At 46.5% G+C, this 576,716-nt stretch overlaps 19 protein-coding genes, 3 long non-coding RNA genes, 2 other non-coding genes and 1 pseudogene across 43 annotated transcripts; 8 read left to right on the top strand and 17 right to left on the bottom strand.

Annotated features, from left to right (window-relative positions):
• Positions 1-15,774: 15,774 nt before the first annotated feature.
• LOC135906890 (amine sulfotransferase-like) lies at positions 15,775-18,765 on the bottom strand. The gene is made up of 2 exons (XM_065438525.2): positions 18,445-18,765; positions 15,775-16,996 (listed from the first exon to the last, which is right to left on the bottom strand). The coding sequence occupies exon 2, from the start codon at positions 16,890-16,892 to the stop codon at positions 15,942-15,944; it is 951 nt and encodes a 316-aa protein (XP_065294597.2). The 5' UTR covers positions 16,893-16,996; positions 18,445-18,765; the 3' UTR covers positions 15,775-15,941.
• Positions 18,766-28,604: 9,839 nt separating this feature from the next.
• LOC135906865 (sulfotransferase ssu-1-like) lies at positions 28,605-34,896 on the bottom strand. 2 transcript variants are annotated; one of them, XM_065438486.2, is made up of 2 exons: positions 34,657-34,896; positions 28,605-29,886 (listed from the first exon to the last, which is right to left on the bottom strand). In XM_065438486.2, the coding sequence occupies exon 2, from the start codon at positions 29,823-29,825 to the stop codon at positions 28,872-28,874; it is 954 nt and encodes a 317-aa protein (XP_065294558.2). In that variant the 5' UTR covers positions 29,826-29,886; positions 34,657-34,896; the 3' UTR covers positions 28,605-28,871. The 2 variants fall into 2 exon arrangements, with proteins under 2 accessions (XP_065294558.2, XP_070394634.1); XM_070538533.1 differs by lacking the exon at positions 34,657-34,896 and adding an exon at positions 33,987-34,094.
• Positions 34,897-53,170: 18,274 nt separating this feature from the next.
• On the bottom strand, positions 53,171-59,438 carry LOC135906866 (sulfotransferase 1C4-like; annotated as a pseudogene).
• Positions 59,439-66,609: 7,171 nt separating this feature from the next.
• LOC135906867 (neprilysin-1-like) lies at positions 66,610-169,683 on the top strand. Of its 3 annotated transcripts, none has more exons than XM_070538535.1 (6): positions 66,610-66,933; positions 112,459-112,549; positions 156,138-156,323; positions 158,603-158,725; positions 160,702-161,020; positions 164,484-169,683. In XM_070538535.1, the coding sequence occupies exons 3-6, from the start codon at positions 156,156-156,158 to the stop codon at positions 166,292-166,294; spliced, it is 2,421 nt and encodes an 806-aa protein (XP_070394636.1). In that variant the 5' UTR covers positions 66,610-66,933; positions 112,459-112,549; positions 156,138-156,155; the 3' UTR covers positions 166,295-169,683. The 3 variants fall into 3 exon arrangements, with proteins under 3 accessions (XP_070394636.1, XP_065294563.2, XP_065294564.2); XM_065438491.2 differs by having other exon boundaries at positions 112,459-112,540; XM_065438492.2 differs by lacking the exons at positions 66,610-66,933; positions 112,459-112,549; positions 156,138-156,323 and adding an exon at positions 119,959-120,048 and having other exon boundaries at positions 164,484-166,980.
• LOC135906912 (sulfotransferase 1C4-like) lies at positions 81,018-92,275 on the bottom strand. 2 transcript variants are annotated; one of them, XM_070539679.1, is made up of 2 exons: positions 92,169-92,275; positions 81,018-82,063 (listed from the first exon to the last, which is right to left on the bottom strand). In XM_070539679.1, the coding sequence occupies exons 1-2, from the start codon at positions 92,239-92,241 to the stop codon at positions 81,057-81,059; spliced, it is 1,080 nt and encodes a 359-aa protein (XP_070395780.1). In that variant the 5' UTR covers positions 92,242-92,275; the 3' UTR covers positions 81,018-81,056. The 2 variants fall into 2 exon arrangements, with proteins under 2 accessions (XP_070395780.1, XP_065294614.2); XM_065438542.2 differs by lacking the exon at positions 92,169-92,275 and adding an exon at positions 90,453-90,535.
• Positions 107,043-118,595, bottom strand: LOC135906870 (sulfotransferase 1C4-like). 2 transcript variants are annotated; one of them, XM_065438497.2, is made up of 3 exons: positions 118,256-118,595; positions 110,306-110,578; positions 107,043-109,007 (listed from the first exon to the last, which is right to left on the bottom strand). In XM_065438497.2, the coding sequence occupies exon 3, from the start codon at positions 108,952-108,954 to the stop codon at positions 108,001-108,003; it is 954 nt and encodes a 317-aa protein (XP_065294569.2). In that variant the 5' UTR covers positions 108,955-109,007; positions 110,306-110,578; positions 118,256-118,595; the 3' UTR covers positions 107,043-108,000. The 2 variants fall into 2 exon arrangements, with proteins under 2 accessions (XP_065294569.2, XP_065294571.2); XM_065438499.2 differs by lacking the exon at positions 110,306-110,578.
• On the bottom strand, positions 126,916-156,154 carry LOC135906869 (amine sulfotransferase-like). Of its 8 annotated transcripts, XM_070538538.1 has the most exons (3): positions 132,823-132,977; positions 132,620-132,729; positions 126,916-128,053 (listed from the first exon to the last, which is right to left on the bottom strand). In XM_070538538.1, the coding sequence occupies exons 2-3, from the start codon at positions 132,633-132,635 to the stop codon at positions 127,038-127,040; spliced, it is 1,032 nt and encodes a 343-aa protein (XP_070394639.1). In that variant the 5' UTR covers positions 132,636-132,729; positions 132,823-132,977; the 3' UTR covers positions 126,916-127,037. The 8 variants fall into 8 exon arrangements, with proteins under 8 accessions (XP_070394639.1, XP_070394641.1, XP_070394638.1 ...); XM_070538540.1 differs by lacking the exons at positions 132,620-132,729; positions 132,823-132,977 and adding an exon at positions 156,017-156,154; XM_070538537.1 differs by lacking the exons at positions 132,620-132,729; positions 132,823-132,977 and adding an exon at positions 155,611-155,762.
• Positions 169,684-180,532: 10,849 nt separating the features above from the next.
• On the top strand, positions 180,533-331,983 carry LOC135906872 (uncharacterized). Of its 2 annotated transcripts, none has more exons than XM_070538547.1 (7): positions 180,533-180,634; positions 316,774-316,880; positions 317,969-318,022; positions 319,639-319,671; positions 325,341-325,463; positions 327,229-327,270; positions 331,924-331,983. In XM_070538547.1, exons 1-7 carry the CDS (start codon positions 180,577-180,579, stop codon positions 331,963-331,965), a joined length of 459 nt encoding a protein of 152 aa, XP_070394648.1. In that variant the 5' UTR covers positions 180,533-180,576; the 3' UTR covers positions 331,966-331,983. The 2 variants fall into 2 exon arrangements, with proteins under 2 accessions (XP_070394648.1, XP_065294572.2); XM_065438500.2 differs by lacking the exon at positions 180,533-180,634 and adding an exon at positions 315,712-315,842.
• On the top strand, positions 198,048-201,407 carry LOC135906913 (uncharacterized). Its single transcript, XR_010565851.2, has 2 exons — positions 198,048-198,832; positions 201,316-201,407. It is a non-coding gene; the product is annotated as an uncharacterized lncRNA (long non-coding RNA).
• Positions 205,060-216,107, bottom strand: LOC135906914 (NADH-cytochrome b5 reductase 3-like). The gene is made up of 4 exons (XM_065438544.2): positions 215,795-216,107; positions 210,645-210,860; positions 209,438-209,703; positions 205,060-205,442 (listed from the first exon to the last, which is right to left on the bottom strand). The coding sequence occupies exons 1-4, from the start codon at positions 216,026-216,028 to the stop codon at positions 205,217-205,219; spliced, it is 942 nt and encodes a 313-aa protein (XP_065294616.2). The 5' UTR covers positions 216,029-216,107; the 3' UTR covers positions 205,060-205,216.
• LOC135906915 (sulfotransferase 1C2-like) lies at positions 234,572-242,428 on the bottom strand. The gene is made up of 3 exons (XM_070539680.1): positions 242,379-242,428; positions 242,205-242,270; positions 234,572-235,845 (listed from the first exon to the last, which is right to left on the bottom strand). Exons 2-3 carry the CDS (start codon positions 242,245-242,247, stop codon positions 234,821-234,823), a joined length of 1,068 nt encoding a protein of 355 aa, XP_070395781.1. The 5' UTR covers positions 242,248-242,270; positions 242,379-242,428; the 3' UTR covers positions 234,572-234,820.
• Positions 246,405-249,943, bottom strand: LOC135906916 (sulfotransferase 1A1-like). Its single transcript, XM_065438547.2, has 2 exons — positions 249,818-249,943; positions 246,405-247,867 (listed from the first exon to the last, which is right to left on the bottom strand). Exons 1-2 carry the CDS (start codon positions 249,873-249,875, stop codon positions 246,885-246,887), a joined length of 1,041 nt encoding a protein of 346 aa, XP_065294619.2. The 5' UTR covers positions 249,876-249,943; the 3' UTR covers positions 246,405-246,884.
• Positions 259,491-261,814, bottom strand: LOC135915979 (sulfotransferase 1C2-like). Its single transcript, XM_065449159.1, has 2 exons — positions 261,686-261,814; positions 259,491-260,662 (listed from the first exon to the last, which is right to left on the bottom strand). The coding sequence occupies exons 1-2, from the start codon at positions 261,708-261,710 to the stop codon at positions 259,695-259,697; spliced, it is 993 nt and encodes a 330-aa protein (XP_065305231.1). The 5' UTR covers positions 261,711-261,814; the 3' UTR covers positions 259,491-259,694.
• Positions 267,180-270,116, bottom strand: LOC135915980 (sulfotransferase 2A6-like). The gene is made up of 2 exons (XM_065449160.2): positions 269,994-270,116; positions 267,180-268,353 (listed from the first exon to the last, which is right to left on the bottom strand). Exons 1-2 carry the CDS (start codon positions 270,049-270,051, stop codon positions 267,371-267,373), a joined length of 1,041 nt encoding a protein of 346 aa, XP_065305232.1. The 5' UTR covers positions 270,052-270,116; the 3' UTR covers positions 267,180-267,370.
• LOC135915971 (sulfotransferase 1C2-like) lies at positions 273,661-341,491 on the bottom strand. Of its 3 annotated transcripts, none has more exons than XM_070538543.1 (2): positions 341,402-341,491; positions 273,661-274,880 (listed from the first exon to the last, which is right to left on the bottom strand). In XM_070538543.1, the coding sequence occupies exons 1-2, from the start codon at positions 341,436-341,438 to the stop codon at positions 273,913-273,915; spliced, it is 1,005 nt and encodes a 334-aa protein (XP_070394644.1). In that variant the 5' UTR covers positions 341,439-341,491; the 3' UTR covers positions 273,661-273,912. The 3 variants fall into 3 exon arrangements, with proteins under 3 accessions (XP_070394644.1, XP_070394646.1, XP_070394645.1); XM_070538545.1 differs by lacking the exon at positions 341,402-341,491 and adding an exon at positions 323,167-323,278; XM_070538544.1 differs by lacking the exon at positions 341,402-341,491 and adding an exon at positions 315,643-315,771.
• Positions 306,626-309,030, bottom strand: LOC135915981 (uncharacterized PE-PGRS family protein PE_PGRS54-like). The gene has a single exon (XM_065449161.1). It carries the CDS (start codon positions 309,027-309,029, stop codon positions 306,693-306,695), a length of 2,337 nt encoding a protein of 778 aa, XP_065305233.1. The 5' UTR covers position 309,030; the 3' UTR covers positions 306,626-306,692.
• On the top strand, positions 336,381-353,357 carry LOC135906873 (blastula protease 10-like). Its single transcript, XM_065438501.2, has 11 exons — positions 336,381-336,846; positions 338,365-338,430; positions 340,660-340,825; positions 342,852-342,978; positions 345,234-345,300; positions 348,772-348,969; positions 349,466-349,595; positions 349,941-350,060; positions 350,339-350,445; positions 351,824-351,945; positions 352,527-353,357. Exons 1-11 carry the CDS (start codon positions 336,754-336,756, stop codon positions 352,654-352,656), a joined length of 1,326 nt encoding a protein of 441 aa, XP_065294573.2. The 5' UTR covers positions 336,381-336,753; the 3' UTR covers positions 352,657-353,357.
• A 6,084-nt stretch (positions 353,358-359,441) lies between these two features.
• LOC135906874 (uncharacterized) lies at positions 359,442-380,237 on the bottom strand. 3 transcript variants are annotated; one of them, XM_065438502.2, is made up of 16 exons: positions 379,949-380,221; positions 379,214-379,245; positions 378,419-378,437; positions 376,071-376,090; positions 375,966-375,984; positions 375,135-375,163; positions 374,576-374,615; positions 373,979-374,007; positions 373,466-373,495; positions 372,303-372,354; positions 372,154-372,173; positions 372,010-372,028; positions 368,812-368,840; positions 366,918-366,963; positions 364,115-364,143; positions 359,451-359,682 (listed from the first exon to the last, which is right to left on the bottom strand). In XM_065438502.2, exons 1-16 carry the CDS (start codon positions 380,010-380,012, stop codon positions 359,665-359,667), a joined length of 495 nt encoding a protein of 164 aa, XP_065294574.1. In that variant the 5' UTR covers positions 380,013-380,221; the 3' UTR covers positions 359,451-359,664. The 3 variants fall into 3 exon arrangements, with proteins under 3 accessions (XP_065294576.1, XP_065294575.1, XP_065294574.1); XM_065438504.2 differs by lacking the exons at positions 372,154-372,173; positions 372,303-372,354 and having other exon boundaries at positions 359,442-359,682; positions 379,949-380,237; XM_065438503.2 differs by lacking the exons at positions 372,010-372,028; positions 372,154-372,173 and having other exon boundaries at positions 359,446-359,682; positions 379,949-380,230.
• Positions 380,238-393,335: 13,098 nt separating this feature from the next.
• On the top strand, positions 393,336-411,030 carry LOC135906920 (uncharacterized). Its single transcript, XM_070539682.1, has 9 exons — positions 393,336-393,382; positions 393,502-393,612; positions 398,778-398,830; positions 402,920-402,985; positions 404,798-404,830; positions 406,262-406,375; positions 408,388-408,429; positions 409,573-409,658; positions 410,882-411,030. Exons 2-8 carry the CDS (start codon positions 393,534-393,536, stop codon positions 409,606-409,608), a joined length of 423 nt encoding a protein of 140 aa, XP_070395783.1. The 5' UTR covers positions 393,336-393,382; positions 393,502-393,533; the 3' UTR covers positions 409,609-409,658; positions 410,882-411,030.
• Positions 400,104-400,176, bottom strand: TRNAS-UGA (transfer RNA serine (anticodon UGA)). Its single transcript has one exon. It is a non-coding gene; the product is annotated as a tRNA-Ser (tRNA).
• Positions 411,031-417,913: 6,883 nt separating the features above from the next.
• LOC135906921 (uncharacterized) lies at positions 417,914-433,032 on the bottom strand. 2 transcript variants are annotated; one of them, XM_065438551.2, is made up of 7 exons: positions 432,306-433,032; positions 431,249-431,334; positions 428,940-429,005; positions 428,783-428,815; positions 426,069-426,179; positions 421,426-421,467; positions 417,914-418,671 (listed from the first exon to the last, which is right to left on the bottom strand). In XM_065438551.2, exons 1-7 carry the CDS (start codon positions 432,370-432,372, stop codon positions 418,639-418,641), a joined length of 438 nt encoding a protein of 145 aa, XP_065294623.1. In that variant the 5' UTR covers positions 432,373-433,032; the 3' UTR covers positions 417,914-418,638. The 2 variants fall into 2 exon arrangements, with proteins under 2 accessions (XP_065294623.1, XP_070395784.1); XM_070539683.1 differs by lacking the exon at positions 428,783-428,815.
• A 3,524-nt stretch (positions 433,033-436,556) lies between these two features.
• Positions 436,557-437,479, top strand: LOC139060520 (uncharacterized). Its single transcript, XR_011514896.1, has 2 exons — positions 436,557-436,963; positions 437,166-437,479. It is a non-coding gene; the product is annotated as an uncharacterized lncRNA (long non-coding RNA).
• Positions 437,480-458,322: 20,843 nt separating this feature from the next.
• On the top strand, positions 458,323-466,579 carry LOC139059924 (uncharacterized). 2 transcript variants are annotated; one of them, XR_011514517.1, is made up of 3 exons: positions 458,323-458,612; positions 460,104-460,191; positions 464,485-466,579. It is a non-coding gene; the product is annotated as an uncharacterized lncRNA (long non-coding RNA). The 2 variants fall into 2 exon arrangements; XR_011514518.1 differs by lacking the exon at positions 464,485-466,579 and adding an exon at positions 462,181-464,455.
• On the top strand, positions 458,918-458,990 carry TRNAR-CCG (transfer RNA arginine (anticodon CCG)). Its single transcript has one exon. It is a non-coding gene; the product is annotated as a tRNA-Arg (tRNA).
• A 2,976-nt stretch (positions 466,580-469,555) lies between the features above and the next one.
• LOC135906876 (sodium- and chloride-dependent GABA transporter 1-like) lies at positions 469,556-531,404 on the bottom strand. Its single transcript, XM_065438506.2, has 12 exons — positions 531,001-531,404; positions 492,115-492,246; positions 489,929-490,163; positions 488,306-488,438; positions 487,245-487,379; positions 486,326-486,429; positions 485,227-485,351; positions 482,004-482,248; positions 481,529-481,631; positions 481,321-481,421; positions 478,051-478,221; positions 469,556-476,669 (listed from the first exon to the last, which is right to left on the bottom strand). The coding sequence occupies exons 1-12, from the start codon at positions 531,335-531,337 to the stop codon at positions 476,538-476,540; spliced, it is 1,953 nt and encodes a 650-aa protein (XP_065294578.2). The 5' UTR covers positions 531,338-531,404; the 3' UTR covers positions 469,556-476,537.
• Between the last annotated feature and the right edge of the window lie 45,312 nt (positions 531,405-576,716).

Raw genomic sequence — 576,716 nt, forward strand, 5'->3', positions numbered from 1 at the left:
TTAAGTGTCGCTACGGTGGAGCAATTGCCGGCAGCAACTGCAAGGCTAAACCCACCTGTAGCCTACAACAACTCAACTCAACTCAAGCAGGAACACTCGACCCCAGTGGCGTAGCAATAGGGGGGGCCGGGGGGCCGCGGGCCCCGGGTGCAAGGAGCCTGTGGGGGAGGGGGAGTGTCGTATACGTCTGAAGACACCCCTCTTTCCACCGGCTACACCCGGGGGGGGGGGGGTGACAGATGACCTATGGGCCCCGGGTGCCAGACGACCTAGCTACGCCACTGCTCCACCCGCCACTGGAATGCGGCCTACATCCGGGGAGCCGGTGGGAGGGGGACGTTCGAGGTGAAATGTACCATGTGACACAAGCGATTGACGTCCCAGCATTCTCTGCGGGAGAGCGGCAAAACACGTGTGTCCGTGCTGTGACTGTCAGGCGTTCACCGGGTCCGCGGGCCGCGTACAACATACATTTGTGCAGCGCCCGCGCACCCCGCAACGTTTTCGGCTGCGAAGATTAGCTGAAATAATGGACTCTGAAGCTCAGCGCATCCGGCTTTATATTATGCAAGGAATGTCGCCGTCTACAAACGAAGGCAGTGCGAGATTCATTTCACGGTTGCGTATTTGCGCACGCCTTCGTCGACGTGCAGCACGCCACGCTTTCTAGCCCGAGCGGCCACGAGTTTAGTGATTGTGTGCATAGGTTCCCCAGCTCACTTGTATAATGCGCGCGAGCGAAGCACCGGGAATCAGAGAAATATTTACCTGGCCGCACGTATTAGAGTTTCCACATTGTATCGGCTATCAGCACAAGTTAATATGCGAGCTATTTCGAGGCTAATGCCTTGTTCCGTTTGCAGGTTCACCTGCATTTGCAGTTGTGGATCAAGTCGGAGTTAACGTACCCTTGGTTTCTAAGCATATCCATGCTTAGAAACTGGCTACAGACAGATTACACGGTGTGCAACGCGGCACATGACTTTGCACCAATAATTAAATTTATTATATACAGACAGCAGCGGAAATGTGCGTTCTCCTCATCAGGAATGTGCTGTAGAGATGTTTGTAAGCGCATGCGCGTTTGTTTTGCCTCCGGTCCTGTATCGCTAAACAATACACCGTATAATAAGTGCTTCTTGCACAAAGCAGGAAAAGTGACAGTGATGTGTGCTCTTGTGAGGAGGTTGCAGAAGACACAGAACGTATGCTGTTACAATGGAAAAATTATGCCTTTAACCCTAACATGCTTTTTGCGAATATTCATGCTCTGAATAGAAAACCAATATAACTAAACAAAATACTAGGTGTATGGCCATCAGAGAACTTGCAACACAGAGCAGCAGGAGCATTATTGCAGTTTCTTGAAGAATTTGGAATCTTTAAATGTTTGTTACTTTGACATTGTTCAATGACGCTGTATTTGCGAAAATGATCGATTTTAATATAGATGTGCTTTGTGCATTCACTGGTATTATCGTGTTCCTGTGGTTCGTCTGTCTCTTGTTGTGTACATTGAGTTTCTCACCGAGGGCTGTCTCATTCACGTCGATATGCACACTCGAAAATTTGTGAACTTCTCAGAAACAATTCTCTGTTGTATGTGGGGAACTTTAGGTCTGCCGTGTTTCATCCATTCTTTGTATGGCGTTCTTTAGCTAACTTATGAATTCGCAATAGAGGTATAGCTGCTGCCGTGTAACAGTCACCAGCATCTCCTGACATACTTAGTAAAAAAATGCAAGGCTGTTTTTATACACACACACTCCGATGTCATGTGTATGAGCCGAAAGGCCCGTTCACTAGGCTCCTTTCTTTTGCTCCCTTACCTGGCGCAAAGGCAGCTACGAGCGTCTGCAGTGAATTTTGTAAACTAAAGAGAGTTTTGCTGCGAAGGTGACGTAGTAAAACTCTTAGGTATCTTTAAGCTGTACAATCGGTAGCTGCGGCTTTCGAAAAAAAAAGTTTAGCTGCGAGAACACTAAGTAATGTATATACTCGTTTCAGCGGCTGTTCTGTCCACTTATGCTACCCAAAAGCGAACAAACCTTATGATGTCAGAGATCAGCATCTCAGGTGAGACAATAAAGCTTTGATGGTTGTTTTAAAGGAACTTTAGGCATCACGCACAAAAGAAATGTTACATGTCGCAAGTGTTTCTTAATTCTTAACGAATTGTGCAATATTTCATAAGGTCAATGCAATTTACTAAACTCCTTTCCTGCCAGTGGTACGATTATTCTATTGATATCCAAACTTATGACCTTGTAAGCATAAAGTAGCTGAGTACTTACGGGCCTGTTTTATCTTATATGAGTGAATGAATACCTTTGTATCATGGGCGAAAACATATGCAGTGCTTCGTAATAGTTCGGCTACCAATGTGCAAATACCAGTAAGTGATGGAGGGTACATGGAGGCTGGATCTTCACGCTTTGTAGCTGGGGGTGATAAGTATTATTACGTTTTTCTTAAGCCCTGTATTTACTATTCTTTAATCTTTATGGGTGGTACAGATGCAATTCTGCTTAGAAGTTTATCAGCCATTGCACCAGCACCAAGTGACGGGAAGGCACATGCTCAGGCCAGGCCATCCGGCATCCGGCATCAGGAGAGGAGGTGGTGGTGAGGACCTCAGGGTTTACCGTTTCTGTTCGCTGTCTTAGTTCTATTTTCTTTCCAGCAGCTGAGTGGACCGAGGGACAGACAAAGCTGCTGCTAGAGTGCTACTATAAGTGCTTCCCGCAGATTGGCCCGTTCAAGAAATAAAAAAAAACGGCTTTCAAGCAAATCTCTATGGATGTTGAAACCGTACATGGTATCAAGAAAACGGCAGAGCAATGTGAAAACCGGTACAAGACTGGGATCAGACGTCGCAAGGCTGCCTCTGACAACAGATCTGGGGCATCACCGAGCCTTGTGCTATTCGATGACGAGATTCGCAAAATGGAAACCATTGATCATAGCATTGAACCAGAAGTGCACAGAGATGCCTCGGATGTTATCTTCAAGGACTCACCGGAATCTCGAACGCTAGTCTCACCGAATGCAGAGAGCATTGAGAAAAAAAATTACCGACGATTACGTTACTTCCTAATGCGAAATTTGAGCGCAGCAAATAAGCTGTTTCACCTTTTCGATAGATTGAGGCAAAGAAATCGAGCAACACATGTATGCGCTATCACAGAATTTTTTTTTTATTTTTCACACGTATTCCTTTAACAAAGACTCCACTAACAGTTCTTGACAGTCATGAAGGAAGCTTTGTGGTCGGAGAAATATACTGATATATGTTCGACTTGGTACACCAATGCTTGATTCTCAAAGACGAGATCTATACAAGTGCCTCGCGAGGTTGTCACAGCCGTGGGACGCGTTACGAGCGAGAGGAACGGGATGTTCTCCCGCATAAGTGTTAGGAAATTGCTGTTTGTCTTTATGTCAACATTAAAGTCCCCCACTACTAACATCGGTGTGGATCGATGGACGGTTAATGCGAGCTGCAGGAGGTGCACGACGTCTTTCGTGAGTGCGGTAGGGGCGAAGTAGGCAGCTACTACCAGCAAGCCGTTGGGCAACTTTGCGGCGCACAGTTCGCCAACTTCAAAGTTCGAGCCGGCGCTTTGACAACCGGAAACTCGCAGGAAGAGGTGGGAAGGGGGCGGCGTGTACACCCAGCGGCAAACGATGGGGGCAGAAGCGCGTGCAGCAAGCGGACAACACGATAAAGGGAGGAGGGAAGAGATAGCAGCGACTGACTGATGCCGCTGACGCCGATAGTGAGTCAACCCCAGCTGCGGAGTTGGTTTCAGGGACAACGCCGCCGATGCCGACACAAACAATATGATACCCTCGCTTCCGCAGCGCTAAGAACCAGGGGGGGGGGACCCTTTCCTCCTCTTTCTGCATGGCGGCGACGGCGTTCTATGCAGTCACGTTATCTTCACTCTCTAGCGGCGTCAGCGGCATCCAGCGGTATCAGTCGGTCGCTGCTAGCGCTGGGGGGATGAAAGGGGGGCGGAGCTGGTTACGAGGCCGACGACGACGACGACGACGACGACGACGACGCGAAACCCAGGAACGGACGCCAAAGAGCTGCGCTCTAAAATGAAAGCCAGTCACCGAATGCTGATGTAAAACCGCGTGCAAGCACTGCACGCTTGCAACACATGCAACTGTTTTTTTTTTCTGAAATGAGGGCTATTAATAAAGAGCAGGAGTGTTGGAAAGCAGCCAGAGATCCTGGCAAAAATATCGCTGAGTTCAAAGGCAGATTGAGCTGCAAGCACTTCTTGAAGGGCGGCGCAAACTGCACGATGAGAGAATGGAAATCCTGCGCCAAGCCTTCGGTCTTCAGAAATAACTGATTTAATATTCAGGACTAGTACAAGAGACGGTAAAGCAAGCAAGAAGCGACAGGACAACATGCAAGAAATTGCGTGTTGTCCTGCCCCTTATGCTTTTGAATTCCATGTTATATGCTAGTTCTAAACATGCCTACTTTACAACCGGATTGCTTGGCTTTAATGCAATGTTATTGTCACTATTTAGGCACAGAAACAAGTCACTACACTGAACAAACGTAAATGGACCATCGACTCTGCCTTCTTTTTCTGCTATGGTGGTAAATTTAACAGGTTGTTTTTCTCAGCGAGCATCTGATCCTTGAACTTTTGGTCACAGTCGTGTAATTTCCATAGTTCGTGGTTGCGGTCTCCGCAGTCCCATCTTCACCATCAGTGAGCTCTCTTGATACCAGCCAAGGCACGTAGTAGATTATCTTGCTGGGATCAACTGCTGCCGCTGCTTGGTTGAGTTGCAGGAGGGCTAAAGTCATTGTCGTTTGGTGTTTGTAGGCTGAGGGACATGTCACGTGACAAGTCCTCATGACAAACCTCCCCGCTCGATACAGATATTGTGAAGCACGCAACATGAGATTATAAACATGGACATATTGCCTACTGTCCTCATGTACAACCTGTGCAGTTGCCTGAAGAGATTCTTTAGATCTCCGAAGGTATTCTCAATCAGGACCCTTGTTCCCGACACCCTTGCGTTGAAGGCCCTGTCGCTACAGTACAGGTTTCCGTAGTCCCAAATCGTGTGGTTCGTGTCGTGATGTTTTCTGAAAGCGTAGGTTGCATCACCTACTATGGGGTACACGCTGGAGCACAATTGTGGCAGCACACTGGCAACCCTTGGCCTTCTGAAAATTCTAGAATCATGCATTCTACTTGGGGCGCCAGTGCTGATATCAAGAGATCTTTTCTTGTCGCATATGCTTTAAAGGGTCAAATATAAGCACTGGTGTTTATTTGTGTGAAGAGAACGTACTTTGTCAGCCGGACATCTGTACTACATCTGTACTACATATCTGATGGATATGTAGCTGCCGTCAATGCATCCGTATGGGTCTGGGAGTCTTGATACCTTCAAATTGAAGACACAAAGTACGTGCGTACATGGTTGAGTGCGGCTTGCGATCAGGAGTGATCACAGGTACGGGAAGAATCAGTAAATTTCAACACCAGGAAGTGCACAAATTTATCAGAGGGAGCATCCCTTTTCATTAAGTAGCGAGTATTACGATAGGCAGACACTTATGTGCTGTCTAACAGTAGACATATTGTTATAGGGGCACGTCTCAGAACCACAGGAGCATGACGCAAATTCTTTAGCTGCAGAATATTTAGAAACAAAAATTGTATAAAAGCAGTTATAAGCATGAGAAAATGTGGCAGCGGGAAGCTTAGTGCAACAAACGCCGATTCAGCGAGCGCTAAATTATATACCAAAAGCTTGGTCACCTGCTCATAATCAGTTGCGAGCCTGTGCAGGTCACTAGGGAACTTGATTACACTGGGTGCAATGTCGAGGAGAAACGAGGTTACACGGCTCATCATTCTATGCTGGTTGCTTTCTGCAGCTTCGAAGCGGTCAGCAACGTCCCTAATGCATGCCTTGTTGGCTGCATACCTGAGAAGAAGGACAATGTTTTGAAAAAACTAGTACAACGGAATGGAATAGCATGTTTTTTATTATTTTGAACAGATGAAAAAAAAACACCGAAGACAGAAAATGCAATTCAACATGTATAGCTGGATTACTTGAGGAGCTCGACATGCGCGACGAATCACGCTGTTGTTAGGTAAGCTAATCAACAAATTTTATTGTTATTTTGCGTTTTCAAATTAAAATGGTGCAGATGAAGTATATGCATGTCACCAGGAATAGCCTGCTTACAATGCTGATTCAACTGTTTTATGGGCAATACTTTGCAAAACTGTTTTGAACATACATATTGTATTATGCTTTGACACTGCACCTAGTAACAGGTATTTGACGACGAGCTTGTTTGCTTCAGTCTGGTGGTGCACAAAAGAAAAAGAAAAGCATTTCACATCCAATTTTAATTGGTCTACCTTAGACGCCTGTTAGCGGCATGCCGCGCGCACTATAGGAGGAGGAAGTAAACTTTATTACTCTAGAAAGAGTAATTCAGCGGTCGTGCCGGATGTCTTGATCTTCTATTGGTTGATGAAGATCTCCGGCCTGCATGGTTGGCGCCCCTATTCCAGGGCACCACTGAGCGTGGCTGCTCGTCGGGCATGATCCACCAGCTTCCGTTGGAGGCCCGGGTCGCCGCTGGAGAGCACGCTCTCCCACTGCTTCGCACTCGGATTTTCTATTTTTTGGAATTCCTTATTTGTATTGCACTCCCATGTGATGTGATAAAGTGTGGGTATTGCACCACACCACGGGCATGTGTCCCTGTATTGACTTGGGAACATTTTGCATAGTATATGTAAATTTGGGAAAGTTCCTGTCTGCAGCTTTCGCCAGTAAACTGCCTGTTGTTGAGTGAGTGTATTGTGGGGCGGGGGTATCTGATTCTCGTCCTTCTATGGTAATTTAGTTTGTCAGAGTACGTTGGGATCACTGTCATGAAATCCTCAGGATCTCTATTTAGGTCCGCTCGGTTTGCATGCTCGCGAGCGATCCTATCAACCCTTTGGTTGCCCTCAATCTCAGTGTGCCCAGGTACCCAAAAGGTCAAAAAGCGCTCCAAATCTTCCTCCGCACTGGCCAACAGAATAAGCGCGCACTCTAACAACCTGAAAGTTGTACCTTCATGTGCAGCACATTTCTTGCAACCTGTCATGTTCCTATCATCCAAGCAGAAGGCAAAAAAAAATGTTCATGTCGACTACAACACACAACTCACCAAAGAAAGGACAGAATGTGTTCTTCAAGCGACTTGGCAGGCAGGCCACCGCGATCGCTATTCTTAGGTCAGTGCGGTGACTTGGTGAATTCAGCTGCTAAGAGGTCCACCATAGATCGCGTGATGCCGAAATTTCTTTAGAAATAGAAAGAAAAACAGAGGCACTTTAACGATTTCACCATCCTAACATAACTCCTCGTCGGAGTGGGAAGAGACAGTATTTGCACTCTATAAGTATTTCGGTCTTAGCTACGCCAACGAAAATAGCTGTTGAGACATCGCTGCATACATTTCGTAGTCGTCATCATTGCTACCAGTATCGTCCGTCGAACTGCAACTCGAATCTGAAGTTGAGCTCCAGCAGCTTTCGCTGCTGTCACTGTCGAGCGCTCAAACACTTCAGCAAGGCGAAGGCGCTTTGCTGCCGCTGTCACCCGCAGATCCGACGGGAAGCAAGGTGGAATAGAAATAACAGGATCTGTCGTTGAATCGTTGCGAAGCTCGCTCATATCAACGACGTCAAAGTCACTGGGGCCAAAAGAGCAACTACGCTTTGCTGCCGCCATTGCCGCCGCGCTCGCCTGCTGAAGTGAAATAAATACAAGTGAGGAGGTTATGACGACTTAAATCACGTGTCTTTCTCCGTACTCCGCTTTTCAGGCGAGAGCAGTGCGGACTGCTCCCGGCTGCTTTCGGCGCAGCAAAACTGCTCTTGTTGCACCACTGGATGGCGGCACTCCCACTCCTGTTTGGCCACTGAAACACACCACGCCTGGAAAGAGCACTTTCGGTGTGCTTTTTTAGGGCTCCTGTTCTACCAATGGAATTCACCAATAAATACAGAACTGACGTGTGCTTTCATCAGCTTTTTTTCCAGCGTCTTCCAGACGGCTAGTAACGCGTTCCATTACTTGGGCTCGAAGCTGTCGCCCCGGCTGTCCACTTAGCTGTCTATGTAGACTGTCTTCAATGATGGCCAGAATGGGAACACAGCCTGTGGCACTGACTTATACGCTAGTAAAGTGTTCTCGTGCAGTGCGCGCAAAATTGTCCGCTGCGCGAAACGAGACAAACGCAACAGCTCGAGTGCGAGAACGCCGCCGGAAGTGTGGCACTCAGCGAACACGCGAGAGAGACAAAAAAAAATAATAAAGAAGGCGGGCGCATAACCGTATTCGTCACGCGATCCTCCGGCTCCGCTGTGGGAGAACGCAGGGAAGGAATTTCGCTTGCGGAGGCTGGACGGGGTCAAGTGGAAAGAGTGTCCATGTTGGCGGCGACGCTCGCCTCCTGAAATCGCGGGTTCGCGGCACCTCAAATATTTCTGTGTCTGGTATTACTGAACTAATTAGAAAAATTCTTGTGGTAGAAGACACTTCAGAGGGCACATAAAAACTTCCAGCGCATTACCAAAATTTGCTGCATGGCCTGGTGAGGGCCCTTTAAAGGCGTAACAAGAGACAGGTATATGACAGAAAAGCAAAAATCGCGATGCGCGAATTCACAACTGTTGCATTTCCGTTAGGGAATATATATACTACATGGGCATTGTTCAAAAGAACAAGGAGAGAGGGAGAGAAAAAGCATTTATTTAAAACATCAAAGTCGTTGCTCATGAGTTCGAGTGGGTCTTTCCAGGAGTCCACTGTTCATGGCTGGTCGACGAACTTGCTGGACGAAGGCTTCTTGGTCAGCCAGGGTATCGCCAATCAGCCGTACCGCCCACTGCCCAAACAACGTGCTAGGCGTCTTTAAGTGTTGAGGTTTTCCCCCGCGCCCCCACGAGATATGGAAGAGCGTAGGGGGTGTGTCACCGCGCCAGGGGTAGATGCCGCGATATGTTAGTGGGAACATTTTGCTGTATCTGTGTAGCTTTGTGAAAGCATTCGCTTGGATAAGCCTGATAGCTACCGCCTCTTCAGCGTGGAACTTTTTGTGAGGAGGAGGATAAATCCTGCGGTTGAGGCGCTGTAATTGGATGGAACGATTGGTTTTGCCCCACTCGGTTGGTTAGAGCTCGAGCTAAGACGTTTGCCCTTTCGTTCCCCTCCAGTCCCGCCTGGCTCAGCATCCACGGGATTCGACGGGATTTTTCGAGCCTCGGGCCTAGGATCTGAGCCGCCAGCAGCGGTGTTCGTCCGTTGGTAAAGTCACGTCAGGTCTATTGCGAGTCGGTAACGATGTGATATTCCCTTCCTTCCGTGTCTTGTTGCTTTATTACTAGCGCCGCCGCTATGGTCTCAGCCATTATTGTATGGAATTCTATGGTCTCAGCCACAGCTGGGATCTCTGCCCTGACGGAGGCCGCGAGGTTCAAGGAGTTGCCTCTCCCGTTCACGGAGGCTACCGCGAGGAGGCCCCCTTCGGCGTACGCCGCCACGTCCACGTACTTTACGAACGGGTCACCCTGAATCCTCGGCGATGTCTATCGACGTGAGCCTTGCGTCGGCCTTCTTGGAATTCATGACTCTTGTGCTTCGAGTTGGGACTCGCCATGGTCCTGCTTCTGACCTCGGGCGGAAGTGATCGTTTCCCATCGAGGGCACGAAGCTCCGTTGCCGCTCCGGTCTGGTGGAGGATGGCTCTGCCCGCCGTCGTGTTCCGTAGTCTGGTTTTTTGCGAAGCCAGAACTGCGTCTGACAGGATGGCGAAGGAGTTGTGGATCCCGAGAGCCGCTAACTTCCCGTTTGAGGTAGTGACGGGGAGACTCAGGGCCGTTTTGTACGCGCCTCTGATGATTGCAACGACTTGTTCTCGATCTCGTTTGTTTAGCGAGTAGTAGTGATAAGGCATTCTATACGTCACTCTGCTGGTCACCAGGACCTTGGCGAGATCCGCGAGATCTGATTCGTGGCGGACCTTAGGGTTCGGATGGTGTGGGAGGCCTTCAGGTTGCTCTAGATCCCAAAACCGAAGATCCTGGTCTTATTGCGTTCCGTTGCCTTCTAGCTGGTCCCCTAAATAGAGGTCGACGGGGCCGGGGGATTTGTAGATTCCTTCTGCGCGCATCCCGATCACCTCTGACGCATCCCGCCCACTGCCGCAAATCTCTCCACGGGCCTCGCGGTCTCCTGAAGGGCCTGGCTGTTGTTGCGTGAGGGAGCCCTTGGTGGTCCAGAGCGTGATGCCTTCTGCGTACAGGGTGTAACCCAGGTCCGGAATCTACCGCAGCTCATCGGTCAGCGCTAGTATTGCGATGTTGAAGAGAATAAGGATGTATCGACCCCTTGTGGCGTTCCTTTGTTCGGCACGTCGATCTTATCCGATCGAGTCAGGCCTATTGCGATGGTCACGGTCCGGCCAGTCAGGAACGCTTTGACGTAATTAAAGATGTGCTCCCCGCCGCTGATGTCGTTAAGTCCCTTGAGGATGGCTTCGTGAGAGATGTTATCAAAGATCCCTTTCAGGTCGAGTGCGAGCAGGGGATGTTCTCCTCCCTTCGGGACACCATTCATGACTTCTTTCCTTAGAATTAGGAAAGCGCCTCGCGCAAAGAGTCCTGGCCTGAAGCCCAGCATGGTGTGCGGGAAAACGTCGCAGTCCTTTGCGTACTGTTGGAGGCGGGCTTCAGTGACCTTCTCCTACAGCTTGCCGAGGCACGAAGTCAGCCAGGTGGGACGCAAGGAGTCGATCGCGGACTTCTTGGCGGGCTTGGGAATGGTTGCGATTTCCGCGCGTTTCCACTAGTTTAGTACGTGGCCCTTGGTGCAGAGTTCTTCGTTTAGGTATTCGGTCAAGTCCAGGATGTGTAAAAAACAAAAACAAAGTTGTGAGTTGGAAAAGTGGGGTATAAAACTGTTGTGGTTTCGCGCATCAGCGTCTCTGCTTACCTGTGGTTAACATGTCCCTTGTCACATCTTTAGGCAGCGCGTGTAGCCGTGAGGTTTCACCAAGTGGTCTCCGTCACAGCGGCATAACAACAGATAAATGCTACAATTATTCAGCACGCAGTTTCCATAATGTGCACAGAGTATACAGGGTGTTTCAACGAACACTTTCCAAAATTTTTAAAGGTTGCCTGTGGCAGATATCACAATTCCAGTTGGTGAACTTGCCTATTCGACGCAGCAAACAGTTGCACAACAAATTTAGATGCGCAATCGACTAATTAGTAAAAATTCACTAATGACGTTTTTAAATAATTACATTATGGCCCACATTGCAATTTACGAATTATAGCCGTGGAGTTCGCAAGGCGGATCCATTTGGAACAAATTTTCAAGATGAAACCAATTTCAAGGTATAAATTCCCGAACTTTACAGAGAAATGCATTGACGTTCCAGTTAATTTGTTAACAAAACGTCGTTTCATGGACTGAAGCACACAGGCAACTGGAACGCCAGTGGATTTCTCCGCAAAGTTCGGGAATTTATATCTTGAAACTGGTGTCGTCATGAGAATTTGTTCCAAGTGGATCAGCCTCGCGAAGTCCACTGCTAGAATTTGTAAATAGCAATATAAGTCATAAGATAATTATCTTAAAGGGACACTAAATTGAAAAGTGATTTGTTCTGCATCAGTAAATTACCGTTGTACAACACCAAAAACACCACTCTTACAACGATAAGACGTTTGCTAAAAAAGGAAAAGCGCAAGAACGAAATACGAGTGGCGACGCCTACTTAAGTTCCCGCACCTGGGGGCTGTGACGTCTTGGATTTTGATGGCATCTTCTAGGGCCTACCAATTATATATAGCAATACAGATCGCCTACATTGTGTTCTAAAGGAACCAAATATGAAACATGGCAAATTTCGGAAAGCTTTATTCAGCCAACGCGGCCCAAATGCGAAAACATACTTTGAAATCCCTGACGTCACACTGACGTACCGGCGCTGGGGCTTCGGCGCGAAATTTAAGTACTGATACTTGGACCTTCATTTTCTCATCTAATAATCAAACTATGTTTTTAAATGACTGCCTGCATGGTTCTCAAACAATGCGTCATTAGTCTAAAGTGATTTATTGTTTCGCTTTAGTGTCCCTTTAAAAGTTAATTAGTTAATTATTGTTAACTTGTCAATTTCGCATTTCAATTTTTTGTGCAAGTAGCGTCCACCGCTTCGAGTAGACCGGCTCATAAACTATAATTGAGCTGTCTGCCGCAGACAACGTTTAAAACATTTTGAAAGTAATCGCTGAGACACCCTGTATGTTGCTCAACTGACGCACGCAATACGCAAAAGAGCATTGAAAGTTACGTTTTTGCTGATGAAACTCATAGCGTAATATTGTTTCGAAAAAGACAGCAGACGTGTGTGACCTTGCATAATCAGAACCCAATTTCCAGCGAAGCTGCTGCTTTCGAGCATTTGCAATAAGAATTTTAGATGCCTGTAATAAAAACATAATTTGAAACGTTACAGAGCATACGACTTGCCCCTTTGAAACCCTGCTCTCAAAAACGCTTTCGAGCATTTGTTAAAAAATCTTTTACGACTTATTCACCCACACACATTACATTACATGAGAACATTGACCATAATGTTGCCCCCGCTTTCACTAAATGCAGTATTGGTGACATATCTAGCTCCCCTATAGGGCATGAAATTATATTCTGCGCCGTTCGTCAAGTACGCTTCTAATGCTCGGGATCGTTCCGATGCGCAATTTCTTGCTAAGGACGTAATTAGTCCAGACACTTCGAACTTCGCCTACACATTACACAAAACGAGCGCCCAATTTTACCCAAATATAAACAAAGTACCTTGTTTAGCTTCACAGTGACCGCAGGGGAAACCTGCTAGAAACTTTCGCAGACACAAGCAAAAAAAAATGTAAGAAAGGACGAGTCTTTAGTAATCTAAGTTAATTAGACCGCAAGACGCTTCTGCCGCCTGCGTATTGCAACGGAAAGACGCTCCACGCCTCAACGCATGACGTTTCGGTCGTCGCAATCCTGTGTCCGTGCGTCGCCGTCCTTATCCGTTGGAGATACTCCTTTGTCTTCGCGAACCTCCATAATCTCCATCAGTGTCGCTTTCCCACGTCACCCGCGCGTGGCAGTTGTCTTCGACGTTCTGGGACCCGTAAAATAACATCAGTGTTTTTCGCGCAGCGGCCCTTGTCGATGAAGTAACGCCTTTGTGCGTTCTGATGGCACGCGTTTGAGATCCTGCTTCCACGAGCCGCCACACCTGGACTGCCACCTGTCGGTCGTAAGTTCGAGGCACAATGAGATAAATCCTCCAGGCACAATAGAAATCTTTCTTTTTTATGATGTATTTTTCTCTCAAATGATTTTGTAATTACAGCGGTGGATGGCGGCGGACAGCGGCAGATACCAAGATGACGAGAGGAGTCTTGCTTCCTCATGAAGTTTTCCATTGGGATAGATTACTACGGGTATCATCAAAACACTCCAGAATAAATTAATCAATAAATTTCATCAAGAAGCTGGCGTTTTAAAATTTGTTATTCCCCTTCGTTGCCTTGAGAGCTCAATATCGTTGTCGTATAGCACTGTATGGTTCCTTGAGCAGATAGCTTTTCTCGTTAACCCACCCTCCGCTTTTCTTTTGTTCGCATCTCTCTGTTTCTCTCTCCTAATTACGTATTAGATGTGTCGGCACCAGTATGCAATACTATGCTTCTCTTTTTGCTAAATGCTTTTCAATGTGCTTATAATGCAATAACATGTTTTCTTGCAATTTATTTATTAGAAATACGTTTTTGATTAAAGAGTGTCTTGGGTTACTTCCACTAATATCGCACTGTACTTCACAGTGTGTTTTCTGTTTTTCATACCAAGTACCTATGATTTCTTGCTGTGTTGTCGGTTTCGTTGCCAACACGCCTGCTTGGGAGCCGAGCAGGATTGCCGATATATTGCAAACAAATTAATTGCTTTCATGCGAGGAGTAACGGAAAGCGAAACGTTACGTGTGTGAAAGCGAGGCAACAACTTCGAAGTATTAAACGTTTGACATTTTTTCATGCTTTTAATGCGATAACCAAGCGCTGTCCTCAGTGACATTATACAATCGGTTCTTGTAGAGTGCTTGTTGCCATACATTGTAATGGTAAGTCCGTTGTTGTACCTTAATTACAGCACCAGCCTAGGGCCACCATTTCTCTACTGTGTGCTTCGAGTTCTACTGAACGGGTGGCCAACCCCCTGGCTTCGACAAGTGTAATTCTGACGCCCACTGAGTGCCTCTTGAACGTCTATGTTATTTTGCACAAGCTGGGACATGGTGCCATGATGTCCCGTGCGCAGCACCACATCCCGGCAAGTCGAAGATTCGAGCGAAAGCGATGGGCAGTGAAACGCATGCTAATTTATCGAGGGCATTCAGATTTCGGACAGTTTGTACTGAAACGCCGTTTGAATGCTACCACAATCTCGTGCGCGCTCAAACATGCACCTCTCCGGATTCTCGATCATGCCATCGGAGAAGGGGGCAACATAGGATAGTGCTCCTAGCAATCCGGAACGATTTAACCGTTACGCACAATGTCATTCCAGCTGATTCCGTCGATTATTACGCTGCAGCAACAGTGAAATGCGGGAAGCTTTGTGTTTTACCGTGATCGATATGCATGTACCACCTGCACGCACTTTCCAAAGTCTGTCTGGCTATCTGTCCCTCTGTTCCTCCGTACGGAGGTGGGGGGGGGGGGGAGCACCCATTTGACCAGGGACGCGACGCACCGGCACCGGGGAGGCTCTCTGGCTATGCCACTGGAGCGGGATGCAAAAGTCCCCCCGCCCCCCACGTTACCAAGTGCCATCACTGCACGATGTAGCTGTCGTTAGCACTTAAAAACTCGAACGTGGGCGTAACAAAAAGACGTGCTGCAGCAAACCCATGCAGTTTCGAGCTGCTAACTACTGTCGCAGAAAAGAGCAGCCCTCGTACGAAGGATTCCCACTTACATAGACACTATGTATCCTGGTCCTCGACATTTGCGCTTTTCGTTCACTCCCCAGTGGCGTCCCAAATACAAGAGCGCTCACATAAATGAAAACTGTGGTTAAACTGCCCCGCCATCTTTTCATCAATACAGTATACACCGACCTCAGTCATTATTTCGGCAATCTTGCGCGTGGTTTGAAAGTGTGTCTGCTGCAACTTCCCATAGTGTTCGTGAGAGGTGCACTCGTGGGCTTATATTTAGCCGCAAGTGCAGGCAACGCGTGGGTGAAATGCTCCAGAGAAAGTGGCTGCTCCGAAGCGAAAGCCGTTATTGGAATTGCGGTAACAACTAGGAGATATCGCTGGGAAAGTCTATAGGAGCTGATTGTGGCTAATTACCCGTGGCCCACGTGAAAGCAGGAGCACCAGCATCGGAAGCTGCGAATGCCACGGGAATCACGCGCTCATATTGTGGCATTCAGTTCATTCGTCTGCTTATGGCTTTTTAGGGAAGACCATTCATTACTGAGATCAATATTGTTTAGCTCATTCTAAAAAATTCCGCGATTTAATTTTTCATAATGATATTGTAATTTAACCAGGAGGTTATGGAAATCTGATGACTTCAAATGTTTGGATTCAGTTTCACCATTCCTACACTCAACAAAGTGAATGAGAGGTTATCTCCAGGGCTATTTTCCACCTGTCACCTTCTAGTGATCTTATTTTTGAATTGCTCATACCATGCACGACAACCTTCAGTGCTGTTCCTGCATGCGAGTTTTGTGTGGACTTTATTTAACTGCGAGAAATCATCTGACGTCAGAACTTCTGTCACCACCAGAAATCCTCGTTATCACCTGTTATAAAGGACAGCGTTCGCCACGTCACGTCCCATCTGTTCCGTTCGGTCGACGACTCTCTTGGCATCATCGGCAGTGATAACATCTTTCCAGGCGCCAACTTTGCCACTGCGGACGCAGCGAACACTAGACATTGCGTCCAAGACACCTGAACACTGCACGGAGGCGTGGAAGGACTTGACACCTTCGGAGAACCTCGTGTCCGCTGCCACGTTCTCGAACGGGATGTACAGGAACTCTTCCATGTATTTATTGGTCTTGGACTTCATGTAAGACACGCTACTCTTCTCCTGACACTTCTTAAACACGCTTCTGCTCTTGAAGAGCTTGTGTTCCACTCCAAGGAATGTCGAGAGACGTTTCACGGTCTCTTGAAAATTAGACTGCAGCTCCTCGTAGTGGAGCCAGAACACATTGGGGTCGTCCCGGTGGTCGTACCAGGACCGCAAGTGGGCGAAGTATCCTCGATAGTCGACGGTGTCGCCACAGAAGAGGTCCAGGAAGTCGCTCAGCAGGCCGTCGCTGAACTCGTACGCAGGGTACGTTCGGAGTCGTCGAAACATGCCCGCACAGACATCGCGAGGGTCGCGCACGAGCACCACGTACTTGGCCCGCAGGGACTTCGGGATGTAGTCGTACGGAAGATGAGACGTGATGACCCGAGGACTGAGGGCGTCCTCGACGGCTTCCGCGCCTTCCAGCTCCAGTAAGGGAAAGGTCCGGAAGAGGCTGGCGGCTTCTTTGGGCGAGGAACCATCGTGAAGAAGAACGTACAGAATCTGCTGCATCCACAACGTGCCACACTGGGGATAGGTCACGAGGAAGACGTCGCCGTCTCTTGCCTTGTACTGGAGGCCGGAGAGGACTGCGTACGGTGGGTAAAAGTTGGCCAGCCGGAGTCCGGATATGACTTCGTAGACTGGCAAAACGCGTTCGTCCTCCATGGTCGCCTAGGGATTTTTATATGACGATTTATGCAAGGTGCTACTTGCTACTTTTGCTGCTTTCTTGTTGGCTACCAACGCCGGAGGGCTTGAGTGCCGGTTCCCTGTTGGCGAAGGAAGAGACACTTGAAAAATGACCAGGTCTGGGTATGAAATGAATTGCTTTTTGCGCGCTTCATGTTCATTTGCTAATGCGGGCGGATATTTGAATTTTCAATAAGTCTGAAAAGGTGTCAGAAAGAGCTGCCCGGTGGTGCAAACGATTTATGCTATTTTTAGACGGGCAGTTTAACCCCACAAAGATCGTAGTAGCGTTTTTGATACCCTGGAGCGAAGTTTCAGTAGCGAATAATTCAGAAAAGCAATGAATAATTCGATAAATAAGTATTACAATAAATAACTGTAGCTCAAATAACATTTAACTGTCTTTGGTAGGAATGTACAATCAGCCACAAAAAACTACTGACCACGGGATCTCACAAAACGTTGAATTTTCGAGCAGCTGGTAACTGTAGTCAATAAAACCGAACATCACAATGTTGTTCACATATGCTAGCAGAGGCTGTAAATGCGATTACTAGGCTGTATTGTGAGGCAGTGCAGATATTCATCTTTTTCTAAGATCTCGTGTTCCGTCAAATTTTTTGGTTGACTGTACTCTGCATGGCCAGAATGATATAAGAGTGAACAAATTTCCTTAGTCTGGAAAGGCCTTCGGGCTTTGTGGGCTTAAAGAACGACCATTTCACTCAAAAACTAAGCGCACGTCTCATTTATCGCAATATTCGAAGTATTGTGAGGATAACTTTGTTTAGACGGAACGTTGGTTGTTTCGAACCTGGAAGGTGGGCCGCTACGTCCTTGAAAGAGTACTGTCTCACAGCTGTCACTGTTCGATCATAACCGGAAAGCTCGAACGTTGAAAGATTCCTGCTTGTTGCCTTTGTAAAACGAGGATACTACTGAATCTCATTAAGCCTAGAGACAGACAGAGAGAGAGAGAGAGAGAGAGAGAGGGTAGGGAGGTTAACCAGAAGAGAGTTTCTGGTTTGCTACCCATATTGAACAAAACGCTCATGCGCCTAAAATGTAGCACTTCCCTCTTGGGACAATTCGCAGACGAGCTTACTGATGCCCGGAGGTGCCTTCTTTCATAACTTTGAAATGCATTGAAATGCATCCATTAACTCATCACGGAGCATATGGAAAGGCAAACATGAATAAAGGAACCTTGACGTAATGCTGGAGAACATGTAGCATATAAATAAACTGCTTGTCTACATTTTTGTATACATGCCACTATAAGCGTAGGTTAACGTCAGTTTCTCTCAAGCCCAGTCAACTGTTCGCGCGCGTGCGCTAAAAAATGACGGGTATTACCGAAATTCCCACAGAAGGTCTACAAACACCGCCAAGACATTGAGATGACGTTTTGAAACAACCTATAGCATTTGGAAAGTCTTGTCTTCCCGTGTTATAGGAGCACCGCCGGAAAAAAAAAATTATCTATTTTGCAGTCTGGTGCGTCTGTTTCATAATGCCTCCAACTTACCTTTCGTACAGGTATATCCAAATCAGGGTTCCTCTCGCTGAAGCACGCCGTCGACAACTGACACAGCCCGGCGAAGAAGATTCGCGGTCTTTGGTTCAGAACGACTTCGTAGCCAGCCGCTCGCAGCAGAGCAGTCCAGCACACGCCGATGCGAGCCCTCCTTCAGAGCGCACTGTGCTGGCTTGTCAGGGAGCTACGCACGGAGCGATGACCTATACACCTGGCCCTCCGACTGAGGGGTGCACCACGCGACGGAAGGTGAGCGAAACAAGAAGGAACTCCGTGTTAGAGAAAGCGAGAGTGCATAATCAGACTGTGACCGAATATGGAGGAGAGAAGCGGGTGGGGGGTGGGGGGGGGGAGGCAGGAAAGGAAAACAAAGCCCACTGCGTCACGCAGCCAAGAAAGTATGCGCGAGAGATGGACTTAAGTATACAAAATGGCAAGCGAACTGTTCGAGGAAATAGACCTCAGCCGGCTGTAGCGCGCCGGGACCATTTTCGGAACCGGTGAAGCAAAGACGACGGAAGGAAAGAGAGAAAGAACGAAGTACCAAGAAGAAAAAGGAGCGTGCAAAGAAGGCAATAATGTTTTTCTCTCCTTTCGCGTTCTCCTTTTTTCCTCGGTCGGCAGGCGCCACTGCAGCAGCCGGGTTCCGCATAGCTGTGCAGCCAGCGGGCGCCTAAATATTGCGCCGGCCTCTTGATGGCTTCCTTCCGCCGCGCGAAGTAAAACGCCAAGAGAACAACGCACTGGCGCCGCATCAAGCGGCGAAGCGTGGGTCCCGTAAAGGCGCCGCCGCTCTCGTCGCCTTTTTCTAGTTCGCGAGGCGGGTCGATTCTCTGCGACTCGCGATGATCGCGCTGACGGCCCAATGGGGGCTAACGATGCATTCTGAGGCCTACGGCAGGAAGGGCTGCGCCCTCTGGAAGAACGAGGTCATCCCTCGGTGTTCGACGTATCACTTTCTAAAAGTCGATGTATTAAAAGGGCAGGCGTACTCATAAGAGGTACACAGACAGTATAGGATTGGGCAGCGGGTATACAAATGAAACTCTATATATGAGATTTGGAAGGTTAGAAGAAGAAGGCTCACCTCGGTGTCTCCATGTCTGAGTTGGTACTATTCGTTTTGCACTAAACTTAATCAAAATACGCACATACATCCCAACTTCAACTGTATTTATTTATTCGTATACCTGAAAGGCTTCCGAATGAGTATTGCGTGAGGGGAGGATACAGGGAAATGAAACGATGTTAGCGGGTAAAGGTAAAAGCATAAATATCTAAGAAAATGAAACAACGCAAGAAAGTGAATTGAAGAAAACATACGCCTTGCTTGGGTACATCATTGCATGATGTGGCCACATTTTGACGTGCGATGACGTCCTAATAGACAAAAAAAAATTATCCGGGATTTAGAATGTCAAGACTACGGTTCAATCATGAAGCTCGCCGTTACGGGACGAAAGTGTCCGTGACGTAATGGTTACAGTAATCTGTGCTGCAGTATTACACTGTTCCGTGCTAGAGGTCCCCTGTTCGAATTCCGCTAAGGACAATTGTATGTATTTACTTATTTAAGCAATCGCAATTTCGACATAAGGGCGAGACAATGAATGCGATAGCAACCCGTTGGCATATTACTTGACGCTAAGGCTCTTAGCTTTAGTGGCGGCATGAATTGCATTATACAAAGGCTGACTTAGCAGGCGTGGCGCCACCCAGCGCAGAACGCGCAGGAAGAGATAGAGCTCGATAACCGCAAGCAGCATCGACTGTAACTCGAGGGTCTTCTCGGCGTTGTCGCCCTGCGTCGGTCTCGCGTTCCTGTACTGCAGCATGCTAACAGCGTTCAGGACGTGCGTCCGCTTCGCACTATTGAACTGCAGAATTTTTTTTCTTTCGGCGTTGTCTCTTAGCCTCGGCCTCCTGTTCTCGCAGCGCTAGAGTTACTGTATATGGCTCCCGCACTGTATGGTTCCCTGCGGGAGCCATATACAGTAACTCTACTTAGCGCTAGGGTGCCTCGATCCGCAGGCGGCGCTGACATCGAGGCACCCTACGTAGCGCCGGGTCTGCGCGCCCCCTGGCGTTGAGCTGCACCGTACGCCGCACACGCAGAAGCACGTTGTTCCTGCGTTCTGATCACGGAGTGGCTTTCGCACGTGGGCCCTCTTCGCTTCAGTGCGATTAGCCTTTCAGAGGAGGTTTTCGGCTGGCCTTCTGACATAGCACGAGGGGACATGCTTGTGCGATGTGAGAGACGTATAGCGCTTCGCTGCAGAAGCCCCGCACCGACAGGCGCCACCGCGGCTAGTAAATGTGAGAAAACGCTGGAACAAGCTGTCAGTGTTTGCACAGCTTGTGTTTGGATTCGTTCCAGCTAGAAAAACTGTCTAACTTGGGGTCTCACAATGCTGCTACTTCTGTGCACCAGTACGTGTGATTGGGACACGAACGTGCCCAGACGTATTCCGCCAGCTGGCGTTCAAATTCTACACGCAAAGGGAAAGCGTGCAGTTAGTGTGAGTAATGTACTTCAGAAGACGTATTAAAACCAATGAAGCCATTATTTTCTGTGTAATTATCCACGACGACGAAAAATTGCATGGGCTATTCGTGCCGTTGATGTTGCAGAAAAACGCGCCAAGCGCGCTTCTGCACTGGGGCTCCCGTGTTCGAATCCTGCCGTCGGCCAATTTATTTATAGTTATTTATAAAATAGTTGTGTACATATATCGCATCGAGTGTTCGTGATGATGTATATATGGAACATGACGGTGACCCAGGAGCACATATCGGCCCACATTTCTAGACTGCACTATCTCCGGGATCGCCCCAAAATGAGAGGCTAGAAACATACCCGATAAGGAAAAGTGGTGGTAACTCGTTAAGAAAAATTATCCTAAAAAAAAAATTAAGCTCGACGCTTATCCTTCTCCCTTCACGCAAGGAAACAAGGCGATAAAGTTTGGTGCAAAGTGAATCCGCACGTATCCCCCCCCCCCCCAACTTTCCCTTTCACTTCCATCAATATCAATTGGGGGTTGAATTGACTTCCATCTTTATCGACGGTAGCATTGAACACCATTCGGTATAGCTGTTTGAAAGACGTAGCTCACGTCATTAGGTGTTTCTGGTTTCAAATAAAAATGCCGAAGTGCGAAAACAACAGCATTAATGTCCACTTCTGCGCCTTGATTACAGTGCTATCAACGACTAGTTCAACAGATTATGCCCATAAAGAAAAGTTCAAAGTTATATATATATATGCGTTCCCTGCGCGACGGAGACCTCTCTCTGTGATCTCCAATTTCCCCTGTCTTGCGCTAGCTGATACCAACACGCGCCCTGCAGATTTTCTAACTTCATCAACCCACCTGCTTTGCTGGCGTCTTGGACTGCGCTTCCTTTCCCTTGGCGCACATTCTGCTAAGCTAATGGTCCTCCGGTTATCTACACTACGCTATAAATGGCCTGCCCAGCTTCAGGAGGAGGAGGAAAGAGGAGGAAAAACTTTATTCTGGTCCTGTACAAGCTGTTGCCACCTGCTTGGCTAGTCCTCTGTTGGGACCGGGAGGTCAAGCCTCCTAGCCCTGTCACGGGCGTACTGGACAGCCAGGACTTGAGGGATATGATCAGGAGATCTGATCATTCCTAAAAACCGATTCTGGGAAATGCCAGGGCCGAGCGACCCACACTCCCAGAGCAAATGCCCAGCTTCATTTTTTTCTGTTGATATCAGCTAGAATATCCGCTGTCCCCGTTTACTCTCTGATCCACACCGCTCTCTTCCTGTCTCTTAACGTTGCGCCTAACATTTTTAGTTACATCGCTCTATGCGTGGCCTTTAATTTGTTCTCAAACTGTTTTGATAACGATCAAATTCCTGCCCCTTATGCTCCTGCCCCGGAAGAATGCAATGATGGTATACCCCCCCTTTTTTTTAGCGACAGGGTAAGCTCCCAGTCAGGATATGCAAATGCCCTGCCGTTTCAACTGAATTTTTATTCTTTCTTAAATAATTTCTTTCTCATGATCAGGGTCCTGTGTGGTGAGAAATTTACCTAGATAAGCCCTTTGTGTTATCGTACGGATTTTCCCTTCTAATTTCTTTCTTGGCATTCCTGTAAATAAGCATGGCCTTCTCTGTTTCCTCCCTTTGCATCCAATTTAATGCCTCGGTTTTTCTTCTTAATAACTACTAGTTGTCTATCCACACTTTCAATTCTCCTGTACTTGGTTGCGAACTTTCTCGACCTCTTCTTCCCTTCTGTGTCCAATCTTTGAAGTACAGCTATTTGTGTGCTTTAGCAGCCCATTTATTTTTATTGAAGTTGCTCAGCCTTTCTTCAAAATTTATTTTGCTCTGCGCTTCTATAATTTCAAAAGAGGCTGAACTCATGTCACCTTGCAATGCCTCATTTGTGGTTTTACCGTGGGCTCTCAAAACTAACAGGCTTACCGACCTTTAGTTAAGTTACAACTCCCACAAGGTATTAGATTTTAAGCGAAGAATGACATTTGCGATCGTTAGCACTGGCATCATTACTCATTTCCAGATTCCACGCACCACCTTGTATTTATGTGACCTCAATGTGCTTTACGTTTCATTATTGCTGCATTCCGCTGCCCCTTCGTTTTCAGATTATCTTGATGGGTGCTTGAGTAAGACTTTTCCTTGTTTATGTATACGCCGATGTTCTTATATTGCCTGAGTATTGGTATGACTTCCTGTTGCATTGATACCACGTCGTTCCTCGTAGCAGCACGTCATCCGAAGAAATCAGCCCAGGGACCTTCTGTTACACTCTTTGTCCATTACGAATGTAAAATAAATCAAAATCTAAATCACTCCTTTTCACTCATCTTTCTACGTCCTTAACATAAATCGTGAACAACAAAGGAGGCGGAGGCATCCTTGCTTCAGTCTTCGCAGTGCTTTTACAACTTCATCACATGCCCGGCTTTACCATACAATTTGTATTTGGTTGTCTCTATATATCTCACTCAGCAATCCCACGACATCGTCGTTCATGTACTCCGGCTTGACGACATCAGAGGAGAGTAATCTTTGAATTTTCTGTACCTACAGCTGCGCAGGATTTAGTGATGAGATTTTCATTGCACGCGGGAATAAAGCCAGTTATTTTTGAAGGCCATCTTCGTTCTTGGGTACCGAACTTAGCAATGCATATACGTCAGAAATTATAAGACATACTTATGTTGAAATACTCTTGCCCAAATCTTTGTTTATGAGCCTTCGCAAGTTGGTCAGTGTATATTGACACATCTTAAATGCACGATTGCGTAACCTTTCTAAAAGTGAGGTTTTCAAAACGAGGAGGAGGACTAGTGTTGCTCGCTGAAGGCAGACCTCGTCTTGCAAAAGCTGTCGGAAATTGCTTCGCCCGAGCACCACTTATTAGTGGCGAGAATTTAGGCGAGAAATTGGAATAGCGCCCTCTCCTGAGTGACGTCGCGGCCAGGACGCCGCTCGCTCCCGCTCTCTCGGCTGCCGCGCGCGCTCGTTCCCATCGTGCATGCTCGGAGTATTGGGCGCGCCAGTCGTACCTCTCATAGTTTCGCCGCTTCCTGCTGTCCCGCTAAACTGCAGTATCTTTTTCGAAACTGCGCAAATCGTGAAAATTTGCTGCTAGCACATTATAAGCTATGTAAAGTTGCAGGGGTCTACTGTTCTTGCAAGGCAGAGGTACGCCGTGTAGGTCCATATATATTGTGTAAAAAAAATAGGAAGAGCGATCGCACGATGAATGTCGACGGTCATGCGTTTCAATGTTTCAATGAGTGAACAAGTGAGCGTCTGTCCATAAATTTGGCCTAAAGAGAATGTCTTCAAATTCGGCACGGGAAATCTTGTATGATGCTTCGCTTCAAGATAACATTCATTAGGTATTTAGTTATGGCATACATTTCATTTCAAACTGAGCAGCAACCTTGTTATTTTTTGTTAACTTCATACTAAGTCAGTATGTTAGAATACGATACTGCCTGTGAAACTTTCCTCAAACTTCTCACTGCTCTGGCGAGTTGTTCTACTCAAGTGTGGGAACTGTCATAATGCGTAAAATGGAGAGCTAGGCGCATTTTATGCGCCGAAAAATTGCTTCTACTTTCAGTGTTCTCCGAAACAGCCACCCAGGGAAAGCATTGTTCATGGCGATTTAACACGACTGCACGTCATGTATGGTATAGTAATCACCTAAAAGAAAAGAGCCAAGCAAAAGCGATGCAATAATTCATAGTGACCAGCAGCGGCCTTTATCGACAATATGGCAGGCACCTCCCACAATGGAAGCAACCAACTGTCGGTATGGCGCTATGGCGAGGCACGCATTTTGGCGAAACTTGTTCGCCCACAACTTCGAATTGAAACCATGAAGGGTTTCTTCACAGCGCCGATCGGAATGCATATAGAATACAATTGAGGCACTAGACTTCAGCTTATAGGCTGCTTCGAAGAGGTAAAATCTAACTACCGTCTGCATCACGATGTTCTCAAACTACACTGGTGTTTCTTTATACGAACTGGGAACTATTCGCTTCGTGAGTTCGTAAAAGACTGGCTCGTGTACCCGCCTCATTAAGAAGATTTTTTGATCTCCTTCGGTGAATACATCTTCACTGTGTACGACACCACTAATGAATGAAGCTTCGGCTTCATGCTGGCTAGAGCCATTAGGTATAAAGTGCACATTTCGCCCGAAAGGTTGCACCGAACAGCTGTGTCAGTTTCGCCAAGCAGATCCCTCACAACGGTTCCCCAAGCAACAAGCACCTGCAAATTTCAAAACTGACTAGCGCGTTTAGCATTGTAAAGGGAACAAATATTGGTCCATGACTTTTTCGTGAGCGGCAAACAGCTTAAAACCTCAAGCTACCGCGGATTAAAATTACCCGTTAAACACGGCTTTATTTGGGAAGGAGCTGAAAAAGCAAACGGCACCGACAGAATCTAGACTGCAGTGTTATTTAGTCCTCGTGATACTGCCGAACGTTTCGGTGAATAAATCCTAAAATTCTATATTTTGCCATGAGCAACTCGTCCTGAGGAACGAACTTTGACCGGGTTAAAATCAAGATAAATGTTGTAGAAGTCATATATAGCCAGCGTTTGTGACATATTCTTGTTGTTCTACGCAAGTATGGTCGCTTAGCTGGATTGTTCTGTCTAATGTGTTCGCGGTTGCGTGGCTTTTATTATCCATGTGAGCTACCGCTGCTGTGCGAAGAACTGCCTTCGGAAAACTCACGCCGCTGTGGACTCAGCTCCGTCGGCCTGCACTGTAACCTTGCCTTTGAGAAATACAAGCTGTTTCAGCTAACATTTTCAAAAATTATTAAAAATTGTTTGGGGCAGATAGCTAAATTCAAGTCCATGAGCTGGTCTGCTCGAAGAAGCGGACAGTACTTGCACAAGAAAATGAAATGCATAATGGACTAATAAAAAGAATTCACTAATTAAGTTTTTATCGAATTACCTTACGGCACCTAATACAATTTACAGATTCAAGCCGGTGAAAGTGCAAGGCATATTCATTTGGAAAGAATTCTGTGGATGACACCATTTACGAGATATGGACCATTTTACGAGAAAATGCCCTGTCGTTCCACTTACTGTCTGAACAAAAGGTCGTTCTGCATCGAAGCACAAAACTAACTGGAACGGCGATACATTTCTTCCCAAAGTTCGGGAATTAATATATCAAAAGTGGTGTCATGCTGAGAATTTGTTCCAAGTGTATCCGTCTTGTGAACTCCCTGGCTGGAATTTGTAAGTAATAAGGTAATCTATACAAAATTAATTAGTGCTTTCTGCTTAATTAGTCGATCACGCATTTCAATTTCTTGAGCAAGTAATGCCCGCCTCTTCCAGTAGACCAGCTCACGGATTAGAATTGTGCTGTCTGCAACAGGCAATTAAAAAAAGAAATGCGAAAGTGTTCGTTGAAACATTCGGCATATTGTTGTCTAGGCAATAAGCGCTTTGAACAAATTTTGAGGAATTAAGAAATCTTAACAACACATCTCAGAGGACCGTCATAAGTGTACCAGCATAGGGAACGAAAGCGAGCAAACGTAAACACTGCAGAAGGCGACCGAATACTGCCCGAACTGTAGCACACATCGCACAGGCGCGAGTCCTTGTCCTGACGTCACGCGAGCGGCACTCGCAGCGCCTCTGCGTGTCGTTTTCGGGGCTAATAAAGTGCGGTAGAGCCTGAATGACACGTTGCATGTAGCGCCCCTGGTAGTCTTACAGTATGTGTTGTAATAGGCTTCAACTCTCCAATAGCGTTAACGAATCTTTCGATTCTATTGTTTTTTTAATGTGGAACTGATGAATTCATGATGAGTGTATGCTCTATATTTTTGGTGATTTGTAATGTCAATACTATAACTAATACTTAGGCTACTTCTCGTAAGCCTTAATAATTAGGTTTATTATCAATATTTGATCAGATAGGAAATCTAAGAACTTACCCGAACGCGGAAAAGTCTTATAGGTCATACCTATAACTGTGGAATATTTAATGTGGCTTGGCCCCTCCTCGTTCTACTGCCTACTTTCTAGCCCTCTTTTCTCCAACTCCCGAGGCAGGGCAGCTAACCGGACACTCATCTATACTTAAGCTTCATGCCGTTCTTCCTGTCTTTTTTTCTTATCTGGGCCAGCAAGTCAAGTACATCCAGGGAGACGTACAATCTAATAGCAACAACAACAACAAAAAAAAGAAAGATAAGATAGGGGGCGGATTTGGCACAAGAACGCCATTTTTCTTCTAACGGTGCAAGATTACGGACTATCAAGCATTGAACTCTGTTTGATATCAGCGTTCGGTTGAAGCACCGCATCAATATAAGAATAAATGCCAAGAACGACGATGTGGTAGTCGTAAGTTTTACTTCCACATGCGGCAAGTTGTCTTTTAGTTAGCTTTCACTTACATTTCCCGCTTAAAATTAATTAGATTATGGGGTTTTACGTGCCAAAACCACTTTCTGATTATGAGGCACGCCGTAGTGGAGGACTCCGGAAATTTCGACCACCTGGGGTTCTTTAACGTGCACCTAAATCTAAGTACACGGGTGTTTTCGCATTTCGCCCCCATCGAAATGCGGCCGCCGTGGCAGGGATTCGATCCCGCGAACTCGTGCTCAGCAGCCCAACACCATAGCCACTGAGCAACCACGGCGGGTCATTTCCCGCTTAATGTGTACATTCCAATTAAAGGTAATAGCAGATTCATTCAATGCTTGTGTTTCATGGCTTTTTGTTCTAGCATACGCCGGGATTCCGGCAGAATCCATCTCACGATGAATGTCGACGTTAATGCGAGTAGAATTGAAGCTATGTGGCGACACACCGCATCGCGAACGCCGACCCGTTGCATGACGCTGGGGTCCTCGTCTCTCGCGCTTCCCACTGCACACGTTGCGCCATCTGGCGGCGCCACTGCGAAGTCCGCGCGCGGCGCAGGGAATTAGATTCCGGCGTGCACCAGAGCAATTTTAAAGCTTTTTTTGTTACTGAAGAGCGGCACACACGCAGTGGCACGTACCCAGTTATTCAAGCTGGCGTCAAAGAGGTTCATAGGAGAGCGGCACAAAGCAAGTTCCACATACCCAGTGTTCTAAGCTGGCATCAGAAAGGTTCGTCGAACAGCGGCACTTACCCAATGGCACATACTGAGGGCCACATACCGAGTAGCCGAAGTTGGTTCGACGGTTCGTTTCAAACCCTCTTCCCTCAGTACAGCAGTCCGATTTGACAAATAGACCATGGATTACCTAACCAGTGACCCAAGACGATTACAGACAGACAGACAGACAGACAGACAGACAGACAGACAGACAGACAGACAGACAGACAGACAGACAGACAGACAGACAGACAGACAGACAGACAGACAGACAAGACAAGACAAGACAAGACAAGACAAGACAGACAGACAGACAGACAGACAGACAGACAGACAGACAGACAGACAGACAGACAGACAGACAGACAGACAGACAGACAGACAGACAGACAGACAGACAGACAGAGACTGCCTCCGGAAAGTTCGTGAAGTATCATACGATGCTAATTGCATTAAAACAACTCTTTGGCTAGGACAGTAACGTCTCAAGAGTTCAGCTGCCAATTCAAGCTCCATTTTTAATCGATGTTTTCGAGCGAAATCGCCTAAGCACGTCTGCTGGAAGATTATAAGAAGCTGCTTTTGAGCTGCCCTGTAGTTACGAGCTCAAAGAAAATGTGTCCTTGCAAGACGTCTGGCCTAGTTTTACGAGATGATGAAAGTTCAAACATGGACGTTACTTAGAGTGGGAATTCTGCAACTTGATAATGCACTCATAATTATTGTGAGCTGACGGATTTTGTTTTTGCCACAGAACGTCTACATGACACCATGCTTTCGCCACGTGTCCACCAAGTCCGTGTTCGATAGTCGCTCCAGAATCACTTTCTCCAGTCTGTCGTTTTGTTCTGGGGAGAAATGATTTTTCCAGTCTCCGACGATGCCTTTGCGGATAAAACTAGCAGTAGAAGGATTCTTCTGCGATGCCTCGTGGAAGGTCCTGAGACCCTCGGGCGCTTCTCCATCTATTTGCTTTGTGAAGAAGTTGGTGAAGTTCTGTAAGGCGTAGTCCTTCATGGATTTTACGTCGCTGTATGTGATCACGTTCTGGAGGACATCCTCGTTTTCCAGCAGCAACTTGTGATAGCTTTGGTCGAAGAACTCGGCAATCTTGAGCACGCTCTCTCGTGGCTGGGCCTTCATGTCTTCGTAGTGCAGGAAGAGGACGTTCGGGTCATTGCGATGCTCGTACCAACCTAGGACGTGGTCAAAATAGTCCCCGAACTCGGTCTCGCCAGACAGAAAGATCTCGAAGAAGTCGTCGAACTTTCCGTCCGCGAAGTCGTATCCACTGAAACCCCGTGTGTGGTGGAAAAAGGAAACACAAGCGTCCTTAGGATTGCGGCACACGTAGAGGTACTTGGCCTGTGGGTGCATGGGCATGAGGTGGTAAGGAAGGTGCGTCTTGATCACTCCGGGACGTGTCATGTCCCGCACACTGTCGGCGCCGAGCATCTCGATAAAGGGGCTTCTGTTGAAAAACTCCAGGCCACTGGAAGGAGGGACGCCTTTGTTGAAGATCAAGAAGCCAATGTGTTGTGTCCAGGTTGTCCCGCACTTTGGATACGTGACGACGAACTTGTCGTCTGGCTGCGGCTTATAGCTGAGCGCGGAGCGCAGCATTTCGACAGTGAAGTTTCGGCTGAGGCGTATTACGCCGTCCATGTCCTGGTACAGTGGGCCATTGGGGCGGCGTACGTCGACGACAGCCATGTCAGAAGTATTCACGTGAGAATTTCGTGTCAGTTGGGATCCTTTGGTGTTGGCTTGTTGCCTGCAGGGAAAGAAATCGCGGACAGCTTACTTAGTAGAAAAACATGAAAAACAAAATAACGCATATTTAGAACCATTAATCTTTTTTATGTTTTGTTTCGAGGACTTTCCGGTCTGACTTGGTTGATATCATATACTATTGACTTCATGTTTCGAACGTGTAACTTCTACTTGGCTCCTAAAATGCTGCAAATGTAATTTACGCTTATACCTTGCATTTTAGTCGAGAGGGCTATATGACTTGTTTGCGATTTTGTGTGTCGACGGGATGAATATGTGGATGACTCGGGGCTTTAAGCATATCTGACACATATAAAAAAAGCGATTCTATGGCTTTATTAACGCAGTTAATCACACGAATACTACGCACTCTAGTGAATGCGATATCTTGTGGCAGATATATTCAAGTTTATTTCGAGTAATACCATAAAATGTCTTCGAATAAGCCCAATGTTAGCTGTGTATTCTGACACAAGAAGTGATAGGTGTTTAATGTGACGAAAAATTAAAAACGCACAAAACAATCATGTGGTCCATAGTGGAACGAGAACGCCTGATCTCGCACGGACGAGTGTGACAGACTCGAAGGACTGCATCAGCTTGCTACTATAAGCATTTTAATAACCCAGTCACAACGACTGGCTTGCAAGGGCGCTACCCTTAACGCTACTGAAGTACAACCATATAAACAAATTCATTTTTAAATTAATTACGTCACGTCGAATACATAATTAATCAAGCTAACCGCTTGTATGTGATACTTACGCCGTAACTTTTCTCATGCTCCCACTCCTTTAAAATTACTACTTTATAAAACCCTGTTACGGCCAAAATTAGAGTACGCTGCAGCTATATGGGACCCTTACCACGAAAACCTAATACATTCCCTTGAACTCATCCAAAACAACGCCACTCGTTTTATTCTATGGAATTACTACCGTGGTGCGAGCGTTTCTTCAATGAAATCGAATCTGGGTCTTCAACCGCTAGCAACACGTCGAAAAATTTCCCGCCTTTCATTTTTTCATAAGCTGTATCACCACCCTACACTTCACCCAAAATTCATATCGCTACCATACTACTTATCTCACCGTACAGATCATCATCATAAAGTTAGAATTGGTACATGTAACACGACACACTTTTTACACTCATTTTTGCCACGTACGTCGAAAGATTGGAATGAACTTCCTTCTGACATTGTTTCCATTAATAACAATGATCATTTCCGAAAAGCACTAGCTAACAATGTACAATAGCAAACATTTGTACGAACTGCTCCTGGTGTTTTCCTTTTTCTTGTTTAACGTTACTTTTATATGTCAAGTTCTATTACTGCATTTATCATACTTACAGCTAACATTGTATAATTAGCAAATACTGTGTATAAGCTCATGATTTGTTTCCTCCTTATTTGTTGTATAACCCACTCCCCTCTCTAATGCCGAAAGGCCCTGAGGGTAAATAAATAAATAAATAAATAAATAAATAAATAATAAGCAAATGTGTAGTGAGTTGTAAGAGAACCACTGAGTTAGCTTTTTTTTCCTTTCGCGTTATCAGTCGTGCCACGTGCACGAACAATCGAAGCGATAACGGCAGCGCTGTGGGGTCCGAGCCAATGAAGAAGGGCAAGAGGAATGCGTAATGAAATGATTGTTTACAAAATGCAGCACATGGTTTCAAGTGTAAAGGGTTTCAAGGGCGCAAGTGTAAACACTTGCGACCTGACATACCATGCATTCTTTCTTTCGTCACCTCATCACGTGGTTCGAGGGCTGGTGCTGCTAGACAAAGTTTCCTCGCAGAACTCATTGTTGAATGTAACATCCTCGATTCACAATGAGTGTTCATTTGTGCCTTCACAATGGAGCACTTATGGTGTATATGCCCGGACACAAACACTGGGTGCGTACAAGAATGGGTATGTGACAATTCTTGGCGATAGGATCCCTCAAAATGTTTGTGCCGCTGTGGCAAAAGGGATATGAAGTCTTAAATGCATTTATATATATGTCATTATATATGTCGATATGTGTCAATACGTGTTATACTATATGGTGCCACAGCAAACGTTAGCCAACCTCTTAAAATAAAATATATATTATATGAGGACGCAATCAGGGGTATTTTGTTAGCACTGACGTACCGCACCGGGAGGATATTTTTCGTAATGGAACTGCCGGTAATTAGATTAGGTTCATTAACGACCTTCTTAATTACTCAATTGAGGACGCGATTTCCGATAGAAAAGTAACAATTGCGTTTAGCGCCCGATTCAGTTGTTTTCAGTGTGCTATGTCTCGCGTAATTATTTTTCGGCTTTACGAAGAAAACGCGCGACATATGAAAATAGCCGCGCGATTAGGCGTCTGAGCGCCGCGACACCAGCGGGCCCGGGCGTTACTCGAAGGAACTAACGGCGCGGTCGTTGTGACGTGCACTCTGTGACGATACAGAGCTGCCATAAGCCCCGGTGTTTGAGTTTTAAACTACCATGAACAAGATGAAAATCTGATGCAGAATATTGTCGCAGAACAATGAGGTTTCCCCCATAAAAAAAAGAAAGCCCAAATACAGTTCTGAAACAGTACTCTACATGCAAGAAAAAAAGATACGCTATTATTCTATTGTGCCGCAGTTTAACTTAAAGAAGGAATCGAAAGAAACTATCAGTTTTCAAACACAGCGCTCGTCCTGTGTTCTTCCTCGAAAGCGTTACACTGACCGATCATGCGTACTTCGATGACATGCATGGCCGCTGTAACGCCCGTTTGCGGATTCCTTCGCGCGCGGCAGCTGCGTTAGGCTCAGGTTACGTACACAAATTGCGTAATCAGGGCGGTGGAAACTGCATTGCAGAGGCCGCCAGATGATGGCGTTGACTTCATGAGCGTGGCCCGAGCGAGCACGCACGCAAGCGTATAAATCAGCCGGCACTAGCGCACGGAGTTTGAGGGCGTCGCGGTGAACGGAGCGGGAGAGGCAAGTAAATAAACTCATCTTAAATCGAAGCGTTGTCTAAGTTACGAACTACGTCGTAGTGGCCGACTGCGCAGAAGTAATTCGCACGAGCTTGGTTTCCTGGACAAGCACTTCAACTTGAGCATCGAATGGGCTAAAAAAAAAAAGATTCTGGGGTTTTATGTGCCGGTACCCCGGTCTGATTAGATATGCGCCGTATAGTGGTACACTCAAGATTATATTTTGAATTCTTGCTCAAGCTGTGGTTTACTTATTGCGGCCACGAAGCAAGCGTGCAATTTGGCATTCGGAAGCGGAGCATGTGAAGACGCGGTATGTAAGGATGCGCGCGCTAATCAGCAAAGTGAACTGATTGTCTCTCCGAGCTCTTCATTGTTAGGGGTTAAAATCGCAGCTGCACATCCGTGCGCAGTACTCAAGCGGTGACGCGTTATGTTAGAGCCAGGGTTTAAAGTGTCCCTGCAGTGGAAGGCGGGGGGAGGGAGGGCTCTCATAGTGCGGTGACCAGTATATATATATATATATATATATATATATATATATATATATATATATATATATATATATATATATATATATATATATATATATATATCGTTATTCACGACCATAAAATGCCGACAGGCAATGAAACCAAGGAAAGCATAGATAAAATTGGCTGCTGAGGTTGAAATTGAAATCTGGAAAGCATCTTAGGAGAATCTCAGGGTAATACAACAATATATTTACGATTTCGCACCTACTCACGTACAAAAGTAGACAAAATGCATGCGTCTTTGATACAGCACAAAACTCGTAATGCGCAACGAAATGAATGAAAATGAACTGTTAACCTAAAGAAAGGAAGGTGAACCTTCATTCATTCACGAGCAGGTAGCTTCATGCTCAGCTGACTCACGAACCAATACCGCTATAGCTGTGCCAAGAATCTTAGTTGAACAAGGGTGATGACCATCATGTGCAGTGCCTCGGGGAAACGCATGCAGCAGTACGACAATGCTTGCTTTCTTGTTTTTGCTCATGCCACATCAATCGATTAATCACGATGAAATCATTAATCAAAGAAGTTGAGAGTCAAAATTGCCCGGCACTATGCACTACTCTTAATAAGATCACCTCCAGTGCTTGTCGTATGGATGCCGCAGTGCTACAGTTGACCTGTCGAGTTGTCTTGTTTGAACTTTGATCGACCGCACCGCTGATACTGAATCTGAAGCTCCGCACGTAATCTGAAACCCTCGAAGCACTGTTACCTTCTTCGTTGCACCGCAAAGAGGGCATGCTCCAACGAAAAGTATTGCTATCTACCAAGTCTGCTACGTGCTGGCTTAAGGAGTGTAAAGCAATGTTTCTTGAATGAGATGAAGACGTTAGATCTAATTACTACAACGTTATGTTTTTTTTTTTATGAAGGCTCATATTATAGATATTACAAAGCATTCTACATGTAAAAAGAATTCTTGCCATTTCTTCAGAATCAAGCGCACCGTTGCAAAATGACATTGTGACAGCAACAACTTCGAAGCTGCCTTCGCAACTGCCGTCATTTGCAGTTAGAATTTCCTAGCTGCAAAAACTGCGCAAGCTCACCCTAGAACTCATTTTACGACCAACGTCGATCGCTTCGAATATAGCGCTGTCATGCATGCAAGGCAACCGTGCTATCGCGTCTCCAATGCGGTCGTCGCAGATTTCCTGCAGCCGACGCATGTATAGTACCTGGCGTCGGTGCGAAACGACGTAGTCTGCTGGCCATCGAACTGGACCTAGGCGTCCTTGTACTCACCCTCGTAACCGTGGCTATAACCGCCTCCGCGATCGCAGTGTGGTCCGGACGCCCGTCGTCGCTGACCGTCTACGACTGTTCCTGCGTTAACGGCAGCGCGGAGTCGCGTGTAGCGTACGCGTATCGCCTCCCCACAAACTCTCGGGCGAGCTCGCTGGGACTCACGTCGACGCCGCAGGAGCGCGTGCTGCGCGATTACATTCACGCGGCCGCGCAGCTGGACGACGGCAGCGCCCCCGCGTTTCACCGATGGGAACTGTGCATCTAGATACAAGAGGTGTGCGCCGTGCCGGTTTCTACCGGCTTCGGCGTGGTGGTCGGTTCTAGTCGGCGTCGGCGGCGTCGTCGGTGCGGCGCCGGGTGTTCATCGGCGGCGGCGCACGGTCATGTTACCAGGGTTGCCAGATTGGGCTGTTAATAGCCAAATTGGGGGACTTTTCATGTGGGTTGGTTCGAAAATTCTGACTTGGCTACATGGCTATATTTGGGCTATTCTTGTGTTAAGGACTTCCCGATTCCCGAGAACCCCGTCAACACTGACAAAAATCTATGGGCACTTTGCTGAGCTGGACTGCGATAGGCGAAAGCCTATCCATGACTGCCGATGTGGCTGTTGTCTGAACTGTTCTGCGAATGGACGCCGCCATTGCCGCGAGCATGGGATGCAAGCGCAGTGCGCGCGCTCTTTGGAGACATCCGGCTGAATCGGCTAAATTTTATTTATTTTTTTCTTATTTATTTTTATTATTTGCTTTTTTGTTTCTTTCTTAATATTTTTATTTATCATGATGATCACCCATTATCCACCTAGGGTCATCCATCAAGCGCTGTGACAGCTGTCACCGGCTGTGATTGATCACCCCTTTCCTGCGTCCACCACAGACTCTGCCCGGACCTTCATAATCCACTAAAGGCTTACGCCTTAAAATTTGGGAACACCGGTTTATGAAACGCCAAAGCTCATTGCTGCTACAAAGATATGCAGGCAATCTCGAAGGCTGTGTTTTTAGGCAACGTTGGCGCTGGGAGGATGACGTTAAGCCATGGCTGCCACGTTTATACGTCATTCCAGCGCTAAGCTCTCTTCTTTTTGATTTGGGTTCGGCACCATCTGTTGCCGGTTCACGCGTGACTCAGTATGAAAAACAGTGGGGCTCACAGCTGCCGACTACGTGTTCCGTGCCGGCTGCTATACAGCAAATATTATGTGCACTTGCACAGCAGCTCAATTATACGTACGCATGTCGTGGCACGACGTTTTCACAGGTGGTCCTTAATGCAGAAATGCAAAAAAGCAGTGCCGGAAATCCAATGTTCCCCCGGCTATCTGAGCTCGCTTTGCCCCTACTTGTGCTGCCTGTTTCGAACGCAGCCGTAGAAAGCGTGTTGTTCAGCCAGGTTTCGTTGACAAAGAATGATCTGAGAAACCACATGTCGAATGAGACACCGCGTTAAATTTGGTCTGGCAGAGAGTTGGGATTGCTGCAAGGATTTTCAGCCAGATGAACAGTTCCTGTGGTGTTTAAAACCTGCAGTTCTATGTCGTCTAAGTGACCGTGGGAGTTAACTCAAATGGGGCTAGATTGCTTATTTATGGCATTTGCGTAGATACCCAGTGTGAGAAGTATCAACTGGGACTCTACGCACTGTTTTCTTTTTTAGTTCTTTCTTTTAGTCAAGCAGCTTTGTATTACGTGAAAGTTGCGATTATTTCATGGTACTTTTTGAACGTCGCATGTTATTACAATGATAAGCTCTGTAAATATATGAAAAGGATGTTCGTCCACAGTGAAGATGGCATGGCAACTGCTCATCAAAGGTCGGCGAGTCAGGAACGATGGTAACTCCAAAGTTAACATGGTAACTCGTCGTTTTTCATACCGCACTCCTACGACAATTTTTTTTCCATTTATGCTAAGTGCGTACGAGTAATTGCGTTTGTGGCATTCTTTTGATTTGCACGTACTTTATGAACATTGTAATTCCTCTTTGTTCGACTTACTGTGCATTACATTGTAATTTGCGCACGCGTATTTTCGAGCTGTGATGAAAAAAAATTAACTACGTTCTATATACGTAATAGGTGTTTGTGGTACTGTTACGTCCATATTTTAATATTTTTGCCCACATCGGAGCGGGGGTTGGGCAAATAGTTCTTGCCAGTATACAAATGTATATTAGTATTCTAATGACTTCCTATTCTGATGTATAGTACTTTAATTTGTTAGATCAAAGGGTTTACGCTGTACTTAACTTCATGACAGCCGTGCACTACCCATAAAATAAGTTTTGTGTGTTCCCTAGTAGAATTGCATTTTTCTTTTCAAGCCGCACTCTAAGTAACATACACAGCCTCTCCTCGAAAGTTTGGCAACACACGCATTCGCGCCTGCATCCACAGAAGCTCACGTAACCATTTTCAAATTAGACGAATCTTGCCAGCGAATCCCTGTTTAAATATTGCGCCGTTCAACTGTTTTCGATACTACTACCACCTGGATTATTGCTAGCGCAGTCATCCAGCTGGCAATTAAAGTTATAAACATTAATTCACCTCTACGGTTATGGGCCAACAGGCCCATAACCCACTCAAAGGCGAATAGCAGTCACAGCTGCCGCTTCTTCTCACCAGGAAGATGCGAGAAGGTTTCAAGTTTTCTTCAGAGTCTATAGTATTCCTCCAAGCAGCAGCATTTGCTAACTCAGCGTCGAGCTGCTTTTGAATAAATTGAGAGAGAAAGAGAGATAGCGGGAGAGAAATAAGATGCTTATTTTAGAAATAAAGCCTACAGGAAAGGCCTCCCTATTTTAAAGCATTCATTCATTCATTCATTCATTCATTATTTACAACATATTTTACTAACTACAAACGCACTACTGGACCCATAGCCATTGGCTAGTCCCCGGTGCACAGTCAACTTAGGGTATAAAATGCAGCACACGACAAACAAAAACAGCAGACATCATATGTAATACTAATATTAACCTGCATATCTCAAACCCGAAGGTAAATATGAACTCAGTGTTCTTTTATTATTCACGCACGCGAGCAAACAAAACAGACATAATACATAACAATGAAATTGACATGCACAGCTTAGGCAGGGATGTAAATATATAGAAGTGTACTTTTATCGACAGTATTTTTCAAAAAAGTATTTTCTCACTTCAGATCCTAAAGTTACGGGCCTCTTTTATATGTACTGGCAGAGAATTCCAAACAAGTGCACCGTTAAATTCCACGAGCCTTTTCTCGTACAGATTACGACATGGAGGCAGATTAAAACACTGATTAGTTGCAGCTCTTGTATTTCGTAACGGGATTTTAAACAAAGTAAAGGGAAGTGGATCATTGGTTCCGATAACATTGCTACACGCGTGTGGTGTTTGATTGTTTGAACGAGGCGCGTGGGCGCCATCACTCTAGAAAAGAGGGGGAAGAACAAACTGGGCTCGCGCTGTGAATCTAACCATTCAGCGCTGCAACCGCTGTTGTAAATATAACCTGTAAATAGTTGTGCGTCTTACTGACTCGTCCTTCGCGTAACATTGTGGTGTAGGTGCTGGGTACCTTCAACCACTTTTTCTCTTTCTACCTCTGGGAACAGGTGAATCGCTGTGGTCACGGATTACGCCACGCGCTACGCCATCACCCGAGCGCTTCCTACAAGCTGCGCCACAGATGTCACCGATTTTCTTTACGCGACGTGATTTTGTTACACGGAGCTCCGCGACAACTTCTCACAGACCATGGCCGGACATTCCTATCAAAAGTTATCGCTGACATCCTGCAGTCCTGTGCCACGAGGCACAAGCTATCCACGCCATATCATCCGCAAACAAACGGCCACATGGAGCGTCTTAATCGCACTCTCACACATATGCTCGCGAAATATCTCTCTTCAGACCACAGTGACTGGGACCTCACTCTACCGTTTGTCCCATTTGCTTATAATTCCTCGCGCCACGACACAGCCGGTTATTCCCCATTTTTCCTTCTGCACTGCCCACTGCACTGACCCCCGACACAACCATCCCTGTTCACGCGGCACGGACCAGTGAATATGTACTTGACGCCATCGCCCGCTGTGCCACGCAAGGAAACTTCCCAGTGACCGCCTTCTGAAATCCCAAGAGAGTCAAAGGCGGTTGTACGACCGGCGACACCGAGACGTGCAATTCCCGCCTGGTTCTTTGGTGCTTCTATGGTCTCCGTCACGTCAGGTCGGCCTGTCAGAAAAACTGCTCTCTCGTTGCACAGGCCCACACCGAGGTCTTCGTGCCGTGACTCCCGTCACCTACGAGATCACCCCTGACGCCCCATCTGCTTCCCAGTCCAGTGTTATCGTGCCCGTTACACAACTGAAGTGGTATCACCCTTCCAGTGATGACATTTAGACGCTCCGGGACGTCGCTTCTGCCGCCGGGGGATTGTGCTACACGCGTGTGGTATTTGATTGTTTGAACGAGGTGTGTGGGCGCCATCACTCGAGAAAAGAGGAGGAAGAGCAAACAGGGCTCGCGCTGTGAATCTAACCGGTCAGTGCTGCTACAGCTGTTGTAAATATAACCTGTAAATAGTTGCTCGTCTTACTGACCCGTCCTTCCCGTGACAATACTGTGAATGACCTCAGCAATTTTCAATTCATACAATGCATGCACTGGCAACACATACAATGAGCCATACAAGTACGTACTCGTTTGTGTACACCTAGAAGAAGTGATAATTCTTAAAGCGCGTTTAATCAGACGGAATACAGAATCAAAGTAAGTTATAAAAGTGTTTCCCCATGACTCAATACAATATGTGACTCTGAATGAAGAAAAAATACAGAATGCGTAGGACAGGATAATCGAAATATTCAAAACATTGACGAGCCTTAAGAAGAATATAACATCCGTAAGCAAGCTTGGAGCAAAGGGGTTTAATGTGAGTTTTCCAGTGCATGTCTGAATAAAAGAAATGCCTATATATTTGTAGGAAGCAACTTGTACTTTTGTACCTTGTAATGATATGTCCAGCATTTCAGTATTGAGTTTTTTCTTCCTGGGATGAAAAACTGTATACTTAGTCTTACTAAGATTAAGGGTCAGTTCATTGGACGTGAACCACTTAAAGACATTATCTAACTCTACATTTATTTCATCCTGTATATTAATCAGACTGTCTCCAGTAAATACAAGAGCGGTGTCATCAGCATACATCAAAGCCTGTGAATGCCTAAGCGTTGCAGGGAAATCATTTATGTACAGTGAGAAAAGCATTGCCCCAAGAACGGAACCCTGTAGCACGCCAATTATTACGATTTGTGAAGTAGACGTACAATTTTTAAGTATTACTTGCTGCTTGCGGTTACTGAGGTAGCTTCGAAGCAAGTTCAGGATTTTGCCCCTAAACCCTTGATTGTTAATCTTGCTCAGTAATTCCTGATGGGCAACTGTATCGAAGGCCTTTTTTATGTCGAGATAGACAACGACCGCAATTTTTTCTACTGGAGAGCCGTATTCAGTAAGTGCGTCAGGGTGAAAACAGCGGAAGAAGTAGATTTCTGAGGTCTGAAACCGTGTTGGTGGGGGCTCAGTATATTGTATTTGGATATGAATTGGTTTATGTGCGCAGAGAGTATCTCTCCAAAAACTGTGTTGATAACGCTATTAATTGAAATCGGCCCATAACTTGATGGATTACAACGATCTCCGTCCTTATAAATCTGAATTACTTTTGCTACATTTAATTCTGAAGGATATATTTCGGAATCAAGGGAGTGATTAAATAGATGAAGGAGGGGACCCGCTAATATGTCAGTGTTGTCCTTAATTAGCTTAACAGGTATCTGGTCAAGCCCAGCTGCCTTAGTTCTTAGCTCATTAACAACTGCTATTATTTCATCCATTGTGATATCCTGAATTACCATAGTATTCACCACTGATTGGATAAACTGCGTACATGCGGTGCCTTGAGGTAGTTGGTTTGCTAGTTGCAATCCTATATTTAGAAAATACTCGTTAAATTGATCAGCTGTTTCCTGGTGAAGTACATCAGGCAACATAAGCTGCTCAATCCCTACTGTACCTGTTAGAATATTCCAAATTTTACCTGTGTTGCCCTGAGCATTAATGATAAGAGAAGAGTAGTATTCTTTTCTTTTACGCAGTAGAGATACCGACAGGTTTCTGAAACGCTTAAGCTGGCTTAGATAATAATGATTGGTTTTAGCACGTTTCCACTACTCATGACATTTTTTTTTCTCCTTCAGTATGCGTAGGATGTCGTGAGTCATGCATGGGCATATAGGTGCAGCATATCCACCCGAGGACTTTTGTGTGGTACTCTGCAAGAGGGCACTCTGGACAACTGTAAAGAAGTTTGTATATTCTTTGTTTATGTTGATATCATAGGTATCAAAGAAGTTTTCTTGCTGCAAGTTCTCAGGAACTAATAGATAGTCAATCTTTTTCTGCGGTTCATGACCAGATATGTTCGCAGTTATCTTTCCTTGGATTTTAACCGCAACAAATATGGGTATGGGATCGGCTATTGGATCTTGATAAGTTCCGGCCCATCTGTTACATCCGATGTTGTAAGCGCATGGTCTATTAAAGGGCTAGAATTGCCTGTGATACGCGTTGGATCTGTTATAAGATTTCATATGTTACATGACTGTAGAAGTACGGTGTAATTGTTAGTTTCTCCAGAAACATCTATATTAAAGTCTCCTACAATTACAACACGGTTACTTTTTTTAGAGGTTAAGATTTCTATAGTTGATTAAAGTGTATCAATGAAAATTGAAACAGCAGAACCGGAAGGCCGGTACACCACACCGACTGTTATACCACACTCAATTTTTATAAAAAACCGCCTCAATTGTAGGGTCACAGATAGTAAGGGCAGGAATAACTTCCAAAGCAATACTTTCTTTTAAAAAGAAGACTACACCACCTACCTGCTAGTGCCCTTGAAACCCTTGGCAGAGAGGAAAGTTTGTAGCCTGGTATAAATGGTGATTCTTTATCCTTGAGCCAGGTTTCCGTAATAGCGATCAAGTCGAAAAGAAAAGTGTGCTGGGATAGGTAAGCACTCAAAAAATTAAGATTCTTTTTGGACACTGCGCACATTGCAATGAAAAACTGAGAACACATCTTGGTGTTTTGTTAATTGATCAACTTGATCCAAACTAAAAGTCATGGTGAAACAGAAGCACAAAAAGAAGACATAAACAGAAACAAAAACTATGCAATTTGTGCCAGGCCGCTCTCATTGTCGATTCTCAACACAATTGAGGTTTTTGCCTTCCTCACGAGGATTTTTGCTTGCGAAACCCAGGCAAACTTCCATTTTTTCTCATGGCGCAGCTGATGCGCTTTGCTCAATAGTACTTTGATCTCAATACAAGGATGCTCATTAACATAAATCAGATTGCTTTCTTCGAAATCAAGAACCCTTGTGGTAAGCCTTGCCTTTCTAGCTGCACAGACGAACTTATCTCGCACAACACGAGTGGAAAACCACAGCACAACAGCAGGTCTATCCTTGTTATTTGAACTGACGCGGTGCACAACGTCAATGTCGTCTTCGGAGGCATCGACACCCACAAATGTTGCGATCCTTTCCACTGACTTGCGCAGATTATCATCAGGCACCACTGGTATGCCTTTCATTTTTACGTTCTGGCTCCTGCTGTATTGCTTGAGCTCGAGAGAGAGAGAGAGAAATAACGTTTATTTGCACCCGCAAAAAGAGCCCCGAAGAGTCAAGAGTCTTCCTGTCTCTTCGGATTGCTCCTCCCTTTTCAGCTGGCTGATGCTCCTTGGAGCTCAGCGGTGTCCAGGGCCATGCGGATGACTTCTCTTTGATCATCTTCCTTAGAGCTGGTCATTAATTTCTTTCTTAGCTTCCACAAGGGCCTTCTGGATCTGCTTAATTTCATACTGACATTGAGAATCCTGTGTTTTGACTTCGGTCACCTCGCGATGGACCTCTACGACTTCCTTCTTGAACTGCTCAAAACTCTCAATCATGAAACCTATAGCCCCTCGTATACCCTGTAGTTCAGAATGGATATCAGTGTTTGATGTTCGCACGATCGCAATTTCATTCTTTACGTCAGTTGCGAACTTGTCAAGCTTCGCTAGTACGTTGGTTAGCACTTCCACAATCTCTTTTATACTATTCGGTTGTTTTTCGCCAAAAGCCGGGAGAACGTCCCCGAGAGTACCAGTGTTTGCCATAATTCAAAGAACAGAGAACATCAGCGAACCGCGAACACAAATTAGGCAACAAGCAGGCAATAGGCAACACATTCGTTGCAGCAACAGTGACGGCGCAGCGTAATATCTCAACAAATAGGAACGGAATTACCACCAACCTGCGAAAGGTAGATCAAGTTGGTTATGACGTGTCTGTACGCCGCCGAAGTTGCTGCTCAAGTCAATGCGGCACACACAGGAATGCCACCCCCTCGATGAAGCCGATAAGCCCAGGAGTAGTCTCCGGTCAGTGAAAATAGATGGCAGCAGGCGTGAATCCTGTTGCACTAGAACTACTGGGTTTTCTTCAAGATTGGCAATGCACGAAGGCAGGTATGTTTCGGGACCCTTGCAGTATGCTGGCAGCTTCCGCTGGCAGCGCTTTTGTGATGCTCCTGCGAAAGGTAGATCAAGTTTGTTATGACGCGTCTGTACGCCGCCGCTGCTGCTGCTGCCGAAGTTGGGTCGGGTCGCCTCTTGGGCACTCGATCGTGACCAGCCTAATCCGATACTCGAGGTTGGAGGGGGAAATATTTGGCCCCCCTCTTACATAATAATACCTCGGGTAAAGCGAGGCACGAACTAAAGCTAGCCCAGAACGTGGCTCAGTAAATGCCAATAACGTCGGGAGTAAATCAGACAAATTCTTCGGTTTATTGTACGAATAAGCGGTGTCCAAATCCACGTTGGAGTGACGAATAACCAGGAATTTTTTACTCTTGCGGAAGAAGTAACGATTTGGACACCATTTACACCATCTTTAAGGCCCCTGCACAATATCATCAAATCGTTTGGCTATGCTGTTGGCGACTTTTCGCGCACGAAAAATATGGGTCTGGCTATTTTGGGCTTCATTCCGCGATAATTTTTTATTTTTGTTTATTTACAGATACTGCAGCCTAGAAGGGCTATCGCAGGAGTGGGTGAACACAATATGTGGCAAATACAAATCACAGTACAAAAGAAGCATATGGGAGAACATAGCTAAAGGGAGTGCTCAATAGCATCCCCAAATTCTTTATGGGGTAAACAACAGATGGAACCAGGCAGGTCATTATATAGTACAATAGTCCTTGAAAAAAAAAACTATTCAAAAGGGTTGGTGCGAGCAATAAAAGACCGATAAGTTTAAGTGATTGCCGTTTCTCGTGATTAGAGGCCTTGCAAGGGTCAGATATGTGTTAGGGGAAGCATAAGGTGGAGAGTAAAATAGTGAGTGTGGAAATTTCAGAGAATTGATGCGACTACGGTGAGAAAGAGGGGTTAAACCGAGCATATGCAGATGAGATGATGGTGAAAACATTCTGTCATAGCGGCGGTATATGAAATGAACCGCCTTTTTCTGAATAGATTCAATTTTGTGATTGACCGAAATTTTTTAAGGGTTTAATATGGTAGCCGCATATTCAAGAATAGGTCTTACAAGTATTTTGTATGTAATGAGTTTAGTTTCTTTCGGATCAACATGTAGGTTTCGGGCCAGGTAACCAAGTTTGGTTAGTGCTTTGTTGCAGATCGTTATAATTGTTCTGACCAGGATAACCTTGGAGTGAAAACGAGGCCTAAATACTTATATTCATATGCGCGCTGTAGGAAAGTGGATTTATAGGAGTAATTGAAATATGAACAATTAGCATGCTTGTGAAAGGACACGACGACTGTTTTTAATGTTAATGTTCATTTGCCAGAGTTCGCACTATTCACAATAACTTATAAAAGATTGATTGGTTCAGAGTGTTATCATCGTTAGGTGCAGAAACGACATTGTAGAGAACGAAGTCGTCACCGTAAAGCCAAATTTTTAGCGAAAGAGAGTTTGGAATGTCGTTAATATGAAGCAAAAAAGGCAATGGCCCTAAAATAGAACCCTTGGTTACTCCAAGAGATACTGATGCGTCAGGGCAGTTGAATGAATTAAAAGAAACATACTGTGAACGATTATAAAGAAAACTATGGATCCACTCAGCAAGAAGAGGCTTAATAAGGACAAGGCTTAGTTTATGTGATAGTTTAGGATGTGGTACAGTATCAAATGCTTTGGAAAAATCAGTGAAGAGCGCATCTAGTTGATGACCTAAATCAGGAGGAAAACTGATGTCATGTGTAAATTCAGTTGAGTCATTGTGCTAAAACCACTACAAAATTCATGCTGAGCGCTGCACAACATGTCATTAGATTCGAGAAAAGTGATAATCAGGGTGTCTACCGACCAGGAAAACCAAGAAAACCGGGAAATCTCAGGGAATTTGAATAGTCTGGAAATACTCAGGGAAAACTCAGGGAATTTGTGCTTCTATGAGGGAAAATTAGCTGTAACTTTATTGAAAAGGAACGAAAGTCGTGTTAATGCTGGCTCCAGTAGCAGGAATCGCAACGAATCGCCATTGACGCCGCGTCATCGGCACGATGTATCGCCAGATTAGTTAACGACCGATTTTCCAGATGCCCGATTTTTCGCACATGCCTGATAAACTGCATCAAAACGGCAAGTAGGGCCAGTTGGTTGGGTTTCATAGTAAGGTTCGTTACAGCGCAATACGAGACAAGGACACAAGAAGGTCGTCGTTTTATACCTTCTTGTGTCCTTGTCTTGTATTGCGTTGTGACGAACATTACTATGCATGCCTGGTAATTCGCACGGCTTTGCGGTACCACCACGTACTCTATATAGTCAATGTATATTGCCCTCACTGCAGGTCTGAAATGACATTAATCAAAGCCACCACCCAAGGGGGCCTGGAAGGTCCCAAATTCCTTCGCAAAATAAAGTTTTTTCCCCCTGCTCCTTCACCGCCGCCATTTTGATTATCTCGCCCCCTCGAGCCGGCACTCTCGCATGCAGATCCGCTGGCAGCCGTAGCCACCACCGCGGCAACGTTAGGCCTAGCTGCTTCTACGTTCGCTATTAAGCTTCTAGCTGCGTGGTGCCGTGTTTTTCATTGAAAGAATTCGCCTCTGTCAGCTATGGCACCGATTCCGCCTTTGTAATGCTCACGATTGGTTTCGAAGCTCGCAGAGCACAGCGCTTTGCGTAATGCCAGTCTCCGAAAGTTAGCTTTGCATCAGTACAGCGATGTTACGCGGTGAAGCATAAACGTGGTAAGGGGCAATTGTCACGGGACACAGTATGTAATACCAAATGATACACGCGTGCACTCCCGTCTCCTGTCACAGTATGAGCACAGATATGCCTAATAAGTGTACTGGCAGGCCTTAAGAGCTTTTCTGGACGTGTCTGTGACAATTTTAGCCCTTAAGGGCAGTTAAAGACATGCATTCATTTTTTTCGGACGGCCCTACTTTTCGGATGTTCTTGAGGCATCTAGGGAGTCCGAAAATCGGACGTTGACTGCGCAACTGACCATGAGAATGCTTCCAATGTTCCATGGGGTGAACGTGTGGCAGAAGGAGGATGAGAACAGAAATGACCGACGCACTGAGGAATTAACGGGAAAGGAAGCGTGCTGCCACCTCTTTGAAGGAGCTTGAGCTCAAAAAACAAAGTGTTGGCTGACACCGAGATGCAGGTGTCCCTCATCCAAACCAAAATAAACTCTTTAAAGCAGTGAAACCCAACACTGAGATGTTGTGTACGTGCAGAGAGAATGTCAGGGCAGTTGAGGTTGACTTCCCAGCTGCTGAGAAAGAATCTTTGTTGGGACAAAGTTCCGGCCTCATACCGATGAGCTTGCCGTCAGTTGATAGAAATATTCATACGCAAAAATATTTACTTATGTATGCATCTCCTTTTCATTCGTATTTGAAAATGTTCGACTCAATTTGGAATGAGTTTTACCATTTTTCTCGCTGTGCAGTTTACTAACACCTTCTTTCTGTTCCCTTTTTAAATAAAATAGATATTACTCCTTAGAATTCAAGCTGGATTAAGTAATATTTTTGTTTCAACATGCTTACTAGAGAGTGACAGCATCGGGCAACATGGTGTCAGCCTGTCACGTAAAACAAAGTTCTGGCTCATTCAGGGAATATTGCAAAGGTGCTCAGGGAAAACCTGGAAAACTCAGGGAACTTGGAAATGTCAACTTGGTAGACACCGTGGATAATGTGTTTATAAATTATGTGTTCAAGGAGTTTGCATACATCAGAAGTTAAAGAAATGGGTTTATAATTTAGAGAGGATTGTTTCCGCCTAAATTTGAACAATGAATTACTCAAGCCCGTTCCCATGAACAAGGAACTGTACAAGTAGACACTGATTTCTCAAAAATAAATGTGAGGTATTGACACGTCCAAAGCGCATAACGATGAAGAAACACATTGTTGACATTATCTGTACTGCAGCATTTTTTGGTGTCAAGATTTAAATTAAGGTTCAGGACTCCTTGCTAAGATATTGTAACATTGTTAATTGCACAGGACATGTTCGTTGTCGAGGACCAGGGATGAATTCCACCATTGTCCTGTGCAGATACTGACTGAAAATATTCATTGAATGGTTTATCAATAGTTCCAGGATGACTTATTTTGGTATCTAATAGAAATGTCTGGGTGGTATTTTTCATAGGCGAAATCGAACTCCAAAATTTTCGTAGGTTATGTTTAATTAAATTAGGTAGAGATAACTGATAATAGAAGTTCTTAGCTAGATCAATTTTTTGACGAAGTTCTCCCTTCATAGAGCGGCACTGGGCATTAGTTTCGGCATTCATGTGGCGCTTCTGACGTGCTCTGGCTACTCGACGCTTCAAATGCAGTATTTCCCTTGTCATCCAAGGAAGCTCAAGATTTTTGTTTTTTGTTTTCAATGGCACATAGCGCTCTATGCAAGTATGAACAATGTTTACTATACAATGTCAATGTCATGAACAATGTCAATACTATAGCATTGATATTACTGGTGGTGCATAACCGGGAGAATCTGTCGAATGAAATGCTTAATGCATCAAGTATGGACGTATAATTTGCATGATTATAATCGTAAAAACTGGTATATTCATAATGGCGCCTTGAAACTGAAAGATTAATAGTAGCAACAACAGCTTTGGTGATCGGAAATACCGTCAGTAATCTCACACTCAAAGCCATTTGTAAAGAGCGGTGCATTTAGGAAAATCAAATCTAGTATGGCGGACTCTCTTGTAGGATCAGATACAATTTCTTTCCATCGAAGGGATAGTGAAAATTCAAGCAACTCTCTAGAAAGAGGGACGTTAGCGCCAGTTGCAGATAATGAAGCCCACGAGACGTTAGGTACATTGAAGTCCCCCATGCAGATTAAATTTGAAGAGCAAAAACCGCGCTCTTGGATGAACGCGTTAAGGATCGTTATTTCATTTGAGGCATGTCTGGGAGGTCGATGAAACACACCAATGATTACATTCGTTTCGTCAATGTGCACATTACACCAGATCGCCTCGATTTCAGGGGGCCATTGTAGTACAGAAAACTGTAGGTCAGAGCGCAAAAATAAAGCAACGTCTCCGCCTCTGCCCGCTTTCCTGTCTCTTCTTAAGACGTTATATTCTGGGGGGGGAGGGGGGGAATGGAGGAGTAATCTCGCAGTCATAGATGTCGCTATGCAACCAGGTCTCAGTGACGCCAATAAAATGCGGGGACTGTGATGCCACCAAAGAGAAAAAGCATGGATATTTGTTAGATAGCCTTCTTGCGTTTAATTTACAAGGTTTATCATGCATGTCATTGTTAAGTCAAGAATTGTTCACTTGGGAGAGCGGTAAATGATGGTGAGTGGCACCAGGATGAGCTTTCACAAGCGGGTTGGAAACAACGTCCCAATCGTTGACCTGATTACCAACAAACGCATGGTCGCGCCTGATGTGTACCACTGAACCATTGATACGAAATGGTGCTGCAGCGTCCCATAGTTTCTTACGGATGGAGCGTATTTCGAAGAAACATCTTCGGATATGCGCCAATGGGACCCTCTTAGTTTATAGCCCTTCTTTAGAGGACTAATCTTTTCTCAAAAATCCAGGAGCTTCATAATGACGGGGCGAGGTCTCCCACCTCTAGGTCTACCAAGCTTATGCAATCGCTCAATTAGGGGAAAATCAAGCTTGAGTACGTTAGTAAAAAAATTTCTAACTTGCAATTGTAGTGATTCATTAGTGTCATGCTAAAATTCTGTTAGAACATAAACAATAAGGTTGCTGCGGCGTGAGCGATTTTCTAAGTCATCATCTTGGGAAGAAAGTGTGTTAATAGTCGATGACATTTTCTGAATCTGGCTCTCTTGGTTATGGTAGTGGGGTGCGCTAAACGTCAAGAGGACAAGAGGCTGCACGCCACGAGTGCCGCGAAAAGCGGCACAAGCTTCGACCGTAGCGCCCTCTCACCGTCTAGGGAGAAGTCGCGCCCGGCTTCGCAGCGGCAGCTTGGAAACTAAGTATACTTAAAAACGTTGATACAAACAAGCCACGAGCGAGAGGACAAGATGTGCGACTTTACTGGCAGAGGACAAGCACTGCACATTCTCGTACAGCAAACAGATTGGGCGGTGTGTCCCACCCGTTTGCACTGACAGTCACCGTTGAAGATAAGCAACTTGCGTTGCGAAGCGATCAGCTGACACAGGCATCAGCTGCTGCAGCCACCACAGCGACATGGACTGCGTGACATCATAGCGCAAATCCTTAAACGGTTTGATGACACGGTTTTGACTCGTATAGCAGCCTGTCAACAGCATGTGTTTTAGTTTAATCGATACACTGCTGAGAATGAGTATGAGTACTTAGTTTGTAGCTAATTTGGCGCATTAGGAACCACGACTGTGCCCTTAGAGACCTCTCAATAGCTCTTTCTAAAAGTGTCCTTGAACGCGATATCGTAGGAGGTCTCAAAGGCGATGTCATGGACAGGGCAGGAATTGATCTCACTTTGCCTTTGTAAAGAAGAGCTTAGCATTTGTGTGTAAAGTTTATTGTTTATTCGACTCCACATGATAGATTGAAAACAGAACAAAGCAGGACTAAAGATGCTCGACAAACAGTAACGAAGACCCTCATTTCCGTCGGAAGTTGAAGCTTATGCTGTAGAGGCGTTGAATACGTATAGTTAGCGAGCAAACCAATATCGTTCCTCGTACAAAACATTTATGCTACAGCGTATCACAACATATATCACCGCAGTGCAAGAAAGATACAATAAATGTATAACAAGGCAAAAGGTACAGAAAAAAGGACAATGCGCAGTAAACAATTTATCACAGGAAATGTTTTATTATAGCATGTTAACTGTTTATTAAAGCATGCTAACTACATTAGAAAGCGTAGCGAGAAAAGGTAAGCAATAGCACCATTATCATATATATTCCTTCCCGTGGAAACCTGCATGATTAAAACCTTTAGAGAGGAGAGTAATCTTTGAACTTTCTGTACCTGCAGGTACGCAGGATATAGTGATGATAGTTTGATTGCACGCGCTAATAAAGCCAGTTATTTTTGAAGGCCATATTTTGTTCTTGGGTACCAAACGTAGCAATGCATATACGTCAGAAATTATAAGACATATTTATGTTGAAATACTCTCGCCCAAATCTTTGCCTGTCAGCCTTTGCAAGTTGGTGAGTGTATATATACATATTTTAAATGCATGATTGTGTAACCTTTCAAAAAGTGAGGTTTTCATTACGAGAAGGAGCATGAGTGTTGCTCGCTGAAGGCAGACCTAGTGTTGCAAAAGCTGCCTAAAATTGCTTAGCGCGAGCACCACTTATTGGCGGCGAGAAATTAGAGTGGCGCCCTCTCGGGAGTGACGTCACGGCCAGGACTCCGCTCGCTCCGGCTCGCTCGGCTGCCGCGCGCGCTCGTTCCCTTCGTGCATGCACGAAGTATTGGGCGCGCCAGTCGTACTTCTCAAAGATAGCTTGGCTGCTTTCTGCTGTCACTCTAAACTGCAGCATCTTTTTCGAAACTGCGCAAGTCGTGAAAATTTGCCGCTAGCATATTATAAGCATGTAAAATTGCAGGAGTCTACTGATTTTACAAGGCAGAGGTGCGCTGTGTCGGTCCATAAATCTTGCGTAAAAAAGTTGGAAGAGCAACCTCACGATGAATGTCGACGGCAATACGTTTCAATGCAGAGGTATGGAGCGTCTTTCCATAAACTTCGCGTAAAAAGAATCTCTTCAAATTCTGCGTGGGAAAGCTTGTATGATGCTTCGCTCCGAACATAACATTCATTAAGTAGTTAGTTATGGCATACATTTCATTTTGAACAGAGCAGCAATCTTGGTACTTGGTGTTAACTTCATATTAAGTCAGTATGTTAGAATACGATACCGCCTGCGAAGCTTTCCTCAAACTTCTCACTCCTCTGGAGATTTGTTCTACTCAAGTGTGGGAACTGTGATAATGCGTAAAAGGGAGAGCTAGGCGCATTTTATGCGAAAAAAAATTGCTACTACTTTCAATGTTCTCCGAAACAGTCATCCAGGAAAAGCATTGTTCATGGCGATTAACACGACTGCACGTCATGTATGGTATAGTAATCACCAAAAATACAACGGCCAAGCAAAGCGATGCAATATTTCATAGTGGCCTGCAGCAGCTTTTATCGACAATATGGCAGACACCTCCCACAATGGAAGCAACCAACTGTCGTTATGGCGTAATGGCGAGGCACGCATTGTTGGCGAAACTCATTCGCTAACTACAACTTTGAATTGAAACCGTGAAGCAGATATTTAAAGCGCCGATCGGAATGCATATAGTATACAATTGAGGCGCTAGAATGCAGCTTATCGGCTGCCTGGAAGAGGTAAAATCTAACAAGTGTCTGCGTCAAGATGTCTCGAACTACACTGGTGTTTATTTGTACAAACTGAGAACTATTCGCTTCGTCAGTTCGTAAAAGACCGGCTCGTGTATCCGCCTCATAAAGAAGACACTTGATTTTTTATCTCATTAATGAGTGCTGGCATCTTCAATCTGCCCTACACCACTAATAAATGAAGCTTCGGCTTCTTGCTGGCCTGAGCCATACGTTGTAAAGTGCGCATTTCGCCCAAACGGTTGCGCTGAGCAGCTGTGTCAGTTTTGCCAAGCAGATCCCTCACGACGGTTCCCCAAAACAAGTACCTGTAAATTTCAAAGCTGAGTAGAGCGTGTAGCATTGTAAAGGGGAACAAATATTGGTCCATGATTTTTCGTGAGCGGCAAACAGCTTAAATCCTCAAGTTACCGCGTCTTAAAATTACCCGTGGGACATGGTTTATTTTGAGAAGAAGTTGAAAAGGCAAACGGCACCGACAGAATCTAGACTGCAGCATAATTTAGTCATCGTGGTACAGCCAAACTTTTCTGTGAATAAATCCTAAAATTCTATATTTTGGCATAAGCAACTCGGCGTGAGAAAACGAGTTCGAGCGGGTTAAAAACGAGGTAAATGTTGTAGAAGTCATATATAGCCAGCGTTTGTAACATATGCTTGTTGTAGGATGCAAGTATGGTCGCTTAACTGGATTGTTCTGTCCTATGTTTTCGCGGATATGTGTTTTTATTATCCACGTGAGCTACCGCTGCAGACCGTAGAACTGCCGACGAAAAACCCACACCTCTCTGGACTCTGCTCCGTCAGCCGGCACTGTAACGTTGGCTTTGAGAAATATATTGTTGTCCAGGAAATAAGCTCTTTCAATAAATTTTCACGAATATCGTAAAAATATATTTGAGATTACCGTCATAAGTGAACCAGCATAAAGAAAGAAAGCATACTCGCATACAAAGAATGGTCCTGTGACTTAGAACTATAACTGTAGAATATTTAATGTGGCTTGGCTCCGGCCTCGTTCTACTGTCTACTTTCTAGCCCTCTTCTTTCCAACTCCCGAGGCATTGAAGCTAACTGGACAATCAGGTATGTCTAACCTTCGTGCCTTTCCTCTTCTCTCTGTTTTCTGTCTGGGTCAACAAGCCAACTATAGGCTGAGATATATTCAGGAGGAAGTACAATGCAATATGAACAAAAATAAAAAAAAAGGGATGCATATGGCACAAAAACCAGATTTTTTTTTCTGGTGGTGCAAGATTGCAAGATTACGGATTACTAAGCATTAAGCTCTGTTCGATATCAGCGTTCAGTTGAAGCGCTGGGTCAGTATTTGAATAAACGCCGAGACAAACGATGTGGTAGATGTGCGTTTGACTTCCATAAGCGACAAGTTGTCTTTTAGTCCACTTTCATTTACTTTTCCCACTTTATGTCTAAGTTTCAATTAAGGATAATAGTGAAGTTATTTGACGTGTTTCATGGCATTGTTGTGTGTTCGTTTGTGTTCTTGAAATTAAAATTGAAATAGATTTATTCATTATACATTACAGGTTATAAAAATAATAATATACAGAAAGAGGTCCCATAGTCAAAGACTGTATTGGGACCTCCTGTTTTTTATAAATATGCATTTTCTAAAGAAACGAGAACTACATCAAAATCACATATAAGGAAACATGGAAGAAAGTAAGTACTGGAGAACGCACAACAAGATTAGGGGTGCTATAACGTAAAACTACTCCAAACTTTTCTATTCCAATTGTGCAATAAGCCCTCTGCGATTCGTCAAAAACATTTTTGGACCACTCCCACTTCACCTGTCCGTCAAGTGACGTCACGAAAACCGGTATAGCTCCCCATCTGATATCACTTGCATACACTGATTACGCATGATTTGACCGAATGAAAGAAAGTAGTTATTTCTTGTTCGACGCCTTTCTGCCATTAGCCCTCGGCAATTGGTCAAAAGTTTTCGAGCTGCACCCACTTCACCTGCCGGTCACGCAACGTCACAAAACTGAAAAAAAAATCACCGCGTCAAAATGACGTGTACGCGTTAAAGATGCATTAATACGTCGACCAAAACTGAATTTTCTTCTGAATAGCCGCAGGCTGCCCCGTTCCAAAAGGGAATAAAAGATGGCTGCCGCCGATCGCTTATGCACTGGCTACTCGCACCTGTCGCAGACCATGGGTTTATTTGCGTATAATAAAACTGTTTGCCCGGCCGTCTAACGTTTTCGAGCACTTTCGGCACATTTACGACCTCGTTCTGCCAACTCTTCTCTGCTGAGGAACGGTTTCAGCGTCATTCTTAAGCTTCCGTTGCATGCCGCCACGATTTTCTACCAGCTACCGCAAGCTAAGTAAGGGAAAGCGGACCAATCGCAGATGCCGGCACCACCCTCTTCATCCGATTATCAATTTTCAGTGCAGTGGCTCGGCCCCATCGAATCCCTCTCCACTTGAGCGTACTCCTCGCCTCTTGTCCGCCAAGTAGATAAGACCAGCCGCTTAGTGTAGGCAATGTTATTCGTTTTTCAAGCGAACAAAAGTGACCTCCTATGAACGAGGACAGCGTTTGATTGGTCGGTCCAGTAACCCTGCGGGTGACCGCTCGATGCCTGCGTAAGCGGTTACCGAAATTTGACGTCAGTAGATTGGAATAAAAACATATTGGAATAGGTTTACGTTATAGGGCCCCAGGAGTTACAATACATCTAACGAAGGAAATTATGCAGTTGCAAGGAGCAAATGCAGCAAAATTAAATGAGCTAAGCAAAATTGACAGTAACGGGCAAAAATTTTACCCAAACATGCAATACAAACAACAACAAAAAGGAATTTCAAAATATACATGACCATAAATGCAACAATAGAAATAACAAAAAACTTCGAACTATACATGACTATTAATGAAAAAGAAAGGTATCAGAACAGCGGAATAATTGAAGTAATAAGCGTGCAAAAAAAGAGAAATAAAAGAAAGAAGAATTAATGTTCAATATTTTCTGTTGGAAAAAAATTCCTCAGATGTTTTTTTTTTTAAATATGGACGTTGAACGCGAAGCTTTGGCGCAAAGTGGTATGGAATTCCAAAATGAGAAAGCTGAAAAATAAATTGATTGTTTGCCATAGTTGGTGCGCACCTGAGGTAAAATGAGATTATTGTTTAAAACAAATATAGTGACATTAGCACTTATCAGGCATGTTTTAGGAATTATACATGCAGGAACTTGGTTATTCAATAACTGGAAAATAAATATACCCAAATTATACAACACAGTTTCTTTGATAGACAGAATGTTATTAGAGTGTAGCGATGGAGGAGCGCTAGTATTATAGGGACTAGAGGTGATGATTCAGATTGCTTGGTTTTGCAAAGTTTGAAGTGAACTGAGGTGAGTATTATATGTTTTTCCCCAACATATTAACGAGTAGTTAATGTGTGAGTGTATAAAAGCGTAATATAGCGAGACAAGTGTAGAACGGTTAAAGAATTGGCGGGCTCTGATAAGTAACTGAATGCCGTAAGCAACTTTCTTTTGAATATTCGAGACATGATCATGAAACTTGAGTTTAGAGTCTAGTTCTACCCCTAAGAATAAGCAATGAGTGCTAGAAGGGATTAAATGGGAACCAAGATTCAGCAATGGAACTGAACAAGATAGTTTCTGGGGGGAATTAAATAGAGTAAACTTGGTTTTCGAGGGATTAATATCAAGATTATTATTTATACACCAGTTTGTGACCTTAGCTAAGTCATTATTGAGTTCAGTAACCAAGGACGAAATATTTTTATTATAGTTAATAATACAAGTCGGCGTACAATACAAAGTGTGAGGATGTTAGACACTCAGACAAATCGTTAATGTAAATTAAAAATGATGAAGGTCCTAGAATAGAACCCACTGGTACCCCTAGGTTAGTAACCTTACTGTTCCATAAATTCCTTACTGTACCATAAATTCCTTACTGTACCATAAATTCTGGCAGAATCCGTCTCACGATAAATGTCGACGTTAATGTGATTAGAATTGAAGTAAAATGTAGTGACACACCATATTGCAAACGCCAACACGTGCATGAAGCTGCGCTCCTCTCTGGCGCTTCCCACAGCACTCGTTGCACCATCTAGCGACGCCACCGCAAAGTTCGCGCGTGGCGCAGGGAATTCGATGCCACCGAGCAGTGGAGAAATTTCAAAGAATCTTATTTTGTTACTGAAGAACAATAGATACCTAGTGGAACATATCCGGAAACCCAGGTTGGCATCAGAAAGGTTCATAAAGGAGCGGCACAAAGCAAGTGCCCCGTACCCAGTGTTCTAAGCTGGCATCAGAAAGGTTCGTCGAACAGTGGCAAATACTCAATACCACATACCGAGTACCACATACCGAGTAGCCGAAGCTGGTGCGACGATTGGTTTCGAACCGTGCTCCCTCAGCACAGCAGTCTGATTAGACAATTAGACCATGGATTGCCTGACCATTGGTGACCCAAGTTGGCAGCAGAACGATTAAAAACCGACATACAGACCGACTGCCCAAAGTTCGTGAAGTATCATAACAATGCTAATCGCATTAAAACAGCGCTTTTGCTAGCACAGTAACGATTCCAGTGTTCAGCTCCCAATTCAAGATCTCCGTCTGTGATCAATGTGTTCGAGTGAAGTGGCCTAAGCACCTCTGCTGGAAGATTAGGAAGGTGTTTTTGAGCTGCCGTGTAGTTATGAGTTCAAAGAAAATGTGTGCTTGCAAGTAAAGTAAAGTAGTTTTACGAGACGAAGGAAGTTCAAACAAGGGTGCTACTTAGACTGGGAATTCTGCAACTTGATAATGCACTCGTAATAACTCTGAACTGACGCACTTTGTTTTCGCCACAAAACGTCTACATAACACCATGCTTTCGCCATGTGTCCACCAAGTCCGTGTTGGATAGTCGCTCCAGAGTCACCTTCTCCAGCCTGGCGTTTTGTTCTGGCGATAAATGATTTTTCCAGTCTCCGACAATGCCTTTCCGGATAAAACTAGCAGTAGACGGATTCTTCTGCGATACCCCATGGAAGACTCTGAGACCCTCGGGCGCTTCTCAATCTATTTGGTTTGTGAAGAAGTTGGTGAAGTTCCGCAAGGCGTAGTCCTTCATGGATTTGACGTCGCTGTATTTGATCACGTTCTGGAGGATGTCCTCGTTGTCCAGCAACAACTTGTGATAGCTCTGGTCGAAGAACTCGGCAATCTTGAGCACGCTCTCTCGTGGCTGGGCCTTCATGTCTTCGTAGTGCAGGAAGAGGACGTTCGGGTCATTGCGGTGCTCGTACCAACCCAGGACATGGTCAAAGTAGTCCCCGTAGTCGGTCTCGCCAGACACAAAGATCTCGAAGAAGTCGTCGAACTTGCCGTCGGCGAAGTCGTATCCGGTGAAACCCCGTGTGTGGTAGAACAAGGACACGCAAGTGTCCTTAGGATTGCGGCATACGTAGAGGTACTTGGCCTGTGGGTGCATGGGCATGAGGTGGTAAGGAAGGTGCGTTTTGATCACTCCGGGACGTGTCATGTCCCGCACACTGTCGGCACCGAGCATCTCGATAAAGGGGCTTCTGTTGAAGAACTCCAGGCCACTGGAAGGGGGGACGCCTTTGTTGAAGATCAAGAAGCCAATGTGTTGTGTCCACGTTGTTCCGCACTTTGGATACGTGACGACGAACTTGTCGTCTGGCTGCGGCTTATATTTGAGCGCGGAGCGCAGCATTTCGACAGTGAAGTTTCGGCTGAGGCGTATCACGCCGTCCATATCCTGGTACAGTGGGCCATTGGGGCGGCGTACATCCATGACAGCCATGTCAGAAATGTTCACGTGATAATTTCTTCTCAGTTGGGAACCTGTGATGCTGGTTTGTTGCCTGCAGGGAAAGAAATCGCGGACAGCTTACGTAGTAGAGAAACATGAAAAAGAAAATAACGCGAACTGAGAGCCATTAATTTTTTATGTATTGTTTTGCGGATTTTCCGGTCTAACTTGGTTGATATCATATACTATTGACTTCATGTTTCGAATGTGTAACTTCTACCTAGATCCTAAAATGCTCCAAATGTAATTTACACTTATCATTTGCATTGATCACGTTCTGGAGGATGTCCAGTCGAGAGTGTTAGATGGCTTGTTTGTGATGTTGTGTCTCAACGTGATGAATATGTGGGTGACTCGGGGCTTTAAGAAAATCTGAAACATATAAAACAGCGATTCTATGGCTTCTTTAACGCAGGTAAGCAAACGAATACTACGCGCTCTAGTAAGTAACATATCTTGTGGTAGCTATTTTCAATTTCATTTGTATTAATAAAATAAAACGTTTTCGAATAAGGCCAATGGAAGCTGTGTATTCTGATGCAAAATGTGACGACACTCTGTGACGACACACAGCTGCCATAAGCACCGGTGTTTGAGTTTTAAGCTAAAGCGAAGAAGATGAAAATTTAATCTAGAATATTTCCGCATAAGAATCAGCTGTCCACCACAAAAAAAGAATAAAGTTTTGAAGTGGTTCTCAACACGTAAGGAAATAAATGCGTCAATATGCTGTTGTTTCGCAGCTTAAATTAAAGAACGAATTCAAGCGAACTACCAGCTCTTCAAACACCGCGCTCATCCTGTGTTCTTCCTGCGTAAATTACGTATTCAACGTGGTTTACGGCTGCATTGCAAGAGCCCCAGAACATGGCGTTCACTTGATGAGTGTGCTGCATGCGGAATGACCAGCCCGAGCAAGCACGCGCACACGCGTATAAATTAGCCGGCACCGACGTACGGAGACGCGCCATTTAAGCATGCGCCTGCTGAACAGCGAAAGTGAATGGATTTTCGCCTGAGCCATTCGCTGTTGAGAGTTGCGATCACGAAAGGACTCGAACTTCAAGGCAGCTGAACATTCGTTCGCAGTGCTCAAGCGGTAACCTGTGTTTTGTTAGAGCAGCAGGGCCAAAGGTGATTTGCTGGCGTTTCACTTTTCAGCGACCGCACCGCTGACGCTGAATCTGAACCTGTGCACGTAATCTTAAACCTTAGAAACACTGATACCGCATTCGCCGAACCGCTAAAGGGCATGCTCCAGTCAAATGTATGGCTATCTGTCAAGCCTGCTACTCGATGGCTTATGGAGCATAAAGCAATGTTTCTTAAGTGAGACAAAGATGTTTGATCTGTTAACTACAACGTTATTTCAATTATTGATCTGCGAATCTGATTTTACACATAATTATGGACGTGAAAAGAATTCTCGCTATTTATTCACAGGAAAAACAGCTCACCGTTGCAAAATGACACTGTGACAGCAAAAACTTCGAAGCGGCCTCCGCGACTCGCGTGAGAATTTCCCACCTGCAAGAACTGTGCAAGCTAATCCTGGTACTAATTTTACGACCAATCTCAATCGCTTCGAATATAGCGCATTTCGTGTTTCAAAATAATCTCATATATGCAAGGCAATAGCGCTATCTTGTCTCCAATGCGGTCATCACAGATTCCCTGCCGCCGATGCATGCATGGCGCCGACGCGGAACAGCGTACATAGTCAGCTCGCCATCAAACTGGACTTGGCGTCCTTGTACTTACCCTCGTAAACGTGGCTACTACCTCCGCGACCAGAGTGTGGTCCGGCCGGCCGTCTTCGCTGAACGTGTACGACTGCTTCTGCGTTAACGGCAGCACGGATTAGTGCGTCGCGCAAACGTGCCGCTCCCCCACAAACTACTCCGGCGGGACGGCTTCTTACGTTGACGGCGAAGGAGACCGTGCCCAATTCCAACGCGGTGATTACCTCCTCTCCACGTCTTACGAGCGGCCCCTGCGAGCAGGCAGAGCGAGAGAGCCTCTAAACGCGGTCGCCGGTTCAGCGCGTGCCGAAGGCTCCCTCGTTGCGTGGTTCTCTCTCTCTCTCTCTTAGCGAAAGCGAAAGTGCACAGGGTAAAATGATCGTGCCAGCCGTGTGCGCTGCCCTTCGTGAGTCGGCGATGACGCAACCGCGATTGCGTTGAGATAGTCCGGCGAGTGTATGCAAATTGCGTCATCGACTGCGGCGCTTGTCGGGCTGCCACGGTTCACGGCGAAGGGTATCACTTTCGCGGGTCCTGCGTTGACACGAGCCGACGGTTTGCAGCTTCTTAGTTTCTCTCGAAGAGTAGCGCCGTATTCAGAAGCCTGATTTCGCCTGGTCCAACGCGCCTATATATATATATATATATATATATATATATATATATATATATATATATGAAGAGAGAGAGAGGTGTGAACTATACACGATGCGACATGAACCAGCAGACATCGCCGCCGGAGCCCCTGATAACTACACCTGACAGGGAACTCTAAGATGTCCCGGTGGTGAGCATTCTATATGTCGCAGGTGCACTGTGCACAACTGACTGAGCTGCTGGAGTGTACGGCATAATCGACAACCTTGAAGCGCGAATAAATGAAGGAACGTGCGAGTGCCATCAGTGGAGGCGCAGGCGCTGCCATCACGTTCTTGCGTCGAAAGATGGATCACGTGACATCGTTTTGCCGCGGCGATAGCGCGCTCGGCAAACAAAGGGGCCACTTTGCCCGCAATTTCGGAGGTTTATTTCGTTTTCTTCGTCCATAAACGTTGCCCCCTTGTTGTTGAACTGTCGTTCTGGGAGGCAAAAAAAGTTGCTCCAAGTCTTCTAGATACTCTCTAGTTCGCTTATCGCGGAGTATGCCCATCTTTTCTTGGTCAGACGGGGCGTTTTTAATGCCGCAACAAGACTAGGCACGCGCAAAAGTAAAGAATTAAAGCATTCTAAAGCGAATAGCTTTCTTTGGCTCTTTGGCCCATTTCTAGCGCTCGGTGGTTGGCGGTCAGACATTAACCGTCGGTGCAAAAGGCGTGTGCTCTCGCGCAACCGAGTTTCTGGGCGCGTTCGTTACCTACAGTAAATATATCAAAAGAACTGAAAGTCACGATACTTGGTGTCGATTCGTAATTGATTGCAGCGCAACAGGAAGAAAACGGACAGAGACGAATCGAACAAACAGAACGCTGAATCTTAACTGCATTGTATTAGATAAAAAATGTAAAAACTTTTTTAAGGGGACTTTACGGCTGTTCGTTCTACACAATAATTCGTTGTATAAGGTGTTGGATACGGACCCTTTTCCTGGCATCACTAGAGTTCCCCGACCACATCCAATTGCCGTCGCATCCCAATTATGGTGCGCAGGGGCGCGTCTACCGCGCTCCGGGACCTGTCAGACAAGTTGGCGACCCAGACCTCATATGCCGCACGTCGAGATATTGCCTCCGACCCTGCTTGACTCTTCCCGAAAGTGCAACGGGAGCCTGGCATGGTTCCAGGTAGTTGATCTTGGTCCCGAGCAAAGCTGTTTTGCAGCTCTCAAAGGTCGTTCGAGAACAACCCGTCTCCTCCAGCTGAGCGCTTGCAGGCCATGAGGCAACGCTGGTGGCAAGTCCCCCCTCGGACAGTGGAGCCTTTGAAGCGACCCCTTGGGCCGAATGTGACGGCACTTGCACGGGCGCCTACTATTGGAGGGAAAGGACGACACCTGAGCGGGCTCGACGAATGGCCGAAAATGACGTGACCCGAGAGACCGAAGGGGTTAAAAGCGAGAGACAGGGAGAAGAGACATTCAGTTTTTTCATTCTTGCCACGGGCCGCAGCGTCCGATGTGCTGCCGGCCGTCGATGACTTTATGAGTGTTCATTACTTTGTGTTATTACTGTAAATAATGTAAGTTGTGGGAATGCGCGACCCTCGCGCCTCCCCTGATGTTTTTCCCGCATAGCGCGTCTCCTGTAGTGCGGCTTCGCCGCACACGCGGCGGTCCGAGTGGTACAGGCGCAGTCCGAGAGATGGCGCTAGTGTTGCGCGGCTGCGGGGTTACCCTCGGCGGGAGAGGCAAGGCGCGCTCTCTTGGGTTCCAGACAGGCAGCGGGACAGACGTGCTTGCACGTGCAGCAACCCTCTTTCCCGGCGGGGGACGTCTCCCGCGAGCACGCGGCGACCGATGCATCTGCGAGACCGCCTCGCGTGGCCGCCTTCGAACGCGCCACGATTCGCGTGACTATACACGCGAACGACCAGGCGTTGGGATCCAGCATGGAGCGAACATATTCGCTCACGAGGACGCGGTAAGTCGGACTTCTAGATTTGTCGCGCGCCCATCGGCATGTTTTGTGGATAGCAACTCGGCTAGCAGGCATTGATGTATGAAAGGTGCAATAAATGCCCTTGTGACTGTTTGCACTACTGTGTTGTCGTTCCTTTGTCCCAAGAGTACGGTGTGAGAATGCCCACATCAGACCCCACATCTGGCGCCCAACGTGGGGCTCTTGGGGCATCGGACGATAATTTTAAGTGTTGCTTCGTTCGAGACCTTTGTTTGAACCGAAGCGTAGGCCTAGCGTGGATTTTGATCGCTAGCGTCAGCGGCGTGCTTTCTTGAGCGAGGCGGCGGTGGCTGTAGTGTGTTTGAACATGTCAACTTACTAAGCCTTTTCGCAAGTGTTTTTTTTAATGGCATTCGTTGGTACGAGAGCCACGTGGTCTGCATCCTGGGAGAGCGAGGCTGAGCGCCCGCGGAACAGTGGCAAGCCTGAAGCGAGTGAGTACGGAAGCCTCGTGGGTGGTCCGAATTTCCTATGTAAATATGTAAATAGCTTCTTCTATCTCTTTGACTCTGATGAAGTCGCGGCTCTGGGAGCCGGGTGGCCGCGGGCCACGGGTGCCACGACGGGCTGACTGGTATTGCGGCCTGGCACCGGGCGCTCCGACACCGTCTGGGACGGTGGGCGCCGTCAACTCGGATGCTGTGTGCACCGAGCGGAGTAGGACCACCTCGCAGAGCTGACGTCTCCTCGCGGCTGCCTGTTTTGCGCCCATTGTGGGTGTTGTTTTTGGATGCCGGTTGTTGTCAGGGTAGCGACACTTTAGGCCTAAGGCTTTACGAAGCTGCCTGTCGCACGTCGAGGGACACAACCTGGTGGACCGTGGCGTTGAGGTGATGCACTTTGCTTACCTCATTCTAGTTAGCCTCGCACGAATTGAAATTACTCGTTCGACTCAAGAAAGCGAGCTTCGTTCACGTGAACTTAGCATCTGAGTATAGCTGCCCGATCTTTTGCTAGCCGAGTTGAACATCGTACCACGTGGGCGATGCGCATGCATAATTCCTCTCCCTTGCACTACTTCAGTGTTTGCCGAGTGTGTTGAGTTTACGCAGTGTGATTGGAGTCACCCCTGATTTGCCGTCACCTGCACATCGTCTGCGCTGCTGCCCGGACTACGATCGAGCCACCCCGGGCGATGGTGATGCTGTGGCCAGTTCGGCGCAGCGACTTCGGCGGCCTCCTGTATCCAGCTCACAACCCTCGTCGGCGGACAAAAGAGCCGGCGGTCACCGACAGCTACTGCGGCTCCCGCCAGCAGGGCGAGTCGGCGCGAGCGACGCTTGCTCGTACCGACTACTGCGTCGTCGTCTCCGGAGTCCTGGCCTGGGATCGTGCTATCGAGGCTGCAAAGCTGCTGCTGTGACCGGCGGACGCCAGCGGTGCACCCAAGGACAGTCGGCCCGCATGTTATGGACAGCGTGTAGACATTTCTTCGGCGCGACCACTGTTGCATGTACTACCTTGTTCGCGAAGAAAAAAATGTTAGACCGTGTCACATGTTTCGCCGGAATAAGAAGTGATTTAAGGTTGGGGGGATGTGGGAATGCGCGACCCTCGCGCCTCCCCTGATGTTTTTCCCGCATAGCGCGTCTCCTGTAGTGCGGCTTCGCCGCACACGCGGCGGTCCGAGTGGTACAGGCGCAGTCCGAGAGATGGCGCTAGTGTTGCGCGGCTGCGGGGTTACCCTCGGCGGGAGAGGCAAGGCGCGCTCTCTTGGGTTCCAGACAGGCAGCGGGACAGACGTGCTTGCACGTGCAGCAACCCTCTTTCCCGGCGGGGGACGTCTCCCGCGAGCACGCGGCGACCGATGCATCTGCGAGACCGCCTCGCGTGGCCGCCTTCGAACGCGCCACGATTCGCGTGACTATACACGCGAACGACCAGGCGTTGGGATCCAGCATGGAGCGAACATATTCGCTCACGAGGACGCGGTAAGTCGGACTTCTAGATTTGTCGCGCGCCCATCGGCATGTTTTGTGGATAGCAACTCGGCTAGCAGGCATTGATGTATGAAAGGTGCAATAAATGCCCTTGTGACTGTTTGCACTACTGTGTTGTCGTTCCTTTGTCCCAAGAGTACGGTGTGAGAATGCCCACATCAGACCCCACAAAGTAAGCCTTCAGTTTCAGCTCAAAATCCTTCTCAATGTCGGCCAACTCCCGCACTCAACGGCAAGATCCAATAGTGGGTTCGATATACCCGGGTTGGACTGTATTTGAAGGCCAAGAAAATGGCCTGAATGATACGCATGCATAATATTGCACCTTTCAATGTTCCTCCCCTGGGGTCGAGCTACACGTGTTATTATGACGGCAAGTTAAGTTTGAATCATTCTATGTTAGTAGGTCTAATTGACATTTCGAGCTTTACTGCAAAAAAGAGTTATTTTATTGACGTGAATAAATAAGCAGATTTGGCACCACGAGACGGTGCCGGCTGCTACTTTCACATGATAAACATGGAACTATATCACAAAACACAGAATCACAAATGTCATCAGAGAAACGCAATATACATTTATGTTGAAGAAGCCTAAGGAGTAACGCTTGGAAGGGGATATCGTATAGTCATAACCATAGGCGCCGATACACTGTGAAATATTTTCGCGTTGTCTCCTTGCTCGAAATAGAGTTCATTTTGCCGACATAGATATGTGGTATGTTCGTTAATACCTCGAGGCTCACATGGAGGAGCATTATAGTACCTGATATCTAAACAACACATACGTTCACAGGAAGGCGGAGACTTGAAGAGATTAGCAGTGCACGAAAAGTCTCAGGTCGAAGCAAACGTTTCCACGAGGGGACTCGTCTTTAGGAGAGTGGCACGAAGGGCGAAATAAGGCGTGTATGACAAATCTACGACTGTCGTACAGACGCTGTAGACGGCTTGGAATGGTTCGCAGAGACAACCCACCGGGTGCAATATTAGTAATGATTAACGATGACCGAAACTCTATCGACGATGATTGCCAGTGTAAACGAATAGCTTGAATGGACGAATGAGCGAGCGAACGAAAGCTCACGTGACTCATGTGCGGCAGTACTCTCCTCCCTCTGTGTTTTCATCCACTCGATTGTGCCAGAGCTCACGTGTGGCACTATCGCTCTCACTTTCCTCCCGCTCCTTCCCGCAGCTTGGTTGCGAGAAAGCACGCTACCTTTCCTTCGGCGCCTCTGTGTCGCAAGTCCGACCACCGACCGCCGCCAACTACGAATACAGGCGAAAGTGCCAAAGAAAGGTCTCCGCTTAAAAAAAAAAAGATTGGGCAGTTTCGCTCAAAAGGGCCATACATTGAAAGCTACAGCAAGCTTCCGCGTTTGCGCTCAGGGTTCTCAGACGGTGTTGTAAGAATATACGGGGGTGCCATGTTGACGCGATAGAACATTCTAGGAAAGTGTCGCTGTGCAGCAGAAACAACGCCCTGGTAAGGTATGTATGTATGCTTTATTTCCACAAAAACTAAATACAGCTTTGCGGGGGTAAAGTGAGGAAAAAAGCTGCTCGTAGCAGCGCTTGACCAGCCCCAAATACCCTCAAAAATACAAAAAGAAAATAAGGGAGCAGCAGAGCGGAAATACAGTTTTCCCAAGTACTTACATATTCAAGCATTACAACATATCATGCATACGCATCGCAAATCCGGCGAAGAAAAAAATACAACAAAAGCAAGATGTGAGCAAGCAAGCAAAAACACGAAGTCTCACTGCACTTCAAAAGCACACAGGCATTGTAGAACTCACATACGAGAGAAAAAATCAAGAATATCAGGAGGAGAACAAGTTGCAATATCAATTTTATTAACAATAAGATCGTTTAATAACCGAGGTAGCCTGGAGAACAGCATTTGTGATCCATAGTTTGTGCGCGATTTTGGTACGTGCCAGTAGTCTGGCTTTCTTGTGCTGTATGGAGTTTCGTGTAGCTTTAAGTTAGCCATAGAAGTAATGTAGTTGATGTTCTTTTTCTGTTCATTTTTATACGCAAGCACTAAACGATACTTAAAAAGGGCCTGTACTTTCGGTGTGTTAAGTTTATGAAATAAATAAGCTGAAGAGAAATCGTATGGTTTATTGCAAATAGCGCGAAGAGCCTTCTTTTGCAGTATGTACAGCCCGTTGATATTTGTGTCAGAAGTGGTAGCCCAGACCGAACAACAATAATTTAAATGGCTGAGAAAAAGTGAATTATATAACAAGCACTTAATAAAGCGAGGAAGATAGTTCAAGGAATAAAATATTCCAGTGATTTGTGAAAGCTTACTAGCAAGAAAATCTATATGGCTCTGCCACATCATAGTATGATCAAAAAACATACCTAGCGATTTTACCGCATGTACAAGTTCAATTTTAGAATTGTTACAGGAAGCTCGCCGCCTGACGAGGAGTGCCGCCACCGGCGTTGCAGGCATCGCACCTCTGTAGTGCGCCAGACGACACGGAAGGAAAACCGTGCCCGTAGCTTGAAGTGTGATGTCTGTTTCGCTTAGACCACCATATGAACCACGGAGTATATTACGCACGCAACTGCCCAACAGTCAGGTTCCACCCACTTCTTCGTTAGGTGGGTTTGGCAGCCAAACGCACTTCGGTCTGTCTCGCATATCTGAAGGGCTTCTAACCCTCTGTGCGCGTGCCGCGCATGCGCCGTTGACAGCGGAACGGCAGTGACGACGGCCCGAACGCACCTCTGATTACATAAAGAGTTGTAGCTCAGCGGGCTTACGGGCCGGCGGAGACGCCACTGCGCATGTGCCGTACACTGGGGCGGCCAGCGTACGGAGCGGGCCGCTCGCTCGCTGGTATCCTCTTCCCAGTGGGGCGCGCGGAACGGACCATCGTTTTCTCGAAACAAGCGTGGCACGACCACCCGTACGAACAGTGGCATGCCGTCGGCGTCGTCTTCAAACGCGGCGCTGGCTCGTCTGCAGGCGAAAAAGCCTCAGAAGTGTTTCGTGACTGAAGACAACCTCTGCGTCCTGCGGGAGGTTTCAGCAGTGAGGCCACTTGAGGACGATTTGAAGTGGATGACGAGAACCTGAAGCGAGCGTACTGATCTTTTCACAGTAAGTCCAATCTTGTTCGACAAGTGGAACAGCCAAGCGTTCTGCTTTATTGTCCCTCAATAATTTTAAAGTACCGAAAGGCTTTAATCCAGCCGACGGCGCCAGCGATAGGCTGATCGGTGACATGTGACCTTTCTCCGCCCTTTGCCGCCAAGTTCCTGCGTGCCGGGCGAAGTGCGCGCGCTTCGCCTGTAGTGCTGCGCATATTGCTGCGATAATTTCGTTCCGGGAGGCCGAAATGCCTTGTTGCTGTGCGGTCGGGTGCCGATCGAAACCGGATGAAGTATGGCAAGAAGTTATTTTGCACCCCGCGTGGCAACCACAACCTAACCAGAAGAAAAAGATGGTTGCACAGAATTGGAAGGACGGACTTTGAACCGTCGGTAACTGCACGACTATGCGACGCAAGTAACATACAACGATACAAAGGTGCGATAGAAAGCATACACGTGCGTGTGTCGAGCTGTGATAGTATTTCACTCGCGCGCATGAATGTTGGTGGCCGAAGTTTGTGGAGATTATTGATTTTAGTGCATTATAAGTCCGTTGACTTAGCAAGTGCACTATGACCTAGCATGCAAGTAAATAGTGGGGCAGAAGCAGATTAACTTGCTGACAAATATCCACATTGCGTTACGTGCGATAAAAAATAGCAAATTTCAGCAGCGAATTCTACTTTTACACTTTCGTGTGTTTGTGCACGCGTTGTTAACTACGCTTTACAATATGTCCAAAAAGTCTTTACAATTCTCATTTCCAACTCTCAATATGTCCAAAAAGTCATTTCCAATAATCTAATCCTATTTTGTGCATTGCATATGTGAATAAATATATTCCTAAGTGCCTGCAGTGCTCTGCTTTAAAAAAAATACTGCATAGCCACTGCTAGTGGCCATCAAATAATGAAGTGTGATACACTATATCAAACTGCATTGCATACAGCTGCGTGTTCGTTCCTTCCAAGTTTCCCTTACATTCGAAGATGTTTCAGTAATCGGCGATGCTATTTTACTGGTGAAAAACGCACAACTGCAAATGAACATAAGAAAAACGCCAGAAGCGATACGCGGATTGCCAGCAAAACACAGTGCAGTAATAGCTAGGCCAATCCGCGTGCGTTTCGTATAAGGGCCCTCTAATTCTTACGGGGCTTTAGCGGTGCACGGACGCGAAAAGGCATAAACACAACAACGCGCGTCATGATTCAAGTTTACGTGGCGACGTCGCACGGTTCACGAGAACAGTCAACCGCATTCACACACGCGCACACACTACGCTCGATGTTGGTGTGCCGCGAGATTAGATCGCACTGGCAGCCCGAACACGATCGAGGAGACTCGCTGACACGATCCATACCACCTCTTCATCATGTCACGACAGTTGCACTGGCTCGTAGCACTGAACCACAAGACACAGCAGTCGCCGTGTAATCGCTACACGACAGGCACACACAGCGGCAAGAAGACTGCTGGCGCACTCGTTTCCACACACACACAGGGTGTTGTTTAGTTGCCGTGAGGGTCGCACGTTTCAGCGAGGTTATGTCGAAAGTATTTCGGTCCAAGCGACTGTCAGCCTTTTTTTTTACACGAATTCTTCGTTCAGTGTAACCGCTATGTGTACGCAGCACACTTACAAGCGCAAGAATTCACAGAGCAAACATGATTAAGCGCAAGCAATCACCAAGGCGCGCGGTGATTGAGCGCAAACAAACGAAATGTAAACATGAAGAATCGAGGCGATCAAGCCCTCATTCCGCTCTCTTGAGCGTTTTTCTTTCAGCGCTCATTTGAAATTAAAGGACTAGATTTAGCAGTACGGGCCCTTTTTTCATTTTTCACCACAGTCAGGCACCAGTAGGTTTTATTTGCGCGCGTGTGCAGATAATTTTTCACCCCTCGAATGCCGCGGCAGAGCACAGCTTAATTTTTAATTCCGCAAGGGATCTTCGTGGGACATGTAGTTAAGTGGCTTTATTGCTGACCTGCAGTCATCGATAGATGCTGGTATCCAGATGGACGCAATATTCCTTGATTACTCGAAAAAATTCGAACGTGTTCCACACCACCGTCTTCTAACAAAGCTAGCAAGGTATAACATTCCTCCTCTAGTTCTCGCATGGGTTAAATACTTCTCTTGCAGGATGCAGTCCCCATCAATAAATAGTTTTAACTCTTCATGTGGCTAGGTGACGCCAGGTGTTTCTATCTTTCTTGTTTGTATTAACGATTTGCCAGACAGTGTTTCATGCAGAACCGTACTTTTCGCAGATGACTGTGTCATTCACCGTATAATTTCTTCTGTAATTGATCAAGAGGCTCTTCAAACTGACCTTAACTCTGTAAGTGCTTGGTGCGATACTTGGTCAATGTCACTAAATCCCTCAAAGACTAAATTTGCCCTTTACTAATCGAACTACTAGACTTCAAATGTCCCACGCATTAAAGACACTAACGTTGAAGCAGGGTGTGAGACCGGGCTAGTTGGTATTCCATGCTGAAGTGACTAGCGTGAGAGTGGACACGGGACACTAAAAAGGCTTGTCCTTGTCACCTCCTTAGTGTCCCGTGTCCACTCTTGCGCTAGTCACGTGAACGTTGAGTCACATTGAGCTTGTCTCCAGTTATAAGTACCTAGGGCATCCGTTCTGCATAGATATTACGTGGAAAAGCTACATTGAAACCATTTTCGCTTCTACTAACCGCAGTCTAGGCCTCATAAAACTTAATCTAATACACGCCCCACCCCACTTTAGAAAACTACCATACACTACATTAATTCGACCAAAGGTACTCGTCAGCCTTTTGGGACCATGAACAAGAGTACCTTATTAATGATATTGAAGCTCTGCAAAATCGTGCTACGAGATTTATTTTTTTTTGACTATTCACGAACAGCTAGCGTCACATATACAGCGTGCGGAAATCGAGAAAAATAGCGTGCTTAACACTCTTTCATAAACTTTATCACCACCCGTCCCTTTCTGAAGTTCTTTTTTCATAACCTGTCCGCTATACTCTCTCGTCATGATCATTCCTTTAAACTGAAACGCGTTTATTGCCCCACGTCACGATACGCTCATCTTTCATACCGCGCACTACAACCGAATGGAATAAGCTGCCTTCTGACATTGCAACAGAACTCGACATTAATCAATTTCAGAAACTTGTTCAGTGGTATTTTATGCTCTGAATTTTCATCAACCGTGCTTGTCCCCTTTTTGTCGCTCTTCCTGTTTTCTTTCATCGATTTTCTATATTTACTTATAGTTGAAAAGAACTCTTTCGTGGCACTAAACTTCAGTGCTTTGCATTGTATAACCATTGTTCTGCATTGCATAAAATAAAACTTTAACACAAGGTGACCTTGCAATTTTTTTTTTAGAGTGTGAATGTTTTCCACTGTTCGTTTTTTACTTTCTATATTGTTGTCATCTGTTACATGTTACATTTGACGATGTTGCATATGCTCCCTATGTTATGCCCTTCAACGGGGGGCCTTTAGGGCATTCTGAATAAAGAAAATAATATATACATATAAAGAGAGAAATATTTTAACTACTTATGTGCCAATCTCGCTTCTCTGTTTCCTTTTTTCGGACATTAACGTACGGGTTATTAATATCAAGTTCACTCACTATTTTTAAGAGAGAGGTGCCACTACAATTTACAAAGCACCAATTTGGTTTTCAACAAGGCAAATCATGAGCTGGTTATTATTTAATAAAGCAGTTATCAATACTATTATTATTGTTGATATTATTATAAACTTCAACTCCAACTTCAACTCGGTTGCAGTCTCCTTGAAAAAAATATCTAATAAAGAATAATAAGCAACTTTGAAAATGAAATGTCCGCTGTTGGTCAATTTTGTGGTTTTAGCAAGGCATTGGTATTTCAGTCAAAGTTCTTTATTTTCAGCTCTCGGACTCAATTACGATGGATACAGAAAGGACGACAAGAAAAGGCATTTAGAAATTAATTAGGTGGCGATATTTTACATGTTTCAAAGTTCTAAGCAAGTTGTTTTTCGAACCAGCGATACTACGCTAGACGTTCGTTCTGCGGGACATATTTTGTAATTATTTCCCATATAGGAAGCGAGAACATTTATTTATCATGCGAAAACGAAAAAAAATATTTGTATCACGACACGTTAGAGAAAACTTGTCATTGTATTTACCAAGAAAGGGTGATGTTCGTAGTTTAGAGAAAGGTAACGGAAGATGAACGAAGGGGGACTACAAACACTTGGGCTTATGCCCATCTGCACTTTTAATAACACTTCACACTTCAATCTCAGTCATTCTAGAAGATGATGCGGCTAAGGAAACATGCAGTCAGTGTGGTGAAGTGGGCGATAATGGTGGCCCAGAAACATGGAACGCTATTCTCGACACTTTCAAATACCGCCATATTGTTGAATTTCGGAATGTTGGCGCTTTGAGCCAATCAGAGAAGCCGTGGCAGCCCTCTGAGCCAATCACAACTGATAGAATTGCAAATTTGACAACGGAACTTCACAGCGCATAGAATAAACCATTAAAACCATTAAACGATTACCCCCCCCCCCCCCCCCCCCCCAGTAAACTCTCAGTTTACTCACAGATACGCCTAGTTCGTTCCGACGAACTGGGTTCGCTCTGCGAGCTAAACATCGCCAGCAAACCTGGTTCGACCATAGAGGCAGCACGGTAGCACAAAATTAGACATTGGTTTTAACCAAAAGTGGGACGCGCCAACTCGGACGTATTATATGGATCATACTGACTGGTTTCTGTTACGTTCGTTAGATGGCGATAGGTGACCTGTATAGTAACGAACTCTTGGCTGCAAAGATTCGACAGCTGTAAGATATGGCTCGGAATTCGCTTCGGTAAGTCATCCACTAGAAAAAAAAGGTCTTCCATGCCATAAAAAAATCTTAACTGGCAAGTTCAGAATGCCCCACCGCACAAAAGTAAGTTGATACGTTAACATCTACACGAAGGAGGCCTAAGATAGGCGCCTGTGAATATTCAAGTCGCTGCTGCACACAGCACTGCCCCTGCCATCTGCCGACCTCAGAAAGAATCGTATATATGCCGGCGTGCGTGGACCGCGAAGGCCAAAACGCGCGTTTTTTAGACTGTGGAAAACAAGTTGCCCCGGGGCGTTGAACGGGTGCAGCCTTAAAGGGGATCATTCCAGTTGCGTCAACAGCATCGAGGAGTATTAACCATGCACGATGAACTTAATAACTGAGGAACAACGTAGCGATGACAGACGTGAGCATTAAAGCGAAGCTTTCTTTCCCTAAACCCGCCCGGGGTGTTTCGAGCACGTAAGCATATAGGTAAGTAATGTTGCCCGTCAGATAGACAACTTATATAGCCCTGAATGTTCACCGATAAAGTAGTGCTAGTGAGTGCAGGCGTGTGCTGCGTAATCAGTTAATAAATCCCGGCGTAATACCTCTAAAAATAATGTAGGATCGTAAGTATTCCTAAGCACGCATAATTATGTCTAAGACTGAATGAAGTACCGCGTGATATCGAATGGCTTCTTTGATTTCCTAATTTCAAGCATCCTTTTATTGTTCAAGTGGTACATGTGCCATACTCAAGCTTCTATAGCAGGAAATTTTGGCCGACCATTCCCAGTGAGCGAACCTCTGTTCTCCGTAATCAGAGAAAAAATCACGAATTGAACGTGTACATATATTGTCGGTTCATAGGTATACAGTAGACGCCCTTTAAGACAAACTCGAAGGAACCATGAACAACATTTGTTCGTCCTATAAGAAGAATAATTGGCAACATGACCAGGTGTATCCAAATATCTTGCTTGAAAACGGTAAATGAAATAGACTAAAAGGGGAGAAAATGGCATAAAAAGCACTTATTTAGCTGAACAAAATAGAAAACTGTTTCCAAGTGGTAGTCTTGCTTGGTTTCATCCAGTCCGTGATGGTTCTTTGGCGCTTCCGTACAAATGAAAGAGCAGCCATAAACGACGTTATCTCACCTACTGACCTTAAAAATCCTTCTGTGCCGTCGCGCTGCTGGGAAAATTTCACTTGGGAGCTCAAGCAGGCATCAGCCGCCTCACAGGACATCAGTGCAGGCTCCGAGCTAGCGAAAGTACGAAGGAGCGCGCGGAGCGCGCGGAGAAGCAACGCAACCTAGAGAAAAGTCAAGGTGACGTTGAGCGAAGTGGGGAAGGAGAAACGAGGCGAAGCGCTGTGAAGGGGGAAGGTAGACGCAGGCGCCCTGGGTTGACCTCCTCTGGCAGTTGGTGCAGGTTTCGTTTGCGATACGGACGTACCTGATTCGTCTCACGAAAACATCATCTTCGCGTGCCGTACGTTGTGTGTGCGAGTGAAAGCGTGCGACAGTGAGCCGACAGTGAGAAAGAAGGAAAGGGGAAGGGGAGCGGAGTTATGTACATCGAATTGCGTAACGGTTACGTTGCTGCCTATCTCATTTCGAAAAAAAAAAGATATAATTCTAATTTGCACTAGTGCTCTTAAAACGCAGGAAGTAGCAAAGCTGTCCAGAGAGTGTATGTTTTTGTGCACATCCTCTGGCACAGCTTGTTGCTGAGACACAAAGTCTCGCAACTTTCCAAGGCATCCTACAGCCTCGGCTAGAATCACAGGATTTCAGTCTTCCTCAGACGTTGCATCTTCCTCGTCGCACTCTTCTTCTTCGGGACTGAATCTGGAAACAATTTCCAGGTCTGATATAGTTCAGCACAGGTGACCAGACCACTGTCACACTGCACATGTCCGCCGTTGGAGGGGCGATTTGGGGGCGGCCGGCATCGGCTACGTCATTGCTGCAGGGAGCAAAACTTCGTTGAACCTATTTAAAAAATGAGCCCGGCTCCACTGATCAATTTCGCGCAAGTAAAATATTAGCTATTCAGAAATTCGTTTAACTTAACAATTTTTGCATTGGATGTATAGGAAAGCTGCCAGGGCTTGTCTAAAAGTTCGATATTCTGAAATAATCGATAAACTGACGATCGTATTACTGAGATTTTACTGCCTATATACATACATACATACATACATATATATATATATATATATAGTCATATAATGAGAAGCCAACAAACACTGACACCAAGTACAACATAGGGGAAATTGCATGTGCTTAATAAATGAAATAAAGTAATGATAAATTATTGGAAATTAAAGTGGATGAAAAAACAACTTGCCGCAGGTGGGAACCGAACCCACAACCTTCGCATGTCGCGTGCGATGCTCTACCAATTGAGCTACCGCGGCGGCGTTTCCCCATCCACTTTCTTGGGTATTTATGTGTACTAGTAGAACCCTGGGAGTGTTAGCCAGCGCCCCCACTCACAGACCTTGGCGGCGGACGTGGAACGTCTTTTTTGCCGCAGGCGTCACGAGAACGTGATCTTTTCGGGTGAAGGCAACTGGTCAATAAACCCACATATGCTACCTGAAGGCATCAATGTTGCCGGATTCGAGACCCTCGTTAGTTAATATACGAGAAGAAAGGGGGTTAACCGAGGGACCCGATAATTATTAGTCATATAATGAGAAGCCAACAAACACTGACACCAAGTACAACATAGGGGAAATTGCATGTGCTTAATAAATGAAATAAAGTAATGATAAATTATTGGAAATTAAAGTGGATGAAAAAACAACTTGCCGCAGGTGGGAACCGAACCCACAACCTTCGCATGTCGCGTGCGATGCTCTACCAATTGAGCTACCGCGGCGGCGTTTCCCCATCCACTTTCTTGGGTATTTATGTGTACTAGTAGAACCCTGGGAGTGTTAGCCAGCGCCCCCACTCACAGACCTTGGCGGCGGACGTGGAACGTCTTTTTTGCCGCAGGCGTCACGAGAACGTGATCTTTTCGGGTGAAGGCAACTGGTCAATAAACCCACATATGCTACCTGAAGGCATCAATGTTGCCGGATTCGAGACCCTCGTTAGTTAATATACGAGAAGAAAGGGGGTTAACCGAGGGACCCGATAATTATTAGTCATATAATGAGAAGCCAACAAACACTGACACCAAGTACAACATAGGGGAAATTGCATGTGCTTAATAAATGAAATAAAGTAATGATAAATTATTGGAAATTAAAGTGGATGAAAAAACAACTTGCCGCAGGTGGGAACCGAACCCACAACCTTCGCATGTCGCGTGCGATGCTCTACCAATTGAGCTACCACGGCGGCGTTTCCTCATCCACTTTCTTGGGTATTTATGTGTACTAGTAGAACCCTGGGAGTGTTAGCCAGCGCCCCCACTCACAGACCTTGCGGCGGACGTGGAACGTCTTTTTTGCCGCAGGCGTCACGAGAACGTGATCTTTTCGGGTGAAGGCAACTCGTCAATAAACCCACATATGCTACCTGAAGGCATCAATGTTGCCGGATTCGAGACCCTCGAGACCTACATAACGAGGGTCTCGAATCCGGCAACATTGATGCCTTCAGGTAGCATATGTGGGTTTATTGACCAGTTGCCTTCACCCGAAAAGATCACGTTCTCGTGACGCCTGCGGCAAAAAAGACGTTCCACGTCTGCCGCCAAGGTCTGTGAGTGGGGGCGCTGGCTAACACCGCCAGGGTTCTACTAGTACACATAAATACCCAAGAAAGTGGATGGGGAAACGCCGCCGCGGTAGCTCAATTGGTAGAGCATCGCACGCGACATGCGAAGGTTGTGGGTTCGGTTCCCACCTGCGGCAAGTTGTTTTTTCATCCACTTTAATTTCCAATAATTTATCATTACTTTATTTCATTTATTAAGCACATGCAATTTCCCCTATGTTGTACTTGGTGTCAGTGTTTGTTGGCTTCTCATTATATGACTAATAATTATCGGGTCCCTCGGTTAACCCCCTTTCTTCTCGTATATTAACTAACGAGGGTCTCGAATCCGGCAACATTGATGCCTTCAGGTAGCATATGTGGGTTTATTGACCAGTTGCCTTCACCCGAAAAGATCACGTTCTCGTGACGCCTGCGGCAAAAAAGACGTTCCACGTCCGCCGCCAAGGTCTGTGAGTGGGGGCGCTGGCTAACACTCCCAGGGTTCTACTAGTACACATAAATACCCAAGAAAGTGGATGGGGAAACGCCGCCGCGGTAGCTCAATTGGTAGAGCATCGCACGCGACATGCGAAGGTTGTGGGTTCGGTTCCCACCTGCGGCAAGTTGTTTTTTCATCCACTTTAATTTCCAATAATTTATCATTACTTTATTTCATTTATTAAGCACATGCAATTTCCCCTATGTTGTACTTGGTGTCAGTGTTTGTTGGCTTCTCATTATATGACTAATAATTATCGGGTCCCTCGGTTAACCCCCTTTCTTCTCGTATATTAACTAACGAGGGTCTCGAATCCGGCAACATTGATGCCTTCAGGTAGCATATGTGGGTTTATTGACCAGTTGCCTTCACCCGAAAAGATCACGTTCTCGTGACGCCTGCGGCAAAAAAGACGTTCCACGTCCGCCGCCAAGGTCTGTGAGTGGGGGCGCTGGCTAACACTCCCAGTGTTCTACTAGTACACATAAATACCCAAGAAAGTGGATGGGGAAACGCCGCCGCGGTAGCTCAATTGGTAGAGCATCGCACGCGACATGCGAAGGTTGTGGGTTCGGTTCCCACCTGCGGCAAGTTGTTTTTTCATCCACTTTAATTTCCAATAATTTATCATTACTTTATTTCATTTATTAAGCACATGCAATTTCCCCTATGTTGTACTTGGTGTCAGTGTTTGTTGGCTTCTCATTATATGACTAATAATTATCGGGTCCCTCGGTTAACCCCCTTTCTTCTCGTATATATATATATATATATATATATATATATATATATATATATATATATATATATATATATATATATATATATATATATATATATTGATGATTTAGGAATGACACTGTAAACCGACGGGCCGCGGGCGAACGTCACCGCGCTGTGGTGTCAATTTAAGAGCATAATTTTCTGTTGGTTAGAGCAGTTCTTTCCAGGACGAATTAAAGGGACACTGGAGGCAAATTCTAAGTCGACGTGAACTGTTTAAATATCATTGCAGAAACCTCGCAGCTCTTGTTTCGTGTCAAGAAAGAACTAAGTTTACGAGAAAAATTGCGTCTAAAGGGTCCGAATATCATTATCGCAATTCAAATCTCCCCAAACCAACAGGGCAGTGGTGACGTCGCATACGCCATCACCGCCCCTTGTTGCGTGGGTGAGTAAAACGGAGCCCGGCAGACGGCGATACGGTTTCTTGCACAAAACGCAGACGCGTGGCCATGGAGAAACGAAGCCAAGACAGAGCTTTGGCCGCTGCAGCTGCTTTTGGTCAAGTGGCGTGGACCGTTAGGACATCCTGCGACATCACATGGACGTCAAATTCTCTGCTACTTGCAGTTTGTGCGAGTTTCGCGAGCCAGAAAACCAGCCGAGCACTATGCGATAACGAAACTACTTAAACGCGAAAGCGCGGGCGGCGTGCAGTCGAGCCAAAACGAAACCTTTCGACCACCCACGTCGTTGTCAAGGGTAGTGCCAATGAGTTCCTTTTTCTAAAAATGAAATAGAACTGGACAAGCAGCATTTTCTTTTGCCTTATAGTGCAATACAGTGATGTTTTGATAACGAGCGGTTAAGTACTGGTGACCGAATTTAAATGAGCAGTACCTTCGTCATCAGGTTTGAATGTTCTGCCTTTACCTCAATTTATCGAATACTAAGGTTCTGTTCGCGATAATGTTGACGCCTTAGAGATTCTCAAGCACTAGTTTATCACCTTAGCTTGACTTAATATTTGCCTTTAGTGTCCCTTTAAAGCAATAAAATGGAGTAATTCTTGGGTGACCCACGAAGTTATTCAGCTGAAGATGAAGGTAAAGTGCAAGAGACAAAAAAAGAAAGATGTGAAGATGTGTTATCACTCTTATCATTGTCACTCAAGCCGAAACTGGCAAAGAGAAACCTATTACTCGTATGTGTTTGTTTATTTATTTAGTTATGTATTTATTTATTTATTTATTTATTTATTTATTTACTTATTCATCTATTTAAGGATACCTTACAGGCCCCTAGATGCATTGTATAAGTGAAGAGAGTACATACGCTGAACCTCTTGAAAGCCTCTCCGCAGCGCTTTTGGCGACATCTTGCCCCTTCGCATGATAGCACACGGTATACTGATGATGTTCGTTGTATTGTTACATGTTCTTTAGAAATTGGCAACAAATATGACAAATACTTCAATTCCGTATTTTCCCCCTTGGAGCCTTTGCATGTACATCTCAATACAGAAAGCGTTGACCAACTGTAAATCGTGCCGGATATAGCAGTATCAGCACAAAGAATATTGGCCCTTCTGCTTGACCTTGACACCAAAAAAAATTTGGCGGCCCTTATTGTGTACCGAATGAATTTCCAAGACGTTATGCAGAATTCTTGGCCAAGTATTTATTGATCATTTCCCCTGCATCACTTGAGAAACACAGTCTACCAACTGATTGGTTAGGGGCGAAAGTTGTACTGCTGCACAAATACTAATGTACTAGTGCACAAATATTTGATACATCCCTTATCTCGACAAGTAAAGAGCAGGTCACAATTCCCAATTCATGCCCATAATGGGTGGTCTGAACTCTTACAGGTACTAATTTTCCCCCTGATCAAATGAGGAGTGGGATTCGCTGCCACGTGATTTAGTGCAGTGGCGTTTATGAAACATATTTGAATACTCTTTGATGCGCCACCCTGGCTTTGTTTGACTTGGGGTGTATATATTGTATATCATCAGGAACGTTACTCCGTATATCTATTATATACTATTTCATACACCTGTATATTTTGGATTGGTTTTGTAGACTTGCTACAATTATTACGTTTGCGGCTGGAGGCATACGGTTTACGTATGCACTGTTTTCATATGTATTGTTCCCGTGACCCCAAAAGGGCTAAGAGTATTCACATATCAATAGCGACCTATTAGAAATACTATAATGATGCCGCCCCTTTTTTTTCACGCCTTTCTTTTTGTCCCCGATCTTCTTTCCGTCTTCACTTCCGCTTTCACTTCCTGTAGTGGAGGGTAGCAAATCGGAGGCTTTAACTTTGGCTAACCTCCATGCCTTTCTCTCATTTGCATCTCTCGATCTCTCCCACACACACACAAATAAATAATAATTGCGGGAATGTGCTATAGAGTTAGATTATAACACGAACAATTTATAGAAACGCGAACTCACGCGCACTCTTTCACGCCGCTTAGTTCATACACGTGCGAATAAAGCGCGACATGGCTGAATGTGAATGGTCAAGTTCAAATCAAGGATAAGAAAACTACAAACTTGACTCGCCAATGCATTTCGAGAATACCAAACTGGCAACGTGAACCTTAATACCCTGCGCCAGGTTATCGTGTCCCAGTACACAGAGAAAACATATGGCCGAGGCTAATTAATTGTTTATGACTTGGAAAAAAAAAATGAATATCTCACAGCACTCGGAAGTCAAGGAACTTCGAGTGCTGGAATATTTTCTTTTGCAGCTCCTGCAGGCAAGGGACTGAAGTACTTAACGAAGTACATTGGGCAATTCTTAAACATTGACGTCAGTTGTTGGAGTGCTTCTAACAGTACCACGTTTAAGCGCGAAATTAAAATGACGCCTGAAGCTGTACCTTCCTTTTACCCTTTGATAAAAGCCACATCATGTCACCACGGAAAGGTAGAGACACTTAGTAATTACTAAACTGCGAGTCTCATCTAATTTATTGCTCCACTTGTGCGTTTGCTTATTGCTCGTTGGATGGGCCGATAACATTTCGATGAAGCAGTCCGCAGGTTAGTTCGACTGCATCAAACGAACGCGGACGCCACGTCAGCTTAGGTTTTGACAGCGTTTACTGAAACGGGGTGCAGGCTCTTCGGGACCATAGAGACGAACGTCGTGTGCACCAGCAATGCACTTCGAACGCTTTGTTGTTTGACAACTTCTGCCGCCGTGTTTTCGGTTATTTTGTCTCTGTGCATCTTCCGCGTGACATGCAGTGAAAGAAGTGGCACAGATCACGTGTGCCGATAAAGTTACTTCGATTGCCCGCTTCTCAAGCGAAAAATTAGCCTGTCAGCGGCTAAGCCTCCGCAACTTTATTTGTGGCCTCTGTTACGGCCGCCTGAACACATCTAATAGGGGCCTGCATGCTCTCTGCCGTTGTATCGTGACGGCAGCTCATGGGACCCACGCGAACAAGGGTCAAGGCTCCGCCAGGCTACAAGAAGCATTACGCAGCACGGACCTGGCGGAGCAGCTGTGGGCCATCCAGCGAGCCCACGATGCGGCCAGGGAGTTACAACTCCTGGTCCCAACGTGGTAGTAGCCCGCTCTATGGGACCTTACTCCCCGTAGCTCGCAGGACCTTTCATTAAAGTTATTCCATCCATCCATCCATTATGGTGGCGCGTAGGCTTGCGGAACCAGTTATTATTTTTTCTTTTTGCCTTACAAAACACTCCCTATCTGTACTTCCCCAGGTCGCATTTGCGGAATTGCAAGTTCAAAACTAATTGCCTTCTATGTGATTCTCGCCCGTTATTTTATATGCATCTACGCCCTGCACTTTATTGAGCGCAACAAACATTGCCTATCGTTCATGGCACCACTAAAGTCTTGGTTCAGAGCGATTTCAGTGTTACGCCACATTCCAGTGTAACACTTTAGAATGATCTGCTTGGAGACGTTGAGATTTTGTTACTTTGAGGAACAACGGTAATATCTGCACATGTTTCTCGGCGAATATGGCCGTAAGGAGCCTACGCGGCGATTGAGTCACACGCAACTTGTTCTGATGTTCCAGTTCCGGATGAAAAATAGGTAGCGCAACCAGCTGGGAAAGTATTCTGGAGCACACAGCACGTACGTCCTTCAAAGCAGAGGCGTTCGTTGCAATCCGCCCAGCTTAAGCAAGTTCTAAACATACAGGGCTGCTTGCTAATTAGAATCAAACCAGACTGAATATTAATGGACCATAATTAGTTACGAATAATGGAATTATTATGCAATTTCTGAGGAACTTTTTACCTGACGCTGTTTATTTGCGCTGCCAATCGACTACATAACACCGTGCTTTCGCCACGCGTCCACCAAGTCCGTATTCGACAGGCGCTCCAAGATCTTTTTCTCTAGCCTTGCATTCTGTTCTGGCGAGAAATGGCTTTTCCAGTCTCCGACGATACCCTTGCGAATGAAGCTGGCAGTGGAGGGATTCTTTTGTGAGGCCTCGTGAAGGACCTTGAGGCCCTCGGGCGCTTCCCCTTCTATTGGTTTTGTGAAGAAGGTTGCGAAATTCCGCGAGGCATAGTCCTTCATGGATTTGACGTCGCTGTATTTGATCACGTTCTGGAGGATGTCCTCGTTGTGTAGCAGCAACTTGTGGTAGGCCTCGTCGAAGAACTCGGCCATCTTGAGCACGCTGTCCCGTGGCTGTGCCTTCATGTCTTCGTAGTGCAGGAAGAGGACGTTCGGGTCGTTGCGATGCTCGTACCAAGCCAGGACGTGGTCAAAGTAGTCCCCGTAGTCTGTCTCACCGGACACAAATATCTCGAAGAAGTCGTCGAACTTGCCGTCCGCGAAGTCGTATCCGGTGAAACCTTGTGTGTGGTAGAAAAAGGACACGCAAGTGTCCTTAGGATTGCGGCATACGTAGAGGTACTTGGCCTGTGGGTGCGTGGGCATGAGGTGGTAAGGAAGGTGCGTCTTGATCACTCCGGGACGTGTCATGTCCCGCACACTGTCGGCGCCGAGCATCTCGATAAAGGGGCTTCTGTTGAAGAACTCCAGGCCACTCGAAGGGGGGACGCCTTTGTTGAAGATCAAGAAGCCAATGTGTTGTGTCCAGGTTGTCCCGCACTTTGGATACGTGACGACGAACTTGTCGTCTGGCTGCGGCTTATAGTTGAGCGCGGAGCGCAGCATCTCGACAGTGAAGTTTCGGCTGAGGCGTATTACGCCGTCCATATCCTGGTACAGTGGACCATTGGGGAGGCGTACGTCGACAACAGCCATTTTGGATCTCCAAAAGTATATGCAGCTGAGAACTTGCCACCTTTTGAGGTTGTCTGAAAAAAGATAATTTCGGGGAATCAGCCGAAACATATTATTGGAGCACAAAGGGATTGATGTTCCATGCGTAATCGAAGCAAGAACCAACAGGCCCCATTTTTTTTCTTGTTTTGGCTTAAAATCCAGCCTCCCAACAAACTCTACCCTAAATTTTCCCATTTAGAGCATGCACGCTAATAGCCGCCAACGGTTGTAATGTGAGGTTAATAATTAAGGTTATGATGATGAACCTGGGCGTCTTCCAAGCGTGAAGCAAGAAGATCACGCACCGCCAAGAATGATCGTCATGGCCCATCTGGCGATAGCGTTTCGCATTTGTTAGTCAGCGAAAAATGGTCATCTGACAACGATAAACAAGTACACGTGTGGATAGCAAGCTCACTGATTACTTTCAAGAAAAAGGTTTCACGATAACTGACAAAGTACCATGTTTGGTTTGAAAACGGTCAATTACGCGCTGGCTATTATTGTTTATGGCAGGTATTATTATTATTATTATTATTATTATTATTATTATTATTATTATTATTATTATTATTATTATTATTATTATTATTATTATTATTATTATTATTATTACTGGAGTTGGTTGGTTTACGGTTATTATTTCTTCCTTTTTGTGCCACCTTCCGATTATATGACATTGTTATAAGGGGCCTTTATGTTCGTGGAAAACAATGTATTTTTTTTCTTGTTGGTCAGACAAACTTCAACTTTAATTTAGTTGCAATCTCACTGAAAAAATGATGAAATAAGGAATAATTGGCAACATTGAAAACTAAATCTACACTGTTGGGCGATTTCGTGATTTTAACAAGGCATTGGAATTTCCATCAAATATTTCTTTTTCATCTCTCGGACTCAACTGCAAGAGGATACAAAAAAGGACAAGGAAAAGGTCCTCAAAAAGTAATTAAGCAAGCAATTAGGCGGTAGGGCAAGCACGCACACACACCTATAAATTTCGTTCGCTAGCATTGGAGTTTAGAGTATACAATATATTTTCCATTCTGGTCTTGAGACTGGTTTACCCGGATGACCACGGATCGAACGTGTGACTCGGTATTTAGAAGTGCAGCATATTTACGCGACAGCGATAAGGAAACCGTGTTACAGAAAATCCGGTGGTGGCGGCCGTGTCCGGCGTCAGATGTCGCATTGGCAAAATATATTCTCTAACCCCGCATACCCCGGCCGCCCATGCGATGCAAGGAATTCACTGAACTAATTGTTTTCTCTAGCAAAATACGTGGACAACTTGTAAACTACGACTTACGCACAATCTACAGGCATGATAACTCTCAGATTGTAATTTGAGTATACAAGAAAACATAATTTTTTTACGCCAAAACTGGAATACACGCTGCGGGAGACGGCGGCCGCCATTTGCGCACGCCGGCGCAAAAAAATATCTGAGTTGACGGAGCAGCGCGCCCACTTCCTTGAAAGACTTCCAGATGGCGCTCGCCGCCGCCGCATCGTAAAATTATAGAGGGACTTTACCGCATCATAGCAAACATGTCCGAAATAGGCATTAGTAAGAGGCGATTGGAGGATTGGTGGAAGAAAAGTAGGGAAACGACAAAAGACGGAGACGTACAAAAGCACAGTTCGCTATAGGGGACCAGAAAATTTGGGCGTGGTAGTTCATAGCGTTTTTTTTTCTTTTTTCATTGTTTAACCTAGGTAGGACATTAGGCAGTATAATAGCAAGAGCTTGGTGGCGCAACCCACCGCCCCGTTCTAAAGGGGACGCTCATAACATCCATTCATCCATCCATCCATCGTAAAGCGCCGTAAGCTTCGTGAAGTAGCGACGCTCTCCTCCTCCGCCTTCTCTCCTCCTCATTTCTCCTCTCTTTCACGCTCTGTCCTCTACCGTAGCGCCGCCTACACCGCTCGAGCGTAGCAACGGCGCCAACATGTGCTCCTCACCACTCCGTGGACGCTTCTCTAGCGAAAATGGCGCAGAAGCACGGCGCGAGGTCCCACGTCACACTATTAGGCCAATAGCGACGTGGCGTCGGCCTCGGCCACAAGGCGCGAGGAGGAGGCGGCATTCTTCAAAGTGTGGCGCTACTTTACGAAGTTTAAGGGGTTTTGCCGCCTCGCGGCCCCTGCAAGAGGCCGCGTTTCGACCAGAAGGCCAGCCTTCATGCATAGCGTTCGCCGTGAGCGTTTCCCGCTAAACATTATGGTTACATACGCTGCAGTTGTCTGGAAGGGTGAGAAGCAGTCAGGGATCTTTGAATGCAATGGGGTTTCACTCTTAAAGGCGAAGCTTAAGCGTCCTCCAAATTTTTGTTTGTCACGTTTTAGTGACAGTGAAGAAGGCAGGTGCACGGGGCTACCAATGCTTGTCGCAGCTCCTCGCTATTTAAAGAATAAAAATGGCTGAGAAAGTCAACGCGCAGGTACAGTGCATTGCAAAACAGATGAAGTGTTGTCACCCAGAAAGAGCGAGAGAAAGAGTGAGAGAAAGAGTGAGAGAGGGGTTGGTCGATGGAGAAAAATGAAACCTGTGGCCTAGCGGTAGAGCATCCGCTTCGTATGCGGGAGGTACCGAATTCAAATCTCGGTGCCACCGGAAAGCCGCCGGTTTTATGTAATGGTCAGAGATGTTCCTTGGCCTGATGCTGGCTTTTTCGGGGGGGTTCACATCTCGAATAGCGGGCCCCCAACAGAGATATACGAGTTGTCTCTGGTCGCCTAACCATCAACAGCCCTGTTGAAGAGCATCCGCCCCGGCTGTGGGAGGCAAGTGCTGCTGCCGGGCACCTAACGACGAAAATAGGTATAAGCGCTCCTGGCCTGGCGTTCGGCCATTATGGGACTTCAACGCTTGGAGAAGGGGGTGTTCTTCTGCAATCCGAAGGCGTCCCCACCTCCATAGGTGCATTTGAGGCGCCACATAGGAAATGACCGCTATGGGAGCGACCCAGACATCACTCTCCCCCCCCTTTTTTTTTTGAGCTGATGGGGGTATCCACAGAAATTTAGGGCGCGGGCACTTTTCCGAAGCGTATCACCCCTCGAGAAAGCCGAACGCCAGGCCGAGGTACACTTGTGCTCATGTGAGAACCAATGGGTGCCCGGAAGCGGTGGGAATCGAACCCTACAACCTGCCGCAGTGGAGGCGGGCGCTCTGCAACTAGTCCACAGCTGCGGTTGACAGAGGACATGAAAAGGCTGCCGACTGCACCGCCACTTTCTAGCGCGGGGCTAACATCTGAACATCGATCAGCAGAGTGGGAAGAAGAAGTAGCGGAAAGGCGACGGAGATAAGAATGAAGAGAGTGTTCAGAGCTGATAGCTCTACAGCACGTGCAGGTTTCGCTTCAGTGGCTCTGAAGTGTATTGACCACAGCGGCGGCCCAGGGCCTCTGACAAAGAATGCGCTCGGTTATCGCATTCTCTGAGTAACGAGGACACTCTCCTATATAACGCTCCAGGCAAGAAGAGCAGCTTTGTGAGTATTCTACGTCGTAACAGCTTTAAAACGATATGTACAGTGACGTTCCATTTAAGACGTGTTATTTGAGTAGTACAACTTTTGCTGAAACTGTTGAAATCATTTTTATTTCAGTGAAGCGCTTCGATGCTTTCGTAAAAAAAAAAACTTCTATGTCATTCCATAATTCACTTGCCATTTTATTTGAAACATTTTACGTACACTGTATACTCTTTTGCTATGCCAAAATTTTGTTATATGTAATTTGTAATATGTTCGGTGTGCCGGTTTTCTATCGGCGCACCTTCTTTCTGCAGCGTGATTATACTTTAAGAGTAGTATAAATAAATAAATAAATAAATAAATAAATAAATAAATAAATAGAATCTGGGGTATTACGTGCCAAAACTACGATACGATTATGAGGCACACCGTAGTGTGGGACTCCGGATTAAATTTGACCTCCTGGAGCCCAGCACGCTAGCATTTCTGCATTTTTTCAGCACCGAACCGATACCCTAAAGCTCAGCAGAGTAATGCCATAGCCATAGAGCTACTGCGCCAGGCAAATGAATAAATAAATACACATCGTTCCACGAGCCTTAACAGCTGGCATGTATGTTGAGAATGGAAGAAGGCGCGCACTGTCACCGCGCGCACGGGCCAGGGGAAACGAGGTGCGAATGAAGCAGTGGCAGCGAGCCACCGTAACCGACGAATGCGCAGTAACTTCTTTCTTTACATGTAAAGATGATTCTCAATGTTACTGCATGCATGGGTCTAGCGGTAGCCTCCTTAATATGCAATATGGGGACTGCTAAACGTACTACGGAGTAGTTCCTGCAGGCCGTCTCGTGGACAGTCGTGTAGTAGGATATGCTGTGAGCGCTAGGCAAGCTCGACCCGTGATCAATACTTTCACCAGCTACAAGTTGCTCCGAATCATCGTCAATCTGTTTCCTATCAGCTGTAGGATGGATGCCTTTCCTAGAAAAAGAGAGAGACAGAGTTGGGGTGGGAAAGGCAGGGAAGGAAGCCGGAAGAGCTCCTGGTTTGCTACCCTGCACTTGGCGAAGGCGAAATGATAGACGGAAAGAATAGCCGAGGGATAACGCAAATGCACGCAGATAAAATGGAGGAGACGGGGAACCTCTGTGAAATGTGTACCCTCTGTAATAGGACCCAGGGATTTCCAGTTACCCCTGTGATGCGCCAACCAATTTCGCCTATATACCTGCAAACTTCACGCTTTCATACCGCCACCTGATTCTCAGCTTTCTTTTTATTTGCGTTTTAATGCGACAGAATTATATGTCCAAGATGCGGGAAATCCGGCGTCCGGCGTTAACATTCGTTTGTACAAAGCCCACGTGACGAAGTGATGACGTCATGTCCCCGGCGCGGGACCTGCTGCGGCTCGCTCTGCGAAATCCCGCAGTGAACAGCCACGTCATCGGACGGATGCCGTGGCCCACACGAAAGAAAATTGACTTTGCCTAATTCGAAAACTGATCTGAACAACGTTCGAAACCAATCTGGTCCACAACCAAAATCGACTTGGCCTATCCCCGAAATTTGGGTGGCCCCTCCCCAAAATTGACCTTGCCCAATTCGAAAATTGAACCGATCCACGTTGAATAACCGAGCTGCAGCCCACTCCAAAAAATTTACTTAGCCAACCTTCGAAATTTGGGTGGCCCACCCTCAAAATTGACTTTACCCAATTCGAGCACATGCGCGCGGAAGAGTTATATACTGCTTTCGCATTCAATGAATGTTAGGAGACTTAAATGCTTCTGTAATTTTTTCCGTCCTTGGTATCCATTCTTTTGAGACCTTCCGCAGTAACCCCGTGGCTACTGCGTTGCATATACTGCGGAGTTCAAGGTGGCTGGTTCGATCTGATTTCGACCCCATTTATGGGGTCGAAACGCAATAACGCTCCTGTGTACTTGAGATTTAGGCCCACGTTAACGAAAGCCCGGTGGTCCAAATTAATCTGGTACTTCCCCTACGGTGTCCCTCATAAGCAGATCGTGGTTCTGGCATGTAAAGCCCCAGATTTCTTTTTTAAAGTTCTGTTACTTGAGTAGGTCACCGATTGTCTGCTGTACGCGTATCATAACCTGCCCAACTACTTCCCGGTTATCTCGACTGGTCTATCAGCTACGGCCGTTTGCTTTCTCAGGTATAGTGCCATCGTCTTGTTCCTTGAGGTCGCGCATATCATTTGTTGTTCCATCGCCCCTTGCGTGGTTCTTTGTTTCTACTCAAGTTTCATTTGTATACCCTCCACGTTTTAGCCAAATATTAGCTCGGAGGTCAAGAGGCTTGTCTGGAACGCGCTGGGCGCGTGCTCCAGAGTGCGCTGTCGAGGTTAGCGATAACACGCGGCACGACACCGGCTGGACTGAACCTCGCACGGCTACATTTATGAGATGCTTTGTACCCTCTCGCACAGCTAGTTGTCAAATGCTTTGGCATCTGCTTTAGCCGTCAGGATAGCTTCATAGACTAGTGTAACGGCCTCTGCACTGACCGAATGAACTGTACATTTAATGCACAGCGTTCTTAGCCTAACACGACTGATAGGAGTTAACAAGAAGAAAGTAAGGGATATTCAAAATTATAACGCGGGAAAGATTGAGGAAGCAACAAAAGATATGGGCGCAGCATGAAATCAGTGAGCAGGAAACTTGGCATAGGACAAACCAAGGTGTACGCACTGAAAGATAAGCAGGGTTATGTCATCAGCAATCTCGAAGATATAGTAAAAGCAGCGGAAGAATATTATACTGACCTATACAGTACCCAGAGCAGCCAGGGTACCTTTATTCGAAATAGTAATGAACAGGTTACAGAGGCTCCTTCGATAACAAGCGATGAAGTTACAAGGGCCTTGCAAGACATGAAACGGGAAAAGTGGCAGGAGAAAATAGAATAACAGTCTATTTCATCGAAGGTGAAGGGGACATAATGCTTGGAAAACTGGCGGCCTTTTGTACAAACTGTCTATCGACTTCAAGAGTCCTAGAGAACTGGAAGAATGCCAACATTATACTAATCCACAAAAAAGGGAGACGTTAAAGATTTGAAAAATTATAGGCCCATTAGCTTACCTCCAGTATTATATAAAATATTCGTCAAGATAACCTCCAATAGAATGAGGGCATAACTGGAGTTTAGCCAACCAAGGGAACAGGCAGGTTTCAGCAAGGGATACTCTACAATGGATCACATCCATGCCATCAATCAGGTAATCGAGAAATCCGCACAGCACCATCAGAATCTTCATATGGCTTTCATAGATTACGAAAAGGCATTTGATTCAGTAGAGATACGAGAAGTCATTGAGGCACTACGTAATCAAGGAGTAAAAGCCGCTTACGTAAATATATTGGAAAATATATACAGCGATTCCACAGCTAACTTAATTCTACAAATGAAAAGTAGGAAGATACTTATAAAGAAAGGGGTCAGACAAGGAGGCACAATCTCTCCAATGCTATTCACTGCGTGTTTTTCTATTGCTATTCAATGCGTTGGTGGATGTGAATTGCAACAAATGCTTGAGGACTTTAACCGAGGAAGTGCGAGAGTGGAGTTGAAGAATAATGCATAAGAAAAAGACAATGTTCAACAGCCTGGTAAGGGGACATGGATTCGTGATCGCCAGTCAGCCTTTAAATTAAATTATGGGGTCTTACGTGCCAAAACCACTTTCTCATTATGAGGCACGCCGTAGTGGGGGACTCCGGAAATTTCGACCACCTGGGGTTCTTTAACGCCCACCTAAATCTAAGTGCACGGGTGTTTTCGCATTTCGCCCCCATTGAAATGCGGCCGCCGTGGCCGGCATTCGATCCCACGACCTCGTGCTCAGCAGCCTAACACCATAGCCACTGTGCAACCGCGGCGGGTCACCAGTCAGCCTTTAGAGACTGTATAGGAGTACGTTTATTTATGTTGATTACTTACAGGGGACCCTGACCGTGAGAAGGAAATTTAGGGAATAACAAAAATGGGTTTGAGTACGTAGGGCAGACATTGCCATACCGTGACGGGGAGGTTACCACTGTCGTTGAAAACAAAAGTGTACAATCACTTCATTCTTTCCGGGCTAACATATGGGGCTGTAACTTGGAGGCTAACAAAGGAGCTCGAGAACAACGTAAGGACCGCGCAAAGAGCGATGGAGCGAAAAATGCTAGGCGTAACGTTAAGAGACAGGAAGAGAGCGGTGTGGATCAGAGAACAAATGGCTATAGCCGATATTCTGGTTGATATTAAGAGAAAAAAGTAAAGTGTAGCAGGGCAGGCCATTTATTGCGCAATGTAGATAACGGTGATATGAGTTCTGTCGGATTATTTTTTTTTCTGTAATATCGCGAGGCTTTATTTCACGAGGCATTATTTTCCGACCTATGCGAGACAACTCATTTTCGCCAGTCTGGAGAGCTACTTCTTGTGTTTCAGATTCCACGTGACAACCTGGTTAATGTAGACGGACTCTTGTGCAGATTCTGAAGTGTGAACACCAATAAGGAACCTCCTTGACGAGCGTTTTCTCATTCGATGTCTCCTCGTATCAACGGAATTGTGAAGACGCGTTTTTACGTGGTCTTGTGTGTGAGTGATTTTAAAGGGGAAAGGACGTGGTCTTTCACAAACCGCGCAGCTGATACGGGCATACGACATCGAAACGCAACGGTATAGTTGGCTGGCTATAGCGATCTCGACCTTGCTTCTGTACCTTTGTTAGAAATCTTTGTTAGGCTAGTGTGGATGAAACATTGCTACTTGGATGACAGACGCAAAAAGAAGCCCACAGACAGGCGATCGCATTGTCCTACAGGACGGCTGTAGGAGCTTGCAAGACGGCTTCTGCTGTAAAGACGCGAAGTTACACGTATAATGAGTAACTTGTCACCTACCTGCAAAATGACTCTGCGGGGGAGTTTTCTGCTCGAAAGAACTTACGTCGCCGGCAGAAGAAGGTCGCGTACTGATATTAACGTCCTTCAGCGACCGGCGAGCGCCTGCTGCTATCAAGCACAGCGAGAGCGTTTCCGAACACTTTTACTATAGTTCGGTAAGCGCCGATAGAAGGCTCTCTTATCGCGCGGTTCGCTCTCTCTATCTGAACGAGAACGATAGCGCACATGCAAAATAAGGTTCATAAGCTCGGTGATCTATGCATCGCAGGGAATAATAATGATAGCGCTGCAGCCTGTCTAGCCAGTGTACCACCGCAAGCAAGCTTCGCTTTCACGTGCTCCGCACTACAGTTTGAGCCAATGCCGCGTAATCGGCTTTGCTAGCGCCGTGTCGCCGCATTTTCTCTCGTCTTGTGTATTCAGAGGCCGCATTTTCATTCGATAAGTTCCCTACGGGTACTTGCACTTCGGGTACGAGCACGTACCATTTCACTTCGAGATTGCAATTCACCGGAGTTTAACAACTCGCGATTGTATTGACTGGACCCTCACGTGCTACTTCACCTGCCATCCAGATTCTCCCGTCGTGAAACAACTTTAGTCTGCTGCCTGTGGTTGGGCGTCCCATTCACGAACGCTTATTCATACTTCATCGTAGAGACCAACAGCGTCGTATGCAACTCTTGCGGGCGGGATGAGTTCATAGAAAACATTCTGCGCCATTTTCCAACCAGCGACTTTCAGCGACATGTTCTGCGAATGAGTATTAGTCGCTTAGACGACAGACCATTTTTCGGAAGCTAAGATGTTGGGACCTTGTCCACAGACATCTAATATACACAAGGACACCAAAGCGCTCGTGCGCTTTTTGAAGACGACCAAGCTAGATGAGCCGTTATGAACGAACATTCATCACTAGCGAACAAATACGTGAGTGAATATACATCTTTAGGTGCGCGCACAATAATTTTCATTTCTTTCTCTTTTTTTTTCTTTTTCGCTTTCCCCTTCTCCACGTGCGGGGTAGCCAACCGGGCACGAACTTGGTTTTCCTCCTTGCCTTTCATTATTTATATAAATTAAGCAATACTGTCGAATTCTCCATTTTTTTCGACTCACGTTCGCCCGCAGGGCTACTACGGTCTCGCCTATTTGCTTAAAACGGATACGCCGCTGAATTCAACAACATGGGGGAATTTGACAGTGCCGAGAATAACACCTGCGAAAGCGATCACTTTCGCGAGATTTCACGGGACTCGGCACCGGAACTATCGGCGACTGCGGCGATAGTACTCCGACCGTGACGTCGTGTGCTCGTATACAGTGCACACCACAATGTCTCAAGACACGGATATAGTCCGGTGTAAGGCGGAAGTGCGCCACACGTGGCAGTTCCGCTAGACCAGTGAAAGAAGGATGCTTTACAGTCTGGATGCTCAGGATGCGCATCCATACTGCAGCTAACGTTAGCGGCGGCGTGCAGCACGCTTTGACGCAGGCGGCACAAGAATAGAACGCGCAAAGAACATGTCCTCTCTATAGCTGATAAGACTTGCAGAAAAACAGAATTTTGGAAAAAGAACTAACTGTCCTTTCTTGACTTTTACCAAAGCAAAAAGTGGAAAATAAAACTAAAGAAAGTCCAACTTTTGCCAGTAAAATGCAGTACATTGATGAAAGGCCATGGCACCGTGACCGTCATGGTAATCTTACCGCTATGGATTTTGCAGGCTGCATTCTTACGCTGTTCATTGCTGTTTTCCGGATACTGCTGTTTCATCGCCATCCGGAGCCATGGAGCGACCTTCGTTTTCGCCTGCTTCTTGGCCAAAGCTCGTTGACGACAGTTTTTTTCTTTTCACTTGGCAACGTGTATTTTCAACTGCTATCGCCCACATCGACGATGCATGAGCCTGGAACCACTCACCTCGTGCACGGCAACGTGACCGTCATTTAAATCTTACCGCTGTGGATTTTGCAGGTTAGTTATTTAGAAGGCGCTGCCTGGTGGGAAGAGCAGCGATTTTTCCCTGTTTGCGGTGCTGTGCCCTGGATAGAGTACTGACGAACAGAAGCGTATTATGCCCCTGCCATATTGCATTCACTTTTTTTATGGTATGCAACTGTCACTGTCGGGTGACGTTGAGAGCAGCCTACGAATGCAACTGAAAGGGAGACATCGGAAACCCTCTTGCACACTCTCCCAAGAATTGAGGCTGGCCAAGCTGCAATCCTGAATGAAGTCAAAAGGTGTTAAAGAAATGCAGGAGGCTATCGATAATGAAGTCAAACAGCTGACGTCAAGAGTGGCCGCCCTCGGATGAACTACCTGGCTTGACAGGCTTGTTTCTTTTGTAGTTGACAATACTATGCGAGACATTTCCTCCCAGCTTTCTACCATTTATCCAAGGTGTGATGATGCTGAAAACAAATTGCGTCGAAACAAGTTGTTTTTTTTTTACTGGTGATGTACATGATGAAAGCTGGGCAGATTCTGAAGAGAAAGCCATTGCATTTTGTTCTGAGCACCTAGGTTTATCAATGTCTGTTTCCTAATTCGAAAGGGTTCATAGGCTGGGTAAATTCAAGTCTAATATGCACAGACTGGTCGTAGCCAATATGGCCTTTTCTAAAGACAAACAGAACGTCCTTTTAATGGGTACAAACTGAAAGATACCAGTTTCGCTATTCGCGAGGATTTTTCTGCTGCTACTCATGAAGCGAGAAGGAAGCTGACGACGTCTGCAAATTTAGAGTCCAAGTCTTGTAAATTGGGGTGTGATAAACTTTGAATGGACAAACGTATGCGTATGACCGCGCCACTGATTCGGTCATTTTTATCACACCATAACTAGGAAATCTAACGAAATCGCGGGACGTCCTTATCACACGTCTTACCTTTCTGCTCTGACACTGTCCCTTTCGTTTTCTGATATCTGAAGCTTGATGCTTAAATGAAATTAGCTTTGTTCCTTTCTTCAAGACAGTGAATCTGATATAATACGTGTAACTGAAACTTGATTCCACGCCGGTATTAACGACAGTGAAATTTTTCCTGGTGCCGAAGCGTGCAATATCTACAGACACGATCTTACAAATAACAGAGGGAGCGGGGTGCTTCTTGCTATTAAAAGAACGTTACCATCCATCGCTATCACCTCCAACTCTAATCTCGAAATAGTATGGGCTGCCTGCAAAACTAGTTCTTCGAATTTACTTATTGGGATGCGTTACCACCCACCTGACTGCGGGATTTCATTCTTAATCTCCGCTCTAGCATTCATGCCATTGTTGACTATCGCTCGCCCAGTGTCAGCTACTTGCTTGGGGATTTCATATTAGGGTAAAGGCTTGGGCGAGCTGGTCGTGGTGCATAACGGCGGTGCTTTCGTAGCGCCGAAAACAAAATCGTGCGCTACGCAGACACCGCCGTTATGGCGATTTCAGTTTTCCTCAAATAGATTCAGCTAAGTTGTCTTCGTCTACTCATGCTGCAACCGAATTAATTAGCCTACCTCTAGATTCCTACTTGTTTCAAGTGATTAGCCAGACTACCCATGGTTCTAACATAATAGATTTAGTTCTAACCACTGTTTTCGGAACTACAGGGCTGGTTATGTATCCTGACGGATTCAGCGATCATAAGATGTTGCAGCTTGATATACTAGTTCCTTTTTTGTTTGCAGGTATAACAACTAAAAAGATTCGAGACTATAGTAAAGCAAAATATGGTAAAATTAACAGTGAACTCAACAGATTTTTCAGTGAAGTATTTTTCCCACTATTAAACCAACGATTTACAGAAGATAACTGGTTGCTTTTCAAACACAAATTGTCGGCGCTGATAGAGAAGCATATTCCCGTCACTATAATATCTAATGATAAAACTAATCCATGGTCCAACAAGGTTCTACTTCGATAACGGAATAAAAAGAATCGCCTATACAGAAAAGCTAAATCTGCATCCTGTCCGCCTTTGTTCGATAAGTATAAACCATGTCTCAAAACAGACTGCTCTGCTATTACCACTGCCAAACAGAAATATTTTAGTCGCAACTTTCCATCGCTATTGCAAACTAATCCTAGCAAGTTTTGGCAAGTTATATCTCCCCAAAATAAACAAGGCCTCATATCACTACACAACAATGGCGGCTTACCGCTGTCATTGAATGTCCCACTGCGTTTAACAGATTTTTGCATCAGTGTTTACAAACGAACATGATCGTTCCAGTATTCCAATTCTTTCCTATTGTGACTGCCCATTCATGGAGCCCATCAGGATTAATCCTGAGGGTATTGCATCTCTAAGTAACAACCTTAAGTTATCCTCATCTGCCGGAGTCGGCAACATTAATTCGAAAATTCTTAAAAACACCATTTCACTTTTCAGCCCGATTTTGTGTCATACGTTTGAGCAATCATTATCATCTGAACAGCTGCCTACCGATTGAAAAATATCCAAGGTCATTCCTGTCTTCAAAAGGCCTAACAAAAACTCACGTGATAACTATCGTCCGATTTCTTTACCATGCATATGCTGTAAATTACTTGAAACCTATTATCGCTTTTCACATCTGCAAAACGATCTGGAAAGAAATGACTTTTTCTTTTTAAATCAGCGTTGCTTTAGGAAAGGCTACTTGTGTGATACCCACTTATCTGAATTTACTACTGACCTGCATTTTAACACAGATGAAGACCAGAAAACAGATTGTATCTTTTAGAGTTGTCAAGAGCATTCGACAGAGTTGCACATGGCTGGCTGTTTACTAAATTATCTTCCCTTTGTATTAATTCTCTCACATTATCTTGACTTCATGACTTTCTCTCATTGCGTCGACAATTCACAGTCAACAACGGCTTTTCCTCACCACTATGTTACGTAACCTCTTGTATACCACAGGGAAGCGTACTTGGACCATTACTTTTTCTACTTTATATTACCGACCTTCCCAATAACATTTCATCCCCTTTACGTCTTTTCGCAGGTGACTGTGCTGTTTACCATAAGATCAATTCAGAGACTGACCACCTGACCCTTCAAAATAATCTTAGCACTTTTGATGATTGGTGTAAAAACTGGCACATGAATCTAAACCCTACTAAATGTAAATGTAAGACTTTTAGCTGCGAGAATGACATTTCTAATTTCCACTACTCTAATAATAACGCCTTCTTGTCCAAAGCTATGTGGTACAAATATCTCGGAATTCAGTTTCACATAAAATCTTTCATGGCCTTCTCGTATTTCAACAATCTGCAACAAAGCATCGTTTCATACGATTCATACGTTTCATACGTTTCATAGTTTCATACTTTTATACGTTTCCTGGTTTCATATGCCGAAACCTGCGAAACTCGCCTAGCTCTGTTCGTAAACGTGCATATCTAAGATTTATTCGTCCACAGTTGGAATTTGTCTCATCTATTTGGTCTCCCTATCAAAAATAGCTCATTGAAATGCTTGAGTCCATTGAAAACAGAGCTGCCCGGTTCATTCCTAACAATTATAGTAATCTTGCCAGTATCTCCCAGCTTGAGAACCTTAAGGACATGCGGATACTTGGAAATCGTCGTTCTATTTCGCTCTGGTGTTTGTTTTGTAAATATGTCCATACCTGCAATTCATTTTTGCCTCTGGAACTGCCTCCTCAACTTCACAGCGCTTACATAATCATCTCTACTTTAACCACATATATGGAAAAACTCAATCATTCAATTCATCTTCATTACCTAGAGCATCGAAGCTCTGGAATGATTCTCCTGACAACTTAATTTATTGTTCTTACCATGGAGAGTTCAAAAAGCCCCTCTGCTTGCATTTATCGCAGAACATTGTTCTAAATGTTTTCTTTTGTACTACGTTTCCAGCTGCTCTAAATGTTGTTTTATTTGTACTACTGTTTCATTTGTGCTTAGTTATCACTTTTTGCCATATTCCCGTTTGTTTGTTTTTTAATCTTCATGTTAATATGTTCTTTTTACGCTCTGTTTGAATCAACTTTGTGTTCCTTTTGTGAATTTGCCTTGTGCCGTCTCGGTTGTACAGTTACTCTGGTTGATTATTTCTGTGCTGCATTTCTATTGAGATTCCGCCCTCACCCAATGCTCTTCGGGGCCTGTGTGGTATAAAAAATAAATTCATAAAGATTAGGCGAAAGTTAGGTTAATGTCACTTTGGAAGTACACAAATTTAGGTGACATGTTATTTCGTCTAGCTTGTGTAACATGCATGATGGTGGTGGTCTGCTTCATCTCCATCGTTTGTGGCTTAGTGAGGCAACCTGTACGTGCATCACTTATCGCGGGACACAGGTTTTTTCGGATAAGCAAATGAAGACAGAAGGCAGGGCAGACAGCCCTGGTACAGCGGTAATTTGCAGGGATAAAAAATTAACTTTGGCAAAAAACGTTGAAAGCTTCTCAGAGGCCTTGCCTAGTCTGTTGATGGACGTCTGGGTTCGATAGGCAGAACAGAACTAGTCATTTTCGAAAACATATTGACAGATAAGTTGAACCTTTCTTATTTATTGCACAACTGTCAACCCGGTAATTGAGCTATGCTATATGGAGCCTCAATTTTTTTTAGAACGCGGAAAATCATTACTCCGCTTGATAATAACGCGACAAGTTCAAAACTGTACATTGCAATTCACGGTCGCTCCTCAAATATGTGGCCGCCTTGATTGCTAAGGGTACCGGCGGCGACCAAGCGACATCATTATATACTCTCGGGCGTGATGTATCCGTTACCAGTCCTAAATGTGCGCCTAGTTTAAGAGATCTACGTCGCATTGAGCGTTTGCACGGCGTATTGGATGGCCGAGTGCTTCTTAATCGGCTCATTCAGAGCCCATACTCTCGTATTGGGACAATGTCTGCACTTCTTAAAGCAATTTCTGGAAGTTCCGAAAGTGCTACTTCAGTTACAGCTACGGAAGGTTTCAGGAAATGTCTATTCCCCATCTATCTTGAAATTCTAGATATACACAAGTCTGGACTACATGTCCCGGCTCTTTTGCAATTGGCCTAATCACACTTATTCGAAAAATTTGGAGGTTACTGGAAAGTAATTATGGATGCATCTGTGCACAATGGTGGCCAACGCGCCTCTGCAGTTTTCTTTTGCCCTTCAACTTACATCCAACGGGTGCTTCGCATACCGCATCCAGCCTCATCAAGAACTTCCAAGCTGTCAGCGATTGATGCTGCTCTGAAGTAGTGCAAGCAGAGTTTGTGACATTGAAGTTAGTCATCCTTACGGACTCTCGCACTGCCCTCGGCAGACTACAGAGAAGTGACGTTTGTTGCCCAGTTGTGCGTAGCATCAGACCGCCAGCAGAACTACATCTCGGGAGTATCTCGCGTTGGCCAGTGGATACCCTCGCATGTAGGTATCGCGGTAAACTAAGAGGCTGATCGACTGGCTTCATCTCGTGCTCCCAACGAATGTGACTGTCGAGAAATTTTCTGTAGGCTAGACAATGCTCGTGCGTTGATTCGACAATACCTCCTCAAGCAGCACCCGGACCAGAGTGTTCTAAAGCATCCTTTCCTCCCCGGGTTCGTAGTCGATGCTTGCCTCGTTGTGCTAGAGCTCTATCGCTCAAGTTAAGGGTTGGCTGTGCTCTTGTGTCATAACGTGTATACCAAAGAGGACGTGTAGACCATCCGCCGTGTGCTTCTTGCGGTTCTTGTGAGACACTTGAGCACCTTAGAATGACCTGCATTTTTTTTCGCAGCGGATGTCGCTGCTAAGGGACTATAGCCTACTTGGACTGCAACGTACACTCTAAAGATATTTCCTTGAAAAAACAAATTTTCTGGCAGCTGGCAGGTAATCTCTCTAAAGCTGTGCTTTCTATTTGGCATTTTTCTGTTATTTAAGAAGTTTTTTTTTCTGTTTTACATTAAGGGAAATTTTGTGTTTAAAGACAGTTACCTGTTCTGTATTAGATAGAGAAAAAGTTATATTTCCTGTTTCAAACATTTCTGCTTTTTTAACAATATTTTGTTTTACTTTACAGAAAATGTATGTCTAAAGGAAATATGCATATTGAAGCATAGAAAAAAGTTCCCTGTTTTGTTTATATTTTTTTCTGTTACTTGACAAAATTGTTTTTCTTGCACTTCTTAGAAATGTTATGTGTAAAGACAATTTTCTATCGTGATGAAAAGTGGGCGAACCAGGAATGTCGCTCAAGTCAACTTTTTGTTAATGGCATTTCTCTTCTTGAGGGCAGTTGCCACGCTCAAGAAGAAAATTTTCTTTGTCGAAACGTTGGCTGCAGTCGATATTCCTTGTTCGACCACTGTTAATCACTTCTAGCCTCCATTTTCCTGCGAACTTCTGTCCTGTTTGGATTTTCTAACATGCGTCACAGAATCATTATAAGATAACAAATATCCGGGAAATATGCAGCTGGTCTCAAAATGAAAATTAGGCCGTGTTGTAAAAGCAAGATATTCAACTGTAGCGTAAAAAGACAAAGGTCACACGTAGCGCTCGTGTGGGTCTCAGTATTTTTTTATTTTTTTGCTTTGCTCAGTTTTGTGGCTCTGCTGTTAAGTATGTTCAACAGGTTTTCTCTGAGTGGCTGTGAGAAACAATTTGTAATTTAGGACATTATAGAAGAAAACGAATGTTAGTTTTATACTCGCCGTGGTTGCTCAGTGGCTATGGTGTTGGGCTGCTGAGAACGAGGTCGGCGGGATCGAATCCCGGCCACGGCGGCCGCATTTCGATGGGGGCGGAATGCGAAAACACCCGTACGCTTAGATTTAGGTGCATGTTAAAGAAACCCAGGAGGTCGAAATTTCCCGAGTCCTCCACTGCAGTGTGCCTCATATTTAGAAGGTGGTTCTGGCACGTAAAGCCCCATAATTTTTAATGTTAGTTTTTTTTCTATAGAAAGATAATTTCACAGATAGATATGAAAACAGGAATAATAATTGAACTGCATATGCGCAGTAGGTTCAGAAAACGAAGCAACATCAGTTTTCCTCGAGTTGTTATGACATCATAAAAGGCAATTTCCAAGGCTATATATAGATAAGCTGCTGCTTGCCATGGATCGCATGCGTACGCAAAGAAGGAAGAACAGAAAAATGTACATGCCCTTTCAACGCAAAGTAAGCAAAGTAAATGACTACGTATGGCTTTGCGTGTAATAGTCCCTGATAGCCAAGTTACTGAACTCTCCCGACTTTAGTTTAAGGTAATTAACCAATAATGAGGCGATTAGTTAGAAACATGATCTGTTAATTTTTGTAATCAGCCCACTACACATTTAAATTTCTTGTGCAAATAATATCCGCCTCTTCGAGTAGATCAGCTCATGGACTGGAAATGTACTATCTGTCAAAGGCAATTAAAATAAAGAACAAATTCGAAAGCGTTCGCTGAAACGCCCCGTATACCACTAACTTGTCAATGCGATAATTGCAAACCTTTACAGACATTCTAACAAATTCCCATGTCGTAAATTCTTACATGAACTTTGTGAAATTTGGGTGCTCCAACGAATGCAGGTTATAGAAATGTGATATTTGTTTGCGATACTGAGTTACGGATTTGTAAGCTTCATACTTCTATCTTTTTTTCAAGTTTACTGATTTCAGCTAATTCTTGTAACACATTTCATGGCCGAAGTCAGTATTTTGCTTGTGCTCACAGTCATTTCGGTTCTCTCTTAACGGAAGTTTCGTTCAAATCGACTCAGCGTTTTCCTCATAAGAGCAATCTTGCGTCTCACGCGTGTTTGAGCAACCGGCATGGATGAGAGGAACGAGCTAAAACTTCCTCTTAAGCAATGCGTCACGCCGGTTGTATAGGAAACCCAGAAAACATAACTCTGACTATACGCAAGCTCGCGGTCACAGTTGTGTACAAGTAAAAACAAAGTATTCCAGAAAAAAAAAAGAAAAACTTCAGCGGAAGCTTCGCTGGGACAGTTATCTCGGCCAGACATCCGGAATGCCGACGTGTTGTCTGGCCAGGTATCTAGCAAAATCATCGATCAATGCCAGTCGAGCAAACCACTAGCCGTCTTCGAGATAAGGCTGATACATAAGCGCGCTCGTTTCGAAGTGCCGAGGTGAAGCAACCGTCACAGGGTGTGGGCTTCTTTTACAGCGAAGAGTGCACGTCCGCCCGTCTACGCATCGCGTCGACACGAAAAAAAAAAATCGTCTCCAGTTTCTCGCGAATGCTCTGTAGCTCTCCATATAATGTACGCACCTTGGGAAATAATTATACCGAAATTGGCTGCTAAGACGAATATGTCATTACGCTGACTTTCATTTACTTGTAATAATTAGTTACTTCGCATTGAAGTTGTCAACGTTACAGAATTCCCATTTACACTCGCACAACACAGAGGACGAACACGACACATACACTACACTTTATGTTGGTGTTCGCTATTTAAGTAATTTAGTAGCCGATATACAACGCTGAACTGACAAGCTTAATTTCATTATTGTCAATGTGCAGTAAGCTAGAGGATGTGTGAACCTCAGGTTAATTGAGGCGTCCGTGGTTTTACTTTTCGAGTACAGCTCGGCATACAAAACAAGACACATAAACAATGGCTATTGCTTTATTTTAGAGGTACGACAGTCAGTGAACGCAAACGAAGAAAAAGATCCCACGTGGAGCTCCCTCCACCGATTCAGCTGCAAGTGTAACTACCGCCCTCTCACTGTCTTACCTGTTCTGTTGGTGTACTGGAATGTATTTCTCTGCGGCTGAAAGCACGCTCCCGCAGGGCGCGTCGAGTCATTGCGCCTGACGCATGTATGGAACCACGTGTCACTGACGTCACGCTGGTTCTACTTAAACCGCTGTGGAAATAAAGACGGGGCTCTTTCCCCTTGCCGTCGTTTTGGACTGCAGTCGTCTCCTGTCTGTCGTCGATCACGCACTGATAGCGGCGGCACCGATACGACTGTTGGTTTTGGTGTTATGCGTGTTCCTTATTCACGGCAATATTAACAAACCATCTGCGCAACTATGGTTGAATCTTTTTAAACCATGCAGGCACTTAGAAAGTGGTATTAGGAACGAATATTCACATCCTCTCATATGACTTCCTTTTTTATAACTCTGCTAAACTAACCTTACTATTCATTTTAGGGCGCATGTTGAAGTTGCAGAATTCAAGCCGATCACTGGAGAAGAGATGCTTGTTCAGCGGAAATCTGAAATCTACCAGCGCTTTCAAGGTGATGATGACCATCGGGCATTAAGAGCATAATGATTCTCAACCTGTTTATGTCTACAGCAGGACGCAGGCGATCACGTTACTCCTATCTTGCGCCAGGTGACCCCATTTTATGCCTTTCGAAACTTTCGATACATCCGGCCTTGCATGTCTGCAATGAAATTCATGGGCGTTGCAGCTTATATAGCTTCCTGATTGCGTGCATTAATTGGTTCACGGTGAGTTTAACTGTAATGTCAATGCTTTTTTTAGCAGATTTTGGAGGCGGATGTCCCAAAAGTGGCGCTAGTGTTCAAATTTCTTCTATGGAGCAACAACTCGATTGATTCTTGGCCTCAGTTTCGGAATTAGAACATATGCCCCAAAGATAGTAATTATGAAGTTATTCGCCGCAAAGCTGAGTTCACAAGCCCGCGGCGAGACGAGAGAGAAAAGCAGGTTTCCTTGTGTCTTCAGAAGCGCACAATCGGATTGGGAAACAGGGCAACTTTCGGTGACGTGGTGCATTGTTTAGCTTTCAACCATTGCGCCGAGCTGACTGACACAACGTTTAGTTGTTTGCGATACCACGTGACCGCCACTTCCGCTTTCGGTGAGAACAGTCAGCAGTCTCCTTTGCGTCTTGCGCGCATCTGAAACCAAGTCACATAAAATGTTCTGCAGTTATTCGTTTCGCAGCAGACGAATTGAAGCTGTGTTCCGTAACTCGACAACTACGTAGAAAGCACAAAGTTTGAGACACAAAAAAATGTTGAGTCAGTACTTCAGCTCCTTTGACCTAGTGTGAATGAAGCTCATGCGAGCCGAGAGGTTGTCAGCTCGGTGCAGCATTTTCGAGCAGCCGTCATTTGCACAGACGTCACTAGCAGGCACCTATATTTAACAGTTCTTTCATTAAAAGAGGGCTACACTACACCCTAAATGAAGCGATAGTTCAACCTATGAAGTTATAAGAACTTACCTCATGGTAAATTGTTCTAAATACAAGAAAAACAAACTAAATTCTTAATGTCACGCCTTCGTGACGGCACTGAAGTTTCGAGACAAAATTTGGGAAAATTATGTCTTCATTTCTTCAGTGATTAACCAATATTTTTAAAACAAAGTTAAACAAGTATAAAAATTATTGTGAAATAATATTTTACCATCGTTAACTGTTTTTAAGAGGGTTAAGAAAGGGTATCTATGCACTCATTACTCATTTCCAACCGTTTTGTACGTCAAAAGGAGCTGACATGTTTGACCTAGTTTTTACCGTTGCGCCTTATGTAATTGACCACAAGGCAAACACGGTTCGTCCGTAATCTGAAAAACTAAAGTTGTGAAAGTGTGCACATGGTGCATCGAATTCGCCTTCATAATAAAATGAAAATGAACAGATTTCGTAGTCAGTAGACGAGAATTCCGAAAGATACGAAGAATCTCTGGGCGAACAAAACAGTTCCTTTTTTTTTCATATATAATGTCCATACTATGAAAAATATGGCTGTGGCTTAGGTAAGGTTAAGCCCAGGATGCGAAGCATACTAGCCTTTATTTTAGTTGTTGAACCACTGTTTAGCCTGGTGAACTGCTGTTGCTTGGTTATATTTGGTTCGGCTAGACGAAGAAACAACTCATGCATTACTGCTTCGCCTTCAAGAGTGGAACGCGACAGCGTTCCCGTCGACCAGCCAAGGGGTGTAAGACAATGGGCTACAGGGCAGCGACTACGCGCCCCGCATTGGACGCGGTGAGCGTCGAGCAAAGCAGCGTTCGGCGCGGCAACGAAATGTGCGCCTGAGCGAGAGACGCACGCCTTAGAAACAGCTCGTTTCTAAGGCAACACCGCATTCACTAGAGGCGCTTTTGTACCGCTTTGAAGCATCGTACTCGTGGCTCAGTGGTAGCGTCTCCGTCCCACACTCCGGAGACCCTGGTTCGATTCCCACCCAGCCCGTCTTGCAAGAGTTGAGCCAAAGCCACTTCTCCTCTGTCGTGACGTCACGGTGTCACGTGGTTTCATGGCGACACCGCCGCGCCTGAGGAGCTGGGTTGAGCTCTCGTAATATGCTTCGCATAAAAACAAAACATTTATAAACACTTCTTTGCATGCACCTTCATATGCGGTTATTTTCACTTTCGTGTGCGAAGGAAGGTTAAGATGCTTTTCCAGTTCCAAACTTACCGAAAACAAACACTTTTATTTTCGCGTTTCTTACGGCTTCTAAATTTCTGGAAATTTTGGGCCACTAGTTCTATCTCACACCGGATCTGCTAGACCAGAATGCATTGCACGCTTGCTTGGAGTGGGCGTCGGCTTTTAAAGCCGCCGGGGACAGTGGTATAGAGGTGCTCTTTCTTTTAATTAACATAATTCTTGAAAGTCATGAACCATTCCACTTCGTGAAAGTGGATCGCCAGCGAAGCTGTGTAGCGCAAGACAAAGAGGTGGCACAGAATTTGGAGTAAAGGTACGAACGCATTCATTGCCTTGATCGGTGGTCATCGTGACGAAAGATAAGCACACACAGTAATTTTTATACATCCGCGTTCATTCTCGTCGCACATTCGTTATCTATCTATCTATCTATCTATCTATCTATCTATCTATCTATCTATCTATCTATCTATCTATCTATCTATCTATCTATCTATCTATCTATCTATCTATCTATCTATCTATCTATCTATCTATCTATCTATCTATCTATCTATCTATCTATCTATCTATCTATCTATCTATCTATCTATCTATCTATCTATCTATCTATCTATCTATCTATCTATCTATCTATCTATCTATATCTTTATCTATCTATCTATCTATCTATCTATCTATCTATCTATCTATCTATCTATATCTTTATCTATATCTATCTATCTATCTATCTATATCTATCTATATCTATCTATATCTATATCTATCTATCTATCTATATCTATCTATCTATATCTATCTATATCTATCTATCTATCTATCTATCTATCTATCTATCTATCTATATCTATATCTATATCTATCTATCTATCTATCTATCTATCTATCTATCTATATCTATATCTATATCTATCTATCTATCTATCTATCTATCTATCTATCTATCTATCTATCTATCTATCTATCTATCTATCTATCTATCTATCTATCTATCTATCTATCTATCTATCTATCTATGTGTTTTCATTTCACGACATGTTGAGACAAATAATTTGAGACCGAAATAACCGCTTCGACTGGCAGTGGGCAAGTGCCATCGACGCCTTCGCAGGGGGAGGTGCTGTATGGGAACGCTGGCATGATGAGCGACCACGGGGCCAGCTGTGGAAGAAGACGAGGATGAACAAGCGAGCATCGGCACGAGCCATTGCTGATCATGATAAATTTTGCTCGCTCAGATTTGTTGACAGACAAGAAAAATGCACGGAACCCTAGCCATAAGCAGCCTCGCTGTAAAATTGCTTATGGCAGATAGCACAAAAATAGTCCTTGAAATAAATTGCTCGAGGAGGGGAATCTTATTTACACGGCGAATCATAATGTACGATTGATTAATTAACCAAATGTCACAATTAAATTGAGTTTCTATCTAGTTAAGGTATACATTGCTAACTACTCATTGTAGCAGCTGAGTTTGCAGGGAATATCGACTTAAATGTCATTCTCAAGATGGCAGGAGTTTGAAGACATGCGCCGCTAAAGTAAGGATAAAAATGCATTATTGTTCAACTTACATTTCGGACCAAACGCAATTTTACGCAGCAAGGCCCCAGAATAACTGGAACGCCAATGTATTTCGTCGTTCGAAGATGGCGCACCTTAAAATCTCGCCGGCTTCAGTTCGTTAAGATTATGTGCCGTAAAGTAGTAGGCGAAAATTTAATTAGTGAAACTTTCTGGGGAGATGTTGCATTTCGATTGCTCATGCGAGTAATGTCTGTCTTCAAAAAATTCAAGCTCAAAAGTAGAATTGGGTTATCTGGTGCAGGTAATTCTTTAGATTTCTCTCTAAAGAAAGTCAATAAATGCAGCGCTGTGAACTGTCGCGATCTATGCAAATCGAAACATGTCTAACGCGTTAAGGGACTGCACAAGTGGCGTGGTGTACGAAATCACACAATCCTGCCATCAGTATTATGCACGACTGAAAAGCTCGTGTTCACGAGGCGGCGGTGTCGGAGATTTGCTGTACTGTACTCTGACGGCATACCAGTGCAGCTCACAGTGTGGGACAAGCGCTCATTCCCTATCCAATTAATACTTATTTAACCTGCACGGTACATAAATACCATTCCGTTTACCTTTTAACCGATTTTAAAAGAGGGAAGGGTCCCCATTGAACGGGAGTGTGTAACCGTCACCCCCTATCAACGGAGAATCACGTTCGACTCCTGCAGAATTTCCACATGAGAGGACACCTTTTTAACCCAAGTCCACCGTGACTCGTACTACTGAATTCATCAAAAAAATTCTGGTCCTCAGGAGTTAACACAGGTTAACCTTGTATGCGTTGAATACAATTATTTCCTTCAAAAAAGTCTTGTGGATGTTAGACTTACCTTTCGCTCCTTTGCTATTTTGTACTCCCGCAACCGTTATGAATCAGTCGACTGAGGAGGAGTGCAATATATAGAGGAGGACATCATTTACAACTGCTTGAACTGTGACCAACATTAGCTGTGCGCTTTGCGGTGCGTCTAAACCTCCCATATTCATTACACTACACACGCTTGTCGACAAGGGAGGAAAGAGATAAGGCGAAGGCAGGGAGGTTAACCAGAATAACGTCCGGTTTGCTACCCTACACCGGGGGAATGGGAAAGGGGATAACAAAGATAACAGGGAAAGAGAGGAGGGAAGGAAAGAAGGAAATTGCGGTGAGTTCGCTGACGTGTGTGGGCTTACAGAAATTTCATTAATAGTCACAGATGGTCGCACAAGCCCGTCGTCCTTAAGTAGCACAAAAGTGCCTTCACCGCTTTATGGGCCGACGGGCGATGGGGGCGCTGTTCCAACAGCACCTGCACAGAAAGCGGCCGATTGTCCAGTTTTTGAAAGGCTTTGGCAAGTTCTTGTCTCTCAGGGGTGTATCGTGGACAGTGGCACAGCAGGTGGTCGATGTTTTCTTCGGTGCCACAGACCTCGCATGCTGCGCTGTCACTCATTCCAATTAATGCAGAGTATGCCTTTGTGAAGGCAACTCCTAGCCAAAGGCGACAGAGAAGCGTAGCTTCACGTCGAGGCAGTCTGGGTGGAGGTCGGAGTTGCAGGGAGGGGTTTAGTCGATGCAGTCGTGTAAGTCGCAAGTTTGGCGAGTTCCACTCGGTCAGTGTGAGACTGCGTGCCAGGTGTCGACAAGTGTTTACGAAGCGGGCATACATACTGGCTTTAGCACACTTGTTTATTATAAGGGCACGCCGCACACCGAAGAACAAGATAAACATATTAGTTGAACCAAGGTACACGGGAATCGCATGGAGAACAAGAATTCCAATTTGTGATGCTAGAAAGTTGACACCAACACTAGACCAGTGTTAATATGCAAATATTCTTTATTGCAGTAATAAATGCACTGATGTACATCATTAAATAAAGGTGCGTCGTAGCATAGCGTGATACACACTAATGTTGTACGTTCGCACAAGGTTCCGTACCCTCGCTCACAGCAGCACAAATGCATCCACACCGGACCTCGCAGGGCCGTGCATCGGTGTATGCTAACGCATATTACTAGCATCACGCGGGAATGTGCTATAATTGACATGATATTTAGTTATAGAAGCAACTATTTGGATATATGGGAACGAATTAGATACTCAGATGGGTATGCTTCCTCTCGAACACGTAAGGAGAAGAGTTAGCACGAAATTGTTTTTGCTTTACGGAATACTGTTATACTAAAAAAAAAAACTGAATATGAAGCAGTGAAGAATTGGTTAATGGCACACACTTCTGCAACAACCAAATCGTTACGCCAGTTAATTCCATCAGTAGGGTTCCTAGTGAATCTCGCCGAAATGATGACACAATTTTGGCACCGAATATCCAGCACTAATGCAAGGAGAAGGGTACGGCGTTTAACGGTGCAGCCGGCTACCTTACGATAACTTGAAAAGATACTCTTTAACACAGCCGAATTATGCTTTGAATTAGGGTGATAATAGTCGTGTTATGCTCCTCTGCCACATAACGGGATATATCTCGTCCTCGATGAAAAAAGAGTCTGGTTCAGTAAGACTTCGCAGAGACTGGGCAGAACCGACCGGTGGCTCCGCTGGCCGTCAAGCTGTTTGGAATGCAACTACCCTTCATGGAAGCTGTGTTTGGTTTCGTTATAGTGCTACATTACACCGTGCTTTCGCCAGGTGTCCACCAAGTCAGTATCGCGTAGCAGCACCAGAATCTTGTTCTCCAACCTGGCGTTCTGTTCAGGCGAGAAATGATTCTTCCAGTCTCCGACGATGCCCTTACGAATAAAGTTAGCAATGGAAGGATTCTTCTGCGAAGCTTCGTGGAAGACCCTGAGACCCTTGGGGGCTTCTCCCTCTATTTGATTTGTGAAGAAGTTAGTGAAGTTCCGCGAGGCGTAGTCCTTCATGGATTCGATGTCACTGTATTTGATCACGTTCTGGAGGACGTCCTCGTTGTCCAGGAGCAACTTGTGATAGCTTTGGTCGAGGAACTCGGCAATCTTGAGCACGCTCTCTCGTGGCTGGGCCTTCATGTCTTCGTAGTGCAGGAAGAGGACGTTCGGGTCGCTGCGATGCTTGTACCAACCCAAGACGTGGTCAAAGTAGTCCCCATAGTCGGTCTCACCGGACATGAAGAACTCTAAGAAGTCGTCGAACTTGCCGTCGGCGAACTCGTATCCGGTGAAACCCCGTGTGTGGTAGAAAAAGCACACGCAAGTGTCCTTAGGATTGCGGCATACGTAGAGGTACTTGGCCTGTGGGTGCATGGGCATGAAGTGGTAAGGAAGGTGCGTCTTGATCACTCCGGGACGTGTCATGTCCCGCACACTGTCCGCGCCGAGCATTTCGATAAAGGGGCTTCTATTGAAGAACTCCAGGCCGCTGGACGGTGGAACGCCTTTGTTGAAGATCAAGAAGCCAATGTGCTGCGTCCACGTGGTACCGCACTTGGGAAACGTGACGACGAACTTGTCGTCTGGCTGCGGCTTGTAATTGAGCGCGGAACGCAGTGCTTCGACAGTGAAGTTTTGGCTGAGCCGCAGGACCCCGTCCATGTCCTGGTAGAGTGGGCCATTGGGCAGATGCACGTCGATGACGGCCATATCCGATTTCCAAAAGTATATGTTGCTGAGAACTTGGAGCTTTTTAGGGTTGTCTGAAAACAGATAATTCCAGAAAATTAGCGGGAACATAACATTGTAGCACTAGGCGAATTGCTTTTCTGTACGTAATCAAACCACGAAGAAACAAGGCCCCATTTTATCCTTGTGCGGCTTAAACCCTACTCTTCCCAAAATTTCCATATTCATTCTACCCTAAATTCCCGTACTTATCGCAATATTGCTAATAGACGTTAACGGTTATACTATGACGATAGGTCAGTATGACAAAGCACGGCGTGTTCGAAGCGTGGATGCAAGCTAATCACTCACTGTAAAAATTTCCCGGACATGGTGCATCTGCCGTACCGGCGGCCCATGCGCACTCATAGCCATTTTGTTCTGGTCGTGTCAAACTTGACAGAAAACTCCAGTTGGCCTGACCATGTCGCACTTCTTTGTTTGTGAACTATGGGGCACGTCTGTTTCCTTGCTATTTTTCTTTTATGCGAGTAAGGGGGTAGTAACAAACAAACAAACAATGTATGGCTATTAGAGAAGGGGCGCAATTTAACGCCCGCACACTGGGAAGTATAACTGTACGAGCGCTCGTCTTTTCCACACTTCGCTCCGTGTGTGGGATCCGATGGATTCACGTGCTGTCTGACGCTGATTCATATTTTACCTGACTATACATGCTGGAATGTGGAGCGTCGTTGTGGGAATCGGCTCTTTAATTGCGCAAGCTCTAGGCGTCGCTCAGTGGAGTATGTGTCAGGTGTTTCAGAAAACGAGAAGAAAGGGGGTTAACCGAGGCGCCCGATTTTTTTTATTAGTCATATCACAAGAAGCCAACAAACACTGAGACCAAGGACGACATGGGGGAAATTACTAGTGCTTAATAAATGAAATAAAGAAAGGATAAATTAATGAAAATGAAATTGGTTGAAAAAACTTGCCGCAGGTGGGAAACAATCCCGCAACCTTCGCATTTCACTTGGGAAATGCGAAGGTTGTGGGGAAGGTCGTCCGCGCTAGTTTCTAAACACTAAGCCGGCATCGTCAGCAGATTTTTTTCGTATTACCACGGGCGAAGAAACTGGAGGTCATATCATAGCCGGGTTCCCAGCCCACGGGAACGATATAACCAAACAAGTTGCAACCCTAACGAGCGGGCCAGCTGCCTGGCGCGTGAAATCCCCAACCGCGCCCGAGCTAACGTTCCAGCTCTCCCGTTGGATTGCCCCTTTAAAGATTCTCTAACCATCTATCACGAAATTACGTCGCATTACAGACACAGCAGGAGGAAATTCCCTCCTCCCAGCCCGAAACTGAACAGGGCTTAAGCTGTTACTTTCAGGCTCTTACAGACGAGATCCTGCCTCATCCCCTGAGTGCATAATTGGATAGACCCCAACTTCCCGCAGTCGTGCTCCAAATGCGGTCACGCATGCTGATCCTTGGACCACTTGCTCTGGCTGCGCCCGTACGACGCGGGCTCCGACCTTCAATACAAGTGGCGCCACTTGCGGGGGCAGCGTGCGATCGTGGCAACCAGTCAGTCCTGGAGCATTCGGTTGAAAGCAGGTCTCGACTAGAACTGACGGAACTGCAGTGGTTGAATTTCCTGAACAGCACAAGAACAACGACAGACGATGGTACATTTTTTTGCACACGCGTATTGCAAACACTTTTTTACGGCGTAAGCTGTTGTGGGCTCATTCCAATAGCCGCTTGGGTTGGCGATGTTGTCCGCCGCCGCCGGCGTCCGGTGCACCTTGAAGCTATTTATGTATATATACTGCGATCTTAAACAAGATCTTAGCAACCTGGCACTCGAGTAAGTTTGCAAAACAAATAAATGCAAAAATGGGGAACTGCGCTCCGAAAATTCTACACACAAGCGGTTTACACAAGCGCACAAAACAGGCGCAAAAACACAACGCACTAGAGGATTGGCCAAAAAACGGTTGGTTTGTCGGGAGGAAGAAAACGTTCACAGGCCCGCGCCATACATACGTGAAATACACATATGGCATGCCCAACTAAATAAACCAGGCCGGAGTCGGGCACAACTTTAGAAGAAAAGGGATTTTACTCCTCCTAGGTGTATGCACACGAGCCTCCACCAATGGACGCGCACTCTAAACTGACGTCATGACCCAGATGGCCGGTGACCGCGCCGATGGAAAATATGGCCGCGCGCGCCTCGAACTGGGCCGAGTCGCGTCAGTCGTTCGCGTCAGCCCTTCGTCAGAGTAGATTCCCAAACTGTTTGGGGTGGTCTACCATGCCGGAAATATTATTGCGAGCTTACGATGCACCATTTGCGCTGCGCGTATTTATTGTGAGTGGTGATCCAGCGTCGAAAGACTGCAGCGAGCATCGCCGACGCTGCGCTACGCTTTGTCTGAAAACAGGATCCCGCGGCTCCCACCGCTACAAACAAACATCTTGCGTGTTTGTTCCAGGGTGTTTTGGTTTGCTCCAAAATGAAGTTACGACGAGGAAAGTTTGCCACAGTCTGGTGCCTACTGTTAGCGGAGGATATGTTCGGGTACTGTGCCGCTGTAAAAAAAAGTGAGAAGGAACGAAAAAGAACCTATCAAATTCTTGAAAATAAGTTTGCGAAAACACACACAAAACACATAAATCTTAAATGCTATTTAAAACCAAGAGTATTTATTTAAAACAATAAATGCAGCATTTTTTGTACCATTCCTGCCTCAGTCGTCTTCTCGCCGAAGGTTTGTAAGGGTTTATATAAATGCATTGTTTTTCTTCAGTACTTGTTAAATTGCAACTGATTCATTTTAAGCTCGGAAAACGACTAGAAAATGTGCCGTTTACACGTAAACTAGCACAAAAGCCATGCAGAGCTGCTCTTTCTACTTTTGTCCCACGTAATGAAGCTAAAAAGCAGACGGCGCGCGGAGTTATAGAAGGCACGGGTTATTTTTCTCTCTTGATCCGGTATGTGCTGTAGCATTCTGATCACGAGAGCTCTGCCAAACCAGGCATCAAAATATGATGTGTGGTGTTTTATGGCGCAAGGGCCAGGTAAGACCAAAGAGCACCATGACAAAGGTGATGTTAACGGTGCATTGTGAATGGTGTAGACAATGAATTAGACACTGAATTTCTCATGGCATATGTGACATGGCTGTAAAATGCCTAAAATTGGTCGCTGTGGATGGCGTAACATATATAGCTGCTAAAATAATGACACTAAGTGCTGTGGGCTATGGTAATGGGGTTTCGTCAAAAGCATGATGCAATAAAACATAACACTGATACTTTAGCTTCAAGAAAGCCTTTGAGTACAGGGGCTGTTATACGTGCGCTAAAAATTCCCTAGCCAAATGATTTGCAGAGTGTGTTTCAGCTAAAGACAGACTAGTTTCGGATTAAAAAGTGGTTCATTGCTAAGAAAAAATGTCGGGTGAAGAGGAATATTTTCGCGATATGCAGAAATGAAATACCTTTTTCTCTGTGCTTCTATTGCAGGGCATTGAAAAAGAACGTGCAGGACAGATTTTGGCCGCACTTACTACAAGTCGCAGGATACCCGCCCAGTCAAGAGCTAAGAGTGAGTGCCGTAAGTGTGTCCTATTCTTAATCGGCAAAGGGGCACTTCGCGATATCGTGATGTTCTCTCCGATACCCAATATCCCAATTTGGGTTTTATCCAGTGCAGTTTACTTGATATCTGAGCATTCCACTGTTGCTGCCAGTGGATTTTCAGCTTGTGACGCAAGTATGCTTTAAGATCTGTGGCTGGGATGGGTATGTTTATGTCCGTGTCACTAAAAGCTACTGAAGTAGCTTTCTCGTCAGCAGCTTCGTTGCCTTTTATACCACAGTAGCCAGGTACCCAGCATAGGATGATCATTTGTTTAGCACTATAAGCTGAGCATAGCAATGTATACAGTTCATTAAAGACGGTGTTTTTATGTTTACGTACTTTCATTAGGGCTCGGACTACACTCCATGAGTCTGTGAACACAATAGCCCTAGTCAGATTCGTTTGCTTGATGTGCTTTACTGCAGCCAGTATTGCATACGCTTCCGCTACAAAAATACGTGTATGTGGGTTCAATGTACCGGATATTAAAAATACTGGTCTTAGTGCTGCGTAAGCAACACCAGAAAAAGAGAGGTATCTGTGTAAAATTCAGCACGAGAATACTCCTGAAGCTCAAGAAAATGTGAACGTATGTGTGCCTCAGGTGCTCGCTTTGATATGTCAGCAAACGAGGCGTCACATTCGATAGTCTGCCACGCCCAAGACCAGGCATCAAAATACAGAACTCTTCATTTATACTGAGAATTACGCGTTTTAGAAGTACTGTTTTTTGAGCGGGACTATTTCAGTCGCGGAGGCAATCGGCTGTCGCGCTTCGGTAATCTGGGTGGTGCCTCCTCTTCTTTTTTCTAAAGTTGTACCCGACTATAGGGGACTGTCACCAGCCCGTTTAAAAAAATATCATCATCATCATCATCATCATCATCATCATCATCATCAGCAGCAGCAGCAGCAGCAGCAGCAGCAGCAGCAGCAGCAGCAGCAGCAGCAGCAGCAGCAGCAGCAGCAGCCTTCATACGTTCCGCTGGTCACGCGATGTGACATACACGTCGTGTCGATGCATGCAAACTTTGCATTGCAGTGATGTAGCGGCAGTTGCATGTAGCAGTTGCATCGTGCATGTAGCTGGACCTGGTTAACTCAAGCAGGCTAGGTGGCTATCCGACACCGCCACGTATCAAAGGGCATTCCAATAAATTACCGTCATTGACATCATCAAGATCATTGTGTCGTGCCACAGGTCAAGAGATGCGACATGTGCGCCACGTAGCCTCGATACCTGCGTTGACGCTGCGGTACACCTTATGGCGCGTACTCGCAAGCCACGAACCGCTGCTGAAGAAGTGAATCGCAGAACGCCTCCGGACTAGGCAACGTCAGGATCAGCAGACCGCAGTGCGGAGAGCATTACAAGCCGCAGCTCGACGTCGACGCCGGGTGGACAGTTCTGATCGTTCTCGCGAAAACGACGCAAAAAGACTTCGGCGGAAGGATACTCTAGTGCATTCTGCTGAAAATGGAGCTCGTATGGAGCTGCTTCTCCAGCTTAAGCTGTGGCCGTGCTGGGTGCGCCGCGCAGGCTTTGTGACTTTTTACTGATATCGCAATTATATGGACACTCCAGGCGCATTTCTGCCGGTGCTGTCGGCGTCGCCGTGACGTTCCCTATGAGTGAAAGCGTGTGAGGGTGAGTCGGCGAAGGCGGTTCAATCTCGCGTGCCCGAGCGAGGAACGCGGCACGGATGCGTGCCCTATCCTGTAGCGCTCAAGGCAAGGCGGCAAGGGGGGTGACCCCCCCCCCTTTGCCGCTTTGCCTTGCGAGGGAGGAGGGGTGTTTTCCGGCGGCTGCCAGAGTATCTCGATATCCTCCTCGCCCGCCGCTCCGTGCAAAGTGGAGACAACCGCGACGTCTACTACAGCGTTGGCCACGCGAATCGCGGATGCCGTAGTTGACGCCTTTGGCGGACGCCGTTGGGACGCGTAGCCGGCGCTCGTGGGTCTCGAAAGGAATCTGCGACGTGGCGAAAGTGCACACCCGCGCGGGCCTCAAGTTCAAAGCAATCTGCGATGTTTGCAGAGTGCGCGTAGTGCCGGTAGTTTCATATGCACAGTGCTTTCGACGTTTCGTTCGCGTTGAAGCGACAGATGCATGGAGGCCAATTGGCTCTCGGCTGCTGCCGCGATTCGTAGCTCCAGCGCTTTCAGAGTTTCTGCTGTCCTCGAGCAAGATGTGTTCAGGTTTACTTGTGTGCCCGTGACACCGTGCTGGTTAATTTAATTAAAACACGTTGATGGACTAGTTGGTTTGACTCGACGATAGAATGGGTGAACGCGACTGAACAAGGACGTAGAAAGAAGCAGACACGCAAAGACAGCGCTGTCTCTGTGTGTGTTTCTTTCCACGCCTACGCTTACATGTTCTATCATTGTTAATTTAGTTAGCAATGGAAAGTTTAGAAGTTTATACGGCCGATAAGGCTACTATCCTTACTTCGTACAGTTATCTACTAATTTGCTATCGCTATTGGTGCTTCTCCTTTCGGGCGGAACTGCGAACTTTTTTCGCTACATGCGAATGCAGGTCCATACTAAGGCATTTCAAATATCGGCTCGCCCCTCCCATTTCAAGTAGTCTTGCATTCCACGAACAGCTTGCAATAACCTGGCATCAGGCATAGTCACTGGAACTGATCTTGATCAATTTCATACGCTTGTGCCCAACGTCTGTATACAATATTGTTTCTTTTCCTCGCTATATGTGATCTGCAGGACACATGTCATTTACAATGTTTGTCGAAGCTGATAACACTATTGAATTTCTTTTTGTCAGGTCGATGGGTCTATGTGATCGCCTGTGACATGACATTCTCCTTGTGCGGGTATGCGTATGCAGCATTCTCTTTCTCTCTCACCTTTCTGTACCTTCCCCTAATTGCAGTCGCACTTGGTTGCTGTGTCTGGCTCGCGGTTATCATTACATCTCACGATTTCTGCCAGCAATTAAACACAGAAGCACTCGCCCCCCTCTTGCGATAGAACATAACCGTTACTTAAACCGGTAAGCGTTCCCTGACAAGACTATGGTGAGAGAGCGAAGCATATGAGAGGCAGAGAGGATACCCAGATTGCGCACGCTTTTCCACCCTATACAGGGGGAGGGGGAAGTTGGCAGAAAAGGAAAGAAGGTAAGAGAGAAGAAACAGGGTAATCAGCGACGTGCGTGGTTATTAAGTCGTAGAGAATTTTCACGCTCACTGGCTGATGAGCAAGATGAGTTGCGACATGGCTGATTAGATAATTCAGGCGAAGTCAAATATGACGAAAACTTCTGTCTATATAGAGCTATCCATTGTTGAAATAAATTGTATAAGACGCAAACACGCAAAATTAAAGCACTGAAAGAAAAGAAGATTTATGTGTTTGCCCGCGTAGCACAGGCATGACGAAAAAGTTATGGCAGAAACTTCCTATTCAGAATTGTCAGATAGTCCACAAGCATCATTTCCAGTTGGTCATCTTGCACACATACGTCTCTGATGTAGCCGAAATCTTCTGCAATCAGCAAGGTTCCGACAGCTGGCTAGCAAAAAGTGGGCTTATCGGCAGGCATACGAGCAATAAAGGACGCGCATGCGCAATGCCATGTCTCGACACCATGTGCCTGCTTTGTCGGAGGTCGCAAGAGGCAGTTTGACACGCCGCTCACAGATTCCGCAAGGTCGATTCAAATAGGTCGCGAAGCTTCGGGCGAAAAGCGGTTCAGTACAGATTGTCACCGACTTCAGCATGGGGGGTTATGGGAGCAGCGATTGAAGCGCGACTATGTTTGGAGGGAACAAACACTGGGAAAGATAAGCGCGTTTTTTAACTCAAACGAGACACAGTTAGATTCATTCAACGAAAATAAAATTCCTGGTCAATTTTATATATTCGTGATGAGGTAAGAAAATACCTTTAATTTTATTATTATTAATAAATGCATTTCTTTTCAGCGCCCATAACTACAGGGGACGTTGACGCCACTATCACTCGCAGGGCAATGCACGTCTTGAAATGGGCAGAACGGCGCACTCGTATCACCTGTTGAAATACGCCCCCCTCACAATTTGTGCTTTCTTGCTTGTCGAAGTTTGAAATTGGTGACGCGGGTAGCTTCATTGCTTCTTAATCTGTTCAGTCAAAAGTAGCGAGTTACGACCACCAGATAATTGTGTAGTTGTTTTCGTGCGACTGCGCTGGCCGACGGGCTTGGCATCCGACAATAGGATCAGCACTCTACACCTAAAGCTTTCGTCGGCCTCCAAAGAACGTATGTTCTGTGCAGGGATGCGATTTCGACAACCATATGGCTGGCCTTTTCCTGCATCGCTTTCCACGCTAAAAGCTCGAAACGCCCATCAAGTCGAAAGGCGGGGCATTAGAATATATAGCTCCAAAGGAAGAACAACAAAACAAATTTCGCGCCTTCGAAAACAAAATGATGTCACTTCTGATTTTAACGGACACGGCGTCACGTTATTTTTCCTTCCGCCGGAAGTGTTCCCACCACATACAGATAGCGCTAAGCCCCATGAACCGGCGATGGACCGCCATGTTTTGAACGTAAGGGCTCCTATACGGAAGCTTCGCTACCAGGTATATTTACCTTGGATCCCGTATTATTTTGCCCCCGTTTGTACATTATCTTCAGATGGAGCAGATTACATATTAATGGTCTTAGAACATAGTGGCATCATATTACAAACAACAGTGCGAGAAACTGGGGCAGAGATAGGCCCGACAACAGCAAGTACAGCCGCGGCCACGTCTGTGTAGAGCGCGCGAGCAGACGGCCTTGCTCTGCGGGGCGACACCGTGCGACAGTTGCGGGATCTGACGCACTGTGCCCAGGAGCATGCGCGGCCTAATATACATGCACAACTGCATTGAACGAGTGGCAACGTTGAAACTGGCAGTTGTTTAACCGAATATGTACGCTTCCTCAGGGCGCTCTCGGTATCGCCATGCCAAAAGATTACGCGTTTCAGCTGATAACACGCGCCCGACTCTATCGCTCTTTGGGACATTGTGCGCCCCATAATAGCAATTGCGCGTCGCTCATCCGCTGTGAGTCGGGGAGCCATTGCGAATAAATTCTGCGAAAAGGTTTGACTTCTATGTCCACTATAGGCAGCACGCATGCGATGTTGACATTTCATTGGCCGATAACATCACCTGGGATTGGTGAAGACAGTTTTTCATGTCGAGTGCCCTGACAGAATCGCACACGCTATCACTCACGTGCGCGATTCTCTTGTCATCGTGCGTAGTAAGATGGCGCCCTCGGGTGATGCGCACAACCTGCAAAACACGTGCGCTTACCAACATAATTTCTGGTTTAAAGCAGCGTGCGCCGACCTACATGTCTATTAGGCCGCGCATACTCCTGGGCACTGTGCGTCAGATCCCGCAACTGCCGCACGGTGTCGCCCCGCAAAGCAAGGCCGTCTGCTCGCGCGCTCTACACAGACGTGGCCGCGGCTGTACAAGGCGCTGAATGGTTCGAAGGAGCGGTCGCAGTTGCTAATTTAACCGCAAGAATACGGAGAGGCGAAACGAGGAAGCGAAAGAAGGAAGAATAAGCAAACCGGAATAAAGTAATGCTGCGACTGGCTTACTGCCGAACACTGGGCGTGCAGGTTGAAAGAACACACTTGAGCCTGGCGTCATCGCACTCACCTTGACAACTTTGGTTCAGCAGGGTTTTCCCAGAAGGGCGGGCGAGGTCGTTTCTACGGAGTCGTTGTGGAGGCTCGTTCTTACACGGGGGGCCGAAACTTGTCTCTTCTGCGTGAAGTCCTACACTGACTTGCCGTACGCAGTTAAGGCCGGCCGTAAGCGTTGCCTGAGCGAGGGGTTACCTTCAGCCCAGAGTGAACTAGGAGGCAACGCCGCTGTACAGGAGGCAATCTTTCAGGAGCAATCTTTCGTCCGGTCAGGGCGCTGCCCTCTTGTCGAAGGCAAGGAGCAGCAATCGGAAATTCTCGGCTAACGCAGGCTAGGAATCGCACACCGGTCGCTATAACGCCGCTGTGTGCGCAGCGCTACGTATATAGGCACAAGTAATCCCGTAGAACATATACTGATAAAAGAAGGGTGGCAGTCTGGCTGAGTTTATTGATATGGCGCAAAACTAAGGAATGAACGAGGAAACCTTGCTGGAAAGGTCGTGCGTAAGACAGAACCGCATGTTAGCGTTAATAAATTATAGGGGTGGTAGAATGACTAAGTAAATTGTAATGGCGAAACAGTTGAGGGTGAATGAGTAAATGCATTGAAAAAAGGTCATCCGCGCTTCGAATCTGTGAACGACGAGCAGCGAAGCTGTGGTGCGTTTTACCTCAATCGACGCATTTCTGTATCGATAGGTATTATTGTTATTGTTATATTTAAAAATGGCGCCGAGTAAGGACACCTGTATTTTGTGCTACGGGCCTTTTTTTCGGCGAACTGCAATTCTTTCACCGCGTTCATTGCGAAAAACGTGCACACGCGAAGTGTACTGCGTGGCCGGACAGCGACCTCGAGTTACTGAAGTCGGGCCAGCAGGCATTCACTTGTAACTTGTGCGGTTTCTGCGGTTAGGCTTAGCGGCGTCACACGTTAGCCTCCCCATCGGTGGCCGCGTCTCCCTATACGTGACAGATTCATAGGCGGTCGTTGACCTGACCAGCCTCCACGGCCTTCTCCTTCAGGCGCTTGAGGGAATGTCCTACCTCAGCGATGCAGTGGCGCAGCTGCAGAATGATAACACACGGTTGCACAGGGAAAGCGCGCAGACATCCGCACATCGAGCCGAAGCTATGGGCGCTCTACGAGCCGAGGTGCGCGTTCTGTGAGACAAGCTTGCCAAAGAGTGCAAGCCGTCATCGCCCACTTCTGCTGCTGCGCCACCGTCACACCCGCCCAAGGCAATGACGAATGCTGTGCGGACGGCTTCGTCGAATACCGCTGACCATCTGCCGCGCTTACCTCCCGCATTGGATCGGCCTGCTTCGTCAAAGGCTCCTGCTGCTGACCAGTCCCTGTGCCTGCCTTCTTCAGTGGACCTGTCACCTGATAGTCAGTCAACGTTGAAGCGAAAGTCAACACAGTGCTGGCTGCTTTGACCCCGCTGCAGTTGGTTGCTGCTTCTCGCTCTGGGCGCCCTCGGGCTATCTTTGTGACAGAGTTTGCGCCTGACACCCATCGCTTAGAGCTCACCGCTCACCTATCAGCAGTTAATGCAAAGCCCCCGTCCTTCACTCGACTAAAAGCCAAGTACGATTTCTACGGGTCATTTCATGTGTCTGCTAATGAGGACTGCTATCAGCGTCTAAGGGATCCTTCACTATGGCCGCGCTCTTGCTTCTGCAAGCCTTTGAGAGTTGAACTTTACGAAACTATGATACTGAAAAATGTTCAGCGAGATGAAAGAAAGCCTCAGTGATGTGAGAGTTTTCTATGAGGATGTTCGTGGATTACGCACAAAGGTGAGCGAATTTTTTTCCAACGTCATGTCATCTTGTTTCCCCATCATTGCCTTAAAGACCTGGTTGTGGCCTGAAATACCATCTAATTCATACTTACCGCCCACTTACCAAATTTTCAGACGAGACCGCGATCCTTCTTCACCGAAATCAAAGGACAGTGGGGTCTTGATTGCGATCAATCAATCAATCAGATCCATTTGGCGCCCTGATTTAGAATGTGCAACGGAATGTGTCTGGCCGGAGATTTTTCGTGCTGGTAGTAATAAGCTATTAGTAGGGAATTTCTTTGTTGCGCCTGATATGAATGTTGAGATGTGCATGACTATTTAGCCACTATTGAATATGTTATATCGGCCCATGCTATAAAATACTCATAATTGGTGATTTTATTACGCCTGAAATTTCACGGCAAATCGGTGAAATTTCGACCGATTCTTTTTATTTATGGGCCAAGTGCAACTGGTTACTTGACCTTATATCTTTTACATCCCTGCGCCTATTTAACAATATTCTGAACTATTGTGGCAATGTACTAGACATATGCCTTAGTAAGGCAGAAGCTGTGAATGTGTTCTGTGACGACTTTCCCCTTGTTAAGACAGATAAATATCATCCCCCGCTTCACATTTCATCACAATTCGCGATATCTAGCAGCAGGAAATTAAAGCATACAGCAACACCTGGGTCTTTTAATTTCTCAAGCGGCGATTACGTCGGTACCTACCACTATCTTAATAATGCGGACTGGTATTTAGTAGGAGAACTAAAACAATAAAAACGGTTGGTATGAAGGAGCGGTATACGTGGATGCTGTGGAATACACACGGGACGAAGCGTTTGCACTGGCGGTGGTGGACGCGCGCGCGGATCTCTGATCATCTCTGGTACAGTGAAGCCAAGGTCCTCCGAGACTGCGGAAGAAGTGGCGATAGCACTAGCCATAGTTAGCACAAAGGCTGATGTAATATTGAGCGATCGCAAATTATCCATCCGCAAATTTGCGCGGAGCAGGATTTCAAAGGCGGCGTGGCACAGCCTATCGCAGGCCAGTCACTTAGCAAAGGAAATTGAGATCATCTGGGGTCCAGCCCCCTCAGCAAACCTCGGAAGCGGCTCACAATAAGGCTTGAGGTTTCGTCAACTGAATCGGGGCTTGTTCCTTCCCACGAGCCCTTCGATGGGATATTCTGGCTTCGTTTGATGACATAACCAATCACTACAAACTGGGAAGATGCATTTTCCCTCCACTCGACCATTCGCTGCATGAGGCGCCAGTGACAACTTGGAGACGTCTTCAGACGCACTCCTTTTTGAACCCTTATCTATTATCACGCATGTGTCCCGGGGTCTATGACCCGGTATGTAGATCTTGTGGAGAGTTAACCGTTATGACCATATTCTCTGGGAATGCTATGAAAAGCCACCGCCGGTGACACTATTACCAGTGCTTTCTCTTGAGCGATGGTAGGCCGTGTTGGCCAGCTCCAATGTGGAGACGTAAGTCCACGCCACCGAGTGGGTCACCCAGGTCATCGTCAGCCATGGGCTGATGGCCATCTAGCACGGACCGTCATCAACTGCTGTTTGACGAAATAAAGTTTTACATTCCATTCTGAATCAGAATCCTCCATGGTGTGCATCGTCAGCTCTAATTTTCTGGATCCCACTTTCTAAGTGGCCTTCGGTATTGAAATGTACCGATACTTGTTCAATTTGTCGGTAAACATCTGTTGGAGCGTTAAGATGAGGAAACATATGCTGAGCCACTGGGGGTTTGCCTGTTTGAAGATGCGCATTTGCAATGCTGCTGCCTGGCGCGACCACGGGCGTTCCACTGTAGCGTGCGCCGAATTCAGATTCTCAAAGCTACATCGTTTGTTACACTTTGTCTCTACAATAAACTAACTGGTTAGATGTAATTGGTTACTGGATATAAAGTAACTGAGTTACAGCGAGCGTTACCGAGTAAACACAGCAATCGTTAAATTACAATATTACCAAAATATTCAATTGATTACACGTAATTCGTTACGTACAAGTCTGCTCTTTTGGTATTGTGGAAAACGAACTTACTAATTCAGCTAAAAACAAAATTGAGGAACCATTCTGACCTGTGAAGGCGGTTGACCAGCGAAGCTGCTATGGTGGTACAAATTATGTTGGTATAGAGCTTTGTTGGCGTGTAACTATACGTATGATTATGTATATGTGCGCGCCTTATCAGGCACGCACGCGCTACGTCATGCGTACGCACAGCTACCACCCAAAGTCTTTTAGGACGACGCTCTAAAGACGCAGGTGTGATCGACGCAGTTGTGGTGAGGCACCGTTTAGATGAATTTAGCCGGCCATTAAACCGAGCCTCGACGTGAGTGACGACATGCGTTGACTGCGTCGATCGACATGCGTTGACTTTGAAATGTATGAAAAAATTTGATTTTTGTCTTGAGGTCAGGTGTCTACGACGAAACAAGAGGTAGACGTTGCTCTTACGAGCCGCTAGCCACACTCTAGAAAACGCGAGCTTGCTTATCACGTCACTTCGCGAACAAGTTCCGCAAGCCGCCTCACATATAAAGATAAAGGCCATGCCTGAATGGGCTTCCAGGGATTCCGCTTATTCTTGCTTAGGTTATCACAAAAGTGATCACAGCGTATCTTACGCCCCCTCACACTGCACGAGTCCTTCATGCTGCGCACGCCCTAGTTTTTAGCTTTGCTGCTGACAACGAGCGGAGAGAGAGATAAGCTTTGAAAGCCATTTGTCGCTTGGAAGCAGCAGGAACGTGGGCAGGTTATTTGTAGGGTTCCGTGTCTTCGGTTTAAACCGAAATAAAGCTAAGTGCATTCCACTGTTTTTCTTTTTTTTTTGACAGTTCAGTTTCGCGTCCTACACGCAGGGGAGGCGAAGCCGATTTTGACGGTTCGCCTTGTATATGCAGAGGCTTCGCAAGGATTTGGAATTCTCCAGCCCCGTGTCTAAGACACAGTACCTCAAGGATCAGTGCCACCTACGGGGCAACGTTCTTGACTAACGAGTCAGGACAAGGTCATTTAAGATCATTTATTATTTTGTCGTTCGTTTCCAGCTATTCTAAAGTCATCGCAAGAACTGCGACTTAAGTTTCGTATCGTATGCCAAAGCGTGGGCATGAAGATGGAAGCTCTTTCTACAACGAGTACACCTCGGTGCGTTTCATTTCACCAAGCCTTCGAAGATATCGTTAAGTAGTGAGAGTCAACAGTGCCTTTTTGGAAAAGCGAAGACGCTAAGAGTAAAAAAAAAGAAAATGCGAGAAGTCGAAGGCGCTTGTTTCATCACTCAATGATATGGCTGACTTAGTGATCTAGCCGAGGTTCCTTCAGGCGAATTCACCTACTGTGATGCAATTAGTTAAGGATCTTCAGGTAGAGAGAACATTAGTGTACCAAGTTTACACAATACTAGGAGTTTGTTTTCGTGCGTTGCTCAGTAAGTGGCACGATCCAGCAGAGATGAATTTCGCTGCTGATGTTTCCCGTCTTCTAGACTTGCTAGGCGGTCATGACTGCACCAGGACACCTGAACGAGTACTGCGCCGTCGTTACTAAAGAAAGTGGTCGCATGCTGGTGAACGGAACCTTGTCGACCGAATGAAGTGGTCAGGATAATCTCTTTGGTTTAGTGGCCAAATCATTAATCCGAATGTCAGGACTTAGCTGCCGAGTTCCTTCGCGCACTATGAGCCCATTGTCAGGCTGGTACTCCTTGGCCGGGATGACATGCTGCAACCCATCAATGATTTTTGAAGGTATCAAAGTTACGGGATTGGGAACATTGTTGACCCCTTTTCAGTCTGGAGGCTTCACGCTGCGAAATGGCCTGCACTATCCCGGTGCGCGCTCACCACTCATAGCTTTACCACTTTCTAGCGCCATTGTGGAAAGGGCATTATCTACTCTAACACTGACTAATAAAAAGGAGCGTGCTGCCATCACTGACATGAGGACATTATAGGGACAAGGCTTTTTCTCGGATGCCGCAATGCTGCAATTGTTAAAGTATGCTCTGGTTAACGTAATCGAGTGGCCTTTGTTAAATCTAATAAAACACTAAGAACAATAATAATAATAATACTTGGGGTTTTACGTGCCAAAACCACTTTCTGATTATGAGGCACGCCGTAGTGGAGGACTCCGGAAATTTTGACCACCTGGGGTTCTTTAACGTGAAAACACTAAGAACAATGTTACCACTAAAAAAACTTAAGGTATGGCTTATTCTTTTGAAAACAAAGCGAGCTCAATGTTTACCAAATTCATGCTGGCCTGGAGTGAAAATATTGTACTGGTCAGTAAATCAAAGCCGCTTCAGAATTATTTTTAACATCGCTTTGAAAGATCGGAAGGAATTGATATCGGGCGATAACTGGAAAGGTCATCCCTATCATCTTTTTTTCAACTAATACTAAATTATTGGCGCAGTGCATCTTGCAGGGAAATACGTCAGATAAGACAAATAATTAATATATGCCCCAGGCAACCAGTCATTAATTGTATAACGTATTTTACTGGTTTGATCTGAAGATGCGACATATCAGTAAACTTGCTATTGCTTAGACAAGTGACTGTTGTAAATTGACTCTAAGCCTTGTTCGTGTTATCAAACAATCGAACCTGATAGAATGGACATTTCGCCAAACACTGTCCTTATATTATTTATGTATTTTTATATTCTTTACGTTTTTGCGCCACCAATACTCCAGCCGTTTCTGACCCACAGTCACAGTTTCATTTGTTGCCCCTACTGTCCTTAAAATCTCACACCTCGGTCAGGCCAACTGTGTCCACATCGCTGGATGGATACTCTAGCATACAGAATATATTGATTGGTTTCTGCACCATTTCCACATGCTATGCATGGTTAGTTTTCACCTGCAAAACTTCTACTATAACTGCACGTTTTCAGACACCATCATCTGGCTTCAAAGAGCAGAGTACTGCCCTTCGAATTTTCATAAACATTCTGGCTTTCAATTTCATTTTTTCTTTTGCGATGTTTCTCCACGGCTGGCTTCATCTACATTGCTGATCTGCAGTGCATTGTATCTGCATTTCTGGCTCTACGCTAATGCTGTGGCGTCAAATGGTACGTAGAAATCGAAACATTTTCGCGACTCGGTGTTGTCTAGTGGCAGTATCTTGGTTTGAGCTAGTTGATTAGTCACACTTCTGGAAATCAACGGAGCAAGATGGACGCGGCCGAGTCGTACTTGTTCTTTGTCCGCGTTTATTTTGCGCCGTCGATTTCCAGAAGTACGTCCGGTGGCATCCGCCCTTAGGCCTATAACTGCATCAAAATAAACCACTACTCTCAGTGATAACGACAGAACATGGTTAAAGATTTGTGCTCGGCGTAAGATTAAACTAAATGATGGCTGAGGTTGCGATTTATTTCTTGCTGTGATGGCAGTGAGCGAGTAGTAAAGGCGAATTCGAATCGGAGTGGGTAACCATGCCGCTGTCATGTTACGCAATCACGGTAATCGGCTTTGCTCGCCACTGTGCCGCTGCGGTTGTGATGTGTAGTACAGGACGCGCGTGTGCATGCAGCACGTGTCGTGGTGACGTATCACGTCAGCTGATCATAGAGACAGTATCTATGTTAAGGAAGGCAGAGAGATTGGCCGGAGTTAGCGCACTCTAGCATGCTATTCTGCGAAGGAGGGAGGGGGAACGGGGAAGTAACGATGTAGTGAGTGACGATTAGGATGACATCGACGAGGAATGCACTATTGGGAAGACAAGTTCAGCACTCGGTTGATTACCGAGAAAGTGCAAGGGTGTCATTCATCAACGTCATCCAAGAAGCCACCGGGTTCCAGAGCTTCACAAGGGTTGTGAATGACATGAAATTTTTGTATAATCGCTATTTAATTATCACACAGAGCTGTAGCTGTCTGCTGTTCCGACGCAAGCCGAAGATGTACACTCAGTCGCACATTTTCGTCTATCGGTAACAAAGACAAACAAAAAATTGCGAAGGCAGCGCTACCTGCTGCTCTGGTGCTCCGGCCAAGTCAACCCGATGTGCGTGACGATCACATGACACCTTTGGCCATGTCCGTTCGGTTAGCCTTAATTTTATTCCTGGTCCTGCTTCGCATCACTGGTAGCGTGACTAGAGAGGAACGACATGGCACATTTACTTATCAATTATCAATTGGTCGACTTCTGAAGTTATGCACAGTTGAGGAAGCATATGCAGAGTGCTGCAGAAAATGGCATTCGATATGGCATAAAAATGTGGAAGATGCATTAATTAAGCAATTTTCTACCCTTGTCTTTTAGCGAAGAGGCAGAGTGCATTCTAAAATGACTCGGAAAACAACTCAGACGGGTATATATCAACAATTGGCGAATTACTTTCAGCCGAAGAAGTCAAACGATTGATCGTAATGCAAGGCTTGAAGGCTGTCATCCGAGGAGCTCATAACTGGTTGTAGGCACGCAAAAATCTGACGCGACTGATTTATGCAACGTAATCATTATTGTTCAATTTCACCCAAAAAGACTACACTTAACTGCGGCAGAGCCCTACTGCCGCGGCCTTAGTAGTCACTAATGACTGTTCAAGTTTACGTCTCACCAGATGAGCGCACAGCGAATGTATTTAGGCTCACTTCGGATTCTTTCGGCAAAAAAGCCTAAATTACTTATCACTTCCCTGATTGCTAAAATGGAGGCCTTTTCAAAAGCATGCCACTGTGCTTAAATCAAGCTTGCAGACAACGCTTCATTATCGCACCTTTCCCTTTTTTAAGACGAATTTCGAACTCGTTTCTTGGTGCACTCTGTAAAGCGTTTGTGTTTTCAGAAGGTAAAAGCGACGGACAAATATTTTTTTTAGTAGGTTGGTGAAACTGTTCAGCATTAAAAAATCACTGCTGGGAGCTAGCAGGTGTGCATAGTCAGAACTTTGGTTTCGAAAATACCTGCAATACGCGCGTTCATAGGATACCATGCCTCTTCCAGACGTCAATAATTTCCGTGCCGGCAAGCCTCTGATATATCTTTGCTTCCATTTCCGCGTTCATTTCAGGCGTGAAGTGCTGCTTCCAGTCTCCTACCACACCCTTGCGGATAAAACCCGTTGTTTTGGGATATCTCATCGCCATATCGTGATAGTGGTTCAGACCAGGACATACGCCTTTTTCCTTATCCAGCGGCCTGGTAAGGAACGCCTTTATGTCGGCACCAGTTTTGGACCTCATGAAATCTATTCCGCTGAGCTCGATGACTTGGTCCAGTGCTTCCGGGTGTTCGACAAGTTTCCGGTGGTGTTCGTTGCCAAGGAAAGCAGCGAGCTTTAGTACATGATTCTTTGGGTCAGCCTTAATGTCCTCGTAGTGCATAAACAGCACGTTGGAATCGCTTCTGTGAGCGTACCAGGAAAGCACGTGATCGAAGTATTCACCGAAATCAGTCGCACCTTGCACGAAAACGTCGAAGAAGTCTTCGAGTTTGCCGTCCACGAAGTCGTACGCCACGAAACCCTTGGTGTGGTAAAAAAACGATACGCATACGTCCTTTGGGTTCCTACAGACGTACACATACTTCGCAGAGGGACTCTTCGGCACAAGGTTATAGGGGAGGTGTGTCTTGATAAGACCTGGTCGCTTCATCTTTTCTACGTCTTCGGCACCGAACATCTCCAAGAAGGGCATGGTCTTGAAGAAGTCCATTCCGTCGGGAGCAGGCGACCCGTCGTGAAGAATGAGGTAGCCGATCTGTTGCGTCCATGTCGTCCCACTCTTGGGAAACGTCACGATGAAGACGTCGTCCGCTCTCGGCTTGTACCCTAACGCTGAACGATAAAGGTCGACCGACACGTAGGCGTTCAGCCTGAAACCGTCTATGTCTCTGTACAAGGGTCCTCGGGGGTATCTCACGTCCACAGCCATCGCGGACGTTATGCTGATTTTTCCTGGCCCTTGCCGGGAGCAGAAATGCGAGGGCGTTGCACCTGCAAAGAGAACATAAAGCGACATTTTGGAAGGTCAGAACTATCTCGGAATGATGGTTTACTGAGCCAGTTGGTATTTCATTCTCTAGGCAAGTAGTCCAAAAAATGAAACGACAGAAAGAAGGGCACAGAGCTACACCCGTCTGCTTTTCTGTGGTATTATTCATCGCGCTGCTTGCCTCAACACATTAACGACTATGTCAGTGTGTTTTTTGTGTGTGCTTTATTTCGTCTGAGCGGTAAACCGTCAACGCATTAAGCTTGGTGATAAGCCTTTAGCGCCCTTATTCAAACGAGCGGTCAATTTTATTCCGATGCTGGTTTCCGTCACTATAGGTTTTCACGAACACTGAGTCGAGCACGTGACATGGTGACGCTTCTAGGGATATATAACATCAAGGAGGCTCAAAAACAACAGGAGTGCAGCGAACGTGCCAGCAACGAGCCGCCTGACTTCTGACGCACTTGAGCCGCCTAACGTGATGGTCACAGAAGCAGTGCGACGTCAATTATGCATGCATTTCTCTAAATCGCCCATGAGGAATTGGCTGTTGATAAGCTGACGGGCCCCAACTTGATTAAATGCGGGTAAAAAATGGCAAACCCTTCCCTTACCGGAGAATGGGGGTAAGTGAAGCTTGTCCTGCGTGCACGTGATCTTTGTCATGGTTAAATAACCCACTGGTAACGGTACCGGATTGCTTCGGACTCCCGCTTCCTCAGATTGGAATCTTCTTCTTATTGCTGCCAGAGTGCCTGGGCTCGGGCGGCTCTAGCGACTGGATCGGTGCGCCGACGGCGAGCCCTTTCACGGGCTAGTTCTCTCCGCAGTTAGTCGAACGCTGCCCAACCCTCGGGGGAACGCACAATGCGTGGCCGTCCCATCCGCTTTCCGAGACTGAACAGAAACGAAGGCGACGCAGCGCGTGAAACCCTTTCCAGCCCTTTCCCTCCTCGGCGGAAGCGAAACGCCTCTGATTGGTTGCGCGCGTGGCGTGAGCGCGCGCCTATGCAGCTGGAATCCTTGCTAATGACTAGAGTGTACTAGACTATGGTCGAGCGGGACGAACGGCGCTCTCGCGCTAAGGCGCTGCGCGTGGGAAAATTTTGCGAGGACACTGCGAGCGAACTGGATTGAGGTGGAGACGCGCTTCGCGCCATATTCAACGTAATTCCGCTGCGGGCGCTGAGACCAATTGCGCGCGTACGTTCTTATAATGGCGCTTTATTTCAACTGCAAATTCGTATTGACACTTTTTTGCTACGTATACATATTTGACGCATCTATTATACAACATGAAGTCTTCAATTTTGCTATCGTTGTCAAGTGCGTCGTCTGCTAGCGAGCGCGCGTCCATTGCGCGGACACTGGCGGACACCCAGTTTTTCTCGCAGAGATCGAGTCTGTGCAGTAAGTCTTTTTAATGGTTTTGCTTGCTTTGGTACGCCCTCGACTCTTGTAGGCTGGTACGAATTGTAGTTTTAGCCAGGTGAACTGCTGTTTTTAACGCTGTTTTCTAAAACTAACGCGTAATTTTTGCCACAGAAGCCGCCTATTTGCAACATGAAGTTACGAAAGAAGATTTTATTGATATCGTGCCATTTTACGTGCGCTTCTTGGTGGAATAACGACCAGAGATAATGATCAAAGAAAACGATGTTATAGCGAAATAAACCACGTTTATTGTCTGCATGGTGCGAATAGATGCAGATGACCAATCGACTTTCCCAGAAAAGGAATCAAGACAATTATTGGGCGGTATATGAACAACACTGTTGGGAAGAATATATTGCATATACACTCAGACTGAATCGGGGAGACCAGAAGCCCTTACCAATGTAATCTCCGTGCCTTGTTTGTCGATCTCCTTCAACGTGCCAGCAGGCGAAATGAAGTGGAAACATATAGTCTAATCGAATAGTATTTCCTATTCAGATTGCGTTTGAGTTCAGAATTCACTATCAAAATTTATCAAATAGCAGTTTCCGTTCCAATCTAACACATCACAGCAATTTCTAAGTCTCGAAGATGAGGGGCCGATGCGAGTGAAGAGTTCTTATTACGAATGATTGTGCTGCTGCAGAGTCGTGGCTGTTGCGCCGAGGCGAACCAGTTCATGAGAAAATTAACGCGTCGGTGCTAATCTGTTCTGGTGAACAAGTTCGCCGCTGTCATTCAATTTAAACGACCCGTTTTGGGGCAGCCTGTAAATCTGCTAACTTGATTCAGGCAAGAAAAACATCTTTTTTTACAGTATCACCATGTCTGCAACTCATTAAAATTGAGTGCCCAATATAGTGCCACACTAATATTCTTCAACGAACGCAGCAGATCTACAACTATTTCTACGTGTATGTGAGAAATGGCGTTCTTTTAAATGTTTCATTATTGCCTTTATTATAGTGCACCGGGTAACTGAAAACAGCCGCTTATAATAAAGAAGCTACTTAGTTAAACGGACGTACAGTCGGGAACGGGGTCACATTTAGGTATGAAATATAAGATAAGCGTAACAAGTTTTTCTCAGAAATCAGACTCAGAATAATGTCTTTTGTTTACACCCCTAGAAAAAAGCCGGAAGACGCAGGTACTTTCTTTTCTTGTTTTTTTTCTTAAGTAAAATTCTAGCGTTTTACGTCTGTCGATATGCTTATGAGGTACACTGTTCAGTTCTGACCACCTGGGGTTCTTTAACGTGCACCTAAACAGAAGTAAACGAGTGTTTTTTTTTTTCATTTCGTTCCCATGGAATTCCGCTACCTCCATGGTTTGAACCCGTGAGGTCGAGTTTAGCAGCCCAACGCTATCATATCCACTAATTATATCAATATCCATAATTAGGCTAACGCGCCGCTTTTTTTCTTTTTCGTTAGCCATGGACTGGACAAAAAACTTCACACGGCTTACGGGGAGAAGATTACCATATATAATGCGTGCCTAAAATTAGCATACACAATGGCAGCCTGTCTTCGGCGCCCGAGGTCAGACTGCAATAAAAGAGCCCCTACCAATCTCTTCGCATTCTGTTTCGCGAGGAAGACGGAAACGGGAATAGAATGTTGCACCGCAGTTTTTTTTTTCTATATGAACAGTTCCCGTAGATGTGAGTGGAGGATGCCGGATGTGGCAGTTATGCTTTATTTGTTTGAAGCGGCAAGCAGGAAGTTAGCAAATGTTTTTTCGTCTGTTTCACAAGACCTAGTGTTGGAAAACTTTATGCGCGAAATAACACACGAGAGATATATACTGCTTGAAGAACAAGAAGATTATTTGTTCTCTAAAGGGAACCGTACAATGACATAGTCGAATGCTTTACCGACGCAAGCACATGCTCCTTCTTCATTCTTACATCTCGCTTTGTACGTGCGTGTTGTAAGGCATCCTGATCTCACTCCGAAGAGTAATGAGCTTCCCTTTGAGTTATCATAGATTGTTGCTTTCCCGATTTCGTGTTTTCCTCTTAAGTAGTGACTCATGGCAGGTCTCTTTTCGGTTGCCGCTACCTTTGAGATTATTTCGGCCTCCCTGACTTTCTGCATGACCTTCCTTGTTGCTGTGTTGGTCACCGTACAGGCCGCATACTTGCTCGTAAGCTTCCTAGTTCTTTCCGTCCACTGTGAATCAATGTTTTTCCTGTACATATACCTCAACACTCTTCCAGCCCATTTACTTTCTTCCATATTCCTCAGTCGTTCCTCGTAATCAATTTTGCTGTGAGCTTCCCACACTTCAAACTAGTACAGCCCATGGGGCTCTTGCATTGCCCAGGGAGCGCTGCGAAAATGGTGCTAAAAAGCACCTTTTGTCCTTAACTGGGTAGTACCAAGCTCCGTCGTCTGCTTCGGAACGCACGTTTACAATATGGACCCGCCACTTTCGGTTTTGTTGTACCACAGCTTGCAGCGAATATCGGGCGCCGAAGATTTTTTCAGGGGTGGCACGCTGCGTAAAGGCAATAAATTATGCAACGCCGAATACGTGTACGCCATTCAAGAAATAAGTGGCGACGTTTTAGCGCGGTGTCAATCGCAAGTGAAGCCAGCCGCGCACGAAGTTAAACTTCAGGTAAGGTTTGCACGCTACTAGATTCAGGCGCACAAACGCGAAGAAATGCTTGCTATAAATGAATTCACAGCAGCGATAAGCAAGATATGTGTACGGAACTGCTCGAGTGCACGACGGTACGCGCCGCGACGGCAGCGGTCTTTCGACATGCCGAGAAACGGTGGGCCTCCTGCAATCTTCGTTGGCTGCATGCCGCTAGACGAGTAGTTATGCCTACAATGTAGTAGCGGCCATCTGTCCCTTTAGCAACTGATAAATAACTGATGCAATGCATATGAGCTCGCAGTAACGTACGTGCGAATAGCGCTGCAGCGCGAGCTCGTGCACTGCTCGCTTGATGTAGCTTTTAATGACAGCGCTCGAATATCGATGTGCTGATATCAATACTACCTTGCTGCGCTGCCTCAACGTGCTGGCTGGCTCTCTAACCTGTGCTACTCGTAGTGGGGTAGTGAATTGACACCGAATCAGCCCGACCATTTGTGGTCATTTTAACACACCTCGTCGCTTCACCATTTCGCACCAGTCGACTTGTTAATTGTCACTGTGGCCGGGTCTCGAATTGTGGATCACCAGCCATGCCTGCTGCTATGTCGGTCTGCCATCGGGACTGTAGGTGCAAAAGGCCGAATTTCAGAACGCAGGTAATCAAGCAAGCTTCAAGACAGGTGAAGCATTCAGCATGGAGCGAAGGTTCGCTTACCCAGCGCGACGAACTGCGGCTATCCAGCGCGCGCCCGACACTCCGCTTCGTGAGGCCTCGAAGAAAATGGTAGAATCTGATGTTGGGATTCAGGCCTTCTTGTTCATGGCAGCCCACGACGCAGAAGTAACGACGGCAACGCTATTTCGAGGCTGAGCTTAGTCTCTCCGGATTGGCGTCGCCGATTCCTTCTGCTTCCAGCATTACGTCTCACGCAGAGTCCGTTTTCGTTAAACTATAGGCTGTGGCTAGCTCGCAGCGTGATCGGTGTGGTCTGTGAGAAGTGACGAGCCTTTTCGCACTCGCAACAGGGCAGAAAAGGGTGCGAATAGACGCAAAACTCGGGCCAGAAACGTGCTTCGCTGCAGCCAGGGCTCAATACTACCCAAGCCGGTACTATCCAGATAACGTTTCGCCCGCCACCACCAGGCACCGGTACTATACCTCAAACGCCAGCGCAAGACGCCCATATCGCCCTGCACAGCTTCATTTGCAGTCTTCGAGCGAGTGCTTAATGCGAGGCGTCCCACTGACCTTTGGTCCCCATCGAGTCCTGATTGTAGCCCTGATTTGAAGCAAACAATCCACTTCAATCGCAGCACCGCCACAGTAATTTTCGTCGTCACGCGTCTCACTGCAAAGCATGCTCAGTCCCAGCCACTCGCCCCACTCCCTCCCCCCTCCCCCCCCCCCAACATAACTTTGTACACTCTACTAGTGACTCACCCTCCTGCGCCGGCGGAGCTGTCAACTCATGAAACCGCCCTTTCCCGTAGCTCTTATTTTGTTGTAGCGCAAAGCTGAACAAGGACAACAGAGAGGCACATCTGACACACACAGTGCAACAAAATAATTTATGCCGTACCAACAAGCCCCTATAGCTATCCTCATTTCCCGCATGTGCTCTTCTCGGGCAGCAACTGTTTTTCTTTTTTTTTTTTGCGTGACCGTGACTACGCCACTTGTGAGTCATTGCAAGCATCGTTTGAAAAGAGGACGTTATTGTTTGGCGCCTATCAATACGAAAACATTCATCAGGATTGAGTTCATGATGTGCATCGACAGTAGCCCACAGGGTGCGCTGTCTCGCGTGACGTTGACGGCTTGCGTCACGTTGCACTGCGGTATTAATCAGTACGCCCACACAATTTTGAACGTCAAATGTGGGTACGCCGTAACCTATATATGCTCGTATTTACTACTTGAGCAAGTGCACTGTAATTTTGTGCTCGCAGAAATCAAACAGCGCACAGTTCCCACTTAAAGCTATGCTTAAAGTTTGATGTCGGTGTTCATTGAGGACGACTCACACTACACTTTGATTGCGCTCGTTCGCTCTTCAGAATACTGACACCCATACTTGTTCATCTTTTTGCGCTGACCATTTTTCACCGGCAAACCATTCTTAGGTTACTGCTCAGCGCTAGACGCCGCCTTCATGTATTGGATCTCTCCTTTTCGTTGTCGCCAATTCTGAAGTGAGAAAAACCTTCTCTAACCAGATTGCGTGCGCTACGCGAATAGTGATGCACATTATAGAGTGCACGTGAGCTCCAGTGATTAAGCAGGAATGTCCCATGTACCAGTAGATCAAATTTGGACAACCAGTGATCCTGCTTGTGTCTTCATGCGCCCAAAGTGTCACTTGTTCTTCCGGGCACAAGCTCGCCCATGAACGGCTCGCCTTTGGAAGTGTCTCATTCTTCGTCGTGACGAAAACGTGAGAATACCGCGTGCGCGTTTCTTATGCGTCACATGAGAGAGTGAGGTGGCACATAGAAATTCTTGATTTTTTTTTGGAGGGGGGGGGGGTGGGGATAAGAAAGGTGGGCGGAAGCCATGCATGATTATGAGCGCCATATATATCTAAGAACAAAGCAGGTCCTGGTAACGCTGTTGACTCCATTTTCGGAGGTCTCTAATTGATCTGAACTCGACTTTTTGTTTACCCTCCCACCGATGGAGTTAAACTTGGGACGTCCGGTCACTACCAGGAAAGATGTTCCTCTCTCGGTTTTTAGAGAGGGCGTGACGCGCAGCACTAGCCGCCACAACGCGCACGGCAGACCACAGCCCCCGAAATGTGGTTCAGAGCAACAACTCCTATAATATACAGGGTGTATTTTTTTGCGGCACCAAGTTTTCAAAGATTGCCTATGAGAGGTAGCAGAATTCTCCCCCTTGATCTATATTATCCGATGAGGCGGCCATTACTTCTACGAAAAAATCTAAATGTTCAATTGAATTATTAACGTAATTATGCTAAGAAACGTTTCTAATTAATTACTTTGCGCCCCGTCTTTCAGTCCACGAATGTTATTCGATGAGTTCACTTGGCATATCCACTTGGAATGAATTATCTGTACAGCACCAACTTCGAGATAATAATTTTCAAAGTGTCCGACGGTCTTATGGTCGTCGACGTCTTCTTGCGGAGGCTGTGGAAATATTAGTACATTCGTCAGGTTCTGCCATCGAGCTCCTGACCGGATTTTCTTCCCTTTGTCCTTCCCTTTATGTCAGCTCGGGGAATAAAAGGGGTGACGTTGTTTCGGAGAAGAGGGTAATTATGTTGACATAGGGACGCCCGCTTGCACGCTTCTCGCACTTTGCAGGCCGTTGTCCAGGCCTACCGTAACAGCGTTTTCTGGGACAAGGGAAATCATCTTGTCATGGGAACGTACGCCTGAATGTCCCTCGCACTTGACATGTCAATCATAACAACCAGGATAACTAGTGAGGCGAGCGGGCTAGCGGAAGGATCGATGATATTCTTCTTCAGCACCTTCGCGACTTCGCTTTGAATGATGCTGCGCTCTGCAACAGGCACGCGGTACGGGCGGCGATGGACGGGACTTGCGTCGCCGGTGTGAATCTGATGAGTGACTACGGCTGTTTGACCGAGTGGGTGGTCATCGAAATAAAAAATATCGCGGTAGAATGCGCCTAAGGTTTTAAGTTTTAGCTGAAGAAAGGTCGGTAATGATCATTTTATCGACGTCGAGGTAGGGTGACGAAGCCGAACGGGAACACGCGACGATAGGGCTGACAGAGGCAGAAATAGTTGGCGCGAGAGGAGATATCTAGGATTCGTGCACAGGTGTCAGACTGGCCACTGTCATGTTACCGGGAAGAACATGTGCAGCCGACCCTAAGTTGATAACGAGAAGCCGAGTAGAAATATCGACAATGGTGGCAAGGGTACTTGGGTGCACGACGCCATGCTGTAGAATGACGTCGACAAGCGGAGAGACCATGAAGTCGCCATCAGAAACACGTGGTCGAGCGCTAAGAGGTACAGTAGTAGCGGCTTGAGGCGGCAACCGGCTGAATTCGGAAGAACACAGAGACGGATGGTCTGCATAAGAAACAAAGTAGCTGTCATAAGGAAGGTCCAGCTGCAGGACAACTGTAGTGCACTCTATTAGGGCAGAATGGGTGGAAAGAATGTCCAGCCCCAAGATCAGGTCATGAGTACAGCACTCTAGCACAATAAATGAGACGGTGGTTTGATGGGCGGCAACCGTTATTCGTGCTCTACACATGCCGACAACCGGTGGCGTACTTCCGTCGGCAACACGTACTGTACACGGTACGGCAGGCGTGAGAACCTTTCTGAGTCTTTTGCGAAGGGAAGCACTCATTACGGACATCTGCGCACCGTTGTCGACGAGAGACTTGACTGGGACTCCATCCACATCAACGTCTGGTATGCTTCCAAGGGTAGGCAATGTGATCAGAGCATTTGCAGGCCGAGTCATTGATGCAGTGTCACCTCCGGGAGCTGCACCGAATAGTTTTCCTGTGGCACGAACGCGGAGAAAGAATAACGGCGGGCTAACGGCGAACGAGACCGATGACTTAGGGGCGATGGCAGCAGGCTGGTTCGGAAGGTCGAAGGTACATTGTCGGCATTCGTATCTGAAGGACGCACACGGGAAACAGGGAGCACCTTGATCTTCACGGTCGGAAGGGAAGCTCCACCTAGGAGGCGACGACCAACAACGGTGGCATTGACGAGCGATGTGTCAGACGCGCGCTCAATTGAAACAAATTGGCCTATCGCCCGGTGTTCTCCAGTCGGCTTGGTTACGACGACAAGTTCGAATCGCTGAAAACGGAGAAGCAGTGTTTGGGCGGGGCCTATCCTGACTGGCAGCGGCATCATGATTAGGGCAGAGAGACGGGAGGCCCAAATTTGCTATCTCTTGTCTGACAACGACCTGTATAAATGAGACAGAACATGAGTTGTCTGGGCAATGCTGACGAGGAACGGTGGGAAACATGGCTTCGAGCTCGCGACGAATTAACCGCGCCAAATTTTCTTGTTAAGACACAGGAGGTCCACGGGGCTGTTCCTCACACGAAGACGTCGAAGCTGTATTTGGTAGCCAGTTGAACTGCTGCGTAATGCGGCGACTCTTTATCAGTTCGAAATTGCGGCAATATTTGATTATCGCATCCTCCGAGTCATAGTTCTTGCAAAGAAGCAGGTTAAATGCGTCATCTGCTATGCCCTTCAGGGTGTGGCCAATCTTGTCGGGCTCGTACATGACTTCGTCAGCTTTACGACAGAGCGCGAGGACAGCTTGAATACATGCCACGTGTGGCGCTTTTAGAGCCACCTGACGGCAGGGTTGGTCGGGCGCGACAGGGATCAGGCTCTTTGGGCTCGGGGAAGGCAAGCAGCGGGCACGTTCCATGCGTGCGCCGATCCACGCTTGTGTGAGACTGACTCGCGACGCCTACACCGGAATGGACGAACATGATCGTTCGAACGCGTCACCGTTCGCGTGACCGCACACGCAAACGAACAGGCGTTGGGGTCCAGCATGGGGTAAACATATTCGCTCGTTATCCGGTCGCGGTGAGTCGGACTTCCTAAATTTGTCGCGCGCACATGGGCATGTTCTGTGTGTTGATAGTCGGCAAGCAAGCATTAGTGTATAAGAGGCACGACAAATGCCCTTGCGATAGTTTGCACTACATTGTTCTCGTTCCTTTGTCCTGAAGTACGGGTGAAATCCCCACTATATATATATATACCTTAATTTTTCAATGGGGCAAACTTACGTATTTAGAAAGATGTCAAGCAAAGATTCGTGGTTATTTGTTATTTATTTACCCAACCGATTTTTCTTCGGTCCACTGACCGAAACTGTTGGGTAAATAAACAAAAGATAACCGCAAATTTGCGCTTCGCATGTTTATGCATATATATAAACATATATATATAGGTGGTTAGTTTCGTTGCAGTGGGTGTCGCACGTATACGAAAGTGCCCACTCGTGCAAAAAATCAAGTTCCTACGCTTCGGACAACGACCGTGCCCTGGTACAAACTTTAGGGCTTGAATTAGCATTCTTGTACGTGTAGCCACTCACCGTTCTATGTATACGGTATCCCATGCTAACGTTAGCTAAGCTCTCCTACGAAAACAAAGAAGAAACACACAAAAACGCGCTGCAGGATACGATATTAAAACCTACAGTGTTCAGTCGTCACACCTCTCACGATCAAACACCGTAGGAATAATAACTGCGTCTTGCACCGTGTTAGTGTAATCCTTTGTTTTTTCGTTGAAGAGCTAGGCTAACGTTAGCTGGGCCACACTACCAGGGGACGCACAGATGAATGAACAGATGATGAACACTAGAAGCGCTCACACTCTTTCGTCGCTTTCGTCGATCATGATCATACGCCTGTCTTTGTCCACTACAGGATGAAGGGCTCTCTCTTCGATCTCAACGTATCCCTGTCTTGCGCTAGATTCCAACTTGCGCTTGCAAACTGCTTAATTTCATCACCTCAACTAATTATCTGCCGTCTTAGACTGCGCTTCATTTTCCTCGGTACTTATTCTATAACTGTAATGGTCCACCGGTTATCCATCCTACGCATTACATGGCCTGCGCAGCTCCATTTTGCAACGAATTACAGCGAAGCTGTTAAGAGTTACTTGCCCCACAATGGTGACCGTGCGTCGACACAAAACTCGAGTATTTCCCTCAGAAGCCTTCCAAACCGCAGCCCCGTATCAAAATTGTGACCGTACAATCGCAAGCGATTTGCTCGCCCATCAGTGTTTTACCCGACAAGTATAAGCCAATCCCTATAAACATCTAACAGGCGAGGAGGCCATCCATTGGAAAAAAATTCAAGCCCCGAACTCAATGACCAAACCCTGGCCGTCCAGAGTGCCCGCGATCGGGCCGTCAAGCTCGGCTTGGTGGTCCCTACGTGGGACTAGCTGGGTGGCGCGAGGTCTCCCCTGCGTCTTCTCTGGACCAAAATAAAGTTACTTCACTCACTCACTCAAGCAGGTGTTTATCCCCACTAAAAAAGATTACACTCCATTCTCCTGACGCGCTATCGAGTTTCCTGCCCTGGTGGGAAGGAAGTCTTACACTTTTTCACATTACCTGGGGCTGCTCAAAACATCCGCCACACCTGAAAGACACAGATTTGGCAGCACGACACATGGAGCATTGGGAGGCGCGACTGTCCAGCTCTGGCTTGGCCGACCAGCGATTGCTGATCGACCAGGTTGGACGGGCGGCTAAAGCCAGTGCGGCTCTCGACTAGGGTTCCCCTGTGAGGATAATCAATTTTATCACTGAATAAAGTTTCTTCTCTCTTTCTCGTATGAGGCGTCCGCGTTAGACGCCACCTGCGTTCGTACCGTTGAGTACAGGCCGTGATTGACACGGCTCTACTAGAATAAAACGACAAGACGTGGGCTGATCCCGAAGATAGTACAATACTGCGCCGACCCGCGGTGGAGGTGAAGAAGGCGTTAAGCACTCCCCATACGTGGGCCGATCCCGAAAATAGCACAATACCGGGCCGACCAATGGTGGTGGTGAGGTAGGCTGTAAGCGCTCACCATATGTGGGCCGATTCCGAAGATATTGCAAAACCGGGCCGACCCGCGGTGCAGGTGCAGTTCGCCATTAAGGGGCCCACATACACACCTTCGCTGATCATCCTTCTTCACAGAGTAAAATGTCACAGATTTTTTTAAAGCGAAGGCTTTGCTGGCCGCGAACTTGCGATTTCGCCGTGGCGGTGCTCCGAGGAGGCACATGACGTCACAACGCACGCCTCACCGCGGATATTTCTCTCTCTCTCTCTATCTCGCTCCCTAGTCACTACTGCGCATGCGCCACTAGTAGCACCGAGCCACAGGTGTTCCGCCGCCGCCGTTTGGTATGACGTCACACTGCGTTCCTCGTCGTTGCGCTCGCCTCCGGTCGCTTCGCCAGCTGCGTCGCATGCCTGATAACATGTCGGAGGATTGAAAAGGAGAGCTCGCGTGCGCCGCAACCACAGTTGAGGCGGCAGTATGGACGGCGACAATTCTGATAAGCAGGAGGAGGCCTGTAATAGACATCGGAACAAGATGAAGGGGAAACGAATCGCCCAGGAAACAGACGAACAGCGCGGCGAACGACTGGCTAAACGCCGCAACATAGCTAGACAACCAGACTAAGCTGGACGTGCAGTCAAGACTAACTAAGGCTAACCATGCTATGCCTTAGCTTTCGCTACGTATATCCTGGCATAGCCGAACTAAGCCACTGCCAATTTTTCTCTTAATATCAGCTAGACTATCGGTTATCCTCATTTACGCTTCGATCCACACGGCGCTCTTCCAGTCTCGTAAGGTTGCGCCTAACATTTTTCGCTACATCGCTCTTTTCGCAGTCCTTAATGACTCTCGAGCTTCTTTGTTAACCTCCAAGTTTCTGTCCCATATCTCAGCCCCGGTAGAATGCAGTGATTGCGCACTTTTATAATCCATGACAGTGGTAAACTCCCAGGCAGAGTTTGGTAATGCCCCTCGTATGCAAGCCGACCTATTTTTATTATTCTGTAAGTTTCCTTCTCATTATCAGGTTCCCCTGTGAGTAATTGGCCTAGATAGACCTACTCCTGTACTGACCCTACTGTCTATTTACCAAAGTAACTGTTTGCCAATAGGGTTCTTTTGCTGCTCAAAACCAGCTTCGCAAAGTGGTTTATACAGTGTACAATATTCAATAACATGCGTTTGGTTGCGTCCTTCTAGAATGCTTCGGCGCATTTGAAAACTGTGAAATGTTAGCTGGGACAACTACCTGTGTGAATATTCCTTTCTTTGGAACTTTAGCGGACTTGGAAAGTTATGTATGTATAGAAGTGAGAGAGGGAGAGGGAGAATAAAATGGTTATATGGTAGCTGCAGGCCTATTTGCGAAAATGGGTAAGGGACACAATGGGAGCCAAGTATGACTCATTATGGAACCGTAGCACGTGAAACCACATAGCGATTAAAGCGTTAGACGGCCTCGAAATGGGCACTCAATGAGACGCCCTTTCAGTTTCCGACAGCACACGTCTTGTGTATGGACGACTATTGGTCCTCGTTGCCATAGACGATCTCGGAAGACAAAGTCCGCGTGAGGTCCTTAAAAGTTGCCGAAGCCTCAAAAGCTACCGGTCGCACTGTAATACATATTTCTTTAATTGTATATTGTAGAAGTACAACACCACATTTACCCGTAATACTGTACAGAAGCATTCACTGCCATAAGCGTTAGGAGCATCCGAATAAAGCGGAAAGTATGTTCCATACCTGCGTTTAGTGGTTACACACTCCTTGCTACGCAACTTGTAACCCCAGTGTTGTTCACTCTCAAACGCGCTGCGAATGACCGCGGCGTCCTCATGTGCGCGCGCCGACACGGGGGCGCCTATCTCGGTCGAGCTGATTGCCCTCGTCCGATGACGACCGACGACGTCTGGCGCTGCAAGCCGTTACTGCGAAACGCCTCGCGCTAAAGATTGCGGGTCATTCGTCCGCGAGTCTCCACGCGCTCACTTTACATTATCGTCGTCACGAGTTAGAAAGATGAAGGCCAATTCACTCTTAGCTGCATTGCCAACAGCGCTACTTGTGTGTCATTTTGAGGGGGCTTCTTTTTTCAAGCCGTCCGCCATGTTTGAGTTTATTGGTTTAGGACAAGGGTATCCAAACGAGTTTGCATGAGGGCCGGACTCGGGACCAGTGGTGGTGTAGCGGGCCGGACAATAGAAGATTGAATATTATTGAATACCTATTTGTACTCGTAAGCAATGGTACTGGGCCTTGACTAACACCTTAATTCTAATTATTCGACGTGATTTTCTTCAAATAATTTCTTATGTTAATTAGATGCGTCAACCTTCTGGCACGACATACCACGACAGTACCTAGTCAAGGTTGAAGCCTATTTCGAAGCGAATGATGTGAAGGACGATGCTAAGCAAAGAGCCCTGCTGGTTGCGCGATCTGCAACTCACCTTGGAGGGAGAGCCCATCAAGAGAGCATCCCACCTGCGCGTACTGGGAATGTGCATTCAAGAAACGGGCAGCGTAAGCATAGCGCTCTCCAATCTCAGACGCACTGTTCGGAGCGTAACTGGGCTTATTAGCAGAGTTGCACGCAGCCGAGAAGGCATGACCGAAGCAGACACCATGCAACTAGTAAACGCCTTCGTCATTAGTCGTCTAACGTATGCTCTGTCTTTCCAAACCACTCGGCGTAACGACATCGAACATGCGGATAAGCTCATAAGAATCGCCTGTAAAGCAGCACTCGGCCTGCCTGAAAGCACAAGTACGATCCGACTGAACGAATTAGGAATGATGAACACTTTCGAGGAATATGCAGCGGCCACGCTAATGGCGCAGCGTGAACGGCTAAACACGACACCTCAGGGACGCTCGGTTTTACGAAGACTTCACTACCCACTGACACCACAATATTGCGGCTACGAAACTATCCTACTGCCATCTGAAATCCGAGAGCGAATCCACGTGGCGCCAATCTCCCGTCACATGCACCCAGTCCATCATGTGGCACGGAGACGCGCGCGGGCAGCCACCTTACTAAGGCGGCGAAGCGATCCGGATACTTACTTTACAGACGCGAGTTCGTATCACAAGAATACAGCCACCCTCAATACATTTGCAGCAGTCGTGACTAGCCAAGGACGAACAACCACAGCAGCATCCATACACACGAAATCGGTTGCAACGGCCGAAGCTGTGGCCATAGCCCTGGCCATACGCGCCACGGAAGCTAAGGGCCGATCGGCCTACGTGCTGACAGACTCGCAGGACGCCTGCCGCCTCTTCCTTGGAGGGACTTTACCGGGCTGCGTCTTCCGCATCCTAGGAACGGAACTCACCCTGGATCATTGCGTGACCTGATGCCCGGCGCACACAGGGATAGCGGGGAACGAACGGGTGGACCGCTTGGCTCGAGGCATGACAGGCCGAGCCACGGGCCACACCGCCCGAGAGAACACCTCGACACCCGGTGCGCCAAGAGAAATCCTCGAATTACAACGGCTAAGTAGGCGAACCAAAGCCCTTCCTCACCCAGACCTAGACAGGAGGCAAGCACGGGACTGGCGCCGCCTGCAAACAAACACTTTCCCACATTTATACAGGCTACACAAAATGTACGCAGACAAATACAGCAACACAAGCCCGTGGTGCCAAGGAACACCGACATTGGAACACATAACATTCCAGTGCGCGTTACATCCGGCGGCTGCCACCTCGCCGCTGCTAGACAACACTCTACATAACTGGTCGTGAGAGGCGCGACTCGCGGAAGTGGAATTGGGAAGCCAACTGGCGACCCTTGACCAGGCCCGGCGAGCCGCTGTCACCAGTGGGGCCCTGGAGGAGGGGCTCCACCCACCATAACCAAGCAACCTCTACTACAATAAACGTTTACTCTCTCTCTTGGAACAAGGACAATAGAAATTTTGAACGGAAAGGTAGCTCCGCGAAAGCCTAACGCCCTGACCTACAAAGAAGTTGTGCAGATGTTAAACAGCTACTACGAGCCGGTACCGAACGAAATTTCTTAAAGTTTCAAGTTCTTCCATCGCTGCCAGCAAGAAGGATATCTATATATGCATTCATAGTGGCAATACGGCAGATGGCACACAACTGCAATTTTGGAACTATGCTGGACAGAATGATAAGGGACCGTATTGTGTGTGGCGTCAGATCCAATAATGTGCAGAAGCAGCTGCTAGCGAAGAAAGATCTGAATCTTGAAGAAGCCGAGGCTCTTGCCCTCGCCGCAGAGAGCGCTGAACACGATTCGCAAGGTATTGTTAGAGACCAAGAACAAACAAGATTGCTAAAGCTCTCTGGGCAATACGAATCGCGCGCGAAGTCGCAAGGCGTGCAACAATGCAAATGTTGCGGTAGACGTGGTCACAAGACCAATGCTTGTCGACTAATCAAGCGCAAATGTTACAAGTGTGCACGGCCAGGGCGTTTAGCGAGAATGTGTGCGGCAAATGAAACAAGGAAAATGCTAGCAGTAACTGCTCAGGCGACGGAAAGCGAAAAAAGTGATAGCAGCGCGTCACAAATCTGGTCCTTGACTACCACGCGCTCTCTCATACCGCCCATCAGGAAATCGTTCGCGTGGAATGGCATCGAAATAATGATGGACATCGATACTGGTTCCCCTGTTTGTGTCATTCCCAAGAGCATTTACAAATTGCACTCTCACCGATGGCCGCAGCTACAAAAGGCGGAAGTGCAGCTTTCATGCTATCTCGGAAAGTTGCCGCTTCTGGGTGCACTGACAATGACAGTTTCTTATGACGGTACAACAGTGCAGTGCAGTCTGACAGTTGTAGACTGCAATGGCCCCAGTCTATGCGGTCGGGACCTCCTGAAAAAATTAACAGACGAACGCATTCAGGTGCTGAGCGTGTATTCGACGGCTCCTGTGCCAAAACAAGCTTTGGAGGATGTGCCGACGCTGCTCCAGCAACACGCCGACCTTTTTACAGAAGGCGCTGGTCTCATAAAAGGCCCGCCAGCCCGACTGCACATCAAGGCCGGAGCAAACCCCAAGTTCTTCAAGGCAAGGAAAATTCCTTTTGCGCTTCGTGATAAAGTGTCTAAGGAGCTTGACAGATTAGTGTCAGGTGGTATAATATCTCCAGTCCCTCATTCCGAATGGGCAACGCCCATCGTGCCAGTTTTGAAGAAGGACGGAACAGTGCGCATTTGCGGGGACTTCAAGGTTACACTAAACCCTGTGTGCGACGTTGAGCAGTACCCCTTGCCTGTCATAGACGATATTTTTGCAAACCTGTGTGGAGGAAAAAAATTCAGTATTTTAGACCTTCGCGATGCTTACAATCAGGTCGAGCTAGATGAAGATTCGCGGAATTTAGCAGTGATTAACACACAAAAGGGGCTCTTTTGCTACAACATGTTACCGTTTGGCATCGCATCAGCTCCAGCAATATTCCAACGGAAAATTGAATCTGTGCTGCAAGGACTAAAAGGGACCCAGGCTTATCTAGACGACGTCCTGGAGAGCAGCGATGCTGAAAACGTAAACCTGCAAGCTGTGCTACAGCGTTTCCGCGAGAACGGTATCAAGCTTCCTTCCGACAAGTGCAAGTTTGGTGAACAATCAGTGACATATCTTGGCCATCGTATCGATGCTGAAGGGCTACACCCACTCTAGAAGCAGGTGGATGCAATCAGGCTAGCCCCTTCACCGCGAAATGTTGCTGAGTTGCGATCCTTTGTGGGAATGATTACATTTTACAATAAGTTCTTGCCAAATCTTTCCACTATGGGCAACCAGCGCTGAAGCTTCGCGTGCCGACAGCAGCGCCGTAACACACAGCCTAGCGAGCGGTAGACACAGTTTCCAGTAGCACACGCAGTGATTTCGTGTCAGCAAATTCACCGACTGTCTTGAGTCACACTTTTCAAGGCTCCTCAAATGGCAGGGAACCGACGTGCTAGGACGTAGCAGCGCATGCGCTCTACGGAGCGCGCATGGCCATGGACAGAACTTGGCTGGCCGCATCGGACTAGGCAAACATTGATACAGGCGCACGTTTCTTATCGCTAAATATGTCGTGCCATCTTCGTAGCCTCCCTATCGGACGGTTTCAGCATATTTTAGTAACGCATGAAAAATGTCGTAGCGCCTCCTGGCCAGCGCTGGTTCCCCATACTTTCACCCTTGTACAGCCTTCTTGAATAAGGTGCAAAATGGGTTTGGCACGAAAAAGAAGACGCGGCATTTCAGAAGGCCAAGGATGCCTTGTGTTCAGCCCCAGTGCTAACGTACTTTAATCCGCAGCTGGAGTTGATGTTGGAATGCGACGCGTCACCTTACGGTGTCGGTGCTGCCCTTTTCCATTGAATAAATGGTGAAGACAGGCCAATTGGTTTCCGATCACGAACGCTCACCTCAGCAGAGAGAAAATACTCCCAAATTGAGCGCGAGGCCTTAGCCCTGGTATTTGGTGTGACACGGTTCTGCGATTACCTGTTGGGACGGGAGTTCACGCTTGTAACGGATCACCGCCCCTTGTTGGGCCTTCTCAGACAGTATCGTGAAACTTTTGTCAAGGCTGCCGCCCGAATTCAGCGCTGGGCGCTTTTGCTCGGGGCATACCAGTACAAGCTGATCTGTAAACCTGGCAAACAGATGCTAATTTCTGACGCTCTCAGCCGTTTGACTCAATCGCTGCAGGAGCCGCTAGCGGAAACCGAAGATCTGTCGGAAATGGTGCTTAGCATAGACGAATGGGACCAGTCAGTGGTTTCCCACCAGGAGATTCAAGCACTCGCAGCAGCTGACGGTTTTTTGCGAACGATATGCAGGTACGTGACCGAAGGGTGGCCCTCCGTCGTAGAAGATGACAGCAGAGAAATGGCGGAATTCTGGAAAAGACGACACGAATTGTCTGTAGAGAAGGGGCTGTTGTACTGGGGCCATCGTGTGGTGATACCAAGTGAGGTGCGTGAGAAGCTGTTGAAGATGCTGCACGAGTCTCATCAGGGGGCGTCTACCATGAAGACAAGGGCGAGGGCTAGAGTTTGGTGGCCAGGTCTATATCGAGACATCTGTAGAATGGTCTCAGACTGTCGAAGCTGCGTGCAGGCTCTGCCCATGCCACCTGCACGGAACCCCATTAGCTGGCCGATTTCGCGAGAGAGGTGGTCACGGCTGCATGCCGACTACGCAGGGCCCATTGCAAACAAAATGTTGTTGGTAATCGTCGACGCACACAGCCATTGGATAGAAGTCATTCCAGTATCTCGAGCAACCGCTAATGCAACTGCCGATTGCATGCGAACCTTCTTTAGCAGGTTTGGTTTGCCCCGCACCATAGTCACGGATAACGGTACGCCCTTTACCGGTTCAGAGTTTGCTGTATTTGTGCAGAAAAATAGAATCGAGCATATTCGCACCCCGCCTTATCACCCTCAAAGCAATGGTCTCGCCGAACGGGAAGTGACAACTATCAAGGAGGGCTTGAAGAGAATGCCTGGTGTGGAGTTGGAAAATGCTTTGGCTAGAATTCTTTGTAACTACCGAAATCCGCAACAGGCTTCAGGGTTTTCACCGTCTGAACTTCTTCTTGGGTACCGTTTGCGTACAAGACTAGATATGTGTCTTCCTCCCAGGAGCCACGAAAAGCCCAAGGATCCAGCGGCTGATTCCGCCAGTTGGTACTTCGCCCCTGGATATGCCGTCTATGTGCGCAAGTACGGCATAGGAGAAAAGTGGGCACCAGGCAAAGTAACATCGACGAGTGGTGCCCCTTTAGTCACTTTGGCTACCGAGGACGGTGTCTTTCGACGACATGTCGACCAGATCCGGAAACGTTCATCAGACACAGACGGAAGCAGAGAAATATTAAGTCCTGAGGAATTTCCTCCGACGACCTTAGGGGCACCGAAAAACGAGGCTCAAGACCCTCCCGAAGGGCCTGTTCCTGACCTTCGTCGTTCCACAAGAACCAGAAAGCCAGTGAAGCGCTACGGCTACTAGGGGAAAGGAATGCTGAAGATAACCTATACGGAGCGACGTGCGCCTCTCCGCGCATGCGTCTACGGGCCCTCTTTCATTCTTTCACTCCTTTCTCTTCTATATATATTTCCGAGCTGGAAATAAAGCGTCGTCTTTTTGCTCTGCGAATCGGCCTGGATTTCATCGCGTAGCTGCCGGCCTTTGGCCGGTAGAACGTAACATTACCATAGTTCGTCGATTGGATTGCATTGGAGCCAACTTTATTTATGCCTGCAGGTGGGCGTTCGCGCGCCCCGACGAGGGCCTACGTCATCTACGAATCGCCATTAGTTGGCGCGGGTCTCCGCTCACCGTTGCCGGCTCGCTGGGTCCAAGCCTTTCGAGCGCCTCGATGACCTGCTGGACGGCCCAGAGCTGATCGTCTCGGTCGTAGTTCTTCGCGGCTGCCTCGAGCCGCGGTGGGGGCGTTCTTGATTTGGCTTCTTCTGGATATTTAACGCAATCCCACAAGATGTGCGTGTTGTCTGCGGTCTCCCTCCGGCAGACTCTGCACTTATCGGTCGGATATGTCTCGGGGTACATGCGATTCATCAGTCTCGGGCTCGGTAGCTATCCGGTCTGGAGCTGTCTCACTAATACCGCCTCCGCTCAACTCAGCCTAGGGTGCGGGGGTGGGAGGGTCCTGCGAGCCAGGCGGTGGACCTTCGTGATTTTCATTGTAATCCGTTATGCGGTTGGTTCCGAATCACGTCGAACGGTCTGTCGCCGGGTCGCGGGTTGGTTAGGGCTCGCGCCGCTGCGTGTGTCATTTCATTGTGGTTCTCACTGCGTTCGTACGCGTCGCCCGCGTGCGCCGGGAACCACTTGAGTCGTACTTTTCGTTCTTGTAGTTTGACCGCTCGCAGTATGCGCTCAGCCTCCCTGCAGATTTGGACTTTCGCGAAGTTTCGCACCGCCTGTCTCGAGTCACTCAGCACCGTGTGGCAGTCTGCGTCGGCGATGGCCAGGGCGATGGCTACCTCCTCCGCTTGTTCCTCTCCGGCGCTTCTCACGCTCGCTGCCGTCCTCGTGGCGCCGCATGACGCCTCTATGACGACCGCTGCGAAGGCGTTCCGTTGGTATTCGGCCGCATCCACGTACCGCGCGTGTTCGTCGTTGGCATGCTGGTCGATGAGAGCCTTGGCCCTCGCCGCTCTTCTTCCCTTGTTGAACTCGGGATTCATGTTCTTCGGTATGGGGTTGATTCTGGTCTGGCGTCGGACCTCTTCGGGGACGGGGAGTTTCATCTCCACCTCGTTCGAGCGTCCAATTCCGAGATCGTCCAGTATCTTCCTCCCGGCTTTGGTCATGGACAGCCGCTCCTGTTGAGAGGTCCGTTGCGCTTCGGCTATTTCTTTGAGCGTATTGTGTATGCCGAGTTCTAACAAGCGGGTCGTGCGCGTGGACTCGAACAGGCCCAGCGCCGTCTTGTACGCTCGTCTGATGAGCACGTTGATTTTGTTACACTCGCGTTGCAGCCATCTGTGGTAGGCTGCAACGTACGCGACGTGGCTGATGACGAAGGATTGGACGAGCCTAATTAGGGTCTCCTCTCTCATGCCAGCCTTCCAGGAAGTGACTCGTTTGAGGAGTCGAATCGCGTTGGCTGCTTTTGCCTTGAGACGGGTGATGGTTTCGCCGTTTCTTCCGTGCTTTTCGATGACCATGCCTAGGATCCTAATTTTGCCGACCTCGGGGATCGCGTTGCCGGATTTGGTTACAATTCTGATTTTTTCGTTTTCGCGTTGTCTGGTCTTGCCTCTGCTGTTTTTGGCAGGTGGGAGTATGAGAAGCTCCAATTTGCTCGGTGAACATCTCAGTCCGGTGCCTTCCACCTGGTCTTCTATTGCGTCGATGGCGGCTTGCAGCGCACCCTCAATGTGGGCGTCGCTGCCACCGGTCACCCACAGCGTGATATCGTCCGCGTAGATGGTGTGCCTGACGTCTTCAATGTCCCCGAGCTTTTCGGCCACCCGATCATTACCAGGTTGAACAGTATCGGCGAAATGACCAATCCCTACGGCGTGCCGTTGCTCCCGAGCTTCTTCTCTTGCGTCTGCAGGTCGCCTGCTTGTAGCTCGACGGTCCTGTCTGTGAGGAAGTCCTTGATGTAGTTGTAGGACCTTTCGCCCATGTTGAGCTTGGAGACTTGGGATAGAATCACCGAGTGTTTCACCTTATCGAAGGTGCTCTGCAGGTAGAGCCCTAGGATAGCTTTGTTGTTGCGGGAGCTGCCACCATCACCGATGATTTGGTATTTGAGCTGCAGCATCGCGTCCTGCGTGCTGGGGTGCTGTCTGAAGCCGATCAAAGTGGCCGGGTACAGCCCTTCTCGTTCCAGGTAGTCTTGCTACCTGTTGAGCAGGACGTGCTCCAGCACCTTCCCCACGCAGGACGTGAGCGAGGTGGGCCCGGAGGTTATCCGTGTCCGGCGGCTTCCCCGGCTTGGGGATCAGGATGGTCTTGGCTGTCTTCCACAGCTTTGGCAGCGCGCCCGCTCTCCAGCACTTGTTGAAGTATTTTGCGAGGTTTTCAATCGAGCCGTCGTCGAGGTTCTTGAGCGCCTTGTTCGTGACGAGGTCCGAACCGGATGCCGACCGGCTGTTGAGGTCGCGCAGGGCCGCGCGTACCTCCTCTATGTCGATGTCACGATCGAGCAACCCATCGATTGATTGATCGATGGGTTGCTGTAAACGTTGAGCAGAAATATACTTCCTTTTCTCTTCTTGCCCGGGATGATTTCGATGAGTGTGTGCTCGATCTTGATATTGCTTTGCAGCTTGTGTTCGACGAACGTGAGTCCCTTCCTGACCAGGGTGCAAAGCCCTCTGCTGTCGGGCGGTCCCTTGTGCTTTCTGTAGCCGGGGAGGGATGGTGCGTCGGTTAGTGTTTCTTGTAGTAGTATAACGTCTGGTTTGCGCGCGGCATGTACGATGTGATGTTGGATGACTGCCTTCTTCCTTCCGAAGCCGCGACAGTTCCACTGCCACGCAGTTACACCTGCTGCTGCTGGTGTTGCGTTGGCGGCCATTATTGCGTTGGCGATTAAGGGGCTCCCTGGTTGGGTGGATGTTGCGCGAAGAGGGGCGCAAACGCCGGGTGGCTTACCATCGGCTGTAGGGTCCTTTTGATGTAGGCGAATCTGTTCATGTTTTCGGCTTCGTAGGTCTCCATTGTTTGTTTCAATTCTGTCACTGCTGCGATGTTCGCCGTGAAAAACAGTTGGAGTTTGGTGAATGTCGCTTAGAATTTCGCTTCGAGGCTGTCGATGGGATCGTTTTCTGTTTGCGTGCGCGTGGCCTCGATGGCTCGCTTCTTCGGTGCCGGTTCCTCTACGGCTTTCTCCTGGATGTTCGTTGTCGTTTCCTCGGTCTTGCTTGTGCTTGGCGTGGGTCTCTGTAGAGGCTCGTTGCTGCATAGCAGCAACTGACAAACCTCGGCGATCTCTCTCGTGAGGTTGCTGATGGTCGCACACAACGCCGCGTTTTCTTGTCTTAGGATCTCATTTGCCTCACGCACCTTGTTCATATCTTCTTTCTTCATAGCTTCGGTGATTTTCTGCGCGTTCCTTATATTGTTTCCTTTCCCTGCGTCGACCCAGCTAACTCGCTCACGTGATGGTGATGTTTTCCTGCTGAGGCTTCTCTTGCAGCAGCTGCTGTCTCTGGATTTAGGCACGTGGTTTTCCGATGGGGTTCTTGACTTTCGCGCATCTGGCGACTTGTCGAGCGGCGGGAAATCGCTTTCCGACAGCAGCTGGCATTCGGCCTGTCGGCGCTCCCATTGTCGCTTGCGCATTACGTAGGGGATCTTGTATTTCGCCTTGCACGTTCGGCCTCCGGTCGGGTGTTCGTCGCCGCACAACTTATATTTTGGGATACAGCGATGGTCTTCTGTAGGGTTCGCGAGCCCGCAGGCCAGGCACGTCTTGATTGTGCGGGTCGGGCACACGTCCTTGCGGTGTCCCATTCGGCCGCACTGCTGGCAAACGTCGATCTGTTTCTTGTAGAGGTGGCACGGTATCAGGGTGACTCCGTATCGGACGAAGTTCGGTACCTTGGGTCCCTGGAACACCACGATCGCAGAGGTCGTGCTTCCAATCCTTTTTTGCGCCCACTGCTAGCGTGTTCCTCGCGTTGACGTTTCTATCTAGCTCGTCGGCGCTCGCGTCGATGGGGATGCCTCTGATGACGCCCTTTACGGTGTCGTGAGGTACCGTGCGATATGCGCTGACTTCGTAGGGTTTGCCTTGAATAGATATTTCCTGGATTTTAGCGTACCTTGCCCCGTTGTCTTCGTTCGGTGTACTGACGATCAGGGTGCTGTTGCGTGTTGGGGAGATGGTGTCCGCGGTGCTTTCCTCGCTCGTGATCTTGGCCGCAGCGACGGTGGTGGTGCCGGTCTTGACGATGTCCAATCCCTTTCTGGGTCTGACAACTATCTTGCTCTCTTCCAGTCGCATGACTGGCATGCGTGCTGCCTTGATGGCCGAGACGCGGACGTTCTTGTAGAATTTCGACCTCGTGCTTGTTTGACTGCCGCCGGGTCCGTCGGGCTTGCCGTTGTTCGTCGAGGATAGCTACCCGACGCGTTAGCAGGTTATTAGCAATGGGCATGGGTCGCTCTTCAACGGACTTCTTGCCAAATTGGGTCACTGAGTATGTGCCGCTGAGTGTGCGGCAAGCGAGGGACAAATTCTCAGCATTTGCAGGCACTAGTGTGCCACACTTCTCGTCTCGGAGGCTACATAAATACTTCTCGGTAGTTTCATTAGATGGCTCAACGTGTCCAGAAAAACCTAGTAGTTTTGCCCGATAAAGTTATTTCCTCCTTCCTCCTCCTTCGCCCGAAAAGTGATTGCGATAGCAAATTAGTAGACTGCTATGCGAAGCAAGGATAGCAGTTTTATCTGCCGTATAAACTTGCAAACAATCCCTCACGAAGCCAATTAACAAGCTATGTCTCAGCGCGCACAGGCAAACATGAACACATCAAACTCTATCGCCACAGATTCTCGCTGTCAAATCACTGACGTGAGGAAGCGTGGCAGCAGCAGCGAGCAGACAGCAGACCGTGTTGTCTATCGCTTCAACGCAAACTAATCGGCGAGAATAAAGCACGCACAAAGGTATGAGCCGTCTGCACATCGCATTCAAGATAGGGCGCGCGCGATCGTGCCAAGTTCGCAGTTACGGCCGGAGCAGAACGCTGCCCCCGCTCCCTCCCACGCTGCCTCCCCGCTTTCCTCCCTTGTGCCCACGAGATTCAACAACGATCGTCAGTTCCCCTTGCGCTTGGTCGCGAAACGCGCAGTTGCTTCCAGAGAACAATGTCGCCCCACCCTCCCTCTATCCCTCACATCCCCCCATGGCATTTAGCGCGACGGAAGACTGCGCGTTTCCTCTCCGCTTTCCGCCCTTGCACGCGTAAGATCGAGCCACGATCGTCGGCTCCCTTCGCGCTCATTCATTCGCACATTGAGCATAAGGCGCGAAGCGGCGGTGTTATCGCCCTTCTACTTTAAACGAAACTTCACGGCGACGCCGACACCTACGGCATGAACGTGCCTTGAGTGTCCATATAATTGATACAGCGATAAAAGAAGCGCGATAGAGGAGCGTGATTGCCGCATGACGCGTTTCCCAGCGTTAGCTCGCACCGACAAGCCATTTATATCGGAGGCCATGACGCGCAGCCTTCGCGGTGGCGACCCTAGATGGAGTCCAGCTGCAGTAAATGCCAACTCGTTCCGACGGTGGCAATACCTTGTGTCCCTATATTGGTTTGTTGCTAACGCATTACCGTCGGCAGTAATTGGGAGACGGGTTTTGTCGCATTTTTTTTTCATTACTTCCGGTTTCCTCCTCCCTAAGTATAGGGCAGCAAACAAGCTGCATCCTGGTAAACCTCCGTATCTGTCCTTTATTTTTTCTCTCTCTGGTGGCTCATCACGGGCGATTTTGTACAGCCTTCCCTGCCATATCACATCGATAATGCGCTGGGACTTTGTGAAGGGCCACCCTCCTTTGCGTTGCCTCCTCCTTGTCGGTGTAAAAGAAGTAAAACTCTCACGCTTTCAGTGATTTGACAATGTTTCAACGCCGCCCATTTTCTTTACTATCAAAATGGTTATTCAAGGAACCTAACCACCTAATTCACTATGGTCGTCTAACGTGTACAATAGATTGACACTTATATTGTTTCTTGGATGGCTAGAAATTGCAGGTCCTTTCCTGCTACGCTTTGTTTTATTTAACGAGAAGACCATAGTACATAGCTCTCATATGCATGTGGAGACATACGACAACGAGGCGAAAGAAATAAAGCAAGAATGCGCGTACACGTGGGTTATATGTCGCCACGACAAACAGCGCTCGTACCGAGTTTGAATGTGAATACTCTCTTTCATGGCTTTATAATGAACAACAAGTATAAACCTTGAATCTTTCCTAACCAGTACAGCTTTCCATTCGAGGGCAATATATTTGGGTTTATTTCTATTATCATACGAATATAATTCACTCAGCTATGTATCCATCATGCCGCTAGCGCTCATTGCAGAATCTTTGTGTTTTTTCGTTCTCAGCCAGAGAACTATCGTTCCCCTGTGTGTGGCCGCTGCGCACTGACGCGCGTCCTGCAGGACTTTTTATAAAGTTTATCCAATCCAATTATCGTTCCCCGCCGCAAGAATGCAGTCGCGTGACCTTCTATTGTTTGTTTTTCTTGTATAGCAGCTTCATTGTTTTGTAGCACAAATATTTGCACGCCGCTTGCGACTATAGATGAAAAGATACCCTACAGGCGATATTACGGGAACTATTAAGAAGCAACGCAACTGGCATACCTTTGTCAATTCCCTAAAGAACGACACGTGTTAAAAATGCATGCAAACGATCGCTATATGTACAAGTTGTCCCAGTTAACATTATCCATATTTTAAAGATATGGGAATGCCACGTAGCTGGACAGAACAAAGGTAATGTTGTTTGCTGTCGCTTGGAGATACTCAAACTGTATTTTTATGCCGCCTAATTAGATAATTAGCCTTATTTATATAATCAACTTCTCAAATAGTATTATTAGGTGAAAAGCTTCAATGAGAAAATTGTACGGTGACACGAAAAACTCCCGATACAGCTTTCTGTTGCTGAATGCATGCTACGTAAGAGTGTTTTTCCGAGCGTGAAAAAAGCCTGCAAATACACGCAAAACTGCCACGCGACTGGCTAACTCAGGCTTGATTTCTCGTTATTATTCAGATCACCTCTTTGTTCCAACACTACTAAGAATACCTAGGTGGCTCCGAGCCATAAAAGTGGTTTGATTTGCAGTTAGCAGATGGCGCCACAACATTAGCACCAAGGATCAGTTGACGATTCGGAATGCTATAGAGACCTAAGTGTTCACTGCATCGTTAATTTACTGCTCCCCTTTAGTTATGGCACGTGATGCCGATAGTGCACAAACGCCAAATAGACGTCAAGCAGACGATGCGGCTCGCGTGAACAGTTATAAGGCTGTTCGCCCTTACTACAAGCTAATGAGGCTGCAAGCAACTGCTGAGAAAGCGTGCAGGTGAAGTGAAACCCTGCTGCCGCATTCATGTAAACGCAGCTTATGTTTACAATGTCAAAACATTTGTTGTGTCAATGCACTAAGCGTGAAACATGTGTCGAAAAGGATGGTAAGGCAGACACTGAGCAGACGACGCTGCGGTAACGAACACACCTTGAAGGCCATGCAAACTTCCTATTGGCTAAAGAGTCCTACAGCTTCCACTGCGCTGCAAGGAACTACTGAGAGAGAGAGTACATGAGCGCGGAAAGATAGCACCCACAAAGCGAATCGACCAGCCATCTCAGTTCTCCAAAGCTTTGCACCCGCCGCAGCTTACCCACAAGATATTCCAAGATTGCCTCCATGAACGCATATGCGCTCAGCCACGCGACAAGCCATGCGCAGCGACGGCCAGGCTAGAGTTGGAGACGCGGAGACGCGCTGCCTCTCCCATGCTCCCGCTTCACATTACCGGCTACTTTCGGTGCCCGTCAGGTGATCAATTCAGCAGAATGTGGGCCGAGTTCTCACTCGATGGTCAGCGGAGGCCCACGGGGAAGTCATACAACCCTACTGAAAGAATATTTCTGGACGGAGAAAAAATAGAAGAACATGGCTATATGGGGGTATATGTCATATTCTTGTTAGGAGAAGAAAATCACGAAAGGGCAACCCAGAGGTGGTTTGCGCCCTATCGCTAGGGAACAAGAACAAGAAGAAGAAGTAGAAGAAGAAGATCTCACCCTGCTAGGGCTACAGGAATCCACCGGCGGTGCTACGAGTCGCATCCTCTGCACTTCCCGTTCGTGACGTCGGCTCGTTCTTTAGCTATACACTGTCGCTGCTTCCGGCTTTCCGTCTCAGGCTGACCGCGACACAAGCATGGCGACACTCGGCGAGGGAAAAGCCGGCCCGTCATCGGCTGGAGGCACGCGGCATCCGTCGGCGCCTGCGACTCATGCGTCCAAGCAAAACAAGGACAAGAAGTCTGGGAATCGTCATCAAAGTCACCGCCACAGGGACGAAGGAAGCCAAGACAGCATCTCCAAGGTACGCACTTGGCTTGAGATTGAAACCTGATGGCTACCTTTTAGCTGGAATTTACCTGCCGACACACGGCGTGCAAGGTACCGTAGCCGTCCTTAACCAGGCGTGGACTGCTCGACCACGGCCAGGAGTCGGGGCGGAAAAGCTTTAAATGATTTGGAACCCACTTGAGACCGTGCGTGTATGCCTGGCGGCAATTATCACAGTTGTTGAGACGGTCTGAAAACCCTTACTGTCCATATGGTCAGGTAAAAATATCCTAATTAATCGTAGCGATCTGTTTGAACATCTATTTTAGCCTAAACAGTAGGCTCCGTAGCTGGCCGCCTTGGTCAGAGATTCTACGCTTACTGCAATCGAACCATGGCCCCACACGAAGCGTTTTGGAATATGAGCCTGCGTCTGAACCCCGAAGCGGCCGTATGAAATCGGCGTCGGTGAGGACGCGCAACTAGTGCTGGCGTTGGTATCGAGCCGGTTACGCATAAGTCAGCTCGCTCACTCGTTTGTACACGCCGACGGTTGTGATTTCCGGATGCATTCGTCTGGCTTCCACGTGTACAGGTGTTTCATGCACTTGTTTGCGCGCTTCGACAGCCGTTTGTTGCTGGAGTTTGCTGTCATGCACTCGAGAGAGCATAAAGGCGGGACAGCAAGCGACGAACACTCACCATCATAGAGTTTCCTACAAGAATTGTAGGAAACTCTATGCTCACCATAAGACGCGGGTGCCATTTTGCCTTTGAGGTATGCGCAAAACGTGCGACGGACTTGACTCTTGCGTGTGCGAAAACTCGAAAACGCAAACTAAGAAATACGCCTACAATAATGTATGAGCAGCTGGGAGTCTCTATTTATTTTATTGGACTTATCGAGTTTCCTCATTCGTATTTATTTAGTGCGCATGTGGGTCGACGTTGCCTTCTTTGTTGTCTACTTTGACTGACACAACTTTCTACCTTATTTGTTTTACCAACAGGCTACGGGCCCCATCCGGGAGGTTGTGCCGCCTGTGGTGCAATGCGATTGATTTTCAACTAGATTAGCGCGAATTACGCGCGTGCTGTTAGTTTTGCCTACTCATACTCTATTCTTGTCTCAACGAGACCTATATTTCGATACCTATTGCGACTGGATACGATGCCCTGGAGGCGAAAAAGGGCTGTTTTTTTACAAAGAGCTCACGCAGATTCCACGTGCTCCAAACCCGTGTGCAAAAACCTACAAGTAATTACTTGATACGCTTCACTGCAAAAAGCGTTGCATAGTATCTTTCAGAATATCGAATTATAGAGTGTATTTGTATAGGAGGTGACTGACCAAGTCTACAGTTTACCAGAATCTTTAAAAGTCGTATGTTGCAGATAACATTGATTATGCAGAGATAAGGTGGATTATGAAGATAGGCGGACATTGCTTACATGCGAAGGTGAAACACATAGCTAACTAATTAGCACGTTCAATAATTAACTTCCTCATTAATTATCTTGCGATACATATTGCAATTACGAACCGTAGCTGGTGAGTTCGCAACACATGTCCACTTGGAATGGATTTCAGGAACGACACCAATTATGCGCCATTAAACTCACCGTAAGGATGTCCTTTTGTCCCATTTACTACTTTAACGTAACGCTCTGTTATGCTCAAGAACGCAAAATGGGTGAGTTGGTATGGAAGTATACGAACTACGCAAACTACTGGGACAAAAAGGCACAGGAAGAGATGGGACACAGCACTCTTCTTGTGCCTTTGCTTTTGTCCTAACAGTTCGCGCTCCGAATTAGCCATGCTCTGTGATACATTGAAGCAGAAGAGTAACTACAACGTCCACGTATTTCGTCCCGCACTTTGGGAAATATCTCGAAAGCGGGGTCATCCTGGAGATTCGTTTCAAGTGTATATGTCTTGCAATCTCACCAGCTACAGTTTGTAAATAGCAATACGTGCCGCACAGTAAAGAATTTGAAAGTTAATTAGTGGATTGTTGTTAATTATATGAATATGTGCTTCGATTTCCCGTGCTATATGTCCGTCACTTTGAATAGTCCAGCCCATGACAAGAATTATGCAAACCTGCCACAGGCGATATTTAAAGATTCCGGAATACTTAAATGTACTTAAATCACTTCAATCATTTCGTAGATACAGGTGCTACTTTTATACCAGTATACACGATTTCTTCAGTACATGTACGTATAATCACTTTTCTTGCAGTTAATTATGCCTAGGAAACAGTTGCATCTGTTTTTCTTTTTGTCTGTTGTCTCGTTTCCTTCCAGATCGTACAGGATAAATTAGAGGGGAGTGATATCAGCAAGCAATCGGCCGCCTCGTTCCGCGGTGGTCGCAAGAAGAAGAGCTATGCCCTCGACGCCGACTTAAGCAGGCTCTCAAAAAGAAGCGTGAGTCGTGCGCGTTTTCCCCTGATCCATCTTTAGCCTCTTACGTGCAGTGAAAACGTTTCAAATAAGCTGCACGCTACCTGCTGTTAGGTTATCCATCCTATACCAGCTGTCGTAGGAAAAAACCAAAATGGGGGTTGGGCACAAAAACGGAAGTATCGCCTAGGGAAAAAGAAAATAGTTGAAATAAGTTTCTTATCTCGTCGCCATACGCCAGTCTTCCCATTTCCACAGCGATCAGACCCACATGTGAGTGTCTACTTACCAAATGCGCACTTGAATGCATGCTTCCGTGCGAACTTCCAGAAACGTTAGCCTCGTGGAAGCTCCATGTGTTAAACCTTTTTTCTTTTCTAATCAGGTGATGGTGACTGACTTACGAGTTGGCCAACAACTAAACGTGATGCTAAAATCCAGCTTTCTCGCGCCTAAGCGTCCCGTTATGATTTACTAGCGTAGATTCAGTACGCCGTCAAATTGCGGCAACCGGCAGTTAATCACTGCATGGATGTGTAAATAGCAGGGCGCAAAGATCAGGGCAGAAGAAGAACACAAACAACATGACCGGCGCTTGTGTCGTTTGTATTCTTCTGTCCTGCTGATCTTTTCACCCTGCTCTTTACACATTCAAGCATGAGCCCAACTAGCCCAAGCAAGAGTTTTACTTAATCACTGCAACCGGCAGTTGATCATTGAAACCTGTGTAGGCGGCTTTATTCAAGTTCCGTCAAATTGTGGTTCACAACACCTCGGAAAGCCTCGAAGGGGGTGTGTTGCAACTACCTTAGAGATTTGCCATTTCAAGCCTCGTTCGTGACTCTGAGATTCAGGTTCAAGTGGGCCGACGTAGGCACTTCATACCTAAATTGTTTTAGGGTGAAAATTCTGACAACTAGCTGATAGGTGCCTCTGGTGGCCATACATTTTTTTGTACTGCATTCTTGTTTCTCAATAAGGCGCAGTTATGACCACTTTCATGCCACTGGATTTAGCGGCTCGTTCGGTATGACGATTAAAGATACTGAACAGCTTTTGCCGAAACCCTTCACTTACAGCTTACAAGTGACAACGAGCCATTATACACGTCGATCCAAAGGGAAAATTGAGAAAGTACACATTAATGATAAGTGAGAACTAAAAAAAAAAACAGAATTCCTTGGCGTGGAAACTTGAAGGCTATAGCGCCTCCCTGTGCAAATCACGATAGGCAGCCATCGTACTCATGTGTATATTGTAGCCGACCCACTTATAATGGAGCGCGCCTTCAGAAATGTTGCCGTGTTTGAAAAATCGGCGTAGCTCCACTACCATACTTGGTAGTTTTACGGAAGCTTCAAGTGCTACTACAAGGATAAACCATGGAGTAGCGCGGACGGGTATTCTATTCACACCGATGTCCTCGTAGTGTGAATGCAAAAGTATGCGCGCCTCACCCTCAGGGACTTTCATTCGTACTTACGTTAGCCAGGACTCACTCCTGTTCGACTCTCCAGGACTCACTCGCGTCCACTCCCATTCGCCGGCACTCATTCCCGTGTATACTCAATTCCGCTCACCCTCGACCTCAGTCAGTTTCGGCGGCGATATTCACCTCCACGCCAATCCACCGTCACAGACGCCCGTTAATGCTTGCCTTTAACCAGCACTCGCTGTTGTTCGTAAACCGCCAACAAACACTGACACCAAGGACAACATAGGGGGAATTACTTGTGCCTCCTAAATGAAATAAAGAAACGATAAATTAATGGGAATGAAAGTGGATGAAAAAACAACTTGCCGCAGGTGGGGAACGGTCCCACAACCTTCGCATTTCACGAAGGTTCGCTGTGTTATCCTTGGTTTCAGTGTTTACTTATGATATGGCTAATAAAAATCGGGCCCCTCGGTTAACCGCTTTGCTTCTCCTGTTCACAAACGCACGCGAGTACATGCCGGCCTATGGCTCGGGCATATCAGGCGTATCACCCCGCGCGCAGGTCGACTGCGAGAGCGCGGTCCGAGTGACGCACGCGCTGGAGCAGTCACGCCGCACCCACAAGTCCCCGCGCGTCGGCTTCGTGCTGCTGCTGTTCTTCGCGCTGCTCTTCGTGGCGCTCTTCCTGCTCGCGCTGTTCGTGAAGAAGCGAGAAGGCCGCGAGCCGACGAGCACGTGCAGCAGTCGGGCGTGCTACCACCACGGCCAGCTGCTGCGCGACGCGCTCAACCTGTCCGCCGACCCATGCGACGACTTCCACGCATTCGTCTGTGGCTCCTGGGAGCGCCGGCTCAACGAAGGGCCCGCCAGCGCCGCGCCCGGTGAGAACCCTTCTCTCCCCCCTATGGGGCCGGGGACGAAGAAAAGGAATCTTAAGAGTGTGTAACGCGTAGTGCGCGCCGATGGACGCGCCACTGGTGGTGGCCTTGCGCAAAACACACGGGAGAGGAGCCAGCCGCGCGCCGTAGTTTGATGTGTCGTTGACAGTGCTTCTCTGTCTTATCCACGTATTCAGAGCGAAATAGGCAACACCCTTCACATGTGTGGGGTGGCCAAAGCGTCAAGGAATGTCGAAGAAGAATTGTTGCAGGGTGGGGGGCTCAAATATCGGCGGAAACGTGTCGGCAATACGGTTTTAATCATTCCCCGCAAAGCCTCATCACTGGGAGCCGTAAGAATGAATCGTCGCTTCGGCGGGAAATTTCTTGTTCCCATCCTTACCATTGTCGCGTAGGTGTTTTTTCCGACTCGATCATAGTTATACGCGTAAGCGACTAATTTCGTCTGCAGTGCAGCGTGCGGTTTAAAAGCATTCTGATAAAGTTCGGAATGCCGTTTGCCGCTTATATTGTTTTTCGCTTCATTACCGCGTTGCGCTAACTAGGCAGCACGACTGCACGAGCGCATTGTGTTGTATGCCAAGCTACTGAAGTTTGCAAGAACTGAAATTGTTGTTTTTAGGTGGCCCGGTAAATTCTCGATCCAGCTGTCGCGCACTTTGTATTGTTGCATCTATTTTATGCGTGGCTTCGCACATATTTAACTGTTGCTAGTTGTTTCATGCATAATTCTTGTTGATTCTTTTGAGCTGCGAGATCTTCACCCTGCCTCGTTTGTAAAGGGTATAAATGACGCTGTGTCTTATCGGAATGGTGCCAAGCAAGTGCTTCTTTAACAGGTTTATTCATTTCGCCCGAGGGCATCTTAGATATGGTGGTTTTTGGGAAATGTGTTTAGAAAATAGGTAGTTCAGGGCGAGAATTGCTAATAGTTGCTGCGTATGGTATTTTTGTTCCATTTTTCGCTGAGAAGTTCGCGTCACGTTTGGGAAGTCTTCACACCTCGATGCTGTCTCAGCAGACTTAACACGCCGAGTGATTTGTGCGTTTCACAACGTAGTCCCTTCTTGCATGTGAATTTTGTACTCAACTGAATTCTTTCTTATTACATGCTTACGCTGCAGAGGACTAGACCCGGCCTTGCCGCCAGCGCTCATCTACTTTGACTGGCGCTGGTTTGCCCTTAAACATATCATGTGGCACCTCTCTCCAGTAACATTTAAAAAAAAAGTACTGAAAAGTTACTTATGTTTTGTACGTTTCCAAGCAGCTCCCTTGGGGAATTTAAAATTGCAGAAAACTGCAGCGGGAATGGCAGTTCATCCGCGCATGCAGCAGAATTGCATCGGCGGTACAGTTCATGGCGTTTGTCTCCGGGACGCACATGGCACGTATGTGGACCATGTTGTCCCAAACACCGGTAACATGGTGTTCATACCCGCTCCCACAGAGGTCAGCGTCTTCCCTACAGCTGTCACCGCAGAAGAAGCAGTCTGGCACCCGAACAAAGCAGAAATCGCAGCCGCGAACTTCAGCCACCCTTGCTGCAAAGCGTTGTCGTCCGCTACTGCTCCCGCGCGTGCTGTTGAAAGCGCCCGCTAGGTGGCTATCAGTGGCGCCTCTATAGGCGGTGCACTAGGCGTACGAAAGGGCCCACTCAGCGTGTGCTTCGCCCAGCCAGGTGTCGCCTATACACGCGTCTACTGTTTTATCCATATGTCATTTCCCCTATTTAGATTTGCGAAGATTATGTGTAATGTATTTACACAATACTTCCAATGGCTTTGTAGGCTTGCAGGACGTGCGTCGTCGTCTTCCGGCTGTTGTTGCATGTCTACCCGTCAACCTCGAAAATCGAAATCAACCTCGAGAAATCTAAATAATATTTTCATACACAACATGCTCTCTTAGAAGCTTCTTGAATTTTTGCTCGATCTGGTGAAACTGTGGAGTAAAATGTGTACCGCAACAATCCGCGAGTCGTGTTTATATCATTTCCAAAACATATTCTTGTTAGCCAATAAAATCTTGAAGCGCTTAAACAGTCTCAGTATGTCGTTATGTCGCATAATAGTCGCAATAAAACGGCTTCTTTTTGTTTTGTTTGGAATTTACCGTTCACTGGAGCGCAAATTGAAACGAGGCTGACGTGGAGAAAATAATACCAATGAATTTTTTTAGGAAGGGTGGGAAGAGTAGGTGGTGCAGGAGACGGCTATTATACCAGCCTGCGCTGCCACGGATCCCTTGAGTCGCTTACATCCAGCGAACAGCAGCGGGAGGACACCGCAAAACAAGGTTGAAAGCAGCAGCTATGCGTGCAGCTATATATTGTTGATCTCGAGCAGTTTCGTTTTGCCGTGACCTGAGTATTATGCCCCTGTCACACGGGCACTCGAAATTCTTTTGAGCAAAAAGACTTCTCCCGTGACTTATTACTATATCGGCGATACGTATCGTTTAATTTTTAGCAATTGATAGTATACTGTTGTCACATTCCCAATACTCTTCAGCATTTTGAATTTTCTTCTGTTACGTTCTCTTGATCTGCTGCACTACCCTGTGCGCGCTCGAACAGTTTGGTTGCGCCATCGATTCTATAGTTGTTGGGCCACTAGTGTTAGCACCACATTTATAGTGGTTGCAATACTAGGGCTCTCCACTTCGATCTGTGATGTATTGCACGGAGAAGCCAACAGGGACAGCCTAACGTAATAGTATCGCACCCTTTTAACGAAATATACCGCACAGACACATTACATCATGAAATGTAATCCCCATTGGTGTTGTAGCTGTGCATAATGTTCAGCTCAGTGGTGTTTTTGTACCCTCGGCTACCACACACCTCAAAGCCCACGGGATAGCTTTAACACATTGAATATCACGGGTTGTTGTTGCTGTTGTTGTCGTCGTCGTCGTCGTTGTGGTTTTTAGTGTTATTACTACTAAAACTAATTACAAAGCGGATCTGATTGTTGTACGACGAAGCAGTGCCGAAAAACCTGTAACTTCTTTATAATGCGCGTTGGCGGCATTTTTCCAATATACGTGTTCAAAACACAGCGGAAATCGATCAAAGAGTGTGCGGACATACAGGTCACTAAAGTACACGCTAAGAAATAGGGCGAGCGCTGAATAATTGAAGCGTCATCTCAGAGCAGACATGCCTAGAAAAAAAATCAAGACCTCTTTGGATATGAAATCATGGCCGCAGTCGCTTTTGGGTCTTTGCACTTTCCGTGTTCCCATTGCATTACCTTGCGCTAGTCCGTTCACATTAAAGAAACAACACTAAAAGGGGACTTAGGTGTTGCTGGTGTGACGGGTGTTGCTAGCTTCCTTTAGTATATCGAGCTCCGAATATTTAAGTATACGTTAAACATTCTTGCGCGCAGCGTAGACGTCGTATCACTCGATGACTGAAGTCTTTTCTTGATCGTGACAGCGTACCAGGACCGCCTGATGGTGGCATTCGCAGAAAGGGCAATCGACGAACTACAGTCGAACCTGGTCAAGCTCGAAGGACTCGCTGCAGAAGATGCGAACCAAACTATGCATCTGGCCGCGCGATTCTTCAGGAGCTGCGCCAGGTCCGATGGCAGCGAAAGCGCCGACTCCGCGAGCTCCACCACCTCCAAGAAGAAGCTTCAGCTATTCAGGCAGCTGCGCATGAGGATGCGACTTCCGTGGCCCGAACTCACGCCTTCCGCGACCATCGAGCCGCTGGACGTCATGCTCGACTTGGCCATCAACTGGAACGAGAACTTCCTCTTCGACGCCCAGCTCGTGAACGTGAGTGGTCAGCCTGTAACGCTGTTTCTTAGTCGCGGGAAGCCTCTGATCGGCTGGGTGCACTACGAAGAGCCCGCCAACTACGAGGGTCATGTCCAAGACTACGTAGGGTACATGGGTCTGAGCGAGGCTGCCGGTGGCAACGAAGCCCACCCACACGTCCTCAGGGATTTGACTCGCGATATGCTCAACGTCAAGAGAGATGGTGCGAAGGGCGAGGCAAGCCAGACTTGGTTCCGGCTAGACCTGTTCGACAATCCGACGCCGTGGGTTGACGCCGGCGTCTGGCTCAGCTTGCTCAACAAGCATTTCTCTCCAGACCTGAGTTGGTCCTCCGACCATTTGGTCGTGGTGGAAGACGCCGGGCTCGTTCAAGGCATCCAAAAGCTGTTGAAGAAGTACACCAAGAGGCAGTTCTTGATCGGCTTGTCGTGGCTGTTTGTACAGACGCACCTGTGGGCTATCCTCGACCTTCCGCAACTGAGGTTCCACAGCGGCGCGAGCGACGACCTCACCTTGTTCGAGAGGTTGAAGAACTACAGCTGCCTCGAGTACGTCCAGTCTCGGCTCGGATCGCTGCTTCCTTTCGGCGAGACAATCAACACCCTGCCGTCGAATTCACCGGAATTGTTCGAGGTAGTCGTCAAGTCGGCGACCTCGCTCCTCGACCAGCTTGCATGGATCGGGAACGCTCGACACGCCGCGCTGCAAAAGACCAAGTACATGACGAGCAGTTCTCTCCCGCGGCCGGCCTTCTTCGACTTGGAGAGGCGCGAGCAGCTGTTCGACACGTTCCCGCGTATGGGCGCCGACTTCGCCGCCAACTTCGTCGACGCCTCGCGCTGGTACCAGGCGACGCGCAAACATCGGAACCGCCTGGGCTTGTACGGTCTACGCACATCGTCTGGCTACACGCGCCCTTTCTACGTCTACGCGCTCAACAGCGTACGCTTCCCGATGACCATGTTCCAGCCGCCGCTCTACTACAATTTGAGCGACATGGTCGTGCTCAACGCCGGCGCGGGCGCCGTCCTGGCGCGCGAGGTTGCCCGCGCGTTCGACCCCAAGGGCGTCGCGCTGGACGAAGAAGGGCGCGGCGCGCTGTGGTGGGGGCCGAACCGGTCGCGCGACTACCGCGATCGCCTCGCGTGCGACATGAACGCCAGCGAGTGCTGCTCGTTCATGCAGCTGTTTCCCTCGGTGCCGGGCCTCGAGATTGCCTACCACGCGTTCGAGTTGTACGCCGAGCACGACCAGAGACTACCCGGTCTCGAGAAGTTCACCCACGACCAGCTGGTTTTTATCAACTACTGCTACGTTCAGTGTGCCGGCAGCCGAGCCAACTACGGGGACAGTTGCAACGTGCCGCTCAGGAACTTTGCACCCTTCGGGAAGGCGTTCAAGTGCAGCGCCGGTTCGCGAATGAACCCGCGACGTAAGTGCGTCTTTTTTTCAGGACCATAGCGTGCATTTCTCGCTGTTGCTTTCTTTTTCGCTGGCATTCGCTTACTGCTGGAAATGCTTTCCTGCTTTCTTTTTCTTTTTTCGCTTTTTGCTGGGGGCTTTCTAACCGTGTGCATTTCGTTGTTTGAATGTTTAGCTTTGATAGCTAGAGTGTTCACGTCGGGCTTTTTTTTTCTATGAGCTATAGATCTTTGAAAGATGATGATATCGTTTTGTACGCTTCTGAACACCGTCACGCGGGTCCCTTCTGCCGTTGAAATGTGCATCGCCTCTAACGTGTGCGAGGCCGTGTTTTGCTCGCTTTCTTTAGATAAGCACGAAGTTTGGTCTATGTTATACGAACGCTGTGGATATTATGCTTTCGGAAGTTTTCGTATTTTTGGATAGCATACTTTATATTTGTCGTACGAGCAGACTGTTCTTTCGGGTGTTGGGGAAACCATTATTAAGTCGGAGATTAGGCTGGGAGTGTTTACTTATGTTGCAATCGCCCGCCACGCAAAACTCGGACTAAGGACACAGAGGCAACCATGAAGACACAGTGTTCTATTTTTCTCTTCTTTTTAATTTGTTCACGCATTTGACAGCTTTAACGTTGCTGTATTTGCACTACCACCAGGAGTCATGGTGCATGATGGAGAACAGGTTCCAACAGCGAATAGAAAAAGCACCGTGAAAATTTAGAAATGTAATAAAAGGCATTCTTCTTTGCTAAACCAGATATTTGTCGGTATTTCCTGAAGGTATTTCTGTAATGTTGTCAAAGATTGGGGTATCATTACTCGCACTCTCCGAACCGGAGAGGATGGGGCGACAACAAACCCACCTCGCGTGCATTTATGGATGGCTCGACTGCCGACCGGCGATAAGGTCCACGCCTGATCGGCCGTGGGCCAGAGGCACTGGATGGGAGGCGACGTAAACACACACGCAAACTTAGTAAAAGAACATCAGGCCAGAGACATGATGAAAAAAATAAGTAAACTCCAAGCAGATGGTGCAAAGCTTCGCGGAAGGCGTGCGGGTCACCCAAAATACACTCTGACGCGACGCGCGCCCACCACGTGGGAATGTCTAACACTTGCGAAATAATCAAAAATACGAGGCGCAAATGAAAATACAGGCCACAATATACGCGGCAAATACTACGCTAACAGAATATACAAAAATCAACACGCGATGAATAATTAATTGAAAGATGAAACGCGATTGAAAAAGAGTCCGGCGGAAAGTTCTGAGAGCAGGTTGGAACACGAGGCTTGTCTGTGGAGTGCTCGCCGAGATCCCGATCTGAAGAAGCGTCCGGCTGCTGGTACCTCGCTGCCGGAAATCCTGACGGGCTTGCACCTTCTGTCAATCTACCAGTAAAGGCTTCGGCCTTGGGGTTTCAGCCTGCCAACCACATCTTCAGCTGTCTCTCGGCGCACATGCATGCTGCTCCGTCTCCCAAACCATTCTCTCCGCTAGCCGAGGTCCCCTCGTCCCTGGTCACACTCTGGTGACCCACGTGACCAAACGCTCCAGGGAAGTCAGGAACAATGGGGAGCTCTCCTCCCTATGGCCATGTAAGCTGCGCTGCGGCTGCAGTGGCAATGGCGGCCATCTCGATCTAGACGCGGGCACGCACTTTGTGATAAATGTGGAGAGTGAAACTTGCAAAGTCTGAGAGAGCTAGTAGAATTTTCTTTTTTATTGCATCGCAAAAAACTCTCCGCCTTATTAGAATTCCATGGGCATTATATTTGCATCGTGGCGTTCGGCCATGCGTCAGAGCCATTTCAAATGGTGTTGGTTGAATGGATTCAACTGACATACCTACAGGCAGCTGTAGTGACGATCAGAAAATGAGAGAAGATTCGCAGGTTATAAGAAGAAACGGTATGCACCTGGGCTGCAACTGGAATCGCCACTGTCCCTCAAATTGAGACGTTAAGACCGGACTGACATGTGTGAAAGTGACAGCTAGCTTAATTCTAAGCTGCCGTGACACAACGTCGTTTCCTCTCAGTGTTACGAGCAATCGCGTGCGCATCAAGGAGGATAAAAGTGAGTATTAACTGTTGTTGAAGTACCAGCAGCTGCTCCAAATAGCTGGACAATACAGCGATGCTTCGGCGAATGTTCCTTGACATCGCAGTTGTACAAGTACCGTTTATGTGGCCGTACATAATGCCTCGAACGCGTACCTTGGGCGTTCTGGCCTCAGCACAGCAAACGTGAGGGCAAAACTCATTTTCTGGATGCTCGATTCACCCGCCGGCATCAGCGACGATATGCTTCTTTGTTCTCATTTGTCCAAAGGGATACAAAAGCGGCACCATTACCGCAAGTTCAACGGAAACCATCACGCGACATACAGAGGCTTGAAATAATGGGTTCGAGCTTCGACGCTGCCGTTTGTTGAGGTACACTGCGCGAGCCAAGAGAAGTTGGATCCTGCGGTGTCTTGCGAAGTGCTTTCTGTTCGGTCCAGTTGGCCTCTTTCTAGAAATCGACGTCTATCGAGCAGTGCGTCGACGATCTGAGTGAAGCAGAACGCCGGACGTTCCCCGTAGATCTTGTGCTAAATTGTGGTGCCGGTGTTCTTGTGCGGACGTGTCTGCAACTCAACTGCGGACGTTCAGCGTGGTCAGCTTGAACATCGTACATCCGACTGTTCAAACAAAGGAACACCTGCGCACCGCGAGCGCGCTAGCAAGCATCCCGGTTCCACAGGCGAGGCATCGGGCTATCATGAACAAAGGCCAACTTGCGCTCTGCCTCCTCGTTGTTCTACTGGCGCTCGTGCTAACAGCAGCGCATCCCGCTGGTAGCCGCAACCAGGAGCCACAGTCAACGGCGAGGACCAACAAGCCGCGCGCCGGCGGTCCGGGAATCATGACCAACAACAACAGCGGTAACAACGGCAATGGCAAATGCAACCAGGACGACAAAGACAACGATGAGAAGCAGCAGAAGACGAAGTAGGGAGCTCGGCACCCCCTGATTCTTGGCCCATTCCCCACTGTGGGTATGTGCCACGGCCACTCAGGACAACAACAACAACATCAACAACAACGACCCTCTAATTTCTGATTTTAAGCAAGCAACGAAATGGTGTGTTTTTTGGCGCCCTCTTAGATATGAATCTTCTTTTCTGGGCGGATTAGTGCAGTTGCCTGTAATTTTCCTGCAAATTAAATGAAGCTGATTATAAAGGCCAATCGCTTGCGCGGGGGATTGCGCACAGGCTTGCGCTCGCGTAAAGGCGAATAAGTGCCAGAACCTAGCTTTACGTGTTATTTCGGGGTCTGAGTCGACGCATGAAGGCCATATCACGTTTCTTTTGCGAGAATGCCTGTACATGATTACGCTTGTGTCCACCGTTGTATGACAAATATAATTGCCCAATAAAGTACTACTGTTCGTGTCATAATTAAGCTTGAAGTTCAAAACGGCGGCTGTGAGCGAGCAATGGAGTGCGATGACAACCACTGCGCCGGGCGCATTATTTGTAATTCTCTTTGACGTTGTTTTTCCTTCTTGCAGCGTTTGCCACCGCTTTTATTAATGCGAAAGCAGTATATGTCCCACGAGGCAGAACATCGTGAGGCGTGATCAAGCATTGGTACCAAATATCATCATCAGTGGTGTCATCAGCGTCTTGTATGACGTCAGCATCTATAGTAATACAGAAGATAGTAAATGGTTTAACAGCGTTAAATAGTAGTAATTATGTGTAAATAAAGTGAATTAGAGTGAAGTAAATTAATGTTACAAAGAAGAGTAAGGTGACTTAAGATGGAGTAAAGTGAATCAAGGTGAAATAAAGTTGGTATAAATTAGAGCAAGGTTAAGATTGGCACAAATTAGAGCAAGGCGGATTAAGGTGGGTTAAGATTAGTACAAATTGGAGCAAGGTGGATTAAATGGGTTAACTTTGGTACAAATTAGAGCAAGGTGGATTACAGTGGATTAAGGTAGAGTTGTGGAGGACACGTTGACAACGTATGACGTCACGTATCATGGACGTATTGAAATAATTAGAGAAGTCATAGGGCTTTAGCATCCAAATCGCGCAAGGATGTGTAAGTGACTGTCAAATGTTTTCAGTGTTAATCCTTTAAAACGTAAACAGCCACATTTGGCGCTTGCTGCGAAGTGTTTAGAGCTCAGAGCTATACACCGTATAACAGTTTAACTATAATATCCATGCAGGCGTCTACTGACAGCGGGGGCAGAAATAGTCTTGTAGTGGTCTGATGACAGCGGCAACTTCATTCCAAAACGACAAACAAGTTCAGAGCCCATAGGACTGTGTACATGTAAGAAAGTATGATTATATATATGTTTTTTTTTCATTAGTGCTGCAGGCACATCCTAGCAGATGAAGAGCTTCGACGGTATTCTGTCGCCCATTACAGATGATTACTACCAGCAAGTCGTAACGCACCAAGTTATCGACTGTATTTTCTCAACTATAACCACTCGAACACCAATAGCCACCAAATATAATGATTATGTTTAAGTTTGAAGCAAGTGGGACGAACTTCGTTAAGGAAGGTCCGGCTATTTGAAGAAGGCGCAGACTTGGATACCTTTCGGCATCCTTCGCAGTTCCACCCGGTTCAACAAGAACACCGTGCCCTGTCTGGCACTTCAAACACTCAAGTGTCGGGGTTCTGGCTAAGTGTCGGGCGGATTGCTTCGACTTATTGTTGGTGCCAAGTAGTGTTCTGAGAGAAATTTAGTTATTTGATAGTAAGATAATGCCACAGATGTCGACGAATTCTTCAGAGAACGCCCCAGGGCGATCTCCGCTTTGGTCAGCCTGCCTACAACCTGATGAAATGCCTCTTGAAGCTTACTTTAGTCGTGGGGTGAGCAGCATTCCTGTAGCGCTGGTGCCTTTGCATGGAGCAGCCATCCGGCTCAACAACCCGAAAGCAATGCAGGCGGAATTTCAGGCGGTCACGCATCACTACTTGCATATTACCTATGTACGACAGTTTGGCAAAGGTGGAATTGGGCGCTGTAACGTAAAGCTATTTCAAACTTTTCGATTCCAATTCTGCAATCAGCCCGCCATGACTGATCAATAAATTTTCAGGCCACCCCCACTTCGTCTGTATCTCAAGCGACGTCACGAGAAGCGCGATCTGATATGATGTGTGTACACTGATTATGCATGACTAGATCGAACGAAAGAAAAATAATTATTTCTTATTCGGCGCCTTCGTACACATAATGCTCTGCCATTGATGAAACATTTTTGGCCTGCGCCCACTTCGCCTGTCTGTCATTCGACGTCACGAAACCGCGAAATCTCATAGCGTTAAAGTGACGTGCACATGGTAAATACGAATTAATATGCCGAATAAAACAGATTCTTTTTTTTCTAACTAGCGGGAGCCTGCCCCATTCCGAAAGGAACAGAAGATGGATGCCCACCGATTGCTTTGGCACAGAAATGGATGGATTGCTCTGGGTGTAATAGACATTTTTCCTTGCCACTAAACGTTATCGAGCCGTTTCGGCAGGTGCGCGACACCACTTTACCAACTCTTCCTTGCTGAGGATCCGTTCTGGCGACATTTTTAACATTCCGTTGCACGGCGCCGCGATTTTCTACCATTCACCGCAAGCTAAGTAAGGGGAAGTGGATCAATCACAGACGTCAGCACCCCCCTCTTGAGCCGGTTATCTACTTTCACTGTGCTGGCTCGGCCCCATCGAATCCCTCTCCACTTGAGCGTGCTCCTCGCCTCTTGACAGCCAATTCAATAAGGAAATCTGCTCAATGCACCCAATACTATTCGCTTTGAAAAAAAAAGTGACCTACTAAAAACGAGGAACGCGTTTGATTGGGCTTTTCAAACAATAGTGCGGGTTACCGCCCGATGCTTGCGTAGATGGTTACATAAATTTGACGTCAGTAGATAGGAATAGCTTTACGTTATAGGGCCCATTGCTTGCCGCTCGCCAGACCAGGCGTACGTGGATGACCTACATAAGTGCTCGTCATTTGGATCCATGCAAGTGAGTGCCTTCATCCCCCTGCATCTTGCCTGCACGAAGGCATGGTGCGTAGTGTGGACTCTAATTTAGGTCCGACAGAGACCCTGCTCTCCGCGGCTGGTGTAATGACTCTTTACCTGAGTAATAGAATGGTGGACAATGCACGCGTACGTACTGAGTCAGTAATTGCAATGTTCGCAGGTACATCTTACCCCACTGAGATAAAAGTCTGGCCTCTAATCTTCAGAATGGACCCACTTGCCTCACGTCCATTACAATGCCGCATGTCTTGGCGTTTTGGGCATAGCATAGGTCGTTGTAAATGTAGCCTTCGTCGTTGGGCCTGTGGGGAGAGCCTTTACGCTAGGGACTGCTCGGCTCAATTGGATACTTATTGCCTTTGCGGTGGAGCCCACAAGGCTGATTATGTTAACTGTGCTGCTAGAACTCAAGAAGTCCAAATACTGGACGTTATGGACGAAAAGGCGTTGTTCATGTCAAGAGGCCATAGCGGCGGTGAAGGAAAGAGTCCATGGATATGCGAGTGTGACAGCACGACACCAGGGTGTCGTTGATGGAACCCTGTAAGAGGCAATCGCACAAGCTATTGAAAAGTCTTTGGCTAAAATTGTGTAGTGCGTTGTGGGTCACTGAATGCTTTAATGGACTTGTATCCTCACCGTTAGTGCAATTCTTACCGACTGCGACTGCTCAGCCAATAAACTCTGGCATGAATGCCACTTCACCTTACTTTCAGGAAGGTGGGATAATTGCGACCACATCTCAGAGCAATTCAGGCTTGTTCCAGGTTCCTCAAACAAGTACAATAGTATCTAAGACAATTATGATTCTCAGGCTACCTCAAACGTGCAAATTGACGTGAGGGCACAGAAAAAGAGGTGTTCTCCCCTGGAGACTACCACTTTGCACTTATTTCTAAATCTAAAAAAATCCCCTCGCAGCCAATATTTTGAGCAGGCATGGCCACCTCTGTGGTGCCCTCATTACCGGAAGGTAGACGAGGCTGTTACGTCGACTGCAGATCAATATCACCTTCTTCTACCAATTCAAACGTTCTATATTCTCAGATTTCTCGATATGTTATTTTACTGCAAGAAATTTCGTTATCCCCTGAAATATTTTGTATGCATAAATTTAGGTCGTTTCACCTAGATCCTCCGTCTAGAGGTGGGGGCTTCTTAATTACGGTCTCAAGCAAGTTTTGAATAGGGGCAAATAAATAATTCGAGCGGATGTCTCCAGAACGTGAAATCCTAGTGGCAGAAAATATTCTCCCTGGCAGTATATAGTCCTTTCTCGTTGGTTAATATATACATTCCTTCGGGTGTGCAAGATACATGTCCACTAGACTCAGTTCTCGTAAACTGCGGCAGAGAAATTGCGTTGGCTGGACACTTCAACTCACATTATGTGTGATGGGGACTCAGATCTAGACATAATTGCGAGTGGTCTCGAGGCCCGATTCGAGACCTGCCTTCCATCCTCTCCTCAAAGACAAGGCACAATAGAAGGTTAGAAGAGATTTCTTTGCCAGAATTGTCCTACGTTAATTCATCTTTACCAGCACCAGCCCCAGGTCCGATGGACTCAGTAATAAGATGCTTAAAATTTTGTTTCACGTCGCTTCTAAGGTTTTGTTAAATGCCGTAAATTATTCTACACAATATGCGTGGATCCCTACTGCGTGGAGAATGGCGAAGGTGACCTCACTGTGCATAAAGACCAACTGAAAGGGTATGTATTTATGACAATATTGTAACGTAGATTGGAGAGAGAGTCTTGCAAGATACTCTTCTCTTTGATGGGGGGCCAGAACAAAAGCGTGCAGCTTACGCACTTCATCGTCTTTCGTGGCGATAACCTTTGCGCGCGCCATCCTGCGGTGCGGGAGCCCCACATCTTTGTGTCAATTGCCCCCCATGCGAAAAGCGACCGTCTCGGTCACATGAAAAAGTTATTTTAGCGGCGACATGATATGAAGCTCCTCAGGTGCATCCCGGCGTTCACGTACGCGCATAGTATGGTTTCGTGCGCACTACATTAACAACTTCAGCGCGAGGACGATGACGGAATGAACCGGGGTCAGAACTGCAGGGGACGACTTTGTAGGTCACGTCACTGATGCGGCGTGTAACCTTGTAAGGACCAAAATAGCGGCGGATCAACTTTTCCGAGAGTACACGGCGACGGATGGGCGTCTAGACCCACACGCAAGCGCCGGTAATGTAATGGACGTCGCGTCAATCCTGGTTGTATCGAAGGGTGTCGGTATGCTGTTGGCTCCGGATACGATGCCGAGCAAGCTGGCGTGCCTCTTCGGCTCTTTGTACGAACTCTTCCACGTGTTCGCTGGTCCGGCTATTATCAGCCAGAGGTAGCATGGCGTCAAGTGTTGACGTGACGTGGCGCCCGTATACAAGTTCGAATGGCGTAAACTGTGTAGTCTCCTGTACAGCAGCGTTATAGGTGAAAGTCAAATAGGGTAAGATATCGTCCCACGTCTTGTGCTCTACGTCGACATACATGAAGAGTATATCAGCGAGCGTTCTGTTCAGCCGTTCCGTTAATCCATTGGTTTGAGGATGATACGCAATGCTCTTGCGTTGAGAGATATGCGTCAGCTGGAGAACGTCCTGCATAAATTCCGCTGTAAAAGCTGTACCGCGGTCGGTGATGAGAACAGACGGTGCGCCATGTCGTAGGGTGATGTAGCGTACAAAGAACGTGGCCACTTCATACGAGTTTGCTTGCGGATTAGCTTCGGTTTCGACGTACCGGTTAAGTAGTCGGTAGCGACGACTATTCATCTGTTGCGCGAATAGGTCACTGGGAATGGCCCAAGTAGATCCAGTCCTATTTGTTGGAACGGTGCTAGAGGAGGGTCTACAGGATGGAGAAAGCCAGCCGGTTTAACTGGTGGTTTCTTGCGGCGCTGACAATCGCGGCAGGTCTTCACGTACCGTTGCAGAGAAGAATAAAGCCGGGGCCCGTAATACTTCTGTCGTATCCTTGCTAATGTCTTAGCGAATTACAGGTGTCCCGCGCATAGCTCATCATGGCAGGCTTGCAAAATGTCTTGGCGTAGCACCGACGGCACGACAAGGAGGAACGTATCGGGACCGCTTCCGCAGTTTTTCCTGTAAAGGACGTTGTTGTGCAAGTAGTATGATAATAAGCCGCGCACGAGCGAGCGGGGTAAAACACATTCAACTCCTTGGAGGTGCGCGATCAGCGGCAGCAGCTCAGCGTCAGCGCGCTGGTGCTCAGCCATATTTATGGCGTCGATAACGCTGACAAATGGCAAGTCATGATCAAGGACCGATAACGTCGTAGAGAGTGGTGCGCGTGACAAACAGTCAGCGTCAGGGCACTTTCTTCCAGATCGGTAGACAACTGCAATATCGTACTCTTGTAAGCGTAGGCTCCAACGGGCTAGTCTGCCTGAAGGATCCTTGAGGTTGGCAAGCCAACGCACAGCGTGGTGAGTGCTGACAGCCTTAAAGGGTCTACCGTACAAGTAGGGTCGGAATTTACCAACTGCCCACACAACCGCTAAGCATTCTTTTTCAGTGGTTGAGTAGTTTTACTCAGCCTTAGTGAGACAGCGGCTTGCATAAGCAATGGTGCGTTCCGCACCAGCTTGCCACAGCACAAGAACTGCGCCAAGACCCGCATTGCTGGCGTCAGTATGAATTTCTGTGTCAGCATCTTCGTCGAAATGAGCAAGTATTATGGCCTCTTCCAAACGCTTGCGCAATTCATTGAATGACTGCTGCTGCTCGTCCGCCCAAATGAAAGGCGCATTGTCGAGTGTAAGCCGCGTCAGAGGCTCAGCAATTCTTGAGAATCCCTCGGCGAAGCGCCTATAATACGCACACAAACCAAGGAAGTGTTGGACAGCCTTCTTGTCTGTGGGTGGTGAAAACTCGGCGACGGCAGCTAACTTGTCGGGGTCTTGTCGGACGCCTTGAATACCAATGACATGGCCAAGAAAGTTGAGCTCTTGGAACCCGAAGTAGCATTTTTCAGGCTTGATGGTGAGGCCGGCAGTATGGATCGCACTGAGGAGACTCTCGAGTCGTGCGAGATGTTCGTCAAACGTACTCGAGAACACGACGACGTCGTCCAAGTATACGGGGCAGGTTTGCCATTTGAGTTCAGCAAGCACGGTACCCATCATCCGCTGAAAGCTGGCAGGTGCAAAACAGAGACCGAAGGGGAGAACTGTGAACTCATAAAGCCCGTCAGGTGTTACAAACGCTGTTTTTTTACGATCCTGTTCATCAACTTGGATTTGCCAATACCCTGATTTAAGATCCAATGAAGAAAAAACTTGGCATGTTGTAGACGATCCAGTGCGTCGTCGATGCGTGGCAATGGATAAACAACGCGCTTGGTGACACGGTTCAACTTTCTGTAATCTACACAGAAGCGTAGTGTGTTGTTTTTCTTTCTGACTAACACTACAGGGGAGGCCCACGGGCTGGTGGAAGGCTGGATCACCTCATCTTGGAGCGCCTCTTTCACCTGATGCTTGATCGCTTCCCTTTCCATTGGAGACACTCTGTAAGGATGCTGACGAACAGGACGTGCGGACTTGTTCGTAATAATGCGGTGCTTTGTGATGGACGTGCGCCGCACTTTGGATGACGTGAAAAACAGTCCGCAAATTAATTCACGAGACTCAGTAGACGGTCTTTCTAATGGTCCGCATCCATTGCATGGTTTGAGGGTGATACGCAATGCTCTTGCGTTGAGAGCTATGCGTCAGCTGGAGAACGTCCTGCATAAGTTTCCGCTGTGAAAGCTGAACCACGGTCGATGATGAGAACAGAGTGTGCACCATGTCGTAGGGTGATGTAGCGTACAAAGAACTTGGTCACTTCATACGAGTTTGCTTGCTGAATAGCTTCGGTTTCGGCGTACCAGGTTAAGTAGTCGGTAGCGACAACTATCCATCTGTGGTTTCCGCTGTTGTTTAATATCTTGCTCAACTCCATTTTCTTGTCGTCAGAATGTAAGCACGTAAGTTTACGCTGATGTTATAGTGTTTCTTTACTTCGGCAAATGATACTCAGCCAGGGTACGAGTGTTTACAGGAATATTTATGCGAGTTAGAAGCATGACTGGACAGTATCCGCTTCTCCCTTAATGTAGATGAAAGCGCTGCTCTTGTCTTTCCTCTACAGGATCCAGTTATTGTATCCCATTCATATCGTTCCTCAACTATTCCACAAGTGGAAGAAGTCAGGTACCTTGCAATTATTTATGATGGAAATCCAAACTAGCGTCAACATTTTAAAAGCTTCCCATGCAACGGGGATATTGCGAATGATAAGTAACAATCGATGGGCACGCGGAGACACGCACACATAATGATTTACCGCATGCATATCCGACCTATATTAGAGCCCGGTTGTGTGTTATTCTCCGCGCCCCTCCCCCTCCACTGCTTATAAGCTACATCCACTAGTTCTACTGGAACGGGAAGCGCCCTGCTTTTGTCTGGGGCTACTAAAGTTTGTAGCAAACACCGCTTTGACGCAGCTTTTATTAATGCGAAAGCATTATATGTCCCACGAGGCAGAAAATACGGCGTGATCAAGCGATCGTACCAAAGGTCAACATCATCATCAGTGGCGTCATCAACGTCTTGTATGACGTCAGTATAGTAATACAGAACACAGTAAATGGTTTAATAGCGTTAAGTAGTACTAATTATTGTGAATATAAAGTGATTTAGAGTGATGTAAATCACAGCTAGAAAAAAGAGCAAGGTCACTTAAGATGGAGTAAAGTGAATCAAGGTGAATTAAAGTTGATTAAGGTGAATTAAAGTTGGTATAAATAGAGCAAGGTGGATCAAGATTGGCACAAATTGCTCGCACCCGCTGACTATCGCCGGTCTCGCGACTTCCCGCCCTTGCGAAACGCTGGCACGCCGTGAGCCGGACGCTCGCGCGATTTTATTAACAATTCCGGATGTTATGTACAATGATTCCGGAATAAAGCATAGTGAGGACAATGATAGTATGAAGACAACCAGAAGAACGAAGATGGCAGGACATCGTTAGCATCATGTTAATGGCGATGCGTCTCGATGTGGACAACGGCTCGACGACGACACGATGACGACGGCAAAATGACGAGACTTCGTTGACTGTACTGTAATGCACATTCGTTGAGCGATGCTTCAGCGTTTCCGGCCAGCAGCCTTACAAGGACAGCCTTATGCTCAGACACGTTTTCCTATAGGACGTTACTCGAATGCACAGTAAGAGATCTCGTGCACCGTGTCTCATGGCGCAACTGTAACGAACCAACAGGCGGCGTTACGCTATGCTGAGCGCCTCTCAACAGCCGCTGAAGGAAAGACTGCACGAGTCGCGCGTCGGTGGTTCGAGGTATTCATCATTCAAGCATTCATCGTCATCGTTCAGAGTGTTCGCAGATGGCTGTGTGGTGTAAGGAGTTATTAGTAGTAGTTTCAATTTTGTTAATCTGCAGAGACACCTGGATAATGTCTCATCTTGATTCACAAAATACGAAATGTTGTTCCAGTTACTTTCGGGTTTTAGTGCATAAAACGATGCTTTGTTTAGAAGGTAACTGGAAGGCCAATGCATTTCTGCTTAAAATTCGGGAATTAATATTGTCACGTAGTAGTGACGGCGAAGAAGGTAGCATAACTGTGATTGATGAAACTAGCGCTTTATTGGGCGAACCTGTGCCCTCAAAAGCAGGCTACACTCAAAGGACCACGATAGCGGCGAACACAGTCGGCGATAGTCGAAAATTCGATCTGCCGGTAGCGTGTCGGCTTTTATACATGGGTCATCGAAGGTTCCAGAGTAATCGCTGGTGCCCACGTGTCCTCCAGAAAATCCTACGCAATTCGCGTTGCGCGTGCAGTCAGTTTACACTCGCTTGGGTGACAACAGACTAGTAGAAACATCGATGACATTCGTTAAACTTCCGACACATGCGGGCGCGTCCCCGCTCTGAGCGACAACCTTTTTTAGACGGTGAAAAGCAGACACCCGAAAAAGAGAAACAAATACATGTGTCAATATCTCGAAGCTGATGTCATCCTGCGAATTCGTCCAAGTGGATCCACCTTGTGAACTCCAGGGCTAGAAGTTGTAAATTGCAATATGGCCCATAAGGTAAATAGTTAGAACTTCATTGGTGATCTTTTGTTAATTGGTTGATTATGTATTTAACATTTTTTATGCAAGTAATGTCCGCCTCTTCGAGTAGACCAGCTTATGAACTAGGATTGTGCTATCTGTCACAGGCAACCTTTAAACATTTTTGAAAGTGTTCTCTGAGGCACCCGGTATATAGGCCGCGCGTTGCGGCTCTGCATGCCAGTTGGTACGGTGATCGGTGCGATGCCTCAATATATCACGAAATGCAAACACGTATGAAGCTGCGCTCAAATTTCGCATTAGGAAGTATCATAATCGTCCGTGACCTTTTTTTTATTATACGCAAATAAAACCGTTCTCCCCGGTGACTCCGAGGAGGCAGTGCCAGAGCGATCGGTAGGGAGACGTCCTCTAGCTATTCCTTTCGAGACGGGCCAGTCTCTGACTATTCAAAAAAAATTAATGCACCTTTAATATTAATGCATGGCATATTAATGCACCTTTAATGCGTACAGGCTACTTTGACGTGGTAAGTTTTCGCGGTTATGTGACGACTCGTGATAGAAGGGCGAAGTAGGCGCAGCATCTTTTGACCAATAGCGGAGGGCTAAGGGCGAAACAGGTGTGGAAGGATAAATCGTTCTTTTTCTTTTCTTCGGCCGCCTGATCATGAATAATCAGTGTGCACATGCCATGTCAGATGGGGCGTTTTCGCAGTTTTCGGGATGTCACGAAACTGCGAAACAGTTCCGGGGAAGACAGTTTCGTGGAATTTTCGCTTCGAAATTCGAGGCTCACGCGTTTCGTTCTCTCTGTGTGCACCATGGGCCCCCATCTGTGTATTCAGAGAAATCAGCGTCCATTTCAGGGGCGGTAACACAGACGAGGAGACAACACTGGCGCCAACGCAGGAAGACAGGTCGCATGCGACACGTCACGTAAGTATTGTGTCTGGTTAGAGAGAGGCAGTTTCGCAGAAAGCTGAACCACTTCTGAGAGAGAGAAAAAAAGAAGATAAAAAGCAACTTCAACGCGCCTTTGTGTGCAGGAACTGCGCTGGGTTTGGTCACTGTTGCGTGTGACTAGCTGCGTTGGGGACAAGCACGAAGGAACATGAAACCGGCTTCACGGCTGTGCCAACTCCCTTTGTTCGGATCCGTTGAAAGCGAGCGTGAGGGGGGGTCTCTTTTTTTATTTCCCGCTTGCCACAGCAGCTCAAGGTCGCCTGGTGCCATAGGCACGGATGCCGCATATGTCCCAGTCCTCTGTTTTGACAGGAAAGAGAAAAACAGAAAAATGGTGCTGTCTAAAATCTTAAAAGAAATTTTAAAAAAAATGAATGCAGCTCTGCTTCGAAGCAACAGTCATCAACCATCTTTCGACGACATGCCACGAACAAATTTCAAAACAGCACCTGAATAAAGAGTGGCTGCCGATATTAAGATGAGAATAGAATGGCTTAAACCTACTTGAATGCAATGTACAAGACGAGTTGTTAACCCCCTCCCCCCTTCCATGAAAACAAAAATGATGAAACTGCCCATGAGACATACTGCGTGCATATAGCTGGTGTCCCAATTAACTAGGACCAAAATTTTCAAAAAACCCAACAGCTCTAGAGAAACTGTAATGACTGCATGGTAGCGGCAGTCTTGTGTACTTACAGCCATTATGTTTTGCGTCACTAAGTATTGATTAATCATTGCTTTTAATTATTGAACTTTTTCATCGTTGCTTGAATCGCAAACATATCTATTACAAAATTGTAAGGCACCCTAAATAACTTCTGAATCGAGCATTTGTTTCGTGCTGAAGTGTGCCTGGTTCTTTTTTCCAAGAAAGAACAGCCCTCAAGTGCCTCCAAGCAGCGTTTGAAAGATACGACTGCATTTGTTTATCGTCGCATCGCATAAGGCTTCGTCATGGATGGCTCGAGAGGTTTCGCGACCTAACTAGCGTGGTGTGACAAGCGTCAGCATCTGTGGACGCAAGACTGTTGTGCACGATCATGAGGCACCCGGAGTAGCTTTAACCTTCGCGTATCATGAAACAAAGCTACGAAATAAATTCAACCAATGGTAAAAAATAATCAGTACGCAAAAGAGCACGAAAAAAGAAAGGCAGCTTTCGGAAGAACAGAAATGAGGTACTCAGGAGTTTACTTCAATAAAAAATATACCAAAAGCACGTAAGGCGTCTCAGCCGCCACAAAGAAACATCAAAATGTGTAACTGGTTTAACCATTTACTCTTTCTGTTTCTTGACCTCCGGAAAAGAGGCAATACAAAGCAGTTTTTACCTATTTCCTTGTCGCAAGCGTTTTTTTATGTAAGGATAGGGCGACATTGTGAAGGTGCGTTAAACACTCACCTTTTACACCAGTTTTGAGCGGTTATTTTCCACTGCCCCTCATTGCACGTGCTCAAACATGTCACCGTCTGAAGCAATACAGTACTTGCTTCTTGCCAACACTTGTGCAGTTACATCTTTGACCAACGACGTCGGAATCTCGCGGCAGTCTCTGCTTATTTTTGCCTTTAAGGTGTTCGGTGGGGTAGTTTCGCTGCTATACACAGGAGCTTTCACGTAGCCGCACAGGAAGTCCAGCGGTGTTATGTCCAGCGAACTTGCACGCCAGGGTATAGATCTGGGCCGGCCAATCCACTGTCCAGGAAACAGCTTGTCGACGCACGCTCGAGACTGACTACTACTACGCGCAGGAGCACCATCGTGTTGAAACCAGATGTACCGAAGGTGCGCAAGACAAACGTTGCAGCAGGCGTCGTTCCCGGGGCCCTCGAGGATGTCGTTGACGTAGTGTGTTATCGTTAGTGTGTTATCAAAAAAGATGGGCCCGATGATTTCGCCATCAAAAATACCGCACCACACATTAAACGACCACTGGTATCGGTGTCGTGTTTGTGCCAGCCAGTGGGGATTCCTACCACTCCAGCAGTGCGCGTTGTGAAGATTAACGTGTGCGTTTAGGAGAAATAAGCTTCGTCCGTTCAAAGCACGCCGAGTGAGAAAGTCCGGTCCTTCTTCACATTTCGTGAAAGTCGAATTGGCAAAGTCAAGTCTGTTTTCAAAATCTCTGTCTTCAAGTTTTTGATGAAGAGCTACATGGTACGGATGCATATGACCTTTTTTTTTAAGTCCACGACACTGATGACCTTGAGGTACCGGCCTCCGCATTGGTGTCGCGCACACTACCGTGAGGGTTAGCATTAAATAATGCCAAAACATCGGTTTCCGCTTCTTGATCTACCATCTCAGTCCTGTGTCGCTTTCTTGTGAAGCTACCCATCTCGCAAAGGACTTCGTACGTTGTAAGTATTTTTGACGGACCAGGGCGCAAGAATGCCGCATCCAGAATAGCTTGGCTGCCTTCCTCTTGTCGCCTTGCGCCACCCCCAGAGCCAGGATCATTTTAGCCTTCTGCTCATTCGTGAATGGCATGACTGTCTTCTTGAAGAGCAGGTCACTGGCGTGGTACCGTTGAGATCTCGCGTTATCTACGCACTGACACGTCAAGCAAAAATGATTAACGTAATTGACAACAGCGTATGATGGCAGTACAAATCCGCCAAAACGCATTATATAGATGGACATAGCCTGCGCAAGGTTTGTTTCTATTGCTAGAGGGAACAAACGCAACATGCGTTCCAGGTGCGCCTATCTACAAAAGAGTGCGCATAATTAGTCCCAAGTGTGCCGTCACGGTTTCCGGGCTTCGAAATCCCCCCCCCCCCCCTACGGCTCCGCTACGCTTATCGATGCGTCGGCAGCGTGTTCCCATGATGCTGCGACCATCACATAGCGTGAAGTGCAGTAGCGAGCTGCCGTAGTTAGTAAAGCAGTGTGACAGTGGCTATTTGCTTGGGAGTGCTTGAGAAGCGGCGCGCGAGCGCGTATTTCGTAGTGTGGATGTTTTGCGTGCTTTTGTTTTTTCTCAGAAAAATTAATGAGGCAAAGCTGAGCGCGAAACGAATGCTTGATTCGGAGGTCATTTGAGGTGCCCTACAACTTTGCAATTGATATGTCTGAGATTCAAGCAATGATTAAAAACTTCACAAATTAAAAGCAATTAATTAAGATTTCGCTTGTGATGCTCTACCAAGTTTTAGTTTGCAGGGACAACAAGGTCACAGCTAGCACATGACCGGGGTAGTTGGAGAAGTATGGGTGAGGCCTTTGCCCTGCAGTGGGCGTAACCAGGCTTATGATGATGAATTAATATTTCGTGATGAAAAAATACTTGCTGTAAGTACACACGACTACGGCTGCTATGCATTCGGTACGATTTATCTAGAGCTCTTGCATTTTTTTTTACATATACCGAGCGTTGCCAAGTTAACTGGGAACGCCCGTTATATCTTAGTCTCTGTCCTCAGCGACAAAAACCAGCGTTGAGTTTCCAACATGAAACCAGGCAAAGAATAGTTCCATAATCTGCCCCGTAACTGCTAAGCTTATCTCATCTAGTCATACGGCTGCTTGTGGTTGTTTCACAGCTGATTCACTAGGTTTCATTCTACAGAACAAGATGTTTTAAGGGCTTTGCTTGGACTCATAATGATGTATAACGTTGAAGTAAGAGATTTCTGCAGTAATGTGAAAAATAAAAATAATGAAACGCCCATCTCGTCTTAAGATCTGTGTCCCTCTCTGCTCGTCCTTGTTTATTTGTGCGCTGGAACTACCTTCGACCAGGCTATCGCGGTGACCACAAGGTCAGCCCTCAAACTTCATTTCATTGCATGGAAAAGAAAATCAATCTAGGAAATACAAGAGAATAAGAATGATAGCAAACCGAAAACTCGCATCTGAGTAATCACCCTGCCTTTCCGTCTCCCTCTCTGAAGGTACCCCTGCACATACGCGCCTAAGAAATAGTGCTGTTTCTCGATGTGGTCGACAAAGTTGCATTCGTTTCCGCGTGCCGCAAGAAAAAGCCACAATTTTATGCAATGTAAAAATACCCAATTCTAACTGAAGCTTCTTAAAGAAAGCTTAAAGGGAGACTTCAACATCAGCGCATATAGGAGCCGATTTCTATCATTCAGAAATTCAGTATGCACGTGACATGGCATGCTTGTGTCACCTTGTCTGTGATTCTCATTGCATGTATTGCACGTGCAACAGACATGCAGAAACAACACGAATTTCACTCTGTCCTTCTTTTGAAAATCTGATGCATAGTGGTCGTGGGTCAGGTATTGCCGCCGGCACATCATTTATGCAACGCTTGCCCCAGTTCTGAGCGGTTGTGTAGACTACGTCACCGACGTATCTCGGGCTATATCCCAAGTACGAGGGCGAATCAGAAAGTTCTTGTCCTCATTTTTCATTAGCCCCAATAAGGTACATAGAGGTAATTACAAATATACGGGCTATTTTACGTACCTTAGACTATTTTTCCACATAGTCCCTACACAAGTTCAGGCATTTGTCCCATCGGAGCACTAAATGTGTGTTCCCCCTGTCCTCAGTTGCCGACGTACGCGGCCTCCCCGAACGCTCATTATCACGCAAGTATTCGCGGCCCTTTTACGAACTGACAACACCACCTGCTCAAACTTCTGAAAGCGAGAAGCCTTTCTCCATACGTGGGCTGCATTTCCCTGTTGATTTCCATCGGCGTTCATCTCTTGCTTCATAGAAAATGAATCTCCCTTCGTTGCTTGTACGCCCTAAACGTGTGAACCCAACCGCCATCTTCGACAACTGACAGCAGCGCCGTGCCTCGGAGCTATCGGCAGATAAAGCCGGGCTGCGGTCCAAGAAAGGGCTACCATTGGGAATGAATATGTTGACAGACGAATTTGCCTAAAAAAAATAGGGGCAATGACTTTCTTATTCGCCCTCGTAGCAAGTCTCCAGAGTTTATTCGATTACCTGTAATGAGTAGGCTCCATTGCTTGAAAATTCAAAAAAAAAGAGAGAGAGAACGCAAGTTGCGCCATGTATCGTATCGAGACTCACGGTTAGTGATCTACGGCATCTTACACCTATGCTGTCATTGAGTTTGAGTGCGTTTTGTTCTCCAGTATCCCTGCTTATAAACTGCGTCCCCTGCTTTTATTTGCACGGGATGCGCGCCGCTTGCATATCGGAGTGTGGATGTCTCGAACTCACCGAGCCTTTAGGCCCGTATTGCAATCACCTAGTCACCGTCTTCGACCCCTTTCTTCAATATTCGTTTTGCCCTTCTTTGACAGCCCTGGTATTCTTTTTCGATCAGCTTCATCTCCTTCTCCTCTTGACCTCGGAATTCAAGACAGAGCTTGTAGCAAACGCTTTGCGATAGTATGAAGCACGCGTTTGTTCCTAGGAAATGGAGTTGCAGCTTCTCACTGCGCTAATTTTGAATAAGTTACCACTGAGGCAGTCATGGTTGGTTTTTATTTGTGAGCTAGCTTGTGTTTTTTTTTTTTGAGATCCATGGCTTCGTTTCTGCAGACAAGTTGTTTTCGCATGATAGTGGATTCGATTAGAGTAGTAATGCACTTATCGTACTTATACACGTGTGCATACTATATACTTACTAATAAAAAACGCTGGAAATGACTATATCACGACATTTTCCACAGTAAGGTGAAACAACTTCCCTAGCATACGTGTTGTTATTGTCTTACCTGAGGAACACTTGATGCAGCTTGAGTTTGTACGATCCCTATTATTGATGTGCGGTGACATTGAGGGCAATGGTGGCCCCGACAAGCTAGACATTATCCTTGACCAACTAAAAACAGATGTCTGCTAGCCATACTGAACTGATAAATAATGTACAAGGGCTTAAGGATCAACTACTCTTAATGGACCAGAGAATGACGTATCTGACCATGGGTCTCCGCACTTTAGAAACTCACTGCGAAAGTCTCTCTACACTCCGCAGTGATCTAGAGACGATTCAAACCACTGCAACTGAAACGACTCGTTTAGTTAGTGTGCTAGAGGCTTGTCTGGATGACGCGAAAAATTGATCCCGGCGACACAACCTATTTTTCTCTGGTTTACCCGATGCTAACCTCTTTGAAACGTATTCGCAATCAGAAGACGTAATCATTCGCCACTGCTCTAACAACCTAGACATCCAGTTGAGCCCTAAGAATATTGAACGTGCACATCGCCTCGGAAGACACTCTAAGAATAAGCAGCGCCCGATTATCGTTAAGTTTACGTAAACCATTCAAGACTAAAGAATCAGTTCTTCCTAAAGGTTCAAAATTCAAAGGTACCCACTACAGCGTAGATGAAGACTATTCGTGCCGTGTTCATAACTGCCAGAAACACCTTGTCGCTTTTGCTAGGGCGAAGTCTGTGTATTTTTCCCTGAGGTTTAAAACTTCGCACATTGGGCCAAAACGTTACGTTTTTGATGAAATTTCAGAATCTGTAAAAAAAATATCTTAACAATCAACTCATCCTTGCCGGTCATCGCGCTATGCCCCGCCTACTCCTCGTGCCAACGTTTCCCTATCGGTAATCTATAGTACTAACATCAGCAGCTCCCTGCGGAAACGCGATGTCGTATGAAACCTTATAACATCGTCAGGCAGCGATGCACTTATGTTAACCGAAACTTAGTTACGCAACGATATCACTGACTCAAAGGTTCTGTTTCAGCCGCCCAATTTTAATCTTTTTCATGCGAATTGCAAAGATTCTCGCGAGGGAGTAGTTCTAATTGCAGTCAGCGAACAGTTGTCTTGTTCTGCCATTAATGTCGCGTCAGACTTGGAAATGTGGGTTACGTGCCACGCTTCACCATTGACAATATTATTTGGTGTGTGTTATAGGCCACCTCGCACTAGTCCTGATTTTCGCCGCAAGCTTCACAATGTTTTAAAACAACTAGTTTCAAAGCACCCTAAAGCACACATCCTGCTATTTGGGGATTTCGATTACCCCAATATCAACTGGAGTAATCAACCTCTGCCTATAGTTAGTCAAGAAGAGCCGAAAGACATCAATGATATTTGCCTCAATTTTAACTTGACCCAACTTTTATCCGAACTGACACACGTCGCAGAGGAAGCAGCGAACACTCTGGACTTCATACTGACCACTCATCCTGACAGCCTTAAATCCATTATATGCCTCCGAGAAATCATAAAGTAATCCATGCCAATTTTAACTTCTCACCTGTATTAAAACAAACTTCACAGGCAGCTATTAGGCTATACGATAAAGGAAACTACGAAGCAGTCAACACAGAAATAACTAACTTTTCGTCAGTCTATGGAACGACCTTTCATCCGAAAAGTGTAAATTAAAACTGGACACTTTTCGAACATAAAGTTATCGAACGAATGAATAAATACATCCCAACATGCAGTTTTCCAAAGAGTAATCAGAAACCCTGGCTAACAAGGACACGAAAAAGACTCGAAAACAATAAAAAACGCGCATTTGGAACAACTAAGCGCCATGCAAACCCACAAGCGGGGGCAAAGTACTATGAAGCTCAACACACATACTTGGCAGCGATTAGAAGGGCTAAGCGCTCATTTTACGAAGTAGAGCTACCAAAAATGATAGTCGACAGACGCAAGAAATTCTGAAAGGTGATAAACCCAAAGGAAACGTGCACTGTCACCCTGACTAAGAATGCTGGTGTAATCATGACCTATACCAACTGTGCAGACACCTTTGACAATGCATTTACATCTGTTTTTACTGACGAATCTAAAGCACCATGTTTCACATTACCGCCTAACCTCAGCCATGGAATTACTGCAGCCATGGATGCCACAGCGTTCAGCAGTAGAGGAATTTCGTGCATAGTAAATAAAATAAAAAAAGTCATCTGTCATTAGCATAGATGTCAGCAATTCAATAATATTGAAAAACACTAACCTAATCTGTTCCAGTATTTTCTCTCTGTTATTTTCACACTCACTCTCTGAAGGATCAATTTCAGACGACTGGAACGTGGGGAAGGTCATTCCCGTGCACAAAACAGCTACTACTGATTCACCTCTTAATTATCGGCCTATTTCATTAACAAGTATACCCTGTAAGATCATGGAACATATCATTTACTTCCAAATCATGCCATTTTTAGATTCCCATAACTTCTTCCATCCGTGACAGCATGTATTTCGTAAGGGTGTTTCGTGTGAAATTCAACTAGCCATTTTTTTTCATGACATTCACGCCAACCTTGACATTAATTTACAAACTGATTCCATCTTCCTAGACTTCGCTAAAACGTTCGATAAAGTACCTCATCAACGCTTGCTTCTTAAACTTTCCCAGCTGAACCTACATCGATATATAACGTGGATTAACGGATTTCTCACGCTTAGCTCTCGGTCTGTCTTCATTAACAACCAACCCTCGAACCCGCTTCCAGTGACTTCCGGCGTCCCGCACAGTTTTATCCTCGGCCCCTTGTTATTCCTCATTTACATTAACGACTTACCCCAGCATGTACCTTGTTGTATCCGCTTGTTCGCCCACGATTGCGTTACTTATTGCTCAGTGACTAACTCTTTTGACCAAGAATCCCTTCAGGCAGACCTAAACAATGTGCTAAACTGGTGTTCGCAGTGGATGATGACACTCATCCGGAACAACTGTAAGTACATGTCTTTTCACCGCAGTCGCAAACCCTTTGTTTTCGAATATACCGTTTCTAGCTCCTCCGTTGACCTCGTCCAGTCTTACAAATACTTACGTATCACCATTTATGAAAATTAATCCTGGCGTCTACAGGTGACTAACCTGATATCATCAACTAATTAAACACTAGATTTCTTAAAACGCCGCCTGCCAGAAGCTCCACAACACGTCAAACTACAAGCTTACGTTTCAGTAATTAAAACTAAACTTGAATAGGCATCGGTCATCTGGAATCCTCATCAAGCATATATAACAAATGCCATCGAAGCTGCACAAAACCGGGCTACCAGGTTCACTCACTCTTCAGACTAATACGACGTTTGCATATCATCTCTAAAATTGCAATCAGGTTCGGGCAATCTTTCTGCTTGCCGCCGCATTGCCAGTCTTGTCTTGTATCGCAAGTTCCTTTACTCATCACTAAGACAAGAACCATACGTCCGCTTACCCCAACCACGCAGATCCCGTCGCATCGGTCATTCTCTTCAAGTTTTGCGTCCACGAGTTCGTGCCCAAACCTTCATGAATTCCTTTTTTTTTTTCACGAGCAGCAACTGACTAGTACGGCCTTCCCCATCATGTCGCTGTCATAACCTGAATTAAGATGGCAAGCTGGGCGAGTTTGTGATTGAACTTGTTGCTATGGGTGGGCAGCGCAACCCGGACGAAGAACGAGAGGAAGGATGAGAGGGCTGCGCTCGTGTTGTGTACTTCCTCTCGTCCTTCGTCCGGGTCGCGCTGCCCACCCATAGGAACATGTCATAACCTGCCCATAAACGTTTTCGACCGTTGCAAACGGCTGCATTTTGTAAACCCCACCCCTTATGTAACACCCGAAAAAGGGTCTCAAAGGAAAATAAAGTTATGCGATGTGATGTGGTGTGATGAGATGTAAAAGCTGCCCGACACTTCTCAGTGTCAAGAAATGGCCGTAGTGTAAATACTAAAATGACGCGCATTTTCTATAGAAAATGCGCGTCATTTTAGTATTTACCCTTTTCTGTTCGTCTGCCAAACTTCATCCTCATATTTCTGGCATTGTTCATGGCTGTAATTATAACCTTGCGCATACTTAATCCCATACTTTCATTAACTAGCACTAATCACGTCGTGGTGCTCTGCGCTTACAACACCAGGTAATCCCCATATCATAAGAAACATTCTACCTCTATCTACCTCTTCTACCTTCTATCTACCTTCTCATATTTGCCTTTTTCTGTTGGTCTGAATTCCTGGGCACAAATATATATTTTTAATTGAAATACTTGGTTGCATGTCTGAAGTTTCCCTTTGCCGGCTTCGTGTTTTGGTCCATTCCAACCAGCGGCCAATTTCCGATGTGCCATTCTTTTGTTGGCAAAATTCCATGTCACACATTTTACTTGAATATGAACAATTGCTATTACTTTGGAGTAGGAAATTAGGTAAGGCTCGTCCAGTTGAAATGACACTCACTAAACTGCGCTGTTGCGTCCCATTCCTTAGCTGTCATATGCACTGACCTTGTCTGGCACTCTCTTCCACGATGTCGATTGAGCAATGAAACTCAAGTTTTTTTTTTATTATGCTGTCTTCATTTCCGGACCACGAGGAGAACGTCTTTGGAAATTTACGTTTGCTAACTTTGAATCTTCAATTTCCCTGTCCTACTTTTTTTCCCAGCATCCATACTGAAACTGGACCACAGGGACGTCTGTCTTGACGTTGAAAACGCAGCACATATTATCTGCTTCTTCGTCAAAACTATGCCAGTAAATGGTTTTAAACAACACATTTTTAAGCGTGTATCACACGAAAGTGCTTGCAAACGTTCTAAATCACATTCATGGACTCTACGATGCTTTAATTTGGAGGCGCGTATATGTAAAAATCTCCATGTGTGTGCATTGTAAACGCCCCGGAATTGTTCACCTTGTTGCTTACCAATGACAAACAAAATGCGAGTGTTACTGTTACCAAGTTGTTCCACAGGAGGGCCATTAGAAAGAGCCTGCGGAACTACTTCTTACGGTTTCCAACATGCTTCCCAGTACGGCTTACCTTTTCACCACTATTTGCCTCGAGCTCCACCACTGGAAAAGCTGGCGCCACCGTCGGCGTGACGTGCTAGGAGGGATCACGTGGACATAGCGGCCGCGTTGGCTGCTTCGAGCGCGCCGAAGCGAGCTGAAAACGAGAGTTTAAGTTCCCTCGTACGTTGCGGTCCTTATTTAGTGGCGAGATTTTGTCGCTTAGAGTGTCTCCTTTACAACGCTTGAAAGCACTACAATAGGTAGTGGCTGCCTTTGAAGGCGCACAACATGGTAGGCTACTGCTCGGTGCCGCAATGCCGGACGCACGCAACGGAGCACGGTGTCAGCCTTATTCACACGTAGCCGCAGGACAAGAAGCTGTGTGAAGCTTAGCTCGCGAAACATAAAACTGGCAAACAGTCATCAGCTACAACTCGGGTATGCAGCATGCACAGACGCGAGGAAGATTTCTGCTACGGCGCCCGGTCTGCGATGTTCTGAAAAGGCGCACTGAGACGCTCGCCCGAGTCCGCTGCCCGACTAATGTCATGACGGTTTGGTCTATGAACTTGTCGATGCTAAAGATACTGGCAAGTTCAGTGGAGTGGAAAGGCAGCGGTAAGAAGCACATTTAAAAAAAGCATGGCATATGGTCATGTTTCTGTTATGAATTAATGCACTGGGCCGCTATTTTGTAGCGATGCCTTATGCCTTATTCCATGCTATTCTTATCATGCACCACACACGGCCGCCTGATCCCGTTGATAATGTGGGCAGGCCGTCGCTCTGACCACTGGCCAAGCGCGAAAAGCCTGAAAAAGCATAGAATCAGAAAAGGCATCGCTACAAAATACCGGCCCTGGATTACAAAAAACGGAGCAGCGGGGAATTGCACGCTGAGAACACCGATAAACATACAGTGCAACACAACTCGAGAAATAATATTGAAAGGTCAAAGAATTTAGAAAAAAGAAAGATTGAATCGTCGCGACGACACATCACAGTCCCCGTACGCTTCGAAGTCTCTACAATTAAATTATTTTTGCACAGCTCTGATAGCGCCCACGCAACAATGGTTGCTTGTATACTGTCAAATGCTCATATTGTGCGGCCTGAAGCTCATGGCACGGTGAAAAACGTGCACGCGGCGAAAACGAAACAGTGCGCGGACAAGCATGCAGACGCGCAGTCGGTCGCTGCGAATCTGCGCGATCGCTGCATTGAGGCTTCGTTCTATTACGCTCCACTTAGTTATACAAACACTATAAGAACATACTTCACATAGCTTGCTCTCAGCTTTTACCTACCTTCCACGCAAGAAGCCGGTTCAGGAGACTCCATCGCGGCGACCGGGCACAGTGGCGTTCACTGTACGTATTCGGTAAAGATACAGCGTCTGTGAACGATTCTGTGCTTTCAGTTTGCCCAAGATTATTATTTAGACAGTAAGAAACTTTTCTTGTTTCGAAAGTACTCACAGAAATGTCCAGGAGAGCTCGCGCGTGGTGTTTTCAGTGAGCGCTGACAGCAAAACCTATGAGGAGCGCGCCGCGTGATCCCTCATACTACGCCAGCGAGGCGCTTCCGATAGATGGCGGCTCCGTAACTCCTCGCCGCCAATACCGCCGGGGCAGATGCTTTGAAAAGGAATAGAAGCCCTCCAATGTTTCATAGAAACCTATGCGAGCTAGGCCGAGTGACGCACAGGTCACTGAAGGCACCGTATACACAATTGTGATTGTAGAAAGTGCGACGTGGAAATAACATAAGTGTGCTCCTCGAAAAACGAAATACACGAGCGGATTGAAAACGAAACCAGTAGTCTAAGTTTCTGAGCTGTTTCTTCTAGATGTGCGGCTACTCAAATGAACCTTGGCGTTTAGACATTGGCACTTCTTAATTTACGTATGCGCTATACTTAAAACATGTGTTGTGGGCTCTTCGAGTATACTAGCCATTCTCGAGGCGTTAAGTACTCCAACGAATATCTGTCTGTGGTTCCGATAATGTGGTTAGATAACAACTCGTGCATGTTGTACAAGAAGCACAGGAAGCCCTGAGGTGCTCCTTCCTTGTTGCGTCCTGTCGCTATAGAGGCATTCTGTTACTCAATCGTATCATCTTATTCTAATGTGTAGGTGTCTTTTCCGAACATAGAAAGGTTATTTTCGTCTGCAGCAAGGAATCGTGCATTTACTACCGATTGATTTAGATGATCGCATCGAAGAAGAAAACAGCTCCTTATGTACGAAACTGAGTGCCAGGATGCGTGCATGGGAGTGATCCCACTTGCACAGTACATGATGGCTGCAACCGTGGTTTCGTAGTTGAGTTTCCACCTAAACACACCGGTTATCCAAACGAGTACAGGCGTCGCTCAGCCCGACACTTGGATTTCTTTAGCGGGGAAATGTCCTGGTGAAGGAGCCCACGCCATTCAAATCCGGTCAAACCCTGTGGGCGCAGCAGAGTGGGCAGGCTGCGCGCAATTATCTCACCTTACGAAATGCCGGTGTGAACACATGAAATTGCGTAGGTAATAATTCTTTTTATAAACTCCAGCACCTTTACTAAAATTGGTACATTTCAGATGTGTTGCTGTAGATTCTCAGTATCAGCTGCATTATAACGACTGAGTTTTCAAGACTCTCCATTGTGCAAGCTTTTGTGTATCTAACAAGTGTGGGCCATGGCATAAATGATTATATGTAGATAGGTATACTTTTGTAGTCCCATTGGATTTCTTCGCTTGCATTTTAGATACGTTTACAAGCAAAAGCTACCAAATAACACAGCAATGAATATCGCTCTTCTCTATAACACTCAACACAAAGATGCACAGAACTGCCTACAGTGAATTATTTATTCGTGACTCGCCATTTTCAGCTTTCAGGGTCTTCCAGCCGTGGCATGCAGCTGGGCAACGTGGAAACGGCGCGCCGTGTTTGCCGTCGTCAGCGGCGTCCAAACTGGGTGTCGATGCCGCCTACGAGTCGTATGGAAGGCGGCTGGAAGCCGATGCCGAACCGGCCCAAAAAGAACAGCGGACCCAACGTCGTAGGGGCCGGTGCGCGCGCGGGAGCCGCCGGAGCCTGTCCGCAGCAGGCCGGTTGCACGACGATGACGTCAGACCTGCTTCGCGTCGTTCTCGTCAGCGTTGCGTTGCCCAGGGTCGCGTTCGAACTCGCGTTGCGCGGTCCATCCGAATGCACGAGAGGCAGACCTGCCAACAGCGCGCAGGCGATCACAAGCAAAACGTGCTTCGAGGCTGCTGCACCCACGAAGGACATCGCCGTCTTGCTCGAGGCTTCGGGCTGAGCTAATCTAGAGACCCGAACCACAAGCGTTAAACGTTCGTTGGTGGCCTGTCCAAAATAACGGTGTCTTCAGTTTACGCCGCACGCCTGCAGGGACGGATGGTTGCAGGAGGCCTTGAGCAGAGATTCTAACCCGAGAAACCAAGGGCGGTAGCAGATGCACTACGAACCTTTCCAGACCGTAGGAAGCAATACCCTCTCAGAATTCTGTCGAACGCCGCAGAAGAGGTATACAGAAGGCTTCGAGCAGTACTGCACTTACAGTGGATGAATGGCGTCTACCACGTGCACGGAACGTCTATAGGTTGATCCAGGAAGCAGTGTTCCGTTTTTGCCGAGAGATGCAAGGATCAAGGGAGGCCCAACATGCCCTGCTTGGCTCGACGAGGTGTGGGTGGGCTAGTATCTATATATATATATATATACGCTTCGGACCTGCTGAGTGTATATATGGTATTGGAGCTGAAGCTTTCGATATTTTTTTAGTGTCCCGTCATTGTACACCTATGACCTCGTGTCACATCATGTCCAGTGAAAGTCGTGTGTGGGCTGAGAATTTGTGGCAAAGCTCATAACAATTCTATGTGTCAGTGCTACCGAATGAGATATCCACAAGAAAAGAATCCAGGAGCATTGTTACCGGTTTCTGCTTTTCCGTCCTTTTGTTTATTTAGTAGTTTCCTTGGGCTCCACGTAAAAAAGGAGACAAAGAAAACAGCGGAACGTCATAGATGCCGGTCTAATTCTTTACCGGGTATCTGCATCGCTGTTCGCAGTCTATTTAGATCTATCTCACATGGTGGACAAGCCGGTCGAGTGAAATGGCTTCTGCGCACGTAGACGCCGGAGGCATAAGAAACCGAGTGACGCCAAATTGTGAATTTTCTTTCCTTTTTTCACTGCATAATCTACAAGAGCCTCTTGCTGCGAAAGGCACGGTTCTTCTTTGTGGAAACACAGTGACATGAAAGCAGACAGAAAGCGCCTCGGAGCAGCGCGAACAAAGCTCGCGCGACTCGAGCCAAGGACGTGAATCGGTCAAAAAACTGCACCACGGGAAATTTGGCACGAGGTCGCCATTTGCAGATGAAACGTCCGTGGCCCCGCTGCGCTGGCCACTCCAGGAAGGAGCGCTTATTTATAACGCGATGAAAAGGCTCTCGCAGCAAGTGCGTCTCTGTACAGGGGCCGCGGCCCACTGTGGCAGTTACGACCTGGAAACCTGTGTCAACAGGCCATGTCTGATCTCGGAGACGGGTTTCTCCCAACGATCAGTGCCGTCTGTGCTTCCAAGCATGGCGTTCACGTGTCACTACGGTCAGGCCGCGACTCTAAGCATGTCTGTGTCTAAAGCTGTGGTGAAAACTTTAGCAAAAGGTATACGTTGACGGCGTTGGCGTTAGTTTATTCAATGAATGGAAGGTCACATCAGGCGAAATGAACTTCACAGCAATCAAGCAGCTGGCCAGCGCAGTCAATATGCAACGCGCTAATAATAATAAGAAATACGGCAGACGGATAACACCGTCGCGTAGAACATCTCGCATTGTATGCAATTATGTAAGTGGAAACACTCCTTACACGCACGAAGGAAAGAAGAGCTAACGAACGAACGCGCGCGCACCGCGCACGAACACACACACGTACGTGCACGCGCACGTGCGTGCATACAAAAGTGTAGCAGTTTCCGCATTACCTGGAAAATAAATGGACACTGAGCACACAACCACATAAGAGGAAGTCTAAAAAATGTTGAGTTCCTGATTTTAAATACGATAGAAAATGCATTGACGCGTTTACTGAAGGCAGGAAAAAATTCATTGAACGCAACAAAGAGCGGCATAACCAGCAGTTGTGGTGCTTCGGAATTAAAGGAAACAAAGGGAATGACAGCCAAAATTCGCGTTCTGAGGTTTCCAGATGAATCAAAATACAACTGCTTGCTTTATTGGGAGTGTGCTTATTAGCAATCGTTCGCAGAAGTTTCTTCTATCCTTTTATTTCAGTAGACAGAAAAGATACATTAGTAAAATTGCTTGAACACAGATGCTGTGCACTTTAAAAAAGTTGGACAGACTTAACTGTAGTTGACGCCTGTGTAATGCGAACCTTTGATGATTTGTGCGCAACAGTTGTATGAATAAAAGATGCTGTGTGGCAAAGAGTCATGTAGAGATTGTAGGCTGTAGGGGCATGTTTATATCTATAACACATAATTTTTCTAATGGCAAGATATAACAAAACCCGCCTAAAACCCAGTGGCACATAACCAATCACAATCTAACATAATGTTAGACTGCGCTATCATCTGGTTGCCACGAAAACGGCGAGATTGGCTTGCCCGCCAAAACGTGTCTGGACTCGGAGGATGTTTCGCAATAAAAGGCGACGTCGTGTGCAGGTTGAAGGAACAAGAAATGATCCTAGTAGTTGCTAGAGGTTAAACATGCAAGTTGTGAAACTGGTACTGCCGAGCAATTTCGCAGTGATGTGCCAATGATTTGAGCAGAGGGATCAATTGACTTCACTAATATTGTGTTAGGGGCTGTCTACCACGGTATGATGAATATGACTGGCCGATTTCGCATTCTTAAGAGAGTGTTAATCAGATTCCGGATTACAAATTGCTGTAGCCGGTATTCAAGTTCGGAACGTATAAAGGTGCCGTGTAGTTTTTGAGTACACAGAAGGCATAGTAAAAGGAAACACCTCGTAGAGCTTAGTGATATGGATGTGTCAGCAACAAATCTGGTGACGCGGCCTGACCAGTTTAGTTTGTTACTGATATAATACCAATTACCAATGTGACTTAACTGAGGACGTGATCGTCGAGTTTAAAGAGTGCGGGTGTACGACACAAATGCGCACATACAAACAGTCGTAGACTAAATTGAGAGCTACGCTAAAGAGATTGTTAACATGGGTTTCGCAAGCGAGGTATTGAAAAAGGATTGTATAGAGATGTCACACCAGACCTACGGCCTCAAGGCGTACCCAGTCTTGCGCAACATGGCCACTCTCCTCTAATGGGTGTCAGTTGTGAAGCTACAGCAGCGATTATGAAAGAGGGAATACATTAAAATCCTGCAGCACTGCAGCTACCTCGGTAGCCAATAATTTTTTTTTTGTTTTCGCTGTTTTTTTTTCTTCGGAATAATTGTTGCACGTTAACACCTTCGAAACCAAGTCAAAGCAGCACCGCACTGCTGCCTTGAGGACTAGCCTCTTAACTAAAGGTCGCAGAAAGAGCACATGGAGCCAAGTAATACTCGTGGTATTGCGAATGAAACTGCACGCTTCAGTTGTGCTCGTTAATTTCCTTGTAATGCTTGCTTTGCTATCGCGTACCGAGTTGTGCGTTAGCGTTAAATGTATGGTTACCACCTGTAACTTGCGCAAATGTTTCAACGTCTTTGTATTCGGCAACATACGTCGCGCGAACACCCCTTATTCCGCCTCCCTCACCGCCGACCTTCAGCCGCGAATTTTCTCCTCCCACCATTCTCGGCGAGTATCGCGATCCAAAGACTGCCACGAGATCCGCCGGCGCGTGCTGATCAAACAGCTACGACCTAAAAAACCAACTGCGCCAGGAACCGCCCATTCATTGCGAACGCCCGTCACCATGCGTGCCTGATTGTATATATATGCACGTGGATTCACGAAAGACCTCCCAAACAAAAGTTGCGCCGTGTTCTGTGAGTGCCCAAGTCACGCATTCGCCGCGCTCATTTTCATTCTGTGTTAATCCAAGATTGATTTTGCCCCTTTGGCGCACATCAAACTGCTCAGTGACCGTGCTCTCGGCCGCCCAAGCAAGTCCCACGTTTTGTAAGACTGAAACTGAGTGGCCGACGCCATCGTTAGTAACAGGAACTGCTGAAAGCACCAAAATGATGGGTTGCCGCGGTCTTGTCCTTGCATGCTTCGCGCTCTCGATGCTGCAGTCCTCCTCGAGCATGACAACTAAGAAGGCAGTGATGAAGGACAGTGAGAGCATGAAGCCCGGGAAGCAGCAAGGCTCGCCGGGGGACAAAATGCAGGGCGCGACGATGTCGGCGAGCACACCCGCTGAGGACGACGAGGAAGATTCCATGGAGAGCGAGAGCATGGAAGCGGATCAGATGGGCCAAGGTACGAAGAACTGCACGATGCCAGATATGCACATGAGCGGGAAGAAGGACATGACGGCGGCCAGCGGCGACATGAAAGGCGGCGCGACGACCGCTCCTGCGAAAGCCGGGATGAAGGGTGCCAAGATGGGCGTGGGCATGATGAAGGCGGGGGCAAACTGCACCGTCCAACGGATGGGCGACATGATGAAAGGCGGTGCGAGTGGTACGACGAGGATGATGAAAGAAAAGGGCAGCATGCAGTCGACAATGGCGCCGCCGAGGGGACGTCGGAACTGTAAGAGTTTTTTCCAATGTTCAGTCGGCGACAGAAGTATGCCCAGCGAGGGTGGAACGAAAAAGCCGAAGTTCAGCGCAGATTTAGTTTGCAGCCAGTAAAACAGTAGGATGATGGTACTGGTTGCGTGCGCTAGTACCGATAGCAAATCTCAAATTCAGGCTGTGAGCGCAGAGTCAGCAAATGTTCTAGGACCACTGTCATAGAAAATTTTTTCACCATGCTCTATTTGCATGTCCTCTGTATTTATGTCCAGCATGAGGATTTGCTATCATTTCCTCTGACGAACAGTTCTGTGCAAGAGCTTTTTGTGCCCACGGAACCTGTGTTTAAATGCGTAAGCATTTCTATGCCTACCCAACGCGAAAATTGTCCGTCTGTAACGTACGACGAATGCAATGGCCTATACCACCCTAAACAAGGGCTCATACCCCCGTCAGCAAGCAAAAAATCATCATCATCATCATCATCATCATCATCATCATCTCAATGGCTCAAACCCACGTAACGCAGAGGGTACAAGCGCTCAGCAAAGTGAAACGAACAGTGCATACGATCATTGACGTCACCCATACAACACACCAGTGTGTTTACAGGAGGTATTCAGAGACCTGGAGTGGCAAGAATTGGGGATAAGAGATAATCGAGAATACCTTAGTAACTTGCGATTCGCTGATGATATTGCCTTGCTTAGTAACTCAGGGGACCGATTGCAATGCATGCTCACTGACCTGGAGAGGCAAAGCCGAACGATGGGTCTAAAAATTAATCTGCAGAAAACTGAAGAAATGTTTAACAGTCTCGGAAGAGAACAGCAGTTTCCAATAGGTAGTGAGGCACTGGAAGTGGTAAGGGAATACATCTACTTGGGACAGGTAGTGATTGCGGATCCGGATCATGAGACTGAAATAATCCGAAGAATAAGAATGGGCTGGGGTGCGTTTGGCAGGCATTCTCAGATCATGAACAGCAGGTTGCCATTATCCCTCAAGCGAAAAGTTTATAACAGCTGTGTCTTACAAGTACTCACGTACGGGGCAGAAATCTTCAGGCTTACGAAAATGGTTCTATTTAAATTGAGGACGACGCAACGAGCTATGGAAAGAAGAATGGTAGGTGTAACGTTAAGGGATAAGAAAAGAGCAGTTAGAGTAAGGGAACAAACGCGAGTTGATCATATCTTAGTTGAAATCAAGAAAAAGAAATGGGCATGGGCAGGATACGAAATGAGGAGGGAAGATAACCGATGGTCATTAAAAGTTAGGGAATGGATTCCAAGGGAAGGGAAGCGTAGCAGAGGGCGGCAGAAAGTTAGGTGGGCGGATGAGATTAAGAAGTTTGCAGGGACAACCTGGCCACAATTAGTACATGACCGGGGTAGTCAGAGAAATATGGGAGAGGCCTTTGCCCTGCAGTGGGCGTAACCAGGATGATGATGATGATGATGATGATGCAACACACAGCACAGCATATGTTTCAATAAAGAACAAGGTCAAAGCAAGCATCCGAACTATCACTAAAGCATTGCATACCCCACTTAGCATTTTTTGTGCGGGTTTTGCAACAGCTTCGCTTGACATCCAGGTTGATAACGACAGATAAGAGTTGATAAAGGTCTGATCACGTTCGATAAGGTTGAAAACGATCGATCAAGGTTGATAATGACTTATGCTGGTCGAATCAAGTTTCATAACATGGATAATGACACCGAGCTGCGTCGAGATGAGCAAGTGGCGCATTGTTTACGCCTACCTAGACAACTCCCAGAGAAGTTCCGGCGTGAATTGTTTGTATTTCTTCACCCAGTCACATTTTCTTGACACCAATACTCTAGTCTTCCTGTAAGATTGATTCAGTTGCATGCAATTGGTTCAATCACAGTAAAACTTAAACTGTTTACCTTCTCCTAAAAAAGCAACGTATCATGGGCTTCCTACGCTACTCCATTAAGGTGGGCCCGTACTCACAAAGATCTTACGATAGAATTGTGCATAAAAGAACATTCCAGCCCATCCTCATGCTGAACACATCATAGCGGCCGATCAGTGCCAGAGAACAGCTACAAAGGCAAATTTCTGTATTCGACCCATGGCTCTTAGAGTCAGGCGCCAGCCAATTCGATTAGAAAATTTCTTAACGAGGCTGGCTGACTAAACTGCAATTACGAATGCCAAGATTTGTGAATTCGGCTTCCGCGACCAAACTCAGAAAGTTCCTCGTTCCTAAGAGCACAGCACGTAACTTCTTGACAGCCTTCGCTCATATATATCTTCGTAATCACGTCTTTTCCTAAGCGTTCTAGCCAACGAATGGCTTTGTAAATAACAACGTAAGTCAAACATCGCCAATAAAATAGGCCTGAAAAGACGCCAGGTTAGACTTCGCCGTAAACGCATGGTTTTCTCGCTGCGTCGTATACCGCTCGACATTTCGCTAGTTTCCCAACCAGCATAGTATCCCTAACTCTCGTCTTTTCGTTACAGAACGACACTTGTCTGCGGGATGTCGCCTCGTCCACCTCCGACTCAAATAAGTTGTTTAAATAAATCCAGCCACTGTGTTTCTGTGTTTTAAACAGAGACCCGAAACCAAATATATCCGACGGTGTGCAGCGATATCTTAAAGGCTGCACTTTTTTGAAGCCCTGTATTCCTTTTTTTCCCCCTGTTAGTGCAACCAAAACACCAATGTGCTGTATGCTTTCGTTCCACCTGGCAGGGCTGGCTGCGTCCGCGACTAGCTGTATTTCATCATTCATCATTAGTACAGAAGGAGGTCCCGGAGTTACAAGAACTGTCAGGGGGACCTCCTATTAGTAATTTAACATTGCATGAATAGGCACTAGGCACAACAAAAGCATAACATAAAGAGGATGATTATTATTATCTCAAAGCTTGTAATTGACGATTACTTTTAACGCTGCGAAAGCGCTGCATACAGAACGTATGAACAGTGTCAACTGCATGCTGGGCTACTTAAGCAGTAACATTTCCCTACACCCCATCTTCTTCGAAGTTATTGCTCTATAAGATACTTTAATTCCTTCTAAATTGGGATTCGCTTCAGCAGTATGGAACCCCAGTTATGGAAGCTTGCTTACATCCCTAGGGCTAGGGCAAAATCGTTCCGTTGGCGGGATCGTTTCTAAAAGTAATTGAACCGTATGTAACTATAACTTCCATAAAAGCTGAGCTCTTCTTTAGCAGAACTTGTTCTTGGATTAGTGGGTTCATACTTAAAACAAATGCTATTCCTTCCTTGTCTAGCATATTGCTGTGAAGTGGCTCGACGATGTCGATTTTTTAAGCTATACCATCATACGTGTCGCACCGCGTCGATCATGAGTACAAAATGTGAATTGGACTATGCAGCACTGTTATTGTTTGTTTGATTTTAATGATAACACCTTAAAACCAAACAAGCAATAATAGCGCTGATTTATTGCAGTGATTTCCAACAGCGATTGTAATGCGTCAGCATTAAAAGGTGTACGTGTGTGAAGTGTGGGAAGCCGGTCAGGTGCGAGACGTAAATATAAATAAATAAATAAATAAATAAATAAATATATATATATATATATATATATATATAATATAAATTTATATCGTGTTTGTGTGTGTGTATTGCAATGTGGTGGTCGCGGTTTAAATCATGGATTCGGGTGCTCAAAGAGGTGCGACGTAATGGTCACGCATTTCTCTCGCATTTACCGCTAAATTATCCCTTGATTTTCTTGTCCTTTATTTAGAGCAAATCCCTTAATTGGAACAATCTACCTGAAGAATCGGTATGTGTAAAAATAAGCATATTCACCTAGTCTTAACTATCATTGTATAACCAGGAGCAATTCGCTGCGTAATAGCGAGAATCGCAGCACTCTGTTTATATTTATCATATATTCCCTTCCCTACTTAACGTCACCTGGCCCTGAAGGTGAGTGAGTGAGTGAGTATACTAAGTAGAATTAAATAAATAAATAAATAAAATAAAAAAAATAAATAACTGTGGGAGTTGCTCAAGCATCGAAAGCATGAGGCTCGCTTGCTAGCTTGCTCCTCGAATTGCAACATTTGCTCACTGCGAGGAATTGGCGAAAATGCCGGTACTTGAAGGAAGGAGGGGAGACAAAACCAGAAGGAGAAGGAAAGGCAATGTGTGGTAAAGATGTTGCAAATATCTAAACAGACTAATCTTAAAATGACTGGTGTAAGTGATGAAACCAACAAGAGAGAGAGATAAAACTTTATTGTGTCTTTGATGGGGTCCAGGTGTGGCGGGTGTTGGGAGACTGACCCTCAGTACCCCTCTTCCTCAGACGGCGGCCAGTCCTTGCTTTCTGGCGGCGTCTTCGGCCATCCGTACGGTCCAGAGCTGCTCTTCTAAATCCAACCTGAGCAGCAAAGTCTCTCACTGCTCGGCCATAGTTATGATGCGTGCGGCGAGTATTGGTGGCACAGGCTTTGGGGCATGCCCAGATAATGTTTTCGAGGTCAGTGCAGGCCTCGCGCACTTTGCAGAGTGGGAAGCATGCATCAGGGTAAGTGCGATTGAATAGCACGGGGTTTAGGAAAGTTAGCGTCTGAAGTAGTCGCCAAGTGGTGGATTGAGGTTTATTCAGTGTTGCGTATGCTGGGTGATAGCACAACCCCTCTCTGAGGTAGTGGAAAAGGATTTCTTTGAACGTGACCATTTGGCCGCGCGCGTGACCACGATGCAGAACAGAGGGCTGATCAGGACCGGAAGACGCAGTAGAAGGATGATGCGCCCGGTGTGCGAGAGCTCGAGTGGTATCATGAGCGGCTTTGTTTCCGTCCAGACCCGAGTGACCAGGGGCCCAGATGTTCTGAACGTGGCGTTGCCTTGAGGGGGGAGTGCCGGACAGTATCTTCTGTGCTTGGGGTGCTGCCAGTTCTCTTGTGTAGTTGCAAATGGCCGTTTTGGAATCGCTGATATACAGCGTGCATTGGCAGAGGCGTATAGGCCAAATCGATGCCCGTTTCCTCTTCTTCAGGTTGAGTGGTGAGTATTGGCCTTTGAGCATTTGTTGGTCTCAATTGCGAGCACGCTAAGCCTCGTCCTTCCTCAAGCATAACTCAAACGACTGTTCGCGTGTGCAGAGGCTCGTATGACTAGCCGGTGCTTGTCGCTTTATAGAGTCCCTTTATAAAGTATACCTCAGAAACACGCTAATTTAATGCAAGGGTGAGCCGACTCATCTTCTTCTTCGTTGTTTATGACACAAGGTACCTCCTCAGGTAATTTTCTGAGCACAATTGTTCACCTTTCGTCTGTTCGTCATTTTTCTTTTTCTAAATAAACGCTCGGAAACTCGACATATTCCCGCAAAGCTTGAACACCAACCGCACCGCGATTGTCGCTATAGTCGTTCGCAAAGGTCGCTAGCGCAGTTTTATCGTAATCGGCAACCATATACGTCAGGCTTGCAACTAGTGGTTCTTTCCTTTTTAACAAATTCCTCCACTCTTGCATATTTTTAAAATGACAGTTCCGCAAAAAAATATATTGACTGTCCACAAACTAAGTTTTGTTATACGTGGTCCCACGCAGATGCGTCGTGCAGTAATGTGTACCGCGTACGTCTAGAATTGTTTCCGCATCCCGTATGTATTTCGTTTTAAGCACACCTGACTTCACTCCGAAACTATAGCAGTTATCATGGATGTGTTATGTTTTTGAAGCGGCTTTTCATTCTGTGCAGAAAGTAACTGAAGCTCTCATTAGGGAAGCAGAAATTGCACTTTTTTTTTTGGCTCGGAACTTTGACGCGTGTGTCAAGTTTTGGCCTGGCGTGCCTCTATATTTGAGTACATAGTTTATGTGCTTATTAGCAGCCAAGAGCTGGAGATGCACGAAGGCAGCCAAGTGAGAGAGAAAAAGAGAGAGAAAGCAAACATGGGAAAGACGGACAAGTCAACTACACGAGATTTCTGTTTGCTGCCTTATAGGGGGTAAGGAAAGAAAGGAACAGAGCACAGCTGGAATCCTCAGCTCGTACAACCGTTTCCATCCCGGCAGGCTGTACAGCAGACGACGTCCGCATCGGAGACTTATTTGAAGGCAGGCGTACCGCACTAATATACTCAACTATTCGCTCATGGACCCAAATGCTTAGCAGCATGTCGAACTAACACGTGCCGGAGAAAAAGGAGATAAGTGTTGATAAAGACGTCTCGCACATACATCGAGGGACGCAGATGAAGCGGGAAGACGGGGACATAACGCTTGTTTTTAGTTCCCATCGCATATTGTGCGCAGCCATCATGTTGTCCGGCAGCGTGAAACTCGCTCCGGAAGATGGGCACAACAGAAAAAGAAAGAGGTAAAGACGGCCGCGGGGCCTGGAAACACGGACGGCGGACGCGCTCAGTAGATGAGCACGCGGAGCCGGTCGTGGCCGATGTTTCGCAGTGCGGGCTGGCACAACTCGCTGACCATTCGAGGCGGCCCACAGACGAGGATGATGCTGTACGAGGAGGGTGGCGGGAGGTACTCCTCCAGGATGGTCTGCGTCAGCGGGCCCTCCACGTAATCCTCGTGCATCTTCTTCAGCACGTTGCGAACGGGCATCTCGGTCAGCACGTTGCAGAGCCTGCGCGGGCGTGCGACAGGACCCGAGTATTGTAACGATCGATTATATGCCACGCAGTCGATTCGCTCTTGGTGCGCCCAATGGCAATTAACTTGGTGCGACCAATGGCAATTAATGAAAATTTAAGAAGTACCAACTGCGGTCGATATCCAGCAGTGTGTTTCGCAAACTTTCGGAAGTAGTTATTCATGACACTTTGTCGCTCTAAGGGTTATGGGTGGCGTTACCTTTACCACTGCGCCTTATCCCCACAAGCGGGAGACAAACGGTGCTTTGAGCGCCACTTCCTTAAAGGTCACTTCGAAACCTCCAGTAGCTTTACGTGCAGCGTCTGCATCGGAAATCAAACGCCAGCTGTCACGAGGGAGGAATGCGGAAACGCCCCCCTTACGTACCCCGGTCCCAACGTGCCGGACCCCCGTGCGGCACTTACTGCTATGCTCGGTGCAGGCTGCATTAAACTGTACTACCTCAGGGATGGGTCCACGAAAATAGGTAGACAGTCGCAAGAAACAGTGGGTAGTTTCCGACGAAAGCTGAACATATCACAAAGACCATTGTAGAGGAAAAAACATAAAGTCCAATGGATGCTTACAATGGTATGCGCACCTACAAGCGCACTGATTATGCGTACATCAGAACTGATAGTTGGGCGAGTTGGTACGAATTCATAGTGCAATGTGTGGCAACATGAACATGTACATAAATAAAAAAAATTATAACGTTAATAGTAAATAAACATGTACATGAACAAAACCAAGACCTCATGGTTGGCAGCACAACGGCGCATACACGCTGACCCACCTTGATGCTCGCTTAGTGCGCTTGTGTGTTCGTGTGCTCGCGGGCGCGCACGCGGGCTGCCGCGCTTCAGTTGTTTTCGTCTCTCATCCATGCAAGAAACTTTGTTGTTGAGTCACTTGGGCCTGTGTGCCGCGGGCGATATAAATCAACGGCTTGCGCTCTTCCTCAGACAGCTCAGGTCGTTAGACAGCTCAGCGAGAAAAACTGACTGATTTATCTCTCTCTCTCTCTTACTGAATAAAGCTTCCTCCTCCTCCTCCTCCTTCCCCGTCCTCCTCCTCCTCCACCCTAGACTGAATGTAGATTTAACGCCCGAATACGCGATTTGCTAGTTGGGTCGGCCTCATAAAAGGTAGGCAGACAATGGCGAGGAATGTTTCATCACCAAAATGTTGAGGAAGAATTGAGGAACTAGTAGAGCTAAGTGAAAAAAGAAAAAGAAAGCAACGAAAAAGAAATAAATCATGGGGTTTTTAACGTGCCAAAACCGCTTTCTGATTATGAGGCACGCCGTAGTGGAGGACTCCGGAAATTTTGACCACCTGGGGTTCTTTAACGTGCACCTAAATCTAAGTACACGGGTGTTTTCGCATTTCGCTCCCATCGAAATGCGGCCGCGGTGGCCGGGATTTAATCCCGCGACCTCGTGCTCAGCAGCCTAACACCATAGCCACCATAGAGGGTGTATGAAAAAGCAACAGCTCCGTGCAGAAATTTGACAATGCTAAGAGAATTTTGAAATATTTGAGATAAATGGAACTTGTAAGTTTAACATGAAGCACAATATCCTGAAGTTACTGACCGCTTTCTAGCTCCGTAAGTGTCGCTGGCCTTCTTCAAGGAAATGGAGCAATAGACGCGCGCCCGGTGAGTACCGATGGCGAAATGAAATTTCTCAGTCTCGCTCCGAAGAATGAACTAGACTGTTATGCTCATGCAGAAGTACGGCGACAACTATTTGACTGCACCCTTTCTCCTCTGCGTCCGCCTTGTAATCATGTTGCGCTGATCACTTGCAGTTGGGTTCACTAAAAAACGAGGCCGCCAAAACCTTCTAGTCGCACTCAAAAACACCCCGTGTACTCTTCTAGATCTGCTGGCCCTATTTCCTGCGGCTGCGCCGCAGTAATCTGCGTCATCGAGCTTTGTCGCTCAGCAGGCGTTCTTTCTCCCCACGGACTTTGTGTATGTTGGCTCAGCATCTGACTGTGCTACATCGTTGATCTCGTAATGCGTAACTAACAGAGAGGAAAGAATAGTTAAGCTCCGTCGCCATTGTGTGATGCGCCGTTTCGTGGCCATGGGTAATAGCGTGATAATATCCGCATTACAAGATAAACGAACACCCAAATTTTCGCTAAAGTCATAGTACGTCGTATCGTAAGGTGAACGTGCGGCATATTCACCTTGGAATGTGGCATTGCCGCAAAGGGATTCTCTGAAACATTCTCGTTTGGTTCGCAAACTTACGTCAAGCACTTTGTGCTCGACGCGGAAGGAATCTTCAAAACCACGTGCGAACGTTTAAACGAAGTCGAAGAGCTGAAATTCGCAAGTGCTGCTCGCATAGTTCAAGTTAAGGGAATCAAGAGTCCGCGGAATCTGGAACTTTTCTTCTCAATATAGGCAACAAATTCAGCCACCACTAAATATACTAATAAGACGCGCGCTGTCAAGAGTTTTATTGTCCTTAAGGAAGACAAAGTTGGCCGTACTCGTATAGGACAAAGTTAGCAGTTCACGCAGTTGGCGCGCAAGCGGGCGGGCTTGATTACACGTACGACACCTAACACTCCATTTCCTCGTCGATTCCCGCGGACCAAAATCCATACCTAGAGATATGGGCCGAAGGGTCTCCTAGCAGAGCACTGATGCATTACATTCTCACCAAAATAAAAGCAGACATGCTAGCAAACAGGTGCCATTATAAGCTACACCGGTGCCCGTGTTTGTCCACAAGGGTGGGCTTACCGCACGTAAGAGCTTTCTTGAACAAGATTATCGCCAACGCTGCACACACACCAGACATACTTGACAAATGGCAACAAACCACAGAAGCTGTACGACTGCCAGCACTTATACCCGATGCACGCATTGTCAGGAGTCATACAGAGCAGACTTGAAACACCTTATGCGGAGCTGCGCATTAGAACATTACAACACTAGGACATTAGACATTAGAACCCTGGGAAATCGAATACAAAATTACCCCGAAACGCAGAAAGCCATCGCTACATATGGCCGACAAAGTGGCCAGTTTCGAGTAGTGTATGAGGGGTCGACAAGCCCATGCGAGAACGATGGAGCTGAGCACACACCCTAGTAATATTAAAGTCTGCATAAAGGGGAAGGTCAAAGACAAGACTGAGATGAAGTTGTGCCTCAGCCAACAATCAGACAACCTAGATGCCTTTCCCACCTAATCCCCAATCGCGGCCGAGAGCCATCGCCTTCCTTAAAATAAACACTTTATTCATTCACTCATTGTCGTTAAGGGTGGTAAAGGGGCAGTAGTCGTGTTTACACCCTTCATTGCACCTTTTCGGCACCTATGTTGGCTCAAGTCATCCTAAATGTGTTTGCTAAGGGTGTGTACGAGAACATCGCGTGTTAGTCGTGCATAAGGGTGTAAAAACAAAACCTCATGGGCACTGGACACATTATTTCATAAATATGCATGCGCATTGGTACATGCCGCGTTGCATTATGAGTCTTTGTATTGTATTTTCTGCTAAGCTACTGGTATCACTGATAATTATGACGAGAGTTGACACAAGCAGGCCTGATTTTTCGAAACCGCTCAACACGGCGGCGTCCTTGTTTCAGTAGGTTGTTCCCCGGACGAAAACATAAATGAAATATTTATAAGGACGTTTTTATGTGGGTGTGTGTGCGTTGCAGTGTATTTGTTAAACTTCAGCAGACTGTGCGAAACCTTGCTAAAGCAACGCGCCCATAAAAGAGCCGGGCGCCGGTGCGGGGGGCGGGGGGGGGGGAGGGTCTTCTTGTAGCCGTTTTGCAAGTGATCTACGCATCGTTCGGTGGGATTCGAACCACACACGTCCCGCCACCGAGCCGGTATTCCTTAGGCGAAGCCTACCGACTGTTTGGAGCCAGTAGGGTGAACCGCGCAGCTGACAGGCGTTACCCACTAGTTGACTCGGGTATTTCTTGTCACACGACAGACGCACCTGAACATCCTCTGCTGGTGCTTGGCATATTCCTTGAGCTCCTTGTGCATAATGATGTCCTTCTCGGAGTGGTTCACGTTGACCATAAAGATGCGCGTGACGTCATTCGGGTCGGCGAACTTGTGGCGCAGCAGCTGCAACATGGGCGTCACGCCCGAGCCAGCGGCCACCAAGCCGATATGCGAGGCGAGGCACAGCACGGTGCCGCTCTCCATCACGAACCGGCCGCGACCAACGTACTCGAAGTTACCCTTCGGACCCTGGACCTGTGCGCGTGGGCAAAGCGTCAGCGCAGAGCACAGGCGAAACTCGAGGTGCCGCGATCGTTGTCGTCGTCGTCGTAATAATAATAATAATAATAATAATAATAATAATAATAATAATAATAATAATAATAATAATAATAATAATAATAATAATAATAATAATGATAATAATAAACTAGAATTTCCACTTTATATGATATTTAGTAAAAGCATGTCACATTTGTTTCTGTAGCCAGTGACAGGTTAACAATGAAAATGCAGAAGCTCCTACCGACCAAAAAACCTGTATACAGGGTGCTACAGCTAACCTTAGCCAGAATATAAAAATATACAAATGCCACGTAGCTGGACAGAACCAAAATAATGTTGTTTGCCATAGCTTGCAGGTCCTCAAACTATTTCTTTCATTGCGCCTCATTAGATAATTAGCCCTAATTAATTAATGAACTTCTCAAATATTATAATAAGGTGAAAAGTGTGAATGAGCAAAGTGTAGAGCGACAAGAAAAACTCCCGATACAGCTTTCCGTACCTCAATACGGGCTACATAAAAGTGTTTTCTGAGCTTGAAAGAAGCCCGCCAATGCGGGCAAAGTGCCTCGAGGAGCCGGTCGCGCGGCAATTTCGCGCGCATCTGCGGGCGTCTTTCACGCTCGGAAAAATGACCTCGGGCTTAGAAGCGCAGCACCAAAGCCATTAAGCGACCACGGCGGGTTGATGACTGGTTTCGTAAAATGTATCAACGTATCTACATTCCAGAGTGATTGATGGTGCAAGCGTACATTCGAGAATGCGTTCCCGTAGTAGGGCAGGGTAAAAATTGACTTTTACTTAGCTCTTCCGAATCAGCACGAGTAAAGCGCCGTTCCAGCACGCCTCCTCAAGCATATTTGCAAGGCTTTCCAAGCGACCGTGAGTTTCCAAGCGGTGAGCGCGCGTACCTGTATGGGGTCGCCGGGCTTCAGGCTATCCAGAACCTGCGACATGGCCCCGCCAGCTGGGAAAGAGGAGGAGGTTCCTGGCCGGTACACCTTGACGATGATGTCGAAGCTGCCACGCTGGTCGCGCAGGCTGACCGGCGTGTACGGGCGCACCAGCAGGCGCTCCCCTCGGCGCGTCCACAGGTACACGTGTTGGCCGACGGCACAGCCAAGCACCTGTTCGCGCGCAGAGAAACAACAAACAGCGCGGTCTTTCTGTAACCGTGTTTACTCGACTCTATAACGCGCACTGTTTTCCGGAAGAAATCGCTAGAGCATTGCCTGCGCCTCATAGGTGAGTGCAGGCAACATCTGGTGTGCAAATCAACACTGCCCCCCCCCCTCCCCACCACCCTTCCCCCCTCCCTAATTTCGAATACCACATTTCAATATCGAAGGAGATGTTTTCCCGTGTACCAGCGTTTTTTTCCCGTTTTCTTTAATGTTTTTTTAATGACTATGGCAGATAGCAATATTCTAACCCTTGATATAAATTACTCCATGAGGTGGTCATGACGAACGCGAGAAATCGAAATTCTTAATCTAATATGCAACATAATTATGCTCATTAGTAACTTAACTATCTTATGGCCCATATTCTAACCTACGAATTGTAGCCAGTGAGTTCGCAAGGCGTATCCACTTGGAATGAATTCTTAGGACTGCACCAGTTTTGAGATATTAATTTCCAGTGTTGGAAAAGATGAATTAATGTTGCAGTTAGTTTAGTGCTTGACTTCCACAAAACAGCGTTTTCTTTAAAAAGGCTGTTTCGAATACAATGAAAGTAGCCTAGCCAAAAACGCTACATTAATTTCACTGCATGTAACGTGCAACCAACCTCATGCAATGTTTCCGTTTTGCCACAGTCTCGCAACTTTAATCTCAAGCAATCTTGTTTATTTGCTTGTTGGTTCGTTTGTTTGTTTGCTTGTTTGTTTGTTTGCTTCCTTGTTTCTTCACTACACCACTCAAAAGTTATGCCGAAAAATAACTCCAGATCAGGCGAATGCACAATGTGAGACGCCTCCGCAGCGATATCGCGAGTACGAAGACGATAAATCATGCTTGTGAGTGAAAGATAAGTGATGACAGGTGCATGCACAGAAAAGTACTACACATATCTAACAATAGTTACGGCTACAGTGGCGCATACCCCGTCTGGGTGATTAGCCAAGAATGAGTACGCACCCAATGGCACATACCGCATGGGTAAATCAAGTAAAGTAAATCAAAGATACTTTCGAAGACATTGCCCTTGTGTCATGAAGAGGTCCGTAAATTTTGTGCACACTTCTACGCTCTGGTGCATACTTCGCAAAGTGTGCACTTTGCGTGTATTCGCGGGCTTCTTTCACGCTCTGAAAAACACTCTTATGTAACACGTATTGAGCAACAGAAAGCTGTATCGCGAGTTTCTCATGTTGCTCTATGATGGTCTCATTTGCGCTTTTCATGTAATTGTAATAATTGAGATGTATAATTCATTAGACTGATTATCTAATTAGGTAGAATGCTAAAGCTAATCTAAGTATCTTCGAGCCGACTGCAAACATCATTACCTTGGTTCTGTCCAGCTACGCAGCATTTGCACGTAGATTTTTGAAGTTTGGCTCAAGTTAAGCGAAACATTCTGTACAAACGTGAATTTTTTTCTTGCAGAACGTTCGCACATACGGCTATGTTTGAAAAGGTGTTCTTTAGTGGCACTCGTTCTTGTTTGTTTGTTTTCTGCGGTTAATTCTGGAGGCCACAAGCTGGGAAGCCATAACAGAGACCCACTTTAATCATCCATGCTTTGGGAAGATTGAAAGCGAGAGTAATTTGAAAATTTAGTGCCATAAGACATAAAAAAGTGTGCAACCTTCAGCACGCGCGTAATTTTCCCCTGAGTAGGCCACTTTATTTGATTCACTGATGAGACTGAACACCCTAAAGCTGCACGAGGGCTCTGACCTCACTGAAGTTTCAGAATATTTTTGGCCACTTGGGATTCTTCCACGAGTAACTAAATATAAGTACTCGGGTAAGCTTCAACTCTGTTCCCATTGTTTAAACGGCTTCAGCTGGCGGGAGTTACATCGCGAACGCGTGCTGAGAATCAAAACACCGTAGCAGCTGGGTCACCAAGGGAGCTTTTCGTATGCTTCTTTTATTGGGATAGGCAATCATATGGACACGTCCAGGCGCATTTCTGCCGTCGCCGTCGCCGTGATGTTTGGTACAAAGTCCGAGGGCGATGACATCGTGGTCGCGTGCCGTATGCTTTATGTGCGAGTAAAAGCGTGTAAGGGTGGGCCAACGATCGCGGCTCAATCTCGCCCGCGCAAGGGGGAGGTAGGAGGGCAGGGAGCGCGCCATCTTCCGTCGTGCGCAAGGCGGGGGGAGAGAAGGGAGGGGGTTTCTAGTCCAGTGGCAGCTGCGTATGGCGCAGCCGCGCGTGGTAGCGTGGGCCCTATCTTGAAAGCGATCAGGGATGGGGGCAGTGCGCCGAATGCCGATAGCTTCGTGTGCACTGTGTTTTCGCCGCTTAGTTGGCATTGAAGCGAGAGGGAGCAGAAAGGCCAATTCGCTCGCTGCTGCTGCCGCGCTTCCTCGCTCCAGCGTTTTGACTGCGAGTTTTCCGCAGTAATCGAGTGAGATATCTCGATTACTCGATATATATATCTAGATATATATTGAGCTCGCTTGATGTGAGGTTGTGCACGCGTGACACCATGATTTGTTAATTTAGTTAGCGAATGTTTACAAGTCTATACGGCAGATAAATCTAATGGGGTTACTTTGTGTAGATGTCTACGAATTTGCTATCGCAATCGATTCTTCGCCTTTCGGGCAAAGCTTCGACTTTTTCAAGCAGCCACTTCGCAGCTAGCATTAAGTTGCAACTGCCCTTTTACACCTTAACCTGCAAATTAGGGTGCAATAGGCCGACAATTTCCTCCAGGGCAGGCCGCTCTGTGTGATTCGCTGATGAGGCATAATGTGGAAGCAGCACCTGGGCCACTTGAATATACGCCATAGCAGATGATTTATAATAATTTTAGCCACCTGCGTGGGAAATATTTTTTGTTACCCTCAACAGTGCCGGTTTGTCCCATAGCTAAAACCCTTAATCTTGAGGGGCGACATGACATGGTCGATGAGAAAAAATATGGATTTCTTTTCTGACGCATTTTTGTGGCCAGTGAATGGGACACGGCAACTCCACAATACAGTAAACTGACTGCAAGAAAACTATATTAACTTTCATTGCCATCAGTGTGAGAATCACGTCTCGGATGTTTCGGTGAGCAATGGGTGGTCAGAATTGACACGCATGTAACGTTCAACTGTAGACACTGGTCCCAGGCGTCGTAGAAAATAGAATAGCGTCTATCCTGGGCGGTATATAATAATAGTAACATGGCCACAGAGGTAGGGTAACGCTACACAGGCGGGCAATAAGCTAATTAAGGTGCATCTGTCTCGTTTGGAAGCTACAGACAACTGCCCAATGATATTTTCTACTTCGCAAAATGACCATTTCTATGCACGAAAATTCCTTATTTGCGACACCTTTAACCCGCATGATTATAAAGAAATGTAAATTTCTTTGCACACACGTACTCACATATACATTATTTATATCATCATCATCAGCCTGGTTACGCCCACTGCAGGGCAAAGGCCTCTCCCATACTTCCCCAACAACTACGGTCGTCTACTAATTGTGGCCATGTCGTCCCTGCAAACTTCTTAATCTCATCCGCCCACCTAACTTTCTGCCGCCCCCTGCTACGCTTCCCTTCCCTTGGAATCCAGTCCGTAACCCTTAATGACCATCGGTTATCTTCCTTCCTCATTACATGTCCTGCCCATGCCCATTTCTTTTTCTTGATTTCAGCTAAGATGTCATTAACTTGCGTTTGTTCCCTGACTGAATCTGCTATAGATAGATATATGATAAAGCTATCTTTGGAATCGATATTATTGGAAAGTCATGGTAAAGAACATTACGCGGCTTATTTACGGTTTCGGTACTGACGTGTCAAATCACAGTTGACGTGTTGAACGCAGTAGCGCACCTGCTTTTCAACAGCACGGACTATAAGAACTTGAAATTGACCGACTCCAAGTTGGAGATAATGCAGATGCATTGTGCGTCCTTGACGGGATGGCTTGTTCAATGGCATAATTTTATCGTTTACTCATGCAATTCTAGTATGCCTTACAATGTCCTGTAGATACCATATTTTCCATTTCGTCCAAAGTGATGGCCGTATTTCCCAGAAAAAAAAGAAATATTGCCTGCACGGAACATGACTGCAACTGTCTAGGTGTGTCCCAAGATCTACAAAGACTTGCTGGAAAGCAACGTCACGAGTACTCCTACAGGTGACGCTAGCGATTTGCCGACACGTAGTTCTTAAATAGGACTTCTCTCATTGCAAGTGTAGTTTAAGCTCACTTTCGTATACAGCAAAAAAAAAAAATTACAGAGAAGGGCAAGGGTGATAGTCAAAAATGTTTGCATACCTTGACGTGGACCTAATTACAAGCTAATCCAAAGCGGGTCGCAGCTATCGGGTAAACAATGAAAACGCATACATAAATTTTCTCGAACTTTTTTTGGGTCGAAAGTTCAAAAAGGTAACGAGAAATAAGAGCTAGAGATACTGCAGCACGGCGGAAACGTTCGAAAAAGAACTTTAGAAAGGCATGTTCCACTTCCTTAGAAAAGATTTGAATATTACAAATTTGCTATCCTTTTGGGCCTCGATTCTTTGGAACAGCGACAGGAAGGTTTGCGAAGCTATCCAGAATTGCTTTTGTTGGGTCAATGCGATTTAGACTGTAAAACTATACCTAAAGGTGTCCATTTTTTCCAGGAACTGGGTTCAGATTATATAGTCGTATTTCTCTGTTTCATTCAATTCTTCATTTTCATAAAATTGTGATCTATAATCTATCTCTTGATTCTTATATATCTTTTTTTTTCAAGTTTTGTTCGAATTAAGTTACGTTTCTTCTTCATTACTTTACGTTTTAGCTATCCGGGTTCTCGGTCCCTTCCCCGAGAGTGGGCATGTTCCACGATAAATCGTAGGCTCTGCATCTACAAGACTCGCCTGGTTCTCTTTGGGCAGCTGGAAGCGTAGAAGCAGCGTGTTGTGCGTCACCTGCACCCGTTCCTTGAGGTGCACGGTGTAGTCGTGGTTGACGTCCAGGAGCAGCGGCACGGCGGCCGCCTTCGCCAAGCGATCGCTGCGCCGAGCGTACAGAACCATGAGACCGACGCCTGCCGCAAAAAGCAGGAGGGCCTGGTTATGAAGCAGGGCAAACTGCTCAGGCAACGCGAACATCGTGAACAAGCCTCGAAACGCGGGTTAGACGCCGACGCCCTCCGAACGAAATGGTTAGCGCGCGGAGGTGGCGCGAGACGAGGCTTGATGATGATGATGATGTCCTTGATGAGTTTGGCGCTTGCCCACTCGCGGGGATTGACCGAGAGTCGGGCAGACTTTGCTTATGTGTTCGGAAAATGGAGGTAAAAATCTATCATTTCGTTACATGAATTTAGGCGAGGGAAAATCTAAAAGGTTCAGTAGACTGTCATGCTATGAAGAGGACTAGAAGAATCTAGACGGAGCTTGTTCGCCTGAATAGCTGCTGCTGATGATGACGTATCGGTTGCTTCATCGTTCTCTAGCGACCTGATGATGGTAGCACGCAATGGCACACACCCACAACGGGGAATCGCCGTATGCTGCGCTCCGTTGGGCATTGACGGCTTGAGGCAGATGTAGATGTAGAGCCACCTATATACCCGCCGTGGTTGCTCAGTGGCTATGGTGTTGGGCTGCTGAGCACGAGGTCGCGGCATCGAATCCCGGCCACGGCGGCCGCATTTCGATGAGGGCGAAATGCGAAAACACCCGTGTACTTAGATGTAGGTGCACGTTAAAGAACCCTAGGTGGTCGAAATTTCCGGAGTCCTCCACTACGGCGTGCCTCGTAATCAGAAAGTGATTTTGGCACGTAAAACGCCATAATTTAATTTAGCCCCCTACATGTTAGTGGCAGATACCCACTCTGGGTGATCGGCCAACAACCGGGTAAGTCAATGTAACAGTAAGAAGAAATAATTATAAAATAGCTTAAACAAAATTTGTGAATGGGTACGTAGGAAAAAAAAAGATATATTCTAGCTTATGATTTTAATAGGATGAAGGATTAATGAAAATAGTGCGGACCACGTCGATCTGCGCAAAGGTTTTGTTTGTCGGTGGTATTCGGTGTTTTGGCGTGGGAATGAGGGCAACGAAATCGGAAAATTGAAAAAAAACAGTCGGGGGTGGCTAGAAAAAAAAAATGGAACGATGAAATTGAAATCGAATGGAAAAGAGAGGGAAAAGGCAGTTGATTAACAAATTGCATATGGTTCGTTGCCCTACAATGATGATGATGACGATGGACCTCTGTTATAGCTCGAACCCACTAAGCGGAATAGGCCAAGCTAAAGGAAATTCATTACACTGGCTGAAAGGGAAGTGGAAACCCTTTAAGGCAGAAAGGGGAAGTGGGAAGAAAAGCAAAACAAGCTAATGGGGGTAATAAGTGATGCGCGCGCTTATGCAGGAATAAGATCAATAGAGATAGAACTTTAAATATACATCATCATTCACAGAATAAAAGAGGAATAAGAAACATGCGTCCTTGAGCAGTCAGTCTGTACTATATAAAGCGGATTCATACTGTGAAAATGGAGGAGAAAAAAATCAAATAAAGGAATATAAACAAGCCAGAATCAGATAAAACAGTTGAAATTATTCTCAGAATTACTGCGAACAAAACGTAAGGTTTACTCCCAAGTATAGGCAAATTTTTTAATTGCGAAGGAAATTACGCGTAGCATATTTACTTTACAATTGTCATGTCACTTAGCCACTCTCGGGTGGTATCGAAACGGCCGGTGGTTAGAGACGGAAAAGATAAAATTTTAAGGGAGAAAGCAAGATAAATAGGAGTGGAAAGTAAAGAAGTGACACTACAACAGGCTAACTATAAATAGGTGGATACTACCGAGGAAAACGTATGGTTTACAGAAGGACATGGCAGTTGGATGCATCAAAATTATTTCGACTACAACTAGCGAAATTTGTGGTGAGCCGTCACTGTTAGGGCGATGAAGACGAAGCTGCGTCTCCGCATGCTCCCCGCACTCGCGCCAGGGGCACGCGAGGAGAACATTGGGGTTCATTATCCTTATATATAGCTTTCATTGATTACGAGAAAGCGTTTGATTCAGTCGAAACCTCAGCAGTCATGGAGGCATTACGGAATCAGGGTGTAGATGAGCCATATGTAAACATACTGGAAGATATCTATAGCGGCTCGACTGCCACCGTAGTCCTCCACAAAGAAAGCAACAAAATCCCAATAAAGAAAGGCGTCAGACAGGGAGATACGATCTCTCCAATGCTATTCACCGCATGTTTACAGGAGGTATTCAGAGACCTGGAGTGGGAAGAATGGGGGATAAAAGTTGATGGAGAATACCTTAGCAACTTGCGATTCGCTGATGATATTGCCTTGCTTAGTAACTTAGGAGACCAATTGCAATGCATGCTCACTGACCTGGAGAGGCAAAGCAGAAGGGTGGGTCTGAAAATTAATCTGCAGAAAACTAAAGTAATGTTTAACAGTCTCGGAAGAGAACAGCAGTTTACGATAGGTAGCGAGGCACTGGAACTGGTAAGGGAGTACAGCTACTTAGGGCAGGTAGTGACCCCGGATCCGGATCATGAGACTGAAATAACCAGAAGAATAAGAATGGGCTGTGGTGCGTTTGGCAGGCATTCTCAAATCATGAACAGCAGGTTGCCACTATCCCTCAAAAGGAAAGTGTATAACAGCTGTGTGTTACCAGTACTCACATATGGGGCAGAAACCTGGAGGCTTACGAAAAGGGTTCTGCTGAAATTGAGGACGACGCAACGAGCTATGGAAAGAAGAATGATCGGTGTAACGTTAAGGGTTAAGAAAAGAGCAGATTGGGTGAGGCAACAAACGCGGGTAAATGACATCTTAGTTGAAATCAAGGAAAAGAAATGGGAATGGGCCGGACATGTAATGAGGAGAGAAGATAACCGATGGTCATTAAGGGTTACGGACTGGATTCCAAGGGAAGGGAAGCGTAGCAGGGGGCGGCAGAAAGTTAGGTGGGCGGATGACATTAAGACGTTTGCAGGGACAACATGGCCACAATTAGTACATGACCGGGGTGGTTGCAGAAGTGTTGGAGAGGCCTTTACCCTGCAGTGGGCGTAACTAGGCTGATGATGATGATGATGATTCAAAGGAAAATATTTTTACGAGAACCCTTCCAAAACCTTGGCTCGAAGTTGACTCTTTTAGAAATTCTGTACTTTGGAGCTACCGTATCATAGTTTGCGGCCGCAGGAACGCTTGTGAAGCCCTCTGCATCTTTATGTGGGAGACAAAAAGATACAGCTAGAAAAACATGCACCTGAGCGTGCCAAATTCTTTTAATACTTATGATCGCATAATTATTACCGTAATACTTGGATATTTGGTCGTTCATATGTGTAACAGTAGACACTCTAATTCCCCTTTAAGAGAAACCTTATTTTCTTAAAAGGAACGATAACAGTTTTTCATCGTCTGGTTCATGGCCGATCCCTCCGATTGGGTTGCACCATTTCACTAAGGAACAAGAACAAGGACGTCCGCGAATATGGACATCAGCGCAACGGGTCAGCGCCTCCTAGATCTAGGAGTGCTATGTAGGAAGCGCTGACCGTGCTCGTGGTCGCCTACAATCGTGCGGCGACTTACATGAAGATGTGAGAAAGAGATCGCATCACGCCTTCCCACAGATGGTGAGCTAGGACACTTCTCGAACGCACCGTTCCGAAGCAAGAAACCCACATCTGACTCCGAGACGCCGGACGCGCCATTTCCTCGTTCGTTCTGACACTCGCACTAGACATTCAGAGGTCTTTCTCATCGGTGGCAATTCATTAGGCCTCGAGGCCTGCCCACTACTGTAGGACTGACCCCAACAATGGCATGCCAAGCGCAGCTATGTCAGCATCACTGCAGCCACTCGGCCAAGGCGAGTGTGACGGGGACTTCTACGTGCCGGCATGCTTCCGGCGCATGTACGGTGTTCGGGCATTCTACGTCATCATGCAGTACTTCTGGTTTGTCCAGCTGGAGAGTCAGGTCCGTGTAAACAGCGCGATTGATATCACCACGCTCAGCAGGAGCTGCCTGGAGAACTTCGCGTCAATCTCAGGCTGCCACTCACAGGTCCAGATTTTAACGAGAACTACCAGGCAGCCGTACCCGCTCACTGCGACGCGTGCGGCTGCCCTGCCTGCGCCACGCCATGTCAGGAGCCCCACAGAAGCACCGCTTTCGCCAGTGCTACCGCTGCCTCATACATCATCTAAGGTGCATCCTTGCCTACTTCAACTTCAACCTCCTCTTACGCGTTTCGCGCGCTTCACGACTTGGATGAGCTTCGCTCAAAGCCCACCGACACCACCGCGACCTAGGAAGGTATTTTGCTGCAATGCCAAGTAGACCTACCATCACCTGATACACAGGTGCAGTTCCAGGGTAAAGGCTGTGCCGTCTACCGCCTCGACGCCGAGGGCGTTCAACCCTACGCTGCACCACGGAGCCTACAAGCCAGCGAGAGCGATGCAGCTGAAGCAGTGATCTCCATCCCTTCCCTATCCCTGCCCGTCTTATCCTTCGGCTGACTTGCCGTCAAGCTCCTCCGGCGACTGCACTGACAAATCCGAGATTGGCGGCTACAAACACTCTTCACGCGACACAGACAAGGCAGCTGAACTGATACCACCGTCTTGAGACGCCAGTACCAATGGCGTCTCGCATCTTTCATTCATGCTGTCCTTTGTGTCGCACCCGAATGGGAGCCAGTGAAGCCGCAAGTACCAGCTACGGCTGCGCCGCCTTACACCGGCTTTTGCACTTCCGCGCCAGTGCCACAATCGAACGTCGTCCGACGATGCCTTACGCACTCGCTGCCTCGAGCGCCACATGCGTGCATTAACCGTGGTACGACCGAAGTTCTTACCCTCTCTTGTTCAGACCCTCTTGCCGTGACACGCGTGAAGTCGCCCACAGATTTCAGCGACTCATTGCTGCGTTCGCAAAGCAGAGTATTGAAGGCTGGTGAAGAGCGTGAGCATGCCTCGTACACGAAGGGTTGCGTGCCTGGGCAAAAGGTACATTAACGCCATATCCGCTGCTGACAACTTTCCTACCTCCGCTCTGTTCACGCATCATAGCTGAACTGGTACAGAGACACTAGCATTCTCCCCACTCACCACGCATAGACGTCCTGTGCCACCCGTCCGCCGCACTGCTCCCAGCCTCGTTGGCACTCAGACCTAAGGAGACAGGGCGCTTAATATTAAGAAATGCCCTTTCTGTACGGCCATCCAATAGTACCACTACAGATGTGAGGGTTTGCTCTCAACAGATGAACTCTGTTCTCTATGGAATTACGAAATGGTACAACACTACTTGAATATCTCAGTGCAACAAATATACCCCTTCACGCGCGTCATGCACCGCTTTAACAAAGCACATAGCTTTCTAGAAGCGTTCGGCATTTCGCTTACTTTGACAATAATCATCTATGGTTTCTGCGCATTTTTGTTTCTCGATGGCATAACGGAAAGTACGGGTTAGTGTTGAACGGATGGAGGGATAAACGCAACAAAGCCAGTTACAAGCATGTAACTGCTGTCACGGTAGAAGTAATTGAAGCGAGTAGCCAAATAAACACTGATTGGTGTAGCCAAAAGGCAGATTTCTGCAGCCAAAGGAACAGCTAGCATTGGCCGGAAGCCGAAGTGTGGGCACTAATGAAAGTTTGTTCGTAACAGAGTACCGAATTAGCTACGCTCTCCAGAAGTCGCAAGTATAGACAGAGCATGTCACGTTTTAAAAAACGGACACGAATTAAGCTGATAAGCAGTAGCTGCAGAGGGGAGCACAACACCCAAATTCAAATTTTCGTAAAACATGCTCTCGGCGTAAATTCAAACGTAAACATATTGACGCGTGCGTCTATTCTTCTATGCAGACGACAATGATGATAGGGACATTAGCTGATTTCGTCTAGTGGGTCAGTGGGATTCGGCGAAATCGAAGAAGACGTGTCTCTGGCCTGTTTTGTATTTGAACAAGTTGTCCTGCGGCTCTTGAACGTCTCCCTGTCTACTGTGCGCGTTGTACTGCGACAATATAAAAAAGAGACATGACTAGAGCGTGACTAGACTGGGGAAGAAATGGCTTCACATCATAATCTTCATCATAACGACGCCTGTGCCATTTCAGAGAGAATATAAATCCCCTCAACGTATGCAAATGCGAGCCAAATGCTTCGCTTAAGACTCATCCTGCACCAATTTTTTTTCTGGTGTACTGCCCTTATGAGCCGACTGTTACGCAAGATGTATCCACATAACGTATAGTAGGAGGATATCTGTGCTAGAACGTGTGGCCTACAAAACATTATTTACTCGGTGGCTTTCCAGTTCTCTTTGTTCTAAACAGTTCTAAGCAGTTCTCCTGGTCAACGTTATCACGCGCCATCGTTTCTGGAATGATAACGACTTCCAGATAGCTGATTATGCCTGCTCACCTGATGCTGGTTGCTCCGATGACAACGAATGTGGAGACCCTGTGGCAAGGTACTGGCGTAAATGCAGACAACCCGAGATCTCACACTCACGAAGAACGAACTCACGGTCACGCAGTTAAACACTACGCTCCTAATGGATTACGACCAATACCTGCTCGAAACGACCGTGGAAACAGCAGAACTCAAACCGCCGCCACCAAAAGCCAGAATCACCAACTAGGATAATTTCCACAAAGCCGGAGATAAAAAGGCCCCGATCAACGTCGAGGACCTCAGTGACTGGATCTGCGAGCTTCAAAAGTATGTACAAAGCCATACCGCAGTCACGGAAGCACTGAATGAGCAACACACGACTTAGCCGAAGTTAAAACACTTGTTGGAGGCGCATCAAGGGCTGCAAAATCACGGGAAGCCACAGAAGCACAACCGCAAACTCGGGAAACGTGTAGCCGAACCAGAAAGGCAAATTGCAAGATACGCCGCGGAGCTGGAAAAACAGAAATGGGGACAGTGATCGGGTAAATGGTTAACTAGGCAACCGGAGAACTTGGTTCTTGCTGAAACATTATCTTTGAGCAAACGCAATCCAAGTCAAATTCATTGAGATCGCGCATCAACAAGAGAGTACTGTGGAGGATCTTATAAATAACACCAAAGACAGATACCTCAATCCGCATCCGACGCTCAATACGCACGCATGGTATGAAGATGAGAAAAACCTGGAATTAGACGAGTAATTCAGTATGGCAGGGACACCATGCCCTCAGGCAACTCAAAACCACGTCAGCAGCTGGCTCCAGTGTCGTCACCAGCAGAACCCTTCGAAATCTCGACCTTACGTTGGTTACGGCCCTTACTAACCTAATAAATAGTTACCGGGAGGAAGGGAATATTCCGCAAGGATGGAGACCCACCAGAACCGTTTTCATGCCAAAACCAGGCAAAAGGGTGAATATTGATAATCTCTGACCGATCTTCGTTAGGTCGTCTCTACGTAAGCTCATGGAGCAGGTTTCAGCAGACTTCAGGCGTACGCGGAAGACGGCCTTCTCCGAAACTAAAGATAGGTTTCACAGCACGTCTCTCTACACAGTTACATCATGCTTCTCATTAGCCAAAAAATCACCCGGCTAGGTGCTGTTTCAGGGAAATCCTAGGCTTGGATCTGAATAAAGTGTCCAACAATGTCACGCATAAGAGTGTAGCCACTAACCTTTCCCAGATCAATCCGGGCCTCAGCACATAAAACTACGTGCGATCCTTTTTGATGGAGAGAACGGTCGGTATTGCGGCTGGCGGCACGAACTCAGATCCCATCAGCATGAGGGACTGCGAAACTCCACAGGGCTCGGTGCTCTCATGCTTCTTCTTCAACTTGGCCCTTATTAACCTGCCGGCTAAACTAAGAACTGTACCTGATCTCAGGTTCATGTTATATGCAGATGGCATCGCCCTATGGACTACCAAAGAGCGAGATAGCCACATAGAAGAGACCCTGAAAAGAGCAGTCGACATCACACGACCCCAAGTAGAAACCTTGACTCTTACCTGCTCACAGCCTAAATCCGAGCTACTAGTCAAGCGTAACTTCCCAAGAAGCAAAAAAGCAGCAGGCTACCCCATGCCGGATCTCAACATCCTGATACAAGAAAAGCTTCTCAAAAGAACAATCACTCTGCGAATCATATGCATGTATGTGCTAGAAAACCGCAGTAATCACACCACCACAGAAAAATTAAGACACGCCACCACGCAAACTATCGGGCTCATCAAGAGAATATCCAACAAGAGAAGAGGGATAAAGAAGAGGGACCTGCGCAAACTAGTTCAAAACTTTGTAGTCAGCAGAATTACATATGAGCTCTTATACCTTGCATCAACGCAGAGGGAAACATAGATGATTCACGGACTAATTAGGCAACGAGCAGAAAACAGCGCTAAACGACCGGACGAAGAGAGGGTCACAGACCACAGCGCTGACTAACACTCAAGTGCCTCTATTCTTTCAGTAAGAATATATATACTCTACCACTATCGCAAAGCACAACAAAGCAACAAAAATTCAGCATGCGCAGGGGCAATAAATTGCAATCAATAAGATAAGAAAGCTGTCTCCTTCGGAAGGAGAGAAATGAACGGGGGGGCTTACACTTTCTGCGCGGCTACTATGGATGTGAAGGGCTTCAGAAATAAGACGTCTGCGTTCGTTGCGGTATTTTGACAAGTAGGACGCGTCTTTAAAAAACGGCTTGCAGCCACATTCATTGCAATGCAGTGACAATTGACTATTTTTAGATTGTTTTCGAACCTTATTTGAGTCTTCACACATACGGTCATTGATGCACTGCCCCGTTTGACGGACATAGAAACGCTTGCATGAAAGAGAAATCTTATAAACCACACAGTCACGACAGTCAACAACAAATCTCTGCCTGTGCTCCTTTTTATAACTTTTTTTTGTTCTCGGTCACCTGAGTGACTTGATGACACGGACTACTTAACTTATTTCGCACAATGAACAGCAACCTAATGCCTGCCTTGCTGACAACTTTTTTGAGATTATTGACAGGCCGCCATTGGAATCTGAACCTGGCAACGTTTAACGTTAGAACGTTATCTAGTGAGGCGAGTCTAGCAGTGTTATTGGAGGAATTAGAGGGTAGTAAATGGGATATAATAGGGCTCAGTGAGGTTAGGAGGACAAAAGAAACATATACAGTGCTAAAAAGCGGGCACGTACTGTGCTACCGGGGCTTAACTGAGAGACGAGAACTAGGAGTCGGATTCCTGATTAATAAGGAAATAGCTGGTAACATACACGAATTCTATAGCATTAACGAGAGGGTGGCAGGTCTTGATGTGAAACTTAATAAGAGGTACAAATTGAACGTGGTTCACGTCTATGCCCCTACATGCAGTCATGATGACCAGGAAGTCGAAAGCTTTTATGAAGACATGGAATTGGCGATGGGTAAAGTCAAAACAAAATACACTATACTGATGGGTGACTTCAATGCCAGGGTAGGCAAGAAGCAGGCTGGAGACAAGTCAGTGGGGGAATATGGCATAGGCTCTAGGAATAGCAGAGGAGAGTTATTAGTAGAGTTTGCAGAACAGAATAATATGCGGATAATGAATGCCTTTTTCGCGAGCGGGTTAGTCGAAAATGGACGTGGAGGAGCCCGAATGGTGAGACTGGAAATTAAATCGACTTTATACTATGCACGAACCCTGGTATCATACAAGATGTAGACGTGCTCGGCAAGGTACGCTGCAGTGACCATAGGATAGTAAGAACTCGAATTAGCCTAGACTTGAGGAGGGAACTGAAGAAACTGATACACAAGAAGCCAATCAATGAGTTAGCGGTAAGAGGGAAACTAGAGGAATTCCGGATCAAGCTACAGAACAGGTATTCGGCTTTAACTCGGGAAGAGGACCTTAGTGTTGAAGCAATGAACGACAATCTCATGGGCATCATTAAGGAGTGCGCAATAGAAGTCGGTGGTAACGCCGTTAGACAGGAAACCAGTAAGCTATCACAGGAGACAAAAGATCTGAACAAGAAACGCCAATGTATGAAAGCCGCTAACCCTACAGCTAGAATAGAACTGGCAGAACTTTCTAAGTTAATCAACAAGCATAATACAGCCGACATCAGGAACTATAATATGGATAGAATTGAACAGGCGCCCAGGAACGGAGGAAGCCTAAAAACAGTGAAGAAGAAACTAGTAATAGGCGAGAATCAGATGTGTGCGTTGAGAGACAAAGCCGGCAATATCGTTACTAATATGGATGAGATAGTCCAAGTGGCTGAGGAGTTCTACAGAGATTTATATAGTACCAGTGGCACCCACGACGATCGTGGAAGAGAAAATAGCCTAGAGAAATTCGAAATCCCGCAGGTAACGCCAGAAGAAGTAAAGAAAGCTTTAGGAGCTATGCAAAGGGGGAAGGCAGCTGGGGAGGATCAGGTAACAGCAGATTTGTTGAAGGATGGTGGTCAGATTGTTCTAGAGGAACTGGCCACCCTGTATACGCAATGCCTCATAACCTCGAGCGTACCGGAATCTTGGAAGAACGCTAACATAATCCTAATCCATAAGAAATAGGACGCCAAAGACTTGAAAAATTATAGACCGACTGTCCGTTGCGTACAAAGTATTTACTAAGGTAATCGCAAATAGAATCAGGAACACCTTAGACTTCTGTCAACCAAAGGACCAGGCAGGATTCCGTAAAGGATACTCAACAATAGACCATATTCACACTATCAATCAGGTGATAGAAAAATGTGCAGAATATAACCAACCCTTATATATAGCTTTCATTGATTACGAGAAAGCGTTTGATTCAGTCGAAACCTCAGCAGTCATGGAGGCATTACGGAATCAGGGTGTAGATGAACCATATGTAAAAATACTGGAAGATATCTATAGCGGCTCGACAGCCACCGTAGTCCTCCACAAAGGAAGCAATAAAATCCCAATAAAGAAAGGCGTCAGACAGGGAGATACGATCTCTCCAATGCTATTCACCGCATGTTTACAGGAGGTATTCAGAGACCTGGAGTGGGAAGAATGGGGGATTAAAGTTGATGGAGAATACCTTAGCAACTTGCGATTCGCTGATGATATTGCCTTGCTTAGTAACTCAGGGGACCAATTGCAATGCATGCTCACTGACCTGGAGAGGCAAAGTAGAAGAGTGGGTCTAAAAATTAATCTGCAGAAAACTAAAGTAATGCTTAACAGTCTCGGAAGAGAACAGCAATTTACAATAGGCAGCGAGGCACTGGAAGTCGTAAACGAATACATCTGCTTAGGGCAGGTAGTGACCACGGATCCGGATCATGAGACTGAAATAACCAGAAGAATAAGAATGGGCTGGGGTGCGTTTGGCAGGCATTCTCAACTCATGAACAGCAGGTTGCCACTATCCCTCAAAAGGAAAGTGTATAACAGCTGTGTGTTACCAGTACTCACATATGGGGTAGAAACCTGGAGGCTTACGAAAAGGGTTCTGCTGAAATTGAGGACGACGCAACGAGCTATGGAAAGAAGAATGATCGGTGTAACGTTAAGGGATAAGAAAAGAGCAGATTGGGTGAGGCAACAAACGCGGGTAAATGACATCTTAGTTGAAATAAAGAAAAAGAAATGGACATGGGCCGGACATGTAATGAGGAGAGGAGATAAGCGATGGTCATTAAGGGTCGCGGACTGGATTCCAAGGGAAGGGAAGCGTAGCAGGGGGCGGCAGAAAGTAAGGTGGGCGGATGACATTAAGACGTTTGCAGGGACAACATGGCCACAATTAGTACATGACCGGGGTAGTTGGAGAAGTATGGGAGAGGCCTTGGCCCTGCAGTGGGCGTAACTAGGATGATGATGATGATGATGATGATGATGATGATGATGATGATGATGATGATCAACGCGGTGCACATATAGGATGACCGCAACCATTTTCCGTGCGTGATTGTCAGATTGAGCAGCTACCAATCGCTTTCTTTTAAGGCCTGTTACATGACTTTCAGCGATGCTCGTTAAAAGCTGTAACGGGAAGCACGCGAGCTTCAGTCTATCTACTTGCAATTCGAAGCTTGCGTCTACTTGGTAGTCACAAGGTTATTTAGCGCAGCTTTGTTTCCGTAATGAGGAACTAACCAGCCCAAATGCGTACTGTTCTAATTAGCCAAGCTTAAGAAGCAGCCATCACGCTCCCATTCAACATGCCCACCGAGAAACTATTACAGCTAGGAATGCACACCTTGGACGAGCTCGTTGAGGCCCACCGGAGTACACAATAGCTCAGACCAACCCGAACGACAGCCGGCAGGGAAATACTAGAGGCTTTAGGCAAAACCGTTCAAAGCTTAGCGGAGGACTTGCAGAAACTCCCGTCAAATACCAGAAACACCATGATCATCCTACTTCTACCAAAAATATGCATCCTTCCTACAACGGAGGTAGGGAAATAGCTAAATCCGAAGTGCTAGGAAAGACATACAAGGGAAGTCAGGATGTCGCGTCAGGATGACCCCGGCAATATCAATGCCTTCGCGATATCACTCTTCACAGAAAACGGAGAACCAATGTCGAAGATAGTGTAAGAGCGAAACACTCCGACATTGCGGAGGAAGTGATCATAGCACTAGCTTTAACTAACCCCAAAATTGGAACCGTTATAAGTGACTCCAAAACTGTCATTAATAATTACTTCAAAGTAAGAATCTCAAGAAGCACTCTCAAAATCCTCCTAAACTACCTTGAAAACTGGGAGGGCGGGGGGGGGGGGGGGAGTGACGTGGAACAGATCTGGGAACAAGGAACCTCACAATATTTGAACTCACAACTCACAATTTCATCTAAGTTAGTTTGTATTAGCTGGGAAACTCGGTACAAGTTCTCCCTTTGTAAACTTTTTATTTTGCGTACCTGTTCATGAGGAGTGAATAAAAGTACTGACAGATTGCTTCAAGCCGAACCTCTCGATAGAAGTGCGTTACCCAGTCGTGCATCGTACGGGCAACCGTCACGGATAGCGTTCAGGCGTATTGTAGATTTCCACCCCTGTAACAATCTGTTGGCGTTTGTGGCATAATCAGCACTTCTAACGGTGACTCGAAGATTTTATCTGCAATTTCCAAATATAAAACGCATTATTTACGCCTTGATTGGAGTGAAGATCGCGCTTGCCGATGCAGCTGTGAAGGCGCTCTTTGTCTGCAGCCGTCCCAGAGCAGTGGCGCCGCAGCGGGCGCACAGAGAACTAGGCCCGAGACGCCGTTCAAGCGCGACGCAGCGGGCCGCACCCTGAGCTTTTACATCGAGCGACCGTAGGAGAGGCCTTCGTCATGCAGTGGACATAAAATAGGCTGATGATGATGATGATGATGATGATATCAACAGGCTGTAAAAGACAATAGAGGCGCAACAACTACCTGGAAAAAGGTTACAGGGGCATGTCACTGTGCTTGTATTGGTATTGTTTGTTCAAGTGGCTTACTGAAATTAACAATGATTGTGCTGTGGAGTAAACTGAGCCGACGGTGTGTTTTTGTTATCAGTTGGCTGCATTTATTAGCATTTAGGTACAGGTAAAGCTTGGCGACGGCTGCAATATGACTACTTTTGTTTTCGTTTTGACATGATATGTTTTTGTTTCGACACTTTCTCCTCAGCTGCTGCTACTTCACCATACGGCCTGTCAAGCTCGACAATGGCCACCCGAATGAGTATTTTGGGCCTGACTAATCGAATGATCTATAAGTGTTCCCTTATTCGCATTATTGCCTGAACCAGGTAGCAAAAATAAACAATGCAACCACATGAATGTGCTTTGGCGTGCAAGCTACTACGAGCGGCGGTAAATTTCGCATTGACTACTGCTATATCACCATAGGTCCTGTGAAGCTCAATGCCATCGCTGTCTGAATGAGAAGTTCGGGCCCCATGAAGTTATGCAACGTTAACAATTTTATTTGCATTGGGATTTTCCAGCATTAAGGGGTGACGAGGCACTTCAAGAAGCGTTCTTATCTTTAAACAATTTCAATGAAATTTGAAAGTTAATGTATCTTTACCAAATGATTTCAGAAATGCAATTCTTTTTTCCTATGGATGGATAGATGCAAAACTTTAATAAAGGTCCTGAGGTGCGTGACTCAGCGCGCTGCGGGCCGCTCCCACGTTGGGACAGTCAGGCCATGCCCGACCGCCGCATCGTGGGCCCTCTGGACAGCCCATAGTTGCGCCCCGGCATCGGGGCTCTTGATAGCGGAGAGCCACTTGTCCTCATTGATTTGTTCTGTGCCTCGTGACGAGGGGTGACGCCAGAGCATATGGTCTACGCTAGCGATGTCATTGCAGTGCCTGCCAGAACTAGTGGCGTAAGTGTCGGGATAAAGCTTGTGGAATAATGCCGGGCTGGGATACGAGCTTGTTTGCTATAGTCTGAGGGTCAATGTCTGCGCTCTATTTAACTTCTTGTGAGGAAGGGGAAAGTCTCTCCTGCCAAGATAAAAGTGCTGCGTAATTTCATTGTATGTGGTCGGTTGATCTCTGTTCTGCCCCACTGCGGGCCGGCGGTGGAGTTCTCCGTGGTCGCGGAAAGTGAGACCTCGTGCCTTGGAGTGGGCCAGCTCGTTGAGGTTTGTTGGGTTTTTTGAAGTGCTTGTTAAATAGCAACTGATTCATTTGAAACTCGGAAAACGAGTAGTAAATGTTCCGTGCGCATGTAAACCAGTGCAAAAGCCATGCAGCGCTGCTCTTTTCTACTTTTGTCCCTTGCAACGAAGCTAAAAAATTAACTCATGGGGTTTAACGTCTCATAACCACTTTGTGATTGTGAGGGACGCCGTAGTGGAGCGCCGCAGAATGATTTTGACCCCTTGGGTATCTTTACCCTGCACTATACAACTCAAGCACAGGGGCGTTTTGTCATTTCGCTTCTAGCGAAATGCGGCCGCTGCACCCGGGATTCGAAACCACGATCTCGCGCTCAGCTCGCAACGAAGCTATATCCTATATAGTTCTCTTTTATTTTACATTGCAAGCGAACGTATCAAATCCCAATATGCAGAGCGGTACGCCTGAAAGAACACCATTGGATTGCGACTGCACTTTGCAATAAACATACGCCCGCGGCCTTCAAACACTGTAGTCGTGGAGGCAATAGGCTGCCGCGTTTCGGTTATCTGGGCGCGTCCTCCATCCTCCTTAAGTTGTTCCCGACTTGTAACTGTACTGACACCTGCGAAGAACGTTTAGCTTAGCAGCATTGTCTGTGAATTTACGCAAGAATTTACACATTCTTTCCTTGCTGGAATACTTGGATAACTGTAAGGTTGGTCAAAGGTATTTTTTTTTCAGCTGTCTTATATTTCCTTTGACATCGATAGCGGTTTCTTAGTCTGCTCAATGTAGTCATATATATATACTGTTATGAACGGCTTTCTGGGTCATGAACATTTGCGTACTTTTTCTAACTTTTGCTTAAAAGCGCGCACTGAATTGCTGTTGAGCGGCATCAAGGCGAACTGTGTTTTTTCTGCATAGCACAAAGTATCCAGCGCTTTTCTCTCTAGACCGTGGCCAAGCGACCAGACAACTTATGTATACCGGTCTGAGTTACCATGAGTTATCAGTTACCGTCTGAGTTACCCTTTACCGTCTGTACTCTTGTATACTTCAACTGTTCAGGAGCACTGGCGTGAGCTTCCCTCTCTTCTTCTACCTCTGTGTGAGCAACAAACTGTATGCTGAACTGAACTAAATTTTACTTCCAAAGATGAAGTTCTGGGGAGAACCGTTGCCTAAATGCTGTTACAAGCAGTTCAGCGAGGCGGAAAATCTCTAGAAAGCATGGCTAAAAGTCTTTCTATTAAGTAACAGACATAAGACATGCAAGTTCCGTCATTCTTTTTAGCAATATAAAAATGATAGCACATCGCACACTAATCAGCAGTTTTCATTCGCCTATAACGAAGAAGGTAAAAGGCATACATTTCAATTACTACCGTAGAAGAAAGACTTGCGAGAACAACTAAAACAATCACGTAAAAATATGCACGACTGAGATTTTCCGAAATTCAGTGCTGTGTATAACAGTGCCAGGCATGCGTTCAACCAAAGTAAAATTTTGTGTGTGATCATACATTATTGTTACATACAGTTACATGCATGCGAAAAGCACGTGAAGCCCCATCGGCGACAATTAAAGAGTAATAATTGGTTCAACATGTTTGGAAGGTTGGGCTGTAATGACAACTATTTATCGTTTTCAAGAAATTTCAAAGTATCACTACTTCCTGCATTTGTCGCAGTCTGTTTCTATGCTAAAGGCACCTACGTTCCTACAAAGTCTCTGAAAGCACGAGATGGACCGCTCTCATGACTGATCTCCCTGAATTTCCTACTCTTGCAACACCCTCTGTCTTTCTCTGCGTGCATAATAAAGCCCTGAAAACAGTTCCTGTTGGTGTAGTCACTGTGCTTTTATATTGTTTCCTATCGAAGTACCTTCTCGTTCCAAACCACTCTCGCAAATTGCCATTGTCTCAATTAGAGCAAAAGCGTTAATGCAACAGTTGCTTCAGGGACATTCCAGGGTACCTTCCACTATCACCGTTGGCGTCGCCGTGAGGTTCAGTATAGATTCCAAGTGCGATAACGTCCTACCGCGTCCCGCACACAGTATCCTGTAGGCGCAAGGGAAAGCGTGCCAGAGTGAGTCGAGAAGGATGGGGACTTAAAGCTCACCGTCTTTCCGCTCATCCACTGTTGTGCGCGCAAGGGCGCAAGGAGGAGGAGGGATTCTATTCTAGCCCGGTCGTGGCTACGCAAGTTGCGGCCGAACACACCCCGCGCGCCCTATCTTGCAGGTAATCAGCGGCGGGTGCAAAAGCCTAGGCGAGCCTCGATGACTGATCCCTTCGTGTGCGCTGTGTTCTTATGTGTCTAGCGTTGCAGTTCACGTAATCTTATGTGTCGGAGAAGCCTTGAAGCGTGAGCCAGCACGATGCTCGCAGCTGATGCCACTATTGATCGCGCCAGCGTGGTGACAACGAGTGTCTGCGGTCATGGAGCGAGATCTGTTTATGTTTGCCTGTGCGCGCGTGTCAGTGCACTGGTTAACTTAATTAGTAAGCTAATATTTACTGCAATTTCTATGGCACTACGATCCTTATTACATTTGTTTAATACTTTGATATCGCTATCAATGTTTCGCCTTTCGAAAGGAACTAAAGTTTTTCTCTCTTCTTCCGTTAATAAAGGAGGTTGATTTGTCAGATTTCTTCGTTGAACATGTAGGACACCTACTCTGCATTGACTTCACTGATTGTTGATATCTTCTATACATCATCGATATAATTAGGGCACAGAAAGAAAACAAAAGTGCACACAGCTCTCATGTCGATTTTGCTATCTTGATCTTGTACAAACACCAACAAAGAACAGGGGTCTAGACTTACAAAGCTCTCCTACATAACTGCCATCCGGAATATGCTATCGCCACTGCAATCGTTGTCCGTATGACGCCGGTAGCGATCCCAACCGCTAGGCACCCGAGTACCGCGACGATGAGGAGGTGCAGTTGTGGAGTAGTAGCTTCCTGAATAAAATCTCAGCACACCTCAGCACTTCTGATAAGTTGTGAATGGGAAATCAGTAATACCCAATTGACCGCTGCTGAGCTGTTCCTCGAGTTATGAACTCCTCGCGGGCAAGCGAGCGTGCTGGGATGCTTGGCGCGTCTTGATTTGACCTCGCCGCGATGCAGTTAGAATGCAGGGGAGAGCTTGCGCGGACTAGAGAAACATGCGCGTAACACAGACCTCTGTAAGTGAGAGCGAGGGTGACGTGGCGTCGCGGCGATGCCTTCGCCCATCACGCAACACCTGGCGCGCCACTACGACAGCAAGTGCACCCTTTCGCCCGCTCCGCTACACCGAGACGCTCTCGTCAATGGGAGTTCAGGCGCCGTTTCGCTGCTACAGACTACAGAGGCCGGCTGGTTTGCTCAAAGGACCATTTGACGCTTTCGTATCAGAGGGCCCAGCTTTTGCAAGGCAGAGCATTACACGATATCTTAGCGCGCAGGGACATTCAAGGCCGTACCGTATACAGTGAGAGGCCTGCTCTTTCCCCTAAAATCTTTAAAGAAATTGCACTTGTACAGCTGCTTTTGTCCTAATTTCTCAACAAGATCGCGTATTATGGTCCGAATCATTACATCTAACACTAAGCACTGTAACGTGACTGATTTATCAAGAAACAATACTATTTTCCTTCGTCGGTGCCACTTGATCATCACATCCCAGAGATTAATGAAAACCAATCTCGGACGCCATGCTTTGCCGTACTACAAACGTCAGAAGCGACAAGGTAACGTCTTAGTTAACATGTTTTGGCAGTCACTTCTAGTTACATGTTTTTGGTAAACACCGCCAATAAAGTCGACCATCTAATGCCACCTTTAACTCTACTTGAAGAATATATGTTTCGCAACCTATTTATGCTCAGCTAATGTATAAACTTTGATTCAGACAAATTCCACCTGAGGAGGCATGCTTATCATTCATAGGAATGCGCTGCTACATAGCGATAATGTTTTTGTCTATTCTATAAATGGCATCTTCTATAACATTTTTTTTATAATTCGAGGCTTTTGGGCAGTTCTGTTTATTACTTTTTACGTGGGTCACAGCGTCGTTCTTGGACTTCCGCAACTCTGTACATATTGCAGGTGTCTTTATTTATTTCCCTCCCCCTCTCTCTCACTCACTAACAGATCACATTTATTAATATAGTCACGGTATTAGGGAAGCTACACCACACCGTGCCAATCAATGCATGCCGTGGGACGTTTCACGTGAACGCTATACACCACTGATCATATAACACTCACGAGACAAAACAAAAGAGAAAGAAAAATTTCAGAGTTTACGACCATCAAGTACTCTCTCGCTCTCTCGGCTGCCAATATTCAGCTCTGGCCACAGGTCGGCAATAACGGTGTCACATGTTTCTCGCAAGAACTTCTCGCTCATCCGCCTGACTTGTTCGCTGGAGAAATAGTTCCTCCAGTCGCCGACGACTCCCTTGCGCACGTAGTCTATCTTGTCCGCCGAACTTCCGGTTCCGTCACCACCGGCAGAGCCGCAACCATTGCGAACGGTTTCGTGTACATGGCGAAGACCTCTGTACTCTTGTCCTCGGAACGGGAACTCCGCTTCGTAAAAGTCGTAGATCATCTTGTTAGTGTACTTCTTCATCTCCTCGAAACTGCTGTACCTGAGCACGTCCTTGAGAACCCTGCCGTCGTCGGCCAGCAGGCTCTCCTCGTACTCGGGCCCGAGAAACTTCGCGACCTTCAGCACGGCTGCCTCGGGGTCCTTCCTCATGTCTTCGTAGACGAGAAAGAGCACGTTGGGATCATCGATGCGTCGGCACCACCCTTTGTAGAAGTCGAAGTAGTCCCCGCTGTCGACGGTACCCGCCACGAAGTTCTCGAAGGAGTCCTCGAAGTCCCCGTCGTACTCGTACGACGATATCATGCGCCAAAAGTGGTGCAACGACACCACCGCGTCGAAAGGGTTCCTGATCCCTACTATGTAGCGCGCCTCCGGCGAGTACCCCGTTTGATGGAGTGGCAGGTGACTCTTGATGGCACCGGGTCTCGTCGTCCAACGGATGCACTCCGCACCGCAGGCCTCGAAGTATGGGGACGCGCCGTAGAGCTCGGCCGCGTTGACCGGAGCCACGCCGCCGTTTTGGATGAGGTACACGATGTGTTGCAACCACGTGGTGCCGCATTTCATGTAGGTGACGATGAACAGGTCGCCCTCTCGGTGCGCGTAGTCCATGGCCGACTCGATGCACTCGCGAAGAAAAGCTGGTGCGAACGGAGTGCCCCTGACGAGCTGCAGGCTTGGCTTTTTAATTGTGATTTTCCGGTCGCCTGTTTGAAATAAAGGGGAAAAAAAACACGACGATTATCATTGAGCACCTAGGTATAATTGAGCATAGGTATAACGCGTGTCGCGTGTTAACTTAAGAACAGGAGAAACCAGTAGCGCCGGAAGTTTTGCGGGGGGCGAGTGGTGAGATGGGTAAGCGTGAGCGGTTGGTTGCCCTTTGTTTTTTCGGAATGATTGTCCACACGAACACTTCTGTGGTGCAGAGCATGTTAAGGGCCAAGAAATGTTGACGCCCTCCCACCTTCTGTTTTCGTGTTTACTCCCTCGTTGCAGTCGCATGAAGTTCGGTTGTTCCTATACCTCCAGGCGGTATACATAAACAATTTTTCGCATACTGGCCATCGGCATGTTTACACCCGCCTACCATGAATCATAAGGTGTGCGCCGCAGACGTATCAGCGCTAATTCGATGGGTGCGCTTAAGGATTTGTCTTTTGAAACCTCATAACATGCGTCCGAATGATTGACTGTTTCCTTCATTCATTGATGAAGATGCTGACAATGAACGCACAATTTCAAGTATTTGTACGTTAAATGCCCTCTCCGCAGAACTAGGTAGTAGGTACTCTTATTACTCAAACTAATACAACTGAAATCAAATATTGCCATCGGTCATGATTCACTAAAGCATTTCTCTTGGTGGAATTTGTGTCACCAGTGTGCTTAATAATGACGTTGCATATATATATATATATATATATATATATATATATATATATATATATATATATATATATATATATATATCTGCAGTTTTTCTGTATAACAATTGCACCGAAAACATGAAGTTATTTTCGAACCGCTGTCTTGAAAAGGTAACTTGGTGTTTTCTCAACATCGTAACTTGCGCCTGCAATTAAGACAGCGTGATAATCTCCCGACCAAGCGGACTGAAACACACAGCGCACATGCAGTGAATGAATGTGCTCGTATACGGACGGGTGCAAAGATTACTAAATCAATTACCTAACGCGCACAATGAATACTTGTGAGGTGCGAATCAATGACTACGTTGTGATGCGCGGAGCAACGGGATAAAACGGACACCACCAATCACATTTAGCGTTGCAGAGGCCGCTTTCTGTAGAGAGCTTTTTCCATTTGCATTCTTTGTTGCTATGTCCTATTTCTTTCTTTTTGCTCGCACAAACGCATGCGTCCGATACTGTTGGGAATGTCTGCTTGGCAGGACGAATGCAATGAAAAGAACAGAAACCAAAATCAAATTCTGGGGTTTCCGTGGCAAAAATACGCTTTGATTACTAGGCACGCCATAGTGAGGGACCCCGGGGTAATTTCGACCACGTCGGTTTCTTTAACGCATGCTGAAATCTAACCACACGAGCGTTCTTGCATTTCGGCCCTGTCTAGATGCGGCTGCCACGAGCTCAGCAGTGCAATGCCAATTGCCACTGAGACATACCACGAAAATTTTATAGTTGTAGAAAATAAATGCTGACAAAGTAGTGCCGCAGAGCTTACGAACCCTACATATATGATGTATGTATGCGAGACGTGGTAACGCAGTGCTCCAGAAGGACTAATGTTAATTACACTGGGTTCTTTAGGGCCGTACTCTGTCTATGCAGGCAATGGCATTTTCTGGATCTCCTTCCCTTCGTAAACAGAAGAACAAACGTAAAAAAGAACAAACTCTTGTTTACTCTCATAGGCGTGTATATATCGCCTTCCTGCAGTTTCGATACCAAAAGATTTGCGGATATCTTGAGTGTTTGTCCCGCCCCATGGGTCATCATAGGAGATTTTAATGCACACCATCCAGCATGGGGAAGTACACGGACAAATTCAAGAGGACGAGGATTAGCCAGCATCGCCCACAATTATGGCCTTACTCTCCTGAACGATGGTAGCCCCACCTTTCTTCGAGGCGTGACATACGGCAGCTGCCTCGACCTTGCTTTCGTCTCCAACTCTCTCGCCAGATGTGTGAAGTGGTTTCCAGACATTGAGACACATGGGAGTGACCACATTCCCACCTATCTGAACATCAAAGGCTTGTCGTCTAGATCAGGCTTACGGAATACCATTCGGACGATTCAATGGGCCAACTTCAAATCTGAGATGGAAGATGCCTGCCGCGAGGGCCTACCATCAGGGTTAGAGGAAACGATTAAAATGACGATGCAAAACGCCACTCGCATGATGACGACCTCTTCCACGCGGAATGACTTCGACATAGAATTAGAGCGCCTTCGAGCGCTTCGTCGCCGGGCGGAACGTCGATATCGGCGTACAAAATCAATTCATGACCTTAGGGCAGCCAGGAGGATGCAAAAGAAGATTCAGCGTCGTATGGATAGATTAGCGTCGGAACGTTGGGCAACGTTTTGCCAGAAACTCGACCCCCGCAAGCCACTGTCTCACGTTTGGAAAACGGTGCAAGGTCTGCGTTGCCTTCCGGAACGGCGTTTCCCATTCAAGGCGCTAGCGCTTTTCCAAGGGCGGCAAGACATCGATGTCGCAGAAGACTTTTGTGCGCGGATCGCAGACCAAGCTACTCGTCCAGATTCTCCAGCCCGAGCTGACGTCCCCAATTCCCGTGATGGCCGCATGGACCTTCCTTTTACAATGGAGGAGCTCGAAGCGGCTCTAGCTCTCTGCAGGCGCTCATCATCTCCGGGTCCGGATGGTATATCATACCGGGCCTTGTGCTATCTCGGAGAGTCCGCACGGATAGAGTTGTTGAGCCTTTACAACTCCTCATGGCAGGAGGGAAATGTTCCTGACGAATGGAAAGTAAGCCGCCTGGTGCCACTCTTAAAGCAGGGCAAATCCCCATTAGAACTCACCTCTTACCGCCCAATAGCGCTGGCCAGCTGTGTAGGAAAGATAATGGAACGGATGATCCTTGGCCGCCTGGAATGGTACCTTGAATACTACAAGATTTATCCGATTTCCATGGCTGGTTTCCGACGTGACCGCTCTTCTATCGACAATGTAGTTGATCTCGTTTCCTATGTCCAGCACGAAAAGTCCCGTAAGCGTTTATCTGCAGCTTTATTCCTAGATGTGAAAGGGGCATACGATAACGTATTACATGAGGCCATTCTCGACGCCCTTGCGACGGTTGGCCTAGGTGGTCGAGTTTTTTTGTGGATTGCAAGCTACCTATCTGCAAGATCATTCTTTGTGTTAACTGACGATGGCCCAACTACGCTACGCTATACCAGCAGGGGCGTTCCTCAAGGCGGTGCTCTCAGCCCGACGCTATTCAACCTCGCTCTTGTTGGACTTGCTGAGTACTTGCCAACTACCATCAAAATTTCAATATACGCTGACGACATCTGTGTCTGGACTTCGGCAGTCACACGTCCTCAGATACGTGCGCGACTTCAAAGAGCGGCCACTTTGATAGCGAACTACTTGTGTAAACAGGGTCTCAGCATATCACCAGAAAAATGCGCACTAGTAGCATTTACTCGCAAACCGATGACGCCTTATATCATCTCAATCAATGGGCGGACCATTTCCTATGTCCGAACCCACAGATTCCTTGGCGTAATTATTGACCGAGACCTCTGTTGGAGCCCGCACGTGGCCTACATGAAACGGCGCCTGACAGCAACTTCCCAGTTGTTTCAATACTTGGCAGGAAAGACGTGGGGGATGTCAGTAGACGCAATGCTTAAACTCTACAGAGCTCTCTTTCTCGGTTTTCTAAGATATAGTCTACCTGTACTGACCAACACCTGCAAGACAAATATTCGTGTTCTGCAGGCAGCCCAAGCTCAAGCACTCAGAGTCTGCCTTGGTTTGCCCAGATGCACCTCAACAGAGGCAACTCTTGCGATTGCTCGGGACCATCCAATGCGAACTCACATTACGGTGGAAGCCCTGAGAACGCACATCAGACATTTTGGACGTGCCACCTATCACCACCTTGCAGCACTACCTTCAGACAGGCACCAATCATCATTCGCTAAAACTATCATCAAATACAACGACAAACTTCCATCGGGCTTCACCGCTGCATCTAAACCATCTATACCCCCTTGGTGTCTTATCAGCCCTACAGTCCATCTCAGTGTACCAGGAATCGGAAAAAAGTCTGCACTGTCGTCGCCTGTGCTGAAACAACTGTCTCTGCTTCTTCTGCACGAGAGGTACGCGGACAGGGAACACATTTATACCGATGGTTCCACAAACATCCAGTGTTCATCGGGTGCTGTGGTTGTCCCAGCAAAAGCTATTACCATCAGCTTTAGGACTGACCACCCAACAACATCGACATCTGCTGAACTAGCTGCTCTTCGCGCTGCACTTCGTGTCGTCAATCGGGAGCCACCTCGACAATGGTCAATCTTCAGCGATTCAAAGGCAACCCTACAATCTGTACTGTCAGCTCTGCATCGCGGGCCATTCGAACAGCTCGTATTCGATATTAGATGCCTACTCCATACATCACAGGAGAAAGGACACCACGTGACGTTTCAGTGGCTGCCAAGTCACTGCGGCGTCAGTGGAAATGAAGACGCCGACAATGCCGCTCGGGCAGCTCTTGAAGGCGCACAAGAAGAGGCCATACCGCTTTCACGATCCGACGCAGCTAGCAGACTTCGAGTGCTTGCACATGAGATCACGCTATCTCTATGGTGCACACCAAACAGCCAGACCACCCAGAGCAACCGTCAATACCACCTGCCCTCTTTGATGCATCTCTATATGCCAACTGGACTGCGTCGAAGAGAGGCGACTCAGCTTTATCGCTTATGGCTGGGGTGGCTTTCACTAAATCTTACTCCTTCCGCATTGGAATGGCCGACAACGATCTCTGTAATGCCTGCCTTTGCGAGGAGACGCTGGAACATGTTCTGTGCGACTGTCCTGAATATAATGTTCAGCGACAGTCCCTGGCATCTGTTCTAGCGCGCCTTGACAGTAGACCATTGTCCCTCGACACGATTTTCACATGCCGCCGACAGAAGATATCGCAGGTGAAGGCGACAAAGGGACTACTACGGTTTTTGAAAGAGACGGGATTGGACAAGCGGCTGTGAGAGTGACGTCGCGTACCATGCCAGATTGATGGACTCCAACGGACGATGTGTGTGTGATGTGCTGTGTGCTCTCTCTCCCCCTTCCCCATCTTTAATCTCCCCCATCCCTCTCCCATGTGTAGGGTAGCAAACCGGTTAAGCCAAACTGGTTAACCTCCCTACCTTTCCTTCTCCACTTTTTCCTTCCTTCCTTCCTTCCTTCCCTTCGTAAAACGCTTGGGGTGACAGGCAGTCGACCCCGTGACCAAACGGGAGTTACGCTTTCAGGTATGGGATTTTATGGATGGGTTTTATGTATGGGTTTAGATATGTTATGGTGGAGTGCTTAGTACTGCGAGAAACGCTGCCCATATGTCAGTGCTCTTAAAGCAAAGCCCTGGAGGTTCTGAGCGGTCTGGGACGTCACAAAGTACGCACTTAAGAAATCGCATAGCGTACGACACTGCGTGGCAAAATTTGGTGAAAAAGCCCGCCACCATTATACACCGCCTGTGACTGCAACGTTATCACGTCATAGCGTATGCCTTCATTGAAATGATAGAAAATTTGTTGACGAGGTTGGCGCTGCCATCATGATTAGTGCCTGCGAAATAGCCTTTCACTGAACGAGCAGTACTGATTGAGTGCGACATAACGTAAATAAATGCTTGGTGAATACGTACAAAAGTTGCAGCGCATAAAAAAACGGAATGACAATGCATGTAGCCAATTACGTCTGTTATTTTTTCTCTGTACAGGGCATCGCCACACCTCTCTGTTTGTGTACAAACACCAAGCTCCTGTACAGACATCTAGCTGGTGTTAAATATAGCTGGCTGGCGTTTGGGAACATTACAGATGGGTGATCTGAAATTCGTGAGAAAATTCTGGCCAGTACTAACCGCTATAAAAAAAGAAGAAAGGGATTCTTCTGCGTCTTGTCGCTGAAACTGCTTGGCAGAAACACTTATTCTTTGTCGACATTCTTGACATTGGATACTACGTACTGTAGACGGCTTTTCTTTCTCTTGGGCATTGTTTTGTGCCAAGAGATTTAGCGACAAAATCGTGATGCGGCGGAAACCACTTGTCACCATGCAACGTTGATTCGTAACGACCGACTTCACTGTCGTGGAAGGAAAGTTCAGACAACAACGAACGGTAGGGCGTCAAGTCTCAAGGCGTCCACCCTGTTCTCCACAATAACGGCGCTGCAGCGTAGGCTCGAGTGTTTTCTGTACTGCTATTGTTCCTCCTCCACTCCTTTTTGCGTAAACTTAAAAAAAAAAGCTTGCGCGGACCATTTGAACGCACGCACAAGAACGGACACTTTCAGCTCTCACCTTGCCTCGCCTGCCCGTCATCTGCTGCTTCGGTGTGTGGCATGTTTGTCGGTGCCAAATCCGCCGCTTGACGATGAACGGAATACAAAAAACAAGAGCAAGAAAAAACGACAAGCCGTGTTTGCAAGTCTCCTTCGTCTAAATTGAGCAGTTAAACGTTTATAAACCAATTACCGGTTTATAATTCGTTCAGGGCAGGAATGGGTACTGCGTGCTTGTGCGCGTTGGTCGCAGCAACGAACAACCGATGAGACTCAGAGCGTGAAAAAGAAAAGTGAGGCGAAAAATAAAAAGAGTACCGGATTCGCTTCCGCGTGTATTGCCCTCCGTCGCGAAAGCCTGGCAGCGTGTTATCGAGGCCGGTAGAGGGGTGCGCCCGTGTGCCGCAGTCGTGACGTCAGCAAACGAGCAGGTGGCACGAGGCTGAAGTTGGCGTAGCTGTCGCGTCGGAGCTGTAGAATGCCACAGAACCGCTAGCACGTCGAACAGAGAGAAGGCCGTTCGCAAAGACAGATGTCTTGAAGTACCACTCCTTTTGGTGCGCGCAGGTGCATTATTGATTGATCGCCCACAGTCTTCGTTTAGAGTGAAGTTGTTAGCCTCTACAGCTGGTCGCGATTTTTCGTGGGCTCGTTCTTGCTCACCGAAAAGAAGTACCGCCACCTAGGGGGGGCGTCCACTCTGACGGACCTCAAACGGCAGCTGGAAGAGGGCTTTGTCTTTGAGTTGCCGTGTAACAAGATTATGTTTTCTCGAATACAGTATACCAAAGTATAGCAATAACAAGCCGAAGATATACCATGTCTGCAGCTTGTATGTGAGTTGTACTTAACAAATTTTCTGACGCGGTTTTCTTTGAGAAATTAACTTAGTACGCTAATGCACTTGCGCTTGGCGGAGGGTCTAGAAGAACGAGGATATGTGCTGCACTTCCGCACACGTGCGTGCGTGCGTGACGTACGTGTGCGCACAATGTATCTGTCCTTGATGCGTGGGCGATCTGCCCATTGCGTCTGTCGCACAACGTGCATTGCGACCGTAATTGACATTATGGCAAACACTGTTCCAGCGTAACAGAAATAGGTGCTTTTTTTTCTCGTGTACTCCAAATGCAATGCGAAACTATGATGCCTGCAGCTTGTGTGTAAGTCCTACCTTACAAATTGTCTTGCGCAATTTACTTTGAAAAATTCAATTAGTTCAATAAGGCACCTGCGCTTGGCGGAGGACCTAGGAGAATGAGGATATATGCCGCACTTCCGCACATGCGCGTGCGGGCACGACGTACGTACGTCACTTGTAGTGGTGGTGTTGTCTAACGTCGCCTAGCGTCAGTTGGGTTGGTGGCACTTGCCTGGCGTCAGCAGCAGCTTCGCTGTACATCCACTTTCACAGAGTGGAATGGAGACAGATCTTTTTCTCTCTACAGAGCTTAGTCGTTTCGTTGAAGGACTGGATTCTTCCAAAAGGTTACTAGTGCCGACTGCTGATCGGTTCTTGACATTTTTTTTTTCAGTATACTTACCTACACTGAAGAGTACATAATCGACTTAATATAGGCACCCCTATGTAGGAACCAAAAAGGTGGCCTCTTATTTATCTTTAATAAACGTTTATTCATGTCTCCCTCTCCGCGTTACTAACGTAAAGTTACTGTGGTATAAAATTTTTTAAACAGAGTTGAAGTACCTCAGACAGGCTGGCCAACGTTTCGATAGGTGGACCTATCTTCGTCAAAGGCGGCCTCGTCATCCTCGGCGTGTTAGTTTTAAAGGGTTAGTGCAGTTAGCCACTTGCTGCTATATGTGTTGCTAGGCTCTCAGTAACGCGCTGGTAGTAACGGTAAGGTTATGTAAGATAACTTGATCGGCAAGTTCTTGCATAAGAAGAATTAGCTTCGCTAAATCTCGTAATCTGTATGTTCATGCACACTGCGCAATAGTAGAGCGCAGCGCTCTCACGGCGAGCGTCGTCGTCGGCGGCGGCGGCGTAATGGTACGCCCACACTAGCGACAAAAACGCGCGCGACACGCCGCACGCGGCAAGCGCCCGCGCGGCAGACGCGTGCGGGCAAGTCCACAGTCGCGTTTTGCGGCACGCGGCAGCGGCCCGTGGAGTCCCGCGTTGTCTCGTTCCATTCGATACTTCTCGCGACAACGCGCTCTCCGTTCTGCCCATTTCGTCTTCCATCGGAAGTGTCTGTGTTTTTTTGCGCCACTGCCGGCCACGCTCAGGCATGTCGGATACGGACGAGGAGCTACTGGTGACTGTGAGCACTAGAATAATTATTTGTTCCTTACTTGTGCGACGCCGACGTGCCAGACAGCGGACGAGAAAGTTTTGAGTGCGGTACAGGGACACTGAGGGCCAGGCGCACACTCTGCTTCCCCACCTTCACCAATTACTCACCTGTCATGCCAAACTGCTGTCCATAATGTGCCAGCGGTTGGCGCGCAGCCCTTGTCCGACGCTCGATTTATCATAGAGGCACGCATATCCGCGAACGGTTTCCAAAAACGCCTCCATTGCGAGGCGAATTCTTCGTCGACGCCTCAGTGGCGGTGTGGTAAGGCTTAACAAAAACAGCCCCCTTGACTGGAAATGGCCTCTGAGATTTTACGGCGCGCGTGTCACTGTTCAATCTCAGAGCCCATAGATTATGATTCTTTGCTTATGCGACAGGTGGCGCCACAACAGCGCGGCGTCGTAAAGCGGCTCGCTTCTGATTGGTGGACGTTTCGCGTCTGCCGCGAAAAATGGGTCTCGCACCCATTCGCGCGTTTGCCGCGCGTTGCTGCCGCTTTTCGTGAATCTTGCCGCGCGCGACAGCACCGCTCGCCGCGCGCGTTGTGTCGCGCGCGTTTTTGTCGCTAGTGTGGACGTACCATAACCGAGCCAACGAGCTCTACAGCGAAAGATGAAAGGGCGAGCGTGGAGCGGCAGATGAAAGACGCGAGCCACAAACGGCGGACACCAATGAGAGCGGCCCCTTCAGTGACGTGCGCGCGGGAAACTAGTTTCATGCGGACGCGCCCGACCGCTGGATGCGTATTCGCATCTGGTGTCAGCCGGACCGCTAGTTTCGTGCTATCGTCCGCTTGCGTCATCTCTCGCTTGCGCTTGTTTGGATTCTCACGGCGTGAGATTGTTTTCCAATATGGTTGCATGCGCGAAACGAACTGTGAAGTACTTTCTGAAAGCTTCCTTCTGATTTCAAGTTGCTCCCATTCTTTAGCGCTTCTTCAAACACACGCTATTATGTATGTATGTACTCATATGGCTGTGCGGTGTGGCCGTGCTACACACCAAGGAAAATATATATATAGTCATCAAATCAAGCGACTCCGCACTTTGTAACTGCCCTCGAGAAAAATAAGGGAACCCATTTTTATTTCGTCTCGCAGTAGAGGTTTTCAAACTTCTAAATGCAATCGATGCGTGAGGAGTAGTTCCCGGGTGCAGCTGCACGAAGTGCGCGACGGCAGAAGAGCAAAACGCACGAAACGCACGAAACGCGTTTTATTTGCGACAGCCTCCACGAGGTGGCAGCGAAACACTACTTGCAAACCCTTAATAAAAAGGAGACAGCGTAAGGCATATTTTTTTTAGTCGTCGTCGTCGTCGTCGTTGTTGTTGTTGTTGTTGTTGTTGTTCTTGTGTCCTTCATTATTAGGAAGCAGTGCTTTTCTTTTTGCAAGCAGTCTTCTCAGTAATTACCGTGTTTGTAGCAAATCGGTTTTCTTTATAACGAACCGGGAACCTCGGCCACTGGAATATTTAGGAGGCGGAATTTACGCACGTCTGCAATCTGTGTAAAACTTATTTTTTGAAAGTATGAAAATCTAATTGCCGTGTTTCTAGCAAATCAGTCTTTTTTCTTTATGATGAACCGTAACTTCCACAATCGAGTTTTTGAGGAAACGGAATGACGCACGTCTGTCATCTATGCAATACTCGTTTTGTGAAGGTGTGAAAATCCGTCATTATAGACGCTATTGGCTGATGTTCCCTATATTGAGTCAATTACAGAAGCAGTCTAGCAAAAAAGATTCAGCAAAGGAAGTTTCCTAAAATTGCCCGTCATAGCACTGTTTACGAACGTCGGCACGAGGCTTGCCGAGCACTTGTTTGTCACACGTACGACGGGACGCACCATGCGCCTAATAAACGGGGGCTGTAGGATACAGGCGACGGGTCACGAGCAGTGCACTTTCCGACTGGTTTATTTGAAAGGCCAGCCGGGGTCAGACTTAGTGTTTAGCCGAAGGTGCGATAAGAAACCCTGTCCACAAAGCTGTTGCGACATACGAAAAGCGATGTTCATTCTGTGCCGACACTATGGACGTCGCACTGACACTTTGTATTTTTATTTATTTATTTACTTTTATTTACTTTCTATTTATTCTTTCGATTCATTTATTCATTTATTTATTTACATGGACCTTACAGGCCTTCGAGAAGGCATTGTGTAAGGGGGAAATACGTTAACATATTAGTATGGAAACGGGAAAAAGAAACATAGGTATAATGAAAGGAATACGTACGCAACATGGAAAATTAATACGACATTAGCAAATACAATATGTAGAGCAGTAACAATAAACGGTAAACACAATAACATAGTAGCATTATAACATTATAAGTGTTTTTGCATGTATTTGTGGTCGCAGAACATTCCCCTCATTCATGGAATCCCATATCCGGCCACAGGTTAGCGATTCCGCTGCCCTGCGTTTCTTTTTGAAATCTCCGCTTCAGCCTCTCCACCTGTTCGGGAGAGAAGCAGTTCTTGTAGTCTCCGACCACGCCCTTGCGCACGTAGTAGACTTTGTCCGCGCATGCGCCGTGTCCATCTTCTAGATCACGCGCGTTGTGCACGATTTCGTGGAGCTTACGCAGGCCTTCGTAGCCCTCTCCCTGTAAGGCAAACTCAGCCGCATAGTAGTCGTGGAACATGTCGTTGGTGTACGTCTTCATCTCCTCGACACTACTGTACTTTAGCACGTCCTTGAGGACCTTGCCGTCGTTGACCAGCAGGCGTTGCTCGTACTCTGGCCCGAGGAATCTGGCGACCTTAAGTATGGCTGCCTCCGGATCTTTCTTGACGTCTTCGTATACCACGAACAGCACGTTGCGATCGGCGCTGCGCTTGTACCAGTCTCGGTAAAAGGTAAAGTAGTCTCCGCACTCTATGTAATTGTCCATGAAGTTCTCGAAGGAGTCGTCAAAGCTGCCTTCGTACTCGTAAGCGGATATCATGAACCAGAAATGGTGCATGGACAGCAGGACGTCAAATGGATTCCTTATAACGACGATGTACTTCGCCTTGCGGGAGTAGCGCACTTGATGTAGCGGAAGGTGAGTTTTGATGGCACCGGGTCTTTTCACCCATTGCACGCAGTCAGCGCCACAGATCTCGATATACGGTGACGCCTTGTAGAACTCTATGGCACTAGCCGGAGGTACGCCACCGTTTTGGATAAGGTACACGATGTGCTGCATCCACGTAGTGCCGCACTTGACGTAGGTTACGCTAAACAGGCCGCCCTGGCGGTGGACGTAGTCCATGGCAGACTCGATGTACCCGCGATGGAAGTACGACGCAAAGGGAGTGCCCCTGACCATCATTAGGTTAGGCTTCTTTCTGTTGTTCACCTTCAGCTCTAGACAACAGAAACGAAAAGAAAAAGTGTTTTTTTTTTTGCAGTAAGTTCACGATTGTTTGCAGGAATACGTAGACAGTTTGCAAAATTTTGAGGTTGGCTTCTCTGCACAGAGTAAAATGCTTCTGCAAGCTGGTTGGTTAATTAACTACGGAAGAAATCATGGGAATAACTTACTGTTTCAAGTGTGCTCCCGCACGCAGTTTTCACACAGCGGGTTTCATCCTCTATACTGTTGCTTTCCATTTCATGTTCGCCAGAGTAAATGTATGCATACTGTTGGACAGCAGACTTAATGTTCTATTCCATTCATCCCTACAAGTGTAGAGGAAGCAAGCAGGTGGAAGACGCAGCGCCGCATCTAAATTATTTTCCCTGGAGAGCGGGTCTTGTTGCTGTCGAGCAGAACTTTTTATTTTGCAAGGAAGCCTGGCGGGCCTTAAATATTTTGCTAAATATCTGCTGGTCACTCAAAAACAATTTTTCTCCGTTTTCTCATTTTGTTAGTTGTTTACTAGCTTGTTTGCATCTGGTCACCGCCAGGTAGTTTCCGGTCAACTTACAGGATGGTCAAGAGCTGACAAATGCTGGCGGTTGCTCAGTGACTATGGTGTAGAGCTACGGAGCACGAGGTCGCGGGATCGAATACCGGCCACGGTGGCCGCATTTCGATGGGGGCGAAAGCACCCGTATACTTAGGTTTAGGTGAACGTTAAGGAATCCCAGGCGGAAAAAATGTCCGGTCCTTCACTACGGCATGCCTTATAATCAGAAAGTGGTTTTGGCACGTAAAATCCCATAACTTAAAGTTTTTAAAGAGCTGTCACATAAATAAACAACACACCCACATAGATTGACTTACAGCGCCCACATGAGTTCTTATAAATTACGAGCCTCCACAACACTCAAGATGCACCAGCAAGGAAGCAATGTGATTTCGCCGCCACTCTACGTTATGACATTCCTCAGTCACAGCGCACGCGAGCTGAATGGAAACTGACTGGAAAATGACTGCCCACACATCGGAACCGTGCGATTCCTCAGGAAACGCTTATCACCTCAAATGGAGCCGATGTACGCTCACCGATAGAAGCGGTTCTGTGCAGTAATAACGGTTGCCCAAAGGGCCCGCGAACGGGCATAGGACCATGGTCTTCCGGCCCCAACGTGGGAGTGGCCCGCAACTACGACTTAGTAATTCCTTAGGACCCTAATAAAGTTTGTTGATTGACTGACTGACTCTGCAGTAAATATGCGCGTTCGAAAAAAAATTCTGCATTTCCGACCCGTTATACATGAACAGGGGGTTAGCGGTGCGCGGTGCTTGTGCCCTTGCTAAGTAAGCCGATTACACCATGCATAAAGCCAGTACATGTGTATATGAGCAACGAGGACCACCAGGGTTGATTAGGAATCACCCGAACACGCCAAGGTACACTGTATCCTTTCAAAATGGGCACCAGAAGAGTTAAGTAGACAGAATTATATATATATATATATATATATATATATATATATATATATATATATATATATATATACATACATATATATATATATATACATACATATATATATATATATATATATATATATATATATATATATATATATATATATATATATATATATATATATTCTTCCTTCTTTCTGCATTTATTCTTACCACGAACGGTAACATTGACAGCTGTGCATCCCCCAACAAGCCCAACATCTTACTTTGCTGAACTAAACTGCTTATCGAATCGACTTCTAGTTCTTAATTTGAAACTCAACTATTACTGAACACATTTTTAGCCTGTTCATTGTATTTAAATGTATTCCTTATAGCTATTCATTGTACTTGTAACCTTATTTCCCTTTAATTATACGCGAAAAAACAAGGAATGCTCATACTTTTTTGATGTGCTGAACGGAAATACACTGAGGGATATTTTTACGAGAACTTACTCTCTTCTTCGTGCGTGTTGTGCATCGCGCCGGTCACGTGGCTTAGCTGCGAAGACATCCGTGGAAAGTTCACGTATTCGTCCAGAGTGAAGAGAGCTCTGCTACCTTGTGCAGAGCTCCCGTAGATTTCTCGGGGCGGTCTAATCAGCCAAAGTCAACAACGAGCTCTTGTCTGCGTATATGAGTGTATATATAGAGAGGCAAAGGGCGGTCCTGTTGGGAGTGCAGCCAATGACAGATAACGACATCTCCTCCTTTTTCTTATTGAAGTGAATAGCGGTCACCGGCGCCTTTATTGCGGCACCGGCGACTGCTTGTCACTTCGCATAGAAAACAAATATTGTCAAAAAGGGAGGACAATGCCACAATATATGGCACTCATTAGAACACCAGATGAATAAAAACTATACAGTCCAACAGTACATGAATCGGAAAGTTTTATGCATGGGTTCAGTACACACATACGCGTATATTGAGTCAAATATCTTGAATAGCCAAAGCAAAGCACACAAGCAATTACATTGCAAAACATGGAACACAAGTAATTAAAAATGGCGTAAAAATAACGATCCCCGCGTAAATAAATTTCGAACACACAACAACATTTATATCACTTAATTAGCTTAGGATGCGCTGAAATTTAGTATTTTCCCAGAGTGTTGGTGTCCACGAAAAGCTTTTTAAATATAAGAAGTGCTCTTCTCTAAAGGCCCGCTGTTAGCCATGGACCAAGTATCTTTCTTAGAGTGAGTGCTCTTCTATCTAAAGGCAACAAATTTGCTTGCGAAACCCTTCGTTGTGAATATTATTTAGCGCACTCGTGGAGGAGATGGTGCACATCTTCGTCTGTATGTTGACAATAACACTGGGATCTAGAGGCACGTATTATGCTGTAGAAGAAGCGTCGCGTAAATGCAGTACCAAGCCGCAGGCGATGTACTATTGTTTCGAACTTTCTGTTTTCTCTCTTGCATTTACAGGGACCATAGCGCTTAGGCGACGTGGACAGTAAAGAAAAACAAGGACGGGGGGCTAACTTTAAACTGCATTATTGTATTGAGAGGTGATGCGCTTATACCCGACGTAGCGGCAACAAATAGCAACCCACGAAAACATTCAGGGAATATAACCGCGCTTGTAGTCCAAAAGAGTCAAGACAAGTCATGTCGTTTCTGCTCAGTGGCTGCAGACGCGGCGCTGACACAGCTAGCGCCCACTTTTGTGGCCATGCTCGCTTCCACGATTTACCTCGTATCTTTACTGCCATTTGTGTAGAGCATAATACCGCAATCCTTGAACAATAGTTCACAATCGTCATCACAGCAGTGCACCGATAATGCCGCTTAAGTACATCGCAGTGCATCACCACACCGCTGTGCATCACCGCGCGCTGACAATGCCGCATAGCGTCGCTTAAGCTCTATAGCCATAGTAAATGTATCAAACCGACCAGGCCGGAAATGTGTGCTCCTCTTATGTTTCTTGCAGACGCGTGTGCTTATATCGGCGAGTTGACTTCCTCCGGCATAGTGTCTCAATGGCTATGGCTTCCTGTTGCTAAACACTAGGTTGCGGGTTCGATCCCTGGCGGCGGCATTCCCGCGGCGCGTGCATGCTCGCACACTTAGATTTAGGTTTGTTTTAACGAAAGCCAGGCCGGTAAACTTATTTCTGAGCCCGCTACTACAGCGCCTCTCATAGCACTAGTGTAGTTTCAGGACGTTAAACTCCATGAATCAATCATTTGACTTTCATGCTATTCATCCCCCCCCCCTACCCAGTATAGTATATTAACAATAGATATCTCGAAGAAAGTTAACTCAGAAGCAAGCCCTTGGGGTTGTGTTCGGCGCTGTGTGCAATAGCGGAAGCTATCTGTTTGAAATGACGAGCCAATTGTTGGAAACGACAACTTCAGTCATAAGAACAACAACAAGAAGTTAAAAGAGCGGGGTGTCAGAAGTGAAGAAAATTAAGTGGGCGTGAGAAAAGACGTTGCAGCGCGAGCGGCGCGAAGGTCGACTTGATTGAGAATTGAAGTTGAACAGACATGTCAGCGCTGTGTCTCGGAAACTTCGACAAGGCCGTGGCATGCTGGTCGGGGTTCTCGCTTCAGCACCTCGCGTGACCGAAGTCCACCCGCCCTATGTCATGCCTCAGTCAGGCACAGCCGTGGACAGCCAAGACCAATGCACAGCTTCCCGTCTGTCTGGCCGCATCAACGTCACGCAAGAGCCGAGTGCCATGACTACGCGGGCCACGTCAACGATCGTCCCACGGAAGGCGTCGTGCACTCGCACCTAGTGACATCATTGGACCATTTGTTTAAGAACGCAAAGGCAGTGACCCTATTGAGGGACAGCATATTCTGTGCATCTTATAGAATTTGGAAAATATTGCATTTGGAAGTACTGCTGTTGCACAAGTTTGTAAGAACAACGTCGAATGAAAGCTGTGTTAGCTATGGAGCCTTACAACCTTCTGGTTCCCATCCTGCTATCGTACTCACTGGTCATGTTTGTGTGTTGAAAGGAAGTTCGTTTTGTTACAAAGTCTGTGCGTCCGACTGTCAATTCTGTCGAGCGAGATGATAAGACTGGGTTTTGCGGTACACGATGCAAGATTATGTGTCTTTGATGATGTTTCTTTAATTCTGTGAATTAATTGCGGACGTTATTGTAATGTGCTTGTTTCACCTCACGGTATCAGTCCTTAAACACTGAAGAATTTATAGTTGCTAGAAGAGCCGGTGACAAAACAACCGCCAGTATTTTCAACTAGGTCCAAAGGTATTTCGTTTATTACTCTGATACCGCCATAAATTTGGTATGGCCGATAGGAACAACCGTCTGAAGCGCAAATAATATAATCTAGCTTCATGTTAATTATAATGTGCGAAAACAAAAGATGCAAAAATTGAATGACAAGATAAACTTGCAAAACGTCCTCATTTTTTTTGGAATGCAACTTTTTATTCCTATTTCTTTCACGTCCACTTTCCCCGGCGTTGAGTAGCAGGCTAGAGGAGTTAACCTCGGGATTACCTGCCCTGTTCCGGAAATTGCTTTTGTGTCTGTTTCCAGAGAAGTTGGGGTGGTGGTGGTGAATTGTAGCAACAGGCGGGTTTAGCCTGGCGATCAAGACCGGCAATTACTCCGCCCGAGCGTCTCGCAGAATACCGCTGAAGGGTTTCACCATATGTCCGTCAAACTAGTCTCTCCTAAGAATTCGATGAGGAGACGTGAAGTTTCTTTGCGGGCTATAACTGATCCCTCGGGAAATATAAGGTGTTGCAGGCGCGCATGCGGAAGGTCCTTGTTTTGCAGATTCTTCAGGAGAGTGTCTCTTTCATCTTGGAAGTGCTGGCAGGACCTTGATTTTGGGAGGATGATAGAGCGCTGCGTGTGCAAGCGCATCAGCTTTTTCGTTTCTTGAGATACGAATGTGGGAGGGAATCCACTGAAACTTTACTGTGAAGCCTTTGTTGTTGAGTTCATTCACGATGGCTAGTGATTTGCGTGGGAACATGAGGGATGGCAAACCACGGTATACTTCTTGTAATGCGGCCTTTGAGTCCGTAAGGACAACCACATTCTGTGGAGGCAAAGTCTTTAGTTTGCGCAGAGCAGAAGCTATTGCTACGCCTGCCACAACTATCGACGAGGTTATACAGTCCAGACGGCCAGACCACGTATATCTTAGAGAGGGAATATAGAATGCAGCTGCGCAGCGGTCTTCGTCTGCCTTGACAGAGCCATCTGTGTATACTTGTAGGTGATTCAGGTAAGTCGTGTTCAGGTGTTCCAGGACTAATTACTTGGCTTCTGCAGACGGAATGCAGCTCTTTGATTGCAGTCGGGGTATACTTAAGTTGCATGTGATGTCCTCGAATGTCCAGGGTGGTTCTATCCTTTCCCTCTGTCTCGAGCAGCGCAATCCTGATACGCGAAGCGTATGCTGCGTATGCGATGCGTATGCTGCGTATGCGATGCGTATGCTGCATAAAAATGTGAGCGCGGCCTGTTACCTATACGTCATAAGAGGGCTCTACCGGGCGTAGACTCAATCGTAGTAGCTGTATCATGAGAGCCTGGGAAGCCTGAAGTCGTAGAGGACGTGACTCAGCTTCGTAGAGCACTTTCTTGTTTGACACTGGCTGAGGGACTCCAAGGCAAAGTCGGATACCTTTTCTGTGGATGGCTTCTAAGCGCTCGTATTGGCTGTCTGAGGGTGACATCAGAGGTAGCTGATACAGGATTTGACATGCAACCAACGCTGTATGTAGCCGTAGCATCGACGTCGGGTGGTTGCCCCAGCGTATGCCAGCGACTCGCTTGAGCACATGTAGCCTGGGTGCCGATGACGCCACAACGTGGTCAACACTGCAGCGCCAGAGTAGCCTGTGGTTTAAGGTAACGCCCAGAAATCGGACGTTGGTGACTTGTCGAATCTGGTATCCGTCCAAATTCAGCGTCAAGCGTGTAGATTTTCTTTTCACTTCAGGAAACAGTACGAATAATGATTTCTCTGCTGATAGTGATAATCCAATCGTTGCCAAGTGGCCCTGAGTGGCTTTTACTGCTCCCTGGGCTATTCGTGCCAGGTGGCGATGCTGGTAGCCGGAGACCCATATGGAGATATCAGCGGCATATATAGATAACTTCACTGGTGTTCGATGGTTTAGTACTCTTGGGAGGCTACTCATGGCAATGTTAAATAATAAGGGAGATAAAACACTCCCCTGTGGCACACCGCGAAATATACGTATTTAATCGCTCAAAGTGTCGCCAAGACGAACTCTGATGCGACGATCATTGAGGAACGTATGTATGAAGTGCAAGAGATGACCCGTGACGCCTATAACTTGTAACTGGCTGATGATGGCTCTTTGAGACACGTAGTCGTAAGCCTTAGAAACATCCATGAAAACAGCAAGTGTCGACAGGCCATCCGCACTGTAATATTCTATGTGGTTTAGCAGGTCCAGCACATTGTCTTGAGCGCTTAGACGCTGCCGGAACCCAGTCATGCACGATGGTAGTTTTCGACCCTGCTCGACATACCAAGTGAGTCTTGTGCACGCCATCTTCTCCGTTAGCTTCGCTGCACACGAGGTCAGTGATGCCGGTGTGCATGAGTCCAGAGCTGCAGGATTCTTTCCAGGCTTCAGAACTGGTACCGCCCATGCTACCTTCCATAAATGTGGGATAGCCCTACTGGCCCAGACTTGGTTAAAAATGCCAGCAAATCACGTCGTCTTTCCACCGTTAGGTTAGTCAGCATATGATTACTGATAAGGCCAGGTCCCACTGCACAGCAAGGTCGGAGACTGCTCATAGCTAGTTCCAGCTCTCTGAGTGTGAAAGGAGCATCCATAGGAGACGACGATAGCGGCGGAGGTGGGTTGGTTGTGCCGGCTGACCTGCCGGAAGAGTAAATTTCAGCGAAGGCATTCGCAAGACAAGCGAGTGTCTTGCCTAACTTCAATGCTAGGGCTTCAGATGGCTTGTTTGGTCGAAAGTTTCCAGCAAGGTTATTAACGACCCACCATATCCTTGGAACTGGCGTGAAGACCGATAGGCTTGCACAAAATGATGCCCATTGATCTCTTCTTAGTTTCCTTGTATAACGTCGAATCACTGCGCTAATCCTGTTATGTATAGTCTTCATTGGTGGGTCGCCCTTCGCCCTCATCAGCATCCGTTCCGCTCTCCTACGGGCAGCACATAGATTTTTGAGCTTTAGATCCGGAGCGCGGAAGTGGTCGGGTAGCTTCAGCTCAACAGTAGCCAATCTCTTGCTACGTAGCATGTTCGCGAACAGGTCTCCAGATGATTCGCTTAGGCCGTCCCTACACGTATCCCAATGCGTCACAGGACAGGATCTTCAGCCGCTGGTTCTATATCCAGCAATGTTAACGAAGACAGGAAACTGATCACTTCCCATTCTATCTTTGCTAGTCATTGACGATGCGAGGATGTCCGTTGAATGTAACGTCAAGTCAATGACACTGTAAGTGGCCGGTGGACGAAAAAACGTTGGCTGTTTGTCATTTGCCGCGCAGAGTCCTTCGGTGTTTAAAGCACTAACAATTTGCTTTCCACGTGCATCAGTCGCCTTCTCGCTCCAGAGAGTATGGCGCGCGTTAAAGTCCCCGCATACAATCCTCGGAGCTGGGCAGCGGCTACAGAGGTCTCTTATAATTTCTCCCACCGAGACCTTCAGGCGAGAGCTCACATATATGGAGGCCACGCTGAGGCGTCGGTTTCCCAGCCGCACTTGTACAGCAGCGACTTCCAAAGCACTGATGCAAAGGTCTTGAACTGGTAGAACGTAATGTGGTATTTCACGTCTAACATATAGCATGGCGCTTCCGCTCGGAAATGTCGGAATACTTTGGTTTCCATGTGCGACATAACCAGCACTTGATATGGAACTTGGAAGACCAGCCTCGGACAGGGCCAATATTGGCACAGGCATGTTGCGTAAGAAAAGCGACAGTTCAGGTAAATGGCACGCAAGACCCGCACAGTTCCATTGCATAATAAGTGGCACTTGTGGACGAGATGGTGAACAATGTGTCCTGACCGCATCCATATTGCTAAGTGCTTTAAAAAGAGGCAGAGCTCAGAATCACTGACTCGAGAGCCAGGACTACTTCGAGCATTTCCTTCATCGAGCTCACCGGCATCTTCTCTATGTGGGATCGCAAGGCCTTGAAAATAGCACGTAGCACCTGCTGACAGTCCTCCTGTGGGGTTTTTTATCGCAACGCGATTGGGGTCGCTGCAGTGCAGACACATAACTTCGCTGTTCCTGTTGTTCAGCAGTTTTCTCGTCTACGGGGCCTCTGTTTATTGATTTGACTGCTTTAGCCGGTCTGTGGCGCGATGGCACCACTGTGTCCTGGATTCCTGGAGAAGGCTTCAGGCTTGGAAAATCAGTTTCACTCTTTGAGCTCAATTCGATTTCGTCTGACTCTCTGTGACTTTCTGTCTTTTTCTTCGTCGTATTTTTCTCATCCTTTCCTGTTGGCCCCAGGATAAACATTTTCTTACGCTTTATTGCCGCTGCCCGCGTAGGACACTTGCTATAACTAGCTGGATGACCACCACTACAGTTTGCCCATAGAAAGTTCTCGCTGCACGGCATGTTTTGAAATCGTGCAGTCCTCCACATCTCTTAAACCGCTGCTCATCATACCACTACTTGATCACATGTCCATAGCGCTGACACTTGAAGCACCGAGGTGCTCTCTCAACGTAGTCAATGATCTCGTGTCTTGTGAAGCCCAAGTTGACCTTCTCTGGACGGTCTGTATTTGGAGCGAACGTAAGAACCACAGAGCTGGTTCGCCTGGACTTCCAATTGGATTCGGAGATTTGAACGCGTCGCGTGACTCTCCTTGCATGGCCTCACCTTGTGGCTTTAGGTATACCAACAGTTCCTCGTCAGTGTGCCACATCGGTACTCCTCTAATAATGCATGTGTTTTACAGGTACGAATTGGGCACTTGTGCTGAGATTGCAGTCTCTGAGATTGACTTGCAGCTGAGAAGGGAATTCACATGCTCTTCTGTCTGTACATCTAGAAGCAGGGCTCCCTGACCAGTAAATCGGCTCCTATCTGGCGATGCGCTAAGAATTTTTTCAATTTCTGTAGTCAGCACACTGGGATTTACTTTCTTCAGGTCGGCTCCTTCTGTGGCAGGGATAATAATCACTGGGATTCCGATGGTGGTGTTCTTGCGGTGACGCACAAGCCTGAAGCCTTCGTCGTCCAGATCTGTGATGTCAGCTATGTCACAATCGTCAATAAGCGTAGACTCATCGTCTGTTTCTGTAGCCTTGTATCGATTACAGTCACGGTTGCTGTCAGGGTCAGTCGGGAGCGTCTGGCCCGGTGTCAGGTCAGGCGTAGTCATGACGGAGCTCTCGCCGCTACCAGATCGGGCTCTCCTGCAGGCTCCTATCGAAGCGACGGGAGGCGAAGGTCCCTCCGGCCTCCGGTAGGGAAGGTACCTTGGTGAGTCGTCGCTACCTTTTAATGCTTTCTTGTCTGTTTTCTTAATTTTTCCTTCCTTCCAAAGTGAGTGAAAACGAGATTCAATTCTTCAACACATTTTCATTCCAGAAACATAAATCAGGAACATAAATGCACTTTCACAGAGGCATAAATTCCTTACCCACTGTAATATTCAGGATATAAGAGCTTTGGTTTACATCGCTTGTTTTATCAGTTTGGTCGTATTTATTTGCGTATCTGTGTCACGGGCACTTCGCACACACGTGTGCAATATTATTGACATTTCTGTGGATGGGGTTTAGCACTGTTATTATCACACCGCACATCTGGCTCCAACCTTGATTCGCTGCAATCAGCTGTAGCACAGTCCCTTTGGTGTCGTAAGGTCGTCTCAAAGTTAGAGGCTTTCGAAAGCCTGTATAGTGATAATTGGAGGAGTGTTACTTGCGGCAGGGAGACTTGGCCTTGCAATCGCTGCCTGAAATAACTCCGCGCGTAGCTTATGAAGCGCGGTTGGGTTCGAAGACAGTCACATCTGGATTTAAACCGAGGCCAAACAGACTGCGTGTCACCTCACTCCATGTTCTCCGGTTATCTCAAACGCAGGGTTCACCATTCGCACTCCAGCACAGTGCCACGGATAAATTTCAGTAGAAGGCGAAACATCTCTCTCATAAATATCCACTCTCCTCGCGGGAACAAAGCGTCGCTGGCGGTTATACGTGGTGACATGTTGTGCTTCAGTACACCAATTACCACTTTCATCTCGCGATCAAATTCGGCACGGTCTAACAAACAATGGTTTACGTCACCGAGAGGAACGTTGCTATACTACGCTTTGTGTCCTTGGTATCCATGGCATAGGCGCGTCCTATAGGATGCGCTATAACGCATTCTGTAGGAAAGTTTTGTCGAACCGCTTACGTAATGAAATAACAAAGCGCCTGGCTTCCAGTAACCAAGAGGGGACCAACATGTAATGATATGAAACATTCTCGACGTGTTCAAACAAGTTCTCTGTAATATCCTATCTGGACATTTTCGTGGGTCGATCGCGAAAATAGCGTCGTCTAAAATGTCGGGCAGGCACTGTGTATGTGCATCTTCTCAATGAACCTTTTTGACGGCAAGTTGGGTAAGTGTTTCTGTGGGCCACTATGTCCCAGTGTGTATGCTTCGCAGGGTATGCGCCACTGGTTTTGCGTCAAAAATAAATGAACCTCTCTGACGACAAATTAGCTCACGGGGTATCACAACAACAACAAAGAACATCATGCGCTTCCCTCCGCATCAGTTCAGAACACATCCCAAAAGCATTGATGGTTCGTTGCAGAACAGTTGCATGATTCACCAGAATCCTTGTCTGCCAAACTAAGACTGCTCCACAGTGCGTAAATATCTACTGGATTTGACTCTACTTGATTTTTTTTTAATAATCGCTGAGACCGATCGCTGACAGGGGTTTTGGACAATGAGCTGGTATGCAATGCTCTTCACGAAAGTGTCAGGCCAAAATACAAATCACGTGCAAGAAGGTGTTGACGAGTTCTTCACCAAAAGTTGGATGAGAAGTAAGTCTTTAATAACAGGTAATGTATAATTGCAAATACAAGTTCCTGTATAAATCAGTTGCCCCAGATTACAACATTTTCAGAATAAAATTTCGACAATTTCATCGCTTTTGACACACCGGAATATAATCTAGGACTACCACCACAGAATGAATACGTGCTTGATTCTAGACCCTATAGTGTATTAATGTGGGTTAGCTAACAATGATTTACGGCCCAACTGAACGTTCTCACTGAACTATGTAGTCAGCGCCTCGTGAAATAGAATGCTACAATTTGTCTCAGTCAAGGAAGTTCATGTCCGGCCACAGGTTGGCGATGTCGCTGCCTTCGGTTTCTCTCTTGAACTTCTCGTTCAGACGTTTGAGCTGTTCTCGAGAGAAATGGTTCTTCCAGTCTCCCACAATTCCCTTCCGGACATAGTTGACCTTGTTCGCCGCCTCCACGCCAGCAGAATGAATTCCTCGATGAAATTCCCGGAATCCCTCGTACTCCGGACCTTGGAATTTGAAGCTGCCGCGAAAGAAATCTTGGATGATACCGTTGGTGTACTTTTTCATTTCGTCCACGCTGCTGTATTTCACGACGTCGCGGAGCCTTTTGCGGTCGTCCTTGAGGAGGTTAGCTTCGTACTCAGCGCCCATAAAGCGAGCGATTCTGAGAATCGTTTCTTCGGGGTCACGCTTGAGATCCTCGTAAACGACGAAAAGCACGTTGGGATCCCGGCTTCGTGCGTACCAGTCCTTGTAGAAAGTGAAGAAGTTGCCGCAGTCGATCTCGTCGTTCATGAAGTGCTCAAAGGCGTCGTCAAAGGTCCCGTTGTAATGGTACCCGACAAACGCTAGCCAGTGGTATTGCAGAGAGACAATGACGTCACGCGGGTTGCGGGCGACCACGAGGTATTTGGCCTCAGGGCTGTACTCCAGCAGCTGGACGGGCAAGTGGGTTTTAAGCGCGCCGGGTTTCTTCATCCACTGCACGCACTCGGCTCCGAAGGCCTCGATGTACGGACTGGCCTGGTAGAATTCCTCCGCGTTCGACGGCGGCACGCCTCCCGTCTGGATCAGGTAGACCACGTGCTGGGTCCACGTGGTGCCGCACTTGACGTACGTGACGATGTACAGATCGTCCTTGGTGGGTTTGTACTTGCAGGCCGATTCGATGCACTCTCGCGGAAAGAAGCCAGGCAGCGGCACGCCCTTGTAGTACTGCAGAGCGGGCTTGTTCGACTTCGCCACGTTGCCTTCAGCTGCGATTAAGGAACACAAGAGGTATTGATGCTTGAGGCAATTTCGAGGGAGATTTCCGAGTGTGAGAACGAGAACGAATATTTGGAGCAATAATGAATGAGTCCCCCCCCCCACGAAAGAAAAAAAGTTAAAATTGCATTGGTAATACGATCTGGACCTTTTTATACATGGAAAGAGTCATAGTTTTCGTTTAGCAGTGTAGAACATTAGTCTTGACACCTAGCGTAAAAAAAAACAAAATCTTAATTCTTTGGATGTTCGGACATTCCTGCAGACTGTTTAATACTGTATTTGTAAAATTAAACCGAACATTTATCTCGCTCTAACCGAACCCGAGCTATTTATTGCTTCAGATTGATGCCTGTCAATGTTTTCGTTTTTAAAAATAAACCGAAGATTTATCTCGCTCTAACCAAAGCCAGCTATTTCTTGGTTCAGATTCATGCCTGTCACAGTACTTGCTGAAACGAATAATGAATTCATTGAAAAGCAAAACAAAGCATGTGCTTTCTTTTCCAAGGTGCTAATTATATAAAGACTTTGGGTTTCATTGAACATACACAAACTAATGATATCGTTATAATTTCTTTTAACACCGAAAAGCAACTGCTTGTGGGCAAACGTGCTCTCCCTGTTATTTCATGAGATGCATTTTGTTTCAGTTTGAAGACAATGAAGACTCTTGCTTTGACGACCTTGATTGCATTATCATTTTGAACTGTGTATCCATTCTCTGTGCAGGCAGGAAAGTTGGATTTTAGCATTAACGGACAGACTCTATAATTTATTTTATTTAAAAAAACTGCAGAAGGCACATGTCTTGCTCATAGATGAATTCATGACCATGCGGCGGATTCTTAGCTTATCAATATTTCAATTAGTCTTTTTAGGCGTGCGCAGATTGACATCTGCGATCGGTCAGACTGCATTGACACCTCCGATTGAACAAGAATGGAGCAGACAAACACCCCAAGAACATTTTTAGAGCCTAATAAATAAGGATAACATCCAACGCTACTCACAAGAAGACTGCTTTTCTGGATTCATGGTTTGCAACAGTCTCGAAACAAGATTGTCAGGGAAGCTCCGTGCCAACGTAACTTTTGTGAATCTACCTCTCCAACCACGTCGAACACCTCACACTGGGGCCTCTGGTATCAAGTGTCGCTCACAATGAATGTTGTTTTTAGCAGCGGAGGCTTTGTAGAGGTCACTCCATCTTCTATTGTCTCGTTCATATCGTTTGTCTCGCTATACAATAGATGATAAAGGCTATCTGGTGCGGCCGAAGTGTTATAACAAACACGTCGTTTTCTCCTACTCACCAACTTTGAGTCAGGCTGACAAGACGACGATGTGTGTATCCGCCCCCATAAGCATCTGACTACAATGATTGTTTATGTCATGAGTCTGAGAGGTATTTCGTCATGGTCTAAGAATATAATAATGGAGCTACAATATCGCCTCTTTTGTTATCTCGTCGCATGCAATTTGTGTTTGCTCTGATCTGTGAAAACTGGAATCATCACCGCGTTCGTTCGCATCACAAGTGAAGGATTGTGATGAGGTTGCGGCGATGCGTGGCAGGCAATGGTTGCTAAGGTCACAGGGAAACATCTAAGATAGCCAGGAAAATCATTTGAGTGGGAATAAGTTTGCAAAAGAGAGAGAGAAAGAAAAGTGTTTTATTTTTATCGGGCCCGCGGAGAGGGTGTAAATTTGCAAGCGTCTCAGATTAGAAGAATATACGGGGGCCAAACCATTGCATGAGATGCTGATTGAAAGCGTGGACTTGGTCATCGTGATGAAATGCCACGTTAGCTGACACCTGCTACCCTGACGAGGACAAGTGTCTTTGTCGTCTAAACGATGGATCCGCGCTAATGTTTTCCGTCTTCGGTCGACGCTGATATCATCGAGATTCCGAGTTCATTAAGAAGTATCTTGCTTGGTTTCAGGAGCACCGAGGAAACCGACCTAATGGATCAATGTCTCTGATTCATTGTTTCTTGTCTTAACGACCTCGTGAAGCATTTTTGCGGCACGGCCAAAATAACATAGGTATTTTTCATAGATATTCAGATGTCATCCTTTATGTATGCGCAATCAGCCTTCTTGCAAACAGGAACTTCAGATATGAAAAGATTACCTATCTTGTGTCTAGCACAATTGGTAAGAATCCATTCAACCGCCCAGAAAGTATGTCTTAGGAAAAATGTCGTGAAATGCAATAAAAGAAGTGAGCGCACTACGTGGTGACATACTGATACCGAGAGACAAGAGCCAGCAGCCTCCCTTTCAACTCGCTTCTAAAATTTTTACGCATATTATTCAATCTTGCAGTGCATCTCCAATAAGAAGTGTTTCATGATTGCGCCGGCCGACTTGAAATATGTTATTTTCATCTGTGCTTTTAATCTCTATATTGACGAGCATGACTGTTTGGCGTGTTTAGCCATCCTTCTGTGTTACATAGTTTCGTAGGATGTCTGCTTATGTTGTTGTACACAGGACCACTCTGTTCCTATTGGCGGCGAGGAGTTACGGAGTCGCCATCTAGCGGAAGCGCCTCGCTGGCGTAGTATGAGGGATCACGTGGCGGGCTCCTCATAGGCTTTGCTGTCAGCGCTCACTGAAAACAGCACGCGCGAGCTCTCCCGGACATTTCTGTAAGTACTTTCGAAACGAGAGAAGTTTTTTATTGTCTAAATAATAACCTTGGGCAAATTGAAAGCACACAACCGTTCACAGACGCTATCTCTTTACCGAATACTTACCGTGAATGCCACTGCGCGCGGTCGCCGCGATGGAGTCTCCCGAACCAGCTTCTTGCGTGAAAGGTTGGTAAACGCTGAGAGGAAGCTATGTGAAATATGTTCTTATAGTGTTTGTATAACTAAATGGAGCGTAATAGAACGAAGCCTCAATGCAGCCATCGCGCAGATTACCAGCGACCGGCACGTCTGGATGCTTGTCCGCGCACTGTTTCGCTTTCTCCGCGCGCGCGTTTTCGCACTGCGCCATGAGCTTTAGGCCGCAGAATATGAGCATTTGACAGAATACAAGCAACCATTGTTGCGTGGGTGCTATCAGAGCTGTTCAAAGATAACTTCATTGTAGAGACTTCGACGCCTACGGGGACTGTGATGTGCCGTCGCGACGATTCAATCTTTTTTTTCTTCTAAATTCTTTGACCTTTCAATATTATTTCTCTAGTTGCGTCGCACTGTATGTTTATCGGTGTTCTCGGCATGCAATTTCCCGCTGCTCCTTTTTTTGTAATCCAGTGCATGCATTAATTCATAACACAAACATGACCATATGCCAGGCTTTTTTTAATGTCCTTTTTACCACTGCCTTTCCACTCCACTCAACTTGCCAGTATCTATAGCATCGACAAGTTCATAGACCAAACCGTCATGACATTAGTCGGGCAGCGGACTCGGGCGAGCGTCTCAGTGCACGTTTCCAGAACATCGCAGACCGGGCGCCGTAGCAGAAATCTTCCTCGCGTCTGTGCTTGCTGCATACCCGAGTTGTAGCCGATGGCTGTTTGCCGGTTTTATGTTTCGCGAGCCAAGCTTCACGCAGCTTCTTGTCCTGCGGCTACGTGTGAATAAGGCTGACACCGGCCTCTGTTACGTGCGTTCGGCCCTGCGGCACTGAGCAGTAGCCTACTATGTTGCGCGCCTTCAAAGGCAGCCACTACCTATTGTAGTGCTTTCAAGCGTTGTAAAGGATACACTCGAAGCGCGAAAATTTCGCCACTTAATGAGGACCGCAGTGTACGAGAGAATTTAAACTCGTTTTCAGCTCGCTTCGGCGCTCCCGAAGCAGCCGACGCGGCCGCTATGTCCACGTGATCCCTCCTAGCACGTCACGCCGACGGTGGCGCCAGCTCTTCCAGTGGCGGAGCTAGAGGCCAATAGCACACGTAAGTCTGTGTTGTCGGCTTTCTGCCGTACCTCAAAGGCTCTTGCTCTTCGCAGCACGACTATGGCCTTTGATCAGGCCCTCGCCTTCTAAACAGATGCCAGAGTAATGCAGTATATCGGCGGACGTTCAGTTTTTCCGTCAGCTTGTGTTGCGTGAGTCTATTTAGCCATTCAGCGCTGCCTCCATCGCGAAGCCTGGCCAATTCTTCCTCGTGGTTACGTGCCTCATGGAGCAATAACAATTAAAAGCACAAACGGATAGTCTCTATTTCGCATTTCATTTTTAATGTTTCCGCCCGTTTAGGCTGTTAGTTCCAGAATCCTGATAAAGCCAACTCGCCCAATTACTGATCATATTAAGCGGTATTAGACACTGTTCGCTATCGATCACGAGGTCACTTAGTTTTGCTCCCTCGCCTACTGACAAAGGAACACACGAAGTTAAAGTATGACTAATAAGGGGGGAATGAGACGTCCTCCTAAACGCAGCTAAGTACTACAAAGGAAACCCATGCGGGTTCCTGTAAAGAAAAGCCTCGCAGTTGAAGAAAAATTCCTCCTGGTCCGAGACTCGAACCCGGGACCACCGCCTTTCCGGGACAGCCACTCTACCATCCGAGCTAACCAGGCGGCTAGCAGACAGCAGGGCGAAGTCGAATTTGTCAACAACTCGAGGCAAAGGCAACAGTTTGACGTAATAGTTCTGCGGAAACCCGTAAATGGACAGAAGTAATTAATAAGGTGCATATGAGAGGTGCACCCAATCGTAGCTAAGTGCTACAAAAAAAACCATACGGCTTCCTCGAAAGAAGAGCCTCGCAGTTGAAGAAAAACCAGTATGGGTTTCCTTTGTAGCACTTAGCTACGTTTGGGTGGACATCTACTTTCCCCCTTATTAATTACTTCTCTCTACCTTGCGGGATTCCAAAATAGCTATAACGTCAAACGCTTGCCTTTGCCTCGAGTTGTTGACAAATGCGACTTCGCCCGGCCATCTGCTAGCCGCCTGGTTAGCTCAGATGGCAGAGCGGCTGCCTCGGAAAGGCAGTGGTCCCGGGTTCGAGTACCGGACCAGGACGAATTTTTCTTCAATCTGCGAGGCTTTTCTTTCGAGGAAGCACGAGGCAGGAGGCACGACGCTGAAGTTGATGTAGCTATCGGGTCGGAGCTATAGAATGACACAGAACGGCTCGCACGTTGAAGAGGGAGAAGGCCGTTCGCAAAGACAGAAGCGCCACTCCTTTTTGTTGTCTAACGGGCAAGTGTGAACATTTGACCGAATTGATGGCCGTGATTCACAACCTTTAGTGCAATACATGGCACGTGGAAATAGAAAGAGCAAAACAATAACTTGGCAGTGACAAGACAATAACAAGACAGTGGCGAGGTGTACGACATTAAATTACGAAAGGCAACACTCAAAACTAGCACTTACCGGGGTGTTCCAGACAAACCAGGAAAAGTAGTCGCCGTACATATATCCTGATGTAAGCCACCTCAACCTTGGCGATAGGACGCACGGCAATTTACTTCGGACGTTCTGAACAAAGTATAAATGTCGAAAAAGTCGTAAAAGTCGAAATCTCTCGTTATAACACGAAATTATTTTTGAATAGCCCTGATAGCCTGTGTGAGCGGCTGCGCGGTACCGAATCCCGGCCACAACGGCCGCATTTCAGTGGGGGCGAAATGCGAAAACACCCGTGCACTTAGACTTAGGTGCATTTCAAAGAGCCCCAGGGGGTCCAAATTTCCGGAGTCCCCCACTACGGCGTGTCTCATAACCAGAAAGTGTTTTATGCGAAGCATATTAACGTAGGTTTCGGGCCTTCGCGCGACGCGCGGCGGTGGCCACCATTGACCCTGAAGTGGGGTCACGTGACATGACGTCACGTGATGACGTCACACAGGCTGCAGATGGGGCCTCATATCGCGCCGTCGGTCGCCTCCCGGCGGTGGCCACCATTGACCTTCAAGTGACCTTCAAGTAGGTCACGTGACATGACGTCACGTGATGACGTCACACCGGCTGCAGATGGGGCCTCATATCGCGCCATCGGTCGCCTCCCGGCGGTGGCCACCATTGACCCTGAAGTGAGATAACATGATGTGACGTCACGTGATGACGTCACACCGGCTGCAGATGGGGCCTCATATCGCGCCGTCGGACGTCGCCCGGCGGAGGCCTCCACGCTTCGGTTCGCGCCGTCGCGCGCGACGCGGCGGCGGCGCCACCATCGCTGCATCACATGATATGTGACGTCACGCCAGGGATGAAGCGGCGCGCGCCCACCGTCGCGTCAGTCTCTATGCCCGCAACCGCGCCAGCGTCTTTGCGCCGGGCGTGTATGCGGTCAAGATGCCTCCAAACGCTAAGGATACGCTAAGGTTAAGCCCAGTGCATGCGAAGCATCCACTGGGCTTAATCTTGATAAGCCTCCAATTTTTTGGCACCTAAAACCCAATAATTTTTCACGCTTGCCCAGCACTTGTTTGTCACACGTACGACGGAACGTATGAGGCGCCTAATAAACAGGCGCCGTAGAATAGAAGTGACGGGCCTCACGCAATACACTATCGACTGGTTTATTTGAAAGGCCAGCCGGGATGAGACATATTGTTTACACGAAGATGCGATAATAAATCGTGCGTAGTAAACTGTTGCGACATACGAAAAGCGATGTTGATTTTGTGTCGACACCACGGACCTGGCACTCACGCATTGTTCTTTTTTTTTATGAGCATTTTTTTTTTGGTCGTAGGTCATTCTTCTCATTCATGGAATCCCATATCCGGCCACAAGTTAGCGATTCCGCTGCCCTGCGTTTCCTTTTGAAATCTCCGCTTCAGCCTCTCCACCTGTTCGGGAGAGAAGCAGTTCTTGTAGTCTCCGACCACGCCCTTGCGCACGTAGTAGATTTTGTCCGCACATGCGCCTTGTCCATCTTCTCGACCGCGCGCGTTGTGTACGACTTCGTGAAACTTACGTAGGCCTTCGTATGCTTCTCCCTGAAAGGCAAAGTCGGCCGCGTAGAACTCGTGGATCATGTCATTGGTGTACTTTTTCATCTCCTCGACACTACTGTACTTGAGCACGTCCTTGAGGACCTTGCCGTCGTTGACCAGCAGGCGTTGCTCGTACTCTGGCCCGAGGAACCTGGCGACCTTAAGTATGGCTGCCTCCGGATCTTTCTTGACGTCTTCGTAGACCACGAACAGCACGTTGGGATTGGCGCTGCGTTCGTACCAGTCTCGGTAAAAGGCAAAGTAGTCTCCGCACTCTATGTAATTGTCCATGAAGTTCTCAAAGGAGTCGTCCAAGCTACCATCATAGTCGTAAGCGGATATCATGAACCAGAAATGGTGCATGGACAGCAGGACGTCAAATGGATTCCTTATAACGACGATGTACTTCGCCTTGCGGGAGTAGCGCATTTGATGTAGCGGAAGGTGGGTTTTGACGGCGCCGGGCCTCTTCACCCATTGCATGCAGTCTGCGCCACAGATCTCGATAAACGGTGAAGCCTTGTAGAACTCTACGGCACTGGCCAGAGGCACGCCGTCGTTTTGGATAAGGTACACGATGTGCTGCATCCACGTAGCACCGCACTTGACGTATGTTACGATGAACAGGTCGCCGTAGCGGTGGGCGTAGTCCATGGCAGACTCGATGTACTCTTGATGGAAGTAGCCCGCAAAAGGAGTGCCCCTGACCATCATTAGGTTAGGCTTCTTTCTGGTGTTCGCCTTCAGCCCTAGGCAACAGAAACGAGAAAATTTTTTCAATTTTTTTTTTCTGTTTAGTAACTTTACGCTTGTTTACCAGGAATAGGCAGACAGTTTGCAAAATATTTAGATTTGCTTCTCTGCACAGAGAAAAATGCTTCTGCAACCAGTTTGGTTAATTAACTATGGAAGAAATCATAGGAATAACTGGGTGTTTCAAGCGTGCTCCCGCATGCAGTTCCCACGCAATGCTTTTCTTCCACTCCTGTGGCTTTCTATCACACGTTCGCCAGAGTTCATGTATGCATATTGTTCCACAACAAAAATAATGTTCTATTTTATTCATCCCTAAAAGTGTATAGGAAGCAAGCATGTGGCAGATGCTGCTAGACACGCGGGCGCGGAATCCAATTCCAGCCACGGCGGCCGCCTTTCTACGGGGGTGAAATACGAAAACACACGTGTACTTAGATTTAGGTGCAAGTTAAATAACCGCAGGTGGTCTAAATTTCCGAAATACCCCACTACGGCGTGCCCCATAATCACATCGTGGTTTTGGCATGTAAAACCCCATAATTCAATTTCTAACCACGTTGAAGACCACGCTCCATCTAAATAATATTGTTTCGAGAACGGTTCTCGTTGCTGTGGTGCAGAAATTTTAATTTTTGCAAGGCAGCTTGGTGGGCGTTAAATAGTTTGCTAAATATCTGCTGGTCACTGGAAAACTATTTTCCTCCGCTTGCTCACTTCGTTTGTTGTTTACTATTTTCTTCGCGCCTGGTCACCGACAGATAGTTTCCGGTCAACTTACAGAATGTTCGAGAGCAGCCAAATAAATGAACAACGCACCCACATTGAGTTAGAGCTCCAGCATGAGGTTTTATGAATTACGAGCCTCCACAACCCTCAAGATGCACCAACAAGCAAGCAATGTGATCTCACCGTTGCTCTATGTTATATCAGTCGCTAGTCACAGCGCACGCTAGCTGATTCGTAAGCTACGGAACTGGAAACTGTCTGTTGACATATCGGAACCATCTGATCCGTTAGAAAGCGCTTATCACCTCAAATGGGGCCGATGTAAGCTGAACAATAGAAGCGCTTTTATGAAGTAATTATGCGCGTTCAAAGAAATTTCCGCATTTCAGACCCGTCATAGATGAACAGTGGATTAGCGGGACTTGTGCCTTAGCTAAGCGAACAAATGGCACCGTGCATAAATCCAGTGTGAGTGTTTGTGAGCAAGGCGGACCATCAGGGTTGATTAGGAATCGCGCTAACACACACAAAGGTATCTTTTCGAGGTGGCTATAGTAGAGGTAAAAAGAAAGAACGAAAAGACAGAATCCATTATTCCTTCTTTCTGCATTTATTCTTACCTAGAATGATATGCACTGACAGCTGTGCACCACCAACAAGCCCAACATCTCAATTTGCTTAACTACACGGCACATCTTACTTCTTTAACCGACTTCTAGTTCTTAAGTTGAAACTTAACTATTACTGAACGAATTTTTAGCCTATTCAGTGCATTTCATTGTATTTCTTATAGCTATTCAATGTATTTATAACGTTATCTCTTTAATTCTACTCGAAAAAAAAATGCTCAGACTTTTTTGATGTGCTAAACGGAAATACAATGAAGGATATTTTTAGTAGAACTCACTCTCTTCTTCGTGCGTGTTGTGCATCGCGCCCGTCACGTGGCTTAGCTGTGAAGACATCCGTGGAAAGTTCACGTATTAGTCCAGAGCGAAGGGCGCTCTGCTAACTTGTGCTACTCATCGACTGCTCGGGGTGGTCTAATCAGCCAAAGTCAACAAAGCGCTCTTCTCTGCGTACGTCAGTGTAGAGGCAATTGGTCGTCCTGTTGGGAACGCAGCCAATGAGAGATAACGATATCTCCTCCTCTTTCTTTAATGAAATGAATATTAGGAGAAATTGGCCCCTTTATGGCGGCACCGGCTACTGCTTGTCACTTAGCAAAGATGAAGATATGCGCAAAAAGGGAGAATTATGTCACTAAGTATGACACTCAGTAGGACACCAGATGATTAAAAACTATACAGTCCAACGGTACATGAATCGCAAAATTTTCTGCATCAGTTCAGCACACATACGCATTTATAAAGTCAATATTTTCAATAGCCATAACACCGAGCACAACTAATTACATTGCAAGCACAGAATACAAGTAATTACACATAGTATGAAAATCATAATCACCACATAAATCAATTTTGAACACAGAACAACATTTATATAAATTAATTAGCTTATTAGAATAAGCTGAAATTTAATACTTCCCCAAAATCTTGGTGTCCGCGAAGAGCTTCTTCAAAACAAGGAGTGCTCTTTTGTGAAGACCCGCTGTTGGCCATGGGCCAAGTATCTTATTTAGAGTGAGTGCTCTTTTATCAAAAAGTAACAAATTTACTTGCGAAACCCTTCGTTGTGCACAACATTTAGTGCACGTGTGGAGGAGAAGGTGCACAATTTTGTCTGGACGGCCACAAGAACACTGCTAACTAGAGGCAGGTTTTATCCTGTATAAGAAGCGTCACGTAAAGGTAGGATCAAGCCGCAGGTGATGCACTAGTGTTTCAAATTTTCTGTTTTCTCTCTTACATTTACAGGAACCGTAGCGCTTAGGCGGCGTGGACAGTAAGGAACAACAAGGATGGTGGGTGGGCCTTCAGCAGCACTTTTGTATTGAGAAGTGGTGCGCTTATACCCGACGTAGCGACAACGAATAGCAACCCACGAAAACAGTCAGGCGATATCACCGCACTTCAAGTGCTACAGAGTCCAGCTAAGCCATTTCGATTCTGCTCAGTGGCTGCAGACGCGGCGCTGACACAGCTGGCGCTAACTTTTGCGACCATGCTCACTTCCACGATTTGCCACTTTCCTTTATTCCCATTGAGGTACGACATTCTGCAATTCTCGAAAAAATAGTTCACAACCTTCATCATAGCAGCGCACCGATAAATGCCATGATAACGACCAGTGCACGGCTTCCCGTCTGTCCGGCCACGTCCACGTCAGGCAAGCGCCGAGTACCATGACTACGCGGGCCACGTCAGTGATCGTCCCACGGAAAGCATCCTGGACTCGCACCCAGTGACGTTAGTGGATCATTTGTTTAAGAACGTGCAGCCAGGGACCCTATTAAGGGACAGCACTCTCTGTGCATGTTGTAGAAATTGGAAAGCTTTGCAGAATGCTGCAGTTGCAGAAGTTTGTAAGAACAACGTCGAGTGAAAGTTGTGTTAGCTATGGAGCCTTATAACCTTTTGGTTCCCATCCTGTTGTTATCCCACTCACTGTTCATGTTTGTGTGTTGAAAGGAAGTTCGCTTTGTTACGAAGTCTGTGCATTCGACTGTCAATTCTGTCGAGTGGGGTGTCAAGACTAGGTTTTGCGTGACTGCAAGATTATGTCTTTGATGATGTATTTTTGATTCAGTGAATAATTATGGATGTTTCTGGAATGTGGTTGTTTCACCTCACGCTACCAGTCCTTAATCACTGAAGAATCTATAGTTGCTAGAGGAGCCAGTGACAAAACAACCGCCAGCATTTTCAACTTGATCCAAAAGTATTTCGTTAATTGCTCTGATACAGACATAAATTTAGTTTGGCCGATAGCAACAAACGTCGGAAACGCATATGATTTCATCTAACTTTAAGTTAATTATAATGTGCGAAAACAAAAGATGCAAAAATCTGATGAGAAGATAAACCTGCAAAACGTCCTCATTTTTCGGAATGCAATTTTTCACCCTATTTCTCTCCTCTCCCCTTTTCCCGGCGTAGTGTAGCAGGCTAGAGGAGTAAACCGCGGGATGACCTATCCCCCGTTCCTTAAATTTCTTTTCTCTCTGTTTCCAAAGAAGCTCCAGCAGCATTGTCGCTACATTTTAACGCTTTCTTGTCTGTTTTCTGAATGTTTCCTTCCTTCCAAAGTGAGTGAGAACGAGTGTCAATTTTTGAACACATTTCCATTGCAGAAAAAATAAATCTGGAACATAAATGCATTTTCACAGAGGCATAAATTTCTGACCCACTCTAAATTCAGGATAAAAAAGCCTTGCTTTACATCGCTTTTTTACATCAGTTTGGTCGTATTTATTTGCGTATCTGTGTCACGGGCACTTCGCAGACATGTCTGCAATATTGTTGACGTTTCTGTGGACGTGGTTTTAGCACTGTTATTATCAAACCGCACATCTGGCTCCATCGTTGATTAGCTGTAATCAGCTGTAGCACCGCCCCTTTTGTGGCGTACGATCGTCTTAATGTTAGAAGCTTTCAGAAGTTTGAAAAGTGATAGTAAGAGGAGTGTTTCTTGCTGCAAGGGAACTTGGCCTTGCAACAGCTGCCGGAAATAACTACGCGCTAGCGTAGCTTATGAAGTGCGGTTGAGTCCGAAGCCCGTTGCATCTGTATTCAAACCGGGGCGAAACAGACTACAAGTCATCTCACTCCCCATTCTCCTGTTATCTGAAACGCAGGGTTCACCATTCCCACTCCAGCTCCGTGCCACGGATAAACTTGAGGAGAAGCCGAAAAAGCCCTCTCTTAAATATCCATTCTCCTCGCATGACCAAAGCGTCGCTTGCGATTGTATGCGGGGCCATGCTGCCCTTCAGTACACCAACTGCCACTTTACGTTCGTGAGCGAATTCGGTATGGTCGAACAAATAATGGTTGACGTCACCCGGAGGCAAGTTGCTGTTCTACGCTTTCTGTCCTTGCTGTCCATGCTTTGTGTCCTTGCTCTGTGCCTTTGGCACCCCGGTGCACCCTATAGGATGCGCTGTTAGGCATCGAATAGGCAGGTTTTGTCGAACAGCTTACCTAGTAAAATTACAAAGCGCCTGGCTTGCGTATCTGGCCATTTTCGTGGGTCGATCGCGAAAAACAGCGTCGTTTAAAATGTCGGATAGGCAATCGGTATGTGCCTCTGGCCAATTAACCTTTTTGACGCCAAGTTGGCTCACCGGGTATCACAATAACAACAAACAACACAGTCCACTGCATCAGTTCACAACATGTCCTAAGAACATTAACGGTTCGCTGCAGAACAGTAGCATGATTCACCAGAATCGTTCTCCACGAAACTAAGGCTGCTCCGCATTACGTAGATGTCTACTGGACTTGACTCTGCTTAATTTTTTTTTTTCAACTGGGGTTTTGGACAATAACATGGTACAACATGGTCTTCGTGAAAGTAGCAGGGCAAATTTCAAATCACGTGTAAGAAGGTGTTGACAAGTTTTTCACAAAGAGTTGGATGAGACGTCAGTCTTTATTGACGGGTATTGTCCAATTACAAACACACGTTTCTGTATATGTCAATTGCCCCAGAATAAATCAAGTCCAGAATAAAATTTCGACAATTTCACCGCTTTTGACACACCCGAATACAATCTAGAAAAACTACCACAGAATGAATACTTGCTTAATCTAGACTCTATAGTGCAGTAATGTGGGTTAGCTAACCACAATTTACGGCCCCACCGAACGTTCTCACTAAACTATGTAGCCAACGCCTCGTGAAATAGGCTGCTACAATTTGTCTCACTCAAGGAAGTTCATGTCCGGCCACAGGTTAGCGATGTCGCTGCCTTCGGTTTCTCTCTGGAACTTCTCGTTCAGACGTTTGAGCTGTTCTTGAGAGAAATGGTTCTTCCAGTCTCCCACAATTCCCTTCCGGACATATTTGACGTTGTTTACCGCCTCCACGCCAGCGGAATGAATGCCTCGATGAAATTGCCGAAATCCCTCGTACTCCGGGCCTTGTAATTTGAAGCTGCCGCGAAAGAAATCTTGGATAATACCGTTGGTGTACTTTTTCATTTCGTCCACGCTGCTGTATTTCACGACGTCATGGAGCCTTTTGCGGTCGTCCTTGAGGAGATTAGCTTCGTACTCAGTGCTCATAAAGCGAGCAATTCTGAGAATCGTTTCTTGGGGGTCGCGCTTCAGATCTTCGTAAACGACGAAAAGCACGTTGGGATCCCGGCTTCGTGCGTACCAGTCTTTGTAGAAAGTTAAGAAGTTGCCGCAGTCGATCTCGTCGTTCATGAAGTGCTCAAAGGCGTCGTCAAAGGTCCCGTTGTAATGGTACCCGACAAACGCGTGCCAGTGGTATTGCAGAGAGACAACGACGTCACGCGGGTTGCGGGCGACCACGAGGTATTTGGCCTCAGGGCTGTACTCCAGCAGCTGGATGCGCAAGTGGGTCTTAAGCGCGCCGGGTTTCTTCATCCACTGCACGCACTCGGCTCCGAAGGCCTCGATGTACGGACTGGCCCGGTAGAATTCCTCCGCGTTCGACGGCGGCACGCCTCCCGTCTGGATCAGGTAGACCACGTGCTGGGTCCACGTGGTGCCGCACTTGACGTACGTGACGATGTACAGATCGTCCTTGGTGGGTTTGTACTTGCAGGCCGATTCGATGCACTCTCGCGGTAGGAAGCCAGCCAGCGGCATGCCCTTGTAGTACAGCAGATTGGGCTTGTTCGACTTCGCCAGGTTGCATTCAGCTGCGATTAAGGAACGCAAGAGGTATTAATGCTGGAGGCAATTTCGAGGGAGCTTTTCGAGTGTTGGCATGAGAACGAACATTTGGAGAAATAATGAATAAATCGCCGGCCCCGTTACCCCCAATGTTAACATTACACTGGTGATACGATGTGGACCTTTTTATACAAGCAAGAGCAATAGTTCTCGTGTAGCAGTTTCTAACACTAGTCTTGACACCTAGCGTAGAAAACAAAACCTTAATTCTTTATTTTCTGACATTCCGGCAGACTGTTGAAAATGGCATTTTTAAAAATAAACCGAACATTTATCTTGCTATAACCAAACTCAAGCTATTTCTTGCTTTAGGTTGATGCCTGTCAGAGTGTTTGCTGAAAAGAAGAATTTGAATGAAAAAAGAAACATGTGCTTTCTTTTCCAAGGCGCTAATTGTAGTAAGACTGCGTTTTATTCCAAATACACAAACTACTGATATCTTTATAATTTCTTTTAACACCGAAAAGCAACCGCTTGTGGGCAAACGTGCTCTCCCTGTTGTTTCATGAAATGCATTCTTTTTAATGAAAGGAAAAATCAGACATCCACCCGTTCGTAGCCATTGCTACAAAAAAAAAACATACGGTTTCCTCGAAAGAAAAGCCTCACAGTTGAAGAAAAATTTGTCCCGGTCCGGGATTCGGACCCGGGACCACCGCCTGGCGGTGGTCCCGGGTTCGAGTGCCGGACCAGGAGTGTTGTCGACGAATTCGACTTTTTCCTGCCATCTGCTAGCCACCTGGCTAGCTCAGATGGTAGAGCGGCTCCCCCGGATTGGCGGTGGTCCCGGGTTCGAGTCCGGGACCATGAGAAATTTTCCTTCAAGCGTGAGGCTTTTCTTTCGAGGAATCCGTATGGATTTGTTTTGTAGCAATGGCTACGAACGGGCGGATGTCTGGTTTTTTCCTTCATTAATTACTTCTCTCCACCTTGCGGGTTTCCACTGAACTATTACGTCACTGCATTGTTTTGTTTTAGTTTGAAGACAATGAAGTCTTTTTCTTTGACTACGTTGATTACATTGTCATTTAACCATTCTCTAGACAGGCAGGAAATTTGGATTTCAGCATTAACAAACACACATTGTAATTTATTTTCTAAAATAAACTGCAGAAGGCACATGTATTGCTCACAGGTGAATGCATGACTATGCGGCGGATTCGTAGCGTATTAATAATTCAAGTAGTCTCTTTAGGCGTGCACAAATTGGCATCTGTGATCGTTCAGATTGCAGTGGCACTTTCGATTGACCAAGGATGAAGCAGACGTACACAGAAAAAACATTTTTAGAGCCTAATTAAAGCGCAAAACTTGCAACGCTATTCACAAGAAGACTGCTTTTCTCGATTCATGATTTGCAACAGCCTCAAAACAAGATTATTTGGAAAGCTTCGTGGCAACGTAACCTTTGTGAACATCCCACTCTAACCACGTCGAACGCCTCACCCTGGGGTTATCAAGCGTCACTCAAAATGAATGTTATTTTTAGTAGTGGATGCGTTGTAGAGGTCGCTGCGTCTTCTATTGTCTTGCACGCATCGTTTTTCTCGCTACACAATAGACGATAAAGGCTGTCTGGTGCGGCCGAAGTGGTATGACTAGCACGCCATCTTCTCCCACTCATTAAGTTGGTGTCAGGCTGACAAGACGACGACGTGTGCATCCGCTCTCATAAGCATCATATTTCGTCACGGTCTAAAAATAGAATGTCACTTATTGGAGCTGCAATATCTCCTCTTTTGTTGTTCTGTGACATGTAAATTGTGCTCGCTCTGATCAGTGAAAACTGGAGTCACCAGGAGGGTGGTGAGGTGGTGACGATGCGTGGCAGGCAATGGTTGCTAAGGTCACAGGGAATCATCTAAGATTGCCAGGAAAATCATTTGAGTGGGAATAAATTTGCAAGAGAGAGATAGATAACTCTAATGAAAACCAGCAGTCTAGTCGGCTGGGCCTAGGCCTCCCACGATGGAACGTCGAGGTCTTGCCTCTTCGCCGCTTCGTAGGCCTGCTGTGCCGTCCAGAGTTGGTCGTCGAGATGGGAGCTGCGAAGTCCGGCGTGCCATCTCGACGAGAGGGTCACGGGATTAAAGCCTCCTTATTGATGTTTGCACTCCCATAGCATGTGGGGGAGTGTTACTGATTGAGTTTTACAGAATTTGCACGTCTGGCTCGGGTAGATGTCGTGGTTTATGATGTGATAGCGTGTGAGAGAGGGGTATGTATTGGTCTGTAACAGGCGAATGGTGGTTGCCTGTGCTCTGTTTAAAGGGACACTAAAGTGAAAAAAAATTTCTTCTGCGTGAGTAAATTACCTTTCTACGACACCAAAAACACCACTCTTACAACGATAAGACGTTTGATAAGCAAGAAAAAGCGCAAGAATGAAATACGGGTGACGACGCCTACTTAAGCTCCCGCACATGGGGGCTGTGACGTCTTGGATTTTTATGGCATCTTGTATGGCCTACTAATTATATATAGCGGTACAGATTGACTACATCGTGTTCTAAAGGAACCAAACAGTCATGGCAAGTTTCGGGAACTTTTACTCAGCCAACGTGGCCCAAATGCGAAAAAATACTTTGGAATCCCTGACGTCACGCTGACGTACCGGCGCTCGGGTTTCGGCGCGAAATTAAAATACTGATACTTGGACCTTCATTTTCTCCTCTAATAACGAAACTATTTTTTTTAAATGACTGCCTGCAGGGTTCTCGAACAATTCTTGATTAGTCTAAACTGATTTATTGTTTCGCTTTAGTGGCCCTTTAACTTGCGGTCAGGGGTGGGGAAGGTTCTTCTTGCGGGGTAAAATGCCGTCACAAGGTCGTTGTATCTTGTAAGGCGGTCGCGTCCTGGCGGGTGCACCTGCACCGTCTCCGGCACGGTTGACTAGTCCTCGTGCTACGGACTGCGTAACCTCGTTGAAAAAAATATTTATTTTGATCGGACTCGTGGAGAGGTAATAAATTTGCAAGCTACTCAAATTAGAAGAATATATGGGGGCGGAACCATTGCAAGAGATGTTGATTGAAATCATGGACTTGGTCATCGTGAGGAAATGCCACGCTAGCTCACACCTGCTACCCTGACGAGGACAAGTGTCTTTGTCGTCTAAACGTTGGTTCCGCGCTAATGTTTTGCGTGTTTTCTCAACGCTAATATCATCAAGATTCCTTGTTCATTAAGATCTGTCTTGCTTGTCTTGAGCAGCACTGAGGAAACCGACCTAATGGGTCAAAGTCTCTAATTCATTATTTCTTGGCTTAACGATCTCGTGAAGCATTTTTGCGGCACTGCCAAAATAACATAGGTATTTTTCATAGAGATTCAGATGTCATCCTTTATGTATACGCAAACAGCTTTCTTCCTAACAGGAACTTGAGATATGAAAACATTACCTATTTTGCGTCTAGCAGAATTGGTAAGAATCCATTCAACCAGACAGAAGGTATGTTTTATGAAAAATGTCGTGAAATGCAATAAAAGAAGTGATCACACTACGTCGTGACATACTGATACCGGGAGACAAGAGCCAGCAGCATACCTTTCAACTCGCTTTACTAAAAATCTTTGCGCATATCATTCAAACTTGCATCGCATGTCCAATAAGACGTGTTTCATGATAGATGAGGCATGCTTTAAATATGTTATTTTCATCTGTGCTTTTAATCTGTATATTGGCGACCACAGTTGTTTGGCGTGTTTAGCCATCTTTCCGTGCTATATAGTTTCGTAGGACATCTGCTTATGTTATCCTACACAGAACAGCTTTGTTTCCAGCGCACGGGTGTCTGGGTTGTCGGCTTTCTGCCGTACCTCAAACGCTCTTGCTCTTCGCAACACGACTATGGCACTCCATCAGGCCCTCGCCTTCCAAACTGATGCCAATGAGATGCAGTATATTCGCGAAGATTCAGTCTTTCCTTCCTTCAGTGTGAGTCTTTTTAGCCATTCAGCGCTGCTTCTACCGCGAAGGCTTTCCCCCTCTTGGGTACGTGCCTGATGGAGACATAGCAATGAAAAGCGTAAGCGGACAGTCTCTATTTGGTTTTTCATTTTTAATGTTTCCGCCCGTTTAGGCTGTCAATTCCAACCTCCTGGCAAAGCCAACTCGCCCAATTATTGTTCTTAATCAGTGATATTAGCCGCTGTTCGCTGTCGGTCATGTGTTCATATAGTTTTTCTCCCTCGCCTACTGACAACGGAACGCACGAAGTAAAAGTATGACGTCGCAAACGCACGCAAATTTGAAGGAAGTAAGAGTATACTTGCAGGAAATCGGCTTACTGGCATTCATGGCACCCGTAGATCTCGAGCCAGCGCTCAGCAATCGTTCTTTCGATTTCTTGCTTTACACCTCCGAACCTGTCACCATCAAAATGTCACAAACTATTGAGTGAAGCTCCAAGTCTAACTCATCCGAGAGTGCGCTCCTTTCCTCTCCTCACCTCTTGAGTGGCCCGTAGGTTGTCGCCCTTCTGATATGCCAGGAGTCCTGTACTTTGTTCTCCGATAACCCCAATATAGTTTAGTCTCTCTCTCTTTGATACTCCAGTCACTGTTGACTGTTTTCTATCTTTGTCAATTGCATTAAAGAAACAGCAAGATAGCGAACATGGTCCTTTGCATGCAGTGTTATCTGCTTGTCATACGTTGAAAAGAAGGTGGTAGCGATGCACGAAAAGGCGAATTCTATACAGTAGAATCATTTTTAGGTGTTATGGAATTTTAAAAAATAACCTGTTGTAGATAACATAATTCTAGTCGTTGAGCTGGTTTATTCAGGGAGGCGCGCATTACTTCCACGAGGAATTGAAATACACATTAACCTAACCATTGAAAGTCCACTAATTATCTTTTGAATTATTTACTTTACGGCTCATACTGCAGTTTACGGATTTTAGCCGGTGAGTTTGCAAGGTGTATCCATTTGGAATGAATTTCCAGAATGACGCCAGTTAGGCGTAAAAACCGTAAAAATGAATTCTTGTTCCACTTAATTTTTTACCAAAACGCTACTTTATGCAGTGAGGCACGAAAGTAACCGGGACGCCCACGTACTTCGTTCCGCACTTTTGGAAAGAACATGTGAAAATTGGTGTCATTCTGTAAATTAATTTCAAGTGGATACGTCTTGCAAGCTCACTGGCTACAATTATTAAATTGCAACTTGTGTCGTAAAGTTATTCATTAACAAGTTAATCAGTTAATTTCTTTAATTAGTTAAATATGTGTTTCAATTTCTCGTGCTTGTATTGTCCACCGCTCTGAATAATCTAGCTCAAGTACCAGAATTATGTTACCTGCAACAGATGATTTTTTAAAAATTCCATAACACTTTAATATGATCACCCTGCATAGCAAAGGTACATATACGACGTGAACATGAGACGATGTTAACCGTCAGTCAAGGCAGCCTGAATGATAACGATGGATATAGTCGTCTTACTGAAAACTGGGAGTGGCAGGTGCATAAAGTTGTTTTATTCAATGTTCCACAAAAATTCCAGAGTGATGCTAAAGTTAATGTGTTAAATATTCAATAACATCGTCAGCACCCTGTAAGAGAACGCTTGTTTAGGTTGTATGATGTATGCCTTTGCGGCGTCTCGCCTTAGCTATGAAGTAACCTCTTGTTATGGCGGAGAATGTGCGCAACCATGTGAAGAAACGAGCGGGCAGGAAAGAGTGTGTTCACATGGTTTCGCGTATTTACCACCGCAATGAACACGAGCGCAATAGCCCAGCAGCAAGCAGTGGTGCGTAGTAGCTTCTGTTCGAGCAATGTGCCTGTCAGTCTGTAAAGGAATGTTTTTGGAAAAAATCAATAGAAAATTGATCAGAAGCAACGACAAAATATACTGCCAAATTCTATAACTAGAATTTGCAAGCCTTGATTTCTCGTGCCATTCAAGCAGGCGTACGCGAGACGCCGAAGGTGTACGCATACGTAATTACGAACAAAACTAGTTGTGAAATACTCGGAGTAGGCATATAAAGACCAAATATTTCGCCGTGGCCTTCAAATTATATGCTGGCAAGTATATAAAAAAGCATATGCTTGAAATGCCTTGCGTACATCGAGATCGCATTGAATCCATGTGTATACGAACGACCTCAATACATCATTTTGTTTCCGGAAAACAACAAAGTCAATTAATTCCTCTGAAAGGACTAAAGCCTCCGCATTCAGGCAAGAATAAAGGGTGTTTAGTTTGTAGTCTAAATTTGTACATTTGAATGATCGGCGAAATAGCAAACCATAAAAGAAAGGAAAAGCCATTCATTCCTTATTTGTACGTATATTGTATGTTTCCTCGCGCACACGCACACACACACACACACACACACACACATATATATATATATATATATATGTCAAGCCCAGCTAGAAGTGAGGACAATTCAGGAGACGACAGCGCTCGCCGATATTCCTTCTCTAGGAGCTTCCTCTCTTGGAAACTCCCACAGGCACGCAGCCGGCGCGCCTTAGCTGCATCGACAATGCCAGCTCAAGGCTAGACTGCTTCTCGCACGTCGCCATCCGCACCCACCGTCATTGTTGCACAACCGCGCGACCCAAGAAGATTTTCTCACATGGATAATAACAACGTTGAAGATTGGCTTCAACTATACAAACGGGTGAGCGCGAGCAATCGCTGGGACCAGACCGTCATGCTCGCTAACCTGATGTTTTACCTCGTGAATTGAAACCTACGGAGAAGAACTCACCAGCTGGGGACTTGTGCGAACAAAAGCTCACTGAATTATTTAGCAAGCCTGTTGGCCGCCGCCGTGCCACGGAGAAAGACCTTGCGGGCCGGGTTCAGACTTGCACTGCGACCTATGTGGCTTATATCCATGACGTGTTTGCGCGTTGTCGCAAGGTTGAAGAGAAGATGCCGGAAGCGGAAAGGGTCGCCCATATCCTCTAATAAATCGCGGACGATGCGTTCACTCTCCTAGCCTTCAACAACTCCGATAGTGCGAGACACAATTGCTGAATGCCGCCGCTTCGAAGGAGCCAGAAGCCGTCGCATTGCCCACCACTTTTCTCACCTTCCTAACACGGCTGCAACATCTATCTGCGAGGACTTCTGTCTGCCACCCATGCGCACTGCATCCGACAGTATTGTGCGCATCGTCCGCCGTGAGATTGAAGCTGCCTCTCCAGTTCCTCCCTAAGTTCGAGCCCCAGACGAATCCCATGCAACCATATGCCTCATTCAGACAATTGTACGGCAAGAATTGGCTAGCATCAGACTTCATTGACTTTGTCCAACCAAGAGTCCCGACGGCCGCTTACCCGGCGTGCCCGACCTACCACGAATTAAAAAAAGAACATTAAATTATGGGGCTTTACGTGCCGGAATCACGGTCTGATTGTGAGGCACGCCGTAGTGGTGGACTCCAGAAATTTGGACCATCTGGTCACAACAAACGCACAACAATCAAGATATGGTGGCTCCACAGCCCAGGGCAATGCTTCTGTGCTTAATGTTTATGCGGAATTGTGTAAGGAAACCTTTATGCTTACAGCTCCTTCCTGTATAGCATGCGACTTGCGATCGCGTGTATCTCGGCTGCGCATAATTTTTTTTTTTTTCTTCCGTGTCTCAACAAACCGCAACAAGACGTCTGCTCCGCTGTGCCGTCACGAGCGGCAGCAGACGAAGGTCAACATTTCTAGGCTGACGGAAGAAAAGCTCACCCTGAAAAGCTAAGAAAATCCTAGAAATAATACACTGCTTAATTGCTACGATAATTAAAAGAAGCTGCTTTCGCTAAAGTAAATGTCAACTGCATATTAGCGTATAGCTTTCTTTTATGTGCGGCTGACAGGTTTGGTAGCTTTCTCTATCGCCCGAGTTTCAGCCGTACGTCTTGCACGGGTAGAGCAACGAAACCTCTTTCTATATCTCATTCTGCACTCGAAGGATATCGCGCAGATAATCGAGGCTAACACTGCCACCAGGATAAGGCGTGGTATTTTTGCAATGTCTACAATTTTAAGAGTTTGCAGAAATATGCTTCGCCGCATGGGGTAAAGTATGAGATTGAGAACCAGACCTAAAAAAGCAACATTCACTGAACGAGGAGAGATAAGAAGGGATAATAATGTAATACATCATCATCATCAATATTAGTAAGATCGCCATCAGCCTATTTTATGTCCACTGCAGGACGAAATCCTCTCCTTACTATCTCCAATCAGCCCTCTCCTGCGCCAACCGATTCCAATCAGCGTCCTCGAATTTCCTAATTTCATCACCCCACTTGTCTTCTGCCATCCTCGACTGCACTTTCTTTCTCTTGGCATCCATTCTGTAAGCCTCAATGTCCACCGGGTATCTAATTTACGCGTTACATGACCTGCCCAGCTCCATTATTTTTTTCTCTTAGTGTGAATTAGAATATCGGCTATCCCCGTCTGTCCTCTGATCCACACCGCTCCCCTCCTGTCTCTTAGCGTTACTCCTAGCGTTCTTCGTTCCATCGCTCTTTGCGTGGTCCTTAACTTGTTCGCGAGATTCTTTGTCAGTCTCCAAGTGTCTGCCCCATATGTTAGCACGGGTAAAATGCACTAATTGTACACTTTTATTTTTAATGATAATTGGAAGCTTCCAGTCAGGATCTGATAATGTCTGCCGTCTACCCTCTTACACATTTTTATTCTGTAAATTTCCTTCTCGTGATCACGGTCTTCTGTGGGTAATGGACCTAGGTAAACGTAGTCCTTCACAGACTTTAGAGGCTGACTGGCGATCATGAACTCTTGCTCCCTTGCCAGGCAACTTATAATTTTCTTTGTCTTCTGCATATTATTCTTCAACCCCACTCTTACACTCTTGCTGTTAAGGTCCTCAATCGTTTGTTGTAACTCGTCCCCAGCGTTGCTGAACAGAACAATGTCATCTGCAAACCAAAGTTTGCTGAGATATTCGACGTTTATCCTCACTCCTAAGCCTTCCCCATTTAATAATTTGAATACTTCTTCCAAGCATGCAGCGAACAGCATTGGAGAAATTTTGCCACCTTGCCTGACCCCTCTCTTTATAGATATCTTTCTACTTTTCTCCAGCCTGTTGTCTTGGTTGACGGAATTCCTGTGTTGCCCTTATTCTACTGGAAATTATCTTGGTGAATATTTTATACAATACTGGAAGTAAGCTAATGGGCCTATAATTTTTTCAATTCTTTAACGTTTCCCTTTTTGTGGATTAGTATAATGTTGGCATTCTTCCCTTTCTCTGGGACCCTTAAAGTCATGAGACAGTTCGTATAAAGGGTTGCCAACTTTTCAACAATGGCGTCTTTTCCATCTCTGATTAAATCTACTGTTATTCCATCTTCTCCTGCCGTTTTTCCCCGTTTGATATCTAGCAAGGCCTTTCTAACTCTATCGCAAGTTATAGAAGGAGCCTCTTTAACCTGTTCGTTACTACTTAGAATAGAGGTATCGCGGCTGCTCTGGCTACTGCACAGGTCAGTATAGCATTATTCTGCTTGTTAATACATCGTCGAAATTGCTGATGATATTACCCTGCTGATCTTTCAGTACGTACGTATTTATTACTATAGAAAAAACATTGTATCGCAGCCTCTCTTGGCATCGCAGTTGCAAGTTCTACATGAAACTTATTCAATTCGTTAGCTTTAGGGGTATCAAAGTGGACAAAATATGTATGTGTGTGAAATTTAGAAAGTCGATCACATGGTATAGGTCGAGAAGGGATTAGAGAGCTAAGGGCGTTATATATATATATATATATATATATATATATATATATAGGACTAGCCAATTGCAGCTTGCACTTGCAGATTTTCTAATTTTATCACATTGAGATTGTATCTGATCAGACCATACCAACTCACCCAACTTTCTATCATTTTGCATTACAGGATCATGTTATCACCCCCACCCACTTTTCTGTCATCCTCGACTGCACTTCCCTTCCCTTGGCACCCAATGTGTAACTCTAATGCTCCAGCTGTTATATGCCCCACGCATTGCATGGCATGGCCAGGCGCATTTCTTTCTCTTAACGTCAACTAGAATGTCAACTCCGCAAACAATTTCAAAAGAGAAATATTCAAATCAATCAAGATAATACAGGCCCACCTAGACGCAGTAAGGGTAAAAGCAGACGAATTCACGCCGGTACTTGCAGACAGATATGCAACTTCAGAACAAGAACATGAAGACAAAATAGAGGTAATGAATGAAACTAAAGATTCTGACTTCAGAAACAGCAATTGAAGTGTGAGGGAAGGCACCAAGGGAACCAGTAGGTAAGTACTCCCAAGTAACAAAGGACTTAAGAAAGAAACGACAAAGTACTAAAGCGTCTAAGAGATGAGATACCGTTCGCTGAACTGTTAAAGGTGACAAACAAGAAGAGAGTAAGCGATACTCGACATTATGTTATAACATCGGAAAGATTGAGGAGGCAGTAAAAAAATATTCAAGGCCACTCCGCCCTGCAAAGGTGGATGACCAGGGCAGCTGTAAACATCGTGCTGAGAAAACTTATGGCAAAAACGTTATTGAATCGATCATTCTCACTTAGTAACGACGGTCACAAAAACTTTGTGATTGCTGCGATATGCACTGGTCGACATACTTGCAACTACAAACACATTCTTTGATAAGGTCAAATCGATGGACGTACGCCTGTGCGTTATCGGTTGGGTCGGATCGGTGTGGCATGGCAAGCTATATCTCTGCAACACGAAACTCGTAAACCACTACCTTTTAGGTCCCGTCTCATCCACATTGAAATCACCGATAATGACCACAGGGGTAGTGTCATCGCAACTAATCCACGCAAAGTGAGTAGCCATCAACCTTACGGTGTTACGAGCCATTGCGTTGCTTGGCTGCTTACAGGGGTACCAGCCATCGATGATGACAGTTTTCGACATGCTGTTCTGTATGCTGTATGTGTGATTATACAGAATGTAAGCACTGTTCGCTTCACCTTGTTGGGTGCTTGTAGCCTCTGCCTTACGGGACTCTAAGCCATTGCATATTTTGCTTGCTATCGGGGGATTTATTGCTTACGGGGGTATGAACCATTGATGGTGATAATTTTTGTTGACGGAGAACAAAGATGCACGGAACCCTAGTCATATACAGCTTCGCTGTGAAAAAATGACAGGGCTGAGCGGTACCCGCAGCACAGCCACAGCGTAAGCTGGAGATGTGCCTCCGTTGGAGCTCCATTTTCTGCAGCACGCACAAGGACATTCGTATATTATGAGGAGGCGCCATAACGTGCCCCGAAGAGTAAACACAGGCATCCTGTCTACGCGGCGCACATGTCACATCCCTTGATCCGTGGTACTACACGATGCTGATGATGGTGTTGCTGCGGCTGATGATGATGACCGCTTATTTGCGTCGCCTTTGCAAGGAGGTGGTGACAAATACTCACTTTGCCTGCTTTAGTTGACGAGGTCCAGCTACATGCAACAACCAACTGCTACATGCAACTGCTACATGTCAGGACACTTGGTGGAATACAGCGCAACTGCACTGCAAAATTTGCACCTATTGACGTGACCAGGCGTGCTTGTCAAGTTGCGACAAGTGGCACGATATGATGTTAATGGTGATGACAATTTATTGGCATCCCTTTAAAATGGCATACAGCGACATACGGTTAACAAGCCTGCTTGATTTAGCCTGCTTGATTTATTCGTGCTATACATGTTTTTAATACCAGCAGTTTTGTACACATCTGCTGAATCTTCTTTTTCTTCCTCAAAACGTCTCTCGCTGCTAATGAACCGCTACATAACGGGCCACCTGGTGTAATAATACACAACTGCAATGAAAATTGTGCACATATCGACGTTGCGTTGCCTCTCACATCGCGTGACTGCTGGCACGAAAGGATGCTAATGTTGATGATGATTTATTGTCATCCCCTTTTGAAACGGGTTGCTGATAAACAGTTGCCTGGCCTGCTTAAGTTAATCAGGTATATGTCATATATCTTTTTCATTCTAAGATTTTTCATAGATCTCCATAATCTTCTTTTCCTTCTAAAGGGTTCTCTATCTCCCTTGTACCGCCAGCTATGCAACTGCTGCATGGCATGCCACCTGGTCCAATATCAGGCAACTGCAATGCAAAGTGCGCACGCATCAACCCTACGCGGCGCGCATCTTACATGGCGTGACAAGTGCCACGATGCCATGTTAATGATGATGATGACTATTTATTGGCAACCCCTTTGACACGGGGCAGCGACAAATAGTCACCTAGCCAGCTTGATTTAATAAGGTACACTGTACATGTTTTTTTTTTCGTTCTGGCATTTTCGTATGCATTTCCCTAAAAATTTGGAGGATGCCTTAACTTTGCCTTTAAAGGTGGAACGCGGTAGCATTCAAAGGTCCGAAGCGTGAGAAGCAGTCAGGAAACTGCTTCTCACGCTTCCCGGCAACTGCAGTTTATGTAACCGTAACTTTTACCTGCAAATGCTGACAGCTAACACTTTGCGCGAAAGCGAGCTTTCTGGTAGAAACGCGGCCTTTTGCGTGGGCCGCGATGCAGTAGAGGCAAGCACCATCTGGAAGTGTTGTAAGGAACCGGGCGCGCCACTCCGTGGCCTCGGCACGCGCGAATCTCGGACGCCGTGGCCAGTCTAAGATTGGCAGAGACACTGGAAAAGGGGGTTTTAACGCGATAGCGTTAAGGAGCTCGTGTCGCAGAAAAGCCGGTGTCGTCGGCGTCGGTGTCGGCGTTTTGCAGCGTTGACCGTGAGCGATAAATCACGGCAGGCACTCCATAAATAAAAAGCAACTTCCAAGATGGGCTGGGTGGGAATCGAACCAGGGTCTCCGGAGTGTGAGACGGAGACGCTACCACTCAGCCACGATTTTTTTTTCTTTATTGCCGGTCGTTGGCCCGGATAAAAATTACACATTCACAAATAATCAAAAGGCACACTCACAATATGTTGAAAACAACCGCAGAACTTGTGCGGCTGCGCTTGTGCTAAAATTCCCTTATCGCCAATAATAATTCCACTCGTGGCAACCACTCTGGGATGCACTCCAGCAACTTTTGTTCCTCTACAAAGTTCCGTATGCTTTCTTTGAAATACTGGCGAGCCGCCCTTGCATCGAGATCGGCATGCCTTACCGCAATTCTACATTTCCAAATGCTATGCAGGGCCAAAAGCATGATCACATCGAATGGGGTACCATCATCACTTTCTATTGGCAAGTAGCGAATCCCATACGCATCTAGGGGGAAATCCTTTTTGATTGTGCGCTGGAGCACATCCCAGAGGAAAACGGCATCCCAACAATGCAGAAAAACATGTTCAATTGTCTCCTCCTGCCTGCAAATTGTACAATGAGTGCCCCAAGGAACAAAGAAACCTCTTTCAGCCAGCCATGGTTTGACAGTCAGCGTTCCGGAGTGCAATTCGAAAAAGAACGTCTTAGCGCCTGACGGTACTAGCATCGCCTTAACGCGCTTCAGAACATTGTGCCCATGGCTAGCTCTGTAGAGAGACCGATATAAAGGCACGGGAAGAACAACATCACACAGGTCCCTGTACAGTTTTTTCCGGTTAACGTCACTCAAATATTGAAGAGAAAAACGCGCTGACAAAAACCTGCATGAAACCACAACTTCACGTAGAAAACCATAGACACCCCCTGGCAAACTGCCCGTTGAGACAACCATTTCGGGCAAGTGCCTGCCCAGGCGAAGTTGGCAGACAGTGTATAAAAACGGGTTTTTTGCGTCCCTGAAGAAAAAAAAACGATTGACAACCTGTCTCAAAAACAAATGTGACAATCCAAGTCCTCCATTTCGAACTCGAAGGAACAAATTGGTACGACTTGATCTCTCCCAAGACGATGCCCACACAAACACTGCGAACACCCGGTGAATTTTTTGGATGTTTACCCTTGAGCAATGCAAGACTTGGAGGATGTACCAAAGTTTGCTCACTAAAAATATGTTGCAAATTGTGGCTCTGGAAAACATAGACCAATTCCAGCCATTCCATTTGTTTACTGTGTCCCGGAGCTTATCCACTTCACTCCTCCAGTACGACTCACTGTCTTTGTAGCACTGAAGGGGAACACCCAAGTATTTCACCGGAGTCGTAACGAAACTCATGTTGGCAAAAGTGTCTGGGGACGCCCGCCAATCCCCGTGCCAGAATCCCAGGCACTTACCCCAGTTTACCGCGCTGCCGCTCACAGCACAAAAACTTTTAACACATTTGACAGCCTGTGTTATACTGTCCAAATCAGTGCAGAACACAGCAATATCGTCTGCATAAGCCAACAGGCGGACTTCAACCTCGTGCAGTTTAAACCCGCGGACACAGTCATTCTCCATGACACTCAAACAAAACGACTCTATATACAAGCAAAACAACAGCGGCGAGAGAGGGCAGCCCTGACGCACAGACCGCTTAACTTGGATTCGCGCTCCCAACATCTTGTTGACAATGAGCCGCGTCGAGCAGTCCCGGTACGCCATGGCAACCCCCTCTCTAATTATTCTACCCAAATTCACATAATCTAGAATGCACAAAAGTATGTCATGAGGCACCCGGTCAAACGCTTTCTCGAGATCAATTTGGAGCATTGCCACATGTGCACCCATGGCATCGCAACATTCGAGGATACTGCGTGCTACGTGTATGTTTGAGAAGATAGTTCGACCTTTAATGCCACACGTTTGATGCGGCCCCACAAGCTTCGCAATGACAGTCTGCAACCTCTTTGCTAAGATTTTCATCATTATCTTGTAGTCTCCGTTAGTGAGACAAATTGGGCGGTAAGAAGTTACCCTTCGCAATGCAACGGGATCTTCTGACTTGGGTATAAGAATAGTGTGGGAAGATGAGAAGGACGGGGGTAGTACTTTGAGCTGGAATGCTTCGTTATAAACATCCGCTAAGGCTGGTGAGATCGCACCTTTGAAATATTTATAAAAGGCTGAGGTTAGACCATCAGGGCCAGGGGACTTTCCCGGATGCATACTTTCAATAGCACTTTTCACTTCCTCTTCCGAAATTGGTTCCTCCAATGTTTCTTTCGTACTTTCATCTAGCCTTGGCATCAACGACAAAAAGTCCTTTTTAAAACGATCAATGTCGACTGCGCAGTAAGTGAATAAACCCCTATAGTGCTCGAAAAAAGCACGCTCGATATCTTCTGCTGCGTCGCTAACTTTTCCGCAATATTCGATTTCCGCTATCTGATTGCGGCGCGCATGCCACTTTTCTGAGCCTAACGCTCTTTTCGACGGTACTTCTCCCATTATCAGCCTTTCAACCCTTGCCCGCACCACAGCACCGCGGTATCTCTCGATATCGAACTGTTCTATTTTATGTTTCAGTGCGCGAATATCGTCCATGAACATGCCGGGCATCCTACATTCCTCACTGATCAATTTTTCTAAATTCCTGCGCATCTGTTTTTCTTCTGCTCCCTTTTCTCTGCATATAGCGCTCGCACGCTCTAAAGCCTTGATTTTAACCACCTGCTTGAAGTTCTCCCATTTTTCACCAGATGTCGTGTTATCAACAGCATTCATTTCTTCAACTTGCTTCGTTACATCCGCTGTAAACATTTCGTCGCTTAGTAATTTCGAATTAAATTTCCATAGTTGCCACTCAAAGCCCTTTTTCTTTTCTTTCGTGCTTGCTACTAAAAAGCTGACCAAACAGTGATCACTGAATGAAAGTGCGCTCACGTGGTACTCCTTACAAAGGGGTATCAAATCAAGGCTCACATACACTCTGTCAAGACGGGCGTGGCTAGCTGCCTGAAAGTGGGTGTACTGCGTAGTCCTCCCACCACCGAGACACTCAGCCACGTCTTCCAAACCATCGTCCCTTATCATATCGCTTAGGGCAATGGTGCTTGCATCCTTGTACGGTCGGGCGCTAGTTTTATCACGGGCTGAAAGAACACAGTTAAAATCACCGGCAATAATGAGGAGCCTATTACACAGGGTATACTGTTTTAGCTGATCGAAAAATCTGCGTCTTTCCTCAGCGACATTCGGCGCGTACAAACAAATAACACGCCATTCCAATGACGATAATAAAAAATCGCAGACAATAAGCCGACCTGACGGGCATGACGTCACAGCTTCTACTTTTGCTCCAAGGCTGTGTCGGATGAACAAAGCGCACCCGGAAGAAGTTCCCACAGCATGGCTCACTATAACACAGTATCGAGCTAAGAATTGACGCACCATGCCCCCGGCCTCGTCGTCGCCCTCAACTTTTGTCTCCTGTACTGCTAGAATGTCCAGGTCATGTTCGGTAACTAGTCTATAGAGTTGACTTTGCTTCCTCCTTGAGGCAAGCCCACGTACGTTTAAAGTGGCCACACGAAATGACCTATCCATAGACATCATTGCGAGGCGGTGAGAACCCGGGGGCATGACGCTCACCTCACTACTGCGCTTTTTTTCTGGGTGCCTTGACACGGTGCAGACCTCAGGGAGGCAAAGGCGGCGTTTCCGCCGTCTTGCGCTCCGTCGAAGTGTTCGGCCGAAGCCGATGGGAAAGACGCCGCACGGGAGTCGTTTTCGCAGGCGGCTCATCCGTTGCGAGGGCGCTGGGCCCCTTCTCCTTTTCGCCTGCTTCGTGGGGCCGCTTTGCGGTCGCACTGGCACTGTCGCCATCGATGCCTGTCATCGGCACTGCCTCGGGAGTAGACTCTACAGCTCCGCTGGAAAAAGTGTGGCCGGTACTACTTGGAGCAGCTTTCCTACTCCGGTCCTCCACGGCTTCATGCAAAGCCCGGCGTCGGGCTTCCCTGGAGCTTCAAGGAGGACGTCCTGTGGAGTGTTCGGTGTACCCTCTTGAGTAGTCGGGTTTTGGCACACTCCTGCTGTTTCTTCGGAGTCTGCCTCATCCATAAGGTGGTCCAATGCATCGTTTGCCTGGACTGGTCCGGTCACGCTGGCGTACGTCTTTGGGCAATCCGCGTCCTCATGGCCGAAACGGCGACAACGACTGCAGCGAGGTACTTTGCAGTCCCGACGTATGTGCCCGGTGCTCTTGCAGCGCAGACAGAGCGGAGCGCGGCCTGGAACAACGACGAGAGTCAGCTCTCCGGCTATCTTGAGCTGGTGGGGAATGTCGTCGACTTTGACGTCGCCATGCAATTGCAGTCCAACTGAGCGAGTCGTCGAGCCCTTTTCAGTGACGCCTTGTACACGCCACTTCTCCCGCGTCACCTCCAGCACTTTCCCGTAGGGTGTCAGGGCCACACGAATGTCTTCGTCGGTCACGCCGTGCAGCAACCAGTGTAGCTTTAAGCGTACAGGCGCTCTCAGAATAATTCGGAACGCAACACACGCGGCCGCTCGCCGGCGGAGCGCGCCCGTGGAAAAAGTAGTACCATGGTCTGCGCGTGCGCGGTCTCCCTAGCGAGCAAGGTTGGCTCCCTGGTGCACCTAGTTTGTGTTGCGTGTCTGCAAAACGGTAGCTCTAGGTGCCCCTTAACGTTATGTCAAGGGGGGCTGGGCCGGTGGTGTCTGTGACAAGCTGTGTCTACGCATGCACTCGCGTTCGAGCATAAGCGCTCGTGTCTGCATGTTCGGGTGCTTGGACGCCTTTTTTTTTTCATTTTTCGTGCGGGCCGTATTTATCATTTGCTCAAAATATTTACGGTAGGTGACCGTGACTAGCGCTGGCAAAGGGCGGCGTTTTCGCCTGATGCAACCATGATAATATCGGCGGCTCGATTGATAAAGAGATACGAACACATTGAAACAATGACAGTTACGCTAATTTCGCCCTATTCCTATTGAGGCAACATGCCGAAAAGAGTGCCGATGAATGTGCGGAGAAAAATAATTAAGCTCAGTTGGCAAGGTATACCTCAACGTCAGATATGCCGCCTCACAGGACAGTCTATAAGTGCGGTCAACCGAATAATCCAAGCATACAGGGATGAAGATGGCCGACTCAAAGATGCAGCACGATCGGGACGACACTGGTGCATGTCGGAAGGGTCCTACTTCTCATTGTTGCTGCAGCCGTTGCTAATCCTTTTCAGAGCGCCCGCTAGATCAAGACAGCCCTCAGCGTGCAAGTCAGTGAGGAAACAATTTGCGAGGGGCTGGTCATCGTGGATTTGTCGCGGCGCAAAAGCCACACCTTACGGAGCACCAAAAACGCCGGCGCCTTGAGTTTGGCAGGGCATATGAGCGCTGGACGACTGAAGAATGGAAGGAAGTCATATTCTCAAATGAATCGACATCATCTAGATCGGGTCAAGAGCGCCGCGTATGGAGACCATATAACTGCAGCTATTTTCATTTTTTCATTTTTTTTTCTGATCTTTTAAGCACAAATTTTTCGGACGCGCAAAAGGTATTTCATCTGAAAAGATCATTCCCTTCTTTTCGTGTAGATACGAGCCTGGGTATGTTTACAAGATCTACAGCAGCGGCCGCTGTACTATCAACGTTTGGGGAGCAATTAGCAAAGAGGGCCTCAGTCCGCTAAACCGACTGTCCCCATCGTTCACAGCTAAAGCTTACTGCGAGATTATGGACCACCACCTATTGCCATACGCTCTGCAAGGGCCATTTAAATATGATTGCTACTTGTTCCAACAAGACCTGGGCCCGGTGCACACCGCCAGAGCTGTGGAAAAACTTCTTCAAGAACGTAGTGTTCGCGTTCTTGACTGGCCTCGGAAAGGTGCAGACTTCAATGTTATGTAGAACGTGTGGGGCATGATGAAGTTTATGCAAGCTGAATCTGAAAGGGGCCAGTGCCGACGAGCTCTGGCTCGTCATAACGCGCGATTAGAAGCGCCTTGGTGAGAGGAGGGACTTCGTCAATGCGCTCTACGAGCCAATTCCACGCCGCGTACAAGCTGCGCTTCACGTGGACGTCGCATTCGCGAGATATTGATAGCGGAACATGCCAACAGCTTTAGACGAAACAGTTACGTTTCGGTTCTTTTTGTTTACTGTGGAAAAAATAAACCCAGTGTTCTTCCTGTCATTTTAATTTATTATGTTCTCCTTACTATTTTTTTTGCATTCAGCTCACACAGCCTACCCATGATTATCATTGTATATTTCCTCTGAACAAAATAAAATGAGCATGAAAATCGGTATCTTCGCCAACAAACGCCGACACGCGATCAATACGTAAGGATACTTGCTACCAATGGTCCAGATTCCATGATTAATTGGCGCACAATATATGCAAACCACGTAACGGGGTGCGCCAATTAATGACTAGAGTCGTGAAGAGTTCATTAGAGTGCCCTTTGCATGAAGTGAGTTCTTGTGCGTGAAATCGGCCTTGATAAACGTGCCGCGTTAATTCATACTGTAAATCCTGGCCACGGCGGCCGCATTTCGATGGAGGCGAAATGCGAAAACACCCGTGTACTTAGATTTAGGTGCACGTTAAAGAACCCCAGGTGGTCAAAATTTCCGGAGTCCCCCACTACGGCGTGCCTCATAATCAGAAAGTGGTTTTGGCACGTAAAACCCCATATATTATTATTATTATTAATTCATACTGTAAACTTTTTTATTGCCACTATCGCAGACACACCCGTTAAGAGGGGTCATGTAATAGTGGTAATTGTCCTCGTATTACGAAGCTAGTAGTAACACGGATAGGGAGCTATTTTGCTAAGAGCTAATACTTCGCAGGACAGGGTAACACGGTGGAAAAAATATGGCAGTGATGCCGTTGTAGCCAAGCCGCCTCACTAGTCATGTAATCACGCAAAGCATTGCTATCTCCCAGACGGGATGCAGACCATGGCGAGAATACGGTGCAAGGAATCCACAAGCCTTTATTTATAGATTACGGTGCATGCATGCTGTGCTAGACATTCATTCGCCCAGCGCACCTAGCGCTACCCTCTTGGAGCAAGGCAACGCCAAACTTGATGCACTAGGGAGCGAAACTTGCCCGCTAGGGAGACCGCGCATGCGCAAATCTTGCCTGTGTTTATCCGCCGGCGCGCTCCGCCGACGAGCAGCTGCGTGTCCTGCGTTCTGAATTATTCTGGGAGCGCCTGTACCTCTCGGTTGTTTGGATCGATGAGCAAACATGGGCGATCTTTTACCTTCACGTTGACAGCGGTGAGCAATTTCTGAGCGGCGTCAGCACTCGTCATTGTTACAGCCCACACGTGGTTCATCTGATACGCCCCCAACGCCAAAACGTCGGGGAGCGCACCTAGATTGGCCAAAGTGTCCCGGTAGTCTTCGACACGGTAGGGCCGAGCTCTTGGGTCGCCGTGCATGAAAACGGTGTTCGCGACGATGCGTCCGGATGGCAGATTAGGCAGAATAACCTGATAATCTTCGGCAGTAGAAGCAAAAAACCTGTTACCGCGGCCCGCCTGGGCCGCCGAAACCGCTCCATGGGAGCAAGCCATCCCGCGTCCGCTTCGCTTGAAAGCCGGAGGTGGAATGCTCAGCCACGATTTCGATGCTTCCAAAAGGTGCAAACGCGCCTCTAGTGAATGCGGTGTTGCCTTCGAAACGAGCCGTGGAAAGTTATACTGTGGTGTATATCGGTAATTATGAACATGTAACTTACAGAAGTCGCAATTACACGAGTAGCGAAGTGCGTTTCGCTGCATTTCTTCTGCGCTTTCCGCACACGGAGAGCCATCTTGCGGCAAACACAGAAGACCCCCTCCTCTCCATGTACGGCGCTGCCCCGACAGATGGCGCGCCACGCGCGCATTGGAGCTGTCGCGGCTCGGACTCTCTCCCCTGACAACGCTTCGCCTTGCTCCCTCTGTAGAATCAAGCGTCCTTCCTTTCTTTAGATCACTATCTCTCTATCTCTCTGCCCGTGCCGATCACGGCGTTTGGCTGGCGTGCATCATTTCCCCCTCCGGGATACCGAGTTCTTTGGGTCGCTCCGCTTGCTCAGGCGCACGTTTCGTTGCTGCGCCGAACGCCGCGTTGCTCGACCATATGGCTCGACGCTCACCACGTCTGATGCGGGGCGCCTCGTAAGTGATGGCTGCCCTGTAGCCCATTGTCTTACGCCCATTGGCGGGTCGACGGGAACGCTATCGCGTTCCACTCTTGAAGGCGAAGCTTAAGCGTCCTCCAATTTTTTGTTTGAGTTTCCGCGCAACACAATTATGTTTTCTCTTATATTGAAATCACAATCCGAGGCTATCATGTCTGTATATTGTGCATAAGCCGTACTTTACGATTTTTCTGACGTATATTAATTTGAGAAATTTAGTTAGTTCAATAACTTCATGAAGCTACACGGAGGGTCTGTGTGGTTGGATATGCATGGTTGGGCTTGCATGGTTCGAAGTGATTTCTGCCGAAACGACGATCGACGCTGGATGCGAACGCTTTTGGCCTAATTTTCGACTAGCCTGGTTCTTCTAGCCAGGCCATTAAATGTGTTCACTGAATATACATGTATGTAGGTGCCTGTGATTTCTGTGTGCTCTCGTATGCATGATCTTCTTTATATATACGCATCTCAAACATCGCTGCAAGACTATGTAAAGTCACATCATCATTTTACATAACTTTTGTTTACACTGTGTATATTTAACATCATCTTGTGTGATGCGACAATTAGTTTATCTGTAACTGGGGGTTTCCGCAGGTCTATGTCGTTATATGATAATGAGTGTGGACTTGGACACTTCTTTCAAAACGTGCAATGTATACAGTGCTTCGTACTGTGTATATGTTATCGTCCAGGTGGAATTGTGCCGTCACTGTGACTCAGTGTTCGTATCGTCTTTTGTTGAAATAAACTTGTTCTAAAAGGGACGCCTACGCCAGATTTTCTGCGACGCGGTGTCCTTAACGCTTAACGCGTTAATAATCCTTTTCTTACTCAAACATTCTCTATCTACCTTGTATTGCTACCTATAAGATGCTACAAGGTGTGCCACCTAGTGTAATAATATGCAACTGCAATGCGAAATGTGCATGTATCGATGCTACGTGGTGCGCATCTCACATCTTGTACCAAGTGGCAAGCGGTCGCGTTTCGGCAACTTCAGACAAACACATACCCACACCCAAAGTACTTTAACAAAATCGCAGGGGGCAAAGAAAGCGACCAATGTAGGCTCTGTTCAGAAACAGGAACACTCACACACATAATGTGGCAATGCACCTCGCTCCCGTTTTCTCATCCCCCCGTCAGCAGCGAGACTGACTGGGCATCCTGGCTCAGTTCCGGGGACGTCGACCAACAGCTTGAACTGGTGGACTGGGCGGAGAAGGCCAAGCAGGCCCAGGGCCGTACTTGAGCCCAATCCCTCAGCCACGTCCCCCTTTATTTTCCCCCTTTCAATAAGGTTTATCACCACCGCCATCGCCAAGTGGCACGGTGCGATGCTAATAATAATGATGATTTATTGTCATCCCCTTTGAAACAGGGCGCTAACAGTTACCTAGCCTGCTTTATTTAATAAAGTGAGCCATATACGTTTGTTGTTGTTGCCTCAAAACATAGCTAGTTTTCTATACTATGATTTTTTAAGCGCATCCTTAATCTTATTTTTTCTTCCTCAAGACATTTTTCCCTCGCGCGTACCGCTTTCTATGCAACTGCTGCATGGTATGCCCCCTGGTGCAATATTAGGCAAATGCGTTACAAAGTGCGCACGCATCGACGCTACGCGGCGCGCATCTCACATCGTATGTCTCCTCGCGCGTTTGGACGACTGTACAGGGCATGTTTCCGCTACAAGCTAGCAAGCGCTGCCATGGCTACATGGTAGAGTAGCGGCCTTCCACGCTGCCGGCCCAGTTTCGGTCATGGCGGGAACGCGGATATTTTTTTTTTCTCATTCCAGGCGACAGCTGCGACGGACACCGGCAGTGGCGCACACCATTGCCAACCGTAACAGCTGTTAGACTCAGCCAATAACAGGTCACGCTGTGAAATGCTCGCAGCATGAAATCACTAAGAAAACTTAGCTTAGGACGCAGCAAGTTGTGTGCAGTGAAAGATAAGCAGGGTAATGTCATCGCTGATTTCCATGATATAGTAAAAGCAGCGCAAGAATACTATAATGACCTATACATGTAGCACCCAGAGCAGCCACGCAACGCTCATTGGAAGTAGCGTCCCGGAGAAAAGTGTCAAGGTAAATATACCTGGTAGCGAAGCTTCCATAGAAGCCCATACATTCAAAACATGGCGGTGCCTCGGCGGTTCATGGGACTTAGCGCCATCTGTATGTGGTAGGAACACTTCTGGAGGAAGAAAAAATAATGTGACGCCATGTCCGTTAAAAGCAGAAGTGACGTCAGTAGTTTTTCGAAGGCGCGAAATTTGTTTTGTTGGCCTGCCTTTGGAGCTATATATTCAAATGCCCCGCCATTCGACTTGATGGGTGTTTCGAGCTTTCAGCGCGGAAAGCCATGCAGGAAAAGGCCAGCCATACGGTTGTCGAAATCGCACCCCTGCACAGAACGTACTTTCTTTGGGGGCCGACGAAAGCTTTAGGTGTAGAGTGCTGATCCTATTGTCGGATGCCAAGCGCGTTGGTCAACGCCGTCGCACGAAAGCAACTAGACAATTATATGGCGGTCATAACTCAGTACTTCTGACTGAGTTGTGACCGCCAGATAATTGTCTGGCGGTCATAAAATTGTCATAAAATTGTCTGGCGGTCAAAGCGATGAAGCTACCCGCCTCACCAAATTCAGACAAACTTCGACAAGCAAGAAAGCACAACGTGTGAGGGGGGCATGTTTCAAGAGGCGAACTTTACGAGCGCGCCTTTCTGTACATTTCAAGAGGTGCATTGCATTGCGAGTGATAGTGGCGTCAACGCCCCCTGTAACGATGGGCGCTGAAATGAAATGCATTCATTAATAATAATAAAATTAAATAATCTTGTATTTTCTTAGCTCGTCACGAATATATAAACTTTACCAGGAATCTTATTTTCGTTGAACGAATATAACTATTTCTCGTTTGAATTAAAAAACGATTTTTTCTTTCCCAATGTTTGTTCCCTACAAACGTAGTCGCGCTTCAATCGCTGCTCCCGTAACCCCCCTTGCTGATGCCGGTGACAATTTTTACTGAACCGCTTTTCGCCCGAAGTTTCGCGACCTATTTGGATCGAGCTTGAAAGTGTCATGCAAGAAATACGTATATACGTCCGCAAAATTGCCGCGCGACTGGCCGCTCGGGGCACTTTGCGTGTATCCGTGGCCTTCTTTCACGCTCAGAAAAACACTTCTATGTATAACACGTATTGCGCTACAGAAAATTGTATCGGGAGTTGTTCACCTTGTCCTGCAATTTCCTCATTGAAACTTTTCATTTAACTATAGTGTTTGAGGAATTGATTAACTAAGTAAGACTAATTATGTAATTATGCAAAATTAAAGCCGGAGCATCGCCAAGCGACGGCAAACAACACTTCTTTGGTTCCGTCCAGCTACTTGGCGTTTGCATATTTTAAATTTCGGTGCATGATAGGTCGGACAACCTGTATACATACCTGATAAGGTCATGTACACGTGACGCCTGCAGCAGAAAGGATGTTCCACATTCCCCGCCAAGGCCTTGAGTGGTGGCGCTGGCTAACACTTCCAGTGTTGGCTATAGTAAGTAAACATAAATACCCCGGAAAATGGATGGGAAAACGGCGCCGCGGTAGCTCAGTTAGTAAAAAAAAATTAATTAAATTATGGGGCTTCACGTGCCAAAACCACTTTCTGGCACGCTGTAGTGGAGGACTCCGGAAATTTGGACCACCTGGGGTTCTTTAACGTGCACCTAAATCTAAGTACACGGGTGTTTTCGCATTTCGCCCCGATCGAAATGCGGCCGCCGTGGCCGGGATTCAATCCCGCGACCTCGTGCTCAGCAGTCGAGTATTTGCAATGTCGAGTATTTTTGCAGATCACCGCCCTGACATATCTTAAAGCGTGCGAAACGATTTTTTTAAACGTTCTGCGCAAGCTTTTGGGGCAGACCTCGCGCTTCAATGAAACCTCTCTATCCTCTCTAGTCAAACTCCGCGCCGTCAGGTGGCATCAGCAACCCGACCACTCACATTTACGTCTCCCATAATCCTCTATTCCGCAAAGGGCAATACGTTTCCGGACAGGCCGCCATTGGAATATGAACCTGGCAACGTTTAACGCTAGAACGTTATCTAGTGAGGCGAGTCTAGCAGTGCTATTGGAGGAATTAGAGGGCAGTAAATGGGATATAATAGGGCTCAGTGAAGTTAGGGGGCCAAAAGAAGCAGGTTCAGACTTTAACCTGTCACAGTTAGTACATGAACCCACCCGTAAAACTTCTACGTCATCTAACATCCTGGACCTTATTTTCACTACTGTGCCTGACCTTGTTTGTAAACTAACTTACCTCCAAGGTGTAAGTGATCACTCCATTATTAATTTCACGTTGAAAATGCATGTATCTACCAAGAGACGATCTAAAATTATTGTTGACTATAACCGCGCTGACATACCCTCAATGACCAGTGAACTGGAAACGTTTACCAGCAACTACCTTATCAAATTCGATGAACGATCTGTCGAAGAAAACTGGAAGCTCTACAAAAATAAATTGCTCGACTTAATTAACCGATATGTACCTCGAAGGAAGATTCCTTATGACTCACGCTCACCTTGGTTCAATAATCACCTTAAGCGACTTCGCAACAAAAAGAAACGTATCTTCCGTCGTGCCAGAGAAACCAATCTTGCCGATCGCTGGGATGCTTACCATCGTGCAGAAGCTGAATATGTTTATGCGGCTAGCAATGCCAAAAAAACCTATTTTAATGTCACATTGCCATCCCTCTTACTAACTAACCCGCGTAAATTCTGGAGTATTGTTGGCGACAAGAAAGCTGACTCCATTCATTTAGTTCATGTAGATGGCAATGATGTTGACGAAAACCAGTGTTGCAACGTGTTAAATGAAGTGTTTACCTCATTCTTTTGTGATGATAACTTTGCCGATTTACCAAATATTCCTGATTCCTTGTTCTGTGCTATGGATCCCATATTATTTGATTGGGTTGGTATTAACCGTTTGATTGATAATCAAAAGATCTCAGCTTCTGCAGGTCCTGATCTTATTAATTCAAAAATGTTAAAATGTACTGCATTATTTTCATCTATAATTCTATCTAAACTGTATACTCAGTCAGTACAGTGCTCATCGCTTCCTTCAGACTGGAAAACGGCGAGGGTGGTTCCAGTCCATAAATCAGGTAACGCATTATGTCCCGAGAACTACCGACCCATCTCATTAACCAGCATTCCATGCAAACTCTTAGAACACGTAATCTATTCTCACCTCATCGATTTCCTGGAAAGCAACTCGTTCTTCCATCCATCTCAACACGGTTTTAGAAAAACTTTTTCATGCGATACTCAACTTCTTTGCTTCACTAACGATTTGTTTGCCGCCTTAGATCAAGGATTCGATATTGACTGTATTTTTTTAGATTTTGCCAAAGCTTTCGATACCGTGTGTCATAACCTACTTATCCATAAACTTAATCAGCTTAATATTGACGCAAATGTGTTGTCTTGGATTAAACAGTTTCTTTCTAATCGAACTCAGTATGTCACAACCAATAACTCTTCATCTGCATTGTTAACAGTTACGTCCGGAGTGCCACAAGGCTCCGTCTTGGGGCCTCTACTCTTCTTGATTTATATTAATGATCTCCCTAACTGTGTAAAGTCATCATCAATTAATTTGTTCGCAGACGATTGCGTAATATACCGAAAGATTACTAACCCTGATGATTCAGATAAACTGCAAGAAGATCTTCACAACATATCACTCTGGTCTAAAAAATGGCTCATGAAACTTAACGCTAACAAGTGTAAATCAATGCGCATATCACGTAGAACCAGCGATAGCAATCAGTGTCGATATGTACTGAATGACACTTCATTAGCATCCGTTAACGCTCACAAATATCTTGGCCTTCACATAACTAATGATCTTTCATGGAATTTGCATACTAATTATATTACTGCTAATGCTAATCGTATGCTAGGATATCTTCGTCGTAACTTTTCTAACGTTCCTACTTCGGTAAAATTGACCCTCTACAAAACCCTAGTTCGCTCAAAACTTGAATACGCATCTGCCATTTGGGATAACAATCAAGCATCACTAACCGTAACACTTGAAGCAATTCAAAATCGAGCAGCTCGCTTTATATTATCTAACTATTCCCGCCATTCCAGTGTTACATGTATGAAAATAACCCTGAATCTGCCAGATCTTTCTTTACGCCGCAAATGTGCTCGTCTTTGCCTATTTCACAAGGTTTATCACTCAAACCAGGTGCTCAAGAATCAACTTATCACCCCACCTTCCTACACTTCGTCCCGTTCAGACCACAGATATAAGGTTGCCGTCCCATCCTCCCGAACGAACAAGTATCATGATTCTTTTTTACCCCGCACAAGTGTCGACTGGAACCACCTTCCTGCTTCCATCGTTCAGATCACAGATGCAACTTCATTCAAAACAGCAGTCTACCACACTATCGCTTAACGTTGCCTGCATACCATTGTCTGCATATTACATTGCTTTGTATGTACCACTCCTTTCTGTAGTGCCTTAGGGCCTTGAAAGTATGTATAATAAATAAATAAATAAATAAATAAATAAATATACAGTGCTAAAAAGCGGGCACGTCCTGTGCTACCGGGGCTTAGCAGAGAGAAGGGAACTAGGCGTCGGATTCCTGATTAATAAGAGTATAGCTGGTAACATACAGGAATTCTATAGCATTAATGAGAGGGTGGCAGGTCTTGTTGTGAAACTTAATAAGAGCTACAAAATGAAGATTGTACAGGTCTACGCCCCTACATCCAGTCATGATGACCGGGAAGTCGAAAGCTTCTATGAAGACGTGGAATCGGCGATGGGTAGAGTGAAAACTAAATACGCTATACTAATGGGTGACTTTAATGCCAAGGTAGGCAAAAAGCAGGCTGGAGACAAGGCAATGAGGGAATATGGCATAGGCACTAGGAATATCAGAGGGGAGTTATTAGTAGAGTTTGCGGAACAGAATAATATGAGGATAATGAATACCTTCTTCCGCAAGCGGGATAGCCGAAAGTGGACGTGGAGGGGCCCGAACGGCGAGACTAGAAATGAAATAGACTTCATACTCTGCGCTAACCCTGGAATCATACAAGATGTGGACGTGCTCGGCAAGGTGCGCTGCAGTGACCACAGGATGGTAAGAACTTGAATTAGCCTAGACCTGAGAAGGGAACGGAAGAAACTGGTACATAAGAAGCCGATCAATGAGTTAGCGGTAAGAGGGAAAAGAGAGGAATTTCAGATCAAGCTTCAGAACAGGTATTCGGCTTTAACTCAGGAAGAGGACCTTAGTGTTGAAGCAATGAACGACAATCTTGTGGACATCATTAAGGAGTGTGCAATGGAAGTCGGTGGTAACTCCGTTAGGCAGGATACCAGTAAACTATCGCAGGAGACGAAAGATCTCATCAAGAAACGCCAATGTATGAAAGCCTCTAACCCTACAGCTAGAATAGAACTGGCAGAACTTTCGAAGTTAATCAACAAGTGTAAGACAGCTGACATAAGGAAGTATAATATGGATAGAATTGAACATGCTCTTAGGAACGGAGGAAGCCTAAAAACAGTGAAGAAGAAACTAGGACTTGGCAAGAATCAGATGTATGCGTTAAGAGACAAAGCCGGCAATATCATAACTAATATGGATGAGATAGTACAAGTGGCTGAGGAGTTCTATAGAGATTTATACAGTACCAGTGCCACCCACGACAATAATGAAAGAGAAAATAGTATAGAGGAATTCGAAATCCCACAGGTAACGCCGGAAGAAGTAAAGAAAGCCTTGGGAGATATGCAAAGGGGGAAGGCAGCTGGGGAGGATCAGGTAACAGCAGATTTACTGAAGGATGGTGGCCAGATTGTTCTCGAAAAACTGGCCACCCTCTATACGCAAAGCCTCGTGACCTCGAGCATACCGGATTCTTAGAAGAACGCTAACATAATCCTAATCTATAAGAAAGGGGACGCCAAAGACATGAAAAATTATAGACCGATCAGCTTACTGTCCGTTGCCTACAAACTATTTACTAAGGTAATCGCAAATAGAATCAGGAACACCTTAGACTTCTGTCAAGCAAAGGACCAGGCAGGATTCCGTGAAGGCTACTCAACAATAGATCATATTCACACTATCAATCAGGTGATAGAGAAATGTGCGGAATATAACCAACCCTTATATATAGCTTTCATTGATTACGAGAAAGCATTTGATTCTGTCGAAACATCAGCAGTCATGGAGGCATTACGGAATCAGGGTGTAGACGAGCCATATGTAAAAATACTGAAAAATATCTATAGCGGCTCCACACCCACCGTAGTCCTCCATAAAGAAAGCAACAAAATCCCAATAAAGAAAGGCGTCAGGCAGGGAGATACGATCTCTCCAATGCTATTCACAGCGTGTTTACAGGAGGTATTCAGAGACCTGGATTGGGAAGAAATGGGGATAAAATTTAATGGAGAGTACCTTAGTAACTTGCGATTCGCTGATGATACTGCCTTGCTTAGTAACTCAGGGGACCAACTGCAATGCATGCTCACTGACCTGGAGAGGCAAAGCAGAAGAGTGGGTCTAAAAATTAATCTGCAGAAAACTAAAGTAATGTTTAACAGTCTCGGAAGAGAACAGCAGTTTACAATAGGCAGCGAGGCACTGGAAGTCGTAAGGAAATACATCTACTTAGGGCAGGTAGTGACGGCGGATCCGGATCATGAGACGGAAATAATCAGAAGAATAAGAATGGGCTGGGGTGCGTTTGGCAGACATTCTCAGATCATGAACAGCAGGTTGCCATTATCCCTCAAGAGAAAAGTGTATAATAGCTGTGTCTTACCAGTACTCACCTACGGGGCAGAAACCTGGAGGCTTACGAAAAGGGTTCTACTCAATTTGAGGACGACGCAACGAGCTATGGAAAGAAGAATGATAGGTGTAACGTTAAGGGATAAGAAAAGAGCAGATTGGGTGAGGGAACAAACGCGAGTTAATGACATCTTAGTTGAAATCAAGAAAAAGAAATGGGCATGGGCAGGACATGTAATGAGGAGGGAAGATAACCGATGGTCATTAAGGGTTACGGACTGGATTCCAAGGGAAGGGAAGCGTAGCAGGGGACCGCAGAAAGTTAGGCGGGCGGATGAGATTAAGAAATTTGCAGGGACGGCATGGCCACAATTAGTACATGACCGGGGTCGTTGGAGAAATATGGGAGAGGTTTTTGCCCTGCAGTGGGCGTAACCAGGCTGATGATGATGATGATGATGAGCTCCTTAATGTAGAACATGTTCACGAAGATACGCTACCAGAACTTTAAGTTTTTAAAGTAAGTGAAGAAAATATATACACGAGTAAACAGCGGAGCAACGTGACACAGCCGGGACGACCGGACTGCCATTGCCGTCTTTGCGCTGTTCACCCGCACGAAGTTTGGCATCAACTCGCCCACCGAAGTCGATCATTACGAACAATACATTTGCCGGCGTTAGAGCCTCACAAGAGCTCGCCATCAGCTTTCTTGCTCCCAGTTACGCCTTCATATCATAGTAATACGGTAACGATTAGCAGATCTGTGTCCTGCTAACGGTCTAATAATTTAGGGCCAACGCATGTGCCTTCAAGCAGACGCATTCAATACGCCTTAGCTCGACCATTGCAGCAGAACTGGCGATGAAGTTTCAGGCTGTGCAGAACACAACGTAACCTGCCTTCTGCTTCTTTTATACTGGAGGATGAAATCACGTGGCCGGCTCATTCGCATGCACTCACGTTGCGACCGCATGCGCTCACGGTGCTACAATGTCGCAGCGCCCAATCTTGTAACCAACTATGGTTAAGGTCTTGCTAAAGTATTCTAGAAATGCTGTAATTTTTTGCAATTTTTCTCACTACGAAATGTCAAAATTAATTGTTAATTTTTTCGAACAGGCTGAAATGTTGACTGTAGGTGCTGGAATGTTGCTCCTTGAAATTATTTACAGGGTAGACAGCGTTTGTTGCAAGTAATTGGCTAAAATCGGGATACTTCAACCTCATAAATAGTTAGGCGGCTTATAATATTGGTCAAAGTCACAGAATTAAAATGTTTCACCTAAGCATCGCTGAATTGTGTGTGCTATCGGCTGTGACAACTAAGTATTTGCGCCGAAAATAATTTTTTTTAGTGTCACTGGGATCGTTTTCTAGTAACAACCTTAGTAAAGAATATATGTCCGCTAACCTACAAAAAACAAAGATCTCAAACGCATAATATCAACCCGTAAGTACATGCTAAAATTGTCAAATGACGAAGGCTCTTCACCAGGATTTTCAAAAGCTATAACTACTTCTCATAGGGCGTGCCTGCCGGGCGAGTTGATACATGACTATAAGTGGAAGCAAGCAAGATAGGCGAAAAAAGCTGCTGAAAGTGAGACACAAGAAAAAACACCAGCCTTCTTGCTGTGTACTGCTACCCTTAATTTACTTCGTAGCTTTTCTTTCCGTTTAGCGTACTGGCTGCTCCGCTCTCAGATTTTCTTTTTCACTTTGTTCACACAATACATGCCGGCATAAAGGAAGGAACTGCGCATTAATACGACAGAAAAGGCACCTGGTGCTCGTTTATTCAAATCACTAAATTAAGGCTGCCCCACTTACCACCCATTAGTGACCGGCATCCCCACCGACACTTAATTCTCCTTGTACGACGCTAGCGCGACCTTGCCCCCGACCGCTCCACCTCCAATGGCACCAGCTCCAAGACCTCCACCCATCGCGCCGCCTTCTTTGACACCGAGGCCACCGGATGCAGCTCCTCCTAGACCAGTGTGTCCGCCACCTGCACTACCGCCCAAGGAGCCGCCTTTGAGTCCTAATCCAGTACCACCGCCACCAGCACCCAGGCCACCGCCTAATCCTCCACCTTCTTTCACACCCAGTGCGCCAGAGGCACCTCTTTCATGACCCACACCTAAGCCGCCACCTCTAAGACTGGAGAGTCCGTCGCCTCCAACACCTGTCCCACCACCCAAAGCCCCTCCTTTCAAACCCCCGGTGAGCGAAGAGCCGCCTTTGAGGCCCATGCCAGTGCCGCCACCCATGCCCAGTCTGCCACCTTGCACAGCCAGACCACCGCCCTTGAGTCCAGCACCAACTGATCCGCTTTGTCCAAGCCCGCCTGTGCCTCCACCCAATTTCATGCCGCCGCTACCGAGTCTGCCACCTAGTCCCCCTCCAGAACCACCTGTGAGGCCCATTCCCAAGCCACCAGAATTCCTGCTACCACCTACTCCCAGAGTACCACCGCCAAGTCCGCTGCCAAGTGATCTTCCAGAACCTCCTTTTATTCCAACTCCAAGGCCGCTAGAACCACCGCCTCCTCCCATACGTAGGGAGCCGCCTTTCATGCCCAGTCCTCCTCCACCAGAACCGAGTCCCGCGCCACTTCCAAGTGAGCCTCCCCCAAGGTTACCACTGGTGCCCAGAGACCCTCTAGCTCCACCACCTCCCATTCCAACGCCGAGGCCACCAGATCCGAGCCCGCCGCTTGCTCCCATTGCACTACCAGAACCGCCTCTGGCTCCTATACCAAGACCTCCTCCACTTCCCGCACTACCACCACTCAACCCTAGAGATCCACCACGAGATCCTCCCGACAGACTACCTCCCATGCTTCTACCAGATCCTATTCCGCCCATTCTGCCACCAAGAGAGGCGCCGTTCATGCCAAAAGAGCCGCCATAGCTCTGTCCGTTGTTTCCGAGACCAATTGATCCCCCTCTCAATCCACCACCACCAGCTGATCCTCTGCCGCCGCCCATATTCATGCCAAGAGAGCCGCTGCCTCCTGTTTCCCCTAGACCGATGCGTCTATATCCGACACCGCTACCCAGATTTCCTAAAGAACCACCCAAGCCACTACGAAGACCAAGTGAGCTACCACCGACATTTCGGACACCTCCAAGCCCACCCATACCCATCCCATTGCGGATACTGTAGCCTCCAACATTCGGCATGGCCATTCTAGCACCACCGAAGCTACCTCCATAACCATTTCTGAGGGCCACAGTCCCCATCTGACCGCTGCCTAACCTGTATCCACCTTGGTATGCAGGCGCTAGGCCTATTCCACCTCCGTAGATACCCGAACCTCCTCTGCCAGCGCTAGAGTAGAGAACTCCTGGTGACCCCCCTATAAAGCGAGTGCCCATCGTAGACAAGGCAGGCATTCCCTGTTGCATTAGTCCGTAGCCTACGCCCGGTTGCAAGCCATAGCCTATCCCGCTGCCAGCGCCTGTGCCTAAGATACCGAGTCTACTCCCGGCCAAGCCGAGTCTTGTGCCTCGCAGTCCAAGCTGAGTCCCGGAGATGCTCATCGCTGGTCCTCCCTGTAACGCTAGTCCACTCGTCGCCAGTGCTGGTTGAAGGCCGTAAGCAAGGCGGCCGCCGCTCATACCAGTTCCCAATTGAGTTCCTACCATGCCGTAGCCCGGTCGCAAGCCACCACCGCCGCCGTACACAATCCGTCCTAAACGAACACTTCCACCGCTGCCAGAAGTCGGTGTCAGGTAGCGCCTGCTACCACCGCCCATGGACGTTAAACCACCACCTCCTCCGAGGCCTCTGTTCATTTCGTAGCCGACACCCGTTTCTGGTACTCCCGTTTCGCCGGCACCTCCTTCATAGGTGACCACGATGGGTCTTTCTTCGTATGCGAACTCTTCGTGTCCGTTGTGACCCGCTGCGCCATGATGTCCGTGGGCACCGCCGTGTTCTCCCATGCCACCTCCATCGTCTTCGTCGGCTCTCTTGAAGCGGCCGTGGGACGGTTCTGAAGGCAACTCCGGTGAAAGTTCATTTTCGTCACCGCTGTCCTCTGCGATGACGAGCACTCCAAAGCATGCGTGAACATCCACGTCCGCTGCCTCGAACGCTATCTTGACTTCCTTTTGAGAGCTTGCCGCAGAAAGGACTAGGACAAGAAGTGAATTGAGTACGAACGTCTTGCTCTGAAGGCATCCTACCATGTTGAAGCAGAGCGAGCGCCAAATCACGAATGGGTGCTGGGGAGAGCTTGCAAATTGCACCTAACCAACCACCTTCCCTCGATTTAAGTCGTGATGAGGTTCTCGCGTTTTCGGTGAGACACTTCGTGACTGGTCGAACCTCCAAATAACTGCTGTTCAAGTGCAAAAGGGCACCTGCCGAAGTGTAAAGACCACGAAGCCTCAAGCTTCGTGCAGCTGGCATTAAAAAAAGAAAAATGCTGCAGACCGTTATATGCTTTCATTATTTTGTGAAAGGCACAGCTCTGTAGAACAGTCGCGCCGCAGCTTGAATTCTATGATATGTCCTTAGAAAATCATTTCTCAACCTAACTAGAATAACTTGATTTAGGATACTAAAGGCGGAGCAACATGGGCCAGCAAGAGGTGTAGAACAGGAGTGCCAATGGGCGCTTAATGGAAACGTTTTTCGATATACGCACGAAGACGTTATCATAATTATGCAGCTCGTGCGCTCAAGAAATTACATACACTTTAAGCATCTATCGCGTAGCCGCAATCACCACAATCGACCGCCAGGTGGTCTTTCAGCACAGATTCCTTTAGAACTCGGGTTAAGAACCTAAAAAGTCAGTCTTCATTTATCAGCGCTCTTCTAGGTTTCGTCAACAAGCATTATTCATGTGGACAAAGCGCGATTACACTATATCAGTACCAATGAACGCAACTAGTCCTCACTTTTGTATTGCAAGCGTACGACCATTCTGAAGAAACAGCTCTTTTCTGGAAAAATAGATCCCTCGGCAATGGAGCAACTACTGCCATCGTTTCGGGAGGTGATAGAAGCAAGCGTAGAGAAACTTCAGTCAGGACGGTCTTCAGCGCATTATAGCCTCAGCAATTAGGATTGTTACTTACTCTTTATGACATTTCGCTCCCAGCGGAAATTTTGACACTGGAAACAAAATCACGCGGCAACAGGCCTGGTGATTATAATGGATGTATGGTGCATAGCCAAGCTATTCGTGGAATGATATAGCAATATGGGTTAATATGGGTTATAAATAGCTTTAATTTATTAAATATATATATAATGGTTATTACATGATATAGCAATATGGGTTAATTAAGAATTTATTTCTGGAATTTTACGTACCAAAACCACGATCTGATTATGAGGCACGCCGTAGTTGGAGACTCCGGAAATTTGGACCACCTGGGGGTCTTTAACGTGCACCTAAATCTAAATACACGGGTGTTTTCGCATTTCGCCGCCATCAAAATGCGGCCGCCGTGGCCGGGATTTCATCCCGCCACTTCATACTTCGCAGCCCAACACCATAGCCACTGAGCAACCACGGCGGGTAGCAATATGGGGTCTCGCATGTTCGTGCAGCGAGGGCGACGGCTCAAGAATGACGACAAATCAGGATGAGGATGCCGAATCGCTTGGTGCAAATATTTTTGCTCGTTAGTGCAAAAGCTTGCGCTTAATTTTTGACATGTACGAACCAATCCTCTAGTGTCAAAAATAACTCGATCAACGCAATTTTTTTTATGGTTCTCGCTTCACCTTATTAGAGGGAGGCGAACCGTGACCTTCTTATTCGATGCTCTGTCGCTTGGTTTGATGGTCACACTCGTAGCAATATCTGTCATGTCTTGCGACGATGCTTAACGCTAACGTAGGATCACTTCTCGCGCTTTCCAAACATCCGGGAGGAATTGTTCGCATGGTGTCTTTCTGTTCGCCTGTCAATGAGCGATTTTCGCATTCAGTTCTTGTTTCCCTAAATCGTTGCCTTTTATCTGGTGACACACATCCCTGTTGAATTTGAGATCTTGTGATACCGGGTGCGTGGTAACACGGAGGTTTTCGTGCATTAACAGCATGACACGTTCCACATTGGCCGTGGTACGTGTCGTTTAAGGGTGGCCCACCCTGTGATTGCCTTGAACAGAATCTCTGCTTTTTCTAAACGTTTGATACCGCTCAAAGACACGGCTTCTCGTTAACGCTTCGTCACCATTTACTAGCTGGATCATGTTCCATGTTTCACGAGGTGTTTTCCCTGGCCTAATCCAGAACTTAAGAAGAAGCTCTAGCTCGGTGGCTCCTATTTGAATACACGAGAGCGGACAAACGTTTTTTTTCTCGGCAACCACCGCACTAAATTTGAATATATATGTGTTGCATTAAAAAGAAAGGTTTAAATCTAGTGACTATTAGAAACAAATTACCATTTAAACCACTGATTTCTTTTTAATAAATATTGTTGGAAATTGCAAAATTTCAGAAAACAGTACTATTAGGTTGACAACTCCCTAACTCAACGATGAAAATAGATACCACGCTTCTGTAAGCTGCAAATAATAGTACACGTAAAGCGGACCAAAGGGATGTATTGTACAAATATGTCCTGGATCACACTACTGTTTTGTGAATAAGACTTTTCTGATACCCTTCTAAACAGTGTAGAAAATTCACGAAAGATCTAAATTAATATATCAATATTGCCCGCTTTCGATGGTTTAATGGATGCAGTTTACAGAACTGCAGGGATGCAACTCGGGTGGCCGGTCCAATTGGCTCCCGTTACGTCAGCGGGAGTACTTGAAACCTGCCGCTACACTAAGCTATTTTTTAATAGCATACCTTTACTTAGTAATTTGCGTGTTCTTTAAAAAAATACACTCAAATAAAAGAAAGGAAGATGTTTCTTCGAACCAATGGCCTTTTTCCACCTGAGAATGCGAATTGTTGGCTACAACTCTTACAACGGCAGCCGATGGAACGGGGAGGGCCTCGCACATGAAACCAGGGGCCATACTGATGAACTGTCTGATGTAAGTGGTCCATATGTCTCTGCTGTACTTGGGTGATGGCATCGTCTACTTGCTCACGTTTGATAGCTACATCATTTGCTTAGTGACCGTCCTTGATGCTTTCAGTCGAGCTGGTCTTCAGCTGAACTCCGCCAAGTGACACTTCGAGCGACGCCAGATCACTGGGCTCAGCCACCTTGTAAGTGCTGTCCGTGTTGAAACAGATCCCGGCATGGTGTGAGCCATGCAACGATTCCAAGTGCCAAGCTGAGCCAAGGACGTCCGGAGTTTTCTAGGATTACGCTCTTGTTTTCGTCGCTTTCTCCTGAACTTCGTCGACGTCGCCAATACCCTTACTGAACTCTTAAAGAAGGAAGTTTCTGTCATGTGGCGCCTTGAATAAACAGCATCTTTTGCTGCCCTCATCCGTGTGTTTACTAAACCACTAATGTTTGCACCGATTCCGGTGTGGCCATGAAATTGCTATTGCTGGCCAAGAAAATCGCTGTAAGGAGCGAGTAATCGCCTTCGCCAGCTTTCTTTTTCCGCCGTAGTCGGAATGAAACCATAGAATTGGGTTTCATGGCCAACCTTTTCAGCGTTTACCATCTATCATGCCCTCTGCTGGATCTTGTCGCTTAAGCATCCGTCTGGATGTTTCGCACGCTGGGCACTGCGACTCGTAGTGTACTCGTTCGGTGTACATAAGTCTGGGCGATTGCACCAAGACGCCGGCTGCTTGTCGTATTACCCGGTCGGCGTTCCCGACTTCATTGAACCTGAATCAGGCGTCTGAGTACTCGCTGTTCTTGCATTGAATGTTATCCCCACTGAACAGCAAGGAGACATGTCCTTGCGGCTCGTCGTCGGCCGTACGTCTGACCTCTGTGTCACCAGAGCCTTCTGTTTGCTTGTTTGAGCTATACACAACAGTGTTCTGTATCATTGTAACAAAGGCCCAGATGGCCCAGAACTTCTGCTTGTACCACTTCAGCATCTATGTTCAAGTGTTGCGCACCAGTTTTCCGACATAGTGACTACCGGTCGCCTCGGTATCTCTCACACGTGCGACTACGTCCAGCGTTGGTCCTTGTCACCTGGCATGTACCGTTCGGGGCTCCGCTACATCGCTGTTTGTGAATCCTGTTAACGCCGCAAGCGCCCTTCGGTGCTGTCTGTCGGCCAGCTACACCCTATCGATAACCCTGCACAACCATCCTTTCGTGTTGGTGTCGACTTTCTGGGCCTTTGCCTACGCCCAGCTCCGGAAATAATTGGGTTGTAGTCGCGACGGGCTACGCCACGCGCTTTGCTATGAATCGAGGATTGCCGACAAGCTGTTTTGAAGATGTCGCTGACTTACTCCTCTACGGCGTCTTTCTCCATCAGGGCGCACCTCAGCAGCGTCTCCCAAAAGTAGTTGCTACTTCTCAAAAGAAGTGGCTTACATCCTTTGTTGCGGCTCCACTGAACACAAGCTCAACCCCGCATATCATCCCTGGGCAAACGGACTGAACGAGTGCCTGAACCGAAAGCTAACTGAGAGGCTGTTCATGTATGCTTCACCTGATCACCGCTACTGGGACAGCACGTTACCAGCTGTCACTATTGCGTATAAATTGCCGCTTCATTTACGGCATCCTACGTTGCTTTTCGAGACTATCGTTCCATCTTCTGCCCACTTTCCTGCTCACTACGCCAGCGCCATCGCTGCTCGAGCCCGTGAAGCTCGTCAGCTTGCCCATGAGCTGTTCTCAGCGTTGCAAGAGAGGCCGTTATGACAACTAACACAAAGCGTGCACTTCTCACCAGGCTATGTGGTCCTCATATGATCGCCATGCTGCAGCGTTGGCCTATCAGAGCAACTTCTCTCGCTTTACACTGGGCCCTACAAGGTACTGCGCCAACTCGGTGACGTCAATTACGGGATTACCATTCGACACTGCCTCTTCGAACTAATTGCTGCCGACAAATGTTCTGCCTGTTTCGAAACAAAAACTTTATTACTCTGCTATCCTTTTGTCATCATAGCTATAGCGCCACGATGGCACTTCCGCTGAACGGGGCTGATATTACAAAGCGAGTATGTACAAGGATTAACGAGATGCTCGGCAGGGCGATGAAGACGACGACTGGGACGCTTGCGTCTGTGCGCATTCAGCCATTTTGTGTTATCGTCTTGCATGCTTTTTGCATGACTCTTATAAATGACATGCAAATAAACTTTTCGTCTACATCTGTCCCGTCAGGATATATCGTAATTACTACGCATCGCACAAGTTGCACTAGACACCCGCCTTGGTGGTGTAGTGGCTTTGGTACTTCTATGCTAAGCCCGAGGTCGCGGAATCGAATCGTGGACGCAGCTGCCGCATTTCGGTGGGGGTGAAGTACAGGAACACCCCTGTACCGGGCATTGGATGCTCGTTAAAGAAGCCCAGGTGGTCAAAATTAACCCGGAGTCCCTCACTACAGCGTGCCTCATAATCATATCGGGGTTTTGGCACATAAAACGCTAGAGATTAATTTTTAATAAGTTATAGCAGGAAAAAGTTCTGCGGCAAATTGTAACTTTTTTTACGGCTACTGCGGCATCCACAGCTTCACTATGGTTTATAAAACGGCCAAATTTCCCGCTGTTTATCGAATGTGTAAATGAAATTGCAAGGTTACACCCTCAGAATCCGCACAGTGCGTTATGATGGACGTCGTGGGAGAGTTCTCTGTGCTGTTTTGACGGTATCTGGTTCTTTAACGGCCACCTAAATCTAAGTACACGAGCGTTTTTTTTTTTTTGCACTTCATCCCCATCGAAATGTGACCTCCTCGAGCGGGAATCGAACCAGCATGCACACACTCAACAGCAGAGCGCCACATAGCCACCGATGTGCACTGCTGTGAGTGCTTGTTAAAAATTAAATTCTGGAGTTTTACGGGCCAAAACCACGACCTGAGTAAGAAGCATGCCGTATAGTGGGACCCTGGATGAATTTTGACCACCTGGAGTTCTTTAACGTGCTCCCAGTGCATGGTTGTTTTGGCATTTCGCCCCCATGGAAATGCGGCCGCCGCGACCGAGATTTGATCCCGCGACCGCGTCCTCGGCAGCGCAGCACCATAGCCACTAAGCCAGAGCGCGGCGGGTGCGAGTGTTTGTCGAATGGCAGGAGAATGCTGTGGCGCGTGTGCCGAACTCGAGCGTCGCGTGCCCGTATCCTTCGTGCTGGCAAGTTCCAGCCTCTTCGGCGCAGCACATCGGCCAAGTGAAGATACAAGGTTAGACAATGCGTCCTGCGTGAGGGCCACCCGACACGTGTCTGCTGGGTGTGCCGTTTGCCACAAACTGTCGGCACGCGAGAGCGTGCTTATCGCTGGGACCGCTTCAACCCGCCGGTACAAAAATAGACGCTGGCCAAACCGACTGGTGCTCTTCGTAGACAACGAAATTCGCCAGACGCCGATAATTTCATGAACAAGAGAGTAATGAGCAAGAACGCGCCAACAGGTGCGCAAACATTTCGATTACTTTCGCGGCAGTTCCGGACGACGTTCACACGATGACAGCTCGGCAAAGTCGGGGTGGAACTTTATCAGTGACCTCGCGCATATTTTTTCCCGCCCGTGGAGCTCGGAATGAAAAAATAAATAATTTGTGAGTGACAAACCATTCTGAAACAACCTAATCAAATGCTTAGAAATCATCGTCCACCAAGGGGCGATGGTGAGGCGCCGTCCGACGGTTGTATTCTCATATGCACTGTCGTGTGCTCTATAAGCTATAAGCGGGCAAGCATGGCGCCGTGCTTACCCTGGGATGCGCGAGCCGCTGTGCAAACACACAACGCCTCGCAGCCACGAAGCTCTGCAAGATTGATGAGCGCGGAGTACAAGAAGGACTCGAGCCAGGTGCAGAGGAAAGCGCGCCGCGTTCAGTCACGATGGTCCGAGCAATGAGGTTGGTCCTGTTGGCTTTGGTCATCGCCGTCGCTTCTTGCGAGAATGACCTGGGTAAGACGTTGTCTTGATAAAGTTGCTGCATATGTGGTTACGCTCCAATGATATTGATCATTTGCCAGGCGGTCTCGGCGGAAAAACAAGAAAAGAGCCGGGGTTTCTTTTCCTGAACCTTTCTTAGAGTGTTGCGACAGCGTTTTCTTACTTCTTTGCCTCTCCTCTTTACCTCTTTACATCTCTCACAACTGAATGCGATGAATTGTTGTTTACTGCCGAGGCGTGCTAAATATAGCCATGGCCGACCGTCCGACTGTCCATCGTCGGAAAGTTTAGGCCTATATAAGGACCAGATGGTCCCAATTATATCCACAAAATACTAATCTTATCCGACGTACTCCGCCAGACTTAAAGATTTGTAACAGCCCACGCCGAGGGTTGGGCGCGTGGCTGGTGCTCTGGAGGTTTCCTTTTTCCACGTGCGAACGGCCACCCCGGCTAGGCCGATTTCCACAGTGGTTTAAACATAGTTTCACACATTTTCACACCCGCATGGAGTACGAGCGGCTGCACCTAAAATCACTGTGAGTGGCATACACAGTTACAAGCACACCAGCGGCACGAATAAGATGAGCCATTATCTTTTTTTATTCGCCTTCTGTGCTATGTCCTTTTTTTTTCTGCCCAACCATTCTTCGCCAAGCAACCAAACCACCCACAGTGCGTCATTGAACCGGCGCCGACAACGTTGAGGTATAAAACCATACTGGTCAAACCGCACACGTTACTAATCTCGATAGTCGAAGTAACGTTGCCTCAAGTTCAAGCCCACATTTGCGAGGTGGCGAGAACTATAGAATGCTATGGGGACCAGAGTTATAGAACGCTGTGGTGCCGGACGACCTTGCCCGCTTGAGCGGGGCAAACTGTGAAATCGCGTGATCCAACATTTGATCCCAGATTCCGAAGGTCTTTTCTGTGTGCGCAGAATTCCGGCTGCAGCTCATTTACGAGGCGGTCGACAGCGCATTGGACAAACCGCAAGTGAACCGGCTCGTGCTTTCGGCTATGCGAATGTTGAACGTCGATTCTAAGGTACGCAGAGAGCAGTGCACGGGAATGTTGCTAATTTAGTTCAAATATGAGCGCAAATAGGTTCCGCTAAGTTCGTTAATCATATTAGGCACAACCTATTTAACTTTGACTTCGTCTCTGCTTAATTTTCTTTCGTCTTTTTGTTGTTGTGGAAGAGCTACAGATGCACCTAATTAAGGCTAAAGAGGTAGACTCCATCACTACAAGATGGCCAGCCTCACTGCTTCTGTCGCTGCAACGGCGAAGGCACGTCTTTTGTGGCTAGTGTCGCAGCACCGACGTAAGCTGACCGAGATAACAAACCGTAACAACAGTGGCAGCGATTAATTATCGCATATCAACATTTATCCTTTACCTCTACACCTGTGAAATAAAACGAGGGAAATTTAAAGATGTAATAAGTAGGAAAAAAGAATGCGTATGTTTTTATTATTTCTCAGTAGTAACTAAATGAGAAGTAGTCGTTCCTACTTTTGAGCAAGGATTGCACGAGTGTTTCATTTTTATTTCTTTCTGTGTATTTCATCTCAATGAAGGAAAGAAGTGAGAAAACTCGGGAATATGGCAGCTGCGCATTGTGTAAACAATCAGCTTAGATGTCTGCGCACCGGAAAGCAAAAAAAGAAAAGCACAAAAGCGAAAAACATTTATAAACGTCGCAGGCGAACACGTATCTACTACGTCTATTCGCAAATAATGAAAGCAGTGCACGAATAATTGAAGTGCTGAAGCTGGTGGGAGGAAATTTAAACCTCTACGTCAAGCCTTTGCTCGTGTTACTCTACGTCTCATTTCGTGTATGTTAACTTCTACGCGCCTTTTGGCGTTTCTTAGGTAATGTAGTATAAGCGCAATACGACCGTATCGTCCACTAGCCAGCAAGTTCAAATAAACGCGTTCTTGAAATGACAGTTATTGACTTGGGCACGGAAGAAAAAAAAAGCGCTTTAGTATAGCTTTTACCTCATTGCGTACGTGTCTGAAGCACCGAAAGCTATTCACTTTAGCTGTCATGGTTTCTGACGTAAAAGTGAATAAAGCAGGTCGCCACAAGCGGTGTGTCTTCTCTCTTTCACATTTACTCGCAGGACACAGCGATTATGGATGAGTGCTACTCTAAAGGAAACAAAGATATACACACGGTAAGACAATAGCAATGTAGCAGCAGCTTTACGTTGCTCTCGCAGCATATTTTTGCACTTGCCTGTTATAATTAACGCTTCATTTCATTCACGATTCCATAACTTCTTAGGCATACACTTGTGATTCGAGTGTGTCCCTTTGTATTGTCACCTTACGAAGGACTTAAACAGCCCGTCGATTCCGTAAATCTCAGTATATATGTTGCGCCTATTTTACAAGCTAACTATTGGTTTATTGGATTTTTAAAAATGTGCATAACAATAAAGAGATCTTGCAGTGTTCCCAAGAAATTTGCTTCATGTTGGCTGTCCGGTCTTGTGTATGCTAGTTCTTGCCACTGGGTTGCGCCCTGGGCGCTCAGTTTTCTTTGTTCTTTCTTTTTAATTTTAAAGAATCAAGCATTCTGTAAACAACCTGTTCTATTTAGGTTTAGGGACCAGTAGGCCTGTCATATAAAGTAAAACATGACAACCATATCAGAAATCCCACTTTCACTTTTAGCCTGACTTTCTTTTTTTTTAACTGCTGTTGTGGCCATTTTGTGTTCCCTTTGCTGAGCACAACAAAAATAACGCAGCCTTAAGGCCATGTTCCTGTGTATCGCAGCTTGAGAAAAATTAACTTCACAACAAATAAATTTCCATAAGGAATTACTATCAATATATCAGATTACGCAAATAACAGTCAGAAATCGCCAGACAACATTGTCGTTTTGACGATTCTGTCTCGAGAGAGAATATTTGCGAGGAAAAAAAAGGAGCTACTTACGTACTATTGGAAACTACCGCATTACCGCCCTCCCCTTTCCTTTCTTAAGCTCATGTGACCTTTCCAGAGGCAAAATGTGCATAGTATAAAACGAGTTATGGAGAAATCCGCAAGTTGGCGGAAGTCTCACGAAACGCAATATATTCAGCACCCGAAGGTTGTAAGCGGCTGTAATGGGGAACCCGTACCATTTTCTCAGACAGAAAGCTTCGAAGGTGAACGTAAATTCGTGCGGGTCCGGGGATCGAAAACGGGAGAAACCCATTTGCGGGGTGGTCGCTCTACGATCTCATTAAACCAGGGGGCAAGCAGAACGCCGAGCGAAGCCAGGTTAATCGACAACTCCAAGCGCAGGGACACTGAATGTGAATAACAAGTTCGGCGGGTAATTTTCTCTCCCAATGTGATCAGTGCGTAACCTGAAATTCACAACCTTTTTTTTAATCCCCCATCGCGTTAAAGCTTGAGCACGTATTCCGCTGCGGCTGCATTCTCTCTAAAAATATCCACGTCAACATTTGCCCAAATGCTAGTATTTCATCTTTATGCTTCCATACCCACGGATCTTTCTTCTTTTTACCTAAACAATTTTCTGTAGTTATATGTTCTTCATTAGTATTATTGCAGTGCTGCTCATGTTAGTTTGAGCTGACGTAGTCTTGTCAACTGCATTGCTTATGACGCGAGCAAACTCTCATGGCAAGAGAACTTAACAGAGATGAAGCTAGTTTCTTTAGCCTGGTGCAACGGCTAAACACTTTGATTTTGCCGCTTTAAGCACATGTATAAATCCTTGCCGCTAGTGTATGGTAACTTCACACTAATTTCTCTTTTATCTTTTTGTCAGATGAGAGTGTGCTATACCGACACAACTGGAATCGTGAGTATAAACATATCATTATAAGCTTATCGCTACAACCTATAGGCTTTCCTTATAGCTTTCAAAAACGGACAGTGTCCTTGACATGCGAAAAAATTACGCCATTTCATTAACGTCGCACAGTGACTATCGCAACATCCTTGGCATACTGCCAGTGCAATTATTTATTTCACCTGTGCAACGCCGGCCTGTTTGGGGTATTTATCGGCGCACCTACCATGCCCTACCTGTATGTTAAGGCTGCTACGTTTCCCAGGCTGGGATCTTGAATCAATTCATATACTAAACTGCTGTGTATTTATGTAAAGGAGGCCGAGACCCCGCAAGGCGTTGTCCGCCTTTTATATGGGTCTCCCCTTAGACTATGCCTGAGGACAAAAAGGCGTAACGAGGATTTGACTGGAATCACCATAAATTGCGCACCCTCTCCTCCCATTCTTATTGTATTCGTGCGCGTTTGCCTAATGATTATCGTGAATTTGTAGGTAACTTCCCAATTCGGTTTTCAATTCAATTTAATTCAATATTTCAAATATATTCTTTTAAATTCAAATAGTCAATTTTTTTCTGAGTGAGGCTTGTCATCTAAAAGCACAGGGACGGCAATAGAACATGCCTGCAGACATCATGCCGGCACATGTTGTGCTTTTTATAAGCCTAAATGCCTTCTACCTTTTCTTGGTACTAATTTTTGTTTTTACTATAGTCGATAGCTCGTTCTATTACTGCCACGGTCGTTCCTAATCAAGCCAAATTTCGTCAACTCCTCGACATAGTAAGTAGTGAATTGTTGATTCTCATCTTGGAACTACAAGATGTGCAGTCGCTCGGATGCATATTACGCTCCGTTCTCATATGGGACATCGATTTCTTACACATGCCGGTGTGAATGCAACATTGCCTCAACTTCATAAAGAAAAATATCATTCTACACTTAAGTTCTCTCTCTTCCTCTTTCACTCCCCATTCCCCTCCCCACGTGTAGGGTAGCAAACTGGACTCAGTCTGGTTAACCTCCCTGCCTTTCCGTCTTCCCTTCTCTCTCTCTCTTCTTGTCATCATACAAATATTGAGCTGTATTCTGTGCTGGAATACTATTACCTGTTTATTATTAAATTACAGACATTCTTACAATACCGTTCGTTGCCTTGCGTACGTTGAACGCGATGTCTTTGCTGGATGCTTCTGCCGGAGCACGTCCGTCGAAGACATTTAGCTTAACATTGGGGAACGCAGACGTCTAGAAGACATTAAAATACAGGCCGCCATGTGGTGCCTCCCGCCAAATGTGTCCAAGCCAAGCCAACCCGTTAGCGCATCCGGCCGTTCCTATGCCGGCACTTCTCGTTAGGCTTGCGGACGCCAAAAAATCGCCGAATGATCTCAGAAATTAAACGCGCTGTGCCCGCGTAGCTAGCATTTCATGGGTGTCTAAAGTAAACGAAAGCTTACTTCAACACTGGCGATCTAGCACCACGTGAACATTACGGACGTTTTCACTCACCGAACAACGCGCGTTAACATAGCGCACGTAAAGCACGGAACCCAATTAGATAGAGAGTGTGCACAGACAAAGCTATTAAAGCGAATAGCTTTCTTGGGCTCTTTCGGTCGTTTTCGTGATAAGTAATATCGTGGTTGGACTTTGTCGAGGAAAATTGGGGAAACGCAACGTGGGAAAGGGCAACCGACTTTCGGACAACCGAGTTGCGAAGAGGGGTGGGAGGAGTGGGGAGGGACTGTCGCGCGCCAGCTCTCACGAAACTGAGTTGCGCGGGGTGGGGCGGAAAAAAAGGGGGCACTACTGTCTCCCGTTAGTTCGGTCAGTCGTTCGTCGCAGGAAGGTGAGGAAAAGCGAGCGTGCTCTCGAGCAAGCGAGTTGCCGGGAGGGGCAAAGTAAGCCATTTGTGCCCTTTCACACCCCCTCTCGAAAGCAGGTGCTGTCGGCTGTACACTGTAAGAAAGCAACAAAACAGTTGCGGCTACGTTGTCTTTCAAAATAGCGGCCTCGCAAGCGTGCTCTCTTGTTGCGTAAGGCGGTCGCCGGGTGGTAGAAAACAAGTTTCGGCTTCCGCGCCGCTTGCGTCATTCTATGTTTGCTGAAGCCGTCTAACCCCAATCACCTTTGAAAACAGAAAATCAGCTTTGCATTTTGCAATTGACGTGTCTGTAAGCAGCGTTGCTATTTTAGCAATTTTGTCGCTAGGTGTGGTGACATGCCCGCGTCTAGCGACAAAGAGTGAGAGAAAGCAAGGGGAGGGAAGGCAGGGAGGTCAACCAGAACAGCATGCGGTTTGCTACCCTACAGTGGGGGTGGGGGAAAAGGGAATAGAAAGGGGAAGAAAGGGAGAGAGTCAGCACTGAGTACATGTGGGAGGGACACCTTACACAATGACACTATAAGCGGTCTCTTAGGACCGTGCACTTCAAGTACCGCACTAGTGCATGAATCGCTTTTCGAGCCAGTGACGGTTGTGGCCACGGTCCGAGTATCTTTGACTCGGTGAACGGTCTCGAGTCTAGTCTGTGTAAAGTTGCCCGCAGAGAGAGGCGTTGGACATCGTAGCGAGGGCAGGTACACAATAGGTACTCGATGGACTCCTCGCACCCACAGGAGTCGCACATCGGGCTCTCGGTCATTCCCATACGGTAGGAGTATGCGTTCGTGAACGCCACTCCCAACCACAAGCGACACAACAAAGCGACAAAGTTTTCTATTTAGCGACCGGAGTCTTTTTTGGCGACATTAATGAACAATTGGCTACATGTTAGCGACCTTTAAGTTAGGAAAGTTGCTTCAAAAATGACATTCTAGAACGCAGTTCGTTATTCACAAGCTACATGTAAGCGACCGAAGCTCGCTGTGCGAGGCATAGGCTCCACGACCGTGATGTAGCCACGTTTTTCCTTCACATTGGTGGTCTTCACGCTGTAATTGGGCTTCTCAGCACAGTCTTAAGTCCTAGGCTTCACATTGTTCTCACAGAGCTAATGTTTTCTTATTATTAACAAAACCGATTTAAATTGGTTGAAATGCTGCGGGTTCTGCGGCATCCCGAAATGAATTCGTTTGGTGGACGTTCGCAAGCGTAGCAGTGTATTATTTTTCGAGAACCAATTGGAAAAAATTTTTTTGCTCAGAACACGTGTATGAAGCAGATCCACCACAGAAACGCATATAGAAAGGCGTAGATATTGGAGCGGCTGAGCTCGTTCACGTGAATCCGTACAAATCGTTTACGCTTCTTACAGCTTTCAGTTCAATCAATACTTCACGGTAGCTTTCAGGTAGATCGAGGGCGGAAGCTTAGTGTTTGACCTGCATGAAGCTCTGCTAATTGTCGTCCTCCTGTTAACAACATGCGGCGAGGAATTTAGTCCTCCTATCTCAAACGTCGAGAACCAGAAGAATTCAGGTATAATGATACTGTGTGGTGCAGCGCGAAGTTGGACAGGGGACACATCTAAAAACGAGGACGAACGCTTACGACATACTAAGGTCCAAGGCCGAGCGTCCGGCGAACAAAGTCCGGAAGGGTGACGTCCCCGCAGGTGTGGACTACCCCGTCGTATTGCAGCCTTGAAGGGCACAAAGAACGCAGCCGCCGCAGTTCATTTTTCCAAAGGTGGCCTGTGAAGTGATCAATGCGCTCACGATATTCCCACCATCTCCTCTTCCTTGTTACATTTGGGATGTTTCAATTTGAAATATGAGTTTAGGCTCTCATCATCCATTATGCTCAAATATAATAGATGCCCAAAATAGATTCAGAAAAAAATATTCTACATTTACTCAGCTGATTGAAGCTTGTTCATGATTTCGCAGCAGCAACTCATGTTGCTAACCAACTCATGTTGAAACCAAATATACAAAATTCTTATATATTCCAGCAAGGCATTCGACAAAGTTTCCGACAAAAGTTCCTTTATAAATTAAATGAAGTCCTCAAAAATACACGATTGATAATTGGGTTCTGAGCCTGCCTAAGAAACCGGCAGCAAGATGTTGCTTACAAGGGCCGCTCTTCAGAACGGCTTCAGTAGACGGTCATCCCACAGGGATGCCGGTTTGGGCCATTTTTTTTTCTCATATTCAGTAATAACATATTAACATATATTTGAAGTAAAACAAAATTGTACGCTAGTGACTTTGTTATTTACGTAGAGTAGAAAAGTGATTCGGGCCGACGTGAGATGAATCAGGATTTTCAGAACATTATAGAATGGTTTCAAATTCCGCCAAATAGAAATCAAGTTGAAAAAAACTGCTTTTATGGCTATTACCTGGAAACGAAAAGCTTGGAAATTTAGCTATTGGGGAAATAATCTGCTTCTTGCTGAAACAACTCACTTTAAATAGATGGGCATTGCATTAATACCATCTTTCATTCATCAAAGCACATTGACTACGTTAAAGCTAACCCATACTGGAAACGTTTATTTCTACGAAGAGCTTGAAAATGATGAAATCCTGCTGCTTAATTGCTAGCGCATACAATTTCTATCTTATCACTAGTACGCTAAGCTTCTATATTCTGGGACCCTTTTACTAAAACTGACATTGACGAAATAGAAAAGAAATACCAACAAGCAAAAAAAAAGAAGAGAACGTCCGCTTTACAAATAGATAACAGCTCTGGGCGCTCTTCTGCAACAAATATTTTGGCTAAGCCTAGTTTATCTACAATTTGCAAAGGAATCGCTGTTCCTGTATTAATATATTTACCTATTAATTAATTGGCACTACAACAGTGACACATCGAAAGTAATCTCTTTGCCATCCGGATATGCCACCAGACAAACGCATAATTTACCCTGTATGTGCCTTTCGCGGATGCGAAAAGGTGTTGCGAAAATACTCCAAGTGCTCCTTTGTTCCGAGAGCTGTTCACGAGTGGAACAGTTTAACTAATGATAAAGTCCTTCAACCAAGCGTTTACTCCTTTGTTTTAAAACGAGGGTCCTGAAATCGTGTTCTTTCTACTTTTGTATGCTGTGATTGTATCTGTATTTGTTACATACTTGGAAGTTTTGCAGTCATTCTGTATATTGTTTTGTCAACTTGTTTTTTTTATTTTCCTGTGTCCTAACTTGTTCATGTGCAACTGTTGATTGGACTCGTAATTGTAATTGAATCGTAATTGTTTTTCATGGAAATTAGCTTTCAAGATTAGCTTTCTGTAACGTTCATAAAACTTATTCAGCACTCATTCGTATGGCTGACAGTCCTGCATGTGATGTCTGCGGCTGCGATGAGAGGAGGAGGAGGAGGAGGGCGACTGTCCTCAGTTTGAAGCACAAAGACAATCTATGACCAACGCATTATGGAACTAGGTGATCGTCTACTCAGTAAACAGACAATGTTAGAACACCGCTCCCACCGATCATCGGCTCAGAAGGCACTAAAGGCAATTCTCTGCTTCCTGAAAACTTCTGGCTTGTGCGAGCGCCTTTGACTCTGTAGTGCTGTTCGTGGACGTCTCTCTACCCCACCTCTCTCTTTCTCTCCCTTCTTTCTATTCCCCTACTCCCGTTCCCCAGCGTAGGGTAGCCAACCGGACTCTTGACTGGTTAACATCCCTGCATTCCTTTTATCTGTCTCTCTCTCATAGCCCTAATGCTGATATAGATTATATGCTAACCTGTTTTACTCTCGCGCGAATTTGCAGTCCGTTAATGGTGTGTGCAACAAGGAAGGCATCGAGAAATACGTCAGCAGCCGCATGGGTCACATTCCTGATTTTTTCCGTGACCTTACCATGGACCTGGTTGGCTGCAGCTGCTTCAAGAAGGCGAGTTTGATGCCCTATAGAGTTCCCAATAGCTTAAAATCGACTGAACTGAAATTTATTCGCAAACTTTGTGGGGATAGACGGCGGAAATGCTACCGAGATAGCTTCAATATTACTGGCCACGTCCTAGAAGAGTTAACCTGAAAGAACTTCAGGTGTCCTAGCAAGATGCTGGTTACCTCACGGAAAAAAAATGAGACAACTTCGAGTGTTTTGGCAACATCCAGACCATTTTGCAGAAAAAACAAAAAGAGGTTGAAGCCAATTCATCTGTCCTGGAAACATCCAGGCCACCTCGTTGGAAAAAAAAGCTGACGCAACTTTTGTGTGTCCTGGCAACAATCTCGACATTTCACAGCAAGAAAAGCAAAAAAAACGTTAGGATTTCAGGTGTCCCGGCAACATGCAGCAAAAAGTCAGTTTTGTCCTAGATAAAAAAGAAATCCTGCGCAGTACGAAATTCAGGGATAGTTTTTCATTAAAAAATTTCCCTGTGCCCATCCTACGACCGAAGTGCACCGGCTGTTGCGCCGCGAAAGCTTAAATATAGAAGGTTAATTATGGGTTTTGGAAATGCTTACTAAATGTTGCTCCTCAACCCTTTTAAGGCGTTGTAAGAAGCACTTACTTTCTTTACCGGAGTTCCGAGAGATCTAGCCGTGACACCAGGATTCAACTTGCGTAAGGATTGGGCCATGATGTGGTTTCTATACGATTAAAAGACGAACCGCAGAAGGGTTGCCTCTTGTCCTGGAACAAAAGAACGGGCAATGCCCCCCCACCTGTTCGGGCAAATATTAAATAGTGTCAAATATTTACAAGCTCAACAAAAACAACATTATATTGTATTGCTCGAAAGCGCCATGTAAGCGTCATACGCAATGTTTCCCACTGTGTTGTGAGATGTGATCCCAACTTCATATATGAGTGAAATGGAAGGCGTATGTTGTAGACCTTATGTCAGTCATGTCTAACTTGTGTGGGATAATTACTTCTTTGCAGTAAATTACTTGTATAGACACCCCGAACCATTGCACGGACATTTTACGAACATAGTGGATCCTTTTCCAGCATTTCTGGGATAGATAATGAAGGCACCCCGTTTGTACAGAAATAGAGGCGATGTCATAGCTAACGTGCGCGCGAAATTCAAAGTGTGTTTGCTAATTATCGCCTATGCAGTAAGTATTTGCTGCTACTCTAGAAAGGGTTATCTAAGTTCAATACGCACGCGAATGTGACAATTTTATTTACAGATATTTAATAAACATTCTTGGGTTTTACCTGCCGCAACCACCATCTTGTTATGAGGCACGCCGTAGTGCGGTATTCCGGATTAATTTTAACCACCTGGGGTTACTTAACGTGCACCTGAATCTAAGTGCCCCGAGCGTATTTGCATTTCACCTCCATAGAAATGCGGTCGCCGCGTGCGGCATCGAACCGGCGACCTTGAGCTCAGCAGCGCGACGCCATAGCCACTAGGCTGCCGCGGCGGATTTTTCACCCAATAGGGACAACATTGTGGGTCATATGCGTTAAACGTTTTGCTTTAAATACTGCTATTAGAAAATGACTAATACTATACAGCTTCACAAAACACAGCTTTGTTGGAAATTCAACTGCGATGCAGCTGAGGTCGCACAACAGTGGCTGTGTTCTTTCCTATGTTTTTTCACTGCCTCGTGACAACAACAAAAGTTACCCTCGGCGAAGTTTGCAAAGTCTACAGTGTTTTTACCGTCTCATTGCCTTTGTTCCTCAGATGGAAGAGTGGGTCCAGTGTTCAAGCGCAGCCGTGTTCAGGGTGAGCATCGAGAATTGCACTTGAAACGAAATGAATGACTTCGACAATTTGCGCATTCGCTTGTGTAGGACCCTATACTGATCACCAGCTACGTTTTTAGCAATTACCAGCACCAAGAAACAACCTGATTCCTATCTCATAAAGAAGCTGTGCCAACTGCAAGCATGTGAATCTACTTCATTTTTACTCGCTTCGTTGGCAACAAGGCGAGTGAAAGAAGTACGTTCTTGACCAGAAAAATTGGAGGACGCTTTAGCTTCACCTTCAACAGTGGAACGCGATAGCGTTATCGCACCCCGTTCACACCACCCACTCATTCGCTCGGCATGCTCTTGACGAGACGAAGGAGAGAAATGGGCGAGTGGCCGGCCAACTGACGGGGCAGCGCTGTACATCGCGAGGAGGGGGTCTTCTGTGTTTGCCGCAAGATGGCTCTGCGTGTGCGCCAAGCGCAGAAGAAATGTCGCGGAAACGTACTTCGCTACTCGTTTAACTGCGACTTCTGTAATTTACATGCTCATAATTACCGATATACACCGCAGTATAACTTTCTACGGCACGTTTCTAAGGCAACACTGCATTCAATAGAGGTGGTTTTGTCCCGCTTAGAACTATCGAACTCATGGCTGAGGGATCCTTATTATCCTTATTATCAGGCTTCCTTATTCTCGTACTCATGTACGAGAATAAGGAAGCACCTCCTTCTTTTCGGACATCGCACGTTATTTTAATTCCTAAAGCAAAAGATCCTGCACGACTTATGGCGGTTGAAGCCTACAGACCAATAAGCTTGACGAATACGGACTATAAGGTTTACACTAACGTACTGGTGCGACGATTGCAGACCGTTATAAAAGAACTTGTGGGCCCCCATCAGACATGTGGTATCAAAGGCAGATCGATCTTTTCGAATATACATACTGCAAGGACCATACTGGAATGCTGCGATGAAAGAGAGGACAGAGTCGCTATGGTACAAATTGACCTTGAAAAGGCTTTTGACAGAGTCGTCCATGATGTCATATTTTTGCTCTTAGAACATGTTAAAGCCGGTGCAGTGATAACAGATGGAGTAAGAATGGTGTACAAAGATTGCACTGCAAAGTTAGTAATTAATAGGAAATTAGGCGCCAGTATAAAAGTGGAGTCATCAGTAAAACAAGGATGCTGTTTGTCACCTCTTTTATTTGCCTTGTATTTGGAGCCTTTCTGTTTGAAAATAATTAAGAGCCAATCTATTCGTGGGTTTATCTACGCAGGAATTGAGACTAGAGTTCTGGCTTATGCAGATGACGTGGCAATTTTTTGCCGTGATACAGAAAGCGTGAATAACACTATGAAAGAGGTTGTTTCTTTTTGCGCCGCAACTGGAAGTGTTGTCAGCTGGACTAAGTGCCTAGGTTTATGGCACGGCAGCTGGACACAGGTACCCGAGTATTTTTGCAATATGAACTGGAGCGTTACCCCTGGAAAGTATCTTGGGGTGCCATTACAACATTATCGTGACAGTGCTGCGTATTGGATCGAAGAAGTAAAAAGAGTTAAAGATCAGACAGAAAAGTGGGGCGGGCATAATTTTTCGATGTTTTCAAAAGCTAGTGTTTGCAATTTGTTTTTAGTTACAAAGGTGTGTTATGTACTACAAGTGTTATGCATGGCAAGGATTTCGGTGCAGAAACTTCACAGAGTGTTTGCGGTATATATATGGGGATCCACTTGGGAGAGAACTAGCCGGTGTAACTTGTTTCATTCGGTGAAGAATGGAGGACTAGGATTAACACATTTGTTTTTGAAACAGATTGTTAGTAGGTTCTTTTTCTTAAGGGACCAAAGTGATATATTTCTGCGTACTGTTATTCAAGTGAGACTGAGTTCTTCTTTGCCTGAGTGGGTTGTCTCATCAACAAATGAACGCACTCGACCACCAATAGGCTTTCTGAGGGAAGTTGTCATGTCCTTTTCTTTATTGAAAGCGCATTTTTCGAATGAATTTTTGACTTCAGTGACGCGTAAGAAACTTTATAGTGATCTGGTTGATGTTTTCTTGCCGCATCCTGTTTACCTTACGATGTATAACTTAGGACCTGAACGCAATGTATTGAAACGCGTAAGAAAAATGCCGGTTAGATCTTCAGCGAAAACCTTCTTTTTTCAATTGCATTCGGGCACTCTCCTTGTGAAGCCATGGCTGCAAAGCAAGGGCTTCTTTGTTCCATGGTCTGTTAACTGCATCATATGTAAGAAACCTGAAACTATTGACCACATCTTCTTGGATTGCCATGACTCAGTTTTCTTGTGGGATGTTCTCAAACGGACTCTGAAGAAAGACCTGCCGTTAAGTCCTTTCGGTATTCGGTTCTTACCGTGTGCAGACACAGGGGGAGTGCCGGCTGACTTGATGATGCTTTTGTGTATGAGCAGCGTGTGGAAGACGCGTATGGATGTCATGAATGCCCGCGTAGAAGAAAGGTCTGCGAGGGAACACCTAAATGAAAGTCTTACATACACGCGTGATGCCCTCAAGCACATGATTGAACCCCCAGAGTGGTTTCAGGAGCTTAACACTCTGGTGTCTGTGATATCCTCTTTGAGTGCCCTTTAAATATGTAGTCTCTCGAAGTGATGTAATATTATTTTTCTGCACCTAGTGACCTACTTTGTACGCGTTTGATTGGTGTTGAAATCAAGGTAATAAAGAAAAAAAAACTCATGGCTGAGGGGTAGCGTCTCCGTCTCACACTCCGTAGACCCAGGTTCGATTCCCACCTAGCCCATCTTGCATGTTTTTATTTATGAATTACCTTCCGGGATTTTTCGCTCACGTCCAACGCCGCCGACGCCGACGACACCTGCTTTTATGAGACACAAGCTCCTTAACGCTCTCGCGTTAATAGAGCGGCTACAATGCATTGTGCTATCCCAGACTATTACTCGCGAAGCAATCGCACATTCTATAAATTTTGTTGAAGGTAACAGTCTATAGGTAAAGAGAGTGGGCCTGCACCACTGTAAAAGTGATGGTAGACTATGATTAACGTGGCAAGACAAATCCCAAGTTTCACAGCAACCCACCTTGCCCAGGAAAAAGCATGCAACAGAAAAACGCCCATAAAAATGTGCATCGACCAATAACTGCATTATATTTACGCATGTATTAACTCTCGAGTAGCAGTATTGTTCAAAGGTAACTAAATGCTACACCCTGGTCGTTGCACATTGTGTTTCTCCGTGAAGTGCGTGAAAGAAAATATATAAAAACGGCGTATCGTAAAAAATGTATTCTAATGCTAGACGCCTGTTTCCATGCTCGCAAGAGTTCTCGTTATGGTTCGTTTGATAACGCCAAAAGCTTCTGCGTCAGTAGAACTTCAATGTTCTCGGCTGTTAGAAAGACAACTTTTCTCCCCTTGCTCATGCCATGGCTCAGTGCCTTTCGCTTGCTCAAAAGCGGTAGTCGTTCTGCAGACCATCGCTTATAGTACGACTGTTAGTTTGAAGCAGCAACGATTACGACTTTGTAAACATTTCTTCAAACGTTTGGCTTATGCACTGCACCGCAAATGCAATGTGTGTGAAAATGTTTATTAGTCAAAGAAGCTGGTTCCTTCAGTAAGAAGAAAAAGAGAATGTCTCGCTTATATGGCGCCATGGCTCTGTCCCATAAGTGTGAGCTTTGCTTCCTTGTGAAACGTTGAAATATTTTTGTACGCGTCTATTTTTCCCCTTCGCTGTTTTCCATTAACAGTAGCTTTACAGGTTATTTGGTGATATTATTTTTGTGCGCGTGACTTGATAAATACGCCAGGAGTCTGCAGCCAGTTTAGGGTTGCTGCTGCATGCATACCAGTAGGTATAGGCCTGCAATTTCCGAAACATTTGGGTAAGCCAGTAAGAATAAAATTAGTTTTCTTTTTTTTTGTGCAGTCATACAAAGACTGATCATATGCGGCAAAGTTCGCTTTAGCTTAAAATTGTAATTTTTTGTTTGAGGAAAAAGAAACGTTATGGAAAACATGCTGAGCTTCGGTGAGTTTCCCCAAGCAGGCCGTCTGACAAGTCGATAGGTGGGCCTGTATGTATCGAAGAAAATATCGATTCTTTTCTGGCTGAACCATATAACGGCACTCCGGCCTGGCGTCACTTGTTTTCTTCAGAACTCAGGAATCACAACAAAATAAAAAATAAACAAAAGTGCACTAGTGATGATGACACTTTAGCTGTTAAAGTTCCCTCACATGACACCAGGACGAGTGCTCGCCGGTGGCAGTGTCTTTTTTTATGCATTATTTATATATCTACATAACTAAATTCACGCTGAGGCATGAGCCGTGCACAAGTGCTGTCAGAGCGCCGCGGCAAACATTTCGCCTGGCGCGGACACCACATTATAAGGCAGTGCGTTCCGCTTAAACATTTTCTGTGGAAGAAATGACTCCAGAATGCAGATATGTGGCACGAATATTCTGAGGTTTTCTTGCTATCCTTCTTCTGGGTACGTACGTATAAATTTTCAGCAGGGCTTGAGGCGCTGCTGGTCAGCAGGGCTGCCAGCGCGAGGCACGCGGGATATAACAACAGTTCGTCTGTTAGCTGTGCAGATATCACGTACTGCGAACATTAGTTTTTGTAAGGTTCTGTTTCCATATTTTGCAGATGCTTCACAAGGCCTGCAAGATGCTGCCCGAAAGAGAATAAAAGTATTCAGCTCCCTTCTCTGACATCCGCATCATTGTGCATTTAGTCTATGAGAAAGGACCCTTAGGTCCCACTTCAGTGGACCATCTAAAATCAAGGTGTCAAAATGTTCCATATTCTTATGACAAATGAGTAGTTAAATGAGGTTCGTTACTCAGAAACTACACCGAATCTTCGAAAGATGCTGCAGCGGTGACTCTATTTATTTTGGACACCCGTGCTTTCACAAACTACACGGATATCTCATGGGCATTTCTTAGAGCGTGAGCTATTATGGGTGCACTCTTCCAGTCACCTTGATATCCACAAAAGTCGCCGGTGTTCACCAGCACACACCCGATTGAGCACCCCCAACGAAGCGGCTCACCGCGTTGCTCGAGGCCTGACTCACCGAGCATCATCGTAGGAAAAGCCCCCGCGGGGTAATGCAAAGGCCTGGGCATGGGAGGATCGTATGACCAGGTTTCACGACATCACGACACACTACCAGTTACAAAGACGTGTATACCCATTCCCTCACGCTAGGTTAGACAGGACGCAAGCATTGCACTTCAGACAATTACGAACGGATTCTTACAGAAACCACAGACTCATGCACGCCATATATCCAGACATGTACACTACAAATAGATGCACATCGTGTGGCGAGGTTGCCACACTAAATCACACGTTATGGGAGTGTCGGGACTTAACAAACAGGTCGGGCAGTGCCGACCCCTCCGTCTCTTCCAACGCGAGCCTCCGGTCGCGATGGAAGACCGCACTGCTCAGCTCGAACCTGATAGCACAACTCTGGGCCGTCCAGCGAGCCGAGGAAGCCGCTTCGAGACGAGGTCTCGGAACCGCTTCCGCGGCGGGTGCCCAGACCCACTAAAAAGGCGCCGGACTCAAATCTTATTGATTTGAAAATAAAAGTTTACGCTCTCACCGCAAAAATTACATAGAATTTTGCGGCAAGGTTCTAAAGAAATTAACAAATATATCTGCAGTGTCCCTCGAGCGTTCAAATTCTGACCAACAGATTGTCAGTCAAGCATCTTTTCCATCAGCCGTTCTGCCGATGCTATAACAATAACCATCTGCGCTTGAAGGGGGAAACGAAGGTGGGATTCTGGAGCATAATAACTAATAGGGCACAGCCAGACCTATTTTCGCGGGAAAATTCAGAAGTGAGTCTAGATGCCAAATACAGATAAGCAGATCTGGGTGCCCAGGGCCACAAAGTTTGGGAAGCTCTGTATTAGACCACGCACTCTCCCGAGATCCAGGTGGGTGGGAGAGAGCGTCGGGCGTGGTCAGACACACAAACAAGCAGGGAAACCTACTGCGGACCTGTACATGTTCCCAAAGTATGCTAATTGAGTTAATAGACCATCTTGGATGCAAATGAGGCGTTTCATTTTATTTACTTCCCCCGCATGCTACGGTTCTATGCAGTAAATGTAAGCATAAATATATAGGTTGGTTTGTTCAAGAAGGAACTGGACTGTAATGCATTTTGTACAGGCCTGAGCTTTCATTTGCTCACACCCCCTTCCTTTTCCTTTTCATGGTGCGTATCTCACCATGCTCACAGCACGCGGGTGGGTAACGTAACCACGACTGGCAACAAGGCAAAGAGGCGAAACGAAAATGAAAGGCTTTGTTACAATGCTTTCTGAATCACATCTTTTAAACATAGCGTTTCCATGCCTTATGTCTCTCATCGTCCACTTAGTGTTTTAAGTCTTCAGTATACCGCTAAATCACCGTTTGCGTTATCATCGTTCTTGATCCTACCCAATTGTCCAAACTGACCTTACGCACTCCTTATGACTTAATTATCAAGTCGTCAAGCACTTATGGTGGCGTGATGTTTCTTTACAAACGTTCAAAAGAGCGGGAAATTGTTTAAAGCTTTATTTCTTGCACTGTCCAATATTACGTCTCTTTCTATCTCTTTTGTTACAAGTACGAAGTCTCAAGATAAACGCGCCCCTATATGCGAGTTAGTGTGCTTGCTATACACTCCATACGAAAGCAGCCAGGTAGTAAAATAAAGGAATGTATTATACACACCATACAATAAACAAAAGCAGGGAACAATGGCAAACAGCGCAGACAAGACAAAGAAAGATGGAACTATCAGTTGCAATCTAGAGGGTAATCATTTTTAATTTTTATGGAATTCTAAAAATTGCCTGTTGCGGATAGCATAATTCCAGTCCTTGAGCTGGATATTTAGAGATGCGGACATTACTTCCTCGATAAATCGTGGCCAATGCTCAACTAATTAACAAAAGTCCACTAATTATGTTTCGAATTAACGTGTTTACTGCATATATTGTAATTTATGAATTGTACCCAGTTAGATTGCAAGACGTATCAACTTGGAATGAATTTCAAATTGACGCCACTTTCTAGACATGCGCCATCAAACTTGCCATAAAAATGCACGGCTGTTGCACATACCTTTATTTTTTATTTATTTTTTTAGAAAGACGTTCTTTTATGCATTGAAGCTCGAAAGGAGACACATTGGGAAATAATATCTCGAAACTGGTGTCATCCTGGAAATTCATTTCAAGTGGATACGTCTTGCAAGCTCTCCGCCTACAATTCGTAAATTGCAATATGTGCCGTAACGTAGTTGATTAGAAATTTAAATCGCGAGTTCGTGTTAATTAGTTGAATGTGTGTTTCAATTGCTCGTGTTAATAATTACCGCCTCTCCGAATAATTCTGCTCAAGGGCAAGAATTATGTTACCTGCGACAGGCGATTGTTAAAAATTCCGTAAAGCTTAATTATGATCCCCCTGTGTAGTGCGCAGGAAAGGTAGCTCGTACGAGAGGCTTTCGCTTTTTCTTGACGTGGCGTCTGGGGCGAGGCCTCGTTGGAGTGACAAGCGTTCTGCCCGCTGTCTCAGCCAATCAGCGTCTGCTTAAAGTGACGTCCCTGAAAGCTATGGACCGAGAATACTGCCTGGACGAACGCTGCCTCAACTGCCAGCTGTCACGGCTTTTGATTTCTTTATTTCTTTATTTTTTTCTGGTTGTTCATAACGAAGTAATAACAAACATCCTGCCTGCTTTAGCCCCTGGCGCCAGCAGAAGGGCCACGTACCACCACCTTCAGGTATAGGGCACACGTGGCTACGCGCACGCTGCGGCATGTTCAACTCCTCGTATGCTATGGTGCAACCATCATCGAAAGCGTCGCTGATTTAGGGTGTCAGTCATGGTGACCCTCGACGCTGAACGCAGTGCTCCCTGTTCCTCGCCGAAACCGGGTCGACGAATAAGCTCTCACCACATACAGGGTGTTTTAGCGAACACTTGCAAAAATATTTTAGAGTTGCTTGAGGCAGATATCACTATTATGGTTCATGAGCTGGTCTACGCGAAGCGGCGGACCATACTTGTACAAGATATTGAGAGGCAAAATCGAATAAGGAATAAAAAATTCACTAATTATGTTTTTAACTGATTACATTAGGGCCCATATTGCAATTTACGAATTATAGCCGTGGAGTTCGCAAGGCGAATCCAGTTGGAATGAATTATCAAGATGACACCAGTTTCGTGATATAAATTCCCGAACTTTTCGGAGAAATGCATTGGCGTTCCAGTTAATTTGTTAACAAAACGTCGTTTCATGCGCTGAAGCACACAAGTAATTGGAACACAAAAGGATAGACAGTTGGGCGAGTTGGTATGGTAACATGATTTTGGCTTCTAGCGCGAAGTGAAACGAGGACACAGAAAGGAGCAGACAGGACGAGCGCTCGTCCTGTATGCTCCTTTCTGTGTCCGTGTTTCACTTCGCGCTAGAAGCCAAAATTATGTAGTTGGAACACCTTTGCATTTCTCCGCAAATGTCGGGAATATATATCGCGAAACTGACGTCGTCCTGAGAATTCGTTCCAAGTGGATCCTCCTTGCGAAGTCCACTGCTTGAATCTGTAAGTTGCAATATGGGTCATAAGACAACAGCTAGCAAATTAATTAGTGAATTCTGGTTAATTGGTCGATTTCGCATATCAATTTTTTATGCAAGTAGGGTCCGCCACTTCGAGTAGACTGGCTCATAAACTAAAATTGAGCTATCTGCCACAGGCAACCTTCGAAAAATTTCGAAAGTGTTCGCTGAAACACCCCATATTTATAAAGCGAGAAATGTGCGCCTGATTTAGGCACTAAGAATACCGCACCCATCCCCGGAAAACCTAGACTGCGAGCGCGGAAGCCGTCGGGGCTTGGCACCGAGTGTCCATGCCCCGACACACCACCCGGCTTCCTCCTCCAGTTCCGCTCCCCGCCGCCGCCTTACGTGCCGCTTTCCACAGGATGCCCGCCGAGATGCTGAGGTGTGTCGCGCTTTTATCGCTTTCCTCTCAAAATGTCGCGCCGTAGCAGTAATACCCACTTTTCGCCGCGTCCTTTGTGGCCGTACACTGGTGCTTGCGTCCGCTCTGGCCCGGCGCTTCCTGATGGAAACTCGTATAAGCTCGGCAACGTCCCAGCGGTGTCGGTTCCCTATACACGAGCACAGTGCCGCCTCGTCGCCGGGACGTTCACCTGTGCCCCTGCAGCCGGACGGCCTCCTTCACAGGACAGGGTTACGGCCCTGAGTTGCGAATTCCACGCGCTACTTAAAGGACTTACGACGGGAAACCGTCGGTCTCCGTTGTCCTACTTTACCCCTTGGAAGATGTACTTTCTTCCGTAGGTGTACAGCGGCGCCTTTCATAGACTTCATGCGTTCGTTGCTGCGATTCCTGAAAAGAAATTGCCATTGAAAAGCCCCAATGCTGAGGAGGTACTCGAAAGTCGGTATGATACCAACAGGCCCAGCGCTTCTGTTCGCTCTACTTGGACTGGCCTGCGCCCAGTATGAAGAGGTAAGAAACTCCATCGACGTAACATGTAAATCATGGCTACTTTTGTAATGTATAGGGTTGCCCAACTAATTACACGTGCATGGATTTGAAGTGAAAGTTCATGATGCCACCAGCAAAATTGTTGTGCAAGCTATTTCTATTTATTTTTCTATTTATATAGCTCCCTCGTGTAGTTCTTTGTATGTGTGTGTGTGCCAGCTATAATTTAGGGGTAGTGGGCTCATCGACAGCCAAACTTCTCATATTGTAGCAGATAATAAGCAACAACAAAAACAACTTCGAGTTTCCAAGCATACTCCTGATGCAAAAGCATTGTAGTTGACGAATGCCTGATAAAATGCCATCTTTCCCTGTTCCTTCCCGGAGAGGCTAATGAGAGGGCTTACAACTGATATCGAACTAGATCTGATCGGGCTCATCAATAGACAAACTTCCCATATTGTAGCAGTTAATAAACAACAAAAAAAACAAGTTCGAGTTTGCAAGCATACTCCTGATACAAAAGCATTGTAGTTGACGAATGCTTGATAAAACGTCATGTTTCACTGTTCTTTCCCAGAGAGGCTAATGAGAGGGCTCACAACTGATATGATGAAGAGCTCACGAGATTTCTGGTTGCGAAATTAACTAAAGGACTTTATATGGGGGCTGTATTTATTAAGACATCATACGGGCGGAAAGGGTTTACATGTTTTCAGTTCTTCTGCAAAAGCCTTACGACATGTGTTTAAAACAGCGTGTTATACAAAAATTGTCGAGCACCCTCACAGCAATTGTTTGCTTAGTACGAACGCTTTTTGTTTATTTCTACCTCAAGGTCTTAACGTGGAACAAGGACATGAAGAGTTTATGATTGGCCGGCGTTTTCCTTGGTATGTCGCCTACTGCAACGATCGAGCGGTGTCCTTTTGTTAGAATTACTTTTGTAGAGTCAGTAGAAACGAAAAGCTCACACAAGCAGTGTGTTTTCATGCCATGAATCCGTCTACATCAAAAGAGAGATTATCCTTCCTGTGCGCGGGTTCTATAAGTACAGTTCAGCTTTGAGCCAGAAGCATATGAGAATTCGAGGGGCTCGAGCTTCTGTTAATCACAACCACACGATGTAACAGACAATGAAGCCAGGAGCAACATACAGCAGTCTACTTCGTTTGTATAGGCATGTAGAAATGATATAGCAAAGGGAAATGAAAGTAGACCAACATATAACTTACCGCAGGTGGGTACCGAACCCGCATCTTCGGCCTTACACGTGAGGTTGCACTTGCTGCCTTGTTGTACTACGTGCTCTGATGATTGCGTTCTTGATTCATGTTTCCATCATTGTGTACATAACCGTGCTGGTTTGGCTAGGTGAATAATTATTGCCTTTGTGGTTATGCGCTACAAGACAATCTCACGTAAGGTCAGTACCTGCTTCGCATCAAGAAGTCCTCAGTCAAACTAAATATTCTTCCGCCTTCATGTGATGCTCAATACCAGCTGATCCTTATGTGCCTTCGGTTTCTCTCGAAACAGGCAATTCAGCACCTCGTCTCCGAGAAGGCAGAGGTGATACAAGATGAAAGAGAAAAATCGCAAATGGTAAGTGGCCCCGACGAAGTCATTTGTCTAGTTTATTCAGGTTATAAAAACTCTATGTTGATCAAGCAGACTTAAGAACGTAGACGTGCGCAGAGTCTGAGAACTGGTATCTGTGCCTGCTGCTGTACTTCTTTAAAAACACAGTGGTGTGTCCTGGCAGGTATCGGTAAAGCATATAATATGCAGGGTACTTAAACCGACCATGCTGTCATATTCAACCCATCGCCAGCATCTTCTCATGCGTTTGTTTCTTGCTTTATTTTCTTTTTCCCCTTAACACTAAGAAATGAAATAGATGTGATTTGCCACTTTTCACCGACAGCGCCTGTTTAAAGATGCACTAGAACATGAAGTCGGTGTTCGCTTGGCTCATGTAGAGGGAATAAAATCGAGTTTACCACCTGGCACCTTGATGCTGACTTAACATGTGCAAGTTGGCGACAGCAATTTACGGATTGCGAGATCTGAGAAACAAATTGTAGTTTGCAGCCTCGCCTCAGTACTCCTCCAGGCATTCGGAGTCTCAGTTTTTGTGCTAGCGTATGTGAAAAACATGGTGCTCTACTGCTTTATTGGTTGCGGTCACAAATGGCTGAGAAATTGAGCGATTTCGCAGATACCGCGATCCATGAAATTTTGACGCCAACTCTATCCGCTAGCTGCCTCGAAAGTTCAAAGAACAAATTGGCACATATTTCGTAGAATACGCAAAAAAAAATATGGGGTGCCACAACCACTTCCTGATTATGAGACACGCCGTAATGGAGGACTCCGAAACTTTCGACCACCTGGGGTTCTTTAACATGCACCTAAATCTAAGTACACGTGTGTTTTCGCATTTCGCCCCCATCGAACTGTGGCCGCAGTGGCCGTGATTCAATCCCGCGACCTCGTGCTCGATCAGCAGCCCAACACCATAGGCCCTGAGCAACCACGGCGGGAAAATAGCCATGCTTAAAGGCACTAACAGTCGTCCTCAATATTTATTAGGAAATTTCACCCACTCTTATTTTTCAAAAAGCATATTTTTCTTGACTACTCTTAACCAATATTCATTTAGGGCCTTTAGGTGCTCTATGTTACCGTTCGCGCCAATGAAACTCATGGAGTAGTACGCCTTAACTGTTTTGACTTCTACAGACACCTAACGAAGCGTATTATATAGGCTGTCCCAGCCAACGTCATCCAAGCTGTTCAACAAAAAGAAAGAAAGCTTAAAAGAACAAGATGCAATATACAATTTTAAGACCTACGCTGTTCGGTCTCTGGAGCTCTGACGACCGAAAACCATATACCTTATAGCTGTAACTTGCATCATATTGTTATAATGTTTTTTTTTTGTTTTCGTAGAACAGCGTTGGCTAACGTTAGACTTCGCGCACGGTATATGGTATACAACACTTTTCAACTTAAGATAACTCGAAGTTTAAAAAAGCTATAGCGCATTCTTTCCACCAACCTGTCAACGGCGTACCACCCGATCGACGGGACTAGAAACACAACGTACCTGACAGTAAACTGGTACCTGACAGTACCTGACAGTAAAATTCAGCGTAGGCTTTAAATGGATAATAATATGGATTATAATATGATTAATATTCAACACCGTTCAATCTACACTGGCTCCAGTGGTAGTAAGCGTCACTACTGGAGTATTGGGTACACACACAAGCAGGCACTCAGGGACATGGTGGTGAATGCTTTAGCAATACATTAATGCTGCCGGTTAGTAGACCCATATTGCACATGTGCGGCGATGAAACAAATCAGTGCTTTTCACTGATCGGTCGGCTGCGTGAAGGACTGGTCAGTGAAGAATTAGCTCTTACGTTACAATGTTGCCCACTTGACTTTAGTTCAATGCAATGCCCCTCATGAGCCCAAAACTATACGTATCTATCTTTTCTCCTCGCCACTTCCGCACTTCTGATATAGGATACACTAAAAGCCGAAACAGATTGAAAGCAGCGCTCAGACTTTAGATTTGGGATACACTGAGGAAAGGAAAAAGACGCTAATGTCAACTAGATAAGAAAATGTTGCTTGCTACCCAACACTGGGGAAAGGGGAAGTGAGAGATTGAAAGATCGCATTAAGGGGAGATACAGCGTGCGCATGCGCAGGTGCACAGCCGCCGACATAGGCCTACGCCAATCCGTACTAAAGACGTTTACACGAGTGCAATGACAACCATCTCAAGCGCATTGACTGTTTCTTTGCCCTGTGCAGTACCAGCAGATGCTGCACGAAGTTCCCAAGCTAGACGGCGGCCAGGCGATGTTCCAGGGTGACATGCTGATGACCGAGCGTGACCTGCTGGACATGTACGCCCTGGTGCCTTCCAGGAACATCACCTGGCCGGGTGGAATCGTGCCTTACAAGATCAGCGAGAGCTGTGAGTATGGCAGCCACTACCACAAAGACGTAACGCGAACAAGTTGGTGGCGATTGGCGGGAACGACTTACACCGGGAGGTTAGGAAACACATTTCGTGTACCTTGAATCGCAGAAGACTGCCCATTTTCTAGGACATTCGGCATTTATCACATGAATTTCAAGCGCAAAGACAATGTTTGTCCAATACATTGAGGAAATTAGATGGTCGTCGTCTGAGTGAACAGAAAGTACTAGAGCACCGTTCCGACCGATCATCGGCTCAGAAGGCAGTGAAGGCACTTTTGGGGTTACTGAGAACTTCTGGTTTGCGCGAGTGGCTTTAACTCAAGTGCTTTCCGTACACGTATATACACCTTCTCTCTCCCTTTTCTCGCTTCCCTTTCTCCCTTCCCCCAGCGTAGGGTAGCCAACTAGACTATTGACTGGTTAACATCCCTGCCTTCCTGTATTACTCTCTCTCTCTCTCTCTCTCTCTCTCTTCGTGTACCTGTTCAAACACGGAATGAAATTGCTCAAGCAGTACCCCTCGCTATACTTTCATGTTGCTTTGTTTAAGTACGATTATGAGACTTACTTAGATGGGCTAGCTTGTTGCTGGCTTGATGGAACATGGATATAACGGCGCGTTTTGAGGACGGGACACAGAAAGAACGCACAGGGGACAGTCGCCGAACTTCAACTGAGCTTTACTGCGGAAAAAAATTGTACTAGCAGCAGTTGCTGCGCAGAAACATTGGAAACAACATTGCCACAGCGCACATCATCAGTACAAAAGCAGATCATTATGCCTCACATCCCCACTGAATGTGCTGACTTGCACAAGACTAAATACACGTTTCCAAACCACGCTCTAACATCATCTTACGCTCTTCATGCTCGCGGACTTCGAAACTTATTGTGCAGATATATCTCTTCTTCAGAACGTTTGAGAACACCAAGTAAGTCCAGTCCGATTCCGTGTCGTTGTTAGCTTTTAAACAATCGAAATCGGAAGCCTCAGTTGTGTGAAAAGCACAAACCCGCACAATACTGTCACAACACTATACACATTCTATCAACGGTGACACAGGCTTCGCAATTTGTAAGCGCTGTGGAGCCTATAATTCGAATAAACGCACCTTGCGGGAGTACACCACGACCTCCGCTTTCAAAAACTTTCAAAACTGCCATCGAACAAGCTTCCCGCCAGCTGGAAGGAGTGCACTGCTCCCCACGAACGTTCGACGAATTATCGTTGCCCCTTCTGGTACAACATACCATGAATGTGCTGAAGCAGGAGGCCTCAACCTACCAACATGGCTCGGACTAGGGCCTTAGTTCCTGTAAGACTAATAGAGTGGTATTTTCTTATCCACAATATATTTATTTATGCATTATTAACTCAAACGTCCCGGGAATTCAGAGATTCCATGAGGAGTGGGCAAAAAGGAAAATGGCGAACTAGGTTAGGTGGCATGAGTTGACAGATGGCCTTCTTCAATGGCAGTCTTGAAAAAAATGTTGGCGATGAGGGCGATCGTAGAAGGAAAGCTTTCCATTCTCGGGCTGTGTTTATACAAAAAAAATATTAAGAATTTTGAAATGCAGTGGAATGGGCACGAGGTGGATACACATCATTAGGATGCCTTAGCCGGGAGGAGCGATGAGCTGGAATGGTGATTTGGTTAACAGGTGCCACTGAATGAAAGAACAGGAAAAATAAGCACAGGCAGCATGCAGCTTTGCGGCAGGAGGCGAGCGAGAGAAGACACAACTGTGATTTAAAGCTAAAGTACTTGTGTTATAGGGATAGTCAGGAAAAAAAAATGATCTTCGCAGCTTGGTTCTAGACCGACTCGAAAGTAATGATCATATATTAGCCTGGCGGCTGTCATAAATAGCACAAGCATACCCTAGCCTAGATCGGAATAATGTTTTATGTACAAGTACCCTGACTGAGAGAGATGCTGTCAAGTTGCGACGCTCACAACCTAGTACGCGATAACGACCGCCTTAATCGAGTTGTCACTGACATTTCCCCGCAGCGGTCAACGAAGCGGACCTGATCCGGCAGGGCGTCGCACACTGGATGAACAACTCGTGCCTTATGTTCCGCGAGCTTCAGAAGGACGATACGACCACGGACTTCATACTTTTCATCAGAGGCAGAGGGTATGTGCATGGCTGCTATACAGGGCGGACGAAATTTATATCCCACTCGCGTTTCTCTTTTACGGAAGTGCTGGCAGCACTGGCAATCAGGGACCGCATTCATACATCTTTTAATTCGTAGGTGTAAGTGCTCTGTGCCATCGGCCGGCCAGATTCTCTATATGTCCAGAATCAGGATTGGCTGAAATTTTCTCACACAAACGCTTCTAATGTAAGGTGTTTTCTTTTGTGTGTGTGTGGGGGGGGGGGGGGGCGTGCGTGTGTGTGTGCTAATAGGTGGTACCAGAAAGACTGAATGGCCAGGCACCGCCAGGTTTGTCATAGAACCACATTTTATTTGTGTTTTCATTTTTGTGCGATCATGAACTTGTAACGAAATGTTCTTTAAATGACACTAATATTAAAACGGTGCGACAGGTAGATGAGAGAGAGAGAGAAAACATTTTTGATGAGCCTAATGATGGCTTGATTTGTAGGAGTTGTTCCCTCTTCACGGGAATTCAAGCGCCGTCTTGGCTGCGACCACCCTCTCAACCAGCATGATCTGATCCGAGAGGCGAGAACTCGACAACAGCGATACGCTGCTTTGGGGTGGGGGAGGTGGGGGAGGATAGAGGAGGCCAGAGTGGACTTTGTTTGCAATATATGACAATATACCGGAGGGTTCCTAGCTGTTCGCAGTATTTACATTGACGAACAATGTAGAGAACATGACATGAAGCCTCCTTGGGTGCGGGGACGTGTTGGTTTGTAACAATCTGAGTGTTGTCTCTTGCGTCTTCCTGAGCTGTAGATGCGGTAAAGAGAGTGTTCTGCGATTCAGTCTGTAGTTTTGAGTGATTCATTGCTATGTTGTCAGTCTAGTGAGCTCTTCTGTGTCCTCCGGGGCCTGGTCAATAAATTCTCGCACTTTGGAGTGGGCGAGTTCGTTGCCCCCCAGGGAGACGTGAGCGGGTCTCCACATTATTTTAACATTTCTTTTAGACCACCTTCACGACGAGTTCTAAACAGGAAGAGATCGTCCTATAACGGCCGAAACAGTTGACACACACTTCCGGTGTCGTTGCCCAGCTTTAAAATTAATGACATATGTGAACCCACTTTTTGAAACAAGGATTTGAATGTCCCTCATCTTCTGATAAGCTCACTGTCGCCAAAATATAGGCAATTCTCTATAGTTATTGCTTTTTACTTCAAAGTGCTCAGCCGATCGCTATTCTCTGAGCTGGACGTAGGCGGTGGCATAAACGTCCTCCTCTGGTCGAGCTTTCGAAGGTTGGTTGAAATTTAATGCTTTTGAGCTGGTCTTTCGGCAACTATTTCATCATAATATTGTAACCGCTATCATTTTATAGACTTATATAACTTGAGCCGTACACAATTAGTCGCTCCTTTCTTTTTTGGTACCTTTAACGTACACTTAATAGCTGAAATGAACGTTGCCAGACTCATCCATCTGCCACGGTTCAGTGGCGCAGCTTCCGACCTTCACGCTCCAGCAGGCAAGGCTGAGAGAAGTGCGTGATCGGTTGAAAAGTTATAAGCTTCGTCAAAAGATGGCATCATGTAACAATTATATTTCATAACTTTTTCGTTTCTGTCATTTTTTATGACGATGAAGGTGTAACGTCAATTACTTCTCGCTTTAAGTATATTTTTGGAAGCAGGCTATTCACCGAGCGCGGATGGTCATGCCGGTATATGTATAAAAAGAAGGCGCAAAGTCAAGAGCACAAGTTATTTTAGTACCTACGACATCTAAATGCTTCTGCAACTTGCACGTGAAACGTTTTCACGTGCTAAAAGCGGCAAATGCTCCAGCAGCCTGGAAAACGTGTTGCACGTAGTACTTAGTCTTAAGTGCACAGGTCGGCATACTCACTCACCAGTACACTGACTCGCTGCATACCCATATCCCAGGCGTCAGATAGTCCGTCAGCGAGGGACAAATAGTGTAAGTGTACATATGAGAGGGGATAAGTGCTAGGAAATATGAGCAGGGGCGAATGCCGGTTAATGTGAGTGCGAATGAAGGCCAGTGGCGGTAAGTTTTGAGGGACGTGAGTATGAACACGAGTGACTGTCGGTATTTGTTGACGGAAGTGACTACGAACGCGAGTGTGGGTACGTATGAGTATAGGAAAGAGAGTATGAATGTACATAGCCTACGAAAGCGTTGGTGAGTGAGTACGAGTGAGCATCTGATTATTATCCCGGCTCAAGCGGCACCGCTGCTCGGCATTCATCCGGTGCAGGTGCTGGTCCCGGTTCGGCCACGTCGGCTCTCTCCAGCCCATATCGATCGGCGATGGCTGTGAAACGGTGAGTGGAAGCCGATGCACAGTTTCCGAAGGTGATGCAAACAGGCACTTTCAGACATGCCAGAAAATTCTTGCCTTTCTTGCTCTCTCTCTTTTTCTCTATCTTGCTATATCTCCCTTTCTTTTTTGTTTCACTTTAATGGGAAGCCTTACCTGGAGGACAACTCTTATTGTCAAATGCCAACTCTTGTCAAGTGCATGTGAAACGCAGACGTCAGGTCATAGGAGAACCGCCCAGCCGACTTGAATGAAACTTGTTGTGGTTGAAATACAAAAATTTCGTTGCATCTAAAAGAAAACTAAAACTAAAAAGCAATATTTTGATTTTGTACCTCAACTGTATTGAAAGGAGTGTTGAAATTCACGAAATAAAAAAAAGAAATGATGCACGAAGTTGCGCAAACAATATATAGCTCCGCACCAAAACCAGATATCACAGTTCTCTAAACTGAATCAGGTAGAGCGTATGAAGCGGATAACTTTTACATTTGAAGCAGACTTGTACACCTACAACGAAAAACTAAAGAATTACAATTACAATTACTTCATTCAAAATTTAATACAGTGACCAATTACTGTCCCACAAAAGTAAGTTAACAATTTCTAGAAGTAATCGATTACTTTTACGCCGTTTTCCTCCCAACCTTTAGTAACATTGCACAAATAGAACAAGCTGGCCTGCGCTGTTTCAATGCGTCCACTGCAGCCCCTAAAATTTTCAAAATTTTCGTTGGTCGTCTAGCCTCGTCCTTTTTTCTTGACTTTTCTTTCTTCCTTTATTTAAAGTCGTCAGCAAGGACACTGAAACGTCGTTCGATACGCGCGCTGGAGGAAAGGGCGGTGTTGTAGCGTACGAACATCTTGCACACAAGATTGTGGTTTCTCAATGCCCCGATGCTCGCATGTGCTTCCTCTATGAAGCACAGTGCTTCATTGTTTCCGGGGCCAGGGGAAGCCGCTCCGGTAGCGCCAGTGAAAAACTGAAAAATTTTTCATAGGCAATTCCTTGGCAGTGACGTCCGAAGTGGCCATCGCTATCCAGCCATAGAAGCGCCGTTTCGATTTGTCATCCAACGTGGGGTGGGCCTCCTCGCGGCGCCCTTCACTCGTCAGCCTTTTAGACAACGTCTCACTGTAATGCACGCCAGCAAACGTACTCTTTATTTGAAAAGGTTGCCAAATATCTAACGTAAATTAAAAGGAAGTTACATATTACTCAGCCGTAAAACTGCTGTTCATATGTTTTTATTTGAAAGATAGGTGTGTGTTAGTCATGTATGAGACCGCTAGGAAATTCTGCATTTAAAGGCCCAAAAACGTTCTGTCAATCTCAGAGAATTCACAAACTGCGCTAAGCGAATAACAACGGAGCAGCAGCTCTTGCCGCCTGTGAAAGCCACTTAGAAGCGCTTCCACGAAAGAGAGCCAGAGGGAAACTTAAAAGCTGAGAGGCAGAACATCCAAGAGAAGTGTGCAAATCTGCAAGCTGCAGTAATCTGTAGCTGCAGGAATCCGGTTACAAGAGTGAGGTAACCCATGTAGACGTTTGTATTCCTCTGCACAATGTCAAATTCAGACCGCGCGCATTATTCTGCACTTCACCAAATTTAAGTGCTCAAAGGTGCGTCACCCGTTAGAGCGTTTAATGTGAATCATTCTTTTTCTCGTTCTTGACACGTTGCCGTAGGTAGGTAAGTGGCTAGGGGTATGGCTGGCTTCCTGTATCACATCACTTTAGTAAAAAACACGTGACCAATGGTGCGATCTAACCTCTCCCGTGGAACACAAAAGTACGGTGCTCTAACCACTGTTTCTTTTTTTTTTCTTTATTGTACCCCACGATCGGATGCACACTTCTCTTATTTCGAAAGAGAGCCTGTTCTTTGAAACACCCTGCGAGTGAGCCACGGGTTACTGCCTCGTCTTGTTTCCTCGTGACAGCTCGTACTTTGCGCCGCCATATTGTAATGCACTGTCCCCGGGACCGGCCCACTTTCCCCAGCACTGCCTTTGTAGCGACTTAGGCTACGTAGACACTGTGAGACGTTGTACCGATCGCCCAAGTTAATCATGTTTCAACGTTTCTTCGCGGGAGTTCAAATGTCATCGTCATTCTAACATACATCACGTAAGATGGCCAAAGGTTCGGACGACTGCGTAACACGCAGTTGCTGGTGACGTCACAATCCGTGTTTCTCTCGCTTACGCTCAGCCACCTACCCATGTAGAACTCAACAACCATTGCCGCGTCGTAAGCTAGCTTCGAATGGCCGGCGCAGATCTGCCTTTGAAGCCATGCGACCTTCTTCGACACGGTCGTCATGATGCTGTCGTCACATGCACCTACGCTCGCAACCCACACACACTACTATTAAATTTAAACAAACACGTTGGTTCATCCGGGAACAGTTTGCGGAACCCCAAACAAGGCTGGATTAGTCAGGCGCATGCAAAACGCTTCGCATAACACCGGCGCCAACAGTGCGCGGGATCTGCACAATTTTTTTCGTGTGTAATGTAACTGATTATATGTAATCGTTTAATGAGAAATCTAACTGAATTACCGCGAGTGATATCGAGTAAGCAGAACGAACTTGCAGCCTAAGTTAATTTATTACAACGTTTACGAGATTTTTGCGGAAGTCCTATTCAAATTGCAGTGGTGTACGTCAGAGAGGCTTAAAATTAAATAATTTTGTCCGCTTCGGTCGTGTCGATAAGCGCAAATTACAAAATTGTGGTATTGTATTTTATTGCTTTGTTACGGAGTTTCAAACTTGGTGCTCCATTTTGGAAAGTTCAACCATTTTCTTTCAAATTAAGGTAGACAGCTTAGCTAGTTGTTAAACGGGCACCAACGTGTGCAGTTTATTCGGCGTATGCGCAATGAATACCCAGAAACTTCGTACTGATGTAGTATTACTATGCACCCTTAGCCAAACGTGTCCAACCATCGTAATACGGTAGCCAGCTGGGCGAGTCGGTACATCTGCATTATTATTGACAGTGCGCACATCAAACGTGGACAAAGAAGAGAGACGTCACGCGAGCGCTGGCTCACAACTAAAGGTTTAATGCGCACAAACAGTCATATGAATAGGAGAACTAAGTAATAAATAAACAATTACTTTTTAGTCGTGAGTCAGCGCTCATGTTACGGCTCTCTTCTTTCTCCGTGTTTGATGTGCGCCCTGTAAGTAATAATGCGACCATCGTAAGCCAGCCACATTGTGTTGGTGTGATTTACGTTGGCGTGATTTACGATTTACGTTGCCAATAGCGATTCGCATAAATTAGGAAGTTAAGAAAAGACGAGCGGAGGTTAGCTACAGGGTATCCTACGGCTGGCTACGCAGCACTTAAACGGAAGAGGGGATTATATTCTAAAGACGACTTTGATTAACGTAATCAAAATTTTGGAGTGTGTACCCTGTAGCTAAGTCTGTCTTGTTTCACTTCACACCGTCGGCAGCTGGGCACAGTGGTGCACGAGATCGGACACGCCATCGGCTTCCTGCACGAGCAGTCGCGCGCTGACCGCAGCCGCTACGTGGTGGTCAACTACCCCAACATCCTGGAAGGACTACGCAGCCAGTTCGACCCGGACCAGAACAAGCGGGAGTACGGCGCACGATACGACTACACCTCCGTCATGCACTACTCGCCGACGGTAAGGCCCCCCCTGCGTGACACGTGGAACAATGCGAAAGGCATCGTCAGTGTATCGGCGCAGGCGCGTTGAACACTTGACTGAAATGAGTGACTGATTTGATATGTGGTATAAAGTTTGTAAACAGGGATGAAGTGCCTCAGACAGGCTGGCCAACGTTTCGATAGTAGGACCTATCTTCGTCAAACGCAGTTGATATGTACTGACTGACTGCAGCGCTCCAAAATGAATGCTCGGCGATGACCGAGGCTGTAGAGGGGGGCCTGCGGGTTAATATTTCCTACACAATGACTTTCACAATTTCTTTCCGTCGAAATACGGCCACTGTGACTGGGACTTAGAGCCTGCGACCCTGTGCTCAGCATTGGGATGCACCATAGCCACATAGCTGCCGCAGTGTGTCGGGATGTCAGGCTTATCTCGGGGCGAGAGCTGGTGAATACGTGACTGAGCTGCGAAAATGTGTATTAAGCAAGCGCAACTGGTCGCTATGCAGGCGTTCGCGGCGTCGCCGGAGATGAAAACCCTGAGCCCAGTGAACCCGCTGCTTGCACCGCTGATCCGCAGGCAGAACGGGCTCACCTTCCGTGACAGGCGCAAGGCAAACTTCCTCTACCGGTGTGATGGTAAGCAAACAACCAGCGGCTGCAAGAGGACAAGGGGAGCTGCAGGCCAAAATCTCTTAAGGGTTCGAGGCTTTCATTTAGCGCCCGCAAATACTGCAGTGGAATGCACCCTTGTCCCTGATTCAGGGTGCTCGTTCGACACTGTTTTTGTTAACGCGTGCCACCGGTGACACTGATTGCGAGCGCGCTTTGTTTAGCCATCAGACACCTCACATTATGGCTAAAGCGACAGTCCAAAAAAAAGTGGCAGCTGGTAATAAATGCTGTGGCATTTTAGACCTATCTTGAGCGGCCTTTCTTTATTTCTCCTTCTGTGTCCTTTTCTTTCCTTCTTTTTCGATCCAGCCGCATGCACGAGTAGACCAGTGTGTGCCAACGAAGGGTTCGTAGACCACACCTGCAAGTGCGTCTGCCCACCCAACACGGAGGGCGAGCGGTGCGAGAGACTGCGTCGTTCTTACTACAGTGAGTATGCGTCGAAGCAGCCTTTCTCGTGAACAAAATAGTCATCGACATGACGATTGACTTTGACTTCTCCGCGTTCTTTTCAAGGCATCTTTCACAGTTATACTTTGAATAGGCAGATGAGAAAACACTGTCAGGGCTCGTATCAGGACGTAAGCTTTCCCCGTCCAGTCACAATGAATGCAGCGTTAGTTAAATGAATGAAAGCATGTAGAAATGCACGAGCGTATGAAAGTGGTACCGGAGCTAATCAAGTGCTTCGTTCGTTTTGTTTGCAGCTCGACCAAACTGTGGAGGCCGCGTCATTCGGGAGAAGACAATTGCGTCTCCCGGCTACCCGAGGAGCCAGAAACCGCAGGATGGTATTTGCGTCTGGTGGATACAAGTAAGCTGCAAACCCGTTGTTTCACCGACAGCGGCGCTGCCGCCGGAGTATGTAAAGTAGTCGTAGCAGCGAAAATTTGTTGCCCCACTCTCCGCAGAAACTACTGCGCCACTTCAATCTTTAAATCCGTCCTTGCGACTACGCCACAAGAAAATATGAGAAATATCGATGAAACGGCCTAGTATTGGTGGTGTTCAAAAGACGATATTATAAAATATCGATGCACCGGGAACACTGTATGTATAATTTGAAGTGTCTTTTCTCTTTTTCTTTGGCACATTTCCGCCAACCTGCCTACGTATTAGCGTAGCAAACTGGACAAAGTCCAGTTAAATGTCCTACCTTGAACGTCCATTATCTCTTTATCTCTCTCTTTCTGTCTTTACCCTGGCATCACCATTCTACTATTATTCGCAAGGTAACGCCGGCATATATCAAAGAAGACGCTCGCTCAAAGAAAATTGGAATAGATGGTGAACGATTTCCGGGATTCTACGTGCCAAAACCGCAATTTGACTATGAGGCACGCCGTAGTGGGTGACCGTGAATTAATTATCACCACCAGGGGATGTATAAAGTGCCTCCAAAGAAGGCTACGTGGACGTTCTTGCATTTCGCTCCCATCGAAATGCGGCCGCCGTGGCGGGGATTTGATCCCGCGACCTCGTGCTTAGCAGCGCCACAGCATAGCCGCTATGCCACCACGGTGGATAAGAATTGATAGTGCGCAACTGAGGAAACTGTGAAATGTCGTAGCCAAACAAAGTTACTACAAAGGAAACTTCAAGCCGAAGTAGCTTTGGACACATTAGGGTAGGCGACAGTCTTTGTCTTTCCCAAGCCGGTGCAACAGACGCACACATCCCACAGCGACAGTACATTGTTCGCGCAGTGTGCTCATTAGCGCGCGGCTTTCTGATACAAGTTCCAAAATAAGGTTGCTGCTATTGGTAGAAGTGCTCAAACATGAGAGACGGAGAGAGTTTATCATGATAACAAAGCTGGGAGCTAGGCCTGAACCGAGGTTTTGGCCTGCTAATCGGCACTGGGGAAGAGAAACGGAAGTAAAGGAGAGAGAGAGAGAGAGAGAGAGAGAGACGTGTCGATGATGAGAACGAAAATGGTAGTGAATGAACTTGAACAGTAAAGACAACTTCTAAGTCAAAAGTATAGACAAATCTCATGCAAGAATTTGAGGAGAGTGTTTGGAATATGACCCCTATGAGACAAGGGTTTCGGCCAAGGTCCTGAGGAAACCTTCTCAGACAAAGGTTGATTGGTAAACTTACCATGCTCTCTTATGCGTGATATGACGAATAAAATTGCGGAAACCACAGCAATTAAGGGATGGAGCCACTACAGCCTTCCATCTTTGCAGGCTCCGCCAAACAACAAGGTGCAGCTCACGTTCCGAGCCTTTGACCTCTACGGCCGAGTTCGCAAGTTCTGCATCTACGACCGCTTCGAAATCCGGCTGCAGTCACTCTACCTCGGACAGACGTGAGTACAGGCACCGAACACGCTGCGAGGTCGCACTGCAGTCAAAATTTCTGCTTAGCTTTGTTCCCGAACAGATTCAGTGCAACCGATTTTTACCTATAGCTGCCGTCACAAGATGCTAAAAAAATGTTCAATGCCCATAGCGTCATTGCTCAGGGATGTAATATTTTCTGCAGACACAAATGATGAAAGTATTCATCTGAATACTTTTTCAGTCATTTTCTAGAAAAAAGAAAACGAGTTACATCAATGCGCTACAAGGAGCCTGGTAGGTATTTTGCAATATATGCCCGCTATAGGTCAATATACGTCTGGTATGCTCCTGTCATGGACAAATCATAAGTAATGTACCGCGGGGTACGAAAGTAGAATACGATTTCACCCATTTCTGTTCAAGGAAAGACACTGTTTTCACAGACCACTCAGGCTGCTTTTGAGCTGACTGTCTCTGTGGTTTCTGAAAAATAAATAGATTAAGCATGGTCTTTGCCTGTCTCCTGGCCTTGTTTCTTGGAAGTTGTTTATTCTGGTGACCTAATTGCTTGACAGGTATTTATTACTTATTCTCCGCATATGTGCAGGTTCTGCAGTGACGAAATCAAGCCCGGCAGCGTGGTCACTTCTGTGGGTAGAGACGTGATCATCGAGTACAGGCCATACACCAGATTTAAACGTGGTTTCGCAGCCGAAGTCAAGTTTGTCCCAGTTTAGACAAGACGATGTTGACAATTATTTGTGCGTGATCTGGTGTAACTCGTGCTATTCATATACCTGAGTCATCAAAATGTTGACGAGGATCAGAAGATGGGCATAAAGGAGCTACAACATCCCTGGGCAGTATCCCAGGGAAGGCATACTTATCCATTATTCACCAAAAGCGCGCCTGGTGCATTTGCATACGCCTGACACGTCAGTGTTTGCAAGAGTGCGCACCAATTTGGCATGTGAGTGTTTACCTGTATTAGCTTTCCAGTTGAAAACATAACACTCTAGATGGCTGTTATTTTCATCATAAGTGGCAAATGGCTATATCATCTCGCATGCAAATGCTTGTGTTATCTCAGATATCGTTCACGATGGAATGACTTTATCGCGTAGTACATACGCCAGGTAATATCCTTACATCATCTGTCATTCATAGATTCACGACCACAGTGCACTTACTAACGCCTACCCAGCCATTCATTCAACTTACGTTTATTTGCTTGAACATACTTTTCTTTCACGTGGAAATTCATATTGCAACTTTTAAGCATGCATATGGCTGACATCTAGTTTTCTTTCTTTCATTCACAGAGGTAACGCTGCCTATACTCCGTACGAACGCACTTTTTGATCATACGGTAGATGCGCGGATTCTGTGCGTTGTAGTGAGAACGTTAGCTACGTGACATCTGCACCATACTCAATAAAGTGATCTCTCAGAGAACCCAACGTTTAATAGAGTGTCTACCATGTGTGCTCTTTATACCCCTTTTTCGACACCATGCCAGATAAACTGTTGCATTACATGCAAAATTGTTCCTACAAAAAAAAAATTTTTCATTATGTGCATCGTCGCCGACTATTCCGGAAACAACAACGCGGCTTACTCGTCAATTAGATACAAAACAGCCTTCCCAGGACATTGGCACGCCTACATGGCACAAGAAGACCTTTGACTCATTGGTGAGCCTTCGGGACACTTGAAGCGCGCAGCGAAATCGGTTGTGTGCCTCAGGGGAACATTCACACTATCAGCCGGCGAGAGCCCGCGTCGTAATGAAGCATGGCACATGGCGCGCGCCCACTTGAGATAGAACAGTCGGCCCTCCGATATGGGCGCGTCCTTTGCCAAAAGGCCCTCGCGCCTCCACTTGATCGTGTCAGCAGCTTCGACTACGGTGCCAAGCGCGGCCGCCCATTCGGCCAGGCCGTCGTCTTCGTCAGAAGTGGCATCGCCGTTGCCATCGTGAAAGTGAGCGCGCCGGAAACAGTCGCGGAACTCCGCGATGTTTCGCGCTGTCCTGTTGGACCACACGTCCACTCGTTCGAACAACATCGACCACAGCTCTTTCGCCAGGCGAGCTGCCAGGACTGGCAGGTCCATGAGGTGCGACTCGCGTTCCCAGAAATAGAGTTCCGCGTAGGCGCCGGCGTATACGAAGATCGTCGAACCTTGCCGCGTCACGTCAGGCGACGACGAAGGGCTCTGGGTCTCGCGCAGCTTGCGCGCAGTGCGACGCCGGGTGATTTCGAAGTCGAAAGCGCGCGCGTAAAGCAGGTTCCAGGCGAAAGAAAAAGTCATTCTCGGCGGGGGCTGGTCAGTGGCGCCGGCGACATCGGGCAGCACAAGTGCGATGTCGTTCAGAAAGTTCGCCGCGGAGCTTGCGTCCTTCTGGGTGGCGAACAAATGGCTGGAAGACACCTTCGTCGAAACTGCCTTCCTCACTCGAATAAAGGCGTGCCGTAGGTGCTTGTCAACCGCCGCCCTGCTGACGGCTTGTGCCCGGAATGCTTCCTCCATAGCGGGAACCTTCAGCACCTTGACAGAGCACTCCCGGCGGTCTTTCACCATGTCGTATGTGGTGTAACTTTGCAGCTGAGAGTATAACTCTGTAACGGTATGCTGAATGACGTAAGCGCCACCTAAGGAAACGTCAGATGCTAGACGTCCAAGTGCGTCATCAATCTCGTTCGCTTTCTGGCGCTTCAGCACTCGGACTCTGGGGAATATTGGCCAAATGAGGTCTCTCAACACGGTATTCCATACCGCCACCTCCACGCCTTTGAACGGTGGTGCGCCCGCAATGCTGAATCGTTCCACCCCTCCTGAGCCTTCGTCGTCGTAGTATTGAGGATGCGGTAGCTCGAGCTTTTCGAGTCGAGATAGCGTCTCGTTGACATTGGATCCGTTGCTTAGCATTCTCAAGACCGTAGTCAGGCAGATGTGACACGCGTACATTCTTTCCTGCACCGGTACACCTCGCCACCTCACCGTCAGCTCGGTAACGTCGGGCGCAACGTCCCGTTTACCATCAGTCAGGGACAATGCTACCGGCGCATTGAACCTGAACTCCATGAGGGCCATAAACTGAACGAGGCTCGTGAGACTCTGCAGAGGCGTCTCGGTGCGAGAGAGGTTGGCAGCAGCTAGGACGGCCTTGGCGAACTCCGCCAACGCGTGCTCGGGCCACCAGTCTTGATTGCTGCAACTGCGACCAAGACGCCACAACGTGATCCCGATGGACGTGTTGGCCACGTCCGGTAGCTTTTCAACGAGACCCCACTCGATCTTGAGACTTCGCAGACCAGGTGACATCCGCGACGAAACGACACCGTGAGGACTGTTCACGCATACGAAGTCGTGGAAGTTGAAACAGGGATCGACGCTGGAGTTCAAGTCGTCGAGCAGAAACCTCGCTTCGTCTGTGCAGCAGAAATCGAACAGGCCCACAAATTTCTCGTCTCGCCTGCTGAATATCACTTGAACGACGATTAGTAGGATGACGAGAAAGCCAAACAACACCAAGGCACCAATGATGAAGTTATTGGTGCCCTTCTTGTCAACGTGCGTGTTTTTGCGGCCAAAGGGGTCCTGCGAGTTGGCTGATGGAGCACTCATGCCAGCTGCGTTGGTTGGTCGCACTCTACGAATGGTTCATACCCACTATGGGGAATATTGCCCAAGAATCGGGTGACTGAGAAATTTAAAAGAAAAAAAACGACAAAAGATAAATTGACTAATTGAGATTAATTGATAAATTGAGATAAAGTGACTGTCAATAATTTTTTATACATTACTGTCTTCACAGCAATTCCTCTCACGTGACGGGCGCACGGACAGGTTTCCTCTTTGGGTAGGCATAGAAACGCTTACGCGTTTAAACGTCCGAGGACACCTAAGCACATCTAATGAGTTGTCAACGCGAAAGCATTAATATCCAATTAAACACCGCTGAGCGGCCCTTACATATACTCGCGGACAGCTTTCTGTGGCAATAAAGGGAAAGCTACGGAGGCAAAGCGCGTACAAGTGAGAGCGCTTCTGAAGAGAGTCCCGTGTTTCACCAACGCTAGTTTAAGCTGGGGAAGAGAAAATATGAATACCTTATTAGCAACAGTTAAATAAGATAAAACACACCACTGAATGTAAAAGTTTACTTCTTTTGTGGCTTTTCCCTTCCGCGTCTGGGCAAACGCGAAAGCATCGCACGGGTTAGCTGGGTCGATTCAGCGTCTGTTCCAAGCACGATGGTTCCGAGCAGCCAAAAGTACTGTCACACGCTGGCGGTCTACTTGGCGCCGTAACGTGCGTGCAGCAGCCACGCACCCGTAGCTTTCGCTTCTTTGCCCCAGAACGTTTCCCGCGAGTATAGAGTTAAGAACTCGTGGGCAAACGTGCGCGTTGAGACACTATAGGCGCCTTTTGATTTGATCATTTGGGCGCAGTAAAACGCAGGCGAGAGCTTGCGCGAACAAGAAGCGCGCGGATAACACAGGGTTCCAATAGCGAGGGTAACGCGCATTGGGGCGATGCCTCCTCCCCTCAAGCAGCACCTGGCGCGCTATGGCCCCAGCAGGTGTAGCGTTCAACCCGCTCGGCTCCGTCGAGCCACGTTCATGACGTGGCGTGGAAGCCAATGGGAATTTCCTATCGGGTTGCTGTCCTTAAGGAACCCTTGTGGCGTGAGTTCGGTTTGGTTTGGTTTGCTTTGGCTTGGTTTGGTTTGGTTTGGTTTCGTTTGGTTTGGTGCCCATGGGTATGGCTGAGCCCACTACTGGGGACCAGTTACGAATCGGAGCCCAGCAGGTGAAAAGGAACGAGTACTTAAGCGGGTTTCGTTCAGCATCGGAGAGATCTAAGGGATCTTCTTCGTCGTGTAGGGTGGCGCGCAGCGGCTTGCACATGCCTAGGCACCCGAATTGGCATTAAGAAGGTTCCTCGAAGACCAGCACAGGCCGAGTGACACGTTCCCAGTGCTCCAACTCGGCACCAAAGAGTTTCATTGAAAGGCGGTGCATAACTAGTCCCGCATCTACAGTTGCCCATGTCGGCGTGAAAGAGGTTCGTGGAAGAGCAGCGTATGTGTGCACATTGCCACATTGTTACCAAAGTTGGTCTGACGGGTGGTTTAGAACCCTGTTGCCTCAGCACAGCAGCCCGATGCCTTACCCGTTCTTCCATAAACCACCAGGTGACCCAGGTAAGCGGCAAAAAAAGGCGAGATACGAACAATCATAGATCAATAGCGCCAGGAAAAGTGCGTGAAGTCCCCTAAGAATGCGTTAAAATGAATTAAGTAAGATAAACAGTGATGCCTTTAGCAAGAATATTGTCCTGATTAAAGCTGCACCAGCGTCCCTATGATAATGTCCTTGTTTCGTTTTGTTTCGCTCTCCTTTTATGAGGGCGCATACCAATGTCCTAGCCTGTTTGCGCGTCTTCTTCTCTGTCTTGATTCCTATGCGGATATAGCAGACTTTGGGCAAGGAAGAGGATAATAAAACAACAGACAGACAAAACGAAAAATAGAGATAAAGGCATTAAATCTCAGAACAAAGCCAATCAAAAGAAGTGTACAAAGTGTCGCAAATTACTGGACGCGTTTTCGCTATTCGCTACATGCCTCGGAAGATTAAAATGTTAATTTATAATGCTTTATTTGCGAGCCACCTTCATTATTGCTGCCTTATCTGGGGCACCACATCTGTTACAAATATTAACCGCTTGCTTGTAATACAAAAGAAAATTGTTCGCGTAATTAGTAATATGCCCTTTGACTCCCCATATGAGCCCCTATTTAAAAAACTTCGGCTACTTAAAGCCAGTGATATGTTTAACTACCGCCTTGCTCTTGGATACCTAAATGAAACCAAACAGAACTTAAGCCTTGTTTCATCTCTGGCTAGATTAAAACACAACATCCCATGTTATAACACCAGGTCCCCGGAATACTGGCATGTGCCGCATGTGCGTTCAACCTACGGTAACCAAATGACTTGTTACACTCTCCCCACTCTGCTGAATAATCTCAGATCTGCGTCCATCGATGTACGAAATTGTTCTGGCAGAGACCTGTATAATTTCTATTGCCCCAAGAATTAATTGGGTTTAACCATGTACCTAATGTTTTTCTTAAGAGTTTTGTGTATCTATATATCCATATTGTTTGTTTTTCCTGAGCTGTTTCATGTGTGAAGCGAATTGTTTCAGTGAGATCTATGTACATGCCATTACTCTTTCCTTTCTCCATTTTCGTTGTTCCTCTTTTCCTTTCATTTTCTTCTTTTTTTTTCTCGCTCCTTGCTGTCTGCTGCCTTTTGGACCTTCTGGTTATTAGGACCAGTCAAGTTGCTTCTGTAGCAACTTTTTTCCTAATGCCTTGGCACTTTGTACCACTTGTTTCTATGAATAAAGGTTACAAGGAAATGCGGATTTGAGTAAAGAATGGAAAAACCATGCAAATTAGCCGTGTAGTCTTTTCAGCATGGCATTGAATCAAAGCATCGATTGGCTTGCGTAACACAGCGGCCCGCAAGTTATTATTATTATTATTATTATTATTATTATTATTATTATTATTATTATTATTATTATTATTATTATTATTATTATTATTATTATTATTATTATTATTATTATTATTATTATTGTCGAAGTAGTTGTTTCAGTGGTTTCCTCTTATGTACCGCTTTTGCTTTCCACAGGTATGTATGCATGGTCCAGCACTGATATCTTAGGATTATTCCTGAGCAGGATAATTGATTGATTGATTAATTGATTGATTGATTGATTGATTGATTGATTGATTGATTGATTGATTGATTGATTGATTGATTGATTGATTGATTGATTGATTGATTGATTGATTGATTGATTGATTGATTGATTGATTGATTGATTGATTGATATGCCGCACTTGACAGCCATTTCTTAACTGCACGCCAAGCTGCCCCATACAGCCAGACATTTTGGTTGCGCACAATGTACACAACCAACTAGGGGCGCCGTCTGGTTTTCATTGTGCAAACTTTTCGCAGCAACGCACACATAGACATTCTTGGCGAAAGATACGGCAGACTGCGCACTAGATACGCTGTCGTGCCTCGAGATTTTGGCTCTTATTCTCAAAAACGTTCTTACGCTAAAACTATTCATAAGAGCACATGCCGTTCAGTTGTGATATCGGGCATATTATTAGCGAAGGTAGTAGGCCAAAGGCAACCAGCGCTTATGAATGATGTGTGTACACATTTGGGAATTCGACCACTGCTCTTGATGTGGGCCCGTATCTACAAAAAGCTCTTAGGCTATAGCATTGTTCCTAAGAAAAAAATCCCATCCAATCGTGAAGCGGGTGATAGCATTAGCAAAGGCGGCCAGCTTAAGGCAACTGTCACTTACGAACAAAAGCCTTTGTGAATTCAGTCCGTGCACTTGAGACATGCGGTCTGCGCACCCCAAAAAGGCGATACATTGCTCCGCAAGTTGTCTGAATGTATACCATCGAAATTCGGCATAATATTGCTGATATGTCGGTTAGCTAAGAGCAAGGCAAGTACGCATAGAGTGATGAGGCGGGAATACGTTGAGTGAGTGCCACTGCAGTGTACTAGGCCAGACAATGCAGGCGTGGCACCTCGTTGCTTCGACATGCAGTAATAGAAGCAGTAATGACGCTGCGCATTACTGCTTCCTCGGAGGATGGTATGCAAGGGCTTCTTGCGGATCGCTGGTCAGTCATCCAGGATCCTCTGAAAAGTGAGAAAAAGGAAGAACACCCTATGGGAAAATATAAAGAAAGAGAATATCAAATGAAATTGACGATGTTTCGATTCTCGGGTAGATGCGCCAACTGCCTCTTTGAAATTGCAAGCAGGAGATCAATTCTATATGCTTGCAGTGTTCAGTGAGTGCATAAATGTAGGACTGAGTCTGCAGGAGGTAGCTTAATAATGCCAACACAAGTGCGGTTTTGATGCGAAGCTAGTTATAAGTGAATCAATGAGAAAACGTTAAGCGTACCAATCTCAGGCGGCAGAACTAGGAGAAACAAGGAAATTACAGAGGGAGTCCCCACGTTGCTTGCTTAACACGGTGGTGTTTATTCGAAAAATTGTTTTCCTTGCGGCTTTCATAAGTTGGGCAACAGTTTATCTAATTTCCCGAACATTTCTAACAGAAACTACGCTTTAAGCTAAAGAAAATTTGCTGGGTGACAATCTGACGTCAGTTTCAGTACGCCGACTGGAAATACACCTTGACATTTCTGCCCCACAACTGGTGCATTACCAAAGAACTTGTCGCGGAAACTGCAACAGCTAACGTTGCAGCTGAACTTACAATGCAAGCGCTTTTCATTGCGATAGCAGTTATATGGATGCTCCAGGCGCATTTCAGCCGTCGCCGTCGCCGTCGCCGTGAGGTTTCGTATAAAGTCCAAGCGCGATAATATCGTCGCCGCGTGCCGTATGCTATATATGTGCCAGTGAAAGCGTGCGAGGTTGAGTCTGCGAACGCGGGTCAATCTCGCGTGTGCGAGCGAGGAAGACGGGCCGGAAGCGCGCCCTCTCCTGTCGCGCGCGCGTGGGTGAGGCGAGGGAGTGGGGGTAAAACCCCTTAATCTTCGTAAAGTACTGCCACGTTTTGAAGAATGCCGCCTCCTCCTCGCGCGCTCTGGCCGAGGCCGATGCCGCGTCGCTATTGGCCTAACAGCATCACGTGGGCCCTCGCGCCGTGCATCAGCGCCATTTTTGCTCGAGGAGCGTCTACGGAGTGGCGAGGAGCGCGTGTTGGCGCCGTTGCTACGCTCGAGCAATGTAGGCGGCGGCACGGTCGAGGAGGGAGCGTGAAAGAGAGGAGAGACAAGGAGGAGTGAAGGCGGAGGAGGAGAGTGTCGCTACTTTACGAAGTTTAAGGGGCTTTAAGTGGGGGCGTTCTTCTGCGGCAGCTGCTGCTTGCGGCGCGCCTGCGCGGGCCTCAAAGCGATCTGCAATGCTTGCAAAGTGCGCGTAGTGCCGGCAGCTTCGTATTTGCGCTGTGCTTGCGACGATTCGTTCGCGTTGAAGCGAGAGATGCCCGAAGGTATATTCGCTTGCCTACTGCCGCGATACCTCACTCCAGCATTTTGACAGAGAGTTTCCGCGCTCATCGAGCGACAATGGGTTCATGTTTACCTGTGCGCAAGTGAAACCATGATTGTTAATTTAGTTAAAACACGTTGACGGGCTGGTTGGTTTGAATCCATGATAGAATGTGTAAGCGTGAGCGAACGAGGACGTAAGAAAGAAGCAGACACGCAAAGACAGTGCTGTCTCTGTGTGTTTGTTTCTTTCTGCGTCCTTATTCAGTCGCGCTTACACATAATATGATTGTTAATTTAGTTAGTAAGCGAATGTTTGCAAGTTTATATAACCGATAAAACTACTATACTTACTTAGTATAGCTATCTAATAATTTACTATCGCAATCGGTACTTCGCCTTTGGGGCGGAACTGCAACTTTTTACTTAACTTCTTAGGAGCACTTTATTAACGTTCTTGCACTTACCAAATGTGATCTGTTTCTAAAATTTCTTCTTAATGCTAAAGCCCCGTTGTAGGTCATAACTTCTCACAGTTCAGTTTAAATTGTATGGAGATAGTTGAAGAAGCTGTTTCTTTTTTTTTAGACACTTTGACAGTTGAAGATTCGCACTGTTGCGAGGTATTAACACTGCCGCAAGGTGAAATGCACTCAACCATTTTCATGTATGTAAAATAAAACACAATTCGCCTCTCTTTCCTGATGCATGCATTTCCGTTGCCGTTTTTTTGCTTGCATATAGATATTTTGCCCCATGTGCCCTTGGTATCGTTGCAATGTTACTGGTTCATCACGTAAATGTTATAAGCCTACCCTACCGCTAGATTATATGTGTTACCAATTAAAACTACAGTGACGCCTGGGGCAACACTAACCATTTAGCCTTTAGGGTCAAGGAGTGTCTTCAGCTGTACAGTTAGGGGGTTCATGACAGACCGTTACCCTACCCTATGGTATCTACTCCCCCTTCCCTCATTTACAAAGCTTTAGCTGAGACAAGAGTTCTCGTGGTAGGGCATCTCATTTTTGTGTCTATTGAACCTGTATCCCTTGGGCAAAGGGCATCACTCCGCAAAAGCAAAAAAAGTTCATCATCATCAGCAGCAGCAGCAGCATCAGCCTGGTTACGCCCACTGCAGGGCAAAGGCCTCTCCCATATTTCTCCAACAACCCCGGTCATGCACTAATTGTGGCCACGCCGTCCCTGCAAACTTCTTAATCTCATCCGCCCACCTAACTTTCTGCCGCCCCCTGCTACGCTTCCCTTCCCTTGGGATCCAGTCCGTAACCCTTAATGACCATCGGTTATCTTCCCTCCTCATTACATGTCCTGCCCATGCCCATTTCTTTTTCTTGATTTCAACTAAGATGTCATTAACTCGCGTTTGTTCCCTGACCCAATCTGCTCTTTTCTTATCCCTTAACGTTACACCTATCATTCTTCTTTCCATAGCTCGTTGCGTCGTCCTCCGTTTGAGTAGAACGTTTTTCGTAAGCCTCCAGGTTTCTGCCCCGTAGGTGAGTACTGGTAAGACACAGCTATTATATACTTTTCTCTTGAGGGATAATGGTAACCTGCTGTTCATGATCTGATAATGCCTGCCAAACGCACCCCAGCCCATTCTTATCCTTCTGATTATTTCCGTCTCATGATCCGTATCCGCCGTCACTACCTGCCCCAAGTAGGTGTATTCCCTTACGACTTCCAGTGCCTCGCTGCCTATTGTAAATTGCTGTTCTCTTCCGAGACTGTTAAACATTACTTTAGTTTTCTGCAGATTAATCTTTAGACCCACTCTTCTGCTTTGCCTCTCCAGGTCATTGAGCATGCATTGCAATTGGTCCCCTGAATTACTAAGCAAGGCAATATCATCAGCGAATCGCAAGTTACTAAGGTACTCTCCATTAACTTTTATCCCCAATTCTTCCCAATCCAGGTCTCTGAATACCTCCTGTAAACATGCTGTGAATAGCATTGGAGAGATCGTATCTCCCTGTCTGACGCCTTTCTTTATTGGGATTTTGTTGCTTGCTTTATGGAGGACTACGGTGGCTGTGGAGCCGCTATAGATATCTTTCAGTATTTTTACATACGGCTCGTCTACACCCTGATTCCGCAATGCCTCCATGACTGCTCAGGTTTCGACAGAATCAAACGCTTTCTCGTAATCAATGAAAGCTATATATAAGGGTTGGTTATATTCCGCGCATTTCTCTATCACCTGATTGATAGTGTGAATATGATCTATTGTTGAGTAGCCTTTAGGGAATCCTGCCTGGTCCTTTGCTTGACAGAAGTCTAAGGTGTTCCTGATTCTATTTGCGATTACCTTGGTAAATAGTTTGTAGGCAACGGACAGTAAGCTGATCGGTCTATAATTTTTCAAGTCTTTGGCGTCTCCTTTCTTATGAATTAGGATTATGTTAGCGTTCTTCCAAGATTCCGGTACGCTCGAGGTCATGAGGCATTGCGTATACAGGGTGGCCAGTTTCTCTAGGACAATCTGTCCACCACCCTTCAACAAATCTGCTGTTACCTGATTCTCCCCAGCTGCCTTCCCCCTTTGCATATCTCCCAAGGCTTTCTTTACTTCTTCCAGCGTTACCTTTGGGACTCGAATTCCTCTAGACTATTTTCCCTTCCATTATCATGCAGCGGTGAAGCTGCACGATAATAAAAAGTTGCTTCAACTGAAAGCCTGCAGCACAAAATGAAACTGTTCACAGCAATTTTATATGCTGCTTCGTCTCATGATACCATATACTCACAGTCGCACACCCTCTACGAAGTTTCCAGACCATCGATAAAACGAGAGACTCGTTTCAGGTAGCTTCGTAAATTTCTATCAGCGAAAAGAGAACGTTTAAGTATAGTGAAGTAATGCCCTCTGTTTGTCGTCTTTTGTTATCACAAATTACGATTTGCAAATTACATTGTGACCTACTCCGCGCTTTAAAATATCTGTCTTCGAAAACGAAGGTGTGGCGCCAGTGGTGAACAGCACATTTGGTATTCTTCGGGAAGAAATTTTCTTGGCGGTAGCCGTACATAGAGATTTACAGCAACCGTTAAAAGTTTAGTGAAGGAACATCGGGTCTCACCATGATGCTGTCCATAGCTGCAGCGTAAACTGAAAACGACACGAGTGATTGACAATGAAACTCGTATTTCGCAGGAGTAGGCCAAGGTCATCGGCATGAGATCATACTGCAAACGTACGCGGTGAACTAGGTATTCAATTTACTGTTCTGATTTCCAAAATCAGTAAAATATTGGTTATTTGCGGCAAAAAGAAGCAATACGCAAACGTCTTCAAATGACAACCTCGGCATAGTTCCAGGCAAGTGAACCTCTGGTGGTGCAATCGTCTGTACTCTTCCCGCCGTGTCACTTTGGGCAAATTTTAGTTTGCTTAAGTAAATGCTTTCACTTTACAACGTAACGAAAAAAAAGAATTCACCGATGATTAGGATATACTTGTTAATGCGAATTTGGAGAGCAGCAGTTTAGGCGTCTTGCATTTGCGAAATATCGTGGCAAAGAATTTGACTCTGAAGGACAGGGTGCTCTCGGTGGCGGCGCTGAGCCTCTGCTCGGGCAGCTCGTTTAGCAGCAGCGGCAGACGAAGCATTTCCACCGATCGCGTCGCTCATTGTTCGCATTGAGCGCATTCTCTAGCGGTGGCGGCGCATGCCAAGTATAGCGCATGCCAGGTATAGCGCATGCCCAGTGGGTCCGAAGCCCACGCTTCGTTTCCCCGCTTTCCGCATGCCTGGTCGTCCCGCCACTCCGCTTTCCCCGCCACCCTTTTCTCCATACCCTCCTCCCCGCTTTCCGCCTCCTTACATACGTAAAGAGCGGGCACTCGAGCCATTTCGCGGCCGATCAAGTAAGGGTCTGACTACCCGCCAGGCGGCGTAGCGATTTGCACTTCCACTTTGCCTCAAAGGTAGACATCTTGTCATAAGTCTATGGAGTTATGTCCACGCATCCCGTTTCTATAGAGACGTCGACGCTACGCTGGTCATGTGCCGCTGGTTACGCCCACACCACCGCGCTTTTCCACGCGCCGCCTCGCTCGTGCGGTAAGGTGTTTTCTTTTCCCTGCAGATATAATTTCGCTGCCTCTTGTGTTAAGAACATTGTTGGCAAGACTTTTGTTTGCACGTTTAGCATAGCATCTGATCCGTGGCACCCGTTTACCATGCTTAACGCATCTTTTCCGAACGATTATTTGCATTACTTCCAGCACGTCATTTTCCAGAAGTCACTCGCAAGACCTTTGGTTTATAGAACAGTACTTGTTATATGTTGCTCACCAGTGCCATCACAGAAACGTGTCATTTGGCGCGGCCCGAGCAGTGTAATGCTTATTTGGGTTCGTTTTGTGAAGGTCGTTTACCTCAGTGCACGCTGCATGCACCTAGCCCGGTGCCCAAGTTCCACTTGATGTGTCGCTTTGCATTGCTTGCAAGAGCTGGCCGACACTGCAGTTCTTTTTGCCTTCACTCTCTCTCCCTACAATTATACGGATTGACATACAATGAAGCCAGAGAGAGCACGCAGGGAAAGGTAATTGTTTTGTTTAATTTTAAAGTAGAAGCTCTTGGGTTGAGGGAAAATGATAGGGGACGAAAAGTTAGCTCGCCGCAAACAGGGGTCGAGCCCGCATTCTTCACATTACGCATGCAGTGGCTTACCAATTAAGCTACCACGGTGCCATCTCTCCAGCCGCTTGGCTATTTCTGCGTCTATGCAGGGTAAATCGAGGGAGTATTATATATAAATTTTTTGATCGCTTTTTGATGTCTCAGACAGTAGCCCATTTTCCTGTGATGTCATTATATAATTTTTTTAAAAATTATGGGGTTTAACGTGCCAAAACCACTTTCTGTTTATGAGGCACGCCGTAGTGGAAGACTCGCGAAATTTCGACCACATCGGGGTTTTTTAACGTGCACCTAAATCTAAGTACACGGGTGCTTTCGCATTTCGCCCTCATCGAAATGCGGCCGCCGCGGCTGGGATTTGATCCCGCGACCTCGTGCTCAGCAGACACACACCATAGCCACTGAGCTTCCACGACGGGTCATTATTTAATAACCAACAACAACAGTTTGATTTGGCCCACCGACTTAACCGGGTACACGTAAATGCTGACTAATTGGACCGACCATTTGCAGCAAGCAACGAATACCCTGACATTTGTGTCGGTGAGCCTTAACTTCTGGCCCATGCGCAAGCCACCCCTGAAATATCGGTCCCCCAGCAAAAAAATTCACGTCAACGCTGTCATTCCGTGCCATCTCATCCGTACTAAGGACTAGGGAGGTTAAGAAAAAGTGTTGGATTGGAATTCTGATTAAGAAATTTCGAGACACATGATAGAATCGGCTGTGCCATGAAGAAAGGTAACCAAATACGCCGGGGCATGCATTTTTCCTATGTGAGGCTCAAGTAGGCCGCTACTATCTATCCCGATGATTGTTTCGGAATGCATAAGCATATAGAAAAAGCGATTGTGAACGCATTCTGCATCAGCCATGTGGCTGTGAAGCAACTCGATGGATGTGTACATAGCTACGTGGCTGTGAAGCAAAACGTGTTCTGAAGCAACTATAGTTACTTCACAACACGTGAGGTACTCGTGACGGCTGTTTTGTGTAGCGTTTACAGTATGTATACTGTGTAATATGTGTAACGTCATAAATATGTCCCTCTGTTAGTCGTTGTGGAATGATACACGTGAAATGTATGCCAGTTCGTAAGACCTGTATAAGCAAAGTAACAAATAATGATGTCTGTACAAGGTGTACCCTATTTCAATGCTCATCGTGTACGATTCACGTACTACCGCTTTATACCGCCAGGAAGCTAAAAGCGATTTAATTCGCCTTCACGCACCTTTGTCAAAAGTGTCCACCACGGCGCTTGGCGCAACGCGCTGGACCTGCAGATATCCAAGAGAAAAGTGGCATCAAGACTCTGGGAATGGCAAGCTTATACATGCTTGTGGCATGCCTGTGTTACATCTAGGTCCGACGCTTAGCCACTACTGTTTCAAATACGTCTTTGAAGAAGTGTTGAAGAGGTGATTATCTCGATTGCATCATTACTTTGAGGCAAATTCATGCTATTGTTTATTTGGTTCTTCGAGAATTCTGAAGACCAAGACCACCTGCTTACCTCAGCTGATAGAGAGACTGTGCGGTCAGGCAGCAGTTCCTGGTTTTACTCCAAAAAAAGAATTTCTCTAGGACGAGACATTTAATGCGAAGCATTCTTTGCGACCTTTAGGCATTTTGAATCTATCTATCTATCTATCTATCTATCTATCTATCTATCTATCTATCTATCTATCTATCTATCTATCTATCTATCTATCTATCTATCTATCTATCTATCTATCTATCTATCTATCTATCTATCTATCTATCTATCTATCTATCTATCTATCTATCTATCTATCTATCTATCTATCTATCTATCTATCTATCTATCTATCTATCGACGGTGGTCGCCTCCGCAGGAACGGCGATTCCGAAGCAAGTTTCTCGCCCTGTGCAGGTCAACCGGCTCCCGGCGTTCGCAGAGAAGCTCTCGGAAGACCGCAGCTTCGTGGATAAATGCGTCAACTCGGACATAGCATTCCTCAGAGGTTTGCTTGAGCAGTTCGAGAGTGGCATACTACTGGGGTACATTACAGGCGTGGAGGAACGTGAACGGTCTTCGCAATTATTGAGCAGCTAGGGAAGTCGTTCTTTCTCACCCCCAGCATGTCCGAACTGCAAAATGAGCGCCTGCTCGAAGTCATCGAGTAAGTGAGAGAGCCTGCCGAGGTGCGCCGCCGCCGCAGGGTCGATGCCATAGCCAGACATAGCCAACGAAGCATAATGCTTCGCATAACTTCGATTCCAACAGTAAGTGGGATCTGCCCAATTTTTTTAGAACAAGGAATACTATTGTTTTCTGGTAATTAAAACGTCCTGCTGCAATCAATTCGATGGCATCGTTTTTATGCATTCGCTCGTGATTGAATGGGATAGGGATTGCATAATGATAGCCTGCACACTCTTATCGGGTACCAACCACTGCGGTGGTGAATGTGAAGTTGGAATGCTGCCTTGGCACAAATATTGCACCTACCATAGAACTCTTGGCACGAAATTATCAACTGAATTTCCATAGTTTCACGTCCAGACAAGCTGCGCAGTCATCTTTTATTGTGCACGATGCAATTAAAACGCAGTGCCGGGATTCAAAAACGACTCACACGTAAGAGCATTTCCTCATTGGTTGGGGAGCGAATGCCCAGCAGTCGCCGTATAAGCCGACGGTATAACTAAATAACAATTGCAGCGCTGACCTATCGTAGAGGCCACCCACGTAAGAGGAGGTTTGTGAACCCTGTACCGAAGCGATAATTCCCATCTCTTTGCATATTAGCAAGTCGCCCTACGCATCCACTCCTTCTCATCATGATTCATCACTACACTATCACTCCCCTCCTATCTTCCCTAGGATAGAGTGGCGCACTAGAGTGCACCAGTTCAGGTGGAAGTCTCTGCCTTTCCTGAAAACAAAACATCGATATATCTGTCGCCCCACGACATTGCTTCCTTTCTTAACATTATCAGGTGCTATCAGGCGCTGTCATGTCTATAAAAAATGAAGGCCACCTCGCTATGGCACTGCAGGGAAAAAGCAAGTTATCAATTTTCCGTTTACGGTATGGTCACTTGGAAATCATATTAAACGATTGCAGTGAGAAAGACATTTATGAAGCGTGGTTGCTTACCCTGAGTTGAGCAAGTGTGCTTAAGTAGTCTGGGAAACAAAAAGGATAATAATATATAAGTAGAAATCGCACACACTTTTCCGGTATTCCAATGAGAATATATATATATATATATATATATATATATATATATATATATATATATATATATGTGTGTGTGTGTGTGTGTGTGTGTGTGTGTGTCTGTGTGTCTGTGTGTGTGTGTGTGTGTGTGTGTGTGTGTGTGTGTGTGTGTGTGTGTGTGTGTGTGTGTGTGTGTGTGTGTGTGTGTGTGTGTGTGTGTGTGTGTGTGTGTGTGTGTGTGTGTGTGTTTACAGAAAAAGAGGAACCATTTCAGAGCTGGAATATTTTTAAATTAGGAGCGCGCTTAACCCTGCAATGCCCGATGCATCATATCATATACGCTACGCTGAATATGATGCCTCAAAATGCTGATTGAAGTGAGGGAAACCTAATCCAACGCTCATAGTAGAGCTTTTAATATGCTGGAGTGAAGTTTCAGCTACGGACAGTGCACCAGATCTTTGGCTATGTAATTAATTAGTACATTCATTAAGTTATAACCGAACATTTCTTTTTCTACTAATGCTCTCTCCTTGGCCAGAAATAAATGCCGACAATTTGTTCCAATTTTTCTTCTTGTGGAACTGTGTTAGGATAGCAATGGCTCAAACCCCGTAAACAAGGAAAAGGCTCGGCACCTATTCTCCGTGGTTTATCGCAAACTTCTGAGGAACGTCTTCAACGTTTACTGGCAAGAGGGCTGCGAGTGTGTCTTGGGGTTCCGCAGGTTCCCTCGAGCTCTTTAGTAATTGCAGAAGCTCGTCACCCACCATTTCCAGTCGTATGAACGGTTGAAACATGCCGACATATTTCTCGCATCTTAACCCAACACGAGAATCAACCATTAAACCTCGCGCTTACCGAAAGAAACAAAATCAAAATTCACGATGTTGTTCGAGAACATAAAGCATTATTACCAAGATTTGAGTTACGCAAAGTGGATGTTTGTTACCCTCCTTGGATGTTAACATGTCCTAAAATAGAATTATCGGTTGACGGGATTATATCTAAGAGAGATATGTTCATAGTAGCCGCACAACAACTGGCACTCTTCCAAATGTACTCCTTATATCCCCAGTATATACACGTTTATACAGATGGTTCGTGTCATAAAAATTCCTCGACTTCAGCATTCATCATTCCACATTTAGCGCTAGAGCAAACATTCAAACTGCCCCGAGAGACATCTTCCACCGTGGCAGAACTGTTCGCAATCCTGTGTGCTTTGCGTTTCATAACATCAGAAAAACATTCGCAAAAATGGGTTATCTTTAGCGATTCGCAAGCCGCTCTCACATTACTACAGAGCAATAAGAAAAATTCTTTAAACACTTTGATAATATATGAGATACTCAAAGAACTTACAAAAGCAAGCGCAATAAACCACGTAACTGCATTCCAGTGGATACCTGGGCACTGCAATATTCCTGGTAATACTGCAGCGGACGCAGCTGCGAATTGGGCGCACAATAACGCGGAGACAACCAATCTTCCTCTATTGCGTAGTGAAGTCCGTCTGCTCCTGAGACAGATTTCTTGTCGCCTCAGCAAAACTACCTGGTTTGATCAGCAAACAAAAAACGCGGAGTTATACTTTATAGACCCATGTATAAAGTTATCGATGCCGGAAAATCTAATGCTATCTTCGGCTGGTCGTTTCTGAGCACTCTGGTGCGCTCTCGCGAGCGGCGTTGTCTTCGGCTGGTTGAAAGAGGGTGCGCGCCCTGCGTTCGGCTGGTTCTTCTCGATTGCTCTCCTCCATCTTGGAGAGCTCTGAGGCGCTCCGTGCCCTGTCGTCGGAGCAGTCATCGAGACTGAAACGTCATGTTGGCGACGGCCCACCACAACCTTGGCAACCTAGGCCACTGCCTGCTGGCGTCTCGACGAACGCTCGTCCCGCCGGCACGTCCGCCGGTTTTTCCGTCAGCGCCGGGAGCTTTGGATAGGCGAATCATCGGATGTTGGCAGTAGTCACGTGGTTTCGCATCGGCAATTTCCTCCTCCGAGAGCGAGTCGCACGTTCGGCTTGCGCGCTTGTCCTCTACCTTTGAGCTCGGGAAACGCCCGACCTACCCGACTCTGCTTCGGGGCGTACAGGCGACCAGTCGAAGATACCATAAGAGACAACAGAAAATTTGAAACATTGGTACACCGCCTGCGTCTGGGTACTGCATTCACAAAACACTTCTTGTACAGAATAAAACGTGTCTCTAATCCGCAGTGTTCTTGTGGCCATCCAGACGAAGATGTAAATCATCTTCTTGTCGAGTGCATGAAATATGATCCACAAAGAAGGATACTGCAAGCAAATTTGTTGATGTTAGACAGAAGACCATTCACCCTAAGAAAGATACTTGGCCCATGGCCAACTGCGGGCCTTCAAGAAAGAGCGCTTCTTGCTCTGAAAAAGTTTTTAGAGGACACCAACAATTTGGGAAAATACTAGGTATCAGATGATCCGAATACGCTAACTGAGTAACACAAACGTTGTTTGTGGTCCATAATTGGTTTATGTGGTGATCGCAACTTTTACGCAATATGTATAATTCTGTTCTGTACTTGCAGTGCATTACATGTGTTGTGTGTTTTGGCTGTTCAAGATATCTGACTTTATATATGCGCACGTGGACTGAAATAATGCACAGAGCTTTGCGACTCATGTACTGTTGGACTGTATATATTTTATTCATCCAGTGTTGTACTGAGTTCCATATTTCATGTCGCTATTCTGCCCTTTATGCAAACTTGTTTCCTTTGCCAAGTGACAAGGAGTAGCCGGTGCCACCAAAAGGCGCCAACCTCTCCTAATATTCATTTCAATAAAAAAAGAAAAAAGGTAAAATTATATTTTCTCGTATAGCGAAATTATTTTCTCACCTATTCAAATTACAATACGAACTATCATGCCTGTAGGTTGTGTGTAAGTCAGACTTTGCGCATTTTCTCTGGCATATTACTTTCAGAAATTCAACTAGTTCAGTAACGCCTGTGCGCCACGCTGAGGGCCTGCGTGGCAATGGTTCGGGATGATATTTTCTGACGGACAACGCCGCCGACGCAGGACGCCGACACCGGATTTTCTTCGAGACGGGGCCCTTAACGTTATCGTGTTAAAATGTGTTAACCTTTACTCACCAAGCAGCTTTCGGTTGACCTTCAGGGCGAAAAAAAAACAGTGTGGAGCAAGATAATAGTGGGAAGTATTAGTGCGAGGTTTTTAGGGTCCGAAGACAAACAAGCTTTGTTACTTTTAGTTAGAAAGCACGAAATGTCGCTTACGTCGTCAACACTATATTTCGCTGGAAAAGCAGAAAACACACGTTCTCGACTTCAGAAATGTCAATTGCGTCTTGTTTGTGCAATGCAAAGTGAAGTGCGGAGTACGGAGCTCGGAGTGAAGGCGAACACAATAGTGAAGCTATACTCACTTCTCACGGGAAGGCTGTAGATTGGAAAGAGGGCACTACTACGGCGTACGCCCTATCGTAAAGTGAGAAACGATGAGTTAATAATGCATGATCGCATATCATAGCGGATAGACAAGGAATCTAGAGAAGAAAAAAAAACACTCAGAACTAGCGGATGAAGTTGGTGCCTTAGGTTGATCTGTACCTAATAATAAGAGAAAGCAAGTGCGTGAGGTTGGCTGATGTGGCTCGAAGGCGATGTTAAAGGTGCAGTGTGTGCGCGACTGCACTAGTGAGTGAGAGAAAGCGTGAATCCACGCTTCCGCCCCGCCACCACGACGACACAGTGGGACTCAGTGAGAACGTGAGTGTTTGGGCCACCGTACCAATGAATGAGCTAATAATGAAGTTAATAAGTGTACGTCAGCGAGCACGTGAGAGCGCGAATCATTGTAACAATCAGCGAGCGAGCGAGCACGTGACTTGGTAGATTGTGTGTGTGGATGAGCCATATGCGCGTATCAGTGAGAGAGACAGGATAGTGTGATCGTGCCCACAAGCGCTTGAGCGGTTGAGCGAGCAACCGTGACTGTCAGCGAGTGACAGAGTTTGCACGATTAGCGTACTCATAGACAACAACGAGCACGTGGCGCTCTGAATGACAAACTGCCGTTTTCAAGTTACGCTTCGAGAAGGACAATAGACGTCTGAACAAACGAGCGAGCTTCTGTTTTTGTTCGAGGTGAATGCCCTAATGACGCTTGGTTAAGTTAGGCGCCGATAGCTTGACTAAGAGCTCCTCTGTGTACGAGAAGCTGTCATGTAGCTAGCGAGTGAATTAGAAATAGCCAAGGGCAGTAAGTTACATACATAGTGTCGGTGTAGACCAGTTGGTGATTCATGGTTTTAGGAAGTTACCGCAAGCAAAGCACGAGACTTGAAGAAAGGGACAACACGAACCACTTCATGTTGTCCCTTCAAGTCTCTTGTTTTGCTTGCGGTTTTGCTTGCGGTTTTGCTTGCGGTTCAAGCTGGAATTTATGAATGTGTGCGTAAGTAAAGCAAATTAATCACTCAGTGAAAGTGTTAAAAGTTTTGTTATAGCGTAGTACATAAACCTGACACAAGTGCTATAAGTATACCATGTCGTAGTGTCTATATCCTGATTATGTATAAAACGTTACCTTGATGACGTACTTTGATCGCAGAAACCCCTGAAAACAAACGAAGCAGCCAATTAACCTGTATTCAATGGGCGTATGTCGGGGACCGTATGCTGTGAGCATGCAAAGTTATTCGGCACACAGCTGTTGCGATGTGGTTGTGATGTTCGTAGCCACCTTGCATTGAATCCTTGCCGCCATTAGTTGAACGCTCCTCCTCAGCTTCAATGACCAATGGTTGTAGGTTAATTAATTATAAAATAATTAAGTGATTACGTAGTTGCGAAATTAATCTTTAAGAAGCATGTTTCCGTCATGCTGTGCGTTGGCCTATAGTTTGTCACTGGCGACTACTTCACTTTGGCTTATGAGTGGTCCACTAGGCCAAATCAGATAACGGATGCTCTTACGTGAGTACGCGTAACAGTTTCAATAAAACTATGCCATATAGTTAATACGCTGGCCTTAAGTTATTCTGAGACATGGCAGCACATAACTGTGCGCGAGACAGCACGGCACCAAACACGTACTTACTTCAAGGGTCTTTGCCATGGTGATAAAGCCTTGGTGACGTGGAATGTGAAAGATAACGGGGAAAAAAAGAACCAGATATGTTATACGCATTCAAAATGACGTGGTTAGCCAAGTGTCCGACGACGTTTAATGAATCGTACTATGTATGTATGTATGTATGTATGTATGTATGTATGTATGTATGTATGTATGTACGTATGTATGTATGTATGTATGTATGTATGTATGTATGTATGTATGTATGTATGTATGTATGTATGTATGTATGTATGTATGTATGTACAACTTCAAGGCCAAGGTATCTATGGTTGCCGCAATTCTGTAATTGAGAAGTTGATGAACTTATTGAAAAACTGTTCATTGTCGACGTTATGGCCGGAGACCGAACTTTCTCAAGACTGAAAACAAATTCCACAGAGTTCGTTTTTACACCAGTTTACACAGCTTAAGAAAGAAGAAAGAGAAAATGGAAAGAAGGAAAGTGTATGTGTGAAAGAGAGAGAGAGCACAGGCAAGGATTTATGCCTGTGATGTTCAGTAGCTGTTGGATGCTAATGCAAAACGAGGTCAAAAGAATACAACGGTGTATACACTCACGATTGATCAGCTTCTTGAAGAGGTCCTCCGATATAGAAGACTGCGTGACAAGAATTTTTTTTTTAATAAGTTAAGGGGCTTTAAGTGCCAAAACTACGATAACGCCATAGCGGGGGAATGCGGATTAATTTGGACCATCCGGTGTTACCCCCCTTTGACGTTCACCTAAAGCTAAACACCCGAGCGTTTCTGCGTTTCACCCCCCCCCCCCCTCCCTATTGAAATGCGCCCGCCCCGGCCGGGATCCAACGCGCAACTTCGAGTTCAGCAGGGTAACGCCAGAGCCACTACTATTGCGCAGCGGATGTCACGATAATAACGAAATTAGTCGCTGGTGCTGAATAAATTTCAGCGTTGAAGATTCGTGTAGCAAGATGCGCTCAGCTTAGCACTGACCGTATGTGTTGTATTTAAAGACTGTCTTCCCGCCTTTACTTGATGCATGAAAGTGTAATCTATTTTCTAATGCCCTCCTGTATAGCTAAGGACATTAGTTTGTTCAATTATTGGATTGTTTGAGTTGGAAAAGCCTTAGAAAACAAGCGTCTCTGGTGCTTACCTCGTACTGGTCTGTAAATCTGTAGAATCCTGAGGGAGAAAAAAGTGCTGGCATGGTATGCTTGTCTGCATACATTCTTATTATGTTGTTCTCGCATCGAGTAATTTCCCAAACTACCACTATGATTTCCAAGGCAATAACTGCAACAATCTATACCAATCTGTTACAATATGCATTAATATAGAAGATAGGATGTTATTATAAATGATACCTCAAGCAAATTAATTGGACAATTTCGCCTCTTTGTATTGAATAACAGGCCAATGACACTAAGCTGGTCAAACGTCTAATCTCATACATCTAAAAAGAAGTTCACTCGAGATTGTGAGTTAAATTATATTCTGAATACGTGGCACGACGTAGTGCGGGACTCCTGAATAATCAATTAGACCATCCGGATTTTTTTTTAAACGAGCAACCTAAACCTGTGTAGACGAGCGTTATTTCAGTTCACCCCTATCGAAATACGGCCGCCATGGTAGGAATCGAACCCGCTACCTCGAGCTAAGCTGCACAATGCCATAGCCACTGAGTTGCCGTGGGGCGTAAATATAATTTCTGTTAAGCACGCGTTTACTAAATGACATGCATTATCACCAAATAAGTAACAAGTATGCACTCTGTGTTTTCTATTATGTGGTATGTATCACCTGATTAAAAACTCATACAAAGTTTATTCCCTGCGCTAATGCCACAGCACTCTCACATGGAATTCGTGTGTAACCTTAGCAAGCGTGGATGCGGAGGTAAACATGAGTTCATTTGTAATTGAACTTGTTTTATTACAAGGCCATTACAAACGCGAAACCATAATATTGCCGGTATACTTACGATATAGCTTGGTATACACCTGCCATATTAATCAGAAAGGGCAATCAGCAGTGACACCGTGACATGATGTGAAGCTCGCCACTGGACAGGTATTCATGCACTCACCTCATGGAAAAGCTTTTCGGCTAATGGAGGAATGAGATAAGCACGTCAGAACCAGCACAACAATGCAATACAATAAGGTCAACCAACATAGAGCACACTGGTTGAAGCGACGGCAGTTGGCTTGAGTGCGATCAGAAACGAACACCACGACTACAGAAGGCCAACACAAACCAGAGCCGGTTAGCGATAATTGCCCATTATTAATAAATGCCGTCCTATTTTATGCTAACGCTCGCTTAGATGTTGGCATAAATAGCTTCATTATTTAATTACCAGCACATTTCGTTGCACGCAACATTTCTCACATGATTTCTCCCTGTGCGTCAAGTTCTCACTTTCGAAAATATGCCTACGAGGGAAACGCCTGAGGCAGCAGCTGTGACGACTCTAGCAGTGTGGTCATCGCACCTGTATAGGGCTCGACGACTTACTCAATCATTGGAAGTCGTACGTATGCTGCAGTCATTGAGACGCTGCGGAGACGCGAATGCCTTCCCCGCCAGGCCTGCGTCCTGACCATTCGTGTTGTGCTGTTCTCGCCAGCGCCTACTTCGCCGTAGTCGAAGCAGTGGCACCGACCAACGTGTTCGTAATTGCATTCAACTTCCAAGTTCCTCCGTCACTTGTAAAGCCCATTGTACGACGAAAAACACTCTATAAGCACCACAATTGGCTGCTAAATTTTAAAGTTGGATGTTGCCTCCAACATAAAGACGTACCATTACACTATTCCAGAAGGTTGCATCAAGCACGCCTTCTAGCAGGCATAAATTTACCACTGTGCACTTGGACGATACTTGGATTATCAGTACGTCAAGAGTTGGAAGAGTTCGTCTGTTGCTGCCGATGAATGAAACGTATGACTCGTGCTTGCTTCCAAAGAATTAATTTGCTTCCAGTTACTTCAAAGTCGAGACTGTATTCCGCGTGAGGCCACCTACTAAAGCTGATGGAAGCATGTTATGCCTACTATTAAGTTAGGTACATGTAACGACACCCAGCATACCCTTAAATGTAAATAATTGATATGTTCATGATTCGGCGTGCTTTATGTGCTGCTTCAGAGTAACAGGTCTCACAAGAGAGGCACTTTAGCGACAACGGCTCGGACGAAGAGCCCTTTGTACAATAAGATTTATACTTACATCGCCAGGATCCAACATGCCTAAGCTCATTAACGGCATAAGCTCAGTTTAGGTATACCACGAAGACCCGTATATGAGAGCGCAGAACAATTGGTCAGTTATTGCACATAGCCAGAGAAGCACGATCAAGATGTACACGGGTACTGCCAGCAAACATAAGGAACGTGCTTTCAAATCACGTGTGCTTGTGTAGTTTGCGTTAAAAAAGCACGGGTTTTGGAACAGTCTACCATTGTTTCACATCGTTCCACTCCCACTTTTTATTTGTGCGTGTACTCATGGTCCGAGTCAAACGTTGTATTTAAATTCAAGAATCACGCGCTTCCTTGTCCCCTCTCGTCCAGTCACACAATTTCCTAATCCAGTTCGGAAAGGCCTGCGAGACCGATGAAGTATCATAACACAGCGAGACATTAGTAGCAAGAGCACTCTTTTGGATCTTGTTTATATTCTGTCCCAGTGTAAGAGCTATGCTGGCTGATATAAACACCCCGATTATTTCAGGGAAAAGCAGCCCTCTGACTATGGTGAGCGATTACACCCTTACTTAGCAATCTGGACTCAGTCTAGTTAACCTCCCTCCACTTCCTTCTTCCGTTCTCTCTCTCTCTACACACTCACTTCATGGCAGACTACTACAATATGCTGACTCATGACCCACCCTCGAAACAAGGCTATTAGTGTACTGCGGAGTACGTCGTTACCTGTACCACCGACCACCGTACGTCGGCAGGATCCACCGTCTTTCACAAGCGGCGCTTTATACAGAGAAAAAGAAGACCATCTCTATGCGCTGGACTTCCCCTCGATCATAAATAGACAAGCGGGTTGTCTATCTTCGCTTTCTCTCTATAGAACTCTTCTCACTCATGCTCACTCATAAGCGGCGATGTAACTTTCGCACATGCTGTGCGACCGTTGTTAATTTTCCAAAAGCCCGATGGCAATAATTATTGAGCACTAAAAATAAGATATTAGCGAAATAAAATATTACGGTATGAAATCTACTCCTGTACACTTCTCACATTCAAAAGAAAAAAAGAAATGACGTGCCATGAAAGAGCAACAGCTTCACGTATGCTATCTCCGCATGTGATTCCCTACGTATACGCGTACATTGGCATCCCCACGTAAAATAGGACTTGTTAACGGAGCACGCACGTGAACGATAAGCACGAAATGTATATGAATGGAATTACTTACGTAGTGTCCGCTTTATTGTCTGTTTAACGAGGAAAACAGAAGGAGGGAGGTAGAGAGGGTCTTTCGTAGCTTTCCATGTACAGCATGGGCTCGTTTTAGTGAAGCGAGATATGAATGCGAAATTAGCTGTTGTTAGTAATAAGACAAACATCGAAATGTAAGTGCATGCTTCCCTATCAATCACTGTCAAATGGTGTATTCCTGGCTGGCGATGGTGACATCGGCACTACGGCGTTTGAGCCAATAGTCAAAAGAAGGCAGAAAGGATTTATTTAGAAAGCATGATCACTGAAAAGTGATTCTTTGAGCATTTCGCCATCGATCTTTCTGGCCTATACGATGGACTCCTCCATCTTCAGTGGTTTGCTGCTTATTCATTGATAACTGTGCCATTTCTCACAACTTTGGAATCAATATAGAACAAGAAATGTAGCAGACAGAACAATAGCTTACGTACGAACACTATAAGGCGTGCGAATCAATTTTGCCCCAAGAGCAGGGAAATTCCCCAAACCAATCGTTTCTCGTCTTTTCCGGCTCACAAATCCCGAATGCAACGTATTTTAGTCCTGCGCTTAAAAGCGACCTCAGCGCTGACGTTGTGCACTTAAAGCTTCCCAAAGCATCGAAATGAACTATATAAGATAGGGTCCGCTGCCGCCCCCCCCCCCCAACCATCTGTATACACAATCCCCCTCTAAACCAAGTTAGCTCGAATATTTTGTTTGGAAGAGGCCTTCGCTAAATGCTAGTTGTAAGCATCGTAACCAAACAAAAAGATCTTGGATTACTCACGGTTACATTGCAGACGTAGCACGACAGAATGACTGCAAGAGTTCGGAAAAAACAAGCAGACAAACAAAAAGTTTCAGGTAGTTTGTACGTGCCAGGAAGGCTGCAGTGGATTAACGGACCACGTGACACGCATTTCGCATGCAACCAATGCTGCGTGCAAAATGTTCCTTTAGCGCTTTGAGCACGTTCCGCGATTTCAGTAACTGGACCAAAGTTCATAAATATGCAGAGGACACTCGCTATTATTTTCCTCTTCTCTCTCTCTCTTCTTTCGCGTTCGTCTGGTTCAGCTCTGAACCTGCCCTAACGCGGTCATTTGCTAGTTATCCTGCAACGAAGTACGCCGCAGAATAACTGAATTTGACAAAAGCGCCCGGCTTCGCGTTCCGGATGACTAACCTCTCACGAAAACAAGGTTCGCGCTCGACGGGCCGTAGAATCCGCCGCGTTCCGGTGACCGTCCATTAACGTCCAATAACCGTTGGACATGTTCGAGCGCACAATGAAAACAGTAACGAAGGAAGCTTTAAAAGAAGCAAAACGAAAACGAGGTACGAAATCGAGGCTGCTCAGAAAGTCAGGGAGCAGCAGCCCTGGTCGCCGCTCGCCCAACGTGTGTCGCACGCTGCTCGACGAACGCGTCGCACGACTGAACGCACGCACCCGCACGTCGCACTGATTAAACAAAGGCGCGCGGGAGCTATAGCACAAAACGAAAGACTTCACGTCGCTCACCAAAACAGATTCCGACAACCCTGGGCACCCGCCGGACGACAACGCACGGTCCGCTGATTCGCATGTCGAACCAAAGCGCGCGCGCGTGGTGTACGCCGACGCGCTATTACCGCTAAGCGCCGAATGTCTACCAAGAACGCCAGGCCCTACGGGGACCTCTTCCTCAGGAGGGCTGTTTCCCAGCCTCTTTCACCCCTCTCTCTCACTCTCTTTCCTACTGGCCTCATTCGCTTGTTGGCTTAATCGACTGAGCTGCCGGTCAGTCTGCGCAACTCAAACACGCTGCAGCTGCCCCTCTGCCGGAGAGAAAGCAAACACAAGCACGCGAAAGCCGGTGCCCTGCACGCCGCCGGCGCGTATGCTAATTCACGACGACGCGGCGCATCACGATCCCACGAGCCTTCAGCCACGAGTGACTGGCCGAACTGACTGACGTAGGAAAAGAAAGCTGCGTATATACGCGTAGCTAACATGTGTTGCCGGTATAACACACCTAGCAATGATCGGTCGGGCGAAAGGCTTGTAAGATGGCCGTCCGTGTGACAGTTCCGAAGAGGCGTTTTGCTCGGCAGCTATTATGCGGAAAGCGCGATCAACCACTTTTATAGATTTTGTAGCTGTGCATACGGAGAAGAGAACGACGCATGTCTGTAGTATATACCCCTTTTGTTGCAGTGCAGATATGTAAGTACATTTAAGGTTTCTGTACCTCTTCTGTGACAGCGGCACATAACCGTTCTGCTTGATTGGCCAGGAATGGGCGCATACGCACTGGCACATACGCACTGGCCTCGAGATGGAGGGAAGCCACATAACAGAAATTTCAAAGGCACCGCTGAATAAATATCATACGCTGTTGCATGAAGATGTGTGCGGACATTATTATACTCGTATTCCAAGTTTTATGTCAGGATGTATTGTTTGATAACGCACAACTGAGGTGCGTGCACTTTCGCCCCTATGGAAGTAAACAAAGGTTATATAACTAAGTAAGCACAGACACACACGGACACACACACACACACACTCACACACACAATTCATGTATATAATCTGCAGGTCTGAATCAAATTGCACGAATTATACATAAATGGAAAGTGGATGAAAAATCTACTGGCTACAGTCAAACCTGGGGCCAGTTGTCTTTCATCCCCTATACACTATATCATCAACAAGAAGGGAGAAGTCTGAGAAGATTTAACACAAAAGTAATTCGCTGTTGGTATTTTGTTTTATGACGTTTGTTTGTGGGCTGCCATTCTCAAAATTCAGACGAATAGCCTTGTAAAGAACGTAAGAGAAGGTATGAGCAACTTTAGTATCGTACAGAATATGCGTGGTTCGAAACGTTTTCTCTCTTTTTGTGGGAAGATGGTCGACGCTGGACGCGGGACACCTACGCCGTTTTTTTATGCGACACGGGGCCCTTAACGTAAAATGGGCGAAAAGACGTGAAAAAATGGACGAAAAGATCAGTCTGTCGATCGGTCGGTCGGTCGAATCCTCAGTCCGTCAGCCAGTCAGAACCCTCACTGGGTCAGTCGTTTGGTTGGTCAGGCCCCGAACACACTCAAGTTCCAGCGATCGCCACAGAGGGCGAAAAGTCAACCGCGGCACGTTCCACAGCACGAAGTGCTTAAGTGTAGCTACAGTAATTTCGTCGCATACGTTGATTCGCGTTTTCTTCTGCTAGGGGTGCTCAGCGCGAATAATTATTTTAGATTGACGCAAAGTAAGCTGCCCACTACGAGTCCCGATCGCCACAAGTCAGCTGCCCACTACAGGCACCGCTCGCCAGAGAGAAGACGACGAAGGGCCCAGTTGTGCGCCGGGTTTTTTGGGTGTCTGCCGTCATAAAAGAAGGCTTCCTTCTGTTTCGGCGAGCCCATCTTAGTTGTCTTCGGGACAATATATAAATGTAGCTGCAGTATACTATAAACTAAGTTACGATGTCATTTTTTTAGAAAACAAGTAGGCTATTGTTTGTATTGCAGTTCTTTTACATTAACGTGTGTTCTCTATTAGTTGAATCAAGGTTTGGAACCTCGATAACGAGCGAGAAGCAACAGCCCATTGGTATCGGTTGTAGTCCGGGCCGTTTATTGATTAAAGTTGTACGGCGGTAATAATTGAGAACGTGGTGGTCATTTCCTTTGAACAGCACCACGCAAGATCGTTTTAAAGCAGTTTTCTTTCGGTAACAATAATATGTCAGTCAGTTTACACGTCTGACTTTCAATAGCCGCTACCAGCGAACATGTTCAAAGATGGTGAGTTCTAACAGCGGCGGCGTTTCAGCGGCATAACGGCTGCATGGCTTCCATCACTGGGGATCTGCCGCGTCTAGCTGCGTAATGACGTGTTTATGGGGAAAAAATGTGCCAACTAGCGCGAAAATTTATCGCGGGAACCGAGCCCTGTCAGCTTGGAGAATACCCACGAAAGCGGATGAACCTTGCGGCCTTTGGGCTTCCGCACCGGTGAGTAAAAATGAAATGCTTCTCATTTTCCCTGTATCGTGCAGACTACGCATGCGTCGCACGTATCGGCCTGAACTGACTGACAGCACGAAGATTACGGCAACACGTGCCTGTGAATGCCGACGACAATATATAGCCTGGATGTTTCCTGAATAAACGTTCTTTTCATGCTTGGATTCCGTCCAAACGATACATTCACCATTATATTTCTTTGTGGGCGAAGCGCATAAAGGCTGCCCCTCAAGTCATTTCTTAAAAGCGAATAATAATAATAATAATAATAATAATAATAATAATAATAATAATAATAATAATAATAATAATAATAATAATAATAATAATAATAATAATAATATAAAATAATAATAATAATAATAATAATAATAATAATAATAATAATAATAATAATAATAATAATAATAATAATAATAATAATAATAATAATAATAATAATAATAATAATAATAATAATAATAATAATAATAATAATAATAATAATAACAATATGGTTCTTGCTCTTCAAAGGATGTTGTTGTTCTTTTGCCACGTTGCTAGAATTCCTAACATGGCGTACAGCATAAATAATAAAGTTTTGTCTGTTTCTGCATATATGATACACCACGACAAATTCACCGCACATTCGTGGGAAAAGTACTTCCGGTGGTACATTTAAAATAATTGTATTTAAGACGCACAATAAAATTACTGCGTTTAATACCAGTACCTGACAGAAACAATTGTCGTCTAATCGAGCACAGCACACACAAGGAGATCATCGGAAAAGAAGTGCACATGAAAAACAGTCTTGTGTGTGTGTGGGCTTCTCTGTCATGTCGCACTGTGTGCACTGTTCTTAGTCAGGCATGGAATACAATGTCACCCACGCTTCCACCATAAAAACAGAGGCTTTTCTTGTTCTTTCGACCCCAGTCTCCAAGACGCAGCTGCATACTTTTCACCCCTTAGGACTCTATTCTCTCTGGACATGCAAGTCAACAGTCAATGTGTCACCACTTCAAGAAACATCAAGGGCCAAAATCATGATAAGGTGCGTCTCCGAACACTTCAACTAGAACCGTGATTAGTTCATTTATTGTACCGACTTTTGTTTCACCATTCCTTGCTTGCATGTTTATCACGGCTTCCCCATTTCTTTTTTTTTTTTCGGGAATGCGGACAAAAGATGGATTGTTGATCTGTAGCTGCCAACGCCCAGCCATAAGAAACTCGACGGTCACCATAATTACACAACAAGTTCTCTTGAACTCCGTTCCTCACCATGAAATATTTGCAAGTATACCATATAGAGGCATGTGGGTCCTATACAGGAAACAGCAGTTCACAGTTCTGTATGAAACCGATCAGGAACGCTAAAATTTCACACACGACCTTGCTTGATTTTGATGCCATTTTATGACAATCGGAGAAGTAACATGCTGAGTCCCAACTTGTTTCTTTTCTAATCATTACAATCATAATGACCAGAAAAGAAACAAAGTAGCAAACTCCTACTTGCGAATGCGCAAGCTCTGTCATTTGCAGCTCTTTGCAAATTAGTTTGGCGGGCAATACCACCAAATATCACATGCTCCCTAAACACAATAATTCGTTACATGAAAATGCAAACAATTTTAAAACGATCAGCAGCGCTCAAGAGAATTTTAGGAAATTCTACCTTATCGTGAGTGAATCTCCGGCAGTCACTCTTACATGGTTCACGAACAGTTAGCATGAAATCAGCACCTGGGCTAGCCCTGCAGAGTAAGAGAAGAGATGCTATAAAAGGCAAGCTCCCGCAACCGGCCTACTCCACATTTCATAAACATGACAAATAAAAAAAAGAGTTTTCTTTCTCTTCAAACAGCAGAGGACGAACCTGAGCACAGTGTGTTTCCCAAATTTTGTTGAAGTATACTCGAAGAGTACTAAGTTTGGCTTAACACTCAGCCAATCAACGCTGGAGGAGCAAGGGAAGTCTCAGCGTGGGAACTTGTCTTCGTCACGGCCCTCACAAATATGTTTGGCTGTAGAAACGTTGAGCCAGCTGGGGTTCCTTAACGTGCACCTAAATCTGAGTACACGGGCGGTTTCGCTTTTCTATTTTCATTGTTGTTTCTTTTCTTTTTCATGTAACCTAACAAGTACAGCCACCATTACTTAACAGTGAACAAAGAAAGGGCGTAGTCTTTGAAAATTATAAGTTAGTGAGGCTCGTTTTATTTTAACAATTTTATGGTTCCGTGAACTAATAAAAGCTCACCAGCCGTGGGCGACTCAATCCGCGCTTTTCTTGCCAGTAAAGCTGTAGTCGCCAGCAATCGCTCTGCTCGTGAGCAGGCAATATAGATGAAACTGCTGTGTTAACGACCGATTAAAGGAGCGCGCGTTATCAATTAAGAATGGTGTGGGTTCACACCTGCCTTTCTACGTGTGCTTCGTGCGGCTACGCACCGATATTTGGTCGACACACGTGTGATAGGAAAGAAGTCGGGAGGCATTGGCCCGACAGGTGCTCGAAGCCTATCACATTAACAAGACAGGTCGTGGCTGCATCAGTGTTTCATCCATTGCTCTTTACTAGAATGGGTGCGATAATTTTTGAACATTGCATTATTATAGCCTGTCTGCACGTGAAGCTCTTTCGATGTGTGCATATCTTTGGGGAGCACATATATTTCGGTGTTGCGCTTGAAATGAAATTAGTCGAAAGACTGGTGCTCTTTCTGTCGCCTCTTTTTTTTTTCTCTCCCGTACGCTATTTTACATTGCGCCACATTACATCTATTCGCTATGCACCAACTCGCCCAACATAGTACACTGCTGAATCCATACTCCTTCAAGCTGGGAATCGACCAGCTCACTCACGAAGCCCCGTGTTGCTGTTGGAGCACTGACGCTTAAATGTAGTGAATGAGCGAAAGAAAACGCGGACAGCGTGAGTTCAAGATGTGATCATGCCCAGGGTCCCCCCATTCCAAGGTTCAATATTTATTCCATTTAAGTTATCGAAAACGAGAAAGCGCTCGCAATTTTTCGAAGCCAACCAAACGTCCACCCCCACTGCGGAGCACGCGGTTGTCTGTGCCCTTTGATTTTGAGCACATATATGCCACTCTTTGCGCGCCTCCTGTACACGCATTTTATGCGCATGGAAAATACATGCGGAAACGTGCTGATCACGCACGCCTAACCGAAGCCAAGGCATGGCTTCAGTTTACCTAACACCGTGAGGAGAACTGAAAGGACGGGAAGTCGCATCCCCGAGCTGCATGGATAGGTAGACACAGCTTCGTGCTCCAGGTTGAGCCATTACTTCGTGAGCCCCGCTGTGCTTCCGAATAGCCGTCAAATGCTTGGCACGGTAGCGGAGTACGATCGTGCCACTCGTACGTTCTTTGTATGCGCAGCGTCAATCTTTCAGTGACGTCTTGAGCTTATATAGCGAGCAGCGCCTTCGCCACGTTTTTTAAACGTAATTTTTGCTTCGCTAAAACAAACATATCATTCTGACGGGCTGTAACTTACATTCTACTTCGAAATACCGCGGCACTGGACATTGCTCGAAACAGGCATCACTGATCACTGGACACCGCATGGTCTTGGCGCCCGACACTGAGCGGACTGCTTTCTGACGCGGAGCAGCATGCGGCTATAGACGCACATGCCTTGGTACGGTGGGCCTTTCGATTGTGTAAACACCCGCTGCAGCTTTTCACTCCAGTGTCAAATTGTCGCGACATAACTTCCGCTGCTCATAAACGAAATGTAGCGGGTTTTTTCTTTTTCTCTTGCTTTTTTGTGCGGTTTTACGATAGTTCCACTGTATACTTATCGATTCTGCGTAGTCTTGTCTGTCCGCCGTCTAGGTTGCACTTTTTCTGCGGAAAAAGCTGCCCATTTCGCATTCAAGCGAATGTCTGCTGCATTTAGGACGCGAATCTGTACAAAGTGCAATATGTGTGCATAGGCAGCACGCGGCCTCAAACAGCAACATCGTGCAAGTGAATACCGAAGCGATGAAAATGAAAATCTCAGAGAGTTGATGGTGTCTACGCCCTCCTGAACACCACTATAGTTCACCTGTGATGATACGAAAATAATTTATTTCTGCTAAATCAATCAGTTCGCGCGTAATTGCAAGGCCCGGCCTAAACCGCATGCTGGATACGGACTACCCCGGCTGGGTGGCTCTAGACCAACGTACCGTGGTATGCGACGAGCCGACTGCATAAAAAAAAAACCACCGGCGGGTATAGTGATGTGCGGATTGTTTGCACAGACTGCCTGCAAATGTGTCCTTCGACTGATACTGCACGAAGGACTGCATGCGACTCGTATATCCTCTTAGCGTAACGCCACGCTAGCTATCGCGGCCATTTTTTTTCTTCTTGCACAACCTAAGCATTCCAATTTCAGCCCACACAACACGACAGCATCATCAGCGAGTCCCGGGAATGTCGGCGTCCGGGAATTCATACATCTTACGGATATCCTGCATTAATCCTAAAAGGCTTCTGATGAAGTCGCTTTCACCGTCCTAAGTAGATACCGAAAACATACTCCGTGCATAATTGTAGGACCATCTTAGTATGATGTCAGGATGTGTTCCAAGGCACTACTGTTCAGCACTGTAATTAGAGGGCATTCCGTTATATACAAATTGGGTTAATATATCCATGAGGCTTTTTGAATATGAGAACCCATATTGTAGGGCTCCGCTTTGATTTTATTTTGTTATAGCGCAAGCTTGACAAGGACAACAGAAGGCACATCTGACACACACAGCGCTAACTTTCAACAACAGATTTATTTCTCGTTCTCGTCGCTATATATACACCCTCGAACCGTCATACAGCACGTATAAAATTTTTGGAAAAATGAGCAAAAAATATAAACTATGAACCACACGTAGGTAGTTTCTTGACTCACATATTCGCAGACATATACACGCTGAACGTGTACATGTCTGAATATGTGAGTCAAGAAACTCGTAATAAGTGTTTGTAGCCCCGCAAGGAAGAGGCTACAAACACTCAGCAAAGTGAAGGGAAGAGTGCTTAAATTCTTTCCAATCACGCATACAACATGCAAAACAGCATGTCGAAAACTGTGCTCATCAATGGCTCATACCCCCGTGAGCAATGGCTCATACGCCCGTAAGCAAGCAAAAAATGAAATGACTCATAGCCCGTTAAGGAGGAGAAGGAAAAACAGTTAATGAAAAAAAAAAAAGACAAGCAGGTGTCTTTCTGCTTGCGCGGGGAGGCACCCTCAGTCCAGGGCTCTTGCGGCTCCTGCTGTCTCCCGGGCCCACCGCACCAGATGCTGCTGGTCACGAGGGTCCGAGCTAGTCAGCATGGCCTCCCACTGCTCGGGTGTGAGGTTGGGTATTTTCGGGACTGCCTTTACGTTGGGGCACTCCCATGTGGTATTATATAGGGAGGCGTAGTCGTTACAAAGGGTACATTTGAATGACTATAGCGTAGGGTGTATTGCGTGTAGTCTGCTAAATGGGGGTATGTGTTGGTTTGTAATTGTCGCCATGCTACGGCGTCCTTACGTGAGAGGATCTTGTGTGGAGGTGGATATCGTCGTCTGTTCAATATGTGACGTTGTAGTATGGCGTTGTATTATAAAGGCACGGCTTCCATAGACGCGGCCATACGTATCCCTCTCTTGTGGCTTCCAGGAGGCATGAGCTTGTGCTACAGCGTGCGCACGCTGATTTCCACGGAGAGACTCGTGTCCTGGAGTGCATACCATTTCAACGTCCGGGTACTGGGAGGCTTGTTTGAGGAGTCGGTGGGCGATGAAAGGTATTCTGCCTCTTGCGTAGCTACGGCAAGCTGCCTGGGAGTCAGTAATAATCGTGACGTGTTGGTTGGTTAGACTAGGGGTGATGGCCAAGGCAATGACTGTCTCCTCCGCTTCGAGGGCGCTGGCAGTGCGGACCATCATCGACAACGCTGGCCGTCATGGCTGCTTTGTTGGGGTAATGCACGCTATCTGTGTATAGTGTGGCGGGAAAACTGCCATATACTGTCTGCAGGGTCTTTGCGCGAGCTTGGCGACGACCGGCATGATGTTCCTGGTGCAAGCTTCTGGGGATAGGAGCTACCTTGATGGGCTCCCGGATGTTGGGAGCCAGATAGATTGCTTGTCCGTGGCCTTTGCCGTGTGTGAGGCAGCCTAGGTGCTCTAGAGCTGTTCTTCCTGTTGATGCGAGGGCTAGGCGTTCTCGTTGGCTTGCGAGGTGGGCGTCTATGATTCCTGTTATTGTGGTATGGACTTCTAGGGCTTCGAGCTTGAGTGTGGCTGTTCCCAGTGGTTTGCCGAGCGCTTGCCTGTATGATTTCTGCAGAAGTGTGTCTAATTGATATTTCACTTTTGAAGTTAAGGGTAGGTACGGGGCAGCGTAGGCGATGCGGCCGACTATCAGGGCCTGGGTGAACTTTTTTGTGCCGTCTTCTTTCAGTGCATATAGTTTGTTGTTGATGCAGCTGACCATTCGCATGATTTGGAAGGTGGTCTGCTTGAAACGCTGCATGGTGCATTCGCCTCCGCCATCCTGTTGTATGAGGAGGCCCCGGATGCAGATGCGGTTTACTGTGGGTATTTCGATGCCGTCGAAAGTGAGTGTGATGTGGGGTATTTCATTGAGTTTTCTTCGTGATTTCTGGCGAACGACTAATAGTTCCAACTTCTCGGGGGAGCATGAGAGACCACTTGTTTTTGCATATTGCTGGACGACGTCGGTCGCTTGTTCGAGGGCGTCTTGTTTCCCTCCTTCGGAACCAGTGATGGTCCAGATAGCGATATCATCGGCGCATATTGCATTCCTGATTCCTAGTATTGCGCATAGTCCCGTAACGTTCATGGCTACTCGCTTTACGTGAATTAGCTGGGATGACGCTATCCCTGTTGTCGTTGTCGGTGATTTCAATGTGGATGTGTCGGTACCGAGAAGGGAGCGGTTTACGCGTTCCGTGTTGCAGACATATCCCTTGCGATGCCACACCGATCGGGCCCAACCGATCACTCAGTGGCGCACGTGCATCCATTTGACATTGTCAAAGAATGCGATTGCAGCTGCGAGTGAAATACTGACCACCGATCAAGACAATAAATGAGTTCGTACCTTTGTTCAAAATTATGTGGCACCTCCGTGTCGTCTGCTAAACAGCTTCACTGGTCAACCACCTTCACAGAGTGGAATGGCTCACGATTTTCTGTTCAGTCTTAAAGTTCAGTCTTTCTTGTCTGCTCTGTTTACTTATTTTTTAAGCATTTTAGCGCAGGAGAATAACCCGAGTGCAGACAAGTGGCAACGCAGCGATATTTCTGGACACTTATCGCAAGTTTCTCCAGCGGTGAAGAAATCACGTGAAGGAAACAAGAGAAGGGTCTTCCACGAAGTCCTCTTGTCAGAAGGCATCAGCCTGATCGTCAAGAGCCCCTGCCGCAGTGAACTCGTCATGCGAAGCAACCGTATACCACGCATCCGCCGAGCTCCTCTTTTCCGCACGATCGTCGGGATAAGATTTCCCTTGCCTTGCCGGGAAGAGGCGCTCGTTCGACGAAAAACAAATATGCAGGAGAGAAGGAGACCAGCGGTGGCTCGCGACACGAGATCGTCGCCTTGTCGGGCGCGAGCAGCAAGAGCTTCCACAATTTTTTTTGCTGGATTTGCTCCCAGAGGCGCGTGCACAAGAAAGAGGAGTCTGCGACACTCTGCGTCTCTCCCGCTGTGGCCACCTCATATTCGCAGTCTGCAGGTCACTGCGTTCGAGTGAACATCGGCTTTAATCCTCTCGGTATCCAACTTACACAGGCAAGTATTCGAAGGCCGATCCTACAACCCTGACAGGTGTGTGGTGTTTAACATCTCCTAACTGCATAGTTGACTATGAGGGGTGCCGAAAACGGAGAGCCCCGGATTAATTTTGGTAGCCTGAACTTCTCTAACGTGCGCTCACTTAAACGAGCGTTTTCCGCATTTCACGCCCATTGAAATACGGCCTCCTCTTCAGGTAATCGAACCCGTAACCTCGTGCCCAGCAGCGGAATGATACAGCCACTGAGGCCCGCGTCGTGTTATGTATGTCCTCAATAAACTTGCGTAAACTTACTTCATTATGGGTGGAGATGTGTGGTCTAAATTATAGAAATCTGGATAATCATTCCATGAATGCTACGGCGGACTAAAGCGGCGTTCGCTGATTTCTTCATTTTTTTTGTTAGAGGTCTCTCCGGCTGTAGGACGGGCATGCGTATCTCCTATACACGGGCGACCATTTCGAAAAAACAGCCCACCCATTCGCGGAAGCATTAACCCTATGCCGCAGGCGACGCAGATTAGTGAGCGCATTGCCGTTAAAGATGCGTAGTTGTGTGCGTAAGCATATAATCACGCAAACACCGCAGTAGAATTTATGTTCGCCCGTTTGTTAAAGGGGCGTGACAAAGAAACGTTAATTTCGAGAATGCTAGATTGCATTTTTGGAATTGTAGGCGCTCCAGCTTTAACATAAGTTTAGGGCTCTGCTGCTTAAAAGACTTAAACAACAAAATATGCACGCTGAGGTTGCACTGTCATTTCGCGTGGTCTTTCAGTGACATTCTTAGGTTTACGAGCATTATTCACGCGAGTTTGTTTAAGTTGTTTAAAACTGAAAGTTCCTGCAGTGAATTAAACAATACACGTGGACGGTACCTTGAAGTTTCGTGAGTTTCTGCTGCCAAGAAAATGAAACCAAATTCGATAAAGCACCTGGAAATATGTGTGGTTACCATGGCATTGCAGGCACGGCAATTTTGGCGCGAGATTCACGGTATAAATACAGATACATCTGCAAAAAAATTTATATGCTGCTCTAGACTTATTTCGCGCTCCTTCGGTGACCCTTTTCCCCCGCCGGTTTGCGAAGATGTCACGAGAAGACCACCACACCACATGTCGCAGCTGTAATAACAATTTTTAATGAGCACATTCGTGCACGTCTTACTTTACGACTACGCTGGTGACCCGGACTGACAGCGCGCGCGTTCACAGCTTGGAACATTTATGCACGTCAGAATGGCGTTCTCGTAACGATAAAGTTTGAAGGATTTCTCTCTTGTTATGTCACATTGTAAACTCTTATGAAAAGCGATTAGTATAGCTCCGATCACTAGTTGACCTCACCAGAACATTAGATTCAGCGCGTAAGCGATTGTCACCACTCGGGACTTCCGCTCCCTTTCTGAGGACATGCTACTCGTGACCCCTGTGCCTGATGGGAATGTGTTGCGCACAGCGAAAAGTGTTAAAGAAGTTTTGCGCGAGACTAGCCAAAGTCAGGGTGCGCGGCTGTGATTCGCGCGTGTGATAGATTGAGAATCGCGTGCCTGCAGGGCTTCACGTCTAAACTCGTGTGATTTCTTCGACCGCCACTCTTTGTGTATGCACTATGCATAGTATTGACGTCTATACATTTGGTCGCGATGCCGCGGCCAACTGAGCATTAGCCAGTTGTCACTTAGCCAAAGTGCCGTAGTGCCGCGACCAATGATCCTAACGTTCGAAGGTTCAACGTATAGAGAAACATTTGAACCTCCACTGCGTTCCTTTAAAGTATTGGCTTGCAACATCCACTCATGCAACACCTGCGTATCCTTCTTATTGGAATTGAGTTTGCGCATCAAGCACAGCGTGCGACGAAGCTGCGCTGAAAGTAGGCAGTTTATAAAAGCCTGCCGCCTACGTCGAGTAGGATGTTACGCAAGGGCATACGCCATGAGATGGAAATGCCGTACGTTTCTTGAACAGGTTTGCCGAAATGATTCGCTGGCAGGATGCCTATAATGAGGGCAGGAATATTCGCCAACTCATTTTCCACGAGCACAACAGGTTCGTTAGCCGTTTCCGTTCTATGTAGCGAACTATGAACTAGGTTCTATGTAGCGAACTGATTATATTAAGGGACGAAGGGAAATGAATGCCGACGGCTGATGGCATCTCATAGAACAATGAGAGACTTCATTGTAGGACGTCGCTCTTCGCTTTCGTCTTCCATTGTTCAGACTGAGCGCACTGTGTCTAGATATTTCTCTGTGGACTCTTCCATCGAACAGCCAGTTAAATGAAAAAGCCAAGCTGCAGCCTGTCGTAAGTCGAGGCGGCACTCTATTCCTAAGTTCAGAAGCGGAGCAGCAGAAACACCAATACGCAAACCCACTAATCGTTGCGATGTTGCGCAATATCTCTCCGTGTGATTACCTACACGAGAGGCCACACGGCCGGCTTTCCGGGAAATTACAGGTGAGAGGCAGGCTGTACACGCCTCCTCCCCCCACCCTCCTCGCCCCCGTCAAAGCAAGAACAAACAGAAACACGAAGAGTGGACCTGTCTAGTTTGCATGAGCTACATCATTAAAAATGGCGAGACGCAAGAGGCCGTCAGCAAGCGAGCAGGATACGTGTTGCTGACTGCCTCGTATACAAAAAGAGCACACCGGAGAGCGTGTCCGTAAGCGCCATGCAAACCCGTGTGTGTACAGAGTGGCGCATCTCGTGCTTAAGCGGCCGGTAATGCGCTTTCGTTCTCGCCCACGTGGCGTGCACTTTCGGAGTTTCGCGGCGCGTCCTCCCCGCTCTACGAGACGGTCGCCCCCAAGGCTACTTGGTTCTTTGTTGGGGCGTCCTGTCACGTGACGTAACATGGCGAAGCGCCTTGTACAAAGAAAGAGAGAAAGAAAGAAAGAAAGGCAGAAAGAAAGAAAGAAAGAAAGAAAGAAAGAAAGAAAGAAAGAAAGAAAGAAAGAAAGAAAGAAAGAAAGAAAGAAAGAAAGAAAGAAAGAAAGAAAGAAAGAAACGCGGAGGAGATGGATATATAAACCACAGCGAGCCTGTCACGCGACTTCTTGTTCTATGTACGCGACGTGAAACAGGTGACCTCCTTGTCTTACCCAAGAGGTGCGCTTGGTCGGTCGCAATCTGGAGAGTAGATATTAGGTTGGTGTGTCTACGCAGTAGTGAGTGAAACAAGCAGTGTTGCAGTCAATCGACTGCGTGTTGTCTTGCCGTTTGCGCAGTTGTTGCGTCGACAGTGCCAAGGTCGTCTGATATGAAGACCGCCGTGGTGTTTGTGCTGGCCGCCGGCCTTGTGGCGGTGGCGATGAGCGCTGGAGGCCGGGCTTCGCGCCGTGAGTAACCTCCTCTTCCATCTCGCCGGCTTTCTCCGTATAAAGCGACCATAAGCAAACGCATCACGTGACAATAAGCAGTATTTGGTCTGAATTGGCTGTTGCATTCTGTCATTCTGAGTTTTCTGCTCCATATGTCTGCTTTAAGTACACAAACCTGTTAAACAGCTTTAATGGCGTCAAACTACGTTGGTTGACCAGACTACCGCACATGCTTTATCTTAATTATTGGAATACGAGCAGGCCTAAGGCATTGTTCCGCGTTAAATAAAGGTAGATGAATGCAGCTAGTAGAACACATATGCTCTGTGTACATGCATGGCAGCGTCGTATATCGGACACGCAGAATTACTGATTAAGAGAGGATACAACTTCCTTCAACAGGGAGGCTTGTTCTTCCGCAACATCATTATCTGCAAGCACAGCTCATTTATGAAGACACCCGTGTAAAACAATTCCACCGCTTGAAATGACGATTCATTTTACCACCATCAAATTTTGAAATAATTTCATGCAAACATAACGCTCATCTAATGGGCTGCAATTATCACTGCACACCAAGTATAGCTGGATTATTCCGACTGGGAAAAATTTCTTTTATCGGGTACATCGAGTATCAGACAATCTAAGTAAACGGTACCGCTAGAGACTAGAATCATTCGCGCTGCGTTGCAATAAACGCATTCCATTATTTTGCTGACACTTCTATGCTACAGAGTGAACCAACAGTACCTCGCGTCGTCACCATAGATTCCGCCGCATTGTTATACAACGCAATATCCCACACCCGTAGGTCTGGACCATCCGAAGTAACAGTGTTGTCACAGTGGAACCTACCGAGACAGCGGATAGCAGTTGTACTCAACAAAGCACATATTCATGGGTGGCAAATTGGGAATGCCCCCATCCATACACATCGACGTCAAATAATAATATGCATATCTAGGATATCCATGTATTGTATGTATCCATGTATCCATGATATCCATATGTACTATCTAGTCGTAATGGTATTAACCCAACCCAGGCACTTCCAACGAGATAGACTTAGCGTGGCGGTTTTTATTCGGGAAGAACGAAAGCCCGCGGAGTTTAAAACATGCCACGTGACAGCGTGCTCTGTGCGCCCGAATGCGCCACGATTACAGCGCTCACAACCGTGCTTTGCAAAAAACATCGCTGGCTTCGCGCCTTTCGTGCTGCCCGACAGGGATAAACACCAGTGGTTCCGAGATAAACGCCAATTAGTTCTGGCGGCAGTTGAAATACAGCGCGGCTCCCGTTTCTGTGGTGATAATTGCACTCTCGCGCTCGCAGAATGCATGCGGGAAAAAATAACAAGCTCATGAGTTCGAATTAGGGAGCAAGACCCCAACAAGCAAACACGCATTATAACAAGCTTGATGACGTCGTGTGAATAACGCTGGTTGTCACAAAAGGAAGAATTGTAAACTGACACTGAAGGTTGCTTTTTAGCTTTCTGTCCATTCCTTCACGGCAGAGAATTTGTAATTTCATATTATTTACGTGCCTTTTCCACGTCGTACGAAAGTTTCACACAGATGGATAACGGTTGTAGAGATGTATTCGCTGTGACGTCTGTCGAAATATTGTGTTCAAACAAGTCATCTTCTGCCATAATGCAGTTTTGGCACCTTTTCAGTACGTCCGATATATTCTTTTTGATTACGCAAGACGGCATCTTGCTGCAGGCCTCAGTAATCTCTGCGTTTAGCGCTTCCGGTGTAATTGTAAGTTTGCGGTACACTGGGTCTTTCACATGTTCCCACAAGAAGAACTCAAGAGGTGTCAAGTCCGGTGACATTGCAGGCCATGCCGCTGGTCCATGCCACCCGACCCACTGGTGTTTGAAGGCTTCGTCAAGCCAGGCTCGGGCAAGGCTGCTGCTGTGAGCCTGTCATGCTGATACCAAGTTCGCTTTAAAAACGGAAGAGGAAGATCACAACGAAAATCTTCGACTGGGCATTCCAAGATGTCGTTCACGTACCGCTGAGCAGTGAGCATGTGGTAAAAAAATATGGGGCCAATTATTCTTCTGTCAAAGATACCGCACCAAACAATCAATGACCATTGGTACTGGCGCCTGGTCTGCGCCACCCAATGCGGGTTCGTATCGCTCCAGTAATGCGCGTTATGGATATTGACTTTACAATTTCTCGAGAAGGTTGCCTCATCTGTTCAGAGCACTTTGTCAACAAAATCCGGCATTTCGTCACTGTTCACAAGGATCCAATCTGAGAAATCAAGCCGCCATTGAAAGTCTCTTTCTTCCAGCTTTTGATGCAGGTGGAGGTGATCAGGATGCATTTAAGCCTTCCTAAAAACTCTTGACACTGAAGACATTGAAATGCCGACCTCACCACTCACACCACGCACGCTGGAATGAGGGCTTGCAGTCATGAAAGCCAAAATGTCTCCTTCAGCCTCTTCACTGATGGTCCCCTTTCTGTGCCGCGTCTCCTTGAAGCTACTTGTTTCTTTCAGCGTCAAGTAACACCTCACAATTGTGTTCGCGCTAGGTCTTTCCCCACATTGCAGATTTCGGTATACCTTGGCAGCTTTCCTCTTGTCGCCCCATTCCGCTCCCAAGGCTAAGACCATGTTCGCCTTCTGCTCGCTCGAGTACGGCATGCTTTAGGCACTGCAAAAAAATTCTTCACGGCAGTAGTAGACAGTCGAGCTCACATGCATCTAGCCGTTGGCACAGCTAGGAAGAAAAGCGGCGTTGTAACAAATGATGCTCTCTCTCTCTCGCACAGGTTCCAGATCTATGAGGCATGTTCTGTGTGTATTTTTCTATTCCGCATCGACTTGAATGCTGAAAAGAAAATTGCTCTTCTCGTCACATCGGAATAAACGGCTGATGACGGCGCGTTCTTCGGCAACAGGCGCGAGCGGCTGCTGACGAGGCGCTTTTTCGGAGCGCCGTCGCCAGCCGCTACCGGTAATGCCAGAGCAGAGCGAAAGTTGAAGCCCTTTCTCGTAAGTGAAGGGAAGGCGCGGCGCTGGCGATGTTCTTACAAAACACTCATGAGAGTGTTGTAATTGGGGCGCATTCGGGCGCATCATAGAGCTTCTCACTATATTACCTATAGAGGGAAATCTGGCGCTGCTGCGCTGTGGTATGCATGGGAATGCAGGTATATTGCGACTTCAGATTGACATCGTTCTGGGAGAGCCAGGCAAGCACCCTTGCGTCTGTCACAATGATTCATATTCTACTAAAACTGCACGTAAAAAGCTGTTTTAGCTTTATTATTACACAAAAGCATGTTTTTTATGTATAAGAACTTGTTATTGCATGTGCAATTATATGATACTTAAAAAGTATCAGCGGGCCGCTAAAGTTGGGGGACAGACGACAAGATTCGCGCTCACTTTGGAACAGTTTGTTGTCTGTTCTCGCTTTTCTTCCCTTCATCATGCATTGTAGGTGAGTAAAGATGCAATTTGCATGAATGGAAACATTTTATGAATATTTTACTTTAAGAACGCGTTGTGTAGCCATATCCACGTTTTAGACGAAGCCTCCTACAACACCAGCCAACACAAACCTCGCAGACACATGTACCGTCATTCCCACGACAACGCGGCGCCCCTTAAGAAACTCCCACAGACGGTGGCGCCAGATTTCCCTCTTTAGTGTTATAGTGAGAAACTCTATGGGGCACATAGAGCGCGCTGTCCCATGGTGTTTTTTTTTCTTTAGCTCCACGGGCTTTCGTTTTTCCCGAATAAAAACGGCCTTGCTAAGTCTATCTCGTTGGAAGTACCTGGGTTGGGCAATATTTGTGAAGCTCAACAACTTTCCTATTGACGCCTGAACGTTTCAAGCTATACTTCAGAAGTAAATTAATCTGCCTCGGCTAATTACTCTAAAAAGGACGAGCAAGAGAATGGTACTGTGAGTTTAGATAAACGCTAACACTATCCACCCGATTTCTGTTCTGAAGAATGCATAGTTCTTTCTTTCTCAAATTGTTGGTATATATATAAATACATATATATATGGCACTTAACAAAGACAGCTTCGAAGAGCTTAAATCGAATGAAGACAAACGTTATTTATGCAGCAAGTCAATACCTGCTTTTGGAAGTATTCAGAAGTCTCATAACATGAAAGGAGTCATCGTTTGAGCTAGAAGTTACGTGGAGGTAAACAGATATAGTGAGATCGAAACAGAGCGACGTACTTATCCGTAACTACATAAATAGCGCTATTATGAATAATTAAACCACGCCTTAAGATTGTTCACATGGCGAACATCGTAATAATACACAATATAATAACAGCAAAATAAAGCAGTACATAATTGTTAGTGCCGACCGTTTATGACTAAAAAAATGAATGAAATAGCTTCTTTTTGAAATGCCACTAATTAATACCATTGCTCCGTACTCAATGGTATGTCATTCCAAAACTCTACAGCCGGGAATGCAGCAGTGTAGTAGCCAAAATTAGTGCGTACCAGTGGCAACAAAAATTTTTGTCTTAGGCATATCTGTAGTCGGGTTACAGTTAAATAAATTTTATTTTTTACAACACCTCTTTTCCTAATATACCGTTATTAAATACATATGCAAGGATTCCTGGTTTATATTTCACTATTACTCCCTGATAAATCTATGTGTGTTGCTGAAGTAACATAGGTGGCGCTAGTGAATGTTGGATTAATTATTAGGGTGCCCATGGCTTCTTAGTCTTCGAAATATTCATTCGGCAGTATATTGAATGGATAGGTTATTTGCCTGTCACGTCATGCAGTGAGTAGTATGGCTGCGGATTGCCGCATGCTGCATGTTAAATAAAGTAGACAAATTGGAATGTGGTGGTGCTTTAATCAATGTTCTAGTACAGTGACCTATCCTCTGTTTTTTATGACATAGTAGAGAATGTTCATGATGGGAGTTAGTAATATTTCCTGCAAACTGGTAGACGTAAAACCTTTAACAAAAACTATTATCGAGGCCTGTGTGTCAAAACTAAGGTGCAGTCAGTCACCCTAAATACTAAATGGCTTTTCTTTTAACCATTGTCCGTACTGTACACTAAGTTCAGACTCTTCGCTAGTTACTATTCCTTGCCTTTTCGCCGACTCTCATGTGCTGCGCGTGCAATAACAGTTCATTGCGTACATTCACAGGTGAACAATTCACCAAATGGAGGGACTGCATGGCTCAAAAGCTGCCAACTGACGTAAGCATTCTCAAAGGATGAATTTTCGTTTCGAGTGAAGTTGCAGAGAGAATAGCGGTCTTTGGCTCCCGGGCAAGCCTCCCTTTATAGATTTAAAGCGGTCACTCGCAGTGGAGACTTACTGTGTTGAAAGTACCGGCTGTGCTGCTAAATCCATATCTTGTGCCTTGAGAGGGAAAGAAGTGAGAAGATATGAAAGGCAGAAAGAAAAATAACAACAAACTAAGTTAAATATTATTATTATATTTAAAAACGACAAAACACGGCCAGAAACCGTATTCCTTAAGGGCCAATTTCTATTTCCCATTAATTTCGTCGTCGGTTTTTGGCTCAAATACGAGCGAGCCGCTATTACGGTCAGCCACTCAACGCTTCCGATAAGGACAAAACTGTAATGCATGTCTCCAAAGTACGGTCCCTGATATGCAAGCGTCAGAGTTTCGCCATCTACTGAGTGGCGTCAGAAAAGAAGCGTCAAACTGGATAGAAATGCTGAAACAAGCTTGATTAGTACTTCCTGAATACAATGTGTCAGATTTAGATTGAGCCAGAATAGAAAGCCCAAACATAATGCCAAAGTAGCTAAATTTTTTAAAAAAACGGCCAGCGATGCCACATCGAAATTTTCGCTGCACTAGCTTTCCGTGACACCTTCTTTCCTCATCCCTAATCCACATTTCCAAACTTCTGCAGGGTAGCCAACCCGACAGCCGTATAGTTATTCTCTCTGATTCTTAACGTGTTTTTTTTTTCTCTCTTCCTCTTGACAACGCCCTCTCCGAGCTTGTTTATTGCTTATCAAAAGCAAACGAAACGGGTCACACTCTACATGGATGTACGCCGAAACTCAATGCGCAAACCTTTGAGAGCTTCTGCTGCAATTAAAACGACGCAAAGACGCTATAGCGACGCGACTGTTGCCTCCAAGGCAGGCGAAGGATAAGATGGGCTCACGTGCCAGTTGCGCGAGAATAGAACACGCTAGCGCGCCCGACCTGAGCGGCCACGGTGTATATATATATATATATATATATATATATATATATATATATATATATATATATATATATATATATATATATATATATATATATATATATATATATATATATATATATATATTTATTTATTTATTTATTTATTTATGTAGTCATATAATGAGAAGCCAACAAACACTGACACCAAGTACAACATAGGGGAAATTGCATGTGCTTAATAAATGAAATAAAGTAATCATAAATTAATGGAAATTAAAGTGGATGAAAAAACAACTTGCCGCAGGTGGGAACCGAACCCACAACCTTCGCATGTCACGTGCGATGCTCTACCAATTGAGCTACCGCGGCGGCGTTTCCCCATCCACTTTCTTGGGTATTTATGTGTACTAGTAGAACCCTGGGAGTGTTAGCCAGCGCCCCCACTCACAGACCTTGGCGGCGGACGTGGAACGTCTTTTTTGCCGCAGGCGTCACGAGAACGTGATCTTTTTCGGGTGAAGGCAACTGGTCAATAAACCCACATATGCTACCTGAAGGCATCAATGTTGCCGGATTCGAGACCCTCGTTATGTAACGTTACATAACGAGGGTCTCGAGGGTCTCGAGTGTTACATAATCCGGCAACATTGATGCCTTCAGGTAGCATATGTGGGTTTATTGACCAGTTGCCTTCAACCGAAAAAGATCACGTTCTCGTGACGCCTGCGGCGAAAAAGACGTTCCACGTCCGCCGCCAAGGTCTGTGAGTGGGGGCGCTGGCTAACACTCCCAGGGTTCTACTAGTACACATAAATACCCAAGAAAGTGGATGGGGAAACGCCGCCGCGGTAGCTCAATTGGTAGAGCATCGCACGCGACATGCGAAGGTTGTGGGTTCGGTTCCCACCTGCGGCAAGTTGTTTTTTCATCCACTTTAATTTCCATTAATTTATCATTACTTTATTTCATTTATTAAGCACATGCAATTTCCCCTATGTTGTACTTGGTGTCAGTGTTTGTTGGCTTCTCATTATATGACTAATAATTATCGGGTGCCTCGGTTAACCCCCTTTCTTCTCGTTTATATATATATATATATTTATATATATATATATATATATATATATATATATATATATATATATATATATATATATATATATATATGTGTGTATATATATTGATACCTCCCCCCCCCCCGCCGCGGTCGGAATCAAACCCGCTACCTCGAGCTCAGCGGCGCAACGTAAACAATTAGGCTTAGCCACTGGGCTAAGCTTAAGCAAGTCGGGGGCGACTTTGTCCTTCGTCATGAGACGCCAAAACACTCGGCGTCATACCCGGGCTGGGGTACGTGTTATATGCAGACGATATTACCCTATGGCCAACCAGCGGCTCGTTAGGACAAAAAGAACAAATCCTGCAAGAAGCAGCGACCATTGTTGAAATCTTCGCTCGCAGCAGCGGAATGAGCTGCGCTCCTCATAAATCAGAATTTATCAGGATCAGAGGTCGAGGCCGTCAAACTCACGAGCCGGTCAGTCTCTTTCTAGGAGACAGCCAGATAAGAGAGGTCCAGAAAATGCGAGTCCTTGGACTGTGGCTGCAAAGCAACAAACGAGTAGACCGCACCATTAGAACCGTTATAGGACTACGGTGAAAGAGATCTCCCGTATGATTCGTAGAGTAACAACTTATCACCGAAAAGGGATCAAGGAAGCAGAGACGATCCGGCTCGTTCAGGCTTTTGGGCTAAGTCGTCTCACATATAGCCTGCCTTTCCAGGACCCCACGAAAACAGAACCAAAGGCCCTAGATGCGTTGATCGGAACGTCGTACGAAGCGGCTGTCGGCCCCTCTACAGAACGCCTGCTGGCCCTCGGGATTCACAATAACTACGAGGAGCTACGGGCAGTGACGCTCATATCTCAACGGGAGAGGCTTAGCTTAACCTCCTCACGCAGAAAATTACTTTGCCGCGTGGGTTACCCGACTCGCCCACAGTATGCGGGAGAAGAACTCGAATTTCTGCCCAAAGTCCTTCGTGAAATGGTCATAGTAGCCCCAATCCCCAAGAACATGACTCCGAAATACCACCGGGGTCGTAGAAGTGCTCGAGCTCGAAAGTTAATGAAGCAATTCGGCGAAAACCCGGATACAGTCTACACAGATGTCGCTTGATATGGTGCTTACAAGTACGCCCTCGCAGTAGTAGGAGCGGCCGCAGATCAAGGGATTGTGACTTGCGCCACGGCTAGAGTTGCATCTGCGAATACCGCAGAAGCTGCAGCCATCGCACTAGCTATTAAAACTAAGGACGCTCTGGGACTATCGTCGATAGCTCTTACAGATTTCCAAATCGCATGTAGACTCTTCGTCACAGGGAGGCTACCACACAGCACCACTCACCTATTAGAATCCAATCTAACACAGAAACACATGATCCTCTGGTGCCCGGGTCACGCAGAACTCGAAAGCAATGAGAGAGCGGTCAGCGCAGCTCGTGCTTTTGTTAACCGTGCGCCCAACCACTCTGACGAAAACGCCTTCTTACCACGAGACATCCTTCAGCACCGACGGCGCGAGCGAAGAAAGCACAGTCCACCACACCCTGACCTATCCAGGCGGGACTCTTATGACTGGCGCCGAATACAGACGCACACATTCCCAAACTTTTATTTGAAACATGAAATTCACCCAACGCTGTACAGCGTTCGCTGTCTTTGGTGCGGAGGCCGGCCAACTCTCGCCCACATTACGTGGGACTGCCAGAACAGGCCACCCAAAATTAATACACCAAAAATAGCCGGCAAACTTTCCGAAAGGTAGCAGTGGGAGACTTGGCTCGCCAGCGAGGATCGGGAGATGCAACTAGCGCTCCTCGACTAGCCACTCACTTTCTGCACTTTTTTTTAATAAACGTTCTGATATATATATTCATTCGTGAGTCGCTAAAGTAAATGGAAGTACTTGTGGCTCCCGTGAGCAGTATGTGAGCGACGTTTAAGATGCCATAACGACACCAATAAATATGGAAGATTGATGTTTAAAATGTGATCGAGCTTATAGCGCTACTCTCGACGCTGGTCTGCTTTCTTTTTTTTTTCCTCAGAAAGCACAGGAGTACGAAAACTGCCGCAACCACTCCCGTGGCACTGAGATGCGCAAGTTCAGACAGGTGAGAAATGCTCTTTCCCCGCCAGCGTCTGCATCTCACTATTAAAAATGATGCACCATATATACAAAAGTGAAACTGGCATTGTAAAAAATCGGTATTCCAAATCACTTCGGTATATTTCAGAAAGAAAAGTCAATGCCAACAAAAAAATAGAGAAACATTCCGTTGTGCTGATGCCGCCATAACGATTTTCTTTCCCTTTTTTCTTGTGCAATTGGAGATTTGAATAAGCTGCAAAGTGCTCCGGTTCATTCGCAGAATATTCTAAGTGTTGTCAAAATGCGTTCTACTCAATTATTGATATGTCCGAAATGTGTAAAATTTGTCGCTTGTAGTACACAAGATTGTATGCAACTAACGTTTCTTTTTATGAGTGCTTGTTTGTGATTGTTGATTATTTATGCCATGCTTATACGTCTTCACAGTGCGACTTCAACTATATGCCTATTCTAGGTTTAACTAAATCTCCCTAATAACATTTTATGGGTGATGTATAGGTAGGTATAGTAAGTAAAATAAGTTAACGAATTAATATTATTAACTCCGTTCTTCTCCTACGTTAGTCGTTTGAATATTGGAATAACCTTAATTGTTACCAAACAATGGCTTATACCCATGCAAACTAAGCAATCGCACATTCAATGCTGAGCTATAAAACAGCACACATACAATAACACCAACAAACGAGCGGTGTAGAAATTGCAAGTTATGATAGGCGACGTAAGCAACAACCTATAGTAAATATAGCTTACCCAATTGACACGGCAGAGAAGACCAACTACTTTGTCACGTGCGTTCTGCGCTGGTTTTTTTCTGACAATGCCCCATCTTTTCGCGCAGCTCTTAAGTGATCCCGCAGTGCCACTAAAAAAACAAACACTCCGCTTACAAACAGCTAGCTCTTGATCCCAGCCACGGAGGCGGCATATCGATGGGGGCAAAATGTGAAAACGCCGGCGTACCATGCATGGAGTGCACTTTAAAAAGAAAAAACCAGATGATCCCAATTAGTGCGGAGTCCCTCGACGGCGCGTGTCATAATCATATCCTGCTACTGGCATGTAAAGCACCAGAATTTCGTTTTAATTTAACGCTCTTGATAATAAGCGAAGGGGCCTTCCACCTGCCTCCTTGGAAGCTTATGAAATTCGTATTGACACAAGGTTTTTCTAGCGCTCGTCTTTCCTTTCGCCTGTCACTGTTTCACTGTTTTCTTTCTCTATTTTCTTTAGCCTTCTTGCGCTATAAAGCATCATGTTAAGTAAACACTAACTCTCCCAAGACGTTATCCTTAAAAAGAAAACCCTGCTTCTGAGTCACGTCTAACTTTAATATCAGGCAACAGCTGAATTGCTCTCATTATATAGGCTATGACTAACACATCCCAATGAAATTTCTTTTTTTCATTTAAGAAAGCAGCTAAATTCTGTTCTATTGTTCATGGTCGTATAATATTCATGAAAAGCTTCAAAGATTTGCCAATTCTCACGGAACTTGCAGAACGGCAACAAAATTGACATTTCAGGCTATAACTTAGCAATTTCGCAATACAAATAGGCAGGGTAATTATTTCAACTGTCAGAAAACAAATTTCACTTTTCACACATGCTTTTAAACCACACTTTCGCTTGACTCTGTTTACCAGTATGCATAAGAGAGCCTCATATTGCACCAGCAGCCTTAGGGACTTAATGTTTCCAACTGTGGTAACAGCATTATTTTTCTTCCTTTTGTGGTATTTGCACTGTATATTTCGGATTTATGTTTAGTCGTGCATTGCGGTATCTGACAATTTGCTGCTGTTCTTTGCAGGGTCTGGAGTGCGTTCTGAAAAGCTACAACCTCGTAAGTTGACCCCATGGTAGATATTTGCACTTCTTTATTATTCATGTCGAAAATATGTGTAAAGAATTAAGTATTCTTATTCTTCATCTAATTTTGTTGTGAGCAGTCAGGAAGCCTCTTAATGAACATAATATACCTGCTCTACGCGAAATATTTGTATCATGATTTCTGCTCCCGGTGACCAGTTCATTTTTCTCTTTCTTTTCATCTCTATCATACCTCTATCAAAAATCTGTATGAAAGCGTTCTACAATAATTTATTTATGTAAACTGATCGTGGATTTCGCGTATATGTGTATTTATTTTTATCTTCATTTTTTTATTTTTGTCAGCATCGTTATATGCAAAGCGCACGCTTTCGGTCAACCGCTGCGATGCTGCCCTGTGTGTGAGATGGCCAGGTTCTTCTCAAGCTGCAAACTGCCGCTTTTCCCCCTGACCATCCTCGCAACTTTGTTACAGAATAAATTCAATTCACTTCAATTCAGTGTATGAGAATGCGGCAACCTTTGCGAATTATAAGTTTGTTTTAGAAGACGATATCACAATCGCACATGTACTCTCTGCAGCGAAAGCGTATACAAGAGCGTAAAAGTCGCCTCCGATAGATACTCTGCATGTTTACGTCCAGAACGTTTCTCCTTGCTATAAAAATGTTTTGAGTCAATGAAGCCGTAACCAGATCTCACAGTTACTCAAATTGTTCTAACTTGATTTCGCCTTTCCATGTAATCGAAAGCGAAAAAACATGAATACTACAAAGAAAAGCACGCTATGCAGAAACCAGACCCACAACGCTTACCCGTCGCTTCAGATATTCGCTACCAAGTCTGCTTCATTAGTGGCCGGTCATCGCCAAGTTTGATGTATTTACTCATAACTGTATGAAAAATATTTTTATGAGTGCTCCTTGCAATGGCGGCCGATTTGAAATGTAAATTTAAATGACTGGTTTTAAGCGTCGCCACCAAGCGACCAACAGAACCATGCATCCATGCTGCACCTGTGCCACTAAATCTTTCGGTGTTGGATATTATCGAATGCTATGATGCTGAGCGTCAGAGCCAGAAAGCGTATGCCGTTTAAGGACAGATATCTCGTATCATCCTACGCGAACGCGAAAGTGAATGACGCCCGCGAATGAGCTTACACTTTGATGCAGCGGTACTAAACTCAGTGCCCAAACCTCTCATTCCTCGAGTGAAAGAGTGCTTCATTTATTATGCTTCACGACACCTCAGGCCACAGCGCCTATCTCAAGCGTGATAGTGATGCTGCAGCGAGCATAGAAACGCTAAAATTATCTGCACGACGAAATGAGTAACTCATTGACAATACGCTGTCAAGCTGCTTTCAATTTATTATGATATGTTGGGAGCAACAAGAATAACCGCATGTATGTTCTGTGGTGCGCGTAATCCGTGTTTACAGGTTGAAAGGAACGACGTCAACTTGAACCGTATGAAGGAGCTGGCTCAGAATGTCACAAAGCCGGAACTAAGGGCTGCTTTTGAAGAGTGTCCCCAGGACGAACACAACCACAAAGTGAGTCGCTATTACTTTCAACTGGTTTCTGTGCGCTTCCTAACTAGTCTCGACATGGCTACCCTAAGCAAACGCCAACTAAACAGCACCACAGCTTTTTGGGCTTCTTGGTACGTGATTCGAATAGCAATGAATAGCGCGCAGAGGGCGAGACAGTAAAATTTCGTCGCACACAAGAACAGTACGAGCGCTCGTACTGTTCGTGTGTGTGTAGAAATTTTACTGTCTCGTCCTCTGCACTCTATTTATTGCTATTGAAGCCAACTAAGCTCAGAGCAGACGACGCGGAGTTGGTGAACTTAATGGGGCACTCGCCCCTGCTGTCGGCTAAGAAGGTTACAAGAAACTACATAAGAAGAGTATATATAACACGGTGCCCTGCTGTGGCATTCATGTAAACGCGGCTCATGGTTACAGCGCAAATACCTTCATTGTATCAATGCGCCGATTCGAGGAGCAGGAACCGACAGGATGGCGAACAGCCACCGAGCAGACGACGCGGCGCTGATGCAAACATCATGAGGAGCTTTCGTCTTTAATATTGGCTAACGAGTGTTGCAGCTTCCTCGGTGCCAAGGAGGTTTAAACGTCCTTGCGCAGTGCTAGCTGCAAAGAAATGCTGAAATAAGAGTAGAAGCCGTTTTTGCAGTCGTTTTGGCGTCTCTGGAGACCTTATAACCCACTACACGAGCGCCGTGCATGCACCGTCCATACCATGAGAGCACGTTCATCACACCAGTCAATCTTGGGAATTAAATAAGAAGGCGTGAAGCTTTTTATTGCGGGCTATAACTGACCTTTTCGGGAACACACGGTTTTGCATGGCACGTACATGGAGGGTCCTTTTGCAAATTCTCCAGCAGAGCGTTCCTATCACCTTGGTATTTTGGACAACACCACGGAAAGTGTTCAATCTCTCCTGCCTCTTCAAACGTAGATTCGTTACGCCCCATATTAAATAACCATGCTGGTGTATAAACAGATTCTATACTGCGAGGAAGGTGTTCTTAAGTTACAACACAGCCCTTCTCTACAGCACGCACATCGAGCAAGTTTTCAGTGTCGCTGCCAGATATCTTCGCAAGAAAACGAGAGAATATTGCCGAAGAAAATTTCGAAAAGTAATAATTTTCTATCAGATAAACACCTTGTGAAGGACTGCGGAAAGCGCATTGAAAGAGCTGGTCCAGCTCTTTCTATTTATTGTATTTCTGCAGTGCTAATAAATGTAGGGTGGAAAGTAACGTTAATATAATCGATTGCTTCTTAGTATTTGCTCAGTTACTTTCATGCGGCTGTAGTTAGTAACTGTATTCAATTAAATTTTGAAGCAAGTAATTGTAACTGTAATCAGTTACATTTTTCTGTAACGTGTAGAAGTCTGGTCTCAAGCCAAGTTTGGTCTCCTTGGTTTCTTTTTTCACACAATTATGTTTTTCTAGTATCTAATTCTATAACATCTCATCGAATAAGGAGCGCTGTGTATGTCGTCTATCACTGTCCTTGTCCTTTGCGCTGTACATTATTTTTGATCATGAATTACCAACTAGCCCAAGCAACCACCCTAGCTAACGGGAGGACGGCGGGAGAGGTGTTACTGAAGTTTCTCTTCTTTTTTTTTTACATCTATTGCTTCTCGTCCTTTCTATCAAGTTTGACCTACAAAACAACCTATAAAACATATAGAAGTTGCATATGTAACCGCACCTATAGTGTGGCATGTTTTTATTGGACGTACATGTCACTAATGTTGCTCACTTAAATTTTTTGAGGCCTCCCAAACATAAACATTCAAGGTATAAGCTATGCAGGATGCCTACAAAGTGCATATGCAGAGTAACGCTGAAAGGAGGTTCGGTCGTTTTGCGTGATTACGTCACTAAGCTGCTGCTCAATTCTGGAGCAAATCTACTGAGCGCATTGTTTTTGATAGGTGGAAGCTCCATTCCATTTTCCCGTGAACGAACGCTTTCTGTTCTTTTCCTCAAATGGCGCTCCCTTTCTCGGTCCAGGTCGCAAAGGCCGTGAAGTGCGTCATCGACCACCTCGAAACGGTGAGTTGTACCGCGTTTAGGAATAAGTCATTCCAGCAGACAAAATAGCAGAAGCGCGAGGATGTTGAAAGGAGGGATGGATGGAGTTCTTGGAATACCTTGCCGGGAACGGGTTAACCACACTACTTAACTGCATTCAAGTCGCAACGATGAATCAGTGGTCGCGCCTCCAGCGGCTGCTTCTATCCCTAAGCCAAAACTTCAGCGGGAGTTTAATGATCACCAATACAATATTCAATGAAAGTATTGAAGGGCTCTGGTGCTACCTTGGTTGAAAATGCTGCCATATTTAGAGGCATCCTGTCGACAGAGCTTCGGCTGCCTCTTCTGATTTTGGACTAAGTGCTTAATTATTTATTTTCTTCCCTTATTATTTTCGTGCGTAGCCGTATAACACTTTGCCTCATGCGTAGTACGGCCACGAAATATTCAAGTATATGTTATTCTACGAGACTATAGCTTTGAAGTTTCTGGCCAAAAAAAAATGGAAACAACTTGTGGCGCATTCCTGGAGCCCATATACTGAACCATCCGCTTGCACTTTACATGAGCACGCCGTAGGCAGTGACTGGCCTCATTTGTGGAGCTAAAATATTCACCCAAACTTACCTATTCCAAACTAACGCATTGTTTTTCACGAGTAATCTATAATATTCGATGTCAGCCTCTGCTTTCGGAGTCAGTTAATGTCTGTTAATTAGGTGACTAATTGTTGACACGATAAAATGAGGCCCGCTGCAGCTGATAATGCGTCACATAAGTCGACTCATGTATTTGCTCTCCTGCGTGTTATATACATTTTTTTTTCATCTTATCTGAATCACAGGGTGGACATACTTCGCCTAAACTACAGGGGCCAAATTATCAAAGCTTTTGTTTCGTAAGTGTTGTGTTGCCGTTGGCCGACCGGCCTTCACGAATAAAAGTTCAGCCTCAGGATCGGCTGGAATTTGCTCTTATGAACAATTGTAGCGTTAGAGCTTTTTGTGAATACCCGCACGCCCAAGTTAGTCACTTGTTGCAAGTTCGTCCTGCAGTGCGCATACACATGCTTACCCTATCTTTTCGCCTTGTCGTTCTTCTGCGGCTGAATGCGACAGAATTATCACAGTATGTCACACTTTATCATACGCTGTTACGCAGTCCTGCCCTGTACCTGCCGGTGAGGACAGGGAGTGACTGACGTCGTTGTGACGTCAGACATTCCATTGGATAACCACTGCACATAGGTATGTCTGCCTGTATCCCATTTTACTTAAATAATCGCTTGCTTGCAAACAAAACATTGACATGAATGTATAGTGATTCCTGGTAAATAGAACTCGCGTAAACAAAACTCTAAACAAAACAAAGCTCTTTTTTTTATCATTTCTATTAAGATTCCTCGGATAACGGAAACAGCTTTCTTCCGAAGGCATCACGACATGAGCAATTCCTCGACTTATGAGCGCCCAATGTAGTCTCACCAAGAAGTGAAAAAAGGGCCATTTCATCACGGTAAACCGCGATAAAAAAAAAAACATTCATAACGTCAAGAGAGCTGCCGCACTGCCGATGGTATTCTAAAATAATCCCTGAGCATTGGGTAAAGGCTTTCAGATGTGGGATAGTAAAATGACCTCAAGCACTTGGTTATACTCTTTTGGCCCTTTCTTTTATAAATAATGCGTGAGGAAGACCACAGCTTGTTCTATGAACAATATGCTTGCTTTGTAAGTAAATACATATATGCAAGAGAATATTTAAATTAAGGGCTCAATTGTGCGAGCTTACTTTACGTGCCCGGAAAGGAAACAGAATGACAAAGAACAAAGCACACACACTTACACGCGCGCGCTGGCGCACGCACACACACACACACACACACACACACACACACACACACACACACACACACACACACACACACACGCACGCACGCACGCACGCACGCACACGCACACACGCACACACACATTATATGCTAATTAAGGTATACTTCACAGCACGCGATATTTCAGGTTTATTCTGATCAAAAAAAATTATCACCCTTTCTAAGATTCTGTGCGCAGATACCCATAACTGAAGGTTGTAATGCTTCTTTTGTACACAAATGTAATCTCAACGTCTGTCAAGAAACCATTTAACTTCATAAAAATAATAATATCGTTTGTGGATCGATCGCACTGTGTGCAGGTTGTAGTAAACAATTTCGTATCATGTGAACAAATGATGCGTAGACGCGATAACATGTTTTCGAATGGTAGAAAAAAAGTCTCCCCAAACGTTATTCTTGGAAAATTAAAGTGTTCGTTTAATGGGGGCGCATGCATATTTTGTGTGTGAAATACAATGTTGAGATAAATTAAACGGAGGTATTCTCGGCAGTAGGCATAAGACTATGTGGGCATTTTTTCTTGTCACAAACGACTGAACTATATAAAGCATCTTTTGGTTGTTGTTTTTCTTTCAGATGAACCAGTAAACTCGTGTTGTAGTGCTTGCTATTATCTTTAATACCACAAGTGCGAATAGAAGAAGCGCCCTATCGGAAAAGCTATCAAGCCGAACGGACAACACTGCAATTTTTTCGAATGCAAATAAAAAATGTTACCTACAGATTGTGCTGGTATTGTCGTCATCATGCTTCGCTACGTCAGTTCTTTCGACGATACATGCATGCTGACATCGTATTATGACCACATAAAGCCAACAGACATTGAAGCCGATGAAAGCATCGGGTAAATTAGGTGTAATTGAAATGTAAGTGTGGAAAATAATTAAGAAAAGAGAAATGGAGGTGGTCGAAAAGATAGCTTGTCGCCGGTGGAAGCCGAGTCCACACCCTCCGCATTACGCGTACGTTGCACTACCAGTTGTGCTACGGAGAAGGCTGTCGATCCGGCCACTAACTTAAGTATTTGTGTTTACTAGACCTAACCCTAGGAGTGTTAGCCAGCGCCACTCAGAGCAATGGTGGTCGGATGTGGAACATCCTTTTTTGCCCGACGGCGTCACGTAACACGTGATCTCAGGTGAGTGAGTGAGTGAGTGAGGAAACTTTTATTGTAGGTCCGGCGAGAACGTGATCTCAGGTGAATAGGCACGTGGCTAATAAACCCTCGCATGCTGCCTAATGACGTAAAGACTGCCACATTCGAGACCTTTGCTATGAATAAACGTGAGAAGAGGGGAAACCGAGGGGCTCGATTTTGTTAATCATGACCACATAAAGCCAACAGACAATAAACCAAGAGAAATATCGGGGAAATTAGCTGTAGTTGATATGCCAAAAATAATGACGGCAAGGGGAAATCAGAGTGGGCGAAAGGATGACTTGTCGCCTGTGGCAGCCGAACCGACGACCTCCGCATTACGCGTGGTTCGGCTTCCATCGGCGAGACAAGTTCTTTTCGTCCACCTTCGTTTCTCTTTTCTTCATTACTTTCTACATTACCATTTCACCTACAGCTAATTTCGCCGATGCTTTCTTTGGCTTCATTGTCTGTTGGCTTTCTATGGCCATGATTAACAAAATCGAGCCGCTCGACTCCCCTTCGTGACATCGTATCATGTGCTTCAGCAGAAAAGTTGAAACGAATCACTAGCCATTATAATGTGCTCGTGTTTGCACAGACCTTTTATAAAAGAGCAGTATGTAGAGCGTCAAAGTCACAAGCCAAAGCTTAAGTTTCTATACTACAAGCCAATCTAGCCTGCGGTAGTTTTTTCTCGTGTACAATAATAATTTTGAACACATTTCCGCCGACGCCACTGTCATGCCGTATCATGGTGTCTACGTCCGTATAAAATTCATGCTACTTTGAGCACAAAAATTGCGTACGTTATTCATAGTCCACAGTAATATTAGCCGCAGTCGCGAATACCCCGCAAGGTAAGCAGCTCTGGGCGAAGTAGCGACACCTACTACCCATAAAATGCACGCCAAAATGAACTCATTGCCATTCAGTACGACTCGTGCGTATGACAGTGACAACCACGAGATCTCTCCTCCCCCCCCCCCCCCCGTCTGCTGCAAACGCATTTACCTACGTCTACTGCGGGAGCGTTGTACGTGGTCTTGAAAGGCAAACAGCGGCAATCAAGCCGAGTGCGGCGCCAGATTAGAGGGGCGTGACTGACATGACATGCAAGTCCCGCGAGAATCTCCGCCAATAGATTTCGTTACCTGCACACTTTCAGTATTTTCTTTCTTTCCAATGGGACAGCGAACCTGCCACGTTACACGACAAGGTGCGATATCCTCGACGTCAGGAAACGCGTTCGGAATCGGACGCAGCGAAAGAGCAGGTAGCGACGAGACTGGCAAGCGCGCTAGTTCATTTGCCAGAAACTAATCTTGTATAGTGCAGTAGGGTAAGGGCCATGCAAATATGCCTGGATGCATCTCGCACGGAGTATGCCAGATAACGCTTCGTGCGAGATTCGCAGAATGCAGAGTGTCGCGAACGAAACGTCATTTAATCATCGTAAGGGACAAGTTTGCTACGCTTAACGCGTATGCAAGAGTCGTTTGCGCCCAAGACACAAACAATAAGGGCATCTTTGACCTACAACGAGACTGTGAGGCAGTGTGTTGTGCAGTTTAATAACGATACATTGGCGTTAGGTGGTCCGAATACGCATACGAAAACGAAATATCAAGCATAGAAGAATGCATGTCTGCGAATATTTATGAACGAATATTCATGCATCGCGGGGCAAACAGGGCGAGGTGTCACGGATTCGCGCCCATTTCAACCCTGTGTTGTGGCAAGCTTGAAGTTTTACCACCGTTGACACGTGGTGCTTGGTCGTCGCAATTGCTAGCATATTTTTCAAGGCTTATATAGGCCGCCTGTAACTGCCAACTCTCCTCCTCCGCTTTCTCGACTGACACAAGACAGGAGTAATCACCGATCGAAGGCAAGGTTCACATAACATGGGGGGGGAGACAAAGGGGGGGGGGAGACAGGGAGGTTTGCTAGTGTAAGTACCGGCTGGCTACCTTGTGCTAGCGAAAGGGGTAAAGGGAATAAAAGGAGAAAGGAGAAGAGGAAAAAATAAAGCAAACCGGAAAATTCACACAATAACGCGATACTACGCGCTACAACACTCAAAGACGGTTGCACAATTCGCATGTCTTCCCAGAGGTGCATCCACGGCAGTAACAACAGCCATCGCGCATGACCACCCCATCAATACGTATCTTGAAATCGACGCTTTAAGGATGCATATCAGGCACTTCACTAGACTTCCATCACATCATCTCGCCTCCCTTCATGCCGCTCGACCTCTTTCAGCGTTTAGCAGGATTATTACCGCGAACCATGGAACTTTACCGCCAAACTTCACGCCGGCAGCACGACCATCTCTACCGCTTTCGTGCCTCCATCCACTCCAGACTCTTCTTGTTATTCCCGGTATCAAAAGAAAAACAGAGATGTCATCTTTCGCCCTCAAACAAACCGTGCTTTCATTCCTACATGGCAAACACAAAGAACGCATTCACGTTTACATGGACGCTTCTGTCGCCTCTAAAGGTTCAGTTAGAGCAGTGGTGATTCCCGCAGAGTCTGTTACCCTCAAGTTCAAGACGTCTCACATTACATCATTGACGGCTGCAGAACTCGCAGCTATCCGTGCTGCTTTGGAGTTTATTGGTCACAAATCATCACATTCATGGTCCATCTTTTGTGACTCGAAGGGAGCTCTCCAGTGTCTGATGTCCACTTTCAACCACGGACCAAATGTGCAACTACTCGCAGACATCCGACTACTCGACCATCACGCACTCAACAAGGGGCACAACATCATCTACCAGTGGATACCGGGTCACTGCGGAATTTCGGGAAATCACAGTGCGGATGACGCTGCCCGATCGGCCCACGATTGTGCCCATCTTATACCAATACCACTGTCACGAACAGATGCAGCCACAAGTCTTCGCTCCCTCCCCGCGAGCTTGCGCAGAATCTGTGGAACACCAGTGAATTCGCGAACACACGTCTCCACAGATTGGATCCACGTCTTCAACTCCGTCTATACCACCAGTTACCACGAGCGGAAGCGACACTTCTGTGCCGCCTGTGGCTCGGCGTGGCATTCACGAACTCCTATTCATTCCGCATTGGAATGGCCGACAGCCGTACTTGCGACACCTGCCGCTGCGAGGAGACGATTGAGCACCTCCCTCCTTTGTGACTGTCCCAGTTACAAAGTGTCAAGAAAAATGCTCGTGACCGCGCTCGAAAAACTGGATAATCGCCCCTTTACAGAGGGAAAAGCTGTAGGACACTGTTCCAGATGGGCTTCGGCACTCAAGGTCTTAAGGGCTTTGCTGAAGTTTTTTAAGGACATAACATGGATTGATGACAGCGTACCATCGCCTTTTCTACCTCTGGGCAACACAGGAAATTCAGACAGGTGAGAACACCCATGTGCTTAGATTTAGGTGCACGTTTAAGAACCCCAGGTGGTCCAAACTTCCCGAGTCACCCACTATACGGCGTGCCTCATAATCATATCTTGGTTTTGGCACGTAAAATCCAATAATTAACTTAAGTTTCTCGGAGTGTTCACTTTCATCGGAGGCACCATGCGCAAAGCGTTGTTTTCTGAGTCAGCGATGGCGACATGCTTGCGCGTTTTCGCTGGATGACAGCGTGTGACGTCAACATGAGGAGGCATTTTGCTAAGTCATCCCGTTTGTATATGCGCGCTCAGATTCTGCATGTCACGAAATCGTGACGACAGCCTAGAAGTTAACCTCGGCAAGGCTCGAGATTAGGGGCATCCCGAACACTAATGACACAAACATCATGTGGCACATCGTATAACGTACGGTAGTGCAGCGAGAATTTGTTGCTGCTACAGGCACGGATCAGTGGCATCGCTCGAAACGTGCACTCATGTGTAGCTCTACTTGACCAGCAACGCGTACACAATGCCCAAAATCTGTGGGAACAAGGGTTCTGCGACAAATACCTTTATTCCAAACCCACATAGCAATTCTTGCACACATATCACACACTTGCACATCCACGTAGCTTCAGTCTGTACAAGCTTATTGAGGAATCAAGTGAAGAAAATGAATGCTTTCACAAGCAACAATCTCCTCCAACACCGAATGCTATTAAAGACAGAGCCAAGAATTATAGCTCTGTTTGTGCTCTCCGGCAACAGAGTAAATGGTATGGAAAGGTAGAACTCGCTTAAGCGTGTTTACTTTCTCTTTTTCGTTTCGCATGCGTTACGACAGTTTGTTGCCGCTACTTAACTTAAAGAAGTCTACGCTTTCCAAGGTCAAACTCGTTGTGCTTCAGCATGAAAGGTAGACAAAATAAAATACTACTTCGTGCTAATAATACCACAATGTGGCGCTGGTGCATGTACAGTGATTAATCCTTCATGGTAATGCTCAATAGTACATGGATTTGCCTAAGTTTTGTTCTTCTTTACTTTGAACAGCCTTAAGCTTTCTCCTTATGACCTAATCTGCCATTGCAATTTCGGCTATCGTACTGTTTTCAGAACGCTGTAGAAGACAGAACTGTTCAAAACAAATATGCTATCCCATGATGGATGTCGATGTCCAAGGCGTACGCTAAAGCTTAAAGATCTTTACATACATTAGAAATTACCGGTTTTAATGGGTTAGTCGTTAGCGTAAAAAAAAACTCAAATAGTTTACAGAAACGTCGTGCGGCTAACACGCAACTCAGTTAGAACCACAGGGAATTATGAAATCAAACCGCGAAGTGTTTTCTCAAGCAAGTCATTCCAAATCGTACAAACATGCATGCACTATAGCCTGCCCGTCATTCACATGCTGTTTGAAGGAATACAGCGCTAGGCTTTCCTTTAGCAATCTTAGCATCAAGATATGACAGAGAGGATAACTGGAGTCGCAGGACGTTTGTGGTCACAGCACTTCTACATCTATACTCTAAATCTAGAAACTCCTTGTGAAACTACGTGCAAATACTTAGGTGCACATAGATCCATATAGTGGAGTGATGTCACATAATAACAGGCACGCGAGCGAATATCAAGCTCTAGAGATCGGTGTACCCTGTATCACGAACCACATGTGCTGACTACAGCGACAGCTGCCGGGGAGGCGACAATATGGAGACATTACTACAAAGTTCATTAACAAAACTAAACACTCATGCATAGCAAAGAAATGCGGTGACAGATGCCAAAAAATGTAACTTATACAAGCAAAGATGATAGATTAGCAAAAAAAACAAAAAACTAAGAAACCTATGAGACAAATTACATTAACAATACTGTCTTACTATCATGCATTAGCAAAGCGTTGTTGACTCTATCGCTCAAGGAAAATAGGCTGAGAAAAAAATGTTAAGTCCGTGTACAGTGATCAACTTCACGCGAACATCACAAATCAAACTTAAATGGCACGTTCACATTTGAGTGCCTCGGCAACAAGCAAGAAAACAAGGAACGTAAGCATACACGTATAGGCTTGCAATTAAACAATGTTGTCATGGTCACACGAAATGAATATAGTGCTCGAGCCTCGAGATTAGCAGTTAAAGAGACGAAAGTCGTGCACAGCACCTGTACTCTTTTGAAATGGCTGTTTGACTTGAGTTAAATGGAGGTGCTCTTGATTCCGTTCGTAAATTTGCTTCCTCGTTATCAGTGCTCCCAGAGCGCAGCCCTTATGTCATGGGTAAACCGCGTAGCCAGTGTGACGAATATAGAAGATAAAGACGGTCGCGTCCCGAACAGATATCATCATCTAGGACGATCGCGGCAGCAATGGCGTCAATCTCGGTTCTTGTGTAAAACATAGTCATAGATTATGCCCCAATGACGAATCAAGAACACTTCCCGATAGTTCAACAATAAATTCCGTGTTTACCTGTGGTGTTCAGTTTCATTGTTTCCTATAGAAGTGCTTCCGGCCGGCACTATATCAGGATTTCGAAGACTGCCTCACCAAAAACATTTGTGACAACTCTAGCATTACAGTTGCCGAAAGGCGTTTCTACGAACTCTGTCCTTCGTAAGAAATTATTTGCCTGAGCTGAACGAACACAACAAAACCAGAAATCCGCAAAGTGCGCATAGTTGCTCTGATTTAATCCAAATATTAGTTAACCAAATGAGCATGATATGGTGCTTACGTTGCTTCTGCTTCCTGCCTATAAAACTACACAATAAAAGTTAATTGCAACGATCTTTTGGAACGCATAAAAAGCCTAGCTTCAGATGAAGTAAAGATATAGAGCTGCTTCTGTTCATAATGTTACGTTTTTAAAGTGCCGTTAGATGCGCCACGAAAAGCTCTTAAAGTTATACGTTCATGATACTTATACTTATACTGATTGTGGGCAAATTATACAGTCAGGCCTAAACGTTATATATATATATATATATATATATATATATATATATATATATATATATATATATATATATATATATATATATATATATATATATATATATATATATACACATATGCATATATGCGATCGCAAACATAACAAATGCGGGCGATACAATCATTGCCTTAGCAAACGACAAAGAGCTTCTGCAACTTTTATATTGCAATTCGAAATGAACAATATTCCGCGCACTTGGAAGGTGCGGCCTGCTCAACGCATCTGCAACGCTTCCCTTCCACCTGCACTCACAGTCAACATCGGCACAAATTAGTGACATATATATTCTGCACCTTAACGAGACACAGAGACGTCCTAAAAGGGGAGAAATATCTTCATGTGCCTTCTACAAGCCGTGCCAATCAGTGAAAAGGCGACGCGATTCTTTTTTACAAAATAACCGTAAAGTAATAAGCACCATGCGCATGAAAACCGTTCTACACATCAGACAATGCTTCGAAAAGATGGCTGCCCGAAAACATACTGGAACCTGCGGGTGAAAGCTAATAACACACTTACTGGAAATTTCAAAGGCTACTTATTAGTACATTCTGTGGTCGTACGATTGCCCAGGTGATCATTACGCGCATACGTTTCGCGTTTGTCGTGCAGCGACGCATACGATAGCGTGCTGTGCCTCCACGTTATACGTGTAGGCGTCTCCAGTGCTGTGCGACGTGCTCGTGGAGCTGCCGTGCGGGCCTCTGCGGTTCACGAAGGTAGCGTGGACTGCTGCACGCACCAATCTCCCCCTCGCAGGCGCCTGGGCTACTACGAACGCTGTGCACTCTGCAGTGATCTTCAGGAATGACTATCCTGGTTTCTTCACCCTAGTTTTGCAAACCTGCGAGCAGGCAGAAAACAAAAGAAAGTGAGTTAGCATCTCAAACACAGTAACGTTCAAGCTTACGATATATATATATATATAAGGAACGTAAGCAGGTTTCATGCGGTTTGCCGATCCAAAGCTTAGGATGAAATCTATGTGAAACGAATCTTTCGTCAAATGGTTAGTGGAATTCTTTACGAGAGAGAGAGAAGAGAAGAAGGAAAGGCAGGGAGGTTAACCAGACTGAGTCCAGTTTGCTACCCTACACGTGGGGAGGGGAATGGAGAGAGAGAGAGGGGGAATACATGAGTCTATATCGCACTTTCACGTGCACTAAGGTGCAGGTTGTCTATAGTCGGGCACTCAAGTCTGTTGCCTTCAGGTAGTGAACAAGCCCTCGAACTGTTTTGTGGGGTAATGAACTGTGAGGCCAGACTCCCAAGATCTTTGCTTCTGTAAATGGCCTGTCATCCAGTCTACTCAAGGCACACTGGAAAGTCTGACGTTTGTTATCAAAGCGAGAACAGTGGCACAGAAGATGACTGATGGTCTTTTCACACTTGCCCTTAGCGCACATTGGTGAGTCCACCATTCCAATACAATAGCTGCAGGAGTTTGTGAATAGAGAGAGAGAGAGAATAAACATTTTTTGACGCCGCAATCAAATGCGCAAGCTATTCACAAAAAAATAAACATTTTTGTGAATAGCTTGCGCATTTCATTGCGGCGTCTTTGGCGTAAAGGAAACTAGAGCTCGCGCATGTGCTCTCGCACACGTGTGCTGTACGCAATGGGACAAATCTTACGCAGGACTGTGTTTATTCATTTCCACTTGAGTGTACCGGTCTCTTCTTGGCCAATGCCCCGTCGTAGGTATGTGCCATAGAATATAAATCACAATCATCGTCAATACGCGGACACGCTTCTTGGCCAGTCCTCAGTTGTATGTGTCCCTGTCTGGGAACCATAATCATCAGCGCGTGGCAATCATGACAGAGAGCTAGTCGGTGTTGGCGTGAGAGAAGTGTATAGGGCCTTCTATACCTGAACCCATGGATAAAAAGCCATGCTTATATTTATTTTGTCAAGATGTTCTTTGCAATGTCCGCAGAATGTGTATAACGCCAGCAGTGATTTTTTTTTTCCTTGGGGCTGCACAATTCCACATGGTCAGTCAAAAGCATGGTTTCATGAAAACAGAAGTATACATATATACTTCGGAATGCGAATTGTAGACTTTGCAACGAGCCCGACACATGATAACAATGTTTTATTCTTTGTCGCGATGCATTTGACTTTCCTTTTTTACATTTTACAAACATCTAGTAAAATAGAACTTCCTCTCACGTTGACGACGCCGGGTTCCTCCGGTTCAAAAAGACAATCAGTAATACACCGTATGATTTGTTTTTGTTATTATGACCTCATTTACTGTGGAGAAGCCTAATGATCGATAGACAGGCCGAGCTATCTCGCTCGGCAAGGTATACCTTTCGAGAGGAGGCTGCTCAAGTGCTTAGTGTGGTTAAAGCCGTCGCTACCGACCCTGAGTGGAATTCGCATCTGGACGCTTCCATTTGTTTGCCCAATTTTTGAACTTTCATTGAACTGTGTAGCATGTGTGCGTTGGTGTTTCGTGCGGGTGTCTAAATGTAATGTAAATAATGCTTGCATGACATTACTGATATTTTCATGCAATAAAGAAAAAAAGAGCGGATGTGGCCTAATGGTTAGAGCATCAGGTTGCAGCGCTGGAAAGCGAGGTTAGAACCTCAATGCTGGGCGCGCTTGATCTTTTTTTTATTTAAAATGAATCATAACCTACTTGGCGAGATCCCGAAAGAAAGCTTCGCTTTAAAAGGAAAACAAAAAAAAAGGATAACAACTGATGCGTACACACTCGTAACCGCGTCCACCGCGCATTCTAAAGCGGCCGTTGAGCCCAGTCATCTTTGAGAGGTGCAGCAGGGCTTTGGTGGCTTTCTGTGCATGTGAAGGTCGAGACCGTGGTACCAATATTTCAAAGTGAATTCTACGCGAACCTTCCCAGACTGTAATGTCTTTGACTGTTCCCGCTTTCTTTCCGAATAGATCATAATTTAAAGAAAATTGAATTGAACTAAAGCTTCTGTATGAAATCTATCATAACAAAACTGGAATTGATAGGGAAATGTACTTAAAACCGCCAAACTATATATCGACACGCACTGACCACCAGTGCAAAATTAGAGAATGCCGGGCTAGGACGGGCCTGTATGCCAATTCCTTTTATGTTAAAGCTACGGCTCAGTGGAATCGACTGTCATGGGTACAGGTGTGCATCGTGAATCAAGATGTATTATTTTTATGTTTGTAACCCCCCTGCTGTAAAGCTTTCAGGTTAAGCGGGGATATGTCGGAATAAAGAATAAAGAATTACGTGCCCGATGGTGGAAATCAAACCTTCATCGTCGATAGCCCGGTGCTCTAACCATAAGGCCACAATCACACGCACACTAGTGCCAAAGCTAGGCAGCCCTTTGAACCGGTTAGGAGGCACGCCGTATAGTGGAGGGCTCCAGATTACTTTTGACCCCCGGGAGTACTTCAGCGTGCACCAAAAGTACGACGCACGAGCGTTTATGTTGCATTCCATCCCTATCGGAATGCGGCCGCCGTGACCGGAAATGGAAACCGCAAGTCAAATTGCATAGCCACTGATCAACCGCAGCGGACTTTCTTCAACGCCCTTGAGCGTAACGAAACTAAGGTATTGTATGCGCAACTCACCTCCTGAAAGCGAGTGAAAAGGCAGGTGGTAAACTTGATAGCCTGAAGGGTGAGGCAAGACATGAAAAGAAAGAAAGCATGATTGTTATTATATTTATTATTATTTGGATCGCGAACATTCACATGCGACCGTACGGAGAAGAAAGGAAAAGCTGGCAACTGCCGCCAGGAAGGTCGCAATGCCCACATGTTTGAGAGTGAAAAAAAAAGAAAGTTATGTGCACTTTGGGGATGGATACATAAGCAAAGCATATTGTGGGTATATCTGGCTATTCAGCGTTGTTTGCTATTTCGTAAAGCGCTACCAGATGAACCAACTGGTAGCGTAAGTTGTGACGCAAGCGATGTGTGTGACGACAGCGACAAGTGGATGTGACGAGTGTGACGACAATAGCATGGCGGCGGCAGCGATGGCATGATGTCAGATTTATTGTGCTCCACTGAAGAAACGTTGCAACATGTTTTGGCCCGGGCTGATCCTGAAGGCAGTCCAATGTCACACCGCCTCAAAGTGCTAGCTGGCAGAGGGATGGACGGAGAAGCCGGGCGCCCTCTCGTTTTTGCAATACAATAAATTACAATAGAATACAGTACGATAGAATAGAATACAATACAACAAAATAACACATATAATTTCCAGAATAAAGATGAAGGAAGCTGCGGGTAAAAACTGCGCTAAAAGCAGCTCATGCAATCGTACAGCCCCTCTGTACAAAGCAAGCAGCATGCGCGTGTCACTATAGTAAAAATAAGTACACATCAGCATCAGCGCTCACTCTGTTTTCCGTTCCCTTTGATTACCCCTACCTCCTTCCTTTTTTGCTCTTCCGAGCTGCGCTACAAGCCTAAAACATACCAACTCGCCCAAACTGCCATGCTTTTAATCAGGTTCCCATGCATAAAAGAATGTAAGAGTTGGTAACGCTTTGCAAGGATGCTGAATATAGAGGTAAACAACCGGTAATTAGTAAACACCCAGCAATGCTCTGCAGAACGTAGTAGCAATGGTTGATAGCCAGCCAGCCACAAAACGCTTCGCATAGCATGATTCCCACAGTGCGTGTGGTCCGCATATGTTTTATTGAAGAGACGCGAAATGACATGCCGACCAGAACTTACCTACACCTACCTGCCGCAAGGTTATTGGTATGGGGCAAAGAATTATTTGTAATGAAAAGGTCCATCAAAAAAAAATAAGGAAACATTATGAGTGACGAAAAGCTGTGCTTGAGGCAGTTTTATTAAGAAAAAATAAAAAGGTGAACTCCAGATGTGCAAGCTATGGACAACAACCCGGGAACGATATCCACATGTGTTATGCACAGCAGTTCAGCAGAATATTTAGACCACAAGCGCTAGTATAAATGCACCGCTTTGAGTAACGATTGAAAGGGCTAAAGTACAACAGCAGTCAATTACAAAGAAAAAGAGTAGCGGACAGCTGAGTCTACATGCGAATACAGAGCTGGCTGCATTCTACCACTCTTTTTCTACCCACAGGAGAAATATTCCAACCCATACTGTGTGTAGCACTAATAACTAAAAAATAATGGTTTAAGAAGGATACGAATGCTCGATTGATGCAAACTATTCTGCTCTCATTGCTTGCTAAATATTAGGTAATGGGACGTGATAAAAAAATTGAACACTTAGGTAAAAAAAAGAACCATGTTATTCAAATCAGCCAGTTGGTTCACCTTCATGCTTATAGCTCTGACTAGACGACACACATAAAGGCAAGGGGACAAAAACAAGCATTCGCACGCGTTCGTTCGTTCGTTCGTTCGTTCGTTCGTTCGTTCGTTCGTTCGTTCGTTCGTTCGTTCGTTCGTTCGTTCGTTCGTTCGTTCGTTCGTTCGTTCGTTCGTTCGTTCGTTCGTTCGTTCGTTCGTTCGTTCGTTCGTTCGTTCGTTCGTTCGTTCGTTCGTTCGTTCGTTCGTTCGTTCGTTCGTTCGTTCGTTCGTTCGTTCGTTCGTTCGTTCGTTCGTTCGTTCGTTCGTTCGTTCGTTCGTTCGTTCGTTCGTTCGTTCGTTCGTTCGTTCGTTCGTTCGTTCGTTCGTTCGTTCGTTCGTTCGTTCGTTCGTTCGTTCGTTCGTTCGTTTGTTTGTTTGTTTGTTTGTTTGTTTGTTTGTTTCGCTTCTCCTTTCTGTGTGTCATCACGTTGGCGCTGTAAACATGAAGGAATAAATTTGGGAGAATATTTAGAAACTAAATGAACACGTCAAACAAAATACGAATTTGAATTACGGAAACAATAAAAAAATAAAAAACAAGAAATAATAATCAATGCATAATTAACGGAGATTATGATTATTTATGTCAGTGTTGTGAAATATATTTCAGCTGCTATATTACGTTAGCTTCGAATGTACCCGTAGAGTAAACATCATAATTTCGAATACACCAGGAGCCGAATTCCCAAAGCTTTTCATTCGTAAGTGCTGTTTTTTAATGGGCTGATCGCATTCGCTAATAATAAGACCTACATCATTATTGGCTGAACGAGAAGAGAGGAGGTTAAACGAGGGGCCGGATTTTTATTAATCATATTTACGAATGTCCTGATTTGTACTGTAATATGGGCTTTTTGATCTAGGGCTGTACATCCATCATGTGTGATCGGGTAGCAATCGCAGAGAAAGATCTAGAAACTGTAGTTCGTTTTCTTTAGCAATCTCATGGGTAAACTTAAGGCCTAGGCCGCATTCTTCGAACACTTTCAGTACATTAACCACATTACAGCCATGTTCATTCCCATCAAAAATAACCAAAAAATCAACAACAAATAGGAAACTTTTTGCCAAGCTTCCTAAAGCACTGTGAATACTTTTGTCTACACGAGGTAAAAAAATGTCGATTAGTATTGGTGCTACCTTGGAACCTATGTACAGCCCTAGATCAAAAAAGCCCATATTACAGTACAAATCAGGACATTCGAAGATTGTAAAAAGCTGGATTGCGGTGTCTTGCCTTCGGGCTGCTTTAGTAAAATCTTGTTGCCACCGAATAAAAGAAAGCTTTGCCAATCAGGTAACAAGACTAGCTTCGGTGGCATTCCCGGAACACATTATAATCAGAGCGGCCGAAAAGGTAACTAAAATAGTAAAGGGCGTACAACCCACAGATTCAAGGAACAGGCTTAGCACGAACAAAAAGCGCCTTGCAGTTGTACCTTACGTCCATTATTTTTCCCATGGCCTAAAGAATGTTGCCAGCCGGTATGGCGTTGAAGTGGTTTTCAGCGCTCCTAACAAGGTGCAAAAACTGTGCCAAGCTATTTCCAATAAGTTAGACAATAGGGTAAAAAAATGCAGCTGCGGCCTAAAAGACGATCAAAAATTCACCAAATGCAGAATAGGTGTTGTGTACCGGCTTCCGTTGACCTGTGGCAACATGTACATGTGACAAACCAGGTCGGTGCATAAACACCCGTCTAAAAGAACATGAACGTTCTCTTGGTAAAGAAAACCATTCGCACTTGTCGAACCACTGTAATCTATGTCATTGTGATCCGGTACTTTTTACACTGACATTTTGTTTTCGGATAAAAACAAACTAATGCGGAAAATCACAGAAGCATTTCATTCCAAAAAGTGCGCTGAAAAATGCATCAGCCAACCATCGGTTGCAATCACTGAAAATGTATTTGCTTTTTTCATATTGGATGAACCTTCTTAATCTGTTTTTAATCTGTTTCTGTTTTACTGACCACTCTTGTTGCGCATGCTCAGCGCTCATAGCTGGGGTATATATATATGTTCTGTATCTTTCCGAAAATAACATAGTTGTGAGTAAGCGCTCGTGTGTCCCCCTTCACTGTGTGCTTGTCAATTGTGCGCGCTAAATGTTTTACTATGAATTCGTACGAACTCGCCCAACTCTCAGTTCTGCTGCAACCTGCCATACGTTGCGCGAGAACTCTGCGGTCCACGTCGCATACTTTCTACGCGAACAATTGCTGCCCTATACCACGAAGAAAAACACGCCGCGTATAAACGCGAACGATGTCGTGTCCCAACACTGTTTGAGCAAAACTACACCATGAAAATGGGTGGTTCCTTGATCAATTGTTATGCCCTGCCACTGCTTCAAGCGAATTTGTCAGCACGAAATGCGCCTGCGGACGAGGATATAGCGGCATATCCGTCTACTTGCGGCGCGCTACCCGAGAGTTGGGCCATGCAATGGCGGACACCGCCGTAGCAGACGACTAGGTTGTCCCCACCCTGTACGGATCGGCGGGCAAAGAGTACATCTAGACATCCTAACGGACATTGTGGTGACGCCCTCGGAGTTCGTTGGAAAGGTCCCACAGACATCTCTCCTGCGCCCCTGCCATGTACGTCACACACGTTCTCAGCCATCCCCCGACGCGACGTGCAAGACAGCAGCGGAAGCAGTGCCAAAGGCGAAGGAACAGGCAAAGAAACGTTAGCTTTGAATATAAGGTAGACAAGTTTAAAATTGGAACTCGTTGGTGCCTTAGATGCGAACATTGAATATCTGGGTCGGGAAGCCGTAGCGTCGTTTAGCTGGCAACAACTGCTGATTGAACGCCGTCGTTCTCAACCAATGTGTGAAGGACCTTCAAAGAAAACAACGGAGTAAGGAGCTCAGTGTTGCAATATAAGAATAGTGCGTACCAGCATGGGCGGCGAGGCGCACTTGTCGACTGCAAGCTCGAACCGGGTACCCTTGAAGTCACCAACTGCCGAGAACAGCAGCGCGGTGTCGACAAAGCGATCCGGTCGAATCTGCACAGAGGGAGCGACACGGGAGCTCCGTCACGCTATACCGCCTCGAAGCCGTCAGCGACGATTCACAGGGAGCACATTCACTTGTAAAGCGAGAGACAAATATGTAAAATATACATAAAAACCACCCAGCCCCTGTTGACATGATTAGCCCATCCCCGAAAAGTCGTCCAACAAGTTTTCATCAAGTTGCAGCAGTTGTGAATAATTCAGACAACCCTATTTTTCAAAGCGTCGTCAGTGGAATAGGAGGGTTCAATGCTGATGGGCTTACGCTAACATACAGAACAAGCTAAGGCACCGCTACGCTTCTAACCGAGAGAGTAGAAAAGGCCGGAAAGCAAAAAAAAATATACGGTTTTACGTGCCAAAATCCTTTTCTCATTATGAGGCATGCCGTAGTGGAGGACTCCGGAAATTTTGACCACCTGGGGCTCTTTACCGTGCACCTAAATCTAAGCACACGGGTGTTTTCGCCTCCATCGAAATGCAGCCGCCGTGGCCGGGATTCGATCCTGCGACCTCATGCTCAGCAGTCCAACACCAGAGCCACTGAGCAACCACTGAGGTAGGAAAGCTAAGTGGGAATGTGTATTGCTTCCACTTTGAGCCTCGGACAATGTTGCCTCGTGGGTAAGGGCCATATGTTAAAGGCAACAGTCACAACAAGTACCCCTGTTTGCCTACCCCGAGCTAAGAGAAGGAGAAAATCTGCAGAACGGAGGAAGTAGAAACGCCTGCTTTGCGTCCTCCCATTATGTGGGGAAGCGCCTAACCTGGTATACAGCTACGTAACTAGAACTTTTCTGCAACGTTATGCATAGCTGTGGGCTTAATGTCGTTGGACGCTGATATGTCCCTTTAAGCCAGACAAGTCCATGAGCTTTCAGTTCATGTCTCAGCAATAATTCAAGGCACTGTAACAAACTCGGTTGCTCCATTTACTGCAGATACTTCTCCGCCGACCGGTATAGCATTATGCCAAGAAGTCGGCTAACTCACAACCGCTTTGAAATATGGCACACAATACAAGCGCTATCAGTTTGTGGAGATAAAACAATAGCTCAAATTGTTTTCAGGAATACTCCCATTTGCTTATAACGGGCCTTATTTTCTTTAGGTGCTGAATATTTTCGTTTTCACCTCGGAGGTCACTCTTGAGAGCTTTCTCGGCAGAAAAAGCCACGCATGGGCTAACTTCTCGCTTACAGGCCGGAATGTTTTAGCGATGTTCACACACACCATATCCTTAATTAACCAATGTAAGCAACCACCGACTACCGATTGCTAGCAGTAGTGTTCGTCGAACTATGGTCTACGGTTCGTCAAACCCAAGAGTCTGCGGCGCAGTTCAAAGGAATCAGGCACTAGCGAACCATTTAGAGACGCGCCATTGACAAACATCGCACGCCGTATGTGAGGGAGGCCAAACAATGGAAGGAGTGAGAGCGGTTGCCTCAACTTGATCCACAAGTGCGCCTCAGGAGATAGGAACATCCGAGCGAGAAAAGAATAATATTATTTGCAGTGTTTAAAATCCAAAAGGAGCTCATGGGCATGAAGACTCCGTATTTGAGGGCTTCGGAGTAACATTGAACATCAAAGGTAAGTGTCGATTCAAAAAAAAAAAAGAGGGCTGAAGGTTACGACAGGAACATTGTGACAAAGAGCGAATAAAAAGAGAAAAAAATTGAGAAGGAAATGAAGTCGGTGCTAATGAGACAGAAGGAATACGAGCCAGACTTCCTACCTGAGCTATTATAACGATCTCTCGGAGCGAAACAAGTTATGTTCGTTATACTGATCACATCGAAAAGGAGGGACACGATTGAAATTCTTGTGGCTTTCTGTCATAAAAAGATAGAAAAAAAATGAGAAAGGCAGGGCGGCAAACCAGCTAGCATACACCCCGTTCGCTGCCTTGCATTGGGGGAGAGGGAAGCGGGCAAAAATGAAAAAAAGTAAGAAGAGGAGCAAAGGAAAAACCGCGCTAACTAGCTTCGCAATCGAATGCACCATGGACTCGGCCGTCATCCTCGCAGCGGGTCACAAGAGCACTGCTGGACTTTCTCAAAACACCTGAGCTCTGGTTCCTACCATACGAATCAGAAATGCGTGATAAGCTAAAGTAAGGACGCTCATTTCATGCATGCAACATCAGCTTCCCCGTTGCCAGCGTAGCATGTGATGGACACGTGCAAATCACTCGGAATGTAACCGCTGCTGTTTTCTATTAGTTTTATAGGAATTTACCTACGAAGTCATACAGCTTTTCTGCTTCTTGCTTCTAAGCGACCGCATGACGACCATATATTGAGAACCACTTGGTTAAAACACCGTTATTGGCTTTGACTAGACAAGAAGAAACAGAGAGATAGAAGCAATGGAAAGCTAGGGACATTAAGGAGAGGATATCTCAGGTTGGCTACCCTGTACAGGGGAAAGGAAAAAAGGATATGAAAGATGACAAAAGGAGAAATGAATAATGAACAATACAGAACTGTCTGCGCGTGCGCCAGATACTCATAACACAGTGTCAATGAAACTTTTCTTTTTCTGTATATGGGTAATTACAGCAAGGAGAGTTGTTCGAAGAAACTTACTGCATTCGCGAGCCTCAGGATGCATTGCAAACCCTGCACGTGGTTTGAGGAAGGCAAAATACAAGTAGAAATAAGATTAAGTGGTCGTTAACCCGACTGAACGTTATATTTAATGGCATGCACGTTTTATATTATAACTGCAAATGACAACACTTACGGTCATGAATTTGTAGAAGCTTCCAATGGTTACGTTGTCCACGCACTCTTGGAACTTTGGAGAAACCTGTCAAGCAAAAAAGTAAAGCACAATGTCTAGCCTGTGCTCCTGCTAACTATTGTAGGTCAATTTGTATTAGCGAACCATCCAGAGAAAGAGAACGTTCGCGCATGAATTGATCGAGTGAGATACTAAGAGGTCATGAGTGCATTATTCTGTATGTGTTTATACAAAATGTTTGCCTGCATGCCTCTCTCCGACTCAAAACGCGTACTCTATTCATGATTTTATCATTCGAATTGCCCATACTTACTCGTATATAGTTTAAGTACCTAGCTGGCCATGAAGTAGGCAAACTGATCGTACCGATAGTAGTTCACTTTCTGTTCCTTGCAGAGACAATGCAATCCCTGCCAAGGAGTACGTACGCAAGGCAAAATGAGCCTATGAGACCTTTGACTTGACCTCGTTTCTTGAAGCATCGCTGGGGCGAGCATCAGAGTGGCGAAATCATTCTCTTTTACACGCATCAGGTTCGCTTATACCGACAAGGGAAACAAGGCAAGAAGTAAGGCAATCGAAAGGCATTTTTCATACATTTCATGCACTTTCATACAATTTCTCGAGGTATTTAATTCTAAAATTTGTCAAGTACTTTCCCTGGGGCGTGCGAGCATTCTTAACAGATGCGTTTAACTTCACGATAGTGTTGCGAGTCACCTCCTTGAACTAACGAAGAAGACGACCATCACCGGCACGTTGCGCGTTTTCAGCCATCTTGTCCATCTCTACGAATAGTCGGTTTAGAAAGTGTGCTTCGCTTTTCATAAATTTCACGCCCCCCTCACAACATAACCTCAATTTGTTTGTATTAAACGCTCAAGGAGTTCCCCCGAGTCATACTTTATCTTTTTCCCGCATTTTGCACGCTAATGGATGCTAAAGTACATTAGCAACCGACATAATCTTGTCTTCATGATAATGACACATTACGCGATCAGGTCATGCTTGTTGAGTTTTCGTTGTGAATACACAACGTAGCGCAGGGGACTAGCGTTCGCACCACACAAAGAAAGCTTGATGCACGCGTCACGATTAGTCACCCCCAGAGAATGCAGTTCGCATACCTCTGATGACACCATGTCTGTGCAATTGTTTTTGGAGTTTTCGATACTTCAATAGCACGTCTTGATTGTTGGATGTATTTTAACACTGGGGTTACGAGAGACTCCATACTGGAGAGCTAAGGATTAATTTAGGCTACATAGGGTTCTGTAATACATCTGCCAAATGCTTGATCTAGCGCACTTTGTCTTCTTCACGCTGCGCCTCCACAGGAAGGCCTGTATAGAATAAAATCCATGGCTACAGATGTGCTCGGCATATGTTTTGTCTTGAAAACAACGTAGAATATATCTTGCTTTCCTGGCTACACCCACGATCGCTCGACCATTCTTTTCCTTCAAAACGAATTTTTGCTCCGAATAGCTACACAAACTCCGGGTATGGTATGGTATGGTATGGTATGGTATGGTATGGTATGGTACGGTATGGTATGGTATGGTATGGTATGGTATGGTATGGTATGGTATGGTATGGTATGGTATGGTATGGTATGGTATGAATAACATTATTGGGTCCTTAAGGTCAACCCAAGGTTGACGCGGGCCACTCGCACGTTGGGACTGTGAGGCCGAGCCCTTCAGCCACATCGCAGGCCTTCTGGACTGTCCGTAATTGGTCAGAGAGTGATTCACTGTTCGAAAATTCAAGAAACAAATAAGGATTGGAAAGAATACGCGCTACGCCTCTCCGCATTAGCACCTATAGTCATAGGGAATATTTCCTTGCTCTGTATGGCGTGGCCACTGTAGACAACACTTTCACGTAAAAGCGTAAAAAGCGCAGTCTTGTTATCAACGCGTTATAACAAATGCAATGGTTCTAGTCTTAGAAAAAAAAAGACCTGCATAAGGTGCTGTGCATGAAGGTTATAGCGAGGAACATGAAGACGTTGACTTTTCTGAGTCAGTTAAGAGGAACAAAAGAACGATACAGGAGCAGTCGGAAAAGGTTTCGGCAAAAGTTTGCAAAGATATAAAGCGTTTAAAACTCATCATCGCCAACGAAAACTATAACAACTTTAAATTTTTTTGTGCAAGAAGCCAACATTGGGCTTTTACCCATCACAAATGGTGTTATGGCCATGGTCATGGTCTACGAATAGCGCTATGGACTATGACGTGACTAACACGACAATCCATACTGGAAACACAGCCTACAGCGGATGGATCGTGTAGGTCTCTCACCGTTGCCGGGATCTCCTGTCTGATGCAGTCCAGGATAGTGACTCCCTTAGCACCCTCCACTGTTGACTGTCCAATCAGCATCATTGCTAGAAAAGGAAGGAAAGGGAAAACTAAACGCACGTCCTTGATACAATAGTTCCGTCGAACCAGTTTTTCTTTTATACAGCAGTGTAACTGTTTCCTTTTTGACGGCGTATCTAAATCGCAATTTCTTGTAGCCTGCAAGTTCAATTACTTTCCCAATAAGATCAAGAAGAATAAGTGGTTGCTCCTTAACTTACAAGAAACAGCGCACTTCGAAGCAATGGTAGCCGTACGAAAGCGAAAGTTGTCATTCGCATGGTAGCGGCAATATGCACGCAACAAAGAGATTAATACAGGTTCCCAGAAAAAAAGAAGGTTATCGTAGTTGAAGAAAATTTTATCTCGGCCAGGGACTCGAAGCCAGGACCATCGCCTGGTCAGTGTAGTAGTTTCGAGCTATATCTAGTTCTGAAGCATTCTGCTACAGTTAGACTTCTCCTTTATGGTCCCGCCTCCTCCACGGTCCGGTCTCCCACTGAATTTATGTGGCTAACACAGCCATGAGCATGCGACACTGTCACATGTGACACTATCACATGCGACACTGTCACGCACAGCAATTTCACATGCTGAAATGCCACAGGCAGAACTGTTACGTGCTGTTTGCAACATCAACAGTTTACAACACAGTGGCTGTGAAAGCAATCTTCGGAGTTTGTACTTTTTACTTCTCCTTTTATCTCTTCTTCGACGGTACCTGTGAAATTGTATAATCCGTATTATTGAGAGTTCGAAATAAGGAATACGTTCGAAACCTGTATCTAAATAAGCGCAGCGTTTATTTACTGAAAATTCGTCTTTACGATGGCCTCTACGCTTTGCCAGTGATTGCGAACATCGCTTTGTGCAATTTCGCACTCGTTGAACCCAAGTTCAACACATAATTCACTGAATGTCGTGCACTCAGGTAATTTAGGCTTCTTCGTTCTAAGACTACACGCACTTTCTTCCTCGCAGCAGGAAATTATCTTACCAATGACACACAAAGCTCCGATGGCCCAGGAGTACTTTCTTGACATCGCAGCGACGACACCCTCCATGACTTCGACTCCCGGCTTGCGACGTGAAGCCGGCTTACCGGCCTCCCGGCGGCTAGTTGGGATCTTCGATGGCCGAAACGTCAGCGCAACCTCCGAGTCGTCTTTCGCTCCGGGACGTATGTTGGACGTAAACCATCACAACCACCGCCAACCGGTTGCAGAGGTCCAGGGCACGGCTTTACTGACTTCGATGAGCGTTTACTGAAGCCGGTGGGGAAATCCCGCACTAAACGTGGCGAACGAAACAAACGAGCAATGAAAAGTTGTTCTTCCAGCGAAAAGCGTCAAGCTTTGGTCGAGTAGCGAGTTGATCGATTCGTATATCGTCGTTCGTCGAATCGTTCAAGAAGACAACGCTTCCGCTAGGTCGCCGACGAGTTACACCGTGGGCACGTTGTCGATGACGAAACGCAGCGTCGAAATGTGGGGCTCTTCTCTTAGGCTGCGGCTTTCAGTTAAAGAATCCGAGATTTGACGCAAGCAGCATAACCGCAGTTCGGAATTCCGACGGATCGTGATCTTGGCAATAGCCGATTTCTAGCGCAACACAAAGTCTCTGGTCGTTCACGCCAAAGTTCGACGTGCCCGTCGTGTGTGAAGAGGAGCGACAGCGTCGGGATGTGAGCGACCTCCTGGTCCGGGATACCCGACCGATTTGGCGCGGACGACTTTCGTCCCGGGAAAGAACGGCACAGCGTCGGGCAGTGCCGGGAGAGAAGCAACCGGCGAGAAGGAAAGAAATAGGGAACGCATAAATAAAAGCGTGTGGGGAGAGAATCGCTACAGATAGGTGTACATCTTCCACTTTTCTCGCTCTCTATTAGTTTGTTTGCTTGATTTTTTGGTCCTCTCTTTTACGACGATCCCATCGTTCGCTTTTGTACTTTTGCAATATTGAACGCGCTGCTAGCAGCGCGTGACCAGATCCCTCGCCACTTCACCAATATTTTCACTTTTTCTTTTCTTATGGTTTTCATGATCATTGCTCCCGCTAGAGGTCTCATCACGGCTGGGTGCCGGCAGTCTAATTTAGCTCTCTCCCTCTCTCCCTCTCTGTCCATCTCTGTCCCACGTATTCGAGCTCTTTTTTTGTTTCACCCGGACGTCATAGGCAAAGGGCTGAGACCAAATAGGAGAGCATGCGTGCTTTCTCGCTCGAACCTTTCGCGTTTCGTTAGAACTGCGAGTATGCGTGCGTGCGGGAGGGAGAGGGGGACGCTCTCTCGTTTGGTGGCGCGCCTGGCAAATGAGTAGATCCGAACAAAAGCGTCAAAATGAAGGGCAACCGCTCTCTTTTGTGTCTTCTGTTTCCTTTGTTTCGTGCCGCACTACACGCGAGCATCGCGGTGGCCTTCCAACAATCCATCCATTCTCCACACCTCCGCCCGCATGCTCGGTTTGTTGTTCCGCAGAGCTCGAAAGTGGGACGAGAGGAGAAGCGAGGGGATTTTCCGGAGAAAGGAGCGGCGGCGGTGCCGCGGCGTGGTGCCGTTTATACTGCATGCGAGACCGCCATGGGGGATAGCAACGAGGCGTGGCATCGCTTACGTAAAGGGGTAGCGTTACAAGTTCGAGGGCAGAGTGTTGTGTGCCTGTCCACTTTGTGTACATGAGCGGAGCTTCCACGCAGGGACTCGTTCGTCGGACGTGTAAAATACCAGGCCCCCCTAATCACAAACGCATCTTACGCTAGATTTGTTCGCGAGAGAATCTTCTTGTCGACCCTCATTAGCCAAAGTGGCAGAGCAACAGCAAAAAGCACTTGCGAACGAAAAAGGTTTTGTGAATACGGGCCCTGATGTACGAGTACAGAGGACTGTCACGGAAAAGTGTGCACTGTGGTTTTGGTCATTCTGCGCGATTATCGTGGAAACTCGTGGATAATTTGTCCACTTAGACTAATATGGATGAGTTCTTCTTTTTCCGAGCTTTCCACGAGCGTTTTACAGAGAGAAAGAAGGGAAGAAAGAAGGCAAGGAATTCAATCAGACTTTTCCCAGTTTGCTACCCTTCACGTGGAGAGGGAGAGAGGGAGAAGACACGAGTTTTGATCGCACTTTCCCGTGCACCAAGCTAGGTGCAGCAAATGTAAAGTTGGGCACTCAAGTCTGTCGCTTTCAGCTACTGTAGAATAGCTCGAGTAACTTTCAGGCCTCACGAGCTTTGAGGCCAGACTCCCCAGACCTCTGCCTTTGTAAGTCGTCCATCGCCCAGTCTATTCAAGGCACACTGCAAAGTCTGGCGTTAACTATAGAAGCCAGAAGAGTAGCACAGGGCAGGATCTGTGGTCTCTTTACACTTGCACTTAGCGTCCATGGGTGAGTCAATTAGCGTTTAATCCCGTGTTGTTCCTTTCTCCTGTCGCTATCGGGGTTCGTACAAAACGAAAATTGGGGTCACCGTTCACTTGTTTGCCTCTAGTACACATAGATGCTCATATTATCGGACTTCCGGTTCAAAACGGCCTTACGCGTTATTGAGGATAAAAATGCCACTCAGTGGTTTATTTGGTGTAATAAGGAAATGCTGGGTATTCAATGCGCTACTTGAAAACAGTTTTTTATCGAACACTCGTACTCGATTCTATTTGTGCAGTCCGCGTGTTCGAGCACCCCTGCTGCAATTGTAACGATAGCTTACAGCAACAAGCGAGCTCCAGCAATACGATCTCGTATGCGTGTACACGTCTAACGGTGCATTCACGTAACTGCCGTCGGGAGAGTAAAGAGGCGGAACCCCCTATTTCTTATCTCGTGCTCAACTGCACAAATAGGGGCAAATCGCTATATATATATATATATATATATATATATATATATATATATATATATATATAGACTCCGGCATCGCGGGGGTGATGCCCAATAAGGTCTACCCGGTGGCTTGGCATCAACGTCCTGCCCTCCGGTCGTGCGAGTTCACGGGGAGGGGTCAAGCATGCGATGGCGTGACGAGCGTCACAAGAGGGAACTATAGGCGTTGTTGTCTCACGCTCGGACGTGCTTCCCTTTCGAGGTCGCACTGCGTGGAATTGTACACGGCGAATAAAAACAGAGGCACTGTGATCGCTAGGGGCGTGGACTCTGAGACGAGCGCTGGGGGAAACGTTAAAGGGACGCCGAAATGAATGTTAAGTTGAGCTGTATTAGTAAACTAAGCCTCTAAAACCGCAAAATAGAGAGAGAGAGAGAGAGATACGGGAGGCAGAAAACGCAAGAAGGTTAATTAGACTTGTCCACTTTTCTACCCTAGACGTTTTGAGGGGTATGGGAAACCGCCGCTCTTACAACGTAGGAGGTGATTTGATAAGACAGAAAAGACGCAGAAATGAAAGGCGGATGGCTACACTGCCCTCATGTTGCGCCGCACCATCTCACTCAGATACACTGATTTTTTTAGAGCGTACGCTCGTGTCTGTTTGTTTGTTGGCAAAAAAAAAAGTTTACGAATATCTAAAGCACTGTGCGAATCGATGTATGCAGGGGTGTTATGCACTAGGATGTCACTGTGTGGTATAATCCCTTCTTTAGTCAATCTCATGGAAAACAAAACAATAAAGCCTCGACCTGGGTCATCCCTTCTGATGGCAATCCTGAATGCGGAAATCTAGCTGTACTCAACTCGATAATATTTTTATGATTAGCATGGGCTGTCTGCAAGGGTTATAGCACCTCAGCTGCTTCACAGCTTCCCTCCTTGTTCAGAAAAGAGATAGATATAAAGCTCTCATGCAAGTCCCCTGTACCAATTTGTACAGGTCCACCTGTGGCATTATGAAGTGCTCAATTACACCTCCAACTGTGAAAAGACGGATACTCAGCAGCCCTCCGTCAATGTCTGCGCTTAGCTTCTGTATCGCAGTGACCATAGCAACACCAGTCCTACTGCCGGAGGAATCTTTACAACTTTACATGAGGTATGCTCAAAATAAGTTTTCACATGAACGCCGATGTGCACTGCTCTGTTACAGTTGTTACTTTGCGCCCCTGTAAGTGGACAAATTAATCCTAAGTGGCAGTACAGGTCATCGCTGGCATGATGAAACTTGTAGTTCTCCGGCCTTTCATATGCACGAGCCAGAAACGACTCTTCCAGAGATGTACACCTCGACAATAAAACATAGGAGGGCGTCATGAAGTGCACTTTCTGAGGTACAAAGGAAAGGCGACGACGACGACGACGAAGGCACGAGTATGATCATGCAATGGCACCGGAAGAAGTCGAAGTAGAGGAAGAAGAATCTCCGGAGAACCTCGTGGCACGAGCGAGGAACGTGGGAGCGGCGCCATTGTGAGAGGATAAGAGAAGAGAAGGAGGCAACAGTGGTGGATTATAGGTTCGGGCTCCTACCTATGCCTCCTGAGCTTACGACTGCACGCCTGAAGCTGATGTGTGTCTGCGGGGCGTCTAGCGAAGCATCGACCACAGCCTCCGAGCTCGTAGCCTATACTTTCCTGGCCTACGCATGATACCCAGTCCTGCCATGCCTTCTGACTGCCGGTCATCCATGTACGGCCCTTGTCGCAGCGGATTACTTGCCACCTCCATCATCCAGCCTCTGATGTGCTCCGACACTCCACCTCTAACCATGGTGACGTGCATATGGAAACTCTATATTACGCGCGAGTTTTTATGTTTGATTTACGTAGTTTGAGGACTAAATTATGACTATATTTAGTGTGTTTCTAGTTCTACACAGAGAGCGCACTTCATTGTTTTGTCTGAAGTTGGTGCTTACCTACAAGTTCCGGAACTTGCAGCGGTGAATATACCTACACCATTTCTTTCTCTAGGCCTACACCATGACATGTGGATTGTGACGCGCTCGCATTTTTGCGCGGGGAGACCTGGTGTGTGTATGCGTCAGGTACGCAGGAGCTCGGAGGTGAGCATCCAGGCAACCTACATCGCGGCGTCGTAAATCCCAGAAGTCATGGAGTTTAATAGTACTTTTGCGCACTGTCCGCTTGACGGCGTAGCACGTTTCCTCATTTCACAAAACTTTTCGGATATAATTCCGATCACAAAATCGCTTTAATTATTTTTATGCAACCTTAAATGTTCACTTAAATAAAATAAAAACACGACCTTTTTTTAAAGCATGAAATGCTTTTAGCTTCCGTTGTTGGCGAACTTCAAGTGACCTTGAGTCAAAAGGCAGAGCCATTATCCGGGCACTCGAACGAGAACATCCGGGCAAGTTGCAAGAACAACATGAGAGCATCCGGGCAACCAGTCAAGACCGCATTACATACGTTATAGTTACTTCCCCAAAAAGTTACAAAAATATTTTTTCCGAGTTCTTCCAAATGTTTGTCAACAATATCACTCAAGCTGCAACCTCTAGTAAGCTGAATTTTTATTTGTCATTTCCAATAACGACCTCCTGGGGCAGATACAAGGCACTATGCACTTTATTGTCATCTTTTGGCGCTGAGACAGAGTTGCCTGTGCTATTTTCGACGCCAGCGGTCCGTGAGTTCCGCGGCGCGTCCGACGTGGTGGCAGCGCTGGTAGCGTACGGTGCACCGCGAATGGCTGTGCCCGAGACGAGACTTGCAATGAGGTTGGTTCTGCCTGTGACAGGAAACTATTCCGTCCATGTGGGTCAGTGCAGAGTATGGCGTGGTGCGGTGTGGTGTGGTGGGATGTGCCGTTGTGAACATGCACTACATGCATTTTAAGATTGTGGCTAGTATAATCTCCAACTAATCTGCTTTGCCGGTAACCGTTTCATCTTTACATCTGCTCTCGATTAAGGGAGAGCCAGCATTTGTCTTTCTTTGTGGGTAATTCAGTACGTAGGTGGAGTATAAAAGTCATGATTTATTGGTTGGTAGCCCAACTGTAATGTTAAGTTAGGAGCGAAAAATCAATCGTAAACTATGCTTAGGTAAATTCGTAAGTATAAGATGATTTCCAATAAACTTAGCAATATTTATAAGGATACACCCACGGCGATCTTTTGCCATGGAATGACTGGATGGGAGAAAACGATGCGCGGCGTTGTTCACTGTTTAATCTGCTTTTGTGCACCTTAAGGTACACTTTCTAAAAAGTCATGTTTTTATGGCATCTTTGATGTCACCGGCTAGAAGCATATTGTAGAGCGCAATAAGATAGCAAAGTTTATTTGTTCTTATTTTGTTTTTTAACATAGTAGAAAACGACGACAATGTATGTTGCTTGCTCGGTTGGCCCTTTGGGTAGGCATAGAACTTCAACAAAAAAAAGAAGGATTTCTCTATTTTGATATGCTGTCTTCCTCATGATCCACTAAAGGTTTAGTGAACTCGGACAGTAAACCCACAACGCAACTTTTCTTAGCCGTTAATGCAGTGTCGTTGTGGAATCGCGGAGAAAGACGACGACACCGTTCTAAATGCTCGCATTTTCTTACTTCCTCTGCACTTCTCTGCTAAGTTTTATCTCCCCTCCTTCGTTTAATTACCGACTTCTTGGCTAATTCCACATCACGGGTAGGCGCCATGTTGTAAGGAGAAAAGCACGTTTCATTGCACCACCATTTTGGTGGGATCATCGTCATCATTAATGTTCCAAATCACCACCGCAGACATCACTGCAACAAAGTACCGCCTCCAGCGCTCATTCGTTAACGCTGGAACAGTTAGCACAAAACATGCAACTAATGATTGCAGAGCTACACAAACTCAAACGAATGGTAGAGGATGTGCAAACAAAAGCCGCGGCCGTCCCCCGAAAGAGGGTCAGTCAAAGTCCGGGAGCTCCTACCAGGACACCGAAAGCTATAGAGCACACTGATAGCGACAGTAATATCCATGGATAATATGGCAAACAACACAAAGACCGGACACATTGAAATCTGGCAATGGAATTGCTGCACGCTACGGACTAAATTGGCTAATTTCACGCACTACATAGAATCGGCGCCAATCCCTCCCGAGGTCATCTGTATTCAGGAAATAGGGAAACAAAATCCAAAACTCAAAGGGTACGAGCTTTATGCTCACCCTGACTACCCTCAAGTAGCCACCTTTGCCAAGAAGGATGTCACGATTAGCGTAAATTATTCTTTTCGGGAACCTATTCAGCACCAGATAATCACGATTTGGCCGCAGAAAAGGGGCAAACCTGAAACAATTATTGTCAACGTTTACAGTTCTCCCAGAGAAAAACAGGCGGATTTTGAAAACGTGGTGACCACCGCGGTGCGACTCGCTCAAGGTAGGGACAAATTAATATTGTTAGGCGACTTTAACGCACAACACTCAAACTGGGGCTACAATAGAGACAATCCCAAGGGCATATTGTTAGCAGACGTTGTAGAGCGCTACGGACTTTTCCAGCTAACTCAACCAGATCTCCCAACGCGAATCGGGAACAGCGTGTCCCACGACACTTCCCCCGACCTCACGTTCACCAACAACGAAAGTGAGACGCGATGGACGAACCTAGGTGAAAACCTAGGAAGCGATCACTATATCTTAAGCATATCGGTTAATGCAGCCAGGATTCGAAGAGCTATTGGCAAGGCAAGGCTATCCGACTGGACCAAATTTCGGGAAAAACAGAAAACAATCGGCAGCATAACAGACGTAGGAGAATGGGCCGAGCGGATCCGAGTTATTCACTCTACGGTCACAAAAACAATTGAAACGACAACGGAGGCTCCAGCCGTGGATCGTCACCTCTTGCATCTCTGGGAAGCCCGGAGAGGCCTCACAAAAAGGTGGAAAAGGCAGAAGCTTAATCGCAAACTCCGGATACGGATAGCTCAGCTAGCGCAGGAAGCTAACGAATACGCACAAAAGTTAAGCGACAGCAATTGGCCTCAGTTCAGTGACTCGCTTCGGGGCACGTTGACTACAAAGAAAACATGGCACATTCTTCGAAGTATGATTGACCCGGGAGGAACAAAAACAGTCGCGAATCGCACACTCAAGCTACTTGAAAATGAGTTTGAAGGTCGGGAAGCTGACATGATAGACAAAATTAAAGAGATATACGTAGGAACTGTACCGACCGGGCAATCCACCAAACCCGTTTACGAAGGTCAGGACCAACCGGAATTGGACGCCCCCATAACCTTTGAAGAGGTTTACGCAGCGGCACACTCCTTCAAGAAAAACACGACCCCAGGGGTAGATCAGGTCACGAACGCAATGATTCGCAATCTAAGTGACGACACGCTAAAGAGCTTGACCAAATTCTTTAACGACACGGTCTGGACAGAGGACGGCGTCCTTCCAAAAGAATGGAAGGAAGCAAAAATTATTCTTATTCCAAAACCAGGTAAGCCTCGTAACATCAACAACCTTCGACCCATCTCCCTAACGTCGTGCGCGGGGAAACTCTTTGAAAAGGTTGTGCAGGTCCGGCTCTCGAACCACATAGAGCTAAACAACATGTTCCCCTCCAACATGTTCGGTTTCCGACCCCACGTGTCAGCGCAGGACGTTTTTCTACTACTAAAACACGAGGTCCTGCACCCCAACAGAGGGTCGGAAGATAAATTTGTACTGGCATTGGACATCAAAAAGGCCTTCGACAGCATCTCCCACCACGCTATTCTGGAGGGACTGGAAGCGGTGAACTGCGGAACGCGAATTTATAACTACGTACGCTCGTTCCTCAGCCACCGCACGGCCACAATCGGATTAGGCTCCACGAGGTCCGACACCTTCAACTGTCCCGACAGAGGTACCCCTCAGGGAGCTATACTCTCTCCACTGCTTTTCAATGTAGGGATGAGAAAGCTAGCCCTGGAGCTAGATAAACACCCGAATCTCGGTTGTGCGATATATGCCGATGATATTACGTTCTGGGCTCACCAGGGGTCCTACGGGGACAAGCAAGAAACCCTTCAAAAGGCCATAGACGCAGTCGTGGAATACGCGAGGGCGGCGGACATGGTATGCGCACCCGAAAAATCGGAATTCATTCGGGTGCGTGCGAAATACGCAAGAAAGAAGGACTGGGTGCCGCTCACTCTGACTCTCGACGGGGCGCCAATTCGTGAAGTGGAGACACTCAGAATATTGGGGATGTGGATACAGCAGAATGCTGGAACATCTCACACCCTACAAAAACTAAAGGCGGTCACAGGAAACGTGGCCAGAATGATAAGGAGAGTGGCAAGAAGCAGAGACAGCCTAACTGAGGGAGAGACCATCAGCCTGGTTCACGCATTCGTAATTAGCCGACTCACATACGCCCTTCCATATCAGGCCTTGACAAACCAAGAGATTAAACAGGCAAACGCAATAATAAGAAAAGCTTCAAAGCCGCCCTTGGTCTTCCCGAATGCGCTAGCACAGAGAGATTCGAGGGACTGGGCCTGCACAATACTTTTGACGAGTACGCAGTCGCGACGTTATATGCCCAGAAAGAACGACTTTGTTCTTCAACTCAGGGCAGAGAAGTATTGGCGAGGTTAGGCTTTCCCCTGAGACCCCAGTATTGCGGAGAGGAAACGGCACAGATAGACCGCAATGTTCGATCGCACATCGCGGTGGCCCCAATTCCCAAAAACATGCACCCCAAGTACCATCCCGGACGACGCAGAGCAAGGGCAAAGGCCCTTCACAAACGTTTCGGCATGGGACCGGGGGTGCATTATACGGATGCCAGTCGAGCCAGCTCAGACACTTTCACCATAGTTTCTACATGCAACAACAACATAACAACGGCATCTTTCAAAACCGCCTCGGCATGCGTGGCAGAGGCTGCAGCCATCGCCTTGGCCATTCAGGACGCTGAGCGCCAAACCAATTCGGCTGTCATATTATCCGACTCACAAGCGGCTTGCCGCCTGTTTTTACAAGGAACGGCACCCAAATCAGTAATCAAAATTTTAGGCACTGAACTAGAGGGGCACCACACTATCGTCTGGTGTCCGGCACACGAGCGACTGGCAGGAAACGCTAGGGCAGACCGTATTGCTCGAGGTTTGAACGTCCGAGCAACGGCATGGCCTAGCGATGACCTTCCACCGAATTCTCGTGACATCCTCCTTCAGCAAAGGCAGGAGCGGAGATGTTTTGGACATCCTCACTCCGATTTAAACAGCCAACAGGAGAGGGACTGGCGTCGTATTCAGACGAATACATACCCCAACCTGCACCACCTACACAGAATACACCCCACGAGGTTCACTGACGAGTGCCCGTGGTGCACAGACACACCCACACTAAAACACATCACATGGGAGTGTCCCAGGAGGCCTCCCACATAGACAGTCCCATATTACACGAACATCCACTAATGAGGAATAGGCAGTGGGAGGCATGGCTTGCGGACGAGGGTCGGGAGAGCCAGTTGGCTCTTCTGGACCAAGCCCAGCGAGCCGCTAGTGCCAGTGGGGCCCTGGAATAGGGGCTCCACCCATCGTGCCTTGTTTTATTTACATCAATAAAGTTTTACTCTCTCTCATTAATGTTACGTTCCGATCACTTATGGTAACCTAGCCATGCTCTAAAATAATCGAATGCGTCAATGTACATAGTTAATGCATATATATATATATATATATATATATATATATATATATATATATATATATATATATATATGTATATATATACACGAGAAGAAAGGGGGTTAACCGAGGGACCCGATAATTATTAGTCATATAATGAGAAGCCAACAAACACTGACACCAAGTACAACATAGGGGAAATTGCATGTGCTTAATAAATGAAATAAAGTAATGATAAATTAATGGAAATTAAAGTGGATGAAAAAACTACTTGCCGCAGGTGGGAACCGAACCCACAACCTTCGCATGTCGCGTGCGATGCTCTACCAATTGAGCTACCGCGGCGGCGTTTCCCCATCCACTTTCTTGGGTATTTATGTGTACTAGTAGAACCCTGGGAGTGTTAGCCGGCGCCCCCACTCACAGACCTTGGCGGCGGACGTGGAACGTCTTTTTTGCCGCAGGCGTCACGAGAACGTGATCTTTTCGGGTGAAGGCAACTGGTCAATAAACCCACACATGCTACCTGAAGGCATCAATGTTGCCGGAATCGAGACCCTCGTTAAGTAATAAACGAGAAGAAAGGGGGTTAACCGAGGGACCCGATAATTATTAGTCATATAATGAGAAGCCAACAAACACTGACACCAAGTACAGCATAGGGGAAATTGCATGTGCTTAATAAATGAAATAAATAGAGCATCGCACGCGACATGCGAAGGTTGTGGGTTCGGTTCCCACCTGCGGCAAGTTGTTTTTTCATCCACTTTAATTTCCATTAATTTATCATTACTTTATTTCATTTATTAAGCACATGCAATTTCCCCTATGTTGTACTTGGTGTCAGTGTTTGTTGGCTTCTCATTATATGACTAATATATATATATATATATATATATATATATATATATATATATATATACATATATATATATATATGTGTGTGTGTGTGTGTGTGTGTGTGTGTGTGTATTATATACATCGTTACGTTGTTTCATGGGCGATTTAAATTGTGCTTGTGATTTCAGTGACCGCATACACTATAGCTTAGCCGCGGGGATAGAAGTGCAATGTTCTCTCTTAATTACCCAGAAAAACACCCATGTCTCTGGGACGTATACGAATTGGGTCCTTGTGTATGTCGGAGACAGGAATCGCTTAACGTCCCAGGCACGGGCGTTTGTTAGAAAGAGACGGCCAATAGGTTTTAACGTATATGACAACTAATGTACGTTTTAACAACTTGACATAGAGATCTTTTTTGGTCCCCACGTGAATAGTTGTCCTCTCATAGGCTTTGATTTTCCGTTTTCATATGACAGAAATATGTTTTCTCTTTCTTTTTTTTTTCAGAATATAATCTTGAACTATCATATATGTAGCTTATATGTGTACACCCAGTTCTCGTATCTTCTGATAAACTTTTAATACTCTGGTTAGTTCAACATGTCACTCGTGCCAGGCGGAAGGCATAGAAGAATGAGCACAGTGCACTTCATTGGGCGCGTGCATGTGCATATGCGTTTGCACGCGATGTATATCTTATTGCTGAGTTTGCATTCTGCCCATCGCATTTGTCACAAAGCGTGTGTTGCGAACGTAATGCTCGAATTCCAAGCAAACGCTATGAAACAGGTCTCGATCTGCCATGCACTCACGCGAGCTCGCTAGTGTCAACCGGAAAGATTCACTAGACGTTCTATGGACTTCGATCTGCTTGCATCAAGTGAGCATCTATAAGAGGTCACTTATGCCTATCTGAGATATCTGTACTCTACTTTACAGCAACATCATCTGGATAGAATTTATATTATCCATGGTATGTATTTGTGACGCTGTTTAGACAAATATAAATAACTATAAGGTATGTGCAATGTCTATAGGACACCATGCTCCATGGACATCAATGGAACATAAATTGTTATTTGGGATATAGCTGAAAATGTGGGGCTCATTGGCGTAGGGACATCCACTAACCTCACCTGCCCAAGGTTATACGCACGCGCCAGCGTGATCACATTTATTCGTCGTTGACACTCCTCTTGCATGGACTGCGTTGTCAAGCAGAACGTTTTTCTTTCTGAGATTGCTGCGTTGTCATCGCGTAGATTGACAATAGCAGTCGCTCTGACCGATGTGGGCACTCTGGAATTAACTCATCAGTCGTAAGCGTTAAGGTGTTGCGTTAAACTTATACACTGGTGTGCGAATTGCACTCGGAATTTGTTGGATGTCATACGCCTGATGTGCCTTCATTTGCCTCTTGGGAGCCGCGAGAAGTTCGCGCAATAGCCGTGAGGTCGTTCTATAGAAGATCTGAAGACGCTCTATAATTTAGAATGTGAAGTGCTTGTCTCTTATAAATATCATTGGAAATATTATATTGCCACATCTAAGCTCCAGAAGTATGATGCAATGCGCTATAAAGAGCTGTGCCGGCGTTCGATCGTGTAAGTATTCTGATGGGCAGTCTGAGGAACCCACTCGTCAGACTTCACTTGATGGGTACCGCAATGCAACAAATGCCAGGTATTTATTCTAAATGGTCATCAGTATCCACTACAAATGAAATGCTGAACGGATTCGAGGCTTACTACATGATGTCGCTTGGGGCCCTTCTGATACACAAAATCATGATCTTGTAGCGCGATCTGTGTGGCCCCTTAACTGAAGAATAGTGTGCGATTATTAGTGGACTATTCACTCAACAAGAGATAGAGCACGTCACTGACTAGTTGTTTATGTGAATAACGACGGATCCCGATTGAATTCCATGCAAATTGTTTAAGCAATTTATATCATTACCTTGCTCCCTACTATACTCGAGACTATATCGTAACTAGTTTTTTATCTGGAGACCCATTCTCACTCATTCGCAAAAAGCTGCAAAGTGTTAATTCTACAATGCCCTGACAAGAAAAACTGCCCTCTGTCGAAGGCAAGCGACTTATAACACTGTAACGTCGGTTATGAAATTTTTGCGAAAGCATTATTAAACAGATTACAGATTTCAGTCTCAGTTCTTAATCATTTTCACCAGACTTCTCGGATGAAAGGCCGCTCAATACATACAAACATACAAATCGCCAATACTGTACTGGAACATTGTTCCAGCTTTCATGAGCAACTGTGAAAATCCATAGACTTAGCTTAGCGTTTGGTCGGGTGCGCCAGTTTTTCTTCCTTCTTCGCTTATCAAGCCCACTAGCGTTAGCTTCACTATATGTAAAACTGTGCAACTGTGCTACAATCATTGTTCGACTCGCTTGATTCTTAATGGACACATTTCAGTCTGCGTCCATTCTCTCCTCTGTGAGGCGAGGTTTTTCTTAGATCGCCACTGCTTTTTGCACTTTACCTGGAACCGCTTTGCTTGCGCGGGATTCCCTCTATAGTAACGTTCACGGTTTCAGTGTTTTCGGAAATTAGGTACTACTAACAGGGTTACAATTTGATCAAGTTGGAGCAGTTCGGTCAGTATCTTCGTTTCCTCCATGTTTCTTATGTCCCCCGTTCGCGTAGTTCGCCATTCATCATGATTGAATAACACTAGCATATGCAAACGACCTCACTTTCTTGGGCAAATGGAATATTGATGTACTCGCAGCAAAGTTGGAGACTGTGGTTTGGCTCACAGGTGCTTATGCCGACCCAGTTAATTTGCTGGCCTTGAATGGTCGTATGGGCGCCTCCAAATTACCTTGGCGCTCCGTTGAAATCATATGAGCCCTATGCCCATTACTGCAGGAAAAACCGGGTACCAACTGTAAAGCGTTGTGCCCAAGCTTTCGTTGCGCATAACCTCTCAATTTTTGGCAGAGCTAAGGCATGCAATTAGTTTTGGCAAGAAACTTTTTCTACTGTACAGCATATACACCTCATTGTTCCAGGATTTGCATTCAGCGTTTTCAACGAGTATTTATAACCTTTGCTTGGTGATCAAAATTAATTTACGAGCCGATAAGGCGCTACAATCATTTCAGGCAAGTTAGTGCAAGCGGACTGGAATTAGACCACGTTTACGTCAAACAAATAGCGATCACGCTTTCTTTATCTCTCTCTATCTCTCTCCCGTTTCTCTCTTCCTTTTTTTCATGTGTACGAATGTTCTCATTCGCTACTCTGGGTGGTCTTGCAGGTGATTCTCGTCAACGTTTTAAAAAATTTATCTGTTTTGGGGAATATTGATTCACACCTCTATTTACGGTGATTTGTGCGTTAATAGAGAGTTTTAAATTAGGGGACCTCAAAGGCTTGCGTCCCCTTATCTGAAACTCTGTAAAGGCAACCTGCACGTAAGGGTCCTGAATATTTTGCTGCACGCGTTCAAAAAAAGATTTTGCGCTCACCGCTGTACTGTTCTTGCTCAAATTTTGCAGAACGATCGCATTTTGGCGTCGACTTCGTTTGGTATAACACCTGGCGCTATTAATCGCCTGTTTTTTTAAGACAAAATGAGAAGCATCTTTCGTCTATAGGAAAAAAGGCGTCTGAAAAGGCAGCCTTGGCACAGACTTGTGTCGCCACCGGCCGTCATCTGCAGAAAGCAGCGCTTCAGGGAGGGCTGCTGCGTGTTGCCCGCTCCTGGAACCATAGAGAGAGAGAGAGAGAGAGAGAGAGAGAAATAAACGTTATTGCTAGACCAGGCTTCTTGAGCCCAAAGGTGGGTGGCCTCCTCAGTCCAGGTAGCCATGGCTCGCTGCCGCCGCCCGAGCTTTGTTCACCAATCGTAGCTGGTTGTCAGGGTCTTGCGTCACCAGCAGAGCCTCCCACTGGTCTTCCCGTTCTTCCTCTATATCCGCTTCTTCCTGCATGTTATCGCCTGGTAGTGATGATCACGGTGGTACTTCGCGGTTATTTCTGCACTCCAGCACCATATGGCGCAAGGTGTTGGGCGTGTCCGGCGGGCAGAACTTGCATTCTCGCCCGTAGGTGCCCGTATACATGGCGTGCAGCAGTGTTCCATGCGGGTAGATTCCAGCCTGGAGTCTTCTCCAGGTTACCGCTTGCTCCCTACTCATCGTCTTATGCGCGGGCGGGTAGCGACGCTTCTGCTTCCTGTAGTGCGCCAGGATATCCGAGTACTTCTTGGATATCAGTTCATCATCCTCGTCGCAGTCGTTGGTCCGTGTTCTTTGCGTGTCGGAGATGGCTCGGCGTACATGATCTCGAGCCGCGGCGTGCGCCGCCCGGTTCCCCGCGAGACTCGTGACCCGGCGTCCAGAGGATTTGTGCTGTTTCTATCTCGGTGTTGGTCAAGACCTGAAGTGCTGCCTTTCCAATCCTTCCGTTCACGTATACCCTCTGCATGCTTCTTGCGAGTCCGTCACCACGGTAACCAGGGTCTTCTTGCACGTTGCGATGGCCAGGGCTATGTCCAGCTCCTCCGCTGTGCTCGCGTCCTTGGCACGTATGGATGTGGCTGTAAGTTGTTCGCCCTTCTCGTCGACCACGCTGATAGCGAATCGGTCGTTTGTTCTGTACGCAGCTGCGTCCGTGTATCTCACATTTTTTCTTTGCTGTTGGTGCGTTCTAGTATGTGTTTGAGCACCTGTATTCTCGCCTGTCTCCTTTCCTTGTCGTACTCGGGATGCATGTTTCTGGGAATGGTTCTTATGTGTAGCTTGTCGATGATCTCGTGTAGGATATGCTGAGGTAGGTGCCTATCATCCCTGACTTGGTAGCCCAGATCTTGGACCAGGGCTCTTCCCGTTTTTGTTAGCTTTAGTCTCTTCAGTTGGTTGACGTTGTGCGCTTCCACGAGTTCTTCCCACTTGTTGTGAACTCCCATTTTGAGTAGTTTCATAGAGTTTCATGCAATAACTACTGGAGACAACTCTGGCGCTGCAGTCATTGTACCAGCACGGTAATGATGGGAAGTACATGGATTTGTCTGATCTTCGTGCTTGTGGATTCAAACGTCCTTGTGGCTTTATATATTACGCTATATAAATCTTATTGTCTTAAATTTCAGCGCAATCTATACCCTTCGAAGTGCGGAAGACGCCGCGAACACGCACGATTGATATTAATTGCAATGATTGAGCTTGTCCAGGTGGCCAAATCGAAACGCGCCATGCGTCTCAAGGCACTGACTGGCATGGAACGACAGAAAGCTGAGCTAGTTGGTAAGGATAGATTATGCAAAAAAGAGGTGAGGCGTGCAGAGAGAACACAAGAGTAGAAAAGTGTTGTCCACTTCTCTACTCTTGTGTCCTGTCTGCACGCCTCACCTCCTTTTTGCACTGGCATGCCTGCGATAAATACATAAGGGCGTTTCATTCGCTTGTATATACATGCGTCCGTGGCTTACTTCCTTTTCAGCCACCGAGGTGAGCGGACGCGGAGTATCGGGCTCTTCACGAGCGTCTTCAACGACCCTTTTGGGCCGCGGTATCAGGTCAAGTGAAAAACCAGGCCAGGACTACCAAACTATTTTACCAAGGCTGTCTTTTTTTTTTTTTTACATGGAGACGCAAGGCTAAGCCTTACAGAGTGGAACATTTTCGAGACGCTCTTCCGCGGCTGTCTCTTACGCCGTAAGTGGTTGCGCTGGGTGCTTACCAAATGAACCATGTGTAGACGGTGACTTTCAAGGACGACGAAGCAAAAAAGAGGATTATCGATGCAGACGCTTTTGATGTCAAGGACCACCGCTGTGTGGTCGTCAACCCGTGTGACCGAGGCGTCCGTATCAAGCTCTACTGGCTTCTTCACGGTGTACTTTCCTGACGACGACGTTCGCACTGCTTGGTCGCCTTTTGGAAAGATGACTAAAATCACCAGGGACAGGTGGCGGGTACAAATATGCGTTGACAAAGGGTCAACCACCCGTTCTGTTACTATTAAGCTGAAGGTGGGCGTCACCGCTGAGGACTTGCCCTACCAGCTGCGAGTAGCGCAAGATGTGCTCGCGCACGTCCGTGCCAGAGCTACCCTCTGCCTCCGATGCCGCGACATCGGGAACATACGACGCGAGTGCCGTGTACCACGCTGTGGGCTTTGTCGTAGTTTCGGCCATGACGAGACCCAGTGCGTCCGATCCTATGCCGCAGGTACAGGCCCGGCATTGAAGGAAGATCTCACAGATCACCTGATGGACGTGGTCGACGCAGTGAAAGCCGCAGGCGAAGGGAAAGAGACCCAGCCCTCTTGCCTTCCCCTGAAGAATGTAACGACTTTTAATGATGCCAGTTCATCAGACAGCTGGAGAGACCCATGGGATGACACGGTAGAACCAACTAACTCGATAGAGGTTGATGTAAGAGAGGCCAAAGAAACTTGCACATCAGCAGAAGTGACGACCGGGGAACAGCACGACACCAACGACACCGTGAGGCCAACTTCAAGTAGTGCACCTGTTAAGAGGCTTCACGAAGAGGCGGATCAGCATGAGGAGAAGGACTAAGAGACCGGAAGTGACGAGCCTCCACCGAAAGCTGCCCCGGGACGCCGACCGGCGTTCAAGCACAAGCCCGGCGTTCCAGCCAAACGCCGTTCTACAATCCAGACGCCTCCGCGTTAGTGGAGGCGTTCCTGTGATAGCAAAATTGTGTTGTTGGCGTCTGGGGACTGGGGTTTGTGGGCAGGATGTGCGTCGGCCGTCGTAATTATGCTTTGAAGTCCAGAAAACCATGGTCCGCCTCCCTAGACCGTCGAGTCATCGTAGCAGATGTGAGACTGACGATGTGCGGTAATTGGTTTAGATTCTCCTCTCTTCAAACGGCAGCTAATTTTTCGACTGGTCTTTGTGTCACGACGTCGAACGTGCGTGGACATAGCGGGCATAGAAGGCAATGCCAAGTTGACCTTATTCTTACTGAAGATAATATTGACTTATTGGCCATTCAAGAAACAAGAATTGTGACTGATGAACACACGGAGCAAATGGTTAACGTTTTCCGCCCCAGATATACCATAAATGTATGTCACGCGGCGGGTAGGTATGGGGCCTGCCTTATTCTTTTGCGTAGCAGGATTGTTGTAGTTGAAGCCGTCACGTCATCCGAGGATAGTATAATGGTCCTCTGCGATTTTACTTTTCAGAGATGCCTTGGAGGCTGTATGTGTTGATGCTCCGAACGTAACACGGGAACGGGAAGTCTCTTTTTGGTGATGTTCAGCAGTACTTAAATTGTGAAACGCATGTCATATTACTGGGTGATTTTAATTTTGTTTGCTTTCCAGAAGATAAGTCTAAGTTGACCAGTGTTTGTGATAAAAGTGCGTTGATTTCAAGTTCGATTGTAAGGTAACAAGAGCTTGAAGACAGGGGTTATGTGTAGTCTATCGAAAACCATACCATGTATGCGCACTACAAAGGTCAGTGTCATAGTAGGCTAGACAGAATTTACGCTCCATTAACTTTTGTGCCTTTATTTTCAAATTATCAAGTGTTACGTGTTAGTTCTAGCGATCATTGCCTCGTTATGACAATCATAGGAAAGAAACAAAAACCATCAAAATTCAGCTGGCACTTATGGCAGCTTAATGATAAGCTTTTGCAAGACGACGTTTTTCAAAAGGCAGTTCAAGAAAAGCTCGAAAATTTGCTCAGCTTTCTTCATTGCAGAATGGGAACTCTTCAAAAGAGACGTTAAATTCGAAAGAGCATGCGTAATTTATCACACACAAAAAAGAGCGTGAGAAGGAATTGCACCTTAAGTTAAAATATATGCTCTGCGCAGAAAGCTCTTCGCCTGGGTTATTTTTGAAAGAAATCAAAGAAGTGAAGTCTGAGCTTGAAGTCATGGATGAAAAAAAAAGTACAGGGGTGCGGTATTAAGGGCAAAGGCCGAGAGTTTATTGATGGGAGAGACGCCTACCCAGCGAGTAATGAGTGACGAGAAGAAACACGCGGTTTCCGATGAAATAACAGAAATAAGTTATCAAGGGTAAGTCACTAGTGATGCTGGAAGGATTGAGCACGCATTTGAGTCTTATTATGAAAGTTTGATGGGGAAAAAGGCAAGTGATTTTAAAAGGTTTAGAACTGACTTCTTGCCATTAATGCTAACATTACGAGATGAGGTCTGTGAAGCGCTCGACAGAACAATAAACCTTTCAGAAGTTGAAGATGCGATTGGTGAACTTAGACCCGGCAAGTCGCCTGGTCCTGATGATCTCGGAGGGGCTTTCTATAAGAGCTTTAAAAGTGGAATAGCTGTAGCATTACAGCGCGTGATAAGGGAAATGTACGAGAACAAGGATCCACCTCCTTCTTTTCGGACATCGCACGTTATTTTAATACCTTTTGGCGGTTGAAGCCTACAGACCAATAAGCTTGACAAATAGGGACTATAAAGTTTGCACTAAAGTACTGGTGCGGCGATTACAGACTGTTATAAAAGAACTTGTGGGCCTCCATCCGACATGCGGCATCAAAGGCAGATCGACTTTTTAGAATATGCATACTGCAAGGGCCATACTGGAATGTTGCGATGAAAGGGATGTTGGAGTTGTAGGACGATCCCACCGCTGTCAACCAGTTGTTGGGGTTCGAGGACGATCCGAGCGCTGATCACAGTTGTTATATCTGTAGAACAATCCTAATTGCTGTCCCCCAGATTTTGGACCTTGCCGTTGGGTGCGGGAGATGGCCGATGTTGAGGAGGAATTTGAGATGAAAACTGGAGGTTTATTTACATTAATTACAGTGTGAGTACAAAGAAATCAGCAGTCATAAAGTCATTACGGGCCAGCAGCAACTCGGACGCTGCGGCCCGTGGCAAGAAGCTCGAAAGAGATGAATGAAGGAATGCTCCCTTGCTGCTCCCGGTCTCTGGCTTTTAACCCCTTCGGTGCCTAGAAGTCACGTCACGTTCGGCCAATCGGCTAGCCCGCTCAGGTGGCGCCATTTTCGGCCGATGGTAGGCGCCCGTGCGAGTGTACGTCACATTCGTCTCAGAGGGTCACTCCTTAGGCTCCTATTGTCCGAGGGATTATTTGTCTGCGGTATTGCCTTCCCGGTCTGCAACTGCCTTCACAAAGGCGGATGGGGGATTGCTGCCAGGGCTTCATGGTGCATTAAAGCCATCTTGCCTCGGGACCCACGTTACCTGGAACAGTGCCAGACACTCGCTACACTTTCGGGAAGAGTCAAGCAGTGAATAGCTCCACCTGCGGCACACGAGGTGGGGGACGCCAACTCGTTTGCACGTGCCGCGCCTCCGGAACGGGGTAGATGTGCTTCTGCGTTCCTTAATTAGCTGTGACGCGACTCGATGTGGTCTGGTGAACTCGAAGGAGGCTCAGGAAACGGTCCCGTATCTAACAAAGAGGACAGAGTGAAAGCGAGAAACTATGAAACAGGTTATTTATTTTTGCGCCCCAACTGGAAGTGTTGTCAGCTGGACTAAGTGCCTAGGTTTATGACACGGCAGATGGCCACAGGCACCCGAGTATTTTGCAATATGGACTGGAGCGTTACCCCTGGAAAATATCTTGGGGTGCCATTACAACATTATCGTGACAGTGCCGCGTATTGGATCGAAGAAGTAAAAAGAGTTAAAGACCAGACAGAAAAGTGGCGCGGGCATAATTTTTCGATGTTTTCAATGGCTACTCTTTGCAATTTGTTTTTAGCTGCAAAGGTGTATTATGTACTACAAGTGTTATGCATGGCAAGAATTTCGCTGCAGAAACTTCACAGAGTGTTTGCGGTATATATATGGGGATCCACTTGGGAAAGAACTAGCCGGTGTAACTTGTTTCATTCGGTGAAGAATGGAGGACTAGGGCTAACACATTTGTTTTTGAAACATATTGTTAGTAGGTTCTTTTTTCTTAAGGGACCAAAGTGATATATTTCTGCGTACTGTTCTAGTGAGATTAAGTTCTTCATTGCCTGAGTGGGTTGTCTCATCAGCAAAGGAACAAACTCGAACACCATTTGGCTTTCTGAGGGAAGTTATATCCTTTTCTTTACTGAAAGCGCATGTTTCGAATGAATCTTTGGACTACTGTGACGCGTAAGAAACTTTATAGTGATCTGCTTGATGTTTTCTTGCCGCATCTTGTTTACCGCATTACGTATAACTTAGGACCTGAACGCAATGTGCTGAAACGCGTTAAAAAATGCCGGTTAGATCTTCGGCGAGAACCTTCTTTTTCAATTACATTCTGGCACTCTCCTTGTGAAGTCGTGGCTACAAAGCAAGGGCTTCTTTGTTCCGTGGTCTGTTCGCTGCATCATATGCAAGAAACCTGAAACTATTAAGCACATCTTCTTTGATTGCCATGACTCCGTTTTCTTGTGGGATGTTCTCAAACGAACTCTGAAAAAAGAACTGCCACTAAGTTCTTTCGGTATTCGGTTCTTACTATACATGCGCAGACACGGGGGGAGTGCCGGCTGACTTGATAATGCTTTTTTGTATGAGCAGCGTGTGGAAAACGCGTATGGATGTCAAGAATGCCTGCGTAGATGAAACGTCTGCGAGGGAACACCTAACTGAAAGTCTTAGGTACACGCGTGATGCCCTCAAGCACATGATTGAACCGCCAGAGTGGGTTAAGGAGCTTGACAGTTTGGTGTCTGTGATATCCTCTTTGAGAGCCTTTTAAATATATACAGTCTCTCCAAATGATGTCATTATTTTTCTGCACCAAGTGACCTTCTTTGTATGCGTTTACGTGGTGTTCAAATGAAGGTCACGAAGAAAAAAATGAAAGGCGTCCGTGGCTTAATGGTTTCAATATCAGGCTTCTGTGCTAGAGTTCCTGTGTTCGAATCCTGCCGTCGGACAATTGTAACGATGTTTATTTAATTGTTTATTACGCCGTACATTGTTAAAAATCACGAGTTCACAAAGCCGTTTGAAGCCAAAAGGACGAAGTTTAAGCAAATCCATGTACTTCCCATAATTCCCATGCTGGTACAGCCGCTTTCATTACAGCTCCCATGGACACTAGCGCCAGAGCTCCCTCTAGTAATTACTGTATGAAAATCTGTGCCTGGAACAGGCAAGTGCCCTCCCTGAAACGCTGGTTTCTGCAGATTACGACAGGTGACGACACAGTTTATGCGGCCTGTAGTGTGGGCAACACAGCAAAAACGAACGCAAGCGGAAAGTCGGAGAGGCTGAAACAATCTCATGGATGGCGGCAATGGAAAAGAAACCTGCCATGAGTAAATAAAGAGGAAAAAACGAAATCGGGAAAGAAACAATTTATGATAATTCAAATGGAAGCTCATTACTTTTCGAAGCGAGATAGAAAAGAAAAAGCGAGATATAAGAAGGAAGAAGCATATATATGTGCTTGCTGAGTTAAAGCGAGGGAAACTATGGAGCATGTTTTATTAGAATGTGAAGACGTCTACCCAGCAGTCGATTTAGGCACCACTGGCCTCCTTGAAGCCCTTGGATTCAGCGAGAGCATGCAGTGAAAAAGTAAACATGTACGCAATAGGGATTAGTAAGAGGTGATTGGGAGGTTTGGTGGAAGTAGGGAAACGACAAAAACGGAGACTTACTAAAGCACAGCTCGCAATAGAGGATAAAAAAGTTTGGTTGTGGAAGTTTGTAGTGTTCTTTTTTTCTTCTTTTTTTTTACCTAAGTAGGACATTAAACAGTATAATAGCAAGAGCTTGGTGGCGCAACCCACCACCCGGTTCCAAAGGGTACGCTCGTAACATCCATCCATGCAACCATCGCGGCAGCAGTTTGCATCCTTATAGCGTAGGCAAATTCCCACTTTTTTTCCTTGAAACGAGGCAATTAACTGTGCCAAGTGCTATACTACACGAAGCCGACGCCAAAATGCGACCGTTCTGAAAAATTTGAGCAAGAACAGTGCAGCGGTGAGCGCTGATTTTTTTTTTTTTTTTTAACAAGTGCAGCCAAATATTCAGGAGCTCGCGCCCTATCATATCTGAATTATAGAATTTTTTGCGTGAGCGAGAAAACAAACATACATTTCAGAATCGAACTGCCGAAAGCGCGCTCTGAAAGTACATGAGAACGATCTTGTGCGCGACGGTGACGAGCGACGAAACGGGCCATCGCTTGAACAGATCGCTCGATTGCCCGGTTCTCCATACCTAGAATTCGTCGTTCGTCGCCCGGAAGTGCTATGAGCGACTAGCCAATAGCGCGAAGCCAGAACTGGATGTAGATCACTCAAATACTAGCGATTGTCGCACAGAGGAGCAAACTATTGAATTTTTATTCGTGTAAGGATAAGAACCTACTGCAAGACCTTCAGAAATATTTTATGCTGCTTTTTACAGTAGAATACGTCTACTGAACTCAATAAAGCACGCGTCACGCTAGTTTCGGCGAGTCTATTGCTGCCCTCATACCGGCAATAACGGGGAGACGTCGCTGAAAATCGTCGCTCGCATGGGGTACGACTTGTAGGCGACGAGCGAACGCGACAGCCATCTCACTGTATACACGTACGCGCGCCAGCGCGCGCCCACTTTCCTCAATATTTTTGCCTTGGTAGACATTGTATCGTACCTTTGTGAGGGAGCCAGAGCACCTATATTTGTTTGGAGAAGATATCTGTGCTCACGTCGCACCTCGACGCGTACGATCTTTCCCGCACCATCTGCCCGTACACTGTAGTGTAACTATAATGCTTAGAATATACAGTATTTTGCACTGTAGTGTTGCACTGTAGTATAACAGCATTCCATTACGCTAAGAACCTTCTTTGGCACATGTTGGGAACTCTTCGTTAGTCAAGTCAACGGTCCAGTGCACTCTATTATCCTTCGATGTACTACAGCCGGCCCCGTACACTCTCAAGTTCAACAAATGGCCACAGAGGGCGAAAAATCAATCGAGGCGCGTTTCAGCGTAAGCGCGCAAGTGGAGTTACTGTAATTTGGTCGAATACTTTAATTTGTGCTTTCTCTGCTAGGGGCGCTAAACATGGTGAATTTTTTACTTTACACAAACCATTGACATAAACAATCGAGGTGTCTAAAGATGTTTTGTTACCTCAGGCAAATAGCCAGTTGATTTTTTTAAAATTTGATTGTTGAAGCTGCTTTTTAGTCATAGCGTCAAGGTTTTTGTACTTGATTAACCACCGACAGCCGACAGCCTATTGGCATCGATGTGTTTCCTGGCCGTTGGCGTTCGAATACTACGGCGGTAAAACATTTTCGAAAGCATGCTGGTTTCGTCTGCGAGTCATTACATAGACTTGCTGTAAAGAGGTCTACTCTTGGCAAAAAATAGTGCTTCATTTTGTTTAGGCGTTGATTATCATGATGAATGCGGCGGAGGTTGAGGGAGTACGCTTGAAGGTACGTTTTTATGCCGTTGATCTCCATAACACCGTAATTGCGCAAAGCGATGTCACAGAACACCCGATCATTGTGTGTTCTCCGTCATCGCTTGTTTGCTGTACGCCTACTAATTCTTCATTTCTTCAAGTGTTGTATCCTCCTTTTGTCCTTGTTCTCTTGTGCTTCACTTACAGTATGTCGTTCCGTCAGCTGTAATGCGCATTTGCAAAACCAATACGTTTGATAAGACGCAGTGGTTGTCATAATTTCACTACACATGTATTAAGCTGGCACATATATGGTTCAGATACAGATGCCTGTATGCGGACTTGCACGACGTTGATGCGGAGATTAGGATAATTATGACAGAGGCAGCTGACGGCCGTAAGCTGTTGCATTCTTTCCGCCAAACTACCCGGCCTGGTAGTGCTGTAAAGATGCTGTATAAAAGTGACACGCGGTGACAGGGAAATTATTATACTTAGCACCGACCGTACGTTTTGTAGCTTAGGTCTTCTTTCTGGTGCGTTTGTGCTACCCTTATTAATGAGCCATTTCTTGCCTATGTTCTTGACTATGTAACCGCGTTTGTGTGGATGCGTAGACGTGTGCTTTTTGTTGTACTTGTAAAATGCAAATAAAATATTTTCAGGCTTACTCAATCTTTGGTGTCGTGTGCGTTTATTCCAGTCGAGGCCATCGTGCCACCTGGAAACCGCATTTTGTCAGTAGCCCTACAGGAAATGCAACAGCTGGAGCGCGGCGGCACAACTCGGCGTAACGGCGGCGTAATAAACGAAAAACCGCTCGGGATGCCCTTAAAAGTCAGTTCAGAGTGTGCCTTAACTCCATATGACTCAGCGCTACATGTATTCTGCGCCTCGATCGTGCTCCCGCCAGTTTGGTTGCTGTGTGGCAAACGTAGCGCCTACTTAATATAGGCGCTACGTTTGCTACACAGCAACTAAACTGGCGGGAGCACGATCGAGGCGCAGAAGCCAGAAACCCAGTAAAGCCACAGAACACCTGGTAAAGCGTGTGCAAAACCCCGTTTCCGTTTCCTGTTGTACAGCGCCACCCGTGGTCACATACTTTAGTTCACGACGCCACCGCTACGCTTATTTCCGTAGCACTGTGGAAGGTACAGTTTCCCTTCTCTAAGTTTGTATAGGTGTTCTGTGCTACAGCGGCATCACTCGACATCTTTTCGATTTCTTTTGCCACAGCTTTGTTCAGCGTGAGGGAGATGGCGCTAGCTGCTGTTTCCATTTCTTTTTGTTTAGTCAGCATCCCATTCAACGTTGCACCGTTCTGTGGTTGCACAATCTTCGCTGAAAAGTGCAGTTGTATGTTGGCAAAATGTTCTATCGTGCCTTTTAAAACGTGCGCCGAGGTGATTCGGCTTTAGCAATATCGCTGGTTAGTTGGGATCTCCCTTTCCAATATTACTGCTCTAGGGACTGTCAATAGCTTGCAGGATTCATTGGGATGTTATAACTGGCGTCAGCAGTACTGCTACGTGCCTTACTCAAGACAACGTAAGTACACGCCAAGTAGACATTTAAAAGTACCATGACGATAACACTCTTTTTCGTGCCCATTCAAAGCGTTGCGCTTGAATTGCACTAGTTGAACTTGTAACGAAGAAAAAAAATATAGCAATGGTCTTTTACAGTTGGAAAGAAACAAGAAAGTCGACGTGATGGGGGCTAATGACGCCGTGCGGCGCATGTGCTTGCAAGCTTTTATTTTTAAAAAATTGTGTAATTCGCGCCCTTCATTGAATTGCGAAACACCGACGTGAATCGTTTGATATAGTGTCAAGAAGTCGTCCTGTTGGCGTGCTCCTGTGGCCTAATGGATAAGGCGTTGGTCTCCGGAACCAAAGATTGTGGGTTCAAGTCCCACCAGGGGCGTATCTTTCTGTCGTATTTTTTTTTCCCCCTCCATTATAAGTAACGTTACACTTGCTTGATTTCTAGTATTTGATTTTCTATCTCGGCGTTATTGTGGTTCCAAAATAAACCATCCAGAAACATAACAGCTTTCTGTTTGGCAGCAGACCCAATGAAGTCCATCACTCGCCGGCAGATCTAAGGTTTTTCTTTGGGTCGCGCATCGACCACTCAAGCACAGGCTCCGATGTGGCGTGTGGGGCTTGCGTACATACATACATACATACATACATACATACATACATACACACACACACACATACACACACACACACACACACACACACACACACACACACACACACACACACCCTATGCCCTGAATACTGTGCCTCAGTGTGGGACCCTTCATTTGCTAAACTGAGTTGCTTGAATTGGTGCAACAAACGGCCTGCCAAAGCACACTAACTCGGTCATGTATATATAAGGGTTGATCCAGAAATAAGGTTCCCATCAATTTTAGAGATAGACAACATTGTTTGTTCTCATAGAAATTTGCTTCATTGGAAAGATTAAACTTTGCTGTATTTTTCTACATAATCGCCATATTTTTCTGCACATTTTTGTAGACAGTGCTCCAATTTCTGTATCCTAATGTCCTAGAACTCCGCCACCAACCCATTGAGGAAGGGTTTCACCTCTTCTTTGACTTCGTCGTTGCTCCGGAAGTGTTGGCTACTCAAATGTTCCTTTCACTTGGGGAACAAGTGATAATCACTAGGTGCAAGGTCTGGACTGTACGTTGAGTGGGGCATGACAGTCCACTAAACGTTTGCCAAAGTTCCTGTGTTTGACGTGAGACGTGAAGTCGGGCGTTGTTTTGAAGCAGCGTTACACCGGTTGCCAGTCGTCCTCGCCAGCAGTTCTGGATAGCTCACCTGAGTTTTCTTAGTGTTCAACAATAACTGTCTGAGATTATTGTTTTCCCACGTTCCATGAAATCGATCAGCAGTACCCCTTACGGTCCAAAAAAAACACAGGCCATGGCTTTGCCAGCAGAAGGAGTTTGTTTGAACTTCTTTGTAACTGGTTACTCTGGGTGACGCCACTGTTTTGATTTTTGTTTCATTTCAGGAGTGAAATGAAACATCCACGTTTCCTCTCCTGTAACAATGGAGTCCAACAATCTTTCCTCATCTTCTTGACACTTTTCAAGAAACTGGTGAGCACAGTCAAAGCATTTCTCCTTGTGGTCTGATGTCAATAGCTGCGGTACACATCGAGCACACTTGTAATGCCCCCAATTTTTCAGTCAAAGCTCTTTCGACTGTACCATAGGAACTCTCAGGAATCTGAGCAACGAGCTCATGGACGGTGATCCTCCTGTTTTGAAGCACTTTGCGTTAGACCATCTCGATAACCACCTCTGAAACTGACGATCTTCCTCTCCGTTCTTCATTGTAGACTTCCTTCCGACCAGCACTAAACTCCCTGCACCACTTTTGGATGTGTTGAATGGGCATACACTTGTCGCCATACACCTCTGTCAACTGACGATGATTATCCACAGGTATATGCCCCAAAGGGAATATCCCTTTGGCGTGCAAAAAGCGAATTACGGAAAGAATCTCGCACTTGGCGGGATCACCAATGGGAACCTCCATATCGGACGGCTGCAGAGCCAAAAATGAGCGGCGCAGCCAAGCGCGGCCAGGGTGAATTGAGAGGCGGGGAACAGCGGCACGCAGCAGTGTTGCCACATTTCACCTCACACCTTCCTGTGAGGCTGGAGCTCTTTGGGAAACTTATTTCTGGATCAACCCTCGTACATGCAAATTTTTGCATGCGTACAAAAACTGTTAGGAATCGTTATGGACCATTCTTACGAACCAAAATGGGACTTATTTTCAGTGGAACGAGACTAAAACCAGAATGAAAAACATTTCGTTCCAACACCCTGGTTAATTGTATCTAGGTCAGGTGTCTTGTGTCAGGTGTCAGGTAGGTGTCTTTCAGGGCTGCATAAGGTGTTACGGCACATGACATAAACATTGGCAAATTATCTAACTTATGAAACAGAATTTGATAAATCATTAAAGTATATTATCAATAGCAATTAAAAAACCTAGTGCCACGTGGTACACCATTTAACGTGGCCATATAAGCCGATTTAAAATCATTTATGTTAGCATACTAAAGGGCTATCTGAAGGAAACCTTCGATCTATGCAAGCACATTAGCATTATGTGATGTTCAGCTAGTTTCATTAGAAGCGTGGTCAAATGTTTTTGAATAGTCGAGGAAGACTGGGTCAGCTTGCATGCAAACCTATAATAGTGATATATGAAGTTCGTGAATGAAGTCAGCTAGCTGTGTGTGACATAAGTAACCCTTGCAAAAACTGTGTTGGTATTTGTAAATAATGTTATGACCCTCCAAATAATTTGACTTGCAAATGTTTCATACGGTACGCTGAAAAAGTTGGCATGTAGAGTACTCGTTAGTGAAATGGAAGGATAGTTGAGTGGTGGACACTGGTCTCCATATTTGAAAATGGGAACGACTTTAGTAATTCTTCATACATGAGGAATGACACCGTTTGACAGTGATTGTAAGGAAAGCGTGCCCAGTTTAGTGGAAAAACCTAATGAGACGTATTAATGCAAAGCATTCTTTGACTCTTCCCAGGCACTTTGCGATGTGTAGCTAGGTTACTGAGTGACATTGTTTCGGGCCTCTTCTATAAAAAAGAACTAAAGTGTCTTATGGTGTGATCAAATCTTGGCTCTCCAGCACAACAGCTTGCTTCTTTTACCATGAGGCCACAGTTGAACATGTGTTTCTCATGTGCCAATGCAGGCAAGCTCTTTCAGCCGTCTGGCATGTGCGGCATGTCACATAGCACAAGGGAGAGCACGGGCACATGTGCCATGGTTTCCATTTTATCAGAGACTCGGGAATGAAATGCACAAGTGATCGTCGATTGTACTACAGTAAAATCTTGTTAATACGCAGTTGGCAGGGAACGTGGATCAGGTACACACTAAGTGATATACTAACTAACCAACAATGGCAGATGGAGAGGCTGTAGACTTACCAGCCAGAAGAAAACTACGTCTTAATTCTCACTCAGACACGCACGCAGATAAGTTTTATTTGGGTGCAGGCAAAAAATTCGTGATTTTCACTTGCTGGTGTGGTGGCCTTGCAGCGATCATGACGTCCTCATACTCAGCAAGGCTGTGAGCCAGTTTCTCCCTCAGGCCCCACTTCTCTGCAAATGCCCTCATGACGGTCAATGCACGTACCTCATCGGATACAGAAGGGCCATCATCCACTTCCATGTCATCGTCATCAGTGATGTGGAAACGTCAGATGCTAAGGGAGCAGGAAGCAGATCATCGCCACCATATTTTGACATGACTGCCGGTGGCGACTGCAGTCAGTGAAAGGTCCATGCACCGCAATTTCACTGTCCATGGCCTGCGCCCGCGACATTTCGCCAGTTCCATGCTTGTACACATTGAAAAATCAAGTAAATGCCATGCACTAACTGTTTGGCATGTTGTGAGTGACTGTAGCATTCAGCCAATAGATAAAGCTCAATGGTGGCAGGATGGGGGATTCATCACAGCTATATTTAAACCCGAATGACTTACGTGGGTACATATTAATGAGGTTTTACTGTACTGACTTCCGTGTGCATCACACACATATCAACAGGTTGCTTGTAAAAGTGAGCGCGTGGAATTATTTCCGAACCTTCTTTCATAGCTGCTATATTGCAATGAGACTCTGTGCTAGACTGCACCAGTCCCAAATCGTAACTAAGCAGGTGACAGCTTGGGACAGATTAATTTTACACCAACTAGCCCAACATAGTACTTTGCTTAACAGGTTATAATGTTTCTGCACGGGAGTAAAAAAGATCTGTCGTCATGTTGTCTGTCATGCTAACGGCATCATTTTCTTGCTGCTGTAGTAACAACTTCGGACAGGTTAATTTTGCACCTACTAGCTGAACATAGTACTCTGCTAAACAGGTTAGAATGTTTCTTCACAGGAGTAAAAAAATCTTTCGTCATATCATCACTGTCATGCTAACATCCTCGACATAATTTCTTGCTGCTGTGGTGAGCCAGACGTTCACATCACACATGTACAGTTGCTGACATACACAAGAACATTGGTCCACCAGGTAAAGCTTGGTATAACCCTCAGCTGTTGATGCTGGATGGCTAGCTACCTGCAAAAAAAAATGTTTCACGTAACATTGATTCCCACAGTGCATGAGATCTGCGTGATTATTTAATGTGTATATTGTATCTTTGAAGCCAGTGTCATCAGATGTGGAAGATATCTTCAGGTTTTGAACACTGCGAAAATACTGTTTCGTAGCAATTTTCATGTCGCAGCATGCATGTTTGGGTGAGGATAAATGATGGTGCCCTCATGTATAAAGACATGAAATAGTATAATCCAGAAGTTAAGGACCCTGTGAGTCTGGCATTACACTGCTAGTGTTACCAATAAAAATTATGTTAGGATAATTATGTATACTATAAATCTTGTGTCAGAAGCATTGAGGGTTATTTGTGAGCATTGACGGCAAGTCATATTTGTTAAAGTGGCAGTGAACAAGACTTAAAGAGCGATTGACATTCTTTGTCGAATTGTTTATACCAATGCCAAGAATCTGCTATAGTTTTTGTTTGCCTACTCAAAAAGACGCTTCCTTTTGTTATTCAGATTACCAAGGCACAAGTTAAACCAGGGTGTTTCTAGAGATGTCTGGAATGTGTGAATCAATTAAATTTGTGAACATGTTTTTAAATGATAACCTGTTATCTTTGAATGAGCGAGACAGGCAATCGCTGAAACTGAATCGTAGCAAAAGTCTATTTCTCCTCTCGCATCAGGGCCAACCCCATTTGGTGTATGAACATGAATTCTGTGTTGAGAAGTGGTTCAGCACTGACTTTAGAGTGCCTATAAGTGCCAATTTCTGCATGTTGTGCCTATATACATGGGCCTATGCTTTCTTTTAGCACCTGAGTGTGCTTTTTCTGGGTGCTCTTTCTGTTTCAAAAGCACAGGTGATTACTTCTTTCCACTAGATCAAGCTGGTAGCATTATCAGAAACCGTAGCTAGCTGCAACATGCTTGGCAATGTGACCTAGCAAGTAAGTGCTTGCATTGTCAGTGTAAGCTGAGCTTTTAGGTCCTCTCGTCAGCTGCCCGACACTGTTTAGCAATGCAAAGAAAGAATATCGCCAAAAGTCTCCTTTGGCAGCGGACACTCAACTCCATGTTACACTGCAGGCAGGAATCTTAGAAAGGACCAACATATTGAGAAAAATGCACTGCTGATTGTAGTTTCGAAAGATTGTTGACTGTAGAGCGCATGGCACGTATGTTAGGCGGAAGCATGCATAGTTCGCTGCTGGTGCTGTCAACTATTTATACGGTCCCGTTTTTTTTTTTTTTTCGCCTTTGCTCCTTTGTTATTTTACAGAGACAACCAGCTGGTGGTGGCACATATAAAGCAATAAGCTCATCCCCTCACCTTGCCTTCCCTGCTCCTTTTATTCAAATAGGTGTAGGTACGTAAGAAGATACATACTCCTGTGCTCCAGCATCTGATAAAAAAGAAACCCTTTGTAAAGAATTCATTCATAGCAATATGGAAGAGTTGTGGTGAACAGTTCATGAGTCATTGCACAGCTACCATACCATAACACAATTTTTATGCATCCCATGTACGTCAGCAGTCTGCCTTAGACAAGAAATGTGTATTTCTTCAGCTCAAAAATATTGCGGTAGTTCTTCCTGATGCAGACTCACGAATACCAGAGCGCATGAAGCCATTAAACATATGGGAATATGAAAATTCTCTATTCATCCCTGTTGATGTTGAGCATTCCTACAAGCTTATTCTTGAGTGAGAAGAGGCACAATTTTGAAACCGAGAACCTATAGAGATGATAATAATGTGTTACTCTAATAACTTTTCTAATGATTTCTGAATGTACACTATTCGACTATTTTTTTCTTCCTGGAACGTGTGTTGACTTCAATATACTAAGCCCAAAATTTAGCTTTTCTCATTAACCATAGTTTCTCTTTGGGGACATTTTGTGTTTTTTATGCTTTCTACACTTGATGCGCTATTGAAAGCAAGTAAGTTTGGCTGTTAAATAAACGCTTCCTGCTCATTGTGTTAAAAAAATGTATTAAATGTGTTTACTGAAGTATGCAGACTGACAAAAAAGAAAGAGGCTCGTGTGCCTAGCAAAGCCCTATGAAGCGATTGTTTGCTCAATATGGTTGCCGCCTTTCAGACCTCACAAGTGTACGCTACACAAGTTTCCTTACCATGAAAATGGACTATACACATTCAATGCGTCAAACAAATCATGGTTTATGAACAATTTACAGTGCCTATTTCAGCTCCTATCGTGCTTAAGATGAAGCCTTAAGTGCCTGTTTTATACACCTAAAACCCTTTTTACTGTCTAAAAACCTGGTCTCTAGTCATGATGAAAGAGTTGCTCAGCAAATTAAAACAATTCATTGTTGATGAGGTCAAATATTGCTCTTTTATAACACCTTAGTTGTCTTGTAATTATTTTCTTCCTGTCAGAGAAATACCAAAGCAACCAGTGATACCATCATTATCTGAAAAAGAACAACGCAATTGAATTGTTTCAGAGTACATATCAGGATTATGCGTTAAAGAATAAGCTCTAGAATGTTACCTAATGTTGCTGATGAGTGTGTTAGAAGAGTAATAATTGGCAGAATGGAAATTCAAGAACAACTTTTCGCCATGTGTGCAATAACCAGGTTATTTCTGCAAGCAGAAACTAAAAATGCATGACAGCTGTCTAGAACAAGATTCTGTGCACCCACCTTTTCTTGCTCAACTGCAGGTGTAATTGGAGACAGCACTGTATTAACCCCAAATACAACACTATGCCATACATTATGTGAAGCTTTGTTACCACCAAGTGCAGACACCATCTCGCAAGGTGGTGTCTGTGTGATAGGAGTTTGAACTAGTTGAATGTCGCGGCCGAATGCGCGTGACTGCTGTGCGGCGGCGACGGACGAAGAGGAAGAGAAGGGCCAGTGTCTGGGCGAAGGCGGCAGCCATGCGATCTGCCTGAGCTGCTTGGGCTAGCCTTCCGAACGAGCCGAGCAGTTTGTCTACCCAAGGCCGGTTTTCCTGGGTGTGCTAGCAGAACAGGCCGGGCTGTCCTTGGGCTTCAACCGGCCTGCTCCACTGCTGGGCGAGCATCCGACGCCGACATGTTCCGGTGCAGCTAAGCATCCAAACGGTCTACCCTGTGGCGGGCAGACGTCCCGACCCAGCTGTCGCGCGAGTGGCTCTTCGTGTGCCAGGCATCCACCCCGGCCTCCAGCGCCTGCGCCACTCGCCGCTCCAGATTCATCTTTGCGCCTCTTCGTGCCGTGAGTGTGTGATACCGACGCACTATCGGACGCCTTCCTATATTGACGCTGCGCTTGACTATACATGACACACTCATGTAGGGAACTGTGTGTGTGTGTTATCGTGTATGTTATCCTAGTCCCATCCCCGTGTTATTAAAGCCTCTCTTTGTTCATTGTGCCATCCCTGTGTGTTTGAAGCCTGGGCTCACATCCTCCTATCACAGTCTGCAAATGGTTTTGCACACATTTAACTGTTAGCAGCCCGATGCAATGAAATTCCATTTGTGGTCTCAGAAATTTGTTCCATTTGATACTCCCTTTTGACTTGCCACTCACTTGTGGCTTCCGCGAGACTCCATGGGCATTGCAGCTTACATCACACTCCAGTGTCATTGCAGCTTCTTATCATTTAACGCCAATAACATTACAGCTAGGCTGTGTATATAGCGGGGTTCCACAACAGTTTTTGTATGGCAACAGCAACGTGTAGTTCGTGGCATGGTCAGTATCAAATACGAGCCAGAGAACAGCCAGTGTCAAGCACCTAAAGGGGCCATATGACCGCGTCGTCGGTGAAAATGCTGAGCCCAAAACCTGCGAAAGCCAACATTGCGACCCCAAAGCATCCATGGCAACATGCAGCCGAACGCTGGTGTTGTTAAAGCCAGTGGAGAATACAGGAACATATGTGTTGTATATAGCGAAGAGTATAGAAGTACTAAGCCTGCATATTGTGATATATCTTAAAACACTTTGATGTAGCGAATATATTGCATTGGGTATAGTGATTCATTTTAAGAAGTCCCAGATAGATTTCAGGCAATGGTAACAGTAACAGTAGTAACAGTAGTAACATCGTTGACCAGACTCCTATGGACCTTAAGCGAACACTTCTGCCATCTACCGGCAGCCTTGTGCAAATCTGCCATGTTTAAGAAGAGCTGCTGGAAAGAGGACAGCGGTAACAGCAGGAGTAAGCACATCCTGCGCACTAACTCATAATCTAAATCAAGCTCAGTATGTTGTGTTGCTCATAATCTAAATAAAGCTCAGTATGTTGTGTTGCAAACTAAATTTATGGAAGAATGCTCTACTCGAAATGATCAAGGAGAGCATCAAGGAGAGCAAGGAGAGCAAATGACCAAGGAGAGCATACTATAATTGTGCGCGCAAGAATATTTTACTATGGATCAAGGAGACCATCATACAAACTTATCTTGTCACCTGTAGCTTGAGAGAGCAGCAAATATGGCTTCAGATGCTTGGTTCTACAATCATAATGTTATCATTGGGTTAAGCAGATTTTAATTTTCTCAACGAAACACACAAGGTAGCACTGCTTCACTGTTTCAATGCCTCAGAAAGTTCTTGCAGAAGTCAAGCTAGCTTGCGAATTATCCATGCGTGCAGTATTACTTTTTATGGTTTCCTCTTGGTGCTTTGCTAGCTACATTTTCTCATGTTTTGTGCATGTTAGTCTCATCCAATCAGCACTCATACATCAAGTGCCCACAATCTACTTATGCACTGCAGCTACAGCCAACCTCTCGTTCAACTGCACCGTCAGCATCGCTCATCTTTCGAGACAACCAAAAAATAAAAGCTTCCATGACCACATTAGTGCCATTTATTAGCAGTGTTAATAGCTGTAAGATTACCCAATCTTCCAAGCAATGTATACTATAAAACACAGGTACTTCAAGAAATGGACAAGACATGGGACTCCACATCAATTAGCTGTTTGAAATGGCTCCAAGATTGCCAGAGAATTTTTATCTTTCCAGCTGAAACGAGTTCAGTTCTTATATGCTTAATTGTAATGAATCTTAAAAAGAGTTCTATGTTGGGTAACGCCCAAAAATATGAATACACACGAAAATTCATTATTTGGCTCCTATCGTAGGTATTGATTGCTCTAATGTTGTGATTGGCCTACAACAGCCTGATGGCTGGTCATTTTCTCATGCTTTGATTATATTAACTTAATTATTTTGCCAAGGACACGTGGCAAAAATTATGAGTCATGCACACATTTAAATTCCGTTATTTGTCTGTATACGTGCCAATTCACCCCAGAAACTTATCACCCATTGTTTAGATGGAGCACTAAAAACAGCTCTTTTTCCCCCTGTTCTTGGGAGGGGGTTAGTGAGTGGCATTTTTACCATAAGCGTTATGGGTTTTATTTAGGTAATGTTATGATGCTCAATAAACGTTTTCTAGCGCAGAACTGAATGAAAGCAACACTTCATTGGCTCGAAAAATGACGTGTCTTGTGATTGTAAACCAAGCATAATTCAGTTGTTTCTGGTCATGAAAGACCAGTAATATGTTCATCTTAGTCGCATATTTACCAGCAATCAAGATGCATTTTTAAAAGTGAAGCTTTTCTTTGTATATATGTATATATATATATATGTATATGTAGTGTTTACTTCACAAAAGACTTGCGGAAAATGATGAACGTTATCAGTATCTCTCTCAGTTTCTTCTTCTCAGTATCTTCTTCAGTATCAGCATCTTCTCTTCATTGTATAGGTCTTTAGCTGCTAAGCACACTAAAAGAAATAACCTAATGTTCTGTCTTGATACTTGAATGCACTAGACTCTTTTGTGCACACCACCAGTTCCTCCGAGTTTCCCCCTCCCCCACAACAGTGGCCCCGTGATAACATACTGACAACACTTGGTCCTTAATTGTAGCTAGTGATGCTTTTCGCACACTTTCATTTCTCTTACCCTAACGTTTCTACCTTTCAATGCTTTCTTAGCTTCATTGCCTGTTGGCTTGATATAGTGGTCACTAACAAAAAATTGAGCCCCTCAGTTGCTATTCTTGTCGTTTAGCTGCAACTGTAGTATTACGACGAATGATCATGTAATTATTTTGGCACTTCCATGCAATAAATGTGATGAAGGACTAGCAGTAGTAATTATTAGCGACATGTAAATGGTGGCCGAGTGGTGGCTATAATTATGGACACTTTACCCTGCGTGTACGAAATCTATAAATAGATCAATGATGTTCTAGTAAACTCATTTTGGCAGGTAGCCCCACTACACACTCTAGCAAAGTAGCTTGTTTGGTGGTCTGACATTCTTCCTTTGTTCGATACAAAAGTCGCACAGCATTTCACTGGACATCAACCTTTATTACTACACAATGAAACTACAGGTGGTGTACATACATCATGCCTTGGAACTGCCAATACAAACAGTGGAAAGGAATCTGCTTTTTCACAAGGATGAATTCACCAAGAAAACAGCTATCCACATTCATAAGAAAAGCAGCGTCAACCAAATTTATAGTTGTGCTAATTGTACTATGCGCAATTGATTTGTCTAAGACATCACACTACATGATGAAATGTGTGGACGTGCATGCTAACTGTGTCAGGTCTGACGTAACAACAACACTTATTTTTCACTAACCGGTATGTCCTCACTACCTCAATGTAGCATAAAATAGTATTTATGAACAGTGCCACAAAACCTTAGTTGAAAACTGTATATAGCTTCTTGTGCTTTTTGATGCATTTAGTCAATACGAGATCTTCAAATTTCTCTATTTGACATCGCATTCCTTGTCAAACAGTAAAACAGTCGCTAACTTTGCCAGGTCATGACTACCACTCCATATGCTCACTGACATTTATGCAAGGACCTTTTAACGACAAACATTTCTATTTATGACCGATAATTCCACTTCATTATTCCATGTGGGAAGTACACTGCACTGAAACCCATGCTGCATGGGCAAGCCTTATGGCAGTAAGTTATATCTGGCATAAAGTATTAATTGTCATATCTGGATTGTGTTGTCCACAAAAGTTGAAAGGCACAGGCCTTTGCAGTAGATGAATCGCTGACCTAATGCGCTTTCTTGTTTTCTCCTGGATGCACAGTACATGAAAAGTGGGTAAACAATAACTGCAAAATATTGGGGACATAATTTTTCATATTGAAAACACGGCATCAATGTGTAGATGATGTTCTTATTGTACATACTCCACATCATTTATTGGCTTTAATCATTAGTGAGCTTCATCTATGCCATGTACTTTAATTTAAGTTAAATTGCTACCTGCTGTCAAAAAAACAGCATTAAAGGCCTTATGGTTGTTGATACTTAATGGCATTATTCTTGCCAGCATGGCATGGGCACAATGCGGCTGTTTAGGTTGTGGTGATAAATCTGCGATCTAATTTCTCAGAAGAGCAAAAATAAAATGTTCCAGCATATATTTGGTCAATGAACTGCTTAATGATCAACTTGCGTTTGCTAACCAAGAACAAACATTGTGAACGACATTGGATGCAACAACACCGTGCATTTTTCTTGCAATGCCAAGTTGTATTTAAAAAAAGGTTGTGCCCAGCAAGGCAAAATATTCTTGTATATCACACAATGTTCGTGGATACATCGCTAACTTGACATGTCTGGGTTGCTTAAAAATATAAGCCAGGATATCGGAACACTTCTTTCAGTAATCACAAGAATAATCTGCTTTTTTTGTTTGTTTGTTTGTCAGAGGCACAATTTTTATTCAATGGTTGCTCTTTTAGAGCTGTGGCTTGATCTAGGAAGATAGTTGCTAGGACCTCTGCTGACATTTCCACGACACAAAATTTGTGCAGTGAATGTGATCTCTTATCAGAAAAGTTTCCCAGCAGGACACTGTACTATAATTATCATACAACTTCCATTCCTGCTTTGTTGCTTTTGATTTGCTGTTATGAAATTCAAATCTAACCGCTGAGAGCACCAACTCGTGGTAATAGGTGGTTGCCCGAGTGACTCACACATAGTTTACCTTATTATAAAGACCAGGGGTAGAATTCACAAAGTTTTTGGTCTGCAAAAACGCTTTGTGATTGGCTGATGCTTCCCGTACCACCTCATATACTATCACAATAGACTTGCACCCATTCCTACGAACTGTTGTGGCTTACAGGTGGCCTTGTGAATACTGGCACGTTTATAATATCTTGAGTCAATGCCCGTCCGGATAACACCCTGCAATTTGCTCCATAAAGGGATGATGAAGTGTTCGTGTGTTCAGCTTCAAAGGTTCATGAACTGATAATGGATAAATGCCAAACACTACCAATAGTTGAGATGTTTCAAAAGCATTTGTACGACAGTAATTTATTTGTTGTCCTATCAAACACATTGCATGAAGTGAATTGTCTGCATAAAATTATTGCCACTAGCTTCAAAACTCTCAAGATGTTCAAGCAATGCCATTGCAACAATGTCACTTGCAAATTCAGTTGACGGTTTAGTTTGCATATATACAGGGTGTGTGTTTTTATGAGGACATGACCAATTGAATGGGCACACAAATTATGCGTGCAGCCTCTAAGGTTACCCACATATGCACAGGTGTGCATTTTGCACAGAGAAGCAATCTCTGGGTGCATTTTATGAGAGTGGTATTTGGAAGCAAGAAAGGCGCAAGGAGTCTCGGGCATGGGCAGTGATTTGGGATATTACAGTAAGTGCAGCATGAACACCTGGAAATCTTTTTTCTGCAAGTAGTTAAATACCTGATGACTACTGCTGCGAAAGTGGCGGAGCATACTCTGCAAGAAATCTTTTAATCTGATTTGTTATTTTTGCTTTTCCTTTTAGCGTCCATGTCACTGAATGCTTGATGCCTGCATAGTTTCATGCAAGCCAGTGACGACAAGCAAGAAGAATCGAAAATAAAATGAATAATTACAGAATAGAGCCTACAGAATACAGCCCCTGGCTTTGTTTGCATTTTATAGCTGTGTTCCTACTGCTACTGTAACCAGAGAGCTCTGCAAGCATCACTCACTCTTCAGACATATTTCGGGACAAACAGTATACAAAGTTACTATTACGTCCTTTCTTTTTTTACCAAAATACTTCGATAATGTTTGTGTTTACTTTTCTTTCTCATCAAGTACATCCAAGGCACTGTCCCTACCTAATGCATGTGACTGACTAAGGTATGAACAAGCACACATATGACATATGTACAGATGCCATATATACATGGTGCCCCTTTGGGGCTTTACAGATTGCTGAAGGAAGTACGCAGCAAGATTGCATGGCACTATACTTCGTTCAAGTGTCAGTTTGCTTGTTGGAGAAGATTACTCAATTGCTGCTACAGCTAGTATTGTAACAGTTCATGCAAAGGAATTTCAGCTTGAATTTCAACATAGCGGGCTTTGATGAAAATGCTTTTTTTTTTAAATGCTTTACCAGAAAAGCTTTAGGCCCACATGGTATTGTCAAGTACAAGACAACAAAGGCAGATTTCCAAGTCATGTAAAAATATAGATCTTACTAGCAAAAATTCACTGAAGGGAAGTAATGTGCTTCCATGTGCACAAACATTGTGAAGAAATGAATAATCTAATGAGAATGCACAATACATGTGCAGCTAACATGTTTGTGCATTGCTGTGTAAAGCACTTTCGTTTGCTATAAATGCTTCATGAAAGTGAATTCAACACACAGGAATTCTTTGAAATCCACTTGAGTGATGTCTTGCTCTGTGACAAAACATTTACAAAAGAAAAAAAAGGTAGAGAGCATAAAAAGCAGTGGTTACTGACAAGAAATTAAAATCAAGATAGAAGTTTCGAGAGCTTTCAGCGTCAGCAACATGTACAAATCCAACAGCAGATGTACAACACGTAGAGCCAACTCGCTGAATGTAGCGCATTCACAGACATGTTCCAGTGTGTGAATTTGGCAGTGCAGGGTTAAACGCACATGCATAAAAGAGGCTGAAACTCAAAATCAAACGCACTGGTTTGTAAACTTAAAACAGACCTCCGAAACTTATATAAAAGCAGTGATATTGACGAGAAAAGTACAAAGACAATTTGCACCGTGTCAGCCGTGGGCAGTATATAATGTGACGATTCCTTTCACTCTATTTTTTTCCTTTCTTACAGTCTACTGTCACAAGTAAGCTGACCCTGGTAGTAACAGAGTCATTGCAGCACTCGGACCACTGATGAAGTGCAAAAAAAAAAAGAAATATGGAAATGGAATGGAACCGGTACATTAACCTGACCCATGTTTGTTATTGTATCAGCTCACTATTGTTGCCCTCTGATGAGCAGCAAAAAACTGAGGACAGAGAAAAATCTGACAGAAGGACTCTATCTGTTCACAAAAGCGCTATACGTTTTATTATAATGCCCACGGGATTCCACTTATCAAGTGCCGCTAATTATAATCGACCAATCACCCAAGCATGTTTTTGCCTTGGAATCTTGCAAGAGCAGAGACTAGTGGGGGCCACGCTTCATTAAAAATTGAATCAAATGAAATTATGTGGTTGAACGTTTCAAATTAAGCAAGACTTGGGATGCGAGGGTCGCCTGAGCCCTCTAAAAGGCTAGTTGGCCTTGCATTCTGACTGCAGTAACTTGGTGCAAAGTGGCAGACAGATGCAAGAAATGCTCGTCTTTGCCCGTTGTTTGTTTGTGTCTATCTGCATTAAGTTACCCAGTAAGAAAGATTGAGCATTCTTCTGCTGAAAGCAGTACAGCCTTGTTTGCATAGGTATATTGGTACCTTGCTCCACTTAACTTCAACCACTTGGGGTTCTTTAATGTGCACTTAGATTTTAGTGCAGGAGTGTTGTTGCTATGTGTCCTTTCGTTCGAATGCAGCCACCACAAACGGGAATCGAACCCAAGACATTGTGCTCAGCTGCAGGACCACAGATTCTCTAACATCAATCGGCAACAAGAGAGGAAGCATACAGTTTGTTTTACAATGGATTCAGAAGTGATCTCAATTTTTTATTATGCCACCCTATGCTGCTAACAAATGTTAATGCGAAAGTTTTGCTTCAGGAAAATGCTGTGTTTTCTGTCTTTGCAAACTATTTTGCTGCTGACAAAACATGTGCTCCTTGACGTTACTTAGCCCACAAAATTATGTGAACGCACCACAAGTGCGTGCATTCCAGGTTAACACATTCAGCGCTGGAAGCAGAATTTCATCTGGTGAGGACGTCCTTGACAGTGAATCAGTTTGTTGAATGGCACCACACAAACATGTAATGAATCTGTCACATCACGTACATGTACTCGTGCTAGTTCTACTGCATTGCTGTGCTGACATGTATGCACCAATGGCAATAGGACCAAGCAAGTACAAAGTGTAAAGCATGTTTTCATCTCTCATTAACAGAGTGCATACAATATTCAGCGCCATGATGTCTTTACATATTCATACACTTAAACATGCTCGTTTCACAAACAGGTGGAACAGTCTTGGCACTGCATGTGTAGTGCCATGTTATTTACACCCTATATACACACACACCCTCTGCAGGACACCAGTAACACAGTGTACAAGTCCAGTAGTTACACTTCACCACTGAACACGAATCTGACAGAATATCCAAGTTTATCACATGAGTTTGCTTAACAGTTTGAGCTATGCAGTGAAATGATGCACTGTTGGTTTCACTACGCACAATCTTGAAACGATGCAGGACAATTTTATTGCTGACAGAAAGTTCATGAGTATGTCAGCAACAGTGTACATCATCCACAAATCTAATAATGCCAATATTTTAGCCTTTTTTTGTTATTGCCACTGCTTTATCAGGGACAAGACATAAAGCTATCACTTAACATATCTTCATTGATGTCTATACTGGGCAGCTGTGCAAATTTACTTAAGGAATGACAGATAAAGTCAGTATATCAGGGTGTTTGGACAAAGTTATGATGTCCTGCATCTGGACAACAAGAAATGTTAAAGAAAATAAAGGTTTGATGATTGGAACACTTCCTTGAACCTCGGTAAATTGTGAAAATATGTTTCATTTTTACACAAGAGAAAAGAAAAATACAAAATGGCACATTTAAAAATTATCCAACTAAAACAATGCCCCAAATGCTAGGTCATGCTTTGTCTACGAGTGGAATGCAGCCCTCTTCTTCAACCACCTTTCCAAGAAAACTGAAGTAAATGCTCCAACAATGATAACTTTTTCTGAGCTCTTTTATCAGTGTTTCATGCCTGAATGATGCCAAGCATCAAATACACTGCAACAACTGTCACACCTTGCCCTATCAGCTGCAAGCACATATAATGCGCTGTCTATCCAACATGATCTCGTCAATGTTGGATTATCACATTCTCAACTGGAAGTCCAGAGCAATCCACAACTCTTATGATGAAAACTAGGTAACTTAAACATTGTGGTAGTTTTCTTATCCACTATAAGTATCCACAGCCCGTTAAGAACTGCAAACACATTATGACTGGGCAGGAGGATTCTTGTTTACATTTTGTTAAACTGGACATAAACATATTCATGCCATGCCCTAGCTAGCTCCTTTAAATGTTGTCGGAAATTTTTTCCTCTCTCATGCTCATTTAAATGGAAGACGAACATTGTTTCAAAGTCATGGCACATAACAAAACTGGGAAAGGGCAAATGCACCTTAATGTTTAACTTTAATGAAGCATGTTCACAAAGTGCCATCACCTTTGCTGTGATGATCAGTTCTTGCCACTTACCACGAGTCTTTTCCATGAATATTCACACAAGGAAACAACTTGTAGTTGTTGCTGCCATAGAAGGTTGCCAATTTCTTTTGATTCTACCAACCGAACTCTTTCCACTGCCTTCTGTCACACAACACTAACTGTGACAGAAATGACAAGTGTCCTACACCTACACACTAACCATGGGACAAGTTATATCCTACAACTGTCAATGACAGTCAGCTGACATTGCCTACAGCAGCCGGTGATGTAAACATTTTTCGCTGCATCCCAGGCAGGAGCGGCCCTTACTGGAAGCATGCGTGTGCTGCTTCAGTGAAAAGACAGACACAGGCCGCGAACCGGCATTTTGTATCCCTTGCACATGTTTGGCGAAGATGAAACAGGATAAATTAAGATAGTGAAACAGGATAATGTGGGGAGATAGAGAGAGAGAGAGACAGCGTGTTCTCGCCGAACCAACAGGCAGAGAAACGAGCACCGTCAAGTTTCGCCAAACCGGCATTCGACCCCGCGTTCTGCATGCTGGGTTGCCGCAAAACAAGTAAACTGAAGTTCAGACCGAGCGGTGGTGATTGCGGTGACAGTGATCAGGACTTTTCTTGGAGCAGCACTCGTACTATGTTGGTAGGCGGCTCTAAGGCCAGGCTTTCGTCGGAGGTTGGACTGCCCTCCTGTACCTTGCGTGGCACGACTTGAGGGGTCACGCCTTTCTTGATGCGCTGCAGAAGGAAATTAAGTAAGCCTCTCATCAGGCACTTCGCTTCACTTCTTTTTTTCATTGGTTGATTTAGTTTCACTGTGTTCTTCGTCTGTACACAGAACTTACAAATCACTGATTGGATCTACAGCCCTAGGCTAGTTTTGGTCCAAGGGTAGAAATGACAGGTAGACAAACATTATAAACAGTTTCATACAGTTTAATGAGATCACCGAGCAATATATGAGAAAATCACGTGACAATTTAGCATGCACAACAACAACAAAAGAAATCACTAAGTAGATTATATGCTGCTATTAGGCAAACAAAACTGTCTGGACAACAATAATGTGGCTCAGGTAGGCCTACAATATGACACGGCAGGAATCAATAAGCTGTTAGTTGCTGAACATAGCGCATCTCATTGAGCGCATTATAAAAATCATTACATATATTTTATTGCAAAAGGCGTTGCATTCTGTATTGACTCTGGTGTTCTAGAACTGGCTTCTCAGGTTCCTGAGAGTTTCATGGACAGCTTTCTCAGGTATAACAAACACTCAACTTTTCTTCATTGCTTTATTAGACAACCCATTACCATATCTGCGCCACAGTTGGCAAGTATTGTGAGCATGCTTTATTTTAACACAGGATATGCATGTAGGTGATGTGCGTGTAGGTGTAGTTCACTGTTCTCATATATGATAAAACATTTTTAAAAACACACAAAATGCGCAGCAGCAACTTGGACCCATTTTGTGAGTCGCCAAGCCAGGCTTAAAGGGGCAGTAAAGAGAAAAATAAGTCGTGCTGTACGAGTACATTACACTTCTACATAAAAGCCACTTTGACTATGAGAAGAGGCTTGACAAACCAGAAAAGATGCAAAATATGAAAAACACGTGGTACCATTGCCTTGAAGTTCCCGCACCAACTCGCCATGACATCATAGATATTGAATGCTGTCTGCTCGGGTGGAGTTAATTTCCTTATCAGTAAAAATAGACTATTAATTGCATTCTAAAGAAGCTAAAGACTGAACTGAGTTTGCTGAACATTCACTATGTCAAAATAGCCCAAATAATATAACAATATATAATCTGAAATCTACGACATCACACTGACATACCAGTGCTGTGGTTTTAGTGCAGTTTTGCAAAATAAGTGAAAATCAAGTTCTGAAGGAATACTTCATCGGTCTAAACTGATTTAGCATTCCTTTTTAGTGTTTTTTTAAAGAAAAGCAGATGAATATTTTGCAATGACATCCACACTAGCTTAATTCTTTATGTGTGATAAGCACCCCACAACTATCCATGTGGGTGTGGATTTGTGTGCACGTACAAGCCATAGGTGCGTGTCTACAATTGCAGACAGCAAAACATTTGAAGAAATGTGCCTACCTCTAGGAGGGTTCCTGAGCTGTTCCAGAGGTAGTAAATGGCATAGGTAGGAATCCAGATGATGGAAGCAAGAGCCATGCCCCAGCCAATCATCTCGCCCCACCAGGGATAGACGTAGTGGTCTGAGTATGTCACTGGCTCAGGCACGGCTATGTAAAACACCAGCATTCCCTGCATAAAAACAAAGGCTTGATTATTTCTGCCCTCAGGGCATAGGCTACAAACAATAGCCTCAACACAGTATGATCACATTTACTTATTTCTTCTTCATGCATACAATTAACCATATAAACTGGAACTCTTTTCACAAGCATGTCATGCAAATACAAGCACTACCACAATTTAAACAATCCTTAATTTGTTCCATGTTTTGAACAAGCTCAGGTTGTCTTCCCAATTTTTAGTACTAATAACTGTTCTGAATAAGTACTAGAACCCGTTCATTGCAATTACAGACATGTAAGGCTTGTGTTAGTTCCATGTAGTGATCATAGATGGCAGCACCATAATTTGTTACATAATTCAGAAGGAAGTGTTAGGGCATTCTAGCTCAATGAATTGACGGGTTAGTTAGTTGGTGTGTGTTCGTGATAAAACTTAGCATAAACATGAGGAACACATGAGAAAGAGACAGGGCAAGGCATTACGGTCAGCTGACATCTTCAGTATGTATGGAGCATGTGCAGTGCAGTGAAAAGGAGCAAGATACCACTACTTGAAAATTATCAGAAGCATCTTTTATCAGATCACTTGGATCAGAACGTGTCGATAGTGTGTGTACAGCTCTGTACAACACTGACTTTCATTTTTTTAGAATATTTTGTATTATTTGCTCTCTTGCTCTGTCTGTCATGATGGCTTCTCTGCAGAAGCTGCTTGTGTCTGTTTTCCCAAGAGTGGAGGTGCAACATAATGAAGACGTCAGTTGAGTGTAGTGCCCTATCCTGGATCCTCCTTGTGTCATCCTTTTAGTGCCAAGGTTTATTATGTTTGGCTGCAGATTCAAAATACATAAGATTACAGGTGGGCGCTATATATGTACGCATCGAACATGTAAATATGGAAAGGCGCAGCAATACACTTTTGCAGTTATAGGGATAATGCCTTACAGCTTTCCCTATAAATTTGAAAGCAGCAATATGTGTAGCTCGAAAGCTCTTCCCACTGGTAAAGCACTATCATAAGATTTGTAGACTGCGCAGAGCCAAGTGGTCGTGACTATAATCATATAGCTTCAGTTAATTGCACTTCAGCCACTTTATATTCATGCTGGAAGGTCTCAAAATTCAAAAGAAATAAAGGAGAAAGTTGTGTTGGATGGAATTATTAAAATGAAAAGGAAACACGTAGGGGTTAAAATAACTTGGGACAGCACAGTGGAAGAATATGAAGTAATTTTGACTATGCAGAGTTCTTTAACGTGCATCTTCATATGCCAATGGCCATTTTTGGCATTACCCAATCCATGTGCGACTGCTGCAGCTAGGAATCAAACCTACGGTTTTGTTTTCATCACCAGAATGAAACAGTTGTAGACACCATAGAGGACCTCAGTCCTCATCAGAATTGCTGTAGCACTTTGCATCGCTAATGTTTTTGTCTTTTCGCCTACAAATTCACTTATTAAGCATGAAATGCTATTAGCTACTGTTGTTGGCGATCTTCAAGTGAACTTGAACCGAAAGACAGAGTCATTATCCGGGCACTTAAATGAGAACATCAGGACAAGTTGCGAGAACAGAACGAGATCATCCGGGCAACCAGACAAAAGTTAAGAAAATGTGGTCTCTGGCTCCAACCCCTTTGTACACGACTGCATTACACACACTAGTTACTGCCCCCACAAACAAGTTACAAAAAATATTGCTTCCAAGTTTTCCCTAATGTTTGTTCACAATGTCACTCAAGCTGCAATTTCTAGTGCGCTGAAATTTTATTTGTCATTTACAATAGCGACGTTGAAAAGTCAGATACAGGGCACCATACACTTGATTGTCATCTTTTGGCGCTGAGACAGGGTTGCCTGTGCTCTTTTCAACGCCAGCAGTTCATGAATTCGGCGGTGCGGGTTTTACGCTGCCTCCTTTGAGAGATGGCACCATGCTGCATGACCAGGCCGTCAGCATCCGGCGGGCTGCAGATGGTTGTGCGGTGTGGTGTGGTGGGCCTTGCGAACATGCACTATACCCATCTTAAGATTGTGGCTAGTTCATCTCCAGCCAATCTGCTTTACCAGTAGCTATTTCATGCTTACATCTACTCTCAATTACGGGAGAGACAGCATTTTTTTGCAAATGTTACTTTGACTAATGTGTTTCATTAATTGGCAGCTCTAATCACCATAGCCTTGCCCATGATGGTATCAGTGTACACATTCATCTATAGAACTTAGAACTTAGCAATGTTCATTGTTACAATGTATGGTGCTAGTTCTGCCATTTAAACCCTGCCAAGCAAGATTCGTGCAGCCCAATGTATGGCCAGTCATACCAAAAGCTGCATCCAATGAACTTCCAGTGGGTTTCAAATATTTTCAAAAATTTGGGCCACGTGATGCCTTTCTGATGTGCTGCCTGTCTTATTGGATGCTACATTATACACGGACATGTATATTGCACATAAAATGTTCGAAAAACATGTTTTACACTTACCTCTTCACTGCTCTTGCTGAAATTTTGCAGTAAGATCGCATTGTGGAATCTACATCGTTCAGTGTAACACTAGTGGCACAGTTAATTTCCTGGTTCTTGCAAGGTGAACTTTGTTTATGGAGATGCATGCTGCCAAAACAACGTAAGCGTAAGCTTGCGTGGCCACCTGCCAGCAACTGCAGAAAGTAGCTGTTCAAAGAGGGTTGCTGTATGTCGCCCACTACTCTGGAGCAGGCAGCGACCCCTCGTGAATGGCAGCTTTCTGCAGCTGACAGTAGGCGGCAACACATTTTATGCATGCGCTGTAGTGACAGCAGCTTGCACTTATAAATGAAAGAAACTTTGCATTTTTTTTCTTTAAAAGCTGGCAGTTAACTGTGCCAAGTGTTGCACTGAACAATGCAGACTCCAAGATGCGATCTCCAGTGGAATTTGAGGAAGAACAGTGCAGCAGTAAGTGCAAAATCATTTTCATACATTTTAAGCGAAACGGGCACATCCCTGTACTTTATTTAGGATTTAGAAAGCCTATATCTTGCATTTTTCGAGATAGTGCACTCATTCTACAAGGTAAAATTAATTTATTTAAATGTATGTACTCACTGAAGAATGCACTTACCACAATCACACAGGGAGCAGCAAAAAGCCAACAGAGGAAGAAGTATTTGTTCGGTGTGATGCCTATCATGTCCTTGATGTTGGCGTAGATCCTTTTCGCACCTGCAAGAGAGTTAGTGTAAGTCATGTGAGTGTAATTAAGGCGACGCCTGAGTAGACTGAGATGACAGCGTGTCCTCGCAAAACTGTGGCCGAGACTGCGTGCGTACCATATATCCAGGCAAAGCCGATAATCTCGAAGAGGACAACAGTCAGCAGTGAGACACCGCTAGCCGAGAAGAAGTCCATCAGCTGGAAGATGTACATGCCTCCCTGCAAAACAGATGAAGAATGTGAAGGGCCTCGAAACAACAGCAAAAAGCATGCCAAGAAGCTCACTTATGACAAAGCAGAAGTGCATCTTGAACTCTGTCACAGACACATTGAAGACACAAGGCCAATCATTTGTGCAATTAAGCGCTGCAATAATCAAACATAGCATGGTAGATTTTGCAAGCACCACACTGGATAAGAGAGATGTAGAGGATAAGGTTGTGTGTGGTTTGTTGGCTCGCCACATTGGCTCTTCAAAAATATAGCTCATGAGATACCAGCATTAGTAATGGCTGGTCTTGTGTCTCCATTGCGATCTGTGCTGACAGGTCTAGACTGTATTTTTCATGTAAGATGCTACACTCCTCTTACCTGAGTAACCAGGGGTAGCCCCAGGAGGAATTGGACGACGACGACACTCAAAGTGAAGAGGCGGCGGTACGGTCTCAGCGTAGAGGCAAACTCATCCACCAGTCCAGTGACGAGTGCCTCAACGGTGCAGAACTGGCTGTCAATGCCCAGAACGATGAGCATGAGGAAGAAGAGTACTGCCCAGACTGGTGCAAAAGGTAACTGCACCACCATCTCGGGGTAGGCCAGGAACGCAAGGCCAGGTCCTGCATATGCAGCATACCAATGTGTGGGCATACTGAGCAAGTCATCATTATCATTATCCTGTTGCCATGGTGTAATGACGGTGAAGAACCAGTCAATGGCAAAACTGTGAATCACGAATCTAACTCTCTATTGGGTGAACTTGTGCCTTGAAAAGCAAGTAACGCTCAGAGCACAATGATAGCAGTGAGCACAATTGCTGGTCATCAAAATCTGGTCTACAGGTCAAGTGCATCAGCCATTTATGTGCGACTTATCGTACATTCCAGCATGATCGCTGGTGCTTGCATACATTCTATAATGTAGACCACTATTCGCATCGCACACGCAATCTAATTAGACAAGGTTCTTTTGCTATAGAATTGGCGACATTTGGGAAAGTTCTGATACATATAGGCACGTCTTGCTCCAAGCGATAACACTGTAACAGGGGTTAGCCAGAGAAAAACGGTCACTGGAAAAAAGGATAAACAATGTACTCGTGTGAGTATTCTATTTCATGTCGACTGCTGGATGAAGGCATCTGCCAGAAATTTCCAATTATGCCAGTCTTGCTACAGCTGCCTCCACTTTACGCCTTAAAATTTCCAAATGTTTTCGCACCACCTGCCATCGTTGACATTTGCCTTCTCCTGGCACCCATTTTGTTGCTTACCGGTTACCTCCTTTATGCATTACGCGGCCTGCCGAACGCTATTTCTTCATCTTAATGTCAACTAGAATATCAATTACACTACCAGCTACACTACTTATCGATGTTGCCCAGTTCGGGTGTCTTGATATGTACCACCTACTATTTTCCATTCTATTGTGCGTTATGCGATCCTTAGATTCTCCTGAAGTTTTATTTTAAAACGCAGCTCTTTGAAGCCCATTCCTGCGTTTTGCAGCGCCATCGCCCTTCGCCATAACCCCATAGCCGGGGTTATGGCACCATCTCTCGCATAGAGCGCGAGCCTTGCTCTCTTCGCTCCTCCTCTAATGCCACCCCTGTGCAGCGGCAATCAGAGTGCCGGCTCAGTGGTGGCTGATCTCGATGATGTGCTGCTGCCAAAGCCGAAACGCATAGCCGCCTCTGTTCGCCACTGCGTGGTGCAGCAAGTCAAGCATATATCCATCTATTTATCTGACAACAAAGTTTCCTTCATAACAATCAAGAACGGGTAGTGGAGTGTTTCTTGAAGAAGGAATATGTGTGAAGAATAAAAAGTTGTCTGTAACTGCACATACATGTCTTGCTCGAATTCTTTGCCTCAGTATGTCAAAAAGCCGAAACAGCTGAAGAGCTGCGCTCAAATTTCGCATTAGGAAGTAACGTAATCATCAGCGATTTTTTATTCCATAATGTACAGCCCTGATTCGATTCTCTGATTGCACAGGTTGTATACTTGTGCAGGAGCAAGTGCAAGTGGTTGTAATGCCACAATATTAAAGACTCGATTGCACCACCGAGTTACATACAAGTTACGTCTTTAGTTATACATTTGGTTGCACTACATTTTGTGTGTGTTCTGATTATATGTGATCTTTCATGCAACAATTTCATAGAAGTGTAACAACAGTGCAATGGGACCAATTATTACTCAGTGAGCAGCCAATCGGAGTTTGTCAGGAAATTAAGACTGGCAGACCTTGCAATTTGCAGTGGTTTTCAGTGCATGCAACATGTCCGGTGATTTATTTTGACAGAAAGAACAATGTAGAACATTTTTGTAACATACGGTGCCATTCATATTGTCAAAAAGGGCATTTACGTAGCCACAGTTGCACAACATGCTAAGCCTTCAGCCGTAGTAACCATATACTTGTATGAGGGTTGTCCCAAAAGTTCTGGGCATCAACCACAAGGAAGTGGCCAGCTGACATAACTAATCACATGTTTCTTTTCAACATACTCCCCTCGTTTGTGCACATACTCAGCCCAGTGATCTTCCATTGCCTCGATCCTAGCCAAAATAAATTGGAAATAGTGGCCCTCTAAAATGACGGTTTGAATGAACAGTGGCTCGAAAGGCGGCTTCGTCATTTGAAAACTTTACCCCAGAGAGTTCACTCTTCACATTGGGAAAAAGGTAAATGTTGGACTGGGCAAGATACACTGAATACGGGTCTTCAAGCGCAGAAAAATCACAAATGTGGATGGCAGCCATTTCCACAGGAACGCTGTGTGGAGGTGTGTTCTCTTGGAGAATGACCCTTTTCTGAGGTGTGCCATATCATTTAGCCTTGATGGCACCTCACAAGTAACGAATCGGAGGATCGTAGCGTATTCTCCGCTGACTGGCTGCTGCTTCTGCAGAAAATCTGCGACCAATGGGCCCTCAGAATCTCGGAAGGCAGTAGCCATCACTATGGCTACTGATAGGACAGGCCGGGTCTTCTTCGGCAATGTAGAGGAAGAATGTTACCGTTGTTCTGACTACAATTTACTTTATGGATGAAAGTGGTGCAGCAACATTTCATCAATGGCCACGGACTATGCAATGTAGTTTGCAGAGTCTGGCCTGAAAACAGCTCCAGGTTTCTTTTGGATTTTATGCACTGTGTGTATTTTTGCTCATGAGGAAACACTCTTGAAAGCCATTTAACAGAAATGTTGTGCTTGTCAAGTTATTTGGTAAGGATGTGAAGTACTGAGGTTTTCTATATAACCGCAAATTGTCTGGATATTGAGCTTGCAATCTACCTGGGAGCACCCGCAGAAGCAATTTGCATTGTGGTATACTGCGAGGGCGAGAACGTTTATGGAGTGAGATTACTGCTTCTGATTACAGGTGAGCAAGTCTGTGGTTCATCACAGACGTGGCTGTTCTGACTGTCACAACTTTCTTATTGTCACATTTCATACCATGAGTACATACTATGAGTACATACACCTATAGCTATAGTATTGCACTTATGAACCTTTAAACGTATATATGCTATATTCAGGCTAAAGTATCAGTTTGCAGCACACAGAAATATGCAGTGTGAAGGCTACCTGATCGTGCCACCTCGGAGACATCCTTGTCTTGTATGTGGGCCATGTGACCTAGAACTGAGAATATGACCAGACCAGCAAAAAGACTTGTTCCACTGCAAATAGTGCACACGATCATGGAATCCCTGCAAAATGACAAACACAGTGAGAGTGTGTTTCATGAGGTGCAATTGCCATCACAGCACTAACAAAAATGTACAAGGAACTAAAATATTCATAATTCAGAATGCAAGTCTGCCACTTCTATTTCGAGTGAACACATTTTTTAATATGGTGAACTTTATATTCAATTTCATGAAATATTCAATTGTGACTCATTAAACGTGATTATTGTATGTTTATTGGACCTTTCCAGCCATGAAAATTGCCAACAACTGCTTCAGGCACTTCATCCAAGCCAATTAACCAGAAAGTGTGGTCAATTTGTTACTGTTTTCTCAAATACAAAAGCTGATCAGTGGAATGGACTCCAAATAGCATCACTCTCATTGAAGGAAATAAAAAATATCTTATTTTTAGAACTTTCCCTCTGCGTGCTTCTTTTCTGCTTTCGGAAGTAGGAAAATACTTAGCACTCAATTTGGCATTTGAGGTCCTTATTTCTCAAGTATGGATACATACATATTCGATTAAACCTAAATGTTGCACTATTCAAACACCTTTACAATGTAATGAATACATCTAGAAAAACAGCTAAGAGCACTGCTGATATGCCAGCAATGTATTTTGCGTAATAACTAATTTTACTTTTGATATGATATATATTATATTGATGGTATTGATGATACTATGTGATATATTCGTGAACTGTTTGTCCATACCAAACTTTCAGCCACTGGTGTCTGCATGTATATGGAGGTACTGCATACAGATACTATAGCAATGGGCTCATTGTCTAACTAGATCGAAAGGTGTAAAATTGGAATGTCTGGACATTATCACCTCACATAATTAAGGTACAGCAAGCGAGAACTAAGAAAATATAGAGTAAAAAAAATGAAGGGATCATTTGTTTAGGTACAACATAACAAAGTGTAAAATAGCGGGGGGGCTAGGTAACCTAGCTCTGTTCTGGACAAGTTTTATCATCTGCACCAACCTGTAAAAGTTGTGGTTGTACTTGTTGTAGCTACCCAGCGCAACATTGGCACCAATGCCGATGCCGTATGAGAACAACACCTGTGTCCCAGCCGCAATCCACACCTGCAGACAAGAATGGAGGGCTGACATGGTGACAGGTTGGCCCCTGTCAATGCTTGTCATTCTCTTTTCAGAGTTCATCACACCTCGACAGGGGTGGAGGGTCGCTCACGTCAACACAACAAATGTGTTCTATACATGTATGCAGAACGCTTACAAACGGAGTGCCTAGCAATCAGCAGGTCGAACGGGCCCAATGCACACCTTGAAAATGTTTTTCAAGTGTGCAGCTAACAAAGTGACATGCACAAGTGAATGATACATGCTTTCATTTTACTGGGTGAGCATGTTGCTCCGAGAGATTTTTCAGTGAAGCCCCGTGTGGTGACCAAAGATTCACTTTACCGCTGACAGTGTCAAGTGCAGTGATATTGACACGATAGGAAACTGTAGACAAGCTATAGCAGAAATTTAAGGAAGGCATTGCATTCTGTGAAAGTAACTTTATCCCAACTAAAATAAAGTCTATAAAACGTAAATAACTGTGGATAACGCGTAACATTATTCGTATCAAAAGAAAAGTGTAGTGCATGCGCAGAAACCGAGGTAATCTGGATGACATTCACAGACTTGTGCAATAACGTCTTAATCTTAAGAATTGCTTAACTGCCCCCATAGTTCTTTTAAATGCTATTGTAACCATATATATATACAGATAACAACACACACACACATAGAGAACAACTTAATCCATTGTGTATTTCCTTTGATGGGTTTCTGTCTTTCTTTTTTTTTTCTGTAAGCTAGCAACTCACATGAAGCGCAAAATGAAGACACTACTGCCTCTGTGTGGCACAAAATGGAGGGCTGTGGCTCACCCTCGGATCTCTGAGCTTGCTCCAATCGGGACGCAGGTAGTATAGTAGCCCTTCTGAGGCACCTTCCAATGTGACTCCACGGATGAACAGGATGAAGAGAATGAGATAGGGGAAGAGTGCTGTGCACCAAATAATCTGTAATGTGCAAATTGGTGAGACGACATAATTAAGACAAGGCACTGTAGCTGCATGGCACTGCATAAGAATTTCTTTCAATGTACAAGCTTTCAATAGTGCAAGCTTGTATAGCCCCTATGGCTGCACAGCATGCAAAAAAAGCAGCCATCAACAATCGAATGCTGGCAACATTCTCAAATTCACTGACGTACATGCAAAATGATCAACCAGCAGAGTTCAGTGATTCTGGCAGCTGTGAACTAATGTACTGTGAAAGCATTCTACTCTTGATCCCCACTACCACCAATGCCACCAACTTCGCACACAGCTTCAATTCCATGTAAACTTGTAGAATTGTGTGCCACAACAATGATGACAGCATAACAACGAAAAAGACAGGGGCAGGAAGGCAACACAATGGCAACTTTAACAATGAGGGAACGAGGATGACCAATACACATACTGCAGTGTAACAGAACAGAACAGATGGATGGATGGACCTAGCAAACTTTGTTTTGAGCTCCTACTGCTCAAGAGTGGCTTGTAGAAAGCATTTCATGCAAAGTTATAAACAGCATTAAAAAAAGACGCCCAGTGTGCCGCAGGCTAAGTAACCTAGTCTGTCATGTTATGTTGATGACTATGGGCGAGCCGTTGCTGGTGCTCTTCTAGTTTTCAACGTATGTTTGCTCTCTATAATGCGAAAGAGGAAAACAGGGGAGAGGGGGAACGTTGCTAGGGAGGGACCTCATTGTTAAGATGGCGTAAGTGTGGCATTCATCTTGCTCTGGACATTGACATCTGAGGATAGCTCCATGAAATAGGTTGCATTCTGGCAACAGTGTCAGAGTACTTTTTAAACATGGATTAGAAGTGCAGTGGCTTTCATGAAACATAACTGCCTGTGTGTAGGCCTTCAAGTGACACATTTGACAGGGCCTCACCTTGCCACTCTGATGGAGTCCTCTCCAAATAACTATGTACACAAGGAACCAGGCCAAGAGAAGGTAGAGGGCAAGTTCAGGCCGCAGAGAACCAACTTCCTCCAAGCCATTGGTGATGCCCAGCACATTGTTCCTGAAAGCATAAGAAAAGAATGTCTTTCATTTCACCATCAGTCAAGACACAATGAGCTCTCCCGATAATGTGCTCATGGCTCCATCGGTCGGCAGCTTATTAACATAATAACAGCATATTGTTTGCAGTCAGTCTGGGTTTATTTTATTCTCGTTCATTTAGATAAAAGACATCAGTTATACAACTTACAAAATGTTTGGGCATGAGTTTTCATTCAAAATTTTGTATGGAGTACTGATGCAATTGCTTGCAGGAAGACATCTGTCATGTAATTCTTTGAGAGGCGACACCTCCTCTCCCTCTACCCCGGCGGAGCACATCTGGTGGAGCGAGCGGCACGGCAGCGGTGTCGACGGCGGCGCCATCTGTTGGAGCGCGGCTGCGGCGTTGCTAGGCAACGGCGGCTCAAGGTCGTTCGTCGGCCACGGCATACGGTTGACTGCATACGGCGCAACGAGCCGAAATGGCTCGCGGCTGGTGTAGTAAAATTTAAAAAAAAAAGTTGGCTAGAAGCGGAAACTACACTGACATACACGCCGCCGTTTTGCAAAGGTCTCGCCGTTATGGCGCCCTTAAAGATGCCATGGTTGTGCGTCAGCCACGCGAGGCTAAGCGCGCCGAGAGCCGCGAAGTTATGCATTTTCTGTGTCACTTGGGCCCAAAAAGTCGTGCGAAGTTCGAAAGGTTGAATGTCATCGCGATCCATCATCAGAAGTAACCTAAAACGAAGTGTCAACCAACCGTGATCCCGCTGATCTCCAGATAACGGCGTAGTAACCACCGGCAAATTGCACGGCGCATTGCCGCGTTCTCAACGACTCGGGTCGCGTGTAGAATCGAAAGCAACAGCAGCAACGCTTCAGCGGCAGTTGGTCCAAATTTGCTCATCTAAGGAGCGGCACGCGACTCTCGCCTTTCAGAGGGCCTATTTTGATTTTTTTTTTTCACTTTGCGTTTGACGTGTTTATTGTAACAGTACGGCGCATTAAAAGATATGCTCGTTATATATGAACGCAGTCTGAATATGTAGAGTAGGAAAATGGTAAGTGCACCGAAATATGCTCGTTACAACCGATAAATTGTTACATCGGGGATCGTTGTAAATGAGTTGCACTTAATTCCCCTTATCCGGATGTGTTATGTTCAATTTAGACTGTAGCGCTTGCGAGCCTGTGAATCCCGTGACCTCCGAGTCATCACAGACTCGGTCCAGGAAGTTTGATTCCCGGTAGCTTTTAATTGATCTGCACTATAAGTTCCACCAACTTTCTTTTTCTCGCTATAGCGTATTACGCGTACTTCCCCCCACCCCGCTACATGTTGGAATAGCTAATCCAAGGGCTTACAAGTGAACAAGGCGTCAGCGTTCCAGACGTGGCAAGTGTGGTTCATACAAAATTACATCACAGATGCATTTGATATGACACTGCGCAAAAGCAGCACGCGTTCCGCGATCATGGGATGATGGCAAACGTGGTCGCGACACTCACTCCCAGTACTCCTTGACGGACGAGACAGCCTGGGCAGCCGTGAGATTCCGCGGGGCGAGGCTGGAGATGTTTTCGCGGATGCCGAGGCAGCGCTCGGTGTTCCACTCATTGCCGCACTGCTCCCAAGGCAGCGGGCTGTGGAACGAGGCAACCAGGTAGTACAGGGTGTAGGCGATGAGTACGATGTAGTAGATGTTGCTCAGCCCGATCATGGTCATCGATGCGAATCCCACACCTGAGTTCGAGGGAAGGTCGGCGAGGAAGAAAAAACATATCATCATTATGTGCATAGTTCACTGCAGGAGAGCAAATTCCGCCACACTGTCCGTTTGATGGGCAGCTATGCCCTCTCTGAATGGCTCAAAACGCCGCGACGGCAGAATTCGACGACATGGTGGTGCGTATTGGTGCATGGCGGTGCATATTGACAATATTAATTATTAACAGTGTTGAGAACAACGTGGTGAAGAAAACTTCCAAATTCCGCCATGTTGTCAAATTATGTAATGGCTCAATATGAAACAACCAGAGAGGCCGTAGCAGCCCTCTGGGCCAATCAGAGTCGACAAGATAGCGTATGCCACAATGTCCGTAATGACACTCTGTAACGAGGGTCAAATCCCATATGCGACCTAGAGCTAGCGTTGCACTGTAAATAACAAGAACAACGTTGCGATGAACGTACGCATGAACTCTCGCTTTTAAAAGACGCATATGTACAAGTGTACATGTACTTGTACACATGTACGCAAGAGTGAACGACGGAGTGAAACAGAACCATGATGCCGTTTTGCAGGCTGATAACCGGTACAGTTACAGTGATCACCAGGGTCGAACATCTACCTATGTTTGCTTTTTGTTTTTGCTATCCTGTATGCGACATGTACAGTGCTGCAAATGTTTGATTTGCGCGTCTGTCAAGCTGCGAGTCAGCACGGTTGTGTGTGTGTTATTTTCCCTATGCTTCGTCGTCCCACAGCTGCCTTTTTGCAACTACAGGGACGTCACGCGATATCCTTGTGTCTTTGCTCTCGGTTCACGTCCGCCGGACACGCACCAACCCAACAATCGTACGCACGGCGAGCCTGCGCCGGAAGTTGCGCCTGATCAGTGGCTTAAGCGTTCATATCTCCGGGGCTTCCGGCGACACGCTGTCACCCAAAGGAGTCGAGTTTTGCAGGTACTGAGCAAGTACTACACACATCTATGGTCGAAATGAGGTGAACAATTTAAGTACACGAATTGTTTATCACGCCTGAAATTAGCTACTATAGATGAAGGAAGAAAAAAGGGCAGTTTCAATCTGCGCGATGCTTGCTGCAAATGAAGAAGCAGCAGCACCGTAGCCAAATAGCTTGGAATATATTAGGTGTTACCGGCAGCGTATATGTAATAGCCGTCTTATGGTGGGAAAAAGAATTCACGTATGGAAAACAAATTAGGAATAGTATTTTAGCTCACGCAGACCGGGCAGTAATAAAAAAAGCGTGATCGGGCCTTCTCACAACAACTCTTTTTGTGAGCTGCGACACAATTTGGACACGACTGGAAGATCACTGTGGCATTAGTTGAAAACAAAGATGCCCAAGGGGCGGAGAAAAGCATGGCATTTCCTTCTTAAGGCCACTGAAGTTTTCCAGCAAATTAAAATACATGATTCGGGAGCGTGTGAAAATATCATGTAGCCCTCTACTTATTTTACGGAAGAGTAACTAACAGCACTACAAACGTTTTGCTCACATCGAAGCACTGCCATCTGCGCATGTTTTTCGCGCCAACAATGGATGTTCGAAGAAAATGTATGCGATCTCGGTATGAATGCACGTTGAACAACGACTGTGAACGCACTTATGGTGCATGTTCGATAATGTGAGCGAACAATGCAAGCAGTGAATGTGCCTGCGCATCGTACGTTAAATGTAGCGAGAGCCTCCGTCCGGTTAAGTAGCCCTTAGCTGTCCTTGTTTTCCTGCAGTAATCGCACCCCACATCCTATTCATTGTCCTAATCGTCCTACCAACTTACGTGCCCTTATAATCCCCATAGACAGTTTAGGGATCACAAGTAGCCTATGGAAATTATCTTTAGTCTGTTTCACTGGCTTCACAGATAAATGTGCGTATGTTTTTATGAGGGTTCCGGAAAGGCGTTTCTTTCTAAAGGCAGCAAGATGAGAGCGGGCATACCTTTGAACATGGGCACCAGGTTCCAGATGCCGATGCCTCCCGTGTTCAAGTATTGTCCGATCGACACTTCCATAACAAATAAGGGCACACCGCAGAGGACGATGCTAATGAAAAATGGCACCAGGAAAGCACCTGTAAAACGAAGCACACAGACACACGCAAAGAACGTGGTGGTGTTAGAAACGCCGAGGAGCTCGCTTATCTATTCACAAGTATCACGCATTGCAAAAGAATGAAAAAGCGATCACTGTTCGGATATTTGAACGTATAGAGCATTGAAAAAGCGAACGCGCGACGAACGCACACAAAAGCATATCACACACTTCAGTGAAAGGTTCGTCTGAAGCACCACAGGGGTGTCCGATTTTCGTTAGACAGAGAAAACAGGCCCATTTGTTGCACAAGGTTCAAATATTCCATTTTCAGAGTGATTAGGTATTCTTCTGCCTCTCCCGAGTCTTAAATATTAATCGGTGTTGACTCAACCCTTACAAGTGGGATCGGCGAACCTTTCATAATTGACCAATCAATCATTTCAGTGAGAGTGCATGGTGACAAAAAGAAAAAAGAATCTGACTAAAAACACAGCGTCAAGGTAAAGGGGAGCGGGGAAACGTGAAGCTTCGCTTTCTATGCGGGACCATGAAGAAGTCCCACACTAAGGCACCCGGGAGGCGGATGCCACCGGGTGTGTAAGCAATATAGTTAGACGCGCTTGACATCCCCCACAACATCTTGCTCGTCTAGATTGCTCTGCAAGGAAACAGCCCGCATCAAAGAGAATTAATAGAGAGATTGAACAGGGACTATAAGCAAGAAGAAAAAATATGTGAAGTCGCAGTCACGTGAAATCAAAGGCACTCTATCTAGTACGTATACGGAGCCAAAAGCTTGGGCGGGCAATACATCCTTCGGCCCTTTTGACATTCCATCAAATTTTGAATTCCGTCAAGCGGAAACTTGCGAGCTCGCGAATAGCCACACCCAAGCGACAAGTGCGTACTTGAATGAGGTTTGTATAAGCCCAGTTTTAGGGAACGTACGCGAGGACATAAGCGCCTTCCCCGGCAGACGAATGAGTGTATAAAAAACAATAGATGGACAAAGGAAGTTTTCCCAGACATCGCAGTCTGCGTCGGCTTCCTCTACACATCGTCAGCTGTATTGTACTTCCAGTTAACTCTCCCTCTATTTCCGATGTTGCAACGCCGAAAGGTGGAGCCAGCCGACGAGCTCCATTCTCTCCTCCATTCTCTCCCCCTCCTCCCCCCTCCCCCCATTGAGGCTAGAGCGAGAGTGTAGAGTAAGGAGAGAGCGTTATCTGCCAGCGACGTCGCTTACTGTGAGCAAGAGAGGAGGACCGTTCTTAACGGAAAGACTGGCGACATCCTTGGTCAACGAAGATTTATTCGGTTTCGCATATCTTTCTCAGTCGGCTCTTTAGTCGCTGTGTCAAAGAGATTAATAATCTAAGGGATTAGCTTCGAGCTTCGCCTACCTTCGGTTCACGTGACTGCGACAACACACAGAGTCATCATCGCAGGAAACACCACAATGTACAGGATCGCCCCATCTTAGGGAAAAGAACCACTTCATTAGCAACCAAACCCTTATAGCTGTTTAATCTTGAAGTGGAGGCCGGCAGGCTCACCTTGCTAGAATCTATATTTGCGTGAGGCGCAATAGAAACGTTGAAGCTACATAGGACTGACTACTAATGAGGTGTTGTGCCTGAGAGAGGTCGGTCCTGTACAAAAAACTTATGAATGACACACATTTAACCAGTCACTTTTTTCTGCCACCAAAATGTCCCATAGACTCGATTTTCATCGTGGCATCTTTGTGCATGGAGTTCAAGTTGCATTTACACCTGACCTTCTCGCAATATTCGTATCACATTTCTTCCTCAATAAATGATCATGATATTTGATTCCTTACAAAGCAAATAAATAAATGCGGCATTAAATAATGCGAGACTACATAGAAACTCTCTCATTGCTGCCAGCATTTAGTTGTTCAGTTCCACAGATTTTTTTTTCTTTCTACTTTCTACTCTGCAGGAAAGCAGTCAGGAACGAAAAATACCGTTGAAGTTGAGCACGTCGACTTAAAAGGTTGTTTAGAAGCACAAATATTCATATTCTGTGTTTCAAATGACTATCCTTATCTGAACATCACACCGACTTTAAAAAAAATTGAAATAAATAAAAACCCGTGCAGGTTTTATTGCAAGGTGGCTTCGCTGCGCAGTTACCACGGCTTAGGTGAAGCCAAATTGTGCTCGTTTTTGCGCGATCTGCGTGTTATTGCCACTGAACTTTTCATGTGGCTTCAGTGCGGGAATTATTCAGGATTTCTTTCTGTATTCCAGGTAAATAACAACAAAAAACACGCGTCCCCTAACAAACAGAAACGTGTTCCTGGTTAACTTTCCTCCTAGTTCTAAGTTAGAATAATGATGTAATCGTTGAATGGCTGAGCGCGGCCCATGTTGCGGCGATGTTGCGCTAGCTTTGCGAAAGTTACGCCTGTGCTAAAACACACGCTCTGAAAATAACGTTACTGCTAAGGTAAACGCTAAACTGAATGTTCTCATCCCTTTTCCCCAGCTTTTCTTTTTTCGCTATTCATGTCCTGGAAAGTGGCATTGCGTGGCTTTGAGGCACAGAAAAAGAAAGAAAGAGAGTGAGAGAGAGAGAGAGTTTGTGTGTGTGTGCGCGCGCGCGTGTGTGTGTGTGTGTGTGTGTGTGTGTGTGTGTGTGTGTGTGTGTGTGTGTGTGTGTGTGTGTGTGTGTGTGTGTGTGTGTGTGTGTGTGTGTGTGTGTGTGTGTGTGTGTGTGTATGTGTGTAAGAGCAAGATTGTTCAGCTAGGGGAACTATGGCGGCTGCGGCAGGCTTGGCTGAATCTCAGTGTACAAGGCCAAGGTTCTTTGACGAGCGCATCTGTCTTAGCCTTGGCGCGCTCTGCCAAAATTGCACCACCACCGAGCTGGGCTTAGGTCCAATTTTTACACAATTTCGCGCGCTTCGATATAGCACTTTCTTTTTGCCACGCAGTTCGCCAGGTCCTAGCTATGCATGGCGTTAAGTAACGTTTGTTGTAGTTAACTTCTACACCTGAGCCTCCAGCGTGCTTTCGCGCTCAAGATTTAATACTGTTGGAATGATGGAGTACACATCGCTTCTTGTAAACACTGGATGAGGTACTCTAGGCTGTTGCGGCTTGGCGTATCGTTAACTACTGGGGATTCACGTGTACCTCAAAACTTTCATTCGTTATTGCTCCAAATTAGGGACAAACTACTACTTAGTTAAGCTTATTCTTACCTAGAGTTGGCACCAATGACCCTTTGTCTAACAGGTCTGCTGCGCTAAAGAGGTAGCACATTAAGATGATTGCAGCACAAGTGATCTACGCAAGTCATAGCTGGTCAAGCCCAGTATGTACTACAATGCTGTAGTAAGCCGTGTTTAATTGTTCGAGCAACTATGCCGCAGTTGAGCGCATCTAGAACACAAACAGATTTCCGTGAATAAAATTACGCATGTCTGCTTGTGGAAGTCAAAAGCGAAAAGAAGAGCGTCAGTTTTGGTGTCGCATAAAGGCCTTCGCTCGGGACTTTTAGCGCATGAAAGATATAGTTTAGAAGGAGTACACCCTTCGCTCAAGGAAATAAGTTGACTTTGTCATGCTGAAAGTTTCTCTACGCGATACAAGTGAGGCACTTGAATATTGCGCCATTCCTTGCGGCTGTAGAACTTCTGCCATACTTTCGGTGAACGACAGACCAAATCAAGCCAAGCCACCGAGAGAACCGCGCAAGCGTAAGATCTTCATAATAATAATAATAATAATAATAATAATAATAATAATAATAATAATAATAATAATAATAATAATAATAATAATAATAATAATAATAATGCAACGCTACTAGACCTAAGGCGGTCTTCCAAGCTATGGTGGCTAGAATTGGGCCATATCCAGGCTGCTACGAATTTGCTCGGAGCAGTGAAATGTTTTGAAAAAAAAAAATGAGGCAACACCGGGCGAAACCAATAAATGTTCACTGACATTGGCTCTAATTTTGGAGGCAAAGCGCTCGGGGCGTTCTAATCGATCCAGAAACTTCTTTTTTATTGAAAATCAAACGTGTTGAAAAAGTAACAGCCAACAAGGGCCACTGGGCATGCCAAACTGTGAAACCTTATCTGTAGCCTATTCAAATGGTGTGATTGTAAAACATTCTGTGCGGAATGACATAGACTAACGTGTCCTAAAGAAGTGACAGCGACGAGTGCTTCGATTTTATAAACCTGCTCGAGAGAAAATTTTGGAGCCTATTGTTGAGGTCGAAAGACTACGACTGGCCTAAGTGTGCCTTCAAAAAGCTGACTCGGCGAACGAAAGAGAGAATCTGCAGCGCGCGTGGTGAGCACGAAGTGTCGGGAATTAGAGCGACTCTTAGATCGAGGGATAACGCCACGATCATGGGTCTCACGAGTCGCATTTCTCGCTCTAAGCCTCGTCTTCTAGCGTTGCCCGAGACTCAGCAGCCTTGTCTAAATTTGGTCTGTCGTTTCATTCTTGCAAATTCGCGACATCACATATCCAGCCGTAAGTTCTTCAATATCACACAAACATGCACGATTCACACTGATAAATCGCATAGGCATACCAGATGCAGTTTCTTTTCTTCTTCTTTTTTTTTTTCAACGGCATTAGTAGCACCGTGTCAATTACATTTTAAAAAAAACAAGAAAAACACGTCTCGCCTCAATAGAGGTAAGTTTATAGAGGAACATCTTACGCAATGATCTGCATAATTCGTGCGATAAAACTTGCACCATTCATGTGGCGTTCTGGGTTGACACATGGTAAATCCACGTCATTTACCACGTTCCTCCAAGAGACCATCAGACACCCACGTTCATTAGGAAGAACACCACATGAATGTGTTTCTATGTACGCAGACGAACGAGAACGACGACACACACGCACAACTTCAACTCATCTTCAAATGTGTTGGTGTCGTCGTTCTACGTGTCTGCGTCAGAGCCATCTGCTTTGTGCAACCAGAGCCAGCTATTCAAGCTTGCTACAATCACAGCATATGAAAGCGTTCAAACTCTAACAATTCTCTTGCGCATTACTCCGAAGGCTGTGCGCGTATAAGTAAGAGAGAGAGAAAGAGAAAAAAGCAGGAAGAAACAAAGATAGTTTTGGGGGTCCTCGGGGACTGACCTGTTGTTGCTAGCAGCGTGTGGAGAGGAGGAAAAGGCGCGCCGTGGAGAGGCGGCCCCCCACGGCCCGCTTCTTCGCTCCTCGTCCTGAGAGCTTCGCTCTTGGGTCAGAGCCCCTGGCTCGATCGAAGCGCATCGGGGCTCTGATGCCTGTGTCCCCTAAACACCCACCACCACAGAAAAACTCCTCCTCCTCGAGGACTTCTCTCGCGTCGCACGGGGGCACCGTCGTCGCCAGAGAAAGAAGCCGCAGAGGGGAGGAAGGAGGAGAAAAAAAGGAAAAGGACATGTGGACTGAGGCAGAGGGGCGTTTGAGGCACGGAGGAAAGGAAATGGTAGGAACAAGGTGGTTGGTGAAGGGAAGGACTTAGGGACAAAAGCAAAAGGAAGTAATTTGTGACTTGAGGGGAAGAAACGTCAAAAAAAAAAGAAAGGAATATAAGAAGGGAAATGGATGCAATGTAGGGAAATGTCTAGGAAGGGGGAAGGTGAAAAAAGACGTCTAGGGAGGAGAGGTGCCCAGAAATAACGGGGAGAGTCGCGGTTGGGAGGGGTGAAAGTGAAGCCTAGCGACTGAGGAATGTGGTGCGGCTAGGTTGAAAGGGGGAAAGACGTGACTATCCGCGCGTCCAGCGAATTAGGGATAAAAGGAAACGAGAGGACGCAGGCATGCGAGTACGAAGCGAAAAGTGGGGCTTGACATGCGACCAGGGTGCACTCATCCGGTGGCTTGGGCCCTGGAGGGACGATACGGGGACGGCGCGCAAACTTGGAGCGTGCTATAGGTTGTTTTACGAAGCATTTCACCACTTTTATAAAGTGAGTGCTCCTTTTTTGCATAGGAAAGCAAGAAGGGTAAGTGACAACATGGAAGCTGTAGGTTATTAATTAATGAGCAGAAGCATTCTTTCGATGACCTGAACTCGTCAGTAAGGAGTCAAGCAGGCGTTTAGCACAGACGCGATGGATCGTATCTTACGCCTTTACTGTGCGTCATCGTATTAGAATGCATTGGTTACTGGACTGTGTGTTGAGGCAAAACAGACTTCTTGACCTGCGTTCGAACTAAACACGCTAAGATGACATGTAGCTGTCATGCCGGGTGCCATTAAACTGGTATACTGAATGTTATGCGCAGAATACGATGGTAAATGCGATTTCGGTGAATTTCTGCGGCATATAATTTGATAACACCTTACGACACGTAGCTAGAATGGTGATTCCAGAGAACCGCATAGCTTTACCGGGCGTGGTTGTTCAGTGGCTATGGTGTTGGACTGCCGAGCACGAGGTCGCGGTATCGAATCCCGCCCACGACGACCGCATTTTGATGGGGGCGAAATGCGAAAACACCCGTGTGCTTAGATTTAGGCGCACGTTAAAAAAAACCCAGGTGGTCCAAATTTTCGGAGTCCCCCACTACGGCGTGCCTCATAATCATATCGTGGTTCTCGCACGTAAAACCCGATAATTTAAAAATAACCACATAGCTTTCTTCTGGGAGTCTGATTTCATGTGTCTAATCACGGGAACGTGCGCCTAGATGGAAGTCCTATCCATGTTCACACTTTATTGGAGCAGGGAGGCAAACCTCAAAGGCTCATCCAGATCATGCTCATGATCCGGTGACCAAAATGTGCAATGACAGGACTCTCGATTTTCCACCTCCTTTGAAGCTAGGCGCTGTACCATCCGTCAGCTGTACGCCGGAAGCTCATCTGTGTCTCGCAGATTGCGACTGTAGAGTGCCGCCTCTTAGCCTAGTAATATGATGTCGGCAAGGCCTAACCCTATTTGCCCGCTAACACGCGATGAGGATGCCAATTTGCCTCTCCGCGAAATAATGCCATCGAAAGCCGCGGCGGCCGACGATAAGATACGCCGCAAGCTACGGGCGCGACGGGATCTCTTGAGCAAGCGCACGGGTCATCTCGTGCACGGGCAGTGTGGTAACCAAGGGGCAAGAACGGGTAGACACGCGAGGGAAAAGAACAAGCGTGCTAGTTCGTGGTGGAAGACGCTTCGAGGCGCAGGGGCAAGGATACGAGGCTGGGAAGGGATGGCGCGTGCCTCGGCGTGCAGTCCTTCACGTCGTCGCGCAGTTTGTCGGCGAGGGGAAGTGGGGCTTCGTAGAGGGTCTCGGGTAGAGCACGGGTAAGGGAAGCGGGAGGGGGCAAAGGGGCGTCGTCGGGAAGAGGGCAGGGCGGATGGGCGAAGGGGGGGAGGACCAAATGTTTCGCTCCTCTCCGACCTACAAAGAGAGGAGCGCAGTTTAGGGCCACGAAGGCTTTCGTGACCCCGCGGCGCTGGAAGCGAGTATATAGTATGAACGCGCGAACGCGGACTGCACACCCGAGAAGCAAGAACAGACGGGGCGGCAAAGCCGCCTCAAGTCACGTGGTTCACTCTCGCAGCGCGAGTCTGTCGACCTCTCTCCGCGGTCTGCTCCGCCGCATGCCGACACCGCGCTCGACAGCCTGGTTTCTTTTGACAAGCAATTCTTTGACACGTGATCGGCATTGCTCGACACGCAAGAACACACGGCATGCATCAATAACCAAACGAAGAGCCTGCTTGTGGGCAATTCTTTGCCATATCATTAAACCAAAGTGTTTCGGTGTTGTAGCCCCATGGCGTGCTCGAAGGCCTACGCGAAATAGTACGACTTGGAAACGACACCGCAAGTCGCACTCCCTTGCGTAGCCCTCCGAGCATGCAATGTGGTCCCCACGGCTTTGAGCACTGCGTCTTTAAATGGCAACGAAGAACAGGCACACAATAATGTGAAACACTGATCATTCTTGTGCAAGAATGATGTAACACGAGATACAAACGCACGCTGCAAACAGTTCCTTCAACTATTTCCTTTCTTTCTTGGTATGCACTATTCAAGACCACTGAAGAAGGAAACATGCGCGACATCACGTACAGCGCTTAAGGTACAACTTCGATTCCCCCAATGCACAAGGACGAAGCCATAAATGTTGAAAATGTGTTAAGTATTAAGGCATGTAAAAATGAGCTCAGGTCTTTAGCTATACGTAAATAAGGGAAAAGAAACTGCAAAGTGAGCGCCAAGGAGTTGACTTCATTCTGCGATAATATCGGTTCCAATTAAACATTGTGGCTATCTCTGCAAGAACATTGGACTTCATATTCCCGGATAAATATTGTACCTCCCCGTATAACACATACAAATACGGTATAGACGCAGTGTGGAGGCGTGCACTGAAAGAAACCAGGCTGACACATGTGCGTCGCAGTTGTTTTTTTTCTGTTGGTACTGGCATGTAGTGGCATCAGTCACTGCCGCTGAATTAAATAAAGCAAAAAAAAACTACACATTTGTTTTTTTACGCTACATAGACAGTTTGCCTGCCAAGTTCAGGCAAGGCCGGTGTCAGCCACCTTCGGCTCTGCGAAACTGTTTGCTGCGGAATTCGAGCGGGCGTAATGTATAACTCCTAGCGCTTGTTGAAACAAGCAGTCGTTGACTCTGGAGAGCAGGCTGTGCTGAGAATCGATCGCTCTATTGCATGCAACGCGCAAGTGCGTCTATTTAAGTCTTGTCAACGGGCGAGCTTATAAAAAATATGGCGCGTGCAACACCAACCCTCGCAGGGATTTCTTTCTTTCTAACTTTTTTTGCTCGTGCGTTAGGCTGCAGCTAGAACTCAAATGAATCTCCCTCGTGTCCGAGGTCAGGCAGATTGACCTCCTCAAGGGTGCATCTTCTTCCTCCCTTTTTTTTTTTTAGATTCTGTTGCGCATTCTTTCGTCCGCAAACGTTTACGCTCCATCTAGTGAACGCGCATATATTCCGAGGACGCCTTTCCGTCGCGTCCTCGCACCCGGTTCAAGACGAATCGAGCCTGAACCGGTCCGCGTTGGAGCATTGCGGGCGCTCGCGGCAGCCTCCAACGTGCAATCAAACAGAGAAATGGCCTCGCCTGAAGACGTATTATATTCCGCTCGCCACTTGACAAACGAAGAAACAAGAAAGAAAGAGGAAAAGCGCTGCTAACACGCTCCGAAGGGCAAACACGGTTTAGAATAGAGTTATGGTTATGGGCGAGTCGAGTTTATGCTTTCAGTTTGTCTCATATCTTCGATTCGCACTGAAGCGGAATACCTTTACGACTCGCTACACTGATGCGTCCAAGCATTATTTATACAGGAGTGTATGCAAACTGCTACGCTGTGGCACTTGAGCGACGTTTTTGTAGGTCTCGATCGCGCTTGCAGAGCAGAATGAACAGTTCGGACTTCCCGGAAGGACTCAAGCGGGCGTCTGCTTACAGCGAACCTGTGCATATGCATGCGCTATTATGTCGGAACTCGGGGCAATGTACATATATATATATTGAGTTTAGCGTTTGCTGTTTCGTGCCGTTTTTTCTTTGTGCGCTGTGACACGACGAAGGTTAAGAAACGACGAAGGCTAAGAAAGTCAAGTGATGTTTTTGAGTGACGTGCGTCATTGCATAAATGTAATCGTGCAAAAAAAAAGTGACGAAAGAAAATTGTCGCATTCGGGGCAAAAAAGTCATTACGCAAAAATGAAATAGCACAACCGGGCTAGTCGATTGACTGTTGCGATCCATGATACGATGGAGCTAAAATAGAAAATGGCTGCAAAACATATGTGCACCTAACTGCCTCTTGATTGCTTTTTGCGCCATGGAAAATTTAGAATCACAACATGGAGAGGCGGCGTTGGCCACATGTGACTGTGGACAAGCGTTTTAAAATGCTGTTTTGTAGCAGCGTTAGTGGAACAACGTGGTTGAACAGTGGTTGATTCGCTGTTCTGCGCGTAAAAAATAATGGGAGAATAGCCTCAGCGCTGCCGCTTCCACGAGACGGGTAGCTACACGGATGTATGAGCGGTCTGTAAGCAGGCTAGGGATCTAAAAAAAAAAAAAGCAGCAGTGCCCAACAGACAGTGCATTCTCTCTGCTGCATAGCGCTGAGATGGTATAAGGAATCGCACATTGTAAATTATATTGTGGGAGGCGGTGTTCTATTCTCGCGCTACCTGCACGTGAGCCCATCTCCTTCTTGGCCTGCTTCGGAGGTGATAGTCGCGCCGCTACGATATATTACAGATAGTTAGCGTAGCCGTGACGTAGCGCGGCCTTTATATCGAAACAGGGGCAAATATTTCGTTTACCACTACTGTACTTAAATAGGTTTAGCGAAACGTAGACTTACAACTTAATACCGGAAGATGTATCCGGTAGCCCTTGCGCCGCCACGTGACGCTGGGATGAGCCATAATGAGCAAGAAGCGCTCTCGTGTCGCACTTTCTCAATTCGAAAAAAAAAAAAGAGAGATACACGAATACGCTTGGGGAAATTACACCGCTGCTGACACAATTATGTCAGCATCATAGTTATCAGTCATAGAACTAAGGGCCCTACGGGATTTGGTTCACCGCGGCGTCACCAGACGTCACCACTAAAACTGGTGTTTGCATCTACTGCTCAGGTACGCCTTTACGCTAGTACGTCTCCCTTTTCCCGAAAAACTATCGTGAACCGCTTCGCCATGGCTTTGCAGTCAAGCAGCTATCCCCCTTTTTTAGGGGATAATAAAGAGATTTCGTTACACCGGTTATTTCGCTGTACGTACACAAAAGGCACGTATGTGCGGCTGCTACTTGGCCTTGTTACAAAGCCAGTGGTTTTGCTGCGGACGCTGCAGGACGGCACGTGCGGCAGAGCAGACACCGGAGGGTCCATAGAAAACGAGCGACTGGTTGCAAACACGGCGGGCATTGGGTACAGTGTTTTATATATACACACACATAGTACATTGGCGTGCAGATAGATACCTATGCAGAGCACACAGAGCGACCGACACACGATCTCGGGCTCTCGGTTTCAGAAGTGCGAGCCGATCGAGCGAGCGCCCACGCAAGCGGTGGGGACGCGAGGCTTCGGCCGTGCGTGTTTTGGCTGGAACAGAATGCGAAACAAGTGAGCAAGGCACTCGCGACACGACACCGGCACGGGCTTTTTTACCTTGACCGAACGACCAACCTTACCTGTGGACACAGACACACACATTTTTTTGTTTTTTTGTTTGCGCCGCGCTGATGACTTGCGCGCGCGCATGATACACACACACACAGAGAGAGAGAAACGTTTTCGAGGCTTGAATGCTCGTTGCGTGCGTGTTTTTTGACAGCCGTTTACGCACCTGAAAACAATACATTGTCGTGGTGAGTGCACCGCCAAGGCCGCCGCCGCCGCCCCTCCCCCTTCGGCCCCGTTCGCTCACATATGCTTCCCCTCAAAGCCATTTGCTATTACGAGCTCCCCCTGTGGAAGGTGAAGCTCTCTTTACAGAAGGATTTTTTTTTTTTTTTTTAGCAGCAGCACTGACGAATAACTCGGGAGGAGGACAGCTCGGCGACAGGTCCGGACCGGCGACACATACGGTGCATCGTCGGTGCGTTGACGACGATACCGAAATTGTATAAGCTGTGGCGTAAACTAAGGACACAGTTTTCTGTACAAGTTTCTGGGCCTCTTTACGCCTGACAAGAAGTGGCAACACTGAGGGCGCACGCGCTGGCAACACTGACAATGCACTGGCAACGTGTGATTGAGAGAGTCTACCCTCAATCAGGTGGAAGTAAGGTTATTCGAAAAACACTCTCGCTTTCAGACTCAACAGGACAGTGTGGCCTGGACGGCTGCTACAGGATCAAGCACCGCGTGAGTATTTCATGGTTGGGGTGACGCATACATTACGTGTGCATTACGTGCACCCCTCCCCTCCCCCCCCCCCCAACACTGCCACTACCCTCGCACTCGTATGCAATACATACACAGATGTGCGAGGGGAGCGGCTGATCCCTAAATATTTTTGCCGACTTCAGCGACAGTGTTATGCACGTAATAGCTACGCTACGAAACACTGTGCAGAACGCGAAATCATCATCATCATATATTTATGTCTACTGTCAGGACGAAAGACCCTCATATCGATCTCCAATTAACCCTGTCTCGCGCTAGCTGACTACAGTTGTATAACATCAATTAACCACTTCACGAAACCTTTGCTTCACAGATTCCAGCGTATGCACTGGATCTGCATATTACTTTTGCCTTTCTTCTTCTTTTTTTTTTACTTTGCCATTTCAGACGAGAAACCTTAGGTTTGTTTTTCAGGTGTGGGTGGGGGGACGTTGACGGTCTTTTGCGTTCGACGAATCCAGCGAGATAGGTGGCACGTCGTCACCCCGTACGGCCATTCCTAGCAGCGTGCGGTTTGACCAGAATACGGCCACACACGCGCGCACATCCAGCACGAGCGACGCGCAAAAAGTAACCCCGGGTTTTCAGTTCACGCATGTCGACGTCCTCTGTTACGCGAGTGCCGTAAGACGAGGGAGGTTCTGGTCACGTGCGCTGGCCACGTCAGACGGAAATAAAACGAAAAGGACTTTGCGCGGTTAAGCTACGTTAAGCCGCTATGGAGCGCTTATACGTGCTCGTTCGAGAGAGAGAAAGAAAGAGAAAGAGAGAGAGAGAGGTTAATGATACCTAGAGAAGTCAGCCAAGCGACAGGCTTTGCACGCTGCTTCAGGTGAGACGGTGAGGGATGCTAGAGAGAGAGAGAGAGAAAGAAAAATGCACACGAACGCACAGTAACACATACACGCGCGCGAAATGCGCATATGTAGAGTCTCCTTGAGGCGTGTAATTCGCATATCGCAATACACGCTTACTATTTGGACACAACGAAACCCCGCCAAGGATGTTCTCGAACTTTTTCGCGTGAGCCGGTTAGACAGGATGTCACGACACTGTGAGCCAATCAGAACAGGCAGGTGACTGTATCGCCGACAACGACAGCGAATTGTCCAGAATTTATCCCCGAGCGACTCGCCGCGATCCGCGTCTCGACGTCTCAACGTCCGACAACGTGTCGGCGCCCGGTGACACAGCCTCACATTTTTACTTTGTTAGTTTCGTGTTCAGATCGGTAATATCTTTCTCATGTCTTCAACAGCCATAATGTCTTAATGACATTATGGGTGTTGTAATAAGCATTGACGAGCTGCAACTTTTAATGCGGCTTTCTTATACTTCTCTGTATTACTTTTATTATATAAAAAAAAACAGAAAAAAACTACAGAGGTTCATAGGAAGATGGAGACGAACTGATAAACAGTGGCCGAACAGGGAATGCATCTGAAGCGACCGTTTAGAGAAGGGGAATTGTCTTCATCAGGACAACAACTCCCAACAACTCTGTTATCTCTTATTTTCTCCGCGGCATCCATACAATTCGGGTGTTCACTGAGACGTGAGACGGTTACGATGATCGCAGCACTTCCCTTTCGCTCTTCTTATGACTTGCAATAAATTACTACTACTTACTTACTACGCCCCGATGATGTCCCTTTCTGTGCAAAGGAAGTTCTTTCCGCTACATATAGCTAGCCTATGTAGATTTCCCCGGCCGACCTGCGGGAATGAACTGTGTCATCGCCTCCCCTCTCCTTTTCCGTCGGTTGTTCAGTGTGCTGCGATCGTAGAAAGGATAGCGTATAAGACGTGTATGGCACGCTTCGTAGCCGTTCGTATTTCTTGTGCCACCGCGGCGCCTCGGAGTCTGGCACCTTTGCCCAATCACTTCGTTGACTTTTTTTTTTCTTCTTCTCTCATAGCCGCGCTCCTCTTCACTCTGAGAAGGATGAAACTTGCTATCACCGGCTTACTCTCGCCCCTCCCCCCCTCCCCGTCCCTCTCATTTGTACCATCAGCCTGCTCCGAAAAAAGAGCAGTGGTGCAGGCCCACGTGACGCTGCCTTACTTATAGGCCCAACGCCAGAAATCGCCGCCCCGCGACCGAAGCTCCGACTGCAAGGTGTATGGACCCCGCACCCGTGTGCCCCATTGTGGACGGCTCCAGCCTGCCGCGCAGATGGCATGGATAGGAGGGAGGCGGTCGCCTCCTATTTTCGCTCGACGGCGCCGCGGTTGGGTGTTGACGTCAAAGAACGGAGTGCGGAAGCCAGCGAAGCGGACTTGTAGAGGCACAACCTTCTTTTTCTTTTTTTTTTTCCTGGAACAGTGCAAGACGAATACAGGGGAGAGAGGGGCCACACATTTCAAACGCGAGGAACAAAAGGGCGGCGAAAGATCTTCGCCTCGCGTGCACACACATGCTAAGAAGTCCGCATTCCATGCCGACGTTTCTTGTCCGTTTAGTTTTCTGTTCTCGCGGCAAGATTGTCGCTCTCGTCAGTAAATGTCAAAAGTCACTACGCAGAGCACGGGACTATGTAAACCTGCTGAAAAATAATAATAATCAGCGCGAAAAAATACTAATAAAGCAAAGAAAATAATTTGGCAGTGACAGACAATACTAGCTAAGACGCCAGGAATAGTTTGTTTCGCAAAAAGAAAGAAAGAAAAAGAAAACGGAAATTACTTTTTATATAGCCCACGGACGCTATCGGCGCTGTGTAAATCAACAGAACAGATTGCTCGATCTATCAGCTATTAAATGTGTAAAAATCGGTTTATTGTTTAATAACCGCTCGTTCGTCGAACCTCATTCGGCGCCCGTTAAGCATGCGCTTGAACAGTGAAGGACAAAGATGGAAGCTTTCCGCCAACATTTTTAGCGTGGAGGATATGATTTTTATAGTGGGAGCAACGCCTCCCCGCGGTGGCGCCTGCGGGAGAGTCAAGGTACGGGGGTGCGATGAAGAGAGGAGGCGATGCCCCCTCTAAAGCATCGCTACTACTCTAAAGTGCCTTCGTCCGCCCCTTCCCTCCGCACTCGTCGACGCGATGCCCACGCGCAAACGGGCGTGGCGTTCCCGAAGCATGCGCGCCCGCGTGACCGAGAATAGACTCGGCCGGCGCCTCACGTACGGCGACGCAGCCGCGTCTGGCGCGGACGCCTCCGCAGTAAATAGAGCAGCCAACGATGAAACGCGTCCGGCGGATGCAATCCGCAAAACTTCAAAACGGATACGGTGTCTCGATTCGCCGTCCCTCCGCGTAACGCGATAACGTTTATAACGGCGCCATATATATATATATATATATTGCAACTTAAGAGGTAACAGGTGCTTTTATGCGAAGCATACTAGCCGCACAACCACGCTCTTCCTTGCTGCGCCGCGCGCGGCCGCGTAGCTACCATATGACGTCATAACAGCTGCAAAAGCAGAGGCTCAACTCGTGCGCTCGCTTGCGGCCGCGTAGCTACATAGCCGGGTCTCAGCTCGTGCGCTCGCCTGCATGAGTTGTTTCTTCGTCTAGCCGAACCAAATATAGTCAAGCAACAGCAGTTCACCAGGCTAAACAACTAAAATAAAGGCTAGTATGCTTCGCATCCTGGGCTTAACCTTAGCTAAGCCACAGCCATTTTTTAACTTGAATACGCACTTACACCTCAAATATCCCCGAAGCTAAAATTAAATTATGAGGTTTTGCGTGCCAAGACCACTTTCTCATTGTGAGGCACGCCGTAGTGGAGGACTCCGGAAATTTTGACCGCTTGGGGTTCCTTAACGTGCACCTGAATCTAAATACACTGGGTGTTTTCGCATTTCGCCCCCATCGAAATGCGGCCGCCGTGGCCGGGATTCGATCCCGCGACCTTGTGCTCAGCAGCCCAGCACCATAGCCACTAAGCAACCACGGCGGGTTATCCACGAAGCTAAGGGCTACGCAACGAACCATGTAACGAAATATAATAGACATTGTAACGCTAAGGGACAGGACGACAGATATTTGGATTCGAGAGCAAACGGAGGTAGCAGACAATTATATCTAACGATATTTACTGAAACCGTAACTAGGCTGGCTTTAGAAGAAGCAATTGAAGCGGGAGGCAAGGCACCAAGGCGACCAGTAGGCAAGCTCTTCCAAATAACAAAGGACCTAATAAAGAAACGTCAAAGAATTGAAGTGTCCAATACAAGAGAGCATATAGAATTCGCGGAACTGTCAAAAGTGGTCAACAGGGAGAAAATACGGGATATTCGAAAGTATAACGTGACAAAGACTGAGGAAGCAGTAAAAAGTGGACGCAGTACGAAATCAGTGAGGAGGAAACATGGCGTAGGACAAACCAAGACGTGTGCCCTGAAAGATAAGCACGGTAATATCATCAGTGACCTCGAAGGTATAGTAAAAGCAGCGAAGAAATCTGCACTGACCCGTAAAATACCCAGAGCAGCCCCGATACCTCCATTCGAAGTAGTAATGAACAGTTTACAAAGGCTCCTTCTATAAGTAGCGAAGTTAGAAGGGCCTTTGAAGGCATGAAATGGGGAAAAGCGGCAGGAGAAGACAGAATGACATTCGATTTAATCAAAGATGGAGGAGACATAATGCTTGAAAAACTGGCGGCTCTTTATACGAACTGTCTACCGACTTCAAGGGTTCTAGAGAACTGGAAGTATTCCAACATTATACTAGTCTACGAAAAAAAAAGATGGTAAAAAAATGAAAAATTATAGGCCCATTAGCTTACTTTCAGTATTATATAAAATATTCACCAAGACAATCTCCAGTAGAATAAGGGCAACACCGTACTATGAACTGCACTTTATTTGGGTCGTTTATCTCTGCTATGCCCTGAGCTACCACGGTTGGCAAGGTTACTTGCATCACGATGCAGACTATATAGTTGGCTGTGGGAACCTTGGACCAAGCAAGCCATGCAGCTGAAAAAAAAAAAAGAACTTTGGCAGAACGAGAAGCTGCCGGCTCAGCGCATAGTTGGACCGGCGCAGCCTCGCTTCTTTTCTCAGCTCCGCGGCTCGCTAAATCATTGTTGAACCTGAACCTGGATTCACTCGTGCGCCGGTATACGACGCGTTTACTACGAGAACATCTGCCATTCGCGTAAGCGCGCGCGTGGTTTACGTGGAACGCTAAAGACTCTGCACTGTCTCTTCGAGCCCGGCTTTGCTTTTCGTGGGACGAGTTTACATTGAGCCCGTTTTCTGTTTGCGTTGCAGTCGTTCCTCATCTCTCTAGCAGAGGCAGCGCACCCACGACAGAGTGGCTCCTCCTTTCCTCCTCTCTTCGTGCCCGTGGGTATTTCCAGCGCCGTGGTAGTAAATAGAGCACTCTTTATGAGAGGGAGAGAGACAGAAGGCGGGGGAGGGGGAGGCTCAGCGGGACCAGGGGTTGAGTGCGATGGAAAGACACAGAGGGTCCCTACTCCACATTTGTCTCAAGACTGTGGTTCTTGTCACCCCTCCGCAGTCCTCCCCGCTTTGCTCTCTCTCTCTCTCACTTGCTCCGATCTTTTCTGTCTTTATACTTCTTCGCCGACCAAAACAGAGCGGCGACCCGCGACCCACTTGGAGCTGCTTCGGATACACTGTGTCACTGTCCACTAAGCTGTCGACAGAGAAGACTGCAGATCTATAGGCACTTAAGAGTAGTGTGCACTACAGTAGGGACATCGTAGAGCTTTAGGCATAGCCGCAGGAAATTCGGACGTTTCGGCGTGTCTTAACCGCTAACGGCTACATACATTACCACAATGCCGTCGGTTCCGTTTGCCAGGACGCACTTCCCGGTAGAGGGGAGGCGAGGAAGAGCGAAAACATGTAGTGCTATAGTTGCATAGTTAAAAGGCGTCACGCAGAGGAAGTGGTGAACTTGTCTAGTGACGCGACCAGCTCCCTGCTTCAGCAGGTATGTACGTTCCCCAGACAAAATTTTGAGCCGTCGTTCCGCTAACGTGATCGCAGCTGAGTGTTCTGCACATGCGCATTTGTGCTGTCGCTCAGCAGCTGAGCGGAAGGAAATTTTAAAAAATTAGGTACCAGAATTACATCTTTCTTGAAGTCAGTCTGGTGGAGACGATAAGAACAACTTGTTCTTTCTACTTTCTACTTTACACCCCGACAACGGCGAAATAAATAATGTTGCAACGAGACAGAGATCGGCACCGAAGAGCTCTATTTGTACTCGCAAACAAAGCTACAAACGGTAACCTCAGGGAAGGGCGCTGTGATTTACATCGCTTGGCAGGTACGCTGTTATTCACTTTACTACAAAGCTTGTTTGCAGCAGTCCCCATGACTTCGCTGGTGGTACAAAAGTACATGCAGGAATACCCTGCAGGAACCCTCTCTCTCCCTGCCCACAATTTTTTCTTTCAAGGAACATGAAAAAAATGAGTGTAAAAAAGGACAACTTCGAGATTCGCCGATGTGTACGATAGAAAGAATCAGCAGACAGCTATACACCCTTATACTGCCACCATTACTGTTTACTACAAGCGCGACTTGTTCTAGCATTATATTACATAGTGACCGCGTCGGGTGTACGCGGCACTTCGCAGAGGCGGTAAAACAGTCGCGCTAAAGCAATTTTTTTTTTTAGCCAGCTGCGTTATTGGAAAATCTGCCAAGTCGGCTGAATTCTCTCATCGCGCAAAAGCAAATCGCGAACCACATTTCGCTGCGCGTGTAACAACCATTCGAGGGAGATCGCTACACAATTTGGAGCAATTTTCGACGCCGTTTCCGACGTATTTCTGCGCAATTCCCGACTCACTTCCTGCGATAATTCCGACGTATTCCTCCACTATTGCCACGCAGTTTCGACTTGGTGGTGGTGGACATTGGCGCGTTAAGTTTGTGGTAGGATATGCGATAAACTTACGATAGCCACATCGTACAATCAAGGTCGGGTTTCATTTCACGTGACTGGCGATTAAAACGTGCGTGCCGCCGTACACGCTCAAATTGGCCGCGAGAGCAATGTGGTCACATGGTCACACTGTTGCCGAAACAGACGCTTGGTGGCGCCGCAGTTGATATGTGTGATGCATAGCTGCACCTTTACTGCTGCGTCCACGGTACGACGCTTGTGTGGAACGCATGTATGCTATAGCGTCACGCCTGCACACACTTCCATATGTCCAACGCTGCTGTGCATAACTGCTTGTCCCACATGGACGAGCGACATTTTGGTAAAATCTGGTATTTTGGGCAGACGTTCACGTTGACGTTGAAAGCTTGCCGCTTTGAACAACCTTTGCCAAGTAACTTGCTCAAAATGTCTGACGCGTCTATTGATCTGGTACCTTTCTAGGAAATTCGAGCCATGCGATTTTCATCGAAATCTTTCTCTTTTTTTTGTGCCTTCGCGAAATTTGACGACAGTGCCACCGCACTGCGTCTATGACTACTACCGCTGCTATGAGAGAGGCCGCAGTCGAATACTACGCGATAATTCTGGTCATCTGGTATGCACCGAAATATCTGACACGATAGTTTGACAGCAATTAGCTACTAAAGTTTATTTCGCGCGGTTTTCCCCGTCGTCTATCGCAGCTATATCGTCACGTTTACGCGCCGCAAAAGGTCGACAAAAAACGAAAACTTTATTCGTCCCCATCAACGATTCGACCTTACCTCTTAAGAAGTAACGCCGTTAGCCAAGATACAATCCAGCAACAATTATGGGTGCGAAAAGGTTTACTGCGTACAACTAATTTAACTCGAAAGCGAGAGTCCATAGACCCTACCGAGAGGACTGGACTGAGTTTCCGGCAGCGTGGCTCGTAATATTCTCGTCGAACGCGCGTAGAAAGCGGAAACAGGTGCGCGTTCATTCAAACAAATTCCTGGGACCTTGGCGCGCGCAGCGTATACGCACGGAAATTGTTGCTGATTCAAGCCCTGCAACCACGCTGGCTGCGATGTGTAAGGATGTAGTAGGTCGAATTCCGCAGCGCGATAAGCGAGATACATTATACTCTGAATCGTTGCAATGATTTTACTGAGTTACGAGTGAAAATAAAGGGTGTTTCGCCGTTTGCAGCGACGACGTCCCATCGTACTCCGGTGATTGAGTCGTATGTTTAATACTTGAGGAGCGAGCTCAGTTTGTCAAGCAAACAGCATTCGGGAAAAAAGAAATAAGAATAGAACACAGAAACTTCGGCGGAAAGCAATTACGTCGCGCGAAAGATCGATACTAGATCGATAGTACAGTAGCAGATAGTATAGTAGTAGATAGATAGTACGATAGTAGATCGATACTAAAGATCGATAGGGAAGAAAACAGAGACCCTACATGCTTTCCACGATGGCTTCATCGCAATACACATGTGTAATGCGGCGAAAACAAGGAAGAATTTGCGGAAGTATTTAGTGTGAACAGCCTGTCGTTATTTCGCCATACATTGGCAGCACCTCCAGGACACGCGAGGCGCAAGCGGGGATACCAAAGCTGGAACCCTGGCTGGTCTGTGGGTTGGAGGCTCGCCGAATGACTCCGTGTGCCGAAGGTGTACAAGATCGGCTGTCCGCTAGTTTGTGTGCTAACTTTTCCCGGCACGGGGAATCCGGCCTCGGCAGCCCCAACCGTCGTTCCAGTTCCGTTCTAGCTTTGATGTTTGCGCTGCCCCTCGGGTACCCTGGGGATCCAGCATCGCTCGTGTTATAATAATCTCAGGCGCTCTCCTGGGACCTCCACTGGCCGGTATTATTTTTATTTTCGCATGCTAATAAAACTCACCGCAATACATACTTGTATTGCAGCGAAGCTTACTACAAAGCGCATTCGTCATTATGGAACGCACACAAGAACCTTGCTGGGAAGAGGTCGGAATAGAAAAAATATTCGTTATGCGTTTTCGACTAGCTCACTCGAACGTCCCAATGCAACAACCCGGCCGGATACGAGCGACGCCGTTCCGAATGGCTTCGGGTTGATTTTGACCCCCCATGTTTGGTTCAGCGTGGTCGTTAGCACGTGCGCATGTAACACGAGCGATCTTGCATTCCGCTCCAATCGGACTGGGGCCACAGCGATCAGTAATGCGAATGCGCTACGCGAACAACACACAAGTGCGCGAGTCGGTGTTATTAATCGTGTGCCAATATTCTCTGCTTAATATGCGTAGCGCCCTAGAAACAATTAAGGACCGTAAACAAATTCACCTACGATTACGATACCCCCTAACGCGAAATTTGAGAGCAATACGAGCAGCAGGCGTTCTGATCAGTCGTTTCCTGTTCGCGCTTCAATTTATTGTAATGGCACACGGCTTATTCCTTTTGTACGCACCCGTATTTTCTGTGACATGTTTGTTTGTTATGTCTGTGCCCTTCCTGCAATAATCCCCTTTGGGATTGGTAGTACGCGTGAACTAAATAAAGTAAACAATATTCTGAGCGCTCAGTTCCTGTTCGATCAGCGATCCTCGTAAACGTGCAAGTCAGAAGCTCAATCACTGCTGTTTTATATACCTTAGCTCTCGTATTCAGCAATTCCACGCCCGAACATTTATCATTTCAGCGCAGGAACAAGAAAAATTACAGGTTTTAAACGTTTAAGCGCTCCATGGCGTGCAAGGGGCTGTCACATCGACGTGACTACTCCATGTCCGATACTGCAGTAGTAGCAGTGCAAAAACAGGTCCCTATAATTTTAAAGGGCAGCACGCTCCTTTTCTATAACCTTGTCTCCCAGCAACGCACTTTCTTATCAGATTTTCAGTATTTTTCTCGAAAAAAATCGGAGGGCACAGCTATTACGCGGGCTCAAAACACTTTTCGTAAAGAATCACATCACTCCACTGAGCGCGTGTGTGGCGTGTATTTGTCTCTTTCATGTCACTTGCTTTCCCGTATCCAGTCATCATCATCATCATATTTATGTACACTGCAGGAAGAAAGACCTGTCTGATCGATCTCCAATTATACCTGTCTTGCTCCAGCTGACACCATCTTATGCCTGCAAATTTCCTCGTTTTACGCCGCCACCCAGTTCTATGCCGTCTTCAACAGCCGCTTCTCTTCCCTTGGCAGCCGCTCTGTGACTCAGAGCATCGGTTATTTGCCACTGGCCGTCCCCAATGTAACCTAGAAAACCGGATTCTCCATTTGTTTGAATATCTGTCTCTCCCTCTACCATTCGCTGGAGACGGCGATTTTTACTGAAACGGAGCTCCGATAAACCACCGCCAAGCAGATTCCCGCCGGTAAGCTTACAAGACACACGTCTCCGATTCCGGCGATGCTTAGTGAATCTGCGAGCGAGTCTGACACAGCGTTTTTCTTTTTCTCTCTCTCTAAAAGCTAACGGTCGTGGCCCGGAATGCCCCGTGACGAGAGTTTTGAGCGAGTTGCCCGCTTTTCGTCTCGCAGCCGGCAGGGACCTTGGGACCCCGTGAGCACCAAAGCTATTTAGAGTTGCAGACGCGCCGCTGCCCTCACAGCGAACAGCAGCTGTCCCTCATAGCAGTGCGCTCGGCTCATCTGCCGGAGTTCGCGCGTAAACGAACAAAGGTCGACGTCCGCAGGTTCTGTGACGAACAACCGACCACCTTTGCGCGTACGCAAACGATGTATGCAGCTGGGTGTACGAACGTGCTCGCTATATTCTAATATTTGGGGTTTTACGTGCCAAAACCACTTTCTGATTATGAGGCACGCCGTAGTGGAGGACTTCGGAAATTTCGGCCACCTAGGGTTCTTTAACGTGCACCTAAATCTAAGTGCACGGGTGTTTTCGCATTTCGCCCCCATCGAAATGCGGCCGCCGTGGCCGGGATTCGATCCCGCGACCTCGTGCTCAGCAGCCCAACACCATAGCCACTGAGCAACCACGGCGGGTGCTCGCTATATTCTATGCTAATCTATATTGAAGCAAAACAAGCGGCGCCTGTGCATGCCTGTCCCCTCGTGTTCGTCCCTCACCTGTTCCCGCGCTCTGCAGCTTCTCGAATTTGAACTATAGACGGCACTGCGTTCCTGAAAGCTGTGCAGTTTGCGCGGAAAGTACGAGAAAGTACACACGGTGACAATAGCGTTCCCGTGCAGTCACCAAATTCGGTCACCGTGGCCCCGATCGAACCCGGTACCTTGCGTTGAGCAGCGCAACGCCCTTATCCCCTCAGCTTCCATCTTAACGAAAAAAAGTTAGGGAGCTGCGGGAGGCTGCCATGCGAGCTACAAACCCGAACTTCAGAAAGCTATCCTGAGGTGGGCCGAGGGGGTAGAGGAGGCCAACTGCGAGTAGGATAACCTCCCTTGCCTTCTTCTCGCAGCCCCTTTCCCTTTAAGATGGGATAAATAAAGCTGTTTCTCTATCTCTCTCTCTCGCGCGCGCGAGAAAGACGTAGACGAGAAAGAGGGAAACGACAAACACGGGCGTCTACGTCCTTTTCGTGTATATTTTTCGTTCAGATGGGACCACATCAACTCGCCCAGCTCTCAGTTTGGATGACCCACTCGGCCATTGCGGCGGGTGTTCCTGAAATCAAGCAGTCATCCTACAGCCACGACTTCAAATGCAGCGCCCCAATAGCGCCATTTGTGATGACTCATGTCGTATTTTTAATGCGAAATAGAGTCAGGAGTGACTTTCCTGTTTTACATAAATGTATTTATTGTCGACTAATTCAAGGCCCGACGTAAAGAGGCCAAGGGCGTGAGAGCCGCCATAACGTTCCGAAAATTAAGTTTCACCTTGGACATTGTTGAACATTGAACCCCATTGTTTCTATTCTGGAATCAGCCTTTCTCGCCTCGTTCCTTTCGCGTAGGGTGCCGCACCAGTGCTTTGCAGAGGGCTAATCGGGAATGTGACTTCGAACGACTTTCGATCAGCTCGCCAGGCGCCAGCTGCCGCACGGAGTCCCAAGGGCGAACGCGCAGCGTGCCTCGATGCTGTGTTTCTATTTCTTGCCTTTTCTTTTTTTTATTGCTTCTTTTTTAAATCAATGTTTTTGCGGCGTTTCGAACACCTGCGCTGTCGTAGCGGGAACACTTGTGGAAATGCACGTGTCCTCAATTCGAATACAGGCGTCTGAGCGTCGCCGAACACGGAGGACAAAACAGAACGATCATCATGAAAAAAGAGAAAGGGTGAAGAGAGAGAGAGATGAACATAAACCAACTGCCTACACATCGATCTCTGTCCAAAAGTCCATTAAGAGATACATTATACACTTGTTTGCTCGCCCGTTCGTTCATTTTAATGTCCGAAGTTTTTGCAAGCACACAGTGCACGCAAAGCAAGTAGATTGTCGCCACCTTTGTGAAGCGGCAATTATTGTGCAGGAATAAAAGAGTAACCGGAAGCTATCGCTGCCATGTGCGTGTTAACTTGTAAGTATTCTTCATTCAGCAAAAAATTGTATTTGCTCAACACTTCTTTATTCATTGTGCAAGTGTCTACTTGTACACATTCCGTAGTTTTCATCGATCGCTTCTTTCCTTTGCCTATACACTTACGTGCACATTGCACCTAGGGCATTGTCGTGAACGCTACGTTGCTCATATCGGTCCAAGCGCGCTGACACTAAGCGCTCGTCATTTTGTTTATTTGCGTGCGTGCGTCCTTATTTGCTAATTTATTCAAGTAATTTACGTATATACGTTAGTCAATGAAATGTCGGGAAAAGCCGGCAACGAAAGTTGCAAGCTTGTCCAGTGTCAATCAATCAATCAATCAATCAATCAATCAATCAATCAATCAATCAATCAATCAATCAATCGTGCCCCGGTATGGAAGTAGCGTCCATTCCGAAGGAAAGGGAACCAAAATTAACTGACGTTCACTGAAATGAGCGAAGGGTCGGGTATACTCCGTAGCCTCCCGATCGCTCTAACCTTCACCTACCATGGGATTCAATGCGCACATTTAGTACGTGGCGTTCGGGCTTTGCTTTCTGTCTGGTGACGCCCCAGTTGCGCTAGTACTATTATTCTGAAGCACATGAAATATTTAGAAAGCCACAAATCAAATATAATATAAAACAAATACATAGGAGGCGGCATATGATAAAAAGCAGACAGAAAGTGGGGGTAGCAAACTAGGTGCAGCCTAGTTAACCTCACTGCGTTTCCTATCGTGACTGAGTGATTTCTACTGATGACATTGGAAATGTTGCCAACTGTTGTGTCGCTAGCTTATCCGCAAACAATAGATTGTCAAAAAACCAAAGGATGATAACATGAGGTGCATGAAATAAAAAAAACGAAAAAAAAAAAACCGATTCGGCAATAAAGCCCGCTTGGTTTTCGCTCTCTCTATCTTTCTTTCTTTTTACGCAGGCTGCATGTAAGAAGGTTACAGAACGTGTTTACGAAAATACCCCTACAGCTGAACCCGATTCCAACCAGATCACCTTTTTTCCCGCTAGTGCAAAGTAGCAGGAGAGTGAGAACAAAGCAGGCTCAGGCAGACAACCCCGTCTCTCTTCGAATAAACTCTCTCGCCCATTCCAGATATTGTACTTTCGATCAACGTCATCACAGTCTATAAACGCACTGTCGGTTTTAGGCCTTCTCGAAGGTCGTAGAGCGTTGACTCTTAGCAGGAATTTACGCATTACGTTTATAATGCATTCCGCGTCTTCAGTGCATCCGGCTGTTCTTGCGCCGTATACCCCTACACGGTGCATGCCTAAACTTAATGCAAACCGCGTGAAAGCGGCTAGCGGGCGTTGTCGCGATTCGGAGAAACGCACGTGGGGACCAAAAGCAGCAGCCTCAGCTGTAGTGTCAATGTTTACTTTTTCATGCGGCGGTAAATTAATATGTACCGCACAGAAAACAGAGAATAACTATACTGACGAAAACGAGGTGCGAAAGTCAGCCCGCGATAAGCAGGGCTGTCGCCCTGGCCCGCCAGCTCTGTGTGCTTAGTTTGAACGATTGGTCGTTCGACGCGTGACAGTTTACGTAGAGATGTTCGCGCTGCCATCACGAATTGGCCGCCCTAATTGTCGCGCCGCCTTTAGCTAGTGGCAGGAATGACGAAGGCTCTCTCTTTCCTCATCGCAATGGGTGACGCGCCTACACGATCGACTCCTCTTGCGGAGCCGAAAAGGCTGTCGAGCCGTTTCAGTGCCTCAGCGCCATTGTTCAACTTACGACGCGAAGCGCCGCTCTAGCTCCGATCGGTATCAAGCCGGCTGGATTTAAGTCAGTATGCAGAAGCAGAGATTCCGGGACCGTGACGTGAGCATCGTTGCTGCAGGGAGCAACGAGAACATTACTGCAGGTCCTGAAGTCGACGCGTCTTTGCGACCTTGGATGTCGACTCGGTGTGCGTCTTCACGCGCGCACTCAACTGCTATTTCCCTCGCCACCCTTTCTCCATCTCTCTCTCTTCATCCCTCTATCGCTTTCCTCCAGAACAGGGTAGCAAACCGCGCACCTGATTTAACCTCCCCACATTTCATTTCTTTCCTATGTCTCATCCACCCCGGTAGTATATACGTGGCTACGGCTTTGCGCTGGTGAGCTAGAAGTCACTGGTTCGACCCTACAGCTGCGGCGGTCGCATTTGGGTGGGGGCGAAACGCAAGAAGGCACGCGTACTTAGATTTAGCCGCATGTTAAAGAACCTGAGGTGGTCAAGATTAATCCGGAGTTCCATACTATACGGCGTGCCTCATAATTGCATCATCGTTTGCATGCGTAAAACCCTCATAAATAATTTTTTTTTCTTTCTATCTCATTCGCCGACTTGTGCTCCTGGCCTTTCCACAACAGCAAATTGCAATGTGGATAAACACATTCCGAGTCGTTGCAGGCGTTATTTACATTCCAGGGCGATTAGCAGCAAGGACATTACGCGACGCGAGTGGACAGATACATGCAGCTGATTTTCTAGGACCTTGCGACTGAAATTGCGACGCAATCCGAACCATGCGAAGGCCGCGGTAATTTCTTTGCGTACGCCAGTCGCGGCTTCTAGACACTGTTTGAGTAAACGGGTTTAATTTGTTTGTTGCTCATCGCAATTCTTTCTTATTTTTTTTGCCGCGTCCATTTCGCATCATTTCAATCAGTCCGCCTGAAGCGTACATAGCAAGCCCTCGTACGAAGCAGGGCTGACATCTCCAGCTTCCATTAACCTCTCTCCCCCTCTCCCTCATTAACGGTACACAAATACACTGCACACGCAGCTTATACGGACGTCGCGCTCGATGACACAAGCGCGCTGTCACCGCACCGAGAACGTTCCAAATAAGTTCCACGTGGCTGCCACCTCGTAACCGGGACGTGTACGACACGACGCATTCAACGCGTGCTTTTATACGTGCCGCCGTGCGCAGCCATGCGATGCAGGCGTATACTGCCCACACGGTGCCCTCCCACCTCGTCGAAACACAATCGCGCCCGTTAAACATACGTGACTACGAAGCGCGATAACGACGCGCCGACAGGTGCGACGAGCGCCGTGGCACCGCCTGTTCACACAGCGCCCGTAATTGGTGCGGCGGCATGTCACGTGACGTCTCATTGCGTTTAATGCGGCGCGTTCATTTAGTGACGCGTGTCTGAATGAGCCAAAGGAATACGCGGAGCTATGTGAAAAAGGCGCCCGTAGCCTGGGGAGACTCGGAATGATTTTCATCTCCCGAGGGTGATTTCAAGTGGACATGATTCCACAGGCACGCGAGCGTTTTTTTGCGTTCTAGACCAAGTAAAAAATGCAACCGCAGCAGCCGCGAGTCGAACCCTGCGACCTCGTGCCGCACGGCAGAACGCTGTACAGCGCTGGAACGTTGCAGCGTGTACGCGTGTATATACCTTGTAGAATGCGTTCTATGTGAAAATGAGTAGCTGACGTCAATAAAGGCAATAACCTCTAAATATCATGTAGTAACATAAAAAGAAAAGAAAGGCAAGAAGCGACGGCAGCGCAGGTTGTCGAAGAAAGCAAGCCTTTCTTGATGTAATGGCGAAACACACACAGGCAGATGGCTCGAAGGCAGAAGACAAAAGGCACAGAGTCACCTCCTTCGTACGACCTCACTGGCGGTTAGACCTTTGTACATAGACCTCGCATGCCGCAGACCCCTATCGAATGCACCGGTATGTATGCTTTAGGTATAGCGTGATGCAGAGAGACTATATATTGCTTTGGCGGTGGCCTTGGCGTGTTTGCGCTGGAGCCGGAGATGTAATTGGCCGTATGCGACGACTCCCTCTGTGCGCGCCATCTATAGAATCCGTATACGAGGCCCGATGTCGACATCGATCAAGGAACGGAGCAGCGCCGAACCACAACGGCGCAGTGCAGTCGAGGCTATAGGAGCTATGCTGCACTCACGCCGGGAACCTCCACGTGCGGCGTTCTGCGTTAGGCAATCGTTGTCGCTTTTACGTCAGACAGGCTCGACCTATAGATGACTGCTCGACTGTTCTTTCTCGAAGTCCGCGTGTTCTAGTTCGACACGAGTTGAAACGCGACAGCAAAAAAGCTCAACCTTGAAACGCTGTTCAATTCATCACCCCGTTGAGGGCACTATATGTAAATGACGATGATTTAGTACAGCATATTTGTATTATTTAGCGAAGCTGATTGCGGAGAATGTATTCCCATCATCACTTACAATCAGGCGTTCTTTCTGTTTCGCCTTTTTTTTTTCTCTAAATCTATGAAGATGGACAAATACTAGCAATCAGCAGTTAAATAAGTTATTGTCATAAAATAAAATAATAAATAGAGTAATAAATCAGTTTCAAGAAGGTTAACAAAGGTAGGCTCAACAACTCTTCAAATGAATTGCATCATCAGATCTAGCACTGCTTACAATTCGCGCGTGAGGCGAATAGATATAATGGTGGGTTGCGCAAACGCTGCAAGATCGTATTTGCTCACACAGAGGTGTTCCTTTCTCTCTTTTCTTTCTTCTTTTAAACGCGGAACGCTCTATGCTGCACGCAATTACTGCGACGACGTGGCGGAAACGTGCGCGGCCTGTTCGAAGTCTTGCTTCTTCTCTCTCACTATGTCGTGTCGCGGCATCGACCAGGTGCTACGAACAAAGCGTGCGCTGCGCACAGAGGGAAGCCATGATAAAACGAGACCGCGAAGTCGTGCCGCAAAGCAATCGGATGCCTCGTTGCGGCCCGTTCAGCCGTCGAGTTCGCTTCAGCGTGCTTGGCGTGCACTAACCTGTCCAGGTGTTCACGGTACAGACGGGCGCTTTCTCTCTCTCGCTCTCTTGTTGCTTTCTATACGGCGATTCCAGAAACGTACAGCGTGCGAGCGGACAGAAAGCGAGTGCCGCATAGTGCGTGGAGCCGCTGCACGGCGTGACCGCTCGACGAGATAAGGTCGGAACACTTCCAGACGAAAAAAAAAGAGAGAAAAACGTGGACCAGAAAGTCACTCGCCAGACGAGTTTTGGTTAACATTGTGCGCGGCGTTTTAACGACGAACAGAGATACGGAGGGAAATACCGTTGCATGGAGCCAGTCTGGAGGGTGTGGGGCGCAAATTACAGGCGCCGGGAATATGGGTGCTGGGGTGGCATTCTGTAAGAGTCCACCTAGTGGACTGTCCATTTCGGTCGTTCCTGATTGACTAGGGCTGCTCGTCTCCTCCTCGCTCGTACAGCTGCTTCCAATCAGCAGCGGTCGAAATAGACAGTCCACTAGGTAGACTCATACAGAAGAACCCCCCCCCCCCCCACCCAAGACTTGGATTGCAGTCCCCAAATACAGGCGCAGTCCAGAATTTCAGGCGCAGGACTCGAAGGCGGCATAGGATGGTAAGCGCCTGCCTAGACAGCGGCTCGTCCCGAGAGTTAAGCTGAATCTGGAGCTGAAAAATAAGCCCTCCAGAGGAACATTAAATTAAGCTGTGTTAGTATAATCTACGCTTCTGCAAAGCAGCAAGCGGCCACTCATATTGTGAGAGGAGGCGTACCTTGCAGAAATCATGCACGTTTCTCAATAAGATCCCAACAGAAAGTAAGCAAAAACGCAAAGGAACTTCAATTACAGCTGTAACTTCTAAGGGTGGGTAAGCCTGAAAACGCGTATTGGAGGGAAAAAGAAGAAAAATCATCGCCCAAGCACTCCGTACAGATGGTTAACCAGCGAAGCTGAAATGCGCGGGCCCGATGTTTATCACTGGGTTAATCCCGACGGTTCATTAAACGACGGCTTGGTAGGCTGCTGGATTCTCGGCAACGGTACGCAGTTGCTGCTTGCGCTCAGTTGCACGAGCCTGTTCTTGTGCCCGGGCTGCAGCATCGGCACGGCGTATAGACAAGCTCGTTCTCGGTTCTGCTCGCGGCGTTGCTGATCGAAAGCTGCCTGCTCTTCAGGAGTGCGTATGACGCGTGGCCTACCCATTTCGGAGCCAGAGAGAAACTGCTGCGCGCGTGCTCGGTTGCGACGGAGAGCAACGACGTCACTACTGGCGCAGCCAATCGCGCGCTTCTCTTCCTCCTTTTTTTTCCCCGCATGCGCATGGGGTTGCGCCGGAGAAGTTTTCGGCATACAGGCTGCAGACGGACGGACAAATCGTCTAGCCATATACAGCTTCGCCGTAAAAAAAAAAAACACAGAATAGACGAGAAACAACGCAGCTGTAAAGTACTCACACCAGCTTGCCGTGCAATCGTGGATGTTTCGTATCACCTACTCGCGTCTAAGGAAGGCTTAGACCATTGTATTTTAAAGGAATTGAACATTTCAACCTAGCAACCTTGGAGAATGTTTTATACGCCAAAGTACCACAAGTATAAGGTGATACTAGCAAAAGAACTGTGGTGATTGTTAGGTTAGTTATGCAACTCTAGTATGTTCTTTGTAAAACGTAAACATCAACTTGCGGTGACAAACGATTCAATGGAGCAGAATAAGGTGCGATCAGGCCAAAAATGGAGCGCAATAAAAAGTGATCGTACTAACTCGCGTTGTCTCTGCAACTTGCAGGTTGTCAGTGGAGCGACATCTGTTGTTTTTTTTACTGCGTCGCATATGGTCACGCAACTCACCTTATTATATACTCACTGGGGATCATAAGCTCGTGCGCAAATTTGAGGTGCACGTTTTGTTTTATACTTTGGGTCTGGTCGGTTTTCTTTTATATTTCATATTAGGCAATCTAGACACCAACTAATGAAGAAAAAAAATGTAGTAGAGGACAAGAAACACGCTTTACAATAGCATACTGTTCGAAAGTGCGACACGCTGCTCTGATCACGTTATATTTTTCGCTGACATTACATTAACTGCGTCGCCAGCTGTTGCTTGGTTCGTTAGATTTAAAGCTGCAGACGGTCAATGGATAAGCGGAGCGTGCTTCTAAAGTTTTCTTTTTTTTTTGCAGTTTTGCTCCACACGCCATCATATGTCGTTTACCGTGCAGCTTGGCAGACGAACGTGACGGCTCTCCGTCAGAAACAAATTCATTGCGTTACGAGCAAAACAAGAACTGAATTATGGGACGCTCATTTCACGGCCGCGTACTAGTTCAAGCGCCCCTGAAGGTCGCATATAATAGGAGGTCATGAAAGTTCACAAAACACTAAATCTATATATAAAGTCGCAGATCCCCCTTCTTGCAATATTTCAGCGGAAGATGCCTCCCAAAAACAGACTCCTCCGCTTTTCCCTTTTCTCTCCCTCTTTCCTCTTTCTACTCCCCTTTCCCCCGCCCCCAGTGCAGGGTAGTAAACCGGATGCTCTTCTGGTTGACCTCCCTGCCTTTCCTATCCTTGTTTTCTCTCTCTCTCTCTCTCGCATCCAAACAGCGGCTGCGATGACGAAGTTGTAACGCCATTTTTTTTAACGGCAATTAAGAGGAGATTGTGTCCTTTTTTTGTGCAGGACAAAGTGCGTGATATATGGCATCTTGAAGCTTCAACGTGTTTTCGAGTGCACTGTACTATTAAACAATGAATTAGCTAGTCTGGGAGGACGAGGCTGAAAACTCTACGGATTTCTGTAGATGGAGCCGACATCCGCATTTTGTTTTTACATTGCTTCATATAAAGTCCGCACTTATGTTCAGAAAAAGTTACTTGCTTCATCATGAACCTGACTACATACCGAGCTAGTTTGACTCAGTAGTTCGCTGTTCTGCAGTACGTTTAGCAGCAGGAACCGAAATCAGAACGTAAGTCATAGTCATGACCATAGTTTACACGTACTCCATAGGAATCGAGCAAAGCCAAAGACCAGTGCACACAATATGAGTATGAAATCATCAAAAACTCAATGACGACCCATCCAAAGTTATCTGCTGACAACATGTCGAAGTGAAAGTGAAACCTGCTAACGCACAGGAGCTTGTACAGAACTACAAGTGTGTAGATGGCTACACACGAGGAAAAACAAAACTAAAAATGGAAGTCGCCAAGAATGAAGAAGCAGGAGAATGAACTGTAAGAGTTATTCGATACACGACAACACCGACAAGCCGAAAAAGGAAGCGTGTGATAGGCTAGTGCAACGTGCGAGTTGGTGTAGCGAGCAATCAAATAGGGCACATCGGAGCTCCGAGCGTATGAAATCAGGATTCATGAGACGCAGCTGCGCAATCAAGAAAAGCCCACAACGACTGACGTCAGTTATAGATATACTGCCAGAGCCATGACTGTCAAACCAAAAGTTTACACGGTAGGGTAAGGTCGACTGGAAGAAGATGATCGACGGTATCTACGCAGGCAGGCAGGCAGGCAGGCAGGCAGGCAGGCAGGCAGGCAGGCAGGCAGGCAGGCAGGCAGGCAGGCAGGCAGGAAGGCAGCAGAAAAAAAAAAATAATATGCAAGACTAACGCAAACCAGCCCTATCAGCGAAAACGCAGGCAAGCCTGCTTTGAGGTTCACTGCGACGCAGGCACCCAGCAAACAGCATGAGAAACTACCATCCTGAAGGTTATATATATATATATATATATATATATATATATATATATATATATATATATATATATGGTAAAGCTAAATAGTTGCAGAAGAGGTGACGCCTTGACGTTCCGGATTTCACGTCAATCAACGGAGGGAACATGATTTTGGCACGCGTCTCAGTTTGCGATGACTGTCTCGTTGTTTTCATTTTTGGCTGCAATTGACGCAAGCACAGACCGTGGAATATGCGTGTGTCAGTGATCCACAATTAGCATTCTCTCAGGAACCCTCGGTTCGTCGGCGACAGCTCTGGCAGAACGCCGGAAATGTGTCCGGGTCTACGAACCATGCTCGCCCGTCGCAAGCCTGGCGATCCACGGTCCCCACGTCAGCTCAGGTGGCGCACGCAAACACTAAACCACGCTCCACTTTTCAACATTCCTTTTCTGTGTTTTCATAAGAGAGCTAAGACTATTTTGTAAAATCGTGGATAAAAAAATATAATCTGAGCGCTGTTGTTTCGTAGTTTTGAGTTACCTACGGTTGATTTTTTATCTTTTCATTGGCGTTAAGAAGGTAATGGTACTTGTTTTAGCGCTAAGGGTCTTCTCGAAGTAACGTGAAGTCAAAAACTCCTCTACTAGGCCGCCCTATAGTCATCCTGTGTAAGCCCACGCTGTTATGATGATAAAAACGGAAATGCAAGAAACAACGAGACACCGAATGACTATGGAATGCGAACACGAGAAGCGAGCGCAAAACGCGTCAAGCCGAGCCGATGCGTAGCGTTTTACGCTACTCAGCAGACGCGGAATCGGCGTGTTGTTTTCAAACAGCTCATGTTCGCGTGCATCATTGCCTGATAGGCTGTGCGGTTTCTTGTTGGCGAATTCGCGTTCCTATAGATGCTCGTGGAATGTCGCGCCATTGAAGCCACAGTGTCGCCAGATCCTGACCAACAGTAGGTTTTCTTTTTTTTTCGTCATTCGATCGTAGCAATTACCGCAAGGAACAGCACACTGATTTTCTGTTGTAGCTTTTCTTTTTTTTTTCTTGTTTGAACGCTGTTTCAGCGTGAGCAACGGCTGGATCTGGTGCTCGGGACCTCAGGACACCGAGGAAGCCACAGTGCAGCTTTGAGATTTTGTCGACGTAACCGACAGGGTTGAGTCGGCGGGCACCCAAAGATAGGCCATCAGCGACAGCGTCGGCTATCGGCGACATTCTGTCCGGTGACGAGCAGCGATATCCTTAAAAGTCATGCAGCGAACCTTGAATTCAAGCGTGGCGCCTTCTTTCAAGAAAGAGAAATGGGCATGGGCAGGACATGTAATGAGGAGGGAAGATAACCGATGGTCATTAAGGGTTACGGACTGGATTCCAAGGGAAGGGAAGCGTAGCAGGGGCCGACAGAAAGTTAGGTGGGCGGATGAGATTAAGAAGTTTGCAGGGACGACATGGCCACAATTAGTACATGACCGGGGTTGTTGGAGAAGTATGGGAGAGTCCTTTGCCCTGCAGTGGCCGTAACCAGGCTGATGAACCACGCCTTCTTTCTGCGTGCGCCGTGGTAACGGCGTAATTTCATGAAGGCTATTGTCAACGAGGCGCGAAGGCCAATGAAATCTGAATGTCCCGCATTGAAATAACGCCGTAACTGTGGTAGTGGTGGTGATGATGGTCATTGAATTTTATTTTGAAATGATGCGGTGGCATGTTTCACTACACTCCAGCGCGTACTATTTAAGTTCACATGCAACTTTACAACCGCTCAGCATGTTTTAATTGCAACGATTTGATGTTTGTAAAAAACGCACGACTGCACCGTTCTGAGACTACGCACGTTTGATTGGGTTTGTGCGTCACGTGGCCGCTTCCTAGCGACGCGAACGCGACGCTGTGAAGACCCGCATTAACTGTCTAGTGCACGCCGCTCAACAAACAACAACAACAACACATTGCAGACATTGGAACAAAACAGAAACAAAAATAATGAAAGAAACAGATTGAAAGTACGTTTTCGGCTGTGAAGATCACGCTGAGCTTCTCTTTTGACTGGCGTGGATAAAGACGTATGGCCTAAAGGTTCTTTTTGCTGGCTGCAGAAAATTCTCTCGCGACAGAACCCAGCTCACTCACGAGTACCCTACGGCAAGAAAGGTCGCAAACCGCGGCTGTTGTCACATGCCCGCCATGACAAACGACGAACCGGACTCGATGTTTATAAATAGCGCGAAGAAAGAAGAAGGCATACAGACACACTGCACGCACAAATGTAAACATTTGCTTCTAAAGAAAACACCTGCACTGCCCGAACTTTGCGTACGCTACAATGACCGAAACTTCACGGAGCACGCCGCAGTTGGCTTGGTGTCAGAAAGAGAAATAAAATGCCCAAAGTTGGAAGAAATTCTCGACAACATTAAGTCATTCACTCCTAGCCCTATGGGTAAGACGTTCTTTTACTGGGGTCTTTCTACGGTCTTTGTATAAGGCCTTTGTTTCCCATCGTACTATCCTCTGTTTGTAGGCGCGCCGGCCTAAACACTTTACCTTCGAATGAAGAAATTACTCTGAAATTATGTACAGCGCAATACGGTTGACTGGCACGACGACGTCTATGGCAGATAATTATACGGTAACATTATGATATATATATATATATATATATATATATATATATATATATATATATATATACGTGCAACGCCGAACAGACAGGGACCACCCAAAGGCCAGGCCCAGAAACCAGTGGAGCGCTTAAATGATTGCCATGCTTGGGGCGTACTGCAAATTGGATGCAACTACGGGAGCTAGTGAACTCTACAAAGGCGCCAAACGCAATGGCACCGAACCCACCCGAAATGTATAGGCCTCCTAGAAACGAGCGCTACGGAGCTGCACCACATGTTCGCTTTTTTTTTCTTTTCTGGATCGCGGTGAACAGAGCTTGACGTTCCAAATCGACAAATGGATTCATCTGTAGCGAGAGGGTTATAGCAGAAACTTATACACCGTATTTATTAATAAGTGATACTCGCTGCCTACTTTTGACGCTTTATTTCATTGAGAGCATTCGCACGTGTAGCAGCGCGCTCTGCTAATATTACGGACGTTCCCTTCGCCTTCTGCTGAAGTCTGTCGCTCAGTCCACATGTCGATGTTCATTCAGCTGTAGAGGTATTCTTACAAAATAAGTCGATCTGTAGGTGTGGCAATCAATGTACTGTTACATTTTTTCTTTCTTTATAGTATTCGGAAAGATAACTGATGAAATGCGCTCATTGTTTTAAACATATAGTGATTCACACCAAGGGAGCTTACTTGATGCATTCTTGAACTTCTTTTCTTCTTCTTTTTCTCTCAGTGCTTACTTATTATAAAAATTCATTCGTCTTGTTTCTTTTTTTTCTTTTCTTTTTTACTAAGAGGCAAGTCAAGAAACCCCGCCTTTGCAGTTCATTATGAAATAGAAAGAAACGAAACAAAAAAAAAACATTTTTTTCGTGCTCGATAGGCATAAGCGACAAATACTATTCAGCAAACGTTGGGCGTGGCGCCTGATTTCTGTTTATGCGCTTTCGAGTGGTCACCACCGATAACCAGCAGCGACCGCGCGGTCTGACTTCCGGAAACAAACGCGACCGCTACTGCACCGTCCCGAAACGTATACACCACGCACACACGTGGCCGAACTCACACCCGCACACACTCACACGCGCGAAAGGCGTTCGACCGGCCCTGGAATGTCGCAGGCGCGATCTGATACCTCCATCGCCGCCCTTACGAAACAAACGGCGACGTCTGACTTCGAGAGCAAAAAGAAGAAGCAGAGGAGAGAGAATGTGGAACGCTGCTCCGGCGTGTTTGCGCGCGGAAGGTGGTGGCGGGGGGGCTCAGCGATAGCATCGAAAAATTGAGGGATTAACGCTATGCGGTGGACGCACGCCGCTTCGAAGAGATGCGGTGGCGGCGCCCGTCCCAAGGTAGCGACGACCTCGACAAAAAAGGTCGCCGCGCGACCACGGAAGCACATTTATACGGCGAGCGCATTCCTTCTCCCCGTATAAAAAAGGGTTGGGACGCGGCCACCGCAGAGTAGGTGGCGGCGGCGGCAGATAACCGGAGAAAGGATTACACCGGCCATTTATCCTTTTCGCTGCCAGACAGCCGGCGGAGCCGCGACTCTCGCATGCCAGTGGGAAAAACGAATAGGGGAAAAAAAAAGACAGGCAGAAAGAAAGGGTGCGGGGAGAGACTCGCACGGGAATAGAATACGAACAACCTTGGGACGACCAAGACGCGCAAAAACGGAGCAGCGACGGATGCGCGCCGCAGACAGAAAAGGCAGCGGCAGCAGCAGGCTCTTTGCTCTCGTTCGCGACGTGCAAGACGAAGTAGTAGAGCGAGCGAACTCGCGAGCGGTCGAAGAAACGCGCGAGAGTGCCAGCGAGCGCCGAGCCCCCCGGTGCTGGAGCGCGTCGCCGCGCGTACGACCTTCAGGCAACCCTGGGAAGGGGGCCGTTCCGCATGGCACGTAGATGCCGCCCGAGACCGCGCGCGCTCTTCCCTTCTCCCCGACGAAAGGCTTTCCCACCCGGCTCGGTTTTTCGCCGGGACAGCCCACCGATTCTCGCCAGCGCCCCGTCCGGTGGGGAGAGAAAACGTCTTTCTTCGCCATCTTCTCCTATCTGCTTAAAGTTTCAAGACCGTGGCTGAGGTTGTGTGAGGTTATAAGACGGAGAGGAAGGGAAAGACCGTTTCGCTTGGAATGCGGCCTCGAAACCACTTGAACGGTTCGTTGTGGCCTCGCGACAGAAAAAAAAGAAAGTGAATGCCAGGTGGCGCATGTGCTGTATTTTCGCGTCGTCACGTGAGCTCCATTCATAGACGGAAAGTATCGCGTAACGCGAGTTCCTCCTCGCCACAGGCAGAAGCGCTGGCGAGCGGAGACACAGTGGCAGAGCACTCCCGTATCGATCCCCACAGTCGCCGCCGCCGGCGCACAGCTAAGGTCGCGAACCGCATTTTTGGGAGCCGTGCCGGTCCTTCCGTTCTCGCCTCTTATGTCGTCCTCTCCCGAGCCTTCGTGTGTTTACACTTTTTACACTGTTTACGATTGCTCAATGCTGCGCTAACATCTCTAAGCCCCCCGTACAGAAGCAGCCCTCCACGATTCTCCAGTTTTTTCTCCTTATTTAGCTAAGACATAGAGGGCGCTGCGGAGCCAGCAGCCGCCAGGGGGAGGGGCGGCGCGTAGAACCGTCCGCCGCGAAGCATGGAACGTTCATCGGCGGCAAACGCATTCGATTGCACAGCAGGTAACAAACAGCACACACAACAAGCCCGGGAACACTGCCAAAGGCACGAAGCATCACAACACAACTGCTAGAAGTCAGTCTGGTGCCTCCTGACTGTACAGAGGGTACTTTTCCGTCCCTCGTTCCCCATTACTACCCTTGCATCTAGCCTACTGGCGCAACAGAAATAATAGGCCCATCACTAATGGTTTTCGCACCGGTGAGGAGGAGCTTTCGCCAAAACTCATCCACACAAACTGCCAGTACTAGAGGACAGCTACTTCATTACTGAAGTCTTTTGGGTCCTGAAGGAAGTGAAATAAAAGCCAATGGATAAAAACGAGTATCGTCCATCGTTAGCCTGTCCGTGCAGCTCGGCCTCACTCAAACCGGAATGCTCGGTATAACGTGGTTCCCTAAATGACCTCTCCGGGCAAGAAATTGAAAAGAGCTCAATGAAAACTCAAGCCGCACGTGACTTTCATATTAGCAGTTTGGCACAAGTAGCATATTTCTTTTCTTTTTTTCACACGGGACCAATTGAGTATGATTTTCACCGAGAATGGGGCCCTCATCTGCGCGCACAAGAACACATTCACCACCCATCACCACTACAAGGCAAAACGCTGCCGGCACCATCGGTCAAGCACACGCTGCCCACCGCCCGCAAAAGAAGCAACGTCAACAGAGCAGGAGACACAGCGTACTGACCTCCTCCGTTCTCGTAGGCCAGGTAAGGAAACCGCCACACGTTGCCCAGTCCGACGGCATAGCTGACGCAGCCGAAGATGAAGTCCAGCTTGCCGCCCCAGTTGCCGCGCAGCGGCAGGTCCTCTTCGCTCGAGCCCAGGTCGTCGGCATTGCTGGACTCGGGCTTGGCGGGCAGCGCGTCCACATCGAGCAACACCTCGTCGTCCACAACCACGACAGCGCCGGCGCGGGGCCCCAACGCCTCTTTGTCGGTCGTCGGGGCCACCTCGTAGTCCCCACCGCCACCGCCGAACGGCGAACCCACCAGGGCCTCGAGAAACTTCTTGTCCGTCTTCATGCGTCGGCCGGCTCGCTCCTACTGACTGGCGCCTCCACGCAGCTCCGGATCTCTCCCGCTTCCCGGCACGCCGCGGCGCGCGCGCGCACGGCACGAGGCGCGGCCAGATAAGAAAAAAAGAAAGCGGAGCTGCCCTCTCTCTCTGTCTCTCTCATTTTTCTCTCTCTCGTCTTTTCTCTCTCTCCTCTTCTCCTTCTCTCGGTCGCGAGTGCACGCCGTCCGCTGCTAGAAAAGAGAAAGAGAGAACAGACAACTGAGCGCGAGAGTAACGAAAGAAAGAAAGCTGTCCCCCTCCTCCACGTCGCCTTTCTCTCTCTTTCTCTCTCATCGCGTGCACTCCTCGCAAGAAGGACGGATGAGGATCTCGCAGAGCGCCAAGGAAACACACAGGAAAGCCGACAGTGGCATTGTCGTTTGTTTACACTCTACTGCGTCCTTCTCCTCTCCCGACAATTTCAGGAAAGGTGAAGTGGGGAAAAAAAAAAACGGTGTTTTCGTATCGCCGTTTTTTTGAGGTTGCGCGTTTCTCCCGTCATGTAACATCTGCCGCTCGCCTTTCCGCATGCGAGGAAGTGAGCTTTGAAATTGAAGGTGGGAACGAAATACGGTCTTTGTTTCCTGCGCTATCACTCGCATACGTCCGTAACAGCAATCGTCGTGAATCACCGTTCATACGACTCGTACTGAGGCAGGCAATAAAGCAGAACGGAGTGAAGTCTGCCTCTATGTAGTCAGCCTGCCGTCATGCCCCGCTTTGCTTGCGCTTTTTTGTCGCAGCTGCGACGGAAAGACATCACAACTGCATAGAAGTCTTACGGGATAGAGAGAGAAAGAGAGAATGGAGGGAGGGAGCAGAGTGAGAGAGAGTAGAAACAGCCGCAACGACCGCAGCCGATTCGCTCTCGCCAGTATGCCGCCAGTCGAAACTGGCGCAGCTGCCGTTCTGCTCCACGTTTACCCTCCTCTGCTTCTCTCGCCCCCTCCATTCAACAAAACAACCCTCGCTGCCATCCTGTTGCTCCTCTGCCGCATGCCCTACTAAGTTGTCCAACATTGCGTGTTAGAGGGAGAGAAAAGAGGGAGAGTCTGTGTACAAAGAGTACGTTTGAGAGGGTTGTAGAAAGGGGAACTAAGGGAGAGGGTAAACATGGCGGTCTGAGGACGCGGCCAGCCGCCAAGATTCGATTTTCGCGCCGCTAGGAGCCGGGTGCAAGTCGCTGTAAAGTCGCTGTTCCACGCAGCGCCCTCTTTTTTTCTTTTTTCGCCTCACCGGTGATGACGATCGTTGCGACGTCGTCGTTTTGGCGGCGCGACTGGCACCGCTCGCTCACTGTTTCTTTTTTGTTTGTTTGTTTGTTTGTTTGTTTGTTTGTTTGTTTAAGGCCTTCCTGTCGCCTGTAATGCGTCCTCACCCGCATACTATGCTGCTACAGACCTCCCAGTTCCGTTGTTCCCTGATCGTCGATAAATGGCACGCGCGAAGCGCTCCACGTGGCACAGGACACGGAACAGGAAAGTACAGAGAACAGCTGCCAAATTGTCTGTATGACGACCTATGAATTCAGTGACAAATGCATACTCGGAGAGAATCTGTATACATGCACTAGCCAGTTACGTTCGCTTACTTCCGTGACGTCCGGGTGAAGCCGAACTTCTGTCATTATCAGAGGAGCTCGCGAACTATATTTCCGAGCGGAGAGGTACTACGGGCTGGTGTAGTGAGGTTTTGTGGATAGAGATTGTACTGAAGTCTCTTATTTTCACTTAGTATGGAGCCTAAGAGCTACTGCACTTAGCAAATTTATTCTCTTGTTTTTTTGCCTTCAACGCTTCCCATTCCTACGGGATGCTTATCGAAACTATTCCTAGGGTTGCGCTACCCACCCCTAGGAATGTGTTCAGTCACCAACTCGCCCAGCTTGCTGTGTTATCGAAGCTAGCCTGGCAGGCAGCCGGTATTCGTTAGTATTTTGCGTGAACGACTAGCTCAAATAGTCTTGTAACCCATGAGGAAAAGTGAAACACTCCTGTTCAATTTTTGGACGCCCAAAATACTCGTGTCGACGAAATTATTGTTTGTTAGCACTTGTTGCGCGGTGCTTGTAAGAGACAACATCGCCGCAAAGTCAACGCTGGCAATCATACTATCGTGGAACAAATAAAGTTCGAAATAAAAAGCGTAGTTGCTTAATGCTCGCATGAAAGGATACGTCCTGTTACTACGCCGTGCTTGCTTATAGGCCAAGCTGGGAGCTCGTGTAGTCGGAAATAATAATAATGACAAAATAAATTGTGGGTAGGGGTATTTTTGGATATCTGAAACTAACCAAATATTTACCAACAACGGAATGCTAAAGCTACAGCTCTCAGTCTGCTAAATAAATTATCGCAAATAACAGGAAGCGACATAACGGCAACAGTTTTCGAACAAATGCAGAAACAAAATGGGTATTGGAAGCATTGGTTTCAGTTTCCCGCCGGAAACCTACATGATAACTTGTATTTCTTTTATTGTAGCCTGTCAATGAGTGTTTTTGCAGACTAGTCACGTAGCAGTTTCTTTTTATATGTCATTAGAGGAAACGTTGACGCCTTTGTGACTGCTGGCACAAAGCAGTTTTTTACGCTATAACCTGCGATGTTTTCCTTGCGACGGCTGTTTTTAGATGCGCCTACACGGCGCACAATTCCTTCAACAGCCCCCCCCCCCTCCCCTTATTTTTTCTTTGTTTTCGCTCTTTATCCTTTCTGTGCAACCATTTATTTAGTGTTTTTGGAAAACCAGTCACACTTCATCCATACTCTTTCTTGAAGATCTTGTTTTCAACCAGGCTCTAAACTCGTTGTGAAGCTATTCGCGCAGTTCTTTTTTATGACAGACAGTGATCTTGTGTTTGAAACTAATCTATTGGTGAATTCCAGCGGACAGAAGAAATGAGACGGCAAACAAGTACTGTCGTCTCGTTTCTTCTTCGTTCGTGTATATCTGCGCTGTAATTCACCAATATGTTGTACCAACAATCCCAAACAGCTGCATTAGTAAAACTGATCATTTTCTGATAATTAGCTCTTTTTTTTGAAGTGGTCTGTACAGGTAAAGCACTGGCCAGTACAGGCAGAGCACTGGCCCGGGTCCGGCCCAGCCCGTGGGTCAGGCCGGCTAAATCATTCTACGCGGGCGGGGCGCTCTGCACAGATCCGAGGTATTCCCCGCAGGGTTTAAGTGACAAGTAGAAAGAAATGTGGCTCATAATTACCGTAGCTAACAAACGAACAAACAAAAAAAAAACAAAGGACGGTTTTCATTCATTTTTTATAGATCTTTTTTGCAAAAGTATCTCATTAATTCTATGTCTTAAAAACAAACTTTGGACTCGCGAAACAAACACTTGCATTAAATAATGCTGTTGAGGTGGCCTGACTGTCTCCGCTTTTGCGTTTGCACTGTTTTATTGCTGTCGACATGATTTACTGTAATTGGATCATTTTACCGCTTTCCGTTTATTGCATCACATTGACGATTGGTTTGTTGTCACCGCAGTACACATATGTGACCTCCACTTAACGGCCTTCGGAATGTTTCTCGTGGGCCTTAGTTTTATACGTAGGACGTAGACTCGGCAGTGCTCTTGCGGCAGCCAATTTTCCCCGCCTTCATTATTTTTGTTCCAAAGTCAGCTAGAATATATCGGTTGGAACTATCAGCTGCTTTTGCACCCGATATAAGTTTCGGGCTTCTTCTCCCTGTGAGAACTATTGACAAGAACCATTTTATTGCGACCAGGACGCTACAAGGACGAGTTCACGTGGCCGCCATCACGGCATGAAAAACGCATGCGCAGCCCACATGCGCAGCGTTGGAAGCAGTATGCAAAGACGTGAAGTGCGTCTAACTGCAAACGCGTCGAAGCCAAATCACTCCAAGTCGATCTTCACGCAGGAAATGAGAACGGTGCTAGCTGGTGTTCCACCTTGTTCCGCGCAGTGTAAGTAGATGGATTAAAAGCGTGGCAGTTTGGGCAAGTTGGTACGTCATGACTGTTCCTTTTTTGCTCTTCCGAGCTGCGCTACAAGCCTAAAACAGTAGATGGATTAAAAATTAAATTATGGCGTTTTACGTGCCAAAACCACTTTCTGATTATGAGGCACGCCGTAGTGGAGGACTCCGGAAATTTCGACCACCTGGGGTTCTTTAATGTGCACCTAAATCTAAGTACACGGGTGTTTTCGCATTTCGCCCCCATCGATATGCGGCCGCCGTGGCCGGGATTCAATCCCGCGACCTCGTGCTCAGCAGCCCAACACCATAGCGACTGAGCAACCACGGCGGGTAGTAGATGGATTACCTTCCCACTTCACTAAATAGGCTCTGTCGGATCCAGTGTATAGCGATCCTCGCTTCCACATCTGGCATGAAAGTCATGAGCACACACTTTAACGTTCCCGTTGAGCAAATGTGAGCTTATCACATCACTGTGGTGACCACTGGTATACACTGACCTCAGCGTAAAGGACACAAGCGTCAAACTATATCTAGTGCCAACAACGGTCGGTATTTTTACCATTTTTTTCCGTCGGTATCATCTCGTGCACGATCGTAATGCGTTTGTCTGCCTTCCTGATGATTCGCTGCACTTGTATTGGAGTGCTTCATTGCTCCACGTTGCCCTTCGCATATTGTTGAAACACCACCGTGGTAGGAGCTCGAGCGCAGCACTAATACTTGTTAGCACGCTATCGATGCGCCACCTGGCGGTGTTTACAACATGAAGCATACACACGAGTTTTGGTAAAGTACCTTGCCAGAAATTTGTCCGTCCGTCCGCCCACCTATTATTGCGATAGCAATTACATGGACACTCCAGGCGGATTTCTGTTGTCGCCGTCGCCGTCGCTGTGAGGTTCCGTATGAGTGCAAGCGTGTGAGGGTGAGCCGGCTAACGCGGTTCAATCTCGCGTGTGCGAGCGAGGAGCGCGGCCAGGATGCGTGCCCTCTCCCATGGCGCGCGAGGCAGGGGGCTGAGGCGAAGGAGGAGGGGCGTACTTCTCCGGGGGCTGGGACGGTGCTTCGATGTCCTGCTCGCCCGCCGCTCCGTACAGAGTGGACACAACCGCGGCGCCTACTACGGCGTTGACCACGCGAATCGCGGACGCCGTAGTAGACGCCTTTGGCGGACGCCCTAGGGACGCGATGCCGGCGCTCGTGTGTCTTGAAAGCGGTTTGCGATGCGGTTAAAGTGCGCGCCCGTGTGGGCCTCATCTTCAAAGCTCCTGTGAGAGACAGTTACGGCAATGCACTTATCTCTTCCATTTCTCTTTAAAAATCACTTCACACACACATCTTCAAAGCGATCTGCGATGTTTGCAGAGAGCGAGTAGTGCCGGTAGCTTCGTATGCGCTGTACTTTCGACGTTTCGAATGCGTTGAAGTGACATATGCACGAAGGTCATTTGGCTGGCGGCTGCTGCCGCGATTCCTAACTCCAGCGTTATCACAGAGAGTTTCCGCTGTCATTTAGCGATGTGTGTTCATGTTTGCCTATGCGCGCGTGACACCGTGCTGGTTAATCTAGTTAAAACACGTTGACGAGCTAGTTGGTTTGAATCCATGATAGAATGTGTAAGCGCGACTGAACAAGGACGTACAAAGGCGCAGACACGCAAAGACAGCGCTGTCTCCGTGTGTCTGTTTCTTTCTACGTCCTCGTTGAGTCACGTTTGCGCATTATATCATTGCTAATTTAGTCAGTAAGCGAACGTTCGCAAGTTTATACGGCTGATAAAACTACTATCCTTACTTCGTACAGCTATCTACTCATCTGCAGTGCTATCGCAATCGGTGATTCACCTTTCTGGCGGAGCTGCGAATTTCTTTATTTATTGTTTTATTTGCTTTATTTACTTTTTATTTCCAGGATCACACTAGTTTGGAGATATTTCCTAAAGTACGGAACGATAAACATGGGCACTCCAGTTAATTCTGTGCTTCAATGCATGAAATAGTGTTTTGCTAAAAAATTAAGCGGAACGACAGTGTATTTTTACGGGAAGTTTGATGGCCCATATCTCGAAACATGGCGTCATTCTGGAGTGAGTGAGTGAGTGAAAACTTTTGAGTCTTTCAAGAGTTTCGCCGTTACGAGGTCTCCGTCGTCTTCATCTTCTTGGCGCTGGCGACTGGAGACTTCTCTTCAGCAAGGGTGGGCCCCTATTCCAGGGCTCCACTGAGTCGCGCTGCATCGCTCGCGTGCTGCACTAGGGCCCTTTGGGCCGTGAGCTCGCTGCTGGTGAGCCGACTCTCCCATTGCTCCGCACTCGGGTGTTCGTGTTTGTGGAATGCTTTGTTGCGTTCGCACTCCCAGGTGATGTGGTAGAGTGTAGGTTTGGCACCGCACCAAGGGCAGGTGGCCCTGTATTGTGTCGGAAACATCTTTTTGAGCACGTGTAAGTTGGGGAAGGAGTTTGTCTGTAGTCTGCGCCAGCTGGTCGCTTCCTCCTTTGAGAGGTCTTTGTGTGGTGGCGGATGTCTAATTCCAGTTCCTCAATGTAAGTTCAGGGTCTCTGCGTATCCCCCCTCGCAAGCCTGTAGGTGGGTATCCGGGGCATTCGACCGCCCAGCTCGGAACGCTTCGCCTCGAGCTAGGCTGTCTGCCCTTTCGTTCCCCTCTATGCCTACGTGACCCGGGATCCAGATTAGTTTGTGCCGGGGCTTTTCCTTCTCGGCGGAGGTGGCTCCGCTGAGTATTCTGAGGGCAGTTTTGCTGATTCTGCCTCTCGTGTAGTTCCTGCACACCTCTTTTGAGTCGTCAGTATGTTGAGAGATCGGCCTGTTCTATAACCTTCCGCCGCCGCCAGTATAACCACTACCGTCGCGGCCACGCGTTCTCTTCCGTGTGGATATACGGCGGCGTCCGTGTATACTGTATTGTCCAGCTGGGCTAGCGTTCTCTCAACGTATTCGGCCCTAGCTTTTCGCCTGTTTTTGTGTAGGTTGGGATCCATATTTTTTGGCAGTGGTCCCCCATTAATGGTCTTCCTGAGGTGGTCCGGTACGTCCGCGTATCTGTCTGCCAGTCCTCTCGTATCCCGACCCAACCTCCTCAGGAGCGCTCGTCCCGTAGGGTTGCCTCTGAGTCTCGCGGTTTGCGTACCCAGCAGAGCCTCGGCGAGCTCGCTGAAGGTGTTGCTGATGCCCAGCTGGAGCAACTTCTCGTTCGACGTGTTTCTCGGTAGACACAGAGCCGTCTTGTACGCCTTCCTGAGGATGGTGTCTGCTTGCTCTATTTCTGCGTCATTCTGGAAATTCATTCCAAGTGGATACCCCCTGGAAACTCACCGGCTACAATTAGTAAATTACATTGTGTGCCGTAAAGCAATTAATTGAAAATATAATTAGGGGATTTTTGTTAATTCGTTTATTATTAGTTTCGATTTTTTGTGCGAGTAATGCCCGCCTGTCTGAATAATCTAGCTCAAAGATTACGAAAAAAAATTTGAAAAGCCCTTCCACTCTGAAGGACGAGCAGCGAAGCTGTGGTCTCTTTTACCGCAATCGACGCATCTATGTATATATAGGTATTATTATTATTATTATTATTATTATTATTATTATTATTATTATTATTATTATTATTATTATTATTATTATTATTATTATTATTATTATTATTATTATTATTATTATTCGTAGTTTGTTTTGGCATGCAAGAACAGTGTCTGAGGTGAATGGGCACAAGGTCGCGTGGGTTAAAAGCTGCAGGATTTTTGTAAAGAAGGACGAAGGAGCGCCTTTGATCCGAGTTAATCAGGCCAGCTGTTAATTCATTTAACCGGTTCTTTTCGCGTGCTTCTGAAAACGCTTTATCCCGACAGGGAAATCATTTTGCGCTGCAGGAATCTGAGTCGCAGTCGGTTTTCTTGCCTAGCTTATCAAAGCCTGACTTAAAAAGGATTATTTTTAGTTTTCGGCAAAATAAATCGCCAGAAATAGATCACATATCAGTAGGCACTCTGCGAAGAAACTTCAATGTGCTTTCAAACATCTTGCTTTTTCTAATTAATGGCTTTTTAGAAACCGCAGTAATTCCTGAGACTCTGAAAACGGCTATCGTTAAACCGCTGCATAAAGGAGGCAGGAAAGATAATGTACAAAATTATGGACAAATTTTAATTTCGCCATTACTTTCCCAGATACTCCCCTGTACGAATGCATGACGTCTTCTTTAACTAAGTTTTCAATTTTGTCGCCCAGGAAGTTTGGTTTTGTGGCGAATCGAAGTACCGCAGCCCTATTAGAAGAATTCTCAGATGAAATACATTCCGCGTTTGAAAACAACTTATTCACCTGTGCGCTATTTCTAGACACAGCCAAGACCTTTGATGCAGTGAACCATAACATTCTACTGGCGAAACTAATTACGATGGGATTCAGAGGAGCATTTCACAACGTACTGCGAAACTACATGTGCGGTAGGTCGAGATAGTTATGGTCGACAAGGAAACCGTCAGTAACAAACAATGGCTTGCAGCCAGTGTTCCCCAGGGATCTATATTATAACCCCTATTGTTTAATATATTCATAAACGATCTTCCGCTGGTGATTTCTAAAGGTACTATCTATCAATATGGAGACTATACGGTAATTTCAACAAAACATTTAAATTGCAAAAGGCTGTAGGCGCCCCGTGAAATACAAAGCATAATGTAATGCACTGGTTTGCGCAAAAATTGTATTAAGCTAAATATCACTAAGACGCAGTCAATATGTTTTAGAAATTCTTTAAAGACCGCAGCAATAAACATCCCAGTATACTTGCATGTTCAGCACTGTGTTCCATGTACATGTGCCCCTCTTGCGCATGTAGTCTGTGTGCGATATCTCAGTTTGTTTTTTGATAGCAGCATGTCGTGGCAGTATCACCTGGCCTCTGTGTGTGGTAAACTTAGGGGTGTCGCTTGGTTGCTTTTTCAATATAAAAGATTTCACACCGTCTGTTGGTAAAGGAAACCGTAGTGCACTTTCTCGCGTACAGTGTATTACGGTACGGAACCACTGCATTCGTTATCTGCGCATTGCGATAGCGAACGAGAATTGGCAGTTTATTAAAAATATATATATTTCAAAGTGTTGCGTATGGCTGTGACCAGGTTTCAGACGACAATTTCTTTTCGGCATTGAGTTTTTATTCATTTCAGTCTTCATACAAGCGAACTGTGGTTCTTCGTAATTTTTGGAATGATCAATTCAGAGAGAAATATGCAGCCCCACGACTTCTGAGGGACAACAAGCGTTTCAATGTTCCTCGTTCAATAACTCGATATGGTGAGGCACGACGATGTGTCTTTGTGCCAAAAGTCTTTAATGGTCTGCCTGACAAAATGTTTTTCGGTTCAGTCAAAAAGGGATTTAAAGAAATTGTTATCTTCCATTTGAGTTTTCCGTTGCTGTGTAGTGTGGGTATTATGTTTATTTGGTGTAATTTGGTTACCTTCACCTGTATCTCTATTTAAGCGCGAAAAATATTCACTTTCCATTGGAATAGCATGTATTACCTCTCCTTTATTATTTTCTTACGTTGGACAATGTTTTGTCGGCACTAAGGTAGCGCCTGTACACACCCCGACCTTATCGCTGTTGCCGACGCTGCCGGGCCTAGTCACTCAAGCCATTCAGGCTTCGACAGGCTCGCCTATCATGCATTTCTTCTAGTGGTGCATAATATTGCTACGGAATAGTATTACCGATGACGAAGAGGCGAGCAGTACGAAGACGACGACAACGATTGGAGGCTAGCGCGGGCTGTTGCCTCTTGGCCAAGTGCGGCGTATTACGTTGTAAATATACTTGTATATAGCTTTTCATTTGCGTCTTCTTACGTAGCATATCTGGTGGAGGTGGACGTTCCCTGTACCTCGTCACGGAGCTTCGCAGTGGACGGTACGTCGAGCCTAGCTTCATGGCTCCCGGCGATGACAATTCGACTCAGCCGCCTCCGACCCCTCCTGCCACTTCGACGACCTACATCTCTCTCCCTGCTCCTTGTGATCCTGGCGTATTCTCGGGCAAAGATGGGGACGACGTCGACGACTGGATCAGCCTGTACGAACACGTCAGCCGCAATAACCGGTGGGACCCTACTATCATGCTCGCCAACGTAGTCTTTTACCTCGGTGGCACACCTCGAGTTTGGTTTCGGACGCACGAAGAGGAGCTCACCAGTTGGGATTCGTTCAAGCAAAAGCTCCGAGACTTGTTCGGCAACCCCTACGGTCAGGGGCGTAGCCAGGGGGGGGGGCTTATGGGGCTTCAGCCCCCCCCGAAATTTTTTCGGGCTGTCCATATACCACCGACCAAAGCGACCCCCGGCGCCGGAAATCACTCTGGATTTTGTCTAGAATGCCTTTTTGACGCTCGAAAAGACATTTAACCGCGAAGATTGCGAACTCGGGCTGGATTTTGTGGCAACGCCCATACACCGGGAGGCGCATAACGCCAAGCAGTCCCATTCGAGCACAAAGTTTCAAGGGCGCTTTGATGGTGAGCGAGCTCGCCGCGGCATCTCACTGAGGCCACGGAATCTATGGAGCGCATGGATATCAATTGCGAAACTTTATGGGTATAAATGTCATAAGCTCTTGATGTGAAAGGTGCATTGACATTTCCAAATTTATGCTTTAGATTTTCAATTGCTGGACTTTGTGGGTTTAACGTTGTTATAAACATTTGACGCCAAAGTTCCATTGATTTTCTAAAGTCTTACATCGGAACATACAACGAGACAAGCCAAATCAACACACTAGCAGACGAGTTGACAAAGCACGCAGCGAAGTCCAATGAGACGAAGCGTTGGGGTGGTTCATTTGTGCCGTCATGTCACATAAAAAAAATCAACATTTTTTTTAACCTACGCCAGAACATCCATGTCAAGACACTAAAGCCAGCCAAAGTAACTACGTTCTTATTTATTTTTTCTACTTTGACTTTTATTCGCGAGGACACATTGAGCCTGTTCAATTTTTTTTTTGTTCTCGCTACCCTATCCGCGGGCTGCCAGAGCCAGCCAGAGCGCATACGTTTTTCTCGTATGGCACCGACCACCGCGCGGTGCAGTTCGGTGAGCGTTCGGTTTGCTCTGGTCGAGGGGATTTTCACCTGGCAGAGTTTTGGACGCTTTCTGGCTAGCAGACGAGAAAAAAAAACAATGGTCACTCGCCGCCATCACTGTGGGGACTCGAAGGATTGCACCGCGTTCCTTGAGCGGAACCTTTCCGGAAAGTCTTGATTCGCCGGTGTAGGATACTGAACAGTATGCGTATGGTTCTCAGTGGACCAAGCGTCTCATGTTTTCTTCGGTATTCCTTCCTTAGCCCCATTATGTGCCCGAAGTAGGCATTCGATTCTGGCCATCACACTTTCCTATGCGTTTTCTTTTTCATTTCGGTGCCTCCGCCCCACAGAAAAAAAATACATTGTTGCGGCGCAGCGAATTGTGGCATGGTGAAAGCTCGATTTTGATACTTCTTTTGCGGAAAGTAATGGGCGACGGGACGCTTCAGTTGCCGGATACGTTTACTATATTACTGCGAAAGCAATTTTATGGACACTCCAGGCGCACTCCTGCCATTTCCCTCATGTTTCGTATAAAGTCCAAGGGCGATAACATCATGACCACGCGCTGCATGCTGTATGTGCGAGTGAAAGCGTAGGAGGGGAGGTCGAATAGGTGAGCCAACGATGGGGGCTCAGTCTTGTGTGCGCAAAGGAGAAAAGCGGGGAGCAAGCGCGCCGCCTTCCGTCGCGCGCAATACATCGGGGGAGTGGATGGAATGGGGGCGAAATCTAGGATTCTGTGAATCTATGATTGTTCAACATGTTTATTTGCCTTGTTTGACGCAGCATATACAGTTACTTTTTCTTAGATACATAGACTCATTGGAGACTTATACATATACTTAAATATCTTGTTGCGAGGTTTTGTGTGTACATGCAGTGAAGTTTGTTTCCAGTGACACTTTTTTGTCCTTTATCAAGCCGTATTTTTGCATTTGTATATCCCATTGTATATTTGCATTTCTAATGTACGAGGGCGAGTCAAATGAAAGTGAGCCTACCCTAACCGTGCAATAATGGTTCGGTTCATTATCTGCGAGGCATGCGCGTAGAACAACGGCATGTCTCATTTACAAATGTGACATGCAGGTGTGAAGATAAATGTTCTTTAATGCTCTCATACACTGGGTTGAATATGGTTGCGTCATATAATAGACACTTCAAAAAGTTGAACAGCTCGGTGTCACGGAGTTTTTGACAGCTGAAGGTGTTTCCAAAACAGAAATTAATCGCCGTATGGCTGGCGTGTACGTTGAACACTGCATTTAATTGACCACTGTGAAGCGTTGGAGCAAACGGTTCAAAGGACGTTGCAAAGACATTCCAAGACCGGGCCAAAACCATCGTGCAATCACTTCCCACACAATTTCAAGGGTTCATGAGCTGATGAAACAAGAACGGAGGATAAGCATCGATGAACAGGCAGACCATGTGAACATCAGTCACGGTTCGGTTCACGCCATAATTCATGACCTTCTCGGTTATCAGCTCTTTGGTGCACAATGGATCCCCAAGATTTTGATCCATCGCGAGAAGACAGAGAAGTTTCGCGCTGCCTTGACTCATCTGATCGGGTATCACAATGAGGATGACGACTTCTTGTTTGCAGTTGTGATCGGGGACGAACCTTGGTGCCACTACTACGAGCCTGAAACAGGACGGGAAAGCTTACAGTGGAAACATTCGAATTTACCACGCCCAAAGAACGCAAAGGCTATCATTTCCACTGGAAAGGTGTTGTTGACTTTTTTTTTCGATCGTCAGGGCCCATTACTGATAGAATTTGCTAAATTTTGAGGGGCTATCAATTGTTTCCGATATTGTGAAAGGCCAGAAAGGCAGCGTGTCGCAATCAAGAACGAACAACGTGGAAAATTGACGAATGGGGTCATCTTGTTCCACGACAATGCCTGTCCCCACGTCGCTTATATGGTTAATATAAAACTGGCAAACTTCAAGTAGGAAACGCTGCAACATCCGCCATACAACTCAGACCTGTCACCTTGCGACTTCTACAGTTGGGGGCAACAGAAAAAACAGCTTAAGGGAACCAGATACAGACTTTATGAAGAAGCAACCCAAGGAGTTTTATAAGACGGGAATCACTTGACTCGTTAGTCAATGGGACAAAGATATAAATTCTCATGAAGACTACTTTTAAATAAAGTACCCCGTTGTTGGCTCACATTCATTTGACTTGCCCTCGTATATTTTGCAGAACTCCTGCTTTTTATACGTGCTCTCTGTCGCGACTATAACTTCTGTGCAATTACTCACGATACACGACAGGGGACAGCTACTCCTGCGTAATACATAGGAACAAACGACAGCGTCAGTGAGATTTTTCACTGGCCATTGCATATATACAAGAATGTAAGCACGGTTCTTCAATGACAAAGTTTCATTTATATATTTGTCCTCAACTTGTTCAGTTCATTGCCTTTTAATTTTTCATATCAGCGGCATTCACTGCTTTCCTGGTTTCGAACTTATATAGGTCTCAAGTTCGTGTGATATTTTCTTTACTTAATAAATAGACAGAAATATGGAAGCGTTGATATCAGTTATCTTGGGCAAAATTTTTGGCACGTACAAGAATATTCTTTTATGAAAAAATGCATATTTTATTGCTTTGACAGTGCGCAGCGTTCAAGAATTCGTTTGCAGCATCTTTGGCAATGACAATGCAGTTATTATTCATGCACTTGATCCCTCGACAAATTGTTTAAGAGGAAGCTTTAGCTCGGGCGCAATCCGACGCGGCTTATTCAATTACTTGTAAAACGCAGAAACGCTTTTCTGAGATAATCCTTCTAATCGCTTTTATTGAAATTGGTTGCATTTGAGTGAAAAAGGTAAATGCTTGTGTCTGTTGGAAACAGAACTTCGATTTAGGGCCTGAATTTTGTTTAAAATATTTTGAAAAATTCGAAAGTTTGAAAACATAGAAGCACGACGTTTACAAACTACTAGCATGAAGCATAATAGCATAATAGCATGAAGAACAGATATTGTGGTTCTGTAAACGGCATCTATTATAACACTCAAAGCGGACAAGTTTGCTATGTCAATTTGTATCTTACGTGAATTGGTTACGTTGTGTACAAGGGTTCTGCAAAAGCCGTATTTCCACAATACTAAATTTTATTGACATTCAAGTGTAACATATCTATTTTGCCCGCTGTAAATGTACTATTAGATGCAATTCACAGAATTGTGATATCATTTCTCATTGTTGAGTCACGGAGTTTTAAACTTGATAGTTTCGTTTTCTGAAAATTTTCGATTTTGGCCAATTTTTACTAAGTAATTGACCACCTAAACGAAAAATTCGAAACCACCAGTCCCTAGAATTAAACTTTTTCTTTTAAATGCAACAAACCTCCTCAATATTGGTGAAGTGGTTGTAGGGAAAAACGATTTCCTCTTCTACATGTATTTAAATAGGAGCACCCGAGCTAAAGCTTCCTCTTGAGAAGGCCTAGCTGCAACGTGCCCCCCCCCCCCCCAACAAAATTCCTGGCTACGCCACTGGCCCCATATACATATATATACATATAGACATATATATATATATATATATATATATATATATATATATATATATATATATATATATATATATATATATATATATATATATATATATATATATATATATATATATATATATGTGGGGCCAGTGGCGTAGCCCCCCCCGAACAAAATTTCTGGCTACGCCACTGCCTACGGTCACAAACTTGCCGCGCAGAAGGCGCTTTCCGGCCGTGTGCAGACGTCAACAGAGCCCTATGTCACGTACATTCAGGACGTCCTGGCTCTGTGCCGCAAAGTTGATGCACACATGCCTGAGTCAGACAAGGTATCCCACATCCTCAAAGGCATTGCCGATGACGCCTTCAACTTGCTCGTGTTCAACAACGTCGCGACGGTGGATGCTGTTTTCAAAGAGTGCCGCCGCCTGGAACTCGCTAAAAGCAGACGTATCGATCAGCAGTTTGCCCGTTTGCCCAACACCCCAGCGACTTCTTCCTGTGCCGACGCTCCTCGTCCCAACAACACCGGCGATATTACCAAGATCGTTCGGCGTGAGATTGAGGCCGCCTATCCGGCTGCCTTCGACTCCAGCCCCACCAACGCACCGGCAGTCACGGTTTCCCTGATCCAGGCAGTTGTCCGCCAGGAGTTCGAAAACATGGGCCTTCACACCATCTGCTCGGCCCATCACCCTGATACCCATCCGGCTTCTTCGATTCCGCCCCGTCCCGCATCGTCTTACCCACCACGTTTCCGCAACCCAGCTGAATGGCGCACTGCTGACGACAAGCCCATTTGTTTTCACTGCCGTCGCATCGGGCACATTTCTCGGCACTGTCGAAGTCGCTGGACTTCCCCGACCCGGTCTGCTTATACTGCCTATTCTCGCCCCTCGGGTGGCCCTTCTCGTCCTTATGCCGCACGCTCCGATATTGCCGCCACTGACTCTCCTGCGCCGAACCGCCCCTATTCTCGTTCACCTTCGCCCCAAGGACGCTAATCTCGCTCTCCCCAGCCCCGTCGCTCCTTTTCGCCGACTCCCTTCGGACGCCGCTCCCAGCCGGAAAACTGAATGATGCAGCGCCTCGAGGTGACGCTGCATTGCTCCCTACGCCGCCAAATCCTCCACTGACGTTGCCCACTCATCTGAACCTTCTTGACGTGCAAGTCGACGGTGTTCCTGTATCTGCTCTTATAGACACTGGGGCGCATTTATCGGTAATGAGCGCGGACTTTCGTACCCGCCTGAAAAAAATCATCACGCCCGCCTCGACGCTTGTTGTCCGTGTCGCCGATGGCGGAACAGCCCCTGTAATTGGTATGTGTGCCGCCCGCGTCTCCTTCGCCGATCGCTCAACAGTCGTGCTATTCACGGTCATCGCCCACTGTCCCCATGACATCATCCTCGGCTTAGACTTCCTCTCCGCACATTCTGCTCTAATTGATTGTTCCGCCAGTACTCTCCGCCTTGACCTGCCTGTTCTGGATCCCGCTGAACCACACCCCAGTCGCCTCAGTTCCGTCGACTTTGTTCGCTTGCCACCTACGGCACTGACTTACGTTGACCTAGTATCATCCCCACCAGTGCCCGACGGTCACTATATCGCGGCTCCTATACAAGATGTCCTCCTTACACACGGGATCACGGTACCTCATACCGTTTTATCTATTACGGCTAATTGCGTCTGCCTGCCAGTGGTCAATTTTGGCTTGACGACACAAGTGCTGCCACGCGGGATGTCTCTGGCCCAGCTTTGCTCATTCGAAGATCACTCAATAGCATCTATTGAGGTAGACAGCCATTCAGCCGATCCTCCTCTACCATCTCAGTCGACAACTTGCACCATCGCCGACTTACAGAAAATGATTGCGCCCGACATGCCGTCCGAGCACGCTCGTGAGCTCTACCGCGTTCTGTTTTCCTACAACGATATTTTTGACTTTCACGATCGTCCTTTGGCCCAAACTACAACTGTTAAACATCGCATTAATACCGGCGATGCCCCTCCTATTCATCGCCGCCCGTATCGAGTGTCACCGGTTGAGCGTCAAGTTATTCACGCTGAAGTTCGCAAAATGCTTGCCAATAACATCATAGAACCGTCATGTAGTCCATGGGCGTCACCGGTTGTACTGGTAAAAAAAGAAGGATGGCTCATGGCGCTTTTGCGTGGATTATCGGCACCTTAACAGGGTTACCAAAAAGGACGTGTATCCCCTACCTCGGATCGATGACGCCCTTGACTGCCTCCATGGTGCTCGCTACTTCTCTTCTATTGACCTCCGCTCCGGCTACTGGCAGATTGCTGTGGACGATCTCGACCGCGAGAAGACTGCTTTTGTAACTCCGGACGGTCTTTATCAATTCAAAGTGATGCCGTTTGGTCTATATAACGCTCCTGCCACTTTTGAACGCATGATGGACTCCCTTCTTCACGGTTTCAAATGGTCCATATGCCTGTGCTACTTGGACGACGTCATAGTATTCTCCCCAACGTTCGCTACGCACCTCGAGCGCCTCTCGGCAGTCCTGGACGTTTTTCGTCGCGCCGGTCTGCAACTGAACGCATCGAAGTGCCAATTCGGCCGTCGCCAGATTACCGTCCTTGGGCATCTCGTTGACGCGAACGGAGTGCAACCGGACCCAGGCAAGATCCATGCTGTTACGCACTTTCCTGTTCCGAAGTGTGTCAAGGATGTGCGCAGCTTCATCGGCCTTTGTTCCTACTTCCGCCGTTTCGTGAAAAATTTCGCGGCCATAGCACGACCACTAACCGAGCTTTTGAAAAAAGACGCCCCTTTCCAGTGGGGCGATAACGAGGCCTCTGCATTCTCGCATCTAATCGACGTTCTCACAACGCCTCCCGTTCTGGCCCATTTCGATCCTTCTGCGCCTACCGAAGTTCGTACTGATGCCAGCGGTCACGGAATTGGCGCAGTACTGGCACAACGCCAGCGCGGCAACGACCGTGTTATCGCTTACGCCAGCAGGCTCCTCTCACCCGCGGAGCGCAACTATTCCATCACTGAGCGTGAGTGTCTGGCCCTAGTTTGGGCGGTTGCGAAGTTCCGCCCATACTTATATGGCCGACCCTTTTCCGTTATCACAGACCATCACGCGCTTTGTTGGTTATGCTCATTGAAAGACCCTTCAGGAAGACTTGGTCGCTGGGCCTTACGCCTGCAAGAATATTCGTTCTCTGTCACCTACAAATCTGGCCGACTACACAAGGACGCTGACTGCCTGTCTCGCTACCCGGTAGACGAGCCTGACGACGCCGACAGTAGTACCGCCGACGGCATTTTCTCTGTGTCTGCCTTCGCTAACATCGCCGATGAGCAGTACCGAGACATATATCGCTGCGAGTACTCATCGAGCGTCTGCGCTCTACACCTACCGACGCATCCGTTCGCCGATATGTCCTCCAGGGCGGCATTCTGTACCGAAGGAACTTCCTCCCTGACGGATCTGATCTTCTTCTTGTCGTGCCAAAACATCTACGACAGACTGTGCTCTTTGAGATGCATGACGCACCTACTGCAGGACATCTTGGCGTAACCCGCACGTACGACCGCGTCCGCCGCCGCTTCTATTGGCCTGGTCTCGCTCGCTCCGTCCGACAGTATGTTGCTGCCTGCGATACCTGCCAGCGTCGGAAAACACCTCAGGTGCTACCTGCCGGTCATCTCCAGCCGATCACTGTCCCTGTGGAACCGTTCTTTCGTGTTGGATTAGACCTCCTCGGTCCCTTTCCCACGTCATCCTCTGGGAACAAATGGGTAGCCGTCGCAACTGATTACGCCACCCGATACGCTATCACGCGGGCTCTCCCTATAAGTTGCGCCACTGACGTCGCGGACTTCCTCTTGCGTGACATTATCTTACTTCATGGCGCCCCGCGACAGCTGCTCACTGACCGTGGTCGTAACTTCCTCTCGAAAGTTATCGCCGACATTGTACGTTCCTGCTCCACTCAACACAAGCTGACTACCTCATACCATCCTCAAACCAATGGCCTGACAGAGCGGTTAAACCGTACTCTTACCGATATGCTGTCAAAGTACGTTTCCAAGGACCACCGCGACTGGGACATTGTCCTTCCTTACGTCACATTCGCTTATAATTCTTCCCGGCACGACACCGCCGGATTTTCTCCCTTTTATCTGCTCTACGGTCGCGAACCGACCTTGCCCCTTGACACGGCACTTCCTCCTGCTTCGATCTCAACAAGCGAGTATGCGCGCGACGCCATCGCTCTCGCCGACCATGCACGCCAGCTTGCCCGTGCTCGACTGACGGACTCGCAAACCACTCAGCAGCGTCAGTACAACGCCCGCCACCGTGACGTACAGTTTCCGCCTGGTGCGCTCGTGCTCCTCTGGTCGCCCTCCCGTCACGTCGGACTTTCAGAGAAGCTCCTTTCGCGATACACAGGGCCCTACCGCGTGCTGCGCCAGGTGACGCCTGTGACGTACGAAATTGCCCCTGTGAGCTCAACCTCGTCATCTACTGTGGCACCTAGTGATGTCGTGCACGTCAGTAGGCTCAAGGCCTACTACACTGTTTCCAAGTCCGGCCTTTAGTCGCTCCGGGACGGCGCTTTTGCCGCCGGGGGTAGTGCTACGGAATAGTATTACCGATGACGAAGAGGCGAGCAGTACGAAGACGACGACAACGATTGGAGGCTAGCGCGGGCTGTTGCCTCTTGGCCAAGTGCGGCGTATTACGTTGTAAATATACTTGTATATAGCTTTTCATTTGCGTCTTCTTACGTAACAATATAGACTGTACTACGACTACTACTACTACTACTACTACTACTACTACTACTACTACTACTACTACTACTACTACTACTACTACTACTACTACTACCACCACTACCACTACCACTACTACTACTACTACAACTACTACTACTACTACTGCTACTACTACTACTACTTCTACTACTACTACTACTACTACTACTACTACTGCTACTACTACTATTACTACTAGTACTACTACTAACCCGCCATGGTTGCTCAGTGGCTATGGTGTTAGGCTGCTGAGCACGAGGTCGCGGGATGGAATCCCGGCCACGGCGGCCGCATTTCGATGGGGGCGAAATGCGAAAACACCCGTGTACTTAGATTTAGGTGCACGTTAAAGAACCCCAGGTGGTCAAAATTTCCGGAGTCCCCCGCTACGGCGTGCCTCATAATAAGGAAGTGGTTTTGGCGCGTAAAACCCCATAATTTATTTTAATTAATTACTACTACTGAAGGACACAAACAAGAATACACATTTTCACTGTGTAGCGATATTTTTTTATTCTTTTATGAAGTTGGGACGTGTGCAAGTACACTCTTACACTCTTAAACAAATGTACACCCTTTGGGTCATATCTTGCCACACAACAATAATCGTCGTCTGCCTTGCTTGCGTTTCCTTTCTTGAAAACGCTGTGATCACTACTTACCTGTCGAGAATGCTCTGTTATGTTGACAACGCGCATGCTGTTCGTGACTTGGAAGTACTGGGCTCGCAGCTTTAAAGAAAGCAAATGCGGACAAGACGGATGGCGATTACTCTTGTGTGGCAAGATATGACCGAAAGGGTGTAATTTTGTTTGGAAGTACACTGTTAGGCAAAGTTACACCCTTTGGAGTGCCCCTTCTGCCACACAACGATAATCGTCATCTGCCTCGATGCGTTTCCTTTCTTTAACGCTGCGAGCCCGGTACTTTCCAGAAACGAACGGCATGCGCGTTATCAGCATGATAGCATTCCCGACAGGAAAGTAGCGGGCGCGGCGTTTTCAAGAAAGGAAACGCATCAAGGCAGATAACGATTATTGTTGTGTGGCAGAAGGGGCACGCCAAAGGGTGTAAACTTTTCTTACACTCTTAGAAATGTTTACACCCTTTGGGGCGTATCTTGTCCCACAACAATAATCGTCATCTGTCTTGCCCGCGTTTCCTTTCTTTAACGCGGCGAGCCCGGTACTTCCCAGTCACGAACGGCGTGCGCTTTATCAGTGTGACGCAGCATTCTCGAAAGGAAAGTAGCGGGCGCCGAGCTCTCAAGAAAGGAAACTCGGGCAAGACAGATGACGATTATTGTTGTGGGACGAGATAAGCCCCAAAGGGTGTAAATATTCCTAATAGTGTAGAGTGCACTCTTAAAACGGTTGCACCCTTTGGGGTGTATATTTGTCCCACAACAATAATCGTCATCTGCCTTGCTTGCGTTTCCTTTCCTGAAAACTCGGCGCTCGCTACTTTCCTGTCGAGAATGCTGCGTCACACTGATAAGGCGCACGCCGTTCGTGACTGGAAAGTACCGGGCTCGCATCGTTAAAGAAAGGAAACGCGGGCAGCACGGATGACGATTATTGTTGTGGGACAAGATATGCCCCAAAGGGTGTAAATTTTTCTAAGAGTGTGTACCGCTGCATGGCAGACGGGAATTCCACAATATTTACAACTTCACTGTGGACTACGTAACTATGTAAAGTAGATGAAACTCGGCGTAATGTTAAATTCTTCTAAGCGGCCAATTTTCATATAATTTGTTTCGGTATAGTTTCGATAAAACAAGAGTTACAGCCGTTCTTTGTAACCATACTCCCTCCGTAGACGGCCATGTATTGACAGCAGACGGGAATTCTCGTTTACAACTTCACGGTGAACTAATATAACAAGCAAATGAAACTCGGCGTAATGATAGAGTCGTCTTAGCGGAAAATTTCAGCATATTTTTTTTCCGAGATACCTACATAGGATTGAGCGCTACGGAGCATTCGCGAGAAATTTGAGACGAAATTTTTTGTCGTGTAGACGCGAAGCGTAGACGGACGGACATCGACCACCGCCTGAGGGTAGCTGCGCTATAAAAACTAAATTATGGGATTTTACGGGCCAAGACCTGATTATCAGGCACGCCGTAGTGGGGGATTGCGGAATAATTTGGACCACCTGGGATTCTTTAGCGTGCACCTATATCTAAGTACACGGGTGTTTTCGCATTCTGCCCCCATCGGAATGCGGCCGCCGTGGATGGGATTTGATCCCGCGACCTCGTGCTTTGCAGCCCAACACCATAGCCATTAAGCAACCACGGCGGGTCAAAGGCTACAACAATTATGTTATTTTCAACAGGCTATTTCTAAAAAGTCCATAACTGATCACCTTATAAGAAGTGTGCATCGCGGTAGCGCGCATACCTTTCTTAAGGACAACGGGCTTGTGCGACCATCTGTGACTATTAATGCAATTTCTGTAAGACCACACACGTCAGCGAACTCACCGCAATTTCCTTCTATCCTTCCCTCCTCTCTCTCTCCCTGTTATCTTTGTTTTCCCCTTTCCCATTCCCCCGGTGTAGGGTAGCCAACCGGACGTTATTCTGGTTAACCCCCCCTGCCTTCTACTCATCTCTTTCCCCCTCCCTACCTCTTCTATGTTTCTCTCTCTCTCTCTCTCTCTCTATCTATCTCCCATATATATATATATATATATATTGTAAGCACTATTAACGTACTTCGTCGTTTTCATTTGTACATAGCCATCATCATCTTCCCTCTTCTTCGACTTCTTCGCGCGTGAGCTGCGGGCGCTGCCTTTTTGGAATAAACAGCGCTGGGCAACTTGATCGGTCTCGGTATTATAAAGTGGTGGAGGTACGTCAAGATCCCGACGTCCTCTCGCGTTCCCGTCCTCCCTGGAGCTCCGTTCCGGTCGCCGCCTGCACCCAGCTACCCCTACAACAATGGACACTTCCAACCCCGGCCCTTCCGGCGCCTCTAACCCTACCACAGAGACGACCCCGCCTGCGGCACCCTCTTGGACTGTGACGAGCCCTCAGCGCGATCCCCCTGTCTTCGCAGGACTCCGCGGTGATGACGTAGACGATTGGATCGACCACTACGACCGCGTGAGTTCTTGCAACAAGTGGAATGACACCCAGAAATTGAGGCACGTCGCCTTCTACTTGACCGGTGTTGCAAAGACGTGGTATTTCAACCACGAATCCGACATCGCGGATTGGTCCACGTTTACCTCGAAGCTGCGGCAAATCTTCGCTTCCTCGTCTGGCCGTGCAGAAGTCGCCAAACAGAAGCTGGGAACGCGGCGCCAACTTGCCCAAGAGTCTTACACCTCATACATAGACAAGAAAGGGGCTGGCAGATGGAATGGCACACTGTGGTATAAACTTTTTTAAACAGGGTTGAAGTACCTCAGACAAGTGTACGATCCCCTTCTTCCATGTACACTTGCCCGCGCCCGCTTCTGCACGCGTCGCCCTCCTGTTTGCTATACCGATTTCGCCCCCCCCCTTCCCCCTCACCCCTTTTTTAGTCTTTTTTTTTTGAAACCCCCTCGACAACACATTCCGAAGTCAATATGCCTTTTTCGGCGCCTCAACCATCGCCTTCTGGATGCCGCCGTAACGACACCTACGTTAAGCGCGTGGGGCAGTGCCCCTTGAAAGACCATGCCGCTGCCTTTCAATCACCCCACACATTGCACCGCAGACTCCCCGTCGCCACCTTAACTATTTCAAAATTACTCGACCTATTGCTTGACCGGCCGTTCTAATGCCTCAAAAACATGCCGCCAACGACTCCCCCGGATTACCTCCTAACCTTTCGCATTCCCAACACGCTCCCAAGCCCCCGTATTTCTTAAAGATTTCATTTTTCTCTTTCTTTTTCTTTCACCCCCCCTTTGTTGTGTCTTGGTACGGCCCTGGCACCCCCCTGCTTTTTTTTCCCCCTTTTTTCTGCTTCTATTTCTTTTCTTTCCTCCCCGCGTGCCCACTCTCACGCTCTTGTCCCTTCGTCTTGAGAATGAGGCTCACAGACGTCGGACGACAGCGCCTGTTCCCTCTTGTAATCTCTCTCTTTAAAACCAGCCGCCAGCGACAACACCCGCACGTGACGTCACTGCACTAACCCTTTAAAACTAACACGCCGAGGATGACGAGGCCGCCTTTGACGAAGATAGGTCCACCTATCGAAACGTTGGCCAGCCTGTCTGAGGTACTTCAACCCTGTTTAAAAAAGTTTATACCTCATACATAGAGGATGTCTTGGCTCTGTGCCGCCGTGCGAATCCTAGCATGACGGAAGCCGAACGCGTTCGCCACATCTTAAAAGGCATTGGGCCTGTCGCATTCAACGCCTTAATCGTGCAAAATCCGGCTTCTGTCCAAGACATCACTTCAACGTGTCAACGCCTCGACGAGCTGCAGTCTATTCGTCTTCCACATGACAGCAGCGATCCTCAGGTTCCCCATTCTCCAGATCTACGTGCTCTTATCCGCACCATCATCCGCGAAGAGCTTCAACTACAAGACCTCAGGCGTCCACCTGCTGCCTGCGCCCCATCCCCCACCTTCGACTTGCGCGAGGTCGTAAAGCAGGAGTTGACAGCGATGACCACACCCACGACGCATCTTGCTCCGGTAGCGCGCTCCACACCTACCTACGCGGATGTTGTTTCGCTACCCACCCCTACCGTGCCTTCCGTGCCTTCCGTGCCTACTGGCGTTTCCTATGACCATTTGGCTTCGATGGGAGCCAGAGCACTTGCTGCGCCATCGTACCCTCAGTGGCGTCCACCTCGTCCGGTTTGTTTTTACTGCGGTATACGCGGCCATATATCCCGCTTCTGCCGCCGGCGCCAGCAGGATGAAAGGCGAGGCTATGCTGAGCATGAAAGAGACCGCACTCGCCGATCAGCCGACTACTATCCCGGACCGTACTCGTCCCCGCCACAGCGTTCTCCGTCTCCACCAGCTGCTCCCAATCTGCCTCATAGTTCCCGTTCGGCCAGACGTCGTTCTCCATCCCCTTACCGGCGCTCTACATCACCGCTTCGCCCCACTTCCCATTTTGTCGACCAGCACTCGGAAAACTAACTGTTGCAGTTTTTGGAGGGGAAACTGCTTCTTATCGGTCTTCAAAAATTCCTCCTGTTCGCCCGGCCAACATGCTTTCTGTGACTGTCGAAGGTGTTCCCGCGTCAGCTCTCATCGATACCGGTGCCGCCGTTTCTGTTCTGCGGAGTGATCTGTGTTCGCGGCTCCGTAAAGTAAAAACGCCTTATCTTGGACCTATTTTGCGTGGTGCTAATAATGCATTCATTCACCCTGACGGACAGTGTACTGCTCGTGTTCTCATCGACGGCATACGCCACCACATCGAGTTTCTCATCCTTCCAACGTGTATCCATGAAATTATACTGGGTTGGGACTTCCTACATTCTGCTTCAGCCGTCATTTCATGTAGAGAGGAAGTTGTCCACATCACGGATACAGAGCTTGAACCTGTTGCGGACTCTTCACTTTCATGCGTGAACTTGACCATCGCTGCCGACTACGTCCTGCGTCCTGGTCACGAAGACGTTGTAGCCGTAACTTCCAGTCAAATCGCCGACGGAGACGCCCTAGTCGCCCCTTCTTCCCGCTGTACTTCTCGCGAAATTCTTATTGCCACCTGTCTCGTCCGGTTTTCACGCGGCTGCGCCCTTCTGTCTGCTTGCAACACGACCCCAGATCCTGTGATGTTGCCCAAAGGGATGACTGTGGCAACCCTCGCCGACACTCAACCTATCTCTCTAGTCACGCTTTGCCCTTCTTCATCGCCAGCCCCAACCTCAGGTTTGGATGATTCTTTCCCTCCTCCAGCTGTTCTTGGTTCTGACCTAACAGCCGCGCAGTCCGAAGCCCTAATGGTGGTCTTGGCAAAACACAAAGCCTGTTTCGACAGCTGTTCCCCTGTGTTGAGCCAAACTCCTGCGGCTACACACCACATCGAAACCGATGGTTCCGCTATTATACGACGACGCCCCTATCGTGTATCGCCGTCGGAACGAAAGGTCATTGAACAACAGGTTGCTGACATGCTTGCGCGGAAGATAATACGACCTTCATCTAGCCCATGGGCGTCTCCCGTGGTCCTGGTAAAGAAAAAAGATGGCTCAGTTCGCTTTTGCGTGGATTATCGAGCGCTCAATAAGATTACACGCAAGGACGTATATCCAATCCCTCGAATTGACGACGCTTTGGACACACTACAAGGGGCGGAGTATTTCTCCAGCCTTGATCTTCGGTCAGGATATTGGCAAATTCCGATGAACGAGACTGACAAAGAAAAGACCGCATTCGCTACACCGGATGGCCTTTATGAATTTAACGTGATGCCTTTTGGCCTTTGTAATGCTCCTGCCACATTTGAACGCATGATAGACAACGTCCTTCGTGGTCTAAAATGGAAGACATGCCTCTGTTATCTGGACGATATTGTCATCTTTTCGTCTGACTTCAGCCAACATCTTCATCGATTAGACGAAGTTCTCAAGTGCCTTGCGAATGCTGGTCTCCAAATCAATACAAAAAAATGCAAATTTGCAAGCAAAACGATAAAAGTATTGGGTCACGTCGTCTCAAAAGCTGGCATCCAGCCTGACCCCGAAAAGATTAGTGCCGTTCTTCAGTTTCCTCGCCCCCAGCAACAGAAAGATCTACGTAGTTTCCTCGGCTTGGCGTCATATTTTCGTAGATTTATACGCAACTTCGCAGCAATAGCAGCTCCTCTACACAAGCTACTGGTTACCGGTGCCTCTTTCACGTGGACTAGCGACTGCGAGTCGGCTTTTCAAGCTCTCAAGCGGCATCTTACTTCTGGACCAGTGCTTCGCCACTTCGATAATCGTGCCCCCACTATACTCCATACTGACGCAAGCGCACAAGGTATTGGCGCAGTACTTCTGCAACGTAATACAGAATCTAAAGAGCAAGTCATAGCATACGCCAGCCGAACACTTTCTCCAAGCTGAGCGGAACTACACCATTACAGAGCAAGAGTGCCTGGCTATCGTTTGGTCGATTCAGAAATTTCGCCCATACCTTTACGGCCGCCACTTCACCATCGTCACTGACCATCATGCTCTGTGTTGGCTGTCATCAATGAAAAACATGTCAGGACGCTTAGGACGCTGGATACTGCGCTTGCAGGAATATGACTTCACTATAACATACAAGTCTGGAAAACGCCATCATGATGCAGACGCATTGTCTCGCTGCCCACTCTCACTCTCTCCCGGTAACGCGCCGTCGTCTTCCCAACCACGTCGTTCCGATGATACGCTTGCCTCCCACCAACTCTCGATAACGCCCCTGGACCAAGTTACGCTTTCATCACGCTCTGATTTCGTCTCGCTTCAGCGGGCCGACTCCTACTGTCGAGCTCTCATGGATCGCCTTAGTGGGTTCACCGAACCACCCAACAGCCGCTTGCGACGCCAACTTCGACAATTCCGCCTTCAAGGTGGCGTGCTACACCGCTACGTTTACCACCCAACAGGTCACCGGTGGGTCCCAGTTCTACCTCGCTGCCTTCGCTTGCGGGTATTAGAGGCACTTCACGACGATGTATCGGCTGGCCACTTAGGCTTCCACAAGACTTACGACCGCATAAAGACCCGCTGCTTCTGGCCTGGCCTATCAACAACGGTGGCCAAATACATTGCCTCTTGTGCGTCATGTCAGCACCGCAAACGCTCGACATCCCCTCCTGCCGGTTTACTACAACCTCTCCCTTGCCCGGACGCACCTTTTGAATTTGTTGGCATTGATTTATATGGTCCCTTGCCGTTGACACCCTCCGGTCACCGTTGGATTGTCACTTCAGTCGACCATTTAACAAGATATGCCGAGACTGCCCCTCTGCGATCCGGCACCGCTTCTGAGGTCGCCGACTTTTTCTTGCGCGCCATCGTCTTGCGCCACGGGGCTCCTCGCGTTCTTCTCAGTGACCGTGGCAAGGCGTTCATTTCACAAGTTCTCGAGGAAGTTCTTCGAGCCACTAATACCGTCCACAAATCTACTTCTACTTATCATCCGCAAACAAATGGCCTTACTGAGCGCTTCCACCGTACGCTGTCTGACATGATTGCCATGTACATCCGTCCTGACCACACTGACTGGGATAAAATTCTTCCTTTTGTGACATTCGCATATAATACTGCTATTCAACGGACTACCGGCTACAGCCCTTTCTTCCTTATGTATGGACGATCTCCTTCCACCATATTCGACAGAGAACTATTTTTCGCACCTTCTTCGCCTAACGCGTCGCTTCCACAAGATTTTGCTGCCCGAGTTGCACATTGCCGTCAAATCGCCCAGCAAAGCACAGAAGCTACCCAAGCTGAGCGCAAGCGTTACTGCGACAACAAACGCCGTGACCTACGTTTTCACCCAGGAGACCAAGCCCTGCTTTGGACTCCAGTCCGCACCCCAGGCCTCTGTGAGAAGTTCCTTCCACGCTACATTGGTCCATACACCGTTGTGCAGCAAACATCTGCAGTGAACTATCTCGTCCGCCCAGTACACTCCGTCACTGACCGGCGCCGCCGGAATGCCGAAATCGTTCACGTGTCGCGGATGAAGCCCTTCACTCCCCGTTTAGATAATCTCTAATCTGCGGCCAGACTGGCCGCTTCCATGACGGGGGGAAGTTAGTGTAAGCACTATTAACGTACTTCGTCGTTTTCATTTGTACATAGCCATCATCATCTTCCCTCTTCTTCGACTTCTTCGCGCGTGAGCTGCGGGCGCTGCCTTTTTGGAATAAACAGCGCTGGGCAACTTGATCGGTCTCGGTATTATAATATATATATATATATATATATATATATATATATATATATATATGACATAACGAGGGTCTCGAATCCGGAAACATTGGTGCCTTCAGGTAGCACGTGTGAGTTTATTGACCCATTGCCGTCAGCCAAAAAGATCACGTACTGGTGACACTTTCGGCAGAAAGGATGTTCCACAGTGGTGGCGCTCCCAGGCAGTGGCTCCATCTATGGAAAGTCGGCATGATGCTGGCGAGGGCGAGCGCTCAGTCTTGTACGTCAGGTATACACTCTGCGCTGGTTTCTAGTGTTTGTTTTCGCGCTCCTGTGGTATATTTAGTATGACCTGGCGTCTTCTATGCGGAAAACGGTTCTGTGAGACGTATTGAAGTGGTTTGAGTCGGCATGGCCAGAGTTTCTGCTGCCGTTGAGGCGGACGGAGCACGCAGCGCGATGTGTGCGCGCATATTTGAGTCTGCAATCAGCCTCGGAGATCAATTATGTATTTCTGAAAGTTCTATTCACTAATGTGAACTTATTGCAAGTATTATCCTTTAGTTCTAAGTTGCGGTTTAGTCGCGGTGAAACATACCCAACGATCGTAACATCGTGGGTACCGTTCTGCTACTGTAGAAGTTCAAACTGTCAGCTGCAGATTATATTGCGTGGTTGCTCGGTTCGGCGGACGAGCTTTCCACTCATGAATAAAATATTTTTGGTTAGTAATAAGAGCATACCTTACAGTGTGAATTACACCTGTCCAGCTGAGCGACCGCTTAAGGATTGCGCGAATGTCCTAAGCAGTGGTAGATGCTGGATTACAGATATATCTGTTCTATATAGCGCATGGTCCAAGCATGCGGCATCAACGTTTATAGAGCTATAAATGTTGTGCGGCGTGACTATGCGAGGTCGTATTGCGACGTTAGCCCGTTCTCAGTATTTGTTTCGAGAAAGAGGATGATAGCCGCTTTCTTTTTTTTTCGGTTGTGTTCGCGCCGTTCTCTACGACGTACTCACCCATATTACGGAAATTTTGTCCTAAAAATAGCCGTCGCGTTCTTTTTGTGAGATCCCTTTCGGATATTACGGCTTTACTGGGCAAAAAAGGCAATGCCAAAGCACATAGCTTATATGTAGGTATGTATCATGCTGGTTGGCCGTACACGAGTATGCGCTCTTATGTTTTAGTCCCCACGCCAAGTGAGCAGATAGTGAGCAGATTTGCCATTTCATGCTGGCAATACAGATACACTGGTTCTCTTCGTTGAATGAAAATAGATATACCCGCAATAGTTCACAACACATACACACACCGCGGCTGATAATGCGCGTCACATGTTTGCGCCCCCGAGAGATATTTTCGCGTACTCTAGTTATCAATGCGCCAAAAGGTTACACATTGGTTCCGTGACAATCCTCTATGAACGGACATTGCGTAAATTTCACAAAGTACGAGCCAAGGTATCTCGAAATCGTTCCGCAGCATGCGACAGCAATACCTGCAAGCAGCGCTGCGCCTGATCGCACAAGCCAGAGAGGAGGTAAGGCTCGCCGCACGCCCTCTCCTCCTCCCTGACCCCCCCCTCCCCGCGTTGAAAAGGTCAATAGAATAATGTATTTTGTAAGGTTAAATGCCTTGTACTTTCGGAATATGGCATGCTCAAGCTGACATGTTACAACACTGCGTTGGCTCGTAGAGTTAGGTGACAGCACACCTGCAAGTCGCATAGTACGTTTTCTTTTTCGGCCCTCCCGTTTTCATTGCCCAGAGACGGTCAGAAAGAAAGAAAGAAAAATCACTAGTCGCAGCTCGGATCGACTGCAATGTCGTCGCTCGGAAGCCTCGGTCAAATGTCGAACCGAGCGCAGCTTTTTTTTCTCGAGCACGCGGGAATCTCTGTTGAACTAACGACAAAAGAGACGCGACTACATCACAGAGGAGAGAGTGAAAATCAAAAGGCCCGTCGCTTATCGTCAAACCGCCGTACTCCGTTTGTGCACGTCACGCAGAGATCGCGTCGCGCGATCGCCCGCAGCAAAACAAACAATCGCGCTCTTGAAGGGCTCGCTCCGACAGCGCCCGGAACGAAGACTTTATCGCCGACAATGCCGCCGACGGAGTACACACGTTATAGCCCACTTCGCTCAGCACTAAACCTTCGCTTCTCCCTTTTGTGTGTGCGTGTCTTCGCGTCATCTCGTTATCTACACTTCACTCGCTCGCCGCCTTTATTGTGTCTCTCAGGGTATACCCCTCGTGCCCTCGCTTCGGCACCAACGAGAAAATTGGCAGCGACGTAGACGAGCGTACCGGTTTGAATAGCGTGGCAGATGTTCCTTTACACACACACACACACACACACACACACACACACACACACACACACACACATATATATATATATATATATATATATATATATATATATATATATATATGTGTGTGTGTGTGTGTGTGTGTGTGTGTGTGTGTGTGTGTGTGTGTATGTATGTATATTCATTTTTTTCTTTGTCGTCACGTGATACTTTACGGTCGCGTTTGACGTCACCCGCTGACGGGTGCGGCGCCCTTTTGCGGAGGAAGCTGTCGTCCCTGTCGTCGATCCGTTTCATCATCCGCGAGCGTGTCGCCGCAACCGGGGACGGGAATAATAAAAGGGGCGTACGGGAACCGGTGAAACAAGGCCAGCAGCTCCCGAGAGCTTGGCCGTCGTGTGGACTGCTGCCGTGACGAAAGATCGCCCACCGTTGCGGCCGTTCCGTAGGCTCGTTGACCGTCTGCTCCTCAGGGGCTTCGAGAGCACCGGCGAGTGTAAGTGTGGCAAGTGGGCAGTATTCCGCCGTCGGACCTCGAAGTTTATCGGGTGCGCCTTCTTTTATTTTTTCTTTTTTTTTGCGGCGGGATTTTCCTCGCAAGGTTTCTCCCTAAACCATCGGGGGTTCTCGCGGCGCAGCCGCGACTCCGATGGCTGGAGCGAAGCTCGCGGTTTTATTTGCGTCAGCCGGTTAGGCCCTGGTAATCGGCTACCGAGGACGTCGTTGTTCGTCGCGGCGAGATTCAAGTGCGAACGTTCGCTCTCGCTTGGAACTGTAGCACGCACGCACTTCTGTAGGCTCGCGGAAACGTTGCGCCAAAGAAGTCGTTCCGCACACGACTCACGCCGCCGTATAAACAGCGGCCGTATTCCCAACGCCCCTTGATTCTGACGAGTGTTTGCCGTCGACCGGTGGCGTTGGCTAACATTTGCCACCCTTGGTTGTTTGGTGTCTGTCCTCACCAGCCGCCCTAACGTACGAACTGCTTTATGAATATGAGGGGTAGCAAACCGGGCTCAGTTTCGGTTAACCTGCTTGATTTTCATTTATCCTTCTTCCTTCTTTCCTTCCGTCCTTCCTTATAAATATGAGCCGAGGACTATGAAGTGAACCAGAATATAGTATGCTGCAGCAGGATATAGCGTGCTCTGTCGGAAGAGCAATGGATAGATATAAGCGCAAAATTAATTAATAGAGAGAGGGAGAGAGAGAACGACAGATCCGAAAAGAGCGCACGTAAGCTTGCACGTAAACGTGATCAAGCATCCAGACGCGTCACTCAAAGCACTGCAGTCACGCCAGGCTGCTGCTTCCCAAGTGACGTGTCTGAAATGATATGCTGTGATTTGAAACGGACGAATACAGCTTTCCAAAGAGGACGTGCTTCTCTGCGCTAATGTGAAGCTATGTCTCATGCTTCTCACTCCAAATCTCTCATTTCACTTCATCAGTCCACCCAATAAACGTCGTTTGGAACTACTTCACTCGCTGTTATTATATCTTATCACTACTTTTAGACGTTTCTTTTACAGCAACGAGCGAATTGTCCGCGTCTATACCAAGCTCCGCTCGGCCAACGAGTTCGTTCACTTGCATGTTCAATCCCTTAATCATCACAGGAACGCCACCGCTACCACTGTTAAGTGGTGTTTAGGCGTGCTGCGTGAATTCGTACTCCCCGCTCAAGCCAGACAGCCAAATAAAATCTTGCCTGAAAGCCCTTGTCTGCAAAGAAAACTACACCCTAGTCGCCATGTGCGCAAGAGGAAGCCCACTCCTTTTGGCATCTGCAAGTCGGTGTATATATAGGCACGTTTGCTTCCGCGAAAAGCTTCGTGGAATCCGTTGAGAATATGGTAACATCGGCGCTGATGTGTTCTTGTCCGCAAGGAGAAGTCTGATAAGGACAGCAAAGTCGCCGCGATCGACTTTCGCTGAACAGGTTATGCATGTAGGTGGTTAGTTATTCTTGCTTGGAAGATGAAGAAAGTAGAGGCCTATGCAGCGCGCTAACAACGCCAACGCACCGCAGATAGGAAAGAGAAATCTTTCCTATCTATAAAGAGAAAGAGAAAAGAATGCCAGTCGCGGGTCATCGGCAATTCATCGGCACACACACGTGAACGACATGGCGCTAGAGACGCTGGTGGAGCAATATAGCTATGGCAAAATTGACGAGCCACTGTAGCGCGGGTTCGGTCCTTAGACTTGAGAGACCTTCCCCAGGATGAAGCAGTCCGTTAAGAAAGAAACAGATGCGAAATTTAGTCACGATAGCTTCTAAGTATACCGTAGAATGTTTCTGGCGCTCGTGAAAGCCGGATATTCGAACCAGCCGCTGGAGAAAAAATGTGTGCCTGTAACAATATCATGACGACGAACTTTGTAAACTTTGATCATCGTTAGTATTTCGTTGTTGCTCCTTGCATCATTTTCTAGAGAAGACGCCGCAAGACAGCGTCGCCGTCTTGCGGGGATTGTCGCGTGGGCTCGCTGGAATATACCGCACAACTCCGATCGTCGCTCGCACAGCTTCGATCCGCCATTGAGATTGCAGCGATAACCAAACCTACCCCGATGTGACGCAACGCAACTGTGTCGGCCGTTGGATGCTCGCTATCCGACAGTGATATTGCACTACAACATGAGTGACCAACCTATCCGCGCTCAGCGCAGATGCGAGGAGAGCTGTCGAGAACCTCCGCCACCGCTGTTGTCACTATAGCGACGAACAACGTTAGACTCGCCGATATCCTTTGAGCAGATTGAGTTGTCGGCATTTTTAGCGAAGTTAAGGTCCTGGGAGCCCGGCCTCACCCGTAATCTATGTAAAAAGCTACGTCAGCGCTCATGCAGAATCCGAAGGCCGCAGACTTGACCGCCCGGCTCTGCCCCCGCTGCGCCTTGTCTAGGGCACGTTATTGATATGAACTCCCGTCTTCTTTCTTTAACTCCTCCATCAACCTGCCAACGTGAAGAGCAGCCAACTCGACAAAGTCTAGTTAGACTCCCTGTCGTCAGGCGTCACGCGAGTACATACGTTAACGCTCCTCACGGTGTTGGCACTGACAAAGGAGGAAGCTCGCAGTGTAAGGCGGCTCATTATCTTTGGACGACTATTCGCAGTAAATGTGAGTCATACGTTTCTCGGCCAGCGGCAACAAAGACAACTCGGTATAGCGATGTAGTGATATAGACATTGGCCGCATATTTCAGTAAATCTAGTTGCGTGTGTTTTGATCAGGTGAGTCAGGCACCTATCGGCACGTTATAACCGGCGCTGTCATTCGCGGACGCCGCGCCTTCTCAGATGTAGTCTCCTCTATAATGCAAGAATTCCCGAGACAACGTCTGCCGACGTGTAACGATGCACGGAAAAGTACGCAATGATAGCACGTATGCAAGCAGGGGCCAGCGTGCATGCATTTATGGATAACCCTTACCGAGAACCGCATGCAGTCAGAGGAAACCAGCGATGGCGAGCGGTTTGTGGCTTCGGTGCTCCGCTGCATACGCGAACATGTTCGCTCGAGCTCTGTTGAATTATCTGGCTGAACTGGCCTTTCGACGAAGAAGACAAGACAAATATACCGTCTCCAAGGCGTTACACGCTGAAGCCGCTGAAGGGCGCTTGTCAAACAGCAGCGGCGAATGCTGGAGCTTCGGCTTCCGTGACAGTGCGGCATTTGTTTGAGAAATGGTGATGTCTGATCAAGATTATCGGAAATTGTTCGTAATCTGAGGTGTCATGAATTTGTGTTTATGATTATCACAGCAACATGTAGGCATTCTTCATCGTAAAAGCGGTAGCGATCGTTTCTATATTGCTTTATAATGGCGCATATGAAGACGTCCGAGAGGGAAAAAAATGTAGCGACTGTCGCCCTTATCTATCCGAGCGTCGAAATGCGAGAATAATAACTGAAGCGTTAACTAAGCATAAGCACGCTGAATAGAGCTAATCGTGCAGGCACGGCAGCGAGGAAAGCTCTCCATGAGCAATCTCCCAATCTAAGGTGTGGTGTGTGCTTCTGCTTACTGGGTCATCTGTACCACCTCTCCTGAGCCCCATACTTAGAGATAGGTAACCGACATACGTTGCCATTATGCGACGTACCTCCCCACCCCGCCCCCTGAGTATAAGGAATACAAAAAAAAAGATGCCCGCCCATGGAAAAAATGCGACGTGCTGGCTAACCCAGAAATATAACATACAAACCCCAATATTGACTATATATATATATATATATATATATATATATATATATATATATATATATATATATATATATATATATATAAGAAACGATACATTTTCATCCATTTAATTTCCATTAATTTATCGTTTCTTTATTTCGTTTATTCAGCAGAAGTAATTTCCCCTATGCTGTGCTTGGTGTCAGTGTGTGTTCGCTTCTTATGATATAACTAATAAAAGTCGGGACCCTCGGTTAACCCCCTCTCTTCTCGTTTATATATATATATATATATATATATATATATATATATATATATATATATATATATATATATATATATATTTAGAAAGACTGTGCTAGAACCAACGACGATGATTGTCAATGTAAGCGAATTGCCGAACGCTTGTTAATGAAAAAAAAAAAAAAACGAAACGCTTAAAGACGTGTGTTAGACACCGCCAGAATATTTAGGTAGCGTTTGTTGTTTCATGGCGTAATTCCGTAAAGAACAGATCCGTCAACCAGCGCATATATAGCAGTAGTCTAGACCGAGCGCTTTTGCCAGAGCACCTAAACCCTCACTGAGACGGCGCAATGTTCTCGATCAAAAGCACGGGTTGCATGCTCTCGTGTAACCGAGTCGCGAAGAGTTTTGGCGACTGTCGTGCCCCGCGCAACTCGGTCGCATGACAGCAAGCGCAGTTAGCTGTATCGGTGCCTTTGTATCATCGGTGAAAGTTCTAGCTCCGACTACCAACGCCGGGAGAAACACGGGCTGAAACAGCAGCAAGGGGAGGAGGAGGAAATAAAGAGACGGCAGGGATGTTAATTAGGAATGCGTCTGGGTGGCTACCCTCCTCTGGGGGACGGAAAAGAAGCAATAGAAAGATAAGATAGAGAGAGGGAGGGGAGGGGGAGGAAAGCCGCGGTGAGCTCGCGCGCGTACGCGGAGAGCCTGAGCGAGTCAAAGGCGTTCACATAAGCCAGTCGCCCTCAAGAAAGACAAAAGTGCCTTCACAGTTTGTAGACCGACAAGCGACGGGGATGGTCCTCAAGTAGCACCTGCACTGACAACGGCCGATCGTCCAGTCGTCGCCATGCGATAGATAACGTTTGTCTTTCCGACTGAAATCGATGACAATGGCACAATAAATGTTTAATGTTCTTTTCCACCCCGCAGACGTTCGCATACAGCACTGTCGGTCCTTCCAATCAAAGGAGTGTACGCCTTCGTGAAAGTGACTCCCAACCACAGCCGATATCGAAACGATGCCTGGCATGGGTGAAGTCCGAGTGGAGAAGCCAAGGAGGGAGACGAATTTACAGAATACCTAAAATCTAACCTAACCCTAACCTACCTTAACCTGATCTTATCTAACTTGACCTATCTGGCGTATGTTGTTGCTGTAAAAACGCTTATTATGTTCAAGGTGACACTAGCAACAAGCGTCCGATTCGCGGAACAAGACCGGAAGGAGGCCCTCTGCAGCGTTCTGCCACCAGACCCGCATATCTTGTTTCACGTTAACTTGGACGACACGGCCCGTCCGTAGTTCGCCGTCTGCGTATACTGGCCGGGCGTTGACAGCGGCCATGTTAGACAGAATCCAAGGATCTACGCGCGACCTGCAGCATTATCAAAGACGGTTGTCCGCGTCGGCAATGTCACGGGGAAACGCCGGCGACAGTAGAGCACTTGATATGGGTGCGCGGAAACCGCAAGTCGCGCCGGGAACACGTTTTATCGACAATGCCACGTCAGTATGTTCGGAAAGCTATGGTGCAATGGATCCGACCGATCAAATTGACTGACGGCTGCAATATAGTGCGTCGGAAACTTGTGGACTTCGTGTCCTGGGAGAGGCCCGAGAAGTACATGTTAACCCAGCCTCCTCTTCACACCCCATCTCCCTGTCCCATCCTTTGTGTTTCCAGACGCTAGAAGCAACAGGAGGGAAACATATCCCATCCCTAGAATTTTGCTAAAGACGTGTTTTCTCTATCTCCCAAAACAACGGAAACGGGCTTAAGGGATAGAGCAAACTATTCGCTTTTACAGATGAGAGGACGTGTGGTTGTCGGTTTCACTGTACACTGAACGCGAAAGAAGCGTAAATCAGTAACGTGGGAAGCACTTTGACACCTGCGGCACCCTGAGGAAATTAAAAGCGCAAGCACTTATGAGGCCACCTACCTCGGTGCCGTGCTATCACGCATCAAGTTTTTGCAGTGCGACGCGGAAGAATGAGTCCATCCTGTTGGCAGTCCATGCCGTGAAACAACGGAAGGATCAACGAATCTGTCGCTTTGTACCTCCACGTCACAACAGCTGTTGAGTGCACATTCAAACAGGGCGTTCAAGATATAGCAGAGAAAAAAATTGCGAGAAAAGTTACACAGCGCTTACCGTAACAATACTAAATAAAGCGTATAATCGTCAACTCAAAATAAAAGAAAATAAAACATTCCTTTCTTATATTTTGACTTAATGAGCGTAAGCTTTCATCTGCTCTCCGCTTTCCCTTTGCCAGACGATTTTTTTGTCAAACGCTAGTTAGATCACCCTACGTCGACATCATAAATTGAAAGACAAACGGAAATTAACTGATTAGAATGCTCGTTCAAGTAATTACATAAAAATATTTAAGTAATCGCTCTGTTGTTGGTTTGTAGGATAGGATAGGAATAAACTTTATTTGTCCAGCAGTTGTTGATGTTGGTGCCCGGGGCTAGGCTGCCAGTGGTCCATCGCCCGAGGAAGATCTTTCGAGATCCTCGGCAACGGCCCTGGCCCGCTGGACGGCCCACTCCTGGTCTTCGGGTGCCTCGCTGAGTTGGTTTGTAAGCATACACCTATTTTGACTTGACCACGATGGCGGACCTCGGTTTAGAGTCGCAATTAAGGTGTCAACAAGCGGACTGATGACACCATTCCTGCTGCCTTCGCTCCCTCGGACCATCAAAGCTTTGAAAACGCGTGTCTCAGGTTTAACAATGCTATTAGATGAAATTCGCCCATATTTCCTAGGGCAAATTAGCTGTGTGGGAAAGACTACTTACGGAATATCGCGTATTATCTGTTAGCTGCTACAAATGAAGAACATAGGAACGCAACAATGCAGTCTAATTGTTTCCTGCTTGGCGTTTTAATGTATGCTGATATAGCATTAGAGAAGCTGAATCATCCGGAAAGGCGGCCAGAGTTCGCATGTGTAAATATCTTGAAGGCATGCGGAATCAGCAAACATTCTTTTTTTTTATTTCGTTTGTCAACTTCACAGATTTTGGCCATGCGATTTGAGAAAATGATAAGTTGCTCATTTCATTGTATTGTACTTTCCCTCTCTCCATCTCGTGAGGCACCTGTTTTCTCATAAGGCGAGAGCTGTTATACACGTATATTCAGCAGCATTCGCGCATCGTAGCTGTAACAGCAGTGGTGCCCATTATCACGTGATTGCCATCGTCATGTCGTCAGGCGAACAGTAAGTAGGTAAAGCAACAAAATTTAACAAAAAGTGGTACCGCGGTTGGCTTTCGACATGTTGCTCCGAGAAGTGAAACTCCATTTGACTGCACGTCATTTAGGCAGTTCTTTTTTTTTTCTATTTCTTTATGGTACAAAAATATTCCCACCAGAAAGTGCAGGCACTACAATTAAGACGAGCAATCTATCTCGAGGTTGTGGTTGCGACGCCTGAGACAGGCATTGAAACCAGGACTTAGTTTAAAGAAAGAGAAATGGCTGATGAGCGCGGTCATTCGAAAACAGAGAATAAAAAAATTCGGCGGATTCCATGCTTATGTGGGGACCAGCGTTAACCGAAGTTTTCTTCGGTGTTTGTGCCCAACGCTCCTTGCTCACTTGCTTGCTCGCTTGCTTGCTTTCTCCTTGTCCACTTGGCAGTTATCCACTACGAGGAACTGATCCCAAAGCCGACGGCTACAGAGAAAGAGGGAGATAAAACTTAAAGAATAGAACCTGTAAGGCAGGATAAGGCAGACATTATTCAAGTAATATCGAAGTAAACTGATTTTATAGAGTCAGATTTTTTTTAATGTCGCACTTTCGCACGAAAGGTGAAACATCGATTGAGCTAGCAAATTAGTAGAGGGCTATTCTAAAGTAAGGATACTAAATTTATCGGCCACATAGAGTTTTTAACATTCGCTAACCAATTAAGTTAACAGGCATGGGGTCACGCGCGCACGAACAGACACGAACACACCTCACTCGATGACCGCGCATGCTCGCTGTCAAAACGCTGGCGTGAGGAAGCGCGGCAGCTGCAGCGAGCGAATTGATCTTCGTGCTGCCTCTCACTCGAACACGAACTAAGCAGCCAGAACACAGCGCACACGAAGCTATCAGCACTCGGCACACTCTGTCCAGTGCATCGCAGTTCGCTTTCAAGATAGGGCGCGCGCGGCCACGCCATAAGCAGCTGCCGCCGCAGTAGAACGCCTCTCCCCTCCCCCCGGTTGCCCTGCACGCGACGGAAGACGGCGCGCTTCCTCCTCGCTTTCCTCGATTGCGCACGCGAGACTGAGTTACCGTCGTCAGCACACCTTCGCTCGCAATCCCTCGCCCTTAGAGCATAAGGCGCGCGGCGACGACGTTATCACCCTTGGAGTTTAAAGGGAATATCGCGGCGACGGCGAAGGGAGAAACGGGCCTAGATTGTCCATATAATTGCTGTCGCAACAATATATATGGTTTAAATATAGGCCATAACTTTGGTGGTAATAAAATGAATGGGAGTACGACCGGCACTTTCGTAAAAGGTTCAAATATTCATTCAGAAAATGAACACGGTATCCTCATTGTGTCACATAGGTAGAAGTATGAAGCACAAGATTGTTATAATCAATTAATTTTTTTACCATTAAATTATTAAATGATCGCCGCTGATTTTGTTGAACGCTCCTTTGTTGTTTGGCTGGATAGTAGCTTCCCCCCTCGCCCTCCACTTCATTTTACTCCCGTTGTACTTAGCGGTACGCGAAGGGGTACCTTTCCTTTATATTGTTTTATTTGTTTTTTCTCACTTTGTCTTACTTTAAAGAATGTGACAGGGATATTTGCGAATGGCCGTGCAGAGGCTGCTGTGACCCAATGCAGAAGACCCGAAGGAGAGAATAATTTGAGAATTTGCAGGAACACCCAACTGTCGGAATTACCTTTTGAAATACTTATTTCGGTGATTTTGAAATGGATGACAGCTTAAGAATAAATAATAAATAGTTTCAGGATACCTACAGATATGGCATGCAGGCGATGGTGCCAGGCGAGCCCCTGTCTAGATAAAATTTTTATGGTATAATACGGCAGCGCAATTTTGTGAGGGAGACTTCCAATTTACGCTTGGGACACCATTGATTGTCCAGTAAGAAAGGGAAATGGGTAAAGTAGGTTTTTGGAATTGCCAATTTTGTTGAGCCATGAAAGAAGAAATCCAGAATTTAGCAGCGGTGACAAAGCCGAAGTCAGCAGAATTGACGTAATTGGTCCATCAAAGGTTGTCCACGCGAGTGAACCGGCCATTTCCTTTAAATATAAACCTCGCTGACCTGAAATCAATAGCTAGTGCACAGGTCGTAAGTCAGGAGGGATTATTGATTCAGAAGTATTCAATACAGTAACTGTCGGAAAATCAAGTGAGTGCAGCTTTGCATGCTGACAGGGAATCGAAGTATTTACTGCTGTCGACGTGTTTACAGGAAGTGTGCGAATAGCTAAAGTAATCGCTAGTAGTTTATAGCCAGAAAAATGAGTGTAAAATCTAGAAGGCATAATGAATAATGAATAAGACGAGGATAAGAAAAACTGCCCACGCCCGTTTTCTCTTCCCACGTTGAAGTATCGGTCACGATTACATAATAGATTCCAAATGGCACTAAATTATCGTGTACCAAGCCGATTAAGCATCTAGTTGGCATTGTAAGGATATATACCGTCGCATTATTTTCCTACACGTTTGGCTCCTTCACTTCCCTGCAGTTTAATCCACCTAGCTCAATGCACGCTCTGATCACATTTTGTGCACCTCTTCCTCCATAAAATCAGCTGGTTATGCTGCTGCAGACTCCTTCTTCACTTTTCCCTAGCTCACTTCTTGAATTTTCTGTTGCCGCCATCTCCATTTTCTGCCTCTTGTTGTCTGTTCGCGCACATATCCAGTATAGCACATACATTTTCAGCGACATTTTCCAAGAATGGGCACATACCCAATGTCATATGAATAGTTGCGCATATACCATATGACACATATCCAATGGGCGAAGTTTCTGTACTCGCCAAGACATTACTCGCAAAGTGGGGTGAAGAGGCAAAGGTAAAGCTTCGCTTTAAAGATAGGGGAGGAACCGATAGCCACGGCGGAGAAAAAAAAATTGTGTGAGAGTATCGATCTTATGTAAAACACTTTGCAGGTATACCTGAACATACAACATTGTTTGGTATTCCGCAAAGCGATGCCAGGTGGGCCAGCGTGTTTGTGTATATGACATAGTTGTGAGTGAACTGCAACGGCGTGATTTCTAAGTCGGCCGTTCGAAGCGAGCATACGACGTGCCAATTGTTGGGTTCTACATAAGAAGCAGACGAGTGTTACCGAGATAAACACAGATTGTGAGGTAATCACCGACTACATGTTATGAGATCGTACGTGCGTAATACTATTTCACGTAACGTAAGTTAAAACGACGATGAGATACGTAATCCGCCGAAGAAGTGCTAAAACATGATTGAAATGTTTGCAGAAATATTAAGGCATGGGCGATCCTCAAGTCGGTACAACGGCGCACAGTTTTTCGTAGCGTAAGCTGTTACGAGGAACGCATACTGGGCAAAATGGGCCGTTCTCGGAGATAGTGCAGCCTAAGACGATGAATCAAAGCGCGAGATGCTGTCACAGCGAAAGGAGACGACGAAGTGGCGCGAAGCGCACGCTCCCAGTGTTTGAAAGAGCTGGCAGCCTTTGGTATGAGAGAAGTGCGCATGCGATCCTGGCCTAATTTAGAACACGTGGCTGATGTGCTCGACGGCAGAGGTTCGATTACACCATCGGTCACACCGCATTCTCTCTTCATTAAAGCAAGTCGAGACAGGAAACCTATCTACCACGTGCCCCAACGTTCCTAGAATGAGGCAAAGAAGGCTCCGCAATAGAGGTGGTGTTTGGCGTCCCGAAATTGCACAGTAGGCTATGAGGAACGCAGTACAGAGAAGGGCTCCCAATTGATTTTGATGACCTGGGGTTATTTAATGTTCCCCATAGTGCCCGGCATATGAATGTCTTTTTGTGTGTTTTTTTTTGTATAACTCCACCCCCTCTGAATAGAGCGGCAGCGGCCGGAATCGAACCCAGGATGACCGGGCTTACATGGCCTTACCGTTAGTTCGTCGTCGTTCCGTCGTCGTCCTCACCGTCGTGCAGCTTGTCCTCACCCTCGCCAAAATCAATACATTTGCCCACCACTCCCGCAAAAGATAAGCCCCTTCAGACGTCAGTTACTTCTGTCTTGTGAAAATTTAGTTTGAAAACGTTTGTGGACTTCATGCGAGATCTCTATATGAACGTCAGATATGAGAACATCAACTGTTTTTAATGTCTAGCATACTTGGAAAGCCCCAGCCACTTCATAACTATGCCTGATGTTAAACACCGCGAAGAAACACTGCAATAAGAGAAGCCGCTACATGAAAACAAGTTGACACCGAGAGTAAACATCCAGCCGTCGATACTTTCCAATGATTTTACTAAAGCATCTAAACTTTTTATTCAAACTTGCTTCCCGTGTCCAATCCCAAGTACTATATTATGCATGGGAATCCCCATGCATGGGCATGGGGATTCTTAATTTTGAGGCACTATATACGCGAGCACAGTTGTGCACATAGCTCCTGAAGGGGGTAAGTACTTTCGGCAACGTGCATTTGCAAACAAGACGTGCCTCTGGGGAGGTGAAAGTTTGTTTGCATAAGGGAAGACAGATGGCGCTGTGGAGCTTGGCGATTTGTGCGTGTGTATCGCGAATAATAGCTGTTCTTGAGAAGATGGCACTGTTCGTTGCGAGAGTCTGCTGTTGTCACCGTAAGCGAGCAAAATACGAGCAGTCGCTGAAACCTGCAGTTTTTAGAGCGCAGCTCTTTGGCGTCCGTTCCTGGGTTTCGCGTCGTCGTCGGCGTTGTCGTCGGCCTCGTAACCAGCTCGCCGACGAATCTGCTCCGCCGCCGCGCATGCGCGCTGTCGGCTCTCCGGGCGAGGGAGGATGATGGAAGGGAGGAGGAGAGACTGTGGAGGAGGGCTGGCTACACAAATGGCTCTTTGGCGTCCGTTCCTGGGTTTCGCGTCGGCGTTGTCGTCGGCCTCGTAACCAGCTCCGCCCCCCTTTCATCCCCCCAGCGCTAGCAGCGACCGACTGATACCGCTTTCGTGAGTCCGCTACCGCACTCACGAAAGACGTCGTGCACTTCCTGCAACTCGCATTAACCGTCCATCGATCCACACCGATGTTAGTAGTGGGGGACTTTAATGTTGACATAAAGACAAACAGCAATTTCCTAACACTTATGCGGGAGAACATCCCGTTCCTCTCGCTCGTAACGCGTCCCACGGCTGTGACAACCTCGCGAGGCACCTCGTCTTTGAGAATCAAGCATTGGTGTACCAAGTCGAACCTATACCAGTCTATTTCTCCGACCACAAAGCTTCCTTCATGACTGTCAAGAACTGTTAGTGGAGTCTTTGTTAAAGGAATACGTGTGAAAAAAAAATTCTGTGATAGCGCATACATGTGTTGCTCGATTTCTTTGCCTCAATCTATCGAAAAGGTGAAACAGCTTATTTGCTGCGCTCAAATTTCGCATTAGGAAGTAACGTAATCGTCGGTAATTTTTTTTTAATGATGACTACTTCGGCAGACCTTCCATGATGATAATAGCTTCTATAGGAGATTTGCATAAGGCTAAAAAAAAACTGTGCTGCAGGCACGCGATGGTGCTTTTCGGTCACCATTATGCGCGACAGACACAGGCCGATGCTCCACAGACCGATGCTCTTGTCCCACCGCGGGCTTGTAAGTTTCGTGCTCTTTCTCCGGCGTTGCTGCACAGAAATTCCAAATTCCGGCCTGCAGCTGCGTGCTGCTATTCAAACAGCGTGTCTACGAATACAGTTACGGCGATATTCTGGTTGAGATCATGGAGCAGAGGATACATTTGCAGATCCTGTAATACGTTGATCAGCATAGTAAAACAACAAGAAGTGTCCAGAGAGCGAAAACGCGGACAACGGCGACAAAAGATATAGCGCCGTGATGAACTTGGGGAAATTTAGCCCGAATGGGCTGACGATGTAGATACGGGCAACTGCAGATCACTGGTATATCTCTTTATCCGCCAATGGATGTACGATAAATCACTGACGATGATGAGGCGAAACAGCAGAGGGGGTTCGAACGCGATTGCTGCTCGAATTACGCCTCTATCATGCGAGGCTAACGGCATGGAGCGCGCGTCCTCGGGAAGTGACGCTGTCCCGTCCGGCAACACCATATAGAGTCCTGTTCCAATCATGCGCTCCTCGTAGGAGGCACGAGGCGGGCTTGTGTCAGGAAATACCGGCGCCGTATATAGTCTGCACGCAAAGAGACGACGCGAGCAAAACACCCGATCGCCCATTGTTATGTCTCCGGAATGCGGCGGACTGTTGGCATACCATACAGCGACGAGAAGCGCGTTACGCAGCGATGAGGCAATATGTCGAGCCACGGGGCCCGTGAGAGAAAAACGAGCGGAGTGCGTAGCATGACCGGGAAGCCTTGTGTGACGCCGACGGGTCTTCTGCTTATGCTGCAGCGCGTCGATAGACGGTTACGACGGAAAAATGCGTTTTTGTTGCACTGTTACGGGCGTCGCACAATCGTTTGTCGTGCGTGCCGGAAGGTTGCGTAAGAAAAGATATTCTGCCTCCAGCCTTTAACGCACGATATGTTTACCGAATGCGAGGGCTGGGGGGGGGGGGGGTTGCTTTGTCTCTGCGTATATTAGTTAAGAGAACGAATTTAAGGGAGGAGAAGAAGAAAGGAAAGGGAAAGTTTCTGAAGCATAATTGCAGCGCCGTGGTTTTAAAGCGCACCCGCGGTGGAGAAACAGAAGGAGGTATAAGCGCGCGTGGTCATGATACGCACACGACAAAGTGCCTTAAAATATTTAGAGACTTGAGAGAAAGTTTCGTGAACAACCGATAACAGGGCAATCAGCACTCGAATACGACGAGAGAAATTATTGAGACGTGGAAAATTCCCTTGAACTAAGTATCGCTTGCGAGACAAATGCTTGGAATTATTGCACTTTTTAAAAGATGAGGGGAATATGCGCTCACCGAGAGGACAGCGTCCGCACGAGACCACACCAGGCATCTTACTGAGACATGGAGCGCTTTGTGGCCGGATCAAAGCCCCCTTCTCTGCCGGCGAAGCGCAGAGAACGTGCGTTCCGATATATATATATATATATATATATATATATATATATATATATATATATATATATATATATATATATATATAT

The sequence above is a fragment of the Dermacentor albipictus genome, chromosome 5, assembly GCF_038994185.2.
Source record: "Dermacentor albipictus isolate Rhodes 1998 colony chromosome 5, USDA_Dalb.pri_finalv2, whole genome shotgun sequence".
In the NCBI taxonomy this organism is placed as follows: domain Eukaryota; kingdom Metazoa; phylum Arthropoda; class Arachnida; order Ixodida; family Ixodidae; genus Dermacentor; species Dermacentor albipictus.

Bases quoted from the DNA above. Each gene is read 5' to 3' on its own strand.
- LOC135906890 (XM_065438525.2), bottom strand. From the start codon at position 16,892: ATGGAGGACGAACGCGTTTTGCCAGTCTACGAAGTCATATCCGGACTC.
- LOC135906865 (XM_065438486.2), bottom strand. From the start codon at position 29,825: ATGGCTGTCGTCGACGTACGCCGCCCCAATGGCCCACTGTACCAGGAC.
- LOC135906912 (XM_070539679.1), bottom strand. From the start codon at position 92,241: ATGGCGATGAAACAGCAGTATCCGGAAAACAGCAATGAACAGCGTAAG. The intron at 82,064-92,168 runs GTAAGATTACCA...ATCTTTTTTCAG, and splicing joins AGCCTGCAAAATCCATAGCG to ACAACCTCAAAAGGTGGCAA.
- LOC135906870 (XM_065438499.2), bottom strand. From the start codon at position 108,954: ATGGCCGTCATCGACGTGCATCTGCCCAATGGCCCACTCTACCAGGAC.
- LOC135906869 (XM_070538536.1), bottom strand. From the start codon at position 128,720: ATGACAAAGATCACGTGCACGCAGGACAAGCTTCACTTACCCCCATTC. The intron at 128,054-128,668 runs GTAAGGGAAGGG...TTCTCTTTGCAG, and splicing joins TCACTTACCCCCATTCTCCG to GTGCAACGCCCTCGCATTTC.
- LOC135906867 (XM_070538535.1), top strand. From the start codon at position 156,156: ATGGCGACACTCGGCGAGGGAAAAGCCGGCCCGTCATCGGCTGGAGGC. The intron at 158,726-160,701 runs GTGAGTCGTGCG...CCCCGCGCGCAG, and splicing joins GCAGGCTCTCAAAAAGAAGC to GTCGACTGCGAGAGCGCGGT. The intron at 161,021-164,483 runs GTGAGAACCCTT...TGATCGTGACAG, and splicing joins GCCCGCCAGCGCCGCGCCCG to CGTACCAGGACCGCCTGATG.
- LOC135906914 (XM_065438544.2), bottom strand. From the start codon at position 216,028: ATGTTCGCGTTGCCTGAGCAGTTTGCCCTGCTTCATAACCAGGCCCTC. The intron at 209,704-210,644 runs GTACGCGCGCTC...CCACGCGCACAG, and splicing joins AGCCCGGCGACCCCATACAG to GTCCAGGGTCCGAAGGGTAA. The intron at 205,443-209,437 runs GTGCGTCTGTCG...ACGCCCGCGCAG, and splicing joins CACCAGCAGAGGATGTTCAG to GCTCTGCAACGTGCTGACCG.
- LOC135906915 (XM_070539680.1), bottom strand. From the start codon at position 242,247: ATGCCACACACCGAAGCAGCAGATGACGGGCAGGCGAGGCAAG. The intron at 235,846-242,204 runs GTGAGAGCTGAA...TATTTCAAACAG, and splicing joins TGACGGGCAGGCGAGGCAAG to GCGACCGGAAAATCACAATT.
- LOC135906916 (XM_065438547.2), bottom strand. From the start codon at position 249,875: ATGTCTTCGCAGCTAAGCCACGTGACCGGCGCGATGCACAACACGCAC. The intron at 247,868-249,817 runs GTAAGTTCTCGT...TCTGTTGTCTAG, and splicing joins CAACACGCACGAAGAAGAGA to AGCTGAAGGTGAACAACAGA.
- LOC135915979 (XM_065449159.1), bottom strand. From the start codon at position 261,710: ATGAATCCAGAAAAGCAGTCTTCTT. The intron at 260,663-261,685 runs GTGAGTAGCGTT...CCTTAATCGCAG, and splicing joins TCCAGAAAAGCAGTCTTCTT to CTGAAGGCAACGTGGCGAAG.
- LOC135915980 (XM_065449160.2), bottom strand. From the start codon at position 270,051: ATGTCTTCACAGCTAAGCCACGTGACGGGCGCGATGCACAACACGCAC. The intron at 268,354-269,993 runs GTGAGTTCTACT...TCTGTTGCCTAG, and splicing joins CAACACGCACGAAGAAGAGA to GGCTGAAGGCGAACACCAGA.
- LOC135915981 (XM_065449161.1), bottom strand. From the start codon at position 309,029: ATGGTAGGATGCCTTCAGAGCAAGACGTTCGTACTCAATTCACTTCTT.
- LOC135906872 (XM_065438500.2), top strand. From the start codon at position 315,773: ATGGTCCGAGCAATGAGGTTGGTCCTGTTGGCTTTGGTCATCGCCGTC. The intron at 319,672-325,340 runs GTGAGTATAAAC...GCGAATTTGCAG, and splicing joins ATACCGACACAACTGGAATC to TCCGTTAATGGTGTGTGCAA. The intron at 327,271-331,923 runs GTGAGCATCGAG...CATATTTTGCAG, and splicing joins CAAGCGCAGCCGTGTTCAGG to ATGCTTCACAAGGCCTGCAA.
- LOC135906873 (XM_065438501.2), top strand. From the start codon at position 336,754: ATGCTGAGGAGGTACTCGAAAGTCGGTATGATACCAACAGGCCCAGCG. The intron at 336,847-338,364 runs GTAAGAAACTCC...CTCTCGAAACAG, and splicing joins CCTGCGCCCAGTATGAAGAG to GCAATTCAGCACCTCGTCTC. The intron at 340,826-342,851 runs GTGAGTATGGCA...ATTTCCCCGCAG, and splicing joins TTACAAGATCAGCGAGAGCT to CGGTCAACGAAGCGGACCTG.
- LOC135915971 (XM_070538543.1), bottom strand. From the start codon at position 341,438: ATGTTCCATCAAGCCAGCAACAAGCTAGCCCATCTAA. The intron at 274,881-341,401 runs GTAAGTCTCATA...CCTTAATCGCAG, and splicing joins CAACAAGCTAGCCCATCTAA to CTGAATGCAACCTGGCGAAG.
- LOC135906874 (XM_065438502.2), bottom strand. From the start codon at position 380,012: ATGCGAATCAGCGGACCGTGCGTTGTCGTCCGGCGGGTGCCCAGGGTT. The intron at 372,174-372,302 runs GTGAGTATAGCT...CTGCTTTTCCAG, and splicing joins CTACAGCCTTCCCGTGAGAA to CGAAATATAGTGTTGACGAC. The intron at 366,964-368,811 runs GTAAGCAACCAC...GGATATCTGCAG, and splicing joins GCACACTTGCTCAACTCAGG to GTCCAGCGCGTTGCGCCAAG.
- LOC135906920 (XM_070539682.1), top strand. From the start codon at position 393,534: ATGAAGACCGCCGTGGTGTTTGTGCTGGCCGCCGGCCTTGTGGCGGTG. The intron at 398,831-402,919 runs GTAAGCATTCTC...TTTTTTCCTCAG, and splicing joins CTCAAAAGCTGCCAACTGAC to AAAGCACAGGAGTACGAAAA. The intron at 406,376-408,387 runs GTGAGTCGCTAT...TTCTCGGTCCAG, and splicing joins AGGACGAACACAACCACAAA to GTCGCAAAGGCCGTGAAGTG.
- LOC135906921 (XM_065438551.2), bottom strand. From the start codon at position 432,372: ATGGAGGGTGTCGTCGCTGCGATGTCAAGAAAGTACTCCTGGGCCATC. The intron at 426,180-428,782 runs GTAAGTTTCTTC...CCCTCTGTGCAG, and splicing joins TCCTGAGGCTCGCGAATGCA to ATTCGACCGGATCGCTTTGT. The intron at 418,672-421,425 runs GTGAGTTGCGCA...GCCTGCTCGCAG, and splicing joins TTTTCACTCGCTTTCAGGAG to GTTTGCAAAACTAGGGTGAA.
- LOC135906876 (XM_065438506.2), bottom strand. From the start codon at position 531,337: ATGAAGACGGACAAGAAGTTTCTCGAGGCCCTGGTGGGTTCGCCGTTC. The intron at 486,430-487,244 runs GTGAGCCACAGC...TCTTGTCTGCAG, and splicing joins GCAAGCTCAGAGATCCGAGG to GTGTGGATTGCGGCTGGGAC. The intron at 482,249-485,226 runs GTAGCCTTCACA...CTGCATATGCAG, and splicing joins CTCCGAGGTGGCACGATCAG to GACCTGGCCTTGCGTTCCTG.